At 46.0% G+C, this 502,593-nt stretch overlaps 1 protein-coding gene across 3 annotated transcripts; it reads left to right on the top strand.

Annotated features, from left to right (window-relative positions):
• Window positions 1-67,393: 67,393 nt before the first annotated feature.
• Window positions 67,394-403,430, top strand: TTC7B (tetratricopeptide repeat domain 7B). 3 transcript variants are annotated; one of them, XM_029597785.1, is made up of 21 exons: window positions 67,394-67,687; window positions 78,814-78,968; window positions 81,053-81,221; window positions 104,332-104,462; window positions 125,764-125,885; window positions 152,674-152,752; window positions 154,246-154,418; window positions 161,226-161,289; window positions 176,771-176,908; window positions 191,371-191,454; window positions 192,239-192,343; window positions 193,772-193,889; window positions 195,008-195,065; window positions 203,931-204,003; window positions 218,495-218,655; window positions 261,350-261,466; window positions 264,545-264,642; window positions 267,952-268,071; window positions 314,378-314,518; window positions 339,748-339,950; window positions 401,131-403,430. In XM_029597785.1, exons 1-21 carry the CDS (start codon window positions 67,567-67,569, stop codon window positions 401,350-401,352), a joined length of 2,652 nt encoding a protein of 883 aa, XP_029453645.1. In that variant the 5' UTR covers window positions 67,394-67,566; the 3' UTR covers window positions 401,353-403,430. The 3 variants fall into 3 exon arrangements, with proteins under 3 accessions (XP_029453645.1, XP_029453647.1, XP_029453646.1); XM_029597786.1 differs by lacking the exon at window positions 267,952-268,071 and having other exon boundaries at window positions 67,400-67,687; XM_029597787.1 differs by lacking the exons at window positions 267,952-268,071; window positions 314,378-314,518 and having other exon boundaries at window positions 67,396-67,687.
• Window positions 403,431-502,593: the final 99,163 nt, after the last annotated feature.

Here is a 502,593-nt window from a genome sequence, read left to right as displayed (position 1 = left end):
GGTTGCAAATGAAGAACCATAGCTTGAGTAGAGGATGGTTCTGATTGAGGGGCATGAGGAAAATTGGCAGACCAAAAAAAAAAAAAGTACCACGCATTTTTAGCTGAATTTAGAAGTCATTTTTTGGCCCTGCTGTTGTACCGTAATAATTTCTGGGAAGACTTTGAATTGCTGCATATTTAGAAAGGGACACTAGAACATGAAGTCGCCCTTAAAGGGGAATTCTCCATTACAGATTTCAGTAATCAGCTATAATGCAGAGTGCTAGATGGAAGATTGTACTGTGCTGAGGGACATTTGACCCCTGGTATGTCAGTTCTGGAGAATAACAGATCTCTGTACTTACAAGGTGAAAAAGTACATCTGCAACATCTCAGATTTCAACCCAAAAACTGTTGTAAATGGACTGTGAAATAGCATTAGTGCTAATCAGGGCAATTATATAGAGCTAAATGTTATTAATAACGTGGTGCATTTCCGAGCTAATGACCCCATACCCTATGCAAACAGGTTATTAGAGCTGGTAGTTTGGCAGTGGTGCTCTTTACATGACCACGTACGGCTTGATCTCAAAGCCGCTGAATGGATTCTATAACGAAAAGGCCGAGAAGCTGTTGCATGTTGATTTTCTGGCACTTCAGCATTGACGACAGAATCATTTTGATAAATTTTCTGGTGCTGGCATCAGTGACTTTTACAAAAGCTTTCTGACTGCCTCCCGCTCTTGCAGGACATTTTTTAGCTGTCTGATTTTTGCCTTTTATTTACAAGCAGCTTCTAAAACTGCAAGTCCCTGAATGCAGTGCAGTGTGAGTTTAAATTTGCTTTTTCAGTACTTGTGAAATTGGCCTTGATGGCAATGTTCCTGGAAAGGCAAGCCAAACAGCAGTTGCATGATAGCACACGTCTTGTGATCTTGTAAACACTGCCAGTGAATTAGGGGCTTAGTCTTTACCGAAGCAAACTGGAATTGAAACTGCACGTTGAGCTATTTTTCCCATGCAACCGTCAGGGCATCTTTAAGACGGTTGTTACAAAAAAGGCTGTACTTAATTACACTTTCTACTGGTTTTACAGCCCAGGTTTTGTAAATGTAGTTTAGCAAGGAAGGGTCCCTGCTGAGAGAAGTGTCGTTCTATAGGACAACACATACTGTCCCATTAATAGACATTTAGTTGAAGAGTTTTAATTGCAAAGGTGTTGACTCTGAATATAAGATTTTTGCCTGCCTAGGAGAAAAGCTGCAGCAGCATAAAAGTCCATTAACCAGTGGGCTGCTTATTTTCAAGGGAAGGAGAGCGCGCGGAGTCTTACAGGTGATTGTCAGGGAGCAGAATATACTCCAGGAAAGCTCCATCCTTTCTTTCAGATGTGTTTGGCCTTGATTTTGCCCTCATTTTAAACTGCCCGTCCCCAAGGGCTGGAAGGAAGTCGTCTTAGCCTGGGTCGGCGGCCAGCGGGACTGCCATACTAGCGAGCATTGCCTTCCCTTCCTCCTGGCGCTCCAGCTTGTCACTTTTACCCTGCTAGCTGCAAAGAATGTGTGCAGCATGAACAGAGGAAGCTGTGACACCCACAAGAGACAGGAACGGGCACGGAGATTTCTTGCTCTCTAAGCAGCCCTACTGCCTTGACTCTTGCAGGCTAGTATTGGCAGCATTGCTTTGTTTTCTTTTAAAGGCGAAAACATGACGTTATTCTCAGGATGAAATGGTTTTAGGGTGCTATCCAAAAAAAAAAAAGCAACATCATGGCATTAACATTCAAAATAAAGCAGCATAAAATGAGTTCTACAGAAAGTGAGGCTTAGGAGATGGTAAAAAGGCTGTGAGTTATAATTTGTGATTTTATGTCCTGTCCCGTCCCCCAAATAACTTTGGCGTGACCTAACCTCGCTGCCCCAGATTCTGTGTGGAGGTAGGATTTTGAGGGGGACATCAGACTCTTCCTTTTTCCGAAGCTGCTGAATGATTTGGGGAAGGGAGAGTCAGAATTTCAGTTTTGTGTTAGATGTGTGTGTTCCCTCCCCCCCAATAATTTTGAAACGGGAGAACCTAGCTGTACTGAACTTGTATGAAGGTAAGTCCTTGGGGGAGACATCCGACTTTTCTACTTTTCAAAGTTAATAAATGATTCAGTGGGTGAGGAACATGGGAGGTGGGCAAAATTTGCACCTTTCAAAAAAAAAAAATGCATGAAGGGTTGAACTGAGGCTAACTGGAATCTTAGATCTTGTGCTCGTTTCCAAGTTGGTTTACTGGTTTAGTCAAATTCCTTTTATATCACCTGTCACTGTGCATTTTTATTATGCATCAAAGTGACTGATAATTGTAATCTGCCTGATGGAACAGAGCCAGTTGCAATGCCTCCATAGATTTTAATGTACAGGAGCTGCACTGCAGTAAGTTCAAACAAGCCATTTTCAGATGTTACTTTTAGTGCTTTTTAACTCTTGTAAAAAGGCATGTAAGGGCAGGCCTGGATTTCCCTGTGCCTAGGGCAGCAAAACTCTGGGGGCAGCTGTGTCCCAGGTGTGCTGAATCTCACTCGGCAGAGAAAAGTTTTTTGCTTTCTGCTCCAGTCCCTTCTTCTCTCTTGGGTCGATGCAATACCATCCGCTGGCCACAGTGCATGGCTCAAAGCGCGTCCATAACCCCCAATGCAAAAGGGGGTTAGGGTGTCCAAAACACGCATCCAATCGCACACATAGGTAATAGCGCTCATCGCATGTAAATGCGTGTTGGTGAGGCTATTAGCTATTCCCCTGATGCCAAAATAAATGTGTGCCTGACGGTCATTTTTACTCACCAAAATTAACGCCTGCCCCGAGGACAAAGGGGAGGCCAGAGAGCCCAGCAGGGAGCAAAGAAAATCCACTCTGCTCCCTCCGCCTGTCATTCAGGGACAGGAGGGGAGCTGGAACAGAGAGCAGAGTAAAGAAGGTTTGTGCCTTACACCACCTGCTCTAATGTCCCTCATCCAAGAGGGGGAAGGCAGCACCAACAGTACGTAAGGGCAGCAAAATCCTAAATCTTTCAATCCATCAGTGCATCTGATGGAAGGTGTAGCCCAGGTCTGGCACTTACCCTTGAGCTGGATCTGAGAAGTGCAAGGTCTGTTTTATTAGGGTAGAGTTCCTTCATTGTTTCATTCTCTGGTGATGGACGAGCTTCCAAGTGCTCCTGTTACTAAAACATATTCATGTCTTTTGTTTACATTTTTACAGGAAAAAGAAAGTTGTAGAATGCATAGTATTTGTATTAGTTGGAATGTCTCTGCATTATACTTCTCCTTATACTATTATTATTATTATTATTTTAGCCCCCTGTGTCAGGAACATTTATACTGTGAAAATGAACTTCTGAAATTCGAAACGTGAATTCCTCAGCTAAATTAAGCTTCTTACTCCACCCACAACTGTGAAATACACGGAGGAGAAGAAATGTGGCTTCAGAAATTCTTTACTTTCTAAGAGCTGCAGTTTTACAAAATGTGCACCGAGATTTTTCCATCTTGGATTCTTTTCATTTGTGACCCTTTCGCAGGCATGGGCTTTTGTTATAAAGGTGTGCCTGAGAATAACATTACTCTTTTGTGCTTTGTATATACTTAGAACTTTTGTACTATTAGAATATAATTGGGAAATGTAAACATTTTATACTGTCGTGAAGTTCACTCCAGGCTTTTTCAAACCTGTTGTTTATATGCAGTGCTTTTTTACATAAGAACATAAGAAATTGCCATGCTGGGTCAGACCAAGGGTCCACCAAGCCCAGCATCCTGTTTCCAACAGAGGCCGAACCTGGCCACAATAACCTGGCAATTACTCAAACACTAAGAAGATAAGTAAATAGTGCTAGAAAGAGTTTTATGTGTATTACAAAGTAATATGACTAGCATATTCATTTAAACATTCAGGGGCATGCTTTGAATAACTACAGAGCTCCAGGCCTAATTCCAACCATGCACAACACTAACCATCTTCAGAGGGATAGCCGTAGTAGACTGGTTTGGCAAAAATGACAGGAGTTGAGTGGCACCTTACAGACTAACCAGTGCTTTAATAAATTGCTTAGTTTATAAGGTGCAAGCCGACTCCTGTTATTTTTACAAAACTAACCAGATTTTCCAACACAAGAAACATGGACAAGGTGACTCCGAAGAACAGGTTGATGTATGGCTAAATGTTGAAAAACGAGGAGCAAAGTTATGCATATAAATAGAATACCACTTATGCTAATCAATTGCATGCATAAATCTTTAACACCTCCAAAATGACCCCTTTTTGTGCAGATACATTTCTGCATGTAATGAAATTATGATCATATTTTTAGATAACTGGAAATCCTGAGCGCATGGGGCTGGGTTGTACATGTAACTCCTTAAGCTTTTGAAAGTTTGCCCCTAAAAGCATAGGATTCAAGTTTTATAGTCTGCAGTGGATTACTGTAAAAATATGAAAAGTGAATGTATCATATGGCAGAATGGGAGTACTGCATTAGCCTGCCAAAAGTAAAATCTGTTAAAAATAATTACAGAAAATTGTTGGTTAAGTTTGCTGGAGGAAGGGGGCCTTAGTGGTTCTGCTAGCTTGCATCTTTAACCATTTGTTAGCTGTAGAAGGGTAACATTTATTTCCCATCTACTTTGTTAGTTTTCTTTTAGCAAACATTACATAGGGAAGTGAGATTTCCGCTTAAATAATTTTATTAGGGATGAAGCAGACTGCTTCCTTTGTGCAATCTACTTTCCATACTCCTGCCATAGGCCGGATCAAATAACTAAAAGTTCAGATTCCTTCATCTTTAAGAGACTATAATGGAGCATCAAATAAATGTGTCCTTAGCTTCATTTTCAATGTTTGACTTTATAGAATCATGTTATATTGAAATAAAAGTTTTAATGGTGCATGGATTAGAGTCTGTTGGGAAGAAAAGGAAATGCAACTTTTTAAAAACAAAGACCAGAATAAACTAGTCTCTACCCAATTTAATTAGAAATGTTCACTCCTTTAGCCATATTGAATTATTGTTTATTTATACTTATTTCCAGTTTACTGCACAGTCCACACTGAGGTTCTAGCAGAGAAAATACTCAACAGTATGGTAGGTTCCTTTGCGTAGATAAACTCTGAGCAAGCTGAATCGGAGAGCTTACATCCATAGACCCTTCCTCTCCAACAGTGGTCAGTAATGTTCTACTCTGTTAAAGCAGACTTATTCTTCTGTTTTAACCTCAAACACAAAAGAAGTTACAATATGTTATCGTAACATCTAAATTGAAAATAGAGAGAAAGACAGCCTATATCTCTTGTCTGGGGGAGGGAAGAATTACCATATATACTTATATATAAGTCAATGGGCGATTTTGAGAGCAAAATCCATTGAAATCCATTGACCCATGTATAAGTCAAGGTTTAAAATGAGCGATCTATCAGTAAGGTAAGAATGTCCAAATTAAAAAATGTCATGCAGCACGCTAACTTTAGGACAGGTCAGCAGCATGACCAGAGTTAGCCATTTTGGCAGCTGGCGCATATGTACGCACATACCTTGGGAACGTTATAGTATATGCAGAAAAACTGATAGAATGCATGTATAAGTCGACCCAGCTTTTTTGGGCTTATTTTCTGGCATAAATTTCTCGACTTGAACATAAGAATACAGGATAGTCTCGCCTTTTCCAGTTCCTGTCTGTTGAGCTAAGTTTCTTTGCCTGCAAAGTCATTTGTATTAAAATAAATGAAGGATTTGCAATTCAAAAGATCTGTGAAAGGCAAGTATTTTTGGTGACCATGGTTTATCTGTAAAGTTGGAAGCCTGTAATATTTTACATTGTTGAAATATTTTGGTTACTAGAACTTCATTCCCAGATTAAGAAGCTCAAGTGCCCAGAGATTTATGAAAGATTGTGTATTTTGCTTTAATAGAGAAGCTTTTATTCTTTAATTGACTTTTTTCTGTACATATTTTCCAAGCTAGAGAAAATAGTATTGAATAATATATATTGCTGGTCTATCTGATAATATATATATATATATATATTGCTAGTCTAATGTAACAAGTGAATAAAGTTTAATGTAAGAAACTATTGTTAAAATGTAAATGATCAGTTCAATTTAAAAAAGTTATTGGCTATCACAAGATAGCTTTAAAGTAGCAGAACTCTGATGTTCATTCTGTCTGACTTCTAATATGAATAACTGTTTCTTTGGTTTTTTTTTAACAGGCTGAGACCGAAATTCAGTGCCACTTAGCCAGATAAGTTCAGACATATCCAACTAAGTGGCACAGTTTAAGTATTCGGCTGCAGTTAGCTGAGTAAATACTTAAAGGTGAATTTTAAAAGCCCAATGCATGCATTAATTAGGGGATGCTCGAATATGTTAGGCTCGCGTGTGCCAGGCAGATTTTAAAAGCTGCCGGATATGTACGTAAATGCTGCAGCATGCACATCCCAAAAAGAGATGGGGACTGAACAGGGGCATGGGTGTTTTGGGGCGCTGATGCCCCCATGCTGTAAAACTTTACTTCTGCTACGGATGCCGTGTAAGTTATAAAATAAAGAGAAATAGGCAGATTGGCGGGGTGTTAAGGGTCAGGGATAAGCGGGGGGTGTTGAGACTATTAAACCAGGGGGTTTTGAAAAACCTATCTTTTAAATGGGTGAACTGGGGACGAAATGGTAAAACTAGAAATGACAGTGTGGTAGAAGCGACATTTGTACGCGCTCACTTAAAATTTGGTGCTCATGTGCGTACATGCAGACTATTTTATAACGTTCAAATATATGCGCGCGAGTTATAAAATAGCCGCATCCCTGGGACCTGGGCCGATGAATGTGTGCACCCGCACACCAGTTTGAAAGTTAACGCCTTATTATTTATCCGGCTAAGTAGTGGGAAGGGAATGGGCATAACGGGGAGGAGCTGGATAAATTATCCAGCTAACTCCAATATTCAGAGTTAGCCAGAATTATTCGGCGTACGCTGGTTGGCCTGTACATCTGTCCTAAGTTTAGCCGGATAAACTTATCTGGCTAACTTTAAGATAGCCGGATATATTCAGCAGCGTGGCGGCACTGCTGAATATGTAGGATAAGTTAATCAGATACTTTTATCCGGCTAACTTGCTGAGCTGCCCAGCAGCTGAATATGGACCTTGCTGTCTCCAAGCAGGAAGCTTGTATATTTAGAATTCCAGTGCCCATGAATTTACTTTGAACAGATGAAATAAGCCTCAAATTTACTTTTTTAAATATTCTGTTCCATTTAAACACAATGAAACAATATATTAAAAGTATCTGAGCTCCTATATCAAGAAATTGCATTCCTGGATCTCTTCCCTTCCAGTAGACTTGTATTTGGCATATTCAGAATTAATTGTGCCGTTTATGTGCATTTGGAAAGGAGCAGTTCAGGAACCTCCCTACTTAAGCATCCCATACTGGGGAATATTTGAAAACATTTTGACTTCATGAACCACAACAAAGGTTGGTATTAGCAAATGCAGAATTTTCATTTGGTGATTTAAAAAAACTAGCCTAAAGATATACCTGTAATTGAAATCCTTTTCCATGCAGGGATAACTTGAAAAGGGAAGAAAAACTTGTAAACAAAGAATTTACTAAATGCATAATGAAACCTCTGATGTGTCTTTTTTTTTTTTTTTTTTTTTTTGCTCTTATAAAGCAATTTGAAGGATTTTGGAATTATTGCTGGTACTGATATTTGTATCATATGAGTCCTCTGATTTTGCTGTGCTAACTTAGGAGCCTGTGTGCAAAACATTTTCCCCCTAGACAAAAACTGGGAAAATCCCTTTAATGCATCAGGCCCTTACAGATTCATTTTTAGTTTATTTTTTTTCTTTTTGTTATGATACTTCATTTGATGCCACAAAGATAAAAACAATCTGTGCTTTAGTCTTACATTTTGAATATGGGGTCCATAACCTGTTTATTCCAGGTATAAACATATATTAAACATACCTCGAATAATCTAACATAGTTGTGTGTATGAACCTTTTCCTCTGTTCTTTCTGAATACAAGTGTATAAGAAATCTGCATTATATGAGTGAGATATGGAGGAGTCACAGCCCCAAATACATTCCATCTGCCATAAAACGTTTCATCATATATCCCATCTTTAGTTGCATTAGCATTTAAGCAGAATTGTAGAGTCTATAGCAGTGTTAGGCAACTCCGGGCCTCAAGTGCCGCAAGTCTGTCAGATTGTCATGATGTCCACTCTGAATATGCATGAGACACAGTTGCATCTCATACACATTCACTGTGGATATCATGAAAATCTGACCGGTGTATGGCGCTCAAGGACTGGAGTTGCCTACTCCTGGTCTATATAGACTGGCTTTTCAGTTTCAGTAATGAGAGAGCAGATTATTGAATCACAAACATTTTTATAACTCCTAAGCAAAATCTGAGAATTGTCAGTTCCTCTGAGATGCGTTTGGTTCTCCCTTTTCTATTTGCACAATAAGATCTCATTTTAAAAAGTAGCATTTTGAACCAGGAAGGGAAAGTGATCATGTATTCTGTGGGAGACCCCTGCTGCCCCTTGAGCAGTGCATTGTTTTAGGCAGTATTACTTGTTGCTTTCTGGCACGATTTGTAGCAGAGAAAGTTGAATATAGAACGGGAGGTAAAATTAAAAAAAAAACCCAAAATATTATTGCAGACATCTAGGATATTCTGCTCACTAATAGTCTGCCAGGTTCTGAATGGTGAAGCACAGCAGATCTACTTTCTCTTTTATAAGAGCAAAAATACCTAAGATGTTTCATAATGCTTTGACTACTACAAATATTTTAATAATGTGTTTGAATAGTTTGTGCAGTATATATTTCCTAATATTTTGAAGCAATGTATATCAAAGTTATATGGTGTACACGTTATTAAACTGCACTAGATTAACTTGCAAGTTTAGAGGTACCATGTATATTTTACTGAACTAGAGTGCTTTTTTACTGATGTCTTTATATGTGTGACAGAAAACTGGATTCGAGAGATTCCAGAAATCAGAGCTATTGACTTTGGTCTGCTTCTTTGATCTAAATGTCACTTTTTAACTCTAGCAATGAGGTAATTTATATAAGAAATAAAATTAGGTTGGTGCTCCATTATTTTGAGTACAGATTAAATTTAGACAAGTTGTTTTTATCACATTGTCTAGCACTGCACTTAATTTTGGGGCTGCAACAGCCAGGGTAAGTGAAGTCAGTTTTACAGTTTATGCTATTCTGAATTCACAAAGCATTTTTTCCTGAAATGTAGCTGAGGTGAAATGTAGGTAGTGGGACGAATGTCCAAATAAAAACATTAACTCTGGTTTTTTTTTTCATTGGAGAAAAATGTCATTTTTAATAAGATGGTGATAAGAGCAATCTGGTAGCATTGGACAGGTTTTTAAAATTTATTTTATTTTGCACTTACTAATCACCTCTATGCAACACTCATGATTTACAGAATTAAGTCATCACATAACCAAACCACAACAATGCATTGTCCTTCCTCAGAATTGGGCTGAGGTATGGCTTGCCATAATTTCATGGTGCTTCTTTTAAAGAAACTGTTGAAGTATGATGTAATCTATATGTCAATTTCTAAACAACATCATGTAGGCCAACAAGCTTTGCCATTGCCAGAGTAGTATTATAGATTAACGAGACCTCATATGTGTGGCGGGCTATTCAAACACAAGCCCTACTGCCACTATTAGAAAGAAATGCGGTGATGTTGATAGCTTTTGCACCGTCTTAATGTTATAATCATTGGTCTCACAGAAGAAATGGGTATATAACCGTAACTCATGTCAGTTTACAAAGCAGTAAAGGTTTTTTTCACTTATCGTAGCGTGGTGTTGCAGATGGGGTATAACGCTGGCGCATTTCTTCTGTGAGACCAATGATTATAAGGGCCAGAGCCAGCGTTATACCCCATCTGCAACACCACGCTACGATAAGTGAAAAAAACCTTTACTGCTTTGTAAACTGACATAAGTTACGGTTACATACCCATTTCTTCTGTGAGACCAATGATTATAACATTAAGACGGTGCAAAAGCTATCAACATCACCGCATTTCTTTCTAATAGTGGCAGTAGGGCTTGTGTTTGAATAGCCCGCCACACATATGAGGTCTCGTTAATCTATAATACTACTCTGGCAATGGCAAAGCTTGTTGGCCTACATGATGTTGTTTAGAAATTGACATAATTTCATGGTGATCATGACATATTTTTTTGAAGTCTTGGGGTATGGTATATAATTTAGGGCAATGAAAGAATCCAGAAATATGGAATGCTATGAAATACTTTTTGTGGTATATATTTCTTGACTTTATTCAGCATTAACCGGCCTTTGGTTCCATATGATTGTGTCCTGTTGCATTTCCCATGATGGCATTGGAATCTATGTACAATGGCCTCTCAGGGTATGTGGCACCAAGCAGAAGTGGGGGGAAAGGAGGGGCAGGTTTATTTTGTGCATACGACGCTAGAAATAATCCTCATGCTCAAGACCAGGTACATTAGTTACAGTTTATCCTCTGGAACCCAAGCCTTCTCAGGTTTTCAATCAATCCTGTGCTCTGTTTCCTGCTGCAGCGGATTCACCATGGCCTATCCCTGTAATAGGGGTATTCCCTTTATCCAAGGACTATATTCTGTCACTACCAGCAGCTTCTGCCCCCACGCAGGGCAATTTTTGTTTTTCAATCCTTGTGCTCTATGTTCCCTGTGGTTCGGTACAAATGTCATGCACATGTAGGTACTCAGCAACACTTGAGTAAAGACATTTTTTCTGTTACCCTTCTACTCCCTCCAGTCTCTCTCGCTTGTGTTCCTTGCTGTGATTTTAGGGATGCTTTCCAAGTGAAACTTTTCCCGCATTTGGTTCAGGTAAAAGGTTTCTCTGCTGTTTGAATTTTCCGGTGTAAATGTAAACTGGCCTTAGAAATGAAGCTTTTCCCATGTTCAGTGCATGCATTTTCTGGTGTACTATTGATGATTTCTTATGTCAATGTTTTATAACATTCTCTACATTAAAAAAAAACCTTTCTTGTGAGATTCCCTGCTGTAATTTTAGGTCTCCTTTCCGAATGAAGCTTTTTCCACATTAGTATAAAAAAATAGTGTCCCCTAGGGTGATGTTTCCTAACAGGTTAATTTTGTGCAGGACTTGACAGGAATAGTCCCTACTCATAAGCCAGGGTATGTTGCGTCTGTTCTCAGTCTCTCAAATTTACTACTAATGCACTTCTTAATACTTGCACTGTGCCAACAAGAGCTTCCTTTTGGAGTTCAGAAGATGTTATATGCACAGGCAATGTGGCTAGATGCGCCTGAAAGTTCTTTTTGATCAGAACAGTGGTACCCAATACAATTGGAACAATTTCTGTATCTTTCTGCCACATTTTCTTGGTCTCTGATTGCATCATTGGATACGTGAAGATCTGCGCTCTCTCCATGTAATCCACAGACTAGTCACTTGGTACTGACATTTGTATCTTTGTCCTTTTCAACTTTTATCACAATAACATTTTTTTTTATATGTGACCTTTTTTTACCTGTTGGAAATGCCCCAGGTGATCACAACTCCTTTATTGTCTACCATTGTCTCAGGGTTGATTCCAGTAGATGAGCTGTGCCATCTTATTTTATTTATTTATTTTTAATATACTGACATTTGATCTAAGATATCACATCGGTTTACATTCAGGTACTGTAGGTATCTCTCTATCCCCAGAGGGTTTACAATCTAAGTTTGTACCTGAGGCAATGTAGGGTAAAGTGACTTGCCCAAGGTCACAAGGAGCGACAGCAGGACTCAAACCCTGGTTCATAGCCCACTGCTCTAACCACTAGGCTATTCCTCCTCCCTGGTCTCAGAAGGCATCAGTACTGATGTCAAGTACAGATGAGGTGTGTAACTTTTTCTAGTTCTGCTTTACAGGATCTGCATTAATCTGTTTTACCATATTTTCCTATGCAGGCTGTGAACCATCTTATCTGTATTTATTTATTAAAATGTATAATCTGCATATTCCAGTCAATTGACTGTTCATAGCAGCCTCCAGAATTAATCCACTATCTGTGCTGTAATTATCAGTCTCTCCTCCTGAGCTTTAAGATCACCTGTCCTTGACAATTCCTGAGTTAGATTTGCATCCATGTGGGATTTTTTTTTTAACTTTCTATATTTCCCATTATATTTGTGCTTTTACCATTGATGTTCTGTATTCTCTCCCCAGTGTGGCTTCTCTGGTGCATTTCTAAAGCTGCTTTCTGAATGAAGGTTTTAGTACATTCTTTACAGGAAACGTCTCTCGATGGCAGTGTCTCCAAATCGGTTTATTTTGCGCATACCTTGACAGGAATGAGCCTCATTTGTTAGCCAGAGTGTGGTAGGAGAGATCTTAATCTCTTTCATTCACTGGTAATGCCCTTGTTAGTACTTGCATTGTGTCAAAGAGTGCCTCTTCCTAATCTCTAAATGCAACATATCAGGGTGTGCTTGGAAATTCTTTTTTTTTTATTTTATTTTTATTGAATTTAACATATTTATAAGGTCACAGTATAACAGAAACAATACCAAAAATTAGGAACAAAGTAAACTATTACATCTTGTAATCAAATAATATTGTTCTGTAACAATTAATTAATAAATCATTGGAAACTGGAGAATATTGGAGAATAAGCAATCAATGAAGCAGTTCAATAAAGAAACATTCATCCATTACTTATAATACTGCACTGTCTGCTCCATCATTAACTAATATTTAACCAGCTCATTGGAGTACCTAGGAGTGAGAATCAAGATAAGAATGTAATTGATCTGGTTGATTAAACACATATTTAGAATCCTGATATAAAATCAAACGACGACAAGGGAATCTTAGTAAAAACTTAGCCCTCCTTTCTATTACTTCTCGTCTCATTATCATGAATTTCCTCCTAAGTTGTGTGCTTCGAGCTGTATCTGGAAATATCCTAATATATTGACCATAAAAATTCAGATTTTATTGTCTAAAGAACAATCTAAGTACAGAATCTCTTTCTAATAACAACATAAGAAATTGCCATGCTGGGTCAGACCAAGGGTCCATCAAGCCCAGCATCCTGTTTCCAACAGAGGTCAAACCAGGCCACAAGAACCTGGCAAGTACCCAAACACTATGAAGATCCCATGCTACTGATGCAATTAATAGCAGTGGCTATTCCATAAGTAAACTTGATTAATAGCAGTTTTACAAGAATGCAATTTTACAAGAATGTTTTAATTAAACTAATGTAATCTAAGGTAAATAGTTCTATTGTAAATACATACCTCTGTAAATAAGTTCTATCAACATTAACGGTTGCTCTTTTCTTACTCATGCTACCTATCTCTTCCCTCTCTTCTCCTGTCTCCCCTCCCCTCTCCTCTTTCTGGCCTGCTCCAATCCCTTGCTCCCTGTTCATTGTAATTTCCTCCTATATTTGAGTTACCTGTAAACCGGCGTGATGTGCCACACGAATGTCGGTATATTAAAAGTTGTTAAATAAATAAATAAAATAAATAATGGACTTCTCCTCCAAGAACTTATCCAAACCTTTTTTGAACACAGCAAACTGTACTGTAAGTGTAGCCCTTGTTTTCTATGGTCATTTCAAATGATTTTTCTAATAATTCAGTGTGATTTAAATTTAAATTCAGATCTAACTGATTTCCTTGTCCTTGACCTTGATTTTCTTCCAATTGTTGGGGCTGAGGTAGATAATAAATTTTTGATATTGCTGGTAGTGCATTTTCTGGATATTTTAATATGTATGTTAAATAACTTTTAAATAAATCATTTGGTGAAACCAATTTTATCCTAGGAAAATTTAATATTCTGAGATTACATTTTCTAAGTTGATTTTCTAACATTTCTATCTTGTCCATTTGTATTTTCTCAGATCTTATTAGATTAATTTGTACTTTTTCTACTTCTTAAAATTTTCCTTCTATCACATTCATTGTTTTATCTATTTTATCCATTTTAGTTTGCAAAATCACATTCTTATTTAAGGCATCATGTACCTCAGATGTTAAATTATTAATAGACTTTTGCATTAATATAATCATAGTTCCAATCTCCTCTAATGTGAATTTCTGTGGAGTTATTAATGAATGGTCACTTAAAGTTCTTACTTCATGTTCCTCCATTCCTTTCTCCACTGGAGCCTTACCATCGTCTTGATGAGAACACCCCCTTTTGGATCCTGGAACCCTGTCCTTCAGGGTTCACCGATGAGCTTGATGTTCCTTCTGCTCCTCTCTGGACATCAAGTGGGGTGAATACAACTCTTTTTATAGAGTCTTCATTCAGAGGCTCTCTCTCTCCCATGCCGGACAGGGGCTCTAATGTAGCTGGGGCGCCAGGGCTTAAAGATATTTCATTTGTCTGTGGGCTCGGCTCCTGCTCCTGGCTGACTGCTCCTGCGACCCTTCCTGACGCTATTGATGGAGTTCTTACAAAGCAATCCTCAATCCGTGATTGATTCAAATTCAAATTGGGGGTAGAGGAAAAGTCTTTGACTCTGGCTTTCCTCTTTGTATGCGGCATCTCAAAGGGAAAGAAAGTTTTAATACAAGAGCAATTACCAGAGTTATTATGTTCACAGAGAGGACTCGAATGCAAGTTATCAACAGGGCAGAAAAAATCCTTACTCTTCTCCAAGAGACTCCTGGCAGCTAGAAGTACCATTCAAATCCACTCAAAGCTGGACAAAGCCGCACGCTGACGGCTGCGTCGCGCTGCAAAGGTATCTGTTTTATAGGTATCTTCCGGCTCCTCCCACCGACGTCGGGAACAGGCAGCAAATTCAAAAAATAGACACAGGGCCTCACTCGAGGTAATCTTCCTGGTTTCCCAGTCAGGCAAAGTTCCAGGCTAGGGACACCCAATATAATTGGGACTATTTCTGTATCTTTCTGCTACATTTTCTTGGTCTCTGATTGCATCTCTTGGTACTTAACAATTTTTGCTTAGGTGACTAGAGAATTGGATTGAGAAAGAGCGCTCAATGTGATCTACTTGGATTTCAGCAAAGCTTTTGATACAGTCCCATATAGGAGGCTTGGGAATAAAATTAGAAGCTTAGGAATGAGTGCTAAGCTGGTGACGTGGATTACAAACTGGTTGACTGATAGAAAACATCATGTAATGGTAAATGGAATCTACTCTGAAGAGGGATCGGTGTTAAGTGGGGTGCCACAGGGATTGGTCTTGGGACTGGTTGTATTCATTATCCTTGTGATAGACTTTGTGGAAGGGATAGAAGGTAAAATTTGTCTGTTTGTAGATGATACTAAGATCTACAACTGAGTAGACCCATCTGAAGGAGTAGAGAGCATGACAAGTGATTTAAGAAAGCTTGAAGAGTGCTCGAAGATTTGGCAGCCAGGATTCAGTGCCAAGAAGTAGAGTCATGATTCTGGGATGTGGTAATGCAAAAGAGCTGTATGTGATGGGAGGTTAAAATCTGATGTGCATGGATCATGAGAGGAATCTTGGTGTAATAATGTTTTATGATCTGAAGATGGCGAAGCAATGTGACAAGGCAATAGCTAAAGCCAGAAAAATGCCAGGCTGCATAGAGAAATGAATAACCAGTAAGAAAAAGAAGGTGATAATGCCCTTGTACAGGTCCTTGTAAGGCCTCACCTGGAGTACTATTTTTAGTTCTGAGGTCCGTATCTCAAAAAGGATAGAGATAGGATGAAGGCGGTCCAGAGAAGGGCGACCAAAATGGTGTGGGGTCTGTATTGGAAGTGTTATGAGGAGAGGCTGAAGAATCTGAATATGTATACCCTGGTAGAGAGGCGGTGCAGGGGAGATATGAAACAGACCTTCAGATACATAAATGATTTTAATGATGCACGAACTTCAAACCTTTTCCGTTGGAAAAAAAATGGTAGAACTAGGGGTCACGAAATGAAACTCCAGCGGGGACAACTCAGAACCAACATCAGGAAATATTTCTTCATGGAGAGAGTGGTGGATGCCTGGAATGCCCTTCTGGAGGAGGTGGTGAAGACAAAAACAGTCAAAGAATTCAAAGGGGCATGGGATAAACACTGTGGATCTCTAAAGGTTAGAGGACAGATTAAAGCACTGTTCTTAAGTTTGTAACTTGTACTCTACGGTAAAATTACTTTACTGGCCTTTTCTTCTTTCCAGCTTGTTGCAAGCTTCCAAGTTCCCGCCCTCTGTTGATTGTAACTTTGACTTATTCCTGCTTTGGTTATCTTTCGTTTACGTGAATTTGTTACTCTAGTTTTTTCCCTCTGTTAAACTGTAAACCGATCCGATATGGTAATCTACTATGAAGGTCGGTATATAAAATTGTTAAATAAATAAATAAATAAATAAATAAATGAACAAAAGCATGCAGGGGTAACTTGCTGGTTACAACCCTTAACAGAAGGCGAGATTACTACCCTTAACCAATAAGCCTTGATGCTTTTAATACATGTGGGAAGCTAGTTCGGGTCAGCACACAGGCTCGACTGTCTCCCAGTAAATCATTGTGTTGAATTGAAATGACTCACGATTTGTGAGCATTAAAAAATTGATAGATTGGATGCAAAAAGAATTTCTTAAGGGGGAATTGGATGTGAATTTAATACAACTGCAACATTGCTCCCCGGATCAGCAGGGGGAAAAGGGGAATTGAATTCAGATAACCCAGAGGGTCCTGACCTCTATGGTCTGTGGTACTGATACACAGACAAAAGGAAAAAGCACAGGACTGCTTCTACGGCCAAGTCCATAAGCAAAGCACATCAAGCAACACTGTCTGAATTATCAAGAAAGCTCGACACCCAGTAAAAAATGTTGCTTGCTGCAGTTTTTACGGGTTATCATAAGGCTTGGGGATAACAGCATGGAGAGGCAGAAACATGGGAGTAACTTGCACGGAGCGGCAGTTACTACTATAAGAAGCTTGCTGGGCAGACTGGATGGACTATTTGGCCCTTTTCTGCTGTCATTACTATGTTACTATGATCCATTCCATCCACAGAGTAGCTGCTGAGTACTGATAACCTCTATCAGCAATGCCACAATATTTAGTTTTCTACCATCTGTTTTCCTATTGGTTGGAATGGCAGTGTCCCACCTGATCATAGCTTCTTCCTTCTCTCCTGCTTTATTAGGTTCATGCTCCCAGTGCTTTTTTTGGTACATCAGGGTTATAATGTTTACACAGTTTTCAAAGAATAAGCTGTGCCATCTTGTTGTGCCTTTCTGTGTACAGCAATAGATGTATCACCCGTTTCCAGTTCTGTTTTACATAATCTGCATTTGTCCATTTCACCTTTTTTTTTCCCTATGCTAGCAGTGAACCATCTTCTCCGTAGTCCAGTATTCTGTGCCACAATTATCAATCTCTCATCTCTAGGTTTAAGTTTTCCTCTCCTTAACCACAGCTGTGTCAAATTTTGATCTTTGTGGGGTTGTTTAAGTAACTCTTTGTACATCCTACTATATTTGTACTTCTGCCAGTTATCGCACCTTGTTTACTGGTCTGATTCTTTTAAGCAGTTTTTTCTCTTCTTTTGTACATTCTGTTGCTTTTTTCTCCTTGTGCGCTGGTAGATTCTCAGTTGTTCCTCCTGTTTATCGGAACGATTGTCCAAGCTTAAGGAGTGAGACCAGTGCTGCTTGTTCGCCTTCATAGCCCAGCACTTTTTGGGCATATGGGTCTGTTAATACATTAAATATGGCAGCTCTGTAGGTATAGTTTATTTTTATAAGACCCATACCACCCTCAGCTGTAAGGATGTACAACCATGGCAGACACTGCTTCTTATAGATTATCTCATGAGCATGAAGGAGATTTCTTGATTTACATCCAATTTTGCAAGATCTCTATTTGGTCAGTCTCCTAGTCCAAAGCTGTATGAGAGTACAGGGATTGCATCCTGGTTAATAACTTGTATTTTAGTCCATGTTGATAAAGCACTTTTCAATATCAGTTTCAGTCTCCTGAAGTACCCTTCGCTGATGTTTTCTCTCAGTACTTTATGCCAAATGTTTCCACCTTTCTCTGTTCCTAAGTATTTGTGTACACCTTCCTGTTCCAGTTCCTTTATATTACAGTCCTCAGTAAGGGAGATGTTTCAGTTTTGCTTCAGTTTCCTTTAAGGAAGGTGCCTTTGCACATTTGTCCAAACCAAAGGTCAACCTGATGCCTTCTGAGAAACTCTTCACTTGTCCTGCTAAATGACCATCACAGGAGCTATAAAGATTCGTCATCTATTAACAGTAGGTGATATATCATTGGTTGGGGGTTTGTAGCTCTCAGATTCAGGCTAATTCCATAGCCCAAGGAGTTAGGATTTAATGCCAAACAAGACTCTCCCTGAAATACTTCTCGCTGGATCTTGATGTCAGGGATAATGCATTGGCCATCCTCGTAATTCAGATGGAGTATAGTCTGCCACATTTTCATGGTGAACTTGATAAGTGCAGAGTTCACTTTATGCATCACTAATCAATTTAAAAAGGCCTTAAAAACCGATTTATTCAAACTGGTGTACGGTTTAGATTGAGTATTTATTAAATATTTCATCTTTAGGCCTTCTCAATCCTCAATTATTATTGCAGGCTTCATTTATATTATGTTTTTGTATTTGTTTTCACTTAATTATGAATATTATTTGTAAGTTGCCTTGAAATGGTCCCCTGAAAGTTTGTCTGATAAATTGTAATGCAACATGAAACTTTATACATTTCAAAGCAGGCTGTTATTAATTATATTTTAATTTGGCATTAAATCATTTATATAAAATAAAAAAAGAAACGATGAGTTACACAAAGTATCATATCATACTACCATATATATAATGAGGTCGATATTCAAAAGCCATTTAGACAGATAACTGAAAAGTTATCCACTTAAATGGCTTGTCCAGGTATATTTAGTGCTTATCCCGCTAGAATTTAGCCAGATAAGTCGGGGGCATAACTGGGTTGAGTTAGCCAGCTAAGTCTGATCGAGTCAAAGTGCATTTCTACAGTTAGCCAGCTAGAGTTAGGCCTCCGAATTAGCCAGATAAGTTTCTTAAGGCAGTCTATTATCCATGAGCGTAGAATGCTATCAGAAGCGTTCTTATATTCAGTGCATGTTGGACTTCTGTGGTACAGTATCAGATCATATTTTGCAAAAGGGTTTATCACATTTCATACAAGAAAATGTGCTTTCTCCTATGTGGATTTTGTAGTGTGATTTTAGGCTTGCCTTCCGAGTTGGCCCTTTTCCCGCATCCAGTTCCTGGAAAGAATCTCGCTGGTGGATTTTCTTGTGTTCCCTGGTGACACTTTTCTGGCATTTAGAAAATGGAAAAGTCGTCTTTGCTGTGATGTTTTTCTGTTGTTTCCGAGGGCTCTGCCACTAGCTGTACATGTAGGTGATCTCTCTTTAGTATGAGGTCTCTGAGGTGATGTCAGGAGTTAGAGGTTCCTAGAGGTATATAATCACATAAACAGCTTTGTTCAGTTGTCTGGTTTCTCTGCTCTTCCCCTACTAGCACTTTGCTCACACACACAGAGAGTCTCCAGAGACTTGTCTGTTATCTTAAATAGTATATCAAGTATAAAAAAGCCCCCTGATTGTTAAATGCTTCCAGTAGAAGCAATGTGTGTCAGTTCAGTAGTTTTTTTCTTTCAACATTACTAAAATTAGTTTGATATATTATTATGTTTATCCATCCACTTTTGATTACCATGCTTTATTTTTTGTCTGTCAGGTGAATGATACCATACTTAGCTTTGGTATTTGTACATAAACTAAAGAATGAATTGTATGTGCTGTCTTGAACCCTCATGTCTGTTAAGGATGAAGTTTCTTGGCACTATAGTATAGGTGTCAGACACATCCTGGTATTTGTCACCTGTTCATCAGAATCATTTTTTTCGGTCAAGGGGTGCAACATGCTGGGTGTATACTGTGCATTGAATGGTTGTGCATTTCCTTTTAAGAATATGTAAGATTTGTGGACCCTTGTTACATAAGAACATAAGCTATATCATAGTGGGACAGAACAAGGGTCCATTAAGCCCAGTATCCTGTTTCTAACAGTGGCCAATCCAGGTCACAAGTTCCTGGCAAAATCCAAACAATAAATAGATCTCATGCTGCTATCAAGCAATAAGTAATGGCTACAGAAACTTGTCCAAACCTTTTTTTAATCCAGCTACACTAACTGTCTTAACTACATCTTCCAGCAATGAATTCCAGAGCTTAATTATGTGTGTGTTGAGTGAGAGAGGATTTTCTCCAATTCATTTTGAATGCACTACTTACTAACTCCATGGAGGTTTGCCTAGCCTTTGTCCTGTTTGAAAGAGTAAATAATCAATTCTATTCCACTCATTTTATAGAGCTCTTATCATATCCCCTTTTGTACAGGCTGAACAGATCCAATCTCTTTAGCCTTTCCTTATTCCCTTTTTTAGTCTGGTCTTCATTCTCTGTACCTTTTCCAATGCAGCTATACCTTTTTTGAGTTGCAGCAATCATAACTGAACACAATACTCTTGGGGGCCGATGCAAAAAAAAAAAAGCTCGGAAAGCGGGCGATAAAAAGTCAGTGCTTGCTTTCTTAATGTGTGCATGGCGCCCGCAAGGGGGGCGTCATGCTTTATTGTAATTAGGGGGTCACGTTAGCAAGGAGGCACTAGGGTCGCTTGCGCGACCTTAGCACCTCCTTGCTAACGCGACCCCATGGTTACTGGGGTTCTGCCGGTTATGAAAACCGCCGAGTTTACCAGCGTCTGTTTTCATAATGCAGCCTGCCGGTTATAAAAACCAACGCCAAGCATATCGGCGTCGGTCTTCAATGCGGCCAGCTGATTTTTTTTTTTTAGCTTTTAAAAGAAGTACAGAAAAGCAGTTTTTTCTGCTTTTCTGTACTTCTTTTCAATGCACTCAGCTATTAACGCCTGCTCCAGGCAGGCATTAATAGCTGAGCGATAAATGTGCATCTGAGACGCACATTTGTTTTTTTGCATTGGAGTGAATGAGTAATAGCCTCATTCTCTCTGTGTCGGACGCTCATTAAATAGGCGCTGATCCCCCTATTGCATTAGGGATAGATTAGTGCCTATTTAACCCGCGTCTGACTGCGGGTTATACAGTGCGCTCAGCTGAGCGCACTGTATTGCATCAGCCCCTTGGTGCAGCCTCATTATAGAGCAAATCAGAGGCATTATGACATGCTCCATTTTATTCTTCACTCCTTCCTAATAATTCCTAACATTCTATTTATTTTTTTGACTGCTGCTGGATTGTAACTCCTAATATGGAATAACATTGTGTAATTACAGTGTGGGTTGCTTTTCTCCATATGCGTCACTTTGTACTTCTCCATATTAAATTTCATCTGCCATTTGAATGCCCTGTCTTCCATTCTTGCAAGGTCCTTCAGCAATTTTTCACAATCCACTTGTGATTTAACAACTTAGAAAAATTTTGTGTCGTCTGCAGATTTGATCACCTCACTAGCTGTTCCCCTTTCCAGATCATTTTATAAATATATTACAAAGCACTGGTTCCAATACAGATCCCTGAGGCACTCCACTGTTTACCCTTCTTGACTGAGAAAACTGACCATTTAGTCCTATTCTGTTTCCTATCTTCTGACCAGTTTGCAGCCCACAATAGGGCATTGCCTCCTATCCCATTACTTTTTAATTTTTTGAGGAGTCTCTTATGGTGCACTTTGTCAAATGCCTTCTGAAAATCCATATACACTACATCCACTGGGTCACTATTATCCTTGTGCTTGGCATATCTAGTTCAATATCTTCAAGAAGAAAACAAAAGCATATTAGGTGGGATTTTCTAGTTGTGAGTTTATGCCAAAATGTCTTACAGGCAAAGAAAGGATGATATTAAGGATTTTGGGTGCTGAGAGGTTTTTTAAATAATGTCCATAGAAGTTTTATTGTGCTCTTCTGGCAGGATACAGATAACAGTGTTTGTGCTTCGGGAAAGGTACAGTACATGCTTTGTGCTGAATTTTTTTGCTGATGTCTTGATCTAAACTATATTTCTCCATGGTCAAGCAAGATAAAAACAGCCACACAAGTGGATTGATGTCATCCAGTGGCACCGACCCCGGACATGCTCTCTCCAGACTCAGAAAGGAAACCTTTCTAAGTGTGCACAGAAATTCCCACGTTTCAGCCCTGTGCAAGTCTCCTTAGTCTCTTTAACTCCACTGCCACAGTGTTTTCTGCTCTTCTTTTGCAGTCAGTGTTTTCGGATTCCAGTTATCGATTTGTTTTCTTTAGTGTTTATTTTTTGTTTAGTCTCACTTTTTCCATCAAATCTCCCCCCCCCCCCCCCCCCCAAAAATATATATATGACTTTTTTTTTCCAAGTCTTTAGTTAATCACAATGTCAAGAAAAGCATCATTTAAGATGTTACTACAAAATGGCTACTGCTGATCTTCACAAAGCCTGCTTAAATGTCTTGGACCCTCTCCAGTTCTGCTGCCTACGAAGTCAGAATGTTGTCAAGGGCAATTAGATATAGATACCTATATTTGTGGTTCAAAGGCTAGTCACCAGAGGGACTTAAGGCTATAGGTTTGTGGGCACCAGAGCCTATAAAGAAAAGTAAGCCTGAGTCTCCCAGACATCGACACAAGATTTCATTGTCCACTTAGTCTTCTCTTCTGACACATCAGCATAAGAAGTCTTCTGAGGGACCCAGATCATCTTATCATAAAGGTAGAGTCAAAATCCACAGCACCTAGGTCTGTAACTTCTTAGGCACAGACCTTTTTGGGCACCATGTGTGACACAGTGCCAAAAACCTCAGCTTCAATATTGGCATCATCTGTTTTGGTGCTGCGGACAGTGCCATCAACATTTGCATAGAAAATGGAGTCAAACATCAGCACTGAAGACAGTGCCGAGGATTATATCTTCAGCACAAAAGATAATGCTGAAAATAACACCTTCAAAGGCATTAGAGAAAGTGCACACAGAAAGATAAATGCCATTTTCTTCTGCTGACTGCTCCATGATTTGAGTGTTACATCTTAGCACCTGAATCAAATCATTCTTCAGCCATATTCCCTCCAAATAGGGATAGCACAGCATTTGTTTGAAAAATGTGGCATGATTTTATAAGAGTCCATATGAAGAAGCCTATTTTCTCCTGAAAATGCTCTCTGGTGCTGGATAGATTCTCTAGACAAATGTTATCTCCATGACAAACTGAATTTTCCAAAACAAACCATTGAGGAGGAAGAATACCATTTCTCCCAAGCCCACTCTGATTTGCCTTTTCAAATCAGAGTTCAGATTTACAATAATCCCTATCAGGGAATTTGCTGCCAGAATCTCCAAGAATCCCAGAGGATCCTTATCCCAGAACACAGAGAAGCAATACTCCACCAAAAGACCCTACCTGCCTGGCATTTATATAAAGGATTGAAGATTCCATCTCATTTCAAATCCAGGAGGACACGGAGGAGTCTGAAGAACACTGGTTCATCAGAGCCTTGTGCACTGGAATCTGGTGAAGGCTGCTTTGGAGCCCTTAAGAACTTTCAAACAAGAACTAGAGTACTCTTCAGTCGGTTCCCTTAGTGGCAAGAAGAACTGACCTTTGATACGCGGTCAGAGATAGTCAAAGTTTCAAAAAGGTTCAACTATCACAAAATTCGGTAGTAGTAGGATCTGCACTAAGAAGAACTAAAAAAAAAAAAAAAAATCAGAAATGTTTTCCAGTGCAATCCCATGAAAGGCATGCAGGCTTCTGAATACCATGTGGAAGAAATTCTATCCAACAGCCTTGCTCCAAAGTACTATATATCTATACAGTATCATACAGAAGTTTAGAGATGATTCTGCATCATTGTCTCCAGAATTACAAGTACAACTTTCAGTCACATTTTAGAGGCTGAGGAGCCTCTAAGCATTTTGATAGTCTGTTTATGATAACTTTGACACATCTTCTAGAATTTCAGCCATTGCATTAGCTACCAGGAAACTAGAATGACTCAAAGCCCCAGGTCTTAGGGAGGATATCCATGAGAACTTAGTGGACACTCCTTGTAGAGGAGAAAATCTATTTGGAGATAAGGTAAAAGAAATAGTCAATCTGATAAAAGACCAGTATACAACTCTTCAGACATTGACCACAGCAATATCTGAGCAATCTGCTTCATAAAGAAGGTATCATCCCTACAGGAGTCAATATTCTTGTAGATGTTATATGCCTTACGCCTACCAGAGACAGCAATTACAATCTCAACAACAGTCTCAGCAAATGCCCAGTATTCAATGTTTGACTGACAGGTCTCAGCCTAAGGCAATCCAGCAGCCTTTGCAAAATGAAATACAGAACCTTTGACAACAGTTATCTTCCTGTGGGGGAAAGATGTCAGCATTTTCATCATCAGTGGAACCTTATTACCACCGATCCATGGGTCTTAAATATCATCCAGAGGTTACAGACTCACTTTCAAAAGTTTTCCTCCAATTGCTTTTCTTTCTCACCTACAAATGCCCTCACTCTTCAGCAACTCACTACATCTCTTCTCTTATCTCTCTCTACACCCCTCCTCGTGCACTTCGCTCATTGGATAAGTCACTCCTATCTGTGCCCTTCTCCTCTACAGCCAGTTCCAGACTCCGTGCTTCCCATCTGGCTGCTCCGTGTGCTTGGAATAGTCTTCCTGAACTGGTGCGTCATGCTCCCTCTCTTGCCATGTTTAAATCACATCTAAAAACCCACTTTTATGATACCACTTTTAAATCTTATGCCTGTTTGTCTGCTTTTAATCTTGTTAACTAACTTTCTTTTCTTTTTAACCATTGTCTTGCTTTATGAAATACCCCAAGTCTTTTGTCCTGTATGTTTGTCTTATTATATTGTAAGCTCTATTGAGCAGGGACTATCTTTTTGTATATTTGTACAGCACTGCGTATGTCGTGTAGAGCTCTAGAAATTTTAAGTAGTAGTAGTAGATTTACCTCGCCATGTTCCAAAAGACCAGTTGCACTTCCTGAGAGAGGAGATAGCCTAGATACTTTCTTCTCAAGCAACAGAACTAGTTCCAGTGGAAAAGAGGCACAAAAGATTCTATTTGAGTTATTTCCTCACTCTAAAACAGTCAGAGAGGGCCTTCATCCTAGATTAGACCTAAGGGCATTGAACAAGTTTCTAAAATGCAAGAAGTTCAAAATGTATTAATTGGCAACCATTATGCCACTCTTATAACAAAACAATTGGTTAATGACCTTGGATCTCAAAGATGCATACACACATTCCAATTCACCCATATCATTCCAAGTATCTCAGACATTTTCAAAATAGAGCGACAATTATCACTACAAGATCCTGCCTTTTGATCTTTCAGCAGCCCTGAGAGTTTTCACAAAGTGTAAAGCTGTATTTGCATCCCATCCAAGGAAAAACAACATATTAGTTTTTCAATATTTGGACGATTGCCTAATATTGAGAAAATCCTTTGAAGAAGCCATAAGAGACTGAGATTACAGTACATACTCTCCTCACACTAGGATTTGTCTTCAATTACAAAAAATCTCTGCTGATACCCCCACACCAGCTGGAGTTTATAGGTGCAACTCTGGGTACTCAACTTAGCAAAGCTTTTCTATCTTCTCAAAGAATGTCAAATCAAGCATCTTTGGTAAATACATGTTATAATCAAACCTCAGTAACAGCAAAGAGATTCATAGAACTTCTCAGTCATATGGTAGCAGCAGTTTATTTAACTCCCTATGCATGTCTCTCTATGCATATGAGAATACCACAGTGGCACTTAAAAACTCACTGGAACTAGCATGTACAGTCTCTCTCACAAGGTGACAAGAATTCCCCAACTGTGCAACTCTCTAGTCTGGTGGAGTCAAGCAGACAGTATCAGAGGACAATATTTCCACCCTGTTCCAATACAAATCACATTAACGAAAAATGCATCCCCTCAAGCATGGAGACCTGACTTGAACTATCTTTGTTTCGAGGGCAGTTGGACAAGGCAGGAACAATATCTGTACATAAAGATCCTGGACCTCAAGGCAGTTTCCAAAGCCCTAAAAGCTTTCAAACCCTTTATTAAGAAAAGATCCTCCAGATTCAAATGAATAACATTGTAGCAGTGTATTCTATAAACAAGCAAGAAGGGATGGGCTGTCAAGCAATGTGCCAGGAAACTCTCATAATCTGGGTAATAAAAAGGAAAATACATCTAATGGCTATTCACTGTTGGAAACATCCAACAGTGTAGTGGGTTCCTTAACAGCCTCACATGTAATCTCTCCACACCAACATTCTGCATCAGATTTTTCAGAATTTTTCAAGTAAATCCCTATGCAGCTCCCTTTATTCATAAATTTTCGGTATATTGTTCCAAGAGACTAGATCGCGATGCCATAGTAGAAGACTCGTTTACAGTTCCATTGGTCCAAAGTTCTAATGTATGCCAAGACAATCTTGAAATTGAGAATAGGACAAAGCAAAGATAATTTTAATAGTTCTTTTTTGGCAATATCAAGCTTAGTTTTCTTGGCTACAAATGCTGTCAGTGGTACAACCAATTTGGCTTCCTGTGTTTCCAAATCTACTGATTCAATATAAAGGCTCACTTCTTCTTCCCAGCTTTTTCACAGTAGCTGTTAACAGCCTGGAAATTGAGCAGCTAATATTAGCATCCATACCTTTTTCATCAGAAATTAAAGCAGTAATGCTTTGTTCAAGAAAACCTTCAAGACTTTCTTATGGTTTCAAATGGAGATTTTCAAAATAGTGCATATCTGTTGCTGGTTCCCTCCATGAGTGTGGTAAAGAAAAAAAGAAAAGACACAAAGGGCTGGTATCCCCCGGGCTCTTCACCTCCTGACAGGATCCACTACACAAGAAGACACAAAGCCACTCTCACATTCACATCCTGAGTCAGCACACAATAGATACCAGGATTAGCAGTGTTTATTATTTATTCTAAATTACGCTCCAGAAAACAAGATGGAAGATACAGTTATAGCAGAGGCAATCACTGCAGTGATAATAATGTAGTACAAACACTTTTCTTACAGTTAGGGCTGCTGAGTTGATTCGAGTTGTGAAGATTCTTTCTTGCTCTCTGACCCTCTGCCATTTCCTTCCCCTTCTTCCTGTAAGTTATACTTCTTTCTGTCTATGCATCTGAAACTGGTTTTTTGAGAAATGCATGAGGTTTTCCCAAAACATACTGGTTTTCTCTTGTGATTCTAATTCCTTCACCACCGATCTGGCACATCTGGTCTTTACCTCTTCTATTCTCACACTGATTGCAGTCATGTGATATGTGTAAGCTTGAGAACCCTGAGTCCACTAAAGGCCTAGCTTCTGAATTCAACCTTAACCTGAGTAGTTGGACTCAAGCTAATCAATTCCATTACAACATGTCATCATCAAAACCCTTTCACTTGTGAAGCTTCTGTTTTACTTCATTACTTTTTTCATCTTTCAGACTCAGGATTACAATCTATTTCAGTCAGAGTGCATTTAAGTGTCATAACAACATACCATCACTTAAATGAGGGGGTACCAGTTTTGTAACTCCTGTTGGTAAAGACATTTATAAGGGGCCTCAATAATGTATCACCACATGTGAAGGAGCCACCAGAGCAATGGGATTTAAACTTGGTGTTATCAGCTCTGATAAAACTACTATTTGAGCCTATGGAAGATAATGAGTTCAGATACCTTTGCTGGAAAATGCTTTTTCTTATAGACATATTCAAAGCCAGAAAAGCGAGTGAGCTTCAAGCATTGGTGATTAACCCTCTGTTTCTACAAATATTCAATAATAGAGTAGTCTTATGAACTCACCCAAAATTCTTGCCAAAGGTAATCTCCATTTCATTTGAATCAATCCATAATCCTGCCTTTTTTCCCCAAAACTGCATACTTCATCGGCAGAATGGGTGCTTTATAGACTATCATAGAGCATTACTTTTTTACCTATATAGAACAAAATCGCATGATCGAGTAAAAGGAAGACCAGTCGCAAAAAATATTGTTATAATTGTGGACCTTTGTTTTCAGTTTTTTTATTTTATTTTTCCCTGGAATTTATCAGTGTTTATTATAACTAACAAAAACAAAAGAACTTCAATGGAAAAAAGAGCTATTTTATTCCACTGATTTTTCTTCCAATTTTGTTCATTATAATAATCATTGATAAATTCCAGGGAAAATAAAATAAAAACTGAAAACAACGGACCCTAGTTATAATGCAAAAGGAGTAGATCTTCTGAAAAGGATAAAGGCATATCAGATTTGGGCCTCAGCTGGTGGCTGAAAGGAATCAGTAAGTTTTTTCTTGGGACATTGTCTTTTTTTAAAGTATTGGGGCAAAGTTAACTATTTGGGAATATTATTTAGTGTGTTTGTGCCTTTAATAGTCAGAAAGGCAGTGAATAAACAAGTTAGACTGTTTGCATTTTTAAATAGTCAGTCAATAAGGTAGCAGTAGATAGGCAGTGAATAAACAAGTTAGACTGTTTGTATTTTTAGTCAGCCAATAAGGTAGCAGTAGGTAGGCAGCGAATAAACAAGTTAGACTGTTTGTATTTTTAGTCAGTCAATAAGGTAGCAGTAGGTAGTGTGTTTATTTTTAAAAGTCTGCAGAACTGAGTGTTCTCCAGACTTTTAAAGAGTTGAGTGTTTATATTTAATACCAACTGAGTGCTTGTATTGAAAAAAAAACCCCACAAAAAAAAAAAAAAAAAGTAGCCAGAAGCTAGAAATAAGCTAGGAGCAGTATATACCAAAGTAAAAAAGTTGAATAGTTCAGCTCAGTTACTCACCTTGGAAAGGTGTTGAGGTAGTGTGATTGGGTTTGAATAGGGAACAACATTTGTTAATCAAGGGAGCAGTGAGTCACTCAGGCTGACTAACTGAAATTAGACTGTTTGTATTTCCCAACCCTCCCACCCCTCGCCCACCCACCCCTAGCTCATCCATTAATTTATAGGCAGGTGCCACTTTCACAAAAAAATCAACAAAAATTTTATTGAGAATTCGATCAGACCCCGGTAGGCCACTACCAGACACATAGTGAACTCACTAATACATTTAAAGGAAGTTAGACACATTCCTACTCCCATAGCAACCTAAAACTTAACTAGGAACTGATCAAAATTGAGATGAAGGCAGCAGTCCAGCAGCAAGAGGGGGGCTTCCCAGTCTTTTGCATCGAGTGTCACATGTACGATTTTTTACCCACCAGTGAGAAGTTGTACATGTGCATGCGATGCAAAGAGCTCCTGGCTCTCAGAGAACGAGTCCGATCTCTGGAGGCTAGAGTGGCAGACCTGGAGGAGCTGAGGCAGACAGAGAGGTATATAGATGAGACCTTCAGGGACATAGTAGTCAAGTCCCAACTTCAGACTAGCAGCCCTGGTGCTGCCTTGGAGGAAGAAGGTCTCATGATGGGAGAGCACCAACCAGGTGTAGCAGGAAAGGATCCTGTAGCAAGGACCTGCTCTCTAGGTGATGCATTATCCTTTCGCACTGAGGATATCTCCCCAAGGCCTACTGCCCAGGAGGGAAGGGTTAGGTCGGCCGTCATAGTTGGTGATTCAATTATTAGGAATGTAGATAGCTGGGTGGCTGGTGGGCGTGAGGATTGCCTGGTAACATGCCTACCTGGTGCGAAGGTGGCGGACCTCACGCGTCACCTAGATAGGATTTTAGACAGTGCTGGGGAGGAGCCGGCTGTCGTGGTACATGTGGGCACCAACGACATAGGAAAATGTGGGAGGGAGGATCTGGAAGCCAAATTTAGGCTCTTAGGTAGAAAGATTAAATCCAGAACCTCCAGGGTAGCATTCTCTGAAATGCTCCCTGTTCCACGTGCAGGTCACCAGAGGCAGGCAGAGCTCCGGAGTCTCAATGCGTGGATGAGACGATGGTGCAAGGAAGAGGGATTCAGTTTTGTTAGGAACTGGGGAACCTTTTGGGGAAGGGGGAGTCTCTTCCGAAGGGATGGGCTCCACCTTAACCAGGGTGGAACCAGAGTGCTGGCGCTAACCTTTAAAAAGGAGATAGAGCAGCTTTTAAACTAGAACAAAGGGGAAAGCCGACAGTCGCTCAGCAGTGCATGGTTTGGGAGAGGTATCTTTAAAGGATACTAATGATGCATTAGAATTAGGGCATCCCGACAGTAAGGTTCCAATAATTAGAAAAGTAGTCCAAGTGCCTGTAACTAAAAACTCCCCTGAGCTAAAAAATTCTAACTTATCCCTATCAATTAAAAAGCAGAACGAAAATACAAACAAAAAACAAACTTTGAAATGTTTGAATGCTAATGCCAGAAGTCTAAGAAGTAAGATGGGAGAATTAGAATGTATAGCAGTAAATGATGACATAGACTTAATTGGCATCTCAGAGACATGGTGGAAAGAGGATAACCAATGGGACAGTGCTATACAAGGGTACAAATTATATCGCAATGACAGAGAGGAGCACTCGGGAGGAGGTGTGGCACTTTATGTCCGGGATGGCATAGAGTCCAACAGGATAAACATCCTGCATGAGACTAAATACAAAATTGAATCTTTATGGGTAGAAATCCCTTGTGTGTCGGGGAAGACTATAGTGATAGGGGTATACTACCGTCCACCTGGTCAAGATGGTGAGATGGACAGTGAAATGCTAAGAGAAATTAGGGAAGCTAACCAAATTGGTAGTGCAGTAATAATGGGAGACTTCAATTACCCCAATATAGACTGGGAAAATGTATCATCGGGTCACGCTAGAGAGATAACGTTCCTGGATGGAATAAATGATAGCTTTATGGAGCAATTGGTTCAGGAACCGACAAGAGAGGGAGCAATTTTAGATCTAATTCTCAGTGGAGCACAGGACTTGGTGAGAGAGGTAACGGTGGTGGGGCCGCTTGGCAATAGTGATCATAATATGATCAAATTTGATTTAATGACTGGAAAAGGAACAGTGTGCAAATCCAAGGCTCTCGTGCTAAACTTTCAAAAGGGAAACTTTGATAAAATGAGAAAAATTGTTAGAAAAAAACTGAAAGGAGCAGCCTCAAAAGTAAAAAATGTCCAAGAGGCGTGGTCATTGTTAAAAAATACCATTCTAGAAGCACAGTCCAGATGTATTCCACACATTAAGAAAGGCGGAAAGAAGGCAAAACAATTACCGGCACTTGAAAGAAGGTTTTCTCTCTTTTTTTTTCTTTTTTTTTTTCCCTTTCAGGTATTGTCCTCTAAGATGGCTCTACTAGCATTAACTTCATGATTTATTACTTATTTTATTTCTAAACGGAGTACAGGACAAGTGAATTATTTTGAAGATAGAAATTATTGCTTATATTTAGAATGTATACTTGATCTGTATTCACGGTGTTGGCTTAATGTATGAAATTGGAAATGCATAAATAAAAAATTAAAAAAAAATAAAAATAAAAAATAAAAAACAATTACCGGCATGGTTAAAAGGGGAGGTGAAAGAAGCTATTTTAGCCAAAAGATCTTCATTCAAAAATTGGAAGAAGGATCCAACAGAAGAAAATAGAATAAAGCATAAACATTGGCAAGTTAAATGTAAGACATTGATAAGACAGGCTAAGAGAGAATTTGAAAAGAAGTTGGCTGTAGAGGCAAAAACTCACAGTAAAAACTTTTTTAAATATATCCGAAGCAGAAAGCCTGTGAGGGAGTCAGTTGGACCGTTAGATGATCAAGGGGTTAAAGGGGCACTTAGAGAAGATAAGGCCATCGCGGAAAGATTAAATGATTTCTTTGCTTCGGTGTTTACTGAAGAGGATGTTGGGGAGGTACCCGTAATGGAGAAGGTTTTCATGGGTAATGATTCAGATGGACTGAATCAAATCACAGTGAACCTAGAAGATGTGGTAGGCCTGATTGACAAACTGAAGAGTAGTAAATCACCTGGACCGGATGGTATACACCCCAGAGTTCTGAAGGAACTAAAAAATGAAATTTCAGACCTATTAGTAAAAATTTGTAACTTATCATTAAAATCATCCATTGTACCTGAAGACTGGAGGATAGCAAATGTAACCCCAATATTTAAAAAGGGCTCCAGGGGCGATCCGGGAAACTACAGACCGGTTAGCCTGACTTCAGTGCCAGGAAAAATAGTGGAAAGTGTTCTAAACATCAAAATCACAGAACATATAGAAAGACATGGTTTAATGGAACAAAGTCAGCATGGCTTTACCCAGGGCAAGTCTTGCCTCACAAATCTGCTTCACTTTTTTGAAGGAGTTAATAAACATGTGGATAAAGGTGAACCAGTAGATATAGTATACTTGGATTTTCAGAAGGCATTTGACAAAGTTCCTCATGAGAGGCTTCTAGGAAAAGTAAAAAGTCATGGGATAGGTGGCGATGTCCTTTCGTGGATTGCAAACTGGCTAAAAGACAGGAAACAGAGAGTAGGATTAAATGGGCAATTTTCTCAGTGGAAGGGAGTGGACAGTGGAGTGCCTCAGGGATCTGTATTGGGACCCTTACTTTTCAATATATTTATAAATGATCTGGAAAGAAATACGACGAGTGAGATAATCAAATTTGCAGATGAAACAAAATTGTTCAGAGTAGTTAAATCACAAGCAGATTGTGATAAATTGCAGGAAGACCTTGTGAGACTGGAAAATTGGGCATCCAAATGACAGATGAAATTTAATGTGGATATAAGTGCAAGGTGATGCATATAGGGAAAAATTACCCATGCTATAATTACACAGTGTTGGGTTCCATATTAGGTGCTACAACCCAAGAAAGAGATCTAGGTGTCATAGTGGATAACACATTGAAATCGTCGGTACAGTGTGCTGCGGCAGTCAAAAAAGCAAACAGAATGTTGGGAATTATTAGAAAGGGAATGGTGAATAAAACGGAAAATGTCATAATGCCTCTGTATCGCTCCATGATGAGACCGCACCTTGAATATTGTGTACAATTCTGGTCACCGCATCTCAAAAAAGACATAATTGCGATATAGAAGGTACAGAGAAGGGCTACCAAAATGATAAGGGGAATGGAACAACTCCCCTATGAGGAAAGACTAAAGAGGTTAGGACTTTCAGCTTGGAGAAGAGACGACTGGGGGGATATGATAGAGGTGTTTAAAATCATGAGAGGTCTAGAACGGGTAGATGTGAATCGGTTATTTACTCTTTCTGATAATAGAAAGATTAGGGGGCACTCCATGAAGTTAGCATGGGGCACATTTAAAACTAATCGGAGAAAGTTCTTTTTCACTCAATGCACAATTAAACTCTGGAATTTGTTGCCAGAGGATGTGGTTAGTGCAGTTAGTATAGCTGTGTTTAAAAAAGGATTGGATAAGTTCTTGGAGGAGAAGTCCATTGCCTGCTATTAAGTTCACTTAGAGAATAGCCACTGCCATTAGCAATGGTTACATGGAATAGACTTAGTTTTTGGGTACTTGCCAGGTTCTTATGGCCTGGATTGGCCACTGTTGGAAACAGGATGCTGGGCTTGATGGACCCTTGGTCTGACCCAGTATGGCATTTTCTTATGTTCTTAATGGCCTTTTTCCAAAATGTTTTATTACAAGATATTTGCAAAGCAGCAATGTGGTATTCTGTTCATTCATTTACCAAAAATTATGGTTTAGATTAAGAATCTCAAAATGGCACTGGCTTTGGCCAAGCTATTCTTAAAAATCTATCCATTTCTACCCAGGTAATCAAAATTACCAAATTTTATACCTGCACGTATCTCATGCATGTCCATGGCAGGTAACCTAAAAACCAGAGTGGCTGGGCAGGTACCGCTGTGCTGAAGGATCCTTGAATGGGGAGTATGAAATAAGTGATTTTCTTACTGACTCTCTAGTCTTAGCCGAGACAAAATTAGTTATGCCCCAGTGATTTCTTTTGGCTTCAGTGAATCATTAGTAAACAGCAGAAGATTCTGGATGATATAAATTCATGCAGATGATGGTTTCTCTTCAGATCAAACAAATCTGAATAAACAGGAGTATAGCCTGCAGCCTCATCTTGTTTGGGGTTCAAGTGAAGGGGTGAACCATGAGCTGAAAAATGTCTCCCCTTGGCAGCAACATTGAACCTGTACGAGACTGGAGGGTTAACACCCTGCCACCTGCCTACAGCTGGGGACATAAAGATATAACAGCCATTCCCAAAGAAGGAGCATTTAACCACCTGCTTAAAAAAAGAGATTTGTGAAGCTAATTGCATTTTCCTGTGAAAATATTAGCCAGTGCCGCATGTGGTTAATTACTGGCTGTTCAGCCAGCTTAAGAAGTAATTAAGGTACAATATGGAAAAACTGGAGCAAGTGGTTTTATTCCTACATATTTATTTTTAAGAATAACTATTCAACAAAGTCGTGTTGTCATGAGGCCTGGATTTCATTTCAAAACGGATCCATCATGGCTAATGATCTTATTCCAAAGAGCTTGACCCAAGCTGTTTCCACCCTTAAGTAGTTCAGTTTCATGAGCTTACAGGGCTTGTGAGTTTATAGGTTCAGACTAGTAACAAACAGGGGGCTTCAGGTTTCTGGTGATATACAATATCACGTTTTGAAAAGCCCAAAAAGCTGACGTGATCTGGTATGCTTTTCTGCGCTTGTTATCTTGTATTTCATCTGTAATCTCATTAGACACACAGCATTTTGTTCCAGCATTAGTTTGATTGCTGAGCTAGATGCAGGGTTTACAGAAAAACATAAACATAATTTAAAAAATATACAGCCAGCAAATTAATTTCTTTCAGTATTGAGTTAAAATGCTGCCTTTTGTGGTCTTTGATGGCATCCCCTGGCGGACGCTCAGTGGAGTGGAAATGCATGAGGGTAAAGTTTGTGGCACTGCAGCATGTCGGAGACATTTGCCCTTTTTTTTTTTTTTTTTTTTAAGAGAAAAAGATCCGAAAATTTATTACCAAAAGGAGTGCAGGTTAGATTTTCTTTATATATTGAGCCTTGATATTTTAGTTTAGCTTCGTGATGGAATGACCATTTTGTAAATGTTGGTACAAGAAAACAATTATAAAATATTGTATTGAACACATTATTTTAGACATAAATCATCAATTTAATCAATACAATGTACAACACAAAAAAGACAGACTATCCAATAAAAGGTAGCAAAGGCAGCAAAATAGGCATTTAGAAGATAGTCCCAGATAGAATGTCACTGAAAATCCTCACCAAAAGGTCCCCTGGTTGAAATTAATTGGCTAAATTACTAAAAGTCCAGATATGCGAGGGCATCAGAATAGAAGTTTACTCATATCAACAATCAACAAAGAGATCCTTTTAAGGGTCTTCTTCTATAAACCTCTTTTCTGTTGCCCTCATATGTCTGGACTTTTAGTAATTTAGCCAATTAATTTCAACCAGGGAACCTTTTGGTGGGGAATTTCTGTGAAATTCTATCTGGGACTTTCTTCTAAATGCCCTTTTTGTTTTTTTTGTTACCTTTTGTACTTCATTGTATAGTCTTTGTTGTGTTGGATTGTATTGTTTTATTGGTGGCTTTCGTCTAAAGAATGTGTTGAATAAAATATATTTTTGTGATTGTTTATTTTATTTTGGAATGGTGGTGGCTTGTATTTATGAAATAAAATTTTGTTGAATGTATTTGTCACAACTTAACACCACTCTTACATATTGCTTGTTCAGTTGGTTGTGGTATTTCTTTATTTAGGCAGGTTATTTTCTGATTTTAAGGTTAACCATATCTGACATGAAAATGGCTAAATACTTTCAGATATAGAACCATTTTGGGATTTTGACATTTCTTCTGTTCAGGTGTTTTGAGAGAAGCTGTAAACAAAATTAAATGAACCTTGGTTCTCAACCCTCTCCTACAGGCTGATGTGCTCACCCATGGAACTTCAGTGGGCTAATGGCCCCTTTCCACGGACGTTTGCCATGGCCCCCAAATGAGCTCTGCAGCCAACTTTCACGAGAAACTTTACTACCGAGCCCATCCAAAAAAAAGTTATGGTAAAAATCAGACCGCAAGACGTCTTCAACACGTTGGTTTTCACATATTTCCGCATTCATGAGTTGCTTTGCCTGATAGTGCATCACCCCAGCTCATTAATGGAAACGTTTAGTCAACTTTCACGCGTGGTGAACTATGCTTGAATGTTTACTACTGCAAAGGAGATGGTTTGTAAAATATTTTGTACATGATACCCGGGTACATTTTTGCATGTTTTGGGCTGTTTTGCACATTTTAGCATGCATAGGCCCCCTGCCACCCCCATCTGCAGATGAGTACACAGACCTCCAAGAGGTACAGCTAACCTGTGTAATTTTCATGAAATTCCTAATGATTACAGATTTACACATCCTAGGTCTCCAACATATGCAAATATATCTTGTGCATATTCATGACAGATACCGAAAACCAGAGTGGTTAGTTGTGCCTCCAGGACCGGAGAATAGCTGCAATGAATTGTAGCTTGTGTTTGGATTTTTTTTTTTAACTTCTGTTTAAAGACATTTGCAGTTTAGCCTACGTACTCAACCTCTAATCAGTCTGGGGGTAATTCTGAAAGCCATTTCTGCACATAAAACCTTGTTTTATGCGTGAAAATGTCCGTTACAAAATTGGCTAGGGCTCTATTTCCATAAAAGTCTGTGTATAACCTGATGTCACATGTACTTTATACGCACTGAGAAGAGGCGTTCCCAGGGAGGGCTGTGGAGTTGGCATCCACACCCATACTTTATTTTATCTTAAAAAGTAGGTGAAGAAGGGTAACTTTACATGAGTGAGTCTGTGTGCATCCCTGACCAATTTTCAAAGCAGACATGCATGGAAGTTGGCTTAGAAAATCCTCAGTAAGGTCTGCAGCATGCATGCATGCTAATTGTTTGCTGGAAAGTTACCCTCCCTGTACCTGCACTGCAGTACTGCATTTTTATGTGCCCTGACATTTTAAAATGCAGACGACTGGGGAGCCAGAATAAACAAAGGTTCTGTTTTTCTGTGTCACTGCACAGTTTGCATGTTGCACTCTTTCTAGACTTGGGTAGAAGTTACCTTCATATTTTCTCATCATACCTGTGCTTCTGTGGATTCTAGATGGATGGGAATGTTGGGTGCAGTACAATCCGACTAAAACCTCCAGCCTGGCTCCGTTCTGTTTCTGACAGAGGGAAGCCAAGAATAACGTAATTTTGAAGCAGAAATTCATTTGCTTGGCTTGGCTGCTTCTCTGAATTATCTGGCTGGCTCCCTGTTACTTCTTGAAGCAAGAACACAAAAAGATAAAAGGTTTCCTCGCAGAATGTAATTGCATCTGTTTTGTTTTGCTTTGAAAGGTTCATAAAGGATCTACATTTTTTTTTTTTTTTTTGCTGTAACAATCCAGATCTCAGATGTAGTGCATCACTTTCCCAAATGTTTCTATTTATATCATTTTGTAAACAGGCATTGACTAAACATGGACTATCACTTGCTGTTGGTAGGGGTTTGTTTCTAGCCGGGCTAGAATTACAAAGTGTTAACTTACTGTGTAATGTGGGATTTTGGCGTGTTCTAGAATTAGAGCAAAGAAACACGACAAAGTATTGTATCTTCTGTTTTCTTTGTACATAACTTAAGCCATGTTAACATTTATTGAATGCTTTGCTAAGGTGATGGTTGTTGGCAGAGTCATTTTATTAGATGACATATATAAGAAAAAGGATTTTATAATGATGCATTATTTATTAAGAATTGTTAAGAGTTTAGCAGCTGTTTGCTCAATAATTCAAAAAGAAATATATATTTACCAAGCTTTCTAGTGTGGTTTTCCTCGGTATAGGGAAATATTATGGATGAGTTGCATCAACTTGATAACCCAATTAAGAAAACAGAAACATTTATTGATGTCAAGAATTTTGAATTTGCTTGCTTGCGTTTTAGGCTCAGATGGAAAGCTTTATGTATGGATTTAATAAAATAAAACCAAGTAGCAAGGGCTTAAATTTAATAAAATTTTGTGAAAACAGATGTATTTGTTCTCTCTTTAAATCAATAAACTTATCAAACTGCAAATAAGTTTCCTGAAGTGTTTACCATTCATTTGTTGTATTACAGCAGGTGCATTTGTTTAATTAGATTCACAATCAATTTGTACCATGTTTTTCTTTATATTTATAATCTTTTATATATTTATCCTTATTTTAATATATAAATAAGATTGATTTTACGTGATTGGCTAGGTGTGTCCTGAAGACTGGATTAAGTACTACTGGGATATGAGGCAATGGCCTATTGAGGATTGGTGACTGGTTAAAAAATAGGAAATAGAGAGTAGGATTACATGGTCAGTTTTCCCAATGTCAAAAAATGAATAGTAGTGTGCCCCAGGAATCTGTACTGGGACCAGTATATAACACATTCATAAATGTTCTAGAAAAAGGAGCAATGAGCAAGGTGATCAAATGTGCCAATGACACAAAATTATTTAAAGTAGTTCAGAGCATAAGAAATGCCACGCTGGGTCAGACCAAGGTGTATCAAGCCCAGCATCCTGTCTTCCATAGTCTCCAGTCTAGACCACAAGTACCCAGTAGATCTGGTTCCAGTTACTCGCTCCCTGGAATAGCAAAGCAACGCGTGGCGATGCAATCAGGCCTCCCCCAGTTCCCTCCCAGTCCCCTCCCAGTCTGCTCCAACTAAGGAGCGGACTAGGAGGCAACTTCCCTACACCTAACTCTATCCCGCCTCCCTGGCCCCTAAACCTACCCTAACTATCCCTAATTTTTTTATTTTAATACTTAATGCTCCTCCGGAACAGAAGTAATCTGCACGCGCCAGCAGCTCCCCGGTACAGCGGCTAATGGGCTGTCCTGCCCCCCCCCCCCCCCCGGGTCGCCCCTTTTCCCTTGGCAGGCACTTCTGCATGTACCGGGGTTTACGCACAAGGCCCCGCCACACGCGTAAACCCCAAAATTTACGTGCATAATCCTTTAAAAATCCGGGCTAATGGGGGTAATTTTCAAAAGGATTTACCTGCTTAAAATTGGGTTTTCCATGTGGATGTGCACTTTACCCGTGTAAGTGGGCTTTTGAAACTTGCCAAAGTATATGCCATTGAATTGTCAATAGGTTCTGCACGTATAAGTGAGCTTTAGGAAACTGCTATGATAGCATGTTACATTTCATGCATAACTCCAATGTGCGTGTAAAACAGTGCGCCCTGCGTAGTCCCCTCACATGGGAATCCCAAGCAAATGAAGACATCACCCAGAGAGTTGCGCTGGCTTAACTCTGGTTTCCTTAGCGCTGCAGTATAATTTCCAGTGCTTGTCTCAGTCTGTGAGCAGACTCTGGAATTTTGACACCGGGATCTTTAATCAGGATTTGTGCACCGAATGCCTGCTTTATATACATAAATATGCTTTGACGGTAACATTCAAACTGACCCGCAGTTTAAAGGCACTCGCTGTACATTTTGCTGCCTTTTTGTTTTGGCTGTAAACACATTAGAGGGGGCTGCTTGCCTTTCCTGTATTAGGGGTTCCCATTTGTGGGAAATACCCTTTGCATTTATTTCAGATGCATTCCTACCCAGCTCAGTTTGCCTTCCTGGCTTAAAGGCCACCCCCACAGTGCCACTCTGCGGCGGACAGGGCACTGCCACTGCAGCACTCATGAAGCGTGCACCCTTCTGCTGTACCTGAGCCTGCATTTCTCTCATTTTTACAGCTATAGATTTGTTTTGGACAAACGAGAAAAAGTTGCAAAAAAAAAAAAACCCCCCCAAAAGAAACACCACAAATCCGTTTTGAAACAGTGCCGCTGTTGCTAAGAATTTGATTTCCAGGAACTTCAAGACAGGTAACAGGTAGAAGATATGAAAGACAAGGATACACCCGGGCCGGCTGTGGCTTGAGGCAATGGGAATTTTATGTGCTCATCTACTCAAATGCCAGAAAACCCGTTATGGGCAAAGTGGCATTTCTCTGCCATCACTTCCTAAGTGCCCATGTATATTACTATGTTATTTCTGCAAAACTGTGCAGGATTTGCCTGAAGGTGACAGATTTAGGAATCTGGCGAAAGTTCCATGGAACGTTTGGAAAAGTTTCTGTTTGCAAGATTAACATTTTTCCCTTCCAGGCTCTGCAGGAAATGAAATACTTGGGCAAAAGATGCTCCATTTCAAACTTGTCCAGGTAAAACGGACTTGTAGGCTTTAAGTACTTTTCTTGCTCAATCATTTAATTCTAGCTAGCTCTTAAGTTCTCTCATTTGCAAAATTCTTGAGCTACAGAAATCTGAGTATCTGGAAATCAATTCACATGTTTTCTCATCCTGCAAAAATGATATTTGGGGTTGGTTGCTTGGTGGGGAGAGGAGGCTTGGTGGATATAGGGCTCCTCTGCATGACTTTTTTTGTACACCTCTGAAATTTGCAGCAGAGAGGCCATGCTGAATTTGGGGGGGGGGGGGGGTGCTTTATTTTTACATACCATGTAAAACAAAATTTTACAATAAAAATGATAATGAAGTTTATCAGGGCTTAATTTATAGATAGAAAGGAAGTGGAATTGTGGAGGGGTGAGATAGTCGGGGCCAGGACCAGGTTTGACACTCAAAGAGCCCTGTGCCTGCCCTTGTCTCAGGGTAAGCAGCTCTGCTTCCTCCAAGGGCTTAGGGGGCCATAAGGGATCCTTGGAACTACTGGGGAGCCAAAACTGATATACAAGGCCAACTCTGCTCCACTTTCTCGGATCCCAGAAATAAAGTGGCAGAAGGCCATTCTGGGTTGTTCTGCCAGAAATTAAGCCTTTGGTAAGGACTCAAAAAGGGGTTGAATTATCATAAGTTTGAAAGTTGAGAGCAGTAGGAGCCATTCACCAGGTCAGGGCCGAAGCCTTGACAATTGGCAGTACTGCTTATAAATTTCAGACTTGTACTAATTCAACTCCTTTGTTCTTAACAGTGTCTGCTTCCATACCCCATCCCCCTTCTGTGCCCTGCAATACAGGAGGAGGAGTGAGGTGGGGGAGGGGGAACAAGAGAGGAAGGGCTGGATTAGGGAGCAGAGTTGGCTCTTCTTTGCTCTCCTCCCTCCAGGCTCACACCCCTCCTCTCCTCTTCCCTGCAGGCTGCCTGGAGGGGAGGGGCTGGAGCAGAACACCCTCCCCCGCTCCTCTGCCTCTTAAGCCTGAAAAGAAATGCCAGATCTGCATTGCACCCCTTTCCCCCGCAAATTAAGCAAAGTATGAAAATTTGCCCAAGAGTTTACACCTAAACTACTGCTGGAGCTCAAGTTCTGCTGTCAGTGCAGGAATATAGCTTCAGCCATAGATATCACTGTACCATGGAGCCACTTTACATCCAGTTCTTAATTACCACCCGTGCCTCAAAATGACTGGTAAAGAGATGGCAATGAGGGTAAAGTTTACAGAAAAGCTCGCAGGAGCATCCAGGGGGAATGGTGCATTTACCCTCCATAGATCTACCCAGGCTGCAGTACACTGCTGCCGAATGCTGTGCTTTCCTGCCTGGTGCCAAAGCCCCCCCACCTACATGCAAATGAAAACCGCCTTAGTGAATAGTAAGTTATGTTTTATGACTGCTGGTGTTATCAAATATCACTCCTATAGCAAGATGAGATTCAGCCGTACTTAGCATGAAAAGCTCTTGGCTGACCCGGAGGTTCTCACCTGTCCACCAAGATGTAGGCTAAAGTCAAGGAAACCTTTCCACTCACATGCACTCCAACTCTTATCAAAGACACTACATACTGAGAGCCATTAGCATGCAATCTGGTTAGCAGCAACTGTATCCAAATATTTGGTCATAAATCTGACCCTCAAGGTTTCTGCCTGCAACTACACTCAAGTGCATATGGTACAGGACAGGAAAGATGTACCTGCGTATTGAACGAATGGAGCATCACATACCCTCTAAACTGCAGCGGTGGAGGCTTGCAGTAAGTGAACCATATTACAAACGTCTACTCTTAACTTGCATATCACAGAGAAACTAAAGCAATCCAATTAGCCAGTCCAGGTGTCATCAACTGGCTATCAAACCTCAAAACTTTAATCTGCAACTTTTCTGCCACTGCATGCTCTAGCAATATGAAAGAAAGAAAAGCAGAAACTCCCTGCATGCAGTAACATCAAGAGCCAAACTCCCACTGTTGAAAAGGCTGTTTTCATTATCATGGTCTCTGATGAGTGTGTTCTTTTCTGCACCATTCATATGTACAGTGACTATCAAGTGCTACACCCCCTTTAACATTTTTTCCCATTTTGTTCTCAATCTGGTAGACTTGCATGCATTTAAATGAGATATTTTCCTACTTATCAACACACCATTATCTACACCTTTCAGGAAAAAATGTTTCAGGGACAAAGCATACACGTATACAAAAAACAAAATTGAAATCTAACAACGGGATAAGTTGTTAGATTTCAACTTGGTGGCAATACTTGGTGGAAGCACCTTTGGCTGCAGTTGTAGCCGTAAGTATTTTGGGATAGGTCTCTAACAACTTTACACACCTGGATTTGTTAATATTAGACCATTCTTTTAAACAGAACTATACAAGCTCTGTCAAGCTCATGGGGAGCATTGATGAACAGCAATTTTCAAATCATGCCACAGAGTTTTGATTGGATTGAGGTTAGGGCTGTATTAGTGTATAATTTTGTCCTTCATGAGAGAAAAAGTACTGATATATAGTTATGATTTGTTTATAAGGATTGCAGGTAGTTTTGTGTCACTGAGGAAACAGTTTTTGCTTCATGTTTTACAGCCTCCTTCGGCCCCCACCTCTCCCCCCTAGTATTACAGAAAGCAGAACTTAGACTCCATTATTGTGCATAAGGTCAGTCTGCATATTTTTTTTGCTAAGAAAAGATAACAGAATGAAGAAATTGCAGGTTTGTAGGCTGTTAGCTCTCTCACTCCCTTCACTCCCTTTTGGTTAGAAGCAGCCAGCACATAGTCTGTTACAGAGTACTGCCTAAAAATAACACACACACAGTACTGCTTCAAGATGTTAGGTAGTTTCTCCCTACTAACACAAGAACTGGACCAATGGTATGCTCAAAACATCCTAACTCAAAAAACACCATATAGAGAAACACAGATTGCGAATTTGTGGTGAAAGACCTCATAAAAATTTTTTTCGAGAAAATCACTCGAACTACTGCCAACGCAGCCTTGGATTTTGTTTCCCCCAGTCACTATAGTGAAATGTGACTGTAGCAATTTTTAATCATTGGTCTCAATATTCAGGAAAGCTACACAAAGAAATCCAAACAGCGCATGGCCTGTTCCAAGGGGCATATAACCTCAGTACAGAAAACGTTTGTCAGATTCCCTACTGAGAGCTGATAGATGGCACGACCAATCTCGCACTGATAGGGATCTTCAGTCCTGACCTGTATCCAAACTGAGAACTTGCTTAACTGACTCACCATTTGGGAAAGCTGGAGACTATTTTTTTTAGGAAAAGGTGACAGCTTCCCCTAGGCTTTTGTATATAATTATACCCCATTAGTTGGGGAATTGACTTGCTTATTGTGCTGATTTATTGTATATGTTTTGTTTTATTTGTTTCAGGTGTTCTCATAAGTACTTGCTTTGTATGTATATTGTAGAGAAAATATAGTTTTTCATTGTTTCTGTCAAGACATGAGTGTTTTTATTCTCCTAGTTTGATTCTTTAGTACAGACTACAAGGCAAATACCACATACCATAGCAGAACCCACTACAGAAGCTATGACTGAGACACTTGAGGACATTTTCCTTTTATTACACAGCCACTCCAGTGTAGCCTTCGCTATGTGCTTCTAAGTTGTTGTCATGCTGAAAGGTGAACTTCAGTCCCAGATTCAGCTTTCTTGCGCAGGGCAACAGGATTTCCTCAAGGACTTTTTTTTTTTGTACTTTTCTCCATTTATTATTCCTTCTGTTCTTACTAGGGACCCTAATCCATACTGATAAGAAACATCCCCATAACATGCAGCTGATACCACCATGCTTCACAGTAGGGATGGTGTTCTCTGGGTGATGTGCCTTGTTGGGTTTGTGCCAAATGCAAGGCCTTAGTGCTACCTCTAACTGTGGATTCTTAGAGGGGCCTGCCAAGGACTGCTCATGCTTGCCTGTACCTGTGCTCATGCTGCTTTATTGGCAACCTCCCACCTGCCAAATGGGTTCCTGCCTGCCTCTGGGCTAAAACCCTTCCTACAAACTATCTCCTGGTGGTTTCTAAGGGTACTTATCAGATTACAAAGTGATCTCAAGGCATTTAAGAAAAGTTTAAAAACATGGCTTTTTAAACAGGCATTTTACAAGGAGACGGGAGAATAGAAATTATCCAGGAATAAGCAGATAAACACCGACACACAGTACTTATGACAATACAGTAGAGTAGTCTATGAACCCCACATCACAACTAGCATATTGATAACACTATGTATAATAAATTTACCCGTAAAAGTACTTTCAGTACACTCGGTCATGACCCACTTCTCTAAAAATTATTTTGTCTAATGATATATTGTAACCGAACCTTTGATGGCACCTGTTAGAATGTACTATAGTACACTTTTACTTACATTAAATATGTGCCTACATGTAAACCATTGCAATGGTATATAACTTAGCGACGGTATAGAAAAGATTTTAAATAAATAAATAAAATAAATACTGAGGCCCCACACAACCCAAGGGTCACAAAGTTCCTAAAAAATGCACCTACAAATACAAAAAAAATGCTGGGTTCATCAATTATTCAGAGCTAACAAATTAAAACATTTATTAACCGCAAAAATAGTGAATAGAAATAAGATTTAATGTGTAAACAACACAGATAATATCACAAGGATTCCAACAAGGTCCATCAATAGTCTACTCTCAAGTCTCAATCTTGTTCTTAACACCTCTAAAACAGAACTACTATTCATCTCTCCTAAGGTCAACAACCCCCTTACTCTCCATCTCTCACCATTTGTAAACCACGTGAGAGATCTAGGAGCCATGCTTGACTCCAGAATGAACCTCAAAAAATTCATTAATACCACCACCAAGAAATGCTTCCATAAGCTTCACGTCCTGAAACAAATAAAACCTCTCCTTCACTTTCAAGACTACCGGTCAGTACTACAAGCCATACTATTTTCAAAGATAGACTACTGTAACGCGCTCCTCCTTGGCCTTCCAGCCGCCTCAACGAAACCACTACAGATGCTTCAAAATGCCGCAGCAAGGATCCTTACTAACTCTCGGCACAAGGACCACATCACACCAATCCTAAAAAACCTACATTGGCTACCTATCAACCACAGAATAATGTTCAAGACCTTATCCATCATCCACAAAAACATATATCACCGATCTCTAAAACTCAAAATACCTCTCGAACTTCATGTGTCCACAAGACCGATCAGATCAGCTTACAAAGGATCGCTCCATGCCCCCCTAATAAATCCACTACTCACACTTCCATCCAGAAACGAACCTTGTCCACGGCCGGACCGTATTATTGGAATCTTCTTCCCCCGGAACTTCGACAGGAACAATGCTCGTTTTCTTTCAGAAAGAAACTAAAAACGTGGCTGTTCACCCAAGCCTTCCCTTAATGGACACCATACGAACAGCACAGCTATGCAATCCATTCTCACAGATCCCCCCCCCTCCTTCTCCCTCATTCGTGCCTGCAGCTTTATAGACCTAAAGACTAATCTATTGTCTAAGCTTGCTACATTCGTTCCTATGTTAAACTTCGTTATGTTAAACTTAGTTATTTATAACTTTTATATTAATCGTGTGCTTTTGCTCTCTACTCTCCCATTCTGTAAACCCCTTGTTCATTGTAACTTTATCTTCATAGTTAATTGGTTACCCCTTGTTTCAATGTAAACCGGTACGATAAGACACTAGTCTTGAGTATCGGTATATCAAAAGTATTTAAATAAATAAATAAATAGTTAATAAATAAATAAATAGTCAAACAACTACCACGCAAACAACTCAAACCACTCAAATCACCTCAAACAACCTCCAACAACTACCACTCAAATCCAAGCATCCAAGCATCCTCAAACAACGACTACTCTGCACTCTGCTCTCAAGCAACCTCAGACTACAAACACCCAACGCGCAACATTCAAGCAACTCCTTTATTAAGCGCAGCCATACCGCACTTCACCCTCCTTTAACTTCCCACTCTACAGTATTTGTATCTCATTTGGACCAACACTTTTATCATGATAAACTCCCACATTCCAGTGATTAAATACTCAAACTTCACCTCCAATATTAGGATAACAAGGAATATCAATCCATATTACAAAACCCTCATTCCCATAATGACGTCTCCCTTCACTCAAATTATAGGTCTTATGACGTTCTCTATCCTGCTACTGAACACACAATCGCTTCTAAAAAAGATTAATCTTTTAGACGACATACTCAACGATGAGTCACCTGACATATGCGCAATCACGGAGACCTGGATCAAAAGCACTGACGTCGCCGTAATAAATCAACTTCCCTCAGATGTATATGATTTGTTCTCCATTCCGAGACCTAAAAAGAAAGGAGGGGGACTTCTCCTGGCAGCTAAAAAGAAGTTCAACCTCTCCCTACAACACACCTCCCCGCCCTCATAAGATAGAAATTGGTCTCTTCAAATCCAAAAGCCTGCAAATTTGCTTAATATATGCTCCACCCGGCATACTGGAAAAGAATCCATCAACACTTACGGAATACATTACAAAACACATTGACATCAACATGCCAGCCATCATACTTGGAGATCTCAACCTCCATTTTGACCGGTCCCCCCTCACACCGGCATGTGATGCCACACTCGCAACCCTTAACGCAATTGGATTTAAACAAATTGTCTCAGGCCCAACACACAAGGCTGGCCATACACTGGACGTTATTTTTACGAACTCTCTCATACAACCTGACCACCCCCAATGCACACCTATACCATGGTCAGACCACTACCGAGTAGACACGCACTGCTCCATTAACTGCAACCCCCAAGCAACACACTCAAAGAAAAGAACCATCGAATTCAGAAAAAAATGCCGAATAGATGATATTATCGAAGCTATAACAGAAGATCTCCATAAATTAGACCTCTCTGATGCCAATACTGCTTGTACCTCTTGGCATCAACTCACCAGCAGCATATCTAATCGACTCTGCCCACTACTAACGAAAGAAATCAGCACTGATAAAAAAGATAAAAAACCATGGTACAACACAGATCTTAGAATTATGAAGCGCGAACTCCGTAAATTGGAAAAGAGTTGGCGTAGAAATCAAGATCAAACACATCTACAGAAATTCAAATCCCTACTCCATAAATATCATAAAACAACAGATGAAGCTAAGAAAAACTACTACACAACAAAAATTCATCAGTACCAGTTCAACCCCCGTGCTTTATTCCAATATATTGCTAACATTATTACCCCACCATCAAACAGCAAACCAGAAAACGACGATAAAAACAAATGTGAGAAGCTAGCCACCTATTTTTACGACAAGGTTTCTAATATTATGGCGCGCTTTACCTCACATTCTCCACCTGTTTCCCTTCCACCCACAAGCACCATGATCACCTCACCCTCACTCACTAATTTTGAAAACACGACTGCTTCAGAAATTGAAGGAATTCTAAAAAAGATAAAACCTGCATTGCACCCTATGGATATCATGCCTACAAAAACACTCCTCTCCATCCCTACTAGGATTGCACCTCCCATCTCTAACATCATCAACAAATCTATATCGACTGGTGTTTTTCCTACGCAACTCAAGCATGCAATTATAAAGCCGACTCTCAAAAAACCAGACCTGGATCCATCTGAACCGGCCAATTATCGTCCTGTCTCGAACCTCCCATTCTTGTCAAAAATCATAGAAAAAGTAATCAACAAACAACTCACTGACTATCTAGACGATAACCGATTACTATTCCTGTCACAATATGGTTTCCGTAAGAACCATAGTACTGAAACGCTGCTAGTATCCCTATCAGACTTTATTCTAAAAACACTTGATTCTGGTCATTCATACATTCTTGCCCTTCTTGATATTTCTTCGGCATTTGACACAGTCAATCATAATATCCTTCTAGCCCTCCTCTCTCAAATCGGCATCACTGGCACTGCATTATACTGGATCCAATCTTTCCTGAAAGACAGGACATACAGTGTCAAGTTGGGATCCCAAATATCTAAACCAAGAAATCTGCTACAAGGCGTACCACAAGGCTCTTCGCTATCATCAACCTTGTTTAACATTTACTTAGCTCCTCTCTGTCGACTCCTAGCAAAACTGAATCTCCGTCACTTCTTATATGCTGATGATGTACAGATTCTCATCCCTATTAATGATTCCCTCTCTAATGCTCTGAAAACCTGGGAATCAGCCCTGGATGAAATAAAAAAGCTTCTCACAGAAAACTTCCTAGCTATAAACACTTCCAAAACGGAACTCATCCTCATCACGCCACACAATACCATCTCCTCCAACACATCCCATCTTTCAACTTCAGTTCTTCCCCAACTACAGCAAGTCCGCAGTCTTGGCGTCATAATTGACAATCATTTTACTTTAAAGAAATTCATCTCGGCCACAATAAAAAATGTTTTTTTCAAACTTCACACGCTAAAAAGAATTAAACCATTGCTTCATCCACAAGATTTCCGGACGGTATTGCAAGCTACCATACTACCAAAAATTGACTACTGCAATGCATTACTCTTGGGTCTCCCTAAAAACGCAATTCAACCTTTGCAGATGTTACAGAATGCAGCAGCTCGACTAATCACCAATACCCGCCACCATGATCACATTACACCAGCTCTCATGTTCTTGCATTGGTTCCAGTAGCATCTAGAATTATTTTTAAAGTTCTCTTCCTGATTCATAAGTCGGTCTATAACCAAGAGATGCAATGGTTCTCGGAGCAGTTTGTTTTCCATACCTCTAAGAGACCAATAAGAAATATCCATCAAGCTAAATTTGCAGCTGCGCCTATTAAACATATCAAACACGTGACAACAAGAGACTGCGCTTTCTCCATAGCGGGAATCAACCTATGGAACAAGATGCCCACTGACTTGCGTCTGGAACCCTGCCATGAGAAATTCAAAAAAGGCCTCAAAACGTGGTTATTTGAACTAGCTTTCACACAATGATACCCAATTAAACTGAAATGTCACACATTGATACCCAATTAAACTGAAATACCATTCAATTTGCAACCCCCATTTATCCCATGCTCCTTGTCCCTCCTACCCACTGTCCCTCCCAAAATCTTCACCTCCCATTTGCCCACACCATCCCCGATTATGATATTTTAATTGATTTTATATAATAGAATTATCCATTGATCAATTTAGAATTTGTATTCCCACTCAGCACCGTTATCGTAAATATTTTTAGTTACTTCAATTTCATTATTGTATGTTAAACTCTAATGGATGGTCCACGGTCTGTACAGACTGTTTCTCCGTCAATCCTGTTATTTGTAATTAATTTCTAATTCTAGTTAATAATGTCATTTGTAAAGCCTGTTGCTAAGTTATTGTTAAATGTAAACCGCGGTGATGTATATCCTTACGTACTGCGGTATATAAAAATCTCTAAATAAATAAATAAAATAAATAATGCGAACTAGACAAGTTTCACTGTACATAGGCTGTGCCTGGGGCGTTTCAGGTCAGGCTGGCATCACAAGGATGTGTAGAGCTGGGACAAGGCTTTGATACAGATCTGGTTCCTCTGTACTCCCATCCAAGACTGGAGAGTCTAGAAATTTCAGGGCAAGTTCTCTGTGGATTCTGTCTTACAGGAAATGAACTCTCTCTGAGGAAAACACAAATTCCAGGGTAAAACAATGACTCACATAAAAAGCCCTGTTTTGCCATTGTAATATTTTGCATTCATACCAAGAAGTTATGTTTTAGTTTTATCAGACCATAAAACCTTTTGCCACACAGCTGAAGTATCACCTGAATGTTCCTTTGCATACTTCCAAACAAGGTGAGCTTTTGAGTAAGCCTTCCTTCTCACCTCCCTACTATATAAACCAGATCTGGGGAGTGTTTGGGATATTATCGCCATGGGCACGAATTGTCCAGTCCTGTAGCTCTGTCAGTGTTACCAGTGGCCTCTTGGTCGCCTCCCTGATCAGTCTCCTTGCTTTGTCATCCAGTTTGGAGGCCTGGCCTGCTCTGCCATACACCTTCCACTTCTTAATAATCCTCTTGACTGTGCTCTGAGAGATATTCAAAGACTTGGTAATTCTTTTATACCCATCTCCAGATCTCTGCCTTTCCACAACTTTGTCCTGGAGTTCATTTGACAGTTCTTTGGTGCTCTTGGTTAGATCTTTGCTTTGACATGCAACAGGAACTGCTGAATGTATCCCGTCGTCATGTGAATCAGTGTAATTTAACAAAAGCTTCTGAAGTACAAGGGGGTGGACACTTATCCAGCCAAGTTATTCCATCATGTTTTTACTTCTACTTCATTTTCTAAGAAATTCTGGAATATATTTTTCACTTTGCTGTTGTCAAGCAGGATGTGTGGATTTATTGAAAAACAAACAAACACTTGTTTAATACATTTTACTTCCAGGCTATAAGGCAGCACATTTTGGAGGGGGGTGTAGACTTTCTATAGCTGCTGTATATTATAATATTGCTGTAAGTTACACATTGCATCACAATGGCTGAATCCTTCATCATTTGCTGAAGAAAACATGTAGGGAAGGCATGCAGAAATATGACTTTAGGAATGCTTGCCAACAGATTTCTAGAAAGTGGGTGTGAGGAGAGGAGTATAAGTGGTGTATGTGGCGGGGATATCTGTGTGGATGGGGTGGAGGTATGTGTTCAGGGAAGTGAGGGGGTATAGGTTTGTGTAGTGTGTATGTAGATGAGGTTTGTGGATGAGGTGGAAGTGTTTTTTTGGGGAAGTGACAGGGTATAGGGTTGTGTACTGTGTGCAGATGTGGGGAGGTGCCTGGGGGAGCGTGATTGTGTGTGTGTGTGTGTGTGTATATATGTGTGTGTTTTTAAATGGATAGATGGTTGGGTGAATGGATGGAATTGAATGTATGAGAGTTGTGGGGTGTGCTTGTTTGGGGCGTATGGCTATGTGTAGGTAGATGTGGTGAGGAAGTATGTGTGGTTGAGGGTGCTTGTATGTAAGTTGGATGTGTGTGGAGGGGTTTTATGCACGATGGTATCGGGAATATGGGTGTGTGTGTGTTATATATATGTGGAGGGAATGGATGTGTGTGTTCAGGTAGGTTTGTGTATGGGGATAATGTGTGGCAGGTCTGTGTGTGTGAGAGGAAATAGAGGGTGTGGGGTTTTTTAGGTATGGTTGTGTGTGTGTGTGTGTGTAAGGGGGTAATGATGGGACAAATGTGTGTGTGTGGGGGGGTGAATTTAGAAGCTGTGTTACTTATTTTCCCTGTCTGGGGGTGTAGTGTGTGTGGGGGTGCAGTGGGGTCTAGGGAGGGGGATGGTGTGTGCATCTGTCATTTGAAAGTGCCTTTTTGTGCCAACCTGTGCCAGTTGTTTGTTATTTACCCAGTCTCTGTCTCTTTGTGGTAAGGAGCTGGTACAGTAGGTTGCTAGGGAGGTGGGTGCAGAGGGCATTTGCAATCAAGCGCTGGTCACCATTCTAACTGTTCAAACAGCTTCTATTTCAATTTCCCATAGAAAGCGAGATATTTTTGGAGACTTAGGCCTGGATTCTCTAAGGTCTGCGACCTTAGAGAATCCGGCGGTAGCGGGGGGTGGGCCTGCGAAAGCCGGCAGCCATCGCACTACTGCGATGCGCTGGCTGCCGGCTTTCACACCAAATAACTACACCATAAAAGGTGTGGTTATTTGGCGTGAAACTGGTGGCGATAAGGGTCCTTACCTTTCGCCGCCAGCGATGTGTCTGTAGTGTTGGCCCCGGTGCCGCCCCGACTCCTCCTCTTCCAGGGCTGACTCCGCCCCCATTTAAGTGATCGCACGCGAAAATTGACTTTTTGCTTGTGATCGCTTTTGAAAATGACCCCCTTAGTTCTCTGAATAGACTGATCTGATGACGTCCCTGTTTTTTTAATTCACATTTTCTATCTGTTTGCCAAATTTGGTGAATTTCTATCCTTTTCTTGAGAACTGTATCTACAGCTGGACAGACAGACAGGGATCTCTTTTACATAATTCTTGCCCCCATTCTGTATTTGGAAAGCATAAAAAGAGGGTTGGAATATTAAGACATGGAGAGCGCTCACTGGCAAACGGTTTTCTAAAATCCACCCTTAGGCGTAAGGGGTGAGGCCTGAGGAGAAAAGGCTCCCTGCTAAGAAGCAGGCCATATCTAGTCTTAAAATCAGATTTCAAGGGGTTGGGTAGTTTTATTTTTTATTTATGGATTTTCGAAATACATTTCAAGAAATCACTTGAAATTGCAAACAAAGAGACATAAAGGAAATACAAAATTGACGAGGAAAAACTATAAAAGAAAAAAAACATAAAAATAAAAATAATAATATCTCTTACAATCTTAAATCCTCTATCACAGGATCCAAGTTTCACTACCACAGGAAAAATTCTTCCAATCTTACAGGGAAAGAACTAGCATACACGGGGAGCGAAATCAATGTAAACAGCCCAATGCCAGAAGCTTACGCTCTGTCGGGAACAATAGGAGAAGAGCTTAAGGCAGCTGATTCTTTATCACTCAAGAAAGAGGAAAGTTGTAATGGTAGGAGAAAGAGATATGTAACATTCCGGTATTTATACATTTGCAGGGAAAAAACACCCAACTCTAATACGCGGAGCCTTAACAATTGAAAATGCCTCCTCTTTCTGTCTGTTTAGCCATATCTGGATAGACACAAACTTTAAGATCCATAAAAGTCTCCACATGATGACGAAAGAACCTCCTTAATATCCATTCTCAACAGTTGTAAGAACCGGGATTCCCCCTTTTTAAGCGGTGGGATATAATACACTCTTGAGGCAAGAGGCAGTGCTTGCTCAGGGATTGTAAGACCCTCACTCAAAATATCTCTTCCGCACATCTTTAGGGGTCATTGAAGGATCTCTTGGAAAGTTAATGAGACAGAGGCTCCTCACCCACACTTGATTCTCCAGTTGTTCTAGTCTATTGGAAATAAACAGGTTTTCCTTAATCATATTTTGTTGAATATCTGATATGAGGGGTTATGGAGTTGAAGGTTTTGACCGCTGCTTCTAGTTAGGCACTGTCGTCACGATGAATGTCAGTAAATTGGGGGCGGTGGTGTGAGGGGGTTCAGCTTCAGAAACCTGGGATAGCGCCAGCCTGCTGCCTCTGACGCACGGACCACCTCTGCCCTGCGGGGACATCTGAAGAATGACCGAGATGGGGTAAAGTCATAATGGGGCCACGCTTCCTAATTGTTACATTTCAAAGAAATGCCTAAAAAAGATAGAAAATGATGTTGGCTTGAGGCAAAGGAAAGCAGGAATATGATCGGCAGAGGGAAAAAAAGAAAGCTAAGAGACAAAAGGCTGGCTCAGGATCTTACTGCTGCTTTGAATCTTGTTGTCAGGGAGTCGCCCTGCGAGTGCATCCGTTGTGTGAAGACTGAGTTAGCCTTGTTGATATTCTATATCTGGATTTTCAAATCCCATAAGAGATCTCCCATATGAGTTCGGGCTCTTAAGCTGGGAAAAGAGATGACAGAGAGGATAGGATAGAGGTTTATAAAATCATAAGCACTTTGGAGCAAGTTAATAGGGAACAGTTATTTAGCTGTTCAGATACTGCTGAGACTAGGGGGCCACTCCATGAAAAATCTGTAAGCAGATTTAAAACAAAATTTAAGAGAGGTTTGTTTGTTTTTTTTTTTCAGTCAATGCACAATAATTAAGAAGGATGTGATCAAGGCTGGTAATGTAGCTGGATTTAAAATAAAAAATATGGACAAGTTTCTGGAGAACAGGTCCATGAGCAGTTACTAGCCAGAAAGGCTTGAGGATCAGTCCCGTATAATATTCTGGGGCTGAGCAGCATGAGCTGGATCCTGTCGGACTCAGAATGGCAACTGTCAGACAGGATTTTGGACTCAGTGGACCAGAGCATGGTATTGTCACTTGGGCAAGCATATTTAATAAATACATAATTGCAAAAATGTAGTTATTTTAAGAAAAAGAGAACCTGAAAAAAGTATTGCAAGAGCAAAATGCAAATCAGACTTCACTAGGCAGACTTTTTGCTATTTTATTTACTTATTTATTTAACGTGTTTTGTATACTGTCATTCGGTTTCGCCATTAGTGCTCGTGAAATAAACTTATTTATTTATTTATAACTTTTTTTAATACCGAAGTTCAGGTAACAATTACTTATCACTCCGGTTTACATTATAACAAGTAGAAAACAATGACAACATATGTCTTACAATGAACAAGGGAGTGAACAACTTGGATAATATAACATAACATAACTAGGAACAGTAGCAGTATGCACTATTAGAGCGAGACTAGCGCATGGGGAGGGAGGTTTGCTAATGGGGGGGGGAGGGGGAAGGAAGGTTGTTCGTGGAGGGGGGGAGGAGGGAGAAATTTCTTATTGATGAGTAAAAACATGAACATAGGTTCTGGACATCAACAGTATGAAAACAGCCTATGGGAGCTGTGGAAGACTAAGTAAGTTAAGGGAATGCTTGACCGAATAAACTTGGTTGCAAAGACTGGACAGACTTCACTATCCCCGGTCTAGCTTTTCAGAAAGTCTTCACTCCTCACGTTACTGAACCAAGGGACAAGTGGTGGCTCATTTGAGTAAAATGCAACAAAGCTGTTTAAAATAGCGGGGGCGGTGGAGTCTTCAGCATATCGAGACGTCACCGCTGGTCATTTTGGGTCTCGTTCCTAGGCTTCTCTATTTGCTTGAATGTATTGCAGCTTTTACGTTTTGACACTTGGAATAAAAGGCAGGCACCTACTGAAAGAAAAGAAATTGCTGAAGTCCACTCCTCAGCTCTTCATACTTTGTCCCTAAATAAATATATTCAGGCATGCCTTACACAAAAGCCATGCACGCACCGGTGTCATAAAACAGTGGGTGATTCTCCTCCCTCTCTCATAGCCTCTGACCTTGATGGCGTCATGAAGGATTTGCCTGAACGTTCAGGATGTCAGGAGAGAAGCTGGTATTGCCCCTTACATTTGTTATGGAATGGCTTTCTTTTTGGGCAAATGTTTTAAAACTCCACTTGGTTTTTCTTTGTTTTAAACTTGGACTCTAATAAAAAAAAAAAAAAAGTGGCGTACTGTCAGATTCTACGAAATGGGATGGATAATCACGGACTGTTTTATGTGTAAAGTGTGTTTAATATATTGAAAAGCTGTGAGACCCATCGCTAGATTACTGTGCTACTATCGGGCCAATACAGAAAAAAGTGCGGGAGAGTAGGCGAGCGCCCGCTCTCCCGACACGCGCACAGGCCACTCTCCTGGACGCACGATTTAGTATCGGCCCCCATGCAAATGAGGGCCCGCGGTAAAAAGAGGCACTAGGTACACCAGCGCGTCCCTAGAGCCTCCTTTTTGACAGGAGTGGCAGCTGTCAGCGGGTTTGACAGCCGACGCTCAATTTTGCCGGCGTCGGTTCTTGAATCCACTGACAGCTACAGATTCAGAAAACGGACGCCGGCATAATTGAGCGTCCCGTCTTCTGACCCGCGGGCCGCTGGCCGATTTAATTTTTTTTTTTTTTTTTTTAATTTTGGGGCCTCCAACTTAATATCGCCATGATATTAAGTCAGTGGGGCGCACTGTACTGTATCGGCCCATATGTAAGTATCATGCCTTCATACCCATGATGTGGGTCGGCACAGAAGTGTCACACATTTGCTTAGATTATCTTCAATATATCCTGAGAAATGGAATAAGAAAGGGGATGCTGAATACTTCTCTGCTTTAACGGACAGCCACACAGACCCTTCCCCGCCACGTTGGAAACGGGATACTGGGCTGGATGGACTTTTGGGCTGACCCAGTATGGCGAGCCTTATGTTCTTAAGACCCGTGCACCTGTCAACCACAGCCTTTGCCAAGTCCGACTTCCAGTGCTGCCCTGGAGAACCGTCGGATCGTCACAGAAAACAGGAAGTCCATAAGCAATGTTAGAAACCTGTGTTAGCTCCTTTTCAAATACTCTAGTCTAGACCCCTCCCCCCCTTTTTTTTTTCTTTTGGAACAGGAAATGCCTTTTTAAAGAGGCACCAGGTGACTCTGTTTCCTTCAGGTCGAAGTGGTCCACCCAGGTGGTGAAATGCAGAGCTACACGCCCTGAAAAAAGTTCAGCGACCTCTGAGAGCTGCGCAGGAGCGTGGGACTCTGGCAGGTCCACGGGGTCTTGGATGCTGTGCATCTCCTGAGTGCATTCAATTCCATGTTTCAATGCCATGCACCCACAGATAGCAATGTCACCCTCACTAGCATTTCTGAGTCAGTGAGGCTGAAACGCTTTTTTTTTTTTTAAGTAATAAGGATTTTCTTTTTTTCCCCGTGTTAGTGGCCACACATCATTCCATCAAGCTCGCACGTACTCATCCCCAGACCCAGGCTAGAAGGAGGGGACATTGTATCCCCTTCCTCACTCCCCCCCCATTAGTTTAGCCCTTTCAGAAATTCATTTAGCACAACAGTTTTACAGTTGCAGCATGCGCCGGAGAAAGACGATGCATGCGAGTCGACCTTTATGCAGACACAGCCACAAAATGTGTTCATTTGATTTCTATCCTGCCTCTCCGGCACTTCAAAACGGCTCACTTTCAGGTACTGTAGGCATTTCCCTGTCCCCAGAGGGTCCCAATGGAAGAAACCCTTCGCTGGAGGTTTGCCAGCTCTCTAGTTTTATAACGATGCTAGCAAAAGGTGCCTTGTCGAGAACAAGAGGGGATAAAAAGGGCATTTGCAGAAGACGGGCAGTCACTCCCCTGACTCCACCCCTTTTTTCTGAGTGGCGGGTTGTGCGCTGCTCCACGGCGCACGCGCTCACTGCCGCGGTCTCACGTGCACTTGGGGCCTGTGCAAAGAGCGGGCAGTGTCCACAGTCTCACGTTAGGAGTTGTAAAGACGCATGGACAGCTCTGGCTTTGTCTCCCACTGAGAAAATAATTGTAAATATATTCTGTGTGCAGTTAAAGGGGCAATTTTTCATCAGATGCCAAGAGTAGACACTAAGAAAAGAAAACCGACTATTAAATCTCCCCCCCCCCCCCCCCCAAAAAAAAAACCAACAAACCAACCCAGCACCAAGATGGTTGTAGGAGCACGATACACAGAGTGAGCAACGCACAAATGTAGCAGGTTACAGAGAATGAAGACCAAATGCTTTCTTAGAAATAAGACCAGTGAGCCTAACTTCAGTGCCGGGAAAAATAGTGGAAACTATCCTCAAGATCAAAATTGTAGAGCATATAGAAAGACATGATTTAATGGGACACAGTCAACATGGATTTACCCAAGGGAAGTCTTGCCTAACAAACCTGCTTCATTTTTTTGAAGGGGTTAATAAACATGTGGATAAAGGTGAACCGGTAGATGTAGTGTATTTGGATTTTCAGAAGGCGTTTGACAAAGTCCCTCATGAGAGGCTTCTACGAAAACTAAAAAGTCATGGGATAGGAGGCGATGTCCTTTCGTGGATTACAAACTGGTTAAAAGACAGGAAACAGAGAGTAGGACTAAATGGTCAATTTTCTCAGTGGAAAAGGGTAAACAGTGGAGTGCCTCAGGGATCTGTACTTGGACCGGTGCTTTTCAATATATATATCAATGATCTGGAAAGGAATACAATGAGTGACGTTATCAAATTTGCAGATGATACAAAATTATTCAGAGTAGTTAAATCACAAGCAGACTGTGATACATTACAGGAGGACCTTGCAAGACTGGAAGATTGGGCATCCAAATGGCAGATGAAATTTAATGTGGACAAGTGCAAGGTGTTGCATATAGGGAAAAATAACCCTAGCTGTAGTTACACGATGTTAGGTTCCATATTAGGAACTACCACCCAAGAAAGAGATCTAGGCGTCATAGTAGATAATACATTGAAATCGTCAGCTCAGTGTGCTGCAGCAGTCAAAAAAGCAAATAAAATGTTAGGAATTATTAGGAAGGGAATGGTTAATAAAACGGAAAATGTCATAATGCCTCTATATCGCTCCATGGTGAGATCACACCTTGAATACTGTGTACAATTCTGGTCGCCGTATCTCAAAAAAGATATAGTTGCAATGGAGAAGGTACAGAGAAGGGCAACCAAAATGATAAAGGGGATGGAACAGCTCCCCTATGAGGAAAGGCTGAAGAGGTTAGGGCTGTTCAGCTTGGAGAAGAGACGGCTGAGGGGGGATATCATAGAGGTCTTTAAGATCATGAGAGGTCTTGAACGAGTAGATGTGACTCGGTTATTTACACTTTCGAATAATAGAAGGACTAGGGGGCATTCCATGAAGTTAGCAAGTAGCACATTTAAGACTAATCGGAGAAAATTCTTTTTCACTCAACGCACAATAAATCTCTGGAATTTGTTGCCAGAGGATGTGGTTAGTGCAGTTAGTGTAGCTGGGTTCAAAAAAGGTTTGGATAAGTTCTTGGAAGAGAAGTCCATTAACTGCTATTAATCAAGTTTACTTAGGGAATAGTCACTGCTATTAATTGCATCAGTAGCATGGGATCTTCTAGGTGTTTGGGTAATTGCCAGGTTCTTGTGGCCTGGTTTGGCCTCTGTTGGAAACAGGATGCTGGGCTTGATGGACCCTTGGTTTGACCCAGCATGGCAATTTCTTATGTTCTTATGTTCTTAAGGTATCATAGTAGAAATGGCTTTATGGCTTTTATGTGGTAAAAGGCTGTCACTCTACGTGAGCATTGTACTTAAACAAATAGATTTATGAGGAGGAATCTTTGTCAAAGCAGTACCTCAACCCTAGTGTAAGGACGTGTACGCACATGGATGAACTCCCCGCAGCCTTCCCCCACCCCAGGAATGCTCCTGTCCTCAGCCGCAGAAGGTATGCACTGATGTGGCTAGACAAAGGTGTCCTGAGCCAGCGTGTGTTTCTCTGAGTGGGTAAGCTGGGCAGTGAGCCAAACACCGTCTCACACTTAGAAACACATTTCTACCTTTGTGAAACCTGCAGACAATCGCCATCTTTGCAGCCCATATCTCAAATCTTTCGAGATATGCGCACTACGGGAGATACGCGCATATCTGGGCAGCTTTTACAATCTATTTGGTGCACGCGAGCCCGAATTTTTCGTGCATCCCCAAATTAATGTACGCACAGGACTTTCAAAATTCACCTTTAAGGAAACAAAATTGACCATTAAATGTCCTGAAAAGGCAGTGCAAATAATGTTTTTTTGGAGTGTGACTGACAAAATGACCAGCACATTCATGTAGGGAGACAGCTGAATGAAAAGTTAAAATATTGTATTCCCATAAGAGAAACTGTAGTCTTTGTAGGTTATGGTACCTTTTTAAAGGACCAATGAAAAAGATGTTTTAGTATATGGACTTTCAAGATCAGGTTCAGATTGGGACCTGTGAGGCCTCAAAAGCTCATCTATTACCTCTTCTTGGATGATCTTTTTCACAACCTACAGAGATTCCAGTTTCCTTGTGAATCAATACAACTACTGGAACTCTACTGTAAGTGAAAAGAGAGATTTAATTAAACCTTGGTATATCACATCTCGGCCTTTTGGCTAAGATCAACTAAAGGTCTGAGTCATGTGTCTAGGTGAGTCTAGACTTTTGCTTTTCTGATTTCTTTCTTTGTCTCCCTCAGTTTCACCAGGTATGGTCTGGGGAAACAAATAAGCAAGAGCGTAACTTGCTGATGTGGTGGTTACTGCCCTTAACCAATAAGCCTGATACGTTGATGCAACTCCAACATTGCTGTTTCAACGGCAAGGGGTAATGGGGAATTGGAATCAAAGAGCAACGAACGAGGGCCCTGACTTTTACGGTCTGGGAAATTGATAAGCATGGGGGTAATCTGCACAGTGCAGCAGATACTACCGTAAGCTTGTTGGGCAGACTGGATGGACTATTTGGGCCTTTTCTACCATCATTTCTATGTTTCGTGAATACTGTTATTTTTTACTGGATTTTTTCAGCCATCTCCTTTGAGAACTAGATACTTTCTTTCTCCTTTTACTTTTCTTTACTTTTCTAACATATAGATTTGTTGCCTTTGTAATAGATTCTTTTAATTTGGCCCACTGTGGTTCCACTTCACCCATTTTCTCACAGTCTTCTAGTTCTTCCTCCAAGAACATCCCCATTTTGACAAAGTAGGTATTTCAGGAATTCAACATTCGCATCTTCATTTGACTTTTCTGTATCTTATTTGCGATACAAGCCAGTGAATCTGACTTCAGTGCCGGGAAAAATAATGGAAATTATTCTCAAGATCAAAATTGTAGAGCATATAGAAAGACATGGTTTAATGGAATACAGTCAACATGAATTTACCCAAGGGAAGTCCTGCCTAACATATCTGCTACATTTTTTTGAAGGGGTTAATAAACATGTGGATAAAAGTGAACCGGAAGATGCAGTGTATTTGGATTTTCAGAAGGCATTTGACAAAGTCCCTCATGAGAGGCTCTAAGAAATTTAAAAAGTCATGGGATAGGAGGCGATGTCCTTTCTGTTATGGTTATGAGGAGCCCCGTGAGGAACCGCAATACCAGGCTAGACTCTATACACGCAAACACAGAGAAGTTGTATTTATTGTACAGCTCGATGGTACTGTCCGGGAGTGAACAGCAGAGGAGAATAGCAACAGCAGTTGTAGGCCAGAGGTCCTCAGCAGAAGCTGAAGCTGTAGGTGAGATAGACTGAAAGGGTTAGTACTCACTGAGGCAGAAAGCTGTATTGTTGGAATTCCTGGCAGGCAGAAGTTGTTCAGTGGCAGGCACCAGATTAGGGAGAGCAGGCCCTCGAGGAGCGAGTACCTGGTGTCCCAAGATAGGTACCTGAAACAAAGCAGAAGGACCCCCCCGAGGAGTGGGTACCCAGGTTTAGAACAGAATTACCACGAAGGGCAGAGAGAGCTTCCTGCGGCAGCTAGGAAGTGGCAGAGCAGCTTAGACCGGAGCTAATTCAATCCTTGCTAACTCACAGGCCGATACAGTAAGGAGCGGTAGGAAGAGCTGCGTTAGTGCCGGGCGCACCCGCGTTTGCCGAACGCACAGTCCAGCTCACCTACCGCTCGATACTGTATGTAAATAGCTTGCAAATGCAAGCTGCGTCCAAGAAGCGTCCGTGAAGCATTAGGCCCGCGCAACCCATTTTACTGTATAGAGCGCCTACACAGTAACCTGGGTGCGCGGGCCTAACGCTTCACGGACACGCTGGTACCTGTCATTTCAAATGACATTTGAAATGACAGGTACCAGGAAGTGGATGGTTCTCCTACGCTCGGGATTGCCAATCCTCTCTCCCCTCCTCCCGAAGCAAGGCGCAGGGAGGGGGGGGAGAGATGACTGGTGAAACGACATGTAAAGTGTAAAGCAATGAAGCGACTTACTTTTCTTGCAGCCCTCCTCCGGAGACGGACCGCGGCTCCCCTGTCTCCCAGGGGGCAGCCGGCGGCGAAAGCGGCCCCGCCGGCGAAAAGTCGAAAAAGCGAAAAAAAAAAAAATCAACGAGTCTCCAGCGATCACGGATCCTCAGGAGACAGACCGCGGCTCCCCTGTCTCCTGGAGGCAGCTGCCGGCGAAGATGGATGCCTGCACAGGCGAAAGCGGCCCCTGTGCATGCAATTTGGCCGCACAAGACGTGACGTCACACGCCGTGACGCCAAACGTCATGACATCACGCCTTGACGTCACGCACAGGGGCCGCTTTCGCCCGTGCAGGCATCCATCTTCGCCGGCAGCTGCCTCCGGGAGGCAGGGGAGCCGCAGTCCGTCTCCTGAGGATCCGTGATCGCTGGAGACTCGTTGATTTTTTTTTTTTCGCTTTTTCGCCGGCGGGGCCGCTTTCGCCACCGGCTGCCCCCCGGGAGGCAGGGGAGCCGCGGTCCGTCTCCGGAGGAGGGCTGCAAGAAAAGTAAGTCTCCGGAGGATCCGTGATCGCTGGAGACTCGATTTTTTTTTTTCGCTTTTTCCGCTTTCGTTGCTTCGGGGGGAGGGGGGAGAGGACTGGGGCTGCCCCGGAGACCAGCACCCATGGACGCGGCCAGGGCAGGTGAGCGGGGGCTGGGGGAAAGTTTGCCGCCTACCCTTACCCCTGCCTCTAACGCAGGGGTAAGGGTAGGCGGTAGGTTAGCAGGTTAAACGCGCGGCAAAACGGCAGGGTAAAAAAGCGATAGTCGGGGCGCGCGTTACTGTATGGGAGGGAATAGCTAATTCGATCGTTTACATCTAATATACATGCCGCGTGCGGAAGGGGTTACCTGGTGATTTAAAGAGGCGGTAAGAATGGGTTAAAGGGGACAGTGTATCGCGGGGTTGGACTAACGTGGCCGAAAAGTGAGTAGAAAGCGGGTTAGGAGCAGGGTAACCGCGGCCGCACTTTACTGTATTGACCTGTCAGTTTGTTAGCAAATGAAGGGCAGGCTAAATACCAGGATGTGCTCTCATCACACGGAGGGGACGCCTCCGAGGTTCCCGCCATGACGTGGATAAAGATGTGGGTGGCATGCGCGTGCACACCCTAGGAGGTCCTCAGGAAATACATGGCGAGCACTGTCGCTTTCTCCGGGGATGCCGGAGAAAGCGGCATGAAGACGCGGCAGCAGACATCTTCCCAAGGCTTAAGAAGAGAGAAGGAAGAAAGGTGAGGTACAAAGGTCGAAGCCGTCTGAGACCGACGGACGCAACACTTTCGTGGATTACAAACTGGTTAAAAGACAGGAAACAGAGAGTAGGATTAAATGGTCAATTTTCTCAGTGGAAAAGGGTAAACAGTGGAGTGCCTCAGGGATCTGTACTTGGACCAGTGCATTTCAATATATTTATAAATGATCTGGAAAGGAATACGATGAGTGAGGTGATCAAATATGAAAATGATACAAAATTATTCAGAGTAATTAAATCACATGTGAGTTGTGATAAATTGGAGGAGGACCTTGCGAGACTGGAAGATTGGGCATTCAAATGGAAGATGAAATGTAATGTGGACAAGTGAACATAAGGAAAAATAATCCATGCAGAAGTTACACAATGTTAGCTTCCATATTAGGAGCTACCACCCAGGAAAGAGATCTAGGCATTATAGTGGATAATACTTTGTAATTGTTGGCTCAGTGTGCTGCAGCAGTCAAAAAAGCAAACAGAATGTTAGGAATTATTAAGAAGGGAATGGTTAACAAAACGGAAAATGTCATAATGCCTTTTTATCACTTCATGGTGATACCACATCTTGAATACTGTGTGCAATTCTGGTTGTCGCATCTCAAAAAAGATCTAGTTGCAATGGAGAAGGTATAAAGAAGGATGACTAAAATGATAAAGGAGATGGAACTGCTCCCCTATGAGGAAAGGCTGAAAAGGTTAGGGCTGTTTAGCTTGGAGAAGAGAAGGCTGAGGGAGGATATGATAGAGGTCTTTAAGATCATGAGAGGTCTTGAACGAGTAGATGTAAATCGGTTATTTACACTTTTGGATAATAGAAGGACTAGGGGGCACTCCATGAAGTTAGCAAGTAGAACATTTAAGACTAATTGGAGAAAATTCTTTTTCACTCAATGCACAATTAAGCTCTGGAATTTGTTGCCAGAGGATGTGTTTAGTGCAGTTAGTGTAGCTGGGTTTAAAAAAGGTTTGGATATGGGACAATATCGGTACCTTCAAGGAAAACCAAACGGTTGGGATATCTGATTGTTTTGATGTGATAAATTGTAGGATCTATTCTGCTTATTAATGTTTAATTCAGTAATAGCCTCAATCATTATATTGATGTTCTATTGACTTCAAAGTTCATATTTTGTTGTTATTATCAACATTATTATGTTTTATTAGACTGTTTAATAAAACTTTAAATAATAATAAAAAAAAAAAAGGTTTGGATAAGTTCTTGGAGGAGAAGTCCATTAACTGCTATTAATCAAGTTGACCTAGGGAATGGCCTCTGCTACTACTGGCATCAGTAGCATGGGATCTTCATTTTCCCTATTTGTGAGCACTAAGTCGAGTATCACACCCTCCCTCGTGGGTTCCATTACCATTTGTTTGAGCAGAGCCCCTTGAGGACATCCACTATCGCTCTACTTCTTGTAGATTCTGCAGAAAGGATACTCCAATCCACATCTGGCAGTTTAAAATTTCCAGCAAGCAACACTCTGCCCTTTTTTTCTATTTTTTGGATGTCTTTGATTAGAGCTCTGTCCATAAGAACATAAGAAATTGCCATGCTGGGTCAGACCAAGGGTCCATCAAGCCCAGCATCCTGTTTCCAACAGAGGCCAATCCAGGCCACAAGAACCTGGCAATTACCCAAACACTAAGAAGATCCCATGCTACTGATGCAATTAATAGCAGTGGCTATTCCCTAAGTAAACTTGATTAATAGCCGTTAATGGACTTCTCCTCCAAGAACTTATCCAAACCTTTTTTGAACCCAGCTACACTAACTGCACTGACCTGTAGGCCACACCAATGTAAATGGAAGCACCATCTTCTTTTTCTTAGGACAGCCCATAATGCTTCTTCATTACCCCGTGTCCCTTGCATTTCAGTTGCTTGGATATCGTTTTTGACATAAAGAGCTATTCCTCCTCCTTTCTTGTCCTTCCTTAATAAGTTATAGCCCGGGTTGGTCATATCCCAGTCATGAGACTCAGTGAGCAGTGTGTCCGTTACAGCAACAATGTCCACGTCTGCCTCCACCATTAGGGCCTGCAGGTCTGGGATGTTATTGCCCAGACTATGGGCATTTGTGCTCATAGCTTTCCAGCTTCTCTCCCTCAGCTTACTATTCTTTTTGGACATCTTTTCTGCCCTATTCAGCTGATTTTTGTTAATTTCCTCACCTACCTTTTGGAGATGTCAGGAGTGACATTCTGCCACCCCTGTCCTCTAGTTTAAAGGCCTTATGGTATATGATTTGAATTTTTCACTTAGGATCCTTTTTCCTGCCACAGATAGATAGCTGTAAACCATCTTTGACATAGAGCCTTGTACTATTCCATACACAGCCCCAGCCCCCAAAACTTGCAAAACTTTCTTCCTTACACCAGGTTTGAGCCATGCATTGAAGTTATCTATAGGACTTAATCTCTCCTTCCCCTCTCCATGAACTGGTAACACTTCTGAAGAGGCGACAGTCTTCCCCATGTGCCTAATCTGCTTCCCCAGAGCCTGGAAATCTCTCTGTACTACTTGGATGCTGTTTCTAGCAAGGTCTTTGGCTCCCAGATGGATTATAATGTCAACTTCAGAGTCCTAACTTTCTTCATTGCTTGCACTGGCTATCCTATTTGCATTCCTACCAGCTGAGGATCCTGGAAGGCATTTAATTATAGTGTTCGCCTTGAAAATAATTCCCAAATTAGTTTCTCTGATGACAGTCTCTCAGCAGAATGAGCTTTCTCTTATGGTTTTTGGTTGCCTTATGGAATTTCTGTGTGCATAGAGTTTCTTTAAGATATCACTTCCGTGGCTTTTGCTAGAGCTTCTTCATTTTCCAATATAGAGAAGGCATTTTGTACTTGAATCTCTTGAGAGTGGATGTCTCTGCATCACAGGTCTTATCCTACTGGAACGCACAACTCTCTTCAATGAAAAATGAGTTGACTCACCTTAAATCTGAATTAGCTACAATAAAAAAGGAATTAGCAACCACCAAGGAAGCCTCACCCACTTTACAGCATTCAGGATTCTTTTCCCCACTATCACAGAAGATTCAGAAACCCAGAAACAAGTGGTTTACAGTGAGCTCAGGCAGCGTAAGACCTGTGACCCAAAGACACCCATTCTTCACAATTGTGCAGCCCAGATGCTCTCCCCCACTGTACAGAGCAACCAGAACCCAAGAATAAATGGATTACAGAGCGCTCCAGTAGGATAAGACCTGTTTGGCAGAGACATCCACTCTCTCAAGAGATTCAAGTTACAAAATGCCTTCTCTGTTGCGCTGGAGGTGGACCCTTGGCCTGGTGCAGGATTGGTACGGCCCTCTGGTCGGACCCAGAGAGCGCCTGCCACCAGGAAGCGGAGCACAGGAGGAGGCAGAGGGTAGCTGGAGCTTCGCCAATAGCAACCCGGGGTTTCCACAGGTTGAGCCCTTGGGTACCCGGGCCGCTGGGTCTTAGGTGGGCCTCGCAGCGTCTCCTAGAGAGGAAGCGCGGGGGAGGTCAGACGTGGCTGAGGTCAGGCTTGGAGAAGGCAGGCGAGGTCAAACAGGCTGGGGTCAATCTGAAGAAGCAATCCGCCAGTAACAGAGTTCAGGAACCAAGAGATCGCCTAGGAGGCAAAAGGGAGCGGGTATCAGGGCGATATTAAGTCGGAGGTCCCAAAAGTAAAAAAGTAATTAAAAATAATTAAAAAAAATTTTAAATCAGCCCGCGGCCTGCGGGTTGAAAACCCGATGCTCAATTTTACTGGCTTCCGGTTTCCGAACCCGTCAGCGGGTTTGAGAACCGACGCCGGCAAAATTGAGCGTCGGCTGTCAAACTCGCTGACAGCCGCCGCTCCTGTCAAAAAAGAGGCGCTAGGGACGCGCTAGTGACCCTAGCGCCTCTTTTTAACGCGGGCCCTCAGTTGAATACTAAATCGCGCGCTCATGAGAGTGGCCTGTGCGCTCGCCCGCTCTCCTGCCACTTTTACTGTATCGGCCTGTTTGGTAGCTACTCCACATTCAAACAGGAGTTAGAGACATTTATTTTGGGTCACCTATAGAGACTTCAGTCCATGATTTAATTACAGGCCTAAAAAATATTACAAAACAGTAGTCTGGGCCCTGGGCTAGTAAAAGGCAACCTATTTCGAAGTAAAGAATTTGAGAAGCAGTGGTCATGAGATGAGGCTCTAAAGGGATAGGGTCCGGAAATATTTCTTCCCTGGAAGGCTGGTGGATGCAGGGAACAACCTCCATGGAGGCAAAAGCAATAAAAGTTCAAGAAATCAGGGGCCGACTACTACCGAGGCGGGGGGGGGAGCCGAGATTAAGCGGGGTCTGGGGCCCTGCAGCAGAAGTAAACTGGGCAGACTGGACGGCTCCTTATCTGCCTCCCTCTCATGGGAAGAATCAAGCAGCGGCTCCGGCTGTTTGGGAACCGGACCGGGTCAGCCTTGCCCCGGCCCCCTCTGGGGAGTGCACGGGCTGCTGGGGGGCACCCAGGGCTCTCCCAGGCGGGAATCCCCCCTCCGGCCGCTTTCCTTCCTCCCCCGCCAGGGGGCGCCGGCCCAGCCCCCAGCTCTGCCGCAGTCGCGCTGGCGCTCGGGCGGCCCCGGCCCGGCTCGCACGCCCGCGATGGCCACCAAGAGGTCGGGCTCCCGGCTGGAGACGGAGATCGAGCGCTGCCGCTGCGAGTGCCAGTGGGAGCGGATGCCCGAGCTCGTCAAGCAGCTGTCGGCCAAGCTCATCGCTAACGGTGCGGGGCGGGGAGGAGGACCCGGGCCTAGTCTAGCAGCAGAGCCTCGGACTCTCCTGCCGGGGCGGCGGGAGGGCTGCGATCGCTCCTCTACTAATGTGTAAAGAGGCTGTGCATGGTCATGGAGGGGCGGACGGGCCTGTGTCTGGAGGCGAGCGTGGCAGGGGAGGCTCCGTGGTGCTGGGAGAGCGGGTATAATAAAAAGTCGCTGCTAGGATGGAGATTCAGTGCTTGCATTGGGTCAGGCAATGAGTGCTGGTGCTAGTAGGGAGGTTCAGTGATTGCATAAGGTCAGGCAGTGGGTGCTGGGAGAGAGATTCAATGGTTGCTTTGGGTCAGGCAGTGAGTGCTGGTGCTGGGAGAGAGATGCATTGGGTCAGGCAGTGAGTGCTGGTGCTGGGAGAGAGATGCATTGGGTCAGGCAGTGAGTGCTGGTGCCGGGAGAGAGATTCACTGATTGCGTAAGGTCAGGCAGTGAGTGCTGGGAGAGAGGTTCAGTAAGCTGATATAGTAAGTTGCTGCTAGGATGGAGATTCAGTGCTTGCATTGGGTCTGGCAGTGAGTGCTGTTGCTAGTAGGGAGGTTCAGTGATTGCATAAGGTCAGGCAGTGAGTGCTGGTGCTGGGAGAGAGATTCAATTATTGCATTGGGTCAGGCAGTGAGTGCTGGTACTGGGAGGTTCAGTGATTGCATGAGGTCAGGGATTGAGTGCTGATGATCGGAGGGAGGTTCAATGATTGCATAAAGTCAGGTACTGAGTCCTGGTGCTGGGAGAGAGGTTCAGTGATCGGGTATAGTAAGTTACTACTAGGACAGAGGTTCCTTGCTTGCCAACGGTCATGCTGTGAGTGCTGGGAAAGAGGTTCAGTGCCTGCATAAGGTCAGGCAGTGAGTGCTTGTGCTGGGAGGGAGGTTCAGTGATGCATAAGGTCAGGCAGTGAATATTGGGGCTAGGACGGAGGTTTGGTGATTGCATAAGGTCCAGGCAGTAAGTCCTGGTGCTGGGAGACAGGTTCAGTGATTGTGTAAGTTCAGGCATTGAGTGTTGGTAGTAGAATGGGAGTTCAGTGATTATATAAGGTCAGGCAGTGAATCTTGGTGCTAGGATGGAGATTCAGTGATTGCATAAGGTCAGGCAGTGAGTGTTGGTGCTAGGACGGAGGTTCAGTGATTGCATATGGACAGGTAGTGAGTGCTGGTGCTGGGAGAGAGGATCAGTAATTGTATAAGGTCAAGCAGTGAGTGCTGGTGCTTAGAGGGAGGTTCAGTGATTGTATAAGGTCAAGCAGTGAGTGCTGGTGCTTAGAGGGAGGTTCAGTGATTGTATAAGGTCAAGCAGTGAGTGCTGGTGCTTAGAGGGAGGTTCAGTGATTGTATAAGGTCAGGCAGTGAGTGCTGGTGCTTGGAGGGAGGTTCAGTGATTGTATAAGGTCAGACAGTGAGTGCTGGGAGAGAGATTCAGTAATTGCACAAGGTCAAGTAGTGAGTGCTGGTGCTTGGAGGGAGGTTCAGTGATTGTATAAGGTCAGACAGTGAGTGCTGGGAGAGAGATTCAGTAATTGCACAAGGTCAAGTAGTGAGTGCTGGTGCTTGGAGGGAGGTTCAGTGATTGTATAAGGTTAGACAGTGAGTGCTGGTACTAGAACAGAGGTTCAGTGATTGTATAAGGTCAGACAGTGAGTGCTGGTGCTTGGAGGGAGGTTCAGTGATTGTTTAAGGTCAGACAGTGAGTGCTGGGAGAGAGATTCAGTAATTGCACAAGGTCAAGTAGTGAGTGCTGGTGCTTGGAGAGAGGTTCAGTGATTGTTTAAGGTCAGACAGTGAGTGCTGGGAGAGAGATTCAGTAATTGCACAAGGTCAAGTGAGTGCTGGTGCTTGGAGGGAGGTTCAGTGATTGTATAAGGTTAGACAGTGAGTGTTGGTACTAGAACAGAGGTTCAGTGATTGTATAAGGTCAAGCAGTGAGTGCTGGCGCTGGGAGGGAGGTTTAATAATTGCATAAGGTCAGGCAGTGAGTGTAATGTGTAGCAGATCATATAGAGAGTGTTGGTACTGACAGGGCTGGTGTTTCCTTTAGGCAAATTAGGCAGTCATCTAGAATGCCAGGATTTTGGGGGTAGGAAAATCCTTCCAGCATGAGGTTCAGAGGAATGTTGTACGAGAGCCATTATCACCAAAGAAGGGTGCACTGTGCTGGAGCCACTGCTGTCAGTAGTTACGTTGGGGTGGAGGGCAGGGGTGAAGGACCAAAGGTTTACCTAGCGTGCCAAATAAGCTGAGATTGAGGTTAAGTGACCTTATGCAGGAAGTTGATGCTAAGTGAGGGTACAGTGATGTGCTATAGGTCTTGAAGTGAGTGCTGGTGCTAGGACGGAGGTTAAATGATTTAATAAGGTCATGCAGTGCTGGCGCTAGGATGGATAAGTGATTGAATAAGGTCATGCAGTCCTGGCGCTAGGACGGAGGTTAAGTGATTGAATAAGGTCATGCAGTGCTGGCGCTAGGACGGAGGTTAAATGATTTAATAAGGGCATGCAGTGCTGGCGCTAGGACGGAGGTTAAATGATTTAATAAGGTCATGCAGTGCTGGGGCTAGGATGGATAAGTGATTGAATAAGGTCATGCAGTGCTGGCGCTAGGATGGATAAGTGATTTAATAAGGTCATGCAGTGCTGGCGCTAGGATGGATAAGTGATTTAATAAGGTCATGCAGTGCTGGCGCTAGGATGGATAAGTGATTTAATAAGGTCATGCAGTGCTGGCGCTAGGATGGATAAGTGATTGAATAAGGTCATGCAGTGCTGGGGCTAGGATGGATAAGTGATTTAATAAGGTCATGCAGTGCTGGCGCTAGGATGGATAAGTGATTGAATAAGGTCATGCAGTGCTGGCGCTAGGATGGATAAGTGATTGAATAAGGTCATGCAGTGCTGGTGCTAGGATGGATAAGTGATTTAATAAGGTCATGCAGTGCTGGCGCTAGGATGGATAAGTGATTTAATAAGGTCATGCAGTGCTGGCGCTAGGATGGATAAGTGATTTAATAAGGTCATGCAGTGCTGGCGCTAGGATGGATAAGTGATTGAATAAGGTCATGCAGTGCTGGTGCTAGGACAGAGGTTAAATGATTGAATAAGGTCATGCAGTGCTGGCGCTAGGACGGAGGTTAAGTGGTATATTGCAGGTCACACTGGGGCCGATGTAATAAGGTGCGCTGAAGCTGCCGTGGGTTTGTACGCAGATGTACGCGTGTATGTACGTGCGTTTTCCTGCGCAAAGCCCTATATGGGGATGTAATAAAGGTTTTGTGCGCGGGAAAAAAGCACGTATGAACGTGCTTACAGACCCGTGGATTTTCCCTGCACGAATGCATTCTGACAGTATGCAAAGGAGGCGATTAGCTAATCGTAGGCAATGCAGAGAGCTGCGCTAATGCTAGTGCGGGTTTTTAATGCAGGTTTTTTTACTGCCATGGTCAGGGCATGAGTTAAGTGTCAGCGCCGACTCGGGAGGCCTATCTCGGCGTCGGAGTGGCCAGCTTAGGTAGGTGCTTCCCTAGGCCCTTTTCTCGACGTCTGAGCAGCCAGATTTGCGACCAGCTGAGCGCCAAGCTCAGCGCCTGAGCACCCAGATACACGGCTAGAAGCGCGCCTAGATCAGTGCCTGAGCAGCAAGATTAGCTGGGGGCCTTTCTGGGTGCCGATCGTGTAGATGTTTCTGCCACGAACAGAGCACAAGCGGCCTGATAAGCGCCTACCTGAGCGCCTATCTCGGCTTCAGAACGGCCAGCTTGGCAAAGCGCTTTTCACGGCGTCCGCGGTAGGCGCTTCCCTGGGCGGACAGATACATGGCCAGAAGAGCGGCAAGATTGTTGTGAATTAGCATCCATGAAAATATTTGCCACGTTTCCTGCAGCACAGTTATTTTGAAATATTAAAAATACTTTCCAGGGTCATTCTTTCACTTAATAGGGAGACCTGTTTGCTTGCTCACTTTTATGCATGGATTATCGGCGTGGATTTTGAGCACGGATTCGGCCGCTTATTACATAGGCCCTTATCATGCTTAGGTACGCGCATTTTTCCATACATGCACAGATTTCTGGGTGCAAATCAGTTGCATAATTAATGTTTTTTACATCCTGCGGAAGCGGCAGCTTCAGCCGCGCGCGGTGGATCAAAACCAGTGTTCATAACGAGCGCCTGTTTGCATCGGCCCTATAGTGAGTATTGGTGCTGATATAGAGGTTAAGTGACATTATGCAGGAGAGAGGTTCAGTGATGTGCTAGGACGGAAGTTCAGTGCTTGTATAAGCTCAGGCAGTGAGAGCTGGTGCTAGGACGGAGGTTACGTGATATGCTGCAGGGCACATAGTAAGTGTTGTTGCTGAGATAGAGGTTAAGTGACATGCAGGAAGCTGGTGCTAGGAGAGAGGTTCAGTGATATGCTGCAGGGCACATAGTAAGTGTTGTTGCTGAGATAGAAGTTAAGTGACCTGCAGGAAGCTGGTGCTAGGAGAGAGGTTCAGTGATATCCTGAAATTCTTGAAGCGAGTGTTGGTGCTGGGACAAGGGGTTCAGTGCTTGCATAAGGTCACATAGTGCGTGTTAACAGGTCATTGTTATCCTTTGTCTTTCACGCCTTTCCTGCAGGCCCAAACTTCCATTGCAGTGCTCAAGATTAGAGACTTTTTTTTATACCTTCTCATTTAATCACCCCTTTCTTTGTCGCAGATACCAGAGTAGACAGGTTAACGCTTGATGTTTAGATCTTATTGCTGATTACTTGTCGGTTTATTCTTTCCCTAATTTTGTAATTGCTTCGTATTTCTTGCCTTGCGTTTCCTTTTATTTCTGGTCTTGTCTCCCTCCTAACCTTGTGGACTTTTAGCGTTTTGAGAAGTGTGGCAGATTCGTGGTATTTGTTGCTGGGTTTTGGACGCGGGTTCTCGAGGCTCGTTTTCTGGGTACTTGTAATCTAAGAGTGGTAAATGCCTTAATAAAAAAAAAAAAAAAAGGACGCGTGGAAGGATTTCCTGCGTACTTTACTGTATACCTGAAGGAGACGTTCCTGGGGGGGGGGAGTTGGGGGTGAGGAAGCCTTGTACACTAGGCGTTTAGAGTTTTGAAAGGATGCATGGATGCCGTGCGCACAGAAATCCCCTCTCAAAGCCCCCTGTACTGTGGGCCCTAAGCGGGCTGTTACAAATGCGTCAGTGACAGAAAGGAAGCCTCATCGTGCATTGTGGGGTCGGAGAGGTAGAGAGGGCGGCTGCATCGGTGCAATTCACGACCTCCAGGATGGGTAATGAGAGTACAGGGTTATAACCGGATAAATTATTGGTCTGAAAAACATCTCCGCTGGTAGGTGTACAGGTTTTAAGGTTTGTTCGGAGGGGAGGGGTCATTCTCTGTTCGGGCCAGGGGCCCCGGTGCTGCAGACGTGGGTGGAGTTTAGGTTCCACCTTGGGATTGCGGCTGCGGGCTGAATGCTCTTTGGAAGAGCCACGGTTTTTTTTGTAACTTTCTGAAAGCAAGTAGTGCTGGGACTTGTTTCCTAGGGGTGGGTCGGCCCTTCGGAAGGTCCACTAACGGGTGATCACGAGGCGTGGTTCCTTGAGGGCTGAGGCGGCGGGTTGTGTTTTGTGACCGCGAGCAGAGAGGGAGGGAAGGCATTGGGATGGAGTGGCGTGTTGCCTGAGAGAAGGCCTTGTAGGCACGAGTCAGGCTTTTGAATTTGCCCCGGTGGAGTGTCGGGGGGCCGGGCTGGGGTGATTTTTATCATGCTTGCTCAGGTTCAGCGTTCTGCATGAGCTGCGCTCGCCGGTTGAGGTTGGTGGGCCTCCCAGTCTAGAGGGAGTTGCAATATTCCAGGCGGGAGATCACGCAGGCCTGGTGGCTGCCGCGAGGGCGGTGTAGTTGGAAGAAAGCTGCTTCAGTCACTGCTAGGGCTTGGGTTTTGGTGGCGAGTTTAGGAGGAATCCTAGGCTCTGGACTTGGCGGCTGTAGGGGAGAGCCCTACGGCCCTAGGGTTAGTTCTGAATGTAGGCGGCTGCTTTCTGAGGGTTGAATTTTCGCTTGGATAGCTGGAGCTAGGCAGAGATTTTTTTTTCTAAGCATTCATTGAGGTTGTCCCTCGCTTTGCCTGGGTCTGGCAGGGTGGGATGTGAGCGTCTGAGTAGGCGGAGATCGGGAGCGCTCTGATAACTTTGCTAAGGAGAGGGGCGCAGTTTTCTGACGCAGGGATTGGAATTGGGATCTTCCCGATTCATTCACACTGTCGGGCAGGATTTTTGTTCGCTGGCAGTTTAATCCTTCCTGGGCCTCCAGTGGGGTCGGTGGGGGGGTGGGTGGGTGTGGGGCATCGGGCCCCCATATTGCGTAGGTTCTCAGTGTCAGCCAAAAAAAAGCCAAAAGAGAATCTTTTCTCGACGCTTGGCTGAAGACGCTGTCTTGGATCTTAGCCACGAGGCCACGCGTGATCCTCCCGTTTCTGCGATCTGAAGACAAACCAGTCTTTTGTTGCCCTGCCAAAACATTCACAATAGGGCTCGGAAACCTGGAACGTATTGTTCCACCCTTCAGGCCATGGGTTCTGCGCACAGACTTCCCACAGGTGAAGCCTGCTGCTCTGCAAGACGCTAGGCACTAGGGTTTCTCTGTGCTGCATCTCCCCTCGGGGCTGCTGCGCAGGACCCTGGCCCACTCCCAGCAGAGAGCATGGGTGGATACCGCCGCCTCCTCTGCTCCTGTCGGCCGGCGCATCCAGCCTCTTCACTGGGGGTGTTCCCCCACCGATCCCCAGCAGGGGTTTCTCTTTCCAGGTGCAGGGGTCTCCCCCCTCGAGAGGTCCAGCAAAGCCCTCTACAAAGCCTCTGGCTGCCCTGCCTGTGCCTGATGCACACCGACGGCTGTTACTTGTCACCGGCTAACGCAGCGTAAGACGTTGGCAGCTCAGGTCTGTGCATGGCGGCTTCTCGTTCCGGGCTCGTCCACGGGTCCCAGCAGGTCCTTCTCTTCTCAGTACGCCCTGGCTGTGCACGCACTGTGTGGGCCGCTGGAGCCTCCCGCTTCTCACTTGATCCGCGGCGGCTGCATTAGCAGGGGGGCCGCTGGGTGACGGGCCGCGACCTTTCCCACCATCTTTCAGACAAGGGAAAGAAGGAGGTTTGCAATTGGTCGTTTGTATTTTTAGTTGAGGGGTTGGGGGATTCACAGGCCTGGCTAGTGCCTTGCAATGCAGACGCTGTGCAGTTGCACACTTGAGGAGCGTGCGCAGAGCCACCTCGAGAGACGAAGCTGCGGCTTCCAGTGTTGGGGCCTGACCTGAGTCGGCCGCCGGCGGAGAGAGCAGTGTTGTGGTTACAAGAGGTCAGGCGGGAAAAGAAATCCTTGAGGGCAGAAGCCAAACTTTGTAACAAACAGCCCAAGATGCCCGTTGGGAGGATGGCATGGGACTCAGCTCCTCCTCCATCAGAGATTCTCAGAGACGGGACAGAGCCAGGGTGAAACAGAACCTCTCTCTCCAGCTTTTTAAAAACAATCTTTTCTCTGGGTTGTTCTTGGGCTTTTTTACCTTTTGTCTTTGTCCTACTCCAAGCCTTTTTCTCCTTTGACAGTGGTTCCCCTCCCCAAGCATAGCTCGTCTCCTGCCCACTGATGGCTCACTCCGATCTGGGCCCTGCTCCTCCTGTCACCAGCGATAGTGGCTCCTCTAATACCCATGCCCGGCTCCTCTCCCCAGCTCCTGGGCCCTGCTTCTCCTGTAACCACCGACAGTGGCTCTTCTAATACCCGTGCATGGCTCCTCTCCCCATCACCTGTGCCCTGCGCCTCCTATCACCACCGACTGTGGCTCCTCTAATACCCGTGCACGGCTCCTCTCCTCACCTGGGCCCTGCTCCTCCTATCACCACTGACGGTGGCTCCTCTAATACCCGTGCGCGGCTCCTCTCCCCATTACCTGGGCCCTGCTCCTCCTATCACCACCGACTGTGGCTCCTCTAATACCCGTGCACGGCTCCTCTCCTCACCTGGGCCCTGCTCCTCCTATCACCACTGACGGTGGCTCCTCTAATACCCGTGCACGGCTCCTCTCCTCACCTGGGCCCTGCTCCTCCTATCACCACTGACGGTGGCTCCTCTAATACCCGTGCACGGCTCCTCTCCCCATTACCTGGGCCCTGCTCCTCCTATCACCACCGACTGTGGCTCCTCTAATACCCGTGCACGGCTCCTCTCCTCACCTGGGCCCTGCTCCTCCTATCACCACTGACGGTGGCTCCTCTAATACCCGTGCACGGCTCCTCTCCTCACCTGGGCCCTGCTCCTCCTATCACCACTGACGGTGGCTCCTCTAATACCCGTGCACGGCTCCTCTCCCCATTACCTGGGCCCTGCTCCTCCTATCACCGACAGTGGTTCCTCTAATACCCGTGCACGGCTCCTCTCCCCAGCTCCTGGGCCCTGCTTCTCCTGTAACCACCGACAGTGGCTCTTCTAATACCCGTGCACGGCTCCTCTCCTCACCTGGGCCCTGCTCCTCCTATCACCACTGACGGTGGCTCCTCTAATACCCGTGCGCGGCTCCTCTCCCCATTACCTGGGCCCTGCTCCTCCTATCACCACCGACAGTGGCTCTTCTAATACCCGTGCACGGCTCCTCTCCTCACCTGGGCCCTGCTCCTCCTATCACCACCGACGGTGGCTCCTCTAATACCCGTGCGCGGCTCCTCTCCCCATTACCTGGGCCCTGCTCCTCCTATCACCACCGACTGTGGCTCCTCTAATACCCGTGCACGGCTCCTCTCCTCACCTGGGCCCTGCTCCTCCTATCACCACTGACGGTGGCTCCTCTAATACCCGTGCGCGGCTCCTCTCCCCATTACCTGGGCCCTGCTCCTCCTATCACCACCGACTGTGGCTCCTCTAATACCCGTGCGCGGCTCCTCTCCCCACCACCTGGGCCCTGCTCCTCCTATCACCACCGACAGTGGTTCCTCTAATACCCGTGCGCGGCTCCTCTCCCCATTACCTGGGCCCTGCTCCTCCTATCACCACCGACGGTGGCTCCTCTAATACCCGTGCGCGGCTCCTCTCCCCACCACCTGGGCCCTGCTCCTCCTATCACCACCGACGGTGGCTCCTCTAATACCCGTGCGCGGCTCCTCTCCCCATTACCTGGGCCCTGCTCCTCCTATCACCACCGACAGTGGTTCCTCTAATACCCGTGCACGGCTCCTCTCCCCACCACCTGGGCCCCGTTCCTTTTATCTCTGTCCACAGTGGTTCCTCTCCCTCCCAGGCTCGGCTCCACTCTCCCCTGGGCCTGGCTCCTTCTCTCACTGGTGATGGTAGCTCCCCTCCTGCTTAGGCCCGTCTTTTCTCCTGGGAGACCTGGCACCTCTTATTCTTCCAGCCCTGGCGAAGATCCTCTGGGAGGCCATGAGCGACGCAGACATCGAGCTGCTTCTCTGGTATTTACCAGTGTGGTAAATGGTCGTGTATCTAATAAATTCAGCCCTTTGGTGGTTTGCTGTGTTCCCTGACACATGTGAGCCTGCAGCCAGCAGCAACAAGCTTTCTGGTTTTTCTCCTCCTTTCTGTGAAGAGACCCAGGGTCGGGGCAGAGACAGGAGACGAACGTTCCTGATTCACCGCTGCAAGGACTTCTCATGAGTCGTGAAAGTCTCTCATGAAGAAAGAATCGCTTGCCGAGTATTCCAGCGCGACCTGGTGGCTGTGGATGAAGGAGGTTTAAGTCATTCTTGGGCTTACTGAGTGCAGGTGGTGGTGTTGATGTGTCCTGGTGCAGAACGAGATCTCTGCCGTGAACAAAGTCAGCTTTCTGGGAGGGTGCGGGAGGCTTTGCCCCCTCCCCAGAGCTGGGCAGCCTGTGCGGTGAGGAACCCGAAGAGAAGATGCAGATTTGTGTCTCGGTACGAGCTTGGCAGTCCTCGCAGGTCTGAGGCCTTGCCTGCCTGGCCCCCTTACTGCCTGCTTATCGTTACTGTGCTTGTTGGGGTTGTACAGAGAGAGGCAGTGCGGAGCCGGGGAGCTCCCCCCCCCCCAACACATCCCTGCCATGTCGTTCTGCGCTGACGCCCGCTCCCAAAGCTTCAAGCCGAGATGCTCTCCAATCCTGCATCTTCCATAAGCTTTCAGCATTCAGTTAAAAACGAACCCCTCGGAAGGGAATCTTTCTTCATTCCTCAGCTCCTGCCCGGATCCATGGGATGAGCTGGGCAGGCTGACTCTGAGCTTCTTTGGGGGGGGGGGAGGGGGCTCCCATCGTGGGAGGGGCAGGGGAACGTGATGGCGCCGTGGAGGAAGAGCCAGGGGAGAAGCACTTTAGGAAGCTGGCCTGGGGAGTGAGGAATCGGACCTCGCCACACATCCTGCCACGAGCCCCGTCCTCTTCCTGTGGTACATGGCCAGTTCTCTTTAGGCTTTCAGACGTTCTGGTTCAGCCCATTAGGGTTTGGGGAAGCGTGTAGGTGGCTGGAAGGTGCTGGCCGTGGGCGAGGCCTTCGCCCCCCCTGCGCAGCCTGAGTTCCAGTAAAGCTGGGTCAGAGGAGGCTGAGGAGGCCGCCAGACCGGATTCTCTTCTAACGCGTTGCTGCCTGGCTGCAGTGCTCAGCTGCTTGGGGTGAGGTCCCTCAAAGAACCCTTGGCAAATCCAGCTCGCCTCCTGCTATTGCGCCCGTCGCTTCCTTTCCTCTTCTCACCAGTAACGACAGCGCCCGTCTGTCCTTGCCCCCCAGCGGCGGAGGTGCCCGGGTGCTGCGAAGCGGGATCGTTACTCTGGGTGCGGGCCTGCGAGTCGGCCCGGCAGCCCCACCGTTCCCCTGGGGTCACCTGCAGTTTACAGGCCTGCACGTGTTGTTCTGGAGAGCCGTTGGGTGTCTCGAGTTCCCTTGCTTAGCCAATGCCTTTCCCCCGGGCGACTGCCACCTCCCCTGGCGGGGGGGGGGGGGGGGGGAGCCATGGCCCGTCCCCTCCGGACAGGACGCTCGCCCGGCGCTGGCGTGTGGTGATACAGGCCTGCTGCCCCGCTCTGCGGCTCGTAGGGGGTTCTCTCCTGCCTGCGCTGGCCCTCTTATCCCTGCCCTTTTCTCTTTTCCACAGATGACATGGCAGAGCTGCTGCTCGGGGAGTCCAAACTCGAGCTTTTCTTGAAGGAGAACCCCTTAAAGGAGGGAAGCAGTCCCCGGGCTCCCAAGCCGAAGCTGGTCGAGGTCAGGAAGCATCTCGCTGCTGCGCTGGACAGAGGAAACCTAAAGGTACTGACCAGAGCCTGGGCGGGAATGGAGGAGACGGAGGGACTGCGAGAGCGTGCCACTCACTCTTTAAGATGCGAGAGATGCGTCCCTCCTCTCCCTGCCTTGACCCTTGACATTTGGAGGTCCCTTATGGGGAATTTGTAAAAGGCCCCGTCTCGGCGCTGTCCTGCTGGCAGCTTACTCTGTTCAGGAAATTGGGTGATATGACAGCGAGTCTGTCCAGCCTTACGTAGTAACACAGAAAAAGACTGAAATTAGCCTGACCACAAATTCCCATGCTCCCCGCCCCTCATGTCTTTTCCCCGAACTCTCCTCCCCTTACCTGCCGCTGCCTTCCATAGCAATCCCATAGCATGGGGCACATTTAAAACTAATCGGAGAAAGTTCTTTTTTACTCAACGCACAATTAAACTCTGGAATTTGTTGCCAGGGGATGTGGTTCGTGCAGTTAGTATAGCTGTGTTTAAAAAAGGACTGGAGAAGTTCTTGGAGGAGAAGTCCATTACCTGCTATTAAGTTCACTTAGAGAATAGCCACTGCCATTAGCAATGGTTACATGGAATAGACTTAGTTTTTGGGTACTTGCCAGGTTCTTATGGCCTGGATTGGCCACTGTTGGAAACAGGATGCTGGGCTCGATGGACCCTTGGTCTGACCCAGTATGGCATTTTCTTATGTTTTTATGTTCTTAAGTGCATTAAAGTACTGGCCTCCATCACCTCCACTGTAGCTGTTTCATCTTCCTCTGTGATCGTTATGAGATCAGGACTAAATCCAACATGTACCCGGGTATCTTTGTCTTAACCGGCTGCGTTCAGATTATTTAGCCTGTTAAGTGCCGACAAAGAAATGAAAAAAAAAAATAAAATTGTTAGCGGGCCTGCAGGCTCGAATGCACCCCCCCCCCCCCACTAAATGCCCGATCTTCCCATCCTCCCTAGGGCTAGCAGCCTGAGGAGTGCCCCCAACTCCCTTCCCCTCCTCCCCACTGTGCCCCGTGCCCCTCCACACCCCCCCAACCCAAACCTTCCTGCTCCACCCTGCATCCCCGAAACCCCCAGGGCCCCACCAGGGGGGCAAAGGCTGGGTGACACCATTTTGAAAAACATCCGCTACCAGACCCAGAGCCTAGGGGGTGGCAGGGGGTCCCCACTCGACCACCCGGGATACTTTGGTGAGTAAGGGGCCTACTAGACCAACAGAGCCTTTTTATGTCAGGAGGCACCGGGGGGGATGCACTAGGGTGGGGGTCCACTAAGGGGCATGGGATGGGGGTCTCTGGGGGTTTTGGACTACCTTCAGGATGGGGAGGGCCAGCATTGGTGGCCCCACAGTCCTGGGGCCATCATTGCTCATTGATACCGGGCCATTTACCGCTGTGGTATTTTTCCTCATGGAAAATACAGTGGGGGGGAAAAATACCACAGTAGTCGCAACACGGCAGGGCGATTGCGACTCCGAGGGAAAAAATACCGTCTCTTAGTGAATGAGGCCCTTATATGGGGAACCCTCTGGGGACGGGAAGGTACCTGCAGTACCTGAACCTAATCCACTTTCAAGTGCCGGAAAGCTGGAATTGAAATACAAAGAAAAATTTGTGATCCTGCCAGAAATGAACATCCTGAACGTTAACGATGGTGAAACAATGATACCATGTCATGCTTGTAAAGTCTGAAGGCCTAGGCCCCGCATTCTCCTGGACCCAGCCTTAAAAGTGGGCGGTCTTTGGACGGGACATGAACTTGGGGGCTCAGCGTTGATTTCCAGCCCTGGACGCTAAGCTAGGCTGTTAAAGTTAGCTCCTGGCCTTACTCCAGGACGCAAAAGTCAAGAGACATTCCAGAGCAATGTTAGGTGCCTGATTTTTGCCTCCTGACTTAAGGCCTAAATTGCTCGTTGAATATCCGGCTCATTGTGTTTTTAGTTGTGCTCAAATTAAATCACCTGGTCCCTGGCCCGGAGAGCTTGCAGCTTAAGCTTAGCACGGGGGAATGTCAGTGACTTGCTGGAGGGGGCTAATAACCGACAAAAGAGCCCTTAACGTGCGGTGCCGTTAATCCGTGCCACGTTCATCCTCTTTCCAGCCAGAATTCATCCAAGAGGCCAGCTTGCTGATGGGCAAGTTGGAGTACGTGGAAGGCGACTATGCCGAGGCCGTTGCTGTTTATGGGCAGGTGGGGCTGGATGACTTGCCCCTGGTGGCCATACCCCCCTACAAGCTGAGGATGATCACCGAAGCCTATTCAACCAAAGGTAAGAGCTGACGCCTCGTCCGGCATCGGGGGGGGGGGGGGGGACATACAGTGAAAGGGATGGACGCGGCTGTCGAGCCAGTGCCCAGAGGTGGCGCCATCCCTTCCTTTCTGCACCAGCTCCGAAGCTGCGCGGTGGCGCGGCTTCCACAGTAGCGGGTGTCTGGCGTCGCGGCCGCGGGTCCCTGTTGCGAACTGGGAGGCTGTGGGAAGCACTGGGTCCGCAAAGGCTCTCTCCCACGTGTTTTTTGGCGCGCCGGTTTTACGCTTGCGCTCGCGGAGGGGAGGCATCCAAGCAGCCCAGGTAAGGCACACATCGCCAAGGCGCATAAAGTTACGCCAGCGGCGAGTCCACCCACAAGGTTCCACCTGCTCGGCGAGGGTTAATTTACACGTGGACTGTTTGAAAGTCAGAAGCAGGGGGTGGAAATCCCCCACGCTGCCCCCACAATGCCCGCCCTTTGCGCACAAGAAAGTCGACTCAGAATCGGAGACGCGCGCTCACGGGTGCACAAAGCCTGCACGGCTTTATGGGGAGGCGTTTCCGTGTAGAAGGGCAAAGAGGGCTTTGAAAAGCCCCCACCCCAGAAAGCACTTGCAAAACGCAGCACAGCTTATGACAGGTGGCCGTCCTCTGGTCTCCTTTCCTCACCCCCCAGCACTGGAGAATCCTCCCATTCCCAAGAGTGTTGCCAGCATCTTATTTTATTTATTTATTTTATTTAAGGTTTTTATATACCGGCATTCATGATACAATCACATCATGCTGGTTTACAGTTGAACAAGGGGTGCAAGATGCATTAAATCTGGAACCTGTGCAAAGGAAAGTGCAGTTACAATGAACAAGGATGATCAGACTGGGAGAAGAGAGAAATACAGTAGTAATTTAACATCATGTAGAGTTATTTACAAAGAGCTACTCTGGCTGAGTTATAGATGTTGATGAGGTGGAAATTAGGAGGGGTCCGGAAAAGCTTGTTTTAAACAGCCAAGTCTTAAGTCTTTTTCGGAAGGTTGGGAGGAAAGGCTCCTGTCGGAGATCAGGTGGGATGGAATTCCATAGTGATGGTCCAGCTGTCGAGAAGGCCCGTTCTCTTAAAGTTATGTGTCGAGTGGATTTGGTATGAGGTACCTGGAGGGATCCTCTGTCTGCTTCTCTGGTGGGTCTTGAGGAGTGATGTTGGCTGAGCGGGAATTGTAGGTCAAGTGTTGTAAGGTGGTGGATGGTTTTATATATAATGGTGATGGACTTGAAGATGATTCTGAAGTGGATAGGGAGCCAATGTAGGGTTTTTAGGATAGGGGATATATGGTCTCTTCTCCTGATGTTAGTGAGAATTCTTGCTGCCGCATTTTGGACCATCTGTAGAGGTTTGGTGTACGAAGATGGGAGACCTAGTAGGATAGCGTTGCAGTAATCTATCTTTGAGAAGATTATTGCTTGTAGTATTGTTCTGAAATCTTGAGAGTGGAATAGAGATTTTATCCTTTTCAGCACTCGGAGTTTGTAGAAACAGTCCTTGGTTGAATGTTTGACAAATGCTTTCAAATTCATCCTGTTATCAATTATAACTCCTGAGTCTCTCACTTGGGTGGAGAGTGGGTTAGCTGGAGGAGTAGTGGTGGTGTTGCTAATTTCTGGGGAGATGAGCAGGAGTTCAGTTTTAGCAGCATTTAATACGAGGTTTAGGCTGGCAAGAAGGCACTTGATTTCTTGTAGGCAGGTTTCCCAATGTTCGAGAGTTTTAGAGAAGGATTCTTTAAGGGGGATCACTATCTGGACATCATCTGCATAGAGAAAGTGTTTAAGTTTTAGATTTGTTAGGAGCTGGCACAGCGGAAGGAGGTAAATGTTGAAGAGCGTGGGGGATAGTCAGGAACCCTGTGGGACTCCTACCGGTGAGTCATGGCGGGGGGATTCTTTGTTGTGGATTTTAACTTTCTAGCCTCTGTTGCTGAGGAAAGTTTTGAACCAGGTTAGTGCCATACCTGTTATACCAATGATCGAAAGTTGGTTTATGAGGATGGAGTGGTTAACGGTGTCGAAAGCTGCCGAGAGGTCTAAAAGAATCAGTAGGAATGATTGTCCTTTGTCGAGACCCAAAATGAGGTAGTCTGTCAACGATACAAGGAGAGATTCTGTGCTGGAAGCTTTGCGGAACCAATATTGAGAAGGGAATAGTAGTTTGTTATCTTCGATGTAGTCTGATATTTGAGTGTTAACTAGTTTTTCCATGATCTTGGCTATGAATGGTAGGTATGGCTATGAATCCCTATTGTGCATCTTCTTCCTAGGTGCCCCCTTCATTTAATATCTAATATTTTTACCCTGCCTTGGAATAAAAGGTGTATTATGTCCCTTCCCCTGTGCTTAGAAACCTCTTGTCTTTAGCTGTTTATGCTGTATTAGTAGTTCTGGCATACCCAGGTGCCACTACGGCAGCTTTCTGCTGATGAACAGCACAGCAGCACCTTCAAGTGGCTGGAGGGAATACAGCAGATGAACAGTTTGATCCCTCATGAAGAAAGAAGTACTCGGAGGGGAGAAGCCTGCTGCTGTTCTCGCCGCTTGTTGAATATGCGAGGAATGGTCGCAGCGGTGAGGTGCCCGGCTTTGATCTCATTACAGTTTATTGTCCTCATCTATAGCCCACTCACAGGGGTTTTGTGCAAGAGCTTCACCGTGTCCCTTTCCGTGCATTTATTTACACCCGGCTCTGTGGTGCCAGTGCTGCCTTCCGTAAGCCAGCGAGGGCTGCCTGCAGTGCAGGTACCGGGCCTTGGGGTGGCAGCAGTACCTCAGCTTGGAGCGAGATGCCGCAATGCCTGCTGCCTTTCCTGCATTTGATCCTTAGAGTGCATTGTGCTGGGAGCTTTTGGACAGCTGCTTTGGAAGCAGGTAGTGCTAGCAGAGTTTCGGATTCTTGGCACTGACTCAAAACCCCATAATAGCAGCCTGGCAAGATGAGGGGCAGGTGAGACAGAGGGCACAAACTCACGAATCCTAACACTCAGGCTGTTACAACACAGCGCTAACTCAATTCTGGTTGCCACAAAAATTAATTGGCACAATCGTTGAACTCTTTTATTCACACCTGTAAAGAGGCAGAAATAGAACATTTCTGGGCCAATCATCAGTACTTGACGGTTCTCCCAAATCAAGATCCCAAGATTTGATATGTTTCGGTGTTTCTGGTAAACGGCCGTTAAGAATATCATAGATTTTTAAAATCAGGTCTTTCATGTGGTCAGTGTGATCGCAAAAGTTCTCAAATAGTGACTTACATTTGCTTAGAAGACCCTTACGGTGAATAGAGTCAAGGACATTTTAAGTTGAGCATGCTCCAAGAAATGGCTTACCGACAAATGAAATTTATCTTGGAGCTCAGAAAATTGTAGGATAGATCCTTGAGAAAAACAAAGGCTTATAGGTGAAACACCAGCAGCCGACAACTTGTTAAAAGTGCCACGTTGCAACCCCAGGGACAACGTAGTATTTTGAAATAGATGGGATAGAAGAAAATAAGTTTTGGAACCTACCAACTTGGATCGCCATTGACACCACCATCTCAGAGTACTATGCAGGGCTAAAGAGACGTGATTAAGAGGGCGCCAGGAGGATTTTGGCTGTCAAGGGAGAGCAGAAAGAGGCATAGCCCCTACTAGCACCTGCTCCAACATAATCCACTGAGGGGCACATTTCTCCCTATGTAGGTCGACTAGAGAGTGAAGTTGGGAAGCCGCAGAGTATCACACTCGATTAGGGACCCCCAGCCCACCCCGTGACTTGGGTTGAAAAAGAGTTGATCTGGCTACCCGGGGAAGACGCTTGCGCCAGATGAAATGAAAAATTTTCTTTTGCCAAGATCTCAGGATTGTGGGAGAAATAACCATAGGGAGAGTAATGAACAAATATAAAAAGCAAGGTAAAATATTCAATTTAATGATGGCTATACGGCCAAGCCAAGAGAAAGTATACCTCTGCCATCTCTCCAGATCAGCATCTACAGCCTGCAATAAAGGCTGAAAGTTTAATGAAAAGAGATCTTTCACTTGAGGGCCAATACAGACACCCAGATACTTAAGAGAACGAGCAGCCCAGTGAGCATTTACTTCAACCGAGCTCAGATTAATATTAAGTATCTCTGATTTATCAAACTTAACTGTAAAACCAGACACCCGATTAAAGCACTCTAGTTCTGCCACAATACCCCTCATTGAGGATGTGGGGTCAGTGACTGTGAATAAGAAGTCATCAGCAAATAATGAGAGCTTAAAATGTAACAGCCCCAGCTGTACCCAGCCACCTGGGGAGGGGCACGAACCCTGATAGTGAAGGGTTCCAAAAGTAACGCAAATGGTAAAGGTGATAATGGGGAGCCCGGTCTTATTCCTCTGTCTATATTAAAACTCACTGTTTACTTTAGCTCTGGCCTTAGCTTGTTCATATAACATCCTTATCCATTGCAGAAAAAATGGGCCAAAATGCATTTTCTCCAGTGTTTTAAACAGCAAAGGCCAGCGAGCCTTTTCGGCATCTATAGATAGTAAAACGGAAGGAATGCCCTCTCTACGAATTCCCCAGAGTATGCCTATGATCTTGCGGACATTGTCGGCTGCCATGCGCTTGGGTATAAAACCCACTTGATCAAAGTGGACTATAGAAGGTAAAAAGGAATTCCGCCTTTCAGAAGTACACGGGCTAAAATTTTCAAATCCAAATTAATCAGATAAATCGGTCTATGAGACCCACAACGTGATGGATCACGCCCAGGTTTGGCAATAACTGTAATGCCTTCTGTGTTAGACTATAATGGCAAAGACCCACCCTCTCTCAAGGAGCTAAACAAATCAGTTAACGGGGCCTCTAGTATATGCGAAACTTTCTTATAGTAGCCACTAGAAAACCCGCCTAAGCCAGGGGATTTTCCAAATTTCAGCGAGGCAATAACCTTTAACACCTCGGGTGTGCTAATAGGCTGATCCAGAAAAGCAAGCTGTTATTCAAAAAGAGTGGGAAGCACAAGAGAAGAGAGATAATCATTAATCTGGGAATCCTCTACCATAGAATCCGCACTATAGAGTGAGGCATACAATCTCTGATAGTCACGGACTCTGTAGCCCATTGACCCTGCAAATTTAAGAGTTTTGCAACAAAACCTTGAGCAGTAAGGGCTTTTAACTTCCTAGCTAAATACCACCCTGCCTTGTTGCCCCCCTCATAGTAGACTTGTTTAGCTAGATCAAGGTGATGGGGAAAGTCATTCATCGTCAAGGGACTGTAAGGCAACTCTAGCTAGAGCGAGATCCCCAAGCACAGCTGTAGAGTAGGTTTTCATATGGAGGGCGAGTGAGCTGAGATATTTTATCTTTTAGTGCAAGGCGAGACCTCTCCTTCTCTTTCTTACAGAATGATGCACAAGAGATAAAGAGGCCTCTTGCAACTTCCTTAGAAGATTACTAGAGCCTACATTTAGATACCATATTGGGTGCATTAGTTTGAAAGAAAAACTGAAGATTTTCTTCCAGAGATTTGGCAAAAGAGTCATCCCTGAGGAAGCTCTCTTTAAGGCTTAAACCTTTTTCTACAGCATCGAATTTAACATTAAGCCATATAGGGGCATGGTCCATCAGGTTATATCCCCAATCCCCACCTCTACAACCCTGTTTTGTAGGAGAACATCTGTAAGAAAATAATTGATTCATGAGTAGGAGCTATGAGGGTGAGAAAAGAAAGTGTACATACGAGAAGCAGAGTAGCCTTGCTGCCAAATATCAACAAGTTCTCACGGAGACTTCTGACAGCCAGAGAGCATCTACTCCCTCGATATAGACAAGAGGAGGTGTATGAGTTATCCAAATTAATATTTCTAGTGAGATTAAAGTCACCACCCATTATGATAGCACCCTCAGCGAGATCCAGCAAAAGTCTATTCACAGTATGGAGAAAAGAGCTCTGATCCGTATTGGGAGCATGCACATTGAGAATAGAAATTCCTTCCTTCCCCTCCCGTAGTTTCGCCATACAGTAGTGACCCATGGGATCTGTAATCTGAAATAGTAGTTCATGAGCTGAAAGCAATATACTCACCCCAGTATATTGGGCACCATTAGAGCTAGCCGCTAAAATCTTATGAGGAAAGTCAGGGAGGAGCAGCACATGTTCAAGGTGTTTCCTGGAGCAGCGCAGTTCCTGAGATAATAGCTACCTCTTCTGAGGAGTATTGAGACCCTTTACATTCAAAGAAATGATCTTAGTCGCCATAACAATATAGTTTTAAACAGAGAGAAAAACTTAAAAGAGGCACACAGAGAGAGCGCCTGCACCCAGACAAATGAGGAGATCCCCCCCCTCCCAAACCCGCAGTCCCCAAACTGATTCGCCCAACCATTCCAGCAAATCCTACCACCCTGAGGGGACGAAGACATCAGACCAGAAATAGCTCCCGTCTCTATTCCCGGAACTGTGATTGATGAGAGAAAGTTTGACCTTCACTTAAATAAAAGGTAGAGGGCAAACCTTTAAAGATAAAGGAAATGAATACCTGTTCAACTAATCTTGAATAAACAACCTGCCAAAGCAATAACTTGCTCACAGCCTGAAGCCTATTATTAACCATGAGGCGGAAGAAAACTGAAAAGAGTCCCAAGTCCTTCAGCCCTGGTCTGATAGGCTGAGCGGGAATCTTCAGAGAGCCTGCGGAGTCGCCGGCCCCCTTTTCCAGCTCTTTGCCACCTTGGCTGTAAGTCCACTTTCAAAGACGTCGACGCCATTTTGGGCAGTGCGAAAGCCGCAGTCAGTCTGGCTGTCTGAAATGCCTCTGCAACCTCTGCAAGAGATTTCATCTGATACGTGGATCCCTTAGTGGTAAATTGTAGGCTGAAGGGAAAATCCCAACGATAAGATGCCAGCTGCTCTCAGAGAGGCTGTAACCTCACGCAGTTCATATCTCTTTCGTAAAGTCGCGGGGGCAAGATCGCTCAAGATAGAAAGGGGGTTCCATTCCCACTCCCACTCTCTCCGACTTCTTGCCGCAGCATAAATCTGAGACTTCTGCACGAAACTGTGGAGACAAAGAATAAGATCCCGAGGGCCATTCTCAGGACGCGGGCCTAAGGCGCAGTGTGCTCTCTCTATTTTGACAGAGGATGTAATGGAGCTGTTATCTGAGGCTCCATCTGCATGCGCCGATAAAATAAATGCACAGACCTTCTGTGCTACCACATGTGCATCGGCACACTCGGCTGTTTCAGGCACTCCACTGACTTTCAGGTTGCATCGCCGAGACCTGTTTTCTAGGTCTTCTGGTTTTTTCTGCTAGAGAGGGGCATTCGGCCTGTAAGGCCTTCTGCTGTGCCGCCATATTAGTGAGGACAGCGCTATGATTTTCAACGCGTAGGTCTAGTTCATCTACTCTGGCTCCCATAGTGGATGAGTTGTCACGAATCTCCATTACAGACGCCTGCAATTCTGCTTAATGCTGCTTCATGTCCGCCCAAATCTCCAGGAACCAGCTTCGGAGTTCATCCCGGGAAGGCAAATCTTGTGAGCTGGTCCCATTTGCTGAGTCTGACGCTACTTCATCTGCTTCTCTCCTGCCTGTGCAGGCTGTGGCCTGCAGTGGTGGCTCGTTGTCCTTCCCGAGGAGAGTGGAAGCGCACTTACTGAATAAAAACTGCTTTAGGTCAGCAGTAGTTTGCTTGGTCGTCATCTCTAATATTCCATTAGCTGGGGGACTGAAAGAAAATTCCAGGGTCGCAGGTGTTTATCAGGTGTGTGAAGGTTTTATTATGCCGGGGTAGAGGAGCTCAGGAGTTAGTCAGCCATTCTGGTCCGTGTTGGTATAGCGCCCCCCCCCCCCCCCCCCGCATCTATCGAGCTTTATTTACCTCCTGCAGCTGCATTCCCTGCATCTATCAAGATTTATTTACGTCCTGCAGCTGCATTCCCTGCATCTATCGAGCTTTATTTACCTCCTGCAGCTGCATTCCCTGCATTTATCAAGATTTATTTACCTCCTGCAGCTGCATTCCCTGCATCTATCGAGCTTTATTTACCTCCTGCAGCTGCATTCCTTGCATCTATCAAGCTTTATTTACCTCTTCAGCTGCATTCCCTGCATCTGTCGAGCTTTACTTATCTCCTGATGCTGCACTTCCTGCATCTTACAGAGCTTCATTTGCCTCATGCAGATGCTCCCTCTGCATAGTACAGTGGCTGAACCCGTCAGGAGAGATTGCAATTGCTCAGCCTTGTTGCAAGGCTGCATTAAAGAGGCGTGTGCAGTTGGAAGAGTCTGTGGTAGCATTTGATGAGGGGTGCTGTGGCCATCCTGGGCGTGTGGCATAGAGACACGCCAGTCACTCTGCCCCTTATGGATGCCCCCAGCAGAAGCATCCAGGGATTTCTCACAAGGCTCTTGAGTTCTGAGCTTAGGATGGTGCGGATGGAATGATTTCTGGAGCGCTCCAGCGTTTACATTCACTGTGATGTACTTGCCGAAGAGAATTCTCAAAGCAATGCAGGTGCATTCAAACAGATCAGCGCTCCTAGATTGCCCGTATCTGGCCAGCTAAAAGTGTGTGTGGGCTTTTAGCCGTGCTTAAAAAGAGAGGTTCCTCTGGGAATGTTTACAATGGGAGAGTAAAACAGTGCAGGTACCTGACGTTTTCAGCAGTATCCTCCTCTGCCTTGGGCATAAAATAGCAGGCACAGAGTATGTGGATGCTCTTAGCTTGCATACTTTATGCTGATATTCAAAGCTGAACTACTTTGTTGCCCCCATTATGTCTTAATCTTGGGCTGTAAAAATCTGGGGCGCCTTAAATTTGGTGCCTGGCACCCGATGGAAGAGATGTGGGCCACAGGTGTGTGCTAGCCGCTGGCAGGGCCAGAGCCAGGGCTGGGGGTGGTAGGGTAATATTACTGTTGGGCTGCTGAGGAGAAAACCGCTTGTTGGGAGGGGGGAAAGCTGCATGGGAGCGTGCCTTAAAGGAGGGAGGAAGGGTCCCTGTAAGGGAGAGTGCCTGGAGATGAGAGAAAGGGAGAGAAAAGAAAAGTGAAAATAAAGGAGAAGAAGCAAAATAAGCAAATAGAAGAAAACTATTAAGGACAAAATAGCCAATAAAGGGAAAAGGCAAAAGAAAACTAAATTTCCTTCTTAAATATTTTTGACTGTTTTCCATTGATAAGCTGGCTGAATTAGCCATTTCACGTGGGTGACGTCATCTGCTGGTATTGGACTGACTCATCTCTCCCTGCTGTAGAGCTTTCAGCTCTACTGAGCATGTGTGGCAGTTTCTACATGGGCGTTGCCTCGTGTATCTCCTCAGTCATTTTTTGTCCGAGTATAGCATAGACATGACCTCTGTCTTTCCTATAATTTCTATGTAAAAATCCTTTAAAACATTTCTCAATTTGAAATTTTTATTTCAGTTTCTTCTATTAAGTTGCCTCACTGCCTCTGCAGCCCCATAACAGCACTTTTCAGAGCTAGAAAAAAAAATCCAACCCATCATACTGACAAAGCGTGGCCTTTTCCAGGAGTTCCTAAAAAATTCTGAAGTCTGTTCAGGCCAAAACTGCGGAGTCGAGTTCCACCAGCTGCTCTGTGTCATCAATCACTGGAGCCCTCACAGCCTGTTTTGAAGAAGAATAATCATTCTAAGCTGGCGCATCAGCACTGTTGATGCAACCATCATCAGCGCTGTCGGCACCAACAGCGTTAATGATGTGTGGTGAATTGACTTGCCCAATGCATCGTCTACTGATGCCATGAACGCACGGTGCACTGAGGCACTTGGCGCACCAGTGCGCTTGATGTATGACACACCAATGCACCCAGTACATGACACACCGATGCATTCGATGCTCCGATGCCATGGAAGCCTATGGCCTCCATACATACAGACACACCTGTTTTGCTGTCAAAGCTGCTCAGGTTTCTGTATCACATGATCCTGCAATGCACGGTACAAGAACCCACGGCACAGCTCTGATGCAATTGACACAATATTGTCAACCTGCACTGTATTCCTTGACATACATCTCTAACGACCTGTTGAAGTATACCAAAGAATCCAAGGGTGTAAACACTCTACCCCATCAAAGCCATTGATGCATCAATTTATCAACTGCTTTACCAACACAGCTCTATACAGCCCATCCTAGATTTATGGGAGAACGGATCAGGTTACTTCTACCAATACCTATATTCAGGGCATTTAACTCTGTCTGGACTAGTAGCAGAATGACTTTGCTTGGAGACTGCAGAACCAATGACCTCTATAGTACCATTTACTTCTAACAGGTCACATGTTCTCATGCAGGAGGCTATCCTGGTCTCGGAAGAGGATGTCCCATCACTTACACTAGGCCAGAGGACACATTAGTCGCTGGACCAAATCACTGATGTGGTGAGGAATTTCTTTACCTCTTTGACCAGGAAGACAGAAGGAACATTGCAGCCTCTCCTTTCCACTATCTCTACTTATCTCAGACTGGAATCTCAATAAGTGGTGAACTCATCATCAGAACCTTTGATTCTAGCAGGTAGGGGATCCTAGACCAGGCTGCTTCTCCTCTGAGTAAACCAGAAGCCTCTCCCAGTTCACGCTTTTTGTCACTGGAATCCTGAGTAAGCAACCCAGCACCGTTAGGCTCATATGAAAACTGTACCAGCATATCCTCTGATGCTCTTCCAGATCCTCTGGACCACACCTTGCCACCAGAAGATTTTACCTATTCTAAGTTCTGGAAAAGATGGGTCTGCATTGGGCATCCAAAGACCCCCCTGCTGTGAGCTCTTTGGACTTCTTCCAATACTAGACACTCCAACCGAACCAATGGCCCTACTGGTGCACAACATCCTCAATGATCTATAGATGAGACTGTGGCAGACTTCTATTTCGGTCACTCCTGCAGCTAGAAAGTTAGACTTCAAATTCAGAATTTAGCACTCGCAGACTTTGGTGTAATTCATCTGCCTCCTTAGTAGTTGAATCTGCTATGAAAAATGCAAAGAAGATACAGATTTACTCAAATTCTTCTGGAAAAGACCACAAACTTCTAGATAACTCTGGCAAGAAAATGATTCAAAGTGCAATTCTGTCTACAAGTATCACCATCCACTGGTTCTACATAGTGCAGTACATTCATGATTGCATTCAAAAGTTGAAGCTTTTCTTACCTGTCACTAAGCAAGGCAATTATTATCCACAACCACTTCTGGATGCAGAAGAGAGCATCCACCATCCATGCCAATCAGCATACAAATCCTTTGATTCCATTTCACGTACGTCTTCTGCCTCTATTGAGGCTAGATGTATGGCGTGGCTTTTAGCAAGTAGCATCTGAGAGGATGTCCATGAAAAACTGGTGAACATCCCTTACTTAGGGAACAATGTTTTCAGCGAAAAGCTCTGTGAGACAGTCGCTCAGATTAAGGACCAGAATGTAGCAGTTCAGTTGCTTTTGACAACTCTTGAACAGCCCTCCACAGCGCACTGTTACTTCTGTCCTTACAAACAACTATACTTCCACAGGCAGCCTTACTGATCTTTTCAACAGTACCTTCTACTGCCCCTTCAGGCCCACTGTTCAAGCCACTTCTAGCTAGGCCTCAACAAAGAGAATGCGGTCAACAGAAACCTACACAACAGGACTAGCCCTAACTGGGGTTTAGTTTTTGATCTCTCAGAACAATTTGTTTTGGACTCTTCAAGTAATGGGAAGAATATGACATTTCATAGAGGAGAGGTATCATCACCAAGAACCTCTGGGTCCTCCAAGCTGTGCAGTCTAGGTGCCAGTTTTATTTCACCTGGCCTCCATCCCTCTTACCTTGTTTGTCGCTCCATCCGGCACCATCTCATTTACTGCAGCTTCATCTAGAAGTCCAATTGCTTCTCCAACAACAAGAGAGAGAGCCAATCCCAGTATCTTGGCATGCACTGGCTTTCTATTCCTGATACTTCCTTATCCCCAAGAAAATGGGGGGACTGCGGCCCATTCTCGACTTCAGACACCTGAATAAACATATGCTTCCAAGAGAAATTAAAAATGAACTGCCTCAGCACAATCCTGCCAATTAAAAAAGAAGGACCAATGGATGTGTGCCTTGAATCTAAAGGATGCATATGCTCACATTCCCAGCCACGCTTCTCATTGGCACTACCTCCGCTTCCAGGTACATTCTTCCACCTACCAGTATAGATTACTCCCGTTTGGCCTCTTGTCAGTCCTAAGGGTCTTTACGAAATGCATCGCGGTAGTGGCAGCGCATCTCCATCAATAGGGAATACAAGTTTTCCCGTACCTGGATGATTGCCTTATCACAGCGAACTCAAGGAATAAAGTGCTACGTTCTCTGAGCTCAATCATAGCTCTTCTAAAAATCTTAGGTTTTCTGATCAACTTCGAGAAGTCAAGCATGGACCTCACTCAGTGACTCAAATTCATCAGAGCTTGAATAAACTCGATACAGGAAAGAGCATTCCAGACTCCCAACTGAGCAAACACTATAACATTGCTCATCCACAACTTCTCCACACTAATCTGCAGGGCAGCTCCTAGTAGTTCTTGGTCAGATGGCAGCGGCCATCCATGTGGTTCTGTTGATCCATCCTCACATCTTCTACGTCCAGTGGGGTCTACGTACCCAGTGGGATCAACTAACTCAACTGCTGCTGTCTCCAGTGCAGTTCACAATGACTATGAAATGAGAGATCAGTTCATACGTAAAGACTGAGGTTTCGGAGGTTGCCTGTTATTTTTCACAGGAACATTCGTTAACGCTAACCTCCACTCCCCACCCCCAGAAAACCAATGCCTGCCAGGCAAATAAAACCAGAGGCTTTCTTTTGACCCAGCAGTTTCCTCGTGCTCCTTCAGTCGGAAGCAGGGCTGGGATCTGGTGCCAGGAGTCTTCATCAAGAATTTACGCAGGGGATTTCTCCCCCCTCCCCACTCAACGTACCTAGTCTGATCACTGCAGCGACAGTCGTGGGGAGGGGGGGGGGCAATGCACCAGGGATCCTTCCGGAACCCTCTCTTCATGGACCCTGAATCCGGCCATCGGGTGTCACCCTTAAGCAATGACCACAATTCCCTGCCGTCTCCCCGGGGTTGTGAGTGCTGCCTCTGCAGCTGCCTCGGGGAGCCGAGGGCCCCGACTTGAGGATCAAACCGGGCACCTGAGCCCCTGGACTGGTCCTCAGCCCACTGGATTTTAAAGAGGACCTGCTCCCCTCCAGAGTATGAGGGAGGGGAGGGCAGTGCTGCACCTGTCGTGTAGCGCTATGGAAGTGTTAAGTAGGATAGTAGCAGCTGCATGACGCAGACTTCAGCCAGAAACTCGCTGCTTACAGATTTCTTTTTCTTTCTTTTAACTGAAAATCCTCGGGTTGACCTTCGGCATTTTTCACGCACGCTTTGGGTGCCGAGCCTCTAGCATGGGCGAAGATGGCATTTTAAAGGTGGGATCCCCACGGCTGAGGGAGGGGTTTCTTCTTGTGAAGTGAGACTGTCCAGCGTTGTCCACCAGTAGAGAATCATTTGTAAAGTTTTCTCACTGGTTTGTAAGCTGCTTGGATGCTCTAGGAAAGGCGAAATATTAAACGAAGTATATAAATAAAGAGAACGAATTGTGTGAACTAGGCCTGGGAGGAGAAATTCTAGAGAAGGAGCTGGTGCTGCAGACCCGCGTGATTACGTGGGAAGGCTCAGTTTTTCAACATCATTTTGCTTTCTCCCTCAGTCCCAGTTCTGCATTTTTCTGAGTGCCATCAAAATATTTGTGATTTTTGGCCATGACGCTGCATCTGCGCCTCCCACGGTTCTGTACCCGAGGCCCCGGTTCTCTCCTTATGTCATGGCAGACTCTTGCTATGATGGGGCTTAGTGATGCCACAGGCAGAGGTAAGCGGCAGGCACTGACCCGCTCGAAGGCCAAGAGAAGACTTGGGAAACACAGGAGAACTGGCCTGAGGTGGGATTTTCCTCCCCTGGAAGATCTCTCTCTTATTCCTTCCCATTTTCTAGTCCCTGGGCCGTCGACCCAAAGCAGAATCCAGAAGCAGCAAGAAGGCAGCTGTACTGTGGCTGACCACTAGGTGTCCCTCTAAGAGCACTCTTTGACCCGGGGGGGGGGGGGATGGAATCGCAGCTCAGTGCAGGGGGCTGGCCCGGATAGTCCTGGACTGAACCAGCAGCGGCTCTCTTTTCTCAGAGCGGCGTGCACGGCCTTGCTTCTCTTGTTACCGGTTCAGGTATCCCTGTTGATATTCCAGTGATGTGAGGGGACGTAAGGCGAGACGGGGGTCTATTGCCGCTGACCCGCATTCATATTTCATGTTTGCTTGGGCGCGGTAAGTGACTGGCTGTTAATTAGTTCTATTTAGAGACAAAGGCAAAACGCTCATTAGGGACAGGGAAAGTGTCAGGTGAATAGGCTTTGGAAGGGTTCCCGTGTGTGTGTGTGTGTGTGGGGGGGGGTCCTTGAGGTTAAACTCCCAGAGTAGGAAGGCGATTGAAGCTTTCAGCAGCCGTGTGGGAAGCCTGGGGGGAGAGCCTTCTCCTAAGGTCAGCAGAGAAAGTCTCTCTCTCTCTCTCTTCCCAGTAAGAGTTCGCTGCTGGGCGGTGGAGGTCTGGGCAGGGTCGCCGCACAGTCCCCAGAGCCTGCCACGCAGGCAAAGCAGGCCTGGGGTTAGGACTCCACTCGGCCTCATGCCCCCGGCTTCGACAGGAGGGCTGGAAGGAGGAGCAGGTATAGCTTGGGAAAGCAGTAAGGCCCTTTTTCTCTCCGGCTGCTCTGGAGGGACTTCCTGGCCTCTGCGGAGACGGACAGAGATTCTTAAAAGCTTGGAGAGTGGCACCCCAGCACCTGCCTGAAGTCTTTCATCCCTGCCCCTAAGTTTGCAGATCTCCCCCCCCCCACCCCTTCAGCTCCTCCATCCTCCTACTACCGCTCTCTCTAGCAGCGGCAGAGAGTAAAAGGCTGCAGCCACAGCCCCTCTTCTCCCCCCCCCCCCGGGGTCCAGAAGCCCAGGTCCTGGGGGAGAGGAGGAGGAGCGGGACGCACGGATGCGTGCGTCCCGCTCCTCCGCCGGTTCCTGCGTGGCCCGGCGGCCTCTGTCTGCCGCGTGACCGGCCCGCCTCCTCGCATGTACCCCCGCAGGAGTTGCAGGTGCGAGAAGCTGGGCCGTGTTACTGGTTCTGCGCCGTCCACGCCAGATCCCGGCCTGAGGCGCACCTCCTCGCACATAACTCATCGCCTGTCCCAAAGGTCAGACCTTCTTTACGGATGAGGGTCGGTGTCTGCGACGTTGTAAATCCCTGGGACGTGAATGCAAGATAAAGAGAAGGACTAGTGGCTCTGCCAGGAATGGTCACAGCTCTTCATTTTTGCTTTAAACAAACTTTTTTTTTTTTTTACTGAAAAAAAAAAAAAAAATCCCGTGTTTTACGAAAACAATTACGTTTTTATTGCCTTCCAGTCTAATTTTGTAGCATGCAACACACAGAAGAATTTTGTTTTGATCCTGCAGAGTTCAGAAGTGACCTTGGCTCCCCCAACCTGCGCACTCCAGTGCGACCCCCGCGTCTGTGCTATCTGCCCTCCCCCACCCCCAGGCGCCTCCTGTCCACCGGAATAAACCCCGAAAAATGAGGCATCCTGTCTCTCTCTCTCCTGTGTGTGTTGTGGCGGGAATAACCACCACGGTTGCAAGGGAACATGAGGGCCCAGGATGAAGCAGCCGGGCGAGCTGGGGCCCGCTGGGGATATTGTGCTCGCCTCGCTCTCGATTCCCCTTACGGAAGGAGCCCCTGAACCAGACCTTTGCCAAGTGACGCAGGAGGGGTGAGAAGGGCCTGGGAACGGTGTCCCTGACAGCCGCCATGTTGTGTCAGAAATCAGATACAAAAAATAAGCCTACAGAGGCTCTGCCCTATGGAATGACGATGCTTTTCAGGAAGGGCTTCTTGCCTCGCTCCCTTTTTCTCTTGCCGTCGGTTCCTCCAGGAAAATGTTATTTTGTTGTTGGTTTTTTTTTTCTCAATTTAAATTTCATTGAACCATTATAAGTAGGGTCCTTTGTTTTTAGTTTAACCTGATTTTCAACGATAAAATTCCCAGACTTTTCCCACAGGTGACAGTCGGGTCAAGCCGATATTCACTCTGATTTTAGGCTGATTAAAAAGCTGTTCCAGAGCTGCTGGAAGCCAGTGCGGGTCAAACCACATGCTGTGTTTCAGGTCCCAGTCCCTACCAGTGAAAGCGCTCACCCTCCAGTGCCGCCCATGCTGTGTTTCAGGTCCCAGTCCCTACCAGTGAAAGCGCTCACCCTCCAGTGCTGCCCATGCTGTGTTTCAGGTCCCAGTCCCTACCAGTGGAAGCGCTCACCCTCCAGTGCTGCCCATGCTGTGTTTCAGGTCCCAGTCCCTACCAGTGAAAGCGCTCACCCTCCAGTGCCGCCCATGCTGTGTTTCAGGTCCCAGTCCCTACCAGTGGAAGCGCTCACCCTCCAGTGCCGCCCATGCTGTGTTTCAGGTCCCAGTCCCTACCAGTGGAAGCGCTCACCCTCCAGTGCCGCCCATGCTGTGTTTCAGGTCCCAGTCCCTACCAGTGAAAGCGCTCACCCTCCAGTGCCGCCCATGCTGTGTTTCAGGTCCCAGTCCCTACCAGTGGAAGCGCTCACCCTCCAGTGCTGCCCATTCTGTGTTTCAGGTCCCAGTCCCTACCAGTGGAAGCGCTCACCCTCCAGTGCCGCCCATGCTGTGTTTCAGGTCCCAGTCCCTACCAGTGGAAGCGCCCACCCTCCAGTGCCGCCCATGCTGTGTTTCAGGTCCCAGTCCCTACCAGTGGAAGCGCCCACCCTCCAGTGCCGCCCATGCTGTGTTTCAGGTCCCACTCCCTACCAGTGGAAGCGCTCACCCTCCAGTGCCGCCCATGCTGTGTTTCAGGTCCCACTCCCTACCAGTGGAAGCGCTCACCCTCCAGTGCCTCCCATGCTGTGTTTCAGGTCCCAGTCCCTACCAGTGGAAGCGCCCACCCTCCAGTGCTGCCCATGCTGTGTTTCAGGTCCCACTCCCTACCAGTGGAAGCGCTCACCCTCCAGTGCTGCCCATGCTGTGTTTCAGGTCCCACTCCCTACCAGTGGAAGCGCTCACCCTCCAGTGCCGCCCATGCTGTGTTTCAGGTCCCACTCCCTACCAGTGGAAGCGCTCACCCTCCAGTGCCGCCCATGCTGTGTTTCAGGTCCCAGTCCCTACCGGTGGACGCGCTCACCCTCCAGTGCCGCCCATGCTGTGTTTCAGGTCCCACTCCCTACCAGTGGAAGCGCTCACCCTCCAGTGCCGCCCATGCTGTGTTTCAGGTCCCACTCCCTACCAGTGGAAGCGCTCACCCTCCAGTGCCACCCATGCTGTGTTTCAGGTCCCACTCCCTACCAGTGGAAGCGCTCACCCTCCAGTGCCGCCCATGCTGTGTTTCAGGTCCCAGTCCCTACCGGTGGACGCGCTCACCCTCCAGTGCCGCCCATGCTGTGTTTCAGGTCCCACTCCCTACCAGTGGAAGTGCTCACCCTCCAGTGCCGCCCATGCTGTGTTTCAGGTCCCAGTCCCTACCAGTGGAAGCGCTCACCCTCCAGTGCCGCCCATGCTGTGTTTCAGGTCCCAGTCCCTACCAGTGGAAGCGCCCACCCTCCAGTGCCGCCCATGCTGTGTTTCAGGTCCCACTCCCTACCAGTGAAAGCGCTCACCCTCCAGTGCCGCCCATGCTGTGTTTCAGGTCCCACTCCCTACCAGTGGAAGCGCCCACCCTCCAGTGCCGCCCATGCTGTGTTTCAGGTCCCACTCCCTACCAGTGGAAGCGCTCACCCTCCAGTGCCGCCCATGCTGTGTTTCAGGTCCCACTCCCTACCAGTGGAAGCGCTCACCCTCCAGTGCCGCCCATGCTGTGTTTCAGGTCCCACTCCCTACCAGTGGAAGCGCCCACCCTCCAGTGCCGCCCATGCTGTGTTTCAGGTCCCACTCCCTACCAGTGAAAGCGCTCACCCTCCAGTGCCGCCCATGCTGTGTTTCAGGTCCCACTCCCTACCAGTGGAAGCGCTCACCCTCCAGTGCCGCCCATGCTGTGTTTCAGGTCCCACTCCCTACCAGTGGAAGCGCTCACCCTCCAGTGCCGCCCATGCTGTGTTTCAGGTCCCAGTCCCTACCGGTGGACGCGCTCACCCTCCAGTGCCGCCCATGCTGTGTTTCAGGTCCCACTCCCTACCAGTGGAAGCGCTCACCCTCCAGTGCCGCCCATGCTGTGTTTCAGGTCCCACTCCCTACCAGTGGAAGCGCTCACCCTCCAGTGCCACCCATGCTGTGTTTCAGGTCCCACTCCCTACCAGTGGAAGCGCTCACCCTCCAGTGCTGCCCATGCTGTGTTTCAGGTCCCACTCCCTACCAGTGGAAGCGCTCACCCTCCAGTGCCGCCCATGCTGTGTTTCAGGTCCCAGTCCCTACCGGTGGACGCGCTCACCCTCCAGTGCCGCCCATGCTGTGTTTCAGGTCCCACTCCCTACCAGTGGAAGTGCTCACCCTCCAGTGCCGCCCATGCTGTGTTTCAGGTCCCAGTCCCTACCAGTGGAAGCGCTCACCCTCCAGTGCCGCCCATGCTGTGTTTCAGGTCCCAGTCCCTACCAGTGGAAGCGCCCACCCTCCAGTGCCGCCCATGCTGTGTTTCAGGTCCCACTCCCTACCAGTGAAAGCGCTCACCCTCCAGTGCCGCCCATGCTGTGTTTCAGGTCCCACTCCCTACCAGTGGAAGCGCCCACCCTCCAGTGCCGCCCATGCTGTGTTTCAGGTCCCACTCCCTACCAGTGGAAGCGCTCACCCTCCAGTGCCGCCCATGCTGTGTTTCAGGTCCCACTCCCTACCAGTGGAAGCGCTCACCCTCCAGTGCCGCCCATGCTGTGTTTCAGGTCCCAGTCCCTACCAGTGGAAGCGCCCACCCTCCAGTGCTGCCCATGCTGTGTTTCAGGTCCCAGTCCCTACCAGTGGAAGCGCCCACCCTCCAGTGCCGCCCATGCTGTGTTTCAGGTCCCACTCCCTACCAGTGAAAGCGCTCACCCTCCAGTGCCGCCCATGCTGTGTTTCAGGTCCCACTCCCTACCAGTGAAAGCGCTCACCCTCCAGTGCCGCCCATGCTGTGTTTCAGGTCCCACTCCCTACCAGTGGAAGCGCTCACCCTCCAGTGCCGCCCATGCTGTGTTTCAGGTCCCACTCCCTACCAGTGGAAGCGCTCACCCTCCAGTGCCGCCCATGCTGTGTTTCAGGTCCCAGTCCCTACCAGTGGAAGCGCCCACCCTCCAGTGCTGCCCATGCTGTGTTTCAGGTCCCAGTCCCTACCAGTGAAAGCGCTCACCCTCCAGTGCCGCCCATGCTGTGTTTCAGGTCCCACTCCCTACCAGTGAAAGCGCTCACCCTCCAGTGCCGCCCATGCTGTGTTTCAGGTCCCACTCCCTACCAGTGAAAGCGCTCACCCTCCAGTGCCGCCCATGCTGTGTTTCAGGTCCCACTCCCTACCAGTGAAAGCGCTCACCCTCCAGTGCCGCCCATGCTGTGTTTCAGGTCCCAGTCCCTACCAGTGGAAGCGCCCACCCTCCAGTGCTGCCCATGCTGTGTTTCAGGTCCCAGTCCCTACCAGTGGAAGCGCCCACCCTCCAGTGCTGCCCATGCTGTGTTTCAGGTCCCAGTCCCTACCAGTGGAAGCGCTCACCCTCCAGTGCCGCCCATGCTGTGTTTCAGGTCCCAGTCCCTACCAGTGAAAGCGCTCACCCTCCAGTGCCGCCCATGCTGTGTTTCAGGTCCCAGTCCCTACCAGTGAAAGCGCTCACCCTCCAGTGCTGCCCATGCTGTGTTTCAGGTCCCACTCCCTACCAGTGGAAGCGCCCACCCTCCAGTGCCGCCCATGCTGTGTTTCAGGTCCCACTCCCTACCAGTGAAAGCGCTCACCCTCCAGTGCCGCCCATGCTGTGTTTCAGGTCCCACTCCCTACCAGTGAAAGCGCTCACCCTCCAGTGCCGCCCATGCTGTGTTTCAGGTCCCAGTCCCTACCGGTGGACGCGCTCACCCTCCAGTGCCGCCCATGCTGTGTTTCAGGTCCCACTCCCTACCAGTGAAAGCGCTCACCCTCCAGTGCCGTCCATTCTGTGTTTCAGGTCCCACTCCCTACCAGTGAAAGCGCTCACCCTCCAGTGCAGTCCATGCTGTGTTTCAGGTCCCACTCCCTACCAGTGGAAGCGCCCACCCTCCAGTGCTGCCCATGCTGTGTTTCAGGTCCCAGTCCCTACCAGTGAAAGCGCTCACCCTCCAGTGCCGCCCATGCCGTGTTTCAGGTCCCAGTCCCTACCAGTGGAGGCGCTCACCCTCCAGTGCCGCCCATGCTGTGTTTCAGGTCCCACTCCCTACCAGTGAAAGCGCTCACCCTCCAGTGCCGCCCATGCTGTGTTTCAGGTCCCAGTCCCTACCAGTGAAAGCGCTCACCCTCCAGTGCCGCCCATGCTGTGTTTCAGGTCCCAGTCCCTACCAGTGGAAGCGCTCACCCTCCAGTGCCGCCCATGCTGTGTTTCAGGTCCCAGTCCCTACCGGTGGACGCGCTCACCCTCCAGTGCCGCCCATGCTGTGTTTCAGGTCCCAGTCCCTACCAGTGGAAGCGCTCACCCTCCAGTGCCGCCCATGCTGTGTTTCAGGTCCCAGTCCCTACCGGTGGACGCGCTCACCCTCCAGTGCCGCCCATGCTGTGTTTCAGGACTCCCACCCCCAAGCAGCCAAAGTGCCTGCTGTCTGGTGCCATGAATGTGTTTGAAGCAGGCCCTGTCCAGCAGGAGCACTTCCCTGCAGGCTCCTTGGCCCTGCAGAGTGCAGGAGCGTCAGTAAGCTGCTGCTGAGGGAGAGAGGAGAAGCCTGGAGCCACCACCAGTAAAGATGAATGGTGTTTGCAATCTGTATGGGGTGGGGGGAGATTCTCGATGGGGAAGGAGGAGAGAGAGAGGGGCTTGATAGGCAGGGGATGGGGTAGAGATGGGGATGCCATGTGTAGATAGGTGGGAGAATCTACTAATGTTGTTTTATTGTCCTGGCTTCTGTCCACCAAAATAAAGGAAAATGTCAAAGATAATACATGACTTATAAATTGCATTTCTATGGCATATTTAACATTTAGTCTCCATCCATTTGACTTAGATAGCCATAATAATAATAATGATGATAATAATACTATGTAGTTATGTAGTATTATTCTTTTTCCCACTACACCTGCTTTTTGAAGGAACAGTTTGTCAGTCGGTGTTAAATGTTGGTCCGGTGTAGTAAATACACCAAAAAGCCAGAGGTTTGGTAGAAGAGGTAGTGTAGTCTGCAGCATCTGTGCACAAGTAATTCGTATTTGGTCCCAAAATTGAGTTATATGTGTGCAATCCCAGAAACAATGATAAAAAGTGCCGACTGCTACTCCACACTTAGTGCACATATTCGTAGAATTTATCCACGTCTGGTGGGTGCGTGGCGGAGCAACATAAATTTGCCATAGAAATTTATATTGGGTCTCTCGTAGGATGATATTTTCAGATATCTCTGATATGGTAGAAAATAGTTTTTGGAAGAGGGGCTGGGATAATGTAAATAGAGGCCACTCCTTCCATTTTTTATAGATTCTGTCTAGTTGTGATAATGAGGCCTGTGATTTCAGTACTCCAGAAAGGTAGGAGATTGTAGTCTTTTGTGGGCTTTTTGCAAATAGGGAGTTTAAAATTTTATGGGATTGGGTGATATCATGAGGTGTGAAATTTAGGCTTTGCAGAAAATGTCTGACTTGCACAAATGCATATGTGTCAGAGGGTAGGATGGCAAAGTCTCTCTGTAGGTCTGTAAAATCATAAGGTCGACCGGTTACTGGTTCGAACATTTGGTATATGTAGGTTAGGCCTTTCTTATGCCATCTTTGAAAGCTACCGGTTTCTAAGCCGGGTAAGAATAGAGGATGTCTCGTTATTGTTAACAGTGGAGTTAATCGCGACGAAAGTTGAACTTGTGTACATATAGCTGCCCAGGCTTTCCTACAGGTTGATAGTAACATGTGTTGTTTTATTGGTGCCGGAATCAAGGAATAGTCAAATTGCAGAAGAGAGTTTGGTGATGAGACTCCCAACCATTCCATATGAGTTCTTAATTATTGTATTTTATTGTGTTTGTCATCTGTGTGGCAATATTATTTTTGTTAGTATGGTTTATTATGATTGATTTATATTTCTTGATTATATTTGATTTATGAGGACTGGTGATGTTTTTCTTTTTTCATTGTCACACTGCATACAGAGTCTGGCTTGTTGTGGTTTCCAGATCAGTTTGTTTTCACATTTCTGTTTATACTTCATGGTCTTTTTATTCTATATTTGATGAGGGTTTGTCTATGTACTGCATCTGGACTGAGGTGAGGTATTCTGGTAATGTGTAGTTTCTGTGTATGGATCTATAGCAGCTTGGCTAATAGGAGGTGTAGTGGGGTTTTAAGGCCTGGTGTAATATTTGCCTTTTCTTTCAAAGGTAAGGTTGTAACTGTTTTAAGTACTGGCACTTAGTGCTGTTTTGATATGGGAGGTGTAGAATATTGTAATTCTAATTCCCTGTACGTACCCGGATCAGTCCAGACACCTGGGTTTTGCCTCCCCTTCAGCTAAAACGTACATGGTGAAGTGATATTTTTAATTAAGAAGACTAAACTTTGAATGTTGTTTTTGTGTAAAATTTGTTATTATAAAATGCAGAATGTTTAATTGTTTGTGGAGTGGGCTGGGGGTGTGGACAGTGTTGAGCTCTGGGGGCTAGGGCCCGAGGCTGCAGAGTTTGCGTAGAGCACCTAATACCCTTGAAACGGCTCTGCATTCACCCCCTTTCTGTGAGCGGTTCATGATTGAACCAGGCTTCAAACCAGACCATCTTAATTTTAATTACATTTTGCACAGGGGTACAAAAGTCTTTTATCTCCAGGCATGTGGAGGTTGGTCAGAAATGAGCAAAACCTTTAAGCGTTCCTATTTTAATACTCTCTATTTTTTATTTCTAGGCCTCTGTCTGGAGAAACTGCCCCGTTCTTCCTCCGAAAATAACCTGAATGTGGACCGCGAGCAGGAGATCATCACGTGCTATGAGAAGGCTGGCGACATCGTGCTGCTGTATCTCCAGGAGATGGAACGGGTAAGCCAGAGTGAGAGGCTCTCTTCGTATGATCCTGTTGGCCGTGTCGTGAAATTTCAGTCCGGGTAATGGCCATTCTGCCCTCTTGTTGGTGACATCATCAGGGTTCTGTGTATTCCCACCGCACTGTGATGTCATCAGCTTGGTTTGGTTGAGTATGTGGGGGAGGGGGAGGGCGTTTGACCTGGTGGTTTCTTCTTTTTCTTCCTGCTTAGTCAGAATCAAGCTGGCACCACGAGCCTTCATTTGCAGCTACCTGTTGATTTTTCCCCTATTTTAATAGACCCCCCCCCCACATTCGATACCTAGTCTGATCATTGCAGCGTAAGTCCTGGGCCAGGGTGCCAAGCACCAGGGATCCTGCCAGAACCTGCGATCATGGGTCCTGTATCCAGCCACGAGGGGGGTCACCCTTAAGCTATAACCTGCCTTATCCATAACTCAAGCTGCCCTAGGTTATTAAGGACCCAGCCTGGGGATTGCACAAGGAACGTTTTGCTTGGCAGTGTGCAGCGCTTGCCACTGAGGTACTGGGCCTGCCCTGGTGGTATGGTTTCATTATTCTCAAATTTACAAGGGTGATTTGAAAACCAGCTGGGTGTGCAGTATTACAGAAGGGCCCAGCTGATACAGAGGTGTTCCTCTCTGTATCGCTGTTACTTCATTTCGCATACAACTGGCCCTTGTTGTCTGTGGCAGGGGGTTCTTAACCCAGTCCTCAGGACCCCCTTAACCAGCCAGGTTTTCAGGATCTCCACAATGAATATGCATAAGATAGAGTTGCACCCACTGTCTCTGTTGTATGCAAATCTCCGTCATTCATATTCATTCTGGAAGCCCTGAAAGCCTGGCTGGTCAGGTGTGTTCCGAGGCCTGGGTTGAGAGCCACTGGTCTACATTGTCCTAAGTGACATCCCTGACCATATGTACGAGTTTGCTGACCAGTGCTGGTGGTGCTGCTCGGGGGATGCAGAGACATTGGTTGAGACGCTTGCAGTGATGTGCACTTGATAACACTCGATAACCGGTCCATGGAAGCTCTTCCTCCTTATCACCCAGTTCTTCAGGAGATTGAGCAGCATCACTTAAGCCTTTAAAGTTGTGAAATGTACGGAGGTTTGAAAGAAGGAGAGCGAGTGTACAGGGCAGCAGGTGAGAACGGGGCGGTCAGTGGCGGATGCAGTGCGGGGTCGGCCCCTTGGCTAGCAGTGGCGGAAGGACCACCTTTGATTTTTGGACTTAGCTGCAGCTCTTCGAGCCACTCCCTACTCCCGGGAGGAAAGGGATCAACACCTACTGGCAGTTTTAGGAGGGGCCTTTGCACCAGGTCCCAAAGAGAACTGCATAATAATGGCAACAACTCTATAGATAAGAAAAGTAAAAGGAAGCTAATATGGTTCTTTAAAGAGGTGACTGGAAAAACTAAGGCAAAAAAAATCTAGTATTCAAATCTCAAAAAGATGAACAGAGGCAAGGATATCTGGAAAAGCTTGGAAAGAGGAAAGAAACCAGAATGGCAACAGCACAATTGGAAGAAAGGAATGCTACAAAGATAAAGCGAAGTGACAAAACATTTTGCAATGATGTCAGAGAAAGGAGGAAGGCCAGAGGCGGCATTGAAAGATTGAGAGGTGACGAGGAGCAATATAAGGCAAGATGGACAATGAAAAATCAGAAATTCCAATCAAATACTTTTGTTTGGTGTTCACTGAAGAGGACCTTAGAGAAAGACCTCTGCTGTTTAGCCAGGGTACGCATGGGAGTGTGGTGGCTACCACACCATTTATGAAGCAAGAGGGTTTGTGTGGACTTAGTAAAACTGAAAAATGGAGAAGGCCATGGGGCCGGATGAGATGCATCCTGTGACACAAAAGGAGCTCAGAGAGGCGGTGGCAGGTCCTAAGGCGGCTGTGGTTCTCTTTCACAAAAGTGGGAGCAGAGAGGCAGTTGGAAACTACAAGCCAGTTGGCACTACCTTGGAGCTGGGACAATTAATAGCGATTCTGCTGAAGGAATCTATCTACAATTTTATTTATTTAATTTTTTTTTATTATCTATTTATTGAATTTTCATACATTTTTACAGAACACACTGTTCAGAATTTATGGCATTTAAAATAGTAGGGGAAAAAGAGAATTAAATGTAAGTAAAAAGAAATAAACATACTATATGATATACATTAACATCCCCTCTATTTAGCCCACCTTATAAGAAATAGGGGAGACAAATATAGATAAAGAGCAGAATCAAAAGAAATTGTTACACATTTATTATACATCATAATGCTTCTGAGTTAACCTGTGCATGTATATCCATAGTCCTACTTCCCCCTGAAGCTAACTGGAATGAGAATTAAGGTACACACGTAACTGATCCGGTTCTTTGAATTTATACCTAGAATTTTTATATAGAATTAAACAATGACATGGAAACCGGAGCAAAAACTTTGCCCCCCTTGCCAAAACTTCCCCCCACATTTCCAAGAATTTTTTCCTTCTTAACTGCGTTAACTTAGTAACATCAGGGAAAATTTTAATCGGGTGTCCATAGAATTTCTGAGCTTGGTTCCGAAAGAACATCTTCAGAATTAAATCTCTTTCAACTGATGAATCTACTTGGACAAAAAGAGTGGCTCTCTCCTTTACCACCAGCTCAAAAGATTTCTCCAATATATTTGGAATCCTCCACTTCCTCCTTCTGGTCAAGCTGATCCTTCATTTTGTCTGGCTGGGGAATATAATATAATTTTTTTAAATTTTTGGCAAGTCCTGTTCCGCTATTTTCAATATATTGATGAAATAACATCTAAGTAACTCTCGATGAGACAACAAGCACATTTTAGGAAAATTTAAAATTCTTATATTATTTCTCCTTATGAGGTTTTCCAAATTTTCCATCTTGGTCATTTGAATGTTCTCTGATTTAATCAAATTTATTTGGATTTTTTTCCATTTCAATGACTCTGTTTTCCAAACCAGAGGTTAATGATTCATTTTTTTCCAATCTTTTTTCTAAGACATGGCTCTGCTCAATACTCTCTTTAACCATAGTAGTAGTCAAAGAGGCAATCGATTTTTTCCATTGCAGAAATAGCATTCAATATATGTCCCAAAGTCACATTGGAAGTTATGGAGTGTGAAGATTCACATACAACACGTATTCTTTTTTCCTTTCTCATTTCAGGCTTAAGAAAACTGTTACCTTCACAGGCTTTCTGTGGCGCTTCAACGGGTGGATCCCTGGAGCTAGGTGACTCTAAGCTCACCGAGGAGATAGGGACTTCCTCCCTTCCTCACCTGGAAGGCTGGTTTTCCTTCCAATAGAGCCGAGATGTTCACATCGGGTTCCAGTTTCTTTAGCGGCGCTTCTGGGGTCTTAGGCGCGCCGGGGCTCAGCGATGTTTCTGTGGCCAGGGGGGGTCTCAATGGCTGCTCTCCGTTGACTCCTCTAGCGGCCCCTCCCTCCGGCTGTAACTGCACCAGGCCAGTGAAAACCTCCTCGATCCGTGGTTGCCGAGTGGATTGAATCGGCGTTGAGGCAATCTCTTTAATTTTCGCTTTTTGTTTTGTGGGTGGCATAATGCCACAGTCTGAAGAAGAAAATTCTATGTTAGGAAATTATAAAGCGAGGAAGAAAACCAAACAGCCATGGAACTCGATTTTTTGCTGCTCACTCCTCGGCAGCCATTTTGTCTCTCGAATCTATCTACAATTTAATGGGTTGCAGGTACCAAGGCAGCGTGGTTTTACTAGAGGAAGATCAGATTTGTTTGACATGATTGATTTTTTTTTTGATTGGGTGACAAGATAATTTGATCAGAGTCATGCCCTGGATGTGGTTTACTGGGATTTTGGCAAAGCTTTTGATACTGTCCCACATAAGAGACTCATGAATAAATTGAGAAATTTGGGAGTGGGTCCCAAAGTGATGGATTGGACATGAAACTGGTTGACTAACCGATGACAGAGGGTAGTGGTAAATGGAAGTCACTCCGAGGAGAGAATTCTGAACAGTGGAAGGCCTCAGAGATCGGTTCTGGGTCTGGTTCTGTTCCGTATTTTTGTAAGAGATATTGCAAAAGGATAGGCGCAAAGTTTCTCTTTTTGTGGATGATGCTAAGATCTGGACCACCTGAAGGAGTAAGGACAATGAGATGTGATCTTAGAAAGCTTGAGGAGGGGTTAGTTGCGTGGCAGTTAAGATTCAGTGCCAAAAATTGCAGAGTCGTACATTTGCGGTGCAAAAATTCAAAGGAGCTGTAGCTGATGAGGGATGAGAGACTGAGGAGCATGGAGCAGAAAAAAGACCTCGGGATGATAGCAGCTGATGATCTGAAGGTAGCAAAGCAGTGTGAGGGGGCAGTGACTGGGGCTAGAAGGATGCTGGGCTGCATAGCGCGAGGTGAACCAGCAGGAAAAAGGAGGTGATAATGCCCATGTACAGGTCCATGGTGGGGCCTCCCCTGGAATACTGTATTCAGTTCTGGAGGCCACATCTCAAAAAAGATAGAGATAGGCAGCCCAGCTGGTACCCGACCGGGTCTGCCCAGAAGACACATGAGCTGCCTTATGTCAAGGAAAGAAGGGGAGACAGGATCCCAGATGTCATTACTGTATTGCACCACGCCTTGTAGCAAGATCCTGTAGCAGAGATGCTGGCAGCTTACGTTTTCTTGCCCTGCACCTGTTAGAGATGTCTTTAGAGAGAATAAAAGCTATAATTCTGCAGAAAAGTAATGTTAACAAAAAGGAGTCAAAGTGGCAAAGGAATATTCTCTGTGCCACGCAAGTTTGAAAATCCCTCTCTGGCACGTCTGCAGCAAAGAGCTGCATGTGTTGGTTGTGTAGGATTAAATGGTCAGTTTTCTCAGTGGAGAGAGGTAAACAGTGGAGTGCCTCAGGGATCTGTACTGGGACCGGTGCTTTTTAATATATTTATAAATGATCTGAAAAGGGGAACAAGGAGTGAGGTGATTAAATTTGCAGATGACAGAAAATTATTTAGCATTGTTAAATCACAAGCAGATTGTGATAAATTGCAGGAGACCTTGCTCAACTGGAAGATCGGGCGTCCAAATGGCAGATGAAACTTAATACGGACAAGTGCAAGGTGATGCACAAAGGGAAAAATAACTCATATTATATTTACACGATTTTAGGTTCCCTATTAGGAGTTACCACCCAGGAAAAAGATCTAGTTGTCATAGTGGATAACACATTGAAATCGTCAGCTCAGTGTGCTGCGGCAGTCAAAAAAGCAAACAATGTTAGAATTATTAGGAAGGGAATGGTGAATAAAATGCAAAATGTCATAATGCCTCTATCGCTCCATGGTGAGACCGCACCTTGAATTCTGTGTACAATTCTGGTCGCCGCATCTCAAAAAAGATATAATTGCGATGGAGAAGGTACAGAGAAGGGCAACCAAAATGATAAAGGGGATGGAACAGCTCCCTTATGAGGAAAGACTAAAGAGGTTAGGACTTTTCAGCTTGGAGAAGAGACGGCTGAGGGGGGATATGATAGAGGTCTTTAAGATCATGAGAGGTCTTGAATGAGTAAATGTTTCAGATAATACAGGGAGTAGGAGGCACGTCATGAAGTTAGCATGTAGCACATTTAAAATAAATCAGAGAAAATTCTTTTTCACTCAACGCACAATTAAGCTGTGGAATAAATTGCCAGAGGATGTGGTTAGTGCAGTTAGTGTAGCTGGGTTTAAAAGAGGTTTGGACAAGTTCCTGGAGGAAACGTTCATTAACTGGTATTAATGAAACTGACTTAGGGAATAGCCACTGCAGATTATGGGCATCAGTAGCATGGGATCTATTTAATGTTTGGGTCCTTGCATCCTGGAGACAGGATGCTGGGATTGATGGACCCTCGGTCTGACCCAGTCTGGCACCTTCTTCTGTTCGTTTGCTCCCTTGAGCTGAAATCCAGCTCTCTCGCTGCTCCTGGGCCCTGGTTTTTTGCTGGGAGCCTCTTTGGAGTATTTAGAACCGAAAGGGAAGGTCCGTCCCCCATGAGGCGTGGCAGTGAGCGCTGAGTGGCAGATATAAATACTCAGGAGGCAGGCAGGGGGGTTCTCCGCAGGGATCAATGACTTAGCAAGGTGCTGACAGGTGCTGTGGGAATCCAGTGACGCAGCAGCCTCCCTAGCCAGGAAGCTCTGCTATTTCAGATGGGTAAGGAAATTGCTTCCTGAGTAATTTATTTGTTGGAAGGGAGAGAGAGCAGGTCAGGCAGTGCGATGAAAGCAGGGAGCAGCCGGCGGCAGTAGTTTGTGCGGGTGCACTTTCCTCTCTGCTCTCGTGTCCCTTGTTTAGCTGGGATGTGATTTCATGTGTATTTATATCTGTCAGCTCACTGGCATCAAACTCAGAGTAATTAACAAATAGCAGGGATGGTTCATATAGCAACCACAGAATGATGGATTCCTGTTCTAAGAACCAGATCCAGATAACACTGTTTTTACCAGGAAAATGTTCTCAGAATAGTGGCATCCACCAAGAAATGTTATGTCATAATTCTGTTTCTTTTCTACAGCTCCTTTATAGGCATTTCTCAGACTGCAAAATATGTCTGCTTCACAGTTCTCTGCCCCAGAGAGCTTACAGTCTTAGGTTTGACCATGAGGGGCTTAAGGCTGAGAGCAGCTCTGGGTTTGAAGCTCAGCGCTCTAAGCCCTACACTAGTGCTCTTCACTGCATGGCCCACAAGCCAGTGGTGGCTCTCACCAACCCCCGAGTGCATCTCCCAATTGCATTTTCTAAAACACTGGAGGTGCAGGCCGAAAGGAGGAGGAGACAGCAGGGGGCCAGGGGAAGACGAGGCGGTGCAGCAGCGCCGTCCTTGACCTGTGGCCTAGCCCAGGAAGGGAGTAGGAAGGTTTTGTGGGCCTAGCTCCAGCCCCATTGGATCCCCTCAGGAGGAGGAGAACCGTTACCTGCTGCCAGCCACTGAGATGCTCTGAGAGAGAGACTGCTATGAACATGGCTGGAGTGTTCAGAGACAGACTGATGAGAACAGGGATGTGGGGGGAGGTTTGAAAGAGCGAGAAAGAGACTGGTGGGAGAGGGTTTGAGAGAGAGACTGGTGGGACAGGGTGGGAGAGGGTTTGAGAGAGAGACTGGTGGGACAGGGAGGGAGAGGGTTTGAAAGAGAGACTGGTGGGACAGGGTGGGAGAGGGTTTGAGAGAGAGACTGGTGGGACAGGGTGGGAGAGGGTTTGAGAGAGAGAGACTGGTGGGACAGGGAGGGAGAGGGTTTGAGAGAGAGACTGGTGGGACAGGGAGGGAGAGGGTTTGAGAGAGAGACTGGTGGGACAGGGTGGGAGAAGGTTTGAGAGAGAGAGAGAGAGACTGGTGGGACAGGGTGGGAGGGTGCTTGAGAGAGAGACTGGTGATACAGGATGGGAGAGAGTTTGAGAGAGAGAGACTGGTGGGAGAGGGTTTGAGAGAGACTGGTGAGACAGGGTGGGAGGGGGCTTGAGAGAGAGACTGGTGGGACAGGGTGGGAGGGTGCTTGAGAGAGAGACTGGTGGGACAGGATGGGAGAGGGTTTGAGAGAGAGAGACTGGTGGGACAGGATGGGAGAGGGTTTGAGAGCGAGACTGGTGGGACAGGGTGGGAGAGGGTTTGAGAGAGAGAGACTGGTGGGACAGGGTGGGAGAGGGTTTGAGAGAGAGAGAGACTGGTGGGACAGGGTGGGAGGGGGCTTGAGAGACAGAGACTGGTGGGACAGGGTGGGAGAGGGTTTGAGAGAGAGAGACTGGTGGGACAGGGTGGGAGAGGGTTTGAGAGAGAGAGACTGGTGGGACAGGATGGGAGAGGGTTTGAGAGAGACTGGTGGGACAGGGTGGGAGGGGGCTTGAGAGAGAGAGAGACTGGTGGGACAGGGTGGGAGAGGGTTTGAGAGAGAGAGACTGGTGGAACAGGGTGGGAGAGGGTTTGAGAGAGAGAGACTGGTGGGACAGGGTGGGAGGGGGCTTGAGAGACAGAAACTGGTGGGACAGGGTGGGAGAGGGTTTGAGAGACAGAGACTGGTGGGACAGGGTGGGAGAGGGTTTGAGAGAGAGAGACTGGTGGGACAGGGTGGGAGAGGGTTTGAGAGAGAGACTGGTGGGACAGGGTGGGAGGGGGCTTGAGAGACAGAGACTGGTGGGACAGGGTGGGAGAGGGTTTGAGAGAGAGACTGGTGGGACAGGGTGGGAGAGGGTTTGAGAGGGTTTGAGAGAGAGAGACTGGTGGGACAGGGTGGGAGAGGGTTGAGAGAGAGACTGGTGGGACAGGGTGGGAGGGGGCTTGAGAGAGAGACTGGTGGGACAGGGTGGGACAGGGTGGGAGGGGGCTTGAGAGACAGAGACTGGTGGGACAGGGTGGGAGGGGGCTTGAGAGAGAGAGACTGGTGGGACAGGGTGGGAGAGGGTTTGAGAGAGACTGGTGGGACAGGGTGGGAGGGGGCTTGAGAGAGAGAGACTGGTGGGACAGGGTGGGAGAGGGTTTGAGAGAGAGAGACTGGTGGGACAGGGTGGGAGAGGGTTTGAGAGAGAGAGAGACTGGTGGGACAGGGTGGGAGGGGGCTTGAGAGAGAGACTGGTGGGACAGGGTGGGACAGGGTTGGAGAGGGTTTGAGAAAGAGAGACTGGTGGGACAGGGTGGGAGAGGGTTTGAGAGAGAGACTGGTGGGACAGCGTGGGAGGGGGCTTGAGAGAGGGACTGGTGGGACAGGGTGGGAGAGTGTTTGAGAGAGAGAGAGACTCGTGGGACAGGGTGGGAGGGGGCTTGAGAGAGAGACTGGTGGGACAGGTGGGAGAGGGTTTGAGAGAGAGAGACTGGTGGGACAGGATGGGAGAGGGTTTGAGAGAGACTGGTGAGACAGGGTGGGAGGGGGCTTGAGAGAGAGACTGGTGGGACAGGGTGGGAGGGGGTTTGAGAGAGAGACTGGTGGGACAGGGTGGGAGAGGGTTTGAGAGAGAGAGACTGGTGGGACAGGGTGGGAGGGGGCTTGAGAGACAGAGACTGGTGGGACAGGGTGGGAGAGGGTTTGAGAGAGAGAGACTGGTGGGACAGGGTGGGAGGGGGCTTGAGAGACAGAGACTGGTGGGACAGGGTGGGAGAGGGTTTGAGAGAGAGAGACTGGTGGGACAGGGTGGGAGAGGGTTTGAGAGAGAGAGACTGGTGGGACAGGGTGGGAGGAAGTTTAAAAGAGGCTGGTGGGAGAGAGTGGGAGGGGGTTTTAGAAAGATTAGTGGAACAGGGTGAGAATGGAAAGAGATTGATGGAAGAGAGTGAGGATGGATTTGAGACAGAGAATGGTAGCACAGGGTGGGTTGGCAGTATAAGAGCGAGCGAGTCTGGTAGTTCAAGCTGAAGGGGATTTGAGAGAGGCGGTGAGATGGGGTAGGGAATTGAGAATGATAGAGATTGGGACAGGAGGTGTTGAGAAAAACTGGTGGGAGAGTTTGGAGGGGACTGAGTGAGAGAATGGTGGAACAGGTTGGTGGGGTGGGGTTTGAGAGAGACTGGTGGGAGAGAGTTTGGTGGAGTTTGAGAGAGAGTGGTAGAATATGTTGGGGGAATTGAAAGAGAGAGACAGGTGGGGGCACGATAGCGGGATTGATAGAGAACGGTAGGACAGGGCGATCGATGGTGGGGGGGGATCGAGTGGAGGAGGATGGGGTGGGTTTGAGAGAGAGAGAGAATGGCTGGAGACAGGGTGGGGGGGGTTGAAAGAGAGACTGGTGGGGGACAGGTGCTGCAGCGTGGGGGTCATTGGTCTGTGCCATTCGGCAGTCTCATTGTCTTTCAAATTCTTGGTTTGGTTTGTTTTTAGCAACGTGGCCCCTGCTTGAAAGTAAGTGAAGAAGAGCTCTGTCCTGCGTGGGTGGAGAGTGCACGGTTATGGAGGAGTCTCTTTCCTCTTTCCAGTCTCTTTCCCAGAGTTAGGACGCACATGGGTGCAAAGGTGGCCGTTCCTGGCGCTCCTCATGCACCACGAAGCTCCGAGTAACGTACAGCGTCCTTCCTCGCCTGCAGCTCTGCTGCCCACGACTCTCTCTCTCCCTCCCCCTTCCCTTCTGTGACGCCTTGCACCTTCCTCACACCTGCCTGTGTCCCTCTTCCTCCCGGCTTTTCTTCCCGGCCGCGGTAGGGCGCTCTCTCTCACCCGTCTTCCTTCCCTCCGGCGTGGGCCTGCAGCGCGCGCGCGATGCCGTAGGGAGCAGGGCAGCAGGAAGTGCTTTTTCTGCCCTGACCGCAGGAGGAGGCGGGGGGGGGGAGGGGGCAGCAGTGCCGGCGGGGAGTGCTTCGTGTAGCTCCGTCGTGCTACCGGCAAGCCTCTCGCGTTTTCCGTCGCCTTTGGGCCCCGGATGCATGAACACAAATCTGTCTGCAGGGCCTCGGATCCTTGCAACGCTTAATAATCGGAGAAAGCGCCCAACGGAAACTCCCAGCCCGGCCTCCCGGGTGCACAATTAACGTGCAGAAGCCAAGCAAGAACATGGCCCCTAGCCGGGGCCTTAATTAAACTTCTCTATTGTCTTTTTAAGGATAATTAACCTTGCTTTTTAGACAGCAACAGAGACGCAGTGCAAGAAAGACAAAAGCATGCACGGGCAGCGCTTCCAGCACGAGCTGAATTCTCTCTCTCTCTTCCTGCTGGTGTCCTTGGCTCATCCGCCTTTCACGCAGGCTGCTGGGAAGAACTGGTAGTTATTTTATTTTCTGAGCATGTAGCCCATTTTTCCGGGGAATGGCATAAAATAAATCAAACGGTAACCTCGGGAAGATGTCCCGAGAGTGACTTCCGTGCTCTGTCCCTTGATCCTCCCTCTGCGGGCAGCGCAGCGGGGCTGAGACTCCCTCTGTGTCTCTTCGGGTTACTCGGATTTCCTCCCCCTGTCTCAGCTTTTTCAATGCTCAGAATGAATGGATGTTTGGAGGCTCTGCCATCTCTTATTAGCTCAATAAAAAATAAATTGCGGCTAAGATGCTGCTGCTCATGAGCTGTCGGAGTCTCGTGGATCCTTTCTTCAGATCGGCCGGGGCTGCCTGTGAGGCCCCGAATACCATCACCTGGTATTTCTGCTAATCCAAGAAAGTATATTACTACCTTCAAAGTATCCTGTTTGGATTCTTCTTTTGAATAAATTACAATTTTTTTGACTGGCAATTTCCTCCTTTAACTTTGGGCTTTCAGCTCAGTCAGGACCAGGGCTGACAATTCTGCGCCGAAAGCTTTCAATCACAGTGGGATTGGTCCCCATTTGAACCATGCATGATTCCAGTTAGAAGCCAGTATTCCTGCTCTCTGAGTTTGGTATTTAAGCAACGTCCCCCCCCCTCTACCAGAAGGCTGTGAACGCTGCCTCCCAAGGAGCCAGGAACTGGTGTTGGAAGTTGAACTCGGATCTCCGCTGTGACAGTGCACAGCACGGCCGCTGAGCTGGCCCGGCTTCTTAGAAATGTAGCTGTGGAGTGAAGTTATCGCTTCTATGCGTGACCTTCACCTTGGGGGGGGGGGGGGGGGTGGCTTCCTTTCCGTAGAGCAGCTGAGGGACCCGGGCCCGTTGCATTCAGAATGCACAGCTGGAATCCCGCAGGAGACTGGAAGTGGGGGGACCTCTTATCTCTGACTCTGAAAGAAAAGACAGAAGGGAACTTGAGGAGTACCAAGAGAGCCCACAGCAAAATAAGTGCCTATACCCTCGGCTCAGATCTGGCCCCTCCATCGCTTCCATATGAGGACTGGATTTAATCAAGCCAAGGAGCTTTCTCTTCCCACCCCATTGGTTCTCTTTTCACTCCCTACTGGGCCCTGTTATAGTCCCCGAGTAACTTTTTTTTTGGTCAAACTCGGTGCAAAGGCAGATGCGAGCGCGGCACTTGGCCCTTAGAAGTATTCCGCAACTGAAACGAAGCATTCCAGCGCTGCGCATCCTCCGGTCCGGACTCTTACTTTAAGGAAGAACGGATTTAGAGGAGCCGTGGCAGGTGAGGTAATGCTGAAAGCCGCTCAGCTCGCTCTGCTTTCCTCACCGTGAAACATCCAGGACAAGTCGCAAAATAAAGCCGGATTACTTCCAGTAATTGATAACATCTCATTATGAAATTGACCTTGATTTGATTTGGACTTAATTGAAATTACTTTGATAGGCAGGCAGAATTGAAAGTGAGTGCTCTCCCCTCCTATTAATGCATCTGCGGCTAGGCACTTGGATGTGCTGTCCATGCGGAGTGAAACATGAACAGCAGATGAAAAGATCAGAGGTTAGGGAAGGCTGAAATGATGACTCAGCGGATTCCCGGCTGCGATTGTTTTGACAAAGGCGTTTGATTGTAATGCAAGCCTTTGATATGTCAGTGAACTTCCCTCTTGAATTGTCCATCGCTAAGGGTGCTTAAAAGCTATTCAGCGAATTACAGACCTGCATAATGCCGATTTTTTTAAATAACCCTTTCAAACTGTAACCTTGGAAATGATCGCACTGCAGCATCTGAGCCAGGCTTGCAGCTGCTGGCGATCAGCAAGCAGATGCAACAGATTTGGGCGCGGGGGATTTAAAGGCAAGTCGCAGCTTTTTTTTTCCTTTGATGGTCCAATAAAAGGTATCGATACCTACCAGGATTCCAGTTCCCTCCTTTTTAAAATCTGCAGTAGAAATCAAGTGGCAGCGCTGTTAAATATAATCTTGTGAAGAACAGAACATAGGAAGTGCCATGCTGGCTCACACCAAGGTGCATCGAGCCCAGCATCCTGTCTCTGACAATGACCATTAATCTGGGTGGCAGGTACCTGGCAGATCCCAAGAAGTAGATCTCACTCCCAGGGATAGTAATAGCTAATAATGTGTTATGGGCTTTGCCTCTTTTAAACCCCAGCTATGTTAGTTGCCTTGAGCGTATCCTCTGGCAAGAGATTCCAGAGCCTGATAAAGTACTTTCTATGTTTTAAATCTGTTCCTTGTTAGTTTTGTGGCATGTCTCCTTGTATTAGTATTATTTGAAAGGGTAAATAACCCTTCTTTATTGTTGCGTTCGTGCCTGTTCTCGCCCTCGCTCCACCCTCTCTACCTTTGTGGCGACTCCCTTCGTGTCTGACGGACAGATGCTGCCGCGGCTTCTCCTCGCCGTACTTCCTGGAATCCCCGGGCTGGCCTGACGCTGCGGATCCGCCATGTTCCTGATGATGGAAGGGTGCGCGCGCGCGCTCCAGAGTTTGTACCGGCAAGGGTGCGAACCTCGGGGGCGTCCTCCCGTAGTGATGTCATCCGCTTCCACCTTAAAGGGTCTTTGCTTGCTACTACGAATCGAGTTAGCAAGGGGAATTATTTCTCTGCTGCTCTGCCTCTACCTAGGGGTACCCACTCCACGGGGGCCCCGCTCTCTCTTCTTGATTTCAGATTGCTAAGACGGGATCCGGTACTCGCTCCACGAGGGCCTACGTCCCTGAATGCTCAGAAGACTCCTTACTACCTGGAAGCGATCGCAGACGTGAACACAGTGAGTTCTACAGATAGGAACTGGTACTCGCTCCACGAGGGCCTATGTTCCTAATCTCCAAAGACTCCCTTCTGCTGATATCAGAGTTTCTCCCTGCCCTCTGGAGATGAAATGATCGAGGACAAAGGAAACTCAGTAGAAGCAGAACACGTCTGGCAAAAGCAGGGCCAGAAACAAAGGAGCCTTAATGTGGGTGGGATTGTTTTCAGGTTAAAGTAGTTTATTTCACTGTCATATTGCGTAAGTGATTATCACCATAGGCTCACAGGCCTTCTCTGTATGGTTTAAACCTATCGGACTGGCCACTCTCGGAGACAGGATGCGGGGCTCGACGGACCTCGGTCTGACCCAGCAGGGCACTTCTCATGTTCATAGGACCCTAAGTTAGACCCCTAGGTCTGCTGAAAATAAGTGCCTGAGTTTAGGATTGCTGTTCCCATCCCGGCGTTGGGCGTCCAGCGCTGATAATCGTGACCTGCCACCTCCCCTGGCTCCACCCATATTTTAGGATTCTAAATTCAGGAGTCTAAATGTGGATCCTTAGATAGGGAACATTTTCCACTTGCCAGATCCAGGCGCCAAACTCCTTAAGTTAGGGGTCTAGATCTTTTGAAAATCGGCCTCTTGGTTTCCTTAAAGCTGCCTTTAGCATTGAAATGCACAAAATAAAAGAGAGATTGCAGAATGATCAGATCTGATGATCTCAGAATTGCAGAAAGAAAAAAAAAAATGCAATAAGCACAGGTGGCCAGAGAGTTTATAGAGAGCCAAGGAGCCCAGGGAGAGAGATAACATCCATAGGAAAAAATGTGCGAATGCTTCTGTATGATTCATTGGTGAGAACTCATCGGGAACACCGTGTCCAGTTCTGCAGGCCTTTCCTCCAAAACGAAATGAAGCAGAGGCAGTGCAGATGCCAAGACGTTCTCCCCCCCCCCTCCCCCACCCCTGCTGGGCAAACTCGAAGGGCGATCCCCCCCCCCCCCTGCCCTTGCCATGATTCGAAGTGCCCTGCGTGGTCCTAGCCTAATGGGGTTCCCAGTTACGGGACCGTAGCCAGAGATGCCGAAAGGTAAAAGTACTTGCCTGAGGCCTCGTAGACTTTTGCCGGCATGGGTGGAGGTCATAGCCCCGTGCTGTTCACTGCTTCACCGCAGCTCCTCTCCCCACTGCGGAGATTCGGTGCTGAAAGACTTCGAAGAAGGCGCTCGCAACAGGGGGTGCCTTTCTCAGGAAGCCCAAACCATTTTCTCTCTCCCCAGCAAGCAGCGGGGGTTTTTTTTTTTTTTTTTTTTGCCAGCGTGGAAACTTCCAGCTCTGCCTTGGCTAGAATTTAACACCAGACTTACAGAACGGCACCTCAGGTCGGCTCTTGAGTTGAAGACTAGCGAGACGTTAATTTGCGGGTTGCATCCAGAGGCCACGTCGTGTGATGATTTGTGACTGCCGCGCCTGCTGACGCTGATGTGCGCGTTTCGGTGCTTTGCAGAGCAGACAGCCCGTGGCGCTGAGAGGCTCGCTGCTCTTCCTGCCTGTGCAGACTTTTACTGGCCTTGTCTCTTCAGGATGGCTCTCTCAGCAATGTAGGCGGTCGCCCATTAGGGCTGCGCTCCATGGGCGACCTGTCTGCGCTCCATGCTTCCTGTCTTTCTTCAGGGTGAGCTTCTCCCTTTGAGGTGTCAGGATAAACAGGAGAGAGAGAGAGAGAGAGACTGAATAATTCACGGTTTTAGTGACCGATGCTTAATTGGCAGAACTGGAAATTGAAGTTGAGTGCAGAATGGATGGCAGCGCAGGCTTCTCCACACCTTGCCCCTCCGGGGCGTCTCCTCAGGGCGCGAGGATAATTCGGTCTCCGTGTCTGTACTGTCTTTGCTCTCTCTTCTGCGATTGCCCACTTGTGATGGCGGATTTTTGCCTTGTGGACACCTGTGGACCGAGGTCATTCCCCTCACTTCTTCACACGACTTTCAAGAACATAAGAACATAAGAAATTGCCATGCTGGGTCAGACCAAGGGTCCATCAAGCCCAGCATCCTGTTTCCAACAGTGGCCAATCCAGGCCATAAGAACCTGGCAAGTACCCAAAAACTAAGTCTATTCCATGTTACCATTGCTAATGGCAGTGGCTATTCTCTAAGTGAACTTAATAGCAGGTAATGGACTTCTCCTCCAAGAACTTATCCAATCCTTTTTTAAACACAGCTATACTAACTGCACGAACCACAAGCTCTGCCTGCGCTGACGTTGGACCAGCGACTGAGAAGTGAAAAGCAGCCTGTTCCAGCGCCAGCCCCCCTTATCCATCCAGTTCTTTCTCTGCCATCGTTTTAAGGCGGATTAGACTTTTTACTGGTGTGGGGGAATGGGTCCTGTCTTTTCCTGTAATGTTCAGTCAGTAGACGGGACACTTTGATTTCTTCTGCTTTTGATCTTATGCCATGCACAGGCACTGAAATCGCTGAAAGCAGAAGTGGAGCAAGGTAAATTGCCTGCATAAAAGGACCCAATCAGGAAATATCGTCCCATCTATTAGCAAAGCAGTCCTCCCTTTCATGTTTCTGAAGCTGAGCTGTAATCTTCATCCGTTAGTGCACGTCAATCTTCTAGAGCCATCTTCTCCGTTCTCCTACGTGCACATTGCTGAAAGTCAATCAATGTTTAAGCCATTAAAGAGATGTGCCAACAACGAAAAGCAAAGAGGAATCCAACGGGTGAAGGAGTCCCAGGGGTCTGAATGCTCTGGCCCTGGTACCACCCGTGTGGCACCTTGGTGACACTTCAGTCTGTTCTGCGGCATCATAGGATCTCAACAGAGTAAAGCCTCGGTATGAGCACAGAACATCTTCTACTAATCTTTTAAGCAAAAAGAAGAAAGAGGACATTATAGCAGGACTTTGAAAAGCGAGCTTAACTGTACCTTCGGTACTTATTAGACTTCAAAAAACCTGTGCCACCTCAAGAAATATTTTGTAAAGGTGGTGTGCCAGCAGCTCATGCTGGGCAGGGCAATGGCAGCTGGGTTGTGTTGCAGTGAAACTACAAAATATCTTTCTGTTTTACATGTTTTCTGCACCATTTGAATGTACATCGCAGGAAGGATGGAGGCAGCCATTTTGTTTGTGAGTGATGCCATTGAAGACGCACCCATTCCTGTTATAGGGTAAACCCGTTGACAGGACCACATTTAACGGGCTGGTTTTCTTTCGGCTGTAAATATGCCGCAGCCCTGAACGGAGGGGCGCTAGTAACACACCTAATTCAGCATCATTAGTAAGCACCTCGCTTCATGCCCGGCAGTATTAGCATAAAACCTTGAAAACTGGGAAATAATGTGCTGTTGCCTGTCACAGTGCGTGGTGATCAGAGTTAATGGTTGCTCTCTTTTAAATATTTTGGCCATCTAGATTTGCAGCATATAGGTACAGTAGATGGGCTGGATTTATAGTTCACAAAATGCAGGGTTGGTGGGACGGGAGGAGGGGTTAAGTGCTGCTCAGACAATGGCAAAAACAAGAATTTGAAATATCTCTGGAGAGGCCTCTAACCTGCTTTCATCCCTCAGAGAATGTGCTAGTGCTGTGGCTGTAATCTGAAGGAACTGAGAGCATGGAAAAACAAGGAAATGCTCGCAGCTTCCCAAGAACAAAAGGCTCAATTAACCCAGATTCCTTTTGACCTCTGGAGCACAAATCTAAAAATGTGAATAACAGCTCTCATATATTTGGCAAGAAGTAAGATACATATCATGGAAGCATCTTCAGCGTGCTCTGAAGGCGCTTCCTCAGTAGCCTGAAATCAACCCATAGACCTACACAGAGCCTCCCCCACCCTGCATTCACCTCTGCAGGCTGTCAGGCCCAAAGAGCTAAGTCAGGAATAAGTTTGGCCTGGATTGTTGCTGTAGCTGTGCAGCTCTGCGAGTGACCTGGGCACTTTCAAACTCTAGCTGAAGCAAACCCCTTTAATTTTATTCTCTTTCATAAACAACCCTAAAAAAAATGTTAACAACTCCTCACTGTTTCAGGGGTCGGCCACTCTGGACCTTGAGAGCCACAAGCCGATCGGGTTCTCAAGATATCTGCACTGAACATGCATGAGACATATTTGCATGCCCAGCCTGCACTGCGGATATCCTGAAAACCCAACCGGCTTGCGGTCCTCGAGGACTGCAGTTGCCTACCCCTGCCTTATGTTAAACGCTGGATAAGGTTTCACTTGCATTTCTTGCCAAGGATTGCAGTGCTGACTTTTAAAAATAAAATCTTTGGCCTACTCTTAACACCTGCAGTAGCTTATACAACATTTATACCAGTTCTGCTGTGTGTTGTATGCTCAACAGAGAGAGCTGAGTCCGTACTGCTGAATCCTAGAAGTGAGTGGTGAATTTGTAAAGTGTAGAAGTGTCCTGAAATAGCTTTTGTGTGACTGTGTGGTGGTTCTGCAGTTTCCAATACGCTCTTTTTCCTGTCGATAAGCCATGCTGTCTGGGGCTGCCCTCCAGCGGCCCTGGGGCGGAGCTTCTCCTCAAGATCACAGAGCTTTGACTCTGCACCTGCGCGGGTCTTCCCGTGCGTTCGCCATTTCTCCACACTCTTTCTTCTTCCGTGCTGCTAGCTGCAAGTGGAGCTCTTCTCTTGTCTCCTTGGAAGACTTTTGCATGCAAGTGACTCACCCAAACAGCACTTTTAAGTGCTGCCATGGCGCCCAAGCCGCTTGGATTTAAATACTGCCAATGTGACAAGGATATGCCCATTGCAGATGGGCATAAATATTGCTACATCTGCCTGGGCCCTGAACACGACCAGTCCACCTGCCGGGACTGTGATCAGTTGTTGCCCAGAGACAGAGGGCCCAGAAAATTGAAAGACTAAGGGAGGAGGGGGACAAGCTCTTATGCCCTGGTGTTGGAATGGCTCTCTTCACATTCATCCCCAGGGCCGAAGATGCATCATCCGGAAAAGTCAAGGAGAGCCTCCTCCCTGGGCCCACTGAGCGGAAAAACAAGGCAGAGCCAGGTGGGACATCCTATCACAGTGCTCGATCTCCCCCACACCCCAAGGAAACACCAGGCGTCGGGGAATGCGTTGGTAAGACCTGTGCCAAAAACAGCGTCAACAGCTGTCGGCAGCATCGAGACCCATGGACCGATGCAGATGTTGAAGCAGAGCAAGCAAGACGCAGGGACACGACACACCGAAGCATGGCTCCCAAGGCCCGCTCACATCAACGCAGAGACCTCCCAAGCATAAGACAACGCAGGACCACGTAACGAAGCGTCCATCCATGACGCACACAACGCAAATGTGCCATGTGTCGAACCCGACGCAGGAGAAGCTGGTGGGGAAGCACAAACCTCCCCAAAAGCAGACTTCCCACAAGGGGAAACTGGAGAAGTAGTGTTCTCACCGGAGGAGCTTTTGGAGCTGGGTTTCTCGGATGTGGAGCCGCTCTCAGATGACCATTTCTCAGTGGGATCCTCTGGCTCATCACAAAGAGTATACTCAGTCATGTTGGTGTCAAGAAGGAAGAGGCACTCGCCTCAACTACTGGAGCCCCTGGCGAAAAGGCATAGTGACGAAAATCCAACTGAACACGGTAGGGAACCTGATTCTACAATCCTCTTAGCTGCAGTGCCTCCTCCAGCCAGAAGAGCTAAGTCCACCTGGACAAGGGGCAGGAAGGGATCTCACCCACCACCCAGAAGAAGAGGTAGCAGATCCCTAGAGAGGGAGGGTTAGCTTCCCAAGCAATGTCTCGAATCTCTGCAATTCTGAGCAATTTTTTCACATCCCTGGAGAGTAGTAAGCAAAGGAGTCAACCACCCAGCCCCTTGATGGAAGAATTTTCCCCTACCAGGGAGTTCCTGTCTCCACCATGGGAGGATTATAACCCATGGGATGAGACGGTGGACCCCTATCCACAGTTCTCCCCACAACCAGACTCTGAACCCAGAGACTCCCCTCCAGCTTCACTGGGGTCCTCCATGGGAATCCCGTCGGACCCACCGGAGGAACCACCAGAGCCGTCTTCACCCCTAGAGGACCTATCCCTATTCTAAGTTTGAAGTTCCAGCTGAGCCTTGTCCTCCTATGCAGTCCTGGACACTGTAACGGACAAGACCTGGGAATCCCCCTTCTCGGGGCCAGCAGTGTCCAGGAAAACCAACCTTAAGTTCCAGATGAGGAAGTCCCCTTCCTACGGAACAGCACAACTGCCACGTGTTTATGTAGTGGTAGAATCGGCCATGAAGAAGTCTAAAAAATCTAGGCTACACTCGAACACTCCACCAGGTAGGGACAACTGTTACTTGGATGAGTTCGGACAGAAAGCCTTCCAAGTAGAGTGTATGTTAAATGCCAAGATTCAACAACATCAATTCTACATATTTCAATACTTATATGATTGTCTACAGTCCCTCAAACCGCACTTCACGGCTGATACATCAGAGAGCGCGTTGCCTCAGCCCTTCATGGATCTGGAGAAAGGATTGCGCCACCTCCTTTGCACGGTGTATGAGGTGTTTGAAACATCGGCCCGCTAACCCGCCCGCCTTCCTGGACAGCCTCCCTATTCCTGCTGTGCTGGATAAGCTATGCTACAGACTGAGGAGACATGGCGATCGCACGGGAAGACCCGCGCAGGCGCAGAGTCAAAGCTCTGTGATCTTGGAGAGAAGCTCCACCCCCAGGGCCCCTGCAGGATGTCCCCAGACACCGTGGCTAATTTACCCTGCTTACGGTAAGCGAAAACTTGCTTTTCTGTGGTGGTGTGCTTAGCACCAGGACTGATGCTCTTTCTCTTTTGGGCTTCCTGCTGTTTTGAGCTAACTGAAGTAAGGCAGCGTGGGGATAGATTTATGGACAGATAATCTGAACTCCTTGTGCTGAGTTTAGGGCGACGTTGGGCAGGAGTCTGCTCACTGCGTTTCTCACTCCCAGTTCCAGATGCTGGCGACATCAAGCACGCGACGTTACGTATTGGGAAAGCAATACTGGAGCTCATCCATCTCGTAATGGGGTTATGTGTTACATGGTTCACGGCGGGGACCATCCTGAAAAGGGTACATACAGGATATTTCCAGTACTTTCTGGAATTGCACCACATCGATGAATAAACATCTTGAAAAGCTCTGTCAGTGAGTAACTTTGGGCTGTACCTTTTCCTGCTTCCTGAACCCAGATGAGGAGGAGCAAGGAGAGGGAACTTAAAGAAACCAAATTGCCTGACGAGAAGGTTTTCCATGGCAGGATCTTCCACGTAGAGCTTGTGTGACAGAAGGCCGTGTTTGATCTCCATTCCCAGCAAGAAAGATTTGGGAGCTTTCTGCCCATGTATTGTAAGAAGACCTAAAATATCATTTTTCTTGTGGTTTTGTGATGCTTTGCAGGTTTGTGATCATTTGAATTACGTAAGAATTATCCAGACCATGTTCAGTCTACTCATGCAACCGTGGCCGTGACCAGTGACTAGAATATGAACAAGCCTGAGGTCACCAAACTCACCCCACTGGGGATCTGTGCTGGATTTGAATCCGGAGCTTAGTCATGAAAAACCCGGACAAACCCCCGCTCCCCACTGTGCCGCTTTTCCTACGTTCTCACTCATTTAGTTGACAGACCTGCTTTCTTGGGGGTTTTTTCACCCGTGGCTTATTGAAAAGGATTGATGTTTTTTGCTCTGTGAGGCCAGGATTTTTTTAATAGGCTTTTTAATGTAAACAGGTAAAGCATGATTGGCCTGGTATGTGAATTTTGACATTTCATGTGCCTCCTCTTTCTGTTCTTGCCTCCTCAGGTGATGCTTTCTAATATTCAGAACAGAAGCCCTAAGCCAAGTCCGGCTGTGCAGGATCAGGAGCTCGGATTTTTCCTGGAAACGGGGCTTCAACGAGCTCATGTCCTGTACTTCAGAAATGGGTAAGAGCCCCTTGTTTGTTTGTTCAGCCAAACCCCAACCAGAACAAATAAATCAGAGAGCAACAGATGGTTCTGCCTTGTTGTGGGGTAGATAGTGGTTAATTGTGTTGAGTATTTTAGTTTTTGTAATCAAACCAGGAGTCAGCATTTTATATCCTCAGCAAATTAGAAATTTGCAGAAAGTTTGAGGGCAGGCTTAGCTGACCTAATGAACGAGGTCTCGCCCACTACCCAGAAACTCCCAGACTCCTTCTCCCCACCTCAAGTGGAGCCATCAGGCCCGGTGCCTCTCCCTCCCATGGGGTTCACAGCCTCTGCTCTGCTGACGGAGCAGCGTAGTGCTCCCTGGGTGATCATCGAAGGAGCGGGTTTGAGAAGCAGTGGGCAGGTGGTTGGTGCCGGGGTGCAGCGGATCACATCCATTATACCCAAAAAAGTGTACTGTATGCTGAATTTTAATTTAAGAGGCCTGACGCACGAGAGCATCATTCTTCAGTCTGGATTAAATGAGATCACTTGCGTGGCCATTAGAGTCTTTGTCCTTTGTGTTTTACTCTCCCTTTCCATTTCTGCCCATGGCAGCTAATTTTGTCCTCTCTGTCAGGCCAATGCATTATAGTGCTCTTGGCCGAGCGCGCGGCTTTATGCATGTTTGGCAGAATCCAAAACCCCTCCTGCAATAAGGGGATTAGCGTGTCCAAAAAGCGCCTCCAAACTAGCGCGTAGCTAATAGCGCTCATTGCATTTAAATTCATGTTAACGAGGCTATTAGCTATTACTCTCCGATGCAAAAAAAAAAAAAAAAGGCGTTAATTCTTGAGGAGCCCCAAAAGTAAACAGAAAAGCAGACAAAACTGCTTTTCTGTAATTCCTCCGACTTAATATCATGGCGATATTAAGTTGGAGGAACCGAAAAAAGGAGAACTGGCAAAAAAAAAATTGCCAGCAGTCAGGTTAGGCAAATGGACACTTGTAAGATTGAGCGTCCATTTTCCTAACCCGCTGACAGCCACCTCTCCTGGGCTTCCGATGCCGAGGAGGTGCTAGGGGTTCACAGTCTTCCCTAGCGCCTCTTTTTTACCGCGGCAGTCCATTTAAATATTAAGTCCGACGCCCGGGAGAGGTGGATTGGCGCGCGTTAAGAGAGCGGGCACTCAATCTTGAGCGCCTGCTTAACGCGCTCCAATATTGCGTCAGCCTGTGTGGCGGGTGGCCTTCATGAGATGGAGCTGAGAAGGGAGAAGGAACAGAGACCCCGCTGCCATTTGCAGAGATGCCTTAAGATTGGAATAAAGTAACAAAATCCTCTTCTATGAGACCTCTTTAGTTAAAACCCCCCCCCCCCCCCAAAAAAAAACCTACAAATTTAAATTTTGTAGCAAAGGTGGGACACTGCTTGTGGCTTTATCTGCATGTTACCAGTAACTTGCTTATCGTATGCTGTTCAGAGGTGATGTAACGTAGGCTTGAGAGAAGATGATATGTTTCCTTCACCCCTGTAATGCTTGCCTAGAAATCTAACATTTGGGGTACACTGCCCTAACACTGTGCACACTCCTGCTGCTAAGGCTACCTGGAGTAAAAGGATGTTGGTATTTAGACCATAGTTTTATTGTAAGGGGTGGACGAGGTTTGGCGTTTGTGAATTAACCAGCTATGCCAGCTTTGGAAGAGTCTGATGCTCTGCTCCTTGCCGGAGAGTTATGGAAGCCTCTGGATTCTGGAGAGGGGTTCGCAGGAGACTTGCAGGGAGCCGATCTTGCCAGTAGGTGGCTTTGATTGACTCTGGCCTTGTGTAAGCAAAGGGTTTCTTTTACAGAAATCTTCTATGCTCGTTGACATGACAGTGCAGGAATTGCATTTTGTTAAACTTTCTTTACTAATTGTTTCTACATGAAGGGTCTCTGGGTATTTTATAAAACAAAAAGATCAAATATTGTTGCTTTTTGTAGCATTATTTGTAGCAGGCCCTTGAGGGAGGTGACATTGAAGCCTGTGAGAGCGAGTGTTGTGGGAAAGAAGATCATTTCCTTAAGTGATGGTGTCATCCTTGACAAGGGTGAGAAGGTCCATACAGATGTTTGAGCAGCTGCTGCTTTCAGGAACTTTGCACCCTGCTTACATCTTTTATCCATGCGCTTAGCTTCCACACAGCGGGGGGGGGGGGGGGGGGTTTCATGGAAGAAATGGTTGTTCCTATCAAGGATATAAATTGAACCCTTGGGAGGCCGATATTCAGCACTATTTTGTCCGACTGTCTGGCTGCAATTAGTGGTTGCCACTTAGCCGGATAAGTGGTGAGTGAGATGTGGGCAGATCGGGGAGGAGCTACTTATCCAGTTAACTTAGCCAGATAAGTGTAGATTTCTGACTTGTCTGGTTAAGTTAGCAGACTAAGTTAGACCTGCTCAATCAGCCGGATAAGCCTTATCTGGCTAGCTAGTGACGTTTATGGGGATATTCAGCAGCGTAGATGTGCTGCAGAATATCCCTTGTGAGTTTGCTGGATAAGTCTGATTATCTACCTGTGGGTCTTTACGTTTCACTACTGCAAATTACCAGGGGAAAAAGCAAATGCACACCGAAACAATGAATTTTGTCTTTTCAAATGTCCTCCGTTGTCAGTTCTTGTAAGGTTGTGCTGCTGGATAACTCTGCATAGGGATCCTCATTATGTGTGTGTAATTCCGTCGGTTGTATCCTGTCATGCAGGTCTTTCTTAGATTGTGCATCTGGCCTCCCTTGATCTATTGTATAAAAGTAAAGGCATTCACTTTTCTCTATCCATTCTCAAGAGCTTCAAAACTCTGTCCTTTTTTTTTTTTTTTTTTACAGAGCTGAATTATTTCCTTATCCCTAGGTAGTCAATTATTTTTTCTTTCTAAACTAAAACAAGCCAGGTTAACGGTTTAATTTTTGTGATTTTTGGGTGAGAGTTGAAGGTTTAAGGAGTCGAAGCTTCAGGTTTTGACATCTGCCTTTTTGCTTTCCCGTTGAAAATTGTCTCTCTCCCATTTGCGGTCGGCTTTATTTGTGGCGGATTTCTCCAAACGGTGCCTGACTTCCGATGGTGGGGGTCATCGCCATGTGCAAAGAATGGAATGTTCCTTGGGGAGCTGGAAACGTATCGATGGTCTGTCTTTGTTTTCCAGTCCAAGTCTCTTCACTGCTTGTCATCCAACTACAAAGAAAGTAGAGTTAACACACGAAGGTGATTTCTAATATTTCCCTGCTCTTCTGCAGCCGTATTTTCATATTTAGAAACCATATTCCTCCTGAGAGCAATGAAATTGCTAGACTTCCAAATAGTAAGTGTTATTTGATTCGCAAGAGAGAGAGAAGTAGATCCAGTAGTTTTTATATCTCAGAGAGTAATAGGATTTCAGAATAACAATTGGGTCCTTAATCCAGCCTCCGAATCCCGGTAATCCTTTCACGAGCTCGAATCCCAAAAGGATTTATATTTTTACAGGAAAAATGAGATGAGAACATGTATCGATTTTCATTGTGTCAAAAGCAAAGTAATTTTCATGAACGTAAGTTTATCAACAGACTACATGGGTTATTGGATTTATTTATTTATTATTTTAGCTGAAAGAGGAACTCGCTCGAAATTGTAGACCAGTAACGTTCCCAGGGAATGGTACAATCTGTCAAATTCAACTCATTCTTCCAGACCTTCTCCAGACCAGTACAAGCAATCTTTTGCAGGCTCCTCAGGTGGTCTGTTTCTCTGTCTGAGCCTTTTGCTTCCTGCTCAGCAACCAACTATTTAAATACTTCAGATTTGCCCTGAAAAAGTACAGATGGGGACTGATGCTGGTGTAGATTCCAGAGAAACATTGATTTACCTAGAATTTTCAGTGAAAACGTTCATTTTATTTGCTCACTTAGAGGTCAATTTTAAAATTGTTGATCGCACAAAAACGCCCACATACGCGCATATGTGGGCCACGTGCAAGCGACGCGGATTTTAAAAGCTGCAATTTATGCATGTAGGTACCCATGTGTGCGCCAAACATAAGGGGGGCAGGGCATGATCTTACTAGGGCGGGGCTAACATTTACATAACTCCATATTTTAAAACTGCTCCTGATGAGAAGCAAGCCTGTAGATCTCGCATTTTAGGGCTTACAAGGACAGGGTGAGGGATCCCGGTCAATTGGGCGGCCTGCGGGATGAAGAACCAGGGGGGTCTGGGAGACCTTGATATTGACCGACAAAACCGGTGGACTAATTGGAAAAACTTTGTGCGAGCATGTTTTAAAATCCGCTTACATATGCGCGTTAAAGCTAGCAAAGTCCTATGGAAGTTATGCGAAGTAGGTTTCCTTGAGTAACCTCCAAAAATTAGGAGCAAACTTACGCAGGGAAGGTGTATTTCAAATCATACGCATGTTTTATAATTGGCCTGTTATATACTCGCCAATACCTAAGATTATTCTCTGATTTAATTTAAAAACTATTGTACTGAAGATTGCGTGATAGAATGTTAAATTGAACTCACAATATTGGGCCAGATAAGATGATTCACAAAGGTTATTTTTAGCTGTGTGAAAGTGCCTGTTTATTTTTGCCGGGATATGTGTTGGTGAGCATGTTGAAGTGAGCCCTGAGCTAATGCATGAGGCACCTCATTGCATAAGAACTCAGGCAGATGAGTTCCCTGCGTTTCTAGTGCACACGGGTGGTATCTTTTCTTGTATATCCTTCCATGAGCCCATGAACACAGTTCGCAGCTAAAAAATAAGCTTCAAGAGCAAAGCCCGGTCAACATCCACACAAGTAACCATTTCGTCACGGAAAGAGTAGTGGATGCATGCAATGGGCCTCTCAGTGGAAGTCGGGGCTGTTGGAAGGGCAAATGGGTGCCTGCTTGGACACCGGTGCAGGGGGCGGGAGACGGGAATGTCAATGTGTCTTGCTGCCGCTGTCACTGCAGCGGCAGATGCAATCTTCTACGTTCTTGCATCATTAGTGGGGGATTATTCATTCCAAATCTTCCTAACTTAGTGGGCCACAGTATCGGCTTGACTACACTCTGATGATCACATTGCAACTGTTCTGAAGGAGCTGCGCTGGTTTCCATTGGATTTCGGGTCCAAATTTAAGGTTTTGACACTGGCCTTTGAAGTTTTGCGATTCAGGGTCCCTAAATATCTTGCTATTTCTCTTTCTCTGTACTTACCAAGTTTTACTTTAAGATCATCTCAACAGGCTCGTTTGACCATTCCTTCTTTGATGAGTGTCTGTTTAACTGTACCCATGGTAAGTTCTTTAGTTATCCTGTTGCTATTTTTTGAACAGTATTCCTCGTCATGTCTTTTTTTTTTTTTTAAGGCAGCCCATGGTTAGGCTGCTCTTACTTTGAGTTATTTTACTTGGTGATCTACCTGGAGAAGCTAACGGATTAACTCTCTTTAACTGGAAGGCATCCATAGGGGAATGGATGGACAGGTTGATTTATTGGTATAGTATGGTCGGGATTAGGCCAATGGTTAAGATGCTCTTACTTTGAGTTATTTTACTTGGTGATCTACCTGGGGAAGCTAACGGATTGACTGGAAGGCATCCATAGGGGAATGGATGGACAGGTTGACTTATTGGTATAGAATGGTTGGGATTGGGCCAATGGTTAGGCTGCTTTTACTTTGAGTTATTTATTTGGTGATCTATCCGGGGAAGCTAATGGATTGACTGTCTTTAACTGGAAGGCATCCATAGGGGAATGGATGGACTGGTTGCCTTATTGATATAGAATGATTGGTATTGGGTCAGATTTGCTATGGTGGGTGAGTTGGGACTGGCTATGGGTTCTTTTAATTGGGGAGGATGAATTGGCCAGTGAGATTGGCTGTTAACTTGTCTTTATGTAAGCCACTTTGAAGTCCTGAAAAGGTGGGGTATTGTATTTCATAAATACAATCCCCCAGACCGCATGGACATCACTTAACCCAGCAACAGTCCTGGGGAGTGGCTAAAACAGTAACAGAGTTCAAGAAGGCCTGGGAAAAGCACAGCGTTGTAAGGAAGTGAATGTGAATTTGTGCAATGGGAGTGGAAATGATTAGAAGAAGCTAGTAGTCCATCTATTCTGTGTTTCTTTCATTTTCAGTGCTAGACATTTTAATATTTATGTGGAAAATGTGATCAGTAGTAGCAGTTGTTGGCCAAAATAAATAGTAATTGACAGAGGGTTTCAACTTCAAATTTCATTGCCTCTGGAGGTTGCACATCCCTCCTAAGAGGTCAATAGTTTTTTGATTATTGATTGAAACTGGTAATCTACGCATGCTTTATTAAACTCTTTTAACAAAAATGGCAGGAAATAGACTTTTGATGATGACATCCAGAAGGCTACATAAACTATTGACTGTTGTAGAGGTCGATAGGTCATTCTCCAAAGTGAGGTTCTGTTTCAGAGTTATGGTGTCATAAATCTATAAAGTACACTCATATCTTTAAGCTCACCCAAAAAAAACAAAACCACAATAGATCCTGGTTTTGCCCTCCAAATTGTTCTGTTACCCCTGCAGTAGTGTCCCATTTTGAAATGGCTTTCTACTGGAACTCATCATTTTCAGTGAATGTTTTCCGCCTTGGGGCTCATTATGGAAGCATAGAATAAAAATGTAAAAAAACTAACCAAGTACTTGAAAAAGCAAAAAGGTTTAGTGCTCACAAAGTTCGTTTCCCTTGTAATTCTGTAACACATGATGTTTACACACTGGGGAGTCAAGTGGAAGGTTTGGGGGTGGGATTATATCCGTTTGGGGGTGGGATTATATCCGTTTGGGGGTGGGATTATATCCTGCCATATTCCTCCTCTGGGTTGTAGAGAGCGGGAGGTTCCCTAGAAGAGCAGTAGGCTCTGAAGCTTGGTGGTATCATGGCCTCCTGATGAAAACTGGTAGCCCACTAAGTTTTCACATTTGTGGTTGATCCCCTGGCCATTGGATTTTTCGGCACACCGAATGTCCTAGGAGTAGTCTTGTCTGCTCTAACAAGGTCTGTACAGGAATGATTTTGGGGCACACAAGTTCAGTTTGTTATAAGTTATGAAGCCCCCTAGTTTTTTTTCCACCAGTCTGAGGGTAGATTTTATAGCCGCATGGTGGACAGAATTCTGTAGCCAACGTTTTTTGCAATTCTTTGATGGGTTTGCGCATGTCTGCAGTGGAAATATGTCCTTATCCAAGCATTTAAATTGTGAAAAAATCATTGCACATGGAAGGAACATGTTTGTTTTTGTAACTGCTGTAGATATTAAAAACCTGCCGCCATGGCTTCTTAACTGATTATAGCTAATCTAAGCACTGGATCTCATTAGATATTCTTTAACTAAGATCTTTGTGTTGGTTGTAACAATTTAAATCCCAAGAAGAACTGAATGTCCTGATTCAGCAACATTCATTCTGTTTTGAAGATTAAATAGTCTTACTGAATACAGCTTTAATAAGACTCTACTTCCTTCCAGTTTTTAAGTGTATTGATGTTTCCAGTTTACTTGCTTCATAGAGGAGTCTGGATTTTGGCACCATGTTAAGATGGTCATGATTGATCTGCTTGTTCATTGTATTTACATGCTAAACTTGCCTCAGGCTATTTTTAATAATGCTGAAATGATTTGCGTGGGATTCCGAGCGGGTTTGCTTGCACTAATTATTCAGGGATGTGTTCCGGTGTGTGCAGGGCCAGGTTAAAGATTGCAGGACCCGGGGATCCCCTTTGGGGGACTGAGGAGCCGAGGGGGTGGGGGGGTTCTCGTTTTTGGGGGCCCCTCACATCTTGCCTAGATCCGGGCCCCGGGTATGAGCGCACGGACGGCCTTGGGACAGAAGGAAAGAACTGAGCAGTGATTTTGGTTCCTGCTGGTGCTGACACTTGAGAATAATTTCACATTTCTCGGCCCCTTGCATTCCCCTGGCCCGTGCAGGGGGGTGGGAAAATGACGGGCCCCAAGGAGCTCTGCTTTACTGTCTCTTGCTCCTGAAGAAACCTCTTTGCTGACGGTGCAGAAGCGGGCGATGAGCGGAGCGGCAGGGTTTTGACTGCAGGGTCTCAGAAGGGAGATGCACGTTTTGTTAGATTTTTTTTTTTTTGTTTGCCTACATGCCTGATCCCCTTAGCAGGGGGTGATAATGCAAAGTAAGTCCAGGAACATCCTCCCGACATCCGCTGGCAGCTGGTTTCACACACCCTGCAGATGTGGTCTGGAGCTGGTAGGCATCTCAGGGAGACAGCCGATGAAAATGTTGGTCCGGTAGCAGAGAGCCATTTCCTGCAACCTGTCAGGCTGAATAGGTGAAGGGTCGGCCTTGAGCAGGTCCCGACACGGTAAGACTTGAGTCGCCCAATGTATTTCATTGCATTGGGTTTGCTCCATTTTCTTCCCCTCCCATCCTCGGATGTCCTGTCCGAGCGACGCAGCACTCTCTCAATGGCTGCAGTCGGGAGGGACTTTCAGTGCCTCTCTCCATCTGACAGGAGCCTTTAACTTGACAGCCAATACTTCATTACTTTTCATTTGGGCATCAAAATGGCAGATGAAATTTAATGTGGATAAGTGCAAGGTGATGCATATAGGGAAAAATAACCCATGCTATAGTTACACAATGTTAGGTTCCATATTAGGTGCTACAACCCAAGAAAGAGATCTAGGCGTCATAGTGGATAACACATTGACATCGTCGGTTCGGTGTGCTGCGGCAGTCAAAAAAGCAAACAGAATGTTGGGAATTATTAGAAAGGGAATGGTGAATAAAACAGAAAATGTCATAATGCCTCTGTATCGCTCCATGGTGAGACTGCACCTTGAATACTGTGTACAATTCTGGTCGCCGCATCTCAAAAAAGATAGAATTGCGATGGAGAAGGTATAGAGAAGGGCTACCAAAATGATAAGGGGAATGTAACAGCTCCCCTATGAAGAAAGACCAAAGAGGTTACGACTTTTCAGCTTGGAGAAGAGATGACTGAGGGGGGATATGATAGAGGTGTTTAAAATCATGAGAGGTCTAGAACGGGTAGATGTGAATCGGTTATTTACTCTTTTGGATAATAGAAAGACTTGGGGGGCACTCCATGAAGTTAGCATGTGGCACATTTAAAACTAATTGGAGAAAGTTCTTTTTTACTCAACGCACAATTAAACTCTGGAATTTGTTGCCAGAGGATGTGGTTAGTGCAGTTAGTATAGCTGTGTTTAAAAAAGGATTGGATAAGTTCTTGGAGGAGAAGTCCATTACCTGCTATTAATTAAGTTGACTTAGAAAATAGCCACTGCTATTATTTATTTATTTATTTAGCATTTTTATATACCGACTTTCCAATAACAGAATTACTGATCAATTCGGTTTACATTTTAACAGAACAATAACATTGACAAGTAAATGTCTTACAAAGAAAATGTCTTACAAAGAACAGGTCGATATAACTTGGATAAGTAAATATGGGGTTAACCAGTAAAGATACATTGCCTAATATAGGTATAAGTAAAAGTAAAAGTGCCTAATGTAGGTTAAATAAACAGTTGCTAATTATAAGGGGAGGCCTAAGTTAAATAAACAGTTGCTAATTATAAGACTAGGTTATGTCTTCGACTGCCATAGATTAAGTGAGTTCTATAGATGATCTAAATAGCTCTCAGGTGGGTAATCATTGGCCGAGATGTTCCACAGGAAGCTGTTATGGGAAAGCTTGGTTGAACAACCAAGTCTTGAGTCTTTTTTTAAATGTAGATGAGCATTGCCCTGCTCTGAGTTCTGGTGGGAGAGAGTTCCAGATTTTGGGGCCCGCTGTAGAGAAGGCTCTTTTGCTTAATGCTGACTTCATCGGTAGTGTATGTAGGTTGTTTTTATAGGCTTGTCTTACTGGTCTGGAGGAGGTGTGGAATCGGAGAGGGATTTTGAGCTCGAGTGGTGCCAAGTTGTGTAGAGCCTTGTGGGTTAATGAGAGCACTTTGAATAGTATTCTGAATTTCACGGGTAGCCAGTGTAGGGTTTTCAAAATAGGTGATATGTGGTCTCTTTTATTGGACTTGGTTAAGATCCTTGCTGCTGCGTTTTGCAGCATCTGTAGGGGTTTTATGGCGTTAGCGGGGAGGCCTAGTAGAAGCGAGTTGCAATAATCTATTTTCGTGAGAATGATAGCTTGCAACACTAAACGGAAATCTTGGAAATGGAGGAGAGGTCTCAACCTTTTCAAAACTTGTAATTTGAAGAATCCATCCTTTACGATATTATTTATGAGAGATCTGTAATTCATTTGATTATCAAGGATAACCCCTAGATTTCTGACTTGTGTGGACATTGTTAATTGAGAAGACAAGATGGTACTGGGATGTGTGTGGGTTCCGTCTTGGGAGATGAGTAGGTATTCTGTTTTGCTTTGATTTAGAATCAGATTGAGGCTCGTGAGCAAGTTGTTGATGGCTAGTTGGCAAGAGTTCCAGAAGTCCAGGGTTTTTTGGAGAGATTCAGTTTGGAGATTTGGAGATTCAGTTTGGAGATTTGGAGATTTGGAGATTCAGTTTGGAGATTTGGAGATTCAGTTTGGAGTTTGGAGATTCAGTTTGGAGAGATTGCTATTACTAGCAATGGTAACATGGAATAGACTTAGTGTTTGGGTACTTGCCAGGTTCTTATGGCCTGGTTTGGCCTCTGTTGGAAACAGGTTGCTGGGCTTGATGGACCCTTGGTCTGACCCAGTATGGCATGTTCTTATGTTCTTTCGAGGCCTGGAGTTTTTCTAGTTTCATAAGGGTTGTGGCCTTTCTGTGTAGTACTTACGGAAGTAATGCTGAGTAGGGTGTTGGCCACTAGATTCCTGAGGTCAGGCCGATCTAATGAATCAAAACTTTCAGGCACTCTGGAAATGGCACCTAAGCTTTTAAGCTAGGAGTGTTTGAGCTTTGGAAGTGTTTTCTCCCCTGGCACCAGCAGTTCGCTGCTCTGGCACGCAGCAGTAAAAGAGCTCTAATAATCCAGGCAAATTGCAACTCCTGATCACGTCTATAAATCAGATCCCTCCATGCCAAACCAGGACACGTGCAGCAGAACTGTCCAAGACCGTGCCTCCTGGAGCCTTGTGCTCAGCAGCCAGGAGGAAAGTGTTGGCAGTCACCTCTTGCTGGGATGTCACGGGGGTTCAGGCTGCCTTGGCTTTCATTCATAAAACAAAATTTTTTTTTCTCCATGAATGCAAATGGCAGAAAAGCCCGAGCTGTTGGCTGAGATTTTGGGTTCCTCATTGGAGGGCAATGCTTTCAGCCGAGTTATCGCCTGCTGCCCCCTTTTTCTAGGTCTGCCTCCTCTCTCTGGACAGGTGCAGTGACCCGGTCAGTGTCTGAGGAGACGTGGGGCGCTTGGTTTGATTCACTGCTAATCTTGCTATTTTTGTTCTTTCATCTGAACAGGAACTTGGGATTTTTCTGTGGATTTTCAGGGATCTGTTTGAGCTTTTGCATCCAAAGAGCCCCGCCCACCAGGAAATACTCAGGTTGTGCACGGAGATGTAGATTGTGGCTTTGAATTACATTTTTGGACCGATCAGTGATATCGCTAGGTCGGGATTGTTCCAGTTTGGTCTCAAAAGTGAAGACCTAGTGCAAGATCTTAAATTCTCCAAATGCTGTAGACAGTTATTGACGTGGGATGATTTCTCCGATGCCTAGGAGTTTAGACCACCTGTAGGAGCTGCAGGAAGCTGCCCTGTAATCTCAGTTTGTCTCATGATCTGTGCTGGAAGTGACCATCCAGCAGGATGGCTCCTGTCTATGAACGAGACTGTAAGATGTTCCTGCCGTACCTTCCATGCCACCCACAGTTATATTCTTGCGGGTTTCAGATACTTTCTCTTCCTAACATCATCAAACAGAAAAACAAAGTTCCAATGCCCAAAAGTGTTTCCCGCTTGGTGAAATTGAAAAGAGAGGGAGGAAAATCACAGCTTGAACTTCCCCGTTGATAGCTGAGACTCAACAGCAACTTAGCTTTTGGGTACTTGCCAGGTTCTTATGACCTGGATTGGCCACTGTTGGAGAGAGGATGCTGGGCTTGATGGACCCTTGGTCTGACCCAGTATGGCATTTTCTTATGTTCTAGGATGGCAGGTGCTAATGAGCCGGCAATGACGTGAAAAGCCGAGACAAGTCGGTATCGTGGGTCTAAGGCCTGCTTTCTGTTACCAAATGGACACTTGAAGGGATTGAAGGTCCTACGGTCAAGTTTGATTGACACAGTTGCATCCCGATTCAGTGAGACTCTGTCGTAGTGATCATTTTTGATCTGTCTAAATGCGATTTTTTGGAGGTAGCTCTCGTTCACTTGCATTGTGTCCAGATGGAGGATTCTTGCATGATTCCACCACAGGTGTACTGGAAGGAGGGTTAAAAGCCGTAGCAATCCAACGTCCTTGGATGTGTTTTTCATCACTGCTTAATTTAGGGTGCCTCTTTAGAAATAAAGCACCAACCTTTCTCCTCTAAATATATTTCTGATGATGCACATGCCATATTTAAATGGTATTTTCATTTTTTGTTATGAGAATGACCCCCCACCCAGCCATGCCCCTCCCTATAGGAGTGTGTGGGGGGAAATTGCTTATTATGTCATGGCTTGCTCAAACGCAGGAAAGGCAGAGGGGGAAAATCTCGTGGCTCCGCTGCGCCAGCGTGAGAGCTGAAGGACGTCCCGGCAGCTGAGAGCCTGCACTCAGCAGAAGGTTTTGCTGAAGCAATGCAGAGGTAGCGCGGATGAATGCAGCCCTGGCTCCTGACACCGTGCCAGGGGGCTGCAGCAACAGCGGAGGCTGCGGTCCCTTCCAGCTCACATCGTCAGGCCCCCGTGTGCCTTTTTCCGGTTGCGCACAGGTTCTGGGGTGGCACAGATCCTTTGAAACAGCCTTGTTTTGTTTTGTCGTGCTTAAAAGGTGGATGCTAGCGAGCTCCAGAGAGACCTGTCAGCAGCCTGCCTTGAATTAAAATCAGCCATCCAGGCCACTCGATCCTTGATTTTCTTTCTTGCTGAAGTTGATCCAGAAATCCGTATTTCTGTTTGCTAAATATTGTGTTACTGGGAGAAGAAATGCCACTTTGGAGTTGTCTAAACTTTTTCAGACATTTAACATGGCAAGTGCCATGTTGCTGCCAGTTTGTTTCACACACTGACATGCAGGATTGAATTTATTAGCTTAACAAACTGAGGGCGCCGTGTGCTAAGGATTTCCTGGGAAGACTGCATGGTAGATTGGGCTCTAAAGAGTAACCTAGTGAATGAGGGGAGAGACCAAAAGGCCCAGCAGCATTTACCCCAAGTTGGTCACACCCCCACGTGGAACCCCAGTCCTGTGCTGTCCCCTTTAGGGTTGCAGCTGCAGCGCTGTGCAGGTTTCCCTGGGCCTTCCAGGAAGTGCAGATCAGCCCTGTCACCGTTGCCCCATGCTGGCACCGTTGTTCCTTCCTTCATTACCGTTCTCTTGCCACCAGGGATCCTCAGTGTTTATCCCAGACCTTCTGCCACCTTCTTTGTCCTCACCACCTCCTCCGGAAGGGCATTCCAAGCAGTGACCGCCCTCTCCATGAAAACATACCTGACATTGTTCCTGAATCTTTGAAACTTCATATTGTGACCCCTGGTTCCTTTCCATTGAAAAAGCTTGGCCTCCTGTGCCATTAGTACCTTTCTAGTATTTAAATGTCTGTATCATAGCCCCCCTAACTCACCTCTCTTCTAGGGTCTACGTATTAAGTTCCTCCAGTCTTATTTCCTAGGGCTTCCAGTCCAAGCCCTGCACCAGTTTGGTTGCCCTTCTCTGGACTCTCTCCATCGTTTCTGAGATCCGTCCTCCAGAACCGAGCACAGGATTCCCGATGAGACAAAATTACCTCTCTTCTTCTATTGGTTATGCCAGCATCCTCCCAGCTCTGGCCACCAACTTATCGCACTGTTTGGCTACCTTGAGATCCCATGCTATCGCACCAAGCTCCCTCTTCTGATTGGTGCCCATCAGCTCGTCACCTAACAGACATCGCTTCCGTAGATTTCTGCACTCCCAGTGCATGACTCTGTGCTCTTACTGTAATAACAATAAGGAATCTCAACTTACTCCTCATTTATTATGAAATATACAAAAGGTTTCGTTATCATAAACAATGAATTATCAGGGATCAAAGCTCAGTAATAAATCTCAAATGTACTTGTTGTAATGAGCTATTATTATCTGCAGCTTTTCTTTGTGAAAAGCAATTGAATCAGATATTTCTTTCTATTCGGAGGAAAAGACCTCAGCAGCCAGCTTGTTGATCACAATTCTCATTCAAGCTTTAAATAATCATCGGTCAAAAAACCCTCCCTATTATTCATTTATTAATTTACACATTCCTTTTCTTATAATAAAACTTTTTTTTTTTTCAATTTCTGTGTAAATTATTTATTTCAATGTCATCTTATATGTTTATTTCTTGTTTCACCACTTTCCTTCTAAAGTTCCAAAGTGTCAGGTGAGCGTGAAAAACACCATTGGAGCTATTTATGTCCAACTTTACATCCAATGAAGCTCCAAGTGGCAAACCTTAACTTATCTTTTCTCTTATGCGCTGATTCCCACGCCAACCATTGGAGCTTTAAAGAACTTCCAAGCACCAATGCCAGTTGCCTTGCCGAGGTGGCACACGTTTCGCTATAAAAATGGCTGCTTCAGGGCAGTGCTGTAAAAACATATTGAAAGTAGGTCAGACAAAACTCTTCCCATCAGTTGTTTCCTTGTAAAGAATTTTAACTTCTCCAAAACTTATTAAATGCAAAGTTCTGCTTTTCCGTGGACTCTTATGGAGTTTGATGACAGCCCATTGGCGTAGCATTCTAATTAAATTCATATGTTTAGCTGGAGCCAATGAATGTACAATCCTTTATCCAATCAAACATCAAGTTCTTGATAGTGTCCATATATCCTCTGATCCACGTTATTCTTTTCCACCTGTAGCATTGTGTCCTAAACCAGTTCTAACAAAGCACCCTCAGTTCTTAGCTATAATGATTGTAAATGCCTTTCCAATCTCTTAATACCTTTTCTGTCCTCCAATCCATCAAATTTACCTAAATTGATCTTAATTTTTTCAAAAAGGATTATTTTACAAAACCTGAAAAAGAAAACGGCAGGACTGAGATCTGTGCGGCCACAAACCTTGGAGCCACCGAGGATGCATTGCCTTAACTCATCACATTTTTATAGAGCCACTTGCGATGTTACATTATTGGCACAAAAAATATTTCATATCAAACATACATTAGAGTCCTCTGTATTTAGATATTTAATCTGTTCACAAAATTAATATTCAAGGATGTCTCAGGACTAGAACCCATGATGGTTTCTATCTATTAATCTAATACATGATCGTGGATGATCACTTAGGCTTTGGAGCCACTGAATACTTTATTTTGATCCTTAACATTTTTGATCATAAATGATATTTGACTTTTAAATTCATTTATCATAATTTTCAGTTTATCATCCTTATGAGTGTTGTCCATTCTATATTTTTATTTAAACATAATGGTTCTTCAGTTCCCAGTTCAAAAATCAATTTCTTTTCTAATTGATACATATATCGTTCACAATTGCCTCCTCTTAGAGGTAATAATCGATGGTCAAAAAGCAAAACAACACAAATCTTCCAATTTGTGATCTAAATCACAATGTTATACCATTGGTGCTGATAGTTTCTTCAATTTTATGCACCTCCGATGTTCTGTTAGATGTGTTCTCAATGGTCGAATTATCTTTCCTACGTAAAGTAGATCACATGGACAAATACTGATATTGACTACAAAAGTAGATGAACAAGTTGTAAAATGTTTAAGATAAGAAATTCGAGATGTCCTTGGATGAACACATTTATTAGTTTGTAGTGTGACGTTACAAATACCACATCGTGCACATTTGAAATGTCCTGAAAGTTACTCTGCCTGATTTTTTTCTCAACAGGCAACATCACAGGACACAATATCTCTTTAAGATTTTTTTCCTCTAAAGCATGCCATCCTAAAATCCATGTCATTTAGTCCTGGTATCATCTGAATCAAATTCCAATGTTTACGAATACTATTTGTAATCTTTTTTGATAAGGGAGAGTATCTGGTGACACATGTCAAAATATTAGCATTAGATTGTGGATTGTTTTTTTTGTAATAAGATATCTATTACAATATAACCCTCTTTTATATGCCTTTCAAATTGTTTTAAATGGTTATCCATAGTCCAATAACCTTTTACTTAACAAATTGGATTCTGTCTTATAAGCGATCACTTCTGAACAATTTCTTCATATAAAATTGTGAAATTGGTAGATCTTTCTTAAGTGGTATTGGATGCGCACTACTGTAATGTAGCAGTGTATTCCTTTTCATTGCTTTGCGGTATAATGAGATACCTAATGTGCTATCCTGTTTCTTAAAGACTTATAGATCTAAATAGGATATACCCTCCAAATTAAAATGTAATCTAAACTCTATAGTACATCACATGTATTAAACCACTGATAAAAATGGATTAAATTCTCCTCTCCACTAGTCCACATTAAACAAACATCAATAAACGTTTCCAGAACTGATAAATTCTGAAAAGGAAGAATGGTATATCCATTATTCTTCAAAACAAGACATGACTAAGGGCCTCATTTTCCAAGTGGCTCGCACGCGATAAGGGATGTTTCACACGCGAAAAGTCCCTTATCGCGTGCGATACCAAAATGGGGGCGGAGTCGGCCCCAGAAGAGGAGGACTCAGGGCGTCACCAGGGCCGACTCCGCGAAGACACCGCGGACGACGAAAAGGTAAGGCCCTTTTCGCGTTCGAGTTCGCGCCCAATAGCTACACCTTCTATGGTGGCGCTATTGGGTGCGAAACCGGCAGCGATCGCACCGCGACGGTGCGATCACTGCCGGCTAGCGCAGGCCCACCCCCCGTTTTGGCCCCCCGCCCCTCATTCCCTAAAGTATCGCAGGCCTGCGATACTTTCAAAAATGAGGCCCTAAGTTGGCTAACTATGAAGCCATTGTCGCTCCTATAATGATACCTGATGTTTGTTGGTAAAATATCCCATCGAACATAAAATGTTTTTTCTTCAATGCAAGAGTTGCGAGTTGTATTATAAAGTCTGTTGGAACTCTGAGGTCTTATGTGCAAGTCTAAATACCCTCTATTTACTTTCAAAGCTTCATCCTGAGGAACAGATGTATATAGAGATTTAATATCGAGAGTAACTAAAATATAATCTTGCACATTATCCTGGATCTGGTCAAGTATGTTCACAAAGTGTGTAGAGTCTTGAACACAACAATCACTTTGTGGTACCAGATCTCTCAAAAAACAATCCGCAAACTTGGACAATGACTCATTTGAGGAAATAATTGGATGTCCTGGTGAATTTTGTAGTGTTTTTGAATTTTTGGCACAGTATACATAGTCGGGATCCTTGGATGGTTTGAAAATGATAAATGTTAGGGATATGTGCAGGTGCGGCATTATGATATGCTAATTTGGATCGGACACTGAATGAGGATGACGGTGAGTACTGTTGATAGCCAATGTTGAGTTCATGGGGTACGTGAGTTTGCTCTTCATAATATGGTTTATTACTTGTTTGTAGGTAGTGAATTAAGAGTCACCGCAATGAAGTGGTGGGAATTGGTCATATAATGGCGGGTCAGTAAGAGATCGATGTAGAGGTGAAAGAATTATAGAAGAGTGTGGTGAATGTGGCTCAGGTACACCAGAATTGAAATTTAGTTGTAATGTAAAAAGTGTGGTGATGTAGGAGTCTGTGGTCAGTTTTCCTCCGATGGTTTATTCTGGATAAAAAGGGGTAAAGCGGTAAGCTTTTTTGGTGAAATTAGATTCTTTCCAGCCATTTATGTATTGAAGTTCTGGACAGAACGAGTTGTGGCGCGTGATTGAAGTATCGTAGATAGTTACCCTGAAGAGACCTCAATTGGAGAAACATATTGGATCCTATTGGTTGTTGGGTATTGGGATATTTTTTTTATATGGTATTAGGTGTGTGAATGGACGTGGTATGAATGTGAACAGAAGTATTGATGAGTGCTTAACACTGTAGATAGCTGATGGATGTAACATATGATTTGAATTTGATATAGCTGATTAATATATTTTTTTGTATACTAGTGCTGCACAAACAATGTTTTTAATGTAAACTATTCTGTATGATGTGTTTATGATAATGAAACCTTTTCTATATTTCATAATAAATGTGGATTAAGTTGCGATTCCATACTGTTATTATGGATACGTGTGTGTTGGAATCTGTATGTACTCTCTGGTAGTTTGTTAAATCTTAACTGCCAAATATTAGACCACTCCTTAAGCTTTCTTTTCATTCTGCCTACTGTTTCAGGGGTGTCAACTCTATTGCAGATCTTGGTGTCATCCACAAAAAGGCAGACTTTTCCTTCTAACTCCTGTGCAATATCGCTAACTATTGACTAGAACCGGCCGTAGGACCGATCTCTGCCGATAATAAATCCTCTTAACACCCTTTTCTTTTCACAGAGAATTCCATTTACCTTCACCCTCTGTCTTCCGTCACTCAACCAGTTTCTAATCCAGGCTACTACTCTGGGATCCACCCCCAGGCTATTCAGTTAATTAATGAGCCTCCCATGCTGGACAGTACCAGACAGCTTTGCACATGCCCTTGATCTAATTCTCAAGTCATCCAATCAAAAAAATCAATGAGATTTGTCTGACGCTGTCTGCCTGCGGTAAAACCATGTTGCTTGGGATACTGCAGGCCCCTGGATTGCAGATAGGCCGCTCTCCTTTCCTTCAGAAGAGGCTCCATCAGTTTTCCTACCACCAAGCTTGTGTTTTCCAGCTCTCCTCTCCGTTCCCACTTTTAAGAAGAGGGGCCAAGTCCACCCTTCACCAGTCCTGCGGGATCCCACCCAACTCCAAAGATCCATTGTTCCTTCAGTGGACCCGCCAGGACTTCTCTGAGCGCCCTTTACTATCCTAGGGTGCAACCCATTCTGCCTCTTGGCTTTGCCTCCTTTCGGTCCTTCTCCAACCCCCCCTTTTCTTCCAGGAAAACTGAACAGAAGTATTTATTTAGCATTTCTGCCCTTTCTTCACCTCTCTCCACACATTGCTCCTTGTCTCCTCTCAGTCTTACAAGCCCACCCCTGGCCTTCCTTCTTTCACTGTAAACCGATGTGATATCCTTGATGAATGTCGGTATATAAAAACTATAAATAAATAAATAAATATGTGAAGAAAGATTTTGTTGCCTCGCTTTACTTCCTTTGCTGGCTTTTCTTCCGTTCATGCTTTGGTCATCCTGACTTCTTTTCCTGCTTCTGACTCCTTTCTTTTTTTTTTTTGAACAAACAGAATCCTTTCTCTGCCCTCCCCCACCTCTTTTCTACGGTGATAGATTGGGCCTCTTAGGGGCCACTGTACTAAAGTGCATTGAGGCCTTGGAGGGCCTGAGAGAGAGGTTAATTGAGAGGGGACGAGACCTTACGGCCCACATCGGGCCTTGTGAAATCTTACCATTGATAACGCCAGTGCATCACCAACACCAGTGACTCGTCCTCATCTGCTGCAGAACCCTGGTTTTTAGCAGTGGTTACTATATCAGGCATACAGTGCAGTATTTCGCGGGAAATAACGCCTTTGCTAAAACCGTGCAGTTTAAATGCTGCTTAGTACATTGTCCCCTACATTTTTTTTTTTTTTTTTTGCAGTGTGTCTCTTTGGTACATGAATACCATTGGCTAATAGGAAGAGCTATTGTGGAGCCATTCTATATGACGGCGGTAACATTTCTGCAGTGTGTGACAGCTTTTCTGAGGGAATTAATTAAAAAATGTGTTGGAACACCACCTGCACAGCGCGCTGCCCTGTGGTGAAACAAAGGTGGCCGCCTGTCTCGCTAGCAAAGGACACAGGCTAATTGTATATTTTTCCCTCTTTAATTGCACTTATTATATTTTGTTGAATCAAGGATGCATGTTTCATGCAAAAATCAACTCTGTAATTGGTCCAAGGCAGATGTCAGCATGTGCTGTGTCCCCTGCCAGATTAGCTGCTGTCGGCTGTGTAGGATGGAGCATTGTCCTCTTTTTAATAAGTCACTCCAAGTAAAATAAACTACTTAAGGAAACCCGAGCATGCTCTTGTTGCATCCACAGGCTCCCTCTGTCAAGGGTTGGCTCACCTCCAGTGCTGCAGCCTGAGGCCTCTCAGCCTGGCCCTTCTCGACTTCACGCATCGCCAGCGGCAGCCGGTCCAGGGCAGAGAATAGCATTTTTCTACGGCTGGTGAAAAAAACCACAGCCTGGTTTTCCTCAGTTGGATTATCTTGAAATGAGAAAAATCACCAGTAAGCCAATCAGATGTGGAAGGTGGCAAGGGAGCGGATAGCAGCACAGTTTTGGCCCAGTGGTGCAAAACATTGCTCCAGTCCTGCACTGGTGTCTTCAGCTCTGCAGATAACGGAGATGTTTCCCTTGACTAGCGCGAAGCGGTTTTGCATTGGAACAAAGGCCCAGTAAAACTATGAGAAGTTCTTCCAGAGAGAGAGAGAATGCATACAATCTCGTGATCTCGGAGTTACTCATTTCTTTAGATTTCGATTTTTACATTCCGCTTTTCGGCACGTCACAGCGTACATCACAGCGGATTACGTTTAGGTACTTATAGGTATTTCCCTATCCCCACAGGACTTACCATCTATACAGTCTGCACAGTCTATACCGGATTAAATGCTTGGGTCCTGTTCTTTCCTTAGAGCAAAGGGGTAAAAGGCAGAGCAGATGTTACAAAGGAGCTGCTCCCATGTCTTAAGCTTCTTCTGAAATTGCTGTCACGCGGGATACAACCTCCCGAAATGAGGCTTCGTCAAGTTTTTTTTTTTTCCTTCCACGGGGGGGGGCAATGATCAGACCTGTCCACTTTGCCGTGCCGTGTACGGATTCTTCCACCTGTGCTCTTTGCGCCGGTCCTCAAGAGGAAAGCACACGCGCGCTCTCCCTTTGAAAATCTGCACGGGGGGAAAAGTATCCCCCAGAGATCTGCACCCCCTTTTTCAGCGGCTTCTTTTCTCCTTCAAAGTAATGTGCATAGATTTGAAAAAGTGACCTACAGGCGTTTGTTCCCCCCTCAACCGAAACGCGCCCCCGGGGAGTGAGGGCGCGCGCGTTGTTGATCCCCCGCCTGCGTTCTTACCCGGGTGAGGAAGGGGTGGGTTTTCAAGTAGCTGGTGCAGCTGGCTAAACGGCTTCCAAAAATTGTCTTCATCGTGACGAGACAGGACCCGTAATATTCTGCCACAGGCTTTGGGATCAGTGCCCTGGGCTCTCAGAACTGCATGCCTTCTCGCTCTCCTTCCAGCTGCCTGTCCCGGAGAAGCCCGGAAAGGCCCTCTGAGACATCTGGAAAAGCCCAGGGACCCAGCCTTCCGGTGCACGTTCACGGAGCTCTCTTAATCCTGGTTTTCCTATTATCCTGCCCTCGTTCCGTTCCTCGGAAACAGAGAGCTCAGTATTCAGTCCCTGCCACTGGCCGGATTGCAAAGTTAGCTGCATAGTCTTATCTGGCTAACTCTGGAGGATATTTATTTCTTTGCTTTTCCATACCGATGTTCATCGTACATTCAGTGGTGCAGCCCCGCACTATTGATAGCCATAATGGGGCGGATTTTAAGAGCCCTGCGCGCCGGTGAGCCTATTTTACATAGGCCTACCGGCGCGCGCAGAGCCCCGGGACTTGCGTAAGTCCCGGGGTTTTCGGAGGGGGCGTGTCGGGGGCGGGACCGAGCGCAGCGGCGTTTTCGGGGCGTGTTGGGAGCGTTCCGGGGGCGGGCTCGGGGGCGTGGCTATGGCCCGGGGCGGTCTGGGGGCATGGCCGCGCCCTCCGTACCCGCCCCCAGGTCGCGTCCCGGCGCGCTAGCGGCCCGCTGGCGCGCGGGGATTTACTTCTCCCTCCGGGAGGCGTAAATCCCCCGACAAAGGTAAGGGGGGGGTTTAGACAGGGCCGGGCGGGTGGGTTAGGTAGAGGAGGGGAGGGCGTTAGAGGATTCCCTCCGAGGCCGCTCCGATTTCGGAGCGGCCTCGGAGGGAACGGGGGTAGGCTGTGCGGCTCGGCGCGCGCCGGCTATACAGAATCGATAGCCTTGCGCGCGCCGATCCCAGATTTTAGCGGATACGCGCAGCTACGCGCGTATCTACTAAAATCCAGCGTACTTTTGTTTGCGCCTGGAGCGCCAACAAAAGTGCGCCTATTCGCGGTATTTGAAAATCTACCCCAATATGTTTATCCAGCTAACATGAGGACTGCTCTCTAGCACGACCAGAGTTAGCCGGATATGTTATCCGACTCACTTGTAATATCAGGGTTAGCTGGAATATTTTATGGAATACTATCCCTTCAGAATTACGACTAATTGCGGACAAAAATGCATTCGAGAAAGCCCTCAAGCACTACCTTTTCCTACTTGCTTTCCCAGACCTGTGTATATATACATTTATTTCATTCCATGTTTTTATTAAGTTTTAACTTCTTTTAATTTTCCATACCTTTATTTCAAGTTTTATGTTATACATTTATTTTTCATTTACTTTTTATTTACCTTTTATTTTTTGTATGTACTTTTTGTAACCTGCCCCGAACTTTGGAGGGTGCAGGATATAAATACAAGTAAATAAATAAGTAAGTTAGCTGGCTAACCTAACTCCTCCCATAAAGAGCCCCGAAACGTCTCTATGTTATCAGGCTAAAGTTTAGTTGGATAACGAGATAGCGGATTAGATTTTAGCCGGATAAGTGCACAAAATATTCAAAAGTCGGCATTTACCCAGATAGCTTGTGAGTCATGCAGCTAAATGCCTCTGAATATGGGCCTGCGACTGTCATCACTTGATCTGTCACTGGGGGGCAGCACTGCACTGGTGCATGGGGTTTCCTTTTCCCTTGATCTTGGGCACACTGCCAAGCCCGAGCCATCCCAGGACATGGGAGATTGTTATGCACGTCCAGGCTTTCTTTTGCTAATGTGAGTTGCTCCTGTTGCTGCTTTTAAGCATTTTCATAAGGAAGAGTAATATCAGATTATAGTGCACTTTGGTGCCAAGAAATGTGATTATTAATAGTCATAATGTGTTTGTCGTAGATGGGGATGATAGCAGTAGACAGTAGCTGGAGATTAAGTCTAAATAAATCTCTTGAAAATATCTCATTTTAGCAACACTGAATGTAATCAAATAGCAAAACTGGATTTTCCGAAGCCATCTCTGCGTGGAAATAGGGTACACAGTTTTCAAAGACCCCACTGATAAAAATGCTAGCCAATGATTGCTCAGCTGTTGAATCTAGAACCGTCAAGCACCGGGGATCTCCGAGGAAGTGGGAGGGATTGTAGAGCCGAGCAGTTGGTGTAGATGGGCAGATTAGGTAGGCCATAAGGTCTTTTTCTGCCATCTCGTTTCTCTGTTCTTATACATTCGAGCTGCACAGTTTCTATTAAGCCAAAGAGTGGCTCCGTTGTATAATCCTGGGTCCTTTGCTCATTGGGAGATAATGTAACATATCTTTGTGGTCATAGCTTCACGCTTTTAATTCCTTTGCTGTCCTACCTTTTCACTGTATAGTGTTGGCAAAATAGTTGGAAAAAAAAAATCCTCCTGGGATTTTGTCCTTCAAGAGAAGATTTTTCATCTTGGGCATGAGTTCCTTCCAGACAGGATTTTTAAAAATCTTTTGTGCCAGAATGTTGTACAGTGAAAAGGCAGGGCTGTGAAGCAACGACACCAAAGCTACATCGCATCCTTTTCCTTCCCTCGTGCTAGATGTTTCTGGACTCTCTTTAGGGGCAGACGTTTGTGAGATTTTAGTGCATTTCAAAACAGTTTGTCGTTTCCTTATAACGGAGTAGAGGAGCCACAGTTAATACAATTGGGGCCCTCGTAAGAGCATAAGAATTTGCCACACTGGGTCAGACCAAGCCCAGATCAAGCCCAGCATCCTGTTTCCAACAGAGGCCAATCCAAGTCACAAGTACCTGGCAAGTACGTAAACATTAAATAGATCCCAAGCTACCATTGCTTATTGATTAATAATAGTTTATGGATTTTTCCTCTAGGAACTTATCCCAACCTTTTTCAAACCCAGTTACACTAACCACATCCTCTGGCAATGAATTCCAGAGCGTAACTGTGCGCTGTGAAGTCCGGATAGGTGATGGTCCTGTATTTGTACTGGAGCTGGAATATTGTCAGTGGGTACAATGGTGAGTCCCGCTGACTTTGTTCGTCTGCCGCAGGGGGTCTTCTGGTGCCACTCTGTGTGTATCTTTACCCGCGGCGAGGGGATGTCGTCGGGGAGGAGTTTGCACTCGGGTTCGTGCGTTTGTAGTTCCAGACCTACTCATTTACATTTAACTGGGCAGGTGCCCACCCCGTATGGAGCAGCAGTGTCATTTCCCCCGGGGGGAAAGTTTTCCCCTTTGTGAATCAGCGTGTACAGGCTGCAGGCCAAAAAAAAAGTTTCTGAAACTTGCTCTCTCACGCTGCAGCCATGAGAGAGCGCGAGGAGGTCGCAGGGCCCAGAAGCCGATTTTGAAACGGAAAACCGCGCTGGCCGCGTCGCAGTGCGAAGGACAGACTGGGACTTCAGGCTGAGGTCGTGGTACGCGGTGCAGCTGGCCCGCCCTGGCCCCGGTCCAAAATGTTGAGGAGGGATTACCGCTTTTCAGTCTGCCCCACGAAGGCGCCCGGTACAGAAATGCGCCTTCTTCTCTGGCGAGGACGGCTCCCTTCGATCGGACCCGAGAGCCGGGGTGAGAAGAAATGCCTGTGGGATACACGCGAGCCTCCTGCTCCTAGCAGGGAACGGCTTTCAGCTGTTTTGCTGCAGGGTTCCCCCTGTGCCGCAGTCGTTGGATCCCCCGACCTTATACTGCCATCCGGTGACCTCCAGCGTTGCCGCTCCCGGTCCTGCTGCCTGCCAGCGGAGATTGAGGAGAGGCCGCCGCACTGAGCTCTGATCGGGAAGAGAGATTTCACGGGCTCTGCAGATTATAAAACCATCTAACAGCCCCCGAGGACCAAAGGAAGCTCAGCCCTTTTACATAAGCCAGCCAAGAAAGCCAGTTAGTTAATCGATACGATGCACCCCATCCAGATTACTGAGACATCTTCCTCAGTCCCTCTCCTACCTGGGAATGTTAGAGCTGTGCTCAACCTGAGCTTACAGCAAATACTTTCTCTCTTCCATCCTTCCCTCGCTCACTAATTGACACTCTCTCTCCCCCCCCCCCCCCCCCCAGGCCAGATCCCAGGCCCCTTCCCCTGAGCCCTGCATTCTCCTTGCCCTACCCTCGATCAGTCATTCAGGCTCCCTGATGGGCTTCCTCCTTCCTCTCTCTGCCCTCAGCTGATTCCAGAGGGGCTGCAGACCTGTGGCCCCCGTCTGCTCCAGCCTCCTCCCATCCTCGTTCTCTTCCCCCCCCCCCCCCTCCCCAGCACAGGAGAGGAGAGGATCAGGCTGGAGATGCCACAGCAGAGGAGAAAACCTTTGCTCTGTTCCCTTCTTCAGCCCTTCCTGGCTTGTTCCCCCCGCGCGCCCTGCCTGAAGTGGAGGGGCTGGAGCAGCAACCAGCAGGCCTCTTGCCCTCGGCTTTGCAGGATTTTATGCAGATCCCTGGAGCCTCGGGCATGACCCAGAGAGTTCCCAGGTGTGGTGGGGAAGCCCGAGGAGCAGGAGGCAGGCTCTCCCTTGCACAGCAGGGCACATTGTTGCCGCCGGGCTTGCATTTCTTTTTACACATTTTATTTTCAGGTCAGCCGATGTCGTTCTTGGGGGGATGTTTCGGTGCGCCCACGGTGAATTCCCAGTTTCAGAAAAGGTTTCTGCCTGGCCTCATGCGAGCCCTCTCTCCTGACCGTGTGGGGGCTCGGCATTCCCTTTTGACCAAGCATAGGGGGGGCCATGAGAATGAGAAACCAGAGATCTGGCAAGAAGTCTGAGAGCCGGGCTCTAGCACCGGCGGCTAAAGGAGGAATGAGAGTTAAGGCAGAGCTAGAGCAGCGCTGAGAGGTGGCTTAGATGGAAATCTGGTGAGCAGAGCTTGTGGAGGTCCAGCGGGCAGGAGGAGTGCCGCGTTATTACTTGGGACGTATCTTCCAGTATTCCCGCAGCAAGTTAAATACCGATCACTCTGCACGGCATTTAAAAAACGGGTGGAAGAATGGACTCCTCAGACGCTGAGATAGGAAAGTCTGCAGGCTGGGAGAGCACTGGCCTGGGTGGCCTTAGGATGAGCCGGGTCTGCTCCCTGCACCGGTCAGGGCAGAGGCAGCATTCACAGGCCCTGTGGGAAGTGGGGGAGGGGGGTCAGACTCCCCGCGGGGAAGCACCGTCAGCAAGAGAGAGAAACATGGGGGAAGCTCCCTCGCCCCCTCCCCTCCCCATGGGAGCTACAAATGAAGGCTCAGAACAGCCCAATCCAACGTAGCCCAGCCCAGGCCAGCTCCCGCTCGGCCAGAAACCCATTTTCTGTCCCTGGTACTGTAATTATTTGCTAGGTGCTCCCAAGGTCACGTGAAGGTGACCAGCACGCTCCTTCCTATTTAGTGCCCGGTTGGGCCCCGTGAGGGCAGGTTTGTCAGTCCCGCAGCAAAAGCCGCCCAGCGCGCTTCTCCCCGAACTGCCAGAATGTCTTTCCCCGCCAGGCTGCCCCGCGTCTTGCTTTCACGACTTCTGCTTGCACGCAGGAACCTGACAAGAGGCGTCGGAAGGTTCCGGGATCTGCTGAGAGCCGTTGAAACCCGGACAACGCAAAACCTGCGCATGGTAAGTTGTGTTTTCTGGTTTTTCGTTTGGCCGTACCATGACACAGTAAAGCTGGGCTGCCCTAATATTTAGATCACTGCTCGGTGCTTTTTCCAGCTTCATTGGATGAGTTGGAAGAGAGAGGGAAGATTGAAATCCCTGGTTCTGGGGGGTGACTGAGCGATGGTGGTCGCCCTGGCTAGGCGACCAATAACCTGAGGGCCTCTCTCTAACCGGAGCCAGAGTTGCCTGCTTTATCCCCGTCACTTCTCAGAGAGCTGTCCAGAGTCAGCCCTGGCTCTAGAGCCAAGGGAAGGAGCATCCAGTCTGCAAGGTTACCCGCTGCGTGTGAGGGCTGCAAGAGCGCAGGGAGCTCCAGCGGTTCCTCTGTGGGACAGGAACTATCAAGAGTTCATATCCTGCTTCTCCTTGTGACCTTGAGCAAGTCACTTTGCCCTCCATTGCCTCAGGCACCAAGTTAGGGAGGGGGGGGGGGTGTCACTTACTTATCTGTGTTAGGCATTCAGCAGTGGTAAACAGCGAAACACAGCGATAACGTTCAGTATTTAAATTACCACTCTCCCCCTGATACCATAAGTATGCTAATGAGCTGCTTTGCAAAAATGTGGCTAACTCTGGCCCACCTTACCCACGGAATGCCCCCCATTTATGTGGCTTTGCCATTTAGACAAATAACTTCTCAGTTATCCGTCTAAATGGCTTTTGAATGTCGGCCTCACAAGGAAGTGAGATTTGAACCCTGGTTTCCAGCCCATTGCTCTAATCCCTTGGCCACGCCTTTCCGGCTTTTAAGAATGAAGCTATAGTAGGGCTGTTCCAGTTAGGTCCAGCTCTGCTCTCTGCATCAGTGGCAGGGGGGAAGGAAATTGGAACCAAAAAGTTACCAATAAAGGCCGAGAGTAACAGATAAGTATGAGAGAAAAATAAGTGTGGGAGCTTGCTGGGCAGACTGGCTGGGCCATTTGGTCGTCTTCTGCCCTCATTTCTATGTTTTTTTTATGTTTGCTAGATGCGATCTGGTGCAACGAAGTGAAATATTCAGGGGAGAGGAATGGGAAAGTAGAATATCAGAAATGCTGATCCCCAGGAATAAGTACCAGCGGCAGTTTTGGTTTGCCAACTGAGGCCTGACCGTTGTGAGATCCGTCATTGGGACAGTGCTCAGGCCGCAGATGTGGAGTGCGAAACCCTCACATCTGGAGGTCCGAGAGCAAAGACGTGCCCACACGCAGCTGGCCCCGTTCTAAGACTCCCACTGCACAGCTGTTTTGAGTCTGTCACTGACTTGTTTTCCAGTGCTTCTTCGCCTGCTTAAATGCGGCAGCTTAAGCTCGTAGTCCGAGCCAGGGCGGCTGAAACTGCCGCGCAGTGGGAGTCGTCACACCGTGTCCCTAAGCGTTGCTGTGAAGTCCTCCCAGCCGATCTCACTCGAGCTGTGCGCGATTCGTCTTATTGAACGAATGTGACTGTTTTTTCTCCTGTGACTTCCTCAGACGATAGCCAGGCAGTTAGCTGAGATTTTACTGCGGGGCATGTGTGAGCAGAGCTACTGGAATCCATTGGAAGAGCCACCTCGCAAGTCTCCCCTCGATGACCCGCTGCGGCAAGGATCCAACACCAAAAGCTACGCGCTCAGCAGGCGACCACGGGTCTACGGCGGAGAGAAGTACGCACTTCCTTTCGAATTTTAATAATGCTTAAAGCGCTGTAAGTAGAACTGCAGAGGCCACCTCGAAGGAACGTGCCTGGGGTTTTATATTTTTTGGGGGGTAACAAAGAAAGGGGATTTCTCCTTGAAGCTATGAGAACGAAGTTGCCTTTCTAGCCCGCTGTCTTTCCAGCAGCGGCAAACACGATGGTGACAGGGAAATTCATTAGGTCTTGGTGACAGCTTTCAAAGGCATTTCAGGCACTTTGCAAAGGAAGATATTTCCCAGGGCAGTCGCTTCCTAATCCTCTTAAGCCATCCTTGGCGTCCCTCTGCCATGTTGCTTTCTTCAACAGTTTGCTTTTCCTCTTGCTAAGTGGCGGGCTATCAGATTCCCCTCTGCACTGATTTCATTCACCCCCCCTTACTTTGTAACCTGTCCCTCTCCTCTCACTTGCTTTTCATGGGAACTCATGGCATTTGGGCCCTGACGTTTTTTTTAAAAATATTTTTTTGCTAGCTGCGGCAGCACGACTTCCTGTTTTCATATTCCTGTTAAGAGGTTCCATCAGAGGTTTTGTTGCTTCCTATTTTAACCCTTCCGCCTTTGTTTCTGATATTAAGAGTGTAGATTACTTCACTGGGGAACAACAGAGCTTCCAGGAATTAATCTGTAGGGGAAGAGGGGGGGGGAGTGGAAGGCAGGATCTGGCATTTCTTTTCAGGTTTCAGAGGCAGAGCAGCGGGGGAGGGTGTTCTGCTCCAGCCCCTCCCCTCCAGGCAGCCTGCAGGGTAGAGGAGAGGAGGGGGCGAGGCTGGAGCGAGGAGAGTTGTCCAAGGAAGAGGAAGGGAAAGAAACTGCACAGCAAAGAAGAGACCCCAAAAGGGTTTGAATTAGGCACAAATTAGAACTGTATGAGCAGTGGGGCCAGTAATCAAGGCTTCAGCCCTGGCCTTGCTGTTTGGCGCTACGGCGCACAAGTTTCAGTCTTGCACTAACTGGCAGCCCCTTTTGGGCTTAATTTCTGGTGGAATAACCCGGACTGGCGTTCTGCCTCCTTGTTTCTGGGACCCAAGGAAGCAAGAGTAGTTCTGCTGGTATAAGTCAGTTTTGGTTTCCCCACTGAGCGGAGCTGCTGGTGTCCCGCATCATTCAGGTCCCAGAGGAAGCAGAGCAAAGTGTGTTGGGGCTGCTTATCTTGAGATGGGGCAGCCACATGGCCTTGATTTTTCTGCAGTTTCCTGGCACAGTCGAGGAGGTCTTGAGGGATTAATGGCCAGGGTCAAAGAGACACCCAGTGAATGCCCGACAGTCTCACTGCTTTTGATGCTTTTAGGTGAGCCATCTGCATGACCAGGCTGCTGCTTACCATGCTGGCTTCCAGGGCTCTGCCACCCTTGCCCCTGATGACCACCCTGGGGGGGGGGGGAAGGGGCAAGAAAGTGAATGAGGCGATGGGAGGGAGGGGGGTGGAGAATGAATGAAGGGATCAGAGGAAAGCTGAGAGAGGCTGGGGGGAGGGCAAGAGAATGAGTGAGGAGATCAGAGGGAGGGGAGAGCAAGCGAGTGAGGGAAGTGAGAGGCAAAAGAGTATGCAAGAGGGTCAAAGCTGTGGGTGCGAGTGAGAGGATTGGAGGGGGTATGAGTTATGAGTGAGATGAGGGCATTTTCAAAGGTGCAGCACACGATCGTAGCAATTTTCAAAAACCCATGTATGCACGTAAAATGCTCCTACACAGGTAATCCCAATGGACAATTCCATGGCGTATAGTGCAGCAATTTTCAAAAGCCCACTCACGTGGGTAACGCGCATTTACACGTGTAAAACCCTCTTTTAAGCATGTGAGTGTTTTTGAAAATCAGGCCCATAAGACTGAGGGTGGTCTTGTGAGTAAGGCGATTGGAGGGGGCAGGGAAAGAGTGAATGAGGGGATAGAAAGTTGTGTGGTGAGGGGGGGGGGGGGGCAGGGAGAAAGTGAGTGAGGAGAGCACTTGGTGCCCGAGGAGGCATTTTTTGATTTCCAGACCCTCTCCCAGCCTGTCTGAGAAGGCGGAGGTCGGTGGGTAGTGCACGCCAGTCTGCCTCCACCCCCAAGAGGGCGGAGGATAGGCAGCTGATACCAGCTCGGAGAGGAGGCCTGCAACTTACTGGCCAAGGAGGGGGAGGAAGAGGCGTGCTGGAGAGGATACGTTTTCAGGAAGGGGGGAATTAGTGGTGGGGGGAGGAGGTAAGCAGGCTCAAGAACCGACATGGATTGGGGATGAGACCTGGGGGATCTAGGACCACTGGGGAGAGATGAAGACCACGAAAGGAATCATGGGGGGGGGGGGGGAACGACTTGGGATGGAGAACCGGAATCACCAGGGTAGAGAGGAAGGGCCCCATTCTCTCTCCCTGCCTCCTCCTGCTCGCCTCAGCAGCCCTCCATTGCAGTCCCTAAGATTGTTCAGCCACCAGTGCTTACTGGTGGCCACTGGTGGGCAAAGAATGGCTGGGGGAATCAAGCACTGTGGGGGGATGAGGGATGACTGGGATAAGGAGAAGTAAGAGTGTGAAGAATGTGTGAGAGTTTGTGTTCAGGAGAGAGAGAGTTCACACCCAGCCCTGGTTCCCCCCCGCTTCACAGTTCCACTTCCTTTTTGACTACAAATTAAGCCCAGATAGTCGCATCTAGGATCAGATTTATTAAAAATCCCAAACCCTCTCCCACCCCCGCCTCCTGGTATTGTTCTCACGGTATTTTAAGATAAATTAGCCAGATGACTTCTTCCCTTCTAGAACATTTTCATCTGGTGCTGTTTTCAAAATGGCGATCCAGAGGCATTCTGGGATTTGAAGTCCTACTTTTCTGTTGGGAAAAAGTGAAAGTGCAGAGCCCCTGCTGTACTGAAATTTTTCAAATAATCTTGAATTTTAGTTGAAAGTTAGAAAGGGAACGTTCAGCAGTGGTGCGAGGGTTGCCAGCTCACGGCAGGGGTTTTTTTTTTTCTGCCAGCCTAACCTTTTTATGGACATGGATCCTAGCTTTGTCATTTTGTGCACAGCTGGACTTGCTATGCCGAGATTCGCCCCTCTGTGCGCTGAGTGAAGTCCCAGACCCCTGAGGTCCGCAGCCTGGCAGGGCGCTATGGCACCGGAGTCCGTTGCTCAGGCTGCTTTAATTGACATGAAATTATTTTTATGGCCATGTTGTTCCATTGACCGTAGTGTTACTCCTGGTTGGCCAACCTGAGCATGCTCTTGCAAGCCTTGTGGGCCGGTTTGTTCTGTGAGGAGGTTAAAATCTCCCCAAAATTCTTTCTTCAGGATTTTCTTAGCTTTTGTCCAGTGGTTCTTTTCAAAGGAATTCCTAACATGCTGTCCAGTACAAGATAATGAGTTCAGTGCGATCCAGCTTTACTTGAAATATTTGTCATTCTGCTCCTGTGAACCAAGGAAATGTACAAGTGGATAGGTAAGACTTACTATTAAGAACCTAAGAAGTTCCACCTTGGGTCTGACCGAAGTCCATCGAGCCCAGCATCCTGTCTCCGAGAGCCCAAAAAGTAGATCTAATGCCTGTTACTTCCAGGAATAGCCATGGCTTTCCCTAGACTCCTCGGCTAATAATGTGTTATGGACTTTTCCTCCAGGAACTTCTCCAAACCTCTTTTAAACCCCGCCGTGCTTGTCGCCTTGAGCATGTCCTCTGGCAACAGATTCCACAGCTTGATTTTGTGCTGAAGAAAAAAAGCACAAAAATAAACTGGGAAGGAGTGCCTTTCTGTTGGTTGCACATGATGCCGTTTCATCGGCTCGTGCCATGATTGATGTCTTCTTGTATGTCTGCATTAGGGAATGCCACAGCACAGGCCTCGTCTACTGGTGCTGCAGTTTGTGCTCAAGAGCGGAGGCAGACGCTTGCTAATTTTTTAAAAGCTGTCAGATTTACGTTGTATACTTAAGCCCTTTCAGTTGGGTTTTACGTCTGTGTTCCCTGTACGTACCCGGATCAGTCCAGACTCCTGGGTTTTGCCTCCCTTCCAGCAGATGGAGACAGAGAAAGTTTTGCAGAAACTGCCACATAACCTGCTGTGCCACCTGCAGTCCCTCAGTATTTCTCTGTCTCCAGCAGATGGTGAAGGTACAAAACCTGCAGTTCTGAACCTGTGTTAAAATATATATAAGAAGAAGATTGGAGAATTTCCTCCCAGGAAGTTGGCAGGTCCTGGTTTGAAGGTGGACGAGCAGGGGTTTGGTTGCTCGGTCCTTCCTTGCCGGAGGCAGAAAGCTGGTGGATCCAGTTCCCTCGCCTCCAGGAGGATTAGCGGAGCCTTGCTACCACTCTATATATCAGGGAAGTCCTTTTTTTGTCTTTTTAGTAAAATTAAAAAAAAAAAAAAAAAAAAAAAAAAAGAAGTGAGGCTTTAGTTTGCAGATCTGATCAACCTAGCAGTGGACAGACCGTCGAGGCTTGCTCGTCTGCATCAAGGCCCCATATTTTCAGATAAGGTGGCTCGCGGCTTGGCTTTTGAGAGGAAGCGCTTAAGGGGAAAAGGGTCGTCTGAGGATGTTATTTCTACTCTATTGCAGGCTAGAAAGACTTCCACCTCCTTGGCGTATGTAAGGGTATGAAGCGTTTTTGAGGCTTGGTGTGTGGAGCAAGGGGTTGATCCTATGTGGGCATCCGGGGCACATATTCTGACCTTTTATGCAAAGAGGGTTTGTTCTTTAACTCCCTCAGAGTTCAGGTGGCGGCTTTGGGTTGTCTTCGAGGCAAGGTGCAGGGAGCGGCTCTAGCTGTGCATCCGGATGTGGTGCGTTTCCTCCGGAAGGGTGAAGCATTTGCGCCCTTCGGTTCAGAAGCTGGGCCCCTCCTGGAGCCTTAACTTAGTCCTTAAGCGCGCGTGTGTGGCGCCGTTCGAGCCTCTTAAAAGGGCTTCCATGAAAGATCTCACTTTGAAGGTGGTTTTCTTGGTGGCGATTTGTTCCGCTTGGAGGATCTCAGAACGTCAAGCCTTGTCATGCAGGGATCCTTTTTTGAGGATTTCGGATTCTGCGGTCTCCTTGAAGACGGTTCTTTCCTTCCCGCCGAAGGTGGTATCGTCAGTCGGTTGAGCTCCCTCCCGGCTTTCTCAAATTTTGGATGCTGTTGCGCCTCATGTGAGAGAGTTGTGACTCTTGGATGTCAAGCGTGCATTGTTGCGGTATCTTAAAGTCACTAACGGCTTCCGGTTGTCGGATCACCTTTTTGTGCTATGGAGTGGTGCTAAAAAAGGGTCATAAAGCGTCAGAAGCCATGATTGCACGGTGGTTGAAGGAAGCCATTGGTTCTGCGTACGTCTGTCAGGGTCGTCCTGTCCCGGAGGGGTTAAGGGCTCATTCTACCCGTTCCCAGGCAGATCTCCTGGGCCAAGTGTCAGCAAGTTTCTCCACAAGAGATTTGCAGGGCGGCTGCTTGGAAGTCATTGCACACTTTTGTCAGGCATTGTCATTTGGATGTCCAGGCCCCAGAGGCCGTGGGCTTTGGTGAGCGTGTACTTCGAGCGGGACTCTCGCAGTCCCACCCTGTTTAGAGAAGCTTGGGTACATCCCAGGTTGCTGGACTGATCTGGATATGTACAGGGAAAGGAACATTGGTTCTTACCTGCTAAGTTTCGCTCCTGTAGTACCACAGATCAGGCCAGAGTCCTGCCCAGTTCAGGGAGAGAGATTTGGAGAGTCCGCTCGATCTGTTATTGTAATTAATCTGGAGAATGGCACAGGTTTTGTTTAGTCCTGCAGGTTTTTTAGTGTGGGCAAAGTTTTCTGTTCTAAGTTTCCCTTTCCCACTGCTTGTTCAGGGGGATATTAATTCGTGGTTGGTATTAGTGTTGCTGCGGTCTTGGCTTGGGTAATTATCAATACTGAAGGACTGCAGGTGGCACACCGGGTTAAGAGGCGGTGCCTGCGAAACTTTCTCTGTCTCCATCTGCTGGAAGGGAGGCAAAACCCAGGAGTCTGGACTGATCTGTGGAACTACAGGAACGAAAATTAGCAGGTAAGAACCCATTTTCCTATGCAGTCGATGGTAATGAAATCAATTTCTAACAGCATCAGAGTTGCATTTTAAATCTCATTTGCATAAAAGTTAAATAATTGGAGAAACATGTTGATTATTTAGTTCCAAATGTGCAGTTTCTGAGGTCATAACTTTCTTGGGCTAAGTGTACTCCATCGCAAAAGAATATTATCCTGGGATGCTGACCAGCAGACCTTTTAATTGTACTGAAATACTTTTCAAAATGTAAGAGAGAAAATGAGAGCGTAAGGTGAACGGAACATTTTTTTTGTGCACTGGGGCAGCCGTTCCTGTTGAGAGAATGGAGAGTGAAGGATCTAGGTTTAGCAACACATTGGCATGCACGGATTGGGGTAGCCTTCCTTTGGACATCTTTGTGAGTCGGGTTAGGCGGCTTGCTAAAGAAGGACAGGGCTGCAGGTAAAGCGCCAAAAAGCATTTTCCAGTCTGGAGGCCAAAGATTGACAAACAAATCTCTTCTGTTCTCCCTTTATCTTGAGGAGATGCAGTTGTGCAAAGTGTTGGTCAGCAGCCCAGCTCCCATTTTGTAGGGCTCTAGCAGATCAGAGCAAAGAGGCTTTGGAAATGTCATCCTGGACACATCTGTACCGGTGCACTGCTGACTAAATAATTACAGAGCGTCTTTTGCCTACGAGCACTCCATGTGTCATGTGGCCGAACCTGCCGAATTTGAGTCTGACCTGTCAAAGCTGTGTAAAGCACATTTAGGCATGGATATTACTTGCTGGTATCTGAAATAAACGTATTTTACTTTTTGTGCAGCATTTTCTGTCCACAAGAAAATACGGAAGAAGCCCTGCTCTTGCTGTTGATCAGTGAATCTATGGTAAGTTCACATCGCAGGGCATTTTGTCCTACTGCTGGTTGAAAGGGACCCACTGTCAAAAGTCAGCGTGCACAAGGCTTTCACATTGCCTCGGGGCTTGTGGATTAAAGCTGCTTAGTTTATTGCCTGAATACCCCCTTTCTGGATGCCGTTCCAGTGCCTTCTGTTGCCGTTCCAGATCCCCGCGCCACTGGAGCCGGGTACAGGAAAGCCGAGGGATCGCCTCGTACGGGGTCAGTCCCTGGAGTTATGGATGTTAGAGCCTTTCGCTCGTTCACTCCGGGGGGGGGGGGGAGGGGCTGCTGCGGAGAGCAGTGCCCCCAGCAGTACAGGAGCTTGCTGGCAACAGCTGAACCCAGCGCAAAGCAATGTACGACACCCACCCCCCCACCCCCCCACCTTCTCTCTTCTGAGATCTGGGCTTCAGGAACGGGGTGACGCCTTTCTCGCCAAAGAGCGAGGCCACCGTGCACGGGGAGACTTCATGGGGCAAGGCAGAAAAATGAAAGGGCGGGAAGAGAGGAAGTTGGGGGTAAGGAGCGGATGGGTAAAGCCAGGTGTAAATAGAAGAGAAGGGGAAAAAGAAAATCCAGATATGAAGAGAGAAAGGAAAACAGGCAAAGAATCAGATGTATGTCAGTGGAAAATGCAAAGCCAAAGCCAAAAAAAAAAAAAAACATAAAAGAAACGTTTCAAAAGAAGCGCAGGATAGAGGATACAGAAAGCCAGGGGCATGAAGGGAATGGGAGCAGCTTCTTGTCTGATGCCCTCGTCCTGAGCTTCTTGCGATATTGCAGGGACTCTTATGTTCGCCAGTGCTCCTGTATGTGGTGCAGATCTGTCAGGCCTGGACGTGCTAGGGAGGAAGGGAAGGAGGCTGTAGTAGTGGCCCTTACCTAAGAGCTAGTGTGGAGGAGAGGGCACCTCCGAGGAGATGCCTCTCCAGGCCTCGATACCTATGTCCCTGGGGGGGAGGGGGAGGACAGCAGAAGGGAAACGGGCAAAACCCACGGTGCAAGGTGAAGCTGAGCGGCTCTGAGACCTAGGAGCAGGAGAGCGCGTCTCACGGTGCTCACGAACACTTAGAAAGCAGTGGGGGAGCGCACTGTGCACAGGATAAGATGGTAATCGTTGGACACCAATACAGCGCACTCTTACAGGGTCATTCATCAAAATGTGTTAATGCCACAACGCGTGCGATAGTCGCATGTGGCGCGAATGTAAATTTTTCAAAGGGGCAGGATTGGGGAGGGGCTTGAGAGGGATTAGTGAAAACGAGGGGCATTATCGCACTGTGTGACAGCGTAACGCATGCTATCGCACACTTTTGACGCTGGAAATAACCAAACCTTTTTTCCTGGCATTAAGCTGTGCGATATGGCCGAAATGGCCTTAACGCAGTTCGTGATAAAGATTGCAAATTGCTTTTCGGCCACTTCTGAGGGGAGAGATGGAGTGGGGAGAGAGAGCGAGGCCTCTGGGGAGGCCTTCACAGTATCCAACTATTTATATGACTATAGGAGGGCCAGCTATTAACGCGAGGTCAGGTTTTGGTGGTGGTCTAGTGTTTTGGGACCAGTTTTACATGCAGAGTGAGACGTACGAACAGCACAGTACACCTCGGTGAAGATTTGACGTCATTTGGAGTGAGGAAAGTCTCACAAAGAGGAGATTTCTACGGTGTTCTCTCACCCTATCTTGATAGTACCCTGGTAGAGAATCCATCAAGCTAGGGTGAGAGAACACTGTAGAAATCTCATTTTTATGTGACACTTTCCTCACTCCAAATCACGTCAAATCTTCACCGAGATCTACTGTGCTGTGTGTACGTCTCACTCTGCATGTAAAACTGGCCCCAAAACCCTAAAACCACCACCAACAGCTCACCTCACTCACTCTCTCTCTCTCTCTCTCTCCCTCCTTCCTACCTATGCGAAGCGCTAGCATAGCGCATGGTGCAGTAATTGTAAAATTATCATAGACTCGCCCCGTTTTCTTATCCCGGGCGTTACCCATGCGAAATTATAGCATTTTGGTGGATCTAGGGGTTAGTTCAGAAGGGGTTAGAATGATTTGGAGGCTCCTTGTCGGGGACCGGTTTCCCCGCAGTGACAGAGCACGGGCTTAGCACCCTGAGCCTTGTCCAGTGTTAAAGCAGGGCTCCCACTCGGCATCCTGCAATGGCAGCACAACAGCTGTCTCGGCGTCTGCCACTGTTTGAAGAGGAAATGCTTGTTTATCCTTAAACAGTAAGGTGAGGACTGCAGATGCAGAGCCAGTACCAGAAGGATCTGTGTGGTTATGCGCCTGGGTCCTGCTGTCGAACGGTCCTGGCTAGCGCTTCGCCTGCTCCCAGGTCCTCTTGAGATTTCGCTGCAGGGCGATGGGTTCGTCATCCCCAGCGCTCCCCAGCCGTGCAATGAAACAGAATCGGCTCCGCTGCTGCTCCTGCATATCTTTTCCCCAGCCATCCATCTCCTGCCGTCTGTTGATGGAATTAAAAGCCAGCTGCATCCAACACCCTCGGAGCAGCCAGCATGACAGCTTTGACTCATCCAAATGAATCCTTAAACTGTGCCATGCTGAAATGAAATACCCCTCTCTCTCTCTCAGCAGATGCACGTATGGAGCCCTGCCACTCTTCTGGTTTGGGTTTGCTACTGTTTAACTCTGACTTAATAGTTTAAGAGGCATCAGTATTAATTGGCTAATTTCCTGGGGATATTCCCCCCCCCCCCCCCCCCAGAAATTTGCAAGGGTCTCCTAAGCTGCTATCTCCAGCCAGTGCACCTGGATTTGCTCCTCTGTCCCTAAGACCGTGACGGCAGTGGGAAAGAGACCGCATCTTTCACAGGAGAGCGCCCCAGCAGATCTGGCTTTCAGGATATCTTAAGGTGCTTTGCCCCATTGGATGCATGAAGGTGTGCTCTGATTTCCCTAAGGCAGGACTATGTCTCCAAGCACAAAAGGGCCGATACAGTAAAAGTCGTGGGAGAGAGCCTGCATCACCCCCTCCCCTCCTGTTCCTGGTAAGGGAGGGGTTGGATTAGGGAGCCCAGTAGCTTTTCCTTACTCCCTTCTGTGCTCTGTCCGCTCCTGCATCCCCCCTCCCCTCCTGTTCCCTGCAAGGGTCAGTAAGAACAGAACATAGTAACATAGTAATGGCGGCAGGAAAAGACCAAATGGTCCATCCAGTCTGCCCAGCAAGTTTCTTATGGTAGTAACTGCCGCTCCGTGCAGGTTACCCCCAAGCCTTATGTTAAGGGTAGCAATATTTACAATCCAAACCAAGCAACTGTCAAAGCCCATCACAAAATTATTGCTAGCATCGTTTTTACAGGGCGAGCAGCCTTCATGATAATTCAGACAGTGCTGCTTGAACGTGCTTTGCCATAGAAGCAGTCCTGTGCTTTGTCCCTAATGTCAGCATATCTGTACCCCTGACCATAAAATTCTCCTTTTTCCCCTTTCAGGAATGGAGGGAAGGTGAGGGGAGTGAGTTGTATTAGGGAGCAGAGCGGCTTTTCTCTGCTCTGCTCAGTGCTCTGTCCACTCCAGCATCCCTTCTGCCCTTCCTTTTCCCCAATTGGCACGGATAGTGCTTCATGCATGCCGGACACTGGGGCTTTTGTTGGAATCCATTGCAAATCCGAGAATGTGTCTGCTGTGTGGCAAGAGATAGTCTCTGAAAACCTGAAAAATAAGCTGTCTGAGACAGGTTTGATGCCAGCACTAGCAGACTCAAGATAGGTATAAATTAGAAAGAGATGTCGAGGTACTAAGATCCATAGAGGAGAGTTTTCAAAGTTACTCAGAGGTCTGAAATCGCCTTTGCTGAATGCAACTAAAAGTCTGTGCACTGTCCCCTTAAGTCGTATCGAGGGTAATTTTATAACTGCATGCAGTCAGTAAAGTCCGAATTTTCAAAGCCATCTCCTGCACATAATTTTGCTTTGAAAATTCGGGGCGATTGACCCACTAGGTGCGCAGAACTGACAAAAAGTTACACCTGCTGTTTGGAGGGCGCCACTTTCAGAAATACGAAAGCATGCGAATAAGTTCTATCGCCCCTTCCCCGGTCCGCATGAAAGCTGGTTCCGCACTTATGACACTGTGTGTCCCCAGGGCCTGTTCTGGTGCACGCTGAAGCACACGGAGCTCACTTTTGTGACTTCAGCCCCCCCGTTGAGAGGAGGCGTTCTCCGAGACTCGTGCAGGTTGGGAAGGGGGAGGGTGGAGAAGTGTGCACGTGGGTGGTATTTTCAAATCTTCGCGTCAACACTTGTGGCAGAATCTTTTCCCGCGGAAAGAGCAAGGTGCAAGTGAGCGCGTGCGGTGTGTTTTATACTGAAAGCTCGCGTGCATTTCTTGTTGACAACTGAGGGAAGGCCTTGGGTAAAAGGTGCGCATGATCTCTGGCCTCATGTGCAACATCTTGGCTGCATCCCCGACAGGCTGATGTCATTGCAGCACCGTCATGGCAGGCAGGTCAAATGCTGAAGAAGGGGAAATGCTGAAGAAGGGGCAAGTCAAAAGGGATACCCTTTGCCGTGCCCTGCTGTGAGGCCTCTCAGAGGGCCGAGATTGCTGCTGGTTCTACTTTAAGACTGGAGGGGGTGAGAGAGGGAGAACCTCCTGCCTGTCTGAACTCTGTTGGTGGTAATCTTTCTATTTTTGTTATCTGTATGGTTGTTTTGCTGCTGGTGTTATCTGTGGTGGTTGTTTGTTTGTCATTATCCTTTGTTGTAAGGACATTTTGTCTAGAGGTAATAAGGTCGATATTCAAAGGCTTTTATCCAAGTAGCTTTTGCATTATCTGGATAAATGCTGAGCTTTGAATATCATTGGCACTTACCTAGATACATTTTATCCGGATAAGACATTACTCAAAAAAAATGTATCCAGATGAGCCACAGGTGCTTCAGGGGGTGTTCTGGGGTGGAGTTGAGTTAGCCAAATAACCGATATTTGGAGTTAGCTGAATAAGTTATTTGGCTAAGTCAAGATGTGACCATGAACAGGGTTAAAGTTTTCCACGTATGTGTACCCAGATATCTCTAACCTTAACCAGGTGTATTCAAAGAACATAGCTGGTTAAGTGGCGATTCTAATAAAGCAATATATCCTTGCGGGCCTCTCCCGGTCCTATCCCTACCCCAATGAAACAAATGTCAGCCCTGCTGGCCGAGCCCCCCTCTCCTCAAGCCTTCCAAAATAGCTGCAAAACATTGTGGTCCTATAGGCCCGAAAAGCCTTTGATGACAGAGACCTCCTGTAGAAGCCTTCCCTCCACCTCCCGCTCTACCCAGAACCTCCCAATTCACTTGCCATGGCCAGGAGCTGGGAACAATTGTCCAGTTCCCGGAGCACTCGGTGTTATTCTGTCAAAGCAAATCTCTGATGACAGTACTGGTGGGCTTCTGCAGGGGGGGGGCTTTCATTTCATTCTACTTTTTGCAGTTTGAGAGGGGGGGGGGAGAAGAGGGAGGCTTTGTGGGATGTTTATCCTGCCAAATATCCCTGATAACTTATCCAGCTAACTTTAGATGTTTTAAAAATTGCCCTCTGTATGTATAGTAATTACTATATTTTAGATAAATATCATTTTTATTTGATTATTTTTTAGATTATATTTATGCAGATATTGTAATTGTGCTTTAAAATTGTTTAATGCATTGTTGTTAGCCATCTTGCGTAGTCTTTTGACTGGAAACACAGGAAACAGCTCTAAGAATGGAATAGAATTATCCATGAAAGGTCGTTCCATGTGTGCATTTGGAGACCCCCAGATGTGGTGACCATGCTAGGCTCTCCTGTTTTACTTTTGTTTTCCTCTGTGGTGCAGCAGTAGTGATATGCAAATTTAAGTGATTGGATTGGCTGAGTCAGTTCCTATTTCTTTATTGTAAAATCCCTGTTTGCTCACAGTACTTGCCCCAACTGCAGTAGAAGACCTTTTCTAGTTCAGCATTAAAAAAAAAAGCAATTTTGGTTTAAACATGGTACATTTTTCTACATTGGTAAATAACATCCCTTCAGCTTCATTGCTCACTATTTTGAATAGGTTTTGTGAAGTCAGGTGACCCTTTTAATTTTAGCTGGAGAGAAAAATATGCATCAAAAAGTGGTTTTGCTGGGAGGGTGGCATGGCTCAGGCCATAGTGCTTTGCATGGTGGAGCAGGGGAACCGAGTTCTGATTCCCCCACCCATCTGGGGCAGGTCCAGCCTCAGCTTGCCATGGAGGTTTGTGCATGCTAGCCCTCAGAGGGAGGGAAGACGGCTGTTGACCAAAGAACGCACTGAGGAGGCAGCCCTTGGGTCTGCAGGGTCCAAAGTGCCACCTGACCATGTTGTCTGGGAGGCAGGGAAGAGTGGAAATGTTGGGCGTGAAAGGGAGAGCATTTAAAACAAACATAATTTTGCTGTTCGGGAGCTTTGCACTGCACTTTTAGCTATTCCATTGTAGGTTTGTTTTTAAAGACAAATTTGGGGGCTGATATTAAAAAAAAAAAAAAGCAAGCTCAGCTCCTGAGTCAGGAACCTAAATTACGAATCTATTCTCAGCCAACTTTAGGGGCCCAAGTTTTCAGCTGAAAATTCGCCTAAATTTAGGGACCTAAAAGTTAGGCTCTATCATTCAGTCCTGCTCTTCATTTGCCTAGATTTAGGCTCGTAAGTTAGGTGCCTGGTTCTGAAAATCAGTGCTGAGCTCCTAACTTTCTTTCCTCTCCCTAACTCCACTCCTGTAGCCACCCACTTTTTAGGCTCCTAAATTTAGGGACCTAATGAAATTAGGTGCCCTAGTAAACTTTCAAAAGGGACTATTTGGGAGCCTGACCTCCAAAAATTAGGAGCCTAAACTCATTGACCCCTGGGGCGCTAGCACCGCGGAGCAAAATGGCTGCTTAAACCAGAGCTCCTTGCCTCTTCGAGCCCTCAGCAGTAAATTGCCAGTGCTTAAGGGACGGTGATCTTGTTTGCTATACGACATCCAACTGACTATTGTACTCAGATTGCTCAAAAGAAAAAAGGAGTGGATGTTAAACAATTCTCCTACTCTAAAAATGTGCTAGGAGATGAGGGGCCTACAGATACCAGAGAAACCACGAGCCTTGCAGCTTCGGAGGAAGAGGGGGATACATGCCCCAGTCTCACTGCGGCGGGTTCCAATGACATAACAACAAGGGATGAATTTCGACAATGGTTTGGGGAACTGAGAAAAGGACATGAAGGATAATAAAAAAGAATTGCTGATAATGATGGCTGATCTACGTGAAGAGCTAGCAGAGATTGGACGACGGGTTGATGACTGCGACGTGCAGATAGATGCACAAGTAACTAAGTTGGATGTATTACAAACCCATTATTAACAGATATCTCAGGAATCGGCTGAATTACAAATTAAGTTGGAAGACCTAGAAAATAGAAGCTGCAGAAATAATCTGCGTTTTCGTGGCGTTCCGGAGACGGAAGACTATGCAGATTGCACAGAGACTGTTAAAGACATATGCAATTTCTTCCTACAACAGGGACTGGACTCTGAGCCCGGCACATTAGAGGTGGAAATTGAACGTGCCCATAGATCCCTGGGACCGAAGGTGGGAAATAAACCACGGGATATAATAGCTTGTTTTAATCGATATATTGTGAAGGAGAGAGCGTTAATGGCAGCTAAGAAACAACAGACCTGGGAATGGCAATCGCATAACATTGCTATCTTCGCAGATATTTCCCCAGTAACAGTCAAAGAATGGAATTCCGCGAAATCACCACCACTCTCAGGCGAGAAGGAATCGGGTACCGCTGGCTATTCGCATTTGGACTGGCAATCACAATTAAAGGAGTAACCACCAAGATTCAAACCATGGAAGAAGCAGCGGCCATCTTGTGGGACGCAGGCCACGCTGTCAAACTTGTTGCAGCACCTAAGAGATTCCCTCAGGCCCAAAGCAGCGACACTCTGAAATGGCAGCGGGTATCTAAAGGGGGTCGGAGACTCCGTAGACAGAATGAAGAAGCAGCGCAGGATAAACTGTTGGGAAATGGCTGAATGGACGTTGAGATTCACAGACTTTCTTTTTCTGGTTCTCTGGGGAACCGCGTATGTATACCAGGGTAACAGCTGGGTCACTATACCAGTGGTTGAGACCCAATTTATGCTATATTATGTTATTGTATAGCTAAAGTTAAAGTTAGGGGGCAATTACTGCACATATATTTATTGTTGTTAATACTTTCTTATCATAGGCTCGGGGGGTGTGGGAGCGTGTTCCGTGCGGGTGAGTGGCCTGTGTGCGCGCCGGGAGAGCGGGCGTTTGCCCGTTCTCCCACGGACTTTACTGAATCGGCCCGTATGTTAGGTAACCGCCTGGTTCTACAATCAATCATCCTTACCAAAGTTGACTACTGTAACTCTTTGCTGCTTGGTCTACCAGCTACCACCATTAAGCCTTTACAGATGTTACAGAACTCTGCGGCCAGGATCTTGACCCATCCTCTATAACAGACCTGGGCAAGGGGCGGCCCGCGGGCTGAATCCGGCCCGCCTACGGTCTGAATCCGGCCCGCCCACTGCTGAGAGCAGACGGGGAATGAGGCGTTCATTCTCCGCTCCCTTGCTCCCCGATTGGCCGGCCAATCGGGGAGCGAGGGAGCGGAGAATGAACTGGTTTTTTTTTTTACAGCGTCCGGGGGGGGGGAGAGGAGGGAGTGACTCGAGCGAAGGCACGCTGTCCGATTGGCCGGTGCTGGGCAAGCCTTGCCCAGCACCGGCCAATCGGGCAGCGTGCCTTCGCTCGAGTTTCTTTCCTACATATGTCACGGAGTTTTTTGCCGGTCCGCGGCGCGTGCTCCCGGTCTCTCCCGCTGCTGTTGCCGCTGGGCTGTCAGCACGTTCAAGCCCAGTGGAAACGGCAGCGGTGTTGGAAGAAGCTATGGCACCCGCGGCTGGCCTTTTCTTCTTCCCGCGCCTGCCCCCCCCCTCCCGTGACCCGAAACAGGAAGTGATACACGGAGCGGTGCGCGGGAAGGAGAAAGAGCCGTGCCGCGTCGGCTGCAGCATCGGCCCCCGAGCAATTGAACCAGCCGGCAATCGAGAAGAGTCAGCAGCATGAGCCTCCCGCGGCCGAAGGGATTCTTCTTTCTTGGCCTGCGGGGGCTCATGCTGCTGACTCCTTTCTCGATTGCCGGCTGGTTCAATTGCTCGGGGGTCGATGCTGCAGCCGACGCGGCACGGCTCTTTCTCCTTCCCGCGCACCGCTCCGTGTATCACTTCCTGTTTCGGGTCACGGGAGGGGGGCAGGCGCGGGAAGAAGAAAAGGCCAGCCGCGGGTGCCACAGCTTCTTCCAACACCGCTGCCGTTCCCACTGGGCTTGAACGTGCTGACAGCCCAGCGGCAACGGCAGCGGGAGAGACCGGGAGCGCGCGCCGCGGACCGGCAAAAAACTCCGTGACATATGTAGGGGGAAGAGGAAGTGAGTAAGAGAGAGTGAGAAGCAGCCAGCCAGCCTGTGTGTGATTGAGTGGTCAGAGAGCTGATGTGTGTTTGTATGTGAGAGACAATGAAAGTGATTGCTCAGGGAGATGACTGATGTGTATGTGAGAGTGTGAGGCATTAGTCAGGGAGGTGACTGATGTGTGTGTGTGTGTGTGAGAGAAAAAGCATGGAAGTGAGAAGTCTGGGTATGTGGGAAAGCATGAGCATAAGAAGCCTGGAGTTGTGGGAGTGAGAAACCTGGGTGAGTGTGCATGCATGAGAGAGAGAGACTGCTTGGTAAGGTGACTGTGTGTGTGAGAGAAAAAGACTGGTGTGTGTGAATGTGAGAGAATGTGATTCAGGGAATGAGAAGCCTGTGCAGGTGGAGAGTGAGCATGGAAATGAGAGAGACTGGTTGGGTGTAACAGAGAGAAAGTGATTATGGGAATGAGAAGCCTGTGCATGTGAAGAGTGAGCATGGGAGTGAGAAACCCGGGTGTGTGTGAGACACATCATGGGAGGGAGAAGCCGGTATATCTAAAAGAGAACATGGGAGTGAGAGACTGGTGTGTGTGTGTGTGTGAGAGAGAGAGAAAGAAAGTGATTTTGGGAATGAGAAGCCTGTGCATGTGGAGAGAACAAGCATGGGAGTGAGAGACTGGTGAGTGAGTGTGTGTGTGTGTGAGAGAGAGAGAGACAGAGAAAGTGATTATGAGAGTGAGAAGACCATATATGCAAGTAGAACACGGGAGTGGGAAGCCTGTGTGTGTGTGTGTATGGCATGAGAGAAACTGTTCAGGAAGGTGACTGGTGTGTGTGTGCCAAAGACTGTTTGGGAGATGATTGGTGTGTGAGAGACAGAAACTGGTCATGGGGGCATGACTGGTATGGTGTGTGTGTGAGAGACATGGGCACTAAGGAAGAGGACCATAAGTATAGAGCTTAGCTTCTACTGCTGCTTCTGGTGTGTGCCATGGCCTGCAGGGAAGGGGAGTAGGAGAGCTGCTGGAGGGGGTAAGTAAAGGTGGCTTTAAGTTTATTTTTCTTGACTGCCATTTTAATTGTGTGATGTCTGCTTTTTTGAAATATTTTATTGGTGTTTGGAGAATGTTTAATAGTTTTTATGAGTTTTTAATTGTTGGATGTTATTCTGTTCATAGCTGTTTAGAAACATTTATTCTGCTTATTAGTATAGTTTTACAATTATTTCTGTGTGGGGATCTATAGCTGCTTGTTAGTTCTGTTTTCCTAATAAGAGGTGTATTGGTGTTTAGGGTCTGATGTAATATTTGTAGTGTTGCCTTTTCATAGATAGGGTTGCTCCTGTTTGAGTGTATTCCATAATACAGGTGTAACTGTGTGCGGATTAGTTTATGTGCATTACTACAGATCCTGGGAGTATGTTATGTCGGTTCTGTGTCTGTTACCGAGATGAGATATTTTGCTAGCATGTAAGCGTTTGTATCGGTCTTATTTGTTGTGTTTTCTCAGAGGACATGCATTGGTGGTAAACTGCTGTCTTTTCATAAGTAGGGCTATTGAGAACTGAGTTAATTATATTAGTCCGGCCCTCTAAAACCATCCCAATTTCTCATGCGGCCCCATGGGAAAATTAATTGCCCACCCCTGCTCTATAACCTCCACTGGCTTCCGATCAAATACAGAATTCTCTACAAAATTCTGACCATCGTGCACATATCCTTAAACAACTTAGCCCCAATTGATCTTACTTATCAGCTGCGCACCAACAAATCCACGAGACCGATTAGAAAAGCATACCAAGGCACCCTTTTTGTCCCTCAAGCCAAAACCTCGCTAAGGAATAGGGCACTATCCACTGCAGGTCCTACCCACTGGAACACACTCCCACCAGACCTCAGACAAGACCCCTGCCAGCATTCCTTCAAGAAAAAACTGAAAACATGGCGTTTCAGCCTAGCGTTTCCCTGATGGCTCACAGTTTATTTCCCTTGACAACTATGATTTGTTCTATATGTTATCAATCCACCCTTAAACCCTCCCCTAAATCCACCAATTCTGGATCCACTGTTTCTCTTATTCCCCATCCCCGTGTCCTCCCTCCGACGTCCTCCCCCCTGCACTCTAGCCCAAATTCATTCGATGCATTCAACTGCTTGTTTACTTTTAATTTTAATGGCTTTGTGCAAGGCATCTAGTATAAGATGTATACTTCAATACCATGTTACTTAAAGTTTTTCATATGTTCTTCGTTCTATGTAATGCTCTCAGGCAAGTTTAATTGTTTCACTGTAAACCGGTTTGATTTGTATCCAATGCAAGAAGATCGGTATATAAAAAACCAAAAATAAATAAATAACTATGCCCTTATGGGCAACCACTTGGCAGCCACGCAACACCTGGTTATCTGCCGGTGTACTACCCTCGACTGTTGAAACCACTATGAAAGTTTGGAGACAATGGAGATTTAAATTGGTAGGCGCAAGACAGTATTTTCTTAGCTCATCATTATTCCACAATAGCTTATTCTCTCCAGGCTGGGAGTCACCGTGTTTCACACCTTGGAAAAGGAGAAAAATTTTGACTATGGGGGGGACTAATCACTTTTCAGACTCTTAGAGAGAGATACCAGCTTCTGGATAGGGCTGCTTTCTCCTATACCCAAATATGCCACTTCATTCATTCCGGCAAAATAGCAGATGATTTACTTAAAGGGAAAACACAACTGGAAAGGTGGTATGCACAGGCGGACAAGATAAAAGGGGTTATCTCCAAAATTTACAATTTTCCTAATAGTGAATTCAATCAAAACCCCACAGCTTGGGAGAGGGACTTAGGAAAAGAATTGGAGACCAACAAATGGGATTTAATCTTTATTAATACAAAAAGAAGTTCCATATCAGCTTCATTAACTGAAAACAGCTATAAAGTGTTACTACGTTGGTATTATGCACCGGCTGGACTCTATAAAGCAAAGATTAACAGCACTGGTGCCTGCTGGCAGGGATGTGGAGGTAAAGGCACGTTTTTCTCATATGTGGTGGGAATGGCCTGAGATACCACAATTCTGGGGGACAGTCTCAAAGTTGCTACAACAAATTTTAAAGATTAGCATTAACCTGCTCCCAGAACAAGCTCTACTGAATGTACCTCTGGATAGCTCCAAATCTGAATGGCTATTGATACACAAATACTGATAGCTGCCAGATGTGTTATTGCAAATGCAAGAGATTCAGCTCAAAAAGCAAAACAAGGGGATGTTTGTTAAATCTCTGGGGAAACTCATATAGTGCCACTAGGGACTACGGCTTATTGTGTACAGCTCTAGAAGCACTAGGGCTTTTTGAATCATTGGAAGCCCAGAGAGGATGATTCTTGGAAAAGCTATCATATACATAGGTACAAAAAGCCCTCTTGGGACCTTGTACTTTTTGTGTTACCAGTCCTGTAGAATTACAGTCAGACCATGCCGGGTTTTTTTCACAGAATATCTTATGCGATCTGCACGCAGTCCGACCATGCCGGGTTTTTTTCACAGAATATCTTATGCGATCTGCACGCAGTCCGACCATGCCGGGTTTTTTTCACAGAATATCTTATGCGATCTGCACGCAGTCCGACACTGCAATGTTTCGGGAGATCCTTCTTCAGGGAAACAAGAACTGCTAGATGCCGGCAGATATGACTGGTGTGTAACATATGGTGAAAGTAACAAACAACCCTTTCAAAAGATGGACCACATCTTTATCACATGCAGAGCTGTACACGATAAACAGTAGCCCCTTGTGGCACTATTTGAGGTTTCCCCAGAGATTTAACAAACATCCCCTTGTTTTGCTTTATGAGCTGAATCTCTTGCATTTTTGATATTTAAATATTTTCAGCGACTTTGGATTTCTTAATTATTGTATTTAGATGTGTTATTGCGGCACATAGAATCAATCCCCGCTAGCATGCTTCTTTCTAAAGTGGATAAGATGTGTGAGCTTTACAAGCTGACAGCCCGAAAACATCACAAAATACCTCAGTTTTCCATGATATGGCTTCCGTACCAAACATGGAGGAAGACCCCCCCCTACAGACTGGGATCAGTTTCTTGCTAAAGATACCACCCTTAAGGATGAAAATTCAGTATTATTACTGACGTACCGTTGTTGTATGATCAACTGAGATTAACAAGATTGCGAACTCTGCATGTCAATAGAATAGAATTTCCATTTGATACTTATACAACATACTGAATGTATATACAAGTCACCATCTGTTCATTCTTATGTTTGCATGTATTACATTATGTTTCTGATGGTTAATAACATATTATTCACAAAAAAAAAAAGAAAATTGACCCCTTTATGAGTTGGATCAGAATAATCTACTGGATGTGTATGTATTAGGAAGGTTTCTCTTCTGGCTTTCCCCCCCCCCCCCCCCCCCCCAAAAAAAAAAAGAAAATCCCAAGTGAAACAGAATAATAAGCTAAAATGCTTATTTAGATAATCACTTTTATAATAAAGGCTGCACTGATGCACTATCCTGCAGCTTTGTAATATTATGGGGTCTATGTTCAGCAGCTATCTGGCAGGACACATTAGCCCAATAAGCTTATCCGGCTACTATACTCAGCTATCTTAAAAGATAGCTGGATAAGTTTATCTGGCTACCTTTAGACCAGCTGAATAATAGCAGCTCTAACTTAGCTGGATAAGACTGAATATCGGCACTTAGCTAACAGGCCGATTCAGTAAAGTGCGCGCGATACAGTATTTAAATTAGGCCCGGCGGTAGAAACGGGCAAAAGGAGGTGCTAGGGACACTAGCGCGTCCCTAGCACCTCCTTTTTGACAGGACCGGCGGCTGTCAGCGGGTTTGACAGCCGACGCTCAATTTTGCCGGCATCGGTTCTCGAGCCCGCTGACAGCCATGGGCTCGGAAACTGGTCGCCGGCAAAATTGAGCATCCGTTTTCGACCCGACAGCCGCCGGCCTACTTCCAATTTTTTTTGTCTTTTATTTTTTACTTTTGTACTCTTCGGGACCTCCGACTTAATATCGCCATGATATTAAGTTGGAGGGTGCACAGAAAAGCAGTTTTTACTGCTTTTCTGTGCACTTTCCCGGTGCCGGAAGAAATTAGCGCTTACCTTTGGGTAGGCGCTAATTTCTAAAAGTAAAATGTGCGGCTTGGCTGCACATTTTACTTTCTGAATCGCGCGCGAATACCTAATAGGGCCATCAACATGCATTTGCATGTTGAGGGCGCTATTAGGTTCGGCGGGTTGGACACACGTTTTCCGCCCCTTACTGAATGAGGGGTAAGGGAAAACGCGCGTCCAATAGCAGGTACTGTCCAATAGCAGGTACTGTATCGGCCTGTAAGTTAGTTGGATAAATAGCTCTACCTTGGAACATCCCTGTCCTGCCCCTAACTTATCCAGATAACTTTTTAGCCAGATAAAAAGTTATCCACATGGCCACTGAACTTGGCTAAATTTTGAAATGGTGCCACCTAGCCAGATAAGTTCAAACTTAGCCAGCTAAGTGGCTCTGAATATTGGCTTCCATGTGCATTTAACGAGGCGATATTAACCTTTTAAGTTAAAGTTATTCTCATTTTGGGGCCTTGCTGCAGCGTGTTATCGGGGAGTCACGTAAGGAGCAAGGCTCTGCATGGATTAAAGGTGCCGTTGTTGAGGGAACAGCGAGTCTTTTTTTTAGGTGCCAACCAGAAGAGAAACCTTCCCAATCTGGAGCGGCAGGTTTTGTCCAGCTTGCTGATCCGTTAATCAAGAAAGAGCCTTAACCAAGACATTTTAATACCGGGAGCCTTCTGCTAAGCTGTGCGGCAATGACTCTTTATGGTACTTTGAGAGACAGTTAGAATTTGCAGAATCTGAAAGGGGACAGGCAGCTTCCATTTACAGGTGACATGGTGTTATACATGCAAAGCAGAAAATTGTTTTTGTGTTGCCTTTCTATGAAACCCATCCTGGCTGTTCAGACCTGAAAGGTTTTGTGCCACCCTGCAGGCTAACCGGGATGCCGTGCTGAGCAGGATCCCCGAGCACCGCAGCGATCGCATTCTCAGCCTGCAAAGCGCCTCCGTCGTCTACGACCTGTTGACCATTGCGCTGGGAAGACGGGGCCAGTACGAGATGCTGTCCGAGGTATGTTTGAGCCGTTCCAGCTCTCCAGGCCTTCCTCTCTGGTTCCCTGAATTTTCCTCAGCCCTTTCCACTTGAAAATGATTTTCCTGGTTTCTACTCTCTGCTCACTTGTCTACGTTGCATTTTTGTGTAATTTTCTGAGACACAAATGTACATGCCAAGCAAACTGTATTACAATAACTGGGTAAACAATAAGCCAAAGCTCTTTATTAATTAAAATGGGAACCTTGGCTTTTGGCTAGGGAATATTTAACCTTCCTTCCCTCATAAGAAATCTGAAAGATTGTTCTCCTATTCTTAGGATCCTCTTCCTCCCCACCCATATTCCTAGCAGGCAGAAAAGACACAAAAGTAGTTCCGTGCAGGCTTGACTGTTTGAGGTCTTTGTGGCTTGAGATGCGGGCAGCGGTGTGTACTCGGGCCCAGGCAGGTCTGTTCATGCAGTGAACACCCCCGTAGGTTGTTTTCAAATTGATACCCTGCAGCATGGAACATACAGCGAACACATTTGTAAAGTAACCGAAATTCAATGAGCAAATAATCCTTGCACTGACTTATGTGGTAAGGCGCCCCTGTATGCAAGCCGTTCTTTCCTTGTGTGGGCTTGACGGCAGCTTGGCTCTGATGAAGTCACTGGGAGCCCGTTGATGAACCGAGCCATGGCAGGCTGTCAAGTTCTTTTGCATAATCTACTGTGTAACACGGAAGGGACCAGGCCACGTCATCTCCGTGTTATTTGTACCAGGCTTCTTTCAAGGAAGTCTTGTTTTAGGTCTTGCAAGGGTTGCAAAATTCTGTGCAGCTATCCAGCAGAGTTGCCCCGCGTTCTGCCCAGGAGTTACTGCAGAATTATCCAGGTCTTGATTCCATGTTGCCATTAGTTTTATGCTTGTAATTAAACAATTAACTTGAGGCGTTTTCAGGTTTGGTAGAAGTTTACTGTTTCAATCGTCTTTATTTTCTTTTTATGAAATGGAGCCCAGCCAGTATTTGCCCTCTGTTTAACCTAGAAAGCCCACATCCTTTGAAGAGTTGTGAATTGCAACCTATAGATAGCATTTTGCTGGGATGATTCATAGTTAAACCAACAATGCAAATTGCAGTACCCAGAGGCTATGAATCAGCCTTCTGTGTTTAACAAACAGTAACTTTCCTGGAGAAGCGTCCTGTACCACAACGGGCCTTGCACCTTTTGTTTTTTTTCAGGCTCCCTGATCCAGGGGAGAGCTTGAAAATTCTCCTGGAGACCCAAAGTCCGGGTCCAGAACCCAGGGAAGGAATATAACCTTGCTGTTAAATTTTTCCTGGAGGATACAGAGCGGGCAGCAAAGCTGTCTTCAAGGAAGCGATGCACGTCAAACTGTGTCTGGAACTGTGAATGTGCCTGGAGGGAAAAATTGTTCAGGAAGACATTGATTTTATTAAACAAATAAGATCATCCAGGCTAAAACATTCCAGTTGGCATTTCCAAAAGGAGCAAGGAAGAATATTATTTCTTTCTTTGGTTTATTGCCCATCTTTCCGGGTATGAGATTAAGAAGAGAAGCCCAGTGTTGCCGGCCTCTGAAAGTAAACTTTAGTGTCCTCGCTTGCAGCCTAGAACAGAATGGCTCTGCTTGATTTCCCAGGAGCTTGTGGGATGGCAGTATCCTCTCTGCCTCTTCATTCTCTCTTGTTCCTCTTTAAATTTAAAGCAACAGAGGTTTCCCAGGACAGTCTGCTCCTGCATTGTGCCATCCTTCCAGCTTTGAAGGGTTTGTTTCTCCGTCTGCATCCCATCCGCCTCACCAGATACTTGGTAACGTTTGTATAGGGGCCTGACTGCTGATGGACCTGCATTTTAGTGGAAATCCAAAAGAGCAAACTCTCCGGCCAGAACTGCGTAGGCGCCAAAGTCTTGAGACTGTAAAACAGAGGGTGAGCGGATGAGTAAAAAAGCGAAGGGCTAGTCCAGTGCCTGAGTCTTTTTTTTTTCTTCAGAGAGATCCAGATTATATATGTGTTCTCTTACTTAAATGGTGCGGAGCGGAGCCCCAACCAGGTCCTGCTTGTTTAGGTCCCTGTGAAGGTATGTGGACTTCCTTGCTGATATTGGGTATATCTCAGAGACAGGAACATGGGAAGATCAGAAGGTCTCTTCTTACCAGGCAACTAATTACATCGTAGAGAATAAAGCAGGAGCTCCCAGCTCTAGACCTGTGTTCTCCAAAAGGTCCTGTTTTAAAGGTCATCAGTTAACTTGGCTCTTAAAGCAAATGTGGGCAAATGTATCAGATGCACATTCAGCCTTCTTATGGGCCACCATCGCTGTAAATATATTTAATCCAATGAAAAAGGTCTCCACTACAAACTTTTCTGTTGACCTTTTATTTTTAAGTATCCAAGTGGGCCAACATGGCAACCACAGACATTTACTTAAGTGAATGAAAGTTGGCCTTGCTGAATTTTTAGATGTGAGTATATCAGAATGTTTGTGGAGCTCTTACTTCTTTTTTACGCCTTATTTTGGGTGCTGTCTTCTAGGCAAGAACTCCAAGCTGACTTCTCATAGGGTCTAGCAAGGGGCAAAGACTCAGTCGGGAAGAAGTAACTCCTTGTGTGTGCAAGCCCAGAAAAGTACAAAACTAATTGCTTTCCCCAAAATTCTAATTTGGCTTCCGTAGGTGGTAGGGCACACATTGCTCTTTGCTCATCAGCTGTGTTAAAGGGCTGCTTAAGGATATCTTTGTAGCTTCTGTTGACATCCTTGCCACACACTGTCCTCACTTGTAGCCTCCAGGAGACCTTGCTGTAGGTTTTGAGCACTTCTAAGATCCAGTCCTGTCTTTCTTTTGAAGCTCTGCTTCTTGATTCATTTTCAGGAGCACTCTTTAGTAGCTCAGTCTGATTGTATCCATGAAATATTCTTTGCACTTTGATCAAAAACTTACTTTTGGAGTTCATTTCCTACCTAGTATTCTCCATCCTTGAGAAAATCAATGGTGGTGTCTTCCTTCTGGTCCTTCGCCATCATTCTCTGCAGTCTCAGTATCTTGCACTTGACTCACCCTTAAGTGCCAAAGCTCATCATTAGCTACAGAATCCTGACCCTACAAGATACTTTGTATGACGGGCCATAGGTACCAGCTCTCTGGGTACAATGGGAGCACCCCCAATATTCAGCAAATTTCCTCATTGTGTCCAGGGCAGGGTAACTTGTGTTTAGCACCCCCAGTCATTTTGAAAAGTTGGCTCCTATGTGACAGGCTGAAGATAAACGAGGAAAAAAATGAACAAGCACACTGATGCAATAGGGGTCCCTTACTAGTGAGTATCATTGCTCATTGGTAGTTCAGGGTGAGAAGCCAGGAGGTTAAACATTCAAACTTCGAGATCCTCAGTTAAGCAAAAAATCATGTAAATTTAACACTTTTTCATATAAAAAATATATTGGAGCAGTTTACGTTAAAAAGCATCAATCATAAAATGTACAATACACAATAAAATAATACACAGTAATCAAACAAACATAATAAAATTGGAAGTACAAAAATAAAAGTAAAATACACTATTCCAATTCACTAAATAAAATTGACAAGTCCTTAAGAATGAAAAGCTTGGATAAAAAAACACCATACTTTAATGCCTTTGCAAAATTTAAGGTAGCTAGGCTCCTATCTTAATTGTAACTTATTCGACAGTAAGGGAGGCTTCACGTGTAGATTTCAGCCTGATAGCAGTAGGTGAAGGAAAGGTGAACAGGAAGCCAATGGGTCTCCATTAAGAGGAATGACGTGGCCACAACTTTTCCCCCCCAGTGAGTACCTTAGCTGCAATGTACAGCTAAGTGCAACTTTAGTACAACCAAGATATAAAGAATTCTAGAAATCAATGCGATTTAAGATCAACAAATGAACTCGTTTCTCCAACTCGCTCTCATCCAGCAAGGGCCTGATACGATGCAAATAACCGAAGATAAAAAAGGGATGATAGAATTACTGAACAGATTTATTTATTTATTTATTAATTTTTAATATACCGATGCTCCTGTATACATAGAAACATAGAAGTGACGGCAGAAGAAGATCAACGGCCCATCCAGTCTGCCCAGCAAGCTACGCAGTTTATCCATTTTTTTTTCCCCCCCTTTTTCTCCCTCCCACCCGTCTCTATTGGCTTCCAGCACCCTCCGGCCCCAATTCCCTTCCACCCCTCCACCAATGCAGAGAGCAGCGCCATCCTAGTGAACATCCAGCTCAATCAGGGGTAGCAACCGCTGCAACCAGCAGGCCACACCCCTGCCCCTTACCCACCCCTGTTTTGTTTGCTTGTTTGTTTTTTTTTTGTTTTTTGAGATGGCAGCCCTCCATCCTTCCGCTCCGTGAAGGTGGAACACCAACCACTGGCCACTGACATCCCGCTCCGTGAATGCCTCTGTGGCTACTGCCGCTCCGTGCAGTGTTTTGTTGCATGAAAGTGGAACACCAACCACTGGCCACTGGCATCCCGCTCCGTGAATGCCTCTGTGGCTACTGCCGCTCCGTGCAGTGTTTTGTTGCATGAAAGTGGAACACCAACTACTGGCCACTGACATCCCGCTCCGTGAATGCCTCTGTGGCTACTGCCGCTCCGTGCAGTGTTTTGTTGCATGAAAGTGGAACACCAACTACTGGCCACTGGCATCCCGCTCCGTGAATGCCTCAGTGGCTACTGCCGCTCCGTGCAGTGTTTGCTGCCTCCTCTCTATTTTTGCCCACTAGACTTGATGGATCCACAGTGTTTATCCCACGCCCCTTTGAAGTCCTTCACAGTTTTAGACTTCACCACTTCCTCCGGAAGGGCGTTCCAGGCATCCACCACCCTTTCCGTGAAGAAATACTTCCTGACATTGGTTCTTAGTCTTCCTCCCCGGAGCCTCAGCTCGTGACCTCTGGTTCTGCTGATTTTTTTCCTACGGAAAAGGTTTGTCGTTGTCTTTGGATCATTAACGTTTTTCAAGTATCGCACCGGTTTACATGGAACTGAACTGTCGCCACAGTGGCGGGAAATACATTGAAACAAGTTGAGGAAAATTTTTCAGGAAACAATCAAAACAAGGTTAACTGCAAAACAAAAAAAAAAAAAATGTGGGTTTGCATGGACAGCTAAGAGTTCAGTTCCGTAACCAATGTGGTCACAACGTGTTTGAGACTTGACAACCTCGCCGCCTCAGAAGAGAGGAAACTTTCTGAAGGGTTTGGCAGAAAAGGCGGCCTTCTCACACCGTGGCTCGTCCTGCGGGCACGGATCCAGTCTTCAGAGGCATTGCTCTACACTCAGGATGGGCTCAGGCCTGCGTTCCGGATCTCTGCCAGTCTTTTGCATAGAAACCAGGGGTAGAATCTAGGGTGAACGACCCTAATTAAAGTTGTCATTCCCTAAACACTAGAAATTCCACCATTGGAAATGCCTTTGGGCTCTAAGAGCAGGCAACCTGAGCAAGACAAAAGGACCTGGGGCAAAAAAGGTGGCATGCCACTGGAACGTGCAGGGGTCTCCTGGCGACTTGACGTGAGGCGTGGCCTGTACGCATTGCTGGCTGGGATGTGCATTTGCTGCTGCGTTAAATCTGGGAAGCTGGGGGGTGCATGCCTTCATTTATTATGTAATCGAGCCAAAAACCTTGGGGTTTCCAAACCCGCCCTTCTCGCTGGAAAGAGGTGCAGGACAGGTGTGCCAGCGGCTGCCGCAGCGCCCAGTAACCTGGCCTGCGAGGGGCTGCTAGCTCGCTTTTGGTGCCCGCTGTGATCACATGCTAGGGGGGGGGGGGGGGAGACAGGTCCACGGCTTCCTGTAGTAATAAAATAAATTGCTCCCACCTCCCCCAGTGACTGTGCTTCAATCGGCATGGAAGGGAAAGCATGACAGTAATTCAGTTAATCCTGTAACTCTTATTAGGCTTGGTTTGCATCGTATCCGCCTCACAAGGCAGATATCACAGCGAGCTGTCTTTCAAAGGCAATCGAATGTCACAGAAGCCCACTCCTCCTGCACCGGGAGCGTTTCTCCCTCCAGAGAGCCATTAGAAAGAAACATGAAATGAGAATGGGAACCCAGCACCAGGGCTGTAACTTCCCAGTCGGCTGCGTCCTCTTCTTGTCTCTAATAATCCCTTGCATATGCCAGGAATTTCTCTACTTGTTTCACTCCAGAGGATATTGGCTCAGTCGGGGAATGTTAATGAGGCGGGTTTGAGAGGAGCTGTCAATGATGCTCACCGTGGCATCATTTGCAGAAGATTTTCTGCTTCCATCACGTGGCCTTTGCATGCCGCTCTCTTCATCATCTGCAGCCTTGGAAGTGCTCGGCGGTGTTTGGTAGTTGGTGCCCTCTGGGTACAAGGTGACGCCCTGTGCTAAAGGAGAAGGCGGAGCGGGCAGGTGCCAGACCCGCGATCTTGACTGCCTTTGCGTTCTCTCTGACAAGGGGCCCTGACATTTCCAGTCATGCTGGCCGAAAAGTAGCAAAACCAGGCACTTCCAGGCGAGAAGGAAGAAAAAAAAACCCCAAACCTATTTAATATTTTAAAACACATCACGTCTTTAGCCTGTCGAGCATTTGAGTTCCAACACCAGAACCTTCCTCAAAGACCGTGAGGGGCCATGCTCGAGACTCACCAAACTTACCCCACGTCTATCACATATCACAGAAATCACAGGTTGTGCTACCAGCCCAGATTTGTTTGTAGGAACGGACGAAATTGAGGATTAAGTAAAGTTGGTGCCTGTTGGGGAAACGTCTGTCTGTGCCTCATCTCTGGCCAGCTACGTTTCCCTTCTCTGGAACGTGTACATTTAGTTGTTTTGGGGATTAACCATATGACTTTGAATGTTTCCTTGATGGGTGGTGTTTAATTTTAAGCAGATTAGACTAATTACCATTGCACTGAAAAAAAAAAGAAAAAAAAGCTCATCAGTTTTGCAGATCTCAGCCGGCTGTAAACGGTTTGGGTGGCGGGAACGTCCCCTGGTACCTGTGCGACGCTGACTCCCTAGCTAGGTTGGCGTCGAGAGGGTGGAGGATTTCCAGAGAGATTGGGCTGGGGTAACTTGCCTTGCTTGCAACGCGCCGCCCTCGGAGCAGCGAGAAGCAGGCCCTGGGCCTTCACGACGCGCCCACCTTTGCAGCTGCTTTTAGCAAGAGGCGCTCCAGGTCGGGGAAGTGAACTACCTGCATAAACCTGGATTTCCAGACGTGCTTGCCCGCTTTGTCCCCGGGACAGGAGGTACAAAATGTGTGGATAACCTTATTGCCTGCACGTCTTGTAGGCAGTGTTCAAATGGAAACTACCCTTGTTTACAAGGTCCACGGGCACAAAGGTGCCATCCCAGCCAGGCCTCTGCCTCAAAGCCCGGCAAGAGTTAGCCGCATTCGTTGCAGGAACGCACTCGGCTGCTGTAAATGGCTCCTTTCAGTGTTAACAGCGCGGCGGCTGCTGCCGGTGCCAAGGACAATAGAATTTGAACAAAGACCATGACCACACAGCGGGCAGGTACGGACGCGCACCAAATGGGCCTGTTCTGCCAGCATCTTCTGTGTTTCGACATCTGCGCTCCGGTTTTTCCAGCTGGGGGTTATTTTGAGCTCAGTTAATGGAGCCTAACACAAATTAAAAAAGGGAAATAAAGAGTTTCTGGATAAATGCTGAATGTAAAATGAACAATTAGATGCATTAGAAATTAAGGAATTAAATTCTCTTTTGCATTTGAATAACTCCGGGGTCCCTGGGCAAATGGCCATAGAGCAAGCATGAAAAGCACTGGTGAGTGATTAACCCTCCTGTTCTCTTTTAAATTCACAGTAACCTTCCGTGGGTTGGTTGGTTTCAGAAAGCAATGTGTCGCATTGTATCCCCAGGCATGGCCTCCCCTGGGCCGCACAGCTCCTTCCTCCTCCCCTGCACGGCAGAGAGCCTAACAGAGGGGGATCGGTCGCCTTTATTTCTGTCCCAGCGACGAAGCTCTCTGCCGATAAACTCATTCTGGCCTTGGGACTGTGGCTGAGGATTGCGGAACGGGCCTGAGTGCAGAGGGCTTTATCCTGAGTCACTAAAATAATGAGATTTGACTTCAAATTTGATGTCGCTCTGGATTCAGGCACACACTCGGCATTCTTTATTGAATTTAAATACACAGAATTTGTTCATATAATCTGAAGTCTTTTCCAGACCCTATTGGGATGGTTTAGGCCTGGTTGGTGCCTGCCTAATGCCTCAGCATTGTTCACAGAGTGAGCTGAATGTTTTTGACCTTGCTGTAAAGTAGATTTTTTCTTTTGTTATTCCCCTGTGCAAAGATTAACTGAGTAACTCATATTGCAATGGATTTGAATTTACTGAACTTGAAGATTTGTAATCCTGTTCTCCTCCTGCTTTCTGCATAAAATGAATTTTGCCACAGACATAGGAAAGAAGGAAATATGAAAGCATTTCCCTATCCTGGCTTTTAAGATGGGACCAGTAGAGCTAAAAGCCCAGAATCATTCAAGCAGTGCACTGGGTCCTGAGAAAATACTGGCAGTCTGCTATGGAATGGCTCCTTCCCAGTGCAGATGGTCAGAGGTTGAGTCCTTGCCAGCAGCTGGCCATAGTAAGGCCCCTTCCTGCAGATGGTAGATGGTCAGAGGTGGAGTCATTGCTGTCAGCTGGCCATTTTATGGCTCCTCCCTGTGGATTGTCAGAGGCGGAGTCATTGCCAGCAGCTGGCCATTGAATGGCCCCTTCCTGCAGATGGTAGATGGTCAGAGGCGGAGTCATTGCTGTCAGCTGGCCATTTTACGGCCCCTCCCTGTGGATTGTCAGAGGCGGAGTCATTGCCAGCAGCTGGCCATTGAATGGCCCCTTCCTGCAGATGGTAGATGGTCAGAGGCGGAGTCATTGCTGTCAGCTGGCCATTTTTACGGTCCCTCCCTGTGGATTGTCAGAGGCGGAGTCATTGCCAGCAGCTGGCCATTGAATGGCCCCTTCCTGCAGATGGTAGATGGTCAGAGGCGGAGTCATTGCTGTCAGCTGGCCATTTTACGGCTCCTCCCTGTGGATTGTCAGAGGTGGAGTCATTGCCAGCAGCTAATGGCCCCTTCCTGCAGATGGTAGATGGTCAGAGGCGGAGTCATTGCTGTCAGCTGGCCATTTTACGGCTCCTCCCTGTGGATTGTCAGAGGCGGAGTCATTGCCAGCAGCTGGCCATTGAATGGCCCCTTCCTGCAGATGGTAGATGGTCAGAGGCGGAGTCATTGCTGTCAGCTGGCCATTTTACGGTCCCTCCCTGTGGATTGTCAGAGGCGGAGTCATTGCCAGCAGCTGGCCATTGAATGGCCCCTTCCTGCAGATGGTAGATGGTCAGAGGCGGAGTCATTGCTGTCAGCTGGCCATTTTACGGCTCCTCCCTGTGGATTGTCAGAGGTGGAGTCATTGCCAGCAGCTAATGGCCCCTTCCTGCAGATGGTAGATGGTCAGAGGCGGAGTCATTGCTGTCAGCTGGCCATTTTACGGCTCCTCCCTGTGGATTGTCAGAGGCGGAGTCATTGCCAGCAGCTGGCCATTGAATGGCCCCTTCCTGCAGATGGTAGATGGTCAGAGGCGGAGTCATTGCTGTCATCTGGCCATTTTACGGCTCCTCCCTGTGGATTGTCAGAGGCAGAGTCATTGCTGTCAGCTGGCCATTTTACGGCTCCTCCCTGTGGATTGTCAGAGGCGGAGACTTTGCAGTCAGCTATCCACTGTATGGCCCCTTCCTATAGGTGATCAGAGGCAGAGCATTTGATTGAGTGCTACTTCAGAAGCTCCTTGGAGGGACATGCCACTGCCTCCTGTCTGCCTTTTTCTTGGCATAACTTAATTGTGGAATTTGCTCTCTGGTTTTATTATCACAAGTACATTTTTAAAAATGTTGACCATTTCCTCTAAGTCTCTTATTCACAAAAGAATTAATTTTTGCAGTAGCTGGGAGGCATGCTTGCTTTAAATGATATGCACTGTTGCTGTGCAATCCTATTTTCTGGGGGAAGTATTTTCATATAAAACAAAACACTATGGGCCAGATGCAAAAAGAGTTTTTACCACAGAATAGGAAGAAAGCTAAGTGAATGAGGTCCTGTGTCCAAGGGAAAGGCCCTGGCAGACAGATTGCATTGTGAATTCTGATGCCGTAACTGCACTGCTGTAGAGGCTCATGCAGGCCTTCCTAAATATTTTTTCTCTCAAGGACATCTGTTGGGCTCTACAATTCCTGCCCCTTTTCATTTTTTCTGCTAACCTGTCTAGTGAGGCGGGTTAGAAATCTAAAAAATACATGGAGAAAAATCATAAAGTGTGTTAAATAGGGTAACCTGCATGGAGCGGCAGTTACTGCCCTTTATAGATGGTACAGGGGGAAAACCAGCATGGAATGGCAGTTATTGCCCTTAACAGAAGGCATGGAGGGGGGGGTAACCTGCACAGAGCAGCAGTTATTGCCCTTAACAGAAGGCATGGAGGGGGGGTAACCTGCACAGAGCAGCAGTTATTGCCCTTAACAGAAGGCATGGAGGGGGGGTAACCTGCACAGAGCAGCAGTTATTGCCCTTAACAGAAGGCATGGGGGGATGTAACCTGCACAGAGCAGCAGTTATTGCCCTTAACAGAAAGCATGGGGGGATGTAACCTGCACAGAATGGCAGTTATTGCCCTTAACAGAAGGCATGGGGGGATGTAACCTGCACAGAGCAGCAGTTATTGCCCTTAACAGAAGGCATGGAGGGGGGGGGGGGATGTAACCTGCACAGAGCAGCAGTTATTGCCCTTAACAGAAAGCATGGGGGGGATGTAACCTGCACAGAATGGCAGTTATTGCCCTTAAGAGAAGGCATGGGGAGGGGGGGGGGGGGAGCGAATGTAACCTGCATAGAATGAAGTTAAGGGCAATTACAGCCCTTAAGAGAAGACATGGGGGAGGGGTATAACCTATATGGAGCAGCAGTTACTTCCCTTAAGAGAAGGCATGGGGGGGGGAATAACTTGCATGGAGCGGCAGTTATTGCCCTTAACAGAAGGCATGGGGGGGGGGGTGTCCTGCACAGAGCAGCAGTTATTGCCCTTAAGGCATGGGGGGATGTAGCCTGCACAGAGTGGCAGTTATTGCCTTTAACAGAAGGCATGGGGGAGGGGGGAGGGGGGATAACCTATATGGAGCGGCAGTTACTACCCTAAAAAAAACTTGTTGGGCATATTGGATGTTTTTTTCTACAGACATTATTATGTTACATAAATATTCCCAGGCTCATCAGACCTTCATCTTTCCCTTTCACTTTCTTTTCCCTTTCTCTTCCTCTTTTCACTCTCTGTTCTTTTTATTTTCCCTCCTCCTACTTCTGTCAGTTACTTCAGACATGGTTATGGCTCCAAAGATAGATGATCTCCACCTAAATGCTTCTGTTCTGTTTGGTGGCTAAAAGCCTCCTCTTCTTGCTGTGATCGGTGGCTCAGAGCTGCCTCTCCTTGCTGTGATCGGTGGCCCAGAGCTGCCTCTCCTTGCTGTGATTGGTGGCTCTGAGCTGCCTCTCTCCCTGCTGTGATCGATGGCTCTGAGCTGCCTCTCTCCCTGCTGTTTTCGGTGGCTCTGAGCTGCCTCTTCTTGCTGTGATCGGTGGCCCAGAGCTGCCTCTCCTTGCTGTGATTGGTGGCTCTGAGCTGCCTCTCTCCCTGCTGTGATCGATGGCTCTGAGCTGCCTCTCCTTGCTGTGATTGGTGGCTCTGAGCTGCCTCTCTCCCTGCTGTGATTGGTGGCTCTGAGCTGCCTCTCCCTGCTGTGATCGATGGCTCTGAGCTGCCTCTCCTTGCTGTGATCAGTGGCTCTGAGCTGCCTCTCCTTGCTGTGATCGTGGCCCAGAGCTGCCTCTCCTTGCTGTTTTCGGTGGCTCTGAGCTGCCTCTCTCCCTGCTGTGATTGGTGGCTCTGAGCTGCCTCTCTCCCTGCTGTTTTCGGTGGCTCTGAGCTGCCTCTCCTTGCTGTGATTGGTGGCTCTGAGCTGCCTCTCTCCCTGCTGTTTTCGGTGGCTCTGAGCTGCCTCTCCCTGCTGTGATCGATGGCTCTGAGCTGCCTCTCCTTGCTGTGATCAGTGGCTCTGAGCTGCCTCTCCCTGCTGTGATCGGTGGCTCTGAGCTGCCTCTCCCTGCTGTGATCGGTGGCTCTGAGCTGCCTCTCCCTGCTGTGATCAGTGGCTCTGAGCTCCCTCTCTCCCTGCTGTGATCGTGGCTCTGAGCTCCCTCTCTCCCTGCTGTTTTTGGTGGCTCTGAACTGCCTCTCCCTGCTGTGATTGGTGGCTCAGAGCTGCCTCTCTCCCTGCTGTTTTCGGTGGCTCTGAGCTGCCTCTCCCTGCTGTGATTGGTGGCTCAGAGCTGCCTCTCTCCCTGCTGTTTTCAGTGGCTCTGAGCTGCCTCTCCCTGCTGTGATTGGTGGCTCAGACCCGCTGCCTCCCTGCCAAGATTGGTGGCTCAGAGCAGTCGCTTCCCTGCTGTGATCAGTGGCTCAGAGCACCTCTCCCTGCTGTGATCAATGGCTCCGAGCTGCCTCTCCTTGCTGTGATCGGTGGCTCTGAGCTGCCTCTCCCTGCTGTGATCGGTGGCTCTGAGCTGCTTCTCCCTGCTGTGATCGGTGGCTCTGAGCTGCCTCTCCCTGCTGTGATCGGTGGCTCTGAGCTGCTTCTCCCTGCTGTGATCGGTGGCTCTCAGCTGCCTCTCCCTGCTGTGATCGGTGGCTCTGAGCTGCCTCTCCCTGCTGTGATCGGTGGCTCGGAGCTGCCTCTCCCTACTGTTTTTGGTGGCTCGGAGCTGCCTCTCTTTGCTGTGATTGGTGAATCTGAGCTGCCTCTCTCCCTGCTGTGATCGGTGCCTTTGAGCTGCCTCTCTCCTGCTGTGATCGGTGGCTCTGAGCTGCCTCTCCCTGCTGTGATCGGTGGCTCGGAGCTGCCTCTCCCTACTGTTTTTGGTGGCTCTGAGCTGCCTCTCCCTACTGTTTTTGGTGGCTCTGAGCTGCCTCTCCCTGCTGTGATCGGTGGCTCTGAGCTGCCTCTCCCTGCTGTGATCGGTGGCTCTGAGCTGCCTCTCCCTGCTGTGATCGGTGGCTCGGAGCTGCCTCTCCCTACTGTTTTTGGTGGCTCTGAGCTGCCTCTCTTTGCTGTGATTGGTGAATCTGAGCTGCCTCTCTCCCTGCTGTGATTGCTGGCTCTGACCTGCCTCTCCCTGCTGTGATTGGTGGCTCAGAGCTGCCTCTTTCCCTGCTGTTTTCGGTGACTCTGAGCTGCCTCTCCCTGCTGTGATCGGTGGCTCAGAGCTGCCTCTCCCTACTGTTTTTGGTGGCTCTGAGCTGCCTCTCTCCTGCTGTTTTCGGTGACTCTGAGCTGCCTCTCCCTGCTGTGATCGGTGGCTCTGAACTGCCTCTCCCTGCTGTGATCGGTGGCTCTGAACTGCCTCTCCCTGCTGTTTTCGGTGGCTCTGAGCTGCCTCTCTCCCTGCTGTGATTAGTGGTATGGAGTTTCAGCTCTTCCAAGAGCGGCTTCCCATTCTTGCTGAGGAGCAGACAGGTGGGATGTGACTGTCTCGCATCTTATCAAGAGAAGGGTCCTCCACATTATGCACAGCGAGACCCCTCATAGGCAGTCACTGTGTAGATGCAGGAGAGAACTGGAGAGTTCTGTGTTTAATGCTTTGCAATTTATGTATTTATTTCGCTGATATATAGTCCTCAATTCGCAAAGCGCCAATGCGGATTACACGCAGCGTGCATAATAAAATCATGCAATTTAAAATAAACATATAACAAAACATTAATATGGAATTCTCTCAGCGTTTAAGTTTATGCCAGGAAAGATTACTAAGACTGCTTCGAGGTACTGCAGACCTGGTCTCCATCCCTGCAGCTGATTTGGTTTATAAAACCTGAGGCATCAGGAAGACTTTCTGTTTCCAAAATATACACGGGACAAACAGATACCAATGAAAGACATTTTAATCGATAAAGAACCCCTTGCCAGCTTGGCGACTGAGGGTGAGGGAGCCTCTGCGGAACGCTGCCCTCGCGGGCGTAGGATTCCCAGAGACTGCAGTAAGTTTATTCTTAAAATCAGCCTCAGAAAAGTGGCAACGGTGATCAGATCTGCTGCTTTTTTTTTTTTTTTCCCACGCCGGGTTGCCAGACCTAAAGCAGTTTTAGGATGTTGGGTGCAAGAACGCGTTGCTTGAATGTGACCGGGCGGGGGGGCGGAATTTGGTTCCTGTGCTTCTAGAATACTCTTCGGTGACTCTGCACATTTTGAACCCTGTTGAATATTTTGCACTGATAAACCCGCCGCAGGCCTTGAGAGAGGCGGGAGGGCGTGCCAGCGTCGGTTCTCTGCGCCACAGCACAGGGTGGGGGTGTAGAAATGCTTTTTCCCATGCCGTTCATGCTTCTGTTCTTTCCCTTTCGTTAGTGCCTGGAAAGAGCAATGAAGTTTGCATTTGAAGAATTCCATCTCTGGTATCAGTTTGCCTTGTCCCTGATGGCAGCAGGAAAGGTACCTTCTTGATTTGAATAACCCTTATCTCAGCAGCATCTCTGAGCGCTTGGGAGGGGGTGGGGATAGAGGAGAGATTGGCTCTGCACACAGCAGGGGCAAAGACAGAGGAACCCATATTGTAGCCCAGGTATAGGGGAGCAAACGTGCATCCTGCAGAGAGTCAGTGGAGGAGCTGGGATCAGAGCTCAGAAGTCCTCGGAATAGTGAGGCTCTGCCTATGAAAACTGTGCGGGTGAGACAGTTTGATGGGACTAGCGCTGGAGAGCCGTACTCTCTCCGTCCGGTCAGTGCAGCCTGAGCGGTGGGTCCTGAATGTACAGGTAAATGCCAGGTTGCACCGCGGGGGTGGTGGTTGTTTGTTTTCAGAAGCATGCGGAGGATGAGCCTTTGTTTGCAGCTACTCCGCGCACAATCAGACTAGGGAAGGTGTTGCCAGAGGACATGGTCGAGGCAACTAACATATTGGGGTACAAAAGCGGGTCTGGGCGAGTTCCTGCAGGAAAGGCCCGTGAACGGTTATTAGCCAGGTAGACACGGGAAAGCCAGCGCCTCTCCCTGGGAGTGAGATACAAGAAACAGATCGACCGCTGGGGATCCGAGGGGTACTTATGATCCAGGCTGGCCACTGGCAGAGACAGGATGCTGGGCTCGATGGACCTTGGCCTCACCCGGCAGGGCACCACTTATGTCCTTCACGAGGTATCAGGTCCTCCTAAGACTCCCATTTTCCCCAGGATGGTTAGGAATTAGGCGGCGTTTTATATTTTTCTTTCTCCCGCAGTCTGCTCGTGCTGTGAAAGTCTTGAAAGAATGCATCCGTCTGAAGCCGGACGACGCCACCATTCCCCTCCTGGCGGCCAAGCTGTGCATGGGTTCGCTTCACTGGGTGAGTCCGAGGCGGTGTCTTGGAATCCCGCTCGCGGCTCCAGCGAGTGGCGATGATGTCGCAGCGCGTGCGATCGGGGTGAGCCAGTGGACGGTGATTACGGGGAGGGGGGATCCCTTGAGGCGTGCTTGAGGCTCAAACTAAGGAAGAGTTCTGCCGACCAAAAGGGAACCGTTAGCAACTTGACGTAGCAACTCCGGGTGCAATAACATTTCTGCTTCCCAAGTTCTTTTCTTGGTAAAAGTTTCTGGACGAATGTAAACACCGAGGCGCAATCCATCGGCGTCTGAGAAATCAGTTGACTTAACGTGCGCTCCTACGGGCTCGTGTTTCAAACACAAGCTTGTCCCTTTAGCTGGCGTTTGAAGATTGAGGTCGAGGCACGGATCGAGTGTGTGCCCGTGGACGTTGTCGTCTCGGATGTGATCGTATCACGCGAGCGTCAGTAAGGCGCAGAGGTTTTTGAAAATCGCCCTCCCTCCCGTTTGCCAGGAAATGACTTTTCCCCATGGGCAAGCGGGGGCGGTGGCGAGGTTGGGGCAGGCCCACCTGCAGAGTACGCGGGCTAAGGATTTCCTGCGGCACCAGCTGCCAGTGGATATTTAAAGGGAAAACTGACCGCGTTAAAGAATCGACTGGTGGGGGGGGGCCTTCCGGCGCGGGGCGCCCAGGCCCAACCGCAAGCTACACGGGGGGGGGGGGGGGGGTGAGGGTGGGGCAGCAGGTTGTTTTCTGCCCCTCCTGCTGTGCGGTGGGAAAGACCTTCCGCTGTTCTAGTCCGGTCATTGCAGTGACCGGTCCTCGGCCGGAGGTCGGGCACCAGGGGGCTTCTTCTGGAATCCTGGATCCAGCGGTCAGGTGTGGCCCCTAGGGATGACCGTAGCATCCTTTCCCTCCCATGGGGCTGTGAACGCTGCCTCTGCAGCAGCGCTGCAGGCTGTAGAATATCCGATCTGGCAATCGGACCAGAGACCTTCTGCATGACCGTGCACAGCACGGCCACCGAGCCGCCAGGAGAACATCAGTGTTATGTAGAAATAAGGAATCCGTCCGCGCATGTGGAAAATACGACACCGTGAAGTTGTTTTGCCAACGTTAACTCATTGTACAGAAGTAGTTTGACCTTGTCAGTGGGAGTGCCATTCTGCTGCTCATCTGTCTATGTAATGCTTTTAATCTGCTTCCATTAACTATGCAGATTTATTTGGTAATTCTTAGTCATTGCAGTGAAGCCAGGATCCCCACCGGTAATCGAAAGGCTAGGCCTAGGAGAGACCCTGCAAGCGCAGAGGTCACGAGGAGAGACAGAGAGCTGTAAGCAGTGGCTTTACACAGGCAGGATGCGTTGTGCCGAACGCTCAAAGCCTTGTCCAGAGGTTGCTCGCACCGCCATGTCCCTCACACTCTTCCCCCTTCAATCGATTTCAGATGGAAGAAGCAGAGGGATTTGCCAAAATGGTCGTAGATGTGGGAGAGAAGACTTCCGAGTTCAGAGCCAAAGGTTACTTGGCGCTGGGGCTGACCTACAGTTTGCAAGCCACTGACGGTAAGAATTGCAAAAGGTGTATCCGGAAGCTCCGTACGTTGAAAGATTTCTTGTTGGTGTTGCAGGGCGTGCGAGAGGCCCGCTGAAGCAGAGTCCAGAGCTAACGTCCCGGGCACTGCGGAGAGTTTGTCTAGATGCTGCACCCCTGAGTGCCCTTTGATCTCCTGCCAGGCACCAGGGACCACCGCGCACATTAGTACAGCTCCACTCTGAGAGCGCATAACCTTTGAGAGATTGATGGGCTCCTTTGAAGGAAACGTGACCAAGTGTAGGGACATTGAATGTAGGGCCCCCGGGAGATATTGAAGCGCAGTTGGCCTTTTTTTTGGGGGTGGTTTTGGCCTTTCCTCATTTTTCTCTCTCTGTTGTCCCCCCATCCTCCCGGGAAGGCAGCCTTTGCTGGCCCGAGGGCTGCCACCTGGGAGGCGCACCTTCAGTGCCCCTTCCCCACTGACAGAATGGCAGTAGCCTATGACCCAGGCCAAACAATCCCAAATGGATGAAGGGTCTGAATGCAGATTCCCTGAGTACCAGGGCCAGCGAGTCGCTCCGTTGTAATGCATCACAGAGCATGCACTTGTTAGAGAAAAGGAAAACTCAGAACTTCTAAAGGCTTCCGGCCTGCTGGAGGCTTGACAGCACAATCTTCCCTGAGTGTCTAGACAGCATGGAAGCTGCTAGGTGAGTCCCTCCAACTCTAAAGAGTAGAAAAAGCTGGCAGGGGTTAGGGGTTGCCAGGGAGAGAGTAGCAGGCCCCTGTCCTCATACTATACTGCTGGTCAGTGGATGAATCAACAGCCACTGTCCAAGGAAGGAATCTCAGCCTTGCATCAGGAACGCAGGACATGCAGGCCGAGTAATGCACCGGCCAGCCAGCAAACACGCAGGTCGAAGCTGTCCAGGGGTTTCTGACAGGATGTTAAGCCTTTCTCCGCAGGGCGGACGTTGGGTCTGACTCTCGAGTGATAATAGAGCAAGCCGCTCAGGTGCGCAGGATGGAAGCAGGGGTTCCAAGCTGGAAACCTAACTTTGCTTTTTCCCCCCGAGTACTTAATTTCTGAATGAATTGTGAAAAGACAAATCTCACTGGCTCACGCGTTCTTTGCTTTTGGTTTCAGCCTCTCTCCGGGGAATGCAGGAAGACCTGCAGAGGAAGGCGCTCCTTGCATTCCAGAGGTAGGTAGGAAGGAAATGAGAGCTGCAGAGAATGAGAGCTGCGCTTACAAAGATTATTGACTCTCGGGGTTACCTTTGGGGGACTGGGTTTTCTTTCACATTCACTTCCAGAGTCCTTGCCAAGTGTATCCAGATTGATTTTGACATGAGGTTTCTTCCTATAGCAGGGTGAGAAGAGCATGTCCTGAAAAAAAAAAATGCTATTGACTTTCTCTGTCTGATGGTAGATTCTAAAAGAGGGTTTCATTTAATTTAAAAAGTATTCATTTTCATATGTAATCTTTGTAGTGGAGAAGTGGTCTAGTGGTTAGAGCAGCGCGGGCTACGATCCAGGGAAGCCAGGATTCAAATCCCGCTGTCGCTCCTTGTGACCTTGAGCAAGTCACTTTACCCTCCGTTGCCTCAGGTACAACCTTAGGTTGTAAGCCCTCTGGGGATAGGGAAATACCAACAGTACCTGAATGTAATCCACTTTGACGTGCCATAGCAGAATATAAAAATCTAAAATAAATAAGTCATAATTGGGTTAATAACAGTACCCTTCCATCTCCTCTCTCTCTCTCGCTCCCCTATCAAATAATCTGGGCACCAGAAATATCCTGCAAGGCTTTCCCTGTACGTACCAGGATCAGTCCAGACTGCTGGGTTATGCCTCCCGTCCAGCAGATGGAGTCAGAGAGAAAACTGAAAGCACCCCATAGATATACCGGTGTGCCACCTGCGATCCCTCAGTATATTCTCTGACTCCAGCAGATTGAGAGGCATAACCTGCGGTCCTGACCTGGTCAGGTATTTATACTGGGGAAAAAAAAAAAAAAGGTTTGGGGACTGGATCAATTAGTCTCTTCCCTGTTTTCTCCCTATTGTTACCTTTGTTTTTCTGTGTGGTTTCTTTCTTTCAAGGGAGAATATTGTGCACAGTGCACAGCGCAGCTTGCAGCTTTGCGTCAGGCAGGCACAGAGGGCATTGTCCTTTTCTTTTTCCCGGACTAGCGTGTCCCTGAGGCTGGGGGAGAGATTACCGGTGGGCCGGTCACCCTCCCCCCACTTTCCAGGGGTCCAGCCCTGAAGGGGGTTTTGCTATTAGGATAATTTAGAGGTTGAATCCTCACAGAGAGCAAGTTGAAAAAAAAAAATAAAATAAAAACTATTAAATAAAGTTTGCTCGGGAGCCACTTAAGGCCTGTTGGGGACAGGCAGTGGGCTCTTCTACTTTTCAACCCCGGCCTGCCAGTGCCGCAAAGGGACTCCGGAGGGGGTGGCTGATTCACCCGGCCCGTTTCTTTGGTTTGCTTTGGCGCGCTTTTTTTTTTTCCTCTTCTCAGTTTCTTGCCGCGATGCCTCGATCTTCGGCCTGCATGGCCTGTGGGGGGGGGGGGGGCGGGGGCGCGACTCTCTCGGGAGGGTCTCTGCTCCCGATGCCTTCCCGGGGACGAGGGACCCTCCCGGGGGCCGAGCGCTGCCCGCAGCGGGTCCTCACTTCCCCCGGCGTCGCGGCACCGTGCGGCTTCGGGCAGCCGTTCCCCGGCCCCTCCTCCTTCGGGGAGGAGAGCGGCGGCCATTTTGGCCGCGAGGCACACAGACCCGTCGGCATCGGAGGAGGAAACAAGGACAAGATGCTTGGTCGATTACTCTATTGGGCTATCTTGACAATCCAGTGCAAGTCCACTGTTGTGGGAGTCAGTGATGGTATACAAACGAAGAATGTTATACCAATCAAAACTCACAGTTATGACGCCAAGGTGCTGTATAAGAAACTTCATGCGGTAAGTGTCACGATCCCGACACTGCAATGTTTCGAATAAGATTTCTTCATCAGGGAATCACTCTTAAGCATGGGATGTACTTATGTATCTCGGCTGTAATAACACACTCGATAAATGATGGCACTGTGCGCCTTCATTCGGGTGCTGTGCGTGTGCTGAAGATGGAACGTTGGCTTTATGCGGTCAGAGTACTTCTTCATTTCTTGGATTGCGCGATTGCGATCTGTTTGTTTGCGATCTGCTCCTTGTGCTGCTGTAGCACTGACCTGCAGCGCAAGAAGCAGATCGCAAACAAACAGATCGCAATCGCGCAATCCAAGAAATGAAGAAGTACTCTGACCGCATAAAGCCAACGTTCCATCTTCAGCACACGCACAGCACCCGAATGAAGGCGCACAGTGCCATCATTTATCGAGTGTGTTATTACAGCCGAGATACATAAGTACATCCCATGCTTAAGAGTGATTCCCTGATGAAGAAATCTTATTCGAAACATTGCAGTGTCGGGATCGTGACACTTACCGCATGAAGTTTCTTATACAGCACCTTGGCGTCATAACTGTGAGTTTGATTGGTATAACATTCTTCGTTTGTATACCATCACTGACTCCCACAACAGTGGACTTGCACTGGATTGTCAAGATAGCCCAATGGAGTAATCGACCAAGCATCTTGTCCTTCTGGGGTTACCAATGATTATACATGCATTCTAACAACCACACTGTTGGAGTTAGAATTTCAAAACAAGTAGCCATATAGGCATTTCCATTTAGCCTAGTATTGGCACTGTATGAGGTTTCCCCAGTTTGACCTTATACAATCTCTTTATATTTGAGCTAGACTTTTTTAGTGTATTGGTGATATCATAAGTGTTTTAGCATTTTCTGGACCTTTTGTTTGAGTGTTAAAGATTGTAGGCATAGTGGCCCTCACGTGAGATCCAATGCAGCACTAGGCTGGGTGGATACTGCAAACCCCCACCCCCCCCCCCTGCCCAAAAATCACCTTCCTTTTGTAATGAAAATCTGTTTTCACTGCTGGCTCAGTCCCACCCTATGCCCCCTCCCCTCCCCCCCCCCCCCCCCCACTTCCATGTACAATCACCCAAGTCCCAAGTTTATAATTTCCAGGGGGCCCCCACCTCCCTACTTCCTTCTGACCCAAACCTATTCCCTCCCATCCTCCCTGTACCCTAATTTCCTTTTTTTCAGCCCAGGTCGAGGTAGCAGCTTACTGAAACCCGGGCCCGTGGCTTCTGATGTGGCTGAGCAGCCTCGCTGGACGTGCTATGCTATGCTGATCCTTTTCCTAATGTGCAACCTTGCATTGCGTAGCTATAATTTGGATTAGTATTCTCTAAGTGCAACATTTTGCAGTTGTCCACATTAAATTTCATTTGCCATTTGCATGTCCAGTCTCCCGGTTTTGCAAGGTCCCCTTGCAATTTCTCACAATCCTCTTGTGATTTAACAAAAGTGAATAATTCTATGTCATGGGCAAATTTGATCACCTCACTTGTTGTTCCCATTTCCAGGTCGTTTATAAATATACTAGCCGTTAAGCCCGTAACAACGGGCTACATTTAAAAAAAAATTTTCGGTCTATTTCCTTCCCACTTCCTCCCCCCTCCCCTCCCTCTCTCCTCCCTCCCCCCACCTCCCCCCTCTATTCTCCCTCTCCTCCCCTTACCTCACTCTCTCCTCCCCCCTCTATTCTCCCTCTCCTCACTCTCTCCTCCCTCCCTCTCACCTCCCCCCTCTATTCTCCCTCTCCTCCCTCCCCTCCCCCTCTATTCTCCCCTCTCCTCCCTCCCCCCTCTATTCACTCTCTCCTCCCTCCCCCCTCCCCTCAGCTCACTCTCTCCTCCCTCCCCCCTCTATTCTCCCTCTCCTCCCTCCCACCTCCCCCGCTATTCTCCCTCTCTCCTCCCTCCCACCTCCCCCCTCTATTCTCCCTCTCCCCTCCGCTCACTCTCTCCTCCCTCCCCCCTCCCCTCAGCTCACTCTCTCCTCCCTCCCCTCAGCTCACTCTCTCCTCCCTCCCCTTTCAGCTCATCCACAACCGGCAGACAGGGGGGTGTCCCTCACTCGCGCGCGCGTCGCCACCGCTACTGCTCCTCCCTCCCTCCCTCCCTCCCTCGTGCGCGCGCCGCCGTCGCCGCTCCTGCTTGTCGCCGCCGCCGCTATTGCTCCTCCCTCTCGTCGCCACCGCCGCTCCTGCTCCTGCTGCTGCCGCCGCCGCCGCTGCTCTTGCTCCTGCTGCCGCCACCACCGCTCCTGCTCCTAAGGAGCAGGCGCCATTTTTTTGGGGGGGGCACGCTCTGCTCTGGCTGACGTGCTCGCATGCGCGGTAGAGCTGCTCTCTACTGCGCATTTGCGGCACATCGGTCAGGGCTCCCTTATCTAGTAGATTAAAAAGCAGTGGTCCCAGAACAGATCCCTGGGGCGCTCCACTATCCACCTTTCTCCATTGGGAAAATTTACCGTTTAGCTCTACTCTCTGTTTTCTTTTAAACAGTTCTCAATCCACAATAGGACACTGCCCCCTATCCCATGACTTTTTAATTTCCTAAGAAGTCTCTCGTGATGGACTTTCTCAAATGTTTTCTACAAATCCAGATACATTATATCACATGGCTCACCTTTATCTACAGGTTTATTTAGGCCCTCAAAAAATGTAGCAAATTTGTAAGGCAAGACGTCCCTTGGCTAAATCCATTTGGCTTTGTCCCATTAAACTCTGCTTATCTCTATGTTCAGTAATTTTGTTCTTAATGATAGTTTCTACACAAACCGTCAGACTCACTGATCTGTAGTTTCCTGGATCCTTTTTTAAAATTGGCCTTCCCTGTACGTTCCAGGATCAGTCCAGACCATGGGTTGTTCCCCCCTTCCAGCAGATGGAGTCAGAGCAAAAGCCGAGAAGGTGGACCCTTAATAGTAAGAGCGCCCTCTGTGTCCCCTCAGTATTCCTCTGACTCCAGCAGATGCGGGTCTCACCTACGGTTCCCCACTCAGCTTAACAGGAATAGTTGTTTAGTTTCTAGTTCTATCTTCTATTTTGTTGGATGGATCTGGCTCTTTAAAAAAAAAAAAAAATAATAATAATAATAATAAAGGGAAGTTTAGCAGAGTTTACCTCTGGCACTTGGGTCTGAGCTTGCAAGTGCCCCTTTTACCCCTTTATCAATGATCCAAATGACTTCCTTGCAGGCTTCTTACTTTGAATGCACCTGAAAAAGATTTTATTATGAGTTTTTGCTTCTTTTCAAATTCTCTCTCTGACTTCCTTATCGATGCTTTGCATCTGACTTGCCAGTGCTTATGCTGTTTCCTGTTTTTTACATTTGGATCTCTCTTCCATTTCTTGAAAGATGTTCTTTTAGCTGTTATAGCCTTTTTCTCCTCACCTTTTACCCGTGCCGGTAGTAGTTTGGCCTTCCTTCTGCCTTTTTTTATTTTTATTTTTTAACTGTTTTTATTTGAATGTTACAACTTTAAACAATCAAGGACATGTTATCCGCACATATGAACACATAGTAGCAGTAATACTGTAATTGGGCAGCATTCCACCTAAGATCGTGCGCGGATAGTAGTAACCATAATAATGTCCATAATAATATCAATCAAAATAGCAATAACAATGATAATAACAGCTTGTAACCGAGCTCTGTACAGGAGGGATAAGACAACAAACCGTATGTAGCAATCAGTACGTTTTAGCCATAACCAGCGAAACTGCCGGGCTGCACAGGAGGGTCCCACCTGCACCAAGGGCGTAGTCGTGGTAAGAGCCTCTGTTGCATACAACACATATAAGCACGAACAGTAACAAGAGTGCAGAGTAAAATGTAGAAAGTGAGCGTAGGCATCTCTACGGAAGTGTTAGCCCCGTATTGTTGCTCTCGGGTTAAAGCCTTCTGCCTTTTCCAATGCGTGGAATACATCTGGTCTGGGCTTCCAAGATGGTATTTTTAAACAAGGTCCGTCCCTGATGTAAATTCTTAAGCTTTGCAGCCGCTCCTTTCAGTTTTTTTCTGAAATGTAGGAGCTCATCCTGTTTTGGAATAGAAGCTCTTCATTCCTGTGTTTGAAGGTGCAAGCTTCACTGTTAAACATGGTGACACAATGACACATCCAAAACATTATGCCCTTCTGCTTTTTGTATGACTTCTACTGAATTCTCCTGCATCGGTGCAAGAAATGCTTAAGCTTATGTTGCAGGCTTAGTAACAAAGTAGAGAAATGTATTAAGATAATCAAAAGAGATTCCTCTCACGTTCTGGTACCCTGAAGCCGAGCTTACCCCTAAAGTGAGTGATCAAAGACCATAGATACCCCCTTGTGTGGGTGAGGGCTGATTGGTTATTGCAGGAGGCTGCCCTGCTCTCCTGTTATCAGAACTAAGCATTTATTGATCTCAGTGAGTCACATGAAGACTTAAACGGGTGTGACATCACTCAGACTTTAACGGCGAGTGACCCGCAAGGATTTGTGAGGACGGGTCTCAGTGTCCGATCACTCCGAGGGCTGGACCCTTTATGGTGATTTGCAACTTAGATGATATCACCAAGGGCCAGACGCAAAATGGGACAAACCCTTTAGTGCATCTTTGCCCTATATGGCAGCCTGAATTCCCCTCCCCATAATCTGCACTGTCCCCTGATACAGGCTGACGGGTCTTGCCTGCAGCGGACAGTTTTCTGCGTCACTTTTAGACACCAAGGGGCGGCATATTCAAAGCACGTTCAGCGCTTGATAGCCAAATAAGTAGGATTTATCTGACTATCTAGAGGGCCGCTGGGTGTCCGGGTATATTCAGCAGCCACTGGATAGCTGGATAAGTGACATATCTGGATATCTTTTAGCCGCATAAAAAGGTGGGCAGGCAATGGGCGGATCAGGATGGCGCTATAACTTATCCGGTTAAGTAACAATATTTGCTCTTATCCAGTTAAGTTAATCGGATAAGTTAGAGCGGGTCTGACTTAGCTGGATATAAGTTATCCGGCTAAATAGCAATTTGTGCACGGATGTGCCGCTGAATAACCCTTGTAACTTAGCTGGCTATAATATATCCGGTTCAGTTACTTAGCTGGATACTGCTGAATATCAGCCCCAAAATGTACAATTTCAGTGCACGTCACATGAAAATTATGCACTCAGCCTTTTGAGTGGGATTCTGTGCCCTTAATTTATTTTAAATTCTTGTATCTTTGGAGCTGATAGAGAAAGCATGAGGGACAAGTTTGCAAAACAACAGACTCTTTCAGACTGATGTTACTTTTTCAGAACAGGTGTCATTAAAATAACATCTCGCAACAAGATATTAGCTCACTCAACTATTTAAAAAAATTCGGTAGTGTTTGTTTTTGGAGCCTGGCAGTAAATGGCTTTTCCCCAGTGCTTCCTACAATCCTGTGAGACACATGCAGGGAGGAATATTTGTCATATTCTCACTGAACCTGTGGTCAGTTAATATAACACAAGACAATTTCAAACTATATCTTGCCTTTCTAATATAAAATACTACCCAAAGCAGCTAACAGCAAACAACATTTAACAGTTACAATCCGATATATAGTACTTATGTAAGCAAGCATATTTTTGCTTGCTTATATAAGTACTTTGCTGTTCTGTTTCCCTGTTTCTTTCAAATATTTTTTAGGTAAGAATATATTTGAACAGCAGTAATATATATATATATATATATGAAAAGAGAGAATTAACGAAGCTCAATAAATAAACAAATGCATTCATAGTTAATACTTATAACAACCTTAGCGAGGTATAAATAACAACCCCCCCCCCCCCACCCCAGCCTGGCGTATTCTCCCCCATGGGACTAACTTCTCATCCTGAGGGCCACAGCTATTAAGAAGCTTCCTTACCAGTCATGAGGGGGGTGCACCATAGGGGAAGCCCCTTTGACTTCCCTTCCCCTCCCCCGAGCTGGGTCGCCTCTTCAGCCCACCCCAGAACTGGAGGTAGGGCCTGGAGCTCATCCTGAAGTCACCCTGTGAACGTGAGATCCCCTGCTGGTAACTGTGTGTGGCCGAGCTCCTCGGTGCTCTGTCGAGCAGTCACCCTGGTACTGCAGAGTGAGTATGGACTCCTTTTCCTGGAGCAAGAAGATAAGTCATTTTGCAGTAGTGGCAGCTGTTTATCTAATGACTTCTTCTCCATATAGAAGGCAGCTTAAACTTTGTATTCCATGCTTGCTGTGTGGCGTCTGTAAAAGGGATTTGTGGCTCCTTGGCCTCCATACAGAAATCCTGCAACAATTCAAATATCTCATGTTTGCAGACTTTAGTATTTTGCACAGGTATACACATGCCCGGGTGACCCACAAATGACCCATCGTGCGACTGCAGTTTTCTGACTGATATATATATATAGAGAGAGAGAGAGAGAGCGAGAGGGGGTAAACACTATAGTGCGTTCACAGAATGGTTTCAAGCAGCGTGCACACTGGACAGTTGAATAGAAATGTGCAGCACATTTACAGCAGTGGTATGATTACCCTGGGGTAACCTGAACGGATCAATATCAGGCCTCCAAGAAAGCACTGGGGTAACATGAACGGAGCGGCACTGGGTTTCTAAGAAGCCTGGGACAATCTGCATGGGAGGAAGCATAGTTGAAACTCAAACTTTAGTGAGCGTTGGGGAAGGCCGAAATCTCTCTCTTTTTTTTTTTTTTCTTAATGACAGCCTCACTGAGTTTGGGGGCTACAGGGATTATTACAAAACTTGGCAATCAAGGTGGAGAAGGGGACCAGGATGTTGGCTTATATATTGAGTTTATAAGAAGCAGGTGTGAGGATGGCCTTCTGGCAGAGACAATGGAGGCTTTCACTGTAACAGAGTTTGGGCACGATGGGTACGGATGTGGAGAGCAGTACCAGGGAAAGGCCCGAGAGCTCAGGGCAAAGGTTATGGGAGACTGGGGCGTGGGTCCTGGGCGGCAGATGGGAATTTCTATGCACATTTGCCCAGGTGGACAAATCTCAACTGGGCAAACTGGAAGGGGCCATTTTGGTCTTTACTGTGTTTGCTCTGCCTGTTCAGTAACTGTTTTCATTGGTTTAACGTTTTCAGGGCGCACAGCCTGTCGCCTACGGACCATCTGGCAGCCTTTTACTTGGCGTTGCAGCTTGCTATTTCCAGGCAGGTCAGTGGTGCATGCAAACCCAAAGCAATGGAAATGTTCAAAGTACAGTGTGCAGTGCTATGCATGGAAAGCTATGACAGTGAAGCCTTGGAAGTAGAACAGTGCGAGTCGTCTAAGAACACCAGTAAATAAACCTGTGCGTTTCACTTTAGGAAACATTTCGTGGCCGGAGTTCAGTTTCTTGCTTTGTTCTCAGCTGTGTGACCTCCCTGCATACCTGGGGCTGATTCTTACAAGGGATGTGACAGAGAGGCAGGCGAAGGCAGAGAGGGCAGTGAAGGGTCAGTTGGGAGGGCACTGAATGTGCGGTTAGAGAAGCCCCCTAGATGAGTGAAAGCTTCTCCGGCCCCTCTCACATCTCGGGCAGTGGAGGGGGGAAGGGAGGCTGTGCCCCTCCCCCCCCATGGAAATTTCCAGATTGCTGCAGCGTCGTCTTTGCTGTGCACAGACTGAAACGTTCTCTGTTTATTGCGCAGTCTCCCCACGAGGAGCAGTTTTCTTGCAGAATGGTTAGAGCAGTCACGTTGATGCAGACAGTCTGCACCGGTGCATCCTTGGTTTCCAGCCTGTTCATTAGAAAGTTTGTCCCTGTGTAGGGAGGGGGGGGGAGCAGAGTCGCCCACCCATCAGTCTGCACCCTTTTTTTTCCTCCCTTCCAGCTTCCGTCCCACAGGCAGTGTACACCCCAGATAGTGCAGCCACCTTGCCTAGCTCTCGCTCTCCTCCTGGAGCAAAGCCCCCTCCTGAGAGAGGAGGGTGTGGATTGACCTCCCCCCACCCCAGAGTTCTGAGTGCTGCTTCAGCAGCTCCCAGAGCCGCAGAGAGCCAGGCCCCGCGCTCCCGTGCAGCGCAGATCGGGTACGGTTTAAAGCAGCGACGTTTGCTCATCTCAGCCAAATTAGAACTGTGGGCAGGAGAGGCGAAGAACTGCCCACAGGCTGCTCTTTCCTCTAATCGCGTCGCCGAGAACAGGAAGAAGCCGGGAGGGTCCCTCAGACATGTTTTCGGTTTGTTCTGCTGCCTCGGCACTTTTGTCTAAATATTTTTAAATGTAGAAAACCGTGGTTCGCCCTTCTTGCAATTAGGGGCTGTCCTCCTACTCAAGCCGAGCTGGTTGCCGCTGCCAGTAGGAGGTGCTGTTGCTGTAAGCAGATGTCAGGCTATTGTGAGAAGATGGCATTTTGGGAGGGGGGTGGCATCCACGGTGCTGTGGGATCAGGCTCTTCTCAAGCAGATGGTGGAGGGGGGGGGATCAAATCAAGCTGAGTTTCCAGAATTCATTCATGCAAGGGCTTGCGTGGGAGGTTTATCCATATAAAGAATCTTTTCTTAGAAAAAAAAAATGTGAAAACATGTTAAATCGCACAGGGAATTTGCCTATGAATGTCAGGAGTTTGCAAGGCCTACACTTTTCCAGTGCTTCTATCATAAATATTTGGAAAAAGATTTTGAAAGGATGGCCCTGAAAGATCTTGAAAAGCTGACAAATTGTAGTAGTAAGCTAAGAGAGGTTTTGCTACCAGTCAGGAGCAAATCCTGGAAAGAACGTTTTAGGGAGAGGGCAGGAAACAGTTAAAAAAAAAAAAAAAAAAAAAAAGGTAGGAATTACAAGGGAGCGGCTGAAAGAATGGCTGCTTGATCTGTCAGGTCATCCTCTCCGAAGAAAAGAAGACCCACAAAAGTGACCTATTCAGCTCAGAGAAATGGCCCTGAAGAGGCACAATAACTTCTAGCCTGAGGTCAGACTGAAGGGAAACGGCAGCCAGGAGCGGACGTCCCCTGCTCGGTGCCGATCAGAGTGGAAGGCTCAACCACGTGCAAGGGCGTCTGCACTAAATTAGCCCTGACAATCAGGCCGATGCAGTACTGTGCGCTCCGGCGGAGGGCACTGTTAACCCGTGGTTGGACGTGCGTTTTTGATGCGCTAGTTTTACCCCTTATTCAGTAATAACGCGTCGAAAACGCGCGGCCAACCCCCCCGAAACTAATGGCCTGTATTCCCGCGTGATCCAGAAAGCAAAATGTACAGCCAAGCCGCACATTTACTTTCAGAAATTAGCGCCTACCCAAAGGTAGGCGCTAATTTCTGCCGGCACCGGGAAAGTGCACTTAATATCAGGGCGATATTAAGTCGGAGGTCCCAAAAGTAAAAAATAATTTAAAAAAAAAAAAAAAAAAAAAGTAAATCATCCTGCGGTTCACGGATTGAAAACCGGATGCTCAATTTTGCCGGTGTCCGGTTTCCAAACCCGTGGCTGTCAGCGGGTTTGAGAACCGACGCCAGCAAAATTGAGCGTCGGCTGTCAAACTCGCTGACAGCCGCCGCTCCTGTCCAGAAAGAGGCGCTAGGGACGCGCTAGTGTCCCTAGCGCCTCTTTTTACCATAGACCCTCATTTGAATACTAAATCGGGCGCTCGCCCACTCTCCCGCGACTTTTACTGTATCGGCCTGAAAGGAAGCAGATCCTAGCTCTCCGGTTGATGGAGCGTTTCCCTGTGTTCCTTGCAGGGGGCCGAGGAGGTGAAAGTGGTCATCGGTAGCAGTGGCCTGATGTCTTGCCTGAGAGACTGTGGGCACACGGGTGCCTGAGCTCGAGGAGCTGAGCGTGGCCGAGCAGGAAGCTGCAACTTGCTGAAGGTAGTGGGGGAGATGAGCGACTGTGCCAGTGAGAATGACTGGGCCTTTCAACGGTCCAAGGACAAGGTCGAGCAGGACAAAACTGTGCACTCCACAGGATCAGAAATACCTGCCAACCTGGAGACTATTGGAAAGGAAGTGCATGGGTAGGCTGGACAAGTGAAGAAAAGTCACAACTGATGGGAGCGCTGCTAGGAGAAGCTGTGTGGGGATTAATAAAACGCAGGAGTTCAAGCACATCTTTAAAACCCTCTACAGTCAAACAATACAAACATTTTTGTTTATAAAATTGATGCAAATTGTGGCTGGAAAACCTAAAAAAAAAATAATCTGTCTGGTACTCTCAGCTAAAACTTCTTCCTATGTGGGTGCACTAATGCTTAGGGCAGGATTAAATCCATAAATGACATTAGAAACATGATGGCAGAGAAAGACCCTATGGCCTGTCTAGCCTGCCCATCCATTTAATGTATCTACTCGTACCATTCCCATCACTCCCTCGGAGGTTCCCTGTATTTATTCTGTGCTTGCTTTGATTTCAGACACCGTTCTTGCCTCCACCAACTCCACTGGGAAAGCCGTTCCATGCATCCATACTCTTTTTATAAAGTAATGTTTCCTAAGAAATCTATTGGAACAGCTTTTTGTTGTGTCCGTCAGTGCCCGACGCCCTCTGTCCGCCCTCCTTACCTCTTTGGCGCCTCCCTCTCCTTCCGCGGGAAGATTGGCTGCCGCGGCGTGCATTGGCCGAGGACCCTCCGGCGTTCCCGGACCGGCTCGACGCTGCAACCACCATGTTTCCTGGAGGCCTAGGGGGGCGCGCGCGGCCCCGATTGAAGTACCAGCATTGGCGCGAACCTCGAGGGCGTCCCCCGAAGATGATGTCACCCGCGACGGATATTTAAGGTCTCAGAATTTGCTAACACATCGAGTTAGCAAGGGGTTTCACTACCTAAGCTACTCTGCCTCCTCGGACTTACCAGAGGTGCCCGCTCCTCGTGGACCTCACTCTCTCCTTGTTTTTTTCAGGTGACAGTCTGGAACCGGTACTCGCTCCTCGAGGGCCCTGATCCCAGACTTGCTCCGTTATACTTCTCTGCCTGGAAGTCTTCACTACCAACTATATCAGCCTCCTCAGTGAGTTACCATCATTCTCTCTGAGCTTTCCCTGGAACCAGTACTCGCTCCTCGAGGGCCCTTGTTTCCAGACTTGCTTCATATACTCTTCTACCTGGAAGTCAACACTACTAACTATATCAGCTACATCAGTAAATTGCCATCGTTCTCTCTGAGCTTTCCCTGGAACCAGGTACTCGCTCCTTGAGGGCCTATACTTTCTAGCTAATGGGCTTCATTGGGATATTGTGTGAGTGTTACCATCTGCATACCCTGCCTACTCACTATATTTCAGTCTCTCTTGAGCTCAGCCTCCAGGGATCGCGTTTCCAGTATCTGAGGGACTACAGCCCAGCCGGGCTTACCAGCTCACTACTGCCATCTCTGGTGGTTCAGTATACTGTCTAATAAAGAACTAGTGTGTGTCTGTCTCCTAACTCAGAGCCTGACCGGTGGTCCCTCTTGGGATCATCCCCCGGGGGCATGGTCATCTGCCACTGGTCCAAGGATCCACCCTCAACTCTCATATATAACTACAGATCTCGAATAGAGTGCTAACTACTATCTGATTGCTCCTCCCATCAGGCATCAGATCAATAACACTTTTAACATTGAAAAAGGTGACTATGATAAAATGAGGAAAATGGTTAGGAAAAAACTGAAAGGAGCAACTGCAAATGTTGAGTTTAGCTCAGGCATGGATGTTGTTTAAAAATACCATCTTGGAAGCCCAGAACAGCTGTATTCCACGCATTAGAAAAGGTGGAAGGAAAGCATGGTTAAAAGGTGAGATGAGAGAGGCTATAATATCGAAAAGAACATCCTTCAAGAAATGGAAAAGGGATCCAAATGTAGAAAACAGGAAACAGCATAAGCACTGGCAAGTCAGATGCAAAGCATTGATAAGGAAGTCAAAGAGAGAATTTGAAAAGAAGCTTGCTGTACAAGGGAAAACTTATAATAAAAACATTTTCAGGTACATTCGAGGTAAAAAGCCTGCGAGGGAGTCAGTTGGATCATTAGAAGATCAAAGGGTAAAAGGGGCACTTAGGAATGACAAAGCCATAGCAGAGAGACTAAATGAATTCTTTGCTTCGGTCTTCACAGAGGAAGAGATAAAGCAGATACACATGCCAGAAATGATATTCAAAGGTCATAATTCAGAGGAACTGAAACAAATCTCAGTGAACTTGGAAGATGTATTAGAGCAAATTGACAAAATAAAGAGTGGCAAATCACCTGAACCAGATGGTGTACATCCCAGAGTGCTGAAAGAACTGGAAAAAGAAATTGCAGACCTGCTATTGGAAATTTGTAAGCGATCACTAATATCTTGTTGTGTCCGTCGCTGCTCGACGCCCTCACTCCGCCCTCTTTACCTCTGTGGCGACTCCCTCCGGGTCTGATGGATGGCTGGCTACCGCTGTGTCTCCATGCTGTCTCCCTCCGGCGTCCCTGGACCGGCTCGAAGCTGCAACTCCGCCATCTTGTCCTGATGCCTAGGGTGCGCGTGCCCCCGACTCTTGTAACAGCAAGGGCACGAACCTCAGGGCTGTCCCCCTGAGATGACGTCATCTGCTTCCAATATTTAAAGGTCTTTGAAAACGCTAACAATCTGAGTTAGCAAGGGGTAAGGGGATTGCTTCGGCTACACCTCCCAAGCTACTCTGCCTCCTCGGACTTACCAGAGGTACCCACTCCTCGGGGGCCTCGCTCTTCTTTATTTTCAGATTATAGATAGGAACCGGTTCTCGCTCCTCGAGGACCCATGTTCCTGGACACTCTGAAGATTCTCTACTGCCTGGAAGCCAACACTGCTAGAAACAACTGTGAGCTTTCCCTAGAACCAGGTACTCGCTCCTCGAGGGCCTAATTCTTTCCAGCTCCTGAGCTTACTTGAGACCTTACGTGAGTTTTGTCATCTAGTTCTATTCATGAACTTTGCCTTCTCTACCTACTCACTTTCTATAGTTTCTCAACAGCTCAGCCATCCTGGGATCGTTGTTCCAATACCTGAGGGACTACAGTCCTGCCGGGCATATCAGCCTTCCCTCCATGTCCTCTGATGGGCAAGGTCATTCACAAGATCGAACGCCACAGAGGACTTGTCCTTCTGGTGGCCCCGGATTGGCCCAAACACCTGTGGTATGCAGACATGCGGAAGCTTCTGGTGGAGAGTCCCCTATGCCTCTCTCCACACAGGGACCTTCTCCAACAAGGTCCGATCCTTCACGAGGATAGGCGCCCGTTGCTAACTGCACGTTGTTAGGCGCCCGTTGCTAACCGCACGTTCATAGGCGCATGTTGATAGGCGCCTGTTGCTGGGCGCACGTGCATAGGCGCACGTTCATAGGCGCACGTTGATACGCGCACGTTGATAAGCGCAGATTGGTAGGCGCACATCTTCGCTCATATTACAAAGCGCAGACTCCAGCTGAGTTCACAGACGAGATGGAGCGTAAGAGAGCCCATGCGTCAGCAGAGCCGGCACCTCCAGAATCAGGCATAAGCCTCTGCTCTGCATGCAACCTCAGGGCCACTCAGAGCGAGGAAGCAGACTCCCTATGTGCCCAATGTGAAGAGGCCTTGGGAGTTCCAGGCCAGGACTGGTCGCAGCCCAGCGTACTTGCCAGTTCCTCAGGGAACACCCCCGACCTAGCAGGCAGCGGTGAGCTGCCAGGGAACCCGAGAGACCTGGTGCCCCAAAGGTCAGATCCTGCTTTGCTCTCCTGGGTGGAATGTCACAATGCAGTCCGCTCCCCGAACGGGTCCATATGTACCGAATGACCTGGCCCCTGGACCCTCAAGGCCTAGGCATGGCCACTCGCCACCCGGAAGCCCCACTTATGGGGATTCCGATTGCTCTGAGGAAGATGACGAGCCCCCCGAGGAGGGAGGACTTCCCTCAGGGATTGAACCCTATCGGACCATGAGGCATTTCTTTCTGAAAGAGGATCTCCCAGGCCTGATCTTACAATGCCTGTCGGAACTGGCTCTCCCGGGCCATGACATCCCAGGGGAACCTAGAACGAACCCCCTGTTGGAGGGCCTGCGCCAAATGACTCACCATTTTCCCCTCCTACGAGCAGCACAGCAGCTAATCGATTTGGAATGGATTGCGCCGGAGGCCTCATTCAAAGGGGGTCAGGCCTTGGCTGGCATGTACCCCTTAGACCCGGCAACCAAGGAGATGCTGGCGTGCCCCCAGGTAGATGCCATAGTTAGCGCAATTGTGAAGTGCACCACCATTCCGGTGGAAGGGGGGACGGCCCTCAAGGATACACATGACCGGCGCATGGACGCCATTCTGAAACACGCCTTTGAGGTGGCAGCCATGTCCCTACGAATTGCGACCTGCTGCACCGTGGTGACGCGTTCCTGTTTATCACAGGCTAGGAAGAAGAGATGGAATCAGCTCTCTCGTTCCTCACTGACGCAGCCTCCGACCTAGTCCGTACGGCAGCCAAGGGAGTGTCATCTTCAGTGGCAGCCAGGAGACAGCTCTGGCTAAGTAATTGGTCGGCCGACTCCTCCTCCAAGACACGTCTCACGAGAATGCCCTTTAAGGGATCCCTCCTGTTCGGCAGTGACCTCGAGAAACTGGCCAATAAATGGAGCGCCTCTCCATTACCCCGTCTACCAGAAGACAGGTCACGGAGGAGCCAGCGTCCCTTTCCTAGATCATCCAGAGGTAGAAACTCTCAGTGCTTCAACCCTTACAGGACTCGCTACCAAGCACCTCGTTCGCAGGCCAGGAACCAGTTATTTTGGACTAAGCGCAATAAGAGGGGAACCGGCTCGGGTTCGGGTCCCGGCCGTACCCCACAATGACAATCAGCCGACCCATCTGGGGGTAGCAGCCATAGGGGGCAGGCTAATCCTCTTCTACTGCAGGTGGGTCGAGATTACCTCGGACCAGTGGGTCCTCGCCATCATCCGAGAAGGGTATTACCTGGAGTTTCTTCAGCTCCTGCCGGACAAGTTTGTGGAATCTCCTTGTTCACCCCTCAAGAGGTCGGCACTAGAAGTTACCTTGCGGAGGCTCCTATCCCTAAAAGCCATAATCCCAGTGCCTGCAGGGGAGATAAATTCTGGGCATTATTCCATTTATTTCATAGTGCCCAAGAAGGAGGGCACTTTCAGGCCTGTCCTGGACCTCAAGTCAGTCAACCGGCACCTACGGGTCCCCAGCTTTCGCATGGAAACTCTGCGGTCTGTCAAAAATTCAGTACAGCCAGGGGAGTTTCTCACATCCCTAGATCTGTCAGAAGCCTACTTGCATATCCCAATCCATCGGGATCACCAGCACTATTTACGCTTCAAAGTCCTGAACCAACACTTCCAGTTCCGAGCTTTACCCTTTGGGTTAGCCACCGCGCCGCGGACCTTACCAAGGTCATAGTAGTAGTGGCGGCGTCACTCAGGAAGGAAGGAATCCTCGTCCATCCCTACCTGGACGATTGGCTGATCAGGACAAAGTCACCGGAGGAGAGCCACCAGGCAACCAACAGAGTTATAGCTCTTCTGGAAAGCCTAAGATGGGTAGTAAACTTGAACAAGAGTTCCCTACAGCCTTCTCAGTCGCTGGAATACCTAGGAGTCCGATTCGATACCCAGGAAGACGAGGTCAGCCTGACCTCCAAGAGAAGATCAAAGCTCCGGAATCGTCTGCAGGCCCTGCTGAGCGCCACCCGGCCCACAGCTTGGGATTACTTACAGGTCCTCGGCCTTATGGCATCCACTTTGGAGGTGATACCATGGGCGCGGGCTCATATGAGACCATTACAACGCGCCCCTATCTCGATGGTGCCCACGATCACAGAACTACTCCGTACACCTACCTCTACCAGCCAGAGTGCGGAATCAGCTACGGTGGTGGTTGCAGCCCGGCCACATGAGCTGAGGGTCAAGAATGTCTTCCCCAACCTGGACCCTGCTCACGACAGATGCCAGCCTGAACGGATGGGGAGCACACTGCGAAGAACTCACCGCCCAAGGCCGGTGGAACAGAGAAGAGTCGGGGTGGAACATAAACCGACTAGAGGCACGGGCAGTCAGGCTAGCCTGCCTGTGATTTGACCACAGACTTCGAAACAGAGCGGTCAGAGTGATGTCGGACAACGCCACCACAGTGGCATACATCAACCAACAGGTCGGTTGATGTATACCAGTATGGCATGTTCTTATGTTCTTATATTTGTACTTGGTAAATTTTGTATTTGTATATATTTTAGATATTGTTTTAAAAACAAATAACTTGAATGATTTACAATAAATAGTTAGAGACATGAATTTTTAATGCAAATCTATGCAGATTTACCACATTTTGAAAAATCTGCCGCACAATTTGCTAACTTGTAGAACAGAATCTTGACAAATCTGCTGCAGGAAGCCAGAGGACAATACATTTAGGATGTGCAGAAAGGCTGGTGTGTCGCCGTCAGTGACGCAAGCAGCGTCGGTCCTTCCCTAGCTTCTGGTGGCCATCATGCTGAGAAATAATTTGTTGCTGAGATCTGTTGTTGTGCTTGTTAATTTCCCTTTTTTGCCTTCCTGGTTTCAGAATGCCAGACAACTCTTCCTCATTTCATTGCTGATCTGTCACTGCATGTTGTTTTATTTCTGAAGATGTTTTGGAAGGATGTGAAATCCTTCACATGCTGCAGAATCTCAGCATTTTCTACCAGAGTTTAATCTGCAACCTGATTAGCTTTTCATTAGATTTTTAGCGACATTGTTTGCCTTTTGCACTGCACTTTCAGTGTCCTCCACTCGTGGTGTGCTGGTTATGATGTCATTTCACAGTGATGTAGCTTCACAGTTGGCATTGGGCCCGGATCTCTGCACAGGCTTAGTAGCCTGGTGCCTGGGGTGGAAAAGTTCCAAGGCCCACAATACAGCAACCTGTCACCTGTTAGATGATATAGTTAAGCGTCCTATTGAAGGAAGTGAGTTTTGCAGCCCTTGTTGGGTTGGGGAGATTCTTGGTGGTAGCCCACCAGTCACTTCTGCAGCTTTCAGTGTGCGGTGAAGGTCATAATACAAGACCTACGCCACCAAGACAGTACAGTCTCCTGCTCTGTGCCATGCTCACTGTTCGCTCTAAGCAATATGCAAGTGCACACAAGAAATCTTGATATTATTTGCATTATATTGGCTTGCAGAGCACAAATTTCACAAATAATCACAAAAGGTCAGATCACGTTTCCCCAGTTCTCAAATTTCTACACTGGCTACCCATATTTTATAGAATACAATACAAGACTTTATATCTTATTCATAAAGCTTTATACAATAATAAATCTAACTGGATGGATACAACACTCACCTTTCATTCATCAAAAAGAACTTTACATTCCACAAACACTGGCGGCCTCGAAATTCCCTCTCCTAAAAGATACCGTCTCATCTCAACAAGACAATGTGCCTTTTCAATTGCTGGCCCAGTACTACGGAATTCCCTATCAATTGATTTAAGACTTGAGCCTTCTTCACAATCTTTTAAAAAAAAACTGAAAACATGGCTTTTTCAAAAAGCATACACAACATGATATATCGTATTATTCTTCTAATCTCATTTTAACTATTTCTCATTACTTCTTTTTCACACTTTTTATTTTTTCTTCTCGTTTTACATTTAGTCTTCTCACTGTTATGATTATTACAATGTAACATTTCTAAATTTTTGTTATATGTACACCAATGTTATGATTCTAGTTGAATATCAGTATATAAAAAACAAATAAATAAATAAATACATTTGAACTTGGCTTATAAAAAGTTGCATAAAAAGAAGGAGGATAACCAATGGAACACCTTGATACTAGAATTCATATTGACAGGACAGATAAAACTGGTGGAGGGGGTGGCACTATATGTTAAGAATGCCGTAGAGTTAAGCAGAATAAAAGATCTGCAGGAAACAAATGCACTCTTCAATCCTTAAGGATAGAAATTCCAAGGGTAAAAGGGAGAAGTATAGTAGTGGAGATATACTACTGTACAGCTGACCAGGATGAAGAAACAGTCTGTAAAATGATAAGAGATTATTAGACTGGCTAGTAAAATGGGCAACATAATAATAACGGGAGACTTCAATTACCCAAGTACCCATCAGGACATGTAAGGGAGGTAAAGTTCCCAGGTGCCATCAATGACTGCTTCATGCAGCAGTTGGTCATGAAACCAATGAGAGGGAGAACAGCTTAGATTTAGTTCTTAGTGCATCTGGTGCAAGAGATAAAGGTGTTGGATCCACTTGGTAACAGTGATCATAATGTAATTACATTTGACATAATCACTGGAGGGCCAATACTGAGTTAAAATACTGTAGTAACATTTAACTGTAAATAAAGGAGAGTGATAAAATGAGGAAATTTGTTAGGAAAAAAAATTAAAAAGATCAATTCACAAGATTAAAAGCTTGCAGGAGTCATGGACATTGTTTAAAATTACGGTCTTGAGACCCAGACAAAATGTATTCCATGTATTAAAAAAGTTCGAAGGAAAACCAAACTGTAAGCAAGTTTAGGGGTGCAGGGACCTGTCTGCTAAAGGACGCTTCAAGTTGCCCTCCCACCTTACTTCAAGATCCTAAATCAAGAAAAAGACAACATGTTCGCCTCAGAAACAGACTTTTATTTATCAAATCTGGCAGGATATAGCATTTAGAAAATAATAATTCTTTTCTCTAACATCCTGGCCTCTAAACACCAGTTTTCCCTAAAGAAAGTTCTGTACCATGGGTGGTTTTAAAACATGCCATAAACCTTAGCCTGCTTAATATATTAATATTTATGGCTAACTTATTTACCCCTGTCCCAACTTCAATTGATTCTTCGCTGTTCACCTCTGAAGCTGACTCTGACTGGAGAGCTGGAGAATGTGAGCAGGGAATGAGACTTGCTTCTGGGGTTTGGTACTGACAGAGCTGGCGGTGATCCGGGAAGGATACTTGCGTCTGGCTTTGGGGCTTGCTCTCTCCCCTTACTGTCTCAGACTCCATGTCACTTTCTGCACCTGAGCTGGGCATCTCCTCTCTCCAGTCTGCTCTTCTAGTCTTCTCCCTCCTCGATAGCAGGGGGTGTTGGTTTGCTTAGGGCTCCCCTTTCGCTCTTCTGCTTCCTTTGGTTTCAGGGTTGCTCTCAGGGTTCATGCTTTCAGGGTCTCTCCTCCAGGGTTGCTTCCTCCTCCTTATTTGCCCCCCTGTCTTATACTTCCCAGCTGATAAGTATGCATAAGCTCATGCATAATCACATGGTGGGTGGAGGGTCTTTGCTGCATTGCAGGTCTTTTCAACCTTCCCATTTCTTGGGGGGGGGGGGGGGGGGGGGGGGAACTGCCACATTTGTATGCCAAGCTATATGCCAGAGTGATTTTCTCTGTCTCAGACAGCCCCCCTTCTTCCAAGGGTGGGGGGGGGGGGGTTTCTTTCTGACCTCTGGACTCTGTTGGCCGATCCATGACTCCTGCTTAGGGGCTTAGTTGCTGTATTGTCCTTCTGCCTTGGTCCTGTTTACACAGGTATTTACAAACAGGCTGAACACGTCCTTCAGTGTAAAGTTCATCTGGCCAAAGTTTCTTCTTTTTTCACTGAGACAGTGTTTTGCCTGTCAGTCTTGTCTTCATACTTCTTTGGCTATTAAGATTCATATTTGGTGCTTTCAGTGGTAAAACATGGGATACTATTAATGATGTTTTATGCTTTTAAAGATTTTTTATATAATTTTATTTGGTTTTATTTTTGAGTAATTATTTGATGCATTTTATTATCTGATTATTAATATGTATTATGTTATTATGTCACAGTGTTTGAAATGTAAACTGTTGTAATGGTCCTACTTAACGACGGTATATAAAAGCTGTTAAATAAATAAATAAATAAGACGACAGCTGGCGTGGTTTAATAGTGAGGTGAAGGATGCAATTAAAACCAAAAGGGCATCTTTCAAAAATGGAAAATAGAGCATATGTAAAAAAAAAAAAAAAAAAATTAAGTAGGCTAAGAGAGAATTTGAGAAGAAGCTTGCCATAGAAGTAAAAACAAGTAATAAAAACTTGTAATAAAAACTTTTTCAAATACATTTGAAACAAAAAGCCTGTGAGGGAGTCACTTGGGCCAGTAGAAGACCGAGGGGTTAAAGGGGTGTTTAGGCAGGACAAGGAAATAGGATCCTCTGGGAGAGCTGCGTCTTATCCACGCTCTCTTTTACCAGGTGGGATTTCGTCTCTTCATCTCTCCCGGCTCTGCTTGGCCTCCTGAAAAGGCCCAGCTGTATTGTTGGCGCCATGTGGGAATTTATCACTGAACCTCGTTTTAACAATGTTAACTACTTGTCCAGTGTTGCATGCACGACCAGCTCTGTATAAAAGCAAAGCATAGTAGTAGGAACTCTTCCATGCAGTATAACAACTGCTACACAGAGGAGATTAGTAAATCATGTTCAGCAGCATTCAGTATTGAAACTGGAAGAAATTAGATACTTACAGCTTAATAGTGAGCCCGGTTCATGTACTGTTCATTGCTGTATTTATTATAGTTTGTATGGAGTAATGTGATGAATAGAGCACTAGGTTATGCCGCCGTTAAAGTTGGGCGGTGGGGTGAGGGAGCTATCCCAAGGCCCACGTTCTTTCGGGGAGCAGCATTTTCTAAGACAGCTAGCGGAAGTCAATGATGGATCGGCACAGAGCCCATAAACCGACACTGATCACAGGCCCCGCCCCCTCACAAAGGAAACTCTGCAGGTGGGGGCGTGGCCTGTGAGCGCATGCCGGCTCACACTCCCCACATTTGAGTCCATTGTTGACTGCCGGTGCTAGCAGCTGAGCCCAGGACCAGCCCCAGCGGCATCCTTTCTGTTTTGAACCAGTCTGGTTGAGGGATGGAAGTAGATTCTTGCTGGTGTGTTTTTGGGGAAAGGCTTTCTGGTACGTGCTGGGGCCAACGAACATTAATCTGGGTCTGTGCCTACTGGTATGAATGTACTGAGGCTGTGTGACATTAAGCAGAACTGACTTTATAGTTCAATTTTTTGTGGGGCTGATATTCAACCGGCAGATAGCTGGATAAGTAGGACTTATCCGGCTATCTAGCAACTGCTGAATATCCGCTTAAGTTCAGCGGCCACTAGGTAGCCGGATAAAAGGTGAGTGGGCAATCGGTGGTTCGGGATGGCGCTACTTAGCCAGATAAGTAGCAATATTCAGCCTTAGCCGATAACTTATCTGGCTAAGTTAGACCTGCTATTGACCCCTGTATTGTTTGTATATTATATGTGGTTAATTTTGTGATGTATTTATTTGTATTGTCTGTTGATCTATGTTGTGATTTGTTGTGGTTGGGTCTTGGTATTGTTTGGGTCTTTTGCTCATGTGTGTTTGGTTTTCTTGATTTTATGGTTTAATTATACTGCCCATGTATGGCTATGGAGCAGTCTTTAATTCAATTTGTTGAGTTTGCATTCTGGGCATCTTATTTGGCTGGAGGTTTTTATTGTCAATAATTTAGATATTTTTCTTTTTTTATAGTTCTTGTTGGATTGTATTTTGTTCTACATTGTGTTGGTTTTATTGCGGTATTTTGTTATGCACTGTACTTGCTGATTTTCTTATTCGCTGGTATATTGTTTTGTCCTGTAAATCCCTTTGGGACTTTTTTGGATTGTGAAAGATAAAAGAAATTAAAATCGCCCTAGCTTATTTGTTGGTTTATTTTTTTAACACTTTGCCTGCCAGATTCCAGAAGCTTTGGGATATGTCCGTCAGGCTCTTCAACTGCAAGGGGATGATTCCAACTCTCTGCATCTCCTGGCGCTCCTGTTGTCGGCACAGAAACACTACCATGATGCTCTCAACATCATTGACATGGCCCTCAGTGAATATCCCGAAAACTTTATGTAAGTAAGAACCATGGTGCAAATACCCTCTTGTTTTAGAACCAGCATCTCGTTGCGTTTTGGTATTAGCTATAAAGCTTTGTGTCAACGAAGCATGTAAAGAAATTAATGAACAGATAAGATGAGGCTGGGTGTGGGTCAGACGGTAGGGCTGAAAGCCAAGAACCATATCATGCACTTGACTTCATGGTAACTGCCAGTGACATAGACTGCACCGTTCTACCACAGCCAGCTGCTCCCTCTGTGTCCTGTAGAATATTTAAGAAATAGCGACCGGTACTAATGAGCCCCTCTTGTCGGTCATCTTTCGGGTGAGTCCTTGTTTCTGACCCCTGGGAGCTACCATATTTAGAGCAGCGACACTCGATGGCTTCCGACAGAGCCAGGCCTGACACATTCTTGCAGTCTGTCTTGTGTCAGGACAGAACCAGAACAAGATGGCCCGATCCAGTGAACAGGAGGTTCCATGTGACTTTCTTGCCAACATGGCTGCTCCCAAGGGTTCAGGTAAAAATGCAGGGGAACAGCTGAAAGAATTTCAGGAATAATTTTAACTGAAACAGAGTTTTACATGCTTTTCAAATGTTGCATCACAGGAAATGGGCCTAGTTTGCTCTTAAGCCAGAGCTTTTGATAATGCCATTGTGTGAGGGAATAAACCTCTTCTATGTGCATGACCTCAGAGAAAGCAGGCTGAAGTGCTTTTGGAGCAGGAAATGTGTAGTCCTGACAGAAGGACAAAACCAAGGACAAATAGATTTAAATTCAGGGCTTAATTTGTAGATAAAAAGGAAGTGGAACTGTGGGGGGTGGGGGGGGGTGGAGGTAAGGTGGAGCAAAGCTAGATGCACGTTTGACTGGTGCAGAGGAGCAGGACCAGGGTTGGACGTGAAAACTGTCTCCAAAACACAGGTACTCTCTCAAGCACACACACACTTCAATGCATGCACTCTCTCTCTCAAGCCCACACACACATATTTCAGTGCATGCACTCTCTCTCAAGAACACACACACACATTTCAATGCATGCGCTCTCTCTCAAACACACACACACTTCAATACATGCACTCTCTCTCAAACACGCACACATGTCAATGCCTACACTCTCTCTCAAAAATGCACACACATCTAAATGCACTCTTCACACTTAGCATACTTGTTGAACACCGGTGGGTGAAGAGCAGCTAGGAGTTCAGCACTGGCGGAAACTGGGGTTGGAGGAGAAGGTGTGTAGAAAATATTGGCCCTTTTCTTTAATCACTTGCTCCACTCTACCCTGGTAATCCTAATCCTCCATCCTCAGATCCCATGAATGCCCCATTGATTCTTACTTCCACTCTGCCTCCCCCAGCCTCCTGATCCCTGCAATCCAGGAGGAGGAGGGAGAATGGATTAGCGAGCAGAGTGGCTCTTCTCTGCTCTGTTTACTCCAGGCTCACCCCCTTCACCTCTCTTCCCTGCAGGATGCCTGGAGGGGTCGGGCTGGAGCAGAACACCCCTGCTCCTCTGCCTCTTAAGCCTGAAAAGAAATGCCAGAACTGCGTTCCACCCCGTTCCCCCACAAATTAAGCCCTGTTTAAAATTCAAACAAAACCAGTTTTAACCTTTGGGGAGTTCAAATGGGAAATGATAACCGCTTCAGGGGTGGTTAATGGAGGAGGTCAGGACTGTATCCTCAAATCCCAGGCCTGTCCGCGGATCCTCGGTCTTCCCATCCTGCCTTCCGATCCCGGGTCTCCCATCCTGCCTTCCGATCCCGGGTCTCCCATCCTGCCTTCAGATCCCAGGTCTCCCATCCTGCCTTCAGATCCCGGGTCTGCCATCCTGTCCTTAGATCCCGGGTCTCCCATCCTGCCTTCAGATCCCAGGTGTGCCCTCCTGCCTTCAGATCCCGGGTCTCCCATCCTGCCTTCAGATCCCAGGTCTCCCATCCTGCCTTCAGATCCCGGGTCTCCCATCCTGTCCTTAGATCCCGGGTCTCCCATCCTGCCTTCAGATCCCAGGTGTGCCCTCCTGCCTTCAGATCCCGGGTCTCCCATCCTGCCTTCAGATCCCAGGTCTCCCATCCTGCCTTCAGATCCCGGGTCTCCCATCCTGCCTTCAGATCCCAGGTCTCCCATCCTGCCTTCAGATCCCGGGTCTCCCATCCTGCCTTCAGATCCCAGGTCTCCCATCCTGCCTTCAGATCCCAGGTGTGCCCTCTTGCCTTCAGATCCCAGGTCTCCCATCCTGCCTTCCGATCCCGGGTCTCCCATCCTGCCTTCAGATCCCGGGTCTCCCATCCTGCCTTCCGATCCCGGGTCTCCCATCCTGTCCTTAGATCCCGGGTCTCCCATCCTGCCTTCAGATCCCGGGTCTCCCATCCTGTCCTTAGATCCCGGGTCTCCCATCCTGCCTTCAGATCCCGGGTCTCCCATCCTGTCCTTAGATCCCGGGTCTCCCATCCTGCCTTCAGATCCCAGGTCTCCCATCCTGCCTTCAGATCCCGGGTCTCCCATCCTGCCTTCAGATCCCAGGTCTCCCATCCTGCCTTCAGATCCCAGGTGTGCCCTCTTGCCTTCAGATCCCAGGTCTCCCATCCTGCCTTCCGATCCCGGGTCTCCCATCCTGCCTTCAGATCCCGGGTCTCCCATCCTGCCTTCCGATCCCGGGTCTCCCATCCTGTCCTTAGATCCCGGGTCTCCCATCCTGCCTTCAGATCCCGGGTCTCCCATCCTGTCCTTAGATCCCGGGTCTCCCATCCTGCCTTCAGATCCCGGGTCTCCCATCCTGTCCTTAGATCCCGGGTCTCCCATCCTGTCCTTAGATCCCGGGTCTCCCATCCTGCCTTCAGATCCCGGGTCTCCCATCCTGCCTTCAGATCCCGGGTCTCCCATCCTGTCCTTAGATCCCGGGTCTCCCATCCTGCCTTCAGATCCCGGGTCTCCCATCCTGTCCTTAGATCCCGGGTCTCCCATCCTGCCTTCAGATCCCAGGTCTCCCATCCTGCCTTCAGATCCCGGGTCTCCCATCCTGCCTTCAGATCCCGGGTCTCCCATCCTGCCTTCAGATCCTGGATCTGCCCCTCCTGCTCTCAGATCCCAGGGCTCTCCTACCATCAAATCCCAGGTCTTCCCTTCCTGTCCTCAGATCCCGGGTCTCCCATCCTGCCTTCAGATCCTGGATCTGCCCCTCCTGCTCTCAGATCCCAGGGCTCTCCTCCTACCATCAAATCCCAGGTCTTCCCTTCCTGTCCTCAGATCCCGGGTCTCCCATCCTGCCCTCAGTTCTAGGTTCTGCCCCTCCTGCTCGGAGTCCATGTCTGCTTCTACTTCCGCATTGCTCCAACTTGCTCCTGTTCCCAGGACCCCTTCCTTTCTCTACCCCTTTAAGTAGTTTTCTTTTTTGATTTTGCTGTCCGCTGTAAAATGCTGTTACCTAGATTGCATTGGAATGCTTGCAGCAGTATAACTATCCTTCAAATTACTTTGTCCCAAAGCAACGAACGTCAAGCAGCACTGACTGAATTATCAAGAAGGCTCCTCACCCAGTAAAAATGTTGCTAGCAGGAATTTGTTATGGGTTTGAAAGTGGCTTGGTTTTGATTGCAAATAGTGCTACCCTGATCATAAAACTGCATAAGAACATAAGAACCTGCCATACTGGGTCAGACCAAGGGTCCCTCAAGCCCAGCATCCTGTTTCCAACAGTGGCCAAACCAGGCCATAAGAACCTGGCAGGATCCCAAGGGGTAGACAGATTCCAAACTGCATATTCCAAGAATAAGCAGTGGATTTCTGCAACCCTACCTTAATAATTGTTAATTGATTTTTCTCCAGGAACTTGTCCAAACCTTTTTTAAACGCAGCTATACTAATAGCTTTCACCACCTCCTCTGGCAATGAATTCCAGAGTTTAATTCTGCGTTGAGTAAAAAATATTTTCTCTTATTAGTTTTAAATTATTACCCAGTAACTTCATTGTGTGTTTCCTGGTCTTTGTATTTTTTGAAAGAGTAAACAACTGATTAATGGTAACTTGTTCCATTCTGCTCATTATTTCATGGACCTCTATCATATCTCCCCTCATCCGTCTGTTCTCCAAGCTGAAGAGTCCTAACCTCTTTAGCCTTTCTTCATAGGGGAATCGTTCCATCCCCTTTATCATTTTGGTTGCCCTTCTCTGTATCTTTTCTAATTCTGCTATATCTTTTTTGAGATGTGACCAGAACTTCACACAATACTCAAGATGAGGCTGCAATATGGAGGGAAACAGAGGCATTATGATATTCTCCGTTTTATTTTCCATCCCTTTCCTAATAATCCCTAGAATTCTATTTGCATTCTTGGCTGCTGCTGCACACTGAACAGAAGATTTCAATGTATTTTCAACGATGACACCTGGATCCTTTTCCTGAGTGGTGACTCCTAATGTGGAACCTTGTATTTTGTAGCTATAATTTGGGTTTCTCTTCCCTAAGTGCATCACTTTGCACTTATCTACATTAAATTTCATTTGCTGTTTACATGCCCAGTCTCCCAGTTTTGCAATGTCCTCTTGCAATTTCTCACAGTCCCCTTGTGATTTGACAACTTTGAATAATTGTGTGTCTTTGGCACATTTGATCACCTCACTTGTTTCCATTTCCAGGTCATTTATACATATATTAAAAAGCAGCGGTCCCAGAACAGATCCCTGGGGCACTCCACTATCCACCTTTTTCCATTGGGAAAATTTATCATTTAGCCCTACTCTCTGTTTTCTATCTTTTAACCAGTTCCCAATCCACAGTAGGACACTGCCTCCATCCCACAAGTTTCTAAATTTCTAAGAAGTATCTCATAAGGGACTTTGTCAAATGCCTTCTGGAAATCCAGATACACTATATCAACTGGTTCAGCTTTATCCACAGCTTTATTTAACCCTCAAAAAAATGTAGCAAATTTGTAAGGCAAGTCTTCCTTTGGCTAAATCCATTTTGGCTTTGTCTCATTAAACTATGCTTATCTCTGTGTTCAGCAATTTTGTTCTTTACGATAGTTTCTACCATTTTGCCTAGCACAGACATCAGACTCACTGATCTGTAGTTTCCTGGATCACCCCTTGATCCCTTTTTAAAAATTGCCATTACATTGGCAACCTTCTTCAGGTACCATAGATGATGTTATTGATAGGTTACAAATTTACAATAACAGGTCTGCAATTTCATTTCTCAGTTCTTTCAGCATGCTGGGATGTATACCATCTGGTCCAGGTGATTTGCTATTCTTTAGTTTGTCAGTTTGCCTTAGTACATCTTCCATGTTCACTGAGATTTGTTTCAATTCCTCTGAATCATGACCTTTGAATAGCATGTCTGGCATGAATATCTGCCTTACGTCTTCCTCAGTGAAGACCGAAGCAAAGAATTCATTTAGTCTCTCTGCCTTGGCTTTGTCATCCCTAAGTGCCCCTTTTACCCCTTGATCATCTAATGATCCAACTGACTCCCTCACAGGCTTTTTACCTCGAATGTACCTGAAATCGTTTTTTTGTTGTTTTATTTTATTTTATTTTTATTGCAGTTTCTCTTGCTTGTAATATGGGTTTTCATCTCAAATCGTACATGAAGTAAAGAAAATAGCATTCTTCTACTATTAAGCATAAAATAATCATGAAACCCACAATTTACAAAGATAATGGGGAGGGAGCTGAAAACAGAGCGTACATATTTTGTAATAATACTTGTAAACCATTGAACGTTTAAGTCCCACCTCTATCTACTTAACCAGTTAACTAGTGGATTCTAACAACATCCTTAGCTGATCTGGTTCATGAAAAACATATCTGGCATTCCTGTAGTTCACTAGGCATCTACACAGATAACATAAGGTAAAATGTCCACTTTTAGCCAAGACTTCAGGTCGTAATGCAAGGAATTTCTTCCTTCTGTTTTGTGTGACCCTAGTGAGGTCTGGGAAGACCCATATCTTCTGACCATGGAAAAGCAATGAGCGAGATCTGAAATTTTTTTTTAATATATTATCTCTATCTGATTGAAATGTAAATGAAACTAATAATGTTCCTCTATTTACTATTTCCATCTCCTGTGAACTCTGCAGAAACTCAGACAATTTCAAATTCAGATCATCTCCTTTTGTAGATGTTCCTGCTTTCACTTCCTCCTGTTGGAATCTCTCCTGCGGAATTTGGTTCCCTTTATTTCCCTGTGGCAAATAAAATGCTTTGCTTATAATTGGCATATAAGCTTCTGGCATTTTAAGTATTTGGCGAACATAGTTTTTAAACAGTTCAGTCGGTGCCATCTGTGGTATTACAGGGAAATTTAAAATCCGTATATGTATATTATATTTTATATATATATATATATATGTATATGTATATTATTCTCAAGATATTCCAGCTTTTTATTATTCATTTGATCTGACTGAATTAAATTAGTTTGCACAAGTTCCATTTTTTTCAGTTTCGTCTCCACTTCAATAATTTTTGCTCTTGGTGTTCCAATATATCAGAATTTTTCTTCAAGGTGTTATTAGTTTCCATTACAACCCCTGTAAGGGTTGTAACAGCTTTTTCTAGCCTCACTATCGCTCCCCATAAAGTATCCATTGTGATATTAGCAGGTTTAAGATTCAAAATCTTATCACTAAGAATGTTGGAAGTTCCTCCAATAGAACTTGGACTCACTGTTTCGACAGGGCCAAGAGATATTCTGCTTCGGTCTTCTGGCGTCGATGTAGTCATTTTTTTCAAATTGCTTAGGTAATGGCGTCTTTGCTGCAGCCTCCAGCTCTTCTTCAATTCCAGGTAATACACCAATACTCCCGGCTCTCTCTTCCTCAGTTTGCCAAGTTCTACTGCTCACTTGGAGCTCCTTCATTGCTGGAGCATCTATTTTCCCGACCACTCCAGGAGGTGTTGATGTTGCCGGTGCCATAGCAGGGAGACTCCGCTCTAAGTCCCCCTCCAAAGCGGCTTTCACACCGGGTGTTTGAGCGGGGCTCGCTGACAAACATTCCTCGATTTTGTTCTACATCATTTCAGGTAACTTGGTCTCTAAAGGCTCAGCTCCCTTAAGTTTTGCCTTGCGCTTTGTTTGAGGCATCACGGCAAAGATACAAGGAAATCTTTCCGAGGCAAGAGGAGCGTTTGCAGCGTGTTGTTCAATGGGCAGCCATATTGCTTCCCTCCCGAAATCATTTTTTTAATGAGTTTTTGCTTCCACAGCAAGCTTCTTTTTAAATTCTCTCTTTTCCTTCCTTAAGAACATAAGAACATAAGAAATTGCCATGCTGGGTCAGACCAAGGGTCCATCAAGCCCAGCATCCTGTTTCCAACAGAGGCCAATCCAGGCCATAAGAACCTGGCAAGTACCCAAACACCAAGAAGATCCCATGCTACTGATGCAATTAATAGCAGTGGCTATTCCCTAAGTAAACTTGATTAATAGCCATTAATGGACTTCTCCTCCAAGAACTTATCCAAACCTTTTTTGAACCCAGCTACACTTTGCATCTGACTTGCCAGTGCTTATGCTGTTTTCTGTTTTCTTCATTCGGATCCATTTAACATTTCTTGAAAGATGTTCTTTTAGCTATTAGAGCCTCTCTTATCTCGCGTTTTAATCATGCCGGTAGTTGTTTAACCTTCTTTCCACCTTTTCTATTCCTGGAAGCCCTGTTCTGGGCTTCCAAGATGGTATTTTTAAACAACGTCCGTGCTTGAGCTAAACTCTTAACCTTTGCAGTTGCTCCTTTCAGTTTTTTCCTAACCATTTTCCTCCTCCTTTTAACATAGTCACCTTTTTGAAAGTTAAATGCTGTCATAATAGATTCCTTTTTTGAGCCCCCTGTAATGAAGTCAAATTTGATAATGTTGTGATCACTATGGCTCCAACACTGTTATTGCTTGCACGAAATCCTGTGTTCCACTAAGGACTAGGTCTAAAATGGTTTCCCCTCTCACTGGTTCTTGTACCAGCTGCCCCATGAAGTAGTCATTTATTTCATCTAGGAACTTTACTTCTCTAGCATGTCCTGATACAATATTCACCCAATCAATACTGAGGTAATTGAAATCACCCATTGTTACTGTACTGCTGATTTTGTTAGCTTCCCTAATTTCTTTTAGCATTTCATTGTCTGTTAGTTTTATTTATTTATTTATTTAGGGTTTTTATATACCGGCATTCGAGAACGCAGTCCCATCATGCTGGTTCACATTAAAACAAGTGTGCATCGTAAACAAAACTAAAACAATGGTGCGGAAAAAGGCAGTTACAAATAACAGGGAGATTCATTCTGGCCAGGTGGATGGTAATACACCCCCATTACTATTTTATTCCCCTTTTCACCTGGAATTTCTATCAAAAAGGATTCAACATTGCATTTTGTTTCCTGCAGAACTTTTATCCTGTTTGACTCAATGCTCTTTTTAACATATAGTGCCACCCCTTCACCAATTTGATCCATTCTATCATTTTGATATAATTTGTACCCTGGTATTACAGTGTCCCAATGATTATCCTCCTTCCACCAGGTCTCTGAGAAGTCAATTATAACTAGTGCTATATAATCTAACTCTCCCATCTTATTTTTTAGACTTTTAGCATTTGTATACAGACATTTCAAAGTATGTTTTTGTTTGTATTAACAACTTGTTCATCAGTTGACGGGGTAATTTGGAATCTTTCTGCACTTTACTTAAATGCCAAAGTGGACCAGGTGTCTTTATTGCAGCCTCTCTACTGGGATGCCCTGTTTTCCCTGTTCTCTTAGAATCTTTCAAAGATGCATCATTACGAGTCATGCGCTTCTGAATGACTGTCAGCTTTCCCCCATCATTTAGTTTAAAAGCTGCGCTATCTCCATTTTAAAGCTTAAGTCCGGATTTTAAAAGACATGCGTGTGTAAAAACTAGGATTTACCTGCATGGCTGGGCCTCGCACACACCATGTGCATTTTAAAATGGGCTCGGCCGCGCATGTAAACCCCAGTGCGCACACAAGTGCCGGGCCTCTCCGAAGGGATGGGCGGGGGGTGCGGGCCAGGACTGCGCCGTTCTACATTGTCCCGGGGAGGCGTGCACCGACAGACGGCCAGCGCGTGCAGATCACTTCTGCTCCAGAGGAGCAATAAAATAAAAACAAAAAAAGGGTGGGGAGGAGAGGGGAAGTGGGAGAAAGTTTAGGTAGGGGGGGTTGGGAAGTTCCCTCCCAGTCCGCACTTTAATTGGGACTGGGGAACTGGGGGAGGCCTGATTGCGTCGCCGCGCGTATTAATCGAAAATGTGCCTGCCCCTGCGCGCATCGCCTGCACAGACGTGCGCGGATTATAAAATCCGGTGCACGTGTGCGTGCGGCCATCAGATTTAATAACGTGCACGCGCATCCATGTGCACGCGCCAGGAACCAGGGCGCGCGCTGCTTTAAAAATTGACCCCATAGCGCCAGTAGCCTGGTTCCACTCTGGTTAAGGTGGAGCCCATCCTTTCGGAAAAGGTTCCCCCTTCCCCAAGACGAAGCCCAGACCCTAACAAATCTAGAACCCTCTTCCCTGCACCATCGTCTCATCCACCCATTGAGACTCCGGAGCTCTGCATGTGGACCGGGGAGCGTTTCTGAGAATGCCGGATCTCAGCTTTCTACCTAGGAGCCTAAATTTGGCTTCCAGAACCTCCCTCCTGCACTTTCCTTTGTCGTGGGTACCCACATGTACCAAGACAGCCGGCTCCTCCCCAGCACTGTCTAAAATTCTCTCTATGTGATGCTTGAGGTCCGCCACCTTCGTGTTAGGAAGGAAAGTTACCAAGCAATGGCGTGATAGTTACTACCCTTGAGAGAAACATGGGGGTATCCTCAGGGAGCGACAGACACTACTGTAAGAAGCTTGCTGGCAGACTGGATGGGCCATCTGATCCTTTTCTGTCGTCATTACTATGTTACTTAGGGGGGGGTCATTTTTCAAAACGCGATGGGCCAGTATCGCGCGTGTTAGGGCCTTATCGTGTGCGATAGCGCCCCAACGCGCCCAATAGCGACCACATTGCGGCAATATAATTTAAATGAGGGGAGGGGGATTGGGCGGGATTTAAAAAAATTGGGGGCCGGTTGCGCTGCAATAGCGCTGGAAATAGCTGCACCTTTTGCATGGCGCTACGGGGGCGATAGCGTGCCCCGCAAACGCGATGCAGCGGGGTGCACACCATCAAACCCCCCCCCCCCCCCCCCCCCCCCCACCCACAGCTCTTCATTCCGCTATTTTTATAGCGGAATGAAAAATCCTACGGGATGTTTGTTAAGGCTGCAGTGCCTCAAGCTTGGGCATTAGTTCGAGAGCTTCTGATTGTGGCTGTGCCGACTTGTAATGTCAGCAGAAGCCGTCCTTGTCGATTACCTCCCTAGAAATGCACCTAGAATTAATGTTTTCTTTCCGTGTATAAAATACAAGAGCAGAGTTAATTTTGCTTGGTAAAACTATGCCTTTAGGATCTCTTTCCCCTCTCCCCTCAAGAAAAAAAACAGAACAGACAAAGGTGTCTTGATCATCTGGAACTCGCCTGCCCTAATTGGCACCCATGAGTAATCTTTCTGTAGCTCAGAGTGGGATAAATTGAAGGGCCGTCAGCAGCAGACGCACATTAAAGTGGAGTCTGCATACGGTTTTAGCAGAAGCTGCATTATGCAGAAGGACTGTCCTAGCCGAAGAGCAGACAGACTGGTTCCGGTTTCACTTGCAGCCCTGTGTGTCACCCGAGTGCCGCTGCCCTCTCCAGCTTTATTTAAGGTGCCGGTGCATCTCACTTACTTTGAATGTGATTTCTAGGGCTATTTTAAGCACTGGGTTGTTGACACTTAACTCTTGTATTGTTCTGCTTTGGCACTGGCTGTCTGGTCAGCTAGTGAGCCCTTCCCAGTTTACCTGCCCAAGCCAGACATAGTGCCATGGCGATGGCCTTCCCAGCCTCGCTAAACTGTGTTCCCTTCCTCCAAGGATCTCGTGTTAATTACTTGTGTCTTTGACTGCCACAGAAAAATCGAATGCTTGTGTTATTTTCTCCTGCAGTAAAGATTGTTACTACAGACACTGTGTAGATTTTGGGGCAGTAGTCTCACTAGGTGCCCTGTTCACTCAAATTTGTTACCCCAATTGTTTTAATGCTCTTCATTTCCCCTGGGATTTACTGAATTACGGGTTATATCAAAGGGTCAACCCGTGCCAGAAGGAGAGAAACGTCTGGGGATTGCTTCTGCCCCGGAGGGACTCTGAGGCTCCAACTGGAGGGTAAAGGGGAGCATCCAAAGAATGGGGGTGAGCAGTAGGGGTGATGTGTAGGTATTGGGTCAGGGAGGTTGTTAGCCAAGTGGGCTATAGACCGGTGAGCCTGACTTCAGTGCCAGGAAAAATCGTGAAAACTGTTATAAAGAATAAAATCACAGAACATTTAGATAGACTTGGTTTGATGAGACACAGCCAACATGGATTTATCCAAGGCAAGTCTTGCCTCACAAATAACCTACATTTTTATGAAGGGGTTAATAAGCATGTAGATAAAGGTAAACCGGTAGATGTGGTGTATTTGAAGGGGTTAATAAGCATGTAGATAAAGGTAAACCGGTAGATGTGGTGTATTTGGATTTTCAGAAGGCGTTTGACAAAGTTCCTCATGAGAGGCTTTTAAGAAAATTTAAAAAGTCATGAGATAGGAGGCAATGTCCTTTTGTAGATTGCAAACTGGTTAAAAGACAGGAAACAGAGAGTAGGATTAAATGGTCAATTTTCTCAGTGGAAAAGGGTAAACAGTGGAGTGCCTCAAGGATCTATACTTGGACCAGTACTTTTTAATATATTTATAAATGATTTGGAAAGGGGCACGATGAGTGAGGTGATCAAATTTGCAGATGACACAAAATTATGCAGAGTAGTTAAATCTCAAACGGATTGTGAACAATTGCAGGAGGACCTTCTGAGACTTCCAAATGGCAGATGAAATTTAATGTGGACAAGTGCAAGGTGTTGTATATAGAGAAAAATAACCCTTGCTGTAGTTACACGATGTTGGGCTCCATATTAGGAGTTACCACCCAGGAAAGACTCCGTGAGCTGCGGCAACCAAAAAAGCAAACAGAATATTAGGAAGGTAATGGTGAATAAAACAGAAAATATCTTAATGCCTCTGTATCGCTCCATAGTGAGACCGCACCTTGAATACTGTGTACAATTCTGGTCGCCGGATCTCAAAAAAAATATAGTTGCACTAGAGAAAGTGCTGAGAAGGGTGACCAAAATGATAAGTGGCATGGAACGGCTGCCCTATGAAGAAAGGCTGAAGAGGTTAAGGCTGTTCAGCTTGGAGAAGAGACGACTAAGGGGGGGATATGATAGAGGTCTACAAAATCATGAAAGGACTTGAACAAGTTAGTATAAATTGGTTATTTTCCCTCTCGGATATTTGAAGGACTAGGGAGCACTCCATGAAGTTAGCAAGTAGCTCATTTAAACAAATAAAAGAAAATTCTTTTTCACTCTGCGCATAGTTAAGCGCTGGAATTTATTGCCAGAGGATGTGGTTACATCAGTTAGTGTGACTGCATTTAAAAAAGGTTTGTAAAAGGTCCTAGAGCAGAAGTCCATAAACTGCTATTAATGAATAAGGAATAGTAGCTTGAGATCCATTTAATGTTTGGGTACTTGCCAGGTTCTTATGGCCTGGATTGGCCAATGGAAATAGGATGATGGGCTTGATGGATCGTTGGTCTGACCCAGTATGGCATAGCTTATGTTCTTATGTTCTAATAATGTTACGTATGTTTGGGGGTTGTGCCAAGAAAGATTTATGTGGGCAGGGAGTGGAGGCTGTAACTCAGGCTACCTGCCCCTTTAAAGATCCTGGGGCAGGGTCCTAGTTTACCAGCAGGTGCTCTTGGGGAGTGTTTACTCCTTTAAGCCTTTCCAAGGCTTATCGCTGATCATGAGGTTTATCATGATCCATGTTGAGCCTTTTTATATTAATCTATTTGCATATGATGCAGCTCATTAATTTTTGTTGCATAACCTACCACTTTTTTGGCATTATTGACAGCATTACCATTAACACGTGTTAAACCACCAAATTTGGCATGAAACCACTACTTAATACAGACATTCCCAACCTTTTTAATGTCCTGGCACTCCTGGCACACAACGCCTTCACTATCACCACCTTCTCTTCTTTTCCCTTCCCTACCTTCTCCTCCTAGCCCCTGGCATCATCATCATCTTCCCTTCCCCCTCTCCACCCCTGGCATCATCACCCTATCCCTCTACCCTTGGTATCATCACCATCACTTTCTCTTTCCTTCCCTCTTCCTCCACTCCCGACATTATCATCACCTTCTCTTCTCTCTCCCTTGTGTAGCCAGCCACAGGATGGCCCCGCGACCAGCCAAACTCACCTTCTAACGCCGCAGCCTTCTCAGTCGCAGGGACGCCGCCATGCTGTTCCTCCCATGATTCCCCTTAGGCATGCGAGCACGCACTGACTCTTAGAGACTCCGAGGCAAGAAACGTGCGGTGTCACTCAGTGATGATTTGGCGCTGGCTTGGTATTTAAACCTAAGCCCTGCTCCTAGCTGGCACCTCAGTAACAGATCCTCCTTCAGTCTTGCAGTACATATTGCTTCCTTGGTGTCTCCATGCCCAGCCTTGTCTCCTTGTTGCCTTATCTCCTCGTTGCCTTGTTGTGGCCCTGCCTTGCCTTCATTCCCTTACTTTTCCTCGTCTTGTCTGCCCCTGCTGTGTCTTGGTCCCTTTGTGTCTTGCCCCGGTTTTGTAAGTCTCTGCCTGACTCCTGGTTTGACTTCGGCTTGGACCTCAATTATTCTTCTGGACCTCCTCCTGCCTTGACCTCTGCCTGGACCTCGACATTGCCTATTCTCCGCCTGCCCTGACCTCTGCCTGTACTTCAATACCGCTTACTTGCTGCCCATCCTGACCTTGGCCTGCTCCTTGACCTTGCCTGACCACTCTTTACAGGACCCTCGCCTAAGCCCTGCCAGCCCTTGGAACCAAGGGCTCAACCTGCGGGGAATGGGGCTGGTATAGGTGAAGTCTTAGTCTTATTCCTTGTAAGAGCGTGTTCACCCACTGTCGACATGGGCCTAGTGGGCTCGCCTGCTAGGCTGCGTCAACCATGCCAAAGCCAGAAGGCTTACATCATGATGCCCTCGCGTCATCACCTTCTTCACTTTCCTCTCCCTCCAACCCCCCATCATCATCATCACTTTCTCCTCCCAAGGTCCTGCCGCTCCAGACCTTTACAATTTTTGCTAAATTATGCAAAACAGATCGTTCTCCCTGCACGAAGGTAACATATTTAAGTCATGAGAAGTTTATGGAGTTTATTAAATAAAATAATCAGTGTTCAGCAGGAAATGAAACATAGTCTCTGAAAACCCTGGAGGACATGAGAAATGGAGGGAGTGTCTTGTTTAGCCGCCTCTAGTTGATTCGTCCTGGCGCCGGAGTCACTCGTGGCTCAGAAGAGTTCTATTCGCACTGGAAGACTGGTGCAAGGGTTTGCTTAGTTCATCTGACACATGGTCTGGTCGTGAGAAACTGGATCTGCTCAATGTACCTGCATTTCAGCATAGGCTTCCGAAGAACCTTGATAGCCTTCTCTTCGCTATTGTGACCTTGTGAGCCATGATGGGAAGTTGGGAAAAGGAGGAGGAAATGTCAGGATGTGCTTCTTTATTGGGGGGGGGAGAGGGATGCCTAGAATCACCAGCAGCAGAGGTGGTGCAAGCCAAAACAGTGACAGAATTCAAGCTCATTTGGAGCAGATCCAGGGAAGACGAAGGCCAGAAATCAAGTAGTGTGGTGACACAGATAAGGTCAAGAGATCCTTATTTGCCAACAGCTACTAGATTGTGTTTGTTACTGGGATATTTTTCTTGTTTGTTTTGCATCATTTATCACTGCGAGCTATTATTTTTTCTTAGAAATGTTTTGCAGTTTGTTTTACCCCTCAGTAAAACAATAAATCACAGAGCAAACAATGTTTTCCTGCTGTCATTTTCAGCTGGGGTAGGGCCAAGAAATTATAAACTAGGCAGAACCTTAGAGACACACAAGTGTACTACAGCCGATTAGGCATTTGGTTACAAACTCAGATTAATGTCTGCAATTAATCATTCAGGTCGCACCAGGGGTCTGACAGCATTAACCCGTAAACTTTTAGAAGCAAATGGAAACATGCACAGACCTTAGATAAGTAATACCATACAGCAATACACGCAATTTACCCTGCACAGAAAGCCGACGTTCTTGGTTTTCTTAATGGCAAATAATTTCTGGGTAATAGTGGTCATAAAAGGTGCCAGATTTGCAACACAGGAATTGTTTTTTGTTTATTCTCAGACAGGATGCCCCATGAACAGCGGCATCAGAGGTGTCCTGGTGCTGCCTTGATAATATCGTATTCTGCCGCCTTAAAGTAGCTTCCTTTAGTGAGTACCTGGATCTTCAGAGCTGCTAATTAGTGCAAATTCTCATGGAGAAGGAAACAGAACTGGGTTCAGACTAGCAACCCGGTTCACAAAGTCCGTTAGATGGTAAAAGACTTTCTGCTGGGTTCCCGATTTTGGTGCTGGTTTCCTGAGTTAGTCTTTCCCATAGTGCCCGTTGATGCAGTTGACCAGGCAGTTTGCTTGCTGAAGGAGGGGATGGGGGATCTGACAGAAACAGTAAAAATATTTGCTAGGCTTCAATAAAGAATGGAAAGATGAAATTTTCAGTAGAGAACAAAATTCAAGGCGTGGACCTGATGCAAAGCTGCAGAGAGGAAGATTAAGAGGAAATATGAGAAAATCCTTCTTTACTAAGAGAGTGGTATTCTCCTAGGATAAACAGGGATGGGTGACATCAATGGATGGAGCCCGGCACGGAAAACTCTTGCTCAGCATGCCGGTATCCGAGTGACCATGCAGGGTCCCTCTTCAGTCTCTCTTTTTCTGCGAAGCCTTTGCCTCGCGACTGTGAAGCTCATGCTAAACTTTTTGGAAAAACTGCTGTATTCCCTTTTTTTGGGTCGCACCGGGTCCCTCAGTCTCCTAAGGTTAGTTATCAGGTGTCGCAGTAAGTTTTTATGTTCTTCACAATCGATTTCCAACGGTGCCGCTTCCCAGTGGCCGCCGATCATCAACCGCCCGCCACATTCTTTATCTGATGGTGTCGTCCAGTTTTCGACGTTGTCCCCAGTATCCTTGGACTATGTCCATCACAGACCCCTATAGATCTGTATTTTGTGCCTGGAGGCATCGCACGACGTCTAGGGTTGCGCTTTCTGTGCCCGGATGACTCCTAAGGGCTGTTGTGTGTGCCTCGACAAGATGGAAAAGTTGTTTGGCACCAGAAAGTCTGAATCTTGAATTCGACATTGGGGGCGTCGACACCCAGGGAACGTGAAGTCTTGGCGACCCCAGCTCCTGCGTTATTTTTCTCACCGCCGGGTTCTCAGGTGGAACTGAGTGCAGGGATCGTCCACTTTCTGTCTCTTCCCGTTCCAGGTCCAGATCCAGATCCTCACCATCTCCCTTGGCTCTGGGGAAAGACCGGACTGCGCATCGGGAGAAATCAAGAAAGTATCACCATCGATCACCATCTTCCCATGGCTCCAAGATCAGGAAGGCACTGGCACCGACCGAGCTGCCATGAAGTGGCTCTGGCCCAAGGTGGCATCACCCTCCATCGAGGCCAAGGTCCCGAGGCAATCCCCACCAATTCCGGTGATGGGCACCAATCCCCCTTGGGGCTCTGATGGGGATCTGGTTTTGTCTCCTCCTCCTCACACTGTTCTATCGTTGTCAGCATTTGAGGAGGAGTTGGAGCACCAAGTGCGGTTGGTGGTCGGCCGAGCCCTACAAGGCATTGAGCCACTGGCCGCATCAGGGACGCCATCACCACCGGAGCCGACTCCATTGGTGCTTGCACCTTTGCTAGAGCGGCTGGATTTATTGCTCGGTATTTTACTGACCCAGCCTCTTCCGGTGCCCCAGGCGCCCTCAGTGCTCCAGGGAACACCAGTGTGGCCCTCACCGGTAGCTATTCTGGTGGTCAGTTTCTCTGATGAGGGCTTGATGGCTCCACTCCCGTGAACAGCCCCTTGGTCGGTGTTACCCCTCCTGAGCTCTTTGGGATCAGTGCCTTTAGGTGCACTGATTCCCTCAGTGCCTCTGGTGCCCGCGGGGCCTCTGGCACCAGTGCACCCTTTGGTGCCTGCGGGGCCGCCAGTGCCTGCACCTATGCCTTTGGGGCTCTTGGTACCTTCAGGTTCTCAGCCTAGAAATGCAATGGGGGCTCCCCTTCTGGTGTCCCTGGGCACTCTGAATAAAGAAGATTCTCCCTATGATTCTTGGGAGGATGAGGCATCCCCATCTTCTTCGGAGGACTCTGAGGACTTGAATCTGAGCCTTCTCCCCAGAGGAGAGGCGTAGATCTCCGCTGGAAGACTTGACTTTTGCGAGCTTTGTGAGGACTATGGTGGAATTGGTGCCATTCCAACTCTTGACTGAGCAGGACTCCAGACACAAGATGCTGGCAGTCCTCCAATGTTTGGATGTCCCTAAGGAGGTGGTAGCAGTTCCGATGCACGACATCTTCAAGGAGCTGTTTGTCCAGCTGTGGGAGCATCCCATTTTGATCCCCCCCAGTAAACCGAAAGGCTGATGCAGTTTACTTGGTGCAACCCAAAAAGGCGAAGAGGTCATGGACCCATGCTTTGGCTCCCCCAGGTCGTGATCACAAAGCCCTGGATGCTATAGGAAGGAAGATCTTCCAAGGGTCCATGCTGGCTGCCCAGATTGCATGTTTCCAACCCTATTTGAACCAATACTCCAACAAGTTCAAGATCGTGGAACGCCTCCCGTAACAACTTCAGGAGGATTTCTTGAAAGTTATTCAGCAGGGGCTGGAGTGTGACAGACATGAGGTCCGGTCCACTTATGATGTGTTTGAAACGGTGGTGAGGGTTGCTGCGATGGGCATGGGCGTTTAGTGTATGGCCTGGCCTCAGACCACCGGCCAGAAGTGCAGGAGCGTATCGCAGACCTGCCCTGTACCAGGGAAAATCTCTTCAGAGATAAAATCAAGGAAGAAGTGGCACAGCTAAAGGACTATCACAAAACCCTCCAGCATCTGTCTGCCAGCACCTCAGATCCTCAGTCTTCTGGCAAGAAATCCTCGAGACAGAGTTTGAGATGCCATTTTTACTGCCCAAGGAAATATCCTCCAGCGGATAGGGCGAGGTCTCAGTGTGCTGCGCCTAGGACACACATGCGGCAGCTGCAAGCCCTTCGACCACAGCCAGCCCCGCAGCAGAGTCCTACCATGGGATTTTGACTACTTGCGAGGGAGTTTAAGCCTGCAATGAACGATCCCCCAGTCGGAGGCCGCTTTTTCTCTGCAGACCATTGGCTCTCGGTCACTTCGGACCAATGGGTCCTGTCCTTCGTTCATTGGGGATACAGACTGAACTTTCGAAAGATCCCCCCAAAATCCCCTCCGTGCCCCTCATGGAAGTTTTTGGTGAACCAGCAAGTACTGTGAGTGGAACTCTCCGCTCTCTTAACACCTTGGAAAGGTGTTGAGGTAGTGTGATTAGGTTTGAATAGGGAACAACATTTGTTAATCAAGGGAGCTGTGAGTCACTCAGGCTGACTAACTAAAGGACACCTACGCTCAGTTTGCTGTCTCTCGAAGCCATCGGAAGTACCTCCGATTTCTGGTGGGAGAGGAGCACTTTCAATATCAGGTGCCCAGCCCTTCGGCCTAGTATCTACGCCCCATGTCTTCATGAAGTGCCTAGCAGTGGTGAGTGCCTATCTCAGGAAGCAGCGAGTGCAGGTTTTCCCCTGCGTGGACAATTGGCTCATCAAGTGTGACATTAGGCCTGTGGGTGCTGCAGTCTCTCCAATCCACCATCTGGAGTTTTGAGGCCTTGGGGTTTCTGATCTTGTTCCATCCCTTCAGCTAGACTTCATTTGGGCCAGATTCAGCATTGTTCAGGGCTGGGTGTTTTTGCCGCGGATCGAACACTGCTCCTAGTGAGTCGACAGGCCTCTGTGCACAAAGTGCTGCATCTCTTGAACCATATGGCAGTGACAGTTCATGTTACACCCTTTGCTCGACTACACATGTGCAGGGCACAGTGGACCTTACGGTCCTAGTGGCGCCAGGCCATCCAGGACTTTCGTGCGTGCATCATGGTCACCCTGCCACTTAGGGAGTCCTTATTGTGGTGGGAAACCCATTCTAACTTAGAGGTGGGGATACCTTTCCAGGTTCTTCCTCCCCAGGTCATTCTCACTACAAATGCCTCCCACCTGGGTTTTGGAGCACGTTACGGATCTTTGCACTCAGGGTCACTGGTCCTCACAAGAGTGACAATATCAGATAAACTTTCTGGAGCTCTGTGTTGTCCGGTACGCTCTGTGGGCATTCTGGGATCGCCTAGCTAACAAGGTAGTTCAGACCGACAATCAGGTGAACAAGCAGGGAGGCACGGGGTTATTCCTCCTCTGTCAAGATGCAGTCCGGATCTGGTCTTGGGCACTGTCCCAGGGCATCCTCCTTTGTGCCATGTACCTGCCAGGAACCAAGAATGTGGTGGCAGACGTTCTGAATCACTCATTCCACCCCATGAATGGTCCCTAAAGCAGGAGGTGTAGGATCGGATTTTCCACCTCTGGGGGATCCTGGATCTGGATCTCTTTGTTTCCCCTTGCAAAAAGAAGGTGGAGCAGTTCTTCTACCTGTTCAGGGGGGACGGCAAGCCGACATTGGATGCCTTCACTCGCCATTGGGGCTCCAGCCTCTTGAATGCATATCCTCCGCTTCCGCTGGTGACGAAGACTCTCCTGAAGCTCCAACAGGACCGGGCAACCATGATCCTAATCGCACCCTATTGACCGAGGCAGATCTGGTTCCCACTTCTTCTGGACATCTCCTTCCGGGCGCTGATCAGTCTGGGGACCTCTCCAGACCTGATCACTCATGATCAGGACAGGCTGAGTCATCCCAACCTCCGAGCCTTATCTCTCACAGTATGGATGTTGAAGGGATGACCTTGCAGACCCTGGGCCTCTCGGAAGAGGTGTCTCGAGTCCTGCTGGAGTCCAGGAAGCCTTCCACTAGATCTTACAGTTTCAAGTAGAAGAAGTTCTCGGCTTGTTGTGAATGACATGGGTTGGATCCGTTCTCCTGTTCCACCTCGAAGCTTCTGAATTACCTGTTGCACCTCTCCGAGGCTGGTTTGAAGACCACCTCCATGAGAGTCCATCTCAGTGCTATTGGATCTTACCACCAAGGGGTGGATGGCTCACCCATCTCAATGCAGCCTCTCGTGGGATGCTTCATGCAAGGCCTACTTCAACTCAAGCCTCTGATTCGGCCCTTGGTGGTATCCTGAGACCTCAATGTGGTCTTAGCCCACCTCATGAGGGCCCCTTTTGAGCCCCTGTGGTCGTGTGACCTGAGGTATCTGTCCTGGAAGGTCATCTTCCTAGTTGCGGTCACCTCAGCACACAGGGTCAGCGGCAGTGGCGTAGCCAGAATTGATTTTTTGGGTGGGCACAAGGTTAACATGAGTGGGCTGTAGGCTTGCAGGTCTACTAGTTGTTTTTTTACTGATAAATAATGCCAAATTATGCAGCACAGCATTCACATCTACCCCTAAGTATGAGGTTTACTTAATGATACAAACATAATTCACGGTGATTTGTGGTACTTTAGCCTTCTTATTATTACGATTTTATACACGGCTCCTACCTGTCCATAAATTTTGAGGGAGCGGTTGTGTTGCTTATATTTAAATTGCTAACATCTCAAAATATAGATATATATTTTTACCTTTGTTGTCTGATCTTTGTATTTTTCTAATCAGTTGGTCCTGGTCTCTTTTTCCCATTTTTTCCCTTATAGCTCATTTCCTAATTCCTTTTCAGTGTCTTTCTTCTATTACTGTCTTCTTCCCTTCCACACACACTTTCTCTCACAGACTCCCTCTCACACACTCAAGCTCTCACTCTCATATGCTCTCCCCCCCCCTCAAGCTCACATTCTCTGCAGACACACATACAAGTTCTCACTTTCTCACCCCTCCCCAGGCTTATATTCTTATGCACACACAGACGCACATCCAGGCACCCATTCTCACCCACACACATAAACCCAGACTCCCATTCTCACCCACAAACCCATGCTCCCAGTCTCACCCACACATATTCAAGCTCCCATTCTCATCCATACATATACACATTTAAGGTCCTATTCTCACCCACACATACACACATTCAAGCACCCATTCTTATCCACATATTCAAGCTTCCATTCTCACCCACCCACACAAACCCAGGCTCTCATTCTCACCCATATATACACACATTCAAGCTCCCATTCTCACCCACCCACAAACCCAGGCTCCCATTCTCACCCACACATACACACATTCAAGCTCCCATTCTCACCCACACACAAACCCAGGCTCCCATTCTCAACCACACATACACACATTCGAGCTCCCATTCTCACCCACCCACAAACCCAGGCTCCCATTCTCACCCACACATACACACATTCAAGCTCCCATTCTCACCCACACACAAACCCAGGCTCCCATTCTCAACCACACATACACACATTCGAGCTCCCATTCTCACCCACCCACAAACCCAGGCTCCCATTCTCACCCACACATCCACACATTCAAGCTCCCATTCACCCACATATTCAAGCTTCCATTCTCACCCACACATACACACATTCAAGCTCCCATTTTCACCCACACACAAACCCAGGCTCCCATTCTCAACCACACATACACACATTCGAGCTCCCATTCACCCACATATTCAAGCTTCCATTCTCACCCACATACACACCCAGGCTCCAGTTTTCACCCACACACACTCCCATTCTCATCCACACATACACATTCAAATACGTGCACAGCTTCCGCTTCCTCCCTCCAAAGCAGGAAGATCAGCTGCCTCTCCTGCTGCCACCGGACTCCTGCTATCTTCGGGCGTCGGCCGGTATGGCCCGCCGAACTTCCTGTCGGGGGGGGGGGAGCGGAAGCGCAGCGCACAACGTCCGCTTCCTCCCTCCCCCCCCCCCCCAAGCAGGAAGATCGGCGGGCCATATGGCCCGACGCCCGAAGATAGCAGGAGGCTGGTGGCAGCAGGAGAGGCAGCTGATCTTCCTGTTTTGGGGGAGAAAGCGGAAGCTGTGCGCGGCGCTTCCGCTCCCCCACCCCCAAACAGGAAGTTCGGCGGGCCGTTTGGCCCGAAGATAGCAGGAGAACGGGTGGCAGCGGGAGAGGCAGCTGATCTTCCTGCATTGGGGGGGAGGAAGCGGAAGCTGCGCACGGCGCTTCCGCTCCCCCCCCCCTCAACAGGAAGACCGGTTGGCCATACGGCCGCAGCAGCGCTTCCCCATGTGTGCTGTGATGGCGCGCGAGGCGTGGGTTCTCTTGTTCGCTGTCGCGGGGATGGGATCCCGCGACAGCCTTGCAGTTCCGGTGCCAGTTGGGTGGGCCTGGGTCTAAGTTGGGTGGGCACCTGCCCACCCAGGCCCACCCGTGGCTATGCCACTGGTCAGCGGACTTCAGGCTTTGGTGTCGTGCCCACCTTATACAAAATGTTTTCATGATAAGGTGGTTCTGCGAACATACTCTAAGTTCCTGCAGAAGGTGGTGACAGAATTCCATCTCAATCAGTCTATCGTCCTGCACATCTTTTTTCCAAAACTGCATTCGCACCAGAGCAAGTGGGCTCTGCACACCCTGGATTGCAAGAGGGCCCTAGCCTTTTATCTGGAGCATACGGCGGGCCATAGACAGTCCATGCAACTCTTTGTCTCTTTTGACAAAAACAGATTGGGAGTTGGATTTTCTAAGCAGACCGTATCGAACTGGCTAGCAGATTGTATTTCCTTATGCTATACTCAGGCGGGACTGCAGCTTGGCAGCCACATGAAGGCTCATTCTGTAAGAGCCATGGCAGTTTCGATAGCCCACTTGTGTGTGGTGCTGGTGGCTGAGATCTGCAGGGCTGCAACCTGGAGTTCTCTACACACTTTGCTTCACATTACTGACTGGACAAGGATGGCTGACATGAGAGCAATTTCGGCCAGTCAGTCCTACGCAATCTCTTTCGGCTCTGAAACCCAACTCTCCCTGCCTCAGGCCCTTTGTTCGGGTTCAGGCTGTCTCCCAGTTTTATAGCAGCACAGGTTGTTGTGCACGTTGGCACCTGTTAAGTGCTGCCTATCTTATGAGTGGGAGCAGCCCGGAGCTACATATTCACCCACGGGTGAGGACTACCATCCTGCTTGTCCAGGGAGAAAGCAGAGTTGCTTACCTGTAACAGGTGTTCTCCTAGGACAGCAGGATGTTAGTCCTCACAAAATTTCGACAAATGTTTTCCGTGCCAGGCTCTATCTGATGATGTCATCCATTTGTGAGGACTAACATCCTGCTGTCCTAGGAGAACACCTGTTACAGGTAAGCAACTCTGTTGATTCCTGGGATCGCCCATCAGCAGAGGTAGCAGCAAGCAAAACCAAGACAAAATTTAAACCTGCTTGAGAAGGACCCAGAGGACAGTGGTAAGGGCAGGCGTGGGAGGGTAACTGATAGGAGAAATGAAGGAGGGAGGCCAGAGTGTTTGTTTAGCTGTATGGAACTTAGGAAGGCCAAAGAGGGGCAAATATAAGCCAGTGGACATGTGGCTGCATCAGGCTTCCATGAAGGCTGGGCTAACCTATATGAAATGGCCATGGTTGCCACCCCTAACATCAGAGATACGTCTGTATCAAGGTACCAAGAAGGTTGGAGTAACCTGCACAGAATGACCATGGTTACAATCCTAAGAGCAATGGTACAGCTACATCCGGCTCCCAGGAATGATAGTACTTACAGTCCTAACCTCAAAGAGCGCAGGGTGGGTGGATGTTTCAGACCAGTGTTGCTCAGCCACCAGTCCCCGGCTTCATTTCTGCCATTCCACAGAGCAACAGCAATTGCAGGACAAGGAGGAGAAAGCAAGACCTGCCCTACATCTGCTCTACACCTTGTGCCTTTCCCTCCCACACTGCAGACCTTGGGGGGGGGGGGTTCCAGTTGGGGGCCATTCCTGAGGCCCCCATCTCTGGGAGAGGAGTGACCGGAGTGATACTGAGGTCAGGGTCTGCTCCATTCTCAGGGCTGGCCTCCTCTATAGAGGCCAAGAGGGGATGGGGGCCTGACCCGGTCTCATGCAGGCTCGTTAACATTCAGCTGCAGTTGCACCCCCTCCCAGAGATTGGGCCTCAGAAAAAAGTCCACGGGGCAGAGGTGGTATTTGTAATCGTGCTGCTGGCTAGGAGGAGGGAGGGACTCTGTTTATTTTAAATGAGGATTTAGTGGTTGACTGGACGGGGGAAGGAGGGAGGATTTCTTTTTCAATGATCAGTTGGTAGCTGGCTGGGTGAAAGCGAATAGTATTTCTTTTCTGAGACCAATACTGTGGGTTGGCTGGGAGAGGGAAGGGGGTTGGAGAAGACAGGTCCTTTTTAAAAATAATAAGAGCAACCTTTTTAGAAAACAACTAACTAGTCCCTTTCTTAAAATGATACAGGCCTCCTGCAGAGCTGACCCGTGAGAATAAAGACCAGGTGGGGGCCCCTCCCCGCTCTTTAATTCCCCGGGGGGGGGGGGGCTTGCTCTACCGTTCCACTCCCCTCCCCCCCCCCATCCATTCTACTCATCAGGGCTGCAACCGATGGACATAACGTAAGGAAAGTAGCTAGCGGTCCAAGGCGCACGAAAGGTTGAGAAAACCACTCTTTTAGACAAAAGCTTTGCTAGTTTTGGTGGCTGTTTTGGATTATTACGAAGCTTGGCGACCAGGCTTGGGATGGGGCCTGGCAGTTGGATTAAGTGTGGAACTTCGAGGAGCCAAAGCTGATTTGGATAAGGGGCGATATTCTGCAGGTGGTCAAACCTCCGTGGATGGCAGCCGGGATGTATCCTTGGCAGCGTGCGACAGGAGCAGCCAAGCAGACCGGATGAGCCAATTGGTCTTATCCGCCATCATCTACAGTGGTTCAGTGGGTGTGTGGGTTGGGGGTGTGTGTGTGTGTGTGGGTTGGGGGTGGGGGGGTGTGTGTGTGTGTGTGTGTGTGTGTACTCATGGCAGCCACCATACGTTGGAAGTTTTCTTAAGCTCAGAAAAAGCAGACTTGGGAGAAGGTTTATGGGACAGGCCAGCCTTGTTGAAGAGGGGGGCTCTGTGTTCGTTGCCATTGAGACAGCTTTGGTACAGGAAGCCATTCAGAAAGCAGAGACGTTTGCTCGCCGGGCCTTTTGTCTCCTCTCGTTTTGAGATGTTTTTCCTTTCCAAACAAATTGGTGGAACAGCTCCATGTTTCAATCCGGCCCCGAGCTACGGCTGCTGTGAAATCTTTAAATACCCTTTTTATTTATTATAGGTCATGGTGCCTCATAAATAAATTAGCACCTGGTACACTGGAGTTGGATTTCTTAATTAAATATTTAGTAGGCAGCTTTTTTATGCCTCTGGTGGGTTGGTGGTTTGGGGGTTTTTTTTATAACCTACAGAGTTATGTTACAGACTCAACAGAGCAGAAACTTATGTCACCTGAGTTGAGTATGATTTAGAGAAAACCCACTTAACCAAATAAGCAATAAACAACAGCAGGTCGATATTATAGTGCAGATAAATGAATGCTCCAGGAGCTATCGGCTGCCAGAAGCAAGGGCCAGCTGCAGGGCTATTTGAGGCACCAAAGCAATGTTCATTTTAATGTTAAGCAGCCGGCTCAAGAGAGGAAAGACATACGGAATGGATCTGAAGGCAACAGAAGACTAGGCTTGCGTTGTAAAAGAAATTACATTTGTTAAAGTATGATTGGAAGGGGGAAAATAACTTTTCTTCAGCAATAACCTCTGGTAGTAAATGCTATTTCGCTGTCCATGGGCACTTTCAGAGCTGAATTGGAGCATGCGGCTCTGAGGTTCTCTTCATAGCATGGGTGTGTTGAGTGAGTGTAAGCTTTGCAGTTTTTAATCATTTTTTTTTTTTGCTACCAAGTAAATTAAATGCTGATGAAAAGCCCATGGCACTGGAAACTGAAAATCTGTTAATTATCCAGAGAAGGCAGATGCAGGGCGGACAGCGGTAGTTAGTCCTCCGACTTGCGTTTGGAAGGTCACCTCCAGCAGGAAGAGGAGATTTTAGCTTTCGTGTTGCACTAGTCCATGATTTGGCTTCTGAGGCTGCCGGTTCAGGTACCGCTTGGTCCCATTATCAGCGGTGCTTTTATTGATGAGAATACCTGGGACATGGCTGAGGTCAGGGAAGCAGCTTTCAAGTGGTGATACCAGGTACACCTTTCTCGTCGGAGTCAGTTGATTTCTTACAAGGTTTCCACGCCCACCAATCTTCGAGGGTCACAAGGTACATTCCTATAGGGACGGTGTGCAGAGTCTGTGTAGGGGGCATCCTGAAGTAGTGCAGTGGACAAAAGCTACGTGATTCACACAGACTTTGCATCTTCTAGGTCAGCCCCTCTCCCGGCCTGTCAGGTTTTCAGAACATCCCTAATAAATACGCATGAGAAATATTTGCAGACATATTCATTAGAGAGATCCTGGCTGGAGGGGCTCCAGGGGCCATGTTGAGCACCCCCTGTTCTAGGTTACAGTTGATTTCCTGGAGATTTAGGTGTGAAAAAGACATTTGGATGGCTGTGGCCTAGGCCATGCTCCCAGCTTGCTAGAAGGATTCTGTGTTCTGAGGCAGGCAAAGCCTGACTTGAGCTCCTCTCTGGGAAAGAAAAAGAATCTGTTTTTAGAATATCTTTGAATATTTAGGAATTGTTTTTCCGTTCGGGACAGTAGGGGGGATACTGTGCTGTCAAAAGAGGTGATCTGGTGGGCCTGGCTGCTCTTTGTCCAAAGTTTTCTTTCATACAGTGGCAGTTAAGATCGCTGGAGAGCATTGCAGCTCTTCTGGGCCCAGAAACCATTAGGTTCCGTTCTACCTCATCAGATTTAGGAAGAAGGGCAGAATTGTTAGCGTAGGCTTTGACTGCTTTAAAATGTAGAAGTACTGAAATGCGATTTATTAGGAATTGGAGTGACTGTGATACTAATTTCAATGCTATTTCAACTTCTTGGTGAGATACATTCGTGGCAGAACAAGGATTTTACTATGTTACACATTTCTTTATCTGTTTAAAAATATATATTCCACTTCATTCATATGATTGGTCTAGGTGGATTATCTACAATTACATAAACAATTCAAATTAAATATAAGCAGAAACATTAAGCCATAGAGAGAGAAATGTAAAAAAGCCCCAACAATTATCCTATAAATGGAATAAACGATTAAAAAGAAATACATATATTATAAAGTTTGATATCTAAACATGAGGATCTTGAGAGCGGACAGTCATGACTAAACCTGCTTCACATTTAATTTCATAAGATCAGTTTGTTCCAGCAAATTGGACCCAGCACTGAAAAAGCCCTCATGCGAGTAACGAGGTAGGATGCAGCATTATCAGTCCATTGTACGGAGCCCCTCATGTCATAAATTTCTTCCAAAGACAATTAGACACTTTTCCAGGGAAGTAAGAAATTGAGGGATATTTCACAAAACAAAGAGATGGGTTTAGGATACATCACAATGGGCTCTTATCCAATAAGAGTTTTCTTACGTCCTGGACAATCACATCTACCTCCCAACCTGATATTTAAATGTCCCATCACCGCAGCTTAAGAATTGGATCCTAGATGCTGTTCAGTCATTTCAGATCCAAGCAATATTTATTTATTTATTTGGTAGCTCCAGGTGAGTTACATTCAAGTACTGAAGGTATCTCCTTGTCCCCAGAGGGCTCACAGTCTTAAGGTCTTGATTTAGTAAAGCTTTTCTCCCATTCTGTGTCTATGGGAAAAAGGCTTAATAAACCCTAAGTGTGACATTGCCCAAGGTCACCGGGATTGGAACCCTGTTGCTGTACCGACTAGACTACTCTACATTTTAGAGACTTTTTGTCTTTTTTTCAAGATGATTGAATGATGAAGGATGCACGAATGGACAGTAGCCAGGGTTGGAGCCTGGAAAACCTGTGCTAATTCAGCCCCCTTTTTTGCACCTGTGTCAAAAATCTGTAGAGAACGGGGCTCTTCAGTGCACCTCTTGGGCTAATGAACCAGCTGCATCCTGTGCTATGTTTACAGACGGGTTTTACCTTATTCAGATCATTCCAAGGCAGCAGAAAAGGACCGAGTCCTGTTAATTCATGCTGCAGTATCGGCTCACATGGATTACTGCAGTACAACTGTACGTTGGCTTGCAGAGAAATAGTATTGAAAACCTGCAATTCAGCAGTACCAGTGTGAGGGAGAAATCCTGTCTAAAATCACAGCCTTTAAAGGCTGCTTTGAAATCCTAACAATAAATCCCATGGATTCCTGTTTGTCCTAAACACATTGTAAGCTCTTATCTGTATCTCTACAGTGTTGCGTATGTCTTGTAGCGCTTTAGAAATGATAAATAGTAGAGCGGTAGAGTATTATGCCAGTACTGAGAGGATGACATTGGCTTCCAGTTAGTTTTCACACCCAGTTTAAGATTTTAATCTTGACTTTTAAGGTTCTTTATGCAGTTGGACCTACCCAACTCGACCAAGAATTATTTTATGTACTCTGGCGAACTTTCCGATCGGCACAAGAGGGTTTACTTTGTATTCCAGCTCAAGAAGAGATTAGCTTAGTATGAACTAGAATGAAGGTCTTTTGTTATGGAATGTTCTCCCGAGGGAGGTGAGTGAATTTCCAGATCTTTTAGCTTTTAGGCAGGCACTTTGTCTGTTAGTTTAGGATTTTATTTTTTGTTTTGCTTTATCCGGTATTCCTTTTAAAGATGGGATTGTATTGGTTTTACCTGGTATTATTTTTCAGGATTATATTAGGTTTTATAATGTTTTTTTATGGATTCATTTGGTGGGTTTTAAAGATGATGAGCTACTGATGTTTTATGCGAGCTATTTGGTATATTTGACGATGGGCATGTTGCACGCCGCCTTGAGCTGAAATGGAAAGGCAGAATATAAATTGAAGAAAGTAAAACAGCTTTGAAAATTGCCCTCCTTATAGCAGAAGCATTGAAGGTTGATGTTTAGTTCTAATTGCTTATTGGATTTTCCAAAGTGTGAGTTTCAGCGTTCTACCTCGGGGTTGCTCTCGCCACATCCTTTTGTGGAAGAGATAATGGCTTAAAATGCTGGTTAGAAGTATCTCTTCAGCTAGATGCTCTTTGGCTGCACTATATGGGTTTCTTTAAGCAAAACTGGACTTCAGCCTCAGAGAATTACCAGTTCTAAATCTTAGACAAAGTTATTTGGTGGCTATCTCATCAGAATTTGATCCAGGGAGCTTCAGTCTTGAACTTGTCGAGTTTGCAGCCCTGGGTGCTCCAGGCAAATGGCTATTCAAGTAGGTTCCAGTTCCAGTTAATTTGTTTTGACTTCAGGCTGAGACCGTATTCATTGTAATTGGAAAAAAACCCCAAAAGGTTGCATAGTCTCTAAAGATTTGTCAGTTCCGCTGGCAGACCTGTGACACATCTACATTCCTAGGGAAGTTTTGAAAAGTGAGCCTCCTCCAGCAGGAAGCAAGGAGCAGATGCTGTAGATTGTAGACATTTACCTTCAAAAGAATTTAGGTGCATCAGCAGTGAATGATTAAATTGCTGCACTCGACTGTAACACAATAACACAGTTGAGGATGGCAGAAAAAGACCAACCAGCTCATCCTTCTGCCTAGTTATCGCTATCCACACTGTTAAGGATATATCCTTGTAAGATATCACTCTCTGTCCAAGACAGTTTTTGTTGTCATTCTTAGAACCCCATCATCTTGGATAGATGAGAATGCATGATCCCTTATTTAGTGCAAACATAGTACCCCTCTTTTCCCATGTCGAAATATAAAGTTGTAACCTGAAAATCCAGCTTCCTGCTATCCCATGTAGCCTGCCAGATGGATTCGTCTATGTGAGCATGTACAATTTAGCTAGGACCTCTAGTTATTACTGTATTTGCACCCTGCCAGATAGGTTTAATTCTGTAATCACAACCTATGTCTTTGTCCTTTGCTTGTCTCCCTAAACAAGTCTAAAATACCTTCCAATGTATCTGTTTTCTTTCTTCTTAATTCCATCCCTTTCATTTCTCCATGTTCTCTTTTGAATGATATCCAAACAGAGAATCCTAGTTCCGGGAAATAAAGCTGTTATCCAAGTCCAGTTCTTACTCCCTTGGAGTCCATACGTTTGTCGCTCCCTAGGTGAATCAGAATGAGATTTAGAAAGTGACGCAGTTCTCCCCTGACCTTAAAGTTGGTATTAATTGATCCATTCAAGGCGAGTATTCCCATCCAGTGTACCCCTTTTGGCTCTAATCATAAATGTTCTAACCATGTCCTCTCTACAGCTTGCTTCTTGGCCCAACACACAAGAGTGGCCACAAATCGAAACAAAGATTCGCTGATCCACTTGCCCTGTTCAGGCTTAGCCTTCCACTCTCAGGCAGTACTCCCGCCACCAGCAATCCATTGCATCGACCTGGCCAGCCTCTGCTGTACCAAGCCAGGTAACCTCCTGGCCTGCGGTTTCACTAGGTCATGCTTCTGCCATCTCTTCAGATTTTTTGCAACTAAGGATTCTCCTATGTTTATTCCATGCCTTCTTGAAGATCATTTTAGCCTCCATCACCCACTCTGGGAAGGCACTGCAGGCATCCACCACCATTTTCATGAACAAATATTTCCTGGCTTCGTTCCTGAGTCTACGCCACTTGGAGTTTTATATTGTGAACCCCTAGTTCTACAAATCCCTTTCCACTGATAATGGTTTACATCATTTAAATCATTAATATCTTTTAAATATTTGAATGACTCTATCATATCCCCCTATCTCTCTCCTCCTCTAGGGCAGGGGTGAGCAAACTGGGGGGGCTTGAACAATTCTAAAAGGGGGCCCCCCATCAAGGAAGACTGTTGAAAAGCTTTCAGCCTCGTTAGCATCCTGAGACACGGCTCAGCGGTCTGGATTCACAGCAGAAGGCTGATTGATCATACGTGCACGGAATGCTTTTCCTTGATCATACGTGCACGGAATGCTTTTCCTTGCCCTGTGCCTCGCATGATGCTGTCATCATGCTCTATAAATATGAAAATTCATCATTTTCTTGGAAATGTTGTCTTCTGCAGAAGGGATGGCTTTAGGTATTCATCTAGTGGCACTCGTCCAGTGCCTCTGCCCTTTTGCAGATTGATAGAAGCATTTTTCTTTGCGTCCTCCCATTGCTCTTACTTGACAAGGTTACGTCATCAGCAGAGTCGAGATCATTCAACTTGCGCTCATCTCTTCAGAATAATTCTGTGCTTGCCTTTTCGTTGTTTTTCTCCAAACCCTGTCAGCATAATAGTTGTGCATTGTCAGAAATCCCCACATTACTAGCAATTTCTGTACAGTGATTTCACTTTTATGCCAGCTCTGTGCAGTGGTTCAGTCCTTGCCTTGGAGGACTGACATGGTCCTCTCTGTTGATCCTTTCTTCCTAAAGCCTTGCTGTACCTAGCATGATCTGTGCCTTTTTTCTGGGTTGGTGCTTTAGCATTGTTGGGGGTTCATTTTTTGAATGATCATTCTGATTGAGTGGCTTCCCTTTTTTTTATCATTTTTTTTTTGTAATTGGCATATAATATTCAGCATCCTATGTTATATTCCTGGATAACTCACCCCTGCTCACTACCAGTATCTGGTGAGTGGATATGTTGCAGTAAAGTCTATCAAGGTACGTATGTCAAAGATTCCACATTATTAATCATATTAATATTTATCTTTAATAAAAATTTTCAATTGCAAATCAACTTAAAGGATGAAAATTATAGTATGCCAATTATAGTATGTCTGCAAACTGTATAATCAAAACCTATAGTCTGAGTCTAACCAGTTGTCAGTTAAATACAGAAACGTAGCAAATACTAGCCATTTAGTATTTTTAAAGCATATTCAGGAATCCTTGAAAAGAGTTTTTCAGCTGTGCAATAGACCTTTCCATATTGTCCAGAATAAGAATTTAAGATATGCTACACTGGATCAGACCAAGGGTCCATCAAGCCCAGTATCCTATTTCCAGCAGTAGCTGATCCAAGTCACAAGTACCTGGCAATTACCTCTTCCTTGTTGCCATCAAATCAATATTTTTTCACCAGACGAGTTCTCTGTTCATGGGCCATGGTGATGATGTGGAGAATCTCCGTCGAGCCAGTGCCAGTGAGTCAAACCTCACCTCAAATTTTAGATTATGAAAATCTGGAAAACTCCCAAACCACCAGACTTTGCGTAACATGGGAAAAGTAACCCCATAGTAGGATTCAGTTTCGGCTATCGCCTCCTTCCAGAATCTGATTTGAACGTCTTGTCAGTTTCTCAGTTACTATGTCAAAGAATCTTAGTGTGGCCGCACTACCCATAAAATCGGTCAGTACATCATTCTATTTATTTTTCGGGCTGTATGAAATGTGTTCACCCTGAGCCCTGGTTGAAGGGGCAATCTTATAAATGTGAGTAAGTGATAGATTAATCAATCCATCTGTGGAAGGCTGTGCCTTCCCAGTCTAAAAGGAGAATTTTACGAAAGTAATCCTTAGAGTTACCTTGACGCTCCTTGTAGCTAAGGAAATATTTCCTCTTATCAATGCGGGCAAATACTATGTTTGTCAGCCGATTGTCCCATGCAGTGAGGCACAGAAGCAGTGTAGACCCCATACCCCAAGTCTCTCCTACTAGATTCTTGCTACTCGAGGTTATATTTCTTGAGGCACAGCAATCCTTGTTGTTGAGGTTTGATTTCTGCTTCTTCAGTCTCAGGGGTCCTTTCTCCATTACAGTTTGCACCTCTCTATGGTTATCTTTTCAGCCAAGATTTTAAAAATTGAAATTTCTTTTTCAGTCAAATAGTTTTTGGTTAACTGCTAAGCTTCATTTTTGTTTTATTTGCTTTATTTTTTTTTTTTTATATCTATTGTCCCAGCGATTCCTTCCTGCTACATTGAACCTTCAGCTCAGTCAGAACCATCCGCATGCACAACTACCAGGGATTTTTGCCCCTATACATTTCATGCTCCAAAAGATGGCTCTTATGTTTTAAGAAAGTCATCCTTTGATTTTCGGGCTTAGCTTCAGTTCACAGTTCTGTCCCCCAAACTGCATGCTTTTCCTTGTCCTCAAAGTTGAGACGGCCAGCTGGATGCAATTTTTTTTTTTGCGATGTGGATCTTTGTTCTGCTTAGCATTGTACTTAGTTTTTGGGTACTTGCTAGGTTCTTATGGCCTGGATTGGCCTCTGTTGGAAACAGGATGCTGGGCTTGATGGACCCTTGGTCTGACCCAGTATGGCATGATCTTATGTACTGAAATCCCCACTTTGTTTCACATTAGAGCAGGGGTGGCCAACTCCGATCCTCGAGAACCACAAACAGGCCAGATTTTCAGGATATCCACCATGAATATGTACAAAAAAAGGTTTGCATACAATGGAGACAGTTCATGCACATCTATCTCATGCATATTCATGATGGATATCATGAAAACCTGGCCTGTTTGTGGCTCTTCAGGACTGGACTTGGCCATGCCTGCATTAGAGGTTCATTGACCAGAGTTGTAGAACAGAGCTTCCTAACCAGTTGGGTTTTCAGGGTATCCACAATGAATATGCATGAGATAAATTTGCATATTCTGGGGCTCCAATGCATGCAGATTTAACTCATGTATATTCTTTGTGGATAGCTCTGGGTCCTGAGGAAGCCCTGTCATAGAAGTTATAGTGTGCTAACAACTCAAAATGTTCCAGTTCCTGTATCCCTGGGAGATGTTTGAGTTGGAATTGTACCACAATTGCAAGCACAATATTGCGCCATCCCATTGTGTTAAGAAGAAGGTTTCCATTGTTGAACAGTCGTCTTCATGTCAACGTCTGTGGTTGTATTGCTCCTTAATTTAAAGAACAAGAAATAGGTTATGTGATAAGGTTTGTGAATGAACACCAAGGGTTGGCTACACAAGTTGTCAGAACTTTGCAGGTGTATCCTTACGAGATGTGCCAACATACTCTCATCTTTTGCAAGGTTGTTTAGTTACTTGAATTACAGCAGAAAGGAGAAGCTTGGTAATCAGGATTCTGTCAATGCTTTGGATTCTAATTACATTGAAAACCATACTAATTATCCATTTTCCATCAGCAGTCATTACATCAAAGAATCTATTTGGCATGAGTGATAGTGTTATAGTGTGGAGAACATACTAATAAGATCGTTACTCAACATGTAATCAACAAAAGGAAGAGTTTGTTATAGATTGTCGGAATGTGTAATAAAGTCTGCACTTAACACCCAAATTAATTTCAGCGGACTGGGAGGGAACTGGGCAAAGGCCCGATCGGTCGCCGCACGTACTTTACAAAATCCCCCCCACCCTGCACGCGTGAGTCGCGACCCGCCTGCACATGTGTGCGCCAATTATAAAATCAGGCATACGTGTACGCATGGATATTGTATTTTATAACGTGTGCAGCGACGCACACATGTTATAAAATCGGTGCGCCCATGTACGAGCAGATTTTAAAATCAACCCCTTACCGTTTAAGGCATGATGCAGATTCCATTATATCGTGCACTCTGGGAGTCAGCAGTACCATGATACCACCACCATCTTGACAGTGGAATAAGGATAACACAGGATGCCCCAATGGAAATATCAGCCCCTGGCAGTGCCAGGACTTTGCTTTAGCTGGACATTCTTCCCCCTGTTCTATGAAGGACCAGGCATCCAGTATATTCTGCACATACATTACTAAAGTATCAGCCATGCCAACATGTCTTTGATTTTATAGTGGGATTACTGGAAATAGCTTTGGTGCAATAAAACTGAAAAAGAATGATAGATAATCCATGAAAAGTATATTAAAGCTTTAACCAACAGTTGTCTTGGTTTAGAGCAAAGAGTAATTCTCGATATATGATCATTAGGGATGTCCATCGGTATGTTTCGTTTCAGTCGGTACACACTAAACGTTAGTGTGCACTAACTTGCAATTAGTGCACACTAAAAAAAAAAAAGAAACAAAAACAAAAGCGGAATAATTTAAAAAACGAAACAAAACTAACGGAACATTTTTTGGCTGCACAATCCTATCTAAGTAATATTTGTTTGGTAATGCATGAAATGAAGATGGTGTTCTAGATATAAATTGCTTCTGTAAATTGAATCGCTACTTGCTTTCATTAAATCTTGGGCTTGTTTTCAGCTTTTCCACTGCCTGTGACAAGAGCCTTGGCCTGGCTGCATTTAGAACAGTGCCAGCCCCGCTGCCCATTCAGTGAGGGAGCTGTGTGCTGGGAATTTCCTCTGCATGGGGACAGAGGCCTGTTTATATAGAAACAGAGCTCAGCAGCCTGGTACGATTATCGGCTGGAGCTCTGTGTGAACTGTGGCTGCAGCTCTGTGCGTTCTCTTGAAAAGGTGAACAGAGCGAGGGACAGGGAATAAATCATGAGCTCATTTTCAGATTTTCTGCTGTCTGGACTTGAGTCCCTCCCACCTTACCCCTCTCCTGCCCATCCCAATATCTGCCTTTCTTAAATAGTCTTTTCAAGAGTATAGATCAAGGGTCTAATCAAATTTAGAGGTAATATAAGGGATTTTGGGGATCTCTTCCCTCCAATCACAGGGGACTCCATTTCCCATTTGCGGACCGATACAGTGAAGCGTGGCCGTGGTTACCCGGTTTTTAACCCGCTTTGGACGCACGTTTTGGACGCGTAAGGCGTACCCGCGATTCAGTATCGGCTTTTACGAGTCCTTACCGCTTGCCGAAAAGGACGCATATCCCTTTTCCGCCCGCCGCATGTATATGACATGTTAATGATCGGATTAGCTATTCCCTCCGATACAGTAAAGTGCGCCCAAATTATCACCCTGTTAACAAGCTTATTTACCGCGTCTTTAACCTGAATATTTACCGCCTACCCTGTCCCTGGCATTAGATGGGAGCCGCGGCAGGCTAGGGTTAAACTGTATGTCTCTGAGGCTTCGGACATGGACGCCTCTACGGGCATCGGAGAGATGGGCATCTGCTAGGTGTCCGCTAGGCGTCCTGAGGATCTGGGGTCCAGCGGAGACATGGACGCCTCTACAGACGCCTATAAGGAGCCTTCCTCCTGCGTCTAGAATAAGGCTGTAGTGGACGCTGAAATAAGAATGCATAGCTGAGTTGAGAATACAAACTTGAGAATACAGTGTTGCAGATCCATGTATGTACTGTTAAATAATTTTTATGTGCTGCCAGTCAAACTGTACACCAGAGAATCCACAGTGTGGCATATCCATATATGTACTGGGAAACTTGGACGTCCGGCCGGGCGCTCAAGGCAGCGGGGCCTACAGGCGGGAAGGTCCATGAATGGAAGCCGCGACCTTGGATGTCCAAGGTCGCGGCATCCATTCACGGACCTTCCCGCCTGTATCCGGGCGTCCATGATTGGAGGCACCGCTGCCTTGAGCACCCAGCCGGACGTCCAAGGTCACGGCTTGGACGTCCGGCCGGGCGCTCAAGGCAGCGGGGTCTGTAGAAAAGAACCATCCACTTACCTGGTGGAATGACATTTCAAATGCATACCGCTCTATACAGTAAAATGGATTGCGAGCGCCTACCGCTTCATTGACGCGCTTTGGACGCCGCTAGGATTTGCGTCTAATTTGAATACTGAATCGAGCGGTATGTGAAACAAAATATGCACGCGGCAAACGAGCGGGCACCCGGCACTGCCGCACTGTTTCTTACTCGTCCTTACTGTATCGGCCCGTTGGCTTGAGGAGCCGTCACAGCCTGATCCCTGGCCTCAGCCCACCAGACTATATCATCCCTTCCCTTTGGTAAGCCCCTTTGAGAATATACAAGGGAAGCATCAAGGGTTCTCCGCATCTCAGTGCAAGTTTAATCTATTTCCATTACCCATTAACCTATCTACCATTCCCTACTCTGACTACAAATCACTTCTTCCTAGTCCCCTAGTTTCCATATCTGACCTGGGTACTGGTCAGATCAGTTCAGTGTCCGTCCCCCCGTCCCCCCCCCCCAGTATATTGAGGTTATCTGGGGCAGAAGGAGGACCCTTCCCCCATGTACTCTTGCACCAAGTGTTTTTGTCCTCATCACCGTTCAGGCCACAAATTCCAATCTGGCCAGTCCTCTCAAACAGGATCCAGTGTGCTCCTTTTACTCGGGCTTGTCAATGTGTGCCCAGCCAACAACAATGTTTCCCTCCTTGCTGATCTTATCAAGGAATTCAAATCGTGTGCCTCGCTGAAAACTGAGAGAGCACGGGTAGTACTGTCATACTCTGATAACTCTGCCCACCAGGTTACCTTTACAACTGTAAACCTTGCTCCAGAGGCTATGGGGAAGATGTAGCAGCCGTCTTCCACACATCCCTAGCATTGGACCTACTGGAGGCCAAAGAAGTAGCAAAGTCTGATTACCTCGTCCTGAAATTTCAGGATGCTGGCCCCACTAAGGCTCGCTTTAATCTACCTCCCTCCCTCCCCCCCGCAACTGGACAGGCCAACTCTCTCTTTCCCCTTGCAAATTTTTGAGTGAACTACCTGTCAGCCAACAAACTTCCCATTCTAGGTGACTTTAATGTATATGTGAACACTATAATCTAAGGCACAGCTAAGTAATTAAGGTCCTTAAGCTACCTGATACAGATATCTCTTCACAACAAGCCGAACTCCTAGTTCAACAATGGAATGACATCCTAGCCCCCCAAAAAACTATCCCACCTCTGTTCTGGGGCTGATGTTAATTTTTGAGGGTTAAATGTGCATGTCAGGTGCACGGTTATTTTTTACATCGGGGGGTAATAGCTGATAGCCTCATCAACATGCCATTTACATGTGATGAGCGCTATTAGCTATGCCCTGGTTTGGACGCTTGTTTTGGATGTGTTGATCCCCTTATTGCATCGAGGTTATGGACGTGTGTCTAGCCTGAGCACATGGTTTTGCATTGGCCTGCTAGTGTGTCACCTGCAGTCCCTCAGTATTATTCTGTCTTCAGCAGATGGTACGTAGATGGTGTAAAACCTGCAGTCTGGAGTAGAAAAAAAAGAGAAAAAGGAAGTTAGTTCCTGCCTCATGGTTAGCTAATTTGCATGCAGCGACCTTTCTCGGCAGTGATTGGGGGTGCAGAGCTATTGAAAGTCAATGCAGTGTGTGTATTTGTCAGCATGCGATCCCGGACACGTGGCAGTGGCGCATGGCAAAGCATGCTGCTCTTTTGGGGGATCGCGATCACGGGTCAATTGGGCTAGCTTGTGCTCAGGCTATATTTCGGGTGGGGAAGACCATGCCACTGAATATCCCCGGCTATCTTAAAGTTAGCTGGATAAGTTTATCCGGCCAACTTTAGGACAGTCTACGGCGTGACCAAAGTTATCCACATAACTTATGTAACTAGCTCTGCTCCACCCGGCAATGTCTCCCGCCTGCCCCTCAAGCTGCATAAGGAATTGTGGATCGAATTTAGCTGCATATGGCTTTGAATACGGCTGGGTAGCCATTTAATGGATAACTTTTCAGTTATCCATCTAAATGGCTTTTGAATATTTACCTCAGATAAGTATAAATAAAACAATAATAGTTTCAACACATTAAAATTAAACAAAATTTTAATAATGTTAATTTATTTATAGTTTGATATATCAATTAATAATTGTATATTAGTGAGTTACCTTTTTGGCTTACAGATTGTAACTTTCCTATGTTTTATTGTTATACTTGTAAACTGTTGTGAAGGCTAGTACCAAACAACGGTATATAAAAACCTACAAATAAATAAATAAAATAGAACATGAGTCATAAGATAAAGTTAAAGAATATAAAATTAAAAGGATAAAATGCAAAATAATAATTAAAATCAGTACCAGTAATGGATAGTGCAAAAGATACTACAATCAATTATACATCAAAACAAAGGGGAAAAAAATCCATGTTTTGAGTTGCTTCTTCAAGTTATGAAAATATTTTTCAAGCTGCAAGGATAAGTGAATGGAGTTCTAGAGGTCTATAATCTACAGCCAAAGCTTTTGTCTACCTCCTTCCGTTCTGGCCATTGATATTCTTGTGGCCAATGGCTTGGTGAGACACTTTCAGAAAACCTGGATAAAATGCACAATAATTTGAAGAGAACCATAATGCGGCACAAAAAATTTGCTGTTATTATAGAGGTGAACCCCATGTTCAGGGCAGCAATAAGTTCTGTCTACAAAGAACCTACGCTTGAGGCTCCCTTATACTTGGCTCTAAGTATATAGAGCTGAATTCCACTTCTGGCAATCCAATAACCTTGCGTCTTCAGCTTCTCAACTCTCTCAAGGTTCTGTTGTCATTTCACATCTCCTTGTTGAAGCCAGTTATGCCAGACGCCTTCAATAGGCAAGGAACGCCCCCAGATCTGGTTCTGGTCTATGGCCAGCCTGAAATTGAGGATGAGGAGATTCTGGACTCTAGTGTCCCATAAGAGAGTATAGTATCTTGTCCAGAGGAAGGAGTATGGCCTTGCAGAAAGACCTTGGGTTGAGGCATCTGATCTCCATGCACCCTGTCTTTTGAAGAAATGTCTTGTAAAGCAATACAAGGAGCCGTCTGAAGGCCATCCCTGAAAGTGGGGTGGGGGGGGGGGGGTGTTACTGTGAGAATCCATTGCCTAATTCACCTTTGGCTTGCAGATGGTACTGAGAGCTAGGTGGATTATCTAGTCCTCCCAACTCTATGCCCCTCACATCCCCCAATGATCATCTTGTTTCCTGCCTAGATATGTATTTTTACTCAGGCTTTTAGTCAGTCAGTTGCTAGAGCTTGGTCCTACTACCTGGTCCTTGTAACATAGTAAATGAAGTGAAATGAGGGCAGAAAAAGACCCGAATGATCTATCCAGTCTGCCCAGCCAGTTTTTTCTTTTATTTCTTTTTATTATGGTTAGTAACTGCCACTTCATGCGGGTTACCCCCTACCTTAAGTTAAGAGTAGTAACTGCCACTCTGTGCAAGTAAATACCCCTTGTCTTCATTTCCATCCTTTAGCCACTAGGGATCCTGTGTCTCAAGCCCTTTTGAAATCCATTACCACTCTTGTCTTCACTGTCTCTTCTGAGAGTGCATTCTATACTTCCCCCACTCTTTCTATGAAGAAATATTTCCTGACATTGTTACTGAGTCTACCCCTTTGGAGCTTCATATTAGATTTCTTTCCAATGGAAAAGGTGTGATTCTTATGCATCATTAATACTTTTCAGATGTTTACTCTTGTTACCTGAATCCAAAAGACTTCATTATCTCCAGTTCTTGCCTTCAGCGTTCCTATTCGACCTCTTTCTTGTTCCTGGTTTCCTGGTGTTCTCCAGCGTCTTCCTCTGTCCCAGGCTTCAGGCTCCATATCTGAATCGGGGGCTACCCCCATTACTTATGCCTTGCTGGCTACAGCACCTGGGGGCTTAACCCGAAGGGAAGGGGTTTGCCCAACTAAGCAGACTGTGGTGGAGATTCACTCTTTGTTTTGGCAGATCTGTCTGCAGCATTCAAAACCATTCATCCCCAGCTCCTGTTACTGCGCTTACAAGAAATTGGAACAGATGGGCTTATCCTCAGATGGTTCCTGTCATTCTTCAGTGGCAGAACTTAATCTATCGTTTGAACCAATAAAGGCTGCCCCCAAAAAGTCTTATGTTTTGAGTTCCTTAGGGCTTGGTCCTCTCATCAGTTCTTTTTAACATTTACATCGGGCCAATCTGTGACATCATTCAGTCCTATAACACTGAATGTCATCTCTTTGCTGACGATACTCAGGCAGCTATGTGTTAAAATAAAAGACAACCAGCATTCCGCCATGGCTGATCATAACAACACTCCATCAGAAGTAGCCCAGTGGCTCAGTGATCACAAATTCAGTCCATGCTAATTCAGGCTTCTTTGGGTAAACTGGTCCAGACAGCATTTGTTATTCCCACCCTCTGTTTCAGAGATCACCCTCCAACCTTCAGACTCTCTGCATAGTCCGAGAGGTCCATCTTGACTACCGGCTGTTAAGGAAAACCCACATTTCAACCATGATAAAGTCCACATTCTTCCATTTACATCAACTTTGACAATTACATAACTTCTTTAAAAAATGCAGTCTATTTGCCATCATTCATTTGTTAATTGCATTGACTGCTGCAACCGCCTATACTACAGTATTCTGCAACACAGTCTCAAGCGCCTCCAACTGTTGTGAGGCCTTTATCAGGAGCCAAGTCCAATGACCTTGTGAAGCCTATCCATGGGTTCTCCATTGAGAGCAGGCTAAAACTTTGAAGTGCTGAAAAGCGGAATATAAAAGTCAGATAAAAAAAATTTAAAGTACTGTGTGTTATATTCAAATGCCTGAATCAAACACCACCATCATACTTGTCTCATCTTCTGCCCATGTATACCTCAGAGAAGGATCTTGGGTCCTCTCACACCCCTTCACTAGCTGTAGCAAGATTAGCCTGCAGGAGGCTTTGTGTATTCAGTTATTTCACATTCTAACATGGAATAATATCCCACAGGAGTTACTTAAGGAAACCTTTCAAAATAGACAAAATGGAATCAAAACCTGGCTATCAGTCAAGCCTTCCCCCGAACTCCGCATTTCCACCCATCTTACTGCGGGCATCCTCCCTTAACTGTGAAAACATATTCTACTTTTATGTAGCATGTTTGTTTATCTTACTGCTAGGTATCCTCCTTATGCTATGAAATTGGCGTACACTGTGCTTTGTTATCTTTTGCATTATTCAATTCCCAGTCTCATATTCTTATGTCCCTTAACCCCATCCCAGACATATGTACTGCGATTCACATCTTTCTCTGAAATCCACCTCGTTCTGGAGTATCAAATGGGAATAAATAAATACATATCAAGCAAATTGAAAGCCGAATTAAAGATGGGCAAGCACATCCATCCTTGTAGGTTCCATCTTGGCTTGAAAGTATTGCAGAGGCAGGGAAGAGCAGATTCCAGTGGGGGGATCTCATGGCCCTCTACCACCATCAGTTATTACTGAAGCAGCTCTCTGAGCCGCAGGACTCCCCTTAAAGCAACGGTCCCTGACTTAGGGAGATGGGATGTGGGGGAGCTGTTTTGCACAGAGAGGAACATCAGGTTGTCAGCAGTCTCCTAAAATTCCTCCCTACTGGACTTGAGCAGAATTGAGCTTGTTAGTCGTGAAACCTAGATGATAGTATTTAACTTTGATATGTGCAGAGAGATGGCAGAAGAAAGCGTGCTCTGATAGTTTGCAGATGTAAAGTAGCATAAAAAAATATAATATAAAGAGTTTTAATAACATTCCTGTCATGGCTTTTTCCGCCCAGTTTGCCTGTTGGCCAAGAATGATCAATGCTTCATGCAGACTGTAATAAAAGAACATTGACTTCTTGCAGCACTGTACCTCATTTACTGGATTTGTTTCTTCTTTTTTTTTTTTTTAAATTGCATTTTGCCTTTTTCCCTCAGCTTATTGTTTTCAAAGGTCAAGTTGGAGTCTCAGTGCAGGGGCCCCGATGAAGCTCTCCTTACTTGTAAACGTATGCTGCAGATTTGGAAATCCTGTTACAATCTCACCAATCCCAGGTAAGCCTCACCGTGCTTAAAACGTTTCAGTGTTTTCAGTGAAAAATGTGAGTTAGGAAAAATTGTGGTTTGAAATGCTGTCCAGTTTTGGTCCTGAATTGATTTCTTCACGGTGCGGTGACGAAGCTAAGGTTCATTCCAGCGACTCCTGGTATTACTGCCGCCTGCCCGGATGAAAGTGCACAGGGGTTTCCATAGCATTCCCTGGGGGCAGTAAAACTGCACGTGCCCTTGCCCGTTTTTCAGCAGTCCCTGTGTTATTTTACCCTGCCTTGGCCATGCAGGCCGTGAGCATTCTGATGCTTTTGGCGCGCGTGCTTTACGCTAGCTAACCTTCAAAGGGCAAACCCCCAAGTAGCAGCGTCTCCATGAAAGTTAGCCTCAGAAGGTGGTAGATAACCAGAGAGAGTGAGTCTCAAATAACTTGGCAGACTGGCTATGCCATTGGTCTTACGTCTGCCATTCTTTTGCTGTGTTACCAAACGACGCGTGTTAAAAGCGTAGGCACCCTTTGCGAGCACGCAGGCTGCACACACGATTGTCCTCATAGCAACACAATGACTAATTGGTAATCCTTTCATATTTTTTTTTTTGACTTGACAACATCTTCCTTTCCCTTTTGGCTTCAAGCTCAGTCAGAACCACCCTCTCTACTGAGCTACAGAGTCACAAGTGTTCATTCGCAGCTACCCAGGGGTTTCCCTGTTTTTAATCCTCATCCCCCTCTGGCCCAGCCATGCCAACAGCAGACTGTGGCCAGGGTTCCATAGGCTTCCTCTAGTATCAAATCCAAGTAGCCAGAGTGTGCCCACTAGGTGTCGCCATTGTGTAATGGTTGATTGCACGCCCCCAAAGCTCCCCCCCCCCCCCACACACACACCCCTTTGGGTCTGTGAACAAATGGTAATCTCATAATGTGACAAGGAGGAAGAACACGGCGCCAGTTTCATAGCCACTTTCACTGTACGCGAACTAATGGTGGTGCACAAACTACTTTAATAAGCGAACTTGGACCTATGCCAGATATATGTATACCACCCAGTGGCCTCATTTAGTGCACTCTAATAGCCCTTACAGTCTGACCAAAAGTGCCGTATCTGTTTCTGCAAATTAAAACAATTCATCTCATAGAGTTGGAAATCTTAGAATTTGCTGTGTAGTTTTGTCACTTCTACCAGAAGTGAACTCTTGAAATAAATGAAGGTTATGGTTTCTTTTAAACTCCAAAATCCAAAGTGTGCTTAGAGAGAAATCTTAAGGTTTAATAATTCCGAATAACAGCTTTTAAAGTAGAGAGGTCATCAACAGACTGATGTTGAGGAATTAGGACTTTGGTTCCCTTCAAGGCATGCTGACCCTCGGCCATGCCCCTGAGTTGCAATAGCCATACGACGTTATCACCCAGCACGCTTTTCCCAGCAGTACCACTGGGACGGCGAGGACGAACCTCACTGCCCTGTGGTGGTCACCTGCCCCTTCTTTCTAAACAGGAAAAGAGTAGATTCAGCTGTGAACAGAGTGAAGGGCATCCTTCTGCATAGCCCTGGATCTGCTCTGACCCACGAGGAAGGGAGAGATGGAGAGGTTGGGAGAGAGGAGAGACAAGGGGGGGGCTCAAAGGCAGAAAAATGGAGAGGAAGGGTGAAAAACAGAGAGGAAGAAAGGTTGCAGTGGTGATAGGAGGAAACTGGGGGATTAAGGGAGAGGTGGATGGAAGAGTGTCAGAAGTGGAGGAGTGAGAGAGGCAGAAGTGAGAAGCAACAGGGAGCGAGGGTGAAAACAGCTGAGACAGGGACAGGAGGGAAGATGGAAACCATGAAGTTGGGGGGGGGGGGGACTGAGAGAAAAGGAGGGGAGGAAAGACAGAAGAGAAGAATTGGGGAAGAGACTGCTGAAGATGTGGACAATGTAAGAGAATGTGGCAAAAAGTCAGGTGACTTGGAGAAGAGAGAGAGAGACAGAGGAATGGAATAGTGGTGGATGCATGAAGCCAGCTCCCAGCGGAGACCGAAACGGGATTTAGGGACACCTGGGAGAAGCACAGAGGAGCTTTAGTGATAGTAAAGCCAGAGGTCAAAGGTGGCGAATGATATTTACATTGGCCAGGCTAGCTGGGCCTTATGTTCCGTACATGCCCTGCCGTATTCTCTGCTTCTAGGAAAAAGAGAAATAATGGGGGGGTGGAATCGGGCAGACGCTGCGTCTCAGCTTGGAAAACAGTTTTACTTTTGAAAGGAAGAAATGAAGACGTTCAAAGTAAGTTAACAAAGCTGCGGAAAGGATAAACTCAGTAATGCCGCTACTTCAAAACAGTTTTCGTTTTCCAGTTTCCAAGTGAGGCAACGTGCATTGCGCTTGATGTGGATAAATGTGAGTGGGAGCTGAAACAATCAAAGTGAAAGCGCCTGTAGGGGATGCAGAGCCCATTTCTAGTTCACAAGCGCATAAAGGTGGTGGCAGGTGCCGCATGCGCCAGGCGCGTGTCGAACGGGGATCTCTCTGCGGGGCGCAATGCTTGTCGGGGTGGCTCGTGTTTATTCAGCAGGGAATGCAGAATCCCATCCCTCCTGCCTCTTACACAGCCGTGTTGAACATTTGTGCCCTGAAAGCAACATTTGACTCTCTAATCGTTTCCAAAAACTCCAAATAATTTTCTCTGTGGGGCGTTGCTAGTGCAGAGGTTCCGCGGCCTGCTCACCTTAGCCGTCCAGCTGTCTCTCCTCAGCGTTGAAGGTCTCGCTCGGCTGATGAATTAAGCTGACCTTTCAGCGGGACCGGAGGGGGGACGCCCACTGCCGCTCCCGGTGATCTTGGGCAAATCACCTCACCCTCCATTACCGTAGATACAAACTCAGGGCCCGATTCACCGGGTCTGTGGGGAAAATGCCTGGATTGTCAGCCCTGAATATAAATCCATTTTGAAGTGACTGACCAGCCCTAAAAAAGCAGAATATTAATGTTAAAAAAAAAAAAAAATGCTTGCAAATAAATAAAGCAAAACCCATCCATTACCTCCCCTTCATTCTCGGCTTTCAGAAAGTAAAGTTTTCCTTACGCTCTGCATAACTCCTTCCTTAGTGACTCCGGACGGGGGAGCAGCCTTCTAGACAGAGCAATTGCAGACAGGCGACAGCTTAACACAATTACGCTACCCGACTTCAGCGATCCTGAGACAGGTAAGAACTGGTGCCGAGGACGACGGCAAAGACGTTCTGATGAGGCTTGGGTAAGGGAAGGGTGAGATGCTAACATTTCAGAAAAATCCCTTAAAATCCAGGTACAGCGGAAATGTAGCACTCGGGCCGGGAATGTGCTGGCAAAAGCATAAACTGGTATGTATCCCTAGCTAGCCCGCGCAGAAACAAAACACATGAAAATTATGCAGACTCAGAAATCCTGTTTTGGGGCACAGCAGATGTAGAGCGCTCTGTGTGTGTGCGTTTGGAATTAAGAGACAAGGCAGATGAAGGACAAATGAGTTCTTACGTCTGTTGACAAGACCATGCTGCAAGCCCATCCCAGATCCCTTGCAGCGCAGTTAATTAACTGCACCCCTATCAGGCCGATGCAATGTCAGCGTGCGGAAAAATGGGTTCTCATGACCGAGAGCCCGCTCTCCCAACGCGCGCCGCTCCGCCTCTCCCCGGCGCCCGATGTAATATTTAAATGGGCTGCCACGGTAAAAAAGGAGGCACTGGGGGAAATTCTGCGCCCCTAGCGCCTCCCCTGCAGCAGGCGCACTGGAGATTTGGCTGTCAGCGCGGATTAGGAAAACGGACGCTTGTTAATTGAGCATCCATTTTCCTGACCTGACCGTCAGCGACTTTTTTTTTTTTTTTTATATATTTTTTCCCCTTACTCCTTTTTTCTGTTCCTCCGACTTAATATCGTCAGAGGCACCGCAAAAAAAGGGAACAGAAAAGCAGTATTTTCTGCGTTTGTTAACTTTAGGGGCTCCTCAAGAATTAATGCTTGCTCCAGGGCAGGCGTTAATTTTCTAGAATAAAAATGTGCATGTCACGCACACATTTTTTTTTTTTTTTTTGCGTCGGGGGTTAATAGTTAATAGCCTCATCGACATGAATTTACTGTGATGAGCGCTCTTAGCTACGCGCTGGTTAGGACTTGCGTTTTGGACGCGCTAATCCCCTTATTGCATAAAGGGTTTTCGATGCGCGTCCAAGTGCATGTTAAGCGGCGTGCTCGGCCGAGCGTGTTACACTGTATTGGCCTGTATGGGTAGTCGCTGCGTGTTGAGATAGACTTTGGAGATTTTTGTTGGATTTCCCAGTCCTCAGTTTATCTCTTGCTTCCATACAAGGAAAATCTGTCACTTCACGGTGCAGTGGGAGTACGTTCCAAGCATGCTCAGCTTACTCAGGTGACAGGTCAAAATTTCCACCAGTCTCAGGTGATCTTGGAATTAAAACAAAGATAAATCCAGCCGTGTCATTTCTCCGTCATGCATTATGAAGCAGACACTGCTTCCAGAATTTTCACCGCTGCTTAGGGATGAGGTTTCATGCAGGCGAAAAGGCCACAGCTTAATCTCCATCCGTGACATTGTCTCCATACTTGCTGAGGCTGACAGGGATTGGGCAAGTATTGCAGGAAGTCATGGAGGGATTTTAAATATTTTAAGTATATATAGTGGCTTGCAAAATTATTCAACCCCCTAAAAAGTCAGCAGATGTGTGTGGATTACAAATGACACTTACACAGATGGTTCCAGACAGTATGTTTATTGCAAACCAGTATGCTCTTAAAGTAAATTTTCAAAGGCACAATTCATTATTTCTCTGCATATTTTTGTAAAATAAAATTAAAAACTGAAAAATGCATGTGTATTCAACCCCTTCAGGCTAATATTTATTTATTTATTTAGGCGTTTTATATGCCGTCGTTCCAAGAGATGATCACAACGGTTTACAAAATCCTCATTCATATATTCATGGTCAGTGGTCATATACTGTGTGTTCAGCATTCACCTTCTAGATTGATTCCACATTGTATACATATTCTAGTTCATAATATAAATATTCTAGGATATTGCAGTAGCTGCTATATAATCTGTTATATATTCATGCATTTTCTTGGTTGATCTAACTGTGATTACAGGTTCTAATCCTACTAACAATGTACTTCACGCCATTCGTTACTCTCTAGTACTTGGTAGAACCATCTTTTGCTGCAACGGCAGCTTTCAGTCTGTTGGGGTAAGTTTCTACCAGCTTTGCACACTGTTTGGGAGTGAGTTTTGCCCATTCTTCCTGGCACATTTGCTCCAGGTTGTTCAAGTTGGTTGGCTGATGTTTATGAACTGCAATTTTCAAATAGTGCCACAGATTCTTGATTGGATTGAGATCTGGACTTGGCCACTGTAGAACATTCAACCACTCCTATGTTGCTTTGGCCCTGTGCTTGGGATCATTGTCCTGCTGAAAGGTTTAATTGTTTAGCAGACTGAAGCAGGTTGTCTTGCAGGACCTCCCTGTATGTTGCACCATCTGTCTGTCCTTCAGTTTTAACAAGATGCCCAGTCCCCCCACAACATGATGCTGCCACCCCCATACTTTACCTTTGGGATGGTGTTTGCTGAGGAATGCGCAGTGTTGGGTTTGCACCACACATAGCATTTTGAATTTTGGGCAAAAAGCTCCAATTTTGTCTCATCTGACCACAAAAGCTTATCCCACATTTTAGCTGGGTCACTCTGATGCTTTCTGGAAAACCCCAGACATACTTTGAAGTGGTTTTTCTTCAGTAATGGCTTCTTTCTAGCCACCCTCCAGTTGTATGCCGAGCTCTTGATATGGTTGACTGGTGCACCTCCACTCCAGTCTCAGCCACTGAACTCTGCAGCTCCTTCAAAGTAATTATTGGCTTCTCTGTGGCTTCCCTCACAAGTCTCCTTCTGGCTCTGACACTGAATTTTGAGGGATGGCCTTGCTGATCAATGGTACTGGAATTAGGGGGTCTGTTATCCAGAAAAGTCGACCTTTTTTAATGATTCACAGGTAGAGGCCAGTTGTAAGCCAATTATTAGGGCAATATCTCATCTGTGTAAACTTGGAGCTTCCACGGCACAGTGGGGTTGAATACTTATGCATGCAGCCTTTTTCAGCTTTTAATTTTATTTCTTGCACTGACGGCAAATGGACTCTGGATGTTGAGCTCAAAAGAAGAAATCCCAAATATTATCGGGCAGCCATACGTTTACTGATATTTGTAAGAGGACAAACAGAACGTTATTGTTTGTAAGAATATTTTTAAGGAAACCTACAAAGGCATAATTCTGATGTATACTGTTGAATTAGAGCTTTCTAACATTTCAGTTAGGAAAGTAACTGCAATCTTTTATGGCAAATATTTGGGCTGAATAATACTTTGCATTTCACCATCCCCCTGTTCTTGCTTTATTTTTTTTGTTCATGGTTCCTTTGCCATTTTCTCTTTCATTCCTTCTCTCTTTTTTTTTTTTTTAGCTTCAGACACCTCTTCTCTTTCAAGGAGCGAGTCTCCTCTCCGCTTGTTTGTGTCTCCTCATCTTCCTCACCCTCCGCCCAGACCTGAGCGCATCCTTGGACCCCAGCCGCCTCCTCTCTGTAAAGGGGTTTCTGCTTTTCCTGCTTAGGCGCTCTCCGACTTTCTCGATAATCTTCAAACTCAGCAGCAGAGCCTCCCACCCAGTTAGCAGGATCCTTAGTCTCTAGTTTGCCGACGCCAGGACAGAGTTTCCCTCAGGTTTTCTTTTCTTTTCTTTTCAGTATTTCAGCAGATGAAGACATTTACAGGTGTATTTCAGGCAGTGGGCATCAGAGTGGGACAGAAAGGTTTAACACCTGGAAGATCTTGGTTCCCTAAAACCTGAAATAGACTAATAACGAGATGCAAGACACAGATTTGGTAGACCTGGGTGCAGGTATTCAAAGCCAGTGGATGTGGGAGCACACAAGGGGAAAATAAAAATAGCCCTCAAAGATATGGCCTCCAAACAGGGTAACTAAGCTCTGCAAATTAACTCAGCTCTGAGGCCAAGGGCATGTAAATGCCTCATGCATATTCATTGCGGAGAATCCTGCAGGCCCAGCCCTGTCTGTGAGCCTTGAGGACCAATTTAATAATAGAAATATTCATCGTGCGCAGGTAAAACGGTGCACAGGCTCAGCATCTCATTTTTCTCACTGCCAGCCTGACGCTCCACGTTGGTACTATCCAGCCCCATCTATCAGGTCCATTCAATAAAGTCCGCGGGAGAGGCGAGCGCCCGCTCTCCCGACGCGCGCCCAGGCCACTCTCCTGGGCGCGCGATTCTTTATTTAAATTAGGGCCCGCGCTAATGGGGAGGCGCTAGGGACATTAGCGCGTCCCTAGCGCCTCCTTATTGGTGGAAGCGGCGGCTGTCAGCAGGTCTGACAGCCGCCGCTTAATTTTACAGGCGTCGGTTGTTGAACCCGCTGACAGCTACGGGTTCGGAAAATGGACGCCGGCAAAGTTGAGCGTCCGTTTTCCGGGCTGTGGGAAGATTTTTTTTTTTTTTAAATTTTTGGAGCCTCCGACTTAATATCGCTATGATATTAAATCGGAGGGTGCACAGAAAAGCAGTTTTTTCTGCATTAGCATGTGATGAGCGCTATTAGTTTCGAGGGGAGGGGGGTTGGCCGCGCTATTAGTTTCGGGGGGAGGGGGGTTGGCCGCACGTTTTCCATGCGCTATTACCCTTTACATTATAAGGGGTAATAATAGCGCATCAAAAACGCGCGGCCAAACGGGGGCTAAACGGTGCGCTTGGCCGAGCGCACCGTTCTATATCGGCCTGTCTGTTGTTAGTCGGTTTCAGGAATAGTCCAGTTAAATCAGCTAATTGCATGCGCATTTAGACCCTGCAAAAGCTCTTAACTGAACTAGTGAGCCTGCTCTGCGCAGAGGCTAAACTGGTTTATCAGTGGTTTCAGTTTCTTTGAACCTGTTTGGTTAAAATAATTCACTGCAGATTGGCTCCTAAGAACCCGTATAATAATTATTATTTATTTGATTTCTATTCCGCCTTTCAGCTACTGAATAGTGTGAACTCTAAAACTGGTTTAGCTTTGCTGAGCTGCTTTAAGAATTGCCATGAGCAGGGCCTAAATGCGCCCTTAGTGATTTGCACTGTGATGAAATATCAAAGAATTCCCTTAGCTGGGCTGGAGGAGATCCTGGTGCCTGTTCCTCGGGCTCCTTATTTCCCTCTGTTATTAATATCTCTCACCACACTTTCCCACGAGAGCACAGCGGAGGGCTAACACTTAACAGGAACGCTCAGGTGGTTTTATCCTAGTGCAGTTGGTGTTTGGCTGTTGGCCAGGGATATTATTTCTCAGGCAGCCCTGTTATTATGTACAGTGTTGTATGGGATAAATCACAGTGCGGCCGAGTATCTGACCTGACACCCTGTCAGTCAGAGCAAACCGTACATCTGATTCCTGCAGGCTCCACACTGTGCTTCTGGCCAGATGAAACGTTACACTGTAATAGGCTGCATACACACATATATTTATACAGAAAATCCCCTAGCAAGAAATATGTAATTTTGCTGCTTAGTTTCATTGGCTTAGGCTGGCATTGCCTCTTGTCTACTCTTGGTTGCCCAGGGCTGCTGCTCTGAGCCATGGGAGGCACATCTGGCCTTCACCTCTGCATTTTCTGCAGGTTTGATGTGCTCACGTCAAAACTTCTATCAAGTAGCTGCCATTAGGAGGCAACTGTTCTTGAGAGAGACTGGCAGAGTCATCCACCTCTAAAACACCACGCGAGGTCTTTGTTTTGGTTATTTTATTTTTTTTTTTCTTTCTCTTGAAAGCTGCAGAGCTCTCAGGCGAGCCCATAAAATGCATTTCTGAATTACTGCTATTATAAACTGCAGGAGCCTTTTGTCCCACCCAGGCTTCTGAAGTTGCAGGCGCTTCCCTGAAGCACTTTTAGAGCTGATTAATTAGTTCAGCACTGTGTTCCCCAGAGGGCTTTGCTGCTCCGTGTGCTACAGTACAGCCCGGGTAGCGCTAGGACTGTTTATTCTTTAGCGGGGCTGTGAGTCATGCTCCGTTCCATGGGGATCCCTGACAAGGAAGGCTGAGGACAGCGGGTGCAGTTGGTCTGAAATCTTCCCCCGCTTAAAGGGAAGGAAGCAGTACCTGGAGAAACAGCAGATGTCTGACTGGCGCGTAGGCACCCAGCGCGGCGCACAGAAGATGTGCCATTAATGCCTGACTAAATTGCAAAGTATGTCGCAAACACTACACCTGACTGCAGGCTTATTTAGGGACCAGCCCAGAGATTCAGTGGCAAGTGCTCTGCAGTTCATGCGGAAAGTGCCCCGGTTCGATTCCCAGGGGCACCTTTGGAGGTGTAAGGGTGGGGATTTGTCCTACAATCATTTTTTTTTTTTTGATACGGGAGGTAGTCAGGATTTGGCTCCTGGCCTACTATATTTTATTTTATCTTGGGGGTGATGGTGGGAATTGAGCGCTCGACACGCTGCATTTGTTTTACCTTGTGGGAGGGGAGAAGGGGGATTGGGCGCTTGGCCAGCTACACTTTTTTTCCCCCAATATTCAGTAAGCCAGCAAGTGGCAAAATTACCCAGATAACGTAAATCGAGTATATTCAGCTGCACTTTTACCCAGATAAGTGTCGCTGAATATTCATTCAAAGCTGTCTGGTTGACTTTATCTGATAACGTCTCCCCTCACAGGTTTATTGAATATTGACCCAACAATCTTTAAACAATCTAGTCATAATAATAGAATAAATTAAAAAACTCCACTACTTCCAATTCCTACCCCCTAATATTCTCAGTACCCCCTTAATCCTTATGAGAGAGACCAAGCAAGTAGAAATACTCACTAGATCCCGTCCTCCATATGTGAGCATTGCATTCTCGTTTCTAAGAAGATTGGTCTGCCTTAAAAAGTTCATTGAATTCCTGCTTGGTGAGCCCGACCTTTGGCCTTTTTTTTTTTTTTCCCACTCCTAGATAATTTCTTTCTGTCCTGAAGTCTTGTGGCACTATGCTCCACATTTCTGGGGTGTAACAGGTAAAACCTGTGCATCTAATACATTAGGCTACCATCTACAGAGAATGGGGATCATAAGCAGCCATTGTTGTCATGAATGCAGTGCTGTAGGTGGTCATATCTTCCAAGCAGGGCTACAAGGTACTTTGATCTGAACTGATTAAGACATTTGTAGACAGGTTTAGAACCTTAAATCTGATTCTGCTCCTAATAGGAAGCCAGTGGAATTCCCGAAAGATTGAGATTACATGATCCCCTCCTGGTTTTACCAACCAACAACCTGGATGCAGTATTTGTCAAAAGTTGGAGTTGCCTTTGACTACAGCCAAGGAGCTTCTAGTACAATGAGTTACAGTAATCATATCTATTTATGAACTCATGGATGATGGTTGCCAATTTTTTTTCCCGAGAAAAGGTCCAAATTGGTGGATTTGTCTAAGAGACAGAAAAGCCCCTCTCAACAAATGATATTTATTTAGCATTTGTTTATATACCGAGGTACAGCTGACATAGCCTTCACTCCGGTTTACATTATAACCAAACCAGTTACATTTAAATTCATAACAGTGTAAAGAGAATGAATCAGAACATTAACTTAAAAAGTCAATAAATACATTGACCCATACATTGAGCAATAGTTATTAGTGTAAGCAACACTTGAAGTAGACTGTTGACACCGTTAAAGAGAAAAAGGTTTCTGCAGGACAGGACGGAATACAGAAGGAGGGGATTGCAGGCATAAAAAGGAACGTGAAGGTGGATATGAAACAGATTATGTTCAATTGTCATTAGGTGAGCAGCCATTGTACGACTTTTTTATTTTTACTGATTTTTTTTTATTTTATTTTTTTTATTTTATTTTTATTTATTTTTTTATTTTTTTATTTGAACTGATATGGACAGCTGGCTGTCCATTTTCACTCTGAAGCTGGTAACAATGTCTTTCAAAGAGATTGTAACTCCCACAGTGGAAGGAAGGACAGCCAGATGATTATTCTGCTATCTAATCCTCAGCAGTGCCTTTGACTTTGTTGGAATAGCCAGTAAGATACTGCCTGCAGGTAGCAGTTGAAATTGGTCATGCCTGGTTCTTGGTTGCTATCCAAATGAACCAGGATCTATAAAACATCTGTATAAAGCTGGCATGCCAGCCCTTAGCTTTGAACAAGCTCTGCAAGTGGTACCCTATAGAAGAGGACTGGGGCCAGTACTGATCCCTGTGACACCCCCTGTTCTAAAGAGCAGAAAGTAGAGCATTGATGGTCCTAAGCCGCACATTGTTTCTAATTAGTTAAGAATGACCTAAACCGTCGATAGGCATTGCTGGCATTCCTGGCCAGTAAGTTGTAAACGAGTTCATGCTTGAGTGTGTCAAATGCAGCAGGATAAATAAGGAATCCTTGCCTCTGTTTGCCTGCATCTTGACACTGTTGACCAACGCCAACAACGCTGTCTTTGTTCTGTATCCAGGACAAAAGCCCAGCTGAGATGGGTGCAAAATCTTTGCTTTTTCCACAGCTACTATTAGGATTATAGCACACAATTCTTCCTACCAATTTACTGAGAAAAGGAAAGTTTGAAAATGGGTGATAACGCTCAATACTAGAAGGGTATAACTCCCTCCTTTTTTTTAAGATCAGTCTAATCACTGATCTTTTAGGCTTTTAGCCTCTCCTTATGGGGGAGTTGTTCCATCCCCTGTATCATTTTGGTTGCCTTTCTCTGTACCTTCTCCATCGCAACTTTATCTTTTTTTGAGATGCGGCAACCAGAACTGTACACAGTATTCAAGGTGCGGTCTCACCATGGAGCGATACAGAGGCATTATGACATTTTCTGTTCTATTAACCATTCCCTTCCTAATAATTCCTAACATTCTGTTTGCTTTTTTGACTGCTGCAGCACACTGAGCTGACGATTTTAAAGTATTATCCCCTATGATGCCTAGATCTTTTTCCTGGGTGGTAGCTCCTAATATGGAACCTAACAACGTGTAACTACAGCAAGGGTTATTTTTCCCTATATGCAACACCTTGCACTTGTCCAAATTAAATTTAATCTGCCATTTGGATGCCCAATCTTCCAGTCTTGCAAGGTCCTCCTGTAATATATCACAAGTAAACCGAGGGCTCTATCTCGGAGGGTAACTCCCTACTGAAATCGGCACTGAATTATTCACTTGGGGTTGAGTTATACAACCTAGCTACTTGTGCATACCCCAGCTGTCCAGCAGTCTGCCTCCTTGTGTTCTTCGCTCCTTCTGACTTCCAGTTGGAATTTTGGGGGGAAAAGCTAAGGCATTTGTGATATATCTTAGTGTATACCTAAAGGGAAAGGTACACCACTTTTTCCCTGTATTTTAGCCAAGCTCTGGCCAAAACTGCCTTTAGCTTTTCGCACTTCACTAGTTGCCCACAGTGTCTTCTTGCTCACCTGAACTATCCTGTAGGCTGGATAGATAGCCCTGCCCTTGCAGGGTGCAGTGTGGGTGAGCTTCAGGCCTAATGTATCTCCCTGCTCGGGGGTTTGGGCTAGCGATCCCATTCAGGGGATTGCCTTTCATCCCCCTGAAACTCTTGATGTTGTCTCTGCTGGTCAGCTATGTCTGGTGCTTTGGCATGAAGGGTCTGTCACAGACCCTGCCGTTGCTGCTGATTATTCTTCCAAGCATTGCTTGGGTTTTCTGCCCATTATGCGTATTAGCCAAACATGGGGCACACTTCTGCAGAGACATTCTGTCCTCTGGATGTTAGTGGACCACAGTTTCTTTCTGGAGAGTTCTCAAGCCCCAGTTGGTTTTTCGGTTGTCTTGTAACACCAAAGGAAACTGTGCGGTCTTCATCCAAGAGTCCTTCTCTTGTTACATCTCCAGACTTTTTCCTTTATTCAGGAGGTTCTAGACCTACTGTTGCCAGGGTTTACTGATCCAAAACCTGCTTGTAATGTTTTCTGTGATTCAGAGTATTTTTCCTGCTGGTACTCGCATCAATTCTCTGCCTTAGATGCCTCTGCAACGCATTGGGGTTTTGTGTCTTAGTCTTTTCTATGGTTTTCTCTTTGTAGAATCCAACTCTTTTCCTGCCTAGACCCCTTTGTGGGTCGGCTGCCTCATAGGTAAGGAGAGAGGTGGTGCTTTCAGCACGGTGCGGTTTCCCACTTTGTCCTACTCGGACAGCCTATAGCTTGGGATTCACCCATGTGTGAGGACTACCATCCTACTTGTCCCCTGAGAAAGCAGAGTTGCTTATCTGTAACAGGTGATCTCTGAGGACAGCAGGATGTTAGTCCTCACGAAACCTCCCCACCTCCCCTGGGAGTTGGTTTCTCCAAGTATTAGCTATATTATGGACTGAGGGACTCTGCCTAGGGGGCAGAGTGATGACTACAGCTGCACATGCTCAGTAGGACATATTTGAAAGTTCTAGATTCTTTGAGATCAAAGTTCCGTGCTGGGCTCCATCTGATGATGTCACCCATGTGTGAGAACTAACATCCTGCTGTCCTTGGAGAACACCTGTTACAGGTAAGAAACTCTATTATATTGGGGACATAAACTGGGTGAAGAATCAAGTAACATGCCAAGATTCCATACTTGGCAGCTAATAGCAATTGACAAACCGTCAAACAAAAGACATGATGGAACATCAGCAACAGGGAAATGGGTCAAAAACAAAATAACAGGTTTTTTTTAATATTCAGAGCAAGCTTATTACCGCTTAACCATTCCCTAATATGAGATAAGCAACTGGACATTTTGGCCAACGCATTCTTGATAGAAGAGATGGGGAAAAAAACTGGATATCATATGCAAATAGAAACATCTTCACTAGGAACTCGCAACAATTTTTAAGCCCTGGCAACCAAGAATAGCCTCCCTTCACATTTGTTAGTGCATGGTTCAGAAAACACAAAATAATCTGGAAGTTGTAACTGGTTTAGAAGAACAGTATCAAAGGGAAGTAGCCGTGATTCACTCACACAAAGAACATCGGGACACTTATCTTTAAGTAAACTGAGACATGCTGGAAACTTCTGGAAAATAGCTTGCACGTTAATTAAATACTGAGGGCCCGATGTAATAAAGTGCACCGAGCCTAGCGCAGAAGTTTATCCTTGGTTGGACACGCGTTTTGGACGTGGTAGAGTAGCACTCGATGCAATAAGGAGATTAGCGCTTCCAAAACGCGTGCCCAAAAGAAAACCGTATAGCTAATAGCGCTCATCACATGTAAATTCCACGTAGACGATGCTATTAGCTATTCCCTTCGATGCGAAAAATTACCGGTTGTCCAGTGCATCCTTTTTAACCCAGCAAAGTTAACGCCAGCCCCGGGGCAGGCGTTAAGTCATACGGTGAGTCAAGGGCACATGAAAAAAGCCAAAAATACTACTCTCCGTGGTTCCTCTTAATTAGTATGCTTGCGATATTAAGACATACTGTGGTGAGAAAAATGTAAGGGCTCGATTAAAAAAAAAATAATTTCTGGAGGTACAATATATATGCACACTCTACATGCTTCCGGCTGATTCTGCCGCGTGTATATTGTGCGTGGAAATTATCTGCGGCGGGATAAAACGGACGCTCGCACTGAGCGTTTCCCAGGTGCTCAAGGCTTTTGAACATTAGAGACGCACAATCTTAGCCGAGCGTGGTCTTTTTAACACGGCAGCTCATTAAAAAATATAGCACCGCGCGCCCAAGAGAGGTGGAGGTGGTGCGCGAGTTGAAAAAACGGTTTGGACGCACGTTTTTACACGCGTGGTATTGCATCGGGCCCCAGAGAGAGACCTTACAGAAGGAGGCATAAAGGCGAATGAAAAGGATCCGGTACAAGAAGCTCTAGGGCCCCCCTTAGCCAACAAGAACTGCGGCGAGCTAAGCCACCATAGCGCCTATTTCCAAGGACGATAGGAATGGAACAGCACGAAAATGAACAAAACAAGGAGAACACGGGTTTCAAGGAAGGTGAGAAAAGCACCGGAGAGCAAGCTAAAAGAGCAGCCGAAACGCCAGTCAGCACAAGTGCACGGGCGCAGATGTCACGAGAGCAGAAAGGCCTTCGGCATCGCCGCAGAGCTTTAAAAACAAAAAAAACAACCTGCCCACTCCCAACATCATCAGTGAGGTGGGGACTGTCAGGGCACAGTAGCAGGAGCAGTAAAAATCAAAGATCCCTACTTGAGAGCAGAAAGAAAAGCAGCAGAGCGCAGAGTGCAGTCCACGGGAACGGTAAAGTCAGCTCATGAAAGCCAGCTTGGCCTGCTTATTACTGAATACGAAATAACTATCTCCAGACAGTGGCCTGTAGGTTTGGAGAAAACTGAATTAATTTAGCCCCTGAAAAACTCAAGTTACCTCAGATCCCTCATGACCCAGGATATGTAAGGAGGAGCTACTAAGCCCCACCCACAAAAATGAAAACTTTATTGAATAATTGTCTTCTGACTTTACAATAAAAAAATAACCCAGACTCTGACTGGCTTCTTTAAAATGCTAGTGCACCAAATATTATATGCAGGTGTTAATTAATTACAATCTAGAGGCATTTTTCCCCCCACTTCTATAACTTTCCAATATAAAGGACGTGACTTACAAAAATGTGGGGCTTTCTAGTTAGAAACTGAGGGCCTGCTATCACTGGGAGATCCTGAAACATGCAAATAGTTCCAAATTTGAATATCAGTGGAATGAGGTAAAACCTGGACTGGCTCAGCCTGTTCCGCATGACCAGGAGCCATCCAGTGACCCTAGCATTGAGCACCCACCTTTAAAAGCAACATCCTGAGCTCTCTGCTTTAATCTGATTCAGGGGGGGGAGTAAAGCTGACTTGAGGTTTGAAGATTATCAGAAAACTGCTTTCTTTGGAAGTTCAGCATTTTATTCTGGTTGGTTTGGTTTTTGTTTTCAGTTTGTGTTAATTAGTGGTTTGATCTGACGTTTAAGGCATTTCTCCAGATGCTTACTTTCTTGTTTCAGTTTGTGAGCAGCTTTCGCTCTGGAGGCTGAGTGGTCCCTGAGTCACCTGTGGCCTTTCCCTCTGGCGCAGTCTGGGCCTGCAGTGCTGGAAGTTTGATACAATTTGTAAACCAAGGCCTGCAGCTCTTTACCCATTCAGTCACCTCCCCCCCCCCCCCCCCCCCCCACCAGGGCTGTAATCTTACCGCGTCTGAATGCACTCAACCAGCACTTGAATTTAATTATTAAAGAGCCAGTATTCATTTCTTGAGGACTACAAAGGTATTTCAAGAAGCCCTTGTATTTAATAACGGCTGATTGTTCACACAGGTAGCTGGGATGAAAACTATTTTAGTGCTGTATAGGAAAAAAATTAACCAAAGCTCAGTCTGTAAGCTCTGCTCAGCCTGGAAATGCGGTTTGCGTTTACAGAGCTACACCACATGCATTAGGTTTTCCAGGAAAGCATGCAGAGGGCGCACCCCGCCATACGCACACCTGTGCAGCAGCTTTGAATTCAGGAAGCCCTATCGGTTTCTCCCCAGCGCTCAGTGAGAGGCATTCGAGATACACAGTGGAAACGATAGCCAGCAATCAATGCCACGATTTGAAGTAAAATCATAGTATTCTTGGAGACATAAGTCAAAGAAGCAGGTTGTGCTAGTTTAAGCTCCAAAAACTGAGTGTCCCTATGTCTACGCTTTTAAGCAGTCGCACTGCCTACTCATAGCAAAACCCTCATTTTCCACAGGTAGGAAGACGGCACTTACTAGAGTGCTGAGTGCCTCAGAGGAAGAGGAGCTACAGTCCTCGGAGCCCAGTGCTGCCCCTAGCCCTCTGCTGCTTCTGCAAACACCTGCACACATATCCTTATCACTACCCCAGCACCCACCCATACATATCCCTATCACTACTCCCTGCACACACCCACACACATCCCTATCACTACTCCCTGCACACTCCCATACACATCCCTATCACTACTCCCTGCGTACACCCACACACACATCCCTATCACTACTCCCTGCACACACCCACACATATCCCTATCACTACTCCCTGCACACACCCACACCCACACACATCCCTATCACTACTCCCTGCACACACTCACACACATACCTATCACTACTCCCTGCACACACCCACACATATCCCTATCACTACTCCCTGCACACACTCACACACATCCCTATCACTACTCCCTGCACACACCCACACACATCCCTATCACTACTCCCTGCACACACTCACACACATACCTATCACTACTCCCTGCACACACCCACACACATCCCTATCACTACTCCCTGCACACACCCACACACATCCCTATCACTACTCCCTGCACACTCCCATACACATCCCTATCACTACTCCCTGCGTACACCCACACACACATCCCTATCACTACTCCCTGCACACACCCACACATATCCCTATCACTACTCCCTGCACACACCCACACACATCCCTATCACTACTCCCTGCACACACTCACACACATCCCTATCACTACTCCCTGCACACTCCCATACACATCCCTATCACTACTCCCTGCACATACCCACACATATCCCTATCACTACTCCCTGCACACACTCACACACATCCCTATCCCTACTCCCTGCACACACCCACACACATCCCTATCACTACTCCCTGTACACACACACACACCCACACATATCCCTATCACTACTCCCTGCACACACCCACACATTTCCCTATCACTACTCCCTGCACACACCCACATATATCCCTATCACTACTCCCTGCACACACTCACACACATCCCTATCACTACTCCCTGCACACACCCCACACAAATCCCTATCACTACTCCCTGCACACACCCACACATATCCCTATCACTACTCCCTGCACACACCCACACACATCCCTATCACTACTCCCTGCACACTCCCACACACATACCTATCACTACTCCCTGCACACACCCACACACATCCCTATCACTACTCCCTGCACACACCCACACACATCCCTATCACTACTCCCTGTACACACACACACACACACATATCCCTATCACTACTCCCTGCACACACCCACACACATACCTATCACTACTCCCTGCACACTCCCTGCACACACCCACACACATCCCTATCACTACTCCCTGCACACACTCACACACATACCTATCACTACTCCCTGCACACTCCCACACACATCCCTATCCCTACTCCCTGCACACACCCACACACATCCCTATCACTACTCCCTGTACACACACACACACATATCCCTATCACTACTCCCTGCACACACCCACACAAATCCCTATCACTACTCTCTGCACACACCCACACACATCCCTATCCCTACTCCCTGCCCACACCCACACACATCCCTATCCCTACTCCCTGCCCACACCCACACACATCCCTATCACTACTCCCTGTACACACACACACACACACATATCCCTATCACTACTCCCTGTACACACACACACACACATATCCCTATCACTACTCCCTGTATACACCCATACACACACACATATCCCTATCACTACTCCCTGCATACACCCATACACATCCCTATCACTACTCCCTGCACACACCCACACACATCCCTATCACTACTCCCTGCACACACCCACACACATCCGTATCACTGCTCCCTGCACACACCCACACACATCCCTATCACTATTCCCTGCACACACCCACCCACACCCCTATCACTGCTCCCTGCACACACCCACCCACATCCCTATCACTGCTCCCTGCACACACCCACACACACATATCCCTATCACTACTCCCTGCACACACCCACACATATCCCTATCACTGCTCCCTGCACACACCCACACACATCCCTATCACTACTCCCTGCACACACCCACACACATCCGTATCACTATTCCCTGCACACACCCACACACATCCCTATCACAACTCCCTGCACACACCCACACACATCCCTATCACTACTCCCTGCACACACCCACCCACATCCCTATCACTGCTCCCTGCACACACCCACCCACATCCCTATCACTGCTCCCTGCACACACCCACACACACATATCCCTATCACTACTCCCTGCACACACCCACACATATCCCTATCACTGCTCCCTGCACACACCCACACACATCCCTATCACTACTCCCTGCACACACCCACACACATCCGTATCACTATTCCCTGCACACACCCACACACATCCCTATCACAACTCCCTGCACACACCCACACACATCCCTATCACTACTCCCTGCACACACCCACACACATCCCTATCACTGCTCCCTGCACACACCCACACCCCTATCACTACTCCCTGCACACACCCACACCCATCCCTATCACTACTCCCTGCACACACCCACACACATACCTATGCCTACTCCCAACACACACCCACACACATACCTATCCCTATCCTGAACACACCCATACATAACTATCTCTACTCTCAACATACCCCGACACATCCCTTTCCCTACTCCCACACACATCCCTATCTCCAACACAACTCACACAAATACCTATCCCTACCCTCAACAGACACACCTGCATACCTATCTCTACCCCCCCACACACACATACCTATCCCTACCCTCTACACATACCCACACACATTCCTATCCTACCCCAGCACCCACCCACACACATATCTATCCCTACCCTTAACACACATCCACACACATACCTATCCCTATCCTGAACACACACCCACACACATACCTATCCCTACCCTTAACACACACCTACACACATACCTATCCCTACCCCATCACACCCACACACATACCTATCCTACCCTAACACACACCCACACACATTCCTATCCTATCCTACCCTAACACACACCCACACACACACACACACACACATACCTATCCCTACCCCAACACACACCCACACACATATCTATCCCTACCCTTAACACACATCCACACACATACCTATCCCTATCCTGAACACACACCCACACACATACCTATCCCTACCCCCATCACACCCACACACATTCCTATCCTATCCTACCCTAACACACACCTACACACATACCTATCCCTACCCCAACACACACCCACACACATACCTATTCCTACCCCAACACCCCCCTTCCCCACACACATACCTATCTCTACCCTAAACACAAACCCATACACATACACATCCCTGTCCCCAACACACATTCCTGTCACTATCCTCAACAGACACACATATACCTATCTCTACCTGAAACACACATCCACACACATACTTATCTCTATCCCCAGCACATAGCCAGACACATACTGTACCCTTAACACACACATAGCTATTCCTATCCATACCATTAATAATGTTATACTCCAAATATCCTCTACCACTCTAAATATTTAATAGTAGACCCAGCATCAGTTCACTTACACAAGTGCCTTAAGGTGTAATCTAGTGCCACTTGCCATGCAGTGGGCTTTAGGAGGGATCATTGCGTGGCCAGAGGCAGTGGATTACATTTAAGGTACTTGTATAAATGAACTGATGCCGGGTCTACTGTTAAATAAATATTTAGAGTGGTAGAGGATATTTGGAGTATAACATTATTAATGGTACGCCTCTTTTCTATTGTGTGAGTTCATTGGCAGGAGGCGACTGCTTTGTGTTTTTGTAATATTGAGAGAGTACTTAGAATTCCCTTTCCTCCCAGCTGGAAAAAATATCAATATTCCAGGGAGTGATATAAACCGTGAATTTAATTTACATTCATATTATCACCCTCTGGCATTACGTTGGATGAATGATTTGAGGATGGCAGACCAAAGTATTGTGCAGGATATAAGATAGGAAAGCATCTAGAAGGAACTAGCAGACTTTACAGGTATCTGCTTACGGTAGTCCTGAAGGGAGGTGCTGTCTCTTTAAGAGGCTGATGACCTAGCTTCACATGCATTCTGCTCTCTGCATGTTCCAGGCTTGGGAGCTTTCATTATTCCTAGCGCTTTTGTTGCCTGTGTTTTTTGTGCACGTGACATCTGAACTGCTTTCTTTGTCCTCTCCTGTGGCATGGTTGTTTCTTGATTACAATCGAGTCGTTTCATTTCTTTCACTGACAACGTTAATGTTTATGGAAACAAGAGCCACTTGGATCTAGGGAGAAAATATTGATTATAACTAAAAGTCTGAGCTATAGACTGGAAACGTATGAATAGTTAGAAATCATAGTAAAATATATTGGGGGAAAGCTGATATTCTGCGTGTGCTGTATCTTTTGAGAGAAAGGCATGCAAACTGTGTGCAAGATGAGGCCATTCTTTACTCCCTTGTGTCTTGTAAGCACATTGGCAAAGGAAACAGAGACAGCAGTGTCTGGATGAGAACTGGCTAAATTCGGTCCTAATCAAGCCGGCAAGTCTCGAGAATGGCAGAAAGTTGTAAGGGAAATGCTTATAACTGATCTGGTGTTTCTGGTCACAGTGCCAGAAATTGGCTTCACTGCCATGTGAGCAGCCCTTGTGGATTTGGTCAAGTTATGGCAGAGGTAAATGGCTACTGGTAAGGTAAATCTGTAAAACACAGGTGCACCTTTTTCCTAAACTAGTTTAAAAAAAAAGATGAGCTCTCATCGGTATAAACTCTGTTTTCCTAAACCCTGTCCTGAGATTGCTTGCAGAATTAGAGAAAGCATTGAAGATCAGGTAAGGCCAGTGAGCTGCTTTCTTCACTGGTAAATGCTGTCCTGCCATGCCAGAAGCTGTAGGTGCTGGGCTATAGATCTACTGTCTAGAGTGGATAGCATTTGGAAGTCAGAGAACCTAAACAGATTTAAATGCACGAGGTTGCCTTTCCAGCTGCAAATATTGGACTGTTTGTAAAATTCAGACCAGAACTAGCAACTCTGATTTATTGTGTGCGGGGTGAGGGTGAAGGAGACAGGCATTGGAATTTGCTTACAATATGTCTCTTCTCAGTTTGGGGCCCCTGCCAACCATTTTGGACATTTTATAAAGTCCCATTGGAGCAGCATCAACAAATCCATGCTTAGGAAACAGGAAACAACCTGTTAGAAGACATAATTAAAATACCTTTTATTAAGGGGCTCCCCAGGTCCTCCTTTTCCTTTCCATTTTTTAAAATGACAAGAGATATACTTGAAATAGTAAATGCAGAGACTATCAAGAGTCATTTCGAATTGACTTATGCAGCTGCCGACTTATCCAACTGGGTCTGAATAGTTGCAGTTGTCTGAGGAAAAGCAGGATGGCAGTCCTCACACATGGGTGACATCATCAGATGGCGCCCCGACACAGAAAACTTATGTCAAAGTTTCTAGACCTTTGACTTGGCACACTGAGCATGCCCAGCATGCCCTGTTCCACACGTCCTTACAAGGTCCCTCACCAGTCACTCTCTTTCTGCGGAGCTGCAGCATCGCGGTGTGCTGAAGTTCATGTTGGCTTTTTTGGCCTTTGTGGAAAACTTCTATTTTTTTTCTCTTTTCTCACTTTTTTTGCGGTTTTGCTTTGCAGTGTTTGACGCTGGGTCCCTCTTGGTGCTTCCTCGTAATGTTCCTAATCGGGGTTTCCTTTCATGGTCGATTTCCCTGCGGCGGTGGTGCTTCAGTGCCCACTGGTCATTGAGGCCCGTCACCATCGAGTTTGTTATTCTTCCCTTTTATTTAAGCGATGCTGTCAGTACCCGAGGATCTTGACCATCACGGAACCCCATGATGAATGTGTCCTCTGCCTGGGGGCATCGCGAGACATCCAGGGTTGTTGTGAATGAGTCTTGATGATCCCTAAAGGATATTGTATTCATCTCGACAAGATTGAACACCTCTTAGGGTCGAAGAAGACTGAGGCATCGGCACCAAAAGACTATGGAGCCACACCAATGGACACCGAGCCATTGACATCGGCGGGACCATCGGTGCAGTCAGTGGATAGGGGCGCCGGAGACTGGCCATCATTGGGCTCGTCCAGGCCAAGGACTTCAGGTTCCTTGTCTTCTGCCTCAGCACCAGAGAAAGACCATGCCGAACATTGAGGGAAGCAGAAGAAGCATTGGCATCAATTTCTGTTGACGCATGGTGCTGGGCACAGGGATGCGCCAGCTCATGATGTGATGCTCCCGAAGTGGCCCCACAAGAAGCAGAGCCAGTCCTCCATTGGTGCAGGGGTCTGCGTTGGTCTCCACTGGTCCTAATGCCAGTCATTGATCCTCCTCTTGGTTCTGAAGAGGATCTGGCCACCCCTCCTTCCTCCCTGTTGGTGTTGGCATTGACACTTTTTGAGGAGGAGCTTGAGCGGCGAGTCCAACTGGCAGTCGAGCAGGCATTGCAGGACATCAGACCAGTGGCACTGACGGCACTGAAGCCAGCACCGTCCGTTCTGGAACCACTGTTGTAGAAGCTCCATGCACTCTTCTGTGCATTACTGTCCGGGCTGGTGTTGGGGCCTGTTGGGGCATCACAGCCTCCCCTGCCAATCCAGTGGTCATGGTTTCAGGGAGGAAGCTCCACCGAGGGTGGCTGAGACACCAAGGCCTGCAGCCCCCGTCCAGCTCCACCAGTGCCTGCACCTCTGGACAAAGGCCGAGCAACCAGGGGCCATATCCCCTGTTCCTTTCAGTGAGGATGAGGCCCTATGACCCCCAGGGGGATGATACCACGATGTCCTGTACCAATGGCTCTGCGGGTTTCCCCTCAGATCCCTCTCTCCCAAAGGAGAGAACGAAGTCTCCGCCTGAGGATTTTACCTTTCCAGGGTTTGTACAGGCGATGGTGGAAGCCATCCCATTTCAGTTACTGACAGAGGAGGATGCCAGGCACAAAATGCTTGAAATCCTCCAGTTTGTGGAGCCTCCTAAGGAGATCTTGGTGGTCCTGGTGCACAAGATCCTTAAATAGTTACTGCTGAGGATATGGGAGCACCTCCTCACAGTGCCTCCCGTAAACAAGAAGGGGGGCAGGGTTTACATCATCCAGAAGGCTCCCGGATTCAATAAGCAATACTTCCCCACCAATCTGTGGGGTAGTCTAATCCGCTCTCAAGAGGGCCAAGCGATCTCAGACCCATTCCTCGGCGCTCCCGGGGAAGGATCACAGAGTGATGGACGCACTTGCGAAGAAGGTGTTTCAGGGGGCTATGCTGATTGCCCATATAGCTTCCTACCAGCTCTACATGAGCCAGTACTCTGGAAGCAGTTGCAGGAGGTGGCCAAGCAGTTGTCCTAGCTGTAGCAGGAAACCCTCATGTCGCTGGTGCATAAAGGCCTGGAGTGCGGAAAACACAAAGACCACACAACCTATGATGTTTTCAAAATGGCATCAAAGGTTTCTGCAGCAGTAATCAGTGCCCGCAGAATGGCATGGCTGTGGACCTCGGATCTCTGACTGGAGGTACAGGAAAGACTCATGGACGAGAGTGTACTGGGGAGAATCTCTTCAGAGATAAGGTAAGGGATGAGGTAGCCCAGCTTCGGGACCACCATGAAACCCTCCAACAGCTCTCCGCCAGCACTTCGGACCCATCCTCTTCTGCTAGGAGGTCAGCGTGATCGGGGCAGAAGAAGTATATCTTCCACCAGAGGAAGTACTATTCTCTGCCCGCCTCTAGCCCCCATCATCAGCATCAGGGTCCCCGCAGCCATCCCAGGCAGCAGGGGTCCCCCAAGACCCAGCTGGTGCCTCAGTCAACTCCAGGGACAGGTTTTTGACTGGGTTATAGGGAGCTTAATCTAATTGCCCATACCCAAGATGATGGATCTGCCGGTCAGGGGAAAGCTTCGGGTCTTTGGGAACCAGTGGCTCAGTGTAACCTCAGACCAGTGGGTTCTTTCCATCGTCCATAAAGGCTATCCATTGAATATATTGGGTGTCCCACCAAATTGCCCTTCGAGCCCATTTTGGGGGCTGGTAGCGCATCAGGTGGTACTACTAACAGCCAGAGCAGTCAAGCCTGTTCCACCAGGGCAAAGAGGGCTGGGATTTTACTCCCAAGTACTTCCTGATTCCAAAGAAAACAGACCTAAGGGCCTTGAACATATTTGTCAAAAAAGAAAAGTTCAAGATGATTTCTCTTGGCACTTTGATCCCCCTTTGAAAAAGTGGGACTGGCAATGCTCCCTAGATCTGAAGGGCGCATACATTCACATCAAGATCTTCGCCGGTCACTGGAAGTATCTTAGATTTATGGTGGGAAAACAGCCCTTCCAGTATCGGGTGTTACTATTTGGGCTAGCGTCATCCCCACGAGTCTTCACAAAGTGCCTGACCGTAGGGGTGGCACACCTCTGCAGTCTTGAGGTGCATGTTTTCCCTTATCTGGGCGATTGGCTGGTCAAGATCACATCTCAGGCAGGGCCCATCAGGTCCAATGGCTTGACCATCCGGATGTCATCAACTAGGGTTTGTCATCAACTACCTGAAGTCCCATCTCAGCCCGTCACTTCAGTTGAACTTCATAGGAGTACTGCTAGATACGGCTCAGGCAAAGGCCTTCGTGCCTCATCAAAGGGCCATCACTATGACTTCCATCGCGGCAGAGATTCAGCAGAACCAACAGGAGTCAGCCTAGCACATGTTGGAGTTCTTGGGCCATATGGCAACAACTGTCCATGTCACTCCCTTTGCACAATTACACATTTGCAGGGCCCAGTGGATTTTGAGGTCACAGTGGTGCCAGCCCACGCAGAACCTCCAGGATCGCATTTGAATCACCTCACCCCTCCGGGACTCTTTGTCCTGGTGGCAGATACTGTCAGATCTGGAACGGGGATCTCATTCTGAAGTCCTCCTACCCAAATTGTCCTAACCATGGATGTATCCACCCTGGGATGGGGAGCTCATGTAGATGGGCTCAGCACCCAGAGTCTTTGGTCTGCCCAAGAAAGCTGTTGCCAAATCAATTTCCTGGAGCTCCTGGTGATCAGGTACATGCTTTGGGCTTTCAGAGATCGGCTGTCCAACAAAGTTGTCCTGATCCAAACTGACAACCAGGTAGCAATGTGGTATGTCAACAAGGAGGGAGGTACTGGATCATACCTTCTGTGTCAGGAAGCGGTTCACATCTGGTCATGGGCCCTTTCCCACTGGATGGTGCTCAGGACCATGTTCCTGGCCAGGATGGAGAACATGTTAGCGGACAGACTTAGTCATGTCTTCAAACCCTCACGAGTAGTCCCTGGACCAGGAGGTAGCGAATTGGAATTTCTGCCTCTGGGGGAGCCCGGATGTGGATTTTTTCACATCTCCTTGCAACAGAAAGGTGACTCGGTACTGCTTGCTGTACAGGACAGACAGTAAACCAGCCTTGGATGCCCTGGCCCGTCATTGGGGCAAGGGTCTTCTGTACGTGTATCCTCTGATTCCCTTAGTGGCAAAGACTCTTGAAGCTTCACGAGGACAAGGGGACTATGATATTCCTAACCCCGTATTGGCCGAGACAGATCTGGTGTTCTCTCCTGTAGGAGTTGTTCATCTGGAGACCGATCAGTCTGGAAACTTCCCCAGATCTCATTATGCAAGATCGAGGCAGGTTGCAACATCCCAATTTCCAGGCGCTGTTGCTCACAGTCTGGATGTTGAGAGGTTAATTCTACAACCTCTCAATTTCTCAGAGGATGTGTCTCAAGTCCTGGTGACTTCTAGAAAGCCTTCCACTAGAAAGTCCTATGGACTGAAGTGGAGGAGGTTTTCCATGTGGTGTGAGAAGACGGCCCTAGATCCATTCTCCTGCCCTACACAAAAACTGCTTGATTACCTCCTACACCTATCGGAAGCTGGCTTAAAAAACAACTCCATTAGAGTTCATCTCAGTTCAACTGGCGTATACCACCATGGTGTAGATGGTACACCCATCTCTGTTCAGCCTATAGTTGTATGATTCATGTGGGGCCTGCTTCAACTGAAGCCTCCTCTAAGGCCTCCTGCTGTGTGTTGGGACATCAACATAATGTTAGCTCAGTTGATGAAAGCTCCTTTTGAGCCGCTGTGCACCTGTGACCTGACCTGGAAGGTCATATTGTTGGTGGCGGTCACCTCAGGGCGCAGGGTCAGTGAAGTCCAGGCCTTATTGACTTATCTACCTTACACTAAGTTTTATCATGACAGAATAGTCTTGCGTACGTACCCTAAATTCCTGCCTAAGGTGGTGACGGACTTTCATATTAACCAATCCATTGTCCTGCCAACATTCTTTCCGAGGCCCCATTCGCACCAAGGTGAATGAGCACTGCATAGTTTCTAGGGCCAGTGAGCCTTAACCTTCTATTTGGAGCGGACAGAAGCCCATAGACAGTTCACCCAGCATTGTATTTCTTTTGATAAGAATAGGTTGGGCATTAGCATTGCCAAACAGACAATATCCAGTTGGCTAGTATCTCCTTCTGTTATGCCCAGGTGGGACTGCATCTTGGGGATCTTGTCAAGGCTCATTCTGTCAGAGCAATGACAACGTCGGTGGCCCATTTGCGAGCACTTTCCATGAAGGAGATCTGCAAGGCTGTGACGTGGAGTTCTCTCCATGCATTCACATCTCTATTGCTTGGATAAGGATGGCCGACGCGACAGTAGATTTGGCCAATCTGTCCTTTGGAATCTGTTTGAGATGTAGAACCCAACTCTCTCCCACCTAGGGCCCGTTGTTTGGGTTCAGGCTCTCTCCCCCTCTTGTTACCAACAGCACCATTGTTGTTGTGCCCATTGACACCTGGTTGGGTGTCTGTTGGTCCCCTTTTATGTTGAGGAGCAGCCTGTAGCTAGAGATTCACCCATGTGTGAGGACTACCATCCTGATTGTCCTCAGAGAAAGCAGAGTTGCTTACCTGTAACAGGTGTTCTCTGAGGATAGCAGAATGTTTGTCCTCACGAAACCCGCCCGCCACCTTGCGGAGTTGGTTTCTCCTTTTTTAAGACTGGAGAGGGACCCTGCGTGAACACAGTATATAGGGCATGCTGGGCATGCTCAGTGTGCCAAGTCAAAGTTCTAGAAACTTTGACATAAGTTTTCAATGTCGGGGCTCCATCTGTTGTTGTCGCCCATGTGTGAGGACTAACATCCTGCTGTCCTCAGAGGACACCTGTTACAGATAAGCATCTCTGCCTTCTGTTGACCCTGCTATACTGAGAGAAACCTTTAAATGTTCTCTTCTTTTGATTGTGAGGATGCAGTCTATATTTTTAGCATTTTTTATGAAATTAAAATGTGCAAATGTTTTCGGTTTTTCTATTCATCCATTTATTTGTGATACTGGCATCATAGGCATCAGCTCTGGGAGCACTGTAGGTGCTTGAGCACCCCCAACATTGTCTCCTGCATTCCTGTCGATTGGGAGCTGAGAGCTCTGTGGGGAGGGCAGTAGGAAGTTTTTCTGTCTCCTTGCTACTGCTCCTGTCTCCTCCTGCAGTCTGTTGACTGGCTGTGTGATATCTGACCAATGGGCTGCAGGGGAACCAGAGAGCAGCAGCAAGTGTAGGACAGACGAGCTTCCTGAGGTACAGTGGAGATGGGAAGGGTTAGATAGAGGGATTAGGAAAGGGAGAGAGAGACAGAAGATCTATAGGGAGGATGAGAGAGGGGCTGAGAGAACTGCTGGGAGATGGTTTAAAGGGGATATTGGCTGGGAGAGAGAATACTGCTGTGAGGGTCAGGAAGAGGACATGAAAGGAGGAATTCTGGCTGGGAGAAGAGGGAATAGCTGAGGGCGAGGAGTAAAGACAGGCTGTGAGGGTGAGGAGGCTGAGAGAGGAGACACGGGCTATGAGAAGGGGAGAGTAACTGAGAGAAGGAAAGGGGGATACAGGCTGGGAAGAGAGGGCATGGGCTGTAATAAGAAGAGGAGGAGCAGGGGTGAGTGTTTTAAGTGAAGAGAGCTGGGAAAGGGACTATGTGGACGGGAGGGAAACCAAAAGAAGAGCTATGAGAAGAGAGGGGAACATGGTGGAGGGAAGAGGAAGGGGTGAGATTAAGAGGAAGTGAGAGAAGATAAGGAGCTGTGAGGAGGCAGCCAGTGGATGTACACATGGTGGAAAAATAAATGATGAGGAAATGAGAGGAAGACCAGAAGATAAGTCTTTAAAAGAAAAAGGAATGAGCAGGACAAGAGCCAGCAGAGACAGAAGGGTTGGGAAATTGTTTATCGGAAGTTTGGTGAAGATTTCTGTGGTGTCTGCCCTTCTCTTCCAGCCCCGCAGTCACCAGGGTGAATAAGGGATCTGACTGGAAGGAGGAGGAGGTTCTGCTGGATCACTGGCAGAAAATCACTTTCTTAAAAATCGGCGACTCCAGTACTGGGAGGAGCCGTGGTCAGGGCTTGAACTGAGGGCAACATCGTTGTCCCTTGTTCACAAAAATAAAGAAAGCATTCCCCGGTTATATCCGGCAGGAGACAGCAGTTATCTCTGGGGTTTCCAAACTGAGGGCGGGACGCGGCACATGCAGCTGTGGTCCTGGAGCCGGGGCTCAGGGCAAGCAGGCAGTGGAGTTTCGTATGTGCACTCTGCAGGCCTGGGACTGGGGGAAGGCAGAGCAGGGAAGCGATCCACGCCTGCAGGGGAGGGGAAATCACAGACTGAAAGGTGAGCGGAGCCCGTCCAGGAAGGGAAGCCTAACATGCTGACCAGGGAAGGGATGGGTGAACCAAGCGTGCAGAGGAAAGTGGCTGGATAAGGAGGGGTGAGGAGGAACCTGCTGGGAGGGTGCAGAGAGATGAGAAGAGGAACTGGGAGGGGAACAGAGAAGGGGAGCAGAACAGGCCAAGGGAATGTAGGGGGTGAAGCAGGAAGAGGAGAATTAAACCGCTTCCCCCCAAATATAAAATTCAGAGTATGCCCATGCAGGAGGGGGAGAATGAAGAGTAGCGGGAATAAGGGGGGGAAAGCAGATTAGAGGAAGGAGTGGTGGTGGCAGGAGAGGGTAGGAGGAAAGACTGAGATGTGGATGGGCTGTTGGGTGTTATGCGCTTTTCCATGGGTACAAGAACACTGTACTTAGATTTTGTAGAAAGTATAACTTTGGTGTATGTGCCTGACTGAGGAGCCAATGGGGTGAAGCTACCATCTGTGGGATTATGACTGAACGCCTCCAAGTCAGAATCCCCCCTAAACAGAACGATGGATGTTGCAATAGTAAATCCCACTCAGTGCAAGAGGAACCGCAGGTTCAGACATAGGGGTGGGGGGGATGGAGCGGGAGGGAGGAGACTGGTGGGGATGATCTGGAATTGGGGAGAAGAATGAATCGTGGGACTTTCAGTGCGTCCCTGGCTTTTGTTCTGGCCACATGAGTCTTCCCAGTGTTCACGTTACCTGCTCCTCTCTGGACATTTAAACACAGGCTGCTCAGTCACACTCACAACTCTTTTTTGCTGGGGGCGCTGTCATTTGCATTGCGTTCAGCAACCCCCAATCATTTTCAGAGGTTGGCTTCTATGACTGGGTATAACGGCAGCTAAGAGCATACAAGTGCTGGTGGGGGAGGGTCTCCCACAGTCCTGGTTTGGGAGTGGAAGCAGCGAGATAGGCAAAGTTCTCCCAAGTCTCACCAGGTGTAGATGAGACGGAGCCGGTGGCCGAGTGCTTCAGAGCCCCTTTGGCCCCTAGTCCTCGGCTGTTACTGCCCACGTACACTCAACCCTACCTCCTTGCACACACTCATATACCTATCACTATCCCCAGCCATCTCCTGCCTACACACACAACCCCAGCCATATCCTCCTATCCCTACCAACACGCAGCACACCCCTCACCCACTCCACTCAGCCATCTCCCCATCCTTTCATCCTACCCCCTGCACACACACATCCACAGATATATCCCTACTCACCCCCCCACACACACACATCTATCCATATTCACACCCATCCCCCCCACACAAACTCCTCCCAACACATGCACATCACACCCATCACCCACCCCACTCAGCCATCTCCCCATCCTTTCATCCTACCCCCTGCACACACACATCCACAGATATATCCCTACTCACCCCCCCACACACACACATCTATCCATATTCACACCCATCCCCCCACACAAACTCCTCCCAACACATGCACATCACACCCATCACCCACCCCACTCAGCCATCTCCCCATCCTTTCATCCTACCCCTGCACACACACATCCACAGATATATCCCTACTCACCCCCCCACACACACACATCTATCCATATTCACACCCATCCCCCCCACACAAACTCCTCCCAACACATGCACATCACACCCATCACCCACCCCACTCAGCCATCTCCCCATCCTTTCATCCTACCCCCTGCACACACACATCCACAGATATATCCCTACTCACCCCCCCACACACACACATCTATCCATATTCACACCCATCCCCCCACACAAACTCCTCCCAACACATGCACATCACACCCATCACCCACCCCACTCAGCCATCTCCCCATCCTTTCATCCTACCCCCTGCACAAACACATTCACAGATATATCCCTACTCACCCCCAAACACACACACACACATCTATCCTTATTCACATCCATCCCCCCCACACAAACTCCTCCCAACACATGCACATCACACCCATCACCCACCCCACTCAGCCATCTCCCCATCCTTTCATCCGACCCCCTGCACACACACATCCACAGATATATCCCTACTCACCCCCACACACACACACACACATCTATCCTTATTCACACCCATCCCCCCCACACAAACTCCTCCCAACACATGCACATCACACCCATCACCCACCCCGCTCAACCACCCCATCCTTTCATCCGACCCCCTGCACACACACATCCACAGATATATCCCTACTCACCCCCCCCCACACACACACATCTATCCTTATTCACACCCATCCCCCCCACACAAACTCCTCCCAACACATGCACATCACACCCATCACCCACCCCACGCAGCCATCTCCCCATCCTTTCATCCTACCCCCTGCACACACATATCCACAGATATATCCCTACTCACCCCCCCACACACACCTATCCTTATTCACACCCATCCCCCCCACACAAACTCCTCCCAACACATGCACATCACACCCATCACCCACCCCACTCAGCCATCTCCCCATCCTTTCATCCGACCCCCTGCACACACACATCCACAGATATATCCCTACTCACCCCCCCACACACACACACATCTATCCTTATTCACACCCATCCCCCCCACACAAACTCCTCCCAACACATGCACATCACACCCATCACCCACCCCGCTCAGCCATCTCCCCATCCTTTCATCCTACCCCCTGCACACACACATCCACAGATATATCCCTACTCACCCCCCCACACACACACATCTATCCTTATTCATACCCATCCCCCCACACAAACTCCTCCCACTACATGCACATCACACCCATCACCCACCCCGCTCAACCACCCCATCCTTTCATCTCTTCCTCTGCACACACACATCCACAGATATATCCCTACTCACCCCCACACACACACATCTATCCTTATTCATACCCATCCCCCCACACAAACTCCTCCCACTACATGCACATCACACCCATCACCCACCCCGCTCAACCACCCCATCCTTTCATCTCTTCCTCTGCACACACACATCCACAGATATATCCCTACTCACCCCCCACACACACACATCTATCCTTATTCACACCCATCCCCCCCACACAAACTCCTCCCAACACATGCACATCACACCCATCACCCACCCCACTCAGCCATCTCCCCATCCTTTCATCCTACCCCCTGCACACACACATCCACAGATATATCCCTACTCACACCCCACACACACACACACACATCTATCCTTATTCACACCCATCCCCCCCACACAAACTCCTCCCAACACATGCACATCACACCCATCACCCACCCCATCCTTGCATTGCACCCTCTACAGATGCTCCTTCAGCAGTACACACATACACACATATAGACTATCTCCCTCAACCTTCAAGCAACTGCAAGACATACCCAGCACTCCTCTAACACACACAATACTCATATTCCAGATATCCCAGCATGCAGCCCAGTGCCTGGCATGGGGATAGGTCACTACCAGAGCCAAGAAAGTCTAATTTTGACTATACCGGCAGCTCTTGTTCTCCTTTACCGAACAATCAGTGCTTTTAAAGCAGTATTACTGGTTATTCTAGAATCAAGCTCCCTGCTGACCATTGTTGGTTAACAGTTTGATTGGAATAGAAGGAATTCCCCATGGCTTCACTTTGAAACACTGCGCGTGCAATAATAAGTGAAAGTAGTTCTGTGATGAAAGTAGGCCCTTTCCAGGCGGGCAGCAAACGAGTCGTCCATTTCCAGAAAAGGGTCAAATCCAGAAGTCAGTCCGAGGTGAAAACAGGGGCTAGATAAGAGGGACTGGTGAGGGTGGGCAGGGCTGGAAGGGAGAGATGAGGCAGGCAAGGCAGGGACAAAATGAAGCAGACAAGGCGAGGATGAGACCAATGCTGAGGGCAACGTTGTTTGCTTTTTTTTTTTTTTTTATCTACAATGTCTTCATGGAAAACTACATTCCAACTAGTATCAGTTTGTATATCGGCGGTAAAACAATGGCTCTTCCACAACACGTTGGCGCTAAACATTGAGAAATGTGAGGTGTTAATCTTGGAGAGGGTTCCAGCACATGACAAGCCTGATCAGTTCACATTTGCAGGTCATCAGATTTCCATCAAGTCTCAGGTAAAACGTTTAGGAGTAATTTTAGATTCAAGCTTATCAATATGACCACAGATTAATGCTGTCACCAAGATTACTTTTTACACTGTTTATGGTCTTACTTGAAGCACAGGATTTCTGGACCATCTTGCTGGAAATCCTATTATCGGACCTCGACTATTGTAATTCTTTTAATGCAGGCACATTAGCTTCTGTTTTGAGAACAATCCAGGTAAGCAAGAATGCTGCCACCTGTATCCTAACAGATATGGATACGAGAGCACATATTAACCCAATTCTGAGGAACATTCATTGGCTGCCTGTGACCTGGAGGATTCAATATGAAGTTGGCATACATAATCTCTTGGGAAGGATTGACTTGCCATGGATCGCAGCTATTCTCCAGATTTTCAATTCACCATGAGATCATCAGTCGGGATGTTTGGGTGTTCCACTGTCAAAAGCAGCCCGTCTGTCTAAGACTCGTGAAAAGACTTGTTTCGTGTCTGCTCCAGTTTTTTGGAACAGCCTTCCTGAGCATTATGACTAGCATCCTGTAGTAAGACCTTTCAAAAGCTCCTGAAAACCTTATTCTAATCAGCTTGTGCATCTTTGCCATAAACCTTTGGTAGATTGTGGGTATTAGGAAGTTAAGGCTTGTATAATGAAGTTAAAATCCAATCTCTTTTAGTAAGCCATGACACAGGGATCTGTTGGTACTCTTGTTTGTTGTGTGACTGGTTTATTTCTATTATTTTATGATTATATCTTTGTGACTCTCCTTCAACTCTATCTAGTGCGGGCTAGAAATTTTTAAAAATAAAATAAGTGAATTTCGTATATTATTGTGACAGCATCAGTGTTTATTCTCACAGTCCATATCTAAATTGAGCTCCTTCTAAATTTTTGGTACTTAGATATCTAATTTGGGGATTACTCAATTTTGAAAATTAGACCATTGTATCCATGCAGATGCTTTTGAAGAGAATTACAAGAAAGCAAAAGCAGTGAGAATGAGGCTGTTAGTAATAATGAAAAGAGAGAAGGAAGATAAATTATTGACATATAGAAAGAAAGAAAAGTAACGTCAAAATGAATGATGGCAGCTATAAAAAATGTGTTCACTGAGAAAGACCTCCTAAAGCAGTGTTGTCTAACTTTTTGGTTCGGGGGGGCCACATGAACAATTGTTGAACAGCTTGCGGGCCAGATTAACAATATTGCTATTATTAAAAACACCAAATTACAACTTGAGAAAGTTTTTAGACCAGTGTAGTCCAACAGTCTACTTTGCTCTAAAATTTAGATTCTAAAAAGTTAACCAAAGTCTGTCATGTCATAAGGACGCAACGTAATAAGCTAATCATGTTCTGTGGGGAATCTGACACTGCTTTTGTCAGCTCCAACTGTAGAGCTTGCAATGCGCAATGATGCTGTTAAATGTTCATCTGTAAACAGAGACCGTGACTTTTTTTTTACGTTTTTTCATTCTTGAAAACAACTGTTCACAGCAGTAGGTGCTACCAAACAAAGCAATGAACTTCTTGGCATCTTGTGACAGATTGGGGAACCTGTGTGATGAAACATAAGAACTGTTGAATCTCAGAAGATCATGTTCAGTAAAAACTCTCTTCAAGTCACTGTCATTCTTAATGTCAGTAAGCTCCATCTGGTATTTATCAGCACAGTCTTTCGGATCAGTTTGAAACAAATTACTCAGTAGCTTTTTGATGTCAGTATTATTTCTGAAATCCTCGAACCTTTGTTTGAAGTCATCAATCAGTATGACAACTAATTCTGAGTACTTCTCATATTGCACTGTGTCAGTAAGTCTCGTGGAAAGAACTGTCAAGTGTACAACTTTCTTCAGAATCAACTGTGAATGAATAAGCTCCAATTTCTCAATGAATGTAACAACATGTTTGTACAATTTGTGCACCAGCTGATTCTTTCCTTAAAGATTCACGTTCAAGTCTGCCATATATTTGGTCATATCGACCAGAAACACCAAGTCATTTATCCACGAATTATCATCAAGGAAACTTATATCATTCCCTTTGTTGGCCATGAATGTCTTTATTTCATCATGTAAACTCCAGAATCTGGATAGTGTGCCTGACCTTAGCCATCGAACTTGGCTGAAGTAAATCACATCATCATGATCTGAACCCACTTCCTCCAGAAAAGATTTAAACTCCCTGTGATTCAGACTTCTGGATCGTATGAAGTTGACACTTGATACTTTTTCCATCACATTCTTCATTTCCAGTTTGTTGGCGCACAAGTTTTCCTGGTGAATGATGCAGTGGTGTATGACGACTTTCTGTAGCATTGATTTCTCCAACAAGGTCACAAATCCGTTCCACTTCCCTGCCATGGCTGGTGCTCCATCTGTTGCTATGCCAATCAGTTTGTTCTCATACAGATTGAACTTCTCCATTACCTGCTTGACTTTATCAAAGATCTCCTTTCCTGTTGTCATGCCCTTCATAGGACAGATATCAAGCAAGCAGTTCCTCGACGATGGAAAACGTTTCTGTAACTCCTCTTACAAATATTGCCAGTTGAGCTGTGTCACTTATGTCTGTGCTCTCATCAACTGCTAAGCTGTAAAACTCGCAAGCATCAAGTCTCTTTATCAAAGACTCTTGAATGTTTGTCGCCAGGTCATCAACTCTTCTAGCAATAGTCTGAGGAGAAAGGCTGACATTTTGCACCACAGACTTCTTATCTAGGCAAACCACATCCGTAAACAGTTCCAAGCATTCCTTAACCAAATTCCCATCTGCAAACAGGTTTCCTCTCTTGGCTATGGTTTCTGCTATTAAAAAGCTAATCTTTGTTGCTGCTTCGGAACTCTGGCTACTTTAAACAAAGACTGTTGGCTGACGATGCTTTGTTTCAACAAGTTGATGCGATCAGTTCGTGGTTGACCAACGAGGCTATCGAAATTACTTGCATGCTTTGCGGTGTAATGTCGCTTTATGTTGTACTCCTTTTGGACAGCAATTGATTTTTGGCAAATCAAGCACAAAACTTCCACCACGAAAAAGTCATCCGTCCAGGAAATTTTGAATACACGGTTTTTGAAATCAACTTTACGTTTTTTACTCATCCTACTTCCACTTGCAGATGCTGCCATTTTTGCTGTCAATTTTTACAACAGATGTTTGTAAAAGCTGGAATGGACTGATACAGATTTTAACGCTCTCCCTCTGCCCCCTCCTCTGGCAACTTCTCTGTGTCCCCTCCTTATGCAGCTCCTCTAGCTTCTCTCACTGCCCCCCTCCTCTAGCTTCTTTCTCTCTCTCTCTCTCTCCTTCCTCCATGCAGCAGCTTGTGGTGTGTGTGCGCGCCTCTCCCTCCCTCCCTCTTCAGGCAGCTTCTTCTCTCTCCCTTTTGCAGCAGTTTCTTTCTGTCTCTCTCTCACTGTCCATCTGATCATGCAGCGTCTGATTCCCTCCTCAAGTGGTTTCTGCTCTCTCGCTCTCTCTCTCTCTGTCTGTGTTCCCCACCTTATGCTGCTGCTTCTTGTGTGTGGTGTGGGTGTCCTTCTCCAAGTCCAGCACATCTCCACCTCTCCCACACATCTCCTTCCCTCCCCCTCAGGTCCAGCACATCTCCAGCTCGCTCACACACACACTGTCCTCTTCCTTCGTCCTACCCACCCTCAGATCCCCAATTCTACCCCCTCACCTCCCGCCTGCTGGATCCCGGGTCGATCGGCGGCAAAGGCGATTAAAGGTTTCTTTTGCCTTCCTCTGCCGGCCTCGGGGGCCTTTTCTGCAATGCAGCGTCCTGCCTACGTGACAACAGGAAGTTACATCAGAGGGGGGCGGGAAGCAGTGTAGCAGAAAGGCCCTGATGCCGGCAGAGGAAGGCAAAGGGAACCTTTAATCACCTTTGCCGGCGTGGGACCCGGCGGGCGGAAGATGAGGGGGTAGTGTGGGACATGGACGGATGAGATGTTGCCCGAGTGGTCTGTCCGTCCCTGTTGCAGCGTGTGGCTCAGAATGCGCGGGCTGGTTTCCCAGAAGTGGTTTTTTTTTTTCCCAAATCAGAGGTGGGTTCCCCCCCCCCATCCTCTCCCCGACAGTCCCCGCACCCCTCCCTCACACCCGATCTGCGGGCTGGTTAGAAAGGCTTGGCGGGCCACATTGTGGCCCGCGGGCCGTATATTGGGCAATCCTGTTCTAGAGCAATTATTGAATATGAAGGAGTATTTACTGTACAGAGAAATATAATTAACATAAAAATAACATGACTTTTGCAGAGTAAACAAGTAATAATGATGTGAAAATAGTGTCTGGATCGGCCCAGTGGCAGTGCAGGTCTCCCACACCTTGGGTCAGTGTTCCCAGCTCCTGGAGGGAGCAATCTGTGACCGTTGTTGAGGGCGACATCTGGTGGCCAGATTTAGAGCCCAGGAGTCGTCCTAGCTCATGGCTCCCAACCTCGGGACTGAAGGTGCAATGAGCAGACGAATGCTGGGGAGGGCGAGTCTGTTAAAATAGCGGGGAGGGGAATCCTCAGGTATTGTGAATGACTGCTCATGGCACCAAAATCCCAGCACTAGTTCCAGTTGAGCTGGAAGGGAAATGAGGAATTACCAAGTCAAAAAAGAAAGAAAATGCTTTTCTGAAAACCCATCAGATTCCCACATCTTTGATTTGAGATCATCATCATCATGTGACCAGCAGTGTAACTTCTATTGAACAAAAGAAAGAAAAATAGAATTGTATTATTATAGGGTAGATTTTTTAAATATACGCGTGCGCCTCCATGTGCACGCGCTACCCGGCACCAGCATGCACGTGTTATAAAATCGGCGGGCCGCAAGCACATGTGCACCGGATTTTGTAATCCGTGCATGCAAGGGGGGGATAGATTTTAGCTAGTTTCATGCGGCGACGCATCACAGCTTTCCCCAGTTCCCTCCCAGTCCGCTCCAATTAAGAAGCTGACTGGGAGGGAACTTCCCTACCCCCTACCCTACCTTCCCTTCCTCTTCCCTCCTCCCCACCCCCTAAACCTAACCTATCTTACCTATTGATTTTTGTTCTTTAAGTTGCTGCTCCTCTGGAGCAGAAGCAAGTTTCGTGCGCCAGCCAACTGCCGGCGCGCGCTCCCCTAGCACAGCGGGAAATAGCCGCTGTACTGGTGCCTCCAGCCCCGCCCCTCTTTGCCCCCTGGACTGCCCCCTTTTCAGGCCCCAGCACTTAATCACGTACCGGGGTTTACGCACGTGGCCGGGCCCATTTGAAAATGGGCCCGGCACACGTAAGGCCCGGCCACGCGTGTAAACCCCGGTATTTTTGCGCACCGGGGTTTAAAAATGTACCTTTTATGTGTATATACTGTAGAATAATATAGAAATAAAAGTCATATACTTGCCGATTGTTGAGGTTGCAGAATGACTTTTTAAGCTCTCTGTTCCCCAAGACTTACGTCAGCTTGCTGCTTATTACTGAGTTTGCATAACAAAGGCTTTTTTCTTTCTGAATATGGTGAAGCATAGGATGATTGGGTTTTCCCTCAGGTAATGTTATACTGCTGAATACAATGACTAAATTATTGAGCCCCAAGGTAGGCAGAAACCACAAACTCTATCCCTTGTGAAGATCCTCCTTGTGAGGAGAATTTGACTCTCAGCCCAGAATCACTGCTGCTTTCTAAACTACCCTTGCAATGTATGAATAACAACTTTTGAGACGTTCACAGCAGAGTGAGCTGGAGAGAGGCTGGTGATAGTGGATCTGGGAGACAAATCAGCATCGATGGTATCTGCAATTGGATTGGTTTTAGCAACAGGTGGATGAAATGAGGAACGCTTGTCACAGCTTTGGTTGCTGGATCAGGGGTGAGATTGGTATTGAGAGCTGCTGCTGTGTTTTCAAGGATCGCATAGACCTTGGGCCCAAGGGTCAAGCCAGATCCAGAGAAGTCTCCCGACTTGGGCTCTCTTCCTACTGAAAGTTGAGTCCAGTAGAGATCCCAAAAATTTGACTTCTGGAGAGGTCAGAAATGACTAGGAGTGGACGTACACTAGCAGCCATTTAGAGAACCATAGGTCTAGTTAGAAGCTGCCGTTTTGAGCAGAATGACTGCTGTCGGATCCCTAATGGGCATGAAAACGTCTTAAGGAATCCCCTAAAAAAATTCCTTGATGTTTTTGATTGATCTGCAGGATCTTTGTACCACACCTTGAGTATTCCGTGCATCTGTGATTGTCCCATCTCAAAAAAATATAGCAGAACAACAACAAGGTAGAGAGAAGGGCAACAAATATGTAAAAAGATGGAATGGTTCCCTTATGAAGAAAGGCTAAGCAGATTAGGACTGTTCAGTTTGGAGAAGAGACGATTGAGAGGGGTTATGATTGAGGTTTATAAAATCATGAGTGGGGTGGAACTAGTTAATATGGAACCATTCTTTACTCTTGCAAATAGAACAAACACTAAGGGATGCTCCATGAAACTGTTAGCAGATTTAAAACAAATTTCATAAGCTGGCAACTACTAATCTGAAACAAAAATTAATAAAAAGCAAGCTTCTAAAATGAAGAAACGAATGACCCAAATCCTATGCCAGGATACCTCACAGGACCCAACAGTGACCCTATGGGAAAGACTTTCAACACAAGGATATCCTACTCACTCTTCTCTTCTTATCTGGTATATATTGTATTATTCAGTGCAGAGAATGTGATGGAAGATGCTACATTGGTGAAAAAGGCCAGAAGTTGGAAAGAAATTAATTAACATGCACTGTCACAAGATCGAAAATACATGAAAATGCAAAATTAAAAATTAAAAAAAATGTAAAAAAAAAAACATCAGAGAGATCAAAGCAACACCTCCATAAGGAAGCATCAACAGCCTTATGATCAATGTATTAAAATGGAAATTCAAAACAATCCAGGAATATGCATATATTCTTTGTTGAGTTGAGTTGAGTTTATGGAACATGCAATAATCCAGAAATATCTTGCAAACTTTAGGGAGATTATATAGAAATGTACCACCAGTAAATCACTTTAAAGATATCCAAAATTCTTTAAGTGACTCATCTGGTGAGTTGATGAACTTCATTTTCATGTTCATCTAAAGGAATTTTGAAGGAATGGTATTTTTTCTTTCAAAAACTAAAACGATTAGGGGACAATATATGAAGTTATATTTAAATCAAATCAGAGAAAATACTTTTTCACTCAATGCACAATTAAGCTCTGGAATTCATTGCCAGAGGATGTGGTAAAGGAATGTAGATGAGTCTTAAAAAGGTTTGGACAAGCTCCTGGAGAAGTCCATAAACTATTATTAGACTTGAGGGAAGTCACTGCTTATCCCTGGGTGTAAGCAACATGGATTCTATCTGGTGTTTGGGATCCTGCCAGGTACTTATGACCTGGATTAGCTACTGTTGGAAATGGGATATCATACTGGGCTTTGATGGACTCTTGGTCTAACCTAATATGACCTCTAATCTAACCTCTTATGAGAAGAATAGGTCTGATCGCTTCTAGGGAAAAGACAGGTTTAATTGATTTCTCATCACTTGGCATTTAGAGCAAAAATTAAGAAAAGCAAACTTTTAAAATCATGTTATTACTTAAAAGCCATCCACCTTTAATTTTGGAATTCTTGAAGAGACCAGAGACCTTAGACTATCTGAAGCAGCACAGCAAAGGAAGCCACTCCTTTGGAAGTAGGAGAAAGGAGTATTAGGGATAGGGAATATTATTGTTAGTAGTGGGAGGAGTATGAGGATTGAATAGGCTTTATGATGGTGTTTTTAGTTGATTTTTTTTATTAGGGTACTTAAGTAACATGGTAAATGTCGGCAGAAAAGATGCAAGTGGTCTAACTAGTCTGCCTAGCAAGTGTGTTTTTTAGGGTAGTAATTGCTGCTCCGTGCACCCCTGATCTGTTTTGGGATTGTTCTGATTGTGATTTGTATTTTATATTTGCTTGTGTTACTTGTATTGCAATTTTTTGCTTAATTGTATTATTTTGATTGTTAGCTGCTTTTGAGCGGTCTTACGACTGGAAAGACAGACTATATAACAACAACAACAAAATAAAAGAGAAACAAAATAAGTCATTTATCTAAGCTCTCAGATCCATGGTGAGATTGTTGTCATTGCACCTGCATAGAGAGGGAGTGGAAAGATATTCTCTTCCTAAAACTATTCTGCTTAACAGATGGTAACCCAGTGGGGGTCGGAGTACAATCAGGTGCTCCCAAAACAAATGGAAAATTAGCTACCCCTGTAGATGTCTGCCTTTAGGAAAATCAGAAGGGAGTAGCAAATGGTATTCACTCTGAGAAAAGAAGGCTGATTAGTGGAATAATGGATCTGTACTGAGCTTGGTTCTGTTCGGTATCTTTGCAAACGATATTGTAGATGAGTTGAAGCCTTTTTGCCAATGACATTACTGTGATATCTTGTCCCTCAGAACACAGCTTGCACTCAGCTGGTAGTTCCCTGCTGCAGGATCCGGATTCCTAGGTCCTGCGAAACTCTTAAATAATTAGCACACTTCGCTCGAAATGCTCCAGGAGGAAGATAACTTATCACTGGTTGTTCATGCTTGCCTTATGCCCATTACAGTTCATGTGCAATAATGTCCAAATCGTTCCTGGGTCAAGGCGCAAGTCTTGTCAACGTGTCTTGAGTTTATCTGGCTCCGAGTGTCCAGTCCCCACCCAGGTATGTGAAAACCAGCCGCCCCAGGACTCCACAAAAGGCCTAGGTTTGGCGTCCAATGTTCAAACCTCTCTTAATACTTTGCTTGTCCACACTGCAACCTCCCCAGCAGGAAAACAAGTTCAAGGCCCTTGCAAGGCTTCAGCCCTGCATAAGTTGTGCTGCCAATCTCCCATGCGGCAGCTGTACCCAGTCACAAACACCGAAGTTGCTTAACTGTTGCAGGTATTTCTCCCGGCCCAGCAACCCTGCAGTGTCCCTCCCTCACACTGCAGTGAAGGAAAAATGATGCTTGATAACTTTGGCTGACTAGTTGCTGGCATTCCTTCTTCCACTGCTTCGTGCCTCCTACCTCCTTTGCAGCTCTGCTTAGGCTGGTCGCTCCAGCTCCCCTGCTTCTGAGCGTCCTTCCTCCTGCTGCCTGTTTGTGGTCGCTCTAAAGGGGAGAGCCACACTCCCTTCCCGTCTTTATCTACTCGACCTGCACTAAGGTGGGGGAGGGACCTTGGCCCGCCCAACTCCCCAATCCCTGTCCGTATTGGGTTTTGCAGTTCTCCTGTCTCTTTAACCTTGCTTTGTACTCGGGGTTTTCTTTCTTTGTCAGATACTTCCAGCGTTTCTTCCGCTGCCCTTGGGATCTGCTCTGTGACGTCTCTGTCGCAATTACGACAGATCTTCAAGAGGTAGGATAGAATGAGAAAGAATCTAAGAAAACTTGAGGAGTGGTTGAGTGCTTGTCTAAGAAGATTCAGTGCAGATAACTTCAGAATCATGCATTTAGGGTACAGAAGTCCAAGGGAGTGGTATACGAAAAGGGACAAGATATTGGAATGTACCAATCAGGAGAGAGACCTTGGGTTGATTGTGTCTGATGATCTTAGGGTAGCAGAACAGTGCGATAAAGCAGTGGCCAGAGCCAGATGGATGCTAGGGTGTATAGAGAAAGGCATAACCAATAGAAAAAGGAGGAGATAATGCCTCGGTACAGCTCATTGGTGAGATCTCACCTAAATATTAGGTCCAGTTCTGGAGGCCATGCCTCTGATAGGATATAGACAGGCTGGAAGCCAACGAAAGAACAAAATGGCAGAGAATTTACAGCATAGCCATGCGAGATGAGGCTTAAGGACCTAAATGTGTATAGCCTAGAGAAGAAGCAAGGGCGGATATGATAGAAACATTCAAATACCTCAAAGATATAAATAAGAAAGCTTTTTCAGAGGCTTGGGGGCAATCTGCATGGAGTTGCAGTTACCATCATAAGAAGCTTGCTCGGCAGACTGGATGGACCATTTGGTCTTTTTCTGCATCACTACTATGTATGTTACAGAGGAAAGAATGCCCTAGAATAAGGGGCCATGTTATGCAGCTCCAAGAGGGCTTTCACAGAAGCAACATCAGGAACTATCTCTTCACAGAAATATTGCTGGATGCATGGATTAGCCTTCCAGTGGGGGCGGCGTAGATAAAAATGGTAACGGAGTGCAAGAAAGCCCAGGAAAAGCACCGAGAGTCCCTAGTTAAAAGTGAGGGAAAGCCAGAGATCAACTCCAGACGATGGCATTGCACCAGAAATATCGGGCAAATCGGATGGGCCTAGTGGTCCTTATCTACCATCCTATTTTATGTTTCTGTATTAAAACAAATATATTGACTAGCTCTCCTGAGAATAGCATCCAAGGAACTGGCTGCCCCCTGTGATGTCACCAGAGGTAGTTTGGAAAGCTGCGATCGTAGCTGGCTCTGTGGCAAATGGAGCCCTGGTCGAAAATTGTCGATCGCACCCCGTGGGCGTACGCAAGCTTCTTCTGCAAGCGAGCAGCGGGGACAGATTGCCCTCCTGGCGAGGGATGACCACTGAGCCCTTTGGAAAGCGTTTGGTTTCCTGGGTAAAAGATTAGTAGTTCTTATATGCATTAATAAAGTGAGGGACTAATAAAGTTACTTATATGAACATTTTAAGAAAGCTTTTGTGGATAGATGGGAAGAAGAATATAACGTGAAGCACGGTGCTCAGTTATATGATACTGGTTGAAGCCCATCGTGAGCAAGAGCCTGTAGATCATTTCTTTATGAGCACCCTTTGATCTGATACCTATTCCCATAGGATTAATAAGGTTTCCTCCGTTTATCTATTTTTTGTAAGTTTAAATTTGAGATGCGTTGCTCTGAATATACAAGGATTTAATCCTAATTGTATGCATCTAAGTAGTGCATGCATTTCTGAACAGGTAGCCCCAGATGTGCATGTTTAATGGATAAATCTATTTATGCAGTCCTCAGAAATCCCCGCCCATCTCATGTTTCCTTTTCATTTGCCCTGTTGGTGGCATGTCAGAGGAGCGATTATATAACAGGAGTGTGTTGCAGGCGCTGCTTTGGTAGGATTGCCCTTATGGGGACACCAGAGAGATGATAGTGTTGTATTAATGATCATGTGTATGGGATCAGGGTTTGTTTTTTTTATAGGAATTGAAACAAGGTTTTTGCTTGTTTTAATCTGGCATACCCAGTCCACAAATTGGACAAATACAGATTTCTGTGTGATTCCTCTGTAGGACCAGCAGAGAGGCTGAGTCAGGGATCTCTTATTTATTTATTTATTTATTTGTTATTTTTATTATACCGAGTTTCATGATAGGAATCACATCAACCCGGTTTACAATTAACAATGTGAGTAAAGGCAGAGAGTAACAAAGTAAAGAACATTTCCCAATACAAGAACAAATATAGTATGAAACTTAACAAATATTATAACAATATTTTGGATGTGAGAAAGTTACAAAAAACATGGAAAAATAACTTGGATATGAAAGGAGAAGAATTGTAGAACGACTTTAAGCATTTTAACCAGCTGTATCAATTAATAAATATGTAGATATTTATTAATTTATTAATTATTTATTAATTTATTAATTTAATTTATTTAATTTATCTTAGATAAAAGCGTTATTTGTGCAGCCGTGTGGTCATGAAAAATCGAAAGTTAAGCTTTAGGAAAAATGTGTTATGGTAGAACAAGAGTTTGCAAGAATGCAAAAGGAATCCAGAGACCCTCAGGTAGCCAGTAATGGTATCCCATCTCTGGTTTATGATGTGCTGTAGGGAAAAGTAGCAGAGAACTACATTGGAAAGTAGTCACCTTCGGGTGGGTGCCTTGGTGATCTTAGAATATGAGAACTGAACATTCAGTTGCCAAGCAAAGGAAAAATCAACTGGGTACCTGAATGCGCAAGAAGAAAAAGTAAGGTAGCCCAGATCACAAACATTTGGCATAAAGAGCCTTGAACTCATATCTAAGGACCTTTATTTCCAGTTTTTGTTTTATTTTTCCCAATAATTTATCAGTGTTTATTACAGCAAGAACAAAAATGGGAGTGATGCGTGGAAATAAATGACTTCTCATGGTGATCTGGCTTTGACAGTCGCTAATATTTTGCCCCGGTTAGCATCGAGAGGGGTTTTGCATTTTATAATTCTTCTCACCTTTTTGTGGGATGCGTCTGGGGAATATAAATGTCCCTTGGAGCATGTGATCTGGGTCACTGCCTCTCCCCGGGAGGAGTGATCAGGAGGTGGTCTTGGCTGCCGATAGTGTGGGCTGACCAAGAGAGAAGTTTGGGGAGCAGAAGATCGGTGGCAGAGTTTTGTGCTTTCGGATGATGGAAAGGAAAGCCCGGTGTCTGGCGAGGGCCGGGTTCTAGATCTTTTGCCCGACAGCAGAGGTTGGAGATCGTGAAGATTTTTGAGAGTTTGGTAAAGACTGTTGGAGTTTCTGCTTGGAAGATCTATTTTTTTAGCAAGGGGTTTGGCCTTCTTGTGTTGGTTCCAGCCTTTGTTCATGCTGGAACTACAGAGAGACTACCCTACCCTCCGAGGTGCATGGGGGAGGAGACTCCCCAGAGGGGGTTTACTGTACATAAGGAGACTTAACGCTATTTTTCATTTTGATTCTATTGATGCTGTTTCTAATTTTCTCTCTACTCGCCTGGATTCTTATTTTCAAACTCAAGTAAACTTTTATTTTGAACACCATTACTTGACTCTGTGATTCTGTTGGCTATTAATACGCCAAGAGGATTCTCCCCTACTGAGGACTCTCCTGACCAGTGAGTAAGACAAGTTAGGGTGAAGGTGATTTTGGACGGCACCAAGTGCCCAGGAGAGGGTCCCGCTACATTATTGTTCCTGGTAAATATTGTTTTTGTTCTTGTTGTAATGAACACTGACAAATTCCTGGGAGAAATCAAATAAAAACTGAAAAAAAGGTCCCTGCTCCTATCCCAAGGCTTCTCTTGAATCTTATTCCAGGGCCGCAACCTCTAGCCCATACCAATAAAACCCAAACTGTTGTCTTTTCATGACCTTGTAGTCTCGCAGTAGTGTGAAGCATGAGAATGGGCGTGAGGCTGCTTTCAGATAATAAAACCGGCCGACGTGTGGCTAGCAACCAGCACCTCGCCAAAGCCTTGCTATCCGCCTTGACCGACCTCTGCATGGATTCAACCCAGATGTCAAGATTTGCCATTGTGAGCGAGCCCCTGAGAGCTGAGCCGGATTAACTCCTTGGCACTGGGAGCAGCACGTAAGACAAACGCTCTCACGGTGCGCGAGTTAACACTTACTCCCAGCAAACCGTGGCCTTTTATTCCTTAAAACCTCCTGCCTCGTAACACCGAACCTCGTGCAGGTGGTTTATAGTATCCCAAGGCAAAAACCCAAATGTGCGATCACCTGGTAACTGCAAGGATGAAAGTCCAAAATTGGTAGGAAAAGAATCCAACTTCAGCTGCGCTTTAAAAGAGGCCAGGCTGCTTTCTGAGTTAACGTGCACGGGAGCACTGCTCTCGATTCAGATATGTCTTAGCCTGTTTCTGGTCACTTCTGGAGATTAAAAGGAAGGAGGTGAAATATTTACTCCTGGGGGAATTCTGCGCAAATAAACTTTAAAATTCTGCACACAGAAACAAAATTCTGCGTACTTTATCTTGGTCAAAATAACAATATATATGACAGTCTTTAAGTAATCAATTTAAAATGTAATACAGAAGGTGCAGAGTTTTAAATATTCTGAGCAGAATTTCCCTAGAAGTTCACTGTAAGAGTGTTCCTGTCACACACTCTCCCTACTCCCCTGGCCACTTTGCCCCCTCAGGCCCCCTCTAGGCTCAACCTCTTCCACTCTATCTCCACGCCCAGAGTTTGACCTCTCTCTCAGTAGTGCCCCTCACACAGGCTCTCTCTGTCTCTCACACACAGGCTTCTTCTCTCTAGTGCACATACACAACCCTCATACAGTCTCCCTGTCTCTCATGCACACACCCACACATACACATCCTCGTTCAGACTCCTTCTCTCTCTCATGGACACACCCACACATACACATCCTCGTTCAGACTCCTCCTCTCTCTCATGGACACACCCACACATACACATCCTCGTTCAGACTCCTTCTCTCTCTCATGGACACACCCACACATACACATCCTCGTTCAGACTCCTTCTCTCTCTCATGGACACACCCACACATACACATCCTCGTTCAGACTCCTTCTCTCTCTCATGGACACACCCACACATACACATCCTCGTTCAGACTCCTTCTCTCTCTCATGGACACACCCACACATACACATCCTCGTTCAGACTCCTTCTCTCTCTCATGGACACACCCACACATACACATCCTCGTTCAGACTCCTTCTCTCTCTCATGGACACACCCACACATACACATCCTCGTTCAGACTCCTTCTCTCTCTCATGGACACACCCACACATACACATCCTCGTTCAGACTCCTTCTCTGTCTCATGGACACACCCACACATACACATCCTCGTTCAGACTCCTCCTCTCTCTCATGGACACACCCACACATACACATCCTCGTTCAGACTCCTTCTCTCTCTCATGCACACACCCACACAGACACATCCTCGTTCAGACTCCTTCTCTCTCTCATGGACACACCCACACATACACATCCTCGTTCAGACTCCTTCTCTCTCTCATGGACACACCCACACATACACATCCTCGTTCAGACTCCTTCTCTCTCTCATGGACACACCCACACATACACATCCTCGTTCAGACTCCTTCTCTCTCTCATGGACACACCCACACATACACATCCTCGTTCAGACTCCTTCTCTCTCTCATGGACACACCCACACATACACATCCTCGTTCAGACTCCTCCTCTCTCTCATGGACACACCCACACATACACATCCTCGTTCAGACTCCTCCTCTCTCTCATGGACACACCCACACATACACATCCTCGTTCAGACTCCTTCTCTCTCTCATGGACACACCCACACATACACATCCTCGTTCAGACTCCTTCTCTCTCTCATGGACACACCCACACATACACATCCTCGTTCAGACTCCTTCTCTCTCTCATGGACACACCCACACATACACATCCTCGTTCAGACTCCTCCTCTCTCTCATGGACACACCCACACATACACATCCTCGTTCAGACTCCTTCTCTCTCTCATGGACACACCCACACATACACATCCTCGTTCAGACTCCTTCTCTCTCTCATGGACACACCCACACATACACATCCTCGTTCAGACTCCTCCTCTCTCTCATGGACACACCCACACATACACACCCTCGTTCAGACTCCTCCTCTCTCTCATGCACACACCCACACAGACACATCCTCGTTCAGACTCCTTCTCTCTCTCATGGACACACCCACACATACACATCCTCGTTCAGACTCCTTCTCTCTCTCATGGACACACCCACACATACACATCCTCGTTCAGACTCCTTCTCTCTCTCATGGACACACCCACACATACACATCCTCGTTCAGAATCCTCCTCTCTCTCATGGACACACCCACACATACACATCCTCGTTCAGACTCCTCCTCTCTCTCATGGACACACCCACACATACACATCCTCGTTTAGACTCCTTCTCTCTCTCATGGACACACCCACACATACACATCCTCGTTCAGACTCCTTCTCTCTCTCATGGACACACCCACACATACACACCCTCGTTCAGACTCTTCCTCTCTCTCATGGACACACCCACACATACACATCCTCGTTCAGACTCCTTCTCTCTCTCATGGACACACCCACACATACACATCCTCGTTCAGACTCCTTCTCTCTCTCATGGACACACCCACACATACACATCCTCGTTCAGACTCCTCCTCTCTCTCATGGACACACCCACACATACACATCCTCGTTCAGACTCCTCCTCTCTCTCTCGCACACACACTTACACACACACCCCCATACAGGCTCCCCCTCTCTCTCTTGCACACCCACCCACATAGTGTCCCTTTCTCTCTCACGCATACACCCTCACACAGACTACCTATGTCTGTCTCTCACAAACCCTTGCACACTGGCTCCCTCTTTCACTCACCCCCCTCCCCACACACACACACATAGGCTCCCTCTGCTTCTTTCTCTCACACATATACACATCCCCTCACACAGTCTGTTTCTCACATATACTTCCGTTCACACAGGCTCTCTTTCTTAAGCATACAAACACCCTCACACAGGCTCCCTCTCTCAGAAACAAACAAGCACCCTCACATACACACAGACATCCCCTCATACAGGCTGTCTTTCTCTCTCTCTCTCTCTTGTTCACATATACACACAGGGTCCCTTTCCTCTCGCTCATACACCCTCACACAGGCTACCTATGTCTGTCTCTCACACACCCCTGAATACTGGCTCCCTCTTGCGCTCACAGCCCCCCCCCCCCCTTATACGTAGGCTCCCTCTCTCTCCCACACACATCCCTTTACACAGGCTCTGACTCACACCTATATCCCTTCACACAGGCTCTCTTTCTTAAGCATACACACAAGCTCCCTCTCTCACAAACAAACAAGCACCCTCACATACACACAATCACTTTTTCACAAAAATCAGCTCCCAATCTCTCACACCTATTCTCAATAGCATTTCCGGAACCTCAGTCATAATCACTTTTTATTCCTACTTAATGTATTTTGTTCTCTTGTTTACGTTTTTACTGCCATGTTTTTATGTGTGTTTTCTGTGAACCGCTTAGATCTGCCAAAGCTTGTATAGGAGGCACAGAAACATTTTTAAACAAATAAATAAAATAAACATATACTCACTCCTTCACAATCTCCAAACATAGGCTCCCTCTCTCTGGCACCCATGCACCCTCACACATGCTCTCTCACCCCCAAGCTCGCAGTCTTTTACACACACAAACCCACAGACTCACTCGCGCCAGGGCCTGCTCCATCTTCGCTGCGAGTGGGACGGTCTTCGCTCGTGGCATGTCTGGGCTTGCTCCTTCTTCGCCACAAGCGGGACGACCTCTGCTCGTGGCACGCCATGGCCTGTTCCATCGTCGCCATGAGCAGGACAAGCTCCGCTCACGGCACACCAGGGCCTGCCAAAATCTGCTCAGATTCTGCGCTCCGCGGCAGCACAGAATTCCCCCAGGACTAAATATTGAAAGCAAAGGATTCCTTGTGCTGCTGGAGGGTAGATTTTAATAGCGTGAAGAGCCAGGCACACTGGCTTTCATAAAGCAGATTTCAGGAAAGGAGCTACAACATGCCGTAACAATACCAGGGCTGTAGCTTCTTTCATTAAATGAATTTATTTTTATTTTATTTTTATTTAGAGACTTTTATATACCTGTATTAGTAGGGACATCATACCGGTTCACATGTGAACAGCAGGTTTGAAAGTACATATTAACAGGGAGAAAGAACTGGGAGGGGGATAACACAAGATCAGCGTAGAAATGTAGCTTAACAGGCGAACATAAAAAGCTTAACAACAGGCGAACATAGAGCTCCTTAATATAAGGAATATAGGATAGTTGATATGGGAGATAGTACAGCATCGTAGGAGGGAGGGGGAGGGCTACTCCGGATAGGCTTGTTTAAATAACCATGTTTTTAACTTCTTTTTAAATTTGATGGTGCATGGTTCAAGGCGTAAGTTTGGAGGGAGGGAGTTCCAGAGTGAAGGGCCAGTGATTGAGAGGGCACGGTTGCGTATGGAGGAGAGGTGGGCTGTTTTGAGGGAGGGTACTAGTAGAGTGCCTTTGTTGGCAGTTCTGGTGGGCCTGGTAGCCTGATGAGTCTTAAAAGGAATGTCTAGCCAGTTGGAATTGTGAGCGTGAGTGGATTTATGTACAATGGTCAGGGTTTTGTAGTGAATACGGGAGGGGATAGGGAGCCAGTGTAAGTCTTTAAGGATAGGGGTGATGTGTTCAGATTTATGGGTATTTGAGAGGATTCTAGCAGTCGCATTTTGTAACATTTGTAGGGGGTTTTATTGTGGAGTAGGGGAGCCCTAGGAAGAGTGAGTTACAGTAGTCCAATTTAGAGGAGATAGTGGCTTGGATCACTGTGCATTAAATTTAGTTTGTGAGATCCAGTGTGCCTGGACTGTATTCGCTGCCGAAGCACCTGATGACCTTTAGTGTTTGTGTTTGGCTGTTCAGATGGCCTGACCGTGGGATTTGCTTATATTTTGGTTATATCTTCTTACATGTGCAGCTCATCAACATGGTCAATATAGGGAAGGAAAACCTTTTTAGCTGGGTCAAAATCCTTCAGCTGAGGCGCATCTGGCACCTGAGTATGGTTCGACGGACTGCACCAGAAATGGTCTGACAGTGGAAATGGAAGTTAGTCCAATAAAGAAGTATGTCGTTGACCTTTATGTCTCCCAGTCTAAACGGATTAATATGGCAGCCCTAGTCACAAAGGTGCTTGACCCCATTAGCGCAGACGTTGCGTGTTATTAGCGAACGGGCCCCATTCGAAGCAGTAGGAGCTGCGGTAAATAAGGCGCGTTTGTGCCCATTAACCGGGAACGCACCTTTCTGAATAGGGCTGCGAAGAATAGTTAGGGCAGGAGTCCTCTCTGTGCTTCCAGAGCTTGAAGAGAACAGCCTGGAGGGCGGAAGTGTGAAAACCTTGACTAATAGGTGTTACAGACACCGGCGGATCCTTGTAAAATGCCTGTGATTGCTTTATGTGAGGTTTTGCTGCACGTTTCTGATTTTTGACTCGGTCATGCCGTTTGACTTTTGTGTGTACCTGTGTGGTGGCCCATGAGGGTCGGCCTTTGTATTTTTCTTCTGCCTGCCATCTCCACTTTTTCCCCCCCTGATGTTTATTATTAGCCCAGAAATAATTAGTCATCTAATTACACACTCTGGAAGGATGTGGCAATTGCTACCCCCTGACAGCATGCACAGCGAAATAAGAGGTTATGGGTGCGGTGACGTCACCAGGACCCGTCTGGCTTACTTCTGCTGGCTTAAATGGCAGGCAGGGTTCTCGCCTTCCTTTGTTACTGCCAAGCCTACGTCAGAGGTGGCCAAGGGTGGTAAATACTCCGTCCGTAGCACAAAATCTCACGTTTCCTAAAAAGGCAAGTAAAGCCCCATAGGTCTGCAGGGCTGCCCTTGGAAGGGTTGAGTTGGCGTGTTCAGCGCTGTGGTCTATCGTTAATGCCGACGCCCTTTCTTTTCTTGCTACCTCAGGCTCGGTCCACGCGACCTCCATAGCAGCTTCGAGAGTGGAGCAGGCGCTGTCCGAAGTGGCCTCCTCTCTGCAGAGCAGCGCTCCCAAGCAAGGTCCTCTGCACCCGTGGATGACGCTGGCTCAGATCTGGCTTCATGCAGGTACGGTGAACCAAAAGCTTCTGTTTCATGGCTTAGCCTCGGCGAAGAAGGGAATTTCTAGCCTTTTCTTGTTTTTTTGGATCTTCATCATTATATTTTTTTTTTTTGCAAACACTTTTGAAACAATTATTCATAATTATGACGTTTTGTTACGTTTAAAAACCAGGGGGACCATTTTCGGCTGCTGAAAATAGATAAGTTAGCTGGATTCACCTAACTGGGATATTCGATGGCGCAGCAGCACCGCTGAATGTTCCCGGCTATCTTACAAGTTAGCCGGATAGGGATATCTGGCTAACTGCCTGCAGCGTGGCCAGAGTTAGCTGGTTAGGTGCGCCGGCTAACTCAGAATATAACCGTCTAACTCTGCTGCTCCCCAGAACACCTACCGCCCACCCCAGGAGCGGCCCCGACATATCTGCTAAATTCTAGTCAGATAAAGAGTTAGCCGGAGACGTCACCAAACATAGCGGCTAAGCCATTTAGTCGCATAACTTTTCAGTTATCCGTCTAAATGGCTTTTGAATATTTACCCCCAGATTTTGTTGTACCAGGCTGTGGAAGGTCTAATATCACGCAATTAAGCAAACAGGCCACAGGCGAAGTCTTTTTATCGGGCAGATAAACACATTTATCGGTTACTTTCAAGACCCATGCTCCTTTCATCAGGTCAGTAGAAAATGAGCTAAGGATGATGTTATCTGTATTTACAGGTAAACAGTTATCTGGATGATATTGTTTATGCTTTTAAAAGTTGCAGCTGGTGTTTGTTAAAGAACCGTGTGTGTGGGGAGGGGGCCAGGGCTGCCAGCTGATTGTTTTTAAGCAGAATTGTAGCCTATGAGAAGGCTGCTAAAATGGAAAGCTCTCTCTGGAGGCCGGATATCAGCTGTAGCACTGATACTCTTCCCAGGAGAAAAGAACTTGCTTCGATACATAGAGTCACAGTTTTGGGGGATACTTCCTGGCACAGCATTCCCAACTGACCGCCTGCTGCTTGCCCCTGCCTTTTCTGCTGTAATTATGGTGTTTTGCCCTTGGCAGGATGTGTAGCACCTTTTTTTGTGCAACAGGAAGGAAGCAGGGCCCATAAACTGGCATCCTTCCAGCAAGCCTGTCCCGTCTCTCTCTCCCCTCCCCATTCATCCCACTAGGAGTCCTCCAGTTTGAGGCAAGGGTGCAGGAGAGCAGGTCTCTATCAGATCTGTTTGGGAAGGCAATAAATAAATAAATACAGAGAACACGCCAAAGTGAAAAGAGGAAAGGAAAGGCAGGGGCCAACAGCAGGCAGGAGGAAGTCTTGCCACCCATCCACACGGGCAGAATCAGTTCAGGGGCAGACGTTCGCGAGGACCCAGACGAGCAAAAGCGAGATCCTAGAAGGAGGAGAGGGCTCCAGCAATCTTGGTTTTGTGAGGTAAAGGTCATTGGGGGCCTTAGAGGGGAAATATCTGTGTGGAGGAATGACTGTGCCTCAGACGGAACCAGCTTTATTGTTGATTTCCTGATTATTAATCCTGTCAATAAGAAGGCCGAAGCCTTCTTCGTCCAAGCAGCTTAGCGCCGGGTTATTGTAGGCATAGTGGGTCAGGGAGGGGAATTGTTGGGAAGGAACTGGCCTGCAACCTGATTAAGTATTCCAGACTTGCAGGGAATCTTTGAAACAAAAGTGCAAAAAACCTGGATGAGCATTATCCATTCATATTCAGTAAAAGCTCAGGTGTACTAAAGGGGTTTTCCCATTTTTGGGTCGATGGAGAGAAAAGGCCTAGTGGCTGTGAAAGACGGCCACAGCCAGTATATCGTAGGGTATTAACAGAGCATCATCGTCCTGCTGTGTCCAGGCACCGTAGCTTGGTGATTCTGTAATGGAGCTGCAACTGGAGAATCTTCCATTGAGGTCTTTAAGCAGAATTTATGCACAAGTCTTAGCAGCTAAAAGTACCCCCATAACCAAATGGTATGGAAGGGACTCGGACGAAGGCTAAACCTGACGAACAGACAGCTCTGCGAAACGCAGAAATGCAGGTTCAGATCTTGACTCCCCCCTCCCATTTCTCACTTGAGAAAGTTGGCGTATCCTGCCCTTTCTCCGTGCATAATCTCTTTCTTATATGTCCAGAAATGTTTTGCTTGGGCCGGCCCGGCGGATCGGTGGTAGTGCTGCAGGTACTGTTTGGCGAAAGAGCTGGGACCGGCCTTCTGCTCCCCAGTCTGCCCAGGGCTGGGGATGTTGCGGGGGGGGGGGGGGGGGGCAGAGTAGAGAAGAGAAGACAAAAAAAGTGGGAAAGGCCTCAGACCCATGGCACCATTGCCCAGTAGAGGCTGGAGCAGAAGGAAGCCTGCCAGGCCAAGAAAAAAAAATGTTTTTTCCTGCGGCTTATAAAGAGTCCAAAGGAGCCCCAACTGCTGTCCAAGATGCCAACTACTTTTCCCTTATCCAGATGTGATCCTTATAAGTCAGAAACTCTGCCTCCAGCATCCCAATTCTTTGAGTGTCTGCTTGTGGACAGGGCACTTCACACATTTCAGGCTGCACGACTGCTGGTGATGTCACCAGGCCCAAGACTGGAGCTGGGGAAACGCGTTCCTGTCAGCGGGATAAGTGCTGGAGCCTGACGGAAGCGTTGGTCAGCATTGGGAGCTGTACCTGGAGCCCCTCGCTCTACAGGCAGTGGAATACCCTGCTCCCTGTTTGGAGGATGTTATCTGGGGATGCCTCCCCTCTGTACAGCGTTCAGTCAAGAATCTGAGGCGGGGAGCTTTTCCTCGGGCTTCTCTCACTGTTTGGTGACCAGTGATGGCAGTCGGCTCTGGGGTCTGCATTTGGCTTCTTTCCTTGCTCCCCCTGGACCAAGGCTGCTTTCTGTGGCCGAAGCCACGGATCTCAGGCCTAACAATCTTGTGCACTTTCAGCTTCAATGTAGGCAAAATTTAATAAGCGTGTGACTATGTTTAAGGATCAGCAGTGTTTCCATTTACATCTGCTGCGCATAAATACAATGAGATATGCTTCCCACTTTTGGAATTTATTGAGAATGACCCTGTAGCCTTGAAACGTGTTTTGTAAATAGTTTAAGTGTATATTTCTAGTACAATGTAGAACCACATCTGTATTTCTTCCTTATGCTCCCCGTATAAACAAACTGATAAAACATCTGAGCCCATCAAGGACCCCTGTAGAAATTCGAGGTAGTAAAACATGGTGGTGCTTCCCACGTTTTATGGTCATGATTTTGAAAATGCCTCTTTTTATTCATTTCTTTATGTTGTTATGTGCATTAATCCTTTGGATATGATTTGTGAGGCAATTTGAAGGCAACCTGTAGCCACACGAGTCCTAACAGATGTGCAGAGCCCTGGTTCTCTGTGCCGCTGCCTTCGCCAGTAAAGCCGAGATATCATTTCTGTCTTTTCTTTTTTTTCTTCACAATGTTCATCAATAAAATGATGCAGTTAAGAAAACAACCTCCACTTGAGTGACACTTGAGTAATGTCGGTGTCTGTGGCCGCCTGTGAAGCCTGGTTGAGACGTTTGTGTACGCATCGTGTTGCTCCCCTAGGCGAGTATTTACCGATCTCTCCAAACACAACTAGCATGCGCCATGTGTGCTTGGCACTTCACGGAAGTATACCGTCCTCCTTTTCCCCCTGAAAGCATTTCAGCATAGTTCAAAATGATCTGTCTTGACAGCCATTAAAATTAAATTGCAATCCAGTCCCTCCAGCATAGATTTCACTCACCCTGGATATTGCTGATGACAGATGGGGGGGTTTGTTTACAGAGATCTATACAGAAATCTTCCCATTTGTTATGTTCAGGGTGTTTGGCGTTGAGAGCGTTACTGTTAGGACGTTGGGAAGTTTCGTGGCTTGCCGGGCGTCCGCGGATGGCCCTTAGCAGAGGACAGGAGGAACGAGGGAGCTGCGCTAGTCTCTGCGGTCCTCAGGCACCGCTGCTTGCACGAAGCGAGTCAGCCATCCTTCTCTCTCAGCTCTCCAGAGACGAACGCCCTGGGGGGGAGAGAAATAAGAAACTCTTTCAGGGTCTTTGAAACTCTACCTTGCCTCTAGTTGAAATGTGCTGTGATTGCTGGGATGATACAGGGTGCAAATTTTAGTTTTCAGGCAGAAGTACTAGAGGATTCTTCGAAATGCCAGTCTGCCACTTTCTTGGCTGTAGTGCTGCCTAGTTATTTCTGGATTCCTTTGTTTCTGCCAGCACTATATAATAGAGTCCTAGTGTTATTACACTGCAGTGTATTATGTTGTTATTTATTAAAATTTAATATTCCGCTTTTAAATCATGTTACCAATCATGTACAATAAAATAACATACATAATTACAATAATTGCAATGACCAGTACAGAAATAAAACAAAAATAAAACAACAAATAGAGCAACCTTTAAAATAAAAATACACAATCAAAGTATTTATTTATTTATTTATTTAATGGTTTTTATATACCGACGTTCATCCAAGATATCACGTCGGTGTACATTGAACATAAACATTACGCCAGAGGCGTTTGACAAGGAACGAGAAGGAATATATACATTAAACTTGAGTGAGTAGCATAGTATAGGAGAATTGCAAAATATTTATGATATTTAACAGAAAAACAATGCTATGTAGTATATACATGATAAACAATGCGAGATAGTATATACAGGAGAAGGAGTAATGAGAAGTGTTGGGAGTGAAGTGGGGGTGGGCCGAAAGCTGGGACTATGGGGGGGGGGGAAGGGATGGGATATAGGAGGAAGGGATGTGGGGATAGGGAGTTGGCAAGGGGGTATGAGGGGGAGAGGCAATGACAAGGTGAGAAGAGGGAAATTAAGAGGTCGATATGAGGATATTAGGAGTAAGCCTGTGAGAAAAGCCATGTTTTGAGTTTTTTTCTTAAAGTTTTTCGGGCATAGTTCTTGGCGCAGATCTGCAGGCATTGAGTTCCATGAGACAGGACCCGCTAAGGAAAGCGCTCGGGCTTTGGAGGAAGCAAGATTGGTGAGTTTGGGAGAAGGAGTGCGTATGGTGGCAAGGTATTGGTTTCTGGTCGGTCTGGAGGATGAGTGGAATTGGAGGGAGTCTTTGAACCAGTTCATGTCAGGGTTGTGTAGTGCTTTGTGAATGAATGAGAGGGTCTTGTAGACAATATTACAAAAAAAAAAGGTACAAACCTTCCAGCACAAAGTAATAGAAAAACTACATCCTGTGATGGTACAGCACTACACTATGAGATGACAATTAACAATTTTAGGCTTGAATTTCAGAAAGTTTGATTCAGTGCAGAGATCTGGGAGAAGGGAGTTCCAGATGGCTGGGGCCTGATAAATGAAAGAATTCTCCCTTCTATCATCTAGACAAATGACAGCCAGGGGGAGAAGATGTTTTGTTGTGTTATCACTTTTGAAAACTACAACCTTTCATTACAGGCAGCTCTCCCTTCTCTGGATATAATTTTTCAGCCGCCTGTGCTAGGTTCATACACTCCATGTGCCTGCGTGCTGAACACAATCACCGCAGCAGCATCCTGGTGTACTTAAGTCCAGAACAGTGGATGCGACTAAGTAGGAGGGGCTTTCATATTCTTTAACAATGCATTTCTCTGGGGGAATTTTAATAAAACTCAGAATTAAAACGGCTGGTGCTAATGATTTGAATTTGTTTTAGCTGCTAATTACGCAAAAATTACAATAACTGTTGGTTTAAATTGAAATACCATTTCAGCCCTGCACCTAATTTGGCTTCTAAGACTGTACCACCTTTTGTTTATTCCAAAAAAATATCAACTTGCCTGTTTCTTGGCTTTTTTTTCTCCCCCAGATAGTTGTAGTCCAGGCTCTCCAGTGATTTTGCAGTTCAGAGACTTTTCCTTGGATTCTTGTATTTTATTTGGCAGTTTTAGAGAATAAAAGGAATGTGCTCTTTATTTTGGCCACATCCTTTGTTTAGGAAAATGCATTTTTTTTTCCTTGAGAGTGCTCTTCAGCAGCTCATACTCAAGATGTTTGAAGGTGGTGATGATCGGCAGTATGGTGGCAGTCTAGTTGAGATTGGTCCGTAACATGATGACCAGGGAGCAAACTAAAAAAAAAAAAGCAACACCCTAAAATCTTTGCATGGCAGAGAAAACCGTTTTTGAATACATTGAATTTGTTCAGGCTTCTCTGTTGCTTCTTTTTGCCGTATTGGCTGTACTTTGGTGGCTACTGTTAGTATTTTACAGATGCTCCTGTGCAAGGTCCCTGAGCCGTTACTGACTTGGAGCTGACTCGGGGCGCTTGGAGTGTATAAGCTTAGGGAGTCATTTTACATGTGTAAATGTAACTACTATTGTAGCCATTTTCAAAAGCCCACTTACTCAAGCAAAGTGCATTTACTCGAGTAAAACCAAGTTTTATGCATGTAAGTGCTTTTGAAAATCAGGCCCTTAGTGTGCTAGTTTTAGACCCAAATAGTTTGCACACAGATCTGCAAACGCATGTGGATTTCTGTGGCGTGACGCATTGCTAAAGCCCAATAAACCCATGAAACAAGTGATTTCATTTGGGGGGGAGATGGGAGTGAGGTGCAAAGTGCTAACCTGAAAAACTGAATTATTTTCAAAGTTGCCACAGTGCTGTAGGCGAGTCCATTCAATGGGGCCGATGCAAAAACAATAGGTGCTGAAAGCGGGCGCTGAGTGTTCAGAGCCTGCTTTCCTAATGCGCCCCCAGACACCTCCCCTGGGGGGCGCCAGGCAGTATATTTAAATTAGGGGTCGCATAGTCAAGGAAGCGCTAGGGCCGATTGTGCGCCCCAAGTGCCTCCTTGATAGCGGGCGCCCGTGAGCAGTTGGCTGTCCGCCGGATAAGAAAACGGGCGCTGAATTTATCGCTGTCCATTTTCCTAATCGGCACACAGCCACGGGTTCAGAAAATGGATGCTGGTTAACTGAGCATCCGTTTCCCGAACCTGACTGCTGGCACTTAAAAAATTTATTTATTTATTTTAAATCTTTCGTTTCTCTGACTTGATATTGCCACGATATTAAGTCGCAGGATGTATGGAAAAGCAGTATTTTCTGCTTTTCTGTACAACTTTTTGGGGGCACTCAGAAATTAATGCCTGCCCTGGGCAGTCATTAATTTCTGAGGGCAAAAATGTGCGTATTGGACGCACATTCTTTTTTGCATTTGGGGTGACTAACTAATAGCCTCAGTAACATGCATTTGCACGTGATGAGCGCTCTTAGATTTGCGGCGCCTTCACAACCCACGTCCAATTGCGGGTTAAACAGTGCGCTCGGCTGAGCGCACTGTATTGCATCGGCCCCAGTGTCTGCTATGATTTTGGAATAACCACCAGGCGAGTGGAGAGCGAAGGAGACACCAACGAATAAATCCAACAAAGGCAGGGGTGTGTCAGATCAGTTGAAACATCTACAGGCACAGAAAGCCGTACTGGAATAGAAAAAGGTTTTTTATTTACTCAACTTGGTTATCAGGCAGATATATCTTGCATTTGAAAGCAGTAGCGCAATTAATTGTAAGAACACTGTTAGTCTCTCCACTGCCTGCATCGGGAGGGAGAAAACAAGAGATCAAAAGATCTCCAACAGGACGGACTGTACAGGTCAGCTAGAAACTTGGCTGTTAAGATCTATTTGTCTTTCATATTGTTGAAGATCTTTTGATCTCCTGTTTTGTCCCTCCCGATGGAGCCAGTGGGGAGACTAACAGTGTTCTTAAAATGAATTGCTCTACTGCTTTCAAATGCAAGATATGTCTGCCTAATAACTACGTTGAGTAAATAAAACCTTTTTCTACTCCAGTAGGGCTTTTAGTGCCTGTAGCTGTTTCACCTGATCTGACACACCCCTGCCTTTGTATGAGTTTGGATATATACATGTACTTATCAAAAATGTCACTTCCCTGCAGCTATTCCATTTTGTGAGAGACACACGTGCGTTTGCTAATGCTGCAGATTACTAGTACCAGTGAGTGTGGCCTGGGAAAACAGCAAGAAGAATAAGGATACGTTTTGGAGGAGGTTTTAACCTTCTGACCTTAAGAAGGATTTTCTTCCTTCTGGTTGTATGATTACCGAGTGGTACAGAGCTTTGATGATACAAATTTAGGGGTGACTTCTGTTACCCCGATGGCAGGAGGCAATCTCCTGTCTAAAATGTCATATTTTTTTTCTTACAAATACCGATTTTGCCTTTAGAATTTGGAGATGGCTCATCTTCCCGCTTGCTGGCGCAGAGCAGACAAATCGGGTTCTCGTGGTTGGAGCTGCAGTTACAGGCATAGCCAAAGCATTTTCTGAATTCCTTCACAGCCAACAAAGGCTCCCTGAATTGCGTCTGGGTTTTCGATGCTTACGTAACGCTAATTGGTTCTCGCAGACAAGGCTTTGTGGCCTGGCCTGTAACATCTAAGCCCTACATGGAAAGAAAATTCCATTCAGTTTACCGGCAAGTCGAGGGCTCAGGGGAATAGGCGACGGAAATAGTTCCCCGGGCTGGTTTTAAAAAAATAAAATAGATCTGTAATTAAAACCGCATTTCCAAGAGGATTGCCTTTGGAAGGAGATTTGAAATGTTGCCTGGAAAGGAGAGAAAGGTGAGAAACACAAAATGTGTGTTCTTATGAACCAATGTTTTATGCTTCTTAGATACCAATGCAGTGTTATGGGGAAATAAAGTTGACTTTAGCATTCTGAAACTATGCAATTTATGACTGCATGATTTGAGCATGCATAGATGGTCCTTATCCAAGGACGTGTGGGTTTTCTAATCTCGGGACTCTGCAATGCAGAGCTTTCAAGCGTGTCTGCCAGTGGAAATAATAAAGGTAGCACAGTAAGTATTGTCATGTCCGATGTGGTGCACAGTACTTCCCGAGAAAGATACAGCAATTATACAATCCCATTGCACAACTGAATATTCTTCACATCGCAAAATAAAATCCACAGAGCCCCAATCAAAGCCCAGAAAATAAAACCAATTCTGTTCAGAAGCAGCAAAATATAGTGTATCAAACCTACAGTAAGAAAATGTAAAAGCCCCATGCGTAATCCACACCCCAGAACCCCTAATTCATAAACCCCAGAGAAGAAACCCCAGAACCCCTAATTCATAAACCCCAGAGAAGAAACCCCATTTTTGCACAAGGGCGACAACATTCAAAGTATTAAGCAAGCAGTATGGCTGAATAATCCACCGCAAAGCATGCCATAGCCTTTATCCTAGAGAAACAATGAACAAATTACTCACCGGCCAGAGGAAAGCTGTCATCCTTCTCACTTCCTTCAAGGCTTGTACGTGTGGAGAAAAATTCTGTTCTATGTAAACCGACGAGATGTTCCCAACATTCGTCGGTATATAAAAGTTATTAAATAAATAAATAAATAAATAAATAAATGGAATGGCCTTCCCAGGGGAAGCGGCTGGAGACGACAGCAGCGATGGAATTCAGGAGAGGCTCGGATAAGCACAGGGGATCCCTAGGTGCAAAGGGAGGGCAAAGCCAGAGATCAACTGGAGTCTATGGCAGGGATCCCCAACCCTGCCCTGGGCACCCCACAACCAAGCTTTCAGAATATCCACAAGGAATAGGCAAGAAATAAATTAGCATATACCCAGTTTGCAGTGTTCATTATGGATCTTCATTTTGGACATTCTGAAAACCCAACTGACTGTGGGGTCCCCCAGGACAGATATCAGAAGCAATAGCAGTTAAATTGGAGAGATTAGATGGGCCTACTGCTGTCCTATTCTATGGTTTCTTTGCAACCCCAGGATCTTTCCTATGTAAAGAGGCAGAGCTCAGCAGTTTGTGGGTGTTAACCTGCATGGAGTTGCAGCTGCTACCCTTAACACAAGATATAGGGGTAACATGCATGGAGCAGCAGTTACTACCATTAACAGAAGGCATGGGGGTAACCTGCATGGAGCAGCAGTTACTACCCTTAACAGAAGGCATGGGGGTAACCTGCACTGAGTGACAGTTACTACCCTTAACAGAAGGCATGGGGGAAACCTGCATGGAGCGGCAGTTACTACCCTTAACAGAAGGCATGGGGGAAACCTGCATGGAGTGGCAGTTACTACCCTTAATAGAAGGCATGGGGGTAACCTGCATGGAGCGGCAGTTACTACCCTTAACAGAAGGCATGGGGGAAACCTGCATGGAGCTGCAGTTACTACCCTTAACAGAAGGCATGGGGGAAACCTGCATGGAGCTGCAGTTACTACCCTTAACAGAAGGCATGGGGGAAACCTGCATGGAGCGGCAGTTACTACCCTTAATAGAAGGCATGGGGGTAACCTGCATGGAGCGGCAGTTACTACCCTTAACAGAAGGCATGGGGGTAACCTGCATGGAGCGGCAGTTACTACCCTTAACAGAAGGCATGGGGGTAACCTGCATGGAGCGGCAGTTACTACCCTTAACAGAAGGCATGGGGAAACCTGCATGGAGCAACTTGCTGGGCAGACGGGATGGACCATTTGGTCTTTATCTGCCATCGTTACTATGTTACTGTATGATACCTCGCTCTAATTTGGACATACTGTCTGTAAATCATTGAATCTGCAGAAGGGACATCATTCCTCGTAGGGTGCATGCAGTTGCTTTGAATGTGAGCTGCAGCATTTCAAGCTTTAAGGTAGGTAACAAAGCAAAAAGGTGCGGCCATGCTCCCAGCAAAGGAAAATGAAATGAGATAATGACAGTAATCCCAAAGTGTGAAGACAGATAATTCTTAGTAATAAAATATATAAAGTGTCCAGAATCCATTGTTTCGATTCACAGAGGAAGATTTACGTGGTTAATATTTACCCTAATTGAAGGTTCTTTGATGCACTGGGCTAGATTTAAGTTTCAGCAAATAAAAACAAATTTTTTTAAAGTTGCAAAAAGTTAGCAAGTGAGTTTGCATGCTTAGGTGCCGATGCAATACTGAGAAAACTGAATGGACGTAGATTGAGCGTCCGTTTTTCCAAGCCTCTTGACAGCACCCGATGCTGAGGAGGCGCTAGGGATGCACAATTTTTCCCTAGCGCCTCCTTTTTTTGCACGACCCCCTAATTTAAATATTGGATCGCATGCCCAGGAGAGGTCAACGCTGAGCGCTCGTTTTCTGCACACAAATCTTGCCTCGGCCGCTTAGTCTTGAAATAGTACGAGGTCGGTATTGAAGAGCCTACTGAATGGGTAAGATAGCAGGGAAAAACTGACTCCGTTATCTGCAGCCAGATATTCAGCAGCGCTTATCCGGCTAAAAATGCCACTGAATGTTCGGCCAGGTCTGCCTGCACGGATTTAGCGAGGGTCAGTGGAGGGCAGGTAGTGGTGCGGATGGAGTTGCTGGCTAGCAGCGAATATCGCGCCATCGCGCCCGGTTCAGGAAGCTCTGTCCAGGAACCCCCTGAGGCAGCCCCCTTCCTACCCAGCTACGTTTCTGTGGGTTAATAACCATGTAGCCAGGTAAATCTTTTGAGTATCGGCCTCTGTCTTTTACCCAGGCATTTAAATTTCCTGCACATTCAAGAAGCAAACAAATTGACTACAGGAAACGGAAGGAAAATATCTGTGAAGAGAGCAGTGCGAAATTTAAGAAAGAGACGACAGTCCTGGAGTGGTTTTGCAAAGGTATTTTGTGTGCACAATTTTTGTCTGTGGATTTAATTTTCCCCATCCAGATTTTGCAGGAAATTAAACCTGGGCAAAAGATGTTGTTTCAAAACTGAGAGAGAATGTTTTTGGTTTTTTTTTATTTTTGATTTCACACGCACCTTTCCTCCGTTGGTAGCTCAAGGCAAGTTACATTCAGGTACAGGCTTACAATCAGAGAGCCCAATACAATCAGACATGAGTAGAAAAAAATCTGCACTGAACTTCCATGCACAATTTCTTTTTTCATGGGCTAAAAAAAAAAACCAGGTAGCTCCCGATATGTTAATGCATCAGGAATTGAAAAAATAATGCTTAGCTTGCATAAAACATGCACCGTAACCATGTTTGCAGCGCACAAGCCACGTGTGCTGGGCACAAGTCTTGCTTTCTGCGTGTATATCCCTAGTACAGACCCCCCACACTCCAAACTCTCAAGTTCGATCCCCCAGGCTTCCACTAGCCCCCAAAAACTTTACTTCATCCGTGACCAGGAGTTAAATTCCAGCGTTAAGAGACCCTGACCTCAGTCCGCACATCTGTCTGCATCGGGGAGCCATCGCTGATGCCTTGATTAGCAAGCAGTAGCACTAATTTGTGTGCCCAGCTCGTTGCTAACTTGAGAGTAAAGTGTGCATGACCGCACGTTTACGTTATTACGTCAGGACCAGAGTTTGCGCTGGTGCAACGGAGGGCGAAGTGGCTTGCCCGGGGTCTCGAGGAGCATCGGGGAGCTTTGAGCCCTCTTTCTCAGGCTACTTTCACCACCAGGCTGCTTCTCCCCTTTGACTTGAAACCTCTGCTTTTGCTTGCAGTTTATTAAGAGCTCGTGTAATTTATGCGGTGCCTGGCTTTATATTTTCTTCTGTTCAGACTCTATAGAGGCAGCTTAGAGGCTGCCATGATGAAATGAGCAGGTGGTGTAGAGTAAGCTGTGAAGCGCCTATGGCGCGAGATATGCGATATGCCTATGAAATAATCATCCCATAGAGCTGCGGGGCCAGTTCTGCAATGTGCGTCACTCTGCTCTCGGCTGTTTCTAAGCAGAAGTACAGATTAGCTTTAAAAATTAATATGCTAGGCCTAGTTTTCCTTATCTGCAAATGGAAAGGTGGAGCCCTTAGTGGAGAAAGGCACAGTTTATTATAGAGATAACATCAGCTGGCATTAACAGTACATGCAAGAGACATTGTTGGGACTGCAGACGTGCTCTTAATATGCCGGTGACCTTGATATCAAGGCTCTGGTGCTGAAGGACCTTGTGAAATGTCATCCCACTTTGGAAAATAAGTGCTTCCCAACGAGAGCCTTGCGTGCTTAAAGAAACCGGGAAGCACTTATTTTCCAAAGTGCTGCTTTCCTGTTTTTTTTTTTTGACAAGGGAAGGCATTTCTGCACCATTCGGAGCTTCGCACCTAATAAGGCCCTGCCGCAAGTGGGCGATCATCTCAGAAATGGCCCTTGTGGAATCTGGAGGCAGGCGTTTTGTGGGGCGGGATCTCTGGTCATGGTGGGAGGGAATGCAGTAAAGTGCTGCATGATTTCTTGTCTTTACATCGGTGCCTTTCCTGGTGAGAAATAAGGAAAGCAGCAGGAAACGGGCTTCTCCACACTGTCATTTCTTGGGAAATGTTATGTTCAGCCCGCCTGAAACTGTAGCGTGATCATGCAGAGCTGTGGAACTTCACCTTGGGAGCCCCAGAGGGAACAATATTGGCCAAGTGTCTGTCTTGTGTTGTAAAGGTTTCTCAGTGGCCATTGGTCCACTGTCATGAGACTCCTGGAGCCACAAGACCTCCCTTTCCTGGATAGGAGGAGGGGGAGAGGCACCTAAGGATCTTTATGGCCCTCAATAAGACTGGTGGAGGGTGCAAGAGAATATGAATGAATCCATTTTTCAAGTTCAGTTTGCAAAGAATTTTTCTTTCAACATAATCATCACCATCTTCATCATCTTCAGTGCAAAGCTTAGCACCTCTAGTGTGGCCCGATCTCTCAGCGTGCACAGCTTTCCTCTTCGTTTCGCTCATATTTCCAGATCTTGGACCATTTCTTAATGTTATTGACTTAAACTCTTTGCTTTCCTCTCCTTTTTACACTCTCTCATGCCCTCTAGTACCAGAGCCTTTGAGAACATGAGCAGCAAATTGTCTCTTAAGTCAAGTCTTCTGCCACCTCCTGTTGTCGCATGTGACCTTTCATTTGAGATCATTTCCTTCCAGCCAATCTTCAGCCGCCTTCCCTGACACTACATTATTTCAAAGGCCTATACAGTGTTCAACTTTATATGATTTTTGCATTTCCAGCCATACATTTTGTTGCTGGAATTAATCAAAACCCCAATTATGGAGAGATCACAAACACAATATTAATATAAACATCAATATTAATACAAACACAAAAAAAAACCATAGGCTGCCCCAAATAAAGGAACAAAAACCATCAGAAGATACGTAGTCCAGTTCTACATCAAGGTTGCTCCACAGTAGATATGTTTGACTACCCATTAGAGTTAACGTGCTTGGTTGTGATAGTCTCTTCCCATAATCCCAGTAGCTGCTCTTCATCCTCCGTCAGCACCTGAAGACCCACGGCCTGTATTTCTAGGCTTCCCAAAGAGACAGCCACCGATCCCTGCAGGGACAGTTAGGCTCTGCGTGCTTGCCTTTCAATCCATAATCATGGTGATGGCAGCTAAAAATGACTTTTAAGTAGGTGGTTAATTTCTGCCTGTTACTTGCTAATAATTATAGCTTTCACTTTGGCACCTTTCACAGTCTAAACTCAAAGCTATTCTTAGAACATGCAGGATCGGATCTGCTGCATGCATCAGAGTTTGAAGCAAAGGCACTTTGCTGAAATGTTTGCTCTGGGTGTTCCTTGGGTGGTATGTGGTAGGTGTCTTTTACTTCCGTCAGTCACTATAAACGATAGATCTCCTTACCACTCGTTAGCACGGGTACATTATTAAAGAGCTTGTGTAGCTCCTCAGTCTGATGACATTGGAAAACAAATAAGAGAATGAAACTGAGGAAGCTCGAAGTGCTGGCAACGACAGCCACAAAGTATAGCCAGTCCTGATCTTCCAGCCTCCTAGAGACTCATCGGTCATACAGCAATCAGGGCCGGTTCTTCCATTAGGCAAACTGGGTGGTCGCCAATAGTGTAAAACATTTGCGGGGCAGCTTACATCTCCGGTTTTAAGGCACGACAGCAAAAGAGAGAAGGGAATGGATATTGGGTAGATGTGGGGACTGGAGAGACGAAGAAACTTGGTGAGTGGGGGAGTTGTGAGGATGGGGGAACTGGACAGGTAAGGATGGGGTGGAGAGAGAGAGAGAAGTTTCTGGACAGGGAGGGGGTGGCGACAGAGGATGCTGGGTACTACAAAAACAGGGCAAAAAGATTGAGGTGAGGCAGCTGTGCTGAGCAGGGCATGAAGAGTATTCAGGGAGAGAAGAGAGATGCTGGGCATGGAGATAGAAGGGATGGTGAACATTGAGGACAGGAGGCAAAGGGAAGGGGATACAGAGCTTGGTAGACGGTATATGTATACTATAGATGTATAAGAGGAATGACAGTATATGTATACTGTAGATGTATAAGGGGAATGACAGTATATGTATACTATAGATGTATAAGGGGAATGACAGTATATGTATACTGTAGGTGTATAAGGGGAATGACAGTATATGTATACTATAGATGTATAAGAGGAATGACAGTATATGTATACTGTAGATGTATAAGGGGAATGACAGTATATGTATACTATAGATGTATAAGAGGAATGACAGTATATGTATACTGTAGATGTATAAGGGGAATGACAGTATATGTATACTGTAGATGTATAAGAGGAATGGCAGTATATGTATACTATAGATGTATAAGGGGAATGGCAGTATATGTATACTATAGATGTATAAGAGGAATGACAGTATATGTATACTGTAGATGTATAAGAGGAATGGCAGTATATGTATACTATAGATGTATAAGAGGAATGACAGTATATGTATACTGTAGGTGTATAAGAGGAATGACAGTATATGTATACTATAGATGTATAAGGGGAATGACAGTATATGTATACTGTAGATGTATAAGGGGAATGGCGCAAGATTGAAGATTTGCAGGGGCAACTATTGTCTTTGCATGAGCCCCGAGAGTAATGTAAGAACATAAGAACATGCCATCCTGGGTCAGACCAAGGGTCCATCAAGCCCAGCATCCTGTTTCCAACAGTGGCCAATCCAGGCCATAAGAACCTGGCAAGTACCCAAACACTAAGTAACAGCAGTGGCTATTTTCTAAGTCAACTTAATAAGCAGGTAATGGACTTCTCCTCCAAGAACTTATCCAATCCTTTTTTAAACCCAGCTACACTAACTGCTCTAACCACATCCTCTGGCAACAAATTTAATGCAGTCATTTGGAAATGACTGAGATCTTCAGGATTGTACAGGGTTTATTCTGGGCTCTATATGGGCACAGGGAAGATTTCCATTGGCAGATATTAGTCACTGAGGAAATAGTAGCTAACGGATGGCATTTCCTGGTATTTAATCACTGGAAGATTTTTCCCAAAGCCTTCCAGAAGTGCAAGATCCTGGGGGACCTGTTCTCCCAGGCATGCAAATGTCTGGATCAGTGGTTCCCAACCTGTGGTCTGCAGACCCAGACCGTCCCAGGGGGTTCACTGGAAGTGCAGTTGCCCAGAAAAAGAGCGGGCCTTGCACTAAGGCTGCTTCTTGTGCCTGACTGCGGCATCGAGCACCGTGCAGTGCAGCAGAGCCCAGTGCCACACTGCTGAAGAAGGAAGAATCCCGGTCGGCAAGGAGAAAAGGGGAAGAGCACCGCTGCTAAACCTCCAGGCGCTGCAGTGAGAAGAGCGAGGATCAGAGCCACTGATACAAGCCAGCTCCAGCCTGCAAGAACCCGCCACCACTGAGAGCCTGGTCACGCAGTAAGGAGCAGGGAGGGATGCTGCTGAGAGCCAGCGGGCGAGGCCTGGAAGAGCACACTCCCACCAAACGTCTGGTCCAGGAGCAGGGCGCTGAGATGAGAGCAGAGCTGCTGCTGCTGCCAGTGCAGAATAAAATCTGAAGGCGCCAAGAGCTTGACCGACTAAGGAAGAATGTGAGCACCAGGAATACAGGGGGAGGAGGGGGTCATAGGGCGAGGGTTGGAGGGTGAAGATGGGAGGAAGGGCCACATGGGGCAGAAGGAGAGGGGAATGGGGACGATGGACAGAAGGAAATGTACTGTGGAAAGTGTGCAAGGAGGGCAGCACTCAGGAAGGGGCCATGGTTGGAAGAAGGTAGGTGAAGTGGATGGGGGGGACAGAGGGATAGGCAGCAAGAGGGAAGGAAGGCATTTGGGAAGGGGTCAGTTGGGAAGTGCTCAGGACGGGGTGTGGAGAAGCAGGGCAGGCAGGAGAGGGCAGGAGGTCAAGGATGGAGAGCAGTAGGGAACGCTCTCAGGAAGGGGCCAAGGGGGCAGCACTCAGCAGGGCGCTGTGGGTGAGAGGAAGGGTGATAGAGAGGAGGAGGGGAGGCAGGAGAGAAGGTTGCATGGGTGAGGGGAAGCAGGGCCGGAGACGGGTTCTGAATGGTTCTGGGGTGCCTGTCATTATTTCTTAGTTAGTAGATTAATAACTATTCTATCTATGGCATGCATTGTAAACATTAACGAGACGAATGTGGGGGTCCGCAAACACTACGGAGCTTGAAAAAGAGGCCCACGCTCCCGAAAAGGTTAGGAACCCCCTGGTCTAGATGCTGGGACCCGCCCTCGAGCTGCTCAGCTGTTTGTCTAACCCTGGTTTAATTGCCTGTACTTTAGCTGTTAAAGCAGATATTTGCCTTGGCAACAGATCCCCAAGAGTTCACAGACTCAAGGCCTCAGATCTGCAGGTTGTAGGCATCATCCTCCCTGAAAGGAATGAAGTGCTGATGAATGCTCCCTCCACTGACCTTTGCTCTTAGGTCTGTAGGTTTATGACTCAAAAAAAAAAAACAAAACTTAATGGCAGTCATAAATGAAGATTTCGTTTTGATATGAGTGAGGCTGTGAGTTCTTTGCATTCTTATCTAATTATGATGAAAGTAATGTTATCTTTACCCACACTAACTGGATAGTGGTGGCTTTAAGAGGGCTGCGGTATACATCGCTTTCCACTCTTAACTGAAGAATGAAATTGTGCTGCGATCCAAAGGGCGGCAGTTGTACGAAAATGAGATTCCAGGCTGTCACCAAACGATGAAATAACGCTTTCGATCTGAGGTCGTGTTCCCCATCCCCGGTGCAGATTCTGTTTCCTCCAGTAGTTTATCTCCTTTCAGTCTAAACCTTGCTCAAAGTCCAGGTTGTGATGGATGGGGGTGTTCAGTGTCAGCCCTTGGAGAAAGAAACTCTGGCCTAGCAGGCAAGAGAGAGAGTGGTTAACCTATGTTAATTCTGCAAATTCACAGATATTTACTCGAAAATAAATGTCCACATGAGAACTGATACAAAGAGCCTTCGCTTATTAGTGCATGGCTTACGTTCCAGATGTGATTCCCAATTTCCTATGATAAGAACGTTCTGCCTGGAAGTAACATAGAAATGATGGCCAAAAAGGACCAAATGGTTCATCCAATCTGCCCAGCAAGCTTCTTATGGTAGTAACCGCTGCGCTGTACACATTATACCCATGTTTCTCTTAAGTGTTTTACTGGGTGATGAGCCTTCTTGAAAATTCAGACAGCGCTGCTTGATGTGCTTTGCTTATGGACTTGGCCTGCGTATTTTCCCTTATGTTTGCGCACCAGTACCCCTGACTGTAATAAAAAGGGTCGTTCTGGCCTAAAGAGTGGTATATGGTGAGATATCAAGCTAGGCAGGCAGATTCCTCAACGTACATCTCCTTCCCCAGCAAGGTTGCTAATTCTTACCAGGGGGTTACAAAGAGCTCCTGGCTCTCAGAGAATGAGTCCAGTCTCTAGAGGCCAGAGTGGCAGACCTGGAGGAACTGAAGCAGATGGAGAGGTAGACTGAGGGAGACCTTCGGGGATATCATAGAGCAGTCCCAGCCAGGGTCAGATCTAAGATCGTGGCACCCGTAGGCAGTATCATGGTGTGGGTGCTGCTTTGCAGCTGCGCTGGCACAGGGCACCATAGTGAGCAGAAAGCAGGCTTCTCCTTAGCCTGGATATTTGGCACCTTCAAAATTTGGTACCCTAGGCAATTGCTTGCCAGTATCCTGACTCCAGTCAAGCAGTCCTTGTGCTGCTTTGGAGGAGCAAGGTCATTTGGCAGGAAACCATCACCTTGGTATGGCAGGCAGGCAGTGATTCTGTAGCTAGGATTTGCCTTCCAGGTGACACCCTGAGGATGGGTCTCCAAGGCCATCTGCTCAGCAGGGAAGGATTAGGACGGGCATTATAGTGGGTGATTCGCTCATTCGAAATGTAGATAGCTGGGTGGCAGGTGGGCGTGAGGATCGCTTGGTAACTTATCTGGCTGGTGCGAAGGTGGCAACCTCAACCCACCACATTGATAGGATTTTACAGAGCGCTGTGGAGGAGCCAATACATGCGGGTACCAGTGACATAGGAAGACACAGGAGAGAGGTTCTGAAGGCTAAATTGAGGCTCTTAGATAGGAAACTGAAATGCAGAGCCTCCAGGGTAGCATTCTCAGAAACGCTCCCCGTTCCACGTGCAGGACCCCAGAGGCAGGCAGAGCTCCAGAGTCTCAATGCGTGGATGAGACGATGGTGCAGGGAAGAGGGGTTTAGATTTTTCAGGACCTGGGGAACATTCTGCGGGAAGAGGGAGCCTATTCTGGCTGGATGGGCTCCGTCTTAAACCAGAGTGGAACCAGGCTGCTGGCACCTATGCAACATTTAAACCAGATGATGGGAGAAAACCGACAGTCACTCAGAAACACGTGGTTCAGAATGATGTGACTTTGAAGGATACTCACAAGACAGGGGAGTTAGGACATCCCAATAGGCATAAGAACATGCCATACTGGATCAGACCAAGGGTCCATCAAGCCCAGCATCCTGTGTCCAACAGTGGCCAATCCAAGCCATAAGATCCTAGCAAGTACCCAAAAACTAAGTCTATTCCATGTTACTGTTGCTAATAATAGCAGTGGCTATTTTCTAAGTCAACTTGATTAATAGCAGGTAATGGACTTCTCCTCCAAGAACTTATCCAATCCTTTTTTAAACCCAGCTACACTAACTGCTCTAACCACATCCTCTGGCAACAAATTCCAGAGTTTAATTGTGCGGATTGCAATAAATGCTAAAGTAGTCTACGTGCCTTTTAAGTAAAGAGCAGACAAAGCAGCAAAATTCCAAATTATCCCTGTCAGCTGATAAGCAGGTTGTTAATACAAACAAAAGTAACTTTGAAATATCTGTATACAAATGCCAGTAATCTAAAAAGGTGGGAGAGTTAGAATCTGTATATAGGGTCCTTTGTTTTCAGTTTAAACCAATTTTCACCCATAAATTCCTGGATTTTTCCAAAGGTGACAATCTGATAGGTTTAAACTGATATTCACCCTAATTTTAAGGTGATTAAAAAGCTGCTCCAGAGCTGTAGATGCAGTGTTTCAAGGCCTCCAGCCACTGCTGAAACCAGGTATGGACCAAAGTGCCTGCAGTGTTTCACGTGCCACCCGTGCCATGTTCCAAGTCCTACCTCCTTATCCCCTAAGCAGCCCCAATGCCTGATGTCTGGTGCCACAAGTGCATCTGAAGCAGGCCTTTTCCACCAGAAGCACTTTCCCGGCAGGCTCCCTGGCCCTGCACAAAAGCAGGCGTGCAGTGCTGCAGAGCGTGGGAGCCTCAGTAAGCTGCTGCTGAAGGAGAGAGGGGAGGAGCCAGGAGCCGCCACCAGTAAAGATGAAGGCTATTGCAGTGCAGGGAGTGGGGGGGGAGATAGAGAGGGCCATGCTAGGCAGGGGATTGGGGTAGAGATGGGGATGCTGGTGAGCAGGAGGATCTGCTTAATAATGTTATATTGTCCTGGCTTCTGTCCACAAAAATAAACTCTGAAATTTACCTGGAAAAATGAGTATTTTTTTCAACTTATTTTCTCCTGTTTTTGTTCTTGTCATAATAAACCGTAATAGATTCCTAGGAAAAATAAAGAACAATACAGACCGATAATGAAGGCCCTTAAATGTATAGCACTGAATGAAGAGGTTGATATAATTAGCATCTCAGAGACCTGGTGGAAGGAGGATTACCAATGGGACACTGTGATATCAGGGTACAAATTATATCATAGTGATAGGATGGATCAGTTTGGTGGAAGGGTGGCACTCTATGTTAAAGAGGGCATAGAGTAAAACAGGATACAAGTTTTGCAAGAAACAAAATGCACTGTGTAATCTTTGGTCTGAATTTTAAAAGCATTGCTTGTGCTAAAAGGCCCATATATGTGAGTAGTGGGCTGTGCATGAGCGATGTGGATTTCTGCAGTTCGTGCACTTTTAAGCATGTGCACGAACTGCAGAAAAGGGGCGGGGCATAGGCATTCCGGGCAGAGGCCAACGGTTACGCACGTAAATCCATATTTTAAAACTGAAAGCCACAGTGCGCGGTGGCTTGTTATCTGTGTGTTTTTACTGCTGCTCTTGATGGAACGACGGAATATAAAATGTCTAAATAAATGAGGTATAGGTCTGCAGAAATCACGTTTTAGGCCTAACATGACAGGGTGAGGGGTCTGGGTCAACTGGGTGGAGTGCAGACTGAAGAACTAGGGGGGTCTGGATGAGCTTGAGATAGACTGGGCAAACTGGTGGACTACTTTTAAAACTGGGAATGTACTTCGCATGAACATGTTTTAAAATCTGCTTGCCTTCACATGTTAGAGCCAACAAATTCCTAAGGAAGATAGGCGAAGTACATTTGCTCAAGTAACAAATTTGCTCAAGCTTAAAATTAGGAGCACACTTCCATGTAGTAGCTGTATTTTAAATCAGATCAGAATAGACTTAGTTTTTGGGTACTTGCCAGGTTCTTATGGCCTGGATTGGCCACTGCTGGAAACAGGATGCTGGGCTTGTTGGACACTTGGTCTGACCCAGTATGGCATTTTCTTATGTTCTTATGTTCAGATGTGCGCAACTGCGCACTTGATTTAAAATTCCATCATATGTGCACTCACACACCCATATTGCATGTATGAGTGCTGTACGCTCGTTTCTAAGTTACCATCCCTATGAATAGAAATTCCATAAAGAAGGGGAATAGAATAGCAGTGGGGGGTGTACTACTGTCCACCTGGTCAGAATGAACAGACAATGAAATTCTAACAGAGATTAGGGAAGATAAAATTAGCGACAGAGTAATAATGGGTGATTTCATTTACCCCAGTATTGACTGGGTAAAAGTCAAATCAGTTTCTAGATAAAATAAATGTCTGATTCATGGAGCAGCTGCTATAAGAATCAACAAGATAGGGAACTATTTTAGACCTAGTCCTTACTGGAATACATGATTTGGTGTGAGAGGTAATGGTATTGGAGCCACTTGGCAATAGTGATCATAACATGATCAAATTTGACTTGATAACTGGAGGGGAGGACACTAAGGAAATCTACTGTGATAGCTTTTAACTTTCAAAAGGGTAACTATGATAAAATGAGGAAAATGGTTAGACAAAACAACTGCAAAGATTAAGACTTTACATCAGGCATGGACCTTGTGTAAAAATGCCATCTTGGAAGCCCAGATTAGATATATTCCACATATTAGAAAAGGTGGCAAGAAGACCAAACATCTGTTGGCATGGTTAAAAGGTGAGGTAAGAGAGGCTATACTAGCCAAAAGAACATCTTTTGAAAAATGGAAAAGGGATCTAAATGAAGAAAACAACAAAAAAACCAGCATGAGCACTGGCAAGTTAGATGCAAAGCATTGATTTGAAAAGAATCTTGCTGTGGAAGCAAAAACTCATAATAAAAACTTTCGGGTACATTTGAAGCAAAAAGCTCGTGAGGGATTCAGTTGGTCCCCTAGATGATCAAGGGATAAAAGTGGCACTAAGGAAGGACACAGCCATAGAGAGATTAAATGAATTCTTTGCTTCAGTCTTTATTGAGGAAGAAGTAAAGCAGATACCCATGCCAGAAGTGATATTTAAAGATGATAGCTCAGTGACCCTGAATGATATAATAGGGCAAAGTGACAAACTAAAGAATAACAAATCACCTGGACCAGATGGTATACATCCTAGAGTTCTGAAAGAACTGAAAAATGAAATTGTAGACCTACCATTAATAATCTGTAAACTATCGTTAAAATCAGCTACAGTATCTGAAGACTGGAAGGTGGCCAACGTAATGCCAGTTTTTAGAAAGGGTTCCAGGGGCGATCCAGGAAACTCAGACTATATGAGCCTGATGTCAGGGCTGGGAAAAATGGTTGAAACTATTATAAAGAAAATTATTGATTATATAAATAGTCATTATTTAATCTGACAGAGCCAACATGGATTTAACCAAGGGAAGTCTTCTGTCAGCAATCTACTACATTTTTTTGAAGGCATGAATAAACATGTGGGTAAAGGTGAGCCGTCTAATATAGTGTATCTGGATTTTCAGAAAGTGTTTGACAAAGTCCCTCATGAGAGACTCCTGTGGAAATTAAAAAGTCATGGGATAGGAGGCGATATTCTGTTGTGGATAAAGAATGGTTTAAAAGACAGAAAACAGAGAGTAGGGACAAATGGTCAATTTTCTCAATGTTAAGGCCATATCCAAGTCTCTTGATGCAATGTCGTCATCTCTGTTGTCAGCCATCCTTGTTTCTCCCTGGTACGGCTTATCTTTATCTTTATTCAGATTTTTTTGTAGCTATCACCACTTCATTTTTCAAGCTGAAGAACCCCACAGCGTTCACAGGGTATTGAATTAGCTCTTGAAAAGAATTGTGTAGATCAGGTATGACAGAAACAACATGAGTGGCACTAGAGCTTCACCGCAGCCTAACCACTCAAGTTCACCACGTCATGTAACTCCCTGCATTCACAGTTTAATGTAGATATTTCTACAGATCCTATAGAGAAGACCGATTAATAAGATACCCACTTCTGTGGAGGTGAAGCCCCTGCATCTTGTGTGGGGACTGGACTCTTCCTGCTTAATAGTGGATGGAGGAAGCGTAGGAAGAAGAAATCTGGGCACCTACGCTGTTGTAGGAGACGATTACCGGGCCCTGGCTGTTTAATTAACTGGCTTTCCTCAAGGCAGCTCGGTGAGTGGAAGCACAATTTAGTTACAAAGATTTTCTCTTTGGAATGCACAACCAGTAACTAATAAAGTCAGTATTCAAAAGCCAAGTTATCCATCTAAATGGCAAAACCAGCTTATTCGGCAACTTATCCAGCTAAACTTCCATGAGAGCGGGGAGGAGCAGCGTAAGCCAAGTAACTCACCTGGCTAACACCGATATTCAGCGCTAGCCGGATAATTTATCCAGCTGACTCCGGCCAGGCCACAGACCTGTCCTAAAGGTAGCCGGGTATATGCAGAGGCACCTCTGCGCTGCTGTATATACTGTGCTAGTTAGCCAGATAACTAGCCGAGCTGCACAGCGGCTGAAAATGGACCCCCATGTTATCTAAATGAAGATTTCTAAGTATTAAAAGCAACGATTTTTTTGTTGGAAATTGCTACAAAGGTGGTTAACGAGAAGTTCTGCACATGTTTAATGGATCCTACTTTCCAGGATGCAGGCACACACACACATATACAGTACATATGTGTGAATCAAAAAAAATACCCCTGTCAGGATCCCCTTGGTCTCCCGGACATGTTCTGAAAATTTGGTGTGGTGGGGAAAAGGGGGCAGCACCCACACATATTCACACCCACACACATTCACACACACACAGGATGATCTTCTAAGCCTTCTTCCCTGTGGAAAGTACGTTAAAAAAATTATACGAGAATTGAGCAATGATTAATTGCCTACCCTGGCCAACTGCCACTGGGCCCAAGGGGATTTTGCTTTATTGAAAGGAATGAGAAATAAAATAAAGTTATTTCTTGTTAAAGCTTTAGAAGCTTGCCTGTCGGCCGTTGTTTGTTTAGAGATTCAAGGACTCCTCAAAGAGCTATGAGAACGTGTTTTGGTTTTTTTTTAAGCATTAACACCTTGTTATGGTCCATTTCCTGACCTCTAACATGCAGACTGCCAGCAGCTTGCTGTCAAGAGTTTTAATCCCCATAGGAAGAGAGGGAATGAGAAGTTTTATCAAACTTTACAGGGTTTTGTTTTGGGTTTTTTTTGCAATGAATGTGAATATCAGAGAAAAATAGATGGTCCAGACTCCTTATTGTGGTTTGTTCCTGTTGCTGTTACGGTTCATGTAGCTCTGCTGCATTTATAACGTGTTATTTTGGGACCTTCCCTAAAGCTGTGCAGCAGATTGGCTTAGCCACATGGGAAACAGAAAATCCGAATCTGCCAGCTTGTTCTGCTACACAAAGAAAGGAAGAAAAAAAAAAAAAACCAACCCATGCTTTGTTCCTTCCTTTCTTCCCACAGCTGAAGTCTATATTGGAATCGGGAAGCCCGCAGAAGCCACAGCGTGCACGCAGGAGGCCGCTAACCTCTTCCCCATGTCGCACAACGTGCTTTACATGCGAGGCCAAGTGGCGGAGCTCCGAGGGAATATTGACGAGGCCAAACGGTGGTACGAGGAGGCCTTATCGATCAGCCCCACCCACGTGAAGAGTATGCAGAGACTGGTAAGTCCTCCGCTGAGAGGGAATTCGGGTGTGCGGATCTTCCTGCTCTCCATTCGTTCGCAATGCCGCTTCCGAGGGTCGGGTGCCAGTGCCCTTCAGTTATTGAAGTAGTATTTATTTACTTAAAATGTGCACTTTTGGCCAATCCAAGAAAACATTGTTCCAAGTACGAGAAGCATTATTTTCAAAAAATAGATTAGTTAAGTGTCCTTGCCATTGGTTTTCCTTCTGCTCGTCTGGCATAACTATAAATTGATTCTGCGGATTTCGGTTCTTTAGGTTGTTTTCAGATATTTGGCTCAGCGTTGCTGGAAAATAAAAGAAGTAGGCTACATGCACTTCAGAAGAGAAACATGGCAAGGATCCTATGAAATGTCCTCCTCTGTCTGGTCGCCCCTGTGCGTTTGCACAACTGCAACTGGTAGATTTTCCCAAACTGGATTAGTAGTGCCAAGTTGTGGAGAAAATGTGATTCTTCACGGGTTGTGAGACCTCCTACCCAGAGCAGCATGAGAACGGTCCCAAAGATGCTGTAGCACGTCAGCTCGGGGTGGGGAACCACATGGGACCCTTCTGATCGTGCATAAAGAAGGGACTTCTAGCTGGGGACTTGTTTTCAGCGCATTGCTAAGATCTCCTTTGCTTCCTATTATAGAGAAATGCAATTTAAGTTTTTATGGCGAGCGTATGTGTCTACCCAGGTTGCTTTTCGCTCAGCGCTGGTCTCAACTGATCTTTGTGGGAAACGTACTCGGGAGCGGGGCACCTTATCTCATTTGTTTTGGGGCTGCCCAGTCATTCCAGCCTTTTGGAAACGTATGATATGTTACTTGGCTAGGTTGCTGGGCACCCCGCTAACTGCTTCTCCTCTTTTGATGCTTTTTGAACGTATCCCGCTATTACGCATCCGCGATGCTGGCCATCGGTTGTTGTTTATGAGAGCTTGTTTTGTGGGGAAGAAAATGATCCTGCTACAGTGGAAGGAGACCCAGGCACCCTCTTTCTGGGCCTGGAGGAATCACTGGCACCGGCTGATGCAGATGGAGTGGATGTCCGCTCGTCAGGATCCTAGGCGGCGAAAACGATTTCTACAGATTTGGACTCCTTACATTCAATCCTTACCTCCTAGGGCACGGAGTTTGATCCTTAATGACTGATGTTTGTTTTTTTTTTACTATTCTTCTTCTTTTGAATTAAGGGGGGGAGGTACCTCACGACATGGCACAGAATTTTATTTTCTGGATTTGGAAGGGGGGTGGGGGTTGGGGAGGGGGGTATTGAAGGTTGTCAAAAGGATTGCGTATATCATTGTTGATGCGTGTTGTGTGTTGAAGGACGCCTATACTCAACATGCCTTTGTTATCCCTGTTTTATGTTAAAATGCAATAAAATTGTTTAAACAAAAAAAAAAAAAGAAGGGACTTCTCTGGCCTTGGACACGCCGGCCCGATCAGAGGTATCGCAGCCTGCACCCCCCTCCCGTGAACATGCCGCACGGGGTGCAAGCTCGATAAAATATCGCCTTAACAGCTGAGAATACGGGAAACAAATTACAGCTCAGACACAAAGCAAAGCTCTCTTTAGGTACGGCAGTAATCGCATTTCTTTGGGATCAGGGTGATGGATGCTGGCCATCGGCTTCCGCTATCCATGGTCATTGCTCTCTCACGCCGAACACCAGGATTTATTTGTTTTTTAAAAAAAAAACTGAAGAAAAGTCATCTCATTGTCCGAGATCTTGGCAAGGATGGTCTTCAGGATTCTGTGATACTTTCAGTGTCAGCGGCCTAGTGTCTCCCTCTCATTATACAGCCCTTTGCCCAGTGGCGAAAGCTTCTTTCCGGGGAGATTTTCTTCTTCTTCTTCTTGCTGTCGTTTTTATGGCCCGTGGCTTATCTGCCCTCAGTTTGAGGGGGAACCGTTCAGAGCTATCCCAGCTGACTCGCAGCTCTGCATAGGTTGGCCGGCGTCACCCTCACGCTCGCGTTCCTAGAACGAGCCTTAGGGGGTGAATTTTAAAAGTGCCGCTCGCGTAAAAAGGCCCCCATCATATGTGCGAGTTTCTGGGCTGCGTGCCAGCAACATGTATTTAAAAAGCCGCAAATTACGCACAGATATACATGGACACGAGTAAAAGAAAAAGGGGAGGATTAGGGCGTATCGGGGGGGGGGGGGGGGGGGGTGTTGGCGTGCCGTTTTGGGGCAGGCCCAAAAGTTACGCGCCTGAGTCCGTATTTTAATTCCGATGACCGCAATGCCCGCCGGCTTGTTAGCCGCGTGTGTTTGGCTGCTGCTCTTGACGAGGCCCACGTCTACAGAAATCTCTTGTGAGGCCTAAAACACAGGGCGAGGGGGCGTGGCTGAACTGGCAAGGGGAGGGCACAGGCTGAAGAACCGGAGGGGTCCGGACGACCTCGAGACGGACTGGGCAAGCCGGTGGATTAACTTGTGAAACTGGGAATGTCTTTCGCGTGAGCGTGCTTTAATATCCGCATCCCCGAGCGCGTCAAAGCCGACACAGTCCTAAGGAAGATGCGTCGAGTACGTTAGCTCCGGGAGCGCACGGAAGCACAGTGGGCGGATTTAAATCACACGTGCGCCACTTAAAATTCCAGCTTGTACGTGTGCCCGAGCGCACGTTTTAAAGTTTATCATCCCTGCGTAGCCAAAGTCGTTAAAAACAAATCTCAGTCTTGTCTCTCCCCATCCTGGAAATTCTGTATGGCTTAAGTAGAGAAGCTTTCAAAGAATCGTAACGTGCTCTGTCCAGAAAGGAAATACAAAAAAGGTGAATCGTAATGATTGCATTGGAGAAGGCCGGCTGGATTACAAAAGAGACTCCCAGTCGGATGAGCGGCCCCGCTATGTACGTTTTCGGCTGCAGCAGATTGCAGGCTGGCTCCTGCTCAGGCCCGCCGGGTGGCCGTTCAGGGTTGGAGGGGGTAAAGTCAGGCGGCTAGCACTGAACATCTCATTTTGGGCAGAGGAATCTAACCTAAACTTAACCCCCTCCGCAGGGCGAGACGTTCTTCCTGTGCAATCTAGCCAGCTGAGCTCCCTCCTCCTCCTCCTCCTCCTCCTCCCAGATCCTGCTGAGCCTGGAGCCCTTTGCTGTTACTGCTGCTGCCTTGAGTCTCTGCTCGGATCCCGCTGCTCTTAGCAGATGTTGGTAAAAAAAAAAAAAAAATTAAAACATTTCTTTTTGAGTCTGGGAAGCTCTGGACGGTGAAAAGGAGCCAGTTCCCCTTTCCCAGGGAAAGATTTTGGGAGGGGTTGTCCGCGCTAATTAAGCCATTTTATAACGTCAGTGAAGATTGCATGGGAACTGGTAAATTGTAAAATTGGAGGCCTGATTGATGATCAGTGGGGGGGGGGGGGGGTGCACGCTGGAGAGTATCTGGGGTGATCTGCATCCTCGGTGGTCTTTGAAAGGTTCCCCTGATGCCTGATTAAAACCTTTGGAACTCTTGTGCACCTCTTTGTGCTGTTGCTCCCATTATTCCAAGGGAGCTGGTTTTCTGGGGGTAATATCGGAGGAGCAGCAGCACAAGCCTCCCGTTTTTCTTTTTAATTTTATAACGCTGTATCTGTGGTGGGGAAGGCCCTCTCGGCTTGGCCTGCGTTCATTCAGAAGCCTAAGCTGCTTCCCGCCCCGGCGCACATGAATTATTGAAAGACGCGTTTTCTCGTGCATCCCTGAGAAAGGGAGCATGCGAGACGAGAGATCTGATAGGAAAACCGCCTAGGGAAAAGTATTGCGTTTCCCCCTTTTTCAGCTTTCCAAGCTGCCTTGAGCCCAGGGAGAAATGCCAGAAGGTTCACTTTCAGCCCAGGACCTGCAGCCAGGGACATTACAAGGAAGCTTGCAGCTGCGGGATGCGTTACTCCGTTTTCTCCCCGTTTAGACTTCACCGAAGATGAAGAGCTTGTAAAGCTTCGGTGGTGCGCGCCTGCCCAGAAGAAGCAAGTTTAAACGTTTCAGCCTTTGGTAGTATTTGTTCATTGCTTTCTTTGTAATCCTTTATTATTCGAGGTTCAGTGTTGTCAGGCAGTAATAAGAAGCATGTTATTATTATTATTATTATTTACAGTACAAAAGGGCTCAGTCCTGGCCTGGCCGGTTCCGATCGTAGCCTGCCCCTGAGATCTCGGACCTGAGCAGTCTTGATAGGGTTAGAAAGCAGAGCTCTCTGTCTCTTTTGGATCTAGTTACTCGCCTTTCCCAATCCCGGCTGAAGGTGGCTTACATTTCAGCCACCGCAGCCATTTCCCCGCCCCAAAGGGCTTACAGCCAGGAGCCTAAATACATTAAGCCACCATGTTTTTTTGCGGGAGGGTCCCACCATCGCGAGGGGGTATCCCCGTGATGGTGGGACCCACAAAACAAAAAACAGCTTTATGGGGCGATCTCTTGCCTCGCGGCCAAACACCGCAGGACAGACGAGGGCGTCCAGCGGCCCCTTCAGGTGCGATGGCGTCCCCGACCTTAAAGGGCCGGCCGCTTAAAAAGGTGCCCGCCAAGACATCGAGGCAGCCCCCCCACACCCCCAAATAAAAAATAAAAAGATGGCGCATCACGTGCGGTGACATCCCCCCCCCCCAATGCAGTGTTCACAAAATTCCAGCCCCCCCTCCCCACTAGTGAAGAAACCTCATAGTGGGGGTACAGTGCCCCCTTCCCCCACAAAGGTTTGCTAAATCATTGGGGTTCAGTTTGCCCCCGACCACGTGCCCATCACAGGAGCTTCTTCACCTTTTAAAGTTTCGGGGGGGGGGGGGGAGAGGAAGGTTGGGGGCGCTGTGGGGACCCACGGAACTCCAATGATACATTTGGGGGGGGGGGTTACTTCACGTGGGGGGGGTGGGGAAAACTGGATGCTTGTGAACGCTGGGTTTGGGGTGGGGGGGGGACGCTGCTGCCTGTGCTGGGCCATCTTTTTTGTTTTCCACCTTGAGGGGCAGCCCGGACCCCCACTCAGCTTTTAGTTTTTGCCACCGCATTTCTGTGGGGTTTGCGGGGTTCTTTAAATGTAACGGGGGAACCTCGGGACCCGCAGGACATTTGGCGATTCCACAGGAGGCGCAATAAAATATTTACATCAAATTGCCTAGTAATGACTCGCTTTGCATGCATTTGCATTATTCAGAGGTGTGTGGTCAGGGCCTTCAAGGGATTCGGCGGATACCCAGCCCTACAACTCTGGGTTTTTTTTTGGGGGGGGGGGAGAGGGAATGTTTATTTTTCAGCTTCCATGCTTCCCAGTCCCCTCCCCTTGCTCTGTGTGGCCAATAGAAACAGCAGCCTGCACCTCAGAGGCAGCCAATAAAAAGAAGCAGAGCAGGTGGGGGTGGGGCCTCATGGGTGGAACCAATTGAGGGGAAGTGGATGCAGGCAAGTGGCACCTGAGCTCAGGCACTGATTGGAGAGGGTGGGGCCTTGCTTTGGCTGGAAGAAGGGTCCTGCCTTCTACCCCAGGTGAAAAGCAGGCCGGCAGGGAGTGTGGGACGGGACGTCTTCAGGCTCGGAACGAGCCTCTAGGCCCATGTGGATCCAAGAGCAAGAGGTAGGAGGATAAGCAAATGCTGGGTGGCTGGTGTTTGATCTGAACTGAGAAAAAGTTCAGTGAGCTAAGAGTGACGAGGGGAGGGGAGGCCGGAGAACAAGAAGACTGGAGAAAGAGAGATGGGAGACGGGAGGGGCTGGGAAGCGAGACTATTGAGGCCTGGAGGGAGAGGGGGCTGGAGAACAAGACTGCTGAGGGGGGGGGTCTGGGTGAGGAGAGGGGACTGACTGGGGGGTCTTGAACAGAGAGGGGAAAGGCTGCTGAACAAGATTGCTGGGAACTTAGGGGACTGGGGAGCATAACTGGGGGGTCTTGGACGGAGAGGGGAGAGGCTGCTGAACAAGACTGTGGGAACTTAGGGGGCTGGGTGGGGAGAGAGTACTGGGTAGCATGACTGCTGGGGGATGGGGAGAGGAACTGAGGAGCATGACTGGGGATCTTGAGGGGAGAGGCTGCAGAACAATTATGCTGGGGACTGGGAGGTTGGGTGAGGTCTGGGGACTGGGGAGCATGATGGCTGGGTGTTGAAGGGGTCTACGTAGGGAAGGGGGCTGAGGAGCATGACTGGGGATCTTGAGGGGAGAGGCTGCAGAACAATTATGCTGGGGACTGGGGGGTTGGGTGAAGAGAGGGGACTGGGGAGCATAATGGCTGGGTGCTGAAGGGGTCTACGTAGGGAAGGGAGCTGAGGAGCATGACTGTTAGGAACTGGGGTGTCTGGATGGGGAGAGGGGACTGGGGAGCATACTGCTGAGGACTGGGGGGCTGGGTGTGGGGAGAGGGGACTGGGGAGTAAGACTGCTGGATGGGGAAGGGAGCCTGGGAGCATGTGTATGGGAGCTGGGATGTGTGAGACAGAAAGCGAGAGAGTGTGAGTGAAATCATGTAAGCATGTGTGTGTGTATGAGAGAGGCCCCCTTACCCCAATCCATGAGAATCTCAGGGTGACTGAAAATCAAAAAATCCCATGGATGGAGAGCAGGAGATTTTTTAATTCTTAGAAGTTTCATTAGTGGATGTTGTTTGAAATATATTGTTTTGGGAAATTTATAAACATTTTTATGAGGTTTAAATTATTGAATGTTCTATTTGTCAGCTGTCTTGAAATATTTATTCTTTTTATTAGTATGTTTTACTGTTATGATTGAGGTTTTATATTGCTTGATTTTAATGTGGGTTGGCAAATGGGAAGGAGTCTGCTAATGAGTAGTTCCTGAGTAGGGGTCTCCAGCAGTCTGGCTTGTTCTGTTTTTAATAGGAGGTGTATTGGTTTTCTAGGAGTGCTGCTCTCTTCTGGGTTGAGTTGTTGCTGTTTGAGTCCTGGGAGTTAGTGTTGTTTTGATATGGCAGATTTGTTACTTGGTGTAAACTGTAGTCTTGGCAGGCTGTGATAACTTTCATTGGACTGTGTTTACGTATTATCAAAAAATGCTGTATGCGAGCTATTGAGACGATATAGGACCTGTCATGTGAATGTCTCTGATCTGAAAGCTGAAGAAGGGATCTGTGTAGTTTTTAAAGCTTTTGTACAGTATTTCTAGATACATGTATTTTTATTTCACAGATATTTTTAGGTAGTCTGGCACGTTCTTTTTTCCTAATAGGAGGTGTATTGGTGCTTAGGGTCTGGTGTAATATTTGCAGTGTTGCCTTTTCATAGGTAGGGTAGTTGTTACTTGTGGTTTATTATAATTCCTTATTCATGCCTTTCTGAGGGCTAAGCCCACACCCAGTACCTGTTAAAATGGGATATGAGTTCCAAATAATCTTCTGAATCTTGGGGAAGGGGGCTGAGGGAGTGAGACTGGAGGAGACCTGGGGGAGGGGAGAGAGAACTGAACGAGCAAGACTGCAGGTGACGCGGGATGGGGAGGCGAGACTGAATCCCCTGCTATAAATGTCGCCGCACGCCACTGGCGTAATTGATGCCTGCAAATCGCATGCAGAGCAGTTCATTGCAGTAGGGGAGGGAACCTGGACAAGGCCATGCAAGTTGTCGCGCGAGATTTATTTATTTAATTTATTATTTATTTAGCATTTTTCTATACCGACCTTCAAAGTTAAATACCTTATCAGGTCGGTTTACATCGAACAGGGACATAAACAGTAAACATAAACAACTTATTATAATCAGGAGAAACAAAGTTACATTTAACAAGGACTGCAAAACTTGGAAGCTTAAACAGCTGGAAAGAAGGCTTAAAAGGGTAGTAAGTTAAGAAACTAAGACCTAGCTAGTGCTAGTTGAGCTATTATGAAAGTGCTGATGCTTGTGTCGTATTTAGAGAGGATCTGGGTTCCATTGCTCATGAGCCGGTTCGTCGTCTAATGTGTGTCTGAGGGGTCCGGGAAGGCTTGGCGGAACAACCAGGTCTTGAGTTTGAGTTTGAGATTGGCGCGATCGTGCTCTGGCGCGCGATATTTAGTGCACATCATGTGATATACTCTGTTTAGCGCGCGTTAGAACAGCACCGCGGCTTGGTGCATCACCCATGGAGGGCGAAGTGACTCTCCTAAGGTCAGAGGGAGCATCAGCAGGGATTTGAACCCCCAGCTTCCCCGGTCCTCAGCCTGCTGCCCCCGCCACTAGGGCTACTCTTCTCGATACCTGGGGATAGGACCCCAGCTTAGATGGGACCTCAGGTCCAATGGCAGAGATATCTTCCTGACAGGTGAAAAAGTAACCGAGAAGGCTGCTCGATCAGTGTGGTTGTAAGTCAGAGAGATGGACCCGGAGGCCCTGGATGGATTCCTTTCTCCCTGTGTAATCTTACCCTCCCCGAGCAGCCTTTGTGCACAGATGGTGCTGTGGAAAAAAAGAGCTAATGCTAATGTATTATTGTTGATGCCTGGAAGTCATAGTTAATTATTTTCTTCTGTAATCTGGCAAAGTCCATTCCTTATCTGTTTTATTGAACCTTTAATGGCTGGATCGAGTAATTTGGTCCAGTGAGTGCTGCAGAAACGAGCTCTCTGTACTGACAGCTAGTCCTGTGCATGCTGGCAATCATAAAATAGGAAGGGGGAAAGAGGCAGGGAAAATCAGAACTGAAACATCGTGGGGGGGGTTCTTAGCCATGGGAGCAGGGATTGGAGTTAAAAAGTAAAGTCTGTTTCAGGACGTGAAGGAAAAGGAGAGAGGGAAATAAAAATACTGTATGCGGATTTCCAGAAAGCTTCTGACAAGGTCCTTCATGAGAGACGTCTTAAGAAATTAAGAAGTCCTGGGATAGGGGCAGTGTCCTATTGGGGATAGAAAACAGAGAGGACGACTAAATGGTAAATGTTTCCAGTGGAGCGCCCCAGGGATCTGTTCTGGGACCACTGCTTTTTAATATATTTATAAATGACCTGGAAGTGGGAACAACAAGTGAGGTGATCACATTTGCCGTTGACACAAAGTTATTCAAAGTTGTGAAATCACAAGAGGATTGTGAGAAATTGCAAGAGGACCTTGCAAACCTGGGAGACTGGGCATGCAAATGGCAAATGAAATTTAATGTAGACAAGCGCAAAGTGATGCACTTAAGGAAGAGTAACCCAAATTATAGCTACACAATGCAAGGTTCACACCACTCAGGAAAAGGATCCAGGTGTCATCGTTGAAAATAATCAATGAAATCTTCTGCTCAGTGTGCAGCAGTAGCAGCTAAGAAAGCAAACAGAATGCTAGGAATTATTAAGAAAGGAATGGAAAATAAAACAGAGAATATCATAATGCCTCTGTATCGCTCTATGGTGCGACCTCATCTTGAGTATTGTGTGCAGTTCTGGTCACCACATCTCAAAAAAGATATAGCAGAATTAGAAAAGCAACAGAGAAGGGCGACCAAGATGATAAAGAGGATGGAACAACTCCCCTATGAGGAAAGGCTAAAAAGGTTAGGCCTCTTCAGCTTGCAGAAGATAAGGCTGAGGGGAGATATGATAGAGGTCTATAAAATAATGACTGGTGTGGAGTGAGTAAACATTAATCAGTTGTATTCTCTTACCAAAAGTACAAAGACCAGGGGGACACACAATGAAGTTACTGGGTAATACATTTAAAACTAATAAGAGAAAATATTTTTTTACTCCATGCATAATCAAGCTCTGGAATTCATTGCCAACTATTAGTGTCACTGCATTTATAAAAGGTGTAGACAGTTCCTGGAGGAGAAGTCCATAAACCTTTATTAAGGTGGAGTTGCAGGAATCTACTGCTTATCTCTGGGTTAAGCAGCCTGCAATCTTCTACCTGGATTGGCCCCTGTTGGAAACAGGATACCGGGTTTGATGGACCTTTGGTCTGACCCAGTATGGCAAATCTTATGAACTTATGTACTGTAATTGAGTCAGGGATGAGTTCAGTCTGGGTATTTGGAAGGACTGCCAAAATGTGTTGCTTCACAGAGACCCTAATGCTACATCTGTCCTTAGTTACTCCTTAGTAACCGGTGCAGGGGATTGCGATCGCTCCTCAGCCTCTTTTTGGATCAAAATCATTGTGTAGTTTCTCTGCCTTTTGGCTAAGATCCAAGCACAGGGTCTGGGCTATTAGCCAAGGATGGTCCCTTCTTGGCCTTTTGGCTGACTTTGAGAACCTGAACAATATGGGAGGTTCCTGCCCTGCCACCCGACCACACTGGGAGCGCAATGATGTAACGACCATGGCCAACGCCAGGGGATTGATTTATTGCCTTGCCTTGCCTTGCCTTATTATTCGCCACTCCCCTGAGGCCCAGAGGCCCAGGATGAGGATTAAACCACCTGCTAGATCTTTTCAGGAGAAGCATTAGAAAGTATGTTTTTCACGGAGAGAGCGTTGGATGCAAGGCGCAGCCTTCCAGGGGAGATAAACAGCAACAGATACCAGAAAGCATGGGATAAGCACGAAGATCATTAGTTACTTAAGACATGAAGGAAAGCCACAGAACAACGAGGGAATTCAGCACAGCACTGGAATGTAAACTGGGCAGACTGTGATGAGCCTTTAAGATCCGAATCTACCATCATAGCCTATGGTTCTGTAATTATTATTATTATTATTTACTTGATTGACCGCCAATCAGTTTATAAACTGTCATAAAGGTTAACAATAGAAAGAAAACATAATACATTTCTAAGAGTAATAAGTAAATACAATAAAACATAAAAGAATAAAGTAACGTAACATTTAAAACAAAATTTCTAAAACGATAAGTAAATGCAATAAAAAAAATAAAATTAAAATAAAATGAATAAAAATAAAATGACATTCAAAATCAAACAAGATACAATGGAAGAAATAAGATGCCATCAGATACCTTCTAAGCAAGACTAAATGATCCCCATATTCTTGAGAAAAAAATCCCTGCTTTCAAAGCCGTACAGAATTTCAGGTAATTTTTCTCTTTCCTGATTGGCAGTGGAACGCTATTCCCTAATGCAGGTGCAGCACAGCTAAAAGCTCCCTGTCCGGTATGCTCAAGTCTAATTTTAACTGAAAAGGGACCAACCAGAAGTTCCTGCTGAGCAGAGGGCAATAAATGTGTCGGCGGGTAGGGTATTAAAAGATTAGATAAGGCCTTATGTATTTAAAGATCAAACATAAGAGTTTGGACTTCATTCTACAAGTGATGGGAAGCCAATGCAATTTAATCGTGAGAGGAGTAATGGGGTCATATTTTTTGGCACCAAATATGTTTGACAGCGGCATTCTGTATCAGCTGTAGACGTCTAATCTGAAGCAATGTGCAGCTCTGAAAAAGCACGTTACAATAATTGAGACTAGAGAAGATTACAAAGTAAGGTAAATCTTTGACACAACAAGCACAACCAATAAAAATATCTCTGAACAGCATTGAGAAATCTGGGGCTTCACTGAAAGTCTGAAGTCTGAATTGACTCCCAGTGTCACAACTGCATCTTTTGGTTGCAAATTGGAACAATTAGCTAAAAGGTTGGTTCAGTTATGAAACCCATGGTGTCCTTGTTTTATCTGGATTGAGTTTTATTTTATGATCATTTAAGCAAGAGGTAGATAAACAAGAGTTTAATACTGACCAATCAGTATTAGAGGAGGAATCTGCAAATCGTTAACATAAAAATTAGAGGCATAGCAAGCGTCTCCGGGGGCCAATGCAAGCCCCCCCCTTTCTCCCCTCATCATCCGCCAGCGCACCACCACACAGCACCACCACCGTGCAAAGTCTCTTCACTGGGGAGGGATGTGTCACTGCCATGCAGGGACGCTGCTAACTTTTCTGCAACCCTGTGCAGTTACATTTAATTTGTATTCATTTACTAAGAGTCTGTGCAAGGGTACCAGGCACCCTAAGTGAATCTTACAGCTTTGTACCCAGCCTTCCCCCTACCACGGCCCTCTCCACACACAATTTCAAATTATGCATTTATAATAAAAGATTTTACATGAAAAAACACACTGAAAGTACAGTCTTTTGAAGTAAAATTTTCACAACAGCGTGCATATTATATTTACATGCACTGCTGTGGTATCAACCAGAAAATCCTGTATAAAAGCCAAAAAGATCCTTGGAACACATATGATATTAGGACTATTGTAACGCATGTCGGGTGTGGGCTTTGTCCTCAGAAAGCCAGGAGCAAACTAAATTACAATTAAGATATAATAAACCTCCCATTCCAAAACAGCACTAACCGCCAGCACTCAAACAGTTACCACCCTATGAAAAGGTAACACTGCAAATATTACACCAGGCCCTAAACACCAATATATCTCCTGTTAGGAAAGCAGAACAACTAAACTTCTATAGATCCCTACATAGAAATGACACTTTAGCAGAATATTTAACCTTGGTCACATATGCAGAACACAGACAGACCCTCACCAAATACAGAATAAAGTGACCATAAAGTAGCAATACAAACGTGCAGACAAAATCTGAAATGTAAACCACAACACGCCAGACTATGTATCCAGTGCAACAATGGAAAAAACAGAAACATTACAATTCCTCATAAAACATCAAACAATAAAATCAGGAAATTTCAATCATCAATAGAAGTAAATCCATACTAATAAAGACAGTATTTCAAAACAGCTGACAAAAAGAACATCCAATAATATAAAACTCGTATAAATTTTCCAAAGACGAATACAATGTTTCAAAACAGCAGACACATATTCCACTCAAAACTTAAAAAAAAAAAAGGTAAAACCCCTTCTGTCCATATCTGGGATCTTTTGATTTCCAGATGCCCTCGATTAGCAGGGCAGAGGAGAGAGATTTTCAGAAGGCGTTTGACAAAGTTCCTCATGAGAGGCTTCTAGGAAAAGTAAAACGTCATGGGATACATGGCGATATCACTGGGCAACAAATTTTCACAAAAGTCATGTTACTGCAATGAAATGAGTCAATTCTTATAAATTTCCATGTGCTAAACATGAATGTGACTGTGAAAATGCAAAATTGGCTCTAGTTTTTCTGTAATATGCAATAATATAATTACATCTTGAATTGTATGCCAATAGTAGGAGACCTACAGTTAATACCGTTTGAAAAATGAAGTCATAGACTACGTCTTAGATTTCTTTGCTTGTCTCTTGTACACCTGTTCGGGAGCATCTCTGCGGAGTGTCCAGCAGTAGTCAGCCAGCATGAATATTTCAAATGCTCCCCCTTTCTGACTGGGCTTCATATAGTACACTGCTGACGTCAGCTTACTCAGCAGCAGCATGGCAGTAGAACTGCATTGCATCAGAAAATGATGTAATAAACTCTGGATGATGTGTGCATGATGGTATTATGCAATATGATGCAATATTACATCATTCTAGGCTTATTTACAGTCCTACTGGATAAATTTACATGACTAAACATAGAAAGTGAACTATATTAAATATCTTCAAAACGAGAGCCAATAAAAACTTTTCATGGTCATATTCGTGTTCAGCACATCAAGATACTACAGAGTAGGACCTTTTTAGGTCAGTAACACTTTCACTGTTGCCCAGTGTATCCTTTCGTGGATTATAAACTGGCTAAAAGACAGGAAACAGAGAATAGGATTAAATGGACAATTTTCTCAGTGGAAGGGAGTGGGCAGTGGAGTGCCTCAGGGATCTGTATTGGGACCCTTACTTTTCAATATATTTATAAATGATCTGGAAAGAAATACGACGAATGAGATAATCAGATTTGCAGATGATACAAAATTGTTCAGAGTAGTTAAATCACAGCAGCTACCACCATGGATGCCCCATCTTCTGTTCAGGCAACGATATCACAGATCTGCGAGGCAAAAGACGCTCCGGCTGAGGTACTGGTGTCTGACGGCCCCGTGGCAGTCGCATCAGATTCGGATCAAGGCTGAAAATGAGCAGTCCCTCTGCCAGCGATTCTCCGGAACAGCGTTGTCTGTTCATGTTCACACCGGTTACATTTCTGCACAGAGCTTCTTTGCCTTAACCATTAAAACGTGGCACATCGGCAGACCTGGGGATGTTAAAGATCTTCTATTATCAGAGCTGTATCAGTGTCAGTACTCGGAGTGAGTGCCTCTGATCCGTCTGTCCTCATTACTGCCCTAGCTGATGCATGAGGCGGATGGCCCTCGGCGGGTTTTTTCTTCCGTGCTGACATCCCTTAACTGTTCAGTATTCAGGTTACTTACTGAGGTGTCCATTCCCCTCTGCACATAGTGCAATGCAGGACAGGAAATTCCAGATCCAGCTGCACCATCCAAAATCATTTCTTTTTTTTTTTGCTGGAAACAATTCTGTCCTAGAATATCTGGGCTGATTTTCTTTGGGTGGGTTTTGTAATGTGTTACAGTCCCAGCCTGCTATGCTGTGCACGTCCACCAGTTTTCATTCATGGAGCGTGCGAATAATGCCAGTGGTGGGGCAGACTTGCAGTCAGGACTAATCCTGGCATCCTGCCCGTGGAGCCTGTTCCGTGTTTTGCAAGTGACATTGCTTTATTTTCCAGCTGAAAAATCTGTATAAGAGCTGAGGCACAACCTGATCTGTACAGCACATTTATTCTTCAGTGGCCTCATTAAGAATATTTTGACAGGTATCAGTATTTCACAGCTGTCTCTTATGTTTTTGCAAGTCTACCCTTGAGCTGGGAGCTACTGAGTGTCGCTCCCCGCCCCCGCCAATCAGAGCTGCCACTGCTTTCAGCCAGCCAGCCACCCATGCAATCTGCAGTTCATTTTAGCCCAGTAAGACTTGATCATGTTAGATGCACATTTCTGCTGCAAAACATGGCTTTAGCCATAACCTGCAGCCTTGATAAGTGTATCAGAAGCATTTATCTAGCCTAAATATCTGCTGCTCCCATTTCACTTCTGCGGAAACATGAAGCCACTGTCACATCTAGTGGAACTGGAAAACTTGACTGTCTTCTGAATCTCTGACAAGTGAAGGCAGATCTGAATCCCTTACAATCTGAGCAGATCTGAATCCCTTACAGTGTGACATAGATCTGAATCCCTTACAGTATGAGATAGATCTGAATCCCTTACAGCCTGAGGCAGATCTGAATCCCTTACAGTATGAGGCAGATCTGAATCCCTTACAGCCTGAGGCAGATCTGAATCCCTTACAGTATGAGGCAGATCTGAATCCCTTACAGTATGAGGCAGATCTGAATCCCTTACAGTATGAGGCAGATCTGAATCCCTTACAGCCTGAGGCAGATCTGAATCCCTTACAGTATGAGGCAGATCTGAATCCCTTAACAGCCTGAGGCAGATCTGAATCCCTTACAGTATGAGGCAGATCTGAATCCCTTACAGCCTGAGGCAGATCTGAATCCCTTACAGCATGAGGCAGATCTGAATCCCTTAACAACCCGAGGCAGATCTGAATCCCTTAACAGCCTGAGGCAGGTCTGGAATCCTTATAGTGTGAGGCATATCCGAATCCCATAGAGCGGGAAGTAGATTTTGAGGCAGAAAAATTCCTGCCTCGCGGTCCTCTGATCTCACCTCCCCCCCCCTGCTCCCAATCCCACTCCACCCCGATCCATTCTCCGCCCAGAACCACAATCCTTCCTCCTACAGGATTCCAGCTCTGCTGTTATAAAAAGTCAGCAGGTGTGGGAAGTGGACCAGGGCCCTGCGCTCATGCCCTGGTCTGATTCAGTCCTCGCACTCACTGCCTTTCTCTTAACGCCAGTGGTCTGTGGCGGGAAGGAAATGGTCATGGGTCTGAGCTGGGCTGGGAGTCTGTGGAGTGGAAGGGAATCAGAGGTTTGGGGGTTGTTGGGGGGGAGGGGGGAGGAGAATTGGAAGTCCAGGGGCAGCAGGGAAATTGGAAGTCCGTTGGGATGATTTGGGGGCAGCATGTCACCATGATCCAACAGCATCTACAGGCGGCATAGGCTGAAATACGTCCCTAAATTTCACAGGCACCTGTCCTGAATAGGAGGGAGGAGAAAACAGATTTTGGAGTTTATGCTCCTTCCTTACACTAACTTTGATTACTTGTTGTCTTTTCCTTTGATGCTTCAGCTTAAGTTAATTATGATTTTTATCATAGCAATCCCTTGACACAAGCCATTTTTTGGATGTGAGAAAGTTGACAATTTATTTATTTAACTCTTTTCTATACCGAACATTCATGAACCGTATTATATCATGTCGGTTTACAAGGAACAAGGGGTATAAAACTAAACAAACCATTTCAACAAGAGGCAAAGTTACAATCAACAGGGTAATATGAACTTGGGGGCTAGATTAGCCGGAGATAAAGGACAGAAGAGTTAAAACATAACAGGCGGGGGTTAGGCGGGGTGCCTAGCCGACCATCTAGCGAGGTCTGAGTAGATGCATTTGGATGGTTTAGAAAGTTAAGGGAAGGCTTGAAGGAATAGCCAAGTCTTGAGTTTTTTCCGAAAAGTTAGAAGGCAGGGTTCCAGTCTGGGGGCATGGTATTCCAAATGGCAGGTCCCGCTGTCAAGATTGCTCGTTCCTTGGTGGATGTATGCCGAGTGGCTTTGGTTGGGGGGACTTGTAGGGTTCCTTTATATGCTTCTCTGGTGGGTCTTGTGGATGAGTGTAATTTGAGCGGGATCTGAAGGTCTAGCTGTAGCTGTTTGTGGATGGTTTTGTGTATTATGGTGAGGGACTTGTGTAAGATTCTGTAATTTATTGGAAGCCAATGCAGATTCTGGAGGATGGGTGTGATGTGGGCTCCACGGTTGGTGTTAGTCAAGATTCTAGCTGCCGCGTTCTGGAGCATCTGAAGTGGTTTGGTGGTGGAGATAGGGAGTCCAAGGAGTAGGGCATTGCAATAGTCTATCTTGGCAAAGAGCGTGGTTTGGAGGACTGTCCTAAAGTCATGGAAATGGAGAAGGGGTTTGAGTTTTTTCAGCACTTGTAGTTTATAAAAACATTCCTTGGTTGTATTGTTAATGGATTTCTTTAGATTCATATGGTTGTCGAGGATTACTCCAAGGTCTCTTACATGCGTGATCTGGGAGTTGGGGGAGGTCTGTGAGGGTTAGGTACGTGTGGTCGGAGGAGATAAGAAGGAGCTCGGTCTTGGCAGCATTAAGGACAAGGTTCAGACTGGTGAGAAGGCGATTGATGGATTGGAGGCAGTCGTCCCAGAAGATGAGTGTATTAGAGAGGGATTCTGTTATAGGGATCAGAATCTGTACGTCCTCTGCATAAAGATAATGTATTAATTTTAGGTTAGTCAGCAACTGGCAGAGGGGAAGGAGGTAGATATTGAAGAGGGTAGGTGACAGGGAAGAGCCTTGGGGTACGCCTAATGATGATTTGATGTTGGGTGATTCTTTGTTGTTGATTTTAACTTTGAAACTTCTGTTGCTGAGGAAGGAGTTATTTATTTATTTATTTTTAACTTCTATATACCGACATTCCTGTATAAAATACAAATCACACCAGTTTACAATAAAACATAACTTCGCCTGTGAGCATTACATAGAACAATCTGTGAACCATCTGTGGACAGATCCTGATAAGCCGATGTCTGAGAGACGATTTAGAAGGATGGAGTGGTTCACAGTGTCTGGCCGAGATGTCTAGAAGAACTAGTACGAATGAGTCTCCTTTGTCAAGGCCCATGATGATGAGATCTGAGAGAGAAAGAAGAAGGGTTTCCATGCCGAATGATTTACGGAAGCCGTATTGGGAAGGGTAGAGGATTTTGTGTTCTTCCAGATAATTTGAGAGTTGTGTATTGACCAGTTTCTCCGTGAGTTTAGCAAGAAACGGGAGATTATAGAGAGGTGGAAATTGGAGAGTTCTTTTGTGTCCAGGTTAGTTTCTTCAGAAGGGGTTTGAGGGAGGCCGTTTTTAGCCTGTCTGGGTAGATTCCTTGGGATAATGAGCAGTTTATGATGTTGGCCAGGGTTCTGGAGATGGTGTCCGGAATAAGTAACAGGAGTTTTGTTGGGATATGATCTGACGGGTGGTTGGACGGTTTCAGCCTTTTAAGAAGGGACTCGATCTCCAGGGAGGATGTGGGTTCGAAGGTGTCGAGGTTGGTTCCCATGTAAGTGGGGGTGTTGGAAATTGGGGGAGGAGAAATTGTGTTGGTGGGGAGGAGTGCTAGTGTGTTTGCGATTTTTTCTGAAAGAAGAGTGCGAGTTCGTTTGCTTTGGTTTGTGCCTGGTCGTCTGGGATAGCCGGAGCGGAAGAATTTGTGAGTTGGGAGACGTAGGAGAACAGGGCCCTGGCATCAAATTGGAGGTCATGAATTCTGCTGGCGTAGAAGTCTCTTTTTGTCCTTAGGATGGAGCTCCTATAGTGGTGGAGGGTGTGCTTACAGTCGGACAGTGTAGTAGTGCTATGGGCCTTGCGCCATTTGCCTTCTTTGTGTCTGAGGTCTTGCTTCATCTGCTTAAGTTCCGGGGAGAACCAGGGTTGTTACCTTTTATGCGCCGGGTTGATTATTTTGACAGCTGGGGGGCATAGTTTATTAGCTATTGACTCTGTGATGTTGTGCCAGGATAGAAGGGCAGAGTTGGGACATATGGACCCAGTTTAAAACCTGAGAGTAAATAAATAAGAAGCCATCCCTCTGCAAGCTCCTGGGAGGACAGAGTTTGACTTGTTTTCCCCTGAAGGAAGGGGGATCATGTGATGAATGCTTGAAGACAAAATACTTCTACCCCACACAGCGACATTAAACATTTCTCATATTCTTCTTTTTGGCTTCTTTTAGGCTTCCAGCTCATTCGGAACTTGCTAATGTTAGGCTTCAGCAGCTTCTCGCAACCAACCGTGGATTTGTTTCTCCTGTTTTATATCCCCTCCTAACTCATTTAACCCAGTCATCGCAACTACCACCCTTGGAGAAGGGCCGAAGTCTCTAGCTCCTTCCAGAACCTTGGAATCCTGGACCCTAAAGCTGGCCACACAATGACCGGGACTCCTGATCCCGGAGGGGGTGGGACTGTGAACTCTGCCTCCTCCCTCATTCCCAGGGAGCAGAGATCCCTCCGCATGGCAGCGCACTGTACCGATGACAAGCCACGAGAGCCGGCCCTTATTACTCTTAAAACGTTCTGCGACAATAGAGTTCTCCTAACTTGAGATAGCAGACATGCAGGCTTGCACATAACTCAACACTGCACGTTGATATTGATAAATCGAGGTTATTGCCATTGCATGGATTAGGTGAAAGTGAAAGCACGGCATATGCTTTCTCCATTCTTGCTTTTGACAGAAGCTGTCGTTCTTGTTTTCACGTTATTAAGCAGGGCAGCATGCCGGCTTCGAATTACACCAGCATCGCATATCAAAGCCTGGGTGCTTGGTTTCCAAGTTCTTTGGAGCCTAGCTAGCAAGACTAGTGTTGTACCACATGCCGTGTCGTCATGGACAAGTGGTTTCATTATTACACAGAGTTTCATTTATTCATTTTATATCCGGTCTCGCTGCGAAAATGCTCAGAAGAGGTTCCAGCAAATTTCATACAAAATACAGATATACATACCATTATAATACAATAACTAGCATATTTATTTATTTATTTAATATACCGACATTCGATCGAGATATCACATCGGTTTCCAGGTAACTGAGAGAATAGGGCGAGTTCTGCCCTATTTTACATTATAACATGATAACAATTATATCATGGTAACAATTGTAACAGAAATACATGGAAAATAAAATTATAGCATATAACATATATACATTATGACTTGCTGATAAAATAATTTAGGTATCAGGGTTGATTGGAGGGAGGGAAGAGGAGGGTGGGAGGGTGGGGTCGGGGGGGGGGGGGAGAAGGGAGGGTGGGAGTGTTAGGGGAGGGAGGAAAGGAGGGAGGGATGCATGCGTAGGGGGGTGTGATGTGATGCGTTCGGGCAGGTTAAGGGTCAGGTGGGAAGGCTTTTAAAAACAGCCATGTTTTGAGATGTTTTTTAAAGACTTGCAATGAGGGTTCATTTCTGAGATGGGTGGGGAGGGAGTTCCATAGGGTAGGGCCCGCTATTGTTATGGCTCGTTTGCGGGTTGCGTTGAGGTGTGCAGTTTTGAGATTGGGGACGGAAAGAAGGCCAGTGTTGGTGGACCTGAGAATTCTTTGTGTGGGGTATGGATGTATTGCGTTGTTTAGCCAGTTCATTTTGTTGTTGTTTATTTTTTTGTGCATGAGGGTGAGGGTTTTATATTGGATTCTTTGTGTGATGGGCAGCCAGTGGAGTTCTTTGAGAGTGGGTGTGATGTGGGAGGATTTTCTGTTGTTAGTGATGTTAGTGGTGATGTTAGTGGTAATTAATCAGCAAATTCACGATACAACAAATATACTGTATGCATGGGTACACAAACAAAATACCCAATCCACTAATCCCAATGGTAAATACAACCACAAACTTAATAATAATAAAATAGTCTCACATACCATATATTCTCTATCGGAACCTCTCCAGTAACCATGGTTAGATGCAACTTCCCATATCTCATTCACACAGTGAATGCTAGTAATGAAGGGGAAGCAGTAGTTTGTATAATATTACTGACTGTAACCACCAACCACGTTCATGTCAATGTAGCATGTAGTAATTGCTCACTTATAGGACATGTAGTTTGGTGGTACATTAATATAGTATTTATTCTATTACCATAACAGATTCCTTGGAACCTGTACCTCAAAATGTGATCACTATATTGTAGTAATTTAGGGAGGATAACTTTTAAATCTGCTAATATACACATGTGTATGGGGGTGCGCAAACGATATGAACAGGTTATAAAATAAGAATGCATATGCTTGCGTATGTAAATACTGAGAGCCACGCAAATTCAGACCTATCCAGACTAAGTGATATGATCTTGTAATAGCTGGCTGACTTGAAATTCAGGTTTCACTCTATTCCAGAAGGGATACAACGTCTATAAAGCCTCACCTTTCCTCTTCGTTCACCCAGACCAGTCCAGATGCATGAGTTATGCCAATCAACCAGCAAACGGAGACAGGTTTGCTGGCATTTTTCCTTCTAGGCTTCCTTGGTGACCTCAACCTGCCGGTGTCCTCTGTCTCCAGCAGAGGCATGCTGTGAGCTGAGGCTTGGATAGGCCAGGCAGAGAAGAAACTTTGGAGGTGGTTGGGCAGCCCCTGAGGTGAACGTTGCCTACACTCCCTCGGTGGAGCATTTATTTATTTATAAACACTTATATTCCACTTAAGCCAAACCAGTTGTTCTAAGAGCATTGCCCTGTACCAGGGGTTTTAACTGTCCAAAAGTTATTCCCCTCATCTCCCCCTCTATTGTAGATCTCCTTCTCCACTTTCAAATGCATTCTCTTTAAAAAAATAAAAAGAAGGGAAAGGAGTCGTCTTAGCCTTTTATCCTTAGTTTGACCTTGTTTCTGACATAAAGTTAAAGAAAAATAAAACTTAAAAAAAAAAAAAAGAGAAATCCATGGCCGGAGAACAGCGACTGAAGGACTTGAGCAGAAGAAGCAACCTTCAGCAGTTCATGATGAGTGACCGGGGGATTTTAAGTTTCCTGAGTTCAAGGCTATGGCTGCTGTGTTGGAGCACGAGAAGAAGACTAAAGCTAGGCTCTGCATGCTGGTCACAGCAGCAGATGATGGGGAGGGAGGATCTGTGTTTCGGTGCTTAGAGGATAAGGAGGCAGGGTAGCAAATGCTTTTTTACAATGGCCTTATCTTCCCTAAGTGCCCTTTTAACCCCTCGATCATCTAACAATTCAACTGACTGCCTCGCAGGCTTCCTGCTTTGAATATATTTTTAAAAGCTTTAATTTTGAGCTTTTGCCTCTATGGCCAACTTCTTTTCAAATTTTCTCTTAACCTGTCTTATCAATGTTTTACATTTAACTTGCCAATGCTTATGCTTATGCTTTTTCCTATTTTCTTCCAATTTTTGAAGGAAGTTCCTTTAGCTAAAATAGCCTCACTCACCTCGACTTTTAGCTATGCCGGCATGTCTTTTGGCCTTCCTTCCATCTTTAAAAATCGTGGAATGCATTCGGACTGCACTTCTAAGATGGAATTTTTAAACAGTGTCTATGCCTGTTGTAGACTCTTAACCTTTTTAGCTGCACCATTCAGGTTTTTTCTAACTGTTTTCCTCATTTTCTCAAAGTCTCCCTTTTGAAAGTTTAGTGCTAGAACGGTAGATTTACTTATTCTCTAGTTTTCTTGCAAAACTAACAGAGTAGTAATATTTTTATCTTTTTTCTGTCCATTTTGATGTTTTTGAGTACATTTTCTAGTAGCTGCTCCTCATACATTCATGTGCACTAAACCTCTCTTTAGTTTGTTTTCCATCAGGTGAGGCGTAGTTTCCTGTAAGTGTAACCTCCACTTGAACTTTGCTTATTCTCTCTTCTTTTTCTTTGGTTGTCTTTTTCCAAGATTTATTCATTCCTGTTGTGTGATAGACTTAGATTGCTTGTTATCACTTCCCTATGGAAAAATATTCAGTAAACCGTGGGAAAGGTAGACACGCATCTGGCCAGAACAGAACTCTTGACGCAGTAGGTCATGAACCATCACAAGATTTGCAGTGCGTTCTGTGGCGCTGGTATTTCCTGACGTTGTAGAGAAAACTGCCCTCCCTAACTCAGCAAAGCTTTACCACTGACCTGTGATCTTTTGCTTCCCCATCAGCTAAGCAAAGCTTTTTTAACAAAAAGACAGAAACACATGACAGCAGATGAGGACCATAAGGCCTATCTAGTCTGCCCAGTTCGCTTCCTTTTGCGGTGCCATAGACCAGTGTTTCCCAACCAGTGTGCCATGGAGAAGTCCCTGCTGTCAGATGCTCAGATCCAGGCTGGCACCTGGGATCTGCTCTCAGCACCTCTCAGCAGTAACGGTCCCCAGCAGCGGCTTTCAATCTTGTAGGAGCTCCTTTCCGAGAACATGTGTAAGCATGCATGCCTCGTCCTCCCAGCTACAGCAGGAGCCCTAGAGCGTGGTAACCGGTGGACAGCATGCAGGGCATGGAGAACCAGGCCCCGTTATGCGCAGCACACACGGCGCACAAGATAACGTCTTTGTCTTCCCCCTCCTGAGCTTCCTCTTCTGAGTCCTTCCAGCCTCTGTCTTCTCCCCAGGCCATGTAAGATGGGGGATAACGTAGGTGCTTATCAAGTCAGCTGCCCACATCACGACGACGTCTCCTCTATAGAAGGAACTGGCCCGTTGTGTGGCGTTCCTGTGAGTCTCCGCCTCCTCTCTCCCTTTGTATGAAAATTTGGAAGAGAGTCTGATGGTGATTTCAGTGCTTCCCTAGCTCTTCTTTTGAGCATATGAGTCCTTTCCATGTCTGCACTGCCATCCCCATGGAGTTTGGGGTACGACTCCTTTTTGTTAGTGTAAGTCTGCTTTGGGCTTTGTAAGGCTGGGAAACGGTTCCATAGAGCAGGGTCAATCTCTGGCTATCCCTTCACCACTTCACAGCTAAGGATCATAAGAAGCGGTAATACAAAACGCTGGATTTTGGATCCATGGATAGGACTGATAAGTGTATTGTGGGTCTCTAGGTGGTATGTAACAGATGGCAGTAAAACAAGTAATCATTACAGATTTAGGAAACATATTAGTGGAGTAACACATAAATAGATGATCGTCAGACCAGTAGCCCTGTGCTTCTAGATGCAAGACCACGGTTCAGTTGCCATCTTGAGGGCCAAGACTTCGCACTGGACAGTCACAGCGCCCTGTGAGAGGAGCTCCCTTGGCATCGGGCTCCAGTTTGCGCCGGGAATTGTCAAGCACCGGGATTCAGTCGTACGCTGCCGGGCATTGCCCTGAATGGCCACTCGGCTTACAAGGGACGCCAGCCAGAGCTTGCATTGCTGTTGAAAAGAGCTCCTGCACAAGAGGATAAACAGACTCGCCAGCAGCGGTTTGCTTTGGAAGTTATCAGGAGAACAGAATGTAACGCTTAAAAGGCTCTTGAGTGCTGCTCGTGGCAGTCAGTGTGCTTGACTCCCCCACATTAAAGAGAAGCATGTGCTAATTTTCTGAGATAATTATTGAAAAGGATTAAGAGAGGTTGGGAGAACTCAAAACAATAATTTACTGGCATGGGAAATGCTAAAATTATTTGACGTGAAAACATAAAGAGAGCTTTTTTAAAACTGTCAGAGAAAAATAGAAGTGACAGTCGCCTTTTCCCCTGTAGATTTCATATTTTCCCAAAGTCCATTCTGTTTTGCACGTCTGTGAAGGATTTTGGCGTTGTGCACGTGGTACGTGCCTGGGGGAAGTTGTGAAAGAGGATGTAAAGATAAGACACAATGAAATCAGAATAAAATCCTGTCTCGTTCGGAAATACATTTGGATGTGCTAGGCATCTGAAAATGTGGTGAGTCGGGATCCTTGTGTGATGAAATCCCTCGCTATAATAAACCTTCTTTCCCATACACTGGATGTTGGCAGAGAAGAAACCTTAGTACAGTCAAAAGCCTTTGATCAGGCCAGATAAAAATGTCAACGCATGCTGAAAATTTTGCCACTAATCTAGCCTTACTTTCAGAATGTACAACATAGATATTTAACGTGTGTGCCTCGAAATAGTAACACTATAAAAACTCTCTAAAGTCCATAATCCCAGGGCAGCCAGGAAATAATGACTAAAATAAATGTAAAGACTGCAAAACATTGAAACCATCCTAAATGATAACCAAACAGTCCGGGCTTGTACGTGCCACACGCAGCCAGCCTCATGACGTCTTTTGCTAGCGGGCAGTGGCTCGCCTTTCTCGAGCAGTCAGCCCCTCTGTCTAGGTCACAGATGCAGAAAGTTCCCAGGAAGAGTTGATCTGCTAGGTAAGATTCTTGTTCTTATGTGGACGATATGCTTTTTTTGTGAGGTGCCGTTTGAATTTGTGAATTTGCCGCTTGCTTTCTGGTAGTCTCACATTCATAAACTCCCCAGTATATCCCATCTATTCATTGAATAATATTGTCATCTACACCCCTATTTCGTGAAAATCAATTTTTTAATGTTCAAACCGAACGAGCTAATTTTTTTTTTTTTTTTTTGAAAAAGATATTATTCAACGAATAGATCGGATATACTGGGGAGTTTATGAATGTGAGATTGGTTTCAACTCAGTACAGTGATCCTGATTCAAGTAGATACTTTCTGGATTTTCCGTTCCGGTTTTGAAGAGGCACTCCCAAGATATTGAACCCGGTCCTGGCCCGTCACTGGGTATGTCCCCTGAAAGGGAGGATAAGGCTCTGTGAGAGAATATTCTCATGGTGGGAAGAGGCCGCAGAACCTTCCACTGACGAGTGCGTGAATACCGGTATCATGGATTCCTCTTAAAGGGAAGATACTCTGCGTATTTTGATAAAATAAGCGTTAGATTAACTTTATAAGACTTGGATTTGGGTGTTTGTGTTCAAAGAAATAGAAAGATGTGATAGGAAGTGAGATGACGATGAGATAATATTCCTAAGGTACTGTAAAGCAAGAGGGAGGGAGCTGGGGATCCCTGGAGGGGTGATTATCTGAAAACATGGTATTGCTGTGCAGAACACACAAGTCGCTCTCATCTGGGAGGCACTGAGAGGAGGAATATTTTCTATCCTGCCTCTCAGGACTGGAGTGCTTGCATGAAACTGTGAATGGAAAAGTACTGACAGGGACAGGGCATCACAGCGTTGGCTCATCAGCGGTCCCAAAATCAGCTCAGGGCCATGGCAGTAAGGAATCCTGAAACATTTTTGATTGCATTGCCCGTGTGGCTGTCTTCAGTAGCTTATTATTACGTGTGCTTATGCTGCAAGCGTTTCTCAGCACAACCTTAGCGATAGCCTCCCTCCCGGTTCATTTCCTCTTGTCACTAGGGTTTAAAAGGAGGGCGCTGAATGAAAACAAACCGCACAAATGCCACTGAGCCGGATGTTGCATGCTCATTGCCAAGCAGATACTGCTCTGCCAGATACAAAACTGTGCCAGCTCTCTGGGGGCACATCTGTGTGTGTGCTTCCAGCACAGTCGTCTTGGGTTCTGTAACATGTTTGAGCCTAACTAGTTCTTGGTTGGGAGACCTCCAGTGAGTATTAGGGGGGAGGGGGGTTACTGCCCTGTATGAGGCACAACAAAGCCAGTGCTCCGCCCCACAAATACGTTACTGCCCAGAGTCCTGCTTTCTGTATAAGACATTAAACCGAGACTCTGTCTGCTCCTTAGATGACCAAATTCACATCATCCAGAACAGGGAGGACAATATTGGTATCTTTGCCAAAGTCAGACTGCAGAAACAATGTAATTAGATACAGAAAAAGACCTCGTTCTGTCACTTTACATAATTAAAAACCAAGGAGAAAGTATTAAGGACGATATGTGTGCTTCTCTGTAAATAATGAGGCTGATATTCAGCCATATGGAGTCCAGCCAAATTAACCTCGTAAATTTATCTAGCTGACTTGGATGGGATATTCAGCAGTGTGGCTGTGCCATTGAATATCCCCAGCTATGTCAAAGTTAGCCAGATACATTGGACTGCTCTGAGTCAGTCTTAAAGTTAGCCAGATAACCTAGCAGCTAGGTTATCTGGCTAACTGGACGACCGTGAATATCAGCGTTGTCCAGCTAACTTAGTTCTGCCCCAAACGTCCACAGAATGCCTCAGAGTTATCCAGATACATTTTATACCAGCTAAACATGTAGCAGATAACTCAGAGGCAGTCCCCGTGGCAGGAAAAGTACTGAGATTCTAATCAAGAGACACTGGGTCCAAAATGGGGATTGTCCGGGTACGCGCTGAACTCAGCCAGACAAACAGTCTGCATATGAGCCCCCCTGTGTGGTCTTGACTAGAATCTCAGTGCTTTCAGTCGCCCAAATGTAGGCCGACCCAACGAGACGAAAAGATTCAGGGCGTGTCGACCGTCTACTCGCCAAAACGAACTGTTGGTGTTAAATTCACTGTGGCATATGTTTTAATTTAGCAACTGAAATGTGAATAACAGGAGCGTATGAAATCGTTAGAGAGACCTCTGCAACCCTGTGCGATTCTTCCAGGCCAGAAGGTCTCAGCCATGGCACCTGTCTGCCGATCACATACAGGTCTAAGGAACAGCAGCAGTGATCAGATACAACTTTTGGCTTTCACTCTCCTTAATTGCCCTTTGAAAGCCAATGAGAGTTGAACACTTTCCAAATGAGGTCAGGCTGCAGGGCTGTGCAGTGCACTAATTATGACGACTTTGCTTCCTTGGGCAGTTTTAGTGCTGATTTGAGCTCCTGAAAGCGTTGTGCCGTAGCTGGAGCCGAGGACTTGCATAGCAGTGACAGCTGTGCAAGTCCTCAGCTGTGGCACCTGGAATACATGGCCATATTGTCTCGATGTGGGCTGTAAGGCCTTTGCTTGCCAAAAAAAAAAAAAAATTGTATTTCTGTGTAGCTAAAATAATCGCTCCATTTGAAAAGGATATTTTTGTTTGGACAAAATGGTGGCTGTAAAAGCTTTGCTGGCAAGAGATGTTGCCATCGCCCAGCTGTCTTCAGAAGGGTCGAGCATCTTCTGAGGCCGAACTGCTCTCATGGATTCTCATTGCATGAAGAAGGACAAAAGCTGTTTCTGTTGCTGTCAAGTCAACCAACGTTGTATTTTGCTTTCTCATCCTTGGAGGAATTTCCCACCTTACCAAGGAAAGAGGTTCTCAGGAAATGGGGCAGCGCCTGTTTAGTTTCATGGTGCGGTGCTCATGCAGCTTTCCCACAAACGAGGTTAAAGTGCCTTCCAAGGTCACACAAGAACTGGACCCTCGAGAGGGGAGGCTCGCACCTGGTAGTTTCCTCCTGCTGCTTTGCAACCAAAGCTGTGAACTGAGGCCAGGAGCCTTCATCCACAACCACCCCACCGGTTTGTCCCTTCCTCTTCCCAACTCAGCCCAGCCATTGCAGAGATGGTCCTCAGCCGGGGGCCACAAACCACCACCACACATTCTGGATCCCAGCTAACCTGGAGCCTTAGGACCAGCCACTAGGGGTCGCCATCACGTGATGCCTTTGACTCCCCACTCCAAGGTCTGTGAACACTGTCTCCGCAGCATCCCCAGCCTTAAATCGAGCCCAGGTCCTCTGTTTGCCAGTTGGAAGCGCTGTGCCATACTTATTTATTTATTTATTTATTATTTTTGTTGTACCGAGTTTCATGATAGGCATCACATCAACCCGGTTTACAAATAACAATGTGTGTAAAGTATAGCGTAACGTAATAAATATTTCCAATACAACTGTGAACTTTAAATACAGAGAATCAATTAAAAGGTGTGAGAAAGTTACAATAAAACAGGGAAAATTAACTTGGAACTGGAAGAGGGGAGAGGTTAAACAATGCAATATTTACATTTCATACAATTAAAGTAATAGTGTAGCAGAGTAAATAAATAAGTCTATTTGAATGAATGTGACGGTACATAAATATGAGCGGTAATATAAATAACCAAGAGAATAAATATGACACAGTAGTGCATGGTGATGATATGATAAAAACTCAAAAGGTAATAATGAGTGTAAGTTTGTGATAAGTGGATTCTTATTTGGATCCAGATATTACATAGGAGTTTGTGTTGATGAGTGCGTTTTATTCAAGGCTTGGAAATGCTTTTTTGAAAAGCCAAGTTTTTAGTCTTTTCCTAAATGTTAGAGCGCATGGCTCCTGTCTCAGATCAGGTGGTATAGAGTTCCACAGAACTGGGCCTGCTGTAGAGAAGGCTCTGAGACTCAAGGATTTATGTTGATAGGTTTTGGCATTTGGAATTTGGAGTGACTCTTTGTAGTATTCCCTGATAGGTCTGGCGGAAGTGTATTTTTTAAATGGTATTTGTAGATCGAGTTGCGTGTGTTGGTTGATGGTTTTGTATATGATGTTGATGGATTTGTACATGATTCTATAGTGGATTGGTAGCCAATGGAGTTTTTGGAGGATAGGGGAGATGTGGTCCATTTTCCTGGAATTTGTAAGGACTCTGGCTGCGGAGTTCTGCACCATTTGTAGGGGTTTGGTATAAGAAGCTGGGAGGCCTAATAGTAAAGAGTTGCAATAATCTAGTTTGGAAAAAATTATTGCTTGCAAGATTGTTCTAAAGTCCATAGCGTGGAAAAGTGGTTTGATTCTTTTCAGAATATGTAATTTGTAGAAGCAATCTTTGGTGGTTTGGTTAATGAATGTTTTAAGGTTGAGACGATTGTCTAAGATAGCTCCTAGATCTCTTACATGGGTAGTTTGAAGGGGTGCGGTTGGTTTTGGAAGTGTGTTATTGTTTTCCAGTGATATGAGCAGGAATTCCGTTTTTGAAGCGTTAAGTACGAGGTTTAGGCTGGTGAGGAGAAGTTTAATTTCTAATAAGCAACTGTCCCAGTGTTCCATTGTTTTTGAGATTGTTTCTTTTATGGGAATCACGATCTGTACGTCGTCTGCGAAAAGGAAGTGTTTCAGGTTTAATTTTGTAAGAAGTTGACATAGTGGTAACAGGTAGACATTAAAGAGCGTGGGTGAAAGTGATGAACCTTGCGGCACCCCTCTGTTAGAAGGGTGGTATTGGGATTCTTTATTGTGAATTTTGACTCTATATCCTCTGTTTTCTAGGAATGTTTTGAACCAGTTTAGTGTAGCACCTGTCAATCCAATGTTTGCCAGTTGTTTTAGAAGTAAGGCGTGATTGACGGTGTCGAAGGCCGCCGAGAAGTCAAGGAGGATTAGTAAAAATGTTTGGCCTTTATCAATTCCAGAAATGAGGAAGTCCGTGAGAGAGAGTAGTAGGGTTTCGGTGCTTGCAGCTTTGCGAAAACCATATTGGTTTGGGGACAGAATACTGTGGTCCTCTAAGTAGTTGGATAGTTGGGTGTTTACCAATTTTTCCATGATTTTAGCTATGAATGGGAGGTTGGAAATCGGGCGGAAGTTATTGGGATCACAAGCATTTAGATTTGGTTTTTTTTAGCAGTGGCTTGATTGAGGCTGTTTTTAGGTCATCTGGGTAGATCCCATGTGATAGGGAGCAATTTATGATTTCTGCCAGTGTTTTTGCTATAGTATCAGGGATGAGAAGAAGCAATTTGGAAGGGATTTGATCAAATGGGTGTGATGACGGTTTCATTCTCTTTAACACCGAATGTATCTCTGTGATTGTGATGGGTTCGAAAGCGTCAAGCTGGATGTTTGTGTCTTGGGGGAGATATGTGATATCTGGAGCAGTAGTGTTTGTAATCAGCTGATTGAGGAGATCCGATATTTTTTTATTGAAATGAAGAGCCAATTCATCTGCTTTAGTCTGGGCTAGCTCTGGTGGGATATCTGGAATGATGGGTTTAGTGAGGCTGGAGACAAAGGCGAATAAGGCTTTTGAATCAAAGATTAGATGATGAACTTTCTGGGCGTAATAGTCTCTTTTTGTTTTCAGCGTGGTACTTTTGTATAGATGGAGTGAGCGTTTGTATTCAGATAGTGAGGCCGGTGAGGGGGCTTTACGCCATTTTCTTTCTTTCTGCCAAAGTAGTTGTTTGAGCTTTCGCAGTTCATCATTAAACCAGGGTTGTCTTTTGGATGCATTAGAAGACCTTGTTTTGGTTGTCAGTGGGCAGAGGGTGTTTGCTATAGATTTAGTTATTTTGGACCAGGATTGGAGGGCCGAATTGGGCGTAGAGACATCTACGAGTGGTAGATCTGAAGTAAGAAGGTTGCTGAGGTGTTCCGAGGAGCAAGGTTTTCTGTATAAGAAAGAGGGTCTTGAGTTTAGATTGGAGTCTGATCTTGGTAAAGAGAAGCTGGTGGAGATTAGCGAATGGTCAGACCATGGGACTTTTTTGCAATTTGGTTGATTTGTAAGAGAAATACCGGAGTTTGTAAAGAAGAGATCGAGTGTGTGGCCTGCTTTGTGAGTGGGTTTGTTGATTTGTTGTTTGAAACCCATCGCTGACATTGCGGTGAGGAAAGCTTCACAGTTTGTTGAAAGAGGGACTTTGTCAACATGTAAGTTGAAGTCGCCCAGGATTATAGCAGGGGAGTCAAGATTGAGATGTAAAGTTATGGTTTCAATAATAGGTGAGGCGTCTGACTCTAGTAATCCTGGAGGGGCATAGACTAGAAGGATTTGGAGATGTTCTGATTTGAACAGTCCTACTTCTAGTTTAGTAGCTGTGCTGATGTGGTGGTGTGTGAACCTTAAGGATTTTTTTGCAGCTAAGAAGATACCCCCTCCTCTTTTTTTTTGTCTTGGGATGGAGAAGAAATCGTACGTCTGTGTTGGTAGTTGGTTAATGAGGGTTATATCGGTGGATTTGAGCCATGTTTCTGTTATGGCACAAAAGTCTGGGGTTGAGTCCTGCAGTATGTCGTTTAGTATAAGGGTTTTGTTGGTGAGCGATTGAGCGTTGAAAAGGATGATGGTGAATAGAGTGAGACCTAGGAACTGTGTAGTGGGGGAGATCATGATTGGGATGAGTGATTTGTAGGTGCGTGGGCGGTAATGCATAATTGGATAAGGTTGGATCGGTGCTGGAAGAGTGTTGTTAGAATCTGGAAGTGCTGCTAGATAAGCTGCTGGAGTCTGAATGTGAGCTGCTGTAGGCTGAATGATTGCTGTTGGAGACTAGATGTGAGTTGCTGGAGACTGGATGGGTGCTGCTGGAGACTGGATGAGTGCTGCTGGAGACTGGATGAGTGCTGCTGGAGATTGGATGAGTGCTGCTGGAGGCTGAATGAATGCTGCTGGAGACTGGATGTGCTGGTAGTTGAGCTGCTGGAGACTGAATGTGTGCTGCTGGAGACTGGATGAGTGCTGCTGGAGATTGGATGAGAGCTGCTGAAGGCTGAATGTGCTGCTGGAGACTGGATGAGTGCTGCTGGAGACTGGATGAGAGCTGCTGGAGTCTGGATGAGTGCTTTTATGGCAGGTAGGGGATGCCTTTTCCTTAAGCCTGTGTACCCATAGGACAGCGGAAGTTTTGCTGAAATATGCAGGAGGTAGGTTCGTTGGGTGTGCGGTCTGTCTGCGGTGGTCTTCCTTCGGGTCTGCACGAAGGGGCGCACAAAGGGGCCCTTTGTGCGCCCCTTCGGCGTGCGACGCCCGGCGTGCGACGCCAAGGTGTCGCGGGTGATTTAAAGGCCTCCTGGCCCTGCTCTGATTGGCGGTGCTGCGCTCGTTTTTAGTGGCTGCCGGCCGGGAGGAGGGCTGAAGGAGAAGGAGCCCGTGGTCCGGGGACGGCACCTCGTGGTCGGCGCGGGGGTCTGCCGGGGAGAGGGTGCGAATGAGGGCCTTACCCCGGTGGGTCTCGGCGCCGGCTGCGCAGGCCTCGCACGGTCCCGTCCCGCTGGAGAAGTCGGTGAAGAGGTGAGTTTTCGTCGCCGCGGGTGATTTAAAGGCCTCCTGGCCCTGCTCTGATTGGCGGTGCTGCGCTCGTTTTTAGTGGCTGCCGGCCGGGAGGAGGGCTGAAGGAGGAGGAGCCCGTGGTCCGGGGACGGTGCCTCGTGGTCGGCGCGGGGGTCTGCCGGGGAGAGGGTGCGAATGAGGGCCTTATACTTGTAACAGGCCTCATTGGGATAGACAAAATAGGGTTTCCAAAAGCAAATGAAGATTATTAAGCCAGTACTTTTTTAATGCTAAAGGGCAAAAGTTTGTTTTTTAACCGTTTCTGAAGAATTTGTGGCAACTTCTAGTGCATGAGGGAAATAGAAAGGGAGAACCAGTGAACACAGAAGAGCTGGCAGGCATGAATATTATTAAAAAAAAAAAAAAGATAATTAGTTGACTGAATCATTAAATGCCCCTTTTTCATTCTAATTGTTGTTTTATTCCGGAGGAGCTTGTGCCGGGTAAAGTTTTTGAAAGCTCGGTTGAATATCGCTAGCAAAAGAATTGTTATTCAGCTAACAGCCTCGATGAATGAACGGTGATAAGAGATTGCCATTTTGTAGGTACGTTTGATATTTTGTAGATGATTGATTGCGTACAATCCATCACCAGATTAGAAAAACCTGCCACACTTTCGGCATTTTAATTGGCAATTAGTCCTGACCACTGCCTTCGTAAAAGGCCATAAAAACCAAAAGATTTAAAAATGAGATTTGCTGTTGTCTTCAGGTTTCTGTCAGAGTTCTCAGCCAGAGCTCTCAGCCAGTAAAACTTTTTTCATGCATTTCTTTATCTCTTGTAGGGTGCGTGCTAAACCTAGGAAGCGTGTAGAAACAGTACCCGGCGTAACCTGGGGAGCTACGGGGTCTATTACCAGTGACAAGGTGCAGAGCAGAATTCAACGTGGAAATGTTAGGGGGAAGGCCACGTCCAGGCACAAAGGCTTGTAAAGAGAATTCCTAACTCTGTAGTATCGTTCCGACGTCATCAGGAAGACCGACTTCGTGCCATCCCAAGAAAGCCCCTTAGAGCTGCTTGTTGCAGGCTGTGATTTGCCAAAAAGTGGTAATCCATGCGCCTTTGCCTCATCAGTCCTGTGAAATTTTAATTCGTATGCATTTCTAAAATCCCTGCCAACAGAGTGAGCAGGTCCATTGCCTGAGCATAATAAATAGGGGGGCCCGGTGATGCAGAGGAACGAGGAACCCTGGGATTAAATAAGATGATTTTCAGGCCATGACAAACATAGACAACATCTGGGGACTTTGGACCTGATTTACAGACCACTGCTTCCATTTTCTGCCTCTCTCTGGAGGCTTTTGCATATAAAATCTTTGTAGGATTTCTTAAATATTATGGCACAGTGGGGCTGTGGAAGACGTAAGTTCTTTATATCGCTTTTTCTGGTGTGGAGGGAACCAGTGATGGGGTAATCTGATGGCAGGATATGCCCCTGGGGATTGTGAGCAGGTTTTTAGCTTAGCGGTGAATGTTCATGGAGGATTGTAGAAACAGGTAGACAGAAAGGAGACATTCACATTGAGGCCAGTTCAGAATTAGGCCCGTCCGTCGAACCATCAAAGCCCCGGCTGGCTTTGAGCCAGTGGAGTACTGAGGTGAGAGACTGGGGTTCTGCCTCCGAGACTCCAGGGTGGCTATGCTAAGGGGAACTGGGCAAGCAAACCTTGCCCTGAAGAACCACATTGGTCCTTAGGACTCTGCCGCAGGATCATTGTGTGAGTAAAACAAAAATTAAAAAAAAAGCAAAGACACAAAGGGCCAGTATCCCCTAGGCTTCCTTTCCTTGGCGAGATCTGCCTCTTCAAGACACAAAGGTCTGGTATTCCTAGGCTTCCTTTCCCTGTACACAAGAAAACACAAAGCCACACTCACTCCCAGTCTGAGTCAGCACACAATAGATACTGAGATAAGCAGTGTTTTTATCATTAATGCTAAGTTATGTTCCAGAAAACAAGGCAGAATACACAGATATAGCAAAGGCAATAGCTGCAACGATAATAATGCTGTACAAATACTTTCCTTATGATCAGGCTGAGTTCCTTCTGTCAATGAAGATTCTCTCTTGTCTGTCCTTCTGCCATCTACTTCCTGTGCCTCTGTTAGTTATGCCCTTTTTGTCTGTGCATCTGAAATCCTGTTTTGAGAAACATATTCAGTTTTCCCAAAACATGCTGGCTTTTTCTTGCATTTCTAACTCCTTCACCAAAGATCCTGCACAGCTGGTGTTTACTTCTTGTATTCTGACAGTTGTTCACAGTCATGTGATGTGTGTCTGTGCAAGAAACCAGAGTCCACTAGGGCCTAGCTTCTGATACATCCTTAGCCAGAGTAGTCAAACTCAGGCTAATTAATTCTCTTACACTCTCTAAAGCTTAGGCCTGCACCCATGCCCCTGAGAATCCAGATTGGTCCTCAGGGATTCAGAAGTGGATTGCTGGAAGCAATAGATTGTTCCTGGCAACTTATGGGCTGTGAGCTTCTTGATGGCACCCAGATCTGTCACCTTGCTTGAATCTGCCCCTTCTGACCTTGCTGAGTGGATTCTAACTCGGACCACAGCTACCTGCTTAAGGTTTGAACTAAATGCTAAGGACTGTGAACTAGCTGTGCTCCCAGGGCCGGATTTTATAAATCAGCACGATCGCGTACTTTTGTTCGCGCGTATCCATTAAAATCCGGGGTCGGCGCGCGCAAGGCTGCCCAAAATCGGCAGCCTGCGCGAGCCGAGCCGCGCAGCCTGCCTCCGTTCCCTCCGAGGCCACTTCGAAATCGGAGCGGCCTCGGAGGGAACTTTCCTTCCACCCCCCCGCACCTTCCCTTCCCCTACCTAACCCACCCCCCCGGCCCTATCTAAACCCTCCCCCCCTACCTTTGTCAGCCGGCTGCCCCGCTCAGAGTTCCGGTCCCGGGGGCTGGTCCGGAGGCCGCGGCCACGCCCCCGGAACGCCCCCGGGCCGAAACCACGCCCGCGGCGCCGCCCCCGAAACGGTGCATCACGTGTGACACGCCCCCAAAACGACGCGTCACTTCCGGCACGCCCCTCCATGCAAGCCCCGGGATTTACGCACGTCCCGGGGCTTGCTCGCGCCGCCGAGCCTATGCAAAATAGGCTCAGCGCGCGCAGGGGGGGTTTGGGGTAGGTTTTCGGGGGGTACGCGCGTATCCTACGCGCGTACCCCTTTGAAAATCTACCCGCCAGACTATAGGGAGCTTATATGTTATGTATTTTCCTGAAGGTGAAGTTAAACCCATTTACCCTGTTGAGTGAATATAAATTCTTGAGTTGAAGCTATAAGAAATTTATTTAACATGTCCAGGCAGATAAGGTCCTAGACACCAGGAAGTCAATATTCAAAAGCCATTTAGACAGATAACTCACAAGTTATTTTGCCATATTCATCCACTTATCTGGCTAAATTATAGACAGATAACTTTATACAAGTATTTTCCGGCTTTGGCCGGAAACCTTGTCCACTAATTGATTTACTGAATATTACCCCTCGTTTATTAATGTGCAGCAGCATATAGGTTCAGTTTAAGAACCAACTGTGCGGTAAAGGCCATGTCTGGCCACAATAGACGTCGACTTTCAAAGATTCTGTGTAGTAAAGGCAATGCAGTCTTATCTGGTTAGTGCAGGTAGTGCAGCTGGGTTCAAAAAAGGTTTGGATAAGTTCTTGGAGGAGAAGTCCATTAATCAAGTTTACTTAGGGAATAGCCACTGCTATTAATTGCATCAGTAGCATGGGATCTTCTTGGTGTTTGGGTACTTGCCAGGTTCTTATGGCCTGGATTGGCCTCTGTTGGAAACAGGATGCTGGGCTTGATGGCCCCTTGGTCTGACCCAGCATGGCAGTTTCCTATGTTCTTCTGATCCCGGTAGCATGCTTTCATATGCTGAGACCTGTGGTAAAAATTCCACTCGTCACAGCCTTCAGCTGTATTGACTGTAAATCTGAGGAGTTTACAGAGGTCTTTGCTGTGGGAGGAAGCTAAGGGTTAATGATATGCAACAAAAGCCTATTGTCAGAGCGGGAAAGGGGGAAGAGAAACCCTATTTATAACAATGTTGTGTTTTTTTGTTTTGTGCTACATCTTGAAGGAAACTTACTCTTACAGTGGTGCTTACAGTGCATGGAAACCCTTCAAGTCGATTTGCTTCATTCTTATTTCCTTACTTTGGCAATTGGAGTTGAAGGATAAAAGTTGAGAGCAGTAAAAAACTTGATCCCTGGAAAGGAAAGTTTTACAGAGCCCGAGACCTCATTTCTGCCTAGAAAACGTTTAAGCAGATTTAATCAGCAGTAAAAAAAATAAATAAATTATAATCTGGGAAGCCAAGTCCATTAGTGAGCTTCCATCCGCCTGCGGAGGAAGGAGGTGCATGCTACAGGGCCCCGGCAGGTCACAGGGGACTTTGAAGATGCAGGAGACGTCCACTCTTAATCAGCTGAAGGCTGCCTATGCATGCAGCTCTGTTCTCTGCAGCCTCTCCCAGCAGTTGCTGTTTACACTCTTTCAGCAATCAGAGGCCAGAACTACAAGACATTAATTTGATTTATATTCCACCCTTTTGGCACTTCAAAGCAAATTACATTCAGCTACTGTAGGTATTTATCCTAGAGGGCTTACAATCTAGAAAAAGCCACAGCAGGGCCAAAAGCCAGGATTATCACTAGCAGGATACGACACTGAGGATTTCTTTTTTTATAAGCAGGAAGCGCAGTAATGCAGTTAGTGTTGCACCAGTGTGCCTTAACCTTTTTGGCGGGGATCAGTGGCTCAAGGTTAAATGAGGTGAGAAGGTAGAGAGGGCAATTTGGCTAGCCTGAGCAAAATATTATATTAAAAAAGATTCATGAATTGTTAGCTTGGAAGCTTTAGATGAATTTCAGGGTCCTTTTAACTCTAGAACTGCATCGTGAAGCTCGTTGCTGCGGCTTCCATGGTTAGACCAAGGATTGGCCTCTGGGAAGGCCAATCCTTGCTCTAACCAAGGAGGAGAGGAGATGACGTTGGGGAGGAATCTAGCTTTTACTGGCTGTTTTTTTATTTCCTAAAGTTGGCAGGGAGATGACCCGTCGAGATTTATAGTAAACAAAGCTGGGTTGTAGTTTTAGTCTTGCGACCTGCTTTACTGCTAGAAAGCACCCAGCGCTGGTTACTTACAGAATCATAAACTTATGTTTGGGGGGGGGGGGGGCTGCTTCTTTCTCATTTTTCTTCCTTTCTCCAGCTGCTTTTGAACCAGAGCCTTCATCAGTTACTTGGGGATTTTCCCCCTATTTTAATAGACTCTTCCACTGTTCTTAGCCTGGTCCTGAGGCCAGGAGCCATGCACCGGGTGTCGTCTTTAACGATGACCATGACTCCACCCCCTCCCCACCAGAGGCTGTGAGCCCTGCCTCTGCAGCATCCCAGAGCATTGGCCAATCCAGGGGAGCGAAAGATCCAAAACGAGGGACCTTCCGCATGGACGTGCAGAGCACTTGCCACTGAGCCATGGGTCTCACCCCAGTTAACCATAATAATCGTTTTCTAAAGAAGCTTCTGGCCAGGGTTAAGTTGCAAGACAAAAAAAAATGCAACAGTCCTGCATGTCAGGTTTCCTGCACAATTTTGAAATAGAAAAATTATTAAAATAATCCAAATAGCATGGAACAACTGAATAACACAATTTGTAGATCCTGCTATATAAATGAAAACGGGTTATTTCCTAGGGTGTAGCAGATGGACTCCGGACCTATGGGTATAGTGTACTCCTGTTAGCAGTTGGAGACGGATCAGATTTCAATCTGACGTCAGCCCTAGTACATATACCCCTGCAGGAAGTGCAGCTCTTCAGTATTTTCCGTCTCCATAACATTTAGGGACTATCTGCACGCTCTCACAGCGTTAGAGCAAAATTCAACGGAGAAAAACCCAAATTAAGAAGAAAGCTTACCTCTACAGCAAGCTCCGCTCTCCCGCGGTGACACCCTCGGGTCCCTCCCCCAGTTGAGAATTCCCGAGGTGATTTCCGCGATCCCTCGGAGGTGAGCCTCGGTCCGGTGGCCGACCCTCGGTGGGGACCTAGCCCCCGACATCGGGTGAGGCTGAGAGGCAGCCGGTGCAACTTCAAGCGCAGCAGTGAAGGTATTTTCCCTCTCACCCTGCAGCCGGAGACCGCCCGCAACGAGACCGGGAAGCGCCGAGACAAGGTAAGGTAGAAATCTATTTAAAAGTCTCCGGTCTCCGAAGCTCGAGGAGTCGCACAGGTCGCCAGCCGGGACCAGTGCCACTGGATTGATCTGCCCTAGCAGGACTAGACCCCGGTCATATCCGAGGGTCCTTCCACGTGGAGACCCTCCGAGGTGGTCGCCATATTGTCTGCGTGGTCGCCGTCACCATTTTGATCTGTTCGCCGCCCTATCCGCCGCCCCGATCCGTGCACACAGAGGCGAGCCGTGCACACAAATACCTTGTGCGTACAACGTCGCGCGCCCAAGTACCATGCGCACAAGCGACGCACGTAGCCACGCGCTTACTGTGCCGGGCGCATAACTTCGATCTGTGCGCACATCTCCCTGAGCGCGTACCAATCCTACGCGCACAACTCTGACGCACCGGAGCGCATAACTAAGCCACCCGGGCCCTGTATTTTACACGCACAAGCCATGGCACCACCGGAAAAGAAGCTCAAGGCTCAGGGCCTTTGCCCAGCCTGCCACATTAGAGCTGCACAGTGTGAGGAGGCCACGGCCCTGTGTATACAGTGCGAGGAGGCCCTAGGGGATCCAGCCCATGGCCCTCCCCAGCCGTTACCGGGTTCCAGCTTCTCAAACAGTACGCCGGACCCAGCGTCTCCCAGCGGGACCCTCCCTCAAACGGGGCTCCCCAGGGACACAGCGCCTCTTAATTTAGACCCAGCAACTATCTCCTGGGTGGAATTCTTCAAAGGCCTGCACACCTTCGTCCACATGCAACCGGGGCCTCCGATAGCCACAACCTCCGCCAGAGGACCTCAACATCCCGGGACCCTCTGTGCCCAGGGAAGTGATTCCACCGCCCAGAAGCCCCACCTTCGGGGACACGGACAATTCAGATGAGGAATCAGAACCCCTGGAAGGAAGAGGAACTCCTTCCGGGGACAGAGCCCCACCGAACCATGAGGCGCTTCTTCATCAAGGACGAGCTTCCAGACCTGGTCACACACAGCTTGAAAGAGCTCGCTGTCCCGGGCACAAGTGCAACAGTCCTGCATGTCAGGTTTCCTGCACAATTTTGAAATAGAAAAATTATTAAAATAATCCAAATAGCATGGAACAACTGAATAACACAATTTGTAGATCCTGCTATATAAATGAAAACGGGTTAATCAAATTTATGTTTTCATAGTGACCTCATATAACTGTATGTATGACAACATACAGTTGTCCCTTTCTCGCCAGCATTAAGAATCTCTAGTTTCCCTGAGGAAGGAGCATCCTCCGAAACACTGCAGTGTCGGATAGAATACAACATCTTCATTATCAAGCCCGGCCCGACCCAGTTGTGGACTTCGTACTAGTTACATTACTAGTAACACAGACTAGAAGGCAGCCTGATCCCTACAGTTGCAAGATAAGTGCTTCTTCTGATAGCTTCAGTTTTGAAGAATCCTCTAAATGTAATAACGATAGCTTCTTCTTGAAGCATCATTCAACCATTCATGGTGACCAATGATTAAAAAGGCCTAGCGCTCTCTAGAGCTAATAAGCCAGTAGCTTCTGGGCATGCTATATGAGGTCACTGTGAAAACATAAATTTGATTAACCTGTTTTCATTTATATAGCAGGATCTACAAATTGTGCAATTTTGAAATAGAGCATCTTTTGCTTAAGGATTTAATTTTCTGCATTTTCTTCAAAGGAGAATATGCCGTAGACAAAAACGTTATTTTGCAAAAGCATTATGGCCCTTCTGCCTGATTCTTTAATTTAGTCCTTTTGAATAGAAATCCTACATCACTTATTGCTTGCACAATATTATTTCCCTTCTTGAAGATGTTGGAAATTAAATGCGTGGATGAAAGATGTTCCATTTAGTATCTGCATTCATTTGTGGTGCACCTGTGATCAGGCCAGCAAACTCTGGGGGGAAATACAAGGAGAAGTGATAACTACTATTGATCGCCACATACAGTGCTGAGAAAACGTTTGTGAACCCCAAGTAAGGATATCTTACCACGATATCCTTGCTTAAATGAAACCAATCTTTCCTTATGCAAATAAAAGGGTATAAATGAAACAATTCTGTGATTCCTGAGCGACAATAATGTACAAATTAGGAACAATAAGACTAATTCAGAATCAGTGTGTGTGAAATAGCAAGTGGCTCCCTAGTTTCCTTAGCATAGTTAATTGGCTAAATAGAATCAGGTGATTAAATAATTGAGTATATAGGGTCCATCAAGCCCAGTATTTTGTTTCCAACAGTGGCTAATCCAGGTCGCAAGAACCTGGCAGGATCTCAGAAGGTTGATAGATTCCATGCTGCTTATCCCAGGGATAAGTGTGGATTTCCCCAAATCCACCTTAATAACAATTTATGGACTTTTCTTCCAAGGACTTCTCTAAACTTTTTTTTAAAACCCAGCTGCAGTAAGAGCTTTTACCACATCCTCCAGCAACAAATTCCGGAGTGTAATTATGCGTTGAGTAAAAAAAATATTTCCTCCTATTTTTTTTTTTTTATGTATCACCCAGTAACTTCATGGAATGCCCCCTAGTCTTTGTACTCTTTGAAAGAGTAAACAACTGGTTTGTGTTAACCCATTCCACTCCATTCATTGTTTAATAGACCCCCCCAGCCATCTCTTCTCCAAGCTGAACAGCCCTAACCTCCCTCACAGAGGAACCACTCCATCCCCTTTATCATTTTGGTCACCCTTCTTTGCACCTTTTCCAGTTCAGCTCTATCTTTATTGAGCTGCAGTAGATCTGCAGTTTCATTTTTGAGTTCTTTCCAAACTCTGGGGTGTAAAACCATCTGCCCTATTACGTCTTCCAGGTTCATGGTGATTTGTTTCAGTTCCTCCAAATCATTACCACTAAATACTGTTTCTGGCATGGGAACAGCCTACCCAAATCCTCCTCAGTAAATGGAGAAGCAAAGAATGAATTTTGTTTTTCCACCATGACCTTGTCTTCCCTATGTGCCCCTTTTCCCTTTTGATCATTTAACAGCCCACCGGATTCTGTCCCTGGCTCCCTGCTTCAGATGTATTTAAAAAAAGATTTTATTTTGAGATTTTTGCTTCTACGGCCAGCTTCTTTTCAAATTCTCTTTGTGCTCACTTTATCAATGTTTTACATCTAACTAACAAAAAAAAAAGAGAGGTGGGTAAGGTGACAGCAAAAACCAGAAAGAAGCTTGGCTGCATAGGGAGAGGAATGGTCAGCAGAGAAAGGGAGGTGATATTGCTCCTGTATAGGTCCCTGCTGAGACCTCACCTGGAATACTGTGTACAGTACTGGAGCCCGCACCTTCAGAAGGCTATAAACAGGATGGAGTTTGTCCAGAGGGAGGCTACTAAAATGGCCAGTGGTCTTCATTCTAAAGCATATAGGGATAGACTTATAGATCCAAACAGGATACCCTAGAGGAAAGGTGAGATAGGGGAGATATGACAGAGACATTTAAATATCTCAAAGGTTTCCACGCACAGGAGCTGAGCCTTTTCCAATGGAAAGGAGGTTCTAGAGCAAGGGGGTCATGTGATAAGGTTGAAAGAGGGTAGATTCAGGAGTAATCTTAGGGGATATTTCTTTACGGCGAGGGTGGTGGATGTGTGGAACAGCCTCCTAGTGGAAATGGTAGAGACTAAAACAGTATGGGGCAGATTTTCAAAGGGTTACGCGTGTAACCCCGAAAACCTGCTCCTGCCCGCGCAAGCCCCAGGACGCGCGTATGTCCCGGGACTTTGAAAAAGGGACGGGGGAGGGGCGCCGGTCCTGGGGTGGTCCCGAGGCCTCCGGTGGGGGGGGGGGGATTTAGGTAGGTCTAGGGGGTGGGTTAGATAGGGGAAGGTGGGGGGGGGGGGGGAGCAGAAGGAAAGTTCCCTCCGAGGCCATTCCGATTTCGTAGCGGCCTCGGAGGGAACGGGGAAAGCCATCGGGGCTCCCCTAGGGCTCGGTGCGCGCAAGTGTGCTCCCCCTTGCGCGCGCCAACCCCGGATTTTATAACATGCGCGCGCGGCCTGCTTTCTATTTCTTTTAACTTTTCTTTTATTTTTCAGCCTTTCCTTTTAGTGGAAATCCGAGCATAATCAAAAGCTCCAGTCAACTGATAACAAAACCAAAAAAAAAGGGGGGGGCGCAGAGCTTGTTTCAGGATGGGTGGCTTTAAGGAATCATTTATGGCTAGCAGCAGGCCAGGGCTTTCTCTGCATCTTCATGCCTGCTAGCACAAAATCAACACCTGTGTTGTTCTTGGGAAAATCCATCGCTAAGGAGGAGTTTTTAACCCAGACAACACACACACACACCTAACAGCATGAATTTAATGTGCCACCGACAACATTGCCAATAGCGAACCAAGGACCAGACTGTTCAGTTCCTCACCATGTTAGTGTCTGAATAAACAGCGAGCAAAAGAGGCAGGATCAGACCTGCATAGTAAACAAGCCAACGAAAAAAGGCGCTAACTGGCCCCCACGGTTTCCATGAAACCCATTCGTTCATGTCAGCCGCAGTGGTTGAGTGATGGAGCGCCTACAGTTGATTGCACGGGCTTCGGCTCACTTCCTGTGGTGCTGATGGATCCAGAGGGTTGACAGAGGCCATTTTTAAATGCAGAAGTCAGAGACTTCTTCCAATTTCAGGATTATTGCCTCTGGCAGGAATTGGCTGCAGCGGTTTTGAGACAGAGGTCTCACCCACCATTTATTTTCAGAGAGGTCAGTTGGTTTTATAACCCAGGCAGATGCATTCTGCTATAATCTGATAAACTGCACCTGGTCTTTTATTTTTGCATTCTGTGTTATACGTCAAGAAAATAATCCATAATTTCTCAACGATTTGTACAGAATCCCTTCACTTTAAAAACAAAAATTCTTAATAACTGCTATTAAATTCTGTGAAATGTTTTTACTCTCTCAAACTGTTCCAATTAAGCCTGCTGTAAGAAAATTGTAGTTTTATGTACTTACTAAACAAATCCAAGCTTTAGTGATACGTTATAATTGGAACACTGCATGATGACTGAAACTTGTGAAAACAGGAGAGGCACTTTTTCTGTATGTTCTCATTTAGCTTCTGTTAAAGGCAACCAAGGAAATGTTAACTAGGCCATATGAGTTCTGGATAGATTAAGGACATTGGCTCAGGGCCGTAAAAAGGGACTGCAGCCTCAGATCTCCAATGCATTGGACCATCAGTGACCTTATGAGATGGAGGATTTGGGCTCCCGTTTGCAGCCAGCAGCCTCGATCCTAACATGGAATGGCAGGAAGGGGGAATAATTTGCACTGGTTAAAAATAGGCCAAGATCCCTATAAAAATACTGGTGAAAGCCACAGTACAAAGACCCACCCTGGTGCTATGGGGGCTGTGTGACATTTGCCAGAACCTGCTGTCGCCGACACCTACCCTGGAGTCATGAGAGAGCACTGTGACAGCATCAGAGCCTGCTTGGCATGGGAACTCAGGTTCTGTGGCTACCAGATTCCACTGTACCAGAGAGATTTTTTTAGAGCCTTCAGAGCACAGGTTACTCCCCCAAACCAAATAAGTCTGATACTTCACTTTCAATGCATATCCAGCATAGCTCTCTGCTTCAACGGCAGGAGGAAAAGAGGATTTATATTCAGGTAACAACCAACAAGGACTAAATTACATAGTCTAAGTAAACAAATAATTATGAGTGTAGCTTGCTTGTTACGGCGGTTACTACCCTGAATCAATTAAGCCTGATACTTCACTTGGAATACATATCCAGCACAACTCACTGCTTCAACGGCAGGGGGAATAAAGAAAAGAGGAATTATATTCAGACAACAACAAGGACTGAATGGCACAGGCTGGCTAAACAGATAAGCGTGGGAGTAACTTGCTTATTGCAGCATTTGCTACCCCTGACCAATTGAGCTGGATGCTTCGCTTGGATGCAGCTCCAGCGCTGCTCTCTACATCGATGGCGGGGGTGTAGGGAAACTGGAACCAGGGGGTTGCTGATGGGAGCCAAGAGTAACAGATACGTATGAGAAAAAAAAAAAGTGTGAAAGCTTGCTGGGCAGACTGGATGGGCCGTTTGGTCTTCTTCTGCCGTCATTTCTATGTTTCTATATTGTTTAAAATTTGGATTTGAATGTCATTACTCGCTTTTCTAAACCTGCAGCCCCAGAGGGCATAAAGCAGGGACGGTAACTTTCAAACTGGCACATGTGTGCACATTTACATGCATACGTCGGCCCACACCCAGATACACTGTCATGTTATACACAGACACACGTTATAAAATAGCCTGGCCGCGCACACGTGCGCCAAATTTAAGTGGTCGCACGCATGTGCGCACAAACCCCGCTTCTACCGCGTAAATTGGGGGATTTTCAAAGGGACGTGCGCTGACACCATTCACAGTTTTAACAGTTCATCCCCAGTTTGCCCAGTTAAGAGAGAGGTTCTCCAACCCCCCCCCCAGTTAGCCCTGACCCTTAAAACCCCGATCTGCTGAGTTTTCTTTCAATTTTAACTTACATGGCATCCACAGCAGATGTGAAGTTAGATGGCAGGGGGCCTTGGCACACACCGGGTCGCACAGCCCAAAACACCCACGCCCCCACCCCTTTTAGAAAACTTTCCAGATGTGCACGCTGCGGGAGATACGCCTGTATCTTGGCGGCCTTTAAAATCCGCTTGGTGCGCGCGAGTCCGACTTCTTTGCGTATCCCCTAATTCATGCATGCGTCGGGCTTTTAAAATTCACCTCTTAAGTTTGTACGGAGACAATGGAGGGTGAAGTGACTTTCCCAAGTTCAGAATGGGAGGGCGAAGTGGGATTTCAAGCCCAGTTTCCCTGGTGCTCTAACCACTAGGGCCACTCCACCACCCACTGAGAAGCAACAGTTGGTAGATGCCTGGGGACAGGTGAACGGGGAGTCCTTTGCATGGGTAAACAGTGCCAGCACTATCCTGGCGAAGAGTTCTACTATTTGGTGGAAGACATCATTAGAGCATAAGGATTCCTCATCCAAGCATTGAGTCACAGCACATGACGATACCTCCTGTCTGGTTGGATATCGTGGGTGGTTTTATTTGACCTTTAATTTTCAACTTGCTGCACCTCGGAGAGATCAGCTCATCTGCGGCAGGCACCTGATTACTGTAATTATAAACACAGATGCTGTAATGTTCCATGGAAGCTGATCTCTGAAGGGAAGGGCTCAATAAATTGTTTCCTGTGCCGTTTCATCCAGCCCTTAAAGAGGTAGCCCAACAGATTTCCCCATGTCTTTGCCGTTTTGCTTCCTCCAATTTGACGAAAACACAGGGTCAGCCATGCAGATGACCCAGTTTGTGCAGAGGGAATGATAGGTTGTTTTCACAGGTGTAAATTTGTATTTAGCAAGTCTGTCCCTTGGAAGTAGCTGACTGTTTAGACACATACATGCTTGTTAGCTCTCCATCTTTAGGAGGAGAGCTCGTTCTTGTTTTGATCAGTCTTGTTGAACTCTCCTAAAAATTCCCCTATACCAGTACATTCAATGGGAGATGATTGGAAAATGGAGGGGCTCAGTGATGGTGAGATGGCTCTGGCTGTTTCCTCTCTGCTGCCTTGGCCAGAGAGTCAGATTTTGAACCACGTGGTGCTGCATGGTTCAATGCCCAATACCCCAGCTCCAAGCAACATAGGAAGAGGAATCTTTTTTTTTTTTTTTAGTAATTTGTATTCCGCCTTTCGTGACACTTCGGAGCAGACTGCATATAGGAACTGCAGGTATTTCCCTATACCCAGAAGGCTCACGGTCTGAGGGCCTCTTTTACTAAGGATGTTTCCCATAGGCACAGAATGGAAGAACGGCCTTGGTAAATCAGGCTCTAAATTTGTGTCTGAGGCATTGGAGAGTGCCCAAGGCTGCAAGGAGCGTCAGTTGGATTTCAATCCTGGCTTCCCTGATTCAAAGTCCGCTGCTCCTTCGGAAGCAACCTGAGGCGCTGCAGCTTCCCTCATTCTACACCAAGCCAAGATCAGTCTGGGCTGCCACCATTGCCACATCTAACTCCTCCCAACCCACAGGATCCAGTCTTCTGTGTCAATGTCGGAGGAGTCCAGGGGACCTGCCGAATAGGCAGTCTTGGGTTCATCATGCTCACTTTGTGTACCAACAGCCCTGAAATCCCTGCAGAAGCTTCTGTTCCAAGTTGTCCCTAACTTACTGTGAATACTCCCAGGATTTGGTGCCATAACCTTAACTATATGGGAAATTCGGTGTTTGGCATATTCTATGCAGATATTTTTTAAGATTTCACCATCAAGCTATCCATGTGATAAAAGGATGGGAGATGGAGGGGCAAAGTAACAGTATGGACCACCCCAAGGAAAGCAAGGGCAACAGTGTGGCAGCTTATTATGATGAAAGTCCAACATGGATAGAAAGGTTAGTAAGAAGAATACTTTCTCTGTGCTGGCGTGCTGCCTCCTGTTTTGTGATTTCATTGTTTTTTTAACCTAGAGCATGGGCTTTCAAGCACTCAATTTGTCTTTTGAAGTTTTCTTTGAATTTTTTTGGTAACTTCAAAGGTATACTAGGATGGATTTTTTTGCTTGGGCAAGAATATATTATCTCTGTTGTTGGTGTTTTCAAAATAACATATGGGGCCATCCTGCTGGCTCCCTTCTCCCTTTTGCCTCCAAACTACTGGAACTTCTGCTGCTGTCTTGACTTTCTTATATCTCAAGCCATTCTTGATCCACTCCATTCTGGTTTTCTTCCTCTACATTCAACTGAAACTGCCCTTGCCAAAGTTTCCAATGACCTGTTTATAGCTAAATCCAAAGGTCTTTTCTCTGTCCTCATCCTCCTTGACCTGTCTGCTGTATTTGACACTGTTGATCACCACCTGCTCCTTGATACTCTATCCTGGCTTGGTTCTCTTCTTACATCTCCCATCGCACTTTTAGCATTTCCCCTGGTGGTTCCTCCTCTACTGCCATTCAACTATCAATGGGTGCCTCAGGGCTCTGTCCTGGGCCCTCTTCTTTTCTCACTATAATACTAATTCCCTTGGTGCTCTGATTTCCTCTCATGGCTTTCAATACCATTTTTATGCTGATGACTCCCAGATCTACCTTTATACACCAGAAATTTCACCAGAAAATCCAGTCCTGGATCTCAGTCTGCGTGTCTGACATTGCGGCCTGGATGTCCTGCTGCCACCTTAAACTCAACATGGCCAATATGGAGCTCCTCATCTTTCCCCCCAAGTCCGCGTCCCCTCTTCCTCCTTTCTCTGGTTCTGTGGATAACACGGTTATCATCCCGGTCCCATCAGCCCGTAACCTTGGCGTTGTCTTCGATTCTTCTCTCTCCTTCTCTACATATATCCTAAACACTGCTAAAATGTGCTATTTCTTTCTTTATAACATTGCCAAAATCCATCCTTTCCTTTCTGATCACACTACCAGAACCCTTATCCACTCTCATCTCCTCCTGCTTAGAGTATTGCCTCCTGCTCCTCACAGGTCTCCCGGCGAGCCATCTCTCTCCACTGCAATCTGTCCTAAATTCAGCTGCATGACTTATCTTTCACCAGAGTCTCTTTGCTCACAGAACCCCTCTTCTGATGTCACTGCATTGGCTCCCTGTCTGCTCCCGTATACAGTTCAAGCTTCTCTTTCTCACCTACAAATGCCTTCACTCTGCAGCTCCTCACTACCTCTCCTCTCTTATCTCTCTCTACACCCCTCCTCATGCACTCCGTTCATCGGACAAATCACTTCTATCTGTGCCCTTCTCCCCTACCACCAATTCCCGACTCCATGCTTCCCATCTGGCTGCTCCGTGTGCTTGGAAGAGTCTTCCTGAACTGCTGTGTCATGCTCCCTCTCTTGCCATGTTTAAATCCCATCTAAAGACCTTTTTGAAACTGCTTTTAAATCTTATGCCTGATGGTCTGCTTTTAGCCTCATTAACTGTCTTTTCTCTTCTTTTTAACCATTGTCTTGCTTTAGGAAATACTCCATCTCTTGCCCTGAATGTTTATGTTGTGTAGCACTATAGAAATGTTAAGCAGTAGTAGTAGTAGTAGTACAGTGCATTGTTATTGGAGGAGCTGTGTTTGATTCCCGGGTCAGATCTTCCCCTCCATGAGTCGATCAGGGCTGGGGATGCTGCAGAGGCAGCGTTCACAGCCCCACCTGGGGGAAATCATTGCACAATGGTGACAGCTGCTGGCTGGATTCCTAAAGGAACTCTGGTGCATAGACCCCCAGCCCAGGAGCTGTGGCTGTGATGACTGGGCTAGGTGTGTTAAGAGAGGATATAAAATAAGAGAGAGAAATAAAATCCTCAGGTGACTGTAAATGAAGACAGATGGTTGTAGGATCCTAGTCCTAACCCCACTAAAACAAAAGAACATAAAATAGAATAAGTGAAAATAAAACCAGAAATAAAGATTTAGTACCAGTCAAATAAAGCATTAACCAGCTTTTCATTGGCACTGTGTAGGAGGTACTCCAGCTAGCAGAAATGCAAAAATATGCTTTGTGCAGCACTAATCAAATAATGTAATAATAACAAATACCAGTCTGAAGTTGAAGCAATAAGAGACAATATATATCTTAAGAGCAAAATGGAGAGCCTCGAGAATGCAGTAAGTTGGCACAGTTTCAGGTTGATACATTTTCCATGCTATTTCCACTCGAAATGTTCAAGAAATATTTAATAGAGGTGCTGGCATAAGCCCCTAATCTCTCCTTCCAATGGTTAGGGCTTAATATCTGCCACCTTGCAAGAGAAGAACTGGGGATTTAACTGATCTTTGACAGGTATCTCAGGATAACCTAGAAGTGACAGCCATGCTACAGTCCTCTGATGAGAATGTGGCAACTCCAGCCACTTTGATTGGGACTCTAGTAATGGATCCAGATTGTGATTGGGTGTTACGTCTTTTATTTTTCGTCATTGTGATGTGTTGCTTTGCCATATAAGGATCCACATGTTTACAGATGTTTTGAAAATGACTCAGAAGAAAAGGAAGACTTTCCTAGCATTTCAGTCAAAAGTGACACAGCTTGGTGCTTCCTATTTCCTTACGTTTCCTTGCAAGTGCTTGATTGAATATCAGGGGAAATGTTTTCTTTGAGCTTGCCCAGTTAACTGTAACAACCCCTCACCTCTAGTCTGAGGCCCCTCCGGCATAGTCTCTGGCACCATGCTGCATCCCAGGAGCATGGCTGAACTTCCTGCAGTTCCTGTGCCCCTTTTAATAGGGTCTGATGGTTGGACTTCCTGTGACATCACATCCTGCCCAGTATAAAGGGAAGCTCTGAGGTGCCTGCTCAGTGAGCAGGTCTCCTGCTCATTTTGCAGTGCTGTTCCTGCCTTGTGCCAGGTTTGTTTCTCTGTGTTCCTGCCTTGCCCTCTCCCGTCGGTTCTGTTGTGTGGGCGTATGAGCTGCTTGCCTGTTAAGGCTGTATAAACTGAACAGTGACCCAAGGGCTCGCTACTCTCATTTCGTGACATTAACCTTTTGTTTACATGAGAAAGTTGGTCATTTAGGATGATTTCTTGTGGCTCTATTCCTCTCTGCTATAATTTGGATCATATTTATGTTGTATCTCCTCAAAGGTTCTTCTTTCTTGTAAGATTTGTTGCGAGATTTCTTGACGTTGAGGCTCGAATCTCCTTGTCAATGACTTGCGATAATCGCAGTTGCTTATTTTTTGCTTTTGTGCTGTATCATCTTTCTCTTTAGATTTTCTGTGCCTTCTTTATCCTCTCAAGATATATTGCTTGAAATGTATTAAAAATACAAAGTTAAAAAAATATATAATGAAAGGAGGGTCTCTCCAAGGAAATTCTTCCTTGCTGAAAGGCAGGTACCTATCTAGCAGGGCCTACCAGCAGAGGTGGTAAAGCCAAACCCTGATCTGAGACAGATACAGAGGAGGGGCAGAGGTGAGCGCGGTCAGCAGTAGCGTAGAAGGCAGAGGCAGATGTGCAGATCGGGTGGGCAAATGGGTCCTTGTTTGCCATCATTTATGATGTTATAAACACTCTCTTGTCTTTCCGAATCAAGGGACTTGGAATATACTGCTACCGGCATTATGCTTGTTAGGGAACATTAAAATAGCTGGTCCCTGCCATCTCATCTCTGTATTCTGGTGTATCCTTTCTATATAAAGAATGGGCATATATTGTCATGTGCCTATGCCGTGTCCCGAGATAGGCGAATGTTCCATCTGCCGTATTATTCAGAGCTGGCCCACCTGAGGAATACGTTCCTTTGGGAAGCAGAGGAGCACTTCAGACTTCCCGGCATTGAGGCAAAGTTATTGTTTTGAACTATTGACTGCAGTTTTCTCTTGCTCCCTTGACCTGTACCAGCTATAGGACTATGGTGCTGCAGGTCCCCATTCACAGAAGCCTGGGGCTGTTTTCCCCCCATTTTTATCCCCTCGCTCTCTTTAGCGTTACGACTCCTTTCACCGCCCTTCGTAAACCTGGACTACGATGGCAGCTAACAGACACAAAGCCCCGCCAGTCTGCTCATTTCCTCTGCAGTCCTTCCTTGATCTTCAGCTCTGCCCTTGCTTCCCCCACCGCTAAAACATCCTCTTGTTTGTTGAGTGCTGTCTTGAATTTCAATGCCACTCTTGTCTCCATCGAGATGCTGCTCCATGTGTCCACCTCCCCATTCTGTTGCTATGTAAAAAAAAAAAAAAAGAAATAGCAGAACATATGTGAAAACCTTAAATCATGACACAATACAATAAAAACGCACTGTGTGCCCTGCATGGTGGAAACAAGCAAGCTGTTGAGTTCTTTCTTGCTTTCAAAAAAGACAAAGCAATACAGCAGCCTTTTATAACAAACGGGCTGTGAGCCAGCCAGCCTCGTTTTTTATAACGAGGATTAGAAATTCTGTGCATGAAGAGATGGGGGAGGGGGGGACGGGACATAGCTTCAGATTTGTTGTTAAGCAAGCTTTGATATCAAGGGAAACCTGATCGCTTCCACGTTCAAAACAGAAATAAAGAACGCTGCACCCGCACGCTCCTCTTTGCAATAAATGTGAATTGCTGATGTCTGCTGGTGCCTTTCCAAGAAAATCCACAGCTAAGTTCGGTAACGAACGCCTATCCCTAATTCCTCCTTCCCAGCTGATACGCACCGATAGGTTAGACCTAGCTGGAAAGGTCCTTGAGCGAGAGGATCTCTTTCTTAAGCCTTCTTATATGCAGAATAGTGACTTGTCTGGCTGATATTCAGCTGGATAGAGATTTAATTTGCTGAAGAGTGGAAAGACTTCAGGAAGATGCATTCTGCAAGTTAATGGGGAGGAGGGGAGGATTGAAATTACCAGATTAGACTTGTATTCATTGTTCTGCGTGAATTCAGCCACACACGTGGGGTGATGTCATTAGGCCAGGGCTTCCCAAACTGTGGGTCAGAACCCCAAATGGGGTCCCAAGTGCCTCATCTGGCAGCAGCATTAGCAGTATAAGAAGTTAATGTGGGCCCTCTGAGCCAGAATGCGTTCACAGGCCCTGCAGCGGCCCTGGCTTGGCACGAGTTTACGTGATAACTGGAAGCTCTGCGTACGGAGGGTTTAGAGCCGCTGCAGGGCCTGTGAGCTTGCATTGACTCACAAGCCCCATGCCGCCTTTCGTTAATAAAGTTGCTTCTGCTTGCAGATCACCGCCATACTTGAGACCAGCCATGGAAGGGGGGGAGGGCTGAGTGTGAAAAGGCCAGTGGAGATTCACTGTTCTTCTTTCCTCATCCACTACTGATCTTACCCATGAGAAAAATGTTGCCCTTGTCATCCATCTTTGGCCTGGGGCCCAAAGGAAAATGTTGTCGCTGACCGTGGCCAAAGGGATGTTTAGAAAACGGGCGGGTTTGAAGGGAGGGATCAGATGCGGGAAGGGTTTGAGGGCTGGATCATCTGGAGAGGGATTACCTATGGAGGGTGAGAAGAACTAGGGATGAGAGGCAATCAGCTGAGGAGATACGAAAGAAGGGTTGGAGGGGAGGAGAATAGTCTGGGGGTGAGAGGGAGGTGGGAATGAGGGAGGGGATGATGGAGGATTAGTTGGCTGTTATAAGAAGGGCTTGGGGTAGAATGAGAAAAGAGCTGGAGGGTTCAGAGAGATGATATGAGCTGGATAGGTGACTACGTCTGGGAGATGTAAGAGAGAATCAGCTGGGGAGGCAGAGATTGCGAGAGAGTCTGCTGGAGGGGGTGGAGATTGAGAGAGAGGATCAACTGGAGTGCATTAAAAGTGAGAGTGGAGTGATTGGTGGAGGGGGACCGCACCCTTCCTAATTTGTTTTGTTGTAGTACTGAAATGGGTCACATTGGCTAAAGGTTTGGGAAGCTTTGCATTAGACAGTGCTGACACAGAGCATGCAGGTTCTAAAATGCAAGTACATGTACGCTCAGATATGCTCACGTATGTAAAAACCAACCCCAATAAGTCTGAAAAGCGCTGCTTGTCTGTCTGAGAGAGCCAGATAAGTCTTAAAATACTACTTAGCTGTCTAAATCGGATGATTTGTTAAGTTGTAATTGCAGATCTATAGCTGTATAAGGAGTGCTTTTTTCCAGACTTGATCAGCTTTCTTATTTAGCCAGGCAATTCTGAAAGGCGCTACTTATAAGGGCAAAGAGAGCTTTTCAGACTAATCCAGCTAATTAGCACCTTGCTGCTACTTAGCCGGATAAGTGAGAACTTGTCTGTTTAAGTAGTGGCAAAGGCTCTACTTAGCCAGATAAGTCAAATTTAACCAGATAAGTGAGTGCAAATGATATTCATGTGTATCTTTACTTCCAATTGTAAAGGGATTTGCGAGTAGATTTTACATGCATAATTTAGACACATTTACCTCCCTTAAGTTGACTTTTACACTCATAGCTTTCGGTATTCTCTCGCATGCGTGCGTCAATGAAATAACCAGCTTTAATAATTAGTTTACTGGTTTGCCCAGTCCACTTGCAGTTCATGAAGACCCTCCTGGCTCTTCAGCCTGAAGTCCCCCCCGTTTCACCCATATCATCCATCCAGTCATTTTTTCACTTTTAAAATGGAAATATACGGGAGTAAAGTGCCTCATTTACATGCGTAAATTGCTCATAAAATAGCAACTTACTAGCGTAAATGTTGGCCCCCTTCCCAGAACGGGAATTCTCTTGGCATGATCTTTCCATAACTGATAGTTGACGATTGGTTGATTACCTTAGATCCAAAGGATGCTTATACACATTTACATTCACATTGATCACAGAAAGTATCTACACTTCACTGTAGCCAAGGAACATTATCAGTACTGTGGATTCCCCTTTGGTCTAGATGCATCTCCAAGGGTATTCACCAAGTTCTAGCTACCCATGTCAAGAAAAACAATATTTTAGATTTTCATATAGATGACTGGCTGATATCAAGCAGATTCTGGAAATAAGTGAAGCTAACCATTTTCTACATGCCCCACATGCTTATCTCTCTGGGATTTATTGTCAATTTCCAGAAGTTCAATATGATTCCAGCTTGTCTATTAAGATCTTCAGGTATCTAAGTATGTTCTTATCAAGTGTCTATTGCACTTGATAGGAACATATTTTATTTATTTATTTAAGCATTTTATATACCGTCATTCCTAATAAAGATCACAACGGTTCATACTTAGGTGCCTGAAAGAAAAGAACTTTTCGTCCATTTCAAAGAATGCGAACCTTGACTAGCACAATACCCTCTTTATTTAGCAGAACATCAGTAATGGCCAAGACTTTTCCTGGAGATGTTAGGCCACATGTCACACTGTTTGAATGTCAGTAGCACTTGAAACTTCGATGGAAGTGCCTCACAGCTGAGTTGATTTTCTATAAACTTTAGTTGTTTCTAAGCAGATTAACAGAGCTCTTCTTCAGTCTAAAATACAGAGAACTTGTTCACATTTGTTGGAATGAGGTTTTGGAAAGAATGTTGGTAGAATGATGGACTGATTCAAGTGGAACTAAGAAACCACCTTAGCTAAAAACTTTGGATGAATGTTTAATACTAATCTATGCTTAAAAATCTGATATAGGATGTATGGATTACTAGGGCCTGGAGTTTGCTTCCTCTGTGTACTGAGGTAATTATTAATGCTGCTTAGATGCTATGATAAACTCAATCATGGGCCTCCTTGTTGAGTTTCTTATTCTGACTCTCTTGATCGGTCGCTGCTCCTGGTCAGTCTTCCACTCATTTCATCTAAATGTTTCTCTATCAGGTCATAGGTCTATGTTATATCACTACTCTCATCTTCTGTCCCTTGCCCCCTCTCCTAAAGGATCTCTCCTCGCCCTTTTTCTACACAATATACTTCCCCTCCCCTTTTATAACTTGAAAACTCTTTTAGGCAGTTCCAGGGACTGATGCCTATTACAGACTTCTGCTAGTAGTTGATTTATTCAAGTTTTTGTACTCGCATACTATATTTTCCGTAGTCATTTACGTTGTCCTGTTCCCCTATTAAAGATACTGTGCTCAATTGTTTTTTTATAACTGTACCATGTTACTGGGTTCAAATGTTTTCTTGTAACTATACTATGTTCAATTTGTACTTTGTTCTTTTGTTCTATGTAAAGTCCCCCTTTTTTGGGTGTTTCACTGTTTTATGTAAACCGGAGTGATTTGTATTTCATACAAGAACCTCGGTATATAAAAATTAAAAATAAATAAAAATAAGAATAAATAAATTATTAAAAACAATACCTTCTAAGAAATAAATTTGAGATCTACCGATATTAAGGGTTCAAATGGGGGATTCATTAGATGAGAAAGAATGACATTCAGATCCCACTGTGTAAGAGGGCCTTTTATGGGAGGATGATGGTAAAGTCCTTTCATTAATCTTGCCACTACCAGATGGTGAGAGTTTGGAAGACCTTTTAAGTGTTGATGGTATTCTGCATAGCACTGATTGAATTAGTTTTCAACCCCGAATTGGAGAGGCTGAGCAGATACCAAAAGAAAGCTGAAGTCAAGCAGTTGAACAGATCCTCCTGCTGTGCTTTTCACCAAATGAAAAATCATTTCCATTTAAAGTTGTATGTGCACCATGTGGATGGCCGTATTGATGCAAGAATATCTTACTTTATTCCAGCTGACACTATCCTGCTTTCAATATCTAAACTGTGAGTGCTAAAGATTGAAGGGTAGGGTGCAGAAGTGTCTTATTATATTATGATAAAAAATTGGGAATATTTGCAGATGCATTGATTGAGCAATGGTTAGATGTCAAAACCATGGAAACCATATTTGACATGGGCAAATGGAGGCTATTAGTATCATTTCTCCCTTGTCCTTAACTTGAAGATTGTTCTGGATATGAGCAGTATTGGCAGAAAAGCATACATCAGTCTTTGATTTCATGGAATGGAAAAAGCATCTAATGCTAAGGAGTCAGGCACTGGTCTTTTTGAGCAGTGGACAGGGAGTTTGTAGTTGAATGACACTGCAAAAGGGCTATTTGTATATTCCCCAGAGATGAAGAAGAAATTGTGCTGTCTTAGGATGCAGTGACCATTTGAGAGGTTGAAGGCAATGACTCAATGAGTCCAGGAGATAAATAGCATTGAGCAATATGTTTCATGAGATTGCCCAACGTCATATTTTGAATATTTCTTGGCAGTTTTGCAGACCCTGTTTCTCCTTAATTGTTGATGTAGTACATTGCTACTTAGTTCTCTGAATTGGAACTACTGCTGTCTTTAACCTTGGCTCAAATACCTGAAGAGCTCTGAACGTGGCGCTTAGCTCCAGAAGGTTTATTGGGAGAATTTGCTCCAAGTCTCCAAGGGTTGAGATGTGCTCCCCAACCTTGAATGTGGAGGCATCTGTAGTTAATACCTGCTGAGTTCGTGAAGGGCTGCCCACTAAGAAGATTTGAAAGTTGGGTCCTCCACCTTAATGAATGAAAGAGTAGCTTTGCCGAACTATCCCTCCATTCTCTCTACTGTGGGGTTACAATTCCTCCATTACTTGACAAAAGAAATATTATTCTGTTACAACCCCCAGTTTGGGAATCCCCACTTGTATGGCTGAATTAAGGCCTGCTTGTCCATGGAGAAACTGAAGTTGATTGCCTGCAACAGATGGTCTCCATAGACAGCAGGACAATGCAGCCAAACAATCCAACTGTCCGCCCATTAGAGTTGAAACATAGCTTGTAAAATGACCAAGGAGTCTTGCACAGCAGCGGCTGCGTGGGAATTCCTGGGTATGTTCAGAAAGATTCAGGAGAACACCTGTTACAGATGAGCAACTTTGCTTTATCTACTTGACTGGTATCCATGCTATCAGAAGATGTTAGCCCTTCAGTAGCCTTTATGTTCTTAGGTTACTGCTGAAGATATATTTAATGGACTTATGTACAGTAACATCTGTGATTAATCAGTGACATGATTCGACAAAAGGTTATGCAAATGGGGACTACTTTCTCTGTGGAGCAGCATTCCTGGAAAGAAGGACTTGATGGAGGCCTTGGATTTCAGGAAAGGTTAAACACAGATGGCTTCTCTCCATGTTGGAAGGTTACTGCTCCATTAGCACTGTAGGGCTGCCAGAGTGGTATAGTGGTTATGGTATGGAGCTGTTAGAGCAGTAAACCCTATGTGAATTTCTGCTTCAAGTTAAATTGGAAGGTGCCTGGGACAAGGACTTAGGAATTTGTATTGTGTCATACTGTGAATACTGGTGGAGCTTTCTAAACTGCTTATCGAACCAATAAGAGCTGGGAATGCTGCGTTCACCACCCCTGAGGGGAGGAAATCCCAGCAACCCCTATGGATGGGATTCAGGATGCAGTTTGCTGGGTTCCAAAGGGGTCCAGTCTGTGGCCCCCTCCCAAGGATTGTCACTGCAATGCCAGTGTAATAGTGGGAAGAGGATGGGATCTAATTAGTGGAAAGTTATTGATGGCTGCAGATAAAGTTTTGTGACATCTCAGCTTTTGGGATTTATTTTTTTTTCCATCATAATGGCAGTGGAATAAGTTTGGGGCAGGCACTGACTGGGCTGGAAGCTCAAATGTGGAAGATGGCAAGCCAGGCCAAAAAAATATCCCCTGCTTATATCCCATTATGATGATATGGATTATTTTGCATTCACAAATAGACATATAGAATACCTATACAATGGAATATCAGCACTTCTCTATTGGTTGCAGTTACTCTGCTTTTGACCTTATGCCCACTCCGTGCACTGCTTGCATGGAGATCAACCACAACAACTTGGAACTCCACCTTTGTCAGTGATGTCTCAATGACTCATACTAGTCCTCAAACCTCATTTAAATGTTAGTGTCTTTGAACCTTAAAGTCTAAATTCTAACTCCGTTCTTTTTTGTGCAGTTTGAAGAATTGTTTATTTATTTATTTAGGTTTCTTATATACCGTCGTTCTAAGATAAGATCACAACGGTTTACAAAGTCATCGTTTGGTTTCTGGGTCAACATTCTCATTTTAGGTCAGCATTCATATTCTGGATTATTATAAACAGCTAATACATAGTCGAGGTCATATTCATGCATTATCTAGTTTCTTACAATTCTAAATACTAATTCTAGGTCAACACATCATCATCATCAAGTATGCATTAATTAAGGTACTATTTAATTTCATTATCCTATGTGCCATACTGAAATGTAAACTTTTACATTTTATATCGTTCAATTCTTTTTACTCAATTTATTATTATTGTTTAAAGATCTGATAGTGACGTTGTCAGTTTATTGGCCTTTATGTTAGATTATAATCTTTTCTAAAGAGCCATGTTTTCAGTTCCCTTTTGAAACTCTTTCTTTCTGTTATCAGACGTAGTGACTCTGGGAGAGAGTTCCATTATTTGGGGCCCGCTATTGAAAACATGTGACCTCTTATTTGCGTTAAGAACGTGCTCCGTGTTGTTGGCATTTTTAACAATCCTTTGTCTTGCGATCTTAGGGCTCTCTGCTGTGTGTATGGTTGAAGAGTAACTCCTAATAGGCATGGGTTAATATTGTTGATGATATTAAAAATTATAGTTAATACTTTATAGTGGATTCTGTATTGTATTGGAAGCCAGTGCAGTGCTATCAGCGAGGGGGTGATATGGTCACATTTCCTTGTCCCTACTAGCAGTCTGGCTGAGGCATTTTGTAGTAGTTGTAAAGGTTTTATGAGTCAATTTATTTTATTTTTATTTATTTAAGGGTTTTTATATACCACGGCACGTTTGGAACATCACCTCGGTTTACACTTGAACATAATGCAGCAATGGGCTTTACATAGAAACACATAATAAAAACAAAAATAGTTACATTATACATGGTAACAGGGTTTAAACAAAAATATTTGGATTAAACTTAAACATAATAAATAAGAACTTCATAAATAAACAACACTTGCAATAGGGCATAACTCCGGAATATCTGGGAGGTACTTAATAAAATAAGAACTTCATAAATAAACAACGCTTGCAATAGGGCATAACTCCGGAATATCTGGGAGGTACTTAATAAAATAAGAACTTCATAAATAAACAACGCTTGCAATAGGGCATAACTACGGAGTAACGGGGAGGTACAGTTAAAGAAGTTCATGGAGAAGTGGGGGAATGCTTGGGAATCAGTGTAGTAAGGAAAGATGTCTAAGTGTGGGGGCATGAGTCAGATTGATAGTCATCATGGGATGTTATCAGAGAGAGGGTAGTGTTGGGAGTTGGTCATGAATATGCTTGTTTGAAGAGCCAGGTTTTGTTTGAAGGTGTCAAGAGGGTAGGCCTAGTATTAGGGAGTTGCAGTAATCTATGTTGGAAAATATTAGTGATTGTAGAATAGTGTGGAAGTCCTGTATTGTTAGTAGAGGTTTCAGTTGATGTAATATTTGAAGCTTGGAGTATCCTGTTTTAATTAATTTGCTTATAATGTTTTTCATTGACAAATTTTCATCAATCTGTATTCCTAGGTCTTGTACCTGGTCTGAGGAAGTAATGTTAAAGTTTCCTAGGTCTAGGATTTGCGGTTTGATTATTGAAGAATTTCTCCTCTACCATACAATTTCATTTTTTTTTCTGTTTAGTGTTAATTTAAGCTGAGTTAGTCTTTGTTGTATTGCCTGATTGTATGTTGACAGTGTTGAGGTAGTTTTTTCAAATAATTTGTCGAATGAGATGTAGAATTGTATGTCGTCTGCATAAAGGAAGAATTTGATTCCCAGTTCTACTAGTAATGCGCATATTGGCAGCATGTAAATGTTGAATAGGGTAGCCGAGAGTGCTGATCCTTGGGGAACATCTGTATTAATTGAGAAGGTGTCAGATATGTGATTGTCCAGTTTTACTTGAAATGATCTGTTTGTTAGGAAGGACGAGAACCATTTGAGAACCTGTTGTTCCATCTATTCCAATTTTTCTTTATTGTAGAATAACCTCACTCTGCCCTCAAGAACCATAGGTAATTCACAAATCACAGACTAACAAACATAGATTAGTTCATCTCAGTAATCAGTCTCATATGCACTAGTTACTATCCTGTGGTTGTGGGATAGTCTCAGATTACAAACTGTATCACTGTCCAAAATAGGCAGAATGTTCTCCACCAAACCAGATCTAGTAACAGAAAACCCAACATTCTCCACTAAGCCCAGTCAGAGTAGCAATGTTTTCCACCAAATCCAGACAATGTAACAGAAAGCCAAGAATTCTCCAGCAAACCCAGACCTAGTAACAGAAAACCTAGCGTTCTTCACAAACCAAGTCACAGTAAGAGGAAGCCCAGTGTTCTCCACCCGATCTAATCACAGTAACAGAAAGCCCACCGTTCTCCACCAAACCCAATCTCAGTAACAGAAAGCCCAATATTCTCCACCTAACCCAATCACAGAAACAGGCCAATGTTCTCTACCCAAACCCAATCACAGTACAGAAAGCCCACTGTTCTCCACCAAACCCAATCTCAGTAACAGAAAGCCCACTGTTCTCCACCTAACAGAATCACAATAATAGCCCACCGTTCTCCACCTAACCCAATCACAGTAATAGAAAGCCCACCGTTCTCCACCTAACCCAATCACAGTAATAGAAAGCCCACCGTTCTCCACCTAACAGAATCACAATAATAGCCCACCGTTCTCCACCTAACCCAATCACAGTAATAGAAAGCCCACCGTTCTCCACCTAACAGAATCACAATAATAGCCCACCGTTCTCCACCTAACCCAATCACAGTAATAGAAAGCCCACCGTTCTCCACCTAACCTAATCACAGTAATAGAAAGCCCACCATTCTCCACCTAAGCCTATCGTTCTCCACTAAATCCAAACGCAGTAACAGAAAGCCCATCGTTCTCTACCAAACCCAACCACAGAATCAGAAAGCCCAATGGTTTACACCCAACCCAATCAAAGTAACAGAAAGTCTATCTTTCTCCACCAAATCCAAACACAGTAGCAGAAAGCCCATAATTCTCCACCCAACCCAACTGCAATAACAGAAAGCTCAATGTTCTCCACTCAACTGGAGATATATACTATATTATTTAACTTTAGTTGCTTTGTAATTTTTTTAACTTGTTTTTGCATTCATTTTCTTCTTTCTCTTACAGAGTCTGATACTTCACCAACTGGGACGATACAGTTTGGCAGAAAAGATTCTGCGAGATGCCGTGCAGGTGAACTCTACAGCTCATGAGGTGTGGAACAATCTTGGCGAGGTCCTCCAAGCTCAGGGCAATGACGACGCAGCAACGGAGTGTTTTCTGACAGCCCTGGAGTTGGAAGCCAGTAGTCCCATCGTCCCTTTCACCATCATTCCCAGAGTTCTCTGAGGGATGGGTGAGGCGGCAGCAGGGGTCATGATGAGCCATAATCCGAAGAGGATGCATTCAAAACTCTCAGATCCACTGCTAATGTATTTTGGGGCGAGAAATTTAAAGTCAACTCTAAATATATTTATTTTTGTTCCGGTCAAAAGGAATCCACATGAAAACAAACCAAAATATATGTTCTATAAACTAGCACCCACAGAGAGATTCCCTACTCCTGTTTCATCATGAATGGATTTTGGTCTGCACAAAGTTAGTCAAACAGCAGAAGGGTCCCTCGAGCACCTCTGGGAAGTGTTTATATTGCTTTCATTTGATCAGAAAAAAAAAACATTTCTTACCCTCCATGCTATGTGCAGTTTTCACTGAAATAGTTAGCAAGACTATATCTGTTTTGTTTATTTCTGGAGGCCCATCTGGCAGCCTGTTGCTAATATCAGTGTTCTTTAGGTTGCAAACGTGGGTAAGCTGAGCAGTTTCAGTACATTTAACACGCATAGTAGGGTTCCAGTTTTAAAGAGAGTAACATTGTGGGGAGGTTTGTCCCGCTAGTATTTCAGTTTGGGGGAAGCAATAAGGAATTCCTGAAAGATGAAGAAAGAGTCCCTTGAGTTTTTGGCAAGGTAAAGAGATTTGTAACATGTCCATGAAATTTCAATGCCCAAACCCAATATTCTATAGGTCCTTGCCCTGGGGAACATTTTATCTGTACAGATTTTTTGAAAACATGAAGGTGCGCGGTCATCTTTCTTGATTCCAGCTGGGAACCAGACAAGTGGAAGCAGGATCATGAGGGCAACGGTGCCAGCTGGGGCTCTGTTAATATAGCAAAGGGGTGGGGGTTTTGTTTTGGGGGGGGGCGGTGAGCCAAAATAATTAATTTTAAAAATGAACATGTTCTCCCAACCCTGGTGTATCCAGCTGTCAAATCATTGGCATCTGTGTAAGACCCTTCCAGTGAGATCTCTTGAGGGTTATGACACGGGCACTCTGATTGGCCAAGCTCCTTTACCTAGTTTAAACACAAAAACCGTTTCACAAATGTACGGACATGTGTCCAATCAAAACAAGCCAAAAAGGTAAATGTGAGCTCCACCCAGCTCACCTGAGTTTGCCCAGCTTGAGTTTTTAAACCTCGCACCCGTGGCTAACGTGTGCCATATTCTATCAAATGCCAGAGAGAAACTCTGTAAACCAATCACTGTTGCCAAATGTAGACGATTATAGTTTGAAACACAAATATCCCTAGCGATAGACAAGAAAATAGCAATCCATGATAGCGATCAAAATTTCCTTCCTAGCAGCCAACTGTTAGCACATGGTGGGGGGGTGGGGAACGACTTATTTTTGTCTTGTGATTTTCTTGCATTGTTTTTGTTTTTATTTTTTGTGATCCGGAATCACGCCGCCCATCCTATAATAATTGCTTGATATAACGGCTGGAAATTTTGATCTTGGTAGTGGCTTCCAGATTTTCTTGCCCATCTTTTTCTGGAAAAATTGTAAAAAGCACTTAAAAAAAAAAAAATAATGGTTGCTGGTGCCCAAATGGCGGATTCGGGTTTGCTCCTTGGTCTGCAGCAGCACTGTAAAGAAATCCGTCTGGAATTATTTTCTCTAATCGCATTTTATGCTGGAGGCGGGACGATGGTGAAACGCACACAATTGATAGAGTCCAATGTAAAATTCAGACTGGTTTTTTTTTAGAAACAAACAGTTCTCTCAGAGTACAAAATGTGACTTTTCTGTTTTGCCAAGCCCATGCTAAGCGGAGCAGAATGGAAGGTGGAAGTAAGCTCAGTTTTACTTGTTTATAGCTGTGGCATGTGACTGTCAATCCTTATATAGACTCCAGCCTGGGAAAAGAAAAGTAAACTTGATAAATGCCTGTTACAAACAAAACAGAAGGAAATATTAGTCACTGTATTTAAGTTTTTCTATGTGAATTCAGAGTTTATTTATCAATGGAAATATGTAAAAAGGACTTTAAACGGAATATTTACTGACATTCCTTGTGCAGTAGCTGAACATAGCAAAATTGGAATATTATGATGTTAATAATAAAATGATTTTTAAATGGATCTTGGCTCAGGTTTCTAAGCCGTTCTGGTTCGGATAACTTGTCTCCGATGCATTTCTTTGCATCTTCTCTGCTGGAGGAGGTAGGGACAGCTTGACAGAAATAGTGCATTGCACCAGAAACAAATGCTAAAGCAAAGGCAGGGACTTAAAAATGTTCATTCAGGAAGCAGCACCCAAGCCATAAACATCTGCATGCAAGGGGAAGTAACCCAAAGAGAGAGGGTAAGCTCTATAAACAGAGAGGTGTGCGGAACCGGAATGTAAAGAGCAGCAGCGATGGATGGTGAGAGATCTCACAGAAAAGGGGCTCCTCCTAAAGCATCTGTATGTGATGCTTCCTCTCAGCAAATAAAGAGCGATCTGCTTGACTGCACGCTTTCATCTGCAGTTACATAAGTTATGTTTGAAGAAGTCTGATTGCTATCCAAATGGACCCTCCTTTGTTTGCCTTAGTGGTAAGGCAGAGAACGGAGGGAAAACTCGGTGCTGCGCATCTGGAGCCAGTTCAACTACACCAGTGGGGGCTCCAAACTACAGCCCGCGGGCTAAACACGGCCCGCCATGCTTTTTCTTTGCACAGCCAAATTTGGCCCAAAGAGGAATTTTTTGTTTGTTTGTTTGTTTGTTTTATCTGCGTTGGTGGCAAAAAGGCTGGCAGGGAGAAGAGGCGAGTGAGAGTGGTGAGGAAGATTGAGAGGGAGAGGAGGGGGTGAAGGGAGGAAATGGGAGGGTGGGATGAGAGAGGAGGGGGAAGAGAGGGTTTAGGATGAGAGAAGAGAATGGCGTGAGGGAAAGGAATGAAGGAGAGGAGAATGGGATGAGTGAGAGGAGGGGAAAGGGAAGGGAGGAGCTGTGCGGGGGAAGTCATGGAGCAGTGTTCTTGGAGATGTAGCAGGGTTGCCAGCCGGAAACATCTAGAAATATTATTCCTGGCCTGTTATCTGCCACACCCCTGGGACCCCTCCGAATGTTCTGAGATGTAATCAGCCTAGCATAGGAGGAGTGTACATTTTTAAAATAAAAGTTTGGGGATCCCTGAGCTACGCCATGAAAAATAAATCCGCCATAATCCTAAATAAAGCTGATAAACACCGACCATTTAGAATCTTTCCGTAGTAGCAAAGGACGACGTCTGCAGATCTCTTCAGGATGCCTGGAGGATTTATTGATGTGTTCTCAAAGAATAGCTAAATTCCTCACCCTTTGGTTAATAATCTTGCTTTAAAAAATTAAATATCCAATTCTACTCAGTCTTTTAACATGGGTTCACATCTTATATCCCTTTTATTGCACTGATTGGCCCTCTCTGCAGTTTCTTAAGTCTAGAGGCGCACGGCTTCATCTTATCCTCCATAGTAGGGGGAGTATCATCTCTGCTTTTGGCTTCTCTCCTCTGTTGAATTCACAAGAGCATGAACCATAGTTTAACAGGAAGAGTAAGGAGGCTGACATCCCTGTTGTGCTTTTCAGATTTTTTTTGTTAGAAGCGATAGAAAATGCCAAAGCCGCACCAAAATTGAGATTTATTTTCCTTAAGTTTCCCTGGAAACTCTGTTTCCATGGCAAATGATTGAAAAATATATATGGGTTCCTGATAGTGATTTTATATAGAAACACAGAAGATGCTGACAGAAGAGGATGATTTGGGGAAACCAGTCTGCCCGTAAAAGCAGAACTACGATGGCAGACAAAGTCCATACACCTATCCAGTCTGCCCATTCACACAACAATTCCTACCACTCCTGCGGAGATCACCACTGCTTCCCCCATGCCTTCTTGAATTCAGATATTCTCCCATTCTCCAGCACCTCCTCTGGGAGGGTGCTCCATGCATTCACCACCTTTCTGTAAAAGATGAGATGAGAGATGCTATTCTACCCAAGAGTACATGTTTCAGAAATAAACAGAAGAGCAGATGTTTCCTTTATTCTGTAACCTTGTAATACATTAAGGAGTAGATTTTAAGAGAATGTGCGCATGCGCGCACACATGGACTCCCAATGCACGCATGTTATAAAATTGGGGGGCGGCACGTGCAAGGGGGTGCATACTTGTGCATTCTGCGCTCGCCGATACCCATGGCCTTCCTCAGTTCCCTCCCAGTAGCTCCAATTTCGGAGCGGACTGGGAGGGAACTTCCCAACCCCCTACATTAACCTCCCTTCCCCTAACCTACCTGTTCCCTAGCCCTAACCTACCCGCCCCCCCAAAAAAAATTATTTATCTTACCTTTTGCTCCTGCCTCAGTGCAGGCGCAGGTTGGGTATGCCAGCATGCGATCCCCCAGCACAGTGGCAAATGGCCGCTGTGCCGGGGGCCTCAATCCACGCCACACCCCTCGGACCGCTCCACCCCTCAGACCGCCCCTTTCCCGAAGCCCCGGGACTTACACGCGTCCCTGGGATTTGTGTGCATAGGCCTTTTAAAATCTACCCCTTATTGTGTTTGTATTATATATTTTTACATTTCATTTTTATTTCTTTATTTTTCATTTTTTATTTCATTTTTACTTTTTAACTTTTTTTTAGTTCTTTTATTAGTAGTATTATTATCTTCATTATTGTTGCCATTTGATCTTTTTATACCCTTTTTTTATTTTTAGATTTTAACTATTTATATATTTATCTTCATTTTTATATCTTTTATCTAGTATTTTATATTAATTTGTATCCCCTGCTTTTCATTTTTACATATTTTTTATTTTTTGTTTTTATTTTGAAATCCTATTTATAAAACTCATTTTAATTTACCTTTTTATCTTTTTCATTTTTTTTCAGTATTCTATAGTTTATCACTCATGTATTATCAGTTTTTTAAATAGTTTATCCTGATTTTTATTTTATTAATACCCCCATTTTCCTTTCTCTTTTTAGTTTTTAGTTTTACTTGTATGATTTTTAGTAACAAGAATTGGTCATAATTTTTAAACAGTGTTCTTATTTTTTCATAGTTTTATGGAAGGTTCTGCTATCACTTGGCTATAACCCTTGCATATGTGCATACATGTGTGCACGTGTCTGTGCATATATACACACATTTTTTTAACCATTCTTAATCCTGTCCTCTTCCTGCCCTTCCCTCTCTTTTTTTCCCTTTCTCCTTTCCTTTTCCCCTTCCCCTTCCCCCTGCTCCCCTTCTCCCTTCCTTCAACTCTCCTACCCCAACCACCTCTCCCCAATGCTTTCTCTTCTCTCTCTCTCTCCCCCGAGCTATTTCCCCTCTCTTTCCCCACCCCATATCACCTCTTTTCCTTTCCCACTTCACCCCTCCTACACATTCTGCCTTTTCCCCTCCCTGCCATCTCTCCCTCTTTTTCCTTTGCTTTTCCACCCTCCCTTCCTCGTTTCTCCTTTCCCACTCCCTCCTTGCTCCTGATAATGAGCACAGAAATAACACTGGCCTACAGCCAAAATGCCTCCAAAATGAATGCAGTCAAACTTCATCACTGAGAATGAAAATGGTGCTTAAAATCGTTGATTGGCTTCAGTTTTCAAGATACGCTACTGGGTCAGTATATAGGACCTTAAACATGGGAATTTAGGAGGATAAGTGAGTTAAGAAGAGAAAAGATCTCAAATTAGAAATGACTAATATACATCTTTGACTGAATGTATGAATAAATTTATGGCTGGGTTTGGTCAGTAGTTGCTTTTCGGGGACAGCAATGAATGATTCAATCTGAAGCTCGTATTGCATCATACATGAGATGAAATGCATTGTGTTATTCCTAGAAGTCATGGAGGAAAAGTGTTCAGCATTCAGCACTTGTTGAATCAAGCAGGATTTTGTTACCACCCTTAGACATCAAGCTGAGTCTGATGAGGAACTTTGTCAAGGCCATGGACAAAACTAAAGCAGTCTTCAAGTCCCTCAGTGGTAAATTTCCAAGGTTAAGTGAAGCTAAGATAAAGGAAGGCGTCTTTGTTGGCCCTCAGTTTCGTGAACTTCTTCGAGATGATACATTTAACCGTTGCTGGCATGGAAAAATTAGTGTGGAAGGCCTTCAGTTAGTAGGAACAAAGTTTCTCTGAAACAATAAGGCAGACAACTACAAGGAGTTGGTGGAAAACCTCCTTAAATCATACAGAAGCTTTGGTTGCAACTTGTCACTAAAGATATACTCTTTGCACTCTCATCCAGATTTTTTCCACCAAGCAGTGAGCAATGAGCATGGCGAGCGATTTCACCAGGACACTGCAGCAATATAAAATCAGTATCAGGACAGACTATTGCTGGAAGGTGACAAGAGATGTTCCATTTAATCAATACAAGAGACAATAAGAGCCAAGTAGCTACTGAATAAGGACTAAACTATGTGTATATTATATAATAGTTTTGGGCCTTTTGTTTCGTAGTAAATTTTATTTCTATTATCATTTTGCTGATTTAATTTTTAAAGTGTTACAGAAACAGGCAGGTGAAATATTATGCAACCATAAATACATGAAAAGACGTAAGTTTACAATTTATGATTAAAACTCTACTATCTACGCATTATGACAGTAACTTTCAAAATGGCATGTGGGCACAAATTGGCACGTGTGCGTCGGCACACGCCCAGGGATGCAGTGCTTTTATAACTTGTACATATGCATGCATGTTATATAATAGCTTGAGCATACACACATGTGCTCCTAATTTTAAGTGGGCACACGCCCAGGTGCATAAATCCCATTTCTACCGTGTAAGTTAGTGTATTTTAAAACCTAAGAACATAAGAAATTGCCATGCTGGGTCAGACCAAGGGTCCATCAAGCCCAGCATCCAGTTTCCAACAGAAGCCAAACTAAGCCGCAAGTACCCAAACACCAAGAAGATCCCATGCCACTGATGCTAGTAATAGCAGTGGCACTGGCTATTCCCTAAGTAAACTTGATTAATAGCAGGTAACGGACTTCTCCAAGAATTTATGCAAGCCTTTTTTAAACCCAGCTACACTAACTGCACTAACCTCATCCTCTGGCAACAAATTCCAAAGCTTAATTGTGCATTGGGGGAAAAAGAATTTTCTCCGATTGGTCTTAAATGTGCTACTTGCTAACTTCATGGAATGCCCCCTACTCCTATTATCCAAAAGTGTAAATAACCAATTCACATCTACTAGTTCAAGACCTCTCATGATTTTAAAGACCTCTATCATATCCCCCCTCAGCTGTCTCTTCTCCAAGCTGAACAGCCCTAACCTCTTCAGCCTTTCCTCATAGGGGAGCTGTTCCATCCCCTTTATCATTTTGGTTGCCCTTCTCTGTACCTTCTCCATCACAATTATATTTTTTTTGAGATGCGGCAACCAGAATTGCGGTCTCACCATGGAGCGATATAGAGGCATTATGACATTTTCCATTTTATTAACCGTTCCCTTCTTAATAATTCCTAACATTCTGTTTGCTTTTTTGACTGCTGCAGCACACTGAGCCAACGATTTCAAAGTATTATCCACTATGATGTCTAGATCATTTTTCCTGGGTGGTAGCTCCTAATATGGAACCTAACATCGTGTAACTACAGCAAGGGTTATTTTTCCCTATATGCAACACCTTGCACTTGTCCACATTAAATTTCATCTGCCATTTGGATGCCCAATCTTCCAGTCTTGCAAGGTCCTTCTGTAATGTATTTTCAGTATATTTATAAATGAACTGGAAAGAAATACAAGTGAGGTAATCAAATTTGCAGATGATACAAAATTATTCAGAGTAGTTAAATCACAAGCAGATTGTGATAAATTGCAAGAAGACCTTGTGAGACTGGAAAATTGGGCATCCAAATGGCAGATGAAATTTAATGTGGATAAGTGCAAGGTGATGCATATAGGGAAAAATAACCCATGCTATAGTTACACAATGTTAGATTTCACATTAGGAGCTACCACCCAAGAAAGAGATCTAGGCGTCATAGTGAATAACACATTGAAATCATCGGCTCAGTGTGCTACAGCAGTCAAAAAAGCAAACAGAATGTTGGGAATTATTAGAAAGGGAATGGTGAATAAAACGGAAAATGTCATAATGCCTCTGTATCGCTCCATGGTGAGACCGCACCTTGAATACTGTGTACAGTTCTTGTCGCCACATCTCAAGAAAGATATAGTTGTGATGAAGAAAGTACAGAGAAGGGAGACCAAAATGATTAAGGGGATGGAACAGTTCCCCTATGAGGAAAGACTGAAGAGTTTAGGACTTTTCAGTTTGGAGAAGAGACGGCTGAGGGGGGATATGATAGAGGTGTTTAAAATCATGAGAGGTTTAGAACGTGATAATGTGAATCAGTTATTTACTCTTTCAGATAATAGAAAGACTAGGGGGCACTTTTACCTGCTATTAATTAAGTTGACTTAGAAAATAGCCACTGCTATTACTAGCAGTAGTAACATGGGATAGACTTAGTTTTTGGGAACTTGCCAGGTTCTTATGGCCTGGATTGACCACTGTTGGAGAGAGGATGCTGGGCTTGATTGACCCTTGGTCTGAGCCAGTATGACATGTTCTTATGTTCTTACAATCCGCTTGTGATTTAACTACTCTGAATAATTTTGTATCATCTGCAAATTTGATAACCTCACTCGTCATATTCCTTTCCAGATCATTTATAAATATATTGAAAAGTAAGGGTCCCAATACAGATCCCTGAGGCACTCCACTGTTTACCCTTTTCCACTGAGAAAATTGACCATTTAATCCTACTCTCTGTTTCCTGTCTTTTAACCAACTTGCAATCCACACCAGGAATGGGAAGCTTCAGGCATGCTTTTACCTTCTTAACTCTCCAAAAACAAGGAAAGAGCCTACAGAACCCTGACCCAGGTCTGCAGCCACTGATGCCTGTATGCCTTCTGTAACTCACTCTCCCCCTCACTACTACATCACAGGACTCCTTCTAGAAAACTCTAGGGGTCTCTATGCTGTTCATAGCACAGTCCGTTCTGGTAACCTCATAAAGGGGTGCAATTACAAATAGACCATACCAAGCACCTCACTTCACAACACATGTCCTGTCTAAAATGGACACATTAATGCAGTGAGGAATAAACCAGGCCGGCTTAACCATTAGGCAAACTAGGCAATCACCCAGGGGTGCCAGCTTCTGAGGGGTGGCAAAGAGCAGCAGCAGTCACAGCAAGTCCTGACAGCCACATAAAATCAGAAAGCCATCAGCACATTTAATCACTTTGTCCTCATATCTTTCATGTGCGCAAATAGCCACACTGTAATAACCAAAAAAGTGCCATACTGGGTCAGACCACAGGTCCATCAAGCCAGCGTCCTGTCTCCATCCCAAACTGTATATCTACTTTCTTGTTGTTCATTCTCGGCAATAAGTAGTGGGTTTCCCAGAGCCTGGTTAATAACTGTTCATGAGCTTTTCCTGCAGGAACTTGCTCAAACTGTTTTTAAAGCCAGCGATGTGAGTTACCGGGACCACCTCTGGCAACAAATTTCACTGACAGATTATATAGAAACATAGAGATGACGGCAGAAAAGGACCAAATGGTGCAACCAGTCTGCCCAGTAAGCTTAAGGTGGTATCTGCTGCACCGTGTAGATTACCCCATCCTTATCTGTTACTCAGACCATAAAAGTCAGGCCCTCGGTTGCTGAACGAATCCAATTCCCCTTTTCCTCCTGCTGTTGAAGCAGAGAGTAATGATGGAGTTGCATCAACAGTGTGAAGGCTTATTGGTTAAGAGTAATAACCGCTGCACCATCAAGTTACCCCCATGCACTCTTTTCTTAATTTCCATCCTCCAGCCTTTAGAGATCCACGGGGTTTATCCCATGACCTTTTGAACTCTCACAGTTTTCATCTTCACCAGCTCCTCCGGAAGGACATTCCAGGCATCCACCACCCTCTCCGTGAAGAAATATTTCCTGACTTTGGTCCTGAGTCTTCCTCCCTTGACTTTCGTTTCCTGACCCCCTAGTTCTACTGATTTCTTTCCAACGGAAAATGTTTGACGATTGTGCATCATTCAAACCTTTCAGGTATCTGAAGGTCTGCATCCTGTCTCCCATATCATATTATACATTGACGGGTAGATCTTAAAGGCCCGTGTACGTAAATCCCGGGGTTTATGCACGTGGCCGGGCCTTGCACCGGCCGGGAGAATTTCAGAGGCCCGGCCACTCGTGTAAATCCCGGTACATGCACAACTGCTGGGCCTCCGGGTAGTGTCTGGGTGGGGGGAGGGCTGGGACAGCACCATTGATCGCTGCGCGCAACTTCAGCTCGGGAACTGAAGTAAGTGATGAAAGAAATAAAAAGGTAGGGTTTAGGGAGCGGGGAGGGGAGGGGAGGGGAAGGAGGAGAGGGATGGATAGGGAGTAGGGAAGTTCCCTCCCAGTCCGCTCCTTAATTGGAGTGGACTGGGAGGGAACTGGGGAAGGCCCGAATGTGTCGCCACATGGAAATTGCGAAAGTTCCCCCCTTGCTCACTCCGCCCGCACATGCACGCGTGGATTATAAAATCCGGTGCACATGTGCACGCTGCCCATGCATTTTACAACATGCGCACATCCATGTGTGCCCGCCGGGAAGCGCACACAGATTGTAAAATCTTCCCCTGAGCGATCGGATATTTTCTCCCATTTGTTTTAAATCTCCTTCCTCTGCTCATTTCCATGTGTGCTCTCTAGTCTTACTATTATTTGAAAGGGTCAATAACCATCCTGTATTTCAGTGTTTCCCCACCCTCTCCTGGAGTCACACCTAAGCAGTCGGGTTTTCAGGATTGCCGCAATGGATATGCATGAGATAGATTTGCATACCCTGGGTCTCCAATATATGCCAATCAACCTCATGCATATTTATTGTGGATAGCCTGAAAACCCGACTGCTTAGGTGTGCCTCCAGGAGAGGGTGGGGAGACAGTGACACCCTCTCCTGCAGGTACCCCTCTCAGTCGCCTCTTCTCCGGGCTGAAGAGGTTTCCTCCGTAGGGGAGCCTATGCTTCTCCCCGTGGCTTTATTTATTTATGTGCCTTAGGTTTTATGGTTTGGTAAGTGGTTTGATTCGCTGTCAGGCCAGTGCAGTAATCTGCATGTTAGGAATCTGTGCAGTGGATTTCAGCGCAACGTTTTAACGCAGAGATTACAATTCTTATTTTAACTCCTTGATGCAGTAAGCTAATGCTCTGCTAATATACCGAGCGTTAAAAAAAACAGCTTATTGAAAGGAAAAGGTGCGCTCGGCACAAGCTGAATGCACATTTTAACTCGGGAAACGGGCAGGGCGTTATGGATGACAGGAGGGCTGACGTATCTGGCTAAGTAGCACTGAAACCATGGCCAGATAGCCAGATAAGTCAGTGCTTATCCGGTTAATTGTTCCTGACTTCTTTTTTTGTATTTTGTTTTCCAGTTTTAAGTGCCAGCACAGTAGCTCTGGAAACTTAACTCCATCTCTGACCTGGAGTTAAGTTTCCAGCAATACGAAAATCAGAGCTGGGCCTATGCACCTTTCTGCTGCAGGGAGAGCCACTTAATGCCCTCGTTTATAGGGGATTTCCGTGTGAGGGCACTAGGCAGCGCTCCCATTTTGGAACGCACATTTTCTGCACGCAAAGCTCCTTGCCGCATCGACAGTACGCCTTGCCCGCAGGAAATGCGCGTGGCGGTGCCAGTAAAACCCGTGCATTCGGCTGAACTCGCCTTTCTGCATCAACCTGTGTGCGTGTCTACACCTCTGAAGCGCCCTGAGCTTTCTGCTTTATTTCCAGGCTTTAAGCTGCGGTGCAGGGAACAGGAGGGGAGGGGGAGACTAGAACTGACAGAGGAGAGCCACTCTCCTCCCCTCACCTATCCTTCCTTCCGAGGCAGCTGCAGAGAACAAGAGGGAGAAGGGCGAGGCTGGACTGGGTGGACGAGCAAAGAAGAGTTCAGTTTTCACCTGCAGATTTCTAATTCTAGATTTGTGGTCCCTTTGTCTATGCTCTGCATGTGTGGCTGAGGAGAGAGATTCTGCTAAACTGTAGTTTCTGCTTAGGGATCTGGCTTGTTCTGTTTTCCAATAGGAGGTGTGCTACGTATGTACTGAGTAAGTTTTTCGCAAGTTGTTTTTTGTATTGCTTCACAGAGCGCCTGGTGATGAGAGAGAATTGTCCCCGTCTTCAATTAAACTGCAACTGTTTTGAGACTTTAAATGTTTCCCCTTATTTTCCCCAAATGCTTATTTGCCAGGACGTTTTGCCTGACCTGAATAGATCTTAGTTCTGTGACAGTTGTGTGTGGCTGTACTCGGAGCCGGCGTTTAGGTAGGGGCGCTTGCCAGCATCAGCCATCCCGTGGCGGAACGGTCATAGCGTGCTCCATCCTCCTACGCTGCAGCAGATCAAATCTCATCGTGGTCGAAGAGGGACCCAGCATGGCCGCAGGGGACCCCATCCCGCAGCAGCCGAAGAGAGGCCTGGGTGTGTGTGTGGGGGGGTGGGGTGCATTTTCTCCCAGAGCATCATTTGCCCTAGAGCCAGCCCTGTCTGTAGAGCAGTGCATATACCTTGAAGTGCTACGTAAGTGTTTAGTGGTAGTCATAGTAATATTGGTGTTTCACCTCCTGATATAATATTTGCAGAGTTGCTTTTTCATAGGTAGGATTGTTGCTGTTTGAGTTCTGGGAGTTAGTGCTGTTTTGATATGCCAGATTTTCTATTTGGCTGGAATGATTTTTTTGCAAGATATAAGACATATCCAGATATGTAGCAGCAAAACCGCCATTTAGCCAGATTAATCAGAATTTATCTAACTTTATCTATCTTTTACATGCACACAAATGTTTCAGGGTAGATTTAGGAGTATTTTATAAAATGCGCATATATTAAATGCAGGGGTTATAAAATACTGGGGTAGATTGCGCACAGTGGTATACACACGTATACAGGCGTGTGCGCACAGGTTCGGCACCACCAAATGTGCAAACCATGCAATTGCACATCAGAAGCAGGGAGAGGCCTGTGCTGCCAATGGACCCGATCCCATCGGCAGCGGAAGAAAGAGGTCTGTGCTGCTGCCAGTAGAACTGATTCCACTGCTGACAGAAGAACATAAGAAAATGCCATACTGGGTCAGACCAAGGGTCCATCAAGCCCAGCATCCTGTATCCAACAGTGGCCAATCTAGGCCATAAGAACCTGGCAAGTACCCAAAAACTAATACCTAGGTGAATGAATGTGCGCCTGTGCGTGCAAATTTGGTCGCTCAAGTTGTGACGTCACGACGTTTGGCGTCACGGCGTGTGACGTCGGCGTTCGCTAATGCACTTCCTTGAGTGCCCAAATTGCATTCATTCACCTTTGCCGGCGGGGGCTGCTGGAAGCCGCTTTCGCCGCTGGCTCCCTCCACCTGGATGAATGCACACCTGCCCGCCGGCTCCCTCCGCCTGGATGAATGCACGCCCGCCGGCTCCTGCCGCGTACGGGCGTGCTTTCATTCACTCACCTTCGCCGGCGGGCGTGCATTCATCCAGGCGTATGGGCGTCCATTCATCCACCTTCGCCGGCGGGCGTCCATTCATCCACCTTCGCCGGTGGGGGCTGCTGGAAGTTGCTTTCGCCGCCGGCTGCCCCCGAGAGGCAGGGGAGCCGCAGTATGCGCCTCGGGAGGAGGGAAGAGAGGACTGTTCAAAGAAAATTCACATGCAGTAAGTTTACTTTTATTACACTTTATTTACTTTTGTTTTAATGACATGTTGAGCCGATTTTCGAGGGGGGGATTTTGACCGGAGCCTGCCTATTGCTGTCACACCACACTAACACCAGGGTAAGGGTCCCGGGGGGTGAGGGGGGTCGTTTGCCCATGAAATTTCGTCTCTCTGACCTGACGTTCCACACTAACGCAGGGGTAAGGGTAGGCGGTAAGTTAGCAGGTTAAACGCGCAGCAAAACTTCAGGTTAAAAAGGAGATAATCGGGGCGCACATTACTGTATGGGAGGGAATAGATAATCGGAGCGTTTACATCTCATATACATGCTGCGGGCAGAAAGGGTTACCGGTTGATTTAAAGAAGCGGTAAGGATGAGTTAAAAGGGATAGTGAATCGTGAGTTGGACTTACACGGCCAAATTGTGAGTTAGAAGCGGGTTAGAAGCAGGGTAACCGCGGCCGCGCTTTACTGTATCGGCCTTCTTAGCTGGGATGTTTGTATCATTGAATGGAGCTGGGCGTTGTTTTGGTGGGTCCAGGACAGAGAATGAATGAATGCGGGGGGAGGCAGCACAGTAATTGTTTGCACAGAGCAGCAAAAAACGCTAGCACCTGCCCTGCCTGCACGGGTATTTTCAAATTCTCCTCCCTGTATGTGTGTATATATATATTAAACCCACAAAACAAAGTTTAATATTTAAAAGTGTGACGTCCAATGGAGTGTTTTCACATGATTGTCCTGGGAGGAGTGGTGCTGTTAATTTAGCAAAATCTCGGGGTGGGGGAGGGGCGAGTCGGAAGGTTCACCTAAGGCGCCTAAAACCCTTGCACAACCCTCAGCTCAGTCTGGCATTTGGTTATTTGACACTTTGAGCGCGCAGGTTCGAATCTGGAAGCGCAGCGTCCAAGAAGGATCCACTCTAAACCTTGCTTATTCTTTACCCTGTCCCCTCGCCTCTTCCCTCTCCCGAGTTTACGGTTAAGCCTGTTTGTTGACCTCCTTTGCTCTTGCCTGTGCTCCTTGCTTGACTAAAACCGTCTGGGCAGGGCTGCGTGGACTCGAGTCTTGTTTACAGGAGTTAGATGAAGGTGCATTGCAAGCAGAGATAATTACTGCCTATGGGAAGCAGACGGCGGTGTGCGGCGTGAATCCCCGGAAGGGATGGGTAATGAGTGCCATGAAAGGGGCCCTCTGCTCATTGTTCTGGGAGAAGAAAGGTTGTGTAGGTGGGGCAGCCGGCAGGCAGGGCATCTGCCTTCTCTTCCACCCAATGCAAGAAGGGAGCTGCACAGCAGGACTTCCAAAGCCTGTGGTTATGCAGGTCCTTTCCCTATAATGACTAATTATTAGCGCAAGAGGTGGCAGTCAGCCACACAAGCCAGGCCACGGCACAGAAAGCTTGCATTTGAGCCAAAAACGGTGCCCGAAGGACCTGCCATGATCGTGGGGAGCAGGCATTGAAGCCTAGGGAGGGAGGGGAAAACGAGCGCCACTGCAGAGGGCAGCGCCAAGGGGTCGGGGGTGGGAGGAGATCGCCCCCGAAAGACCATCTGAGGAGGTTATAAAAATGAGAGAAAAGGAAAACCCTGGCTACCCCTAAAGCCAGCTCAGTTTTGGGCCGATACAGTACAGCGCGCTCCTTTGGAGCGCGCTGTTAACCTGCCATTGGACGCATGTTTTCGACGTGCTAGCATTACCCCTTATTCAGTAAGAGGCCGAAAACACGCATCCAATCCCCCAAATCTAATAGCGCCCACAACATGCAAATGCATGTTGATGGCCCCATTAGTTATTCCCGCGTGATTCAGAAAACAAAATGTGCAGCCAAGCCGCACATTTTGCTTTCAGAAATTAGCGCCTACCCAAAGATAGGGTAATTTTTTCGGGCACCGGGAAAGTGCACAGAAAAGCAGTAAAAACTGCTTTTCTGTGCACCCTCTGACTTAATATCATGGCAATATTAAGTCGGAGGTCGCGAAGGGTAAAAAAAGTAAAAAAAAAAGAAAAAAAAATTGAAGTTGGCCCGCGGCTGTCGGGTCGAAAACCGGATGCTCAATTTTGCCGGTGTCTGGTTTCGGATCCCGTGGCTGTCAGCGGGCTCGAGAACTGACGCTGGCAAAATTGAGCGTCGGCTGTCAAACCCGCTGACAGCCGCCGCTCTGGTCCAAAAGGAGGCGCTAGGGATGCGCTAGTGTCCCTAGCGCCTCCTTTTGCCTGTTTTGACTGCTGGGCCTCATTTAAATACAGAATCGCGCGCACAGGAGAGTGGCTTGTGCACGCGCCGGGAGAGCGGGCGTTCGCTCGCTCTCCCGCAGAGTTTACTGTATCGGCCCGCCTGTAAGTTAGGCAGTGTAGCACTGAGAAAGCTTTTTCTGAGCTCCATTAGATTGGGCAAACAGCCTTAGACGGGCCTGACGTCCCTTATCAGTCATCGCCTTTCTGTGTTTCTGTGTTCGCAACGCCGTTCTACCATCTGCTGGTCCAAAATCCTAGCACTGGGAGCACTCAGGCCGCAAGTCGCCTGTGCGAAAGCTTAAACTCTGAAAATGACTCATGCGGTTCTTTCCTTCTCCAGCTGAAGCTCCCTTAACCCTCACCCGACCACCTGATACAGCTTATTGATCTTTCCACAGTGGGGAGAAAGGTGCCCTGGACAGGCTCCTGGCCCTAGAAAACCCAAGGCTCGTGGTTTCCGACTATGCCCTGGGATGCCAGTGATAAAGGGCAAATTCCATTGTTAATGAATATTTGTCATCCTGTGACGTGGCCCCGTCACGTGGGATGCATTTGTGCCCTGGACATGCTTTAGCACACCGTTCACGGTATCCGGCTAAAATTCAGAGAGCCTGCCAGAAACAACGCTCCCGAAAGCATCTTAGCAAAATCTTAGTTCGGGTTTCAAAAGTTAGGAGGTCGGGGTAATCTCAGGACTAAGCCTCGACACATGGGGTACATTTGTAGGCCGATAGTTTTTTTTGGTTCTCACAAGGCCACACCGTGCATGGTATCTGGCTGAGGTCTGGACATACTGTCCGCTGCCTGTCCCCCCAGCCTCCTGTTCCAGCGAAGGCCAGGACCCAGGCGATGCAGGCAGAAACCGACATCTGCAGGCTCAGAGCAGGCACCGGGGATTCAGTTCTTACCGTTGATGGGACCTCCACAGTGGTTTTATCCCACCTTCTGCGGCAGAAGATTGGCTGGAAATGTTTTGCTCTGCTTTTCCCAAACTGGGTTACCAAACTGCCCCCTCCCCCCCCATCATACTCCCAGGACAGGCAACAGAAAGTGGGCTTCATGTGGACAAGGGGGAGAGGGAGCCTTGGAAGCTGCACTGAGAGAGAGAGAGAGCTCCTTCCCAGTGAGGGGACTGACTGATAGCAGCCTCTCTGGGGAGAGACTTTCTCCTGTCACTCAGCCCAGCTGCATTTGCGCTTCATGGTTATGCCACAGAAATCCTAGAGGGTAGGCTAGGGGGGAGCGACAGTACTGCACCTTCTAAACCACCTTCTAAAAAAATCTCTCGAGTTATTGCAAAAGTACTTATCTTGCAACCGTTTTGTGACTAATCTGCTCATCGGGGCCCACCATTCATGGCGTCTGTCTGAAGTTTGGATGCAATCTATATTAGGGTACCAGTGACAATGTCCCAAAGCTGAGAGGTCCATATGCAGACAAGGTCCGGATAGCAAAGTTAGCCGGAGAAACGTCAAACAAACATTTGAGTTATTTAAACAATGTGAGCCCGGGGTACATCTCTACCGCGATAGGGAAAACCCGTTCATCTCCGGGTGCAAGTGTTGCCCTGAAGGGATTTTGGATCCAGACCGCTGAACACTCATCGTTGCCTGAAATCTGGAACCATTGAGCACAAAGTGGTTTGTAACCGTATCCTGGGAGGACAAGAATATTTTTCATAGAAATGTCAATTTTATAGCAAAAGCAAAGTGCCCAGAGTCTGGCTGAGGGTTAGACTTGGAGAGCAGATGAGGACTGAGCTAAGGTCCATCTGCTCTGCTCCGTTTCATTCCTGGCGCAGTGCCAGAGGGCCCAGTTGATTTTTTCGGATTGGGCTCACTATGATAATTTGGGAGGGGGTATTTATTTTGTTTCTTATGCTTGTATGAGGGGAGCCCGCTAGGATTCCTACTGAAGTAGCTAGGTCATACAGAGTAGAGTAGAGAAATGTCCCATCTTTGCCTCAGCAAGCATCCCGGTCGACCTCAGTCCCAGGGACTTTGTGGCCAGTCCAGCAGTTGGGCTGAAGGAGGAGTGGATACCCCACTGGGGCCATAACTGAGAGGAAGACGCGAGCTATCACCGACAGCAAACGGCTGTGCAGCTTCCCACCAGGTGCAGGAGGAGAGGAAAGGTGAACACTGGCGAGTTTGAGAGCGAGGAGTGGATCCCGGGAAATTTCAGGGGAAATCCCTGAAGAGATAGGTGGGGCCTTGTCCAGTTTGTCCAGGTCGTGCTTCGAATCTGTTCAAGGAGAAGGAAGGGACCCTGAGGGATAGATGAAGGCAGGGTTCCCCAGCCCTCCCCTGGAGGCATACCTATCCACAATGAATATGCATGAAATAGATTTGCATGCCCTGGGTCTCCAATATATACCAATCTATCTCATGCATATTCATCATGGCTATCCTGAAAACCTGACTGCTTAGGTGTGCCTGCAGGAGAGGGCCGGGAACCACTGGATTAAATGGCCACAGATTTACTGTTTTAAAGTTACATGTATGGAGATTATCTAAGTGCCATACAATGTTCTCTCTAAGGATTGCGTTGCTGTGAGCACAATATTTTTTATTTTATTACCTTGTGAGCACTACTTTCTTTAATGCAAAAAGCCTATCAGTTTTATACTCTCAGTAACCCAGACCTTAGAGGGAACATTGGTAGCAGCATGCACACAAACTTTCTGACACACACACACACTAATACATATTCACTCTCATACTCTCTCACATGCATGCATGCTCATTCTCACAAACACACTCACTCACTCATTCCTCTCATTCACTCCCCGGACTCTCACGCACATGCACACTCACTCAATTCTCCTCCTCTTCCACACACAAACTCATCTCAGTAACTGCAAACCCTTCACTGCCAAACACTCTGAGAAGTAACACAAACCCCTGCAAGAAAAACTACCTGCCAGCAGAAATACTGCACCTCAGTTACGCATACAGAACACAGACAGACCCTTACCTAATACAGAATAAGGGACTTCAAATTACAAACAGAAACATGCAGACAAAATAAAACAGTCCAAGAAACCAGATTCTGAACAGTGGAATACTGAAGAAAGAACAAAATACAAATTTGTAATGCACATTCCCAAAGATTTTCTTTTTACCTTTGTTGTCTGATCTTATTTTTCTAATCAGTTGGTTCCAGCTGTTTTTTTTCCCCCCACTTTCCCTTTCTCGGTCTTTTCCCAATTCCTTTTACAGGGTCTCTTTTCTGTTTCTTCTCTCTCCATCTGTCTTCTTCCCTTCCCTCCTCAAACACACACAAGCTCTCACTCTCACTGGTTCTCACTCTCACATGTTGCATGTCTCACACACACACACACACACAGGCTCTCACTCTCACACACACTGGGTTCTCACTCTCACATGTTGCATGTCTCACACACACACACACACACACACAAGCTCTCACTCTCACACACACTGGTTCTCACTCTCACATGTTGCATGTCTCACACACACACACAGGCTCTCACTCTCACACACACTAGCTCTCACTCTCACACACACTGGTTCTCACTCTCACATGTTGCATGTCTCACACACACACACAGGCTCTCACTCTCACACACACTAGTTCTCACTCTCACACACACTGGCTCTCACTCTCACATGTTGCATTTCTCACACACACACACACACTCTACAGGGCCTCAGCCTCCCTCTTGCCTCTAGGCCTCCTCTTCACAGGTCGCTGTGCGATGGGCTCTGCGGCGGCCCTGACCTTCTCAGGCTGCCGTGAGATGGGACGCTCACTGGCCCTGCCACAGGTACACAGACGCTCCTCCTCCTTCCTGCCCGTGCGGCTCAGACAACTTTTTCTTTCAGGGCCACGCGGGCAGGAAGGAGGAGGAGGAGGAGGAGGTGCACCCAGAGTTTTGGGGGGGGTTGGCCCGGAGACCAGGTAATTCCTTCAAGGTTCTGTAATCTCCAGGCCAAATCCGGAGAGTTTCCAGATATGCTGTTAATCTCTTCTTTGCTTCGGGCTGTGGTGGGATGAGCTCCACCACGGCCCCCGTCGGTCTTCCTGCACTGGCGGGTAAAAGCTGTGAACCTGCAAGAAAAGTTGCGTGCAGCCATGCACGCATGCAACTTTGAGGGAGCATTGGTGCCTTATTTATTTATTTGTTTGTGTATTTATATTCCTCTTTTCAGAAACTTCAGAGCGGATTTCATTCAGGTACTGCAGATTATGCCCCTGTCCCCAGTGGCCTCACAGTCCATGGGCCTCATTCACTAAGCATTTTTCCCATAGACACAGAGCGGCAGAAAAGCCTTAAGCAAATCAGGCCCCGACGTCTGTACCCGAGGCAATGGAGAGTGAGGTGATTTGCCCAGAGTCATAGGGAGCAGCAGCGGGATTCATGTCGAACGTTTTCTTCAGTAACGTTTTACGCTGGAACACCCTCACCGTGCCCGGCGTCCTCACTGGCACCCACAGGAGAAGATAACGCACGTAATCCCCAGAGTCTTGAAGGTTTATTCTTTATTTTATTTATTTATTTATTTATTTAAAAATATTTCTATACCGTCTTTTCAAACTAGTTTGATCAAGACGGTTTACAAATTTCGATTATATAGAGCCATTAACCAAAGAAAAAACAAAAATAAAAATAAAATAAAATAAAACGTCAAATTTAAAAAAGTATAGATAAGAAATAGAAAGAATAAAAATACATTATATTGTCATAATCCCTACTCATCACCCCCCCTCCCCCGCTGCCCGCCACCCCCAGGACAGCGGGGGAGCTACAATTCAGGGCCGAGAGCAAGCCCAGGACTTAGCCCGGTACTGAGCCTGTCGGGGTTACTCTTGCTTTGTGAATGTCCTGGATGCTGCTTCCTGGGGAACTGCAGGGATCGCATTTTCCAGAGAGGTTCCTGGAGGGAGGAGAGAGAAGAAAGGGGGGAAATGAGTCAATGGGAGCGAAACGAACTCCCGGAAAAGTCTGCATTCTTTCTCTTGGTGCGATGCGATCGGCAAGAAGAAACAAAGCAGGATAAGGAGCTTGACCAAAGCAAGTGAATTTAGGACATCCCGGGCCTGAGTTAGCAAAGGCACAGGACAGGAGAAAACCCTTAGCGTAAGGTTTTGAAAATGATTGTATTTATTTTATTTTATTTATTTTATTTTTTACTTTTGTAAGTCACAAAGGACGGGATATAGAATGGGAAAAACAAATCTCGCTCAGACATGTTGTAGGGTGCAAAGGAGGCAAGATTGTGCCGTGCTGTGCTTACAACCTCCGGGCTGCTGTCGGCTTATGAGTGCAGCATTCGAGGACTGAGCTAAAACGGGTCAAAGTGACAAGCCAGGACAGAAAAGTCTGGAATATTTAAGAGTTTTTTCCTACCCCTCTTACGAATTCTGGCATCTATTCAGTTTGTTTAATTGTTGTATCTGATTACATGCTCTAACTTGTTTGCCTGCACTGACCCCCCGGGATCATCTGCGCTAACGCCTCTGGCCTCAGGCTGCGGTGCGGGGAAGGGGTTCACTCTAACCCTGCCAGTTAGGCACCAGGTAGACTAAAGTATCCCTTCTGCTCAGCCTGGCTGGATCACCAGCACCAGTGCCGCCAAATTATTACTACCCTTCGTTTCAGTGAGCAAAAAATCTAAAACGAAAAATTCCCCGCAGCTCATGTGATGGGCAGGATCGGGGCAGTCTGACACACTTGTCTAAAAATAGAGGCTGTCGTGGCAAATCCCTTTTTAGGAAGGCTTTCTGCATTCATGCAGCCCTGCCACTGCTCTCGGAGAGCAGCAGAGCTGTTCCAATTCCTGCGGCTGAAACTGCCCCCTAATAACCCAGAGGCTGATGTTAGATCCGCCAAGGGTAGAACCCAGCCGCTGGCACGAAAGGAGGCAGCGAGCCCTGACCTTCGGAGGTTTGAGTGAGTGATAAGTATGGGAAACTGATAACTCTGGGAGCTTGCTGGGCAGAGTGGATGGGCCATTAGGTCCTTTTCTGCCGTCACTTCTGTGTCTCTGTGAGGGGACTGCAGTGCACAGTGTCTCTCTCCAATGGTGACATGACCGGCCTTGGGGGACTGGAGGCGTGTGCTCTGTGATATCACAGCTTGTAAGGAATGAGAATCCATTGTGTGTATAAGTAAATGTGTGACCGTGTGTGTATATATGCAGTGGGGTGTGCTCTGTGATATCATAGCCTGCAGTGATTGAGAATTTATTTATTTATTTATTTATTTAATATGGTGACATGACCGGCCTTGGGGGACTGGAGGCGTGTGCTCTGTGATATCACAGCCTGCAAGGAATGAGAATCCATTGTGTGTATGAGTAAATGTGTGACCGTGTATGTATATATGCAGTGGGGTGTGCTCTGTGACATCACAGCCTGCAGCGATTGAGAATCCAGTGTGCATGTGAGTAAATGTGTGACGGTGTATGTTTATATGCAGTGGGGTGTGCTGTGGGGTATCACAGCCTGCAAGGAATGAGAATCCAGTGTGCATGTGAGTAAATGTGTGACGGTGTATGTTTATATGCAGTGGGGTGTGCTCTGGGGTATCACAACCTGCAAGGAATGAGAATCCAGTGTGCATGGGTGTAAATATGTGACGGTGTTTGTTTATATGCAGTGGGGTGTGCTCGCTGATATCACAGCCTGCAAGGAATGAGAATCCAGTGTGCATGTGAGTAAATGTGTGACGGTGTTTGTTTATATGCAGTGGGGTGTGCTCGCTGATCTCACAGCCTGCAAGGAATGAGAATCCAGTGTGCGTGGGGGTAAATGTGTGACGTGTATGTTTATATGCAGTGGGGTGTGCTCTGTGGTATCACAGCCTGCAAGGAACGCAGTGTTCTCCATCACCAGTATGGCAAAAGATCTCGGTACTACTCCCACACACACATGATTATAGATGCGCATTAGTTATACACATGCATATAGCCCATTAGACAGAGACTCATTTATTTATTTTATTGTATTTTGAAAATGTATAGGCCACTCTAGACCAAGTTCAAGGCAGGTTAACAAACCAACAATAATAAAAAACCATCAAACTTGAAACGGTAGCTACTAATAAGCTCTTCTGCATCCTTCTGCAAGTTTTGAATGCTGCTAGCATCCTTCCTGTTCCTAGCCAGCTGCAAGGAGTTGTTATGTTCCTGGCACCTCAGGCCTGAAAGCTCCCTGAAAGAAATGAATTTATAGCTCCTTCCTTGGGTTCCCGGTGCAAGTGAAATAAAAGCAGGCCTGGATCGTCCTCGTAGACTGCTGTAGAGTTAGACTGAAGAAAGTTAAGTGGCAAACGGCAGTACCACACCCTACATCTGAGCAAGGGACACTGCTTTCACCAAAAGTGCCATCTTTGCACTCTGCCAGGACTGCAGTGAAGTTTCACATCGGCACAACACCCATCACTACCACATTCAGGGGCCGATGCAATACAGTGCGCAATACAGTGCAAGTTATACAGTGCTGAGCGCACTGTATAACTTGCAGTTGGATGCGGGTTGTATAGGCGCTAACTAATCTCCTTATGCAATAAGGGGATTAGCGCCTCTACAATCCGCGTCCAACGTGGATTGAAACTAATAGTGTTAATCACATGCACATGCGTGTGCGTGAGGCTATTAGCTAGTCACTCCCAATGCAAAAAATGTGCAATCTGAAATTAAAGCCTGCCCAAAGCAGGTGCTAATTGCTGAGCTCTCCCAAAACTAGTACAGAAAAGCAGAAAAAACTGCTTTTCTGTACTGCCTCCTTCTTAATATCGCTGTGATATTAAGTAGGAGGAAAAACTAAAGAAAACTAACTAAAAAAAAAAAAAAGCCAGCAGTCGGGTGCAGGAAATGGACGCTCAATTGACAAGCATCTGTTTCCTGAACCCCTGGCCGTGTGCGGTTTAGGAAAACCGCCTGGGGGCGCGTTAGGAAAGCGGACGCTGAGTTTTCAGCGCCTGCTTTCAGTGCACATATATTGCATCGGCACCCCCAGTGGGGATTTGACGTGCTCTGGAGGGTGATCACTGCGGTCTGGACCCTGATCCTGCATTTCCATTGTACGAGGTGGACCTTCATAAAATATATTTTAGGTATCTCCACTAAATACCCATATTTACATTAAGGCTCCTATAATCCTCTTCTTGAAGCAGGTTCTGTGTAAGTGTTTACCCCAGTGCGAATATTCCGCCATTGACTGGGGAACCCACGGCGCTGGCTCCTAGGACACTTTGCGCGGTCTTTCACGCCGGCTGGTGCGGTTTCACTGCCCCTCACCCTAAAGGCAGCAGCTTCTCCGAGTGGGCGCCCTTCAAGGTCCGCCAGCTTCAGCAGGAGCTTGGTGAAGCTTGAGGCCTCTGCGAGGCCGTTCCTCAGAACCGGGGTGCGCGGGGCACGGATGAGGTTCTCCTGACCTGCAGCCTGCTTCACAGCTGCTTCTCCCTCCCCGAGAAGTCTGCAGGGCCCAGGATGACAGCTGTAAAGAGACTCGGCTCCTCCTCTGATAGACAGAGGGCAATTGCTCAGGTAGATTATTCCAGTAGATTGGGCCTACAATGGAGAAAGCTTTCTCGTGAGTCACAGCAAGATGCGTAGCCCTTAGAGGAGAAACATCAAGCAAGCCAGCTTGCGATGATCTTAGAACCTGTTGAGGATTGTACAGTATATACGGAGCACAGCACTGATCCAAAGGGATTCAATTTTCCCTAACAATTTGTGTATTAACATAGCTATTTTATATCTAATTCTCCACTCAACAGGGAGCCAGTGACGTTTGCTAAGTATAGGAGTAATATATTCTCTGATGCCAGAACCTGTCAAAACAGGCAATCGCATCTTAAGAGACTTGTAACAAACACTCTTAGTGCAGATGATGGGACCTCCAAGATATAAAGAATTACAATAATCGAAGCCTGTAAATGCTCACACATCATAACACTACCACACCAGCTCACACAGAACGTTAGATATCTCTCCAAAAGGATCCGTCTGCCATTCACGGGAAGACTCTTGCTAGCACAGCTCTGCAGTGGCATTGCATGTACTGGAGTGCTCTGGACTCCCTCTAGCCCAGGACAATCTCAGTCTGAGGCAGATCACAGTCAGTAAATGCTCCCTGCGGGAGCAGCAGCACCAATCCATCCATGCTAATGAAGAGCAAAATGCTATTGTCAGAGTCCAGGCTTCCTTCCTGTGGCAGCAATCATGGGTCAGATGCAAGCAATTAGCTGCCGCTAAATAAAGAGAAGAGCATGCTCCAGCTTAAGTCAGGAATGCGATAAAATGCGTTTTCTACTCAGTTGTTCTTGCATTGCTAAAAATATGTACATGTGTTTCTGTAACTGAGAAGCCTCAATGGAGAGGGCTGGGCATGGAGAAGAATGGAGGAGTCTCTGCTGCAGGAAAGGCCATTTCCTTGTGTTGTGTTCAGTGGATCGCAGGTCAGTCCTGCAGCACGCCGCCCTTACCACCAGGATGGGCCAACTCTCCTCCCCTCCCAACACTGCGCCAACTTTCAGGGTTGCTGCTGTGCTTGCCTCCAAGCTCTTGTCTGCTCCCCGACATCAGCCCCTCTTCAGAGCATAGCAGGAGGCCACGTCGCAAGTGCTTGCCTCTCTGCAGCAGGACGCCGCCAGATCCCCAAGGAGCACCCCCCTCCCATAGGGTGGAGCACGATGACTACCCCATACTTAAAGGGCCAGTGGTGGGAATTTCTCAGAGACACCCCCTGATGACGTCTTCCAGCCAGCCCTATAAAGAGCTCAGTTGGAGTACCCTCCAATGCCTTGGCAATAGGTCGTCTCCTTGGAGAAGTGCATTGCCTCAGCATTCCTGGTTCATGACTTCTGTTCCTTGTTCCTGATCCCTGCTGTGCTCCTGAGTTCATGTGTTCCTGTATCTTGTTCCTAGTTCCATTGGCAGTCTAGTTCATCTTGAATTCTTGTCTTCTTGGTCAATCTTCCTCATCTGTCTTCAGTGTCCCATCCTGCTCCTGCTGTCCCTCATTCTCCTCTTCATTTCTTGCCTCTCTGGATTGGACTTCTGGCTTTGACTTTGGATAGGACTTGTGGCTTGACCTTGGATTGGACCTTGATGCTGCTTGACCTCCGCCTGCCACTGACCACTGCCTGTTTAACGTTACTGACTGAACTCCACCTGGCCCAACCTTTGCCTGAACCTTGACACTGAGAGAACTCTGCCTATCTTGACCACAGCCTGAACCTGACTCTGATTACCTGCTGTTTGCCCTGACTGCTCCTTGACCTGACTCTGCTCTTCCTCTTTGTGCTGACCTGCAACTACTTCCATGTGATGGATCTTCACCTCCACAGAGGCCCGTGCCTAAGTCCAGCTGGCCTCAGTACCCAAGAGCTCAATCTAAGGGGAACCACTAAACCTCTTCAGCTCCTACAAAATGCCGCAGCCAGAGCCCTCACGAACACCAACCGCACCTCACACATCACCTCAATTCTAAAAGAACTACACTGGCTCCCCATTGCATACAGATCTCAATACAAAACCCTTACCATACTACACAAAACCATCAACAACCAAAATATCAAATGGTCCAAAGACCCTCCCAAACTACAACATAACCAAAGAAACCTGCGTTCCCAAAACACAGGCCTCATTAGCATACCACATACAAAACATGCCCACCTGACCTCCACCAGACAACGCTCCTTCTCTGTAGCCGGTCCATCCCTCTGGAACCAGCTTCCTTTCCACCTCAGAATGGAACCGTCCCCCCAAACATTCAAAAAGCATTTGAAAACTTGGCTCTTCCAGAAAGCCTACCAACTCCCCACCTAACTCCCTCTCCCTCCCCCCCCCCCCCCGGCACTTGCCCGCCCTGATACATGCCCCCTGTACTCACTCCTCCCGTTGTCCCTCCCCTGCCCCTGCAGATTCCACTCCTGCCCATCAGATACCCAGCCCATCCCCCCCTTTCCCCGCCACTCCGCTCCTCCCTCCCTCCTTCACCCTAATATCTTCGGCCCTCTCAACTTGGCCCTTCTGTCTTTCGGCTAATCCCCCCCCCCCCCCCCCCCCATTCCTAAAACTTTTCTTTCTATGCCAAACAATCCATCCCCCACCTACTATGGGAATGTATATATGTTTCAATGTATAAATTAATCTATATTACAATGTTACAATGTTTCTATGCATAAAGCATAAATGTTACAAGGTTTAATTTTAAAAAATAATATTACAATGTAAAAATAGTACGACCCGTCATACTATTTCCTCTGTTACAATGTGAACCGATGTGATGTACCCCTACGAATGTCGGTATATAAAAGCAAATAAATAAATAAAATAAATAAACAAGGCTGGTAGGGGTGAAGCTCCAGTTGGGCCTCTGCTCCAACCAGCTCCTGCTGGCCTGCTGACAGTGAGGACCTGCAGGACTCCTCCCTGCAGGTTGCGCCAACTCCCTCTCGGCCCAAGGGTCCACTCCTGCAACACTTTGCCCCAAGAAGACACTGAAGAACTGAGCCTTGAAGCTAGTTTTCCTTCAAACCCAGCAAGTAGACCTGAGGCCTTCTCAGTGAGGAGACCTGAGTCACCCAGGAACTGGTCCTGGGAAGATTTAACAGAAAGTATGCTTAAAATGTGGCATGGGGGAAAGCCATCCTGATGACATCACAAGACACTCACTAACATTGCTTTCTTCTCTAGGGTTGTGTCAATAGTCCTAAAAGAAATCCTGCTGTTCTAATAGTCATTGCCATCTACAAGTTGTTTCATGGTCTATGGGAAGTTTGTTAGTAGTCTCAGTCTAGTTCCCAGTGGATAGGAGCCCACATCACTAAAACCATCATCATAATTAGTGCAAATTGGCAGCATTGTCATTCTCAGCAGAAAGGCCATAGATTGCTCAGGCACAGAGGCTGAATTATCCTCTCACCGGAAAAGATGGTACACCCAGAGCAGGACCGAGGTGCATTGGAAGGGCACAGTGAGGAAGTTTATACTGCCACTGCCCATTCTGTATCTATTCTGTGGACACAGTTTCCAGCACAGTCAATCCAGCGCCTTTAGCAAGAATGTAGAGCACAATTTTTAAAGCATTTATATGAGTAAAAACCTATATACCCAAGTAGAATGCCGGTTTTGAAAACTGATCCCCCCCCCCGCCCCCAAATTCAGCTAAAAGCTTACACGCTGTTTCTCAAAACATGTACTTTACGCCGCTTCTAGAGTAGCTATTCAGGCCTCGGTCTGGCCACTACATCCACTGAAGGAAGTGGAGAGCAGTGGACCACAGAATACAGGGACTTACATTGCTAGTGTAAAGGTCCAGTTGAATGCCAGCCTCTCTTCAACGAAACCAGTCAGGCCAAGTACCAGCCACAATTGGCAACTTTATTAATAAAATGCCACCCGCCTCTCCATGCCTACAGCGGCCCCACTGAATCACAAACTTTGGATGTAGGACACTGACATGTGTAAACGCAGTTGTATAAATCTATCAGTGATTGCGTACATTGGTGCTTGTAAATACAATACAAGGAGCTCGCCCAGCTGTACATTGCCATGCAGGAGGCCTGGGTTTGATCCCTGAGCCCAGCATCTGTTAATGGGGTCGGTGGAGGCTGCTGCAAAGGCCGCGTTCTTTGCACCTAGAGAAGCAGCTCCCAGCCAGCACATGTCATTGACCCCTAGTGCCAGACTTAGGGTGCATGCGTATTGAATTCAAGAAGGAGTCGTAGTCTGTGGCCACTGGGCCGAAGATCATGGCTGCATGTGGGGCTATAAAATGGTGTAAAACCCCCAGGAAGTTGTGAATAAAGGACAGACCCTGTCGTGTGGACTGACAGAACAGTCCAAAGATTATCTCTGCAGCAGGGCGACAGGAGCACATGCAGGAGGCTGACAGGGATGAAGGGATACACGTTGTGCAGTTGGGTAAAAGCAAATCTTAGAATTATACATTATTATTATAGTAATTAATAATGAGCAGAGACCTCTTGCCTGCCCAGACTGTGCATCTTTGCGTGCTGACTGGGATGGGGGAGGAGAGAGGAGGGCATCGTTAACTTGGTACCTGCACTTCCTGCAATGTCCTCGTCCTCTATGGCCCCCCCGGAAACCTGACCACTGAAAGGAAAGGTTCCTGCTGACATCGGGGGAGGGGGGGCAGGCATAGAAGTAGGGGGGAGCCAGCAGGTAGAGGGTTAAACGGGACAAAAAAATCTAACTCTCTCTCTCTCCTTTTTCCTTTCTGGGCAAAAGAGGAGGGCAACCCATAGGTGGGGGTGTGTGGGGAAGAGAGGCTGACAGCTGCCTAAGTTATTCAGAAAAAAAAGGGAGAGAGAAAAGGCCGGGGGGTGCGTGGGACTAGAAAAGATCATCCCCCGGACAGCAGTCACAGTAAAGCCCTAAACTTGGCTTATCCTAATTGTAGGGTTGATTCACTCTTACTCTGGACCTTGAAAATGTTTCAGCGAAATTGTCCTCACTAACCTGAGGCATAAAGCAGCATCAAGGCACACATGGAAAGATACCCTGAGCCAGATACTCAAAAGCCCTAAGCACCGAAACTAAGAGTTAGGTGCCTACATTTTCCTATGTAAAAATGTTCCAGGGCTCAGCACCTACATTTAGGATCCTTAAATCACAAGGAATCTAAAGGTAAGTGCATGGGTCAGGGCAGGGCTCACATTTAGGCACATGGTGCTAATTCCTAGAGCTGGATCCCTAAATAAGGCACCTAAACTTAGAGGAGTCAATACTTGGCCCAAGTTTAGGCACCTTAAGTTGAAATGCCTTAAAATCCATGTAGGTGCCTAAATTCAACCCAGTTTTTAAGGCGCCTTAAATCAAGCACTGAGACCTCTATGAATATCGGACTCTTAGCAAACTAGAAAATAAGACATGCAATAATTTAGTAAGCTACAAAGAATAAAGAGCTGCCATCTTGGAAAACCGATATGTATGAAAATATAATAAACACCTTTTCTCATCTATTCAATCTATCTAAAATAGTAACACAATAATATAATAGAGGTTGGCAGATAGGAACCAATTGCTTGGTTGTCCCAGCCTACACAGCTGTTGCTAAGGTTATCTTCCAGCTGTCAGCTGAACAAGCTTATTCATTTTTGTTATCCTTGGTTCTCTACCATTTCAGGTAGATTAGTAGATACATTTCCATTAGGGATGTGCATTCATTTGAAACAAATGGGTAAAGTGCACTGAATGTGACCATTTTCATTTCATTCATAGATCCCAAAGCAAATGGAGGGTGCCTACAAATTTAAATGAAAACCTTTTTTTTATTTTATTTTTTTGATTGGGTGACTATTACTTAGGGAATAGCCACTGCTATTAATTGCATCAGTAGCATGGGATCTTGGTGTTTGGGTACTTGCCAGGTTCTTGTGGACTGGCTTGGCCTCTGTTGGAAACAGGTTGCTGGGCTTGATGGATCCTTGGTCTGACCCAGCATGGCAATTTCTTATGTTCTTAGGTTCTTATGACTAAAGAATTGGATCGAGGAAGAGCACTCGATGTGATCTACTTGGATTTCATTAGAGATTTTGATACAGTTCCACATAGGAGGCTGGTGGATAAAATGAGAAGCTTGAAAGGGAGTGCCAAGATGGAAGCATGGATTACAAACTGGTTGATGGACAGAAGAAAACATGTGATGGTAAATGGAACCTACTATGAAGAGAGAGCGGTGTTAAAATAAAGTTCCACAAGGATCAGTGTTAGAACCGGTTCTGTTGAATATCTTTGTAAGCGACATTGCGGAAGGGATAGAAGGTAATGTTTGTCTATTTGCAGATTATATTAAGCTCTGCAACAGAGTGGACATGCCAGAAGGAGTAGAGAGAATGAGATGGGATTTAAGGAAGCTTGATCAGTGGTCGAAGATACAGCAGCTGGGATTCAATGCCAAGAAGTGCAGAGTCATGCAACTGGGATGTGGTAATCTAAAACAGCTGTATATGATGGGGGGGGGGGGGGGGGGGGTGTGAAGGGCTGTTGTGTACAGAACAAAAGAGGGTCCTTGGGGTGATAGTGGTTAGCGATCTGAAGACAGTGAAGCAATGTGACAAGGTGATAGCAAAAAGCCAGAAGAATGCTGGGCTGCATAGAGAGAGAGGAATAACCAGTAAGAAAAAGGAGGTGATAATCCCCTTGTACAGGTCTTTGGTGGAGTATTGTGTTCAGTTCTGGAGCCCGTATCTCAAAAGGGACAGAGACAGGATGGAGGCGGTTCAGAGAAGGGCGACCAAAATGATGGGGAGGAGAGGGGCCTCCATCAAATGACTTATGAGGAGAGGCCGAAGGATCTGCATATGTATACCCTGAAGGAGAGGAGGAGCAGGGGAGATATGATACAGACCTTCAGATACCTGAAAGGTTTTAATGATGCACAATCAACAACAAACCTTTTCCATTGGAAATAAATCAGTAGAACTAGGGGTCATGAAATGAAACTCCAGGGAGGATGACTCAGAACTGACATCAGGAAATATTTCTTCACGGAGAGAGTGGTGGATGCCTGGAATGCCCTTCCGGAGGAGGTGGTGAAGACAAAAACTATGAAAGATTTCAAAGGGGCATGGGATAAACCCTGTGGATCCCTAAAAGGCTAAAGGATGGAATTGAAGAAAAGAGTGCATGGGGGTAACTTGCTGATGCGTCTGGTACTACCCTTAACCAAAAAGCTTGAAACTCTTGATGCAACTCCAACATTGCTCTCTGCTTCATTGGCAGGATGTAAATGGGGAATCAGTCTCAAACAGCAACCAACAAGGGTCCTGACTTTGACAGTTTGGGAAACTGAAAAGTATGGGGGTGACTTGTATGGTGTGGCAGGGACTACCATAAGCTTGTTGGGCAGACTGGTTGGACCGTTGGTCCTTTTCTGCCATCAATTTCTGTTTCTATTTCACACTTTTATGTTTCCAATTCAAGTCTATGGCCCATTTAAAAAGTGCTGCAATGAGACTGGTAACTATAGCAATCAACCAATGGCTGCATGAGGTAGCAGCTGAGCTGAAGCTGAAGTGGGAGAAGTAGGAAAGTAGATATGATAGAGAACCAATCCAAGGGAACCATTTATTTATCTGCTGTCAATCCACTGAAAGATCTGAACATGTACAAAGAAACTCCATTTTCTCTGTTGGATTTCACAAAGAAAGCTTGTCTTCAGAAGCTCTCTTAGTGTTAAAGAAAGAAGAGTTTTAAAAGAAAATGAGAAGAATTGTGGCATTGCAAAGGGCTTTTTCTTATTTCACTGTTGTAGTCACAGTGTTCTCACTGTGTATGTATATGTGTGTGTGTGTGTGTGTGTGTGTGTATGTGTGTGAGAGAAAGAGACAGAGAGAGAGAGAGAGAGAGGCACTGCTGTCTGTCTTTTCAATGGGGCAGGATAATAGACTGGAGATACAGAAACAGTGAACACTAATTTTTTGTTATCTGTCTGACTCTGTACAGTATACTGCATTGTTTATCTGCAGATAGATTGTAGTGAAGAGAAGCACAGCCTTGCCAGCTTTCTCAGTTTATTCTATTTCTTTCAGTTTTTTTATGTGTGCAAAAAGAGTCAGTCAGCAGTGTATGTGTGTGTATGAGAGAAAGCGAGAGAGAGAGACATTTTTGTACACACTGTGAGAGATAGCACTAGAAGGACAGAGACAGAGTTTGTGCCACTAGAAAGCTGCTAACTGTGCTTGGCAAGTTGGCATTGCTTGCTAAGCACTGAAGTGAACTCAATTTTTCAACTTGATTGTGACTGACACTCAGTCATTATTAGAGTGATACTGGTGGTAGTACAGTATCAGCAAAGTATATTGTAATATTAAAATCTCCAGTAGCCACTTCCAATTCTATCATGACCCTGCAAATAAAGGAGAGAAGAGGAAGAAAAATGACAGGGGCAGTGTTCTTCCAGAGCCCATCTAGCTTATCAGAGCACAAGCAGTAGTAGCAGTGAGAAAAAAGGAAATCCTGCCCCTAAATATGAAAGATACTTTTTTAACCACAGAAAACTAGGAGTGGAAGCCAGCTCAAGCCATAAGAAATTAAATTTTGGAGAGCACGTGCCAACACTGCTTGCTGTTCCACTCCATCTTGAAGAAGGAGCAAAAGTCTGGAAAGCCAACTGAGGCTGGCATAAGCAGAGCAGGGACCAACATCATGCTCCTCCACCATTTCTGCTTCTAAGGTAATGGAGGCAGTATTTTAAAAAACAGATTCTGCTGAAGAATTATGTCTTAGATTCCCTGATTCAAAAGATATCAAAGAACCAGTAGCTGAAGAGAATTTGGGAGTGCTAGTCAGTAGCTTCTTATCCTCCAATGAGGAGTTGGGGGTGGGGGGTAGATTTTACTGACCATGTTGAGAGCAACCCCTAGGAAGATCAGGTAGTTTAGGTAGAGAGTATGAGTGATGCCTTTGGCCTTTTTCCTCATGGTTCACCCTCAGCCTCAATTCCAGTGCCAGCAACAGCAGCAGCAGCCCCAAAAGATGAAGAGACAAGATCACGAAAGACATTTTTATTTATTTATTTATTTATTTTATTTAAATGTTTTTATATACCGCACTGTGGGGTAGAAGTCTATCCATCTAGGCGGTTTACAAGAAACACACACACAATATTATAACTTACATCATTTAAAATACACCTCATTTGTTGTATGGATGCACTTTAAAGTGAGGAAGGACCCATGTTTAGCTCTGCATTCACTGTAGTAAGGCCATCAGTCAAGGGAAGGTACTGGGGCATCTGACACATGGTGGTATGCAGTATCACCCACAGAAACACCACACTCTAGCACTGGCATCAGGGGAGGGCAACTACCAGCCTGGGAACTCCCTCTGCCACTCAAAGCAGAAGCTATAGCAAAAGGCTTAAAAAGGGGAAGTTATGGTGTCATCCAGTCACCCACACAAGGAGTATGAACAGTATAGCTTATTTATTACAAGCCTGCCATATGAACTTTCACCAAGTTCCTATGTAAAAAAAACAAAACAAAACAGAGCAGACTGAATCATCACACAGCGTAGGCCCTCATGAACGTTCCAGTTCAGAAAGCCTAAACCACCAGTGTGGGGATTTTAAAAGTACTGAAAGCATAAACCCCCAGAGAGTCTTAGAAAGCCAGAGTGGCATACATTGCAGATTTACAGAAGTCTGCAAGTATCTACACCGAGAGTGTCGAAGTGCAATCCTCGTGAGCCACAACCCAGTTTTCAAACGATCTCTAATGAAGATGCATGAGATATGCTTGCATATATTGTCTCAAATGCACGCAAATATATCACATGCATCTTCATTAGTTGTAGGCTCCCTGTGCTCTTCCACTAAAATGGACATTTGAATCTCCACTCTAAATCAGAGATGACAGCACCCTAGCTCTGTGCAAGCATTTTTAGTAGGTGCTAGACAGGGGGGCATGAGGAATGATCAGTGGTCTCTAGGTTAGAGGCTTGAGAAATATTCCAGAGGGCCTTCCTGTGAACAATGGAGACAGTGAAAATCTGCCAAAGCTTGTTTCAGGAGACAGAATGCAAGCTAACTCTCTTTGCATCGAGTCTAAGACAGTGGTACCTAATCTGTGAGGTGACAGTGAGCCCAGCGTATCTGCAAAAGAGTCCCAGGTTATGGGGCCTTTGGGATGCTTCCTGTCAAGGCCGCTGCTTCCATTAGGTAAACTAGGTGGTGGCCTAGAGCAGTGGTTCTCAACCTTTGTCCCATCGTGACACTCCTGACAGACCACGCTCACATGTGTGACACACTGCTCATTACAATTCACAGTGGAAATGAAAAATAAAGGCCTAGTATTACTTTTATTGTTAAGAATGACACAAGGGAAAGATACATATTCTGTCTGAACAGAAATTGCATAAATAATAAACATCCCACACCAAAACAGCACCAATTTCCAGCATTTAACAGTAACCACCTTACCTAAGACAAGGCAGCAATGAAAATATTACACCAGGCCTTAAGACACCAATACACCTCCCATTAGGACCAAGCCAGGCTGCTCTAGAGCCCTACCAGAATCTACACGCCAGCAGAGACCCTCACCTGAGTCACATGTGCAGACTCTGACCTAACAAAGAATAAAGACACCAAAACGCATAACTAGAAGCATGCAGACAAAACTGAATTGGAAACCGCAACAAGCCAGAGTCTCTGTATGCAGTGCAACAAAGGAAAAAAAGAAACATCACCCATCCTTATAAAACAAATCAAAAAATATAAAATCAGTAGCAGTAAAAGCATACTAACAAAAAGAACAGATTATTCCAAACAGCTGATGAATGGAATATCCAATAATTAAAAACTCATATAAAAAATGTCTAAATACCAATAAAATATTTCAAAATAGCAAACATAAAGACCCAATAAAGAAAAATAATAAAGATAAAAAAATGTGCTATGCTCTGTATAGCTGGGAATGTTTGATATCCAGGTGCCCTGAGATTGTTCTGAATTAGCAGGAGAAAGGATGGTTTGCTTGCAACTTTCTCCTCTCTCTGTCACACACAAGCTCTCTCTCTCTCACACTGGCTCTCAATCACACACATATACCCATGCTCTCTCACTTACATAGGCTCTCAGTCATGCATATACATATGCTTTTTCTCTATCACTTATATAGGCTTTTATTCACATATTTATACACATACTGTCTTTTCACACTTACACACAGGCTTTTAATCACATACATACATGCTGTCTCTTTCTCTCACACACATAGACTCTGATTCACACACATACACATGCTCTCTCTCTTTCTCTCACTTACACACAGGCTCTCAATCACATACTCACATATACTCTCACCTACACTGGCTCTCAATCACACACAGACACACATGCTCTCTCTCTTACTTATACATACAGGCTCTCAATCACATACACACATATACTCTCACCTACACTGGCTCTCAATCACACACAGACACACATGCTCTCTCTCTTACTTATACATACAGGCTCTCAATCACATACACACATGTACTCTCACCTCTGTCACACACAAGCTCTCTCTCTTATACATACAGGCTCTCAATCACATACACACATATACTCTCACCTCTGTCACACACAAGCTCTCTCTCTTACTTATACATACAGGCTCTCAATCACATACACACATATACTCTCACCTACACTGGTTCTCAGTCACACACAGACACACATGCTCTCTCTCTCTCTTACTTAAACCCCAGGCTCTTAATCATACGTACACAAGATCTCTCTCACTTACACAAACAAGTTCTCAATCACACACTTACATTCATGCTGTCTCTCTCACACCAAAGGATCTCAATCACACACACATACTCTCTTTCACACAAACAGGTTTTCAGTCACACACTTACACATACAGGCTCTCAATCATGCCCTTACATATGTGCTGTCTCTCTCTTTCTCACACACACACAGGATCTCAAACACATCTGCTTGCTCACTCACTCACTCTCTCCCCCCACCACCCCCGAACTAGCAGCAGCAGCAGCAGCCTCCTCCACTTTCAGCCCTTGCAGCCTTGACATAGGAGCCCCATCAGCCGCGGGGCTGAGGTTGCTCCTCTTTGCTCCGAGCCGCACTGCTCTTCTGCGGGCTGGGCCTCTCGTGTTCGGGCTGATGCTGCCCGCACCAGCCCGAGTGGCCGCTGCATATCATTTCCTCTTCTGGGCTGCAGGAAGAAGAGACCATGCTGGTGCCGCCGACTCCAGCTCTCCTGCTGCGTTCCGCCTGGGCTGTCAGCATTTTAAGCCTGGGTGGAGGATGAATTCCTATTTTGCTCGGGCAGGGGGAGCAGCTGGGCCAGCAGGGGGACCGGGAAGTGTGGCGACACGCCTGTGTGTGCTTGGCGACACACCGGGTGAGAACTGCTGGCCTAGAGCCCCAAAATTGTGGGGGAAGCAAAATCCCACCAGCATGAGGCCCAGAGGTGGAAAGCCAATTTTGCTAAAGAAGGGAGCGCTGCGTTGGAGCTGCCACCAAAAGGTCAGGTGGGGGCAGGAGATGAATGACTGAAGGTTCACCTAGGACGCCAAATAATCTTACACCGGCCGTTTCCTACCCCGTCCTAGAGAGCCTGATGATCCTGTAGCTGTGTTCATTTGGGATCATGGAAGTGATCCATGGGTGTTGCATAGCTATTCAGCATGCCTACTGATTGACATTTTGGACTGGAAAGAGGTGGGAACTGTTTGGTCCCGAGAGAGCTGGAAGACTTCTTTTCCTCTGCCTTGCATCTGCAGAGCCCTCCGAGGCTGAGACTGAGAACATCTCTAACTTCTGCGCTCATTGGGGGTAGATTTTATAACATGCACGCGCGACCTACATGTGCGCACGCTACCCGGCGCGCGCACATGTATGCTCAATTTTATATCATGCGCGCGCAGGCATTCAAGTATGAGTTTGTTTCACTGATCTACACAACATACTCTATTCATTCATTGTGAATGACAATTACAGAAAGATTCCAAGAGTAAGTAAGAAGAAAAAGAAATACTAAGGCTTGATTGCATAAGTTTTCACACCCCTTGACTCAATACTTGATGGAAGTCCCTTCTACAACAATAACAGCCATGAGTCATTTAGGGTAAGTGTCTACCAACTTTGTACCGTGGAATGGTGCGGTTTTCCCCCCATTCTTCTTGGCGGAAGATCTCAAGTTCTTTCAAGGTGGCTGGGGATCATCTGTGGACTGCGGTCTTCGAGTCTTGCCACAGATTTTCTGCTGGATTCAGGTCTGTCTGGGCTCTGCCTGGGCCACTCCAGGACATTCACGTTCTTCTTGCTGAGGCACTCCATTTTTGCTTTTGCACCTCGCTTGGGATCATTGTCCTGCTGAAAGGCGAATCTTCCCTCCCCCGCAAGCCCAGGTCTTTGGAAGAATGAAACAGGATTTCCTCCTGGATCTGCTCATACTTTGCCTCATCCATCTCTCCCTCCGTCTTCTCAAGCCTCCCTGCCCCACTGTTGCAATGCTTCCCCAAAAGATAATGCTGCTACCAACCTGCTTAACTGTACGGATGGTGGTAGCAAGGTGGTATGCTGTGTTTGTTTTATGCTGCACATATCGCTTGGCATTGAGACTAAAACGTTCCACTTTGGTCTCATCAGACTACAAAATCTTCTCCAATATGCATGCAGTGTCCCCTATGTGGATTGTTTGCAAACATCATGTGGCACGTTACATGGTTTCTCTTCAACACTGGCTTCCTTCTCGACACCCTCTCATACAGGCCATGTTCGCACAACAATCTTGAAATTATTGAACAGCCTTTATTTTCCACAGTCTCAGCCAGAGACCTTTGTAGTTCTTTTAGAGTAATCTTAGGCACCCAGATTGATCTTCCGCAATAGTTTCCTTAACTCACAGCCACTGTCCCCTCTAAGCCACAGCTACTGACTTTGGAGGGATAGCTTGATCGCAGCAATGTCTTGGTGGAAAGGCAAGATAGGGGAAATATGATAGAAACATTTAAACCCTTCCAAGGTTTACAGGCACAGGAGGTGAGCCTCTTTCAATGGAAAGGAGGCTCTAGAACAAGGGGTCATGGGATGAGGGTGAAAGGGGGTAGACTCAGGAATGATCCAAAGAAATATTTCTTTACAGAGAGGGTAGTGGATGCATGGAACCAGCCTCCTCATGGAGATGGTGGAGACAAGAACAGTATCTGAGTTGAAGAAAGCATAGGGATAAACACAGGGGATCTCTGAGGGAGTGGTAGGGATTGTAAAACTGAATAACTGTGGTGTTTTTCTGCCATCATGTTCTGATGCTTTTATGTACTATGATAGAGCTTGAGGTTTTTGATCTGTACCCCAATCTGTACCTTTGAATAACATTAATCCAGGGCTCTTTCTTCAGCTTCTAGTTTGGTATGTTTCGACCTTTGCTTCAAATTCAGTCATCTAACCGAAATGATCCTTCATACAGAAGATTTCCCAGTCAGCTCGGTTATTATGACTGGACACAAGCGGGCTCTATTCAGCTTCTTATGGGCCTTGCTAAGGCAAACCTTTTGCTATGACAAAGAGTGTGAAGATTTATGCAGTCAAGACATTTGGATTTTTATTCTTAATTACTTTTGAAATTTATCTATAATTGTTCTTCACAACAAAAGTGTAGAGTATGTTGTATAGGTCGGAGAAACAAACTCCTACTCTTATTGCATATTGATTTGCATTTTTTAGACAGCAGAATGTGAAAAATGTCCCAGGGAGAAAAGGCTTTTGTAAGGCCCTGCATATCCACAGCTTATCTTGAAGAATGGCGTATCTGGGAAAGGAAGATTCCTTATATCTGGTAACAGTAGCTATTGAAGTTTTTGGCCAATCACTTTTCAAATCAGGTGAGCTGGGAGCTGCAGAGAATGAGACTTGCTGAAAACCAGATTAACTTGCTGAAGAAGTCTCTGTTTCATTATCAAATGGATGAAGAGTTTGGTTGTAGTCCAGCATTCGTCCAGTTGTACCTGCTCTGGTATATACTTTTGTTCCGGTTCCTAAGGAAGTTGAGGTTAAATACTGAATGTGACATGAATGGGAACACATGCACCATTGCCGGCAGGGCAAACCACATCAGCATGACCTGCAAAATACAGCTGTCAATTACTAGCACTAAAGCATGCATGAGTTCTTTGCTGCTGTTATGGGTCACTGGTTTATAGCTTAGTTACATTAAGCTTCCTCATTGTTTCCTAATGATTATTCTGATTGCAATAAATAGCAAATGAATTGCTCATGGACTGAATTTTCTTCAATGCGCTGTTAACACTGCATTTTTTGTGGCAGTGCATTAGGCAACATTATGTTTCACGCCTCCCCTGACTGCTGGAGTGCAAGCATGTCGTCGTGGGTGGTAGCAGCTGCAAGGGGAAGAGATCTCTGCAACTCAGTGCTGGGGAGGACTTGCTGAGAAGCTGGAACTGGAGAGAGAAAAGGAGGAGGTGTGGGGGTCTCCAGCACATGATGGCACCTAGGAGCTCGCTTTTCCTGGAGGAATATAGTGGGAAAGGGGTTTTATTAAAGTGCATTAAAATGCACTCTGCCTAGGTATCCACTAAACTGCAGGACCTGAGTGTCGCAGTTTATTGAATACCACGGTACTGTTTCCATAGATGGAAACACATAAAAGTCTACGCGTTGCTGCATGGGCCCCCGCCACCCACTCCAGCATTGGCCTAAAGTGGCATCAACTTCCAACTTCCAACCCCACCCTCTAAAGTGTCACACGAGTAACGCCCTCCCTGTCATCCCCACAAGGGTCACAGCGGTAATCCCCCCCAGCATCCCCCCTGAAGACCCTGCTTCCCCACCTAAAAAGCCAACAGCGCCTCACGCTCTCACACTTCTCTGCTTCCCATTCTCCTTTCCTTCCGTCCCCAGGTCAAAAAAGGGCAGAAGCAAACCCTGAGTTGCTCCTGCCTCGCTGGTGCCATAGCTTAAATACTTACAGTACCTGAATGTAATTCACTAAAGCCTACCAAGACCAAGATCAACCCAAGCACTAGCAATTCTCGCTTATTCTTGTTTCTGTCTAGATGATTAGATATATTTATTATTTAGAATATTGTCTTAAAATAAGTTTTTTTTATAGTTTCAAGTACATTCTATTTTTATTCTTTTAATTGCATGTTTTACCAAAATTTGACTTTCTACTAGTTTTCTATTATATGTTTTAAAACTGTTACATCAATTATCAATCTTAATCTCATTGTACTTTTATTTCATTTTGCACTATAAATTTCTCATGTAAACCGTTGTGATGGTTCCTCCAAAGGACGGAATATAAAACCAAGAAATAAATAAAAATCATCCAAAATGGAGCCTGCTGGCCCCAGGCTTCCCTTTCTCATGTGATCTGGAAGCTTCATGCACTGCAAACATCTTTTTGGTCTGTTCCGGTGAAACGACATCGCAGCCCCTGCGAAGCTGCCAGGGGGCTGCAGGCTCACTCTGCACAGCTGGCCACGTTTTGGTTTACTCCTCTCTAGCTCTTGATTTGTTTTGTTTTGGTCATGTGCTACCTATATATCTCCAAAGAAAAATGGCAGGACACCAACAACAACCGAATGTGTCCCCAAAATGTACAAAATAACAACAACAACAAAATCCTCCACTCGTCTATTCAAAACGGATGAAAGAGCAGGGCCTTTCGGCAACTGCAGCTGTGCCCGGAGGGTAGAAGTTTAATCATCACTGGCAAAAAAAACAAAAAACCAAAACCATCCTGCCTATCCCACAATTGCAAGTTATATACCCAACATATTTCATTTGCTTGCTGAAGAAAAACTAAAAAGTGATTCATGAAACCAGCCCCCAGCGCTATAACCCCCCCGAGAAAGGCCTTCGTTTCCCGCCCCGTCTCAGGCTGGTGATAAGGCACAATCCCGGCAGCCTGCAGGCTGAAAATGTGTGCTCTCATCCTCACCGACAGCAACTTGGAAAGCAAAATAAGCACGAAACATTAATCGGTCAGTGAGACGAATATCACTAAAACCTGTAGTGCTCTTTGTGGACTTAGAATTACTGTCTGGGCAGTCAGGACCTGCCTGAATCACCAGCTGACTGGGCAGCAGACCCTCATGCAGCCGCCCTGCTGGTTAGATGGCAGCCAATCAGAATGGGGGTTTGGTTTTTTTTTCAAAAGCAAATGAAATGAAAAGTAAAAAAATATATAACTAAATGAACCCTTCCCCCGCCACCCAAAAAACTCCCCTACATTACTTAAGGCACAAGGGTTACAAAATTTACAAAAAAAAAAAACAAAAAACCCTTCCCATTCAATGGCCTGCTTAAGGCTGCGCGGGTGAACCGTTTGCCATGAAAAAAAGAAAAAAAATTGCTTATTTTTGTTGTAAATAAAGTGATCCGTTACTATCCCAATCCAATGAAACTTGCTGAATAAAAAAAAATTGTAGTTGATGTAAGTCTTGCTGTTGCTTCAACTAAAAGCTGCTTCTGATTTGTGCATACGGATGCAGCTTTTATGCTGGGTGATAGGAGGTTTAATAGGTCGTTTTGTGTGACCAATTACTGTATCTTCTGGCAAAGAACAGCATAAACCAAGCGGGCCACCTCACAGTTGAACCGGCCGTGAAGGACACGTTGTGCTGAAGAAGTCAGATGTGTGAGTGCTCATAACCGCACACCGTTTTTCACGTACCATGCGTTTCCCACGTGGATAACGCCACCACGCAGAAGAATCCTGAAGGACGTCTGCACTACTGAGGAGCGCAGAATTCCTCTCCTGCGCAGAATTTCTCATTTTTGCTCAGAATTTGGAGAGATGCACGGTGTGCCACGAATAGAGCCCATCCCGCTCGTGGCAAAGAATGGAGGAGGCCCCGGGGGTCCCGCCAGCAGAGCCCATCCCACTTGTGGTGAAGAATGGAGCAGGCCCAGTGAAAGTGAGTGAGAGAGACCCTCTGTGTAGAGATATGTGTGTGTGTGTGTGTGTGTGTGTGTGTGTGAGAGTGAGACTGTGTGTAGGGGTGTGTGTGTGTATGAGAGAGAGGGCACCAAAGTGTATGTGTGTGTTGTGTGTCTGTGTGTCTGTGTGTGTGTAAGAGAGGGATCCTGTGTGCAAGGGTGGGTATGTGTGTGTGTGTGTGTGTGTGTCTGTGTGTCTGTGTGTGTGTAAGAGAGGGATCCTGTGTGTAAGGGTGGGTATGTGTGTGTGTGTGTGTGTGTGAGTGTGAGTGTGTGTGTATGTCTGAGAGAGAGAACCTATGTGAGGGTGCATACATGTGTGTGCCAGAGAGAGAGAGAGAGAGAGAGATGGGTTCTATGTGAGGAGATTGTGAGGGAGTGTGTATATATGTGAGAGATTGGGAGCTGTTCTGTGTGAAAAAGGGATTGTATGTATATGAATGAGAGAGAGTGTGAAGGTACATGTTTGTGAGAGAGAGGGAGCTTATGTAAAGGTGTGTGTGTGTGCAACAAAAAGAGGGAACCTGTGTAAGGGAGTGTGTGCACAAGAGAGAGAGAAGGAGCCTGTGTGAGAGGATGTGTATGTGCACTAGAGAGAGGGAGCCTGTGTGTGTGTGAGAGAGGGAGAGAGAGAGAAGGACAGAGGGAGTCTGTTTGAGGGGCAGTATTGAGAGAGGATTCAAACTCTGTGAGTGGAGATAGTGGAGGGTGGAAGAGTTGGGCCTGAGAGGGCAAAGTGAAAGGAGACTGGCTAGGGGAATAGGGAGAGAGAGTGGAAGAGACACTCTTACAGTGAACTTCTAGGGAAATTCTGCTCAAAATATTTAAAACTCTACATCTTTGAGTAATAACTTTTTTCTGTATTACATTTTAAATTAATTATTAAAGATGGTTATGTATATTGTGTTATTTTGACAAATATAAAGTATGCAGAATTTTGCAGAATTTTAAGATTTTGGGTGCAGAATGCCCCCAGGAGTAAATACAGCAGACACTAACTTGTCCTGTAGACTTTGGCCTCTAGTCTGGGCAAAAATGGGCTTCTCTTTAAATGCTTCATGCACTGTGACTTTGTCCCAGTGGACATAAAATGTAAAGGACTGTGCTCCAGTAATACAATTAAACAGCTACTGAAGAACAGCACTAACCAGTTTTGTTCATATGTAGCAATGGTTTTGCTCATAGCCCTATAGCCAGATATGGGTGCACTCTGCTTGTAAAAGAATTACAGAGAGAAACCGTATCGTCTATCGCACTCTGTCCTTGTGGTCTAGTGGTTATAGAGCTGTGAAACTTAACCCCCCCTCCCAAGGCTTGTGAATCTATTTCCCACTTCTACTTTTCTCACTGTCCCATCACAAAGCACAAATAACTTAAGTCTCCCAAAGGTGGAGGAAGTGATGTCACCGATGGTAATGGAGGTCTGATCGAGTTGCTCCTCTAACCACCTAGTGAATCTATCTCCATTCGAGCCTCTAGAATGTTTTATCCTTGTCCGTTTGATGAGTCCCTTACTGATATCGCCTGTGCGAAGGCTGCTGAGTGAAAATTGGTTGATTTTTGCCAGTTTTCCTACCATAAAGGCACTGCTGCTGAAGATGGACCAGGTGCGATGGCCCCCTTCTGGAAGACCCTGAGATCTCTCCCGATCCAGTTGATGCCTCGCTTTCCCCCTTCGGTGGACTTAACTTCTCGCGATGAGTTCCGGGAATGGTTTTGTGGCCTCCGAAAATATTTGGGAGATTCTAAAAAGGAATTGATGAATATGATGGACAAAATTAAGGAGGAGATCTCCACTCTGGGGCGCTGTGTTGACAAACTCGATACTCACATGGAGATTCAGGCAGAATCCACTAAACATCTACAGGAGGTCTGTTCTGATCTTCAAGACGACACCGTTGCCATAAAAGAAAAATTGGCTTATCTCGAGAACTGGGCTTGGCAGGGAAACCTGTGATTTAGGGGCTTTTGAGAGACTCCAGAAAATGCTGACTGCCCAGCTCTAATTGAGCAATTTTGCAAATATCTTCTCTCTTGCTCTGAGGATGGTGCATATAACAGTCCCATTATAAAATTGGATTGGGCTCATTGGGCTCTCAGTGTCTCTAATAACAACCGATCCCATGATATTATTGTTTGTTTTCATGATTTTACTAGAAATGAAAAGGTTGCTGCTGCTGCTGCTGCCAAAGTGCAACCCTCCTGGTCCTGGGAGGACCAAGATACAACAATTTATGCTGATCTTTCTGCAAAATAGGCAGGAGTTGCGAGAGGTTACTACTTTCCTGCGTAAAGAGAACATTAAATAGAGATGGCTTCGTCCATTTGGCTTGTCCTTTTCTATTGGAGGAGTGACCTCCAAGATTTGTTCTGTTTCCGATGCTGAACCTGTCCTTCAGTATCAGGGATTTATTGCATCTCCACAGGCGCCAAAGATGCCTTAGGGACCTGGTGTGAAGGTCCCATTTTCAACCTGGCAGCGCGTTGCCAAGTGCAGCAGCAGACTACAGAGACATTCCGGTGGTTCTATACCTGCTAAAGATGTTTCTTGACTCATTTTTTCTACATGGCAGGGGTTGCTGCGGACATTATATTTTTCTCTAAGTATTGCCATGGACTTGGGGTGCTTTTCTTGTTGATGATAGGGTTCTGTGCTCCATATGATGTTTTTCTTTTTATATCGCAGTTATTGTGTGTATCATTTCTCATTCTTCTTTCCTAGGGGGTGGGAGAGTTTACTTCCACTGACGACCGAACTTCCTCCACTGGAGCAAGTGGATTTGATCTGCATGGAGGATTTTGCAGATCTCTTTAGTTTTGTGGGGGGTTATTTTCTGGGGAGAGGGGGGGTTGTTTCTGCTCTTTTGATTTTATATTATCCCCTCTGCCTTTTGTTTTGCTGCTATATATTTTACAATCATCAACCCACTATTAAGGAAACTTCCCCAATATGTGGTAATGTGCGGGTGCTATATCTGAGAAGACCTCAGTGGGTCCCTCTTTCAATAGCTGCCGACTTTATTCTTTAAACAACAAAAAAATTTTCCTGCTTTGCTTTTTGCAATTTTTCTTTTATCTTTTATCTGTGTTAAACCATGAATCATATTTTACACGTTTTGCTTTGATAACAGTCCTCCCTTCGGCGATCAACCCAACCCTTTTCAGCGCTCCTGCTCTTTGTCTATACTTATCAGTTCAGACGGAACTCCTCCGCTTTCTTTGGGTTGCAATCGCCTCGCCCGACACCGGCCGTGTTTCGACGGTTAGTCTGCCTCAGGGACCTCGGTGGGGGAGAAATCTAATTTGTCATTTCATGGTTCATTCACCTCCGAGTTTCTTCTTGTCGATTATGTTTCAATAAGTGCCGATCCCTGAGGCAGACTACCTGTCGAAACACGGCCGGTGTCGGGCGAGACGATTGCAACCCAAAGAAAGCGGAGGAGTTCCGTCTGAACCAATAAGTATAGACAAAGAGCGGGAACGCTGAAAAGAGTTGGGTTGATCGCCGAAGGGAGGACTGTTATCAAAGCAAAACGTGTAAAATATGATTCATGGTTTAACACAGATAAAAGATAAAAGAAAAATTGCAAAAAGCAAAGCAGGAAAAAGTTTTTGTTGTTTAAAGAATAAAGTCGGTAGCTATTGAAAGAGGGACCCACTGATGTCCTCTCAGATATAGCACCCGCACATTACCACATATTGGGGACGTTTCCTTAATAGTGGGTTGATGATTGTATGATACAAGGAAACGGAGGTTTTGTTAAGAATTGCTATATATTTTACAGCAAGTGCCTGCTTTTTCTCTTGTGCTTTGGGTCTCTTTATCTGAGTTGTTCTTTAGGAGCATAAGGAGGGTATCCTTTATCGTTCAGGATATATTTTTTTAATATGATGTCTTCTGGGTACTTTTGTCTTCCCTTTTTCTTGAGTCATAATCAATTACTTCTTTTCATTTTATATCTGTTAATGCTAAAGGCCTGAACTCTCCCTATAAGAGGCAATTATTTTTCAGCGATGCAAACCATCTTTGGCAGATATTGTTTTTGTTCAGGAAACCCACTTGAAAAGCAGACACAAGCATTTACTTCGTTCTAATACCTTTCAACCCTTTTTCTTTACTGCTAGTCACCCTAATGCTAAATACATGAGTGTTTGTATTTTATTTTCACTAAATTTCATCTTTGGCTGCACTTTGTGTATTAGGGATCCTTTGGGTAGATATCTAATTCTACAGATAATAGCGAATGGTATTTCTTATACTTTGGTGAATATATATGTTCCCAATAGGGACCAAGGTCTATTCTTCCAAAATCTTCATGAAATGTTATTTACATCCTGTTCTGGACATTTGATCATTGGTGAGGATTTTAATTTAGCAAAGTCTCCTTTTGTAGACACTTCTCAGGGATCTTCTTCAGTGGTACAATTTCATAGCAAGAAATTGAAGGATCTCATGGATGACTGGCATTTAATAGATATTTGGAGAATGCACTTCCCGACATCACATTCTTATTCATTTTATTACAATCCCCATAATTCTTATTCAAGGATTGACTATCTTTTGGTGGACAAGTCCGTTCTCCAAAATATTATTGCCATAGGTATAGAGCATATAGTGTGGTCTGACCATGATCCCATATGCATAGGTCTTCTTTTTGCTAATTATGAGCACAGGAATAAATTTTGGCACTTAAATGAATCGTTGTTATTGGATAAAGATTATAATTCCTCTCTAGCCCATGATATTCAAGATTTTTTGGCAAGAAACAATATTGGTGTCTCTTCCCCTATTTTAATCTGGGACTGTTTAAAGGTTTATGTCCATGGCCTTTTAATTTCTAGAGTCTCCTTTCTCAAAAGACATAAAGAAAAGGATTGAGAGACTTTAAGGCATAAAATTCAGTCACTCTCTCAAAAACATTTATTGGATGGATCCAAGCACACCCTCTCTATATTATCTGAGGCTGGAGAGGAGCTGATGGAAGTTTCTAAGATTGCTCACGCTCTAAATCTTGTTAAGCAAGAATATTTTGAAGGGGGAGAGAAAGCAGGAAAATTATTGGCCAATAAACTGAAGAAAGTTTCTTTACAAAATCACATTCTAAAACCTAAAGATGAGAATGGGGTTACAATGACCAATACGTCCGCCATTTGGGAAAGGTTTCTAAAATGTTTGGTGAGTTATATAGTCTTGACACTTCCATTTCATCTGGTATGATTGAGTCCTATTTTCATGATGTCACTTTGCCTAAATTAACAGAGGAAATGAAGGAAGCTCTAGACAGAAAATTTCTAGTCCTGAAATGTTCTTAGCTATTAAGAACCTTAAGGTCGGTAAGACTCTGGTACCCGATGGGTTATCAGCTAGGTACTATAAACGGTTTGCGCCCTTCATTGTAGCTCAGTTGCAAAAAGTATTTAACTTTTTGAGAATGGAGGCTTCTTGCTTCTGGACTCTAATGTGGCTGGTATTACTAGCATAGCTAAGCCTGGTTGAGACCCCATGGTGTGTGGTTCATATCTTCCTATCTCCTTAATAAATCTCGATCTTAAATTATTGGCGAAAATACTGGCTAATTGCCTTAATATATTTATTAGCCAACTTATCCATCAAGATCAGGTGGGGTTTATTCCTGGACGAACAGTGGGAGATAATGTCCGCAAACTAATAGATATCATGTGGTAGGCCCATAAAGAAAATATCCCCTCTCTTTTTCTCTCTATCAATGATAGGGTCATTGGTCCTTTTTCTTCTCCATTCTTAAGAAAATGGATTTTGGTGAATTCTTTTGCTCTTGGATTCATAAGCTTTATGACTGGCCCAAGGCATGTATTAAGGTGAACGGGGAGTATTCAGACCTATTCACAGTAGGAAGGGGTACTAGACAAGGCTGTCCCCTATCGCCTTTATGGTTTGCTATTTTTCTTGAGCCCATGGCTATTAAAATTAGGAACAATAGTTTTATCTCAGGGTTCCCATTGGGTTCCCAGGTATTTAAGCTCTCTCTCTTTGCTGATGATCTTTGCTGATGATATAATGTTTACCATTAGTGACCCTCATGTTTCCTTGACAAATTTAGAAAAAGCTTTAGGCGAATTTAGCAAAGTGTCTGGTTTTAAGATCAACTGGGAAAAGTCTGACATTCTTAATATTTCTTGTGCCTTTGAGGTAGAATCCTTTTTATGAACCCACCACCTGTTCAAATGGGCTTCGAACAAAATTAAGTATCTTGGGGTATATCTTGGCAAACAGTTGAATGATCTTTATGCTTTGAAATTCCCTTCTCTAATTGCAAGCCTCTGGCGTTACTTAGAAAAATGGGAGCGATTATCTCTCTCTTGGTTGGGAAGGATATCTGTTGTAAAAATGAATGTCTTGCCTAGGCTGCTGTAATTTTTCCAGACCTATTCATGTCTCCACCAATCTTTTGAAATTGTTGGAAAAGAAGATATTTAGTTTTATTTGGAAAAAAAAGACCTCCACAAGTCTGTCAGAGCATTATGTATAGACCTAAATGTGATGGGGGACTAGGCATACTGAATATTTTATGGTACCTTGTGGAGCTCAGCTACGTTCAGTGGCAGAATGGCATAACTCCATCCAATTTAAACATTGGGTTTTGATAGAGCAGTCTTGGTTACGAGGCATGCCTCTCTCTGCTTTACTCTGGCAACCTCGCCATACTTGGCGTAGTTGCCCTGAGATGGTGCCAACTACCCGTAATACTTTGAATATTTGGAAAATGAGGTCTTGACTCTTGGTTGGGGCCTGAGATTATTTTTATGCTTCTCATCTATTTCATAATGCTTCCTTTTTCCTTTCCATTCCCTTACATTCTTTTCAATGTTGGAAAGACTGTGGTATATATCTGGTGGAGCATGTCTGGGTAGAGGGTCATTTGGTTTCTTTTGATACCCTGAGAATGAGGGATAATTTACCCTCTTTCTGAATTTCTCTCTTATCAACAATTATCTCATTTTTTACGTAGTATTCAAATTAGTTCCCATTTATTACTTGGGAAATCGCTTTTTGAAGGCTTCTATACTTAAGGGGGTATCAGGAAGGGTTTGATTTAAAAAATGTATGTTACTAAACTCCAAACCAGACGCTACACCTGTGCATGTTAGTGCCTGGGAGAAAGATTCAGAGGAAGATTAGGATCTTATTTTTTCTAGGATTGTGGAAAATAGTTACAAATTGTTATATATTATGCACCTGATAAACTACGTAGGTTTTATCCTGCTGTTAGTAACCTTTGTTGGAGGGGTTGTAGCGCTGTGGGATCCTTCTTTCATATTTGGTGGGCTTGTCCAGTTATTCAACTGTTTTGGAACAGGATACTGACTCTCATTTCAGATATTCTTCATGTTCCCATTACCTTACCTGTGGAAGCAGCACTTCTGAATTATCCTGTTCCAGATTTGGGGTCGGGCTCGCAATTTCTAATACCACAGATTTGCATGGCGATTCAGATTGAGATTGTGAGACAGCAGTCTTTCCCCCTACTGAAAGGGGTGTTGTCTAGATTGGACACAGTGGGGCAGATTCTAAAATGTACGCCCGATTTTATAACATGCGCGCGCAGCCGCACACATGTTATAAAATCAGGGGTTGGCGCGCGCAAAGTGGGTGCACACTAGTGCAAATTGCGCACACCGAGCCTTCGGGGAGCCCCGATGGCTTTCCCCTTTCCCGCCGAAATAGGAGCGGCCTCGGAGGGAACTTTCCTTCCCCCCCCACCTTCCCCTCCCTTCCCCTCCCTGTCCTGCCCCCCCAGCCCTAAAGAAAACCCCCCCCGTACTTTTGCTTTGGAAGTTATGTCTGCCAGAGGCGCGCGATCCCCCTGTGCCAGAGTCCTCAGCCACGCCTCCCCGACTGCCCAGCCATGCCCCCGGACTGCCCCGCCACGGCCCTGGACCACCACGCCACGCCCCTGGACTGTCTGCCCCGCCCCTGTCCCGCCCCCTGCCCACCCATTCAGAAAGCCCCGGGACATACGCGCATCCCGGGGCTTTATGCACGCAGCCGGGCCTTTTGAAAATAGGCCTGGCGCACGTAGGTCTTTGAAAGTCTGCCCCAGTGTGTACAATGAGTAAACTCACAGCTATCAAAAGGCATAATATGAAGAAATTTGATTTAATATGGAGACCTTACATGCTCTGGAAGGAACATGCTTCCTTTTAACTTTCTGTTATGTTCAGTCCTTTTTATAGATTTACTTTTCTTATTTTCTGTCTATTGTAAAGGGGAATCTTGTAGATTGTACCTAGGGGGAAAGGGAGGGAGGGAGGTTATATCTGTAAACCCTTTGTTGTCATTCACTGTTTGATTTGTGCCGGTTTTTGGAGGCATTGTTTTTGTTTGTTTTTAATGACAGCAATAAAGTGTTATTTAAAAAAAATTCAAAAGTCTCCCAGCGCTTGGCTTTTCTCCTCCTCTCCCTCTAGTGTCCTTAGTTTTTCTTCACTCATGTAAGCCCCATCTTGGCCTACAGACCTCCATCTATGTGATCATACAGAGCTATCAGCATTGATGATACTGTGCAAGGCCGCAGGAGTCTTAGTGCACCGGGGCAAAAGTCCATATGAGGTCAGCCGGTTCCATTTTGCATGGCGGAGCTGGCAGGACAGGCGGCAAGAGTGCTCTCCTGACATCTTGAGCTTGCTCCCAGCCTGGGGAAGGCAGAGAGGGGGTGAGGGGGTTTCAGCCAGCCAGGTAAGGCCCTTGCTTGACTGTCATGGAGGGAGGGGAATCGACTTGGGGAGGGCCTGGCTGGACTGTCAGGATGGGGAGTGCAAGCTGTCCAGTGGGGTCTTACTGTTCTGTTGTCGGGAGTGGGGCAGGGGTTGGAAGTTACAGCCTTTGGGTTTAATGCCCATTCACACATTGGGCATTTAATGTGCTGATTTGTAGAAGATAACACTTGCGTTAAAACCTAGCCATTAATGCATAGAAGGAAAGATGACCGTGATGGATGGACATGAGTAAAAAAAGACCTTGTATAGGCAATGACAGATGTATGCACATTTCTCAGGGGACCTCCAAGAGCCATGCCAGTTGTTAAGTACTAGTTCACTTGTTTCAGTGTCGCACAAACCCTTATCTGTACAAGCCATGTCCTGGGATACGCTTGATCAAAGAATCTGGGGGATTTGTTTCATGCTGTTTGCACTGCAAACACAAAACTCCTCTGTTTCATCAGCCTGAGCTCCTTGAAAGCAAATGACTGGCTCATGTGCCACCTAATCCTCACTCAAATCAACACTTTATTAACTAGATCCATCTCCCGCGATTGTTATCGTTGGCTTTAATACGTAACCCCCTGTCAGCATTGTCATGTCATTCACCACCGCGTTTCTGGCTGAATTATTTCTCATCTCGTTCTCCTTGCTCCATCTGCTCATTTAAATTTTTAAACTCTTGTTTTTCCAGTCACACGATGCAATGACAGTGTAATGTTATTCATACCACAACTGCCCCAAACCTGTTAACCAAGTAGTTACAAAGTCAGAGATAAAAAAGAATTAACCGTTAGTAAGAGCTGGCTTCCTTCGACTTTCCAAGGGCATGGCTCCCAAATGTTGTTATAAACAGCTAGGATTCCTGTAAGCAAAACTATTCATTTCTCAATGTTGGAGATTTCGGCAACATGTATTTTTCAAAATTCAAGCTGAGCTTCAGTTCCCAGATGCGGGCAATAGTTGGCCTTGCAGTGCGAATAAACTGAGAGATGTTCTTCACATTCCCAGGGGCTACAATCTGCCTCCAGTAGACCAAAAGGCATAACAACGGGGGAAATGAATTTGTAGCCCAGCAGTTACAATGGATTCTATTTCCTTTAAGGATCAAAACAACCATGTCACTCTGTAAAGCCACCATACCTGTAAATGAGAGCCAAAAACAGCTGCATCCCTTTCAACCCAAGGAATTGAGACTCCTGAATATCTCCTGGCCAGTCTCAAAGTCCATGCTGGCTGAAGTTTGGATGGAGGCCCAGTATGTGGCCCCTGGCCAAGGGCTGTCCATGCAATGGCTGGCCTGAGCTGGGAAATGCATATAAAACAGGAGCATCCTTCCCCCTGGCAGTGGTGAATGAAGCCTGCTGGCACCAAAGCCTGGTAGAAGCCATTTATACTGGAACCCCAAAGAAGCGGAAGGAAACTGTTAGCTAATACCCACCAAAACAAAAGAAACAAAACTCGAGAAAGATTTCCTTCCTAGACCTACAGAGATTTGATGTACAAATATAGAGACGCAGAAATGTGTCAGCAGAAAAAGACCACATGGACCATCCAGTCTGCCCATCCACACCAACTATGCAGCTTTACAACCTCTCCCACTCCCTCAGAGACCCTCTGTGTTTATCCCATGCCTTCTTGAATTCAGATACTGTCCTTGTTTCCACCACCTCTACTGGGAGGCTGATCCGTGCATCCACTACCCTCTCTGTAATGAAATATTTCCTTATAATATTCCCTTTCATCCTCATCCCTTGATCCCCTCGTTCTAGAGCCTCCTTTCTGTCGAGAGAGGCCTGTCTCCTATGCTTGGAAATCTTGGAGGTACTTAAATGTCTCTGTCATATCTCCCCTATCCCGTCTTTCCCCTAGGCTAGACATGTTTAGATCGTTGAGTCTGTTCCCATATGCTTTAGAGCAAAGACCACTGATCATTTTAGCAGCCAACCTCTGGACCAGCTCTCTCTTTCTCCAGACTTGCACATGGTTCTGAAGACGGTGATGTGAAAAAACATAATAGAACACATCGGGAAATCTGGAAACCTGTAGATCACTGTGTATCCCAGGCACTGTATTTTCGACCTTGCTTGTTGTATCATTAGTTACAATATGTTGTACAATATGGTAATTGTAGCCTTCTAGATGTGCTAATGTTATGTTCACTAAATGTCAAACAAGGTGTAGGTGATACCTTTTTATTGGACTAAAGTACTGGTAATACATCTGTGATGAGCTTTCGAGAGTTATCCTCCTTTCATCAGATCAGTAATGGAAATTGTCCAAAATACAATTCATGTGCATTCAATAAAAATATAGGACTGGTTTCACCACCACAACTGGGGCAAGCAGCTTCGCAGCCACTATTAAGGGCAAAATAAAGACTCTTTAGGGCAATCTGTAACTGCCTTCTAATTAACTCTAAAAGCTTTCCTAAGATACTTTAACAGAATTTTATTTATTTTTAAATACCCTTCAAGGTCACATCTCTGTTCTGAAGGTGATATATTTAACCATCAAGAAATCTTAGCCATGCTCTCTCTTCCTGTTCTTTTATCATTCCTTATTCCCTCCCCTACTTTCTCACAACCTTCCTCACTCCCTTTCCCTTTCAATAACATATTTCATCTCCACCTTCTCACATTCCATTCCTTCATCCATCCATTCACTTCTTTAGAATATAAGAAGTTGCCATACTGGGTCAGACTGAGAATCCATCAAGCCCAGCATCCTGACTCTAGCAGTGGCCAATCCAGGTTAAAAGTACCTGGCAAGTACCCAAACATTAAGTAGATCCCTTGCTACTAATGCCAGTATTAGCAGTGGCTATTCCCTAAGTCAACTTGATTAATAGTAGTTAATGGACTTCTCCTCCAGGAACTTATTCAACCTTTTTTAAACCCAGCTACACTAACTGCCCTAACCACATCCTCTGTCAACAAATTCCAGAGCTTTATTGTGCGTTGAGTGAAAAAGAATTTTCTCCAATTTGTTTTAAATGTGCTACTTGCTAACTTCATGGAGTGCCCCCTAGTCCTTCTATAATCTGAAAGAGTAAATAACTGATTCACATTTATCTGTTCTAGACCTCTCATGATTTTATATACCTCTATAATATCTCCCCTCAGCCTTCTCTTCTCCAAGCTGATCAGCCCTAACCTCTTTAGCCTTTCCTCATAGGGGAGCCATTCCATCCCCTTTATCATTTTTTTCGTCCTTCTCTGTACCTTCTCCAGTGCAACTATATCTTTTTTGAGATGCGGTGACCAGAACAGTACACAATTCTCAAGGTGCTGTCTCACCATGGAGCAATACATAAGCATTATGACATTTTCTGATTTATTCCCCATTCCCTTCCTAATAATTTCTAAAATTCTGTTTGCTTTATTGACTGCTACAGTACACTGAGCCAACGATTTAAATGAATTAATATGGAACTTAACAGCAAGGGTTATTTTTCCCTATATGCAACACTTTGCCTTTGTTCACATTACATTTAATCTGCCATTCAGACCTCCAATTGTCCAATCTCACAAGGTCCTCCTGCAATTTATCACACTCCACATGAGATGTAACTACTCTGAATAATTTTGTGATCTGGAAAGGGATCTGACAAGTGAGGTGATCAAATTTGCAGATAGGAACATAAGAACATAAGAAATTGCCATGCGGGGTCGGACCAAGGGTCCATCAAGCCCAGCATCCTGTTTCCAACATAGGCCAAACCAAGCCACAAAAACCTGGCAATTACCCAAACCCTAAGAAGATCCCATGCTACTGATGCAATTAATAGCAGTGGCTATTCCCTAAGTAAACTTGATTAATAGCCGTTAATGGACTTCTCTTCCAAGAACTTATCCAAACATTTTTGAACCCAGCTACACTAACTGCACTAACCACATCCTCTGGCAACAAATTCCAGAGCTTTATTGTGCGTTGAGTGAAAAATAATTTTCTCTGATTAGTCTTAAATGTGCTACTTGCTAACTTCATGGAATGCCCCCTAGTCCTTCTATTATTCGAAAGTGTAAATAACCGAGTCACATCTACTCAGTCACAGCCCTAACCTCTTCAGCCTTTCCTCATAGTGGAGCTGTTCCATCCTCTTTATCATTTTGGTTGCCCTTCTCTGTACCTTCTCCATTGCAACTATATCTTTTTTGAGATGCGGCGACCAGAATTGTACACAATATTCAAAGTGCGGTCTCACCATAGAGTGATATAGAGGCATTATGACATTTTCCATTTTATTAACCATTCCCTTCCTAATAATTCCTAACATTCTGTTTGCTTTTTTGACTGCTGCAGCACACTGAGCTGACGATTTTAAAGTATTATCAACTATGATACCTAGATCTTTTTCCTGGGTGGTAGCTCCTAATATGGAACCTAACATCTTCCAGTCTTGCAAGGTCCTCCTGTAATGTATCACAGTCTGCTTGTGATTTAACTACTCTGAATAATTTTGTATAATCCGCAAATTTGATAACCTCACTCATCATATTCCCTTCCAGATCATTTATATATATATTGAAAAGCACCGGTCCAAGTACAGATCCCTGAGGCACTCCACTGTTTACCCTTTTCCACTGAGAAAATTGACCATTTAATCCTACTCTCTGTTTCCTGTCTTTTAACCAGTTTATAATCCATGAAAGGACATCGCCCATGACTTTTTAGTTTTCGTAGAAGCCTCTCATGAGGGACTTTGTCAAACACCTTCTGAAAATCCAAATACACTACATCTATCGGTTCACCTTTATCCACATGTTTATTAACCCCTTCAAAAAAAATGAAGCAGATTTGTTAGGCAAGACTTCCCTTGGGTCAATCCATGTTGACTGTGTTCCATTAAACCATGTGTTTCTGTATGCTCTACGATTTTGATCTTGAAAATAGTTTCCACTATTTTTCCCAGCACTGAAGTCAGGCTCAGTGGTCTATTGTTACCCGGATCATTCCTGGAGCCTTTTTTAAATATTGGGGTTATATTGGCCACCCTCCAGTCTTTACATTCAATGGATGATTTTAATGATAGGTTACAAATTTTTACTAATAGATCTGAAATTTCATTTTTTTAGTTTCTTCAGAACCCTGTGGTGCATACCATCCAGTCCAGGTGATTTGCTACTCAATCTGGCCTACTACATCTTCCAGGTTCACTGTGATTTGGTTCAGTGTGCTGTGGTGATCAAAAAAGGAAACATAATGTTTGGAATTATTAGAAAAGGAATAGTGAATACATCGGAAAATGTCATAATGCCTCTGTATCGCTCCATGGTGAAACCGCATCTTGAATACTGTGTGCAAATCTGTTGCTGCATCTCAAAAAGATATAGCTGCACTGGAGAAAGTGCAGAGAAGGGCGACCAAAATGATAAGGGGCATGGAACGGCTACCCTATGAGGAAAGGCTAAGGAAGTTAAGGCTGTTCAGTTTGGAGAAGAGACGGCTGAGGGGGGATATGATAGAGACCTACAAAATCATGAAAGGCTTGAGCAAGTTAATGTAAATAAGTTATTTACTATCTCAGATAATAGAAAAACTAGGGGGCACTTCATGAAGTTAGCAAGTAGTTCATTTAAAACAAATCAAAGAAAATTATTTTTCACTCAGCGCATAGTTTAGCTCTGGAATTCATTGCCAGAGGATGTGGTTACAGCAGTTCGTGTAACTGGGTTTACAAAAGGTTTGGATAAGTTCCTAGAGGAAAAATCCATAAACTGCTATTAATTCATAAGCAATAGTAGCTTGAGATCTATTTAATGTTTGGGTACTTGCAGGTACTTATGACTTGGATTGGCCACTGTTGGAGACAGGATGCTGGGCTTGATGGACCCTTGGTCTGACCCAATATGGTATATCTTATGTTCTTATGTTCCTATGTTCTTGATCATCTCCCTTGTAAACCATCTCCGGAATCAATATCTCCCCAACGTCCTCATTAGTAAACACAGAAGCAAAGAATTAATTTAGTCTTTCTGCGATGGCCTTATCTTCCCTAAGAGCCCCTTTAATCCCTCAGTCATCTAATTGTTCAAGTGACTCCCTTGCAGGTTTTCTGCTTCAGATATATTTTTAAAAATGCATCTTCTCCCTCTTTTGTCCCAATACCCCTTCCATTCCCTCTTCCATGCTCTCTCCATTCTTTATGGCTTTTTCTCTGACATCCTACGTGCCCTCAAGACAAGTCTCAGAGGGAGCCGCAAATTCTCTGTCCAGGAGCCGAGCCTGTCCCTCTCTTTGCTTGTCCACCTGTGTACCCACCACAGTTTAGTGTAGTTTACATTTTATGCCGCCTTTCCAAAAATTCAAAGCGGCATACATTCATATAATCAGTTTACATAACATAAAATGCAATACATGATACAAGAGCATAAAAGAAAATAAGCAAACAATAAACACAGAGCCAAAAAGGGTGGGCTGCTCTCACTCTCCCTGAAGCCCAGGGAAAGGCTGTGTTGGATCTGAAGGGACCCTTGCTCCTCACTCCCTCGCCCCTTCAGTTTACTTCTTGATCCTATGCTGCTTTCCTATCAGTTTTGATGCTCTGCTGGGAAGGAGAAGGTCCTCATGACTGACTGCAGATGTCCAAAACAGAGCCCCAGCTGCCACTTCCTGCTCTCCTAGATAAATAGGGACACTTTCTGTATTTCCTTAATTCCAAGGTTATGTGTAACCGTAAATACTAGATCTAAAAAGTTCGAGTAGCCCAAAGCACCCTCCCACACCACCTTGCTCATGTTAGGTACTGCACATAGGAGTCACTTCACCCTCCATTGCCTCAGGGGACAGGGAGATTCGCACAGTACCTGATCGTAATCCGCTTTGAAGAGCCAAAAAGCCGAATAGAAATCAAATAGATTTAAAAAAAAAAAATAAAAAATTCTGTGCCGGAGTTTGTGAGACCTTTCCTCTAAGCAAGGAATTTGTGCCTCGATGCACTACATCAGCTTGTATCCTTCTGCCGAGATCAGATAGTTGCCAACTCATTAAAGGCCCGATTTTTAATGGCCCGCGTGCGCAAAAAAGCAGGGCTTACGCGCTGTGCGCGCCGCACACATTTTAAAAGGGGCCCGGCCGTGCACGTAACCCCTGTTACGCACACAAGTTCCGGGCCTGGGCAAAGGGGCGGTCCGGGGGCGGGGCGGGGCTGGAGGCGCCGGTACAGCGGCCATTTGTCGCTGTGCCGGCGCACGCAACCTGCTACCGCTCCTCTGGAGGAGCAAAAGGTAAGTTAAAAAAATGGGGGGCTCCTAGGATAGGGATAGGGTGCGGGTAGGAGAGGGGAAGGGGAAGGGAGGTTAGGATAGGGGGTAGGGAAGTCCCCAGTCCCCTCCCAGTCCACTCCTTAATTGGAGTGGACTGGGGAAGCCTGACGATGCGTCGCGAGTGATTTTGGCTTAACTCTGCCCCCCCTTGCACGTGCCGCCCACGATTTTATAACGTGCGCATGTTATAAAATGGCGCGTCCATGTGTGCGCACCGGTTAGACGTGCACGTATTTTTTAAAAAAATCTACCCTATAGTTTGCTGGAGTGAGCTGAGTAGAATGAGCCGTGGCAAGGCAAAGCGCAACTCCCGTCCTGTTCCACGGTCAGATGGTGCGAACTAACAGTGCTGGAAAATATTCTGGCTGCAACGCCAAGACATTTTATAGATGTGCAACAGAAGAGTGTTATTCTTGCAAGCTGGACAGACAGACATGGTGGCAGATTAAGTCATGGAGCCTCCCTCAGCAATCTCCTCACAGATTTGTCTCAACCGAGCACCTTCATCCGTACAAGGTAACGGCTGGTCGAAACTCTGTGGCTGAGTTTGGAATCCATCCAAATGGTCAACCTTCTTCTCAAGCAATAACCATCTATGGAATCTCAACCAAAGTAGCAAATACAATGCCCTGTCCAGCTAACATGGACGGAGACATTTTATTACGAAACGGTGATGTCATCAATGAGAAACATTGTCAGCCCGGTGAAACAGCAGCATTAATACTGCACTATCCTACTCATCCTTCCTCATATAACACCGTCAGACTGTAACCTAGTAGTAAGATTATGTCAAACACTGCTGTGTCACTGCATTTGTGCTGTGGTCAGATATTCTGTGCGCACGCTCGTTATTTCTAGTAGGGAAAATGACCCTTTCCATTAATTGCGTATTAAAGTCTAACAGCCTATTGATGAAGTAGGAGGCATTTTTCATGTGATTGTTACTATTGAATTGCGCCGTTGATCTGAAGGCAGGTCTCCTGTGCACTGCTGCCAGGAAGACTTTAAGATTCGACTCCCAGGCCCGGCTCCCGATGCTTGCGGCAGGCGGGGGCTGGGAAATTCTGCAGCGGCGGAGTTTACAGCCCCCGGAGGTGGAGGGAGGGGAGAGCCAGAGACCCTCGCCGGCTGGGCTCTGGGAGCAGGCACCCCCGGGGCCTCCGGAGAGCGCTGGGGCATCCAGTAGGGGGCCTGACTAAACTGGAGAAGGCAGAGGGCACCGAAGGAGGGCCCACGGTGTTACGGCCCCAGCTGAAAGCTCAGAGTGGAAGCAGGTTGCTATCAAGAAGAAGAAGAAGAAGAAGCAAGGCATAATGAAAACATGCCAGACAATGGGGCTCAGTTTAGTAAGGAGATGAGGTGTAAGTGATATCCTTATATCAGATGGATGCTATAAGAAGACACTTAAGTGGCAGAATCGAATGTGTCGTATTACGCCAAGCCAGCCAAGAGCTCTTTGTAGAGCCGTGACTTGACATGTGAAAGGAATATCCACTTTCAAACCAAAGTTAGCTTGTTCTAAAATACGGTCCCTTCCTCATTCAGTATATTATTACAGGGGAATATTAAGTTTCTAGAGAGGGTTTTCCCAAACAAATCATTTGAATGGAAGAACATCCTAGGCCGGGGGGTGGCCAACTCCGGTCCTCCAGAGCCACAGACAGGCCTGGCTTTCAGGATATCCACAACGAAGATGCACGAGATAGGCTTGTGTGCAATGGAGCAGGGCCTGACAATCTCCCTCACGCCTATTCATTGTGGATATCCTGAAAACCTCACTTGTCTGTGACTCTGGAAGACTGGCGTTGCCATAGGCACCAGCTCTGTGGGTGCTTCAGCGCCCCCCCCCCCCCCCCCCCCATTATCGTCTCCTGCACTCCTGTGAGTCGGGACCTCGGAGCTCCACCTGCAGGACCACGAGGAGCGCTTCTTTCTCCCCTACGAGTGCTCCTGGCTCCCCCTGTAGCCTGGCTGTGAAACGTCCGAGCAATGGGCTGCATGGGGCGCCAGAAAGCGGCAGCAGTGCAGGACAGACGGGCTTCCTGAGACGCAGCGGAGATAGGGAGGGCTGCTGACAGAGGGTCTAAGAAAGGGAAATAAGATCAATGAGGTACAAAGGGGTGAAAAGGGAAGCTGACAGAACTGCTAGGAGAGAAGAGGAGGAGAGGGAATGCCGGCTGAGAGAATAGGAGAGGAAGTGTGAGGGGAAGAGGGGCTCACAGTGGAGCTGTGGGAGCGGGAGAGGAGTAGACACCGGTCGTGAGGATGAGAGAGGCTAAGAGAGAGGACACGGGCCGTGGTAAGAAGAGAAGCCAGGATGAGGGGATAGGGGTGGGTGAAGGGAACCTAAGAGGCAGAGAGAGGCAAAGGGGCCTGGGAGAGGACTGTATGGCACAGAGAGAAGAGAGGCTTATGGGCAGGTCTGGATTTGCCAGTAGACACCTTAGGCCTGTGCCTAGGACATAAGAACATAAGAAATTGCCATGCTGGGTCAGACCAAGGGTCCATCAAGCCCAGCATCCTGTGTCCAACAGTGGCCAATCCAGACCACAAGAACCTGGCAATTACCCAAACACTAAGAAGATCCCATGCTACTGATGCAATTAATAGCAGTGGCTATTCCCTAAGTAAACTTGATTAATAGCAGTTAATGGACTTCTCCTCCAAGAACTTATCCAAACCTTTTTTGAACCCAGCTACACTAACTGCACTAACCACATCCTCTGGCAACAAATTCCAGAGCTTTATTGTGCATTGAGTGAAAAAGAATTTTCTCAGATTAGTCTTAAATGTGCTACTTGCTAACTTCATGGAATGCCCCTAGTCCTATTATTCAAAAGTGTAAATAACCGATTCACATCTACTCGTTCAAGACCTCTCATGATCTTAAAGACCTCTATCATATCCCCCTCAGGACGGCAAACATCTGTGGGGCAGACGGCAAGCCAAAGATTTACTGCCTCCCAGCTCTGCTGAATGTCACTAAGCAGAGAAAGCCCTTCTGCTTTCTGCTCCAGCCCCCCCCCCCCCCATCTCTGGGCAGAGAGCAGGAGGGTTGGGGTAAGGCTGGAAGGGACAGGCCAAAGAAAGACTCCTCTGCGCTCTATTCCAGTCTCTCAGGGAACAGGAAAAAGGGGAGGCCAGAGAGCCCAGCAGGGAGCAAAGAAAACCCACTCTGCTCCCTCCTCCAGCCCCTCCCCTTCTGTTCAGTGTAGGGAGGGGGGGAGTAACAGTGCCCAGGGGCAGCTAAATCCTAAATCCGGCATTGCTTATGGGGGACGTAAACCAAAAGGGGGGTTGTGAGGAGAGAAGGGGGTCACGGTGGAGCGAAGAGGCAAGAAGGGGGTGAGGAGAGGGATGGGAGTGACAGGAGGTGAGAGAGGATAAGAAGCTGTGAAGAGATGGAGAGAAAAAAATAAACAGAAATGATACAGGAAGACCAGAAAAGAAATGAGGAGGCAGAGAAGAAACTAAGAGAAAGCCAAGAGCAAGCAGAGACAGAGGATCAATTCCAACTATGGACACAAAGATATAGTAACCTAGAGAATGACCCAAATGGTCTGTCCAGTCTGCGCAGTGAGCTTTTTATCCGTCTATCTTTTTTTTCTTAGTTTAGTTTTAGGGTAGTAGCAACTGCCGCTCAGCAAGGGCTACCCCAGTGCAGAAAGGCAAACTTTAAGTGTAGAATAAAAGTTCCCCCGTTTCTTCCTTTCCGTTCTCTAGCCAGCACGGATCCTCTCTGTTTGTCCATTACCGTTCTCGCCTTCACCACCTCTTCCGCAGGGGCATTCCATGCATCCACCACCCTTTTCGTGAAAAAATATTTCCTGACGTTGGTTCTGAGTCTTCCTCCTTGGAGTTTCATATCGGGACCTCTAGTTTTACAGCTTCCTTGCCATCGGTAAAAAGACAGAGGCGTACCTACAGTATTTGGCACCTGGGGCGGATACTTCTTTGGCACACACACACACACACACACACACACACACACACCCCAATATATAATTTTAAAATTTCCTAAACATTGATAAAATATTTCAAAATAGCAGACATCAAATAACACCCAATAATGAAAACTAATAAGGATTTTAAAAATCTCCTGCTCTCCATACCTGTCACCCTGAGATTGTCATGAACTGGGGGTACACATACACACACACACGGGCACAAACAAAATATTCTCCCTCTGTCTCTCACAAACATACACGCTTGGTAAGAGACAGAGAGAGCCTGAGTGTGTGTGTGTGTGTGTGTAAGAGACAGACACGTTTCCTACGTCTCTCTCTCACACATACACGCTTCCTCTGTATCTCTCACATATGATTCCTGTCTCACCCACGCGCACACACACACACACATGCTTCCTCTTTCTCACCCCCACCCCCGCACATAGGCACCCTCTCATACGCACCCACAGGCACACACACACTCACTCTTCTATACACTCACCATCTCATACACCCACACCCTCTCTCATACACACACCCACCCCCTCATACACACCCACACCCCCTCATACAAACACACACACCCACACCCCCTCATACACCCACCCCCTCATACACACCCTCACCCCCTCATACACACACCCCCCCTCATACACTCACCATCTCAAACACACACAGGCATCCTCTCATATACCCACACCCTCTCTCATACACCCACACCCTCTCTCATACACCCACACACCCCCTCATACACACCCACACCCCCTCATACACACACACACACCCTCATACACCCACCCCCTCATACACTCACCATCTCATACACACACAGGCATCCTCTCATACACCCACACCCTCTCTCATACACACACACACTCCCTCATACACTGGCACTTACTCTTACAGCCCAGTTTCTCCCTTCCTCTGCTGCTGGCTCCAGGAGTGCCAGCAGCAACACTGGGCCTGTTCTTTGCTGCAGCGCCGGCAGCAGGAAATGCCACTGGCCTCTGCCACTGCAGGTCCTTGCATTCGCTGGCGGAGTTTCCCCTACCATGTCAATGTTCCACGCCACTGCTGGACCTTCCTGCCAGCAACAATGGCACCCCCTCCCCCATCGACCCCCCCCCCCTTAGTATGCCTCTGGGTAAAGATTAGCTTTTTGCACATCATTCATTTATTTCAGGTATTTGAAAGTCTGAATCATATCTCATCCTGTTTCTGCTTTCTTCCAGGGATACACATTAAGCTCCTTCAGTCTCATCTCATATGGTTATCCGTGCAAACCCCACCCATTTTGGTTGCCTTTCTCTGGACCACTTTCATTCTATCCTTATCCTTTTTGAGATGAGGTCTCCAGAACTGAACGCAGTACTCCAGGTGAGGCCTCACCAAGGACCTGCACAGGGTCATTTTCATCTCTTTTTCCCTGCTGATCAGGCCTCTGATTATGCATCCCTCTGACCCTAGCCATGGCCTTGACACACTGCTTCGCCACCTTCTAATCATCAGACACTGTCACTCTGAGGTCTCTCTCCCAGTTTGTGTCACTCATGAGAGCATAAGTCTTGCCATGCTGGGTCAGACCAAAGGTCCATCAGGCCCTGCATCCTGTTTCCAGCAGTGGCCAATCCAGGACACTGCCCCATCCCGTGACTTTTCAATGTCCTACGAAACCTCTCATGAGGGACTTCGCAAATGCTTTCTGGAAATCCAGACACGCTGTATCGTCCCCAACACAATTGGCTCCTTCAGAGTGCCATTCCCTGACTCTGCTCTTCTTGGTATTGAATCCCAACTGCCAAAACTTTGACCATTTCTCAAGCTTTCCTCTGTCAAGTCTCATTCAGTGGGAAGGTTGGAAAATAGTTTATTTTAACTTTGGTGGAAATGTCAGGATTTGTTAGCTGGGATGGGATAATGGATGGGGGGGGGGGGGGGGGGGGACGACAGGTGGTGACTGCCCATTCCTTCCAGCTCTGCAGTCACTGGGGTAAATAACATTTTTTTTCTGGAAGCGATTGTGGTGGCATGCGATGCCATGGGCTGAAAATCTCTCTCTCTTAAAAATTGCTCTCTCTTGCCGGTTCCAGTATTGAGAGGAGCTGTGGTCAGGGCTTGAATTGAGAGGAACACCATTTCCCTTGCTCACAAAAATAATTTTTAAAAAATTCCTCTGTTAAACCCCACAAGAGACAGCAGTTATCTGTGAGGTTTCCTAGCTGAGGGCAGGAAGCATCGCATGCAGCTGTGGCCCCTGGTGCTGGGGAGATGCTGATTGCCGAGCTGCCGGGGTTCAGGACATGCGGGCGCCGGGGTGTCTCATGTGGACTCTGCAGGCCCGGGACTGTCTCTGGCCTGGAATCTGTGAGTGCCGGGAGACGTGCTGCAAGGGATAGGGAGGCAGGAGCAGTTCCAGGGGAAAAAAAGAGAGATACGCCTGGGTTCAGGGAGGGCAGAGCAAGAAAGTGACCCAAACCCGTGGAAAATCGCATATTTCGAGGTGAGCTGAGCCCGTCAGTGAAGAGAAGTCTAAGATGCTGAGGAGGAGTGAGGGGTGAAGATCAGCTAAAGGGATGAGTGAATTGTGCCTGCTGAGGAAGCGATCTGGCTATGGCAGGGCTGGTGGAAGCGCCAGGCGAACCAGGCGGCTGCCTAGAGCGCCACAGATTTGGGGGTGCGGAAGCCTAGCACTTCCACTGACCCTCTTCCGCCCAGACTTTATAGCAGGACTGCAGGATTGGGCCTCTTCAAGCCTGTGGGTCTGGAAGAGGAAGTGGGCCTGTGCAGGTGGAAAGGAGGAGGCCCAGTCTATGAAACTGGAGGCAGAACTCCGTGGGGGCTGAAAGAAAAGGACCAGTTCCAGAGGAAAGGATCTAGAACAGGGGCGACCGGGCCCTTCCAGCTGAAAAGAGAACTGGGACCAACTGCAACTGAAGAAAAGCTCGGCAGCAGCCGCAGGAGCAGGGCCCGTGCGGCTGAGGAGGTGATCGGCTGCAGGCCGCACTGGCAGGGTCTGTGTGGCTGAAGAGAAGATTGGCAGCAGCTGCAGGAGCAGGGCCTGTGCGGTTGAGGAGGTGATCGGCTGCAGGCCGCACTGGCAGGGTCTGTGTGGCTGAAGAGAAGATTGGCAGCAGCTGCAGGAGCAGGGCCCGTGCGGCTGAGGAGGTGATCGGCTGCAGGCCGCACTGGCAGGGTCTGTGTGGCTGAAGAGAAGATTGGCAGCAGCTGCAGGAGCAGGGCCCGTGCGGCTGAGGAGGTGATCGGCTGCAGGCTGCACTGGCAGGGTCTGTGTGGCTGAAGAGAAGATTGGCAGCAGGGTCCGCGCAGCTGAAGAGGTGATCAGCAGCAGCTGCAGCAGGGCCCACGCAGGTAAAGAAAGTGTCCGTCCAACCAACGAGAGTGAGAGAGAGGAGGTCTCCTGATGTTGCAGTGACCCAAGGAGAAGGTAGCTGCTGCTGCTGCTTCTTGCACTATTCAAGGAAACAGAGCATGTGTGAAATACTTCTTTTTTTATTGGTATGGTGTTACTATTATGACTGAGGTTTTTTATGAGGCATGGTGATTCTATTTTTCCAAGGTGGCACTGCGTACAGAGTCTGGCTTGTTGTTCTGAGTTCGATTTTTGTCTACAAGTTTCTATGTACACTTTGTGGTCACTTTATTCTATGTTTGGTGAGGGTCTGTCTGTGTTCTGTCTGTGTCACTGAGGTGAGGTATTCTGCTAGGGTGTAGTTTCTGTGTAGAGAGCTATAGCAGCCTGACTTGTTCTGTTTTTCTAGTAGGAGGTGTATTGGTGTTTTAGGGCCTGGTGTAATATTTGCAGGATTTACTTTTCATAGGTAGGGTTGTTACTGTTTGAGTGCTGGCAGTTGGTGCTGTTTTGGTATGGGAGGTTTACTGGTATTGTAATTGTAATTCAGTTTACTCGTGGCTTTCCGAGGATCAAGACCACATCCAATAGGTGTTACAATAGACCATATGGGTTCCAAGTGTCTTGTTTTGGCAGGGTTTTCTGCTTGGCGCCATAGTAGTGCATGTAAATATAACCTGCAGGTTGTAAGTGATATTTTTATCTCAATGTCTTTTTTCCATGTAAAATCTTTTATTATAAATGCATCATTTTTAATTGTGTGTGGGAAGTCCAGGGAGCGGTAGGGGGGTACGTTTTGCCCAGGGCTCCTAATATCCTTGCACCAGCCCTAGGTTAAAGGACAATGAAGAGGAAATTGCTGGAAGTGGAGGGATAAAAAGGAACTGGGAGGGGAACAGAGAAAGATGGATTAAGGGAAAATGAGCAGCAGAGCAAACCAAGGGAATGTAGAGAGTGGAGCAGAAGGGTTAAACCCTCTGCCCCAAATAGAAAAGTCAAAGGATGGCCAAGCAGGAGAGGGAGAATTTAAAAAGTGCATAGGGAGTAAGGAGGAGAGGGGGGAAAGAGAATCAGATGGGAAGAAGAGATTAGGAGAAGGGGAGAGGGGAGAGTGATGGGGATAGGTGCGGGTGGGGGAAGAGGCTGATGTGGATGGGCTGCAGGGAGGAGGGGAAGAGTGTAGAGGAGACTGGCGGGGATGAGCTGGGGTTGGGAAGAAGAGTGACTGATGGGACTTTGAGTGCTTCTCCGTGTCCGCATTACCTGCCGCTCTATGGATGTTCAATTACAGTGTGGTCATTTTTTTGAAGGCTGTATAAGTATAGGCAATACCCAGGGAGGTGAACAGCAGCCTGGATTACCTGAGTTACACTGCTTTGTGGCAGGGAGATGGAAGCGATAAGGTCCCTTCCAGTTGAACCCTTCTTTCCCAGTTCAACAGATAATAGAAAGACTAGGGGGCACTCCATGAAGTTAGCAAGTAGCACATTTAAAACTAATCGGAGAAAGTTCTTTTTTACTCAACGCACAATTAAACTCTGGAATTTGTTACCAGGGGATGTGGTCAGTGCAGTTAGTATAGCTGTGTTTAAAAAAGGTTTGGATAAGTTCTTGGAGGAGAAGTCCATTAAATGCTATTAATCATGTTGACTTAGAGAATAGCCACTGCTATTAATTGTCTCAGTAGCATGGAATAGACTTAGTTTTTGGGTACTTGCCAGGTACTTGTAGCCTGGATTGGCCACTGTTGGAAACAGGATGCTGGGCTTGATGGACCCTTGGTCTGACCCCATATGGCAATTTCTTATGTTCTTATGTAGCAGCCGGCATACTTATACAATTACAATTACAGTATAAGACCATAATTACATATTCCATGATAATGTAATTGAACTTCAAATGAAAAGCTTCAGACCTCAGATAAAAAAAAAAACCCCACATCACGGAAAATCAGATCAGCAAGAGAATGCCCATTAAAGATTTCCAGAAGTTCCTTTCTCTGAAGATGTGAGGTGTCATGTGGTTTGTTTAACCGGAGGGTAGGCTAATTATTACCAGAACAACACAGAAATGACATCCTGTCCAATAAGTCCTGTCACTGTTCTGAAGGGTAAGAGGGTGTCACAAGCCATTAGTCGACTGGCGTGATGACAGCTCGGATACTGGAAGAGCGCTGATGAATGCGCCTCGCTCGGCTGATGTGGACAAGCCTGTCGAACCACGGGCGGCAGCGGCAGAGGTAATGAGACAGCAAAAAGAAAACAAAGCTGGGCTTCCAGTGCGATAATAATGTCAAAGAGGATAACTCTCTGTTCCTCCAGATGGCGAGAAGATGCCCTGTGCTGAAGACAAGAGAAGGTGAGAAGGATGGTACAAGAGGCTTCACTAATTTGCCTCCAGGTATTGCTTTATAGAACAAAGAGGCCTAGCCTGGTGCTGACAGCTTGGTAGGCCTGAGACCTCTGGGGTTCTGTTTCCAGCTCCACTGCTGACCTTGGACAAGTGAACTTCCTACTCTGTGCCTTGGCCTGTAATTAGGTAATAACATTAAACTGAACAAGTCATTAATTAAACGGGTACAAGTAAGAGAACGGCATGCTGTGGCGGTGTTAACACTTTCCAGCCACAGGGCTATGCTGACAGCTAAAGGATGTGAAAAACCTGCGGGTTTCAGATGGCAAGAAATTTGGGCGCAGGGAAATCTGCAACCTCATGGAGTTTTCACTCTTCTCTAGATAACCAGGGGGCAAAAAAAAAACATCTGTGTGAATTGGAAATATTCTGTGAAATATCGCTGAAAAGAAAAGAAAGCTAAACAGCCACCTTATTGTTCCTGAATCACTGAATGAACAACGTCATCCCTAAAGAACCAATGATGAAAAATCCTCTAGCGACAACATATCAACTCTGGCAATGCAGAAAACATCTGGAAATGCACGAGGCAGAATCTGAGAGGCCAACTATACAAGAAGAAGCGGGGCTAGCACAATCCACTACGCAAGCAGTGCACTTGCACAGGGCAGCGGCCGGAAGGGGGCGGCAGCCAGGGAGGCACCGAGGCCCAAAATCAAGAAAAAACCGCAGGGCTGGCAGCCACAACGAAAGAAAGCTGCCGCCACTGGAGTGCAATCTACCAAGTGCCCGAGATGAGAAAGAGACCACCGCCGCTCACCTGCTAGGAGCCCTGAAGACGCTAACGCCAAAACGCTGCCCAGAGGTTCTGGGGCTGCCCGGCGGTTCCTGACCCGCCACAAGGCCAAGATGAGAGAGCTGTGGGGCCGCCCGGCATTTGTCAACCTGCCACATGGCTGAGATGAGAGAGCCGCAGGGCCGCCCGGCGATTCCCAGTCAGTCACGCAACCAGAAGAAAAAAGACCACAAAGCAGTTCCCAAGCTGCCCCTCGGCGGAAGTGAAGAAGAGGAGGGGCACAGGCTGCGGAGAGAGACCTTGGTCTGTGTGAGAGGGAGTCACTGTGTGTGTGTGTGTGTGTGTGTCTGAGCATCACAGAGGGAGTGTGTGTGTGTGTGTGTGTGTGTGTGTCTGAGCATCACAGAGGGAGTGTGTGTGTGTGTGTGTGTGTGCGCCTGAGCATGTGTGTGTGCATGTATAAATCTATATCTATATCTATGAGAGAGGGAAGAGAAAGTTTGTGTAGCCCTCTCCCACTAATCCATGATAATCTCAGAGTGCCCAGAAATCAATTATTAGTTTTATTTTTTGGGTGTTATTTGCTGTTTTGAAATATTTTAAAGGTGTTTGGGAAATTTAAAACAAATTGTATATTTTCATTATTGGATTTTCCATTCACCAGCTGTTTTGAAATATGTTTTTATTAGTATCTTTATACTATTATGATTAATGTATTTAATATATTTCTTGCTTTTATTTCTTAATGGCTGAGGATTGGTGATGGGTCTGTTTTTTCATTGTTGCACTGCATACAGAGTCTGACGTAGCGGTTTCCAGTTCCGTTTTTGCCTGCATGTTTCTATTATACTTTATGGTTTCTAATTTTCTGTATTCGGCGAGGGTCTGCCTGTGTTCTGCCTGTGTGACCGAGGAGAGGTCTTCTGCTAGCGTGTAGGGATCTATAGCAGCTTGGCTTGTTCTCTTTTCCTAACAGAAGGTGTATTGGTCTTGTAGGGCCCGGTGCAATATTTGCAGTGTTGCCTTTTCATAGGTAAGCTTATTACTTTTTAAGTGCTGGCAGTTAGTGCTGTTTTGGTGTGGTAGGTTTGTTATATTTTAATTGTAATTTACTCATGGCTTTCTGAGGGTGCCATAGCAGTGCATGTAAATAAAATACAGATGCTCTGATGTTTTTATCTCAGAAGACTGTGCTTTGAATAATCCTTTTCTTGTAAAATCTGTTATTATAAATGCATAGTTCTTAACTCTGTGCATGGATGGAGGGGAACGGGCCAAAGGTTTGCCTAGGGCACCTAATGCTCTTGCACTGGCCATGGGGAGGGGGTGAAGACCTGGAGGGTGGTGAGTGACAGTTTTGAAAGTTGAAGTCGCCGGAAGGAGCTGGGCTTTTTTTTGGCAGGCCCGAGACAGAGACTGAATGAAAGTGGGAGGGAGGAGAAGGAGGCAGCACTTTAATTGTTCGCACAGGGCAACTGGCCCCCGAGAAGAAGAAACTGATTAAAAAGCCAAGAGAAGGAAATCCTAACCCTACAGACTGCCAGGAATCCACACCGAGGAAGGAAGCAGAGAAAATGGGAGTCCTACAGGCCCTGGTGCAGCAGGCCCGACTGAGTAACCGGCATGCACCTTTTCCCTAAAAACGGACATTCACACCCACAGCTGCCAGCAAAAGGCGAGGATCACGCAAACTCCTGGAAGTGTAAATCAAATGCGGATAATTACACTTTTCTAGCTACCCACTGCCACAGCGGGAAGTCTGGCTACTGGCTAAGCAGGGGCTTTCGGTTTGCCCTTCACGTGATCTGGATGAAATTCAGCTATATTCAGATCGTGAAGACTCTGCAAGCCAAGCCAGCACATTGCACAGTGCACATGGGGAAATATTCAGCATGAGAGAATGCTTTAATGTGTATCTAAGGATCTTAATTTTCAGTTTTTGTTTCATTTTCCATAGCAATTTATCAATGAATCAGTGAATAGAAATAACGCCATTGTTCCAGGTAAATATCATTTTTTGTTCTTGTTGTAATAAATACTACTAAACTTTAGGGAAAATGAAACAAGTGAAAACGAATGTCCCTATGTATATCATTCAATGCAGAAAATGAGATGAAGCAGGCTACGCTGGTGAGACAGGCCAGACATTAAAGGCAAGAGTCACTTTACCCCAACACTAGATCAAACGATACAGGGAAGACCAGGCTGACACCTCCGCGGGGGCGCACGTTTCAGAGCCAGACCACTGCATCAGAGACCTTATGATCAGGATAATCAAAGGCAAATTCAAAGCAATCTAGGAACACAAGGCTTTTAAAATGATCCAACATTTGGAACCGACGAAACAAGACTCGGTAAAGACTGGGGTTTCCTATCACATTATGAGCCATAAAAAGTAGGGATGTGCATTCCTTGGGTCATTCGTCTCATTGGTTTCGTGGGTACACGAGTACCTTGCGGATGTATGGTAATGTGTAAGAACAGATGGTAAGCGCATAGTTTATTAATGAGTTATGCACATACTATCTATTCTTACACGTGTACCATACATCTGCAAGGTACTCATGTGCCCATGAAACGAATGGCCCAGCGAATGCACATCAATGGTACTGCTTGTCACCTTCTGATCACCCATACCCCTTCCCCATCCTCCTATCACTGGAATTATTTTTATAATTCTCTTTTGTAACCAGACCACTTTTTGTTTCCTAGTAAAGGTCATCTTTTGCTCACCCGAAGAAGAGAGCATTAGCTCTGGAAAGCTCGTCAAGAAATGTGTTAAGTTAGTCCAATAAAAGGGTAGCACCTTATATATTTTTTTATTTTGGTTTTTCTTTGTTAACCTTCATTTCCACAATTCCTCAGAATTGTGTTGAAAAAAAGCATCAGAAAAGACGATGCCTGTTGCTAGACATTTTAGGAGAATTTTCTTGGCAAAACGAAGAGCAATTCACAAGAACAGCAACAAAAAATCTTTAGAAGTAAAACTAGCAAAATGTGTCTGCTTGCTTCCTCTGCGGGGGGGGGGGGGGAAAGGTCACACCACTTCTGTAAAAGTGGTGTGACCAGCAGCTGCTAAAGCCTAACCCCACCTTGAGATAGTGCTGGACATGCGTGGAAGAGAAGATTGCACTGAAACCCCTTGAAAAAAAACTTCTTTGTAAGTAAATGGTGGAATGATCTGCAGTAAGCCGAGTTCCTCTTTCAGAGCCTATGCATGGTCTGCAGAGAGGGAGCAGCTGTGAGCTGGCTGATACGCCAAGAAGAAGCAGGCCATGTACGGGAATGGGGAAAGTACTAGGAATCAACTCACCAAGAGATTTCAGCATTGTGCCTTTAACGAACTCACAGCGTGTGCTTGCCAGCGAAGGTGGGCACAGGACCTGGCATGTTTCTAGTTCCAGTCACAAGCCCCACTTTTACCACTATCTGTAATCAGATTATAGTGAGAGATCTGAAGTGTAAATGGAGGATAAATAAATTCTGAAATAGGTACATTACAGTGCGATCCCGCACCAATGTGCTGCCTGCAGACCAGGGTTGGTCAACTCCAGTCCGCAGGAGCCACAGACAGGCCTGGTTTTCAGGACAGTCACAATGAATATGCATGAGGGAGATTTGCATGCACTGCCTCTGTTGTATGCAAATCTCTCTCATGCATATTCATTGTGTTTGTGGCTCTCCAGGACCGGGACCGGCCACCCCTGCCATAGACTCTGCGAGGCAGGGATCCTGTACAGAGGCCGATCAGACACAGCAGGATGGGGAATGCTCTTAATGCAAAGATTTGGGTCAGAAAAAGGTCTTGGAATTAGGGAGAATTCCGGGAGGGAAAGCGGCGAGAGTGCAGGACGTTTTTGGTTTTTTTTTTAGAGCGGATAAGAAGGAATCTCCCTCCCCTTGGGGTTGTCAACAAGCTTTGGATCCTGAGAGATGGGCCGAGCTGGTCCCGATTTCACCCCTAGCACAGGAGTCACCAACTCCGGTTCTGAAGCGCTGCAGGCAGGCCAGGTTTTCAGGACATGCACAGTGAATATGCAGGAGGTGCATCTGAGTGCACTGCATGCACTGAGTGCAAATCCATCTCGTGCATATTCACTGTGGGTATCCTGAAAGCCAGGCCTGCCTGTGGTTCTCCAGGACCGGAGCTGGCCACCCCTGGCCTAGCGCGCCCACCTCTGCTTGGAGGTCAGAGTCCAGAGATGCAGCGGGGAGGAAACCAGGGGCGGTGTAGCCCATCTCTCCTCTCCCGGAGCCTGTTATCAGCCAGCCTTGGTTCAGGATGACATCTGTTGGCACAGAAGGAAACCTTTTCCTTTAAAGCAGCACAGCTTCTCATTAACCGCTCTGGGTCATCGCACGCCGCCATAGAAGCCTTGCAGACATTTGCAGCATGAAAGTCACATAAGAACCATATTTAATGCGGGCAATTTGAATTCTGCTTTGGTCATTGGCTCATGGCCGTCTCATCGTATTCCCCCCCCCCCCCCCCCCCTCATTGTACAGGTTCTCCCTCTCAGCCAAAAAGCCACAAAGGGGCCGGCCTCTGCTCACAGCTCAGACCCTCTTGCTTGCATCTTAGCTCAAAAGAGAAAATAAATAAATGTCATTTATAAGGGTGCATAACTCACCCAAGGCTAGCGTTTAACACCTCGGCACTGGATGCCACTGGCTTCCGTCGGGGTGGCCAGTGACATGCAGCAGCCGTTCTGAAGCCCAGCTGGCCGTTCCTGGTACTGGATACGGCCCCCTGGTCGTCACTGAGTGCTCGTACAGTTTTTACGGGTCTGGATGCCCACATTACCCAAGAGGTGCCGGGGAACTGCACAGCTTCAGGGCTATATATTTTATCTATGCAAAGCACCCATGCCACCCACAAACACCATAATGCAATCCATAGCGCCTTTAACCCATCGTCCACGCTGGATTTAATGAGGGTTTCCGAATGAGCAAAGCGACCTGCTTGTGCCTGGGAGATGCTGCGCTGCAAGCCCCCTCTGTGGGGGACGCCCACGTAGAGCACGTGAAAGCCCGTGAGGATCACAACGCCGGCTTCCCGTTGCCATGGCAACCTCTGGGGAGCAGTGGCTGCCACTGGACGCTTAGGGATTTTCAGAAAAGTTCAAAGTCAGATTGCCCTGGCAAAATGAGGCGGTGAAAAGAATGGCGGAGCAGTGTTACCGGCTCATTGCTGCGCTCGCCATTGCTAGATCCGATCTTTGCTGGTTTTCTTCGAGCAGGGCACAGTCTGTAGCTAAATCTGGCCCTTCCGAGCACGCTGTGTTGCTAAATCTGGTCCTTTCCAGTGTTATTGGTGCAGTCAGTGCCCAGAAGGCTAGAATTCAGTTTCGTGCCAGCTGACTTTAAAAAAACTGAATTCCCTAAGCCCGTTACTTTATTCTGGAATTTTCTGGGAGCTTGCCCAGCAATCAGCATAAAAAGAGGTCATATACGGGACCTATAAAAATAGCAAATGCAAATGGCACAGGAGCCAGTGGGCACCCCTGAGATGTAGGGGAGACATTGCAGTATTTGTGTTAATTGACTTGGGGGACCGAGGCGTAATAACATAAGCTATTTAATGGGTGTCATCATCAGCATTAAAATATTTTAAATGTAGGCCATGAATCTTGCTAGTCATCGGCCTCAAACACTGTCCGGGTGGCACTTTCTGGCTGGCAGCCTCCCCTCAGACCCATTCTGTAAAAGGCGTAGGCCTGCCCCTGCGCCTTTAAGGGGATGGATACGGTGGGGACGCTGCCGCTCAGGAAAGCGCTGCCCGGGAGAGAGGGGGAGGCGACCTTTTCAAGATGGCAGGGGATGGCTGCATTCTCCCCCTTGCTTGGTTCTCGCATCCTACGATGGACAGGCCCTCCTCTGGTGCCCCCCACCCACCCAAAACCAGCGCTGACTACATGAAATAATTGGAGGGTACTAGCAGAGAGTTAACCCATTCTGACCGCTCATAATCATGCAATGTCCCTCCGTCATAATTTTACCGAGGTGCTCTGCAGCCCTTATTACAGGAAAGCAAAGAAAGCGTGCGTCGTGAACGACTCGCACAGATGCTCTGCGGTGGAACAGATGTGATCCTCGCCCAGATGTGGCGTGCGCTGACTGCAGGCCCGTCTCTTGAGGTGCACGAGACATGCTGTGGAGGTTAGCGTGACGGGCCAAGCAGGAGCACGATGCCGATCCTGCTCTGCTTCCGTTTATAATCCAGATCCGTGACTAATCTGTGCTGAAACCTCCGCTCCCTCAGTATTCCTTCCTAAGCTTCCGTTGCATGAATGAAAGACAATAATAGCGCAGGGAAACCAATTAATACGCGTCAGACTCTCACGGCAAAGAAGGAAATAAGGCAGAGAGATGGATAAAGAGGCAGATTCCACCTCAGATGAATAACCTCGCCAGGGCACCACTCTGAGAAAAGAGGACCTAGCCACTCAAAAAAAGTCACCGAGACAATGGCCTATAAGTATTTATAGAACAGAGAACGGGATGGGATGGAATAAAGCTTTCATGTTCTACCTCATGCACTTTGCATAACTTTGCATAGCTATTAAAACAATTCACCCATTTGCCAGGCTCTTTGATTGCTTTAATGTCATTTTGGAAGCCTTGAACGCCACAGGGGACAGACCCGGCAGGATTCTGTTTCCAGGAGAGGGGCTTCGCCCGGGCCATTACTCCAGGCCACCCGTAGGGAAGCAGCATTCCTGCTAGAACATTCCATGAGGTGTCTGGCACCATCGCAGAGCACAGAAGCCCGGGTCAGATCTTCCAGCGTCCGGACGCACACCCCCAAAGTGATTCTTGCAGCATCGCTGTCAGTTTGCTAGTGGTAATGGAGGATTACTGTGACTGCCTTCTGTGCATGAGGGTCCTGAGCAGCAGCAGCTCAGCTGAGAAGAGTTCTTTATGCATCTGATTTAGTAAAATCCTCGTTCGGTGCTTATGCAGCTATCCATGCAATAGACAGAGTTCTGAAAGAAGGAAAAGTGACCCTCCCCCCCTATATGATATAGTTTGAATATTTCAGGTCTTGCACCTAATGTAAAAGCACGTGTGATGTGAGAGTCAATGGTGATGCTGTACGAACATGCGACTTATCTGAGCGCTGGGGTCACCCTGGTGAGCACGGAGATTACCCTGCTTTTCTGAGAACTGGAAGCAAGAAGCGGTTCCTTTCCAGGAGTCACCGTCGTACGCCCAACTGGTGTCAGGAGCGAGACGCTCTGTCTGCCAAAACTTGCACAGTGTAGCACTCTTATAGCATAAGAAGCATGGGGCAAGGCATGCAAATTTACTATGAAATGCCAATGAATTTCTCAGCTGTCATTATTTTATCAATACCTCTTTTTCGCCTACTTTCCAAAAGATAAGCAGACCTATGAGCTTGGTTTTAGGGTGGGTGTGTGTGTGTCCCGTCCATACTAAATTTTCAGGACGTGTCAGAGAGCCATGAGGACTCCGACTGATTCTGGCAAGCCTTCTGGAAAGCAGACTCTTTAGTTCCAGATGGAGCTACTTGTAGTTTAAAAGATGACTCCAGCTCATATCTAGCTATGTGATCTCGGAAACCCCTGTGAATTTCTCTACAGCAGGAGCTGAGTACCTGCGCTTTTCGATATAACAGCAGGAGATGAGTTCCTGCGCTTTTATCTACAGCAGGAGCTGAGTACCTGCGCATTTCTCTACAGCAGGAGCTGAATCCCTGTGCATTTCTCTAAAGCAGGAGCTGAGTTCCTGCACATTTCTCTACAGCAGGAGCTGAATTCCTGTGCATTTCTCTATAGCCAGAGCTGAGTAACTGCACATTTCTCTAAAGCAGGAGCTGAGTACCTGCACATTTCTCTACAGGAGGAACTGAGTTCCTGGGCATTTTCCTGCAGCTGGAGCTGAGTTCCTGCACATTTCTCTACAGCAGGAGCTGAGTTCCTGCACATTTCTCTACATAAGAACATAAGAAATTGCCATGCTGGGTCAGACCAAGGGTCCATCAAGCCCAGCATCCTGTTTCCAACAGAGGCCAAACCAGGCCATAAGAACCTGGCAATTACCCAAACACCAAGAAGATCCCATGCTACTGATGCAATTAATAGCAGTGGCTATTCCCTAAGTCAACTTGATTAATAGCAGTTAAAGGACTTCTTCTCCAAGAACTTATCCAAACCTTTTTTGAACCCAGCTACACTAACTGCACTAACCACATCCTCTGGCAACAAATTCCAGGGCTTTATTGTGCGCTGAGTGAAAAAGAATTTTCTCCAATTAGTCTTAAAAGTGCTACTTGCTAACTTCATGGATTGCCCCCTAGTCCTTCTATTATCCAAAAGTGTAAATAACCGAGTCACATCTACTCGTTCTAGACCTCTCATGATTTTAAACACCTCTATCATATCCCCCCTCAGCCGTCTCTTCTCCAAGCTGAACAGCCCTAACCTCTTTAGTCTTTCCTCATAGGGGAGCTGTTCCATTCCCCTTATCATTTTGGTAGCCCTTCTCTGTACCTTCTCCATCGCAACTATATCTTTTTTGAGATGCAGCAACCAGAATTGTACACAGTATTCAAGCTGCGGTCTCACCATGGAGCGATATAGAGCCATTATGATATTTTCCGTTTTATTAACCATTCCCTTCCCAATAATTCCTAACATTCTGTTTGCTTTTTTGACTGCTGCAGCACACTGAGCCGACGATTTTAAAGTATTATCCACTATGATGCCTAGATCTTTTTCCTGGATGGTATCTCCTAATATGGAACCTAACATTCAGGCCGATACAGTACAGTGTGCTCCGACGGAGCGCACTGTTAATCCGCATTTGGATGCGTGTTTTTGACGCACTAGCTTTACCCCTTATTCAGTAAAGGGTAATAGTACATTGAAAACGCGCGTCCAACCCCCCCAAAACTAATAGCGCCCGCAACATGGAAATGCATGTTGATAGCCCTATTAGTAATTCCCACACGATTCAGTAAGTAAAATATGCAGCCAAGCCGCACATTTTACTTTCAGAAATTAGCGCCTATCCAAAGGTAGGCGTTAATTTCTCTGGGCACCGGGAAAGTGTACAGAAAAGCAGTAAAAACTGCTTTTCTGTGCACCCTCCTACTTAATATCATGGCGACATTAAGTCGGAGGTCCCAAAAGTTAAAAATAATCAAAAATAAAAAAAAAAAAAAATTTAAATTGGCCTGCAGCTCGCGGATTGAAAACTGGACGCTCAAGTTTGCCTGCGTCCGGTTTCCAAACCCGTGGCTGTCAGCGGGTTTGAGAACAACTTTACTGTATTGGCCTGTATGTGTAACTACAGCAAGGGTTATTTTTCCCTATATGCAACACCTTGCACTTGTCCACATTACATTTCATCTGCCATTTGGATACCCAATCTTCCAGTCTTGCAAGGTCCTCCTGTAATGTATCACAATCCGCTTGTGATTTAACTACTCTGAATAATTTTGTAGCATCCGCAGGAGCTCAGTACCTGTGCATTTCTCTACAGCAGGAGCTGAGTTCCTGCGTATTTCTTTACAGCAGGAGCTGAGTACTTGTGCATTTCTCTGCAGCAGGAACTGAGTTCCTGTGCATTTTATTTAATCTATTTATTTATTTAGACATTTTATATACAGTTGTTCCATGTAATGATTACATTGGTTTAGAGAATTAACATTCATAATTATTAATCAACAAATCTTGACTGTTTACATAGGTATTATTCATAAGCATGGATCTCAAATGAACTGAAATGTTGCAATACATATTAAATTGCTTAGTAAGGCTCTAAGACTTAAGGCAAGTTACACAGGAAAATAATAATACAGATCTCGCATAAATGTCTGTAAATTCTTTTTAAGAATCTTATGTTCTCTCATTATATTTTATTCCTCATGATTCAATTAATATCTCCTGTCTCTCTAGTTATTGTGTTTCTTTGTATTCTGATGTTTTTAATTTAGGTTGTATGCATTTTTTAATAGCCATGTTTTTAGCTCACATTTAAATCTCTTTCTATCTGGTATCACACGTAGCATCTCCGGTAGCAAATTTCAAAGTTTTGGACCAGCTATGGAAAACACCCAATCTCTTATTTGAGTCAGATGAGTACTCCCTATAGTGGGAACCGTCAATAGTCCTTTATTTTGAGATCTTTTTGCTTGCTGAGGTGTGAATTGTTGTAATTCATGCCGTTCATACCAGTATTACTAGAATGAATGATTTTAAATATTAGCGTTAATATTTTGTAATAGATTCATGACTGTACAGGCAGCCAGTGCAGCAAGATCAGTGACGGTGTATTGTGATCAAATTTCCTGAATCCTAATAAAAGTCTAGCTGAGGCATTTTGTAATAGTTGTAATGGTTTCAAGAGGCATGCGAGAAGACCGAGTAGTAAAGAGTTACAATAGTCTATATTTGAGAAAATAAGGGTTTGCAATACCATGCAGAAGTCTTCGAAAGCTAATAAAGGTTTCAACCGATGTGATGTAAGTAACTTGTCATAAGCTGTATTAATTAATTTATTGATGTGCTTTTTCATAGTAAGGTTTTCATCCAGTTGGATACCTAAGTTCCTTACTTGGTTTGATGGAGTAATCTGAAAAGGACCAGAGGTTTAACTTTAGAAGGATTTCTATTTAACCAAATGATGTCACTCTTTCTAGGATTTAGTGTTAGTTTAAGACAAGATAGTTCTTGCTGTATTGCTTTCATATATGTTGATAGTGTTGATGCTGTATTTTCGAATGACTTAGAGAATGGGATGTAAAATTGTATGTCATCAGCATACAAGAAGAAAGAAATCCCTAAATCCGCCAGTAATTTGCGCAGTGGGAGCATAAAGATATTGAACAGTGTTGCCGAGAGGGCTGAACCTTGAGGACCACCTGTATCAATATGGAAAGAATCAGATACGTGATTGCCCAATTTGATTTGGAATGACCTATTGGAGAGGAAGGAGGAGAACCATCGGAGAACACTACCTTCAAACCTTACTATGAAAAAGCACATCAATAAATTAATTAATACAGGTTATGCCAAGTTACTTACATCACATCGGCTGAAACCTTTATTAACTTTCAAAGACTTCCTCATGGTATTGCAAACCCTTATTTTCTCAAATATAGACTATTGTAACTCAGTTTAACAGCATGGCATAACAGGGTATGGTCCATTGTGTCAAAGGCGGCTGTTAAATCAATTTACAGAAGAAAATAAGATTCATCAGAATCAAATCCTCGTAAAACAGGGTCCATTAAGGAGAGAAGTAAAGTCTCAGTTGAACGCTGTTTCCTAAATTCAAATTGATTGGGGAAAAGAATATCTTGGTCTTCCAAATGATTCACAAGTTGAGATAACGCAGCTTTTTCCAGCACTTTTGAGAGAAAAGACAAGTTGCCTATGGGCCTAATAGTTGCCCCAGTCGTCGATTCTACCGGTTTTATTTTTTAGAATCGGTTTTATCACAGCTTGCTTTAACCCTGCTGGTACGGTTCCTTCTGAGAGAGAGAGAGAGAGATTAACTAAGGTTGTGATTGTCGGAGTGATTACACTGTGTACTTGTTTCAGGAACTGAAACAAATACACAGCAATAAGTTAGCTAATTTCAAGATTAGTTGCTCTGTCAAATGTAGTCCATTTCACCAGGCTTTGTGAATCTTCAGGGGCTCTTGTGAAAGCACAAACAGCGAGCTGAGTTTTCCATTGATTAATTTTATCTATAAAAAGATGTGGCATACTCGTTGCAAGCACCGTTTGTGAAGTTATAGTTTCTCTGGCAGGAAGATGGCGGGTCCTAAATTAAATTTTGAACAACATCAAAGAGTAGTTTAGAATTAAATATTACTCCATGAACCTGTTTAGCTTAGTAGTCTTTTTTTGTTTAATTGGCTAATGCACGGTATTTTGTTAGCAGAGATCTGTATTTTCCTAGGCATTCAGAAGACATACATTTCCGCCATTGTTTCTCTAATTTCCTGAGGGTCTGGTTGATGTGCCTTAAATTGTCGTTGTACCATGGCATCCTGTGTTTGGAAGAATTCTTGTCTTTATTAATGGTTTTCGCCTGGGCTGGACTGAGGTTTTCAGCTATGTCATTGACAAACTGATCCCAGGATTCAAATGCTGATGAGGCATTTTCCTGATTTAATTCAGGGAAGCTTGTTTTCTATTGATTCTGAGAGTACCTCCATCTCAATCTTTTTCCTGAAGGTAAAAGTATGATTCTTATCTATACTTTTATGTGGGGTGCTGAAGAAGGTTATTTCTGCCTTTATTGGTGGGCAGACCAGGGCAATATTGTGTGAGAAGTATTGATTATAGACAGTTATTGGTATTGGCGAATTTTAGATCTAAAATATGTCCTGTTTATGAGTGGCTTTAGAAACAAACTGGGACCATCCCCAAGGCAGGCATGCATTGCCTCTAAAAACGTATCACAGGCTGCAGGTTCTCGGAGGTTTTAGCTACGTGAAGGTTGAAGTCTCCTACAATTAAGGTGGAGCCTGGTGATGGAAACACCTTGGTAAATATTCAGTCAGTGGCGAGCAGTCTCTTTGTAGTGTGCCTGGGCGGCAGTAGACCAGTCCTAGGTTCATTTGAGGAGATTTTAGAATTGCCACCTCATAGGGAGGGTTAATCACTCCTTTGAAGGCTACTAGCTCAAGTTCTTTTTCGCTGATTATTAGCAAACCACTGCCTTTTTGTTTAGGTCTGGTCATAGTTAGGATGAGAAATTTGATTGAAGAGAACATTATCTCTGTCACTAAGCCAGGTTTCAGAGATGCAAAAAATAGATGCATTTAAATCCTCCATCAGGTCATTAATCAGAGGGATTTTTTTTGTCAGAGGCTGAGCTTTTAACAGAAGCATAGTGAACATTAGGCAAGACGAGATAACAGAGGAGTTATTACTTATCATGGGACAGACCACATTTGTGTTCCTTCTTAGCTTCTTTCTGGGGATTCTTCTTAGATCTCCATCCAACCCCCTGCCTAGAATAGGCTCAATGAAGCACATCTGATCCAGGATTGTTGTAAAGAGGCCCAGAACACTACCAATTATTAAGCCCTTGATCCTTTGTTGCGCTCCTTCGTGCGGACCCGAAGGGTGCGCGCCTCATGGCGCAAGCGCCTTCGGCGTCGCCACCAGCCTTTTGCAGGCCCTGCGGTCTCCCTGCACCCTCTGCTGGAGTCCATGGGCGGACGGTGGCAGTCTTCATGGCGCCGGCTTCTCCCCGCTAGTGCCGAGGGGAGGGGCTCACCTGCCGTGCCGTCGGTGCTGCTGCCATTCCCCGCTTCCCTGGCCGACGGAGGAGGCCGTCCGTCCGGTGCTCGGCGGTGGAGGAGGAGGCCTTCGGCACCGCCGACGGTCTGTTGCAGGCCCTGCCATCTCCCTGCAGCCTCTGCTGCATTTCTCCACAGCGGGGGCTGGGTTCTCGAGCTTTTGCCTGCAGCAGCCCTGAGATCCTGCAATTGTCTTTCCAGGAGGAGCTGGGTCCCTGCGTTCTTCTTTGTAGCAGATGCCGAGTATTTGGGCTGCTTGTCCCTTCCGTAGAACTGAAACTGCCCCTTCTGATTTCATTATAAAGAGGGATAATTTTGAAGGTCAGAACCAGTATAGACCAGTGCTGAGGTACAACTGGAATTCGAGCCATGATGGAATTAAGTCACAATTGTCCTTGCATTGTTTACCGAAGGATTTAGCAGTGGCGGGGGTTTAATAAATGATGAGATGTTACTGTTTGCTTTAGGTTACGGTCCATTGCAGTAACTCACATAAATATACAGCAACCTTTCTCCTGAAATCATTCCCCTGCTTCTTTCCCCCCTATAGCCAAACATTGCACTAATATGTTTATTTAGCTCGGTCTCCATTGGCAGACTGGTGCATGGGAAAGAACGTATTGCAAAAAGCTTCTCATGGATGAGTGATGCCTGCCATGCACTGGGGACTTAGCTGCAGAGAGCTGGGATTTAATAATCAGCTCCTCTGAAGGGGAAAACCAGTGTTTCCTCATCCCCTGGCATCAGAGAGAAGGCTGCCACAGCTACCAGCCTGCCAACTGACATCTGCCCACACAGAACAGGAAATTCGCTTTGGCTCGAATCCAGATTTTTCTGGCACATTCTGGGGCCTATGTTCTAGGGTTGCATCGATGGGCGGAATATTTAGTTCATGGGTCCCTATGACTCTATGAAACCCTAAGTACATGTGAGTGTGGCTTAGACAGGACCAGGAAAAAAAAAACCACGGCACAGTGCTGCTTGGCAGGTCCGTGCTCCAGGGGCCAGAGCAGACCCAGCTCATGGTGTCAAGGGATAGCAGTTTGATTCCTACTGGTAGGTCCCCGATCCAGTCCATGAGGGGAAGCCTCAGGTCTGGAGATAGGACGGGAGCCCGCGGCTGCGCCACCACTTGGTGAAAGCTAAGCAGCCGCTCCAGCCGGACTACTCGGGCAGGGCGATGGCCTCCTTACAGAGGTGGCTTGCAGGGCCACAGCATCCGCCCCCCCCCCCCCTCCTCCTGGGCTCTAAGTGACGATTATTACTCTTGCTCTGTTTAGCTAATGGCGTTCGCCCCCATTCCCAGATCTGCTTTTGTTGATGTCAGCAGATTAAGGGCCGCTGGTGCCAGCCTGCCCGGGCCATCGCAGGTCTCGCCTGATCCGGGGGCGTTCCTCTCCCCCCCCCCCCCCTCCCATCACCGAGGTTCCCCTTGGTGCCTGTCCCACGAGCGCTCGAGTTCTGCCTCGGTTCTGGCTCCTCTGACCTCTGCTGGACGCCTCTCCCAGGGGTGGACCACGCTCGCTCGCTGCCTCCCTCCCTTTGGCTTCAGATGGTGACCCCCCCCCCCCCCCTTTGAAGTTTTCATTCCATGGAAAATGCTTCCCTGCCGTAGCTGAATGTTTGTATCCTGTCCACCTTTCCAATCTAGAGCTGGGGTTTTCTACCCTTTTTTTCCCCCACTGGGACACACCTGATGGGTGATGCACACTGCATACAGGAATACGGGACCATCATGGGACTGTACATCCTCGGGAACAAAAAAATGATAATAATTGGGTGCAAATATAGGAGATTCTCCCTTACAACTCAGAATACAAAAAATAAATATCCGATTCTGGAGCCAACTCAGTAACAGCAACACAAGCTTCTGCTACCAGGCACATTGTGAAATAATACAAAAGCAGCAAAAAAGCCCCCCCCCCAAAAAAAAAACAAAAAACCAAGCAGTGAGGAAAGCTGCCCTACCCTAGCAGCACTAACTCCAAGGACTCAAGCAGCTAGAGCCCTCCCTATGTAAAGACAGCCCTGCAACACCAATGCATGTCCTATTGGGACCCCCCACAAGAAATAAGACTGATTTGAGATCCCTGCAGCCTAGTGACAGAGCCCACCTCAATCACACAGACACAGAGCTTCACCAAGTACAGAAGGGCTGGCCAGGAACTGGAGACCCCAGTAACCCAGTATGCAGGAGAACTGGAAGCAGAAACGCCTTTCCTCCTCGACTGAGCAAGCCCCCCAAGCCGACCCCATCACTCCCCCCACCCTGCCCCCCATTAGCCTCACCCTGACTCTCCTTCTCCAACCACCTCCTCACCTCTTCCAACTATTCCCTTTCAATCATCGCCCTCACAGTCTCCCATCCCCCTGCAGCATCCCCCCCCCCCCCACTTCTCAGCATCCCCCCCCCCCCCCCCCCGGATCCCTTTCATCCCTTCCCAGCAGCCCACATTGCCTCTTTTCCCCTACCCAGAGGACTCCTGGCCTTCTCTCGCCCCCATCCCTCCCTGCCCAGCAGACTCCTGCGCCCCCGGCACCTTCTCTTCCATTCCTGTGGCATTTTCTCTCAAACACTGCTTAAGCCTGGGGTGGCCCGGGTCCCCTCGAACCCAGCCCCTCGGCTTCGTAGGGGCTTCCGGACCCCTGGCACTTAGAGCAGTGTAAAACCGAATGGCTGCCGGTCCCTCCATGTGCCTCTGAGGGGGCGTATGCGCCGGCAAGGCAGGTTGAATATTGAGGGAGGGGGTGTTCCCCTTTCATCAGTGCGCGCATCTTTGCAGGGGGATCTCCTCCCGGCTGCCGACTCCTTGGATGAGTGACTGCCACTCTCCCCCCCGTCGCTGCTGCATCTATCCCACGTGCTAAATCCAGAAAGTAACATCTCATTAAATGGTGGGAAGCCGTGCAGCACAGGAGAAATTCGGCATCATGGAGAAGGACGCGTCCCTCCTTGGAGGGTGCTACTTTTTTTTTTTTTTTGTATCACTTTTACAAAGTATAAACAAAGAATCCTTTGCTTGAGATCAAGAGGAATTACAAAAAAAAACCCAACCTATTATTAAATTACATTATTAATAGCAGTTACATCACTACATTATATGCAAAATTTATTTATCCTCATTTATTCTAGGAAATATTTGAGGAGAGGAAAAGGAAAAAGAGGAGTATTAGAAGAAATCAATTTAAACAAAACTCCCATGACAATATCCATATGTAACTATTTAATACGCGGTCCAGATCTTTTAAATTGCTGGGGTTTCTCTTCTGGCATCCAAGAACCCCCTTAATAGCTCAGGATTATAAAATACATAGGTATTCCCAGGGTGCCACTTACCTGACTACTGAACGCGCTACTGCCCCCCCCCCCCCCCCCCGTGCTTCCACGTTGCTTCCCTCTCACTGAGGAGTTATGTCCTGCCCTGTTCTCTCTGGTTCTTTTGACTGTGTATCCTCACATTGCACCCCGCTCCGAACGTAGGAAGGGCGGGGAATAAATGATAAATGTTCCTTAAGTAAATAAAATAAGGGTTAGGAGACCCAGCGCTTGAGGATGCCAGGAATGCCAGACGGACCCCTGCGGCCTTCATTCCACTGAGCACGGGAACTCAAGGGTACAGCTGGCAGCTGCTGCGGTGCCCTAATGTTTTATTTTTAAAAAAATGTGGAATCTGTTGCCGGAGGTCGTGGTGGAGGCAACTAGTACAGCAGGGTTTAAAAAGAGGTTTGGACAAGTTCCTGGAGGAAAGGTCCGTGAATCATTATTAGCCTAGGTAGACTAGAGAAGCCTTTCCTAGCCCTGGGAGTGAGTAACAGGAATGAGATCTGTTTTTTTAGGTAGGTGTGATCCGGGCTGGCCATTGTCGGATGCTGAGCTTGACAGACCCAGCAGGGCATTTCTTCTGTTCCCGTTCTCCCCACCTCTCCCTGCCTAGCAGACTCCTGACACCCCCTCTCTTCCCCACACTTCCCTGCCTAGCAGCACCCACAAGCTTGCAATAATGTGGAGCCTTGCATTGTGTAGCTATAATTTGGGTTTCTCTTCCCTAAGTGCATCACTTTGCACTTGTCCACATTAAATTTCATTTGCCATTTGCACGTCCAGTCTCCCAGCTTTGCAAGGTCCTCTTGCAATTTCTCACGAGATGAAGGGTTGAATGATTGCTGTGTGACCATACGCTCACATCTTCATGGTATGAAAGGGAATAATTGTCAGGCCGATACTGTTAACCCGCATTTGGACGCGCGTTTTTGACGCGCTAGCTTTACTCCTTATTCGAAAACGTGCATCCAACCCCCCCCCCCGAAACTAGTAGCACCCGCAACATGCAAATGCATGTTGATGGCCCTATTAGTTATTCCCGCGAGATACAGAAAGCAAAATGTGCAGCCAAGCCGCACATTTTACTTTCAGAAATTAGCGCCTACCCAAAGGTAGGCGCTAATTTCTGCCAGTGCCAGGGAAGTGCACAGAAAAGCGGTAAAAACTGCTTTTCTGTGCACTCTCCGACTTAATATCATGGCGATATTAAGTCGGAGGCCCCAAAAGTAAAAAAAAAGTAAAAATTTAAAAAAAAATTAAAAATCGGCCCGCGGGTCGGAAGACGGACGCTCAATTTTGCCGGCGTCCGGTTTCCGAACCTGTGGCTGTCAGCGAGTTTGAGAACTGACGCCGGCAAAATGAAGCGTTGGCTGTCAAACCCGCTGACAGCCGCCGCTCCTGTCCAAAAAGGAGGCGCTAGGGTCGGCGCCTGTGCGCGCGCCGGGAGCACGGGCGCTCGCCAGCTCTCCCGCGCGTTTTCCTGAATCGGCCTGTGTGAATGGAACCGCTCCCCGGTTTATTATTATTTGCACGGGACCACAAAGCACCTTATTGTGAAAAGTCTGCTTGAAAATAAAACCAGTTCCTTCTGTGTCCGACGGAAATGCAGAATATGACGGCAAATAAGGGCTACAGGACCCATCCAGTCTGTTTGGATGACATCCTGTTACCTGCTTTAGACACCAGTTGCTCTCGTGATGGAGCTATAAGAAAAAAAAACCTGAAAAAACAATGCTTCATTATTATTTCAGCTTTTATAGAAGAGCTGTACTGGTTTTTGAAAGTCTTCTGCCAGCTTTACCCAAGCAATGAAATTAAACCCCCAGCTCTCGCTGCCCAGAGTTACCCCGGAATTCCCAGATTGTGTACGTCGAGCCCCGTTATTAGGTGAAATCACTTTGGACCGGTTCCGCTGCAGGTTCGCTGGGGATAACTTCCACTCTGACGTTCTTAGCATGAATGACAGCAAAGGACTGACGGGGAAGATCCAGTAATAATAACAAGCAGCAGGAAGGGGCACTTTAAACTCGGGTCTTTTACAAAACGCGTCATTTAAAGCAGGGGAGCGTTGCAAAGCTGCCTTTGGCAAGGTTTCAAATGACAATGAACGGACCGGCCTGGCGGGAAGTGCTGTGTACTGCCCCCCGCCCCGGGAGACGCCCGCTTCGATCCCTGACTCAGGTATATTCTGCTTCCCAGGCAGGCAGAGATGGATTTGCTCTTTTGCTGACCCCCCCCTGGGCACTGTTGTTCGGTTGTTGCCCCATGCCCACCTTCTCACTTGACCTCCAGTTTCCCACCCTACGAACCTCTGACTCTCCTGCCCCTCCTCCCTCATCAAGTGGCTTCCGGGGGTGGGATTCTTGCTTTGGATGCAAGAAATCAGTGAAGCGCAGGGGCTGAATCAGGTCGAGCCTCGGGGTTTCCAGGTCAGGGGGGGGCAGGGCCTGCAAGCGCGTGGCTCAGCCTGACCCAGCTCCTGGCCCCTGCGCTCACTGATTTCTGACGAGGGCAGAGGTCGTGGAAGAGGCCTGAGCTCTCGAGAAGGGGCAGCGGGAGGTAATCGGGGTGGAGAGGGAGACGGGAGGGTGGCGAGGTTAGAGGTTTGCAGGGCGGAAGGGGGACTTTGTCACCCCGGGCACAGGCCTAGAGCGAATATTGGGAGATCCAGGCCTGCGGGGTCGGCTGGGTCTTGGGAAGCCGTGCTCATTGCTTAAGGGTAACAAAATCCAAAGCAGGGCAGTGTAAACTCTGCTAATGAGACTCCCTTTTCTTATAGAATCTTTAAATAAAGCTTTAAAGCAAAATGTAAAACTGATACCATGCTGTGGACTATCCCTGCACCTTATATAATCATACACCTGTGATATTTAAATAGCACCGGATTCAGGTGTTAGACAGGGAGACAGGGAAATGCCTGCAGGACCCGAATGTAATCTGCTCTGAAGGGCCGGAAAGCAGAATGTAAATCAAATAAATACAAAATACGTGTTTGAAAGGCAGATAAAAGTCTTTTCACATCCTGTCGATCTCTGAAGTAAAAAACATCTTAGCTCAGGGCTTCCCAAACTTTTAGCCAATGTATCCCCCAATTTAGGGTTTGAAACTTCGGGGTGCGGTCCCCCTCCAACAATCACTTCCCCCTCCCCCTTCCCGCCTCTCAAACTCCATCCTCTTCCTCTCTTAATCTTCTCCCCCTCCGGCTCACGTCCCTCTCTTTCAAACTCCTTGCCTTCAGCTGATCCCCGCTTATATCCCCCGCCCATCCCCCCCTCTCAGCCCCTTTTTGTATCCCCCTGCTGATCCTCTCTCCTGCTCAAGCCCTTCTTGTAACCCCCACCTAATCCTTTGTCATCTCTTCCCTCTCTCCCCATCCCCATTCCTTCTTCACGCTCCTTCACCCTTATCTCCCATCCCCCCACTGCTGATCTCTCCTCACCCTCCAGCTTCTCCTTACATGCTCCAGTCGCTCTTCTGCCACCCTCCCTTTCTCCACAGGCAATCCCTCTCCAGCTGCTCTAGCGCTCACATTCCTCCTCCATCTCATCCCTCCCTTCAGAGCCAGCAGTCTCATTTCCCTTCAGATCCCAGGGCAAAGAGAGGGGCAGTCGGATGCCTCGCAATATTCTTCTCTTGCGTAGGTGGGTGAGGAGGGAGGAGCAGTGCACACTCGGGGGGGGGGGGCCTCCGCTCCTCTCAGGGCTGATCCCAAGCCCGATGTCCATGTGCAAGTGTCAGCAGCGTTAGTAATGAAAGTCAGCCCAGGGGACTGAAAGCCAATGCAAGCTCACAGGACCCTACAGCACCCCTAATCCCTTCCCCCACGGGGCTTCCGGTGAGGAAGCTTTACATGCACATTGCACTTATACGTGTCAGAAGGCCTGGCCATTCCTATCCACCCTACCTGCAAGCAAATGTCTTGCAGTTCTAGGACAGTGGGGGGCCTTTCAGCAAGATCCTCAAAGCTGTCAGACACGGCGGGGCGATGTTAGGATCCAGTGAGCAGACTGGTGCCGGACGCTGACAGTGTTTCAGCGTTTCAGTGCCTGCTTCGGGGGCCACACTGCAGTCACCTAAAAGAATATCACAACAAAAATGAGTGGAAAATTCAGCTCAAATCCGCTATCCCTCTCTCCCATTTCCTCCTCATTATGTAACCTGGAAATAAGGCCTTTACTCTCATAGGGACCTAGAGCCGACGGCTGTCGATTCCCTACCACAGGAATCTTTATAGAAGGTATTGAAACACAGGAAGCCTATTACTCTTTAACTGCATCGCTCTTTGATGCCACCTAAAATCTGGGAGGCCTGAACCCCCTCTGCTAACACTTTCCAGGAAATTCTCGGTTATGAGGTGTTGGTCTGGTCAATTACGTGTCAGTCGCAATGTTCTGGGTCAATGGCGAACGACCGTCTTCTCCCGCTTTGATTGGGTGGTTGCAATTATTTTGGCCTGTGTATACGATGTGGGATTTTTACCCTAATGTGCCCAAGCTCTGGGAACCTTTTTATTCTAAAAGAACACCTTTTATGTTAACTGTGGGTTAGGAGGGTTATTACAAATTTCTAATGACATAATCTAATAAATGATCTGCTTTTCCTGTTTTATTCTCTACAGCAGAGGTTCCCAAACTTGTCCTGGAAGACTCCCATCCATTTGGGTTTTCCAGATACCCACAATGAATATGACTAGATTAATTTGCAGGCACTGCCTCCGTAGCATGCAGATTTTATCTCATGCATATTCATTATGGATATCCAGAAAACCTGACTGGCTGGGAGTCCTCCAGGAGAGGTTTGGGTACCTCTGCCCTAGAGTTCATTTCTAGGTCAGACGTACATTGTTTGAAAGCTGTATTGTTTATCTTGATTTTGCAGAATTCATCTGACAATGTAATACATTTTAATCAATAAAACTAAAAAAAAAAAAAGTAGAAATTGAAACACAGATTAGAAGTGAGAGTCAAGACAAATGTTCAAAATAATGAACCGCAGTTTCATAACAGTTCAAAATGGCCTCTAAAGATGTCACTTCCCCACGACGCATCAATCATGGCGCACATACAAAAGACGTCACTGTGCGCACGACAGTGGCGTGATTTATCAAGTGTATTTAATTGAAACAGTCTTAATAAAAAACAGACCATTCAATTTCCTTATTTAATCCATTTGGAGTAACCATATGCCATTTATAAATACATTTTTGTTCTAGTTGCAAAAGGAAACGTGCAAAATCACCCTCTCAGGGACATTTATGGAGATATTTTAAAACTGCAAATGCCGGTATGACTTCACTAATTCCAAAGTACTTCTAACGAAGTATCCACTCTCCTTCAATAAATACAGCACAAATGTTCTTATATCCTAACCCGAATTGGGTGTGTTGGGTCACCAATGTATAATAACAAAGAAGGACACCTAATAATGTAAATGTTTCCGGCAGACGCACAAGTGGCATAATCCTTTAAAACATATAAGGACCTCGCCAGCAAAAGTTGGGGGTAAAATGACTTTGTCCACAGGGAAAGAGGCCCAGTCATGTTATGTTTTACCTTTAACATCAGAGCAGAGTGGAAAAGTCCATTTTATAGCATCAATTGGAAAGTCTTGGAACACAGAATGTAAACGTGGAATCTCACAGTATTTCCTGATTCGTTCATCGTAGTAGCCAGGCCGCTGGCTATAAGGCAACACTCAAACCGAACCTAGCAAATCAGAGGTCTCAAGGCAAACTCTATGCCAAACTATAATTTTATTTTTAACAAACTCTGTTACAACAATCATTTAATCATGGTCTGCTGGATGCTATATAATAATTCTTGTAAATGATTGTTGTAACAGAGTTTGTTAAAAATAAAATTATAGTTTGGCATAGAGTTTGCCTTGAGACCTCTGATTTGCTAGGTATTGTTCACTGAGTTTTCAGAGGATATGCATGTAGTTGTTTTCCTTATAACACACAAACTGAGCCATTTTAGGCAGTAATAACAGGTCAGACTGCTGTATGGATACTCACTCATTAAAAATGATCTTTCATATCTTGAGAACAGAGATTTAGGATGGATTTAGAGCCCATGACTGCACTGCTCCGAAAGGGACCCTCAGCCCAGACTCGGTATATTGGAAGTGGGGGAAGGGAGGATAGAAACTAGGGGGAAAAAATATCCCCAGGAAGTTGTGAATGAAGGCTGAGCTGGAAGTACAAAGAAGCAGGAGGAAACTCTCTGGTTAAAAAAAACCCCAAAGCGTGCACTGTAAAGGGACTCAAATAATATTAATTCGCTGTTGGTGCAGAGAGGGTCACAGGGTGCTCCACAGCTTCAGGTGTGCAGCCGCCTCTGGAGGGGGGGATCATAAGGCACATCTTGGGTTGCCGGGCTGCATGCAGAGCTCTAATGGGGAAAGGTATAGAATGTGATCTGCACTTCTTTCCGTGCTGTTCTAGTCTGCAATGCCCATAAATTCCGGATTAGTACCAAGTCAGGCACAAGCTGGCGAAGCATGGAGCGGGCTGTGCAACGAGAATCGTTACAGGAGCCGGGAGCTGGTGGCGACACTGCCTCCCTTGAAAGACGGGATGCAGAGGTCCCGTTCTGGTATCTGCAATGCGGGGAAGGTGCCGATGAGCTGTGCCAAGGGAGTTGGGACAGCCAGCCCTGTGCGGATCATGACGGCTCAGAAGGGCTGGCAATGTTCTCATCAGAAAGCAAAGGTGTGCGAGAGAAAATATATCACAGTGCAGAAATGTATGAAAAGATCTTACAGTAGGACGGTCCCTTCCAAGGACAATTTGAGGAGCATTCAGATGGAGCACCAACGTACAATAAATAAATTACATTGCTCTACACTTCTGCAGACTTGTTAAAAAGTAAAAAAAATATATTTCATGGATACATTTCATCCGAAATTAAGAGGCACAGCCTTCACGAGCTTGCGTGCTTTACTGACGCTTCCCTGCGGAGGTTCTTAAGACTGTGCTGTTGATGGCTAAGGCCATCAATGGATCCCAGAAGATATTCTCTGGGCAGCAGAAGCCATTTGGGCTTCTTTATGCAAATGCCTGGCAAGGGTCCATGGCTCTCGGAAGACAGAGCATGACAGACAAATATCTTCATTCGCTCTAACCCGGAACAATATACGGCCCTGGCACACTCTCAGTCATGGGGCAGGCATAGGGCTGGTGGTGGGAATAATCTCAAAGACCCATCGGTGGGGGAACAGGGCTTCGCGTTCCCCAAAAATGTTTTCCTTTTGCTTAGAGGTTGAAAGGCGACAAGTATTTAGAAGAGAACCAACAGTCTATTTACGGTCCAACACAACAGAGTCTGGTTGACTGTTACCAACACAGTTCACTCCTTTCCTCCTGTGCACCTCAGTGACGGCGGGATAATAATTACGGCTCTCAGTCTCAGTCTCTGGTGACAAGCCCCATTCAGGCGAGCGGGAGGAAAGTCTCTTTCCTGCACAGCCCAGGTTCTTAGCTCCTGTGGTGGATCATTGCCTGCTCTTTTGGCTTCTTACTCCTCTCCCACAGGCCTCTGACCGCTGGCAGATCAGCAACGCTGGTAAGATCACCCAGGATCCTACGTCCTGGTAGTCAAAGCACTAAAATAAGATCACACGTGTCTTCTACAGAAAGACTCCCTCTCTGTAGCTCCTGTTATTCCACTTCCCAAAGCAGGAATTTCTCTAGCACTCCCCCCCCTCTCCTTCTAACCCGGCACAGATCCACTCTGCTCTCCCCCCTTCTCCCATCCTCTGGGGCGGAGCTTCCTCTCCTGGGAAAGATCTCTTCGTTCTCCCACGGGGGAGTCTGTGCCTATCCCTTTTAGGCAGAAATCCCGACCTCACGCCCCGGGGGGGGGGGGGGGGGGGGAGTGGTGCCCAGGACTGGGCCTGCTGTCTGCGTCAGAAGACGACTTGGGCTTTGGTAAGGCAAACGAGCCTTAAAAACGTCCGCGCTGGTGAGAAACTAGAATAAGCCAAGCCCTCGATCCGGAACAAGGACATTTTTGCCATCGAGAGAAAATGAAGGGAATCCATCCCACTATGCAAGAGAAGCCCATCTTACTCCTATGCTAAGTACACTATCACTTATAATAATATACATATTAATATTGGAAAGGGGCGTCATAAAGCAAATATACTACAATCAGTTGTTGTTATAACACTTAAGAAGTGCAGGCAATTGTTAAAAAACTTTACATTTTAAAAGACCTGTTTATATTTAGGGTTTCCGGTTTTAGTTTTTAGCTGATAAACCCCCATTAAAACTCTCCCCATGCAAAAAAAATTAAAATAGAAGTTTCTTAGATAAACCCTGGAAAACGACCATTTCCCCCTAATGCTCTCTCACCTCCCTCCTTCGCCTGCCCTGGGCCCCTCTGCTTTGACTCCTCAGCTGCACGAATGTCTGCATTTCATTCAGCTGGAAAAGGGACATCATCCTAGCCACCAAATGTTGGGAGGAAGCTCCAAAACTACCCCATTCATTGGAGAGGATTAGGATGGAAAGACTCAGTTGACTTCAGTAACATCATAAATTAACTGGAAGCTTAAGTCACAGATTTATTAAGAGAACTAAAGCTGTAAATGGACTATAAAGAAATAGAATTTATAACTGAATAAATCCATCAGTTTCCATCATTAATCAGTAAAGTGAACTTAGAAATCATTAATTGATTCCTGCCTGATTATTACTGCTGTATACAAAAGACTTTAATGCTTACAATATCAATTGAATAACACTCAGGGCCTTGGAATTAATCTCCCCCAATTTGGGTAATCTCAGACTTCAGAAAGGCTTAACATCAGGAGAGGAAAGTTACACACTTAAGCCTAAAATTGAAGTGTTGGGGGTCCTGTGATGGGATTCTAGCCCAAGGGTTACATTCGTTTCTCAATCTGATCTATTGCCTCCTCCGTTGTCACAGATATTCGTTTCAGTTGCTCAGAATCTCCACCACTAAAGAATGTTTCAGGTGCGGGTATGTTCCCAACATCCTCCGTGAAGACCAAGGCAAAGAATTAATTCAGTTTGTCTGCTATTTCGTTGTCCTCCCTGAGTAACCCTGTTGTCTCTAAGTAATCTAGTGGCTCAGCTGACTCCCACACAGTCTTTTTGTTTCACATGTACTTGAAAAAGTTATTATTAATTTGTGCCTCACTGGCAAGCTTTTTCTCAAAGTCTTTCTTGGCCTGCCTAACTACTGTTTTACATCTGACTTGCAAGTATTTATGCTCTTGCCTCTTTTCATCATTTGGGTTTGCTTTCTATTTTTTGAATGATGCTCTTTTAGCTTTAACAGCCTCCTTTACCTCACCATTGAACTACACTGGTAGTCGTTTGGTCTTACTTCAACCTTTTTTAATGCATGGGATGCTTTTTATCTGGGCTTCCAAAATAGTATTTTGAACAATGTTCATGTCTTATTCAAATTTTTAACCCTTGCAACTGCTTCTTTTAATTTTATTCTAACTAATTTCCTCATTAGTCTTCCTTTTAAAAGTCATATGCTAGTGCAGTAGTTTTACTTAATGTCATCGTTTGATTGCGTTATGATCGTTATTGCTTAGCAACCCCACCATAGTACCCTCTCATAACAAGTCGTGTGTTCCACTGAGAACCAGATCAAAAGCAGCTGCTTCTTTCGTCGGTTCTAGGACCAGCTGCTCCATGAAGCAGTCAATCCCAGGATAATTGAAATCTCCCCATTACTATTGTGTTTCAAATGTATTTGCTTTTTAAATTTCATCTAGCATTTCACAATCTGTTTCTTCATTGTGGCCAGGTGGCTGGTATTATACACCCACTGCTATACTCTTACCCATCACACCTAGAATTTCTATTCATAGGGATTCCACACTGCATGTTTTTTCCTGTAGGATTTTTAACATGTTTCTCTAAGCTATCTTTTACATGTAGCCCACCCCTCCACCAGTTCAATCTTCCCCATCACATCAATATAATTTATACCCTGGTATCACAGTGTCCCATTGGTTATCCTCCTTCCATCATATCTCTGAAATGCTTATAATGTCTATTATTAATCCTCATATAATGTCATACAGCCTAACTCACCAGTCTTACTGTTCAGTCTTCTAGCATTCGCATACAGACATTTTAAAGGCTCTTTTTTTATTTGTACTTTCATTTCTCTTTGTATTTAAAGCCAGGGTTTTCAAACCTCAGATAGGATGAGGAGATTAAGGTAGAAACAGAGCTGGTTTAGGACTCCTGCTAGCTTCGGTTTTATATTTGCATTTTTTGATTGAAGGAAGAAAACCAATAGTACAATACATCATTGCACCTTCACCTATGGCACCACCACAGATGATAACAACAATTAGATCAAGGTTTATAACTTAAAAGTTTCAGACATTTCAAAGAGAAATGTTGGAAGAGGCCAGAAAAAAAAACAAAACAGGGAAGCTAGAGGCAGGGCTAAGGATGTTGTACTTTTGCTCTAGGCTCTGCTGTTTGAGCAGCCTGCAGTGAAAGAAGAAAGGAAGGAGGTGAAATTCCCGCCCCCGCCAAGCTTTAGGAGCAGGCCAAGGGTTAAAACCAGATTTATGAGATATGTCCCAGACCTGTGTGCTATAGCCATTGTTATTTTCATGACTGCCAATGTTAAATACCTCATGCTGGAGAGGAAGGGGAGGGGCTGGGGGGGGGGTTTAAAATGTTAATTTTATTCCTAGGCCTCTCTGCATCCAGGGAGGGGAGGGGAGGGGGAGCTGTGTGCATGCGAGGCGGCTGCACGGACGGAATGCTGATGAGAAGCGCATGAAGGGGCGGCAGCGAGAAGGCAGCTGGGCCGTGCTGGTGGTGGGTCAGCCGTGTTACGCGTGCTAATTCTGCCCTGCTTCTGTTGGGTTCCCATATAGAGTTACACTGGCATGACTCCCCCATTTTCACCCCCTCCCCCCTTTGAATGAGGAGCAGATGTGGTCTAGCACTTAAGAGCATTTGACTCTGATTTACAAGTCTTGATTCCCCCTCTTGCCACTGACCGTCTGTCTGCTACCCCCTTTACCTCGCCCGGCCTGTGGGACCTCATTGATAAGAGGCATTTTATCTTCATCCAACTTTCAAGGTCAAAACATGACATTTTTTTTTATGGGTTTGTTAGTATTTCACATTGAAGTTACAAACAGTGCAAATTAAAGCATTTACGAAATATTTCGTCTGCTTACGTAGAGCGGTTTTCCCCAAGTCGGTCCTGGAGCGTCCCCAGGCAGTTGGGTTTTCGGGAGATCCACACTGATTATGCATGAGATAGATTTACACGCACTGCCCCCAGAAACACTGATTTAGAGAGCATGTGAGCGTCACCTCCAGCTACCAGATCACTTATACCAACTAAAATCCAGATTCTGTCTTTTTTCCTTACTTGATATTTCGCTGATGAGCCCCTGACTCAAAGAGGCTTGAGCACTGACAGTTAAGTTGAACAGGCCGCCAGCCTGATGGCTTTGTGACAGTGCTGCGCACAGGCATGCGGAGAGACCCGGATTCGATTCCTGGGCCCGGCCTTTCACTCCCCAGGGGCAGCTGGGAAATGCTACGGGGGTAGCCTTCAGTAGGGAGGGCATCAGAATCATCCTGTGACAGTGACACCTAGTGGCTAGATTTAGGGTTCATGATTACCCGGCTGCAGAAGGATCCCTGGTGTGTGGCCCCCCCGGCCGAGGACATTGGCTGTGATGACTGGGCTAGGTGAGCTGGGAGGGGATATAATATAGGGCCATAAGCCCGTACAGGCCGGATTCCAATCGAACTGCAAGCTCGAAAGAGCAGGCGAAAACTGCCAGATAAAAATAAAACCCAAAACAGTTAAAGTAAACAATGCATTTTTACAGAAACTTTCACACTCGGGCAGGAATAGCAATATTTGCCCTTGATTCTGCAAACTCAGCAAATGATATTTTTGTGTATCCATATTTCACAGATTCTTCAGCAGATCCCCGCCACATCAGGGGGAGTCTGTTTCTCAGATTCTCTGTCTTCAGGCTCCTCTGTAGACTCACACACACACACACACACACACTCACACACACACACTCACAGAGCTCTCCAAGTTCACAAGACAAAAGCTCTTTTTTTGTTGAGGAAAAAAACCACAAGGAACATTCACAAAGGAGCCATTTAAAGGTCTGCTCCAGCAGCTGGGCTTGAGCCTGACCCTCAAGCACTGCCTGTAACCTGCACAACAGATAAAAGAGCACGTTAGAGAGGCCCCACCGTAACACCGAGAAGGGACATCTCAGGCAGAAGCACTCACGGGGCCTGATTCACCACAATACCTTCAGCCATACTTCCACCACACTTAGAACGTCCCACCCTGCTACCTCTCTCTCCCCCCCCAAAAAAAACAAACAAACAACAAAAGGTGGATGTGTGCTCACTCGCACAAACCCACAATCAGCACTAAAGTGACAGAGCGTGGGACCAGGGCTTTCGAGGAGCCGCCTGTTCCTCAGATTTAGCTGTTTTCTTAAAGTCATTACAAGGTCAAGTGACGTGTAAGAAAACAAAGAGGCCCATATTAAAAGGGATTTATCCAGGTAACTTCCGAGCTACCTGGACAAATCCTGAGCTTTTAAATTCTTGTCCTCTCTCCAAATAGAGAGGTGATGGTGGGGCGGAGGAGGCTTATTCTGCGGCCATTTCTGGGTAGGCCAAAGTTATCTGGCCTAACTTAGCCGTGTAACTTGGATATTCAAAGTTATCCCGCTAAGTCATTTGCATAAGTCTTTCCGAGAAGCCATCTGAAAGTTATTTATTTATTTATTTATTTATTTATTATTTTCTATACCGGCTTTCACGACTGGTAGTCGCATCAACCCGGTTTACATTAACATTTAGTGTAATGAACATAAAACTAGATGAACTGAACTGGTACAGGAATAGCAGTTACAATAAAACAAGGAAAAATACAACTGGGAGAGGAGGAAGCAAGAAGAAAAATATAGCAATCGGTACAAAAAACAAAATTACAAGATAATATTTACAATATGTACAAAATTAAAGGCAAGACTAAAGGTCTTGTTACCCGGATAAACTTACTTGGATAACTTTGGGTTTGTCCGGGTATCTATTCAGGAGCACGGCTCACCCTGCCCCCCCCCCCCCATCCCTCCTGCCGCCACAGGCCTGGGTTGGCAGCCGCGCCAGGGGCAGGAACGTGTGAGGCGAACGCCACGGCGGCGTTCTGGGAGGGGCATTTTTTGCCACCTCAAAATTCTGCCGCCTAAAGCGGCTGCCTCACCCCGCCTCATTATGGAACCGCCCCTGGCCTCCGCTCTCAAGCACAGAGAGGCCTAAACCAGGAGCCTGAAGTGGTTGAGCAAATCTCTATGAAGGAAGAGGGTCCTCCTGATAAACTGCTGCTCCTGCCTTGGCTCTCTGGAAACACACAGGATCCGCCGGGCCCCGACACACAGGATATGATGTCAGATCTGTTAAGATTTCCCAGTCCAATGATAGGGGCATCCTAAATGAGGTAGCAAGGGCTCTGCCAGTAAGAGGCTAAGGTTTGGAATAAACACGCCCATATGCAAATCTGGAATAAGATCTCTTAACCAATAACCCTTTTGGGGCACCAGGTCACACTACAGTTAGTGCTACCTACATCCTTTAACCGACCTCCCGAACACGTCCACAACCTGTCACAATGATGGCCTCCACCATCTCCGCCAGTAGGCCCCCCTCCATGTAAAAATCCAGCCTCCCCAAGGCTTATCCGTGACCCTTCCCTGCAGCCTTCCTGGAGGCCCAATTCAATTATACCACTGCTGTTCAGGATTGGTAAGTCCCACTCCATGCAGGTTACCCGCCCGGTGTCTCCTAGGAAGCCCAAGGCACTGCCAATGCTTCCTTCTTGGAAGCCCAATGTATGAGCCTGTATCTATCTGCTGTTTTCTTGTTGTACGTCTCAGTGAGACATCTTCCCATTCTGACCACCAGATTCTTCTTCTATACTATGTTTCTGTGAGTCTTAGCAGTTTCGCATTTTGAAATACGTGCGTTCATTGTTCTAAATCGGTACGTTCATGCTGAAAATCTGTTCAGTAAAGATAACTTTAGCAAAAGAGAGAAAATATCACGTCTTGAAAAGAGGCAGCCATTAGACAGCTAAGAAAATAATCCACTCTCCACCGAGTTGCCTGAGAATCCATGATGCACTTCCCTGGGAGTCCTCAAAATTTCATCTTCGGCCTTTCTGATGCTCTCTCTTCAGCTGGGGGTTGGTGACGCTGAGTTGGTTTCTTGTCTGTGGAGCAGGACTCGACCTTCGTAGGTCTTTTATGCTGCAGTGGGTAAAGATCTATCGCTAACGCCTGACTTGCTAGCACAGTGCTGATTCTGCAACTCCCAGGAAGGACGTTTCCACTGCACATTGTGAAGCTGCAGAATACTTGCCTCTCGCTAACTGCTTGAGCTGAGAGCTTTAATGACAAAGGAAGGCCCAAATAAACAACAATAGCAGCTGAAAATAAATTCATCATCTAATGATTTTTTTTTTTTTTTTTACATTTTTTATTTCTCTCTGTCCTCGTTCCCTCATTGCTTTATAATATCGGTGAATTCTTACTCCAGATCATGCATTGGTTAAAGAATAGCGCTGTAAATAAGTTATCCATATCCATAATGCGCAACCCACCTGCATGCGGCTCACAGTCTGCCCTGTGCACACCCCACAGCTCCCAGTGATGACCATTCCTGAGCTGATCTTCCCTTACGTCCTGTACTCTGATGACCCAATATGAGCTGTAAAATAATAACAATTCTTTTCTATGCGGCAGCATTCAGTGACTGCACAGCTTGCTCTCTGCTCACTTCCCTCTCACTCTCTCCTCTCCACTCGCTTTCCAGCCTCATTCCCCTCCATCTCTCACTCTTTGCATCTCCGGCCCTCTCCACTTTCCATACAGCGCCATCCCACCTCTCTCTTCCACAATGCACTGGATCCACCGACTGGGAGCTTTCTGTTTCACAGACCCTGGAGCAGGAGCTTTGAATCTACCGAAGTCAACGCTGGGGCTGATCCGCCCTCAGCTCCTTATTAAAGTTGAATGCCAGTGCCACTGGCTTGGGCCCAATAATTCAGGGCTTTCCAAAGCTGCGAGGGTGACCCTCCAAGTCAGTCAGGTTCTCAGGATATCCACAGTGAACATGCATGAGATAAATCGGCATGCACTGGAGTCTTAGCACCTGCAAGTGTTTCTGATGCATATTCACTGTGGATATCCAGGAAACCAGACTGGCTGTGGCCAGGGGTGGGGGGTCATTAGGTCAGCTTTGGGAAGCCCGACTACACTATAATAGCTGAACTCCAGGCTACACCAAATTCAGCCCTTCTCTAGGGAGGGATGTACATGGGGCTAAGACTTTGCATGGTTTTGTTTAGCATATTTCTGGTTTTACCTCAGTGCACACATGCACTGATCTTCTGATTTCCCTAAGAAAAGTGGGGTCTGCAGGTCTATGAGTGCCAGAGAGTAAGATCAGTTTCGGACCACCCAATTCTGAAAACAAAAAAATAAAGCCAGCTGGTGACCCTAGCCCATGATACAAAAATCCAGGCGTGTGGTTGGGCTGAAGGATTCGATAAATAAATGCAGAAGGACTGGATCATGCATTTGGATTAAGTGAGTATGCAGCACTAACTTTCTGATCACCATTAAATGAAGGAGCAGCACCGTGCCCTGTCAGGCGGAGGGATCTGAGTTCCGTTCCCAGGCCAGGCCTTCCACTTCCCAGGCTGGCGGGGGCCTAGGGATGCC

This window comes from Rhinatrema bivittatum, chromosome 4 (assembly GCF_901001135.1).
Source record: "Rhinatrema bivittatum chromosome 4, aRhiBiv1.1, whole genome shotgun sequence".
In the NCBI taxonomy this organism is placed as follows: Eukaryota; Metazoa; Chordata; class Amphibia; order Gymnophiona; family Rhinatrematidae; genus Rhinatrema; species Rhinatrema bivittatum.
The sequence above is the reverse complement of the archived record's forward strand: the minus strand, read 5'-3'. Positions and strand labels throughout refer to the sequence as shown.

Excerpts from the sequence above, each read along its gene's own strand:
- TTC7B (XM_029597785.1), top strand. The coding sequence starts at position 67,567 with ATGGCCACCAAGAGGTCGGGCTCCCGGCTGGAGACGGAGATCGAGCGC. Across the intron at positions 81,222-104,331 it reads CGAAGCCTATTCAACCAAAG|GCCTCTGTCTGGAGAAACTG; the intron begins GTAAGAGCTGAC and ends TTTTATTTCTAG. Across the intron at positions 339,951-401,130 it reads TGAAGAGTATGCAGAGACTG|AGTCTGATACTTCACCAACT; the intron begins GTAAGTCCTCCG and ends TTTCTCTTACAG.